Below are 483,635 nucleotides of genomic sequence, written 5' to 3'. Positions count from 1 at the left end.
CTCAGCTGAAACACGAGCTTTTCCTGGCATATAAGATATTTACGGGAATGCAGTTGACAACTGCCGATATTTTGACAGGTGCAGACCTTGTCTTCTAGGCACAAACACTGCACAGAAATGCTGTGCAAGGGATTTTGAAACCTCTGTTTGGAGAACATATCTGGACACACAATTCATATACACTGTAAACACTAGCACCACCACATAACCAAAGATAACTGATGTCAGAAATTATCAATGGTGAATATTAATTACCAACAGGTAAGGCATCATTAGCTCTGTCATGCCAGAAAGGATGATCACGGTTTGCAGAAGGCAGTTGTCATTTGTATTCCTTGCAGTTGTGACAAGTCCGTTAAGACCACAGAGGACCAGTGTTCGGTGCATAAGTGACTGACACACACACACTGAAGCTGAGCAAAGTTGCTACTGCAAAACATTGTCGTGGCACCAGTCACCGTACGGAATGCGACACCAGAGAGAGACTGGCATGCATTTCCAGCTGTTGGGATAGTGTTATTAAGGAAGCAGTTGGAAATTAAATTAGCAAGTGAACTTGCAGAGATGGAGGTTTTTGTATACATTCTGTGCTCCCGACTTTGCGAAAAACAGAGGTACAGACTTAATGCTACCTCACCTGTCTGTCGTTAATATTCGTTATCAGTCATTTCTGGCATCGATTATCTTTTGGTGTGTGGTGGTGCTAGTGTTTTGGATATGTGTTATCTTTCCAGATATGCTCTGCAAACTGAGGTTTCGAATTCCCTCGCACAGTGTTTCTTTGCTGCATTTGTGGCTCAAAAATGACGGGGTCAAAATATCTGAACTTGTCAGACACGCCACTCAGCTGCATTTCCATTTGTTATTTTAACAACTTCAGCTGTTCTTGTTTTAGTATGCTAAGAAGAAAGTAAAATCTATCAATCCAGTATTAAAATTTTTGCCAATAAAAGTTTTACGATGGCTAGAATTTGGAAAGATGGCAGTGCCTAAGATGCTTTATTTTTTGAATAGCACGGAAAATACAACAGACGGTGACTGTGTACATATTCACTGATACTTTGCAAGCTACCTTGTGTTACCAGAAGTATTATCACCCCCCTCTATTTGTGAATGGCATACAGTAACATATTATACTAAAAGGAAATGCACTTCACTTCAAGGTTATCCCCTCACTGAGTAGGAACGGATTGACTGGCGCTATAGCAAGATATAGAGCTTTGGTCACAAAGTTCCTCTGGCAGGGCGGTACGACATACGGAACAGGTTCCCAGCCATCCGGATGCTCAAAGGCTTCTTTAGTAACAGAACCCAGTACGCTGTCCTCGACGGCAAACATTCACCAGAGAGGAGGATATCAACAGGAGTGCCACGGGAAAGTGATAATACCGCTATTATTTTCTATAGACACAAATGATAGAATGATAGGGTGGGCACCCATCTGTGGTCCTTTGCTGATGATGCTATGGTGTACGGGAAGGTGTCAAAGTTGAGTGATTGTAGAAGCATCCAAAACAACTTAGAAAAAATTTCAAGTTGGTCTGATGAATGGCAATGCTCTAAATGTAGAAAAACCTATAATGTGAGAATACGGCATTAGTTGTGTGGTGCTCGACATAGTCACATTGGTTAAATATCTAGACGTAACATAGCAAAGCGATACAAAATGGAAAGAGCGTGTGAGAGGTTTGTGGTATGGAAGGTGAATGGTCAGCTTCGATTTATTGGGATCTTTAAAGGAGACCGCATATACGACACTAGTGCAACCCATTCTTCAGTACTCCTCAAGTGTTTGGAATCTGCACAAGGTCAGATAGGGGAAGATAACAAAGCAATTCAGAGGCAGGTTATTACGTTTGTTACCGGTACATTCACAGTGGAGATGCTTTGGGAAATGAAATGGGATTCCCTGGAGGGAAGGTGACATTCCTTTCAAGCAACACTACAGAGAAAATGTAGAGAACTGATGTTTGAAGTAAACTGCAGAACAATTCTACTGCCACCAACATACATTTTGTGTAAGGACCATGATGATGAAATGACATACTAGGGCTCGTACGGAGGCATAGAGACAGTCTTTTTTTTCTCTTGCTCTATTTGCGAGTGGAACAGGAATGGAAACTACTAGTAGAGGTCCAGGGCACCTTCTGCCATGCACCGTATGGTGGCTTTCAGAGTATGTATGTAGAGGGAGGTAAATATATAGAGAGATGTAAGGGATGGTAAATTGATATTCAAAATTTACTCAACCGAGAACTCAATAATTGTTTGATGGTCATGGGGAACGACTAATAATCTATGTCTGAATTTCCGAAGTTAATGATGAAAGGGCAACTTTGTGATAAAGTATTTTGCAGAAATCAAAGTGAGAATGTTACTGGTGTCTCGTGTAAGTGTTGGAGGTACTGCCAAAGAAATGGTGACAGTATATAGAAGTGGATTTTGAGTTCAGAACAAAAGCAGGAAAAAAACTGCTCTGCATAATTGGAAGATTTGGGTTAGGATAAGATAGAATAACAGGTATGAGGAGGTCAAAAATGTCGTTCAGATATGAAGAGAGGACTAATTTTAAGATTGGTATAAAAGTGGGTATAACATTAACTAATGAATGTTGCATAGTGTAGAAAGGGCCACGTTTTATTTAAAATAGATTATAAATTGGTTGTAGATACAGCAGAATATTTCTGCACACGATTAGTAAAACAAAATGGTGACTCCAAACAGAGACTAGTGTGTGCACAGACATTCCAAAATAGTTTACATTTTAATGTGTTTTTCTTAACAAAATGTGTAAAATTGACTGTAAGTTTTAATATTAATATATTTCACACTATCGTGATTTCACCTGCAGATAGTCATAATCAAGTGCAAAGGTGCAAGACGACAAAATGTAATGGTTATTACACCAAAACTGCTACAGCATGAAATGAATTAATATCAAAACATGCAAATGGTGGAAATTTTATTACAAAAAGTTTACATTTTGTATATAAGAGAGAGACTACAGTGTTAATAAAATTATGCCCAAGTTCATAGGATAGATAATGTAACTGACACGCAAATGAATGTCGTAGGTCAATGGCTGTTAGTAGAGCATGAAACATTTTAGAATAAATAAAAAACTAACCAAGAATTATATATACTTTCAAGGAACAACAGCTGGGGGAAATGACTCAATGAAGTGACTGCTTTTTTTATCAAAACTTATTTGGCAACATTGAAAGCACATAAATATAAAGCACTTTGTCTGTGAAAGACAAAGGTCCCACGTCTATGTCCCGGCCTGGCACACTGTTTTAAGCTGCCAGGAAGGTTCGTATCATAGCACACCATGATGCAGCAGTAACAGTAATAAAGATGTAATGAGCTTTTTGAAAATTGTTATGGATGTTGTGACGGGGTTTTTATGTAAATAGTAGTCGACTATTGTTACTCTAAAATAGACAAAATGGGTTTTGGTTAAAAACAGTAATTTATTATGATAATATCTATGAAGTGAATGGAGGCTGTTGGACGATTTGTCAAAAGTCGTTAAGAAAGAACTCACTGTTTTGTATAGAAAGAATATAGCACAGAAAAACATGAATTCAAATACAACTACCTTACGTATCTGGCTGAAGCTCCAGGATCACAGATACCGTGTATTGTAGCACTCCTCCTGCCGGAAGTCCTTTATTTGGAATTATCTGAGCAATAACTTCCATACCTGTGAAAACATGTGAGCAGCAAAGGGAGGAAAATGAAGTCTTTTTAACAGAGACCCTGCTTCCGTTCATTTCATAATAATATACTAATAAGAAAAGCTCCCTGGATGAACACCAGATACCTGTGGTGGCCATTATAAGGTTACCACAACTGAAGTCATGCTTAATGTAGGCATGAAAGGTACATTTTCAAAGGCTAGTTACAGACATTTCATTTTCATGGTATACATGTGGAGGGTCAGTCACGTCTGCTTATTTAATGGGGAGGAGGGTAGATGTAATGGTAGAGACCCTTGTCTTATGTCAGCTGGCTGAAGAAATAAAAAAAATAAATAAAAAGTTAATAGCTTTTTATTTGTTGGTGAGTTTTTAGGTGCTTCCTGTGTACATACATCTTTCTATTGCAGTATATTTATGTGGTCTGGAGAAATTCTCTTCATAAACTTCTATTCCTCTTTTATACTTTCCTGGGACTTCTCGCAATTTCCACTTGTCTGCTTTTCAGTATAATAATAAATACTATGTGTTGTTGAATATTTATTGATAAAATTCACATGCAGCTTGGCAGAACCAACCGTGTGATACAGAGCTCGGTTAGATGATATTGTTAAGGCAGAGCACTTTCACTTGGATGAAGATATAAGTCTTCGAAATTTAGAACCTGAGGAGACTTACAGTGGAAAATAATAGAATTCCAACAGAAGCAGTGATGAAAAGTACTTCAGGGATAACACAGGAGGGTAAAACAGCTACTAATATCCAAACTCAACTCAACAGAGAAAATTATTCCCACAGGATAACGCAGACTGGACCCGATGCGACATTTCGTGGCAGACCACAAGACACGAATGTTCGTAGCACTCTGCACCTCATACACGACATCGACACACTGTGTATGACGTGTAAGGAAAGAGCATGAAGTCTGAGGCAAAAAGAGGTACCAAATTATAATGCCATTGTCGGTGTGTGTGATAGATATATTAAAACACCTAATAACACAGTCTGATCAAATAGAAACAGGAATTACTTGTTCCCAGGCTAAAGAGGTTCTAAGAAAGTTCTCACAATTCACAGAAGGACAGATACTGACACTTCTGCAACATAACGTAAAAATGGTAACTTAGAACAAGCTAAAACAATGCTGGGACAGAAATGTGCACACTATGTACCCAAACCACCTCTACAACTTAGATACTGATAGTGACAGACACATCTGTGGCTTAAAGCAATGTTGATACAGAGACTGCCCAGGATCAAGCCTTAAGGATGAAGTAGTTACAACAAGAAAAACTCGAGACGATATCTGTCGACACTGTATAGGGTACACTCTCACACAGCAGACCACGTAATATCAGGACGATCTATCTCGGCGAAGAACTGATACTTTGAGAGATGTGATTTGTTGCAAATATGTGGAGTACGAGAAGTGCCGGATCCGTCTGACAAAGGGCACAACTGTCACGACAGATGGATGTACCGACATTATCCCATAGAAACTACAAATATGTGCCAACTGAGAGAGAGCGAGGCTAATGAGCCTGAAATCATTGTGTGTGTGTGTGTGTGTGTGTGTGTGTGTCACATTTTAGAAATATCTGTGAGATGGGAACGTTAATGACAAAGTGGCTCAGAAGAAATTGAAATACGAGAATCTGAGCATCGAGGTCACTGAAATGTGGAATGTAAAAATTGACAAAATACTCATCACCACTGATGGCCCAGAATCAATATCTCGTGACTCGAAGGTGTAAAGACTGTGAAATCCAGGATTTAGTACTGTTCAGAAGCACCCTTTTCTTGTGTAAAGTCACTGAAGTTACCGTGCTAGAAATAACCCGGAGTAGACTAGACTACACCCAACCGTGTAATCTCTATTGTGAAAAATAAAGAAATAATATCAATAATGACGATTCACTCGATTCTATATTTACTGATTCCGTGACTGTATAACCGAGAAACAAAGAGCGTGCAGCAATGACAAAGTGGAGAATTCCACGACAGTGAGGTTTTGTGAAACGAATAGAGTGGTGAGGATGAAATGATATCACTACAGACTAGTCATAAATGCTGAACCTTCAACGAAATGAATACATAGTGACGACTGAAAATGTGTGTCAGTCTGGGATTCAAAACTAGATTTTCTGCTTTATGACTTTAGTTTCCACCTATGATTTCCAAACAGTTCTTTCACGGGAGTATGTGGGAATAGAATAGCACCACTGGGAGGGAATGGTCAGTGGATGATATTGCTGATCCTACCACGACTGAGTGGTCAAAAGCCACTGGATGATGCCCCATTGCTGCAGGTACAGCATGAGTGTACAATGTCTGAGCAGTCTGTTACAGAGAAGTTTTTAGTGAACACAACACCACATCACGGCTAATTTTGAACGTGGAACGATAATGTGTACGAGATCCGAAGGTCATTGGAGATACAAAGGAATTTGGTTTTTTGTAGTCAACAGTGTCTAGTGTGGATATTCGAGGTCACAGAGAGAGAGTGATGCTACAGACATAAACCGCCGAACGGGACCACTGCAAGTTTGTCACGAATAGATGTCACAACACCCCAGGCAGAGCTGTACGAGGCAAATGACAGTCTACTGTGCCAGCAATTTAAATATAGGGCATCAGGCAACAGTTTAACACACTTCAACCACTACTGTAGGGTGACAAATGCACCGCACAGGCTCCAGCAGCCGACGACTGGCTCGTGTCCCTTTGCCGACACACAGCTCGATGTCTGCCACGGGCCGACAAAAACGTCGTCACTGGATCACAGAGTAATGCCTCGTGTACTGCGGTCCAATGGTGACTGATTCCAGATGTGCCAAGCTGACAGTCAAGTAAGAAAGTAGTGTCCTACCCACGGAGCTACAGGTCTCGCGTGTTGGCGAGACCGTCTCTGGGCAGATCACTCAGTTACGGTCTGACCCGTGTTGACAGAATCAAAATTAGACCCACTCGTTCGGATGCAGGGATCGATAACACGTGTGTGTCGTGTGGATACTCTTGCAGACCGTCTGCATTCGTTTCTGCCCTTAAGAGTATCCTAATGGAGGTGCCGTGATTCGACACGACAATGCGACATGTCGACACACTAGTCACGTGCTCGTGGCTCGATGAACACTCCAGATAATTCGTGAACGTGGCTTCAACCTCCGGATCGTATTTATTTAATCTACAGTTTATGTTTATAGAACGCTGCTGCTAACTGTTAACACTCTATAAACTTAGCACTGACTACACGAGCACTCTGAGTACTGTAGATTGATATCCGTCTACTACAGTTGCAACACCTCGTCAAATCCGTGCCTCGATGTGTTACTTCATTTTTCAGGGTTTGTGGAGGAGTGACACTGGTTTTACAGTGTTTACCGATGGAGTGTGATTGAATTAAATCACGAGATGCTGAGGGAAATAGATTAGGAAATGAGATACTTGAAGTAGTAGATAGGTTTTGCTATCTGGGAAGCAAAATAACTGATGATGGTCGAAGTAGGGAGGACATAAAATGAAGACTGGCAATGGCAAGAAAAGCATTTCTGAAGAAGAGAAATATATAAACATCAAGTAAGGATTTAAGTGTCAGGAAGCCCTTTCTGAAAGTATTTGTATGGAGTTTAGCCATGTATAGAAGTGAAACATGGACAATGAATAGTTTAGACAAGAAGAGAAGCTTTTGAAATGCGGTGCTACAGAAGAATGCTGAAGATTAGATGGGTAGTTCACGGAACTAATGAGGAGGTACTGAACAGAATTGCGAGAAGAGGAATTTGTAGCACAACTTGACTAGAAGAAGGGATCGGTTGGTAGGACATGTTCTGAGGCATCAATGGATCACCAAATTGGTGCTGGAGGGAAGTGTGGAGGATAAAAATAGTAGAGGGAAATCCAAGAGATGAATACAGTAAGCAGATTCAGAAGGATGTAGGTTGCAGTAGTTATTCGGAGATGAAGAAGGCTTGCACAGGATAGAGTAGCATGGAGAGCTGCATCAGACCAGTCTTTATACTGAAGACCATCACAAAAACAACAACAGTCAATCATTATCTAGAGATTAAATATAGCAGCCATGAGCTGGTGTGTATTGAAGGCATCAATCTTGAGACTGTGCACAAAACACAAACTGTAATTTGCTTTTTAAACAGATTAAAATCTGCCAGTTTGCAATGCATTAACTAACAACCAACAAGACAAGAAGCTTGTTTTGACAATGTAATTATTAACGTTGTTAAAAATGAAGTGTTAAGCACAGTCTACAGTAGCCCTGCTGTGTTAAGAGGTGCAGGATTCTAAGACAGACCACATTCTAACCTGAAGCACAAGATATCCAAAAGTTGATTTGGGAAATTTGAATAAGTGATACAACATTGACAAAACTTCGATATATTTACTGATACTTTCACAAATTTAAGAAATGTTGTCCTCAAATAATTAAAAGGATTAAAACTAATAATATGCGAGACAATCAGAATAACTTACACTGGTACACAACTTTCCTGGCTGAACTCTGTGACGAACTTACTGCCTTGTACACCGTAATGAAAACTGGCAGTGCTCTTATGAAACAGATTTACAGAGTAAACAGCACATCCATTTTAATATTTACAGAAATGTCCCATTAAAAAAGCAAAGCAGCATGGAAGATAGTAAACTCTGTATCAGGGAAATACAAAACCACTGAAGTGACTTCAATCTTGTCTGAGATCTGAGGAAAACCTGTTACCCCAGAAATAAATGAAAATAATTCTGGAATTACTGTACAAAATATACCTGGTTTGATACACACTACTTCCAAGATGATTCACGTTAGTCACCAGACTACATAATCGTGTTGTATATAAACTATATAATAGAAATAGTGAAGGTATCAATGTATTCCTAAACTTCATCCTGAAACATGTCACTGACTCCTCTGACTTACCTCGTAAACTGCGTGAAATCCACATTTGCTGTCCTAATTTATAGGAATGGAGACGAAAACGGTCCTGAAAATTATAGGGTAGTCTCCCTCACATGCGTAACATCTAAGATCACAAAACACTGCACAAAAGAGCAAATATGCAGCTGCTTTGAGAACAGTGAACTAATCTATTCTTCACTGAATAGCTTTACGGACAGTATATCAGTTTAAGGAGTACAAATAAAAACTCTCTGGTTTGACAATGACATCGTAATTCTGCTAGACGGCAAAGGACTTGCAAAAGCAGCTGAATGCAATAGATACACAGGCACCTACTCCGTGGGGTGCGAGGGGGCCCGAGCCCCCACAAAAAATTGTTTGGGGGAGGGGGGGGGTCGGAGCCCCCCAATAAAAAAATGGCTCTGAGCACTATGGGACTCAACTGCTGAGGTCATTAGTCCCCTAGAACTTAGAACTAGTTAAACCTAACTAACCTAAGGACATCACAAACATCCATGCCCGAAGCAGGATTCGAACCTGCGACCGTAGCGGTTTTGCGGTTCCAGGCTGCAGCGCCTTTAACCGCACGGCCACTTCGGCCGGCGAGCCCCCCAATAATTTAAGATAATTAGTAGTTATATTATGCTTTGTAAAGTCACTAAATTATGTTGGAATTTTTTATTTTCGTGTTTGACGTCAGTTTCCTTTTAAAATACATTCAATAATGAGTTAAAAAAAATAATTATTACGGTAGTAAGCAGGTTAACTGAAAACAAGTGCTGTGAATCATGATAGTGTTACGGTGCTGCAGACACACTTAGAATGCGTCCCGGTGCGCGAACCTTTGGGTAAAGTCTGCCGCCAGCGCTGCGGCCATGGCAACATCAAAAAGACTGGAGCAGAAGCGCCTGGGACCCTCCACCTCACGTCACCTCGATGCTTTGAGATATTACGACGCCACAGCTATATAAAGCCCACCCTGCCGTCGCAGTCATTCAGTGTGGATAGTTTTGTTCAGTGCATGCTGCAGACGTGTTTAGTGTTCCGACTTTAGTGTCTAGGGGACTATTTTAAATGACTATATTTTATTCGTTTACTTTAGTCTCTTAGTGTATTGTGAATTAAGTTTGCAATGGATAAACTTGTTACCAAAATGGCATGCATGGAAGTTGATGATACTGCAAGTCAACTTCCAACAATTTTTGTGTCATCAATTGCTTCGTCGTCTTCAGGCGAGAACGGTTCACAGCCGAAACCTGGACAATCCGGTAACGGAAGATAATTTCAGAAGTCTCGGTTGATCAAATGTACGTGGCTAGAATATGAAGCATCTACGGAAAAAGTTTTTTGCAAAACCTGCAAAGAGGCAGATGCTAAAAATCTATTAAAATTTTCTTCAAAAAAAATATGTATTTACTTCCTTACAGTTTTCTAACTGGAAAAAGGTTTTAGAAAAATTCCGTCTTCACGAAAATATGTTTCCGCATAAAGGTGTTCTGAAACTAAATTCTGTCACTAACCGAAGCGTTGCCTCCCAATTGAATGAACAGTTAGATAGTAATATGAAGAAAGGCCATTTAGCTCTTGAGACAATTTTTACTGCTGTGCAATTTCTATGCCAACAAGGACTAGCAATTAGAGAAGATGTAAACTCAATTTTTTTTCAATTGTTGGAACTCTGACAGAATGACATACCCGAGTTTAAAGATTGGTTAGGGCGTTTGGGGTACAAGTGGACATCCTACAATATTCGAAAAGAGATCATTGATCTACTAGGAAAGTCTATGTTGAGAAAGGTATTGGTTTCGATCAAGAAGACTGAACATTTTTCTGTTACGTTTGACAAAATGAGTGAGTGATTCACGAACAAGTGTAATTTTGTATTCGTACTGTCGATGGTTCCTTAATCATCAATGAAGCATTTGTTTATACGAGACCCCCAACACTGAATCACAAACTCTGTTTAGTATTTTAAAAGATGTTTTTACTCGTCTTGCTTTGTCAGTGGATGACAGTGCTATGATGGTGTCTCGAATATGAGAGGTAAGTTCAAAGGACTAAAAAAGTTAAGTTTTGTATATACAAGCATGTTACGTGCACTGCACAGCTCACAGTTTAGAATTGGTAGCTGTAGACAGTCTCCACCATCTTATGTCTATGAGGGATATTATGGCTTTAGCCAAGGACTTAATAAACGCCGTAAGGGAATCCAACAAAAGTATGGGACTTTTCATTAGCATACGCTGTAAGAGCGCCAACGACCAAGGTGGTCTACGTCCCCTTTGGCTGACCCAATGACGAAAAAATTCAATGCCCTCAAGTAAGTGCTGCTGATCTGGAAAAAATATATGAGGGATGCATTTGTATATTGAATGGAAGGCGTGATAGTTTTGAACATTTTTGGGAATCGTGTTTAAAAGAAAAACCTTCACAAGTTGATAATACTTCAGTTCCTCAGAATCAAAACATACCAAAGTAGTATGAAAACAACGAAGCCAGCTCACCACACACTTTCAAAACCCCAAAAGAATACTACAAAGCTATTTACACAGAAGTTTGTGAAACGGTGCAATCTTGCATTACCGAGCGGTTTGTTTCAACTGGACTCACACAGGTCATTGCAGCTGAACAAGAGTGCTTGCTTTTAGTAAACAGAGGTGAAACAAATTTGGAAAAATCAGCTGAGTTTTTCAGAAATGACCTAGACACAGAGAGACTGCACTTACACTTGAATATGTTAGCTGACAACACTAATAAAAAACAACTGGTCTTAAAAAACATGCGTGATGTAAGAAAGTACATTATACGAGAGCCTGCAGTTGGAGAAATGTTATGTGAAGTAGTGGAGTGCATTAAGCTCCTCCAAATAGTTCCAATCATGACAGCAACAGCAGAACAGTCATTTAGCACCTTTAGACGTCTGAAGTCATATCCCCAATCAACAATGGGACAGAAGCGATTGAACAACTTGGCTGTTCTTCACGCCCACCGAGATGTTTAGGACGAATTGGATATCCGACCAGTCATCAACGGCATCGTATTCAGTAATCCAGTCAGATGGTCGACATTTGCACCTGTCTATTCCACTTATTAATCAAAGTGCTATTACTGTGTGACAGCAATATTTTATGTTTTATTCTTTTAATGATGGTTTAGGATTTATATAAATATAATTTCAGTCTTTTCACAGCTGTATATTCACTGCCCTGTAGTAGTCTGTAAGCACGATTATTACTGTAAATTAAATTAGCTTTTAACGAAACTACCGTGCGTGTTTATGTTTTGTTTCTTTTTTCAAAGCCAAAAAATGTGTGGGCTTGTCGAGTTATCGAGAGTCCAGTTTTCGGGGTTCTAATGTTTATCATATGATTCTAAAATTCTTTTAAAAAACTTTAAAACTCACTATTTTTCATCTAAAATTTAGAAAATTTCTCGGGACAAGACTCCCAGCGTGGGGGCCCCAAATATTTTTTACAAGTCGGTGCCCCTAAATAGATGGTGTCTCGAAAAAGAGGTTAAAAGACGAATATCGACAAAAGTAAAACACAGGTAATTGGATATAGGTGAATTTAATTATATGATGCTGACAGAATTAGATTTGGAAATAAGACGCTAAAAACAGTCGACAAGTTTTAAACACAGGTAATTGGATATTGCTGAATTTAATTATATGATGCAGACAGATTAGATTTGGAAATAAGACGCTAAAAACAGTCGACAAGTTTTGCTACTCAGGCACTAAATAAGTCACAGTGACCAAACTAGGAGGATATAAACTGCAGACTGTCAATAGCGACAAAAGTGTTCCTGAACAAGAGAAATCTGTGAACATTAAATATAAATTTAAGTGTGAGGAAATCGTTCCCGAGGGTATCTGTATAGCAAGTAGCCTCGTACGAAAGTGAAACGTGTACGACAAGCAGTTCAGAAGAGAAGAAACTGTGAGCTTTCAAAAAGTTGTACTACAGAAGAATGCTGGAAATTAGGTAGGTAGGCTGAATAATTAATGAGACCGTACTGAATTAAATAGGAGAAAAAAGAAGTTTGTCGCATTAATCGACTAAAAGAAGGAACTGGTTTATAAGAGATATCACAAAGCATCGAGCAATCGTCAGTTCGATGAGGAAGGAAGTGTGAGAGGTAACAACTGAAGAGGTAGACAGGCTGAAACAGATTTAGGTTGCAGCAGCCATGCACAGAAGAAGAGGCTCGCACTAGACTGGTGTGGAGTGAAGCATATCCACCACTGAAGCTGTTACACCTACAGTTACAGGTGTTTCCAAAGGTCGTGAAAAGCCATAAGCCGTTCTCCTTCTGTTAGGGGTATCCGTATATCGTAAGTGGGAACATTGGTGACAATGAAGGTGAGAGTTACACGTGCTCACATATCCTAACGGTAAAGGAGGCTGCTCGTGAAAATCAGGAAAACGAGTCAGGCAGAACAAACCAATTGTCACGACAGATTTGTTATCGGGTACGTCCAGGAAGCCAGATTGAACAACATAATTGGTGGAGCACTAGAGAGAAACAGAGATCTAGGTTTGAATCCTAGTCAGACACACAGTGTTGTTGTAACCATTTAACACAGAAAAAGAGTACAAGGACCGATTCCCAGCATGTTTGTTTCTCTGCAGCACAAAGAGTGTACTTAAAAACTTCCTGGCAGGTCAAAGCAGTGAGCCACTCTAGGAACCACACCCGGGAACTCGCCGTTCACGACAGAGCCGTCGAGGGATACCCGTCCCGTTCTCAGAGCTCCAGTTTCGCAAGTGCTCCTCTCCTATTTCCCGAGCTGCGTAGAAGCTCTCCCACGTGACGTACCTCGCAGGACTGACACTCCCAGAACGGGGGATGCTGCAGGAAAATGGGTTGACTGTGGCCAGGAGTGTTGTCCCTAGCACAAATCTTTCACTCTCCAGAGAACTGAGTGCTATTTTGAAACTTCCCGGGACTTGAATCGGAAACCTCACGCAGCACAATTGATGCTACGAGGGAGAGATGTGTCCGGATGCCGTTTCTGAACTAATAGCACTGTCTGCAAGTTGAGGTTCTGGGCAGAGTTCGGCAAAATTGATTCAAAAGACAAATAATTGATACAGATAGAAATATTAACAACTACAAAAAGGATAGATTGCACTCACTGTAAAGATGACACCCTGAGCTGCAGATAGGCACAACAAAAAAACTGTTACACACTAAGCAGCTTCGGTCCAAGCCTTTTTCATAAAAGAAAGGAAAGCACACACACACACACACACACACACACACACACACACACACACACACACGTGCGACCACTATCTCCAGCTGCTCTAGCCGGACTGCAGTTTTCTCTTTCAAAATTGAAAAATTATTTTTCCTTTTCTACCACACATTCAAACTAGTTACACAATTTCTTTGATATTTCTCTTACTGCTGAAATTTGTGGTAAGCTTCCCTTGACCTTGGTCAGCAACACAAGTGAACCATTTGCTTTCAAACAGTAACACAGTGCTGCAGTAATTCCACGTTCTCCCTCTGGTGTAGAAAGGTGAGTGTCTCTCAACACTTTCTCAATAGTAAGAAGTCACTGTTCTGGAGTATTTAAGAGGTCTGTCTTCCAGTTCTACGCAGAGGCATCCAGCACGGTACTAAGAAGTTGGTAACACGTATTTGTACCTAACCTAGAAATGCTTCTAGAGCTTCTGCGATAAGGCCCGATTTAATAAATTCTTTTATGTACTCAAATTCGGTGTCTGTTATGAAATTTTTTAAACTTGTAATCCGTGTGACCGCACACATTTATCTTGAATATTTTTTTTCTTTTCTTTTCTTTTGTTTTTCATTCTAAAAACTATTTCATCTGTAACACCACAGTGAGTTTGCTCAAAACTCTTTCAGTTATTTTGGATGTCCATTAGCATTGCACAAAGCAAACCAGCTTCCTTTCTTCTCAGTGATCACGTCAGTTCAGTAGGTGATACACTTCAAACAAAATATTTGACCAGTCTTTTCCTGAGCTCATTATCTACATTTCTGCTCACGTTTTTCTTTCCATGAAAGTTTCATTAGCTACCACAATTCTAGCTTTGGTCTCCTGGTAGCACATTAGATCTGCTATTATTGTGTTTCTTGCCTACGTGAAAGCTGTCACTTCGCTAATTTTGTTTTATCTTAATATTAGCTATTTTTACCTGCTTTGTCAGTAAATATGCAGTGTTATTTTCTTACTGATTTTCGTACCATATTTTTCACAGGTTTCATTAAGATATTTTAACATTTTCTTTGTACTACTTTCACTTCCTACTGGGGGACCAGAGAAGTGCTTCCACATGTGGTGTTTTTATCACCTGGCATCCCCTGGTAACAGTGCCACTGGCCTGGCCAGACTCCTCGTCACGATGACAGCCGAGGATTTACAGAATAGGTCCTTTTCGAGACCAACCTTAAGAACAATATTGCCTGACTCAGAGGGATTTTCAACAACCAAATCAGTTTCATTATCTGATGTATGTCAAAAACACTACGATTGTGGTGCGAACGACTGCCGACCGAGAATCGGTGGAGTGAGACTAGTTATACGGAGACCTCACTTGATATATAGAAGTATACTCTGCAAACCGAGCCTAGTGATAAAATCCGCTCGTCCAATAGACGGTGACGACATCGAAATCCTAACTGTGGAACTCGACAAGTGCACTGTTACTTGCGTCTACAAACCCCCTGCTGCTAAGTTTGTTTTACAATCCTCAGGAAATCACCACAACCAGAAAAACAGAGCCATTGTCGCCGATTTCAACAGCTACCACATCAATTGGAGGTACAGTGCACGTAACGATGGCAGGCTCGAATTTGATCTGTGGGCAGAATGCCGGCAATCGAACTAGTCCCCGACTGAAGCAACTGAAGACATTCTACTGCTGTCAAGCTGTCAACAGATGAAGTCGTGACCCTGATCTCCTTTTTTTTTCAGCCGTGAAACCAGCCAAATAATAAAACATGTTCTCCGAGCAATACCGTCCACACGACACAGACCCGTTACGTGCACCACTCGAAAACTTTTACCATCACAAGTCACACATTTCGGATGCAAGTCCGACTTTGAAAAGGCCAAGTGGGCTGTCTTCACCAAAGTGGTTGGAGGCAAGGTGTTGGAAATAGATGTCAATCCAAAGAACTATGACACATTCATCAAGCTCCTGCTTAAAGGAGCATGTCAGTTTCCCAAGGGGGTGTGGAACCAGCTACATACCAGGGCTACAAGATGACGATGCACAGTTATATATCAATTATTGTCACAGCTTTGAGGAAGATCTTTTTCTGACTTAATGAGGGAGTCGGGTGAGATACTAATGCAGAGAGTAGGTCCCACTCACAGAAATGAGAGGTGCACGTTGATAACAGGCCTTGGCTTTACTCACAAAAGCAAGAAGGCCTGGTCCACAACAAAGTAGTTATCCAAAGCACTCACAAATCTGATTTAGCAGCTGACAGCAATTGAAATCACCTATCAATTTCACTCAATGGGCAGCGCAGCAGAAAGTGCCTGAAGACTATTGTTGAGGTAACACGCAATACACAACTGCAAACTGACAGCATCAGCTGCCCAGTTACAACAGAAAAAAAGCACTAACGGTCTTCGAGTCAAGAAATTTGACAAAGCTGTCGAGGTAGACAATCTACATGTAGAATTGCTGAAACACCTAGGTATAACTTACTGGCTACACCAAATGTTCAACCACCTGGAAACATTAACATTCCGAAGCTCTGGAGACGAGCTCACGTTGACGCTCTGATCGACCCCGGAAAAATCACCAAATGAGCCAAAAAATTTTCAATTTTCTTTTACTCTGCCGATTTCTTCTAGCCCAGCTCATTTCCCTCGTAGAAAATAAGTTCATTAGAGAACACGCTGGCTTCCAAGCTGTGCTGCCTCGTACAAGGCAGGTATCAGATATTACCCAGAGTATTGAAGACGGCTCTGAGACACATCTTGTCACCAGTATTGCCTTTGTTGACATGAGTGCAGCCTACAACATGACAGACATCAGGTGACTTCTCCCAAAGATGTACAACACAACCAAAGATCACAACTTCTCCACCTACACGGATACTCTACAAATCACATTTAAGAGGCTGGTAGAAGGTTCATTGAAGCACCTTCACAATTCTCTATTATTCCAATCTTGTATAGTGCACGGAAAGAATAAACACCTGTATCTTTCCACGGGAGCTCTGATTTCCCATATTTTATCACGGTTATCGTTTCTCCCTATGTAGGTTGGCATCAACAAAATATTTTCGCATTCGGAGGAGAAAGTCGGTGGTGGAAATTACGTGAGAAGATTTCTCCGCAATGAGAAATGCCTTTGTTTTAGTGATGTCCAGCCCAAATTCTGTATCATTTCAGTGACAAAGTCTCCCCATTTCACGATAATACAAAATGTGCTGCCCTTCTTTGAACTTTTTCGATGCACTCTATCAATCCTGTCTGGTAAGGATCCCATATGGCACAGCAGTATTCTAAAAAAGGACAGACAAGTGTAGTGTAGGCAGTCTAGCAGATCTGTCACATTTTCTAAGTGTCCCGCCAATAAAATGCAGTCTCTGGTTAGCTTTCCCCACAACATTTTCAATGTGCCCTTTCCAATTTAAGTTGGTCGTAAATGTTATTCCTAGGTATTTAGTTGAATTTACGACCTTTAGATCTGACTGATTCATTGTGTAACCAAAGTTTAACACATTCCTTTTAGCACTCATCTGGATGACCTCACATTTTTCATAATTTAGGATCAATTGCCAATTTTCGCATCATACAAATATCTTATCTAAATCGTTTTGCTATTCGTTTTGATCTTCTGATGACTTTACTAAACCATAAGCGACAGCATAAACTGCAAACAGCCTAAGAGAGCTGTTCAGATTGCCTCTGAAATCGTTTATATAGATAAGGAACAGCAGAGGGCCTATAACATTACCTTAGGGAACACCAGAAATCACTTCTGTTATACTCGATGACTTCCAGTCAGTTGCTACGAACCTCTCTGACAGGAAATCACAAATACAGTCACATAACTGAGACGATATTCCATAAGCATACAATTTCATTACAACCTGCTTGCGTGGCACAGTGTCAAAAGCCTTCTGGAAATCCAGATATATGTAATACATATGAAATCCCTTGTGTATAGCACTCAACACTTCGTGGGAGTAAAGAGCTAGTTGTGTTTCAGAAGAATGATGTTTTCTAAATCCGCGATGACTGTGTGTCAATAGACTGTTATTTTTTATGTAATTCATAATGTTTGAACACAATATGTGCTCCAAAATCCTGCTCCATATTGACGTTAATTATATGGGCCTGTAATTTAGTGGATTACTCCTACTGCCTTTCTTGAATATTGGTGTGACCTTTGCAACTTTCCAGCCTTTGGGTACAGATCTTTCGTTGAGTGAACGGTTGTATATGATTGTTAAGTTCGGAGCTATAGCATCAGCATACTCTGAAAGGAACCTAATTGGTATACATTCTGGACCAGAAGACTTGCTTTTATGAAGTGATTTAAGCTGCTTCACTACTCTTTAAGATATCTACTTCTATGTTACTCATGTTGGCAGCTGTTCTTGATCTGAATTCTGGAATACTTACTTCATCTTCTTTTGTGAACGCATTTTGGAAGGCTGTGTGTAATAATTCTACTGTGGCAGCACTATCTTCGGCAGTATCTCCATGGCTATCGTACAGGGAAGGTACTGATTGTGTCTTGCCCCTAGCATACTTCACATAGGACCAGAATCTCTTTGCAGTTTATGCCAGGTTTCGAGACAAAGTTTCATTGCGGAAACTATTATAAGCATCTCGCATTGAAGTCTGCGCTAAATTTTGAGCTTCGGTAAAAGACTGCCAATCTTGGAGATTTTGTGTCTGTTTAAATTTGGCAAGTTTTTTACGTTGTTTCTGCAACTGTGTTCTGACCTGTTTTGTGTACCATGGGGAATCAGCTCTGTTGATTGTTAATTTATTTGGTATAAATCTCTCAATTGCTGCTGATACTATTTCTTTGAATTCGAGCCACATCTGGTCTACACTTACACTGTTCATTTGGAAGGAGTGGGGATTATCTCTCAGGAAGGCTTCAAGTGAATTTTTATCTGCTTTTCTGAATATGATTACTTTTCATTTATTTTTGGAGGATTTGGGGGTTACAATATTCGATCTCGCTAAGACAACCCTGTGTTCACTAATCCCTGTATCCGTTTTGATGCTCGTTATTAACTCAGGATTATTTGTTGGTAAGAGGTCAAGTGTGTTTTCCCAACCATTTACTATTGCCAAGAGTAACCTCTGCCCATACTAACTCAGAGGTAACTATATCTACTGCAATGATTTGAGCATCAGTGCTTTCTATTAGTCCTTGGAGCTCTGTTACTTTACCAACACGGCTATGACAGTTTACAACTATTATACCAATGGTTTCTATATCTACAGTCTTCTTGTGTTCAGCCTGCACCCTTTGTGACTGAAGCCCTTCTGTGTTTTCCGGAGACCTTCTAACCTAAAAAACCGCCCAGTCCATGCCACACAGCCCCTGCTACCCCTGTAGCTGCCTCCTGCATTTAGTGGACACCTGACCTATTCAGTGGAACCCAAAACCCAACCACCCTTTGGCGCAAGTCGAGGAATCTGCAACATACACAGTCGCAAAACCACCCGAGCCTCCGATTCAGACCCTCGGCTCTGTACCAGAGGTCCACAATCGGTCCTGTAGAGTATGCTGCAAATGGTCAGCTCTGCTTTCATCTTGCAACCAAGACTGGCAGCCGTTACCACTTCTTTTAGCCACTCTAAACCAGAGAGAATCTCTTCCAATCCAAAGTGACACACGTCATTGGTACCGACGTAAGCCACCAACTGCAGTTGGCTGCACCCTGTGCTCTTCACGGCATCCGGAAGGACCCGTTCCACATCTGGAATGACTCTACCTGATATGCACACGGAGTGCAAATTGGCTTTCTTCGCCTTCTCGGCAGCCGAGTCCCTACGGGGCCCCATAATGCACCTAGCACTGGAGCTCCCAACGATCAACAATAGCCCCACCCCCTACGACTGCCCGGATGTTGCAGGCTTAAGTTTCCTCTGAAACAGTACAGGTGACTGCATCTGGCTGAACGACAGTGTCAGCCACAGACAGCACCTGGAACCTGTTTGTCAGACCACCCGGGTAGGCCTTACGTGCGGCCCCCTGGGAAGTCTTTCGCCGCCTGCCACATCCAGGGCGACCTCCCACTCTATCCAGCATAAGAGATTTTGAAGGTGTCAAAGGGAAAAAAAAAAAATTGGATTCTTTCGTCTGCTTTTGATGATGTGGGAAAGTATTAAGACGTCAAAAGCACGAAGGCAAATCAGAGCAAAAAAGCAGTCAGCACTTTAGAGCACATATAAAGAATATGCCATTTACGAGTTACGAGTCTTTTTAACGGCTGGGAACACTTCTCAGTCATAGCACTACTCCTAAATACCTCGGGGTTATTCTCGATAGTAGTCTGACATTCGATGAACATTGTGACAGGGTCAGAATGGAGGTTGCAACACAAAACAATACCTTTAAAAAAAAAAACACCACACACCTCAAATGCACAATTGGAGAGCAAGCCCACATGTACTTTGGACATCAGCTCTAGCCATGTGTTACTCGACAGCAGAATATTCCCCTGTACGGTAGCAATCCTGCCACTCTGAACAGGTTGATACTGCTCCCCTTCACCAAACCTGTCGCCACGTGGCAGGACCCCAGTTGAGAAATACAGGTTCTGACCGGAATAGCTAGACCTGATATAGGACGGATAGTAACAGCGAAATACAAACACTGATGGCAATAGTGGACACAAATCTGCTGCTCGACATCTTCCAGCAGGAAAAGCTTCATCCGATAACCTCCCTTTCAGTGAAGCCAAAGGCAGAAGAGAGGCTTCAAACCTGGCAGGAAAGACCTAAGTATAATTGGATACCACCAAAGAGGAGCTACCCCCAGGAAACAGCCTGTCATGACAAACATGGGGATCACTTCACCAACTTCCCACGGGCACTGGCCAGAGTAAAATTGCCACATAAAAATGGGAACTCTGCAATAACTGAGATGCATCCTCTGCGTGTTGTGTTGAACACCCGAGAGGATCTCGTATCAGGAAGCCCAAATGAGTGTGCCACGCTGAGGCACTACACTTTATTTAAATGGTTGTCATCGACAAGCCGAGAAAAACTTTGTACTCGAAACACCGTATCATCCCGCAAATCTTACACGCACCATTTTCTTCCTCCGACAAGAACTCCACTTTTTCCAACTGAGTATTTCTCAAAAAGTTTGCTTCAGGTATACGTTAAAGAACAACAGGGAAGAACGGAAGCTTTGCCTCACTTCCATTCTAATTGTACTTCCCTCAGACGCTTCATTGCAGCCCTAATTTTGTCTTATGCTGAAAATATAAATTTTGTTCCAATCTCTTCTTCTTCCAATCAACTCTTCCTTTTTCATAATGCTCATAAACTAGCTCCATGGTACTCTGTTGAAAGTCTTTTTCTAGGTCAAAAACTACAATATAAATTTCTCAACCTCTCTCGTATATATATTAACAGTCAATCACATCTCTTGCTCCTTTAAACTTTCCACATCCTAAACAGCTCCTCTCCACATTTTCTTCAACTTTACTATTTCCCCTAACACCAGATCGCGGTCACACTTTGTGGCAGCTCGTGAGTGTGGTTTAGGTGTTGGCACCAACTAACAAGTTTTCTTTGCAAAATTTAATATGTCCTCCTGTATACAGCACTAACAAATTATTTACCAAATAGAAAACACGTTAAGTCACAGCAAGTAACACTGGTCATACATGAGAGAATCCCAATTGAGAAATAATCAAAGAAAATACAGTGGCAGTCTACATTATTTTCTAGTTACAGTTACCAGTAATAATCAATAAATATTACTTATATTCACAAGGTCCGCTCCATTAGCTGAACTGTCAGCGCATCGGATTGCCACGCACAGGGGGCCGGGTTCGATTCCTAGCTGGGGAAGGAGATTTTCTCCCCTCAGGGACAGGGTGTCGTGCCGTCCTCGTCGTCAGTTCGTCCCCAACGTCGACGCGCAGGTCGCCCAACGTGGGGTCGTACTCGACAAGACCGGCACTCGGCGGCCGAACTTCCCGACTGAGAACTCCCGGCCACTGACACCGTATACTCATTTCCGTATGTATTCAAAAAAACAAAAATATCTTTATTCACCATTAAAGAATAGATAATCCGGGATGTAATAATGACAATCCCACCCCCCACTGTCCAGCCACAAAGAAGCATTTCCCTCGTGACTCGGTACCACCCGAGAAAAAAGCGATCAAATCACATTCCCCCCCCCCCCCCAGGATTTTGACTGCCTCTCATTGTGCCCCGAAATGAGCAATTTCCTACCCACAACCCTTCTCACAGTGGTGTTCTGCTTCCCACCGAACCTACACGATACCCACATCCGTTCCCTCTCCACCCCCGCTTCCTATCCCTCGCCTCACAGATTACATCCCTGTAACAGACTCATAGTGGACTTATGTAAAAAGGTCCCTAACAGTTGCAGTGGGCCGGGTGCAGCAGCTCTGTGTGCCTGCTGCAATCAGTCACGTTACGCAATTTTGTAACGTCTCTATCACACACCCGAGTGTCGCAGGAGCTCTCTAGTCGAATGCCGTTTTCACCGGCAACCGTCTGCACTTCACAGCCGAGAACAGCCGCCAGAGTCAGCAGCCGTCACGGATCGACTCGAGTCGACTCGACTACCGACGCACAACCAGTCCCGTACATCCTCCCACTGCCGTCTACTCCGGTCCTGTCGTAAGCATCACCTGTCCCGTAAGAGGCAGGGCTACCTGCGAAACCAGTCACGCGATCTGCAAGCTAAGCTGCAGCCACCGTGTCGCATTTTACGCGCGCGACGTCCGACGAGCTGCCTGTCCGCACAGACGAACTGCGGCTGAGAAACAGCCGAGCACGCTGCCCGACACGACGTGCTTCACTTCGACGACTGCTTCACAGTCCGTGCGACACCAGTGTCACTTTCTTCACCCGCCGCCCCCTTCCCTGTTCCCACTCCAGCACTGTATGCGGCCATCTGTTCCACTGACGCAGCCACAGACTTTTTACTTCACTCCTTTCCCAGTCCCGACAGCACCTAGCTGCCCTATCCTCTACCCACTGTGGCCCTGTACGCCCCCTCCTCTCCACACTAGCCTCTTTACCCCAACCGCGCAGACCGCTTCTCCCACCGTACACCGCCGCTCGCAGTCTGGCCTCGACAGCCGAAGTTGGTTGTCACGTGTGTGCGAGTTGTGTGAATGTGCGTGTGTGTGCGTGTTCTGTCCATTTCAGAAAGACACATCTTGATCAATATATTTTTTTTAAAACTAGTTATTAATTCAAATAAAGCTCTAGACAGAAATTTATTGATATAATGCCCATTTGTCGTTCCCCATCCGAGTCTCAAGCTGGCACACAATTTCAGTCGGCCAGGGAGTTTCAGGTTTCCTTGCTTACTGAATTTGTCAGTCTCTATCCAGCACTTTATTTTCTGATTGACAAAAATATTCCTCAGCTTCTTCAGATGCCCCTTACGCAAAAAAACTGTAAGTTCATCTGGTACGTTGCGTAAATTATATAATTATATTAAATGACAGCAGTCTTGTCCTAGATAACCTTGTAATGGGACAACACTCTCACCGATTAATACCCAGCTGGCACCTGCCTCCGTTAACAACCTCACAAGTTCACTCAAATGGTGACATATAGCAACTTGAGCAACCGCCCTTCACATTTAAACATCACCATTGTCAGTTTAATAGTGCTATAACACTAATGGACATTTGTGAGCAAATAGTTAAAAATGTTACCTGCCATTTCTTCACTATCTTGTGTAATAAAAACAACTGTCCGTGTATTCTACCTGTGCATTTCATCTCACGAAAATGTAGCTGATAGCAAGAAAATTATTTCAGGCAGTGTCGTTTCTCGTTCCCTAGCAGTCTCTGTACAGGTGAATGGCCACGTACTTACCGATCAGTAGTAGTTGTCCTGATATTCTTATTTGCATATTGTAATTATACTGGGCAATGACATACTTTAACTATTTAGCAAAGGACACAATACGTTTATTTTATATAACAAACGATCCAACAAAGCTTCACATACTTACTTTATTTTTTCGTTTAAACCAACTTGCAGGTGTCAATATATATGTAGATCCCATATATACTTGATTTGTGTTTGTTTGAGAATGTTATGCAAATTTATTATTTTTTTTATATAATTTTAAAAAAATTTCATTGTTAAAATTACATTTGTTGTTATTATTATTATTATTATTGTTACTAATACTACTGAGCACTGAAACATTTACAATATAACAAAACAAATGTGCAATATGAATGAACTACTTTTGTAAACCTGTTGTGGGCACATTGTTAAGTTAAACTTTTTGGTAGCATAATAGAATTGTGATCAACAGGCAACATTTAGTTTTTTGATAATTTTCGTTTTGTGATTTATGACCAAAATCTGTGGTCAGCACAACGAAAAACCAATCAAAGTTGCAAATTTTATTTTACCCGCTGACTAGTTTCGGGCTGGGACCCATTTTCAATCATCATAACAGACAGGCAAAAAATGGTATTTCCAAAAATGCAGAAACCACATAAAAAATATGTACTACTTATGAAGTGCAAATGAACTGTTATAGCGCGTACGGATATTCCAGCATGCTGGACGTTCCTAAAACCTGTAGTGGTGCGTATACTTCCCACGACAATTTTTAGCTGTAAATTACAGTGGTAAGAATGTTACCACTTCCCTGTCGTAAAAATGAAGCAAAGTGCTCCAGCTTAACTAGTGACAATAGCAGTGACCCCATGATGAACAGAAACAGACTGCAGCAGTTTTTATGTGCCTGGTACAACGTACTACCACAAGATGTCAGAAACATTGAGTGGTAGTAAGACACATTACCATGAACCCAGTAAAACCACAAAACTGGTGATAAGTATGCTTTCTGCTGTCCACAAAAAGAAATATTAATTCTGTGGTAATTATGCTTCCCACGTTTCATGGAAACATTACTTTAGTAGCAAGCATACTTCCCACGGGCCTTTAAAGCATTATTTGGTGGTACGTGTACTTCTCACAACCCCTGAAAGGCACAACACACATTTCACAATTAAAAGCTACATTCCACAATGAGCAGAGACTACAGCTTGTGCAGCAAACTACCACTAGATGCCAGGAGCTTACAGAGGGGGTACGAGTGTAGTAAAGAAAGTGAGTTTATGCTAACGGTACTTCGTGAGGCTTGCGAAAGTGTTGAAGTCGTGATTACTATCCTTGAGTGAGTCAGTTTCTTGCTAGCAAATAGTATTGTGTGGAGTATATTCATGTAGTATATTGTATTCTGGAGCTCTTGTTAAGTGTATGTCATTATCAGAGATGATTATCAATAAAATGTGGAAAGTGAAACAGGGTCTACTACATTTTATTTAATAATGTATATTGAGGAGGGGGGATGGGACATGAGTATTAACTCTGAAGTCATTTTGCAAGCAGTGCATCCCATTGAAAAAACTGTGCCAACAACGAAAAGAAGTAACAACTGAACAACGAACAGCAAGATCGAGGGTAAGTAAATTATTATCCATAATTCAGTTATATTTTTGTTTATTTTGGTAGTACTGTCATTATACGTTGATGAAGCATGCTTTGTTTATTTGTTGTTATACCTTTGCAGTTTTCAAGCTGCTAGGTTAGTTTCGTTATCACTGCCGTGCTGTTAATCATGGCTGCTCCAGTGTCTATTTGCACCAAAGAAGAGCAACGTTCAGTGATCCATTTTTTGTGGTCAGAAATTCATCGAAGACTTTCGGTACAGTACGGGAACAGTGTTTTGCCACAATGGAGTGTTTACAAATGGATTGAAAAATTCCGAAACGGTCGCACAAGTGTTATGCACGATGAAGGGGACCGGAAGACTGTTTACCGCAACAAATGAAGAAACCATTGAGCGTTCACATGAAATGATTCTCTTAGACAGACAAATAACTACTGACAAAGTGGCACATCGTCTGCAAATTAGTCACAGTTCTGCCTACAAAATCGTCCACAACAGACCTGGGTTTCATAAAGTTTGTGCAAGATGGGTCCCAAAACATCTCACACAGTTGCATAAACGAACGCGCTTGGACATCTGCAAAAAACATTTGGATCGCTATCTTAGACAGGATCATCACTGGTGACGAAAACACGGATCCGTCATTACGAGAAGGAGAGTAGAGTAAACGGCAGAGTACGGAATGGAAACATCCAAATTCACTGTGCAAGTAACAGTTCAAGACCCAACCGTCCACAAGAAAACTGATGCTTACGGTTTTTTGGGACGCAAAAGGCCCAGTACTGGAATATTATTGATTATTGAGAAAGGGGCACAACAATAAACAGTGTACTTTACAGTGAGATTCTTACTGCCAGGTTGTGAGTCCCATTTTGTGATTTTATACTTTCCGCCATGTTACTGTGTTCATTATTTCTATTTCTGATGTTGCTTGAATTTAGTTCTTTTGTAATCCCTTATTTTGTTTAAATCCTGATCTGCATTATTTTGTCCATAGCACAACTATAATTTATGTTTCCAATGTTTGTATGACGGTTGAATGTTTTTATGATGAGCAGCATCTGAAAAATGTACATCTTGTAACAAAAAATACATTTTCGACACCACTGCACGGTCAATATAAAGAGACTACTTTGTCTTTTGTTTTTAACTGATACATCAGCATTTTCAAACGTTTAACTATTATGACAGATAAATAAAAACATATAAAATCGCACACACAAAGATTCCAATACTCCTTTTTCCAGGACAAAATAAGAGTAAACGAAATAGTTAACACATGGATTAAAAGGATGTGACAAAGGAATAGAAATTTTTAAAAAATCGTATTTTTAACAAATTAATGAAACAATAATAATAATAATAATAATAATAATAATAATAATAATTATTATTATTATTATTATTATTTCAATAAAGATTTGAAAATAAAAAATTTAAGCACCTTATGAGAGTTGAATCCACAATCTTTTGTAAGTCAAGAATGTACTTTAACCACTACACCACAATGCCGCTCCATGCACTGTTATCATTTTTAAAGTTCTAAAGAATTACGCAAAATTAATAATTTTTGTTGCGTATATTACTCACAAACAAGCGCTCACCAGAGTAAATGGCTGCAGGGAATGATACCAGGGACCTTAAGATAATTATCGTATAGATGAGAACATCAACTTAAAATTATTGACAATGTACCAATTCTTCCTTATTTATTCAGAAGGTAAGGACGAAACATCAAGAAATGCAAAACTGTAATTTTCGTCAAGAGTTAAATAAGAGATATGTTAGAGTACATACAACAGTTTGACGAGTGCCAATTTCATGTGACAAAATGCCAGTACTTTACCGCAAAGCAATCTTCTCATCTGCAGATATGTCTGGCAGTATGAAACCCGGTGCATACAGCTCCATCTTGAGATGTGAACTGCAGTGTGTGCATTTGAGCTGCTCTTTTAATTTTTATGTTGTAAATTACAGAGTATTAATTAGTAAAAAGTTTATTGTCTGACCAAGTTTCTCTATTTTGAATTAAAATTAATATTGCTTCAGGCATGCAGTGGGTATATACTGTAGCCATCAATAACATGCCATTCAGTACAATAACCATACATCACTAATAACATGCCAAGTGCTATAGATATGTCAAAATGTTACAGTCCTAGAAGCTCAATTTTCAGTACTTTCTGTGGGAGTACTCCACTTCAGAGATCAATAATGTGACACCCAGCCCACTTATAGCACCAAATGAAATACTTTGGCAAAAGGAGTATAACAATACGAACACCAAATTACTCATTTCAATCATATATTCATCATTCCAACAATTTTCACACTAAACAAAAATGTGGACACTTCAATCAAATCACTTGCACATGTTTACATGGTGAAAATTATCATACAAAAGTTTCATATTTACAAAAAAAGACAAGACAAATATAAGAACTCACAATATAACTGTCAAAGAACTGGGTAACTATGGTGTCATCATTGCGTAAGTCTTCACAGTTTCTCCACAACTGACATTTCACGAAACATGTGTCGTACACCATTCTGTGGAAGGTGCGAGCATTTGAAAAACTGTTAACACAAATGATTTACTTCCAAGATTATTGAATCAGATACACATTTGACCAGTATTTAAAATTTCAACTGGTGCCATTCAGTAAAATGTTAAAAAACCAAATGGAAGTAAGGGTTTTTACTTCAATTTAAAAGAGCCCTACAATATTTCACTGTTAATTGCACTGAGAACCAAATTACACGGTCAGTAGGAATAAGTGAAATCTTCCGCAGCAATAATTATTCAGCTACTGGTCAAATATTAAATCACTCGGGCACCGGATCAAAAATTACAATCGTACAAAATAAAAAACTGCTGCCTATAGAAAAAACTATTCACAACTCTCAAATACACCGTGAACAATCTGTAACGATACCTCGTAGAGTGAGGCTATCACGCCCACTTAGCAGGCAGCTACCATTAGCTAGTAAAATCTGACTGTTCGCAGCACATCGTTCTCTGCCGGTTTTGCCAGTGACGAGAGATTTCTCAAACACTGCTCACACTACACGAACAGAATTACACACTGGCCGTTTTTGTACACATTTTTGTGCACACGCACAGTCGGTATTGAGTAACGGGCATCTATTTTTAGTAAAGAAACACATGTGTACAAAAATCATGATTGTTAAAAAAATAATCTTGAAATTAAATCATTTAGTACAGAATACAGACATTTCTTTCTTAAAAATTGTAAAAGAGCCGTGCACACAAAATTAAGACTACATGATGACAAACTGAAATCTGCGGTGGATAGCCCTTGACATTTCTAAAAGTAAAGAATAAGCATCTGTGATCTCAATAGCTATTACATACCATAATATTGCACCGTAACAAATCTCTCAAAGACTGTTTGCTAGGAAAAATTAACATCTTTCAAAAACTTTGGCTATTAGCTTCTATCAAGCAATTTATACTATACACTAAAAAAATTATACATATTCACAATTTGTTCTCTGGTAAAGTAGCCATATTTAAGGCATTTCTCAATATACACTTACTCTTGCTTTAATACATCACACACCAATGCTCAACCCTGAAATTTCCTAACTTCCATATTACATACGTGTACAACAGAAACGTATACACATAAAATTCTTTTGATAAAACGCCCATTTGAAATAGTTTTAAACACAACCAATGGAATCATTTAGATAATAATTAAAAAGACCACCTCATCTCTTCAGCAGGCACTGTTGTCACTAAATGACACTGTAAAAATACAGTCGAGCGGTTTGTAACAAAATGCGTGTGACCGGTTACACTATTCTAACAAACGAACACCTTTCGAGCTACAGAAGAGAATCTTAAACTGGCAGCACACAACTACGAGAAATGATGCACACACTATTGGAGATATGCCAGTTTCACAGTCACGAGTAACACGTGCGGTGCACAAACTGCCAAATGGCTCTCTGTAAACATCACATTAAAAAGAAAACTGTGGTACAAAACACTCTGCAGAACAAGTGATCATACTAGCCACACAATGAGCACTCTAAAGGAAAACAGTAACACCAGGTGCCAAAGTGAGGTCTCTCCAACACAAGAAAATGACTGTGCTACAGTCCGGCCCCAAAGTAGCTTTCCACCACAACTTCCCAGCTGAAAACACTGTGTCATTCAGATTGCATTCACAAGATGTCCGTCACCACAATCTAATGACACAAATATTGTTTGTCAAAGGTCACTTCTGAACGGCAGTTACCTAAATTTCTCAAAATAAATTTCATACAATTATTGTTGTATAAGGCGGGTCGGTGAAGTGAGTTAATCAGTTACCCGTGTACCGACCTACTACGAGTACGTGATCCCGATTTTACTCGGGAATCTGGCTGACGCAGGCACTCTTAAAAGTATTGTCAGTTTTACATTCCTCCTCTCACACGTGCATCGAGGTGTTCTCTCCTGGACCGCACATTTAACCGAAGAAATAACGGACCTTAGCGTGTACTTTGAGAGGGAGGATGTAACTTCGAGCTGTCAGTTCTCCCAGTGTGTAATATAAGGCAACAAAATTGTTAAGGCATCAGATTAAGTCCTTACGGCACCACACCGCAGGTAACCTCTCGAACTAGGGTACATTTTGTAAGCGACCCCTCGACACCCGGGTACGCACTACGACGCGACCGGTGTCCCACTCGGAGAGGCGATCGGGTACTCGGCGGTCGCTCCTTCCGGAAGTGGCGGCCGGCTCAGTTCATCCACTTACGGCAGTTGGGAGCCCCGCAATTGCACGGTATCTTGTGCTGGTCGTCTTCGATGTCGAACTTGTAGTCGTACGCCAGCTGCAAAAGCGAACTGCATTTAGAAAACTGGTGAATCGTCTGTTAAAACTGGTAATGAAAAATTGTAAAGACTAGACACAGAGACAGGTTAATGCTTTACAATATTATACAAAAAAGGGTGTTTTGAAACTTGTTGCAGTATCAAATGTGTTATATACTGCGAATCACTCTGCTGTATCTGCTACAGTATTAAAAAACTACTTATGTCGTTTCTTGCAAAAAAGAGAATAGCTTTACTAAATAAAAATTTTGCTGTACCATTACCCATCTTTCTGCTGGAAATAAAACCATTAGGTGATTTAATTACAGTTAGAAGATTACGTGCCAACTTTTCTTACTGCGCGGTCACCCCTATTACTTCTTCGTGAAAGCATTTGTACGAGTCGATGAAATGTTGGTAAGTTATATTTGGAATTCAAAATGATAACAGTGTCACTTCACACACACTATACAATATAAAATTTTCCTGTGTCACAGCACTACAGACAGACGAGACATTTCCTCAACTTTGGCCCCCCCAAGAGAAGAGAACCGAAGCTTTTCTGCCAGTTTATTTTGTAACCAGTTCAAAACCCAACATACCTCTTCACCACGTGATATGCGTCGCTTGGCAAAAATGATGATGCGGAGGTCCCTCTCCACCTCTACAGTCTCCGCCACGCAGTTGGGGTTACACGAGTGGTTAATGTACCGAGCGAGGCCGCCCGACAGGGTAGCGTCCACCACACGGTCTTCGTCCAGGCGGAACATGTATATACCTCGATTCTGCACAGAAGAGGCGGCAAAATTACTGTGTCTATTCTACTGCTCTGCAAATAAAAGTAAGCGGTGCAGTTTTATCCGACTTATACTCAGACAGTACTTACCTTCGCTTCGTACAGTTTTTCACGAACTTCAGACAATTCGGTGCGGATTACTTCCCCGATATACTCTATGACCATCGTGTGTCTCTCCAGGTCTCGTGCTGCGTAAAGACCTAACCCTTGTATTTTGGACCTGAAAATTGACAGGTGACACATTTAATGCTTGACAACTGCAAAAATGAAAATAGATTCACACTGAAATTTGCAATCTTTTCTCCATCTTTGCTGAGCAAACTACAGAATATTAAATCCACAAAACAGTCATAAAAGTTTAGAAGTTTGCATAATGACACTGGTCCTTACCACAGGAGATAAAATTTGCAGTTAATGAACAGAGAATGAGTCACAAAAAGATGAATGGCTGGTCAGTACTTGCTTCTAGGAGGTAAAATTCCAATACTGCTGATAGATCCATTTAAAAGTGAAAATACTAATTCTAGGTTTCAGAACTGTCAGTTCTTTCCTTATGATTTTACAGTGCATCATCTATCAGTTGCTCAATCCACTGCCTATGCCCAAATTAGTACAAGCTGGTATAAGTCGAAAGGCTTCAACTGGTGGTAATTTGTTTTCTGCTGCAGCTGATACTACGTAGCCGACAGTATGTGTCTATTGTGCGAGGCAGCACTGTCTTCTTCCGTGTTAGTTGTCACACTACACTGTATTTCATACCACTTCTTTTCCTTGCAATGACTGTATGTAATTGCTGCAGTTAAGATCTTTAGTAAACCGTCATTTTACAAAAAGTACTTAAGTTTTCTTTCTTTAACTCCTGCTTGAAGCGTGAAGTTTATGCCACAGTGGCCGGGTCTGGTTCATTCCCCTCACACAGCTTCTCGTCCTTTGGCAATCCAGGCTCACTTTCTTTGCTCCCCACTCACAAAACCGGCCGACTGCAATTAACACACTGTATGCCGTGATTACATCCGAATGGGTGTCAGGACTCGAGGATGTGCCCGAAGACAAAATCTCGTCTTCGCTTCAGGGAGAATCGAATGTCCCGCCTGCCGTTGCAGCATCGGGCACTCGACTACCGGTTGCTGCCTGCCCACGAGGTACATCCGTCGATATCCTCAGACTGTAATTCCTGTATAAAACACTGTGAAGTGAATACTTGCAACTTGGAAATCTAATTTCTCGAACAACTTTTGAAACCACACTGTCTTCATTCTTTTTTTAGTGTCTATGTCCTCTGCATCTGTTAAGTCATTGTTTTCCCTCGTCTTCTTTTCAGTTTTTAATTGCACTATTCATTTCGTGTCTCACTGCTCTTCCTTTATCTATCCTGGCTGCCTTCATCTTCCCTCTCATCCTGGCCTCAAGTGACATGCTCCTCATTTCCCAAATCCCCATTCTATTCCTAACTAATAGTTCTGAGAGACGTGCATAGTTTTTTCACTTTTAAATTTGCCATACGAAGTACTGAAATTGTGCCTCCTGAAAGTAATTACTGACTAGACAATCCACGTCTTCCTGATTTTATAGATTTCTTGAGCAAATTTTCACAGTTTTAAAGGAGAAAGAGTCACCAAATCTCGTTCCAAGAGAGAGAAACAAATTTTCCAAGATTGTGGCCAATCCTTGATAACTCACGTGACCGTTCCGTTTTAACTACCTCTTTGAAATGCTCACTCTAAGGTGATTAAAATTACAGTTAATTCCCAAATTCAAAATGCATATATAAAAATATATGTAATATGACTCCATCTTATTTTCACAGTATTTTTATCTCATCTCTAGGTTTGAAGTAACTCGTGTCTGTTCCTCCTGAAGCGAAGGGCAATCTGTTCAGCTGGAAGCAAACACTGAGGTGAGAAAGGAAGGCAGGGATTCTTCTGATTAGGAGGTAAGGAATGATGATAACATATCTATCATAAAATGGTTTGACAACAAACCCAAATTTTTTCGCTTCATCCACTTACGGTGTTGAACCAGAACTACAGGTTCAGCATTGGTTGAAGGAGGATGCAAAACATAAAATTTCCTGGACAATTAGAACTGCGGTAGGACCGAGACTCGAATTCGTGACCTTTGCCTTTCACGGGCAAGTGCTCTAACACCTGAGCTACCCGAGCACGACTCACAGCCCTAATTCTGCCAGTAGAGCACTTGCCCACAAAAGGCATAGGTCCCGAGTTCGAGTCTCGGTCCCGGCACACAGTTTTAATCTGCCAGTAAGCCTCGTATCGGCGTGCAGTCCGCTGGAGAGTGAAAATTCCGTTCTGGATGCAAAACGTGTGAGTATATATAGGCCAAACACTATTAACCAGTAAAATGCCTTTATGTGTGGAGTAGATATATTTGACAGGGTTGTAGTGAAGTATGCAATGAGAGGGAGAAAAAAAAAAAAAAAAAAAAAAAAAAAAAAAATGGACAGCAAGAATAATATATCATTTGTGGACTTTGCCATAGCTGCTGCATGGCTAGAATACAGACAGGATGCTACCCAAAGTAAATGGGCAAGAACGGATATAATTACTCATATAAACTCAATATTGCTCAAAATATGATCTACTACAAGAGGCCCACCGAACAAAATGAGAACAGCTCGGAAAAGGACGACGGATGGCGAGAGGCCGGATGTCCGAGAGAACTGCAGGCACTGCCACCAGTTCAATTTAGGTCATCAAACACTTTACACTTGCTAGAGATGAGAAGTTCTCACCAGGAGTCAGATCCAAATGTATGTTCACCTTCATTCACTGTACAGAATGCAAGGTATTTTTATGCAGCACAAGTGAATACAACTGTTTCTTGAAGTTTCACAATATGTAATCAAAAAACTACATTAGCTCAAGTTGAAGCTTAAATTTGCAAAGTAAGAACATAATGTGTTTTTACTTTCAAGTATAATATTTTAATAGCTGAGACCCCAGGTATCAAATATGATACCATCTGCAATTTTTTTTTTTTTAAGTGCTAATTTATGCATGCAGAAGAACAGAAACAGACTTTCATTAAAATAGGAAATAATATGTGCCTTCAGGCTGCAGGAGGTGTGTCTACAGTTCAGTAAGCGGCACATTTTGTTCCGTCAGCTCTGTCGATATTTCACCTGTTGCAAAATTCTGACAATACGAGAGCTTTCTTCTAAATTATACAATATTATAAAGTTAAGAATCCTGCAATGTGCATTGTAAAGACAGTGCAGTAATTACAGAGTACAAGAATTTTAAAGGACAAGGCAATAAGCGACGTGTGGCAGATGCTCCAGTTTTGGTCGTTATACCGAAAGAGCTGCAATAATTGTGTGTGACAATAGACAACTAACATTATTCTAGACATCTGAGCTGCATAATTTTTCAGTCAACTGGTACACATTTATACGCAGGACAGACCTGTTTCCATATTTTGTACACAGGCTGTGATAACATTTCAACTCTTAACTCATTTCAAGATAGCCGTCACAAGTACTACTCTCTCTTTTCCCCTGGTGCGCACAACAGTAGAGTGGCCGAGCCGACACCGTCGTGACGGTGAGCCGACTCGTGCAGCAGGTACTGAACTTCGTAAGTGTCGTCACAGGAATACCGGGTCTAAGCTCGTGTACACAAATGACTAAATAATTTTTGAATTGTCTTCCGAGGAGTTGAAATTGAAAGTCCTGTCTGTGGTGGGAGAGGAGAGGGGGTCGGGGTGGGGGATAGGAGCAGTTTTCGGAATGGTTAGGTTTCTTTCTGAGGAAGGAATGAGAGTCGGGTCGGAAAGGAGGTGCAGGTCACTCAGACCCACCTGTCGTGTGGACGCTGTCGTCATTTGAAGCGAGATAGAATTTTCGCACACACTGCTGCCTCTGCCAGCTGGGCGATGTAAGTATTTCTAATATGAAGTCGGGGCAGGACCGGCAACTTTGATAACAAATTCTTTATTAAAATTCCGTCACAGCTGCATTTTATTAAGTCGGTTTCAAACTAAAGAGTTCATTTTCGAGCCGGGCGTATTACGGCTGCACTAATAGTCCACAGTAACGTAGCGGTCTCGAATGAAAATATTAAAGTGCCGATTTGACAGTGTAGTATTGAGACCGGGAGCAAATTTACTAGCTACAATTTGTGGAGTGACTGACAGACAGCACAATAGTAGACGACTCTGGGACATAGGTGTTTTCTTAATTTTGTGTGGACAATGACCGATACGTGTCACGATCGACCAGTCTTTTCCGTTCCGCGTTACGAGGCTTTCTCAGATCTGACACTGATCCGGAGGTGGCTGCAATCTGCTGCTAAAACAGGTTATTGTACAAATGAACTGACAATTGTCATCCCAGAAAGATTAAAATGAAGCTTACACACTATGTAATAATTCTAACCGACAGTTCACTTTTTCCTCTTCACAGACTGCAGAAGATCACAATTCAGTCAAATTTTTGTAAAGACACAGTGAAACCCGTCGACCCACTTGCTACTGCAGCTCCCTAGTTACCTGGCCAGGTACACATTGTTCCTCCACTCCTGCTTCATCTTCTTGTACTGGGAACTCTTGGAGTGGACAAATTGCTTCGAGTAGGGGCACGCCGCCTCCCCCTGGATGCCACCGTACGTGAGGGCGGGGACGAAGGGCGCATTGCGGTTGAGCGTCGACGTCCGCTGCGTGTGCGGCCGCTTCCACGGCAGCTGGCCACGCGCCCTGGGCTCGGTTCGTGCGCAGCCCGACGGGTTGACGGCCAGCGGCAATTCCAGCAGCGGGTTGCGCCCGTACTTGAAGCGGTAGTCCGTCAGTGTCTCCACACCTGCCGCACGCATCCCGGGAGTAGGATAAAATTACAGTAGTTCGACGAAGATGAGGAAAGAGTTAAACTGTGGACAGCTTCACTAATGGGACACTACTGTTGCAAAAATCTGACAAGAGACAAACGAACTTTGTAGCGATTATTGAACTTTGTGTAACTTCAAACAGTAAAAGAATACTTATCTTTAATATTTTACACATAATGACAGAATGTCACAGCATCTCAAGAGAATTAAAGTAAACAATGACTGACAACAATACGGTATTCCTTTCAGTATGGGCAGTTTATCTTTACGTTTCTAATTACAATAAAAACTAAAATATAATGAAACTGTCTTTTAAAGAATGTATTGCAGTAGCTCAATCCCATCTAATCTGAGAGACACTAAGAGCATTTTCAGTGCAACTGAACCACACGATAACTCCAATTCCAAATATATATTGTCCAATGTGCCTACCACAGAATGAGGACCAGACACTGTAATAGAACACGTGTAACAATTATTCCGTAGAAAATGACTGAGCACACACGATGCTGACTTTCCAAAGGTGTTACTCCTCCAGATTTTCTCTACACAAGGTAACAACGCACGAGCCACTCTGGCGGTCGAATATATATGCCACGTGGAGTATCCCGGGAATTGGGCCACCAGCCTCAGCTGTGGCTAAAAACGTTCCCGCCTTTCACGGGTTAGCGTACGTTCCAGCTACGGGCAAGCAAGTATCCTGTATTGCCGGGTTGTCACGGAAGACACATTTCAGTTCCATTTGTGGACTGTGCTCTTATTTCTGAATTTTGTTCAATTTTGGCACGCTAGTGTACGTCAGATTTGAATTACACATTCAACAGATTTGTGTGTTTATGACTTTAAAATTATGTGTCTGTCAATAAACTTCCTGGCGATATCAGTAACATAAACATTTATAACAGAATACAAATATTTCTGTGTCAACTAGGTTCCTATGCATAATCTCGGGTAGAGACACAGAAATATTTACTATGTTCCCGAGAGCTATTTTCTGGGCTATCCAGTTACCATTCTGCACAAGTTTCATATTATCAGTGTACTGGTAAGTAATGCAGTTAAACAGTTTGGTGTGACTAATCTCTATTATCTGTAGAAGTTACAAAACTGTGTCATTGATAGAAGGTGGCACCTGTCTGATGTCATCTTTAAAAAGGAATGGAAAATAACAGTGGGCTCTTTTATTAATACTACAATTACTGTCTTCCTCAATTTTGTATACATGCTATACGAACATTTAGTAAACTATTTTGACCTAAAATAAAAATAAAATATAGTGTGGACTGAAGTCACGTCAAATTTTTACTACTGTAATTTAGTACGGTCATTCACATCACGTTCAGTCAGAGTGGATGCGACAAGACTGATAAAGTCATTTCACATGCTTTGTTTTTGCTGTTCATTTTGTAGTTGCTAGTGTTCTCAATATCTCTCTTCACTTATGGAATACCTATCCTTTTATAACTTCAGTTCAAGATATGATGTGTTGAGGTTTTTGGTTGCACCTACAAATACACTAAATCCTCCGTCTTCTTCTCCATTTCCGCTATTCGACTCCGAACATACTTCCTTTATCAGAAAAGTTGCAGGACAGGTTTCTTTTTTAAATAATAATAATAATAATAATAATAATAATAATAATAATAATAACAGAAAATTGCACTTACCATGTGATGATCCTATCTCCTACCAAAGTAGTCCCCTTCGCTACCTATACACAATTACCAATGTTTCTGAAGGTCTTGGAACTGAGGAAGGAAATTTTCAACTTCAATGATTGTTAGTTCATTTGGGACCTCAATGAAGCTTTTCTTTTTGTCACCTTTCCACAAGAGGAAACAAGAAAAAAATCGCAAGGTGAAAAGTCTGGCGAATATGGCGGGTGTGGGATGGCAATAATAGGATGTCTGGCGAGATACTCTGTAACAGATAATGCAGTATGGGGTCTAACATTGTCCTGCCGTAAGAATCAGTCCTCAGAATGCCACAAATCAGGGTAGCAACATCAAATTGCTTGTCACAAACATTTCAAGACTTTGATGTAGAGAGTTCGGTTCACTGTTCGATATGGAAGAGCAAACTCGTGGTGAACTAATCCTTTACTATCAGAGGCTCTACGTTCTCGAAGGTTGTCGTTTGACTTTCTTCGGAGCTGGCGATCCGGGACTCGACCGTGCACCACTTTGACACTTCGTGTGAGGGTCGTACTGGTAGCACCGACTTTGATCCCCAGAAATAATCTTTGACAGAACTGTGGGATCAGACAAATTACGGGATCGCGTCTGGCTCTATCCAGTAGTTCAGCAAAAATTATTCATCTTTGCTCTTTCTGTTCATCTGCTAGTGTGTGAGGGACGAGTTTTGCATTAAGTTTCCATTTCCATAAATTTTTGTGTACATCGCGATTCAAATTAAGCTCCGATATCACACGCACAGTTACACGACAGTCTTCTCGCAGTAGCTAACTGCCTTACGTACTCTACGTTCGTATCGGCAGAAGCTGCAGACCGGCGATCTGCTCCGGGATCGTCTCGCACCGAATTTCTGCCTTCAAAAAATCGTCTGTCCCACTCGAAAACACGACTTCTCAAAAGAGCCTCGCCTGCAATGCTCTGTTAATCACCGACCACATTTCTCTAGGGATTTTCCCGAGGGTAACACACAACTCGACATTCACTCTTTGCTCAAATCGTATCCTTCACGTCACTGCAACTAACGGGCCGAGAACCCAAACAGTGCGTCGCTAAGCGCACCCCTGCCACCTAGTGAGTTCGAGTGGAAGTGGGCCCCGTGTAATTTCGAGGACGCACACGTAAGAGGTAACGTAAAAACGACGCTCGTTCCTTTACAGTATTGCAAACTCAGAAATAAAAATCCTCTGCTTCAGAAACTTTCCCGGTAAAGTGAGTATTACACTGTCACTCACGTCTCTGTCAATACCACAGTGCATTCGAGAGGAGGTTAATAGAGTAGTTTCCTTCTCGGCATACTCCAGTCTCCTCCTGTCTGACAGGTAACCGGCACCTCGTGCACACTATCCACACTTTCCTCATCCCTACATATTTCTGTACTCTCGTCTCGATCTCATCTGTCGACCTTACCCTATTACTTTTAACTCTTCTCAGAGACAGTCCACACTTAATTCCTTCTGTATTGCTACCATACGTTTCTCTCAAAAGTCATTACTCGTACCCGATAAAAACCAAACGATGAAATTTCTCGACAAAATGTTAAATGTAACGATAATATTGTACATTTGTTACTACGTCTAATGTTATTACTTCGTAAAGAGATAATTAAACGTAGGAATGTGCAAGTACTCACCGGGCAGGCTCTCGAGCACGCGTACTACGGCCGGCTCGGTGAGGCCGAACAGGTCCTCGCCGGACAGGTACTTGGGGAAGAGCTGCACGCCGCCCTGCTGGCGCCGCAGCGCCGCCAGCGGCTCCAGGATGCGCGCCCAGACGGCGCGCGGCGACGTGTCGCGCAGCTCCAGGTCGTCCTGCGCCGGCTCCTGCACCAGCACGCGGAACTCGGGCCGGCCCGCCACGTCGTGGATGCTGCACACGTAGCGGCACCGCTTGTTCGGCACCCGCATGCTCCAGTAGAAGCGCACCTGCCACCGAGGGAAGTGCACACTGCGTGCAATTTACTGCGGCCGTGTAATTTGAAATACGTTTACACTATTTGGCAGACTGTACGATAAATATAACGTAAAAAGGATGCTCATTTTGCGAGTACTGGAAAACTTTTAAGCCTCACGAGCTTACTGCATTTCACATTCCTCTCACTTTCTTTCTCCCGTTTTATGTCCAATTTCTACATTTGCATTGCCAGTTTCTTATTTTAAATATATTATTTTAGGCACTGTTTCTTTTAATTTTCTTCATCACTTTGACTTATTTTCTGTTAGCAGTCTCTGCATCAAATTTTCTGCACTTTTCAGTAATTCACTTCACATCTTGCCGTAGCACTATTGTGCCGAGTGAGGAATCTGTACACCCACAGTTCGATCGTCAGTAAATCTGTGTTTTCTCTGTCACTCGCCACTCTTTTCACCTGCAGAAAGTGTTCGACCGTGTGAAAAATGTCGAGTCTGACCGGAGTTCGACTTCACATTAACGGGTAGGTCCGATACGACCCGTCAGTTAAATCAGTTCGAAGCTCCGAAGGAGGCGAGGGTGTACCACGTCCGATACGACTGTGCCGAGTAAAGCACTGTGGCGTTTGAACTGGCTTTCGAATCGAGGACACTTTTAATTACTCTGGCATTCGAAGATTCTATTCTCCCAGTGTCGTATTATATTCTCCGTTTTACTCTATCGAATGGACGGTTATAAATTTTGAACCACCGACACGATAGAATGTCCTTACTGTCACGAATCTCAATCGTGTAGTCAGTCTTTCTGCTCAAACTGTGACATTCTTCACAGGTACAAACGAGATGACCGATACCCGACACGAGAACACCGCACACTGCCTACCGGACGACTGCTCCGACCCTGCCTCACCCCCGCAATGCCTCACTCACTGTCGGCCCTCCGAGTAAACACGGGGAAAGAACTCGCGGAGTGAAAAGTCGTCTGAATATAAAGAATGGCAAAAATGTCTTATCCCAAAGCAGCCCGAAGTATCGGCATCTGCTGTGGAAACTGTGTCGGCATTTCGTCTCGCAGCTCACTCGGTCGGGTCTCGTAGAATTATTGGTTGTCAGTTGCAGTGTAACAGATCTTTCACGCGTTAAAAAAGTTAATATGTTAAATCCGTATTTTCGTAAGACCGTATCACACTGTCGCCGTTCCCGGTGTCTAGGAGCTACATAGTGGAGCGAGTGCCAGAGCCGAACAAAGTTTGTCCGGTACAGATAGTGAACTGGCTTTTATTACGTCTGCCCGAGATTCTGAGGAGATGAACTTCGAGTCGTCTTACAGTCGCCGTTCTGCAATTCTCGGCGGCAGCTCAGCTTTTGTTACGCTTCGTGGTGTAAAATGCTCGAATAAAGTTTGATTCTTACAGGGACAATCTGCCATCCACATAAGCACAATATGGCGAAAAAGAAGAAATACGGCACCTCTTTCCTCGACAATATCAGTGTCTTCACTTTTTTCCTGGTGGCAATGCCGAGTGATTACCTCGTTCTGCACTTTCTACAGACAAGGCGTTTAGAGTGGATTGTGGTCCCTCTGTAGGGGAACACCACCTCACAGAAGCACTGTTCATACGGGCAGAGGTGTCTGCGAGAAGCTGAGGGCTATGCCGGTGGTAGCACAGCTGCTAGCAGCATCTCCCACATCGGACGGGCCTCAGTGAACGAACCGGGCGAAGAGTGTCCTACACGACACTCCACCTTTCCCCCGTCCACTCCGACAGTTCTTTCCCAATTCCCCGGCACACAGACTGAGGTGCGATACGATACACACCGTCAGGTGCGTGGCAAGTGGGAAGGTGTGTCACGGACGCACTGACGGAACCTCAGGGATACCGGGCAACGGCGCCTAGTAATTAGCCTCACAAAGTGTGGGGTTTCGTGGTGTCGACCGAACGGTTGTGGGACCAAAATGGAGAGCACAAAAAATAAAACAAAAACTGAGGGACTCTAGGAGACCCGAGTGGCCACGCATCAGGGTCGGAACTGGTGGAAGCTGTTACAACACGTGGATTGGGCAGCACACCAGTCTGAGAAGTGGGATCGAGATCAAACCCTAGTCTGTAGTGCAGAGGAGGAAACTCCTCAAAGAACAAAAGAAAAGGAAGGTAAAGAATGGCTGTAACAAGAGGCTGTCTCACAGTGAAGGGCGTAGTAAGATGCCTTCTATCTCTAAGACACGGAAGAAGAGAACGAGGGTGGAGTCTCGTATTACCACGTCTCACAATCCACACCGACATTACTGCAGGATGGGGGCTACCACTGGTCAGCATCACCTCACAGCAGATAGAGCTCGTTCAGATGGAGGGTCTAACTGGACAAAGGTGCTCTCATCTTTGTCTAGGAGAGGACGGGAACAGTGTAGTAGCTCCAAACGACAGTGCCCACGATATCTCTGTGGGAGGAGGCGAAGCTGCTGCTCGAGACCGTCAAGGTATCAATTTGGGTACCTAAACATTCTGAGGATAATCTATTTGAGAGAATAAGGGCACAGAACTGGAAGACCTCGAGAGGGGACTGGATGGTAACGAACCGAAAGATTGTAATGGACTGCTGAGGCGGAAGTTGGCAATGCGAGAATGGGACCTCAAACTGAAGTTGGGGTCGTCAAAGGTTGCCATCGGGATCATCAGAGACATCAGAACTGACCACGGAGGCTGCAAGTGTTGCAGATAAACCTACAACGTACCTTCCCACTTTCCACGCACGCGTCAGCACGTATCTTATCACGCCTCAGTCTGTGTACCTGGGGAATTGGGAAAGAACTGTCGGAGTGGAAAAGGAAAAGATGGGGTGTCGTGCGGGACACTCTTCATCCGGTTCACTCGCTGAGGCCCGTTTGATGTGGGAGACACTGCTAGCAGCTTCTTGCAAACACCTCTGCCCGTACGAACAGCTTACGTACCTCGTGGCATCTGGTTGGGCGTGGTGCCAGTGCCCACATCATACTGTGACAAAGCAGCAACACCAACAGGAGAGGTGAGGATCTCCTCGAATTTCTACTGGAAAATAATCTGGAAATCTCGAATAGGGCAGCGAACGTACTTTCAGAAATAGAAGCGAGGAAGAAGTTATTAACATATAACTTTCAGGTTCACTCTAACGAGCAGTCGTGTCAAACAATGGCACGTGGCGACAGAACCGTCCTTATACGACTACGTGTTAAATGAAAATAATCGATTATTGACAATATAATGTATACGAATAATGTAGATCTACTCACTGAGCTGCGGCAGTAGAACACGCACGCACAAAAAGGTTTAACTTCTGCGAACCTTTGGAGCCGGTGGCTCCTTCTTCTGGCAGAACAGTTGGAAGGGAAGGAAGAAGGGTGAAGGAGGAGGACTGGACAGGTTTAGGAAAAAGAGTGCAGTTCAGAAAAGTCACCCGGAACCCCAGGTCAGGCGAGACTTACGGGATGGGACGAGAAGGGAAGGCTGACTGCTGGGGACTGCACTGGGTGAGATTTGAAAACCTGAGAGCTTAAAGGCAGAAGACAGAAAGGAACCTCAGAGTACACCTCTCGTTACTCAGTATTATCCCGGTCTCGAACGTATTAATCAGCTACTCTGAGAAGGCCACGACTTCCTAAAATCGTGCCCTGAAATGAGATCCATTCTGTCTGAGATATTGCCCACTACACAGCTTTTCGTCGCCCTCCCGATCTCTGCGACATCCCCGTCAGACCCGACGCTCCTTCTGCCGCCATCTCCCTACCCTACGGCTCCTACCCCCGTGACCGACCCTGCTGCGAGACTTACCTGTGCGTTCCCTTACCACCACCTACTCCGGCCCTGTAACTGGCAAAACATATACAAAGAGAGAGCCACCTGTGAAATGACACGTCGTATGCCGGTCGTGGGTAACCACCGTTTGGCCTTTTACATCTGCACGACTACCCGGCAGTTATCGATCAGGACGAATGGGTACAGGCCGATGGTGTATACTGGCAACACGCAATATCCCGTTGCAGACCACACTCTACAACGCGACAATCGTGACCTCCGCACCTGTTTCACCACACGCACCATCTGGATTCTTCCCCCCAGACGACAGTTTCGCGTAACTTCGCAAGTGGGAACTGGCACTACGACACGTCCTCGGATCTCGCCACCCTCCTGGCCTTAATTTACATCAATTCCTTCCGTCTCAACATTTCTTCACAGTAACTACACTTTTCTTCACTCCATTTTAGTTTTCTACATCTTTCATTTTCTGACCATCACCATCCCCCCTCCCACCTCTGTTACATACAATACACTTAGTTTTTCATTGTTAATAACCCATGCACGATGTTTTAGCAGTAATCTCTGTCCTGCATATTACCCTGTCTTCCACCTTTAAGCTCTCACATTTTCAAATCTTATCCTCTGCAGTCTCCAACAATCAGTCTTTCCTTCTCACCCATCCGGTAAGTCTCCCCTGACCTGGAGTTCTGGGTGACTTCTCTGAACTGCACCCCTAGCTCTCAACCTCTCCAGTCCTTTTCTTTTGCCCCTCTTCCTTCTACTTCAACTCTTCTGAAAGAAGAAGGAGCAACTGGTTCCAAAAGCTTGCAAAAGTTAAACCTTTGTGTGTGTGTGTGTGTGTGTGTGTGTGTGTGTGTGTGTGTGTGTGTGTCCTGCCACGGCTTGGTGAGTAGATATTTTATCTACCCATCTACATTACATGTATATTAAGTCTGAGGTTGAAATGGGTATTAAACAGGCCATGACCTATAGGAATCATAGGACAACACACTGGACTCTCATAAGGAATACATATACTCACACGCAATTGAAGTTAGAACTTCAATAAGAAACCCAGTAGATTTTGATGAAAAGGCAAATGTCACTATTTCAATATTATATTTAGAATAAAACCGAATCACCAAAGTGTACACACATAGGAATCTAACCTGGTGGAACAACAATCTGAAAGTGCAAAGGAAGCAGATAAGAAGACTGTGCAACCTTGCAAGGAAGAAAGAACAACAGGCAAAATATCGGAAAGCCCACATCAAAACGACTCTGTGATCAAACAAGCAAAGCTATCTTCCTAGAAGACTTCATAAAGTCCTCACCAGAATAACAACTAGTCCACAATGTACTTTAAGGAAGGGGATAGCAAGTATACAAAGACAGCAAGTGAGATGCCGGGTTTTCTCCTCGAGACTCACTTCCCTCGTTGCACTCCGGCAGGTAACACATCGGGAGTCAGTCCCTGGGAGGCACTGGTTTACGGGTAATCAGAAGGAAAACTGGGAGTCTGAAAGATAATAAGTCAATTTCAAAAAAGTCTAGTCATTGGCGGAAACATTTCGACTGTTTTAGTCACTGGGCCCAGATGGTACCTTTCCAGCTACGTGCAAGAAGCAGCACAGGATTTAATTAGTTTTCTGTGAAGAGAGCAGCCTACTGGCAAGAGTCATTTCTAATGCTCAGAGGACAGTGAAGGTCGTTTCCATTCTGAAGCCAGGGCGAACTGATCGTGCCAAAGCCGAGGATACGAGACTGCTCAGCCTGTCCTCATTCCTTCTGAGGACAATAAAAGAACTGGTTAATGCGCACATTAGGGACAGGAGGTTAAATGATGTTCCTCCCACTGTAATCTGCACACACTCTGATAGGGGGTATTTGCCCCTGGAATACTGTGGCCAGCTTCCCTAGAGTGACTGCTCCCTCTAGTTTAGGCTGTGCCTCATATACACACTGTTGTAACTTGGACATACAACACAAACAAGAATCAAAATTTTAAACATGGCTGCAACAGCAACTGTTGAAATTCTTCACAATAAAGGATGACAGCCAAAAACAGTTCCAGGATAAAAATTTATTAAAATTTCTTTACGTATTTTTGATGTTTGTTGGTTGTGATTTTCGATGTGTATGTGTGGTTAATTGACTAGTATGTTTCTATTCACAAAGACAGATGGTTTCATTTCATTATAACATTTTGGTTGTTTTCGCTAGTATGTATTTCACCGCCTACGTTACGCGAGATTCTCACGCATTACACTAGTGCCCTCTCTCGTTAGATGTTCCATAGCGCAAGTTTTATCTGTTTGACACTAGGACACAGGTAAATTGGTTCTATATTTTCTATTTTACATAAATGTTTTTAAATGGCCTGATACGTTTTATTTATTATGACAGAAAGTTTGAATTAACACAACTTTTAATAATTTTTGATGCGCTTATATATGTATTCATGGATTTTAATATGCGCGAGTGTCTGGCATATACAAGTGCCCTCTCTCGGCGAAACCATCTGCCCTAGTGCTTTCACACTCTTGTCTCGATAGTTCATAAGCGAGGTAATGGTGCTAAACTGTTCGCTTTGGCGCTGTGCCCATAGTCATGTTGTACTAATGGAGATGTCTCAATTATTGACGACGCCTTTGACACAATTGTTTTATTGATCTCCATTACATGATGTAATTTCAGTAAGTAACTAAAGATTTTGTGCCTGTATTACTTTGGTAATTTCACTGTTACTTAAGCTTTTGTTTCTCACTTCCGATGCTATGGCTTTTCTAATGAAAGTGTCTTCCTGTTCAGGATTTTTTACTTCTGATGAAGGTATATTTATATGTACCGAAACCTTGGTCAAGAAATTTTAATAAATTTTTATCCTGCAACTGTTTTTGGCTGTCATCCTTTATCGTGACAAACAAGAATGTCAGTACAGCTTTATTAGGCCGTTTCACGTGTGTCAATTGCCGTAACGTACACCGAACACAATAAGACGAGGCAAATATATGCAAGCAGTAATAACACGATAACCGATCGTAAGCACGGCGTGGCACGGTTTAAATAGGCACGAGCACACGGCGAGCTCTATCGGAAGTCGACAGTATTGCTTTTCACGGCTCTCTCTTGCAGATGACAGCACACTGCTAATGCGCACTTCTTTCAAGTGTGTGCACATTACTTCACTCTCATTTTCGACATTCCAGTAAACCGGACTACGACTCCCTTCTTCGAGTCATTACTCGGAAAGGGTTATCGAAGCATTTGGAAGTTATTGTATGGTCAGACAGGATTTTCCTGATACTTCCTGTATTACTGCACTCACTATTGTGGAGTGATTCTGGATATCCTTAAGGAATCGAGTTATTTCCAGTTTTTAACATACGTATGTCCCTGCTGCTACCTCCACTGTAAAATAATGCCGTAATGGGAATGTGTCCGGCACGGTTTCCCTCCCGACAGTGAGTGTGCCGAGCAGGCCAGCCTCCGCACCTTGTCGAGCTGCTTAGCACCCACCTTCTGTTCCACTTTGTTTCACCATCTCGTAACCACATAAATTATCATACGACTTAACTACAGCAGTGCATATCCGGTACACATTCCTGGGGTTTAGACCCCACTTTTTACCGTAGGCCCTTCTACTGTTCATAAGAGTACTTTTTGCCTCGGAACATCTATTCTTTATACGAGGAGTTAGTGATACTTTTGCATCCTGAGTTATCCCTAGGCACTTCACTATCCCCTCTCCTGTTAGAGTTTCACAGAGGAGCTGGAGATTCCAGAATGTGAGGTGGATTTGCTTCCTTGTAAATGGTACTACAACAGTCTTCCACATCATCTAGTGCACTTTGTGCCACTGTTCTAAAAGTACTAGGAAATTTGTCAGGTATTACTACAACCTAATCGTTTCCGTTCAATTGGCGAAAACAGCGTCTAGTACTTAGCTCTTTGAGAAGTTCATTAAAATGTAGCGGGTCGGGTTATGACGTGTTCCACTTCACGATCTGTCACCCGATTGACGTACGTTCTCACTTTACCTTACAAATATTCTGCAGTTGTCGATCTCGAAGTTAATTTCTGTAGTGGACCTACTACGCAGTGTTACTAGTCCGTGCAGTGTGACTTCTTCACCTTATGCTCTCGGGGCAGGTGCTGAAAGAGAAATTGTAGTATCTTCATATCTCAGGCAGCCGAGCAACTCTGAAATCTCTATCAGACTCTGCAACGAGATCAAAGATAGTTGCAGCACACCACTAAGTCCTCGGCAGACTAGGGAAATGCAGCAAAACCTGCTGTGGATCCCCGATTAGAGGCACTGACGAGCTGACTGACTGGCCAGGACAGGCACGACGACTCCATTTATTGAAACAGAAACTCTCCCGACTGTCCCCCAGGTGACAGTAAAATCAAAACTGTGTAGCTGCACCGGGAGGTAGCATGTGGAATACTGGACTACGGTCCGAGAAACAAAAATGTGGCAAGGTAATAGTGCCGAAGACACGTTTCGAGGAAAGTTCTGTAATCCTGAACTTCAAATGGAAACAGAAACACACGGTAGGACTCGTGACTGTCCGTGCGAACCTTTAAGAAACACCTACACGTAATGGGTATAGAGTAAGGAGCCCCTTAGTGTGGACTACGTGATGAGAAGTACGAAACCAAACTACAGCCAATCTTCCAACACAAAGTACTGGACCGCAATAAGACACAGAATATTCAGGCAGGTACAGCCTGAAGAAATCGTATCTAATAACGAACTAATAAAGAGTCTCTTACTACTTCTCGAGGTTACCGATTGGCTTTACTAGAATGACAGGGAGCAAAACTGCATGATAAACCCAGTTTTGGCGTGGGCAATGGCGGGCTAAGACCACTAGTCCTCCCCGTATAAATAAAATCAAATAAGTGCATTGCACCCACCTTGATCTCCTGCTTTACCCCCACTTTTCTTTTTCTGTTGGTGACATTACGTAGGAGGGCTACTCATTAGTTAATCTCTAATGTCTATGAGAAAAACAAGAAATGGGTGTGTATGTGTGTACTTACTTGTCGACATTAGCTATCGACACAATGGACACGCAGGCTTTCATCTTGAGGACGAGATTAAAGTCACCCAGTACCCAGTCCAGATTACACAGTGTATCAAAAATACTTTTACAAACATGGGGACAGGTTTCTTACACCAAAACAAGAAAAGATGTCTCATAAACTTGGGCTCTAAAATGCATACCTCAAGAGCTATGAGCATTTGTTTATCATCACTATTGCAAAACACCTCTTCTACTTTCACACACTACCTCATACAAATTGTCATCAAAGTTCCTTTGCAGTCCCAAAAAATTGTAACCACCATTTTGCAGTTTGACAGCACCTGAATTTTTGGGACTTACTGGGAGAATGAGTTTGCATCCACTGCTTGGACTATTCTTTAGTTTTGAAGCTCACATACTGCAACCGTGTCCTATTTCCAATCACGAGTCCGTTTAGAATTTCCTTCCCTTCTTCACAGGGATGTCGAGGCAGAACCCGTATTTTCCGTTTTGTGTACGTCGATTAGACAGTCTAGAAACCACTGTGCACAAAATTTACTGTAACATAACTCTCTGTGACACTGTCACACAGGGTCATCTCAAAATTCAAAGTGCGTCTTCAGAAACTTCGGAGATAGAGAATCGAAGTCTCGCACGCACCATTTTGTCAGCTCGTCGCAGAAGTTTATCAGTCACACCAAAGTGTCTTCCTCGACCACTCACATCGTGCACATCAGTGCAACCAGCTTCAAATTTTCTGCACCTCTCTCTCAAAACAACACCACTTATAACCGCGCTCCCACAAGCACAACACAAAAAAGTGACAAATCTCAACAGCAACACCAACTTCTCCCAATCGTGGGAAGCAAACGACAGAACGTACCTAACGACTGGCAAGAAGTATCACCGCCCATTTCAAGTGATCGGCACTCGCACACCACAGAGATGGCTAACACTAGGTAGGCTTCGGAGCCTCCTTTTCCGACAGAGCGAGTGCTACAAAGCCGCGAGCATTTGTTTACATTTAATAGCCAATTTGAGGTCAATTTAGGAAGAGTCTTCGTATTCTGCTTACCAAACTCACACTAATATTATTCTCAAATTTCACGTTTTGCTGCTGTACAAAATGGAAAACACGGGTACTCACAATCTTGTAGCCAATGGGGTAGATGCAGGAGGGCGAGTGGAAGGCGTGCAGCTGGTGTGGCAGCAGTTGCCCCACACTCAGGAAGATGAGGCCGCCCACACGCAGCAGGTTGCTCTGGTCCGCCGACTGGTGCATAACTGCCGCCACCTGCCGGTTCTCGTCACGGTTCACGTACACGCGCCGGAACACAGCCAGTGTCGTCAGCTCGTTGTCCTTCTCGTTCTTCGGTATGTGGGTGGCACAGTACATCGACTGCGAAATGGAGCGGAGGCTGTAGTGGGTCCCTCACTTCTTGCACGAGTAAAAACTAATTTCGTCATTTTTTTCTGTTTTCTGTCTTTCATTAGTCACTATAATTTGTGGAGGTATGTTCCATCCGTGTAACTACTCGAAAGCAGTTTGCACTCGTTTATTGCCAATTATTGGCAATATTGTCTTTAATTAGCTGCGTAGACGGAACATACCTCCGTGAAAAACTATTTCTTTTTCTAGTCTAATCGATATGAGGCAGTTACCCAAAATTTTGAAGTTCTCTAACGACCCATATTTTTTCTATTATTACTGTTTAAATTACAATTTACTGACCGGCAAGTACCGGGATGCATTATTTGAGGAAATATTCGCTATTCGAGATTAGTAAGACTGCGTGTACTCGAACTTTTGATACCGCCGACAAATTTTTGTTGCCAAATTGTAAGCCACATTTTAGAGTTACAATTTTCATCCATACAAGTGTATTTTACGTTTTTCAACATTTCACTGTCTATGAAATAGTACTATTCAAAATTCCATTTCCAAGGAAAATGAAATTGCACAGTTTGTAACTTAACTCTTTGGAAATCCAGTGTTACCAAACCTTAGAAGAGTTTTTCTGTGAAGAAAAATTTATGGGGTTCCTGCTGGCAAAATGTGTTACTAAACTACTTACACTTTATTTCTCAAATAATTATCGATGCACTTCAATAGAAAACTTCTGCCTACACATACACACGTATAAATAGAATCCGATACAAAGCTCATCAAATGTTAAATCCGTAGTTTAACGGAAAACACGATTTTTGAAAGCATCTGTATATTATCAGCAATTCCGGTTTTATACACTATTATTAAAAAAATACTAATTGAGCCTTATTTCATCACTTTGTAAATAATGCCACACATATGTACAGAGTGAATTTATAAATACGCACAGTGGACAATGCCATAGCTAGTAAATGTAACGATTAGGAACGCATTCGAGAAAACTTGCCACTTGTTCATGTAGGTTACATACGAGCTCATCACAACACAATCGGTACATTTATTGAAACACACATTTTAATTATTTGCAGTGTCTCTTACATCTTTCATAGTACTATTTACAATGTCTACCATAAATTGAGGGCAAGAAAAGAATTCAAACTGAACACATGTCAGAAACATATCAGCTCACAGATGCAATATCTCAACAGAAGTTTTGTACCCATAAAGACGGACAGTTCACATGAATGAAGCCCAATTCTTCTAGCTAGAGAAGTATAAAAACTAACAAAGAATCTGCCAAGTAATGAAAATATTCAACACATTTTAGCCATTCAAACGATGTTGTCAACAGGGACAGTACACTAAATTGAGACTTTCAAGGCACTATTGAGAATCCAATAACTACATCAACTGTGAGAACATTGGGAAACACTCGAACCACAGATCTCACCACAGTGGGCCCACACATGTCAATAATACAAACAGTCATACAGTAGTTGGACCGTACCGGACGGTGTCTGTGGAATGAGGAGATTAAGTCACTTCTCGAAGAGGGCTAAGCAACCTTTCCGGTAGCTGTAACAGCAACCGTTCCGACTGACAGACCGACGCGGTCTTGTGGCAGTCCAGACAGTCAAACGATCTGGACTCGTGACAGATCAAACAATCCGGTCCCGTAATGTTAGCCGACACACACTCGCTGTCTCAGTATTGTAGATGGCCAAAAGTGAGGGGAAGGAACTTATAAACTTTTTAAGACTGTGCAGCTATTTCCACATTGTACCACGTGCAAAATGAGAATTCAGTTAACTGCTAATGGCTTACAATAGCACAAAAAACACAGAAAATAGAAAAGGCTCAAATCGAATTCCTGAAGGCGCGAGCTACCTTGTTCTTGTAGAAGACGCAGCCGTCCTTGACAGCGCAGCCCAGGTGGTAGACGGAGGAGCAGCGGAGCTTGAAGCAGCGCACCGTGGCACCCGCCTGGGTGCAAAGTGCGCACGTCGCCTGCATCCCCTGCTGCAGCGCACTCTCCAGGTTCATCAGTGCACCGTTCACCGTCTCGTACACGTCGTCCGACCACAGTGCACAGTTCAGGTGCACCCAGCGATCCACGTCGAAGTTGAGAAGCCTGCGAATGTAGCGGGAAAGAAGTGACAGCTAGTAGTAAGAACAGTCCGCACAACCCTACTTTTTCCTCATCTGACAGTATCGACCTCGACTACATTCCGACGTCTCGCCCTCCGTCCGTATACGTAATCTCGCCAATGGGACACGGAAGTTTCAGAAGTGGTAAGATTAGCCCGTTTGTAATGGGGCATTTCCACAGTGAGGTCGAGAAAATACATGACGAGAACTGAAAAGCGGGCTTACTGTAAAATTGCTGCAAAACTTCTACAGGTTGTCGTCGCTCGCTCTCATTTGAACTGGAAAACGACGAAACGGGTTCACTTTTAGAATAGGGCTATGGGGGAGGAGGGGAGCAGGGCAGATGAGGTGGTGAGAGAGAGGGGAAGGAGTGCTCGGGCAGAAACAGGGCTGAGGAGGAGGTAGACAGGAGGAGAGGGGGAGATAAACGTAGGGGAGAGGAGGCAGCGCACAGACAGGGTGAGAAGGAGATCGGGACGTACATCCAATTCCCACGTATATTTGGCAACCGCAAAGCACTGCCGGGTTCACTCGTATTCTACACGAACTACTTCCCGTGTGCCAGCTCATTGCGACAACGTGTAATATTCGCTAGGCACGAGCACTATTAGCCTCGAGACAAAATGTGAGAGTTAATCTCGGCATACCGTTCGGAGTTACTTCAAACTGAGTGACACGAGAATACGGACTACCGAGAACAACATCGGCGCAAATGCTAGCTTTGTGGGTGACAGAGTTTCACAGAATCACCCTGTTTACGAGATACGTAAGAAACTAACGTCTAATTTTCACAGATTAAGGAAACAGACATACATCACAATAATGAAACACTATGCCTCAGTGCATCTACGTCGGTCTTCTGGTATGTAATTGTGGATTGGTGCCCAAAAAACTAATAGAAGAAAGCAATTAGGATAATGACAAATCTGTGATAATTGTACCTGGCACAGACCAGATGTTCGCATGATTAGCTGATGACAGAGACTGATAGCGAATTCTCTGTATGTAGAAGGATGAATGTCTTGTAATTTACAGGAAAAGAAATTGAAATCAGTGCCTGAGAAAATTTTAAAGCAGCTTGAGAATACTTAGCCTCTGTCATAAATATAGTGAGGAATAGCTTACAGTGTACTGCAGAATGTATAAATGTTATCTGGTTTCAAACCATATGTCTACACACACACACACACACACACACACACACACACGTTACCACAGTAAGTTTTACGTGTACACTCCTATAAATGTATGGCACTCGGTGAGTAAGTAATTGTTGTTATTAAGAGAGGCCACAAAAAAATTCCACCTTCCAGACTGGGAACGGCACAGTCACTCACCTGGCGGGCCCGTCGGCCACTCCGTCTCCTATCTGATGACAGAACAGGCATTTGCGAGTGTCCTCGGGCATTTTTGATGGTGTCATTGTGATCCCCATGCGAAACAGCATCTGCAAAACAATACAATTGTGAGAGTACTAGGCAACACACGCACAACTGCAGAAGTCATTTAACAAAATCACTGGATCAGTTGTTTTAAATTTTCTGCAAAGTGTCGTGCACCATGACAGAACAGACACTAATTTCTGTTCGTTATTCTTTTGCAAGAGCATTTGTGCCAGGGTTCAACTTTTAAATAACGTGTCGACACTCGACACACAAACTGTCACAGAGCCTTCGAGGCCCTGCACTAATATGTCAGAAGTAAGGCATTATACAGCGAGAGGCAGTCTTTGCCAGTTATGGGTAAAGTTGCAGACGGGATGTGTCAGACACTCAGTTAAGCTAGATTTCAGCAGTAATAAAAGAATTTGTACAAGATTAAAATGTATCCAAGTGTAGTCTACATTTTACATTTAAAATTTTTAAAGGCATGTTCTAAGTTATCTTTGTGTCTTAACTTTCTATCATTAATTTCAGCAACAAGAGCACACAACTGAATTTATGAAAGCTGTAGCAAAGTACCAAGTTCAAGAAATAGGTTTCCCTTTCCTCATGTTGTTCAGATTTATTGTGATGGTGCAACTTTGCTCTTGCAGAATCAAATTCTGTACTCTTTCTTCCCACTGTTAATATTTCATATTTCTTTCCTACACCACAGCTAAACACAGTTTGAGCTCAGTACCAGAAACATCTCTAATACGTTCACATTTTCTAAAATGCCATTTTTAATACCGCCAAGTTTATAGAATTTGCTAGTTGAAAGTCCAACTGTTACAGTGCCTCGCCCTACGTTACGGGGACTCGACACGATGTGACATTACGGAAAGGACAGAAACGTTTTGGTGCAGCCGAAGACTTTGCATTTGACAAAGTCTGCTCTCCAGTAGCCCTTTGTATAGAGTCTGAAGTAACCAGTTTTGAGTTACTGCACTGATGGTAGTAAAGTACTCACCAACACATATGAAAGTGTATAGGTAAGACTGAGAGCAGAATAATTTGAGGCTCTTCACATAGGGGAGCAATGTGCTAGTCCCAAAGCTATTATATTCTTTGTATAAGGGAACAGAACTTTCAACACGCAGCAAACAAATACGTTTATTTTCATTCCGGTATCAGAGCATTATAGCTTCATTTTCAATGTCAACGATTCAATTAGGACGATGCAAGTCTCGTACTACTGCCACGTCACAGCACTGTCCTGTCGCCAATAGGAACGTGTGCCCTTAAAAAATCGTACGTCTAAGTACACGAATAAAAAGACGAAGGAATGATAGTCAATTCCAAAAGTTTTTCGGGGCAGAGCACATTTGAATAACAATGCTGTTGACCATCACAGAGGCAAGTGGTTCCATACAGCTTAACTGATTCTGGACTACCTCTGTTACAATCAACATTTGTCAATCGTATGCGATATATCTCATCAATGTTTCCTCTCTTTATTTCTGTTCTTGTATGTACTTTGTAAGATACACAGGTATTTTTTTCTACCAACATGCACAGTTAATCGCTCGTACAAGTGGAGCAACACTGTACGACTCTCAAGATTTGGTGGATGGTCAGAGACCAATAGATGTTGATGTCACTGAAGAGGTTGTGCACTTTTGGGGCAATAAGTGAGCCATGCAGATGTGTTGTCGGAATAACATTATGGAATTATGTTCACATGAAATGCTTAATGATGGTAAGTGACATGAGTTTTATCAAAAAGTGTATCTATCTTAGATAGGAAACTAATTTAACTATACATGTGCAAACTGTAAAGATACAAAGTATTGTACCCCAGCTCCTTAATTATTGTCAAACAATTAAGTTCATTTACTCAAATATTTGAGACACGTACATTCAACTAAATCATACTGGCATATTCCGTATCACTTCAGGCGGGGAGGGGGGTTTACCTTTGTAGTCTCGGATGTTATTGAATTTAACATATGTTAAAATTCAAGAGTAAGTAAGAAACACGTATTTTTTGTTTTCTCAAAAAAATAAATAAATAAATAAATAAAAATAAAAATTCCTGCCCGGAGATGCAGGCCTCCAAAGATGACACTGCAAACACCATTTTGAAGATGTGAATTTAGGAATTTTTTTTTTAAATTATTATTTAGGCGTTAGTCCTGTTAAGAACCGTGGTCAGCGAAGTCGAGTCATCAGCTCTGAGCATCAAGAGAGCGCAGAAAAATTACTAAAGCTATTGATGAATACACTACAGGAAAACTGACCACACTCTTCAAAGTAGAAATTCCATCTTCAGAAGAAATGAACCAAAGTACTCTTGCACCTCTGACCAGGAATTTTTCACAAATATCAATTCAATTGTTGAAAATTGCGCATCCTACAGTGAAAAGGAACAAGTGTTAACTATTATTTCAGGTACATTTTCAAAGAAAACAATTTTGAACCACGTTCCATCAGTTTCAAAGAACATGTTTGGCAAATCAAGAAATGTGAGGTCTGTAAAAGGAGCCTTTGGAAGACCAGATCCCTATTAAGGTCATTCTGTAGAAGCAGCTCACGTTCAAATAGTGTAGTCATTTTATGTGGATGTTAAATGGGGCTATTCTCGCCGGAGAGACACGTTAACATGGGGCTGGGGAGGGTGCTGATGACAAGAGGGTGTGGGTCACATCTCAGTGGTGCCAGTTGGGTCTATCAGCAGATTGGGTTTCACTAGGCATGGCCTACACCTCAATAGGTATGGGGAGGGGTGGCTGGCTAAGCTTATAGGTGACAGCATAGTGGGCGGTAGTGGGAAAAATTCCTGTAGTAGTTGGTGTTAAGAGTTGCACCATTTTTAGATTGAAGTCAGCTGATAGGTATACCTGCTTAAAGTAAGTCCCTCTAACTAAGGGCTCACCTTCCGAGGATGTAATGCTTCCAAGTAGAGAAGGAATTGGCATATTTCATCAAAATATAAGAGGTATTAGAGATAAAGTTAGTGAACTGCTTATTGATGTTATTGGTATACCAGAGCACCACTTAAACAATTTGGAGGCTTCCTTTACCAGGATACAGATTAGCTGGCTGTTTCTCAAGGAGTTCCTTGCAGGGTGGGGGAGTGGCTATGTACGTAAAAAAAATATTCCTTTTGAGTCCATAGACGTATCATGACGCACGACACTTTACTGAACAGATATTTGAATGTTGTGCAGGGGCTGTTGAATTTATTGAGACTTAACTTCTAACTGTAGTTGTTTATAGCTCCCCTAACTCCGACTTCAGAGCATTTCTGATCAATCTAGAGAGGGTTCTTTATTCACCTTGTAGGAAATACCATGAATTAGTTACATGTGGTGACTTCAATATCAATTTTGTATATGATGGTGCAAGAAAAGTGATGTTGGTATATCTCCTAAATTCATATGATCTGATGCAGACTGTGTTTTTTCCAACTAGGGTGCAGGGGAACAGCAGCACAGCCATAGACAATATTTTTATTCATTCTTCATTACTAGATGGGCATTCTGTTAGTAAAAGTGTGAATGGCCTTTCAGACCATGATGCACCAAGTTTAACACTAAAAGGCTTTTGTACTCAAATCAATGTCATATTTAATTACACATTATGTAGGGAAGCTAATCCAACAGCAATAGAGAGTTTTTTAAACCTTGTCAAGGAACAAGAGTGGCAGGATGTTTATAGTGCCGATAACATAGATGTTAAATACAATGCTTTCCTTAACACATTTCTCATAATCTTTGAGAGTTGCTTTCCATTAGAACGTTCTAAACGGGGTACTAGCAGTAATAGGCAGCCCGGGCGGCTGACTAGTGGGATAAGGATATCATGTAGAACAAAGCGGGAATTATATCAAAATGTTAGAAGCAGTCACAATCAAGCTACAGAAGCCCATTACAAACAGTATTGCGAGGTGCTTAAGAATGTTATTAGGAAGGCAAAGAGTATGTGGTATGCAAATAGAATAGCTAATTCACAGCATAAGATTAAAGCCATATGGTCACTTGTGAAGGAAGTGTCTGGTCAGCAGCACAAGGTCGACAATATAAAGTCGGCTCGCAGTAACAATATTTCTGTTACTGATAAATCAGATATATGTACAGTATTTTACAATCATTTTCTGAGCATTGCTGGTGAATTAAATAAACATTTAGTTTCTATAGGAAATCATATAATTTTCTTGGCAAATGCCTTTCTGAGATTGCTGTCTGAAATACTCCTCTGTGATACAGACAAGAGGGAGATTGAGTCAATAATTAAATCACTGAAGACAAAGGACTCTCATGGTTATGATGGAGTGCCTGACAGAATATTAAAGTACTGTGCTGCACATGTTAGCCCTGTATTTAGCCATATTTGTAATTTCTCCTTTAGGAATGGTCTGTTTCCTGAGTGATTGAAGTACTCAGTAGTAAAGCTGCTTTATAAAAAGGGAGAGAGGGATAACATAGATAATTTTAGACCTACTTCTATGCCATCAGTGTTTGCAAAAGTTATTGAAAAGGCTGTGTATGTAAGGATAGTTGATAATTTTATATCACATGATTTGCTATCAAATGTACAGTTCGTCTTTAGAAGTCATTTAACAACTGAAAATGCTATATTCTCTTTTCTCTGTGAGGTACTGGATTGGCTAAACGAAAGGTTTTGAACGCTTGGCATATTTTTTGATTTAACTAAGGCATTTGATTGTGTCGGCCACAAAATATTGCTCCAGAAGTTGGACCAATACGGAATACGGGGAGTTGCTCACAATTGGTTCACCTCTTACTTTAGCAACAGACAGAAAAAGGTCATTATTCACAATGTTGAGAATGGCTGTGATGTGGGGTCTGAGTGGGGTACAGTCAAGTGGAGAGGTGCCCCAGGGATCAGTGTTGGGGCCACTCCTGTTCTTTATTTATATAAATGATACGCCATCTAGTATTATGGGTAACTCTAAAATATTTCTGTCTGCTGATGACACTAGCTTGCTAATAAAGGATGTTGTGTGCAACATTGGCTAGGCTTCAAATAGTGCAGTACACGACCTAAGTTCATGGCTTGTAGAAAATAAACCAACGCTAAATCACAATACGACTCAGTTTTTACATTTTCTAACACACAATTCAACAAAACCTGACGTTTTGATTTCACAGAATGGGCATATGATTAGTAAAACTGAAAAGTTCAAATTTCTAGGTGTTCAGATAGATAGTAAGTTGTCATGGAAAGCCCACATTCAGGACCTTGTACAAAGACTTAATACTGCCGTTTTTACTATTCAAACGGTATCAGAAGTGAGTGATCGTTCGACATGAAAATTAGTATACTTTGTTTATTTCATTGCTTATGTCATATGGTATTATATTTTGGGGTTAACTCTTCCCATTCTAAAAGGATATTTTTGGCTCAGAAATGGGTGGTTCGGGCAATATGTGGTGTAAGTTCACGAACCTCTTACAGACACCTGTTCACGAGTCTGGATATTTTGACACTGGCATCTCAATATATGTATTCCTTACTGTCATTTCTTGATAACAATATTAGCTTACACCCAAGAATAAGCAGCTTTCACTTGGTTAGTACTCGGCAGAAATCAAACCTGCATTTGGATCGGACTTCCTTAACTCTTGTGCAAAAAGATGTGCAGTATATAGCTGCACTCATTTTCAATAAGCTACCACTCAAATTAAAACATCTTGGCAGTAATCCACGGGCTTTCAAATCGAAACTGAAGAGTTTCCTCATGGGTCAATCCTTCTATTCTGTCGAGGAGTTCCTTGAAAAAATTAAGCTGATTCTTATTGTATTGCTGATTGCGTTTATTATTATTATTTTTATGCTGTAATTTTGCATACTGACACGTGACCTTGGAGATTTGCTCCTCAGTTTGGTCCTACGGAACTTGACTTGTAAATAAATAATTAAAAAAAAAAAAAAAAAAAAAAAAGACACTATAACTATAACAGTTGAAGGTCAAAAAGTTGTGAAAGTGAAGAGGTACACGACTTGCAGTATTAAAGAAACTTTTGCAATTTATAAGAGCAACTACACAACTTCACATATCGGAAGATCAAAATTTTATGCATTACGACCTAAGTGGGTGGTTCCATACCACCTAGAGATGTCTGTTTATATGTGTACTGCACCAATTTTGAACTTTGGATGGTAACTTTGAAGAACTTACTGGAGCATGCGACATATGACACCTCAGTTGGGCGTGTGAAGTCATTAGTAGTCTGTGACTTAAAGCGAGAGACTTGTTTGTTTCAAGAATGTGTGACTGTCCTGGAGAGGGAGGACCATCTTTACAGACACTTGGCTTGGCAGGCGTAGCAGATAACTCTGCAGAAATTACATATGCGAGATGGTAGGGAAATAAATTAATTAAGAAAACTGTTGCCTCTGACAGTTTCATTGATGAACTTGGTACATGGCCCCTGAAAGCAGAACACACCAGCATCTGAAGAAATTGCAACAACAACACATTGCAGAAGTTAAAGAGTGTGTGCAGGCAGAAGAACTATGTTTAGTGCTTCACCACGATTTTGCTGAGAACTGGCTTGTAATTCTCCCACAAGAAGTACAGGTATCATTGGAGTAATAACGTTTCATTTTTACAGCAGTGACATATTTTCAAAACAAGACCCCAAGGTAGATGTCGTGTTTGACTTCCGCAAGGCGTTCGATACAGTTCCCCACAGTCGTTTAATGAACAAAGTAAGAGCATATGGACTATCAGACCAATTGTGTGATTGGATTGAAGAGTTCCTAGATAACAGAACACAGCATATCATTCTCAATGTAGAGAAGTCTTCCGAAGTAAAAGTGATTTCAGGTGTGCCGCAGGGGAGTGTCGTAGGACCGTTGCTATTCACAATGTACATAAATGGCCTTGAGGATGACATCAGAAGTTCACTGAGGCTTTTTGCGGATGACGCTGTGGTGTATCGAGAGGTTGTAACAATGGAAAATTGTACTGAAATGCAGGAGGATCTGCAGTGAATTGACGCACGGTGCAGGGAATGGCGATTGAATCTCAATGTAGAAAGTGTAATGTGCTGCGAATACATAGAAAAAAAGATCCCATATCATTTAGCTAAAATATAGCAGGTCAGCAACTGGAAGCAGTTAATTCCATAAATTATCAGGGAGTACTCATTAGGAGTGATTTCAAATGGAATGATCATATAAAGTTGATGCCAGACTGAGATTCATTGGAAGAATCCTAAGGAAATGCAATCTGAAAACAAAGGAAGTAGGTTACAGTACACTTGTTCGCCCACTGCTTGAATATTGCTCACCCGTGTGGGATCCGTACCAGATACGGTTGAGAGAGAGAGAGAGAGAGAGAGAGAGAGAGAGAGAGAGAGAGAGAGAGCGAGCAGCGCACTTCGTTACAGGATCATTTAGTAATCGCAAAAGCGTTATGGAGATGATAGATAAACTCCAGTGGAAGACTCTGCAGGAGAGACGCTCAGTAGCTCGGTACGGGCTTTTGTTGAAGTTTTGAGAACATACCTTCACCGAGGAGTGAAGCAGTATATTGCTCCCTCCTACGTATATCTCGTGCAGAGACCGTGAGGATAAAATCAGAGAGCTTAGAGCCCACACAGAGGCATACCGACAATCCTTCCTTCCACGAACAATACGAGACTGGAATAGAAGTGAGAACCGATAGAGGTACTCAAGGTACCCTCTGCCACACACCGTCAGGTGGCTTGTGGAGTATGGATGTAGATGTAGAAGTATTGCAGTTATAAGTGATGACACAGGACATGACTCAGCACAAGCTTTGCTAGCAATGTGCAAAATTCTTCAACTGCAAACGGGGGCAGAGAAGATCATCATTATTTCTAATTGTGCTCCTAGTCATTTTAAAAATCGTTACCAGCTGTTTGAATTGAGTAAGTTGCTTGTGCCAACTGACTGGATATACAGTGGAACCAGTCACCATGCTACAAAACACAATCTTTCCAGACCAAATACAACTGTGATTCAGAATGCTGAGGATTTTACGAGAGTCGTGAAATCTTACACATCCGCAGCCCTCATTCTTTTGTCCAAAGAGGAAATCGGAGAATTCCGTGAGCAGGGAAAAAAAAACGGTCCAAGCAAACCTCCTGTGAAAGGAATTCAGAAGACACATTTTTGGACTCAAAGTGATGGGCGAACTCATATTGCACGAACTTTAGAGAGCAAGAAAGAAGAAATTTCCATCGCTCGGCCAACACCTCAGAAACAGCACGATAATATTCAGATTCACAACCTGAGTACGGGGATGGTTGTGGTGTGTGTGTGTGTGTGTGTGTGTGTGTGTGTGTGTGTGTGTGTGTGTGTGTGTGTGTGTCAGTGACTAGTGGATTGCAGAGATTATAGACACCGGTTATGAGTTAAACTAATTATAGTGAACTTTATGCTATCACATGGACCAGTTGCTGGGTATAGGTTTCCAGCTGAAGGACAGCAACAACGCCACAAGTGCTCACTTCCTGTTCACAATGTTTTGAAGATTGTAAGTGCTCCAGTTCTTATTGGTTCAACAGGAAGGCATCACTCTATATCAAAGGGAGATACTCAAGCAGTGGAACATATTTTTAGTTCACTGATTGGCTAATGGCTCAAATGGTTCAAATGGCTCTAAGCACTATGGGACTTAACATCTGAGGTCATCAGTACTGTAGACTACTTAAACCTAACTGACCTAAGGACATCACACACCGCAGCAACAGACTGGCTAATTTCAGTACAAAACAGAGTGCACAGAAGTTGTATAAATTGAAACCTTTAAGTCTTTGGACCTTTCATATACTTTCTGAAGTGGAAGGAAGACAAGGATTTCTGGTCAGATGAGTATCGGGTAATATCAACAGCAGCAGAAAATGGTATAACAGGTGTAGGATTCGTTATGAATAGGAAGGTAGGGCAGAGGGTGTGTTACTGTGAACAGTTCAGTGACCGGGTTGTTCTAATCAGAATCGACAGCAGACCAACACCGACAACGATAGTTCAGGTATACGTGCCGACGTCGCAAGCTGAAGATGAACAGATAGAGGAAGTGTATCAGGATATTGAAAGGGTAATGCAGTATGTAAAGGGGGACGAAAATCTAATAATCATGGGCGACTGGAATGCAGTTGTAGGGGAAGGAGTAGAAGAAAAGGTTACAGGAGAATATGGGCTTGGGACAAGGAATGAAAGAGGAGAAAGACTAATTGAGTTCTGTAACAAGTTTCAGCTAGTAATAGCGAATACCCTGTTCAAGAATCACAAGAGGAGAAGGTATACTTGGAAAAGGCCAGGAGATACGGGAAGATTTCAATTAGATTACATCATGGTCAGACAGAGATTCCGAAATCAGATACTGGATTGTAAGGTGTACCCAGGAGCAGATATAGACTCAGATCACAATATAGTAGTGATGAAGAGTAGGCTGAAGTTCAAGACATTAGTCAGGAAGAATCAATACGCAAAGAAGTGGGACACGGAAGTACTAAGGAATGACGAGATATGTTTGAAGTTCTCTAACGCTATAGATACAGCAATAAGGAATAGCGCAGTAGGCAGTACAGTTGAAGAGCAATGGACATATCTAAAAAGGGCCATCACAGAAGTTGGGAAGGAAAACATAGGTACAAAGAAGGTAGCTGCGAAGAAACCATGGGTAACAGAAGAAATACTTCAGTTGATTGATGAAAGGAGGAAGTACAAACATGTTCCGGGAAAATCAGGAATACAGAAGTACAAGTCGGTGAGGAATGAAATAAATAGGAAGTGCAGGGAAGCTAAGACGAAATGGCTGCAGGAAAATTGTGAAGACATCGAAAAAGATATGATTGTCGGAAGGACAGACTCAGCATACAGGAAAGTCAAAACAACCTTTGGTGACATTAAAAGCAACGGTGGTAACATTAAGAGTGCAACGGGAATTCCACTGTTAAATGCAGAGGAGAGAGCAGATAGGTGGAAAGAATACATTGAAAGCCTCTATGAGGGTGAAGATTTGTCTGATGTGATAGAAGAAGAAACAGGAGTCGATTTAGAAGAGCTAGGGGATCCAGTATTAGAATCGGAATTTAAAAGAGCTTTGGAGGACTTACGGTCAAATAAGGCAGAAGGGATAGATAACATTTCATCAGAATTTCTAAAATCATTGGGGGAAGTGGCAACAAAACGACTATTCACGTTGGTGTGTAGAATATATGAGTCTGGCGATATACCATCTGACTTTCGGAAAAGCATCATCCACACAATTCCGAAGACGGCAAGAGCTGACAAGTGTGAGAATTATCGCACAATCAGCTTAACAGCTCATGCATCGAAGCTGATTACAAGAATAATATACAGAAGAATGGAAAAGAAAATTGAGAATGCGCTAGGTGACGATCAGTTTGGCTTTGGGAAAAGTAAAGGGACGAGAGAGGCAATTCTGACATTACGGCTAATAATGGAAGCAAGGCTAAAGAAAAATCAAGACACCTTCATAGGATTTGTCGACCTGGAAAAAGCGTTCGACAATATAAAATGGTGCAAGCTGTTCGAGATTCTGAAAAAAGTAGGGGTAAGCTATAGGGAGAGACGGGTCATATACAATATGTACAACAACCAAGAGGGAATAATACGAGTGGACGATTAAGAACGAAGTGCTCGTATTAAAAAGGGTGTAAGACAAGGCTGTAGCCTTTCGCCCCTACTCTTCAATCTGTACATCGAGGAAGCAATGATGGAAATAAAAGAAAGGTTCAGGAGTGGAATTAAAATACAAGGTGAAAGGATATCAATGATACGATTTGCTGATGACATTGCTATCCTGAGTGAAAGTGAAGAAGAATTAAATGATCTGCTGAACGGAATGAACAGTCTAATGAGTACACAGTATGGTTTGAGAGTAAATCGGAGAAAGACGAAGGTAATGAGAAGTAGTAGAAATGAGAACAGCGAGAAACTTAACATCAGGATTGATGGTCACGAAGTCAATGAAGTTAAGGAATTCTGCTACCTAGGCAGTAAAATAACCAATGACGGACGGAGCAAGGAGGACACCAAAAGCAGACTCGCTATGGCAAAAAAGGCATTTCTGGCCAAGAGAAGTCTACTAATATCAAATACCGGCCGGTCTTAATTTGAGGAAGAAATTTCTGAGGATGTACATCTGGAGTACAGCAATGTATGGTAGTGAAACATGGACTGTGGGAAAACCGGAACAGAAGAGAATCGAAGCATTTGAGATGTGGTGCTATAGACAGATGTTGAAAATTAGGTGGACTGATAAGGTAAGGAATGAGGAGGTTCTACGCAGAATCGAAGAGGAAAGGAATATGTGGAAAACACTGATAAGGAGAAGGGACAGGACGATAGGACACCTGCTAAGACATGAGGGAATGACTTCCATGGTACTAGAGGGAGCTGTAGAAGGCAAAAACTGTAGAGGAAGACAGAGATTGGAATACGTCAAGCAAATAATTGAGGACGTGGGTTGCAAGTGCTACTCTGAGATGAAGACGTAACTTTCTGGAACTATTTAAAAGGCTTGGAAAATGAGTCTCTTACTCATCTTTCAAAACTAAAATTATGTTAAATAAGGTTAAGTTCTGATTTTTATGAGCCTGTTATGCGATAATAAAACAGGTTTTACGCATGGCAAAAATTTCAATTGTTTACAAAACCTATTCAACCTAAAAGTAGAAGCTCTCCTTTTCAGTAAATGTAGAACTATATGGTATTAAGCAACAGAAAAAAATCAAAATTTTATGGATTGGCATTTTTGGAGACTAAAAAAAAATCCATAAATTATTAAAAAAAGTTCAGAATGCTATAGTAAAAGGACTTGGACAGATAAGTCCAAATGGAGGTTTCTTTGTAATCATAAAGCAATTATATTTTTAAAAAATTTACAACTGTTCCAGAGATACAGCATTTTGAAATTTTTTACGAAATCGCATCTTCAAAATGGTATGCGCAGTGTAATCTTTGGAGTGCTGTATCTTAGAGCAGAAAATTATTTTATTTTATTTTTATTTTTTTGGGAGAAATCAAATAAATACATGTTCCTTACGTAGTCCTTCATTTTGGCATTTGCTAAATTCAGTAACATTCAAAATTATGAAGTTAAGATTTTTTCCTAGCTTGTCTGAATTGATGGGGCAACGGCCTTGCTGCAGTGGATACACCGTTTCCCGTGAGATCACCGAAGTTAAGCGCAGTCGGGTGTGGCCGGCACTTGGATGGGTGACTATCAGAGGTGTACAAATTCCCCTTGCAGCCTGCTTGCCCCTAGCACCTCTGCAACCATTCATGCAGGTCAGCCTGCCGCGATGTAAACAGAAGAGTGCGCGTGTACTGAGGCATAGTGGGCAATGCGGGCGATACGGGCTCCCGCAAGCCCGGGCTACCTGGGTTCCCGCAAGCCTGCCAAGCTTCACGGGACCCGCTCAGCTTGCTGCGCCTGACAACAGGTTGCGCTGTAAAGCTACCGTGACTAGAGTAGCCAGGTAGTTAGCCTGCAGTTCATTTATCGCAACGGTGGAGGCAGCACAATGAATAGGTCGAACTTTAGTGAGATTGAAAAAAAATTGACAACTGGCGAATACATGCTGGTAACGAAACAGAGCACAAGTGCCGCATGGGAAACATTTTCGTGTGTTTATGAGGCCGCTTCAAATAAATCGGTAGTTGTGTCTCAATGCAAACTATGTAAAAAGCTCTTAAGTACTTATTCGGGAACCTCGAGTATGTTACGACATGTGTGCAAATTTGACAAGCAGTTCCCTCACTCCATAAATATCTTGAAAGAGGGCAAAGATTTAGTGGCCGAAAAGTGCGTCGAAATGTGTGCTAAGGACCTGTGACCATTTAGCAGTATAGAGGGAGAAGGATTTCTTAATTTAGGGCAGACACTGATCGACATAGGTAAAAAATATGGCTCAGTTGATATTAAAAATGTTATGCCTTCCCGAGTGACAGTAGCTAGGAAAGTTCAAACCTTAGCTGATAAAGTGCGCAGCAAAATGCTCCCAGATATAGTGCATGCGATTCGTTCTGGTATATGTGCCAGTACAATTGATCTATGGACAGACAATTACAAAGGGGTGCATTACATGTCCGTGACAATGCATTACATAAATTCAGACTGGCGTTTGAATAAATATGTACTAATGTGCTCTGCGTTTCCTGACTGCCCAAAAACTGGCTCGAATATTCGAAACGAGTTGGAAGATGGCTTAGAAACTATGGGTGTTTCTCGTGAAGACATTGCCAAAATTACGTTTGTCACAGACCAGGGCAGTAACATTGTCAAAGCTCTCGAAGTATATCAGCGTCTTCCATGCATGGCTCATAGTATAAACACAGTCTTGAAGCATGTTCTGAGCGAACAGTTTTTGAATGAAAATGTTCCAAATATATTAGCCATTCTTAATACAGTGCGGGCTACGGTTTCGTACTTCAAGAGAAGAGGTCTCTATGTGAGACTGAACTCATCTTTAAAGCAGTGGGTTTCAACTCGTTGGAATAGTTATTTTGACATGCTTGTATCAGTCCATTCTCAGATTGATTCAGTGAAGGCTGTTTTACATAAAGAAGGTGCCTCTGATAAGATGCTGGGTTATGACCACCATATAACTGGCCAGCTTATAGAATTTCTTAAGCCGTTTAAAGAAGCCACAGTTGATCTAGAGAGTGACAAGGATCCAACCCTACATTTAGTTCTACCGTGGTTTTATGCCTTAAAAACTCACTGTACCGTACGGGATAACGATGAAGAGATTTGTAATTTTATTCCATCTGAATGTTATAGAACCACTTGTGAAATATGTATGTTGAGAAAATGTATTTTCAGGACATGAAACCTTTGAAACAAGCCGCTGATGCCTTCCTAGAACAGAAAATGTGCGTTAGTATGTTGCATAAAATTGCAACGTTTATGGTGGCTAACTACCGCACATTAAGAAAGTTAACCGAGGATGAAAAAATTGAAGTTTACCAAGCAGCACGACAGATGTGTGCTGAAGGTAAGCTCCTAAGATAATGCATATATTCTTCATCTACATGTACATGGTTACTCTGCAAGACACACGCAAGTGCTTAGTTGAGGGTTCATCGAACCACTTTCAACTTATTTGTCTCCTTTTCTCGAATTTCGCGCGGGATAGAACACCTACAGCTCTCCATTTGAGCGCTGCTTTTTTGTATTTTATTCTGATGATCATTTCTTCCAATGTATATGGGACTCAACAATATCTCTTCGAATTCGGAGGTGTAAGTTGGTGATCAAAATTTCGTATATAGATCGCGCCACGTCAAAAAACGCCATTGTTGAAATGATTACCACCCCAACTCTTGTGTAATTTCCGCGACACTCTTTCCCCTGTTTTACGATAATACCAAACCAGCTGCCCTTATTTAGACTCTTTCGACCTCTTCCGTCAATAGTAAGGCTCTCCAACTTCGTAGCAATGCTCCAAAAGAGTGTTTTGTCATTAAAACGCCTACAGCATTTTCTGTGTGTCCATTCCTATTTAAGTAGGTCGTAATTGTAATCAGAGGTATTAAGTAGAATCTACAGCCTTTAGATTTGACTGGTTGATCTTGTAAACAAAGTTTAACGGACTTAGTTTAGTACACACAGGGATAACCACGCTCTTGTCATTATTTATTGCCAACTGCTAATTTTTACACCAAAAATATATACCTTATTTAAATCGTCCGGCAGTTAGTTTTGATCTTCTGGTGACTTTACAGGACGATAAATGATAGCATCATCTAAAACCTATTATAATTTCAACTATGTGTAGTACGATCTTCACATTATTCTGCAAATATTAATTGGAACCTGTACAGTTTCAGTACAAGTGCCCAATCACAGCAACCAAGAAACAAATCCAGGGCCGTACAAAATGGCGAAATTTGAGGACTGGGCAGAAGAGCCTCCTCTCCTACATGATGAAGTCAGCAGATACTTGCAAGAACACTGTGTGAACGAGGGAGATATTCTACAGTGGTGGAAAAATAACTCCCAACGACTTCCTCGACTTGCGTGTGTGGCAAGAAAAATATTAAATATACCAGCCACTAGTGCGTCTAGTGAGAGAATTTTTAGTTGCGCTGGAAACCTAATTAGCGAAAAACGATCACGTCTTAATGCAGACAGACTTAACGATCTCGTCATAATTAATTCAAACACTAATCAGCAGACACATTGAAAATACAGTAGAACATTAAACGGGAAACTATGAGTTTGAGCGCAAATTTACTAATTAAGAGTGCAGATTTCTTTCTTGTGCTTTCTGGGCGTCAATTTCTGAGATAGAAATTTTGTAATGCATACAGTTCATTTTTATTTTAGACTAAAATTTTTGATTTCAATCCTTCCAAGTGACATTAATTATTGTTTGTAAACCATTTCCTGTTACTTGGGTTTGCAAAAGTAGCCAAATATTTTTAGGAGTATCTGGTTTGGCCTAAATAATACTTTCAGGGGAACTGAAGGAAAATTTGTAAAGATTTTATGTTGAAAAGTGTTCTGCAAAATAAAATATTCATTTGTGGAGTAAGGCAATACACATTATGAGTTTAAATAACAATTTATTTTGTTGAGTTCCACACACATTGCAAAATGTAATTTTATTCTTGTATTTCTATATTAAGGGGAACATGCAAAGTCAAGATGCTGAAAACCTAGACACTACAAATACTCCTAAAATGAAGAGCGTCTTTTTCCATGAATGTATTGTAGTAGGAATATAATGGAAACTCTGAGCCACTCTCCACAGCGTCTATATCTGCGTCATGAGGATTCAGACTCGTCGTTTAGGTCTGTGTTATCAGGGTCTAGAGTCGTCGTTTAGATTTGCATCATGCAAGTAAACACTCGTCGTCTTAGTCTGCATCATGATGGTCCGAAATATGGTCCCTCATGATGCAGACCTAGACTACAAGTGTGGACTCTCATGACGCAAACGTAGGAGCCGCGAAAAATGGCTCAGGGTCGCCATTGTATTCCCAGTACTATAGTTTTTAGACGAACTGGATACGAAACAAGTCCTTCGATTTTGTTAAAATGCATTTTGGCAATTTAAAATGATTTATCCAACTTCGAATGAATTCACAGAACCAGTAAAATACATCCTGGAAACATAGTTAAATATTTATATTATTGGTGTCATACTTGGCTGAAACATACTAAAGTTAAAGAATCTAGACTTCCAAAATCTTAATTTGGTTCTCATTGCAGTACAGTGGTTAATAGGGGCGTAGATAATTTATTCTTCTGGGGAGGTGACCAATCTTCTTTTTGGGGGGTGGAGGTTCACTTCTTTAGTACAAATATCCATCCGTTTCGGTGTTGAAAAGTGCAGCACAGACTGCATTGCGTTGCCTGGGCATTTATTTATTCCATACTCTCGTAGTCCATCTTCCCTCCCGTATTTTCTCTCTATCCATTTAGTCCTCTCCCACTATCTCTTTGATCACCTCCACCCCCCCCCCCCCCCCCACTCCCCATTCCTTGGCCGGCCGAAGTCGCCAAGCAGTTCTAGGCGCTACAGTCTGGAACCGCGCGACCGCTACGGTTGCAGGTTCGAATCCTGCCTCGGGCATGGATGTGTGGGATGTCCTTAGGTTAGTTAGGTTTAAGTAGTTCTAAGTTCTAGGGGACTGATGACCTCAGAAGTTAAGTCCCATATTGCTCAGGGCCATTTGAACCATTTTTGAACCCATCCCTTGGCCCATCTGCCCCCACCCTCTATCCTTCTCCTCGTCCTCTCCCTGTTGGATTCCGCCACCTCAGTTCATCTCCTCTTCACCTATCTATGAAAACTCATATATATATCTGTCAACTTTCGTGGTGATCAGTGAATCAGTGTCAAAGTTTATTGCTAGGTAGCATTTATTGTAATACTTTTTGATACGCAGCATTGATAGTTTTGTTTTCTGGTGCGTAAACAAATGAAGTTGAAGGTGTCCCGACAGGGCAATATGCGACATGCAAATAGCCATGTGAAAAACATGATTTTCAAGATTGATGCCACAAACATATAACAACTGCCCCTGCGATTTATCTATCGACATGGCAAATGTAAGCTGCACTGGAAATTATAACCGTTTAAAGTCGAATGGCATGTCGGTCGGAATCTTAGTGATATTGGAATCAAACTGTCCTCACCTTTGTACTTTCCTTTTAAAATTGTGGCTTCGATTACGTTGTTCTTTAACTTCTTCCCCGCAAGCCGGGTGCCATTACAAAGACGTGGCTGGTTTACCTTTCGCAACATGATTGCCCATCCGACTTAATTACAGATTGGGAGGCGGTAATCCGGGGAAATCCAGCGAATTTAAAAATTCCGTAGGATAGTTGACTACATCATCTTGGTTAGTAACGGAATAAACCGGCCTTGTATGTCAGCAATTCGCCAGGTGTCATATTTTGAATCTGAAAATTCATTTCGTTAACATCAAGGTTTTTTGCAGCCAATATAACACGTTCACTCAACCAAAAATGGTTTGCAACTGTTAAACGACATTTGCTGTGCGCGAATTGTCCAACACGATGACTGTGAATGTGTCAGACAGCTCTCAAATTTCAAAAAGATCATAGACATTTCGTTTAAAAGAAATATATATATATATATATATATATATATATATATATATATATATATATATATATATATATACACATGCACATGTAAATATTCAAAAACCTTCTCCATGGAAACATGCGTACATAGTGAACTTTCGTGGTAACCCGCAAACGATGTCAAAATCTTTTGTAAGGTACTCTCTTCAATGTACTGTCCGAAATATTATGTAGACAGTGATGTTCCTCTTGATGGTCAAGTGTGCAAAATTTCTTCAAGATCGGAATAAAATTGTAGGTTGGTGTAGAAGTGTGTACGTAAAGTACCCTCCGCCATGCACCATTCAGAATTTTAAGCAGGCAGCGCCCTTCATCCTGCTTTGAATATCAAGTGTGCCAAATTTCATCAAGATCGGAATAAATACGTACAATTTGTCGAGTTCCGTTATGTAAAGGAACCTCTGCCATGCACCATATGAAATTTTATGTAGACTGTGACCTTCCTCTTGGTTTCAAGGTATAGTGTGCAAAATTTCATCAAGATTGTATGCAATACAAACACACGGACACAATGAAAACGCACTTTCAGTTTTTGTCAAATTTTCCAATTTTTCGGTCGATTTTTGAAAAATTTTATTTCATAAAAACCTTGTTCTGAGAATTACAAACACAGCAAAAAAAATTTAGCCGAACTGGTCCAGGCGTTCTCGAGTTTTACGCTTATCAACACATTTGGCAATTAATTTTTATTTATATAGATAAGAAGCCCGAAATATACGCGTAAAGGAAGAATATACAAATAAAACCAATATTTTTTTTACCTGAAATTAATACATATATATATAATGTTGGGGTTTGTCTTTTGGTGCTCAGGTAAAATAAAAACATTTGATTAACGTTCATAATATGACAATGACGCGCGGAGACTAAACGGCTGCGTAGCGCAGCTCAGCAGTAATATGGGCAGGCAAGCAAGTTTCCCGCAGCCTGCCCGGGTTGGGTTCTGCTTGGCTTGGCTGGGAGTGAAGCAGCCTGCCCGTTCTGTTGACAACGAGCGGCGGCCTGCCCGCCTGGCCACCGGGCAAGCATGGGCGGGTTAAAAGCGGGACATGTACACCTCTAGTGACTATCCAGGCCGTCATGCGCTGTTGCCATTTTTCGGGGTGCACTCAGCCTCGTGATGCCAACTGAGGAGCTACTCGACCGAATAGTAGTGGCTCCGGTCAAAGAAAACCATCGTAACAACCGGGAGAGTGGTGTGCTGACCACACGCCCCTCCTATCCGCATACTCAACTGAGGATGACACAGCGGTCGGATGGTCCCGATGGGACACTTATGGTCTGAAGACAGAGTGCTTTTTTTGTCTGAATTGATAGGGACTATGCCTACTGTGAATTGTAACCTTTACGAGTTTTTGTTGGCAGCCCTGATAAAAGTAAATGTGTTTTCCCACAATGAATAGTGTTATCCAATATCCAACAATTTCACTCATCCGCAAATCATTTCACACTCCACTTTCTACTGATATTGTCCTTCCAGGAATGAGAAGCTGTTCTGGTGGATTTCGTGGGATGGAGATAAAGTTCTAAAAAATCGTTAATGCGAGCCCATTTCTCTGTTCCAAGATAGACTGCTTGAGTGCCCTTTTCATTAGAAGTGTTGGAGAATGAACTACCCTTTCCAAATACCGTATTTACTCGAATCTAAGCCGCACTTTTTTTCCAGTTTTTGTAATCCAAAAAACTGCCTGCGGCTTAGAATCGAGTGCAAAGTAAGCGGAAGTTCTGAAAAATGTTGATAGGTGCTGCCACAACTAACTTATGCCATCGAATATATGTAGCGCTACACAGGCACGTTTTGCAGGCACAAAGATAAATACTGGCGCCAAAACCTCTGCGTCAGTAAATAAATTTTTTTAAAAAAAGGTGGAAGATGAGCTTTTTTCTCCGCCCCGAGTTTCGACCACTCCATTTTCATACATTATCCAACGAAGTAAATACAAATTCCATATTGTTCATCTTCGAATGTAGCAGCATTTCAATGTACTACGAAAATCCGATTGGCAAGACTGTTTGGTATGTTCGTCAATATGGCCAACTCTACGTTCTGAATTTTTTCCCACCTGTGAGAAGAGATGGTTACTAATAGGAACTTTTATGAACTGTGAATCACTTGCAGTATTCTCTTCACCATAAGAATAATACGAATATAAAGATTTTTCCATGTATTCTTTCGTGTTTGCTGCTATCTCATTTAAATCGTGTCTGCCTAATAAACTAGGAAACTTAGAGTGAGACAACAGCAAACGCGGAAGAGTATACATATCACGCCATATTTATAGTCGTATTATTCTTATGCCTAATAATGATACAGTCAGAAATGAAGCACGTGAATTGACTAGATTTTTAAATCTAAGATGACTAATTTCTGTGCAGAATGTAATGTACTAAAGAGGCGTCTGCAAAGATTTTCAAACGGAGGAAAATTTTCGCTAAACTCTCGTTCAGAACATCTATCATACGCAGTCTATTATGTGGTTCTTGTTGATCATTATCAAAGAACGCAGCAGTGTAAGTAACAACAAACAGCAGTCTCTTGCCATTGTTTCGCTAATTAGACGATTCCCCCCCCTCTCTTTTAATTGTAAGCGGCGGTAGCGTGCACAAAAGCAAGTCATGCCGCGAGCGCTGACAGGCCGTGAACACTGATTATCAGAATGCGACAAAAAATGCTTGACACAGTACAGTAATGCATTTTCAGCTTAGAGTGACGTAAACACCTATAACAAAGAGAACGGCACTTATTAGATCAAAGAAAAATAAGCAATCAATTCAAACCAGACGAAGCACGTGAAAAAGGAAGGGTACCCCTAAAAAATTCGGACGGAGCACCTGACGCATAGCAAAGCTGGTAAAGCTTAACTGCTAAGCTTATGACTCGAACCAAACTACTGTAGCTGTATTGTCATTCTTTCTACCTAAATTGTGTCTCATATTACAATGGACCAACTCTGTTTCGATTTGGAGGTGCGGACTAAAACTTTTCTCCCCCCTTGAATTTCGAGTCACAACTTTCAGGTGCGGCTTAGATTCGAGAAATTTTTTTTCCCTTGATTTCGAGTCTCATTTTTCAGGTGCGGCTTAGATTCGAGTGCGGCTTAGATTCGAGTAAATACGGTCGTGACAACCACATCAATTTAATCCATTTTCTTCAATGCAATTCACTGAAAATCATTTGATTAAACATATTCCTGGAGTTTGTAGTGAAAATAACAATAACAAATTCTGCTTATTTTAATTAGTGTGAGCCACTGCATTGCTCAATGGATTACAATTTGTGAGAAACTTTACTTACATCCCATATCAGATAGTGATATTAACCTGACTGTTGACAATGTTCCTACTGCGATAGGATTAATTGAGGAAACATGTCGAGGGCAGGTGTCCTCTTTTCAACTGTCGATGGGACAGTTCTGTCAAGTGGTGTCAATAGATAACTTTTATGGCTTCAGACGAATGGAGTGAATTACTTGCATTGAAAATGGGACTATAAGCTCTGAAACCATATTTCATAGCTGCATTGAGATCATTTTTCCCTAATTTTTAATTATAAGTATTGTGAACTTCATTAAAATAGTGTAAGTTAAATAGCAATACACAAACTGGTGATTTGGATGATCAGTTTGGCGTATAGCACTCCCCTCGTTCTCAATAAACATCAGCGTAATAGTTTGCTCAATTAATACCCGAGGCAAACTTTTTTAAACATACATTTCTCGACACCGTGATGACAAAATGCCTTCTCGTAGCTTGTACTCCTCACTTACCTCTGTAATCTCCCGCTCGGTCGGCTTCTTGTACTTGGTTGCCGGCTGTATGGAGCCCGGGCTCCAGTAGCGGTAGCGGACGCCCTTCCACACCTTGCGGGCGGGCTCTTCGCCAGCTGCCGCCCGGTGGCTGCGCTTCTCGGGGCGCTGAAATTCCTCTGCCGAGGGCTCCGCACTCGTGGGCTCTTCCACTTTTGCCTTGCCGGTCGGCGTGACGGGCTGCAAAGCGTAAAGGTGAGTAGATACTACTAGTTAATGGCCAGGAACTGGTGCTCGACAAGACGATACCGCTTCACGGCTGCGGAGTGCTAGTGATGCCTGCATGGAAAGGGTGAAGGGTGAAAGCACTCGTGAGAATGTGTAGCAAAAATGATAACAAACGTATAAGTTCGAACAGTGTTGTTCAGGAGTTTGCAGACTGGCTCTACAGACGTGTACATTTGAGACGCTAGTGGTGCTAGAATGCGTTCCTCGCTACGTACCTAGTTCGACCAGGTACAGCTTTTCTAGTGTATGCAAAAATTATCTTTGTATGAAACTTGAAAATACTGTTGTGACAGGTAAGTACTGTATTTTAGCTGGCATGCTACAAAAGTATGTTTTGGTGTATAAATGATCTCACAATTCCCATCCTTTTGATATTTTTCATCAAAATAAAATGTCAGGAAATGAGATGTCAGTGTGTCACTGGTAGCACATATGGAAGTATTACTTTTTTATTTTTATTTATTTACTTTTTTTTAATAGTGAAAATAAAACAAATTTTGTTTAGTTCCACTAAAATTTATTTACTAATAATCAGTTTTTATCTTGTTAGACCATTGTCATTAATTTTGTAGTGTCAAACACCAAAAAGGTTAAGAAAATTTGAGGAACAAATTTAAGCTTGCATACGTGTAATAGTTACAGACTGTGTCCATTAATTTTTCTTCTTTCATCTATTAGAGAACCTTTATCAAATTATGACAGCAGTGCACAAAAATTTCAAACCATCTTCTCAAAAGATATCATTCAAAATAAATTAAGGAAGGATGTTATTGTGTGCAGTACTACCATTACATGACCACGAAATATTCAGATCTCAAACAGTCTTTCTTTTTTTCTTTGTGGTGGTGTACCAAGAAGGAACCACCTGAGAGAAAAGTGAATACATCTGATTAGATGGCAGGTTGCTTTGTGGACAAATCTGCCCTCGTAACAAGATGCAGATGCACTGAGGTGAGAAACCCAAAGTGGTTCCTTGAGAATACATTATGTCACTGATGTTAGTGAAGCACTTTCTGGAAATGTATTGTGAAGTATTTAAAACTGATTGGTTACTGTATTTTGTAGACTTTAGAAAGGTTGTTGTAAACACCTTTAAATTTGTTAATGAGCTGTTGAAAATATAATGTGAATTAATGATAATGTTTAATCTGACAAATAATAAATACCAACACAAAAATAAATAGCAAAATCATTTCATAAGGATGACAAAAATTTATTGTGAAACCATTTAGAATTAAACATAAAACGACCATTTCTGTCGCCACCTGGAATACTGACCTTTCCTCCTGAGACATCCTATAAAAACCAATAAATTTCCCACACAGTTGTCATTTTGGTTCAGCACTGAAGTAAATGCCTCTTTCACTAACAGAATTGAAATTGTGGTGATACAAACGTCAGAATTACAATGGCCAGCAAGAATAAAACACTGAGCACAAAATAGCACTGTCGAGTCTTGTAAGACAATCAGTTTTTTAATATTAAAGAACTATAGTTCAAATAAAATTATTTGACAGCTGACACTTCACCCCTCAGATCTCAGTTCTTCCAGTAACAGTTCTCAACGTCAGGCCCGAACCTACCATCTTCGCCAGTGGATCTCAGTGCAGCATTAGCAGTGTCTGACTAGTGCCATGTAAACACGTAATGCATTACCGGACAACCTCGGCAGCCCGCTCATCTATCTCAGCCGCAGTGGCTGACCGGTGCTCTGCATGTGCCTGTAGTCCACGAACCTACTCACCGTAACAGTCTCATTTGAGGTGCAGCCGATACCTCAGCTGGCAAAGCTATATTGCAACAGGACTAATATCAAATGAAGTAGTTTAAATTGGAGTATAGTTTGCATTCTAAAATAATGCACTTACTATGTTCACAGTGTGGCAGTTGCATACTACCAGAGCACTACCACTCATTCGGACCTTCCAAGACATAAGAAGATGTCCCCAAAGGGATCGACCTTTTATTATTATTAGAATAAATGCGCACTTTCAGTGATGTAAGTTAAGATCCGAGGTATCACACCATGTAGCCATTCACATACGCCTTCGTTTATGAGTAACTGATTTAAAAAAAAAAAAAAAAATTAAAAAAAAAAAATTAAATCACATGGTCTGGTTACCTTATGCAATGAATAGGACAGCAGGTTAAGGATTTTTTTTATTATTTTTAATCTCTATCAAAATGACTCTGATCATTCTTTCCATTCAATTAATTGGTTTAAACAATTTTTTATTTCTACTTCTTTGTCACATTCCTTTAATCGCCATATGAACTTTTTTCCATCTGTTGCATTTTTTTTCTTTATATCATTCTTTTTCCAATCAGAATTTTTGTGAATATGAGTTTGATTATATTTATCTACTATAATATTCAATTATTTGAAAATTATGATATAACAGTTAAAAAGCAGGATACCAAATAATCTATTTGTATTGAATCTGCAGTGGTGTGAAAAACGTATTTTTCGTTACCATGTGTGCAATCTATGAGCTATTACACTGTTGTTGTGGTCTTCAGTCCTGAGACTGGTTTGATGCAGCTCTCCATGCTACTCTATCCTGTGCAAGCTTTTTCATCTCCCAGTACCTACTGCAACCTACATCCTTCTGAATCTGCTTAGTGTATTCATCTCTTGGTCTCCCTCTACGATTTTTACCCTCCACGCTGCCCTCCAATACTAAATTGGTGATCCCTTGATGCCTCAGAACATGTCCTACCAACCGATCCCTTCATCTGGTCAAGTTGTGCCACAAACTTCTCTTCTCCCCAATCCTATTCAATACTTCCTCATTAGTTATGTGATCTACCCATCTAATCTTCAGCATTCTTCTGTAGCACCACATTTCGAAAGCTTCTATTCTCTTCTTGTCCAAACTATTTATCGTCCATGTTTCACTTCCATACATGGCTACACTCCATACGAATACTTTCAGAAATGACTTCTTGACACTTAAATCAATACTGGATGTTAACAAATTTCTCTTCTTCATAAACGCTTTCTTTGCCATTGCCAGCCTACATTTTATATCCTCTCTACTTCGACCATCATCAGTTATTTTGCTCCCCAAATAGCAAAACTCCTTTACTACTTTAAGTGCCTCATTTCCTAATCTAATTCCCTCAGCATCACCCGACTTAATTCGACTACATTCCATTATCCTTGTTTTGCTTTTGTTAATGTTCATCTTATATCCTCCTTTCAAGACACTGTCCATTCCATTCAACTGCTCTTCCAAGTCCTTTGCCGTCTCTGACAGAATTACAATGTCATCGGCGAACCTCAAAGTTTTTATTTCTTCTCCATGAATTTTAATACCTACTTCGAATTTTTCTTTTGTTTCCTTTACTGCTTGCTCAATATACAGATTGAACAACATCGGGGAGAGGCTACAACCCTGTCTTACTCCCTTCCCAACCACTGCTTCCCTTTCATGTCCCTCGAATCTTATAACTGCCATCTGGTTTCTGTACAAATTGTAAATAGCCTTTCGCTCCCTGTATTTTACCCCTGCCACCTTTAGAATTTGAAAGAGAGGATTCCAGTCAACATTGTCAAAAGCTTTCTTTAAGTCTACAAACGCTAGAAACGTAGGTTTGCCTTTCCTTAATCTTTCTTCTAAGATAAGTCGTAAGGTCAGTATTGCCTCACGTGTTCCAACATTTCTACGGAATCCAAACTGATCTTCCCCGAGGTTGGCTTCTACTAGTTTTTCCATTCGTCTGTAAAGAATTCGTGTTAGTATTTTGCAGCTGTGACTTATTAAACTGATAGTTCGGTAATTTTCACATCTGTCAACACCTGCTTTCTTTGGGATTGGAATTATTATATTCTTCTTGAAGTCTGAGGGTATTTCGCCTGTTTCATACATCTTGCTCACCAGATGGTAGAGTTTTGTCAGGACTGGCTCTCCCAAGGCCGTCAGTAGTTCCAATGGAATGTTGTCTACTCCGGGGGCCTTGTTTCGACTCAGGTCTTTCAGTGCTCTGTCAAACTCTTCACGCAGTATCATATCTCCCATTTCATCTTCATCTACATCCTCTTCCATTTCCATAATATTGTCCTCAAGTACATCACCCTTGTATAGATCCTCTATATACTCCTTCCACCTTTCTGCTTTCCCTTCTTTGCTTAGAACTGGGTTTCCATCTGAGCTCTTGATATTCATACAAGTCGTTCTCTTATCTCCAAAGGTCTCTTTAATTTTCCTGTAGGCAGTATCTATCTTACCCCTAGTGAGATAGGCCTCTACATCCTTACATTTGTCCTCTAGCCATCCCTGCTTAGCCATTTTGCACTTCCTGTCGATCTCATTTTTGAGACGTTTGTATTCCTTTTTGCCTGCTTCATTTACTGCATTTTTATATTTTCTCCTTTCATCAATTAAATTCAATATTTCTTCTGTTACCCAAGGATTTCTACTAGCCCTCGTCTTTTTACCTACTTGATCCTCTGCTGCCTTCGCTACTTCGTCCCTCAAAGCTACCCATTCTGCTTCTACTGTATTTCTTTCCCCCATTCCTGTCAATTGTTCCCTTATGCTCTCCCTGAAACTCTGTACAACCTCTGGTTCTTTCAGTTTATCCAGGTCCCATCTCCTTAAATTCCCACCTTTTTGCAGTTTCTTCAGTTTTAATCTACAGGTCATAACCAATAGATTGTGGTCAGAGTCCACATCTGCCCCTGGAAATGTCTTACAATTTAAAACCTGGTTCCTAAATCTCTGTCTTACCATTATATAATCTATCTGATACCTTTTAGTATCTCCAGGGTTCTTCCATGTATACAACCTTCTTTCATGATTCTTAAACCAAGTGTTAGTTATGATTATGTTGTGCTCTGTGCAAAATTCTACCAGGCGGCTTCCTCTTTCATTTCTTCCCCCCAATTCATATTCACCTACTATGTTTCCTTCTCTCCCTTTTCCTACACTCGAATTCCAGTCCCCCATGACTATTAAATTTTCGTCTCCCTTCACAATCTGAATAATTTCTTTTATTTCATCATACATTTCTTCAATTTCTTCGTCATCTGCAGAGCTAGTTGGCATATAAACTTGTACTACTGTAGTAGGCGTGGGCTTCGTATCTATCTTGGCCACAATAATGCGTTCACTATGCTGTTTGTAGTAGCTTACCCACATTCCTATTTTCCTATTCATTATTAAACCTACTCCTGCATTACCCCTATTTGATTTTGTGTTTATAACCCTGTAGTCACCTGACCAGAAGTCTTGTTCCTCCTGCCACCGAACTTCACTAATTCCCACTATATCTAACTGTAACCTATCCATTTTCCTTTTTGAATTTTCTAACCTACCTGCCCGATTAAGGGATCTGACATTCCACGCTCCGATCCGTAGAACGCCAGTTTTCTTTCTCCTGATAACGACATCCTCTTGAGTAGCCCCGCCCGGAGATCTGAATGGGGGACTATTTTACCTCCGGAATATTTTACCCAAGAGGACGTCATCATCATTTAATCATACAGTAAAGCTGCATGCTCTCGAGAAAAATTACAGCTGTAGTTTCCCCTTGCTTTCAGCCGTTCGCAGTACCAGCACAGCAAGGCCGTTTTGGTTATTGTTACAAGGCCAGATCAGTCAATCATCCAGACTGTTGCCCTTGCAACTACTGAAAAGGCTGCTGCCCCTCTTCAGGAACCACACGTTTGTCTGGCCTCTCAACAGATACCCCTCCGTTGTGGTTGCACCTACGGTACGGCTATCTGTATCGCTGAGGCACGCAAGCCTCCCCACCAACGGCAAGGTCCATGGTTCATGGGGGGGGGGGGGGGGGGGGGGGGGGCTATTACACTATGGACAAAATAACGCAGATGAAGATTTAAATGAAAAAAGAATTTATAAGTATAACTAAATTCAAACAAAATGAGAAATAGACATAATGAATACAATAATGTGGGCGAAAAAACAGGGTGATTAATTAAAAAACATGAACAAAGATTTAAAGTTAAAAAAGAATGATAAGAACAAAAAAGAGAGAGCAAATGAAGAAGTTGATATCATGATTAAAATGATGTGAGAAAGGAATGAAAAGAAAAAATTACATTAAATCAATTAATTGAACAAAAATGGTTATCAAAGTCATTTCAACAAAGATTTAAAATAAAAAAATAATATACCTGACAAGATTCAAACCCACAAACTCCTGCATGTGAAGCTATTATCCTATCCATTACGCAGCACAACCAGACTATTTGATGCAACTTTTTTAAGACTATTGCGCATCACCAGGGTGAATAGCTGCAGTGTGTGATATATGGGATCTTAACCTACGTAACCGTATACATGGTTTCAGAAATTCTATTCCACCGCTGGGGGGTCTCTCTTTGTAAGGTCAGACGACACTAGTCATTTCGAGTGGCCACGAACTGCATTAATCTCTATGAAATTAACTGTGTGCAAATATGGTAAACTTTTATGGTGGAGGAATAAATACTTTCATTACTGAAAGTGTGAAAGGAAGAAATAAATAAACAATTTGGTGTTACTGTCAGCACATTTTACGTATCGACAGAACGTCACGAACGTCTCACGTATATCGATACATTCTTATCTACTGAGCTATACAATAAACCTGAGTGTACCACACGGTGAAAAAGAGTAGAGTAAAATCCCGTACAACAGAGAGGTCGCTCAAGGTTTCGTTGTAAATTACTGTACTGATGAAAAGAAAAACAGTCTTGCAGATGGAGACGTGAAATGTCAAAGCTAAAATCCTGAGATTAGAAACTGACGTGAGAGAAAGGACAGCAGAGGCACGAAGGTTAAAATGACAAGAAGAACCACACAATGTTCACATTTCGCGACAGATTAAATCTGAGACATAACGGAACCACACGCCTTCCGGCAAAGGTAGGTTTCGAAATCCAGTCGACAGTGGAATCGCCGAACGAAATTGTCACTGGAGTGGAGCACGTAATGACCGAGAGTCTCGGACCGGTACACAACTTTAATCTGCTGGTGTGTGGAAGATTCATTCTGGAGGAAGATTCACAGTATTTAAAGTAAGATTATGGTATCCAAAAAATTATTCAGTAGTTTTCATTTCAAAATTAGTTTTCTTCCACCAGCAATATAAAATTATTAGCTTCATTTAACAACATCATTAAAGACAAAGCACATACATTAAGCAAAATTACAATGAAGTTACTCGAGACAGAAGTGGGTACAGAGACTTGCACAGTAACACACTTCATTTGACACATCACAGTGAGGCACGGAGGCCTCGGTATTACCAGACGACGAGTGGCAGACTGTTTGACGAGTATCTGTTGCTATGAAGTGTTACGTATAGTGTGTACCTAGTAGTCACACGAGAATCTGACAATTCCGAGTGCCTTTAGTGCTTCTCTTTAGTACGAGTTAAGTTGTCTCATACTACTCTTAATGCATTCAAATTTTGGAAAGCAATCTGAAGCATGAGAAACCTATTACATGTTTCACATTAACACAGATAATTTAGTTAGTCAGAGGAAGCATTGGTGCCAGCAGATGGGTAATATGCCATGCCCTTGGGGCAAATCACACAATTCTAACAGTCCGAGATCAAATCTAAAATTGCAGATTATACATCTTTCAATACCACTGTATTCACTAACTTTTCCAATTCAAAGTTTTTGGCATTCTAACTGTGGTGGGGAGTACGTCTCAACAAAATATCACCAGATAATGTATTTCTTATGTAAAAAAACTTTCTATCCACACAAATGTCTATAATTTCACTAAGTAAGATATTATCCACACAGTGTTCACATGTACAAATAAACACAACAGGCAAAGAACATACAATACAAGTAATAGAAGAAATGACTACACTGAGGAAACAGCTAGCTACGAGAGCGATAACCTTACCTCGATGGAGGTCTGAGACGTTTCGTCTGGATCCGGCAGTTCTTCCTTGATCTTTATTACGAGCTTGTCCGCTTCGTGCTCTCCGTCGGCGGACTCTGCCTGTGCCGGCTCCACCACTTCCTCCTTTATTTTCACCTCTCGCTTCATTTCCTGACTCACGTGGTCCACGACAGCTGCAGCCTTTAACAGAAATGCCGAGATTAACTCTCGTATTTCTAACCCGGTGATACTCGAGAGCGCCAGTCTACTACGAGGGCTAAGCCAGAATTGGAGGGATCAGCAGAAGGATGTGCTAACCCACGAGAGCACAGTTTTGAATTATTGCAAGTTACAGGTTCGGTTAAAGTGGTAGATCGTAAATTGCAACAGATCTATTCGTAAATTTTTCTATGAATTATTACACTATTTGTTTAGGAATGTAATCTGTTAAATGAGCAAAAAATTGCTAGTTAGTCCTAGAAAATTGTTTACTTATAACAACGTCACTACTACTGTGGGTTAGCACTGTCTTTAGCAAAAAGTATATGGAAAGCTTTTGAGAAAAAATATGTGACCTTTACTATCTCTCACCAGACAGCAGTATACCAGTTGTTGAACACGAGAGAAAGAGAGGAAAAAACTAATCACAACAGCATTACAATATTCACAATAATCTAACAATGTCAATTTTTCTGTAGTGACAAAGTTAATGCACAAAGCATTTCCAAACACTTGTGTTTTCTTTTGCAGGGGAAAACAGAATATTGGAGAATAAAAATTTCTCCCACAAATAAACTACGTATATACTCTAAGAAGAAACTGTGTGTTTTTTGCTAAGTGTAGTTACAATGCAAATAGAGCAATTGTGGATTTTTGTTTTCTTCATTATTCACTTGAATGTTTTCAAACCACTAACAATGTACAGGTGGTAACTGTTTTATATTGTGTTTTCTCCAGATAGGATGTGATCCAGAATATTTTCTAGTTAACTCTAAGGTAGTAGGAACTGTTTCTTGAAATGATCCTCTTTCCAAAATTACATAGAAAATAACTCTTCCAGTTCTGTATCCAAATTATGTACTCTTCTAGGATCACAAATGGCTAAGTTAGCACATTTTGAAAGTTCAAAGAAAGAGAAATCATTTATTAAAAAATTCATCGAATGATATTGTAAAGAAAGATGCTTGTTCTGAATACAGTGCAAGAGGTTTTGCAAGCAAGCCTCTGGTTTTTTACGGGCAAAGTGAAGACACTTTTTCGTGATATTGCAGCATGTTTCACTTGACATTTTAAGCTGACTCAACACCAAAAATATGCCATTTAGCTTTTTATCACAAAAGAGAGCTTCTCACAAAAGGCATGCTGCACATACTGACTGCCAACTAATGCCTGAAAATCTGTTGTGTATTCAATTCTATGTTTTAAAATATGAACTTATGTAGTACGTTCTAGATGTCATGTCGATTAATCAGGTTTCTGCCAGTTATTCGCACCTTTCCTGCACGATATTTCAACTGTGTGACTCGCAGTCTTCTCCAGGTGCTGTTTGATAGTGATTCCAATGGGGAACAAGTCCGGTATTTACACCTACATTGTGCTAGGCATTTCCTCTGCAGTCCGTGCCGCGTCTGGCACTCTGTCCGCAAGGTGCACCGACCGATAGCGACGGCTGTAGCATTTTCTTATAGCCGCGGCTGTTCTGAACACTCTGCACGTACTATTTGGTTATAATCTGTTGTCAATATAGCTGCGTTAAGTTTCGAATGGCGTGCAAGTTGTGCTATACGTTTTATCTTCCGATTGTCACCATTTGCGTCCTGCTGTGAATTAGGACGTTCTGTTAACGTGGTGTGCCGTGTTAGGCGTTCCGTCCGAAGTTCTTGACCCTCAGGAGCAGCTGCAGTGTTATTCTGAGGCCGATCCTGTTCAAACTGACAATCGAGAATCGGAAGAGCGTCCTCGAGTATTGTGTCTGTTGTACCATTTCGTGTATGTCCTTTGTTACGTGTACTGGGCTGTTATCTCCAAGTCCATTTTTATCCTCATGTTCCTCGAGGTCTGGACGTTGCCTATGTTGCGTCTTCAGATGATCGAGTGCTGGGTTCAAAGCAGAGCTCAGCTGGAAACCGGTGTCCCGGTTAATGAGATTCTCCGCGATCTCGATAGATTCTTCGATGACGCTGTCCCAGTATCTCGACATTTGTGTTAAAATCTTGGCATCATAATACTTCATAGAATGACTCGAGTTCTAAACAGTTCTCAGCAATCGCTGACTCGCTTGCCTGTCTCAGTCTGGTGTGCCTCTGTACCCGATGGCAATGGTCCCGGTCATCTGGCCGACGTATGCCGTACCACATTCACACGGTAAACGCCCAGTTTCTGTAGGCGCAGGCCATCCTTCGCGCTCCCTCGTAGGGCCTTAACCTCGGTGGGTGGATGGAATGCGCTTTTAATGTTATGTCTGAGGAGAATTCCACCGATTTTGGCAGATATCGGCCCGACATACGGCAAATATGCAACCTTTTGCGTTTCTTCTTTTATCTCTTCCAAAACCGCAGGTGGGGAAACGGGGCACAGTGCCTTTTGAACATCTTGTGAAGAGTATCAATTTTTGTAGAACACGGACTGTAGATGTTTTAACTCTGTTGCCAAATTATCCAGACCTGACAAGAGTTCGTGTTCAGTGAACCAGTGTTCCGAGTACAATGTTTTTCTGTGCTGGATGATGGCGAGTAATGAGTGGATGGGCAAGTTTCTATTAGGAACAATACGTATGTAGATTGTGGACAGTTGGGAATGTGGGTCTCACGGGAGGCGTGCAAGAGGTAAGTCCCTGCAGTCGCAATATTCGTCTGTGTCCTCAGTGACGCAGACAGATAAAGCGTCTGCCACGTAAGCAGGAGATCCCGGGTTCGAGTCCTGGTCGGGGCACACATTTTCGGCTGTCCCCGTCGAGGTATATCGACAACGCCTGTTGGCAGCTGAGGGTTTCAATTAATTATCATTTATTCTAGAGAAGCTGCACGGTTGTCGACGGTATCTGTTCTTTCGAGAACAGTTACTATCTTCATACAATGACCTAAACGTTTGCTAATAATCCTCAATCTGTCAGCTACAGCTCAAATAAAAATGTAAGCTGCTTCACTATTAAAAACTAGGACAGTCTGCATATACGGACAAGAAAAAAATTTCCCCGATTTACAAGTTAAAAATGAACTTTTTCTCGACTGAAAATACACTTTTTCCCCAGTGAAAGTACATTTTTTCCGTGTTAAATGACAACATAATTTCCCTCAGAGTTGTGAAACTCGTTAATCCTTTGAACAGAGTAACGGCTTTATATACTGACACAGAAATGCCTACAGCTTTAGGAAAAGAAACCCAGCAAAAAACAACGCATTTTGGAAGGATCTTCGATGTGTGGAAACACGTACATTGTGTATTTATGTATTACAAAGTATAAATACAAATTCCACTAAATACAGCACTGCAGCTTCCAAAGCCCTGAAATCGAGACTGTGCCCCTGGATGTGCTTTCAGGATAATCGTACTTTCTGCCATCGTTATTGCATAATTTGTAATACATGAAAGAACTATAGCAGACATGAAAAACTAACCTTTAAACTTGATCTTTTTTAACACATGTTGCCCTTTAAGGTACATCAAACACAAATGTACCCGTAAAATTTTAAATAATGGCAGAAATGACTGGCCTTCTCGGCCTGGAAATTGTGTCAAATACTTCGTTCTCATATGTAACACAATTCATTTTACATAAAATGAAATTTACTTTGAAAGTAACACTTCTCTAATTACCATCCAGAACATTTTCCCACGATCTGTTAGAAATTTAAACAGCTGTCACATTATACTCACCAAAGGCAGTTTGTCGTTACGAAGTATTGCACAATCTTCATCCCAAAGCCTCTGACGCATTTTGCTGTCGGCAAATGTCGGTGTGTGATCTGTGTTCTGTTGTCATAAACGGCAAATTTTCTAAGTTTTATTTTGGTGTCAAACTCTCGTTTATGTTTTACTGCTGCAGTACCACGCTGCAGCAACGAGCTACAGTAAATTCTTTGTTAGAGTATCAGTTCTTACTAGTCAAAATTACAAAAATTTAACTGAAAACTGAAGTAATGAAAAATTCCTAGAATTCTATAACATTCCCTGGTTTTTCAGGGTGAAAAAATTCTTGTGTTTTTCCCAGATTACCAAGATGTCCTGGGGCATACGGGGTGCATTTGGAGAACATTGCAAAAGTAGTCAATCTGTATAAGCTCCGAGCAAGTGCACATATCTGTGTCGTATCCAAAACGGTCCGAGAAAAACTTATTCCACAGCTCGCTCGACCGTTGCTCCGAGTCACCGATAAAAGTCTACCGTTCGATGTCTTTCCCGAAATTGGTATAGACAGTATGCCTACAAAAATAGGTGATCCGTGTGAAGTGTCCGATCTTAGACAAAATTCGACGATCGCCAATTTAACGACAGTTACAGAGCCTATAATAAAACGGCACCTGTTTTATATGTCGCCGTCGTAAATAATTTACGACATTCTCTATATTCGGTGTGAAAAATAGTGTAATTTTGACGCAGCCTGTTCAGTTGTGACAGTCAAATGACGCAGATCTAGTAGTAAAGAAAGTGGCTTACCTTCTCCTGCTGGTTGAGAGTCGGGGAGCGGTGCATGAGGGCGAACTGCATGTAGCAGGCGGCACTGCAGAAGTAGACGTCCCCGTCGGGCCCCGTGTCCGCCACCAGCTCCTCCCGCGCCGACAGACCCGGGATCTCGCTCACCTTCTTGCGTATCAGGTTCGTCAGGATCACGACGTCGCAGTGACGGCAAAATTTTGCGGCGCCGTTCAGGATGCTCTGGATATCTACGGGAGCTGAACGAAAGAAAATGACAGGGTGTCTCACAAACAGCCGGAGAAGTTTGTGTTCGTGCAGGTCGATTCTTTTCTATACTCAAGAAATGTGCAAAAAAGTGAGGGAGGAATGGAGAACTTACAATGACTTCCCTTAATTTGTTATCTACTCTCTTTGAACTGTGTGAACTTCTGGGATAATTTTCACACAAATATCATTGCGTATAAATTTCACTGCGAACAAATATAATGAAAACTAGCAAACATTCGTATTAACGACTACGAGAAATGACATTTTTATCAGGAGGATACCGACGAAAAATTAAAATTCCTCGACAGTTGACACTTCGTGCGTCGTTGCCGGTTTCCTCGAATCGAAGCGTTTGGTGTAGTGCCCCCGAACTGCCACGACAATTGGTCAGGTCACTTCTAATTCCTCGTCTGCCACTCTTTTATGTTGTGTTTGGATACCAAATCGTGGGTCCGGTATTTCTATTTCACGTTACATCACACAGGTTAACACGTACACGCAACGGTGCTAATGAAATACACATTTCGTACACGGCACTAACCAAACACTACCGGATATTTCCGAATGAGAGACGATTCGGCATCACGTATACAGTTACTGTAATCGTGGAGATCAGCTTATATTAGATGAGCTTGCACAACGATGCGTGAAGCCGAATTTTTGAAGGCTGCAATTCATCGTCAAGGCTGGGTCACCACAGTCACAAATATAACTTCGTAATCGAGTAATGAAGTCTAGTGCAATAGTTAGCATACGAACCTGACGCGTAGAAGGTCACAGGTTCAAATCTCTTCAAATGTAGCGAAATATTTTTTCTACATCTAATCAAAAGAGTACGGTTATTATTTTTATTCAATTAATTAGTTTAAATATAATTCTTTTTATTTCTGTTTGTTTACCACGTCATTTTCATCACTGTTGGTTGCTTTATTTGCTCTAATTTTTCTTCTTAACATTCTTTGTTCATCTTAAATCTGCCTGTGTCACCTACAATCTGCAACAACCAAGTTCAAACAGTTCAAATGGCTCTCAGCACTTTGGGACTTAACGTCTGAGGTCATCAGTCCCTTAGAACGTTTTTTATCAGTCTACTGACTGGTTTGATGCGGCCCACCACGAATTCCTTTCCTGTGCTAACCTCTTCATCTCAGAGTAGCACTTGCAACCTCCGTCCTCAATTATTTGCTTGACGTATTCCAATCTCTGTCTTCTTCTACAGTTTTTGCCCTCTACAGCTCCCTCTAGTACCATGGAAGTCATTCCCTCATGTCTTAGCAGATGTCCTATCATCCTGTCCCTTCTCCTTATCAGTGTTTTCCACATATTCCTTTCCTCTTCGATTCTGCGTAGAACCTCCTCATTCCTTACCTTATCAGTCCACCTAATTTTCAACATCTGTCTATAGCACCACATCTCAAATGCTTCGATTCTCTTCTGTTCCGGTTTTCCCACAGTCCATGTTTCACTACCATACATTGCTGTACTCCAGATGTACATCCTCAGAAATTTCTTCCTCAAATTAAGACCGGCCGGTATTTGATATTAGTAGACTTCTCTTGGCCAGAAATGCCTTTTTTGCCATAGCGAGTCTGCTTTTGGTGTCCTCCTTGCTCCGTCCGTCATTGGTTATTTTACTGCCTAGGTAGCAGAATTCCTTAACTTCATTGACTTCGTGACCATCAATCCTGACGTTAAGTTTCTCGCTGTTCTCATTTCTACTACTTCTCATTACCTTCGTCTTTCTCCGATTTACTCTCAAATCATACTGTATACTCATTAGACTGTTCATTCCGTTCAGCAGATCATTTAATTCTTCTTCACTTTCACTCAGGATAGCAATGTCATCAGCGAATCATATCATTGATATCCTTTCACCTTGTATTTTAATTCCACTCCTGAACCTTTCTTTTATTTCCATCATTGCTTCCTCAATGTACAGATTGAAGAGTAGGGGCGAAAGGCTACAGCCTTGTCTTACACCCTTTTTAATACGAGCACTTCGTTCTTGATCGTCCACTCGCATTATTCCCTCTTGGTTGTTGTACATATTGTATATGAACTGTCTCTCCCTATAGCTTACCCCTACTTTTTTCAGAATCTCGAACAGCTTGCACCATTTTATATTGTCGAACGCTTTTTCCAGGTCGACAAATCCTATGAAGGTGTCTTGATTTTTCTTTAGCCTTGCTTCCATTATTAGCCATAATGTCAGAATTGCCTCTCTCGTCCCTTTACTTTTCCCAAAGCCAAACTGATCGTCACCTAGTGCATTCTCAATTTTCTTTTCCATTCTTCTGTATATTATCCTTGTAATCAGCTTCGATGCATGAGGTGTTAAGCTGATTGTGCGATAATTCTCGCACTTGTCAGCTCTTGCCGTCTTCGGAATTGTGTGGATGATGGTTTTCCGAAAGTCAGATGGTATGTCGCCAGACTCATATATTCTACACACCAACGTGAATAGTCGTTTTGTTGCCACTTCCCCCAATGATTTTAGAAATTCTGATGAAATGTTATCTATCCCTTCTGATTATTTGACCGTAAGTCCTCCAAAGCTGTTTTAAATTCCGATTCTAATACTGGATCCCCTATCTCTTCTAAATCGATTCCTATTTCTTCTTCTATCACATCAGACAAATCTTCACCCTCATAGAGGCTTTCAATGTATTCTTTCCACCTATCTGCTCTCTCCTCTGCATTTAACAGTGGAATTCCCGTTGCACTCTTAATGTTACCACCGTTGCTTTTAACTTTAACTTAGAACTACTTAAACCTAAGGACATCACACACATCCACGCCCGGGGCAGGATTCGAACCTGCGACCGTAGTAGTCGCGCGGTTCCAGACTGAAGCGCCTAGAACCGCTCAGCCACTCCGGCCGGCAACAACCGAGTTACGGCAAGGACTCCTCATCAGTTGGTAAAGCAGCTGCTCATATAGCCCGTGTGAGGATACCTACACACAACCAATGATAGCAAGAAATTGACAGCTTTTCAGTTTAAAGTTTGCTCACAGAGATTAGCTATAACCGCTGTGAACAAAGCGATCGTGAATTTAGTTCTGCCACAGAATACTGATCTCCATTTTCTCAAGTACATTGCACACCACAGGGTTGCGGTTAGCTCAGAACACGAATTTAAATTCAGGGCTACAAAACGCACTGTCCACCTGTAATGGATCTGGGAGATGTGTTATTTTCTACCGGATTTGTCAATACCAAATTGTAAATGTTTTCTTATATTTTTGTCAGAATTTTTTTAAATTGTAATTTGCCTTATTATATGCTAATTTACTTATATTTTTGAGAGTGAAAGCATATTGATTACTATTAGTAAATGTGACGAAGAATATCAAAGAGACTGATTACAAGTGGAAGCTTGTGTGTTGTGTAAAATGTCTTTGACGCTGGAGTTGTCTTTGACTGTAGTCACTCGGCAGTGAACTCTTGGTGTGTGTTGATGGTAGAACAATGTGCAAGTTGCCGTCATAAATATTTGTTAGTGAACAGGAAAAAATGAATTATATTACTATTTTTTTATATAAAGAAGAAACCACATTCGAAGAAATGGTATTTGAAGCACCAAAAATGAGGCACACACATTGAACCAGGTCACTTCTGCAGCCGACGAAACTGCATTGTGGAATCATACTTCCACTAGCCAACTGAAGCCAAGACACATATCGCCTTGTAAACATTTCACGGAAAAGGTACTGTCACGAAATATGCCAAATTTAAGTAAACAAAAATAGTGAGCATATTTCAACTGGGGACTGTAGCCGGGATATTGTGTTCACGAGATCTTCAACAGTGCTACGAGAAAGAAAATTTTTGTGTTAATACCAGTTTTTTCAGAATGTGTGTTACAGTATTTGTGTTCATCGGGAAGTAAAAGTTTTGGAGAAGAAATGTTTCGGCAAAAAATATAATTCTCGACAGAAGAAGTAATTTCAAGAATTTTGGTCAACAATCACATGGATGGAAAACGTGGATTTGCAACAGTACAAGAGTGTTCCAGATAAGTCACGAAACCCTCGTATTTTGTTAAAACAATCTTTTTATCTTGTTTTGTATTGTTGTGTATAATTTTTTTTCCCTCACAATGACTTATGAGATTTTCGAGAGTATTGTGCCTAAAGTAGAAAGTAGTAATTTAATAGACTTCGAAAATCAGGAAAGGTCAAATGAAACAGAAAGAACTGATCAATTTGATTTTAAAAGTTTTCTTGTAAACTTCACGAAAGAAATTAAACAATCAGTTGACGACAATAAGACTTACTGGGATGAAAAAATTGATAACATTTTGTTGCAAGCCCAATCAATCAATACACAAGTGGGTGATCTTTCGAACAGAGTTGACAGTGTTGAGGAAAAAATTGAATCTGTGGAAGCAAAAGTAAATGAAATTGATGCTAAATTGAGTGATGAAATTAATACTGTAAAAAATGAGTTACTGGCAGATAGGGAAAGAAATGTAATTGATTTTAATGAGATAAAAGGGGAAATTAAAAATTTGGATGAGAACACAAAAGTTTTAGTAAAAAATGTAGAACAAGAAACTGACAATCGTTTGGTTACTCTAGGGAAAAAAAAGTAGAATGCAATGATTTTTGAAAACAAGAAATCTGTCAAAGAACTTAGCAAAAAAATTGAAAGTTTTGACATTGAATTTCAAAGCAAAAATCACAATGTCAACACATGCAATCTCGTATCTAATATTCCAGTGAAGCACTTTTCAGTAGATGGACCCTTACATCTCGTTGATTTTATACAGTATTGTAAGGATTGTTTTTTACCTCACTCACAAGATGATATGAAAATTAAATTTGTGAAAAAATTCTTGGAAGGGGAAGCTTTGACTTGGGCAAACCAGACTGTAACTGTGGAGATGACCTTTTCAGAATTTGAATCAAAATTTCCGGAAAATTTTTGGGATGATCTTAAACAAACAAGAATCAAAAGTGAATTTTTGAATGGGAGAGACTATAGAGAATCAGATGGGAGCATGAAACAATTTTGCAAAAGTGAACTTCAAAAACTTATTCATTTAACAAAACCTTTGGATGACTTGATCAAAACTGATACCTTAAAGAGAAGATTGTCATCAGCAATGCAGTTGAGTTTAGTTCATTTCCTGATAGTAATGTTGAGCAGTTTCTCAATTATATTGAAAAGTTGGATAGGGTAACAACAAGAACACACAGTGGGGTTTACTCAGAAAGGTAATGGTCAAAATTGGGGAAATGATAACTTTCAAAAAAGGGAACAAAACCATTATCATGGTGTCGGTCAAAATTCAGGGGGATATAACAATTTTCAAAAGAAGGACCATAATTTTCATCCAAAACAAGAACAAGATTTTCGCGGAAATAATCAACAAAATAGAGAACATTATAGGGATCAAAATCACAGAAATTTTGATAGAGATCAGTACAATAGAAACTACCAACAATCAGGTAATGTTTGGCATAGGAATGGGAACAGAAATGTTGATCAGAGACATTGGCAGAACCACAATCAGCAGTTCAAACAGGAACCAGTTGTAATTCAGGAAATAAAAAACGAGTAGACGCCCCCTTGAAGGTCTGCAAGGTTGAGGCAGAAGGTGAGCATGATGAAAGCACCAATGGATGTGACTATCATAAACCCAAACATGACAGTTCCAAACCTAAGCTATCACATGAGGTTATTAGTTGTTACTTATTGAAAAAATTTCAAGAAGAAAATAATGATTATATTGATAAAGATAAAATTTTCAGTAAACAAGAACATACAGTAGATAAAAGTAATTGTGATTCATTTAATTTAACAGAGTTTTACACTTGGGCAGAAAAGAACAACACTTTGTCAGATGATGTAATTTGTAGTAGTTCAGAGATGTGTGTGAATGAAAGAGAGAATGCATGCTGTAAGAATGAAAATATTGGTGAAAGGGATCTGGTAACCTTAGAAAGGGGAAATAATATTTTAGGGGATAATTTGAATGTGTATGACCTGAATATGTATAATGATAATGATGTTGATGATAAAGTTGATAATGATGGTAATGGTATTGATGATGATGTTGAGGAAAGGTGTTTCATTAGTTTAAATAGGGAGTTGGGTATACACATGGTTGAAAATGGATTAAATAGTGAGAATATTATAGAAATTCCCAGGGATGTTACCAGGATGAATAAGGCTCACAAGCAGGGTGTATGTGAAAGTGTGAATTTTGATGTTGTTGGTAAAGAATCTGACTACACAAATAATGATGACACATGTATAACTTCTAGCCTAAGTGAAACATTTACAGATACTAATGACACACACACATTTCTTATGAATCTATGGCTGAACAGTGAAACTATTTCTTTTGACAAGAACTTTAGAAAGACGCTTATTAATGTATGTGAAACTATATGTCCTGAGTGATGGAAAAAGATGAGATATTTTATTTCTGAAAAGCTGAAGGGTAAGTACTTCAATAGTATACAATGTGATTTGGATGAAAATTCTTGGCTATTTGAGATAATAGAGAGTACTAATGACAATTTTGTATCTTGTGCAAATTTTATAACTGTGACAAATAATACATGTAATGATATAACATATGATTCTGATAAGTATAGGTTTGGGGAAATTGAAAGTGATTTATTACAGGAGGATACAGGTTCTGAGAAAAGTGACCAGTTTTGCAGTCCTTATATAAAAGTTCAAATTGGGTCATGGATTGGTAAATGTTTAATTGATACAGGAAGTGAGATCTCGGTAATATCTGAAAGGTTAAGCAAGAAATTAAAAGTGGGGAAAGATTATGTTGAAATGCCAGTTGTTGGGGTAAAGATAAAAGGTGCTACTGGGAAGAGCAGTAAATTGGTAAAACCAGGCTTTAGTGACATTTTTAAATGAAGGCAAGTTGTTCACACATGGATGTTTTGTAATTCAGGAATTTAATGAAGATTTTCTTTTGGGTATGAATTGGATAGTAAAAGTAAATACAGCATTTGATTGGGTTGGAAGAAAACTTTTGATAGAAACTAGTGAAAGGGAATACATTCAGACAAATTTTGTGAACACACTTGGTGATCAGAGTAATGGAAATTTTGACAGTATCAATTTACTAAAAGAAAATAGATTGGAGAATATTGAAATTCATAGATTTGATACTGATGAAGTTGAATTTGGGGATTTAGCAAATTTGAAAATTTGAGAAACACAAAATTTATCTGGGGAGCAAAAACAACAGTTAGAAAATCTGCTGTGGGAATACAGTGATGTTTTCAGTGACATATCTGGTAGGGTAAAGGGTAATCAGTGTGAGCTTCAGGTAAAACATCATAAACCATTTTTCATGAAACCATACAGTATTGCAATATCAAAAAGACCTGCTGTTGAGAAAGAGCTGAAAAAGATGGAAGGATGTAATATAATAGAAAGGAGTATCAGTTCATATAATAATCCTTTAGTAGTTGTTTCGAAAAAAGATGGTGGAGTAAGATTGGTTTTGGACTCTAAGACACTTAAACAAAATTTTTTTCAGACAGACAGACCATCCCGAAAATATTGATGAGTTACTCTATAAATTTACAGATATAAAATATATGTCAAGTTCGGATCTAACTTCGGGTTTTCATAAGGCACCACTTTCGGTTAATTCTAGAAAATATACTGCTTTATTGTACAATTGTAAGAGTTACCAATATTGTGTTGTGCCATTTGGGTTAAATTCTTCTGTTTCCGAATTTTTAAGAGCTTTGGATCATGTACTGGGGCAAGAACTTGCATCTAAACTGATAATTTATGTAGATGACATTTTGGTTACAGGGCAAAATTGGGAGGAACATTTTTCGATTTTGAAGTCAGTTTGTAAAAAACTTAAAAAAGGGGGGATTGACATTGAAATTAGAGAAATGTAAGTTTGCAGTTTCTGAATTAAAATTTTTGGGTCATGTTGTCACAGACAAGGGAATTTTGGCAGATCCAGAAAAAAAAGCAATTTCAGAAATTCCTATTCCTATGACTAAAAAACAATTAAAGTCGTCCTTTGGGTTATGCTGTTATTACCGAAAACATATAAGTGATCAGAGTCTGAATGCACCATGTTTAAGTCAGTTACTTAAGAAAAACACTGTTTGGGTTTGGGATAAAAGTTGTCAGGAAGAGTTTGATTAAATTAAGCAAGAGTTGAGGAAGCAACACTTATTACACAGACCTGATTTTAATTTACCATTTTGTTTGAATACTGATAGCAGTAATTATGGGCTTGGAGCAGAGTTATTTCAAGAAAGAGTAGAGAATGGAGTTAAGATAAATTGTACCATAGCATTTGCAAGCAGAATGTTGCTCAAGCATGAGAAAAATTATACAGACACACAAACACAAACATACACACAAAATTCAAGCTTTCGCAACAAACTGTTGCCTCATCAGGAAAGAGGGAAGGAGAGGGAAAGACGAAAGGATGTGGGTTTTAAGGGAGAGGGTAAGGAGTCATTCCAATCCAGGGAGCAGAAAGACTTACCTTGGGGGGAAAAAAGGATAGGTATACACTCGCACACACACACATATCCATCCGCACATACACAGCGTATGTGCGGATGGATATATATATATGTGTGTGTGTGTGTGCGCGACTGTATACCTATCCTTTTTTCCCCCAAGGTAAGTCTTTCCGCTCCCGGGATTGGAATGACTCCTTACCCTCTCCCTTAAAACCCACATCCTTTCGTCTTTCCCTCTCCTTCCCTCTTTCCTGATGAGGCAACAGTTTGTTGCGAAAGCTTGAATTTTGTGTGTATGTTTGTGTTTGTTTGTGTGTCTGTCGACCTGCCAGCACTTTCATTTGGTAAGTTTCCCTCTATTACAATCATATCAGAAAAATTATACAGTCACAGAGAAGGAACTTTTGGCAATTCATTGGGCTTTTACAAAATTTAGAATTTACCTTATTGGACATAAAACCATAGTATTTTTGGATCACAAAGTTTTGAGTTACTTACAAGAGTGCAAATTATACCACAGTAGATTGACCAGATGGGCAATATTTCTGCAACAGTTTGACTTTGAAATCAAGCACATAAAAGGTTCTGAGAATGTAGTAGCTGATTCACTTTCAAGGTTACCAATTGGGGGAGAAAAGGAGATTTTTGAACAAGAGGAGGAAAAGCAATTTAAAATTAGATACCGAAAAGGGGTGGAAAATGAGAAAACAATTAGAGCTATGTGTAACAAAATTAGGAAAAATCAAAATTTAGATCAAAGTTGGAAATTAATCAAAGAATGTTTAGGCAAGAAGGGGTATGAGAAACTTGATAAATTTTACAAATTACATAAGGGGATTTTATTTCAGAGAACAGATGTAGATTCTGATAATTGGAAACTGTGTTGGCCAGAGGCAGATGCTGAAAAGCTGATCATTTACATACATGAAAGTTTTGGTCATTGTGGGATACAGAAGTGCATTCAAAAGATACAAGAAGACGTTTATTTTTACAATATTGGAAAGAAGGTAAGAAAAGAATTGACAACCTGTGACAAGTGTCAGAGAGTTAAAGCGAGCAATCAAAGATGTGGTGGAGAGATGCAAAACATTATTCCGGAAAAACCTTTAGATCTTATCGCAGTTGACTTATATGGAATGTTACCAAAGAGTAAAGGTGGTCACTGTTACATATTTGTTATGGTAGATGTATTTTTAAAATTAATTAAACTATATCCAGTGAAAAAAGCTACTAGCCATGAAATTATAATAAAAATTGAAAGAGATTATTTCGCACAGGTGGGTAAACCAAAAGCTATATTATCAGATAATGGTTCACAGTGCACCTCTAAAATTTGGAAAAAGTTTATTGAAAGATCAAAATTGAAGCATATACTTATATCCGTTTATTCTCCATCCACCAATCCTGCAGAAAGATATATGAGGTAAATTGGGAGACTCTGTAGAACCTATTGTAGCCATAAACATCCAACCTGGTTTGAGCACATTCGAAATTTTGAAGATATTATGAATAGCCTACAACATAGTTCCACAGGATTTTCACCGTATGAGATTATGTTTAATATTAGACCTCCAAATCTTATATCAGAACTTATTGAATTTCCTAAATGTACACCTTTAACCATGCAAGAGAGAGAAGATATTGTCAGGGAAACTATGAGGAAACAAGGGGAAAAGAGGAATAAAAGACATAACAATAGGGTAAAATTAACCACTTTCAAAATTGGGGATCTTGTTCTGGTCAAATCTCACGAAAAATCAAAAATGTTAACTTCAGAAATTAAAAAATTCTTTGATATCTATATTGGGCCTTTTGAAGTCATAGAAAATCGACACCCTAATGCTTATCGTTTGGTGTACCCTAAGTCAAAGAAATTATTTGGTCTCAGGAATATTGTCTCTTTGAAACTATATAAACAGAAATCATAATTTCAAAATTTAAATAACCTATTTTCATCTCAAACAAAAGTCCTCCACTGGAATATGCTTGTTAGAACAAAACTACGTGTACAACCAAGTATGTATATTTGCATGTATAAATTAATAATTTGAAGTCACATGTTAATTGAAACTGATGAAAAAACACTGTTGTAACAAAGAATGAGAGAAAGATTTATTTTTACTTTTTTACAAAAAAAAGTCTCCAAAGTGAGCATTTATGAATTTTTCTAATTTTTGGAAGCTAAGTCTTCTCTGTGGGTGATGGCATGCATGTGAGGACATGCATGCAAAAGTATAAGTTTCAAAACCAATTTTAGATAAAGCCTCATGATATATGAGCAATTTATTGTGTTCTGTGTAAAATGTCTTTGACGCTGGAGTTGTCTTTGACTGTAGTCACTCGGCAGTGAACTCTTGGTGTGTGTTGACGGTAGAACAATGTGCAAGTTGCCGTCATAAATATTTGTTAGTGAACAGGAAAAAATGAATTATGTTACTATTTTTTTATATAAACTTTAAGAAGAAACCACATTCGAAGAAATGGTATTTGAAGCACCAAAAATGAGGCAAACGCATTGAACTAGGTCATTTCTGCAGCCGACAAAACTGCATTGTGGAATCATACTTCCACTAGACAACTGAAGCCGAGACAAATATCGCCTTGTAAACATTTCACGGAAAAGGTACTGTCACGAAATATGCCAAATTTAAGTAAACAAAAATAGTGAGCATATTTCACACCACAGTTCAGTCGTCCGTCACTTAAAATCAGAGCATATCTGATTTCCGTCATACCTCACGGAGGCCACTTTCGACACTCGTCCGTGTTACACATTAACAGGTTTTGTGAAGTGGGCCACCGTGTTTGTGTGTCACCTATAACTGAGTGGTAGCCGGTAGCCGATGTGGCAACACTGTAGGGGCAAGTGATAGACACGAAGTATCGAGTAATTTTAATCGGACTATTAGACTTCTCTTCAGTTTCTGGAAAATTGGCATTTAATTCCCGACCCCTCGTACCGACGTCACTCGACTAGTCATTTAAACACGACACAATTGGCGCTCACTCACCTCCTTCCTTGCCGTCCTTCCCGCGAGTCCGGTACAGCCCCAACTTCTGGGAGGGCGGCGTACTCGTCCTCTCGATTACGTCAAATGCCGCGGGCGCCGGCACTCGCAGGATGCCGGCCAGCCGGTGCAGGACGCCCGCAATGTCCTCGGCGGCAGCGGCCGTTAGCGTCAGTGTCACCGTCACGTTGCCAGAGTCGCGCAACGGAGCCGGTGGGGACGGGCCGAACCGCTGGCGCACCAGCAGTTGAGGCCCTCCGGCATTCTCCTTGTCCTGTGGGAGCCGGGAAAATGTACGAGTTCTATCTACAGAGGAGTACAGGACTACTACGGTTGTCTGGAAGTAACCTCTGTCACACTACATATAAAATTGGAAATACTGCAGGTAAGTGCAAAAGTTGTCCAGAAAGTAAATACATACTGGAACCGAGTGTGTGTGCATTCATTTTTACATAATCAGTAGTCACATTTAATTACTTGTTAATCTCTTAACAAACAGGCAAATTCTCTCTGCCTTAAATTTTGCCACCTGCTATTGCAACTGGCACACGACTGCACCTCGAAGTTTTTTGTGGGAGCTCAAGTGTTAGGGGCCCAGACATTTCTTGTTTGAAGACGTGGAAATCACTCGGAGCCAAGTCTGACCTTTTCAAAAATGTCCCATTTGAAGTGACATACAATTCTCGTATTTTCCAGATGGAGTATAGCTAACTACTCTTGTGAACGAACACAATACCCCGATAGTTAAGAAACCACATCCCTTACTTTCAATCTCTCTTCTTGCCATCTACAGCCCCTCGACTCTCCTGTACATCGGCAAGCGGCAGCAGTTTGCTGCTCACCCCATCTGTTAAATCATTTATGTACACAGAGAACTAGAGTGGTCCTATCACACTTCCCTGGGGCACTCCTGACAATACCTCACCTCTGGTGAACATTTTCTACCGAGAACAACATACTGGGTTGTATTACTTAAAATCTCTTCGAGTCACTCACATATATGAGAACCTAATCCGTATGCTCGGGCCTTCGTTAACAGTCTGTAAGGCACTGGCGGGACCTACAAATGTCATTTGCCAGGACTTCTGGATTAAGTTTTTACTACGCCATTGCCACTATTTGCAAACTGGATCACTTAAATGCCATGTCGACCATGTAAGACATATTTCAAATATGCTACAACAGTGGCATATTCAGAAGTAGAGACTGAAAACAAGTTAGTGAAAACCGCAACTGAAATATTGTGAGTATGTATTTGATAAAAACCGTCCACTAAAACATCATACGACTTTACTTTTCGAGCTGGGGTGAAAAATAATTTATGAGAAGCACGTGGAAAGTGATTAAGCTACATGTCAACATCTCAAACGAAGGTACTGTAGGATAACCCACAGCATTCACTGCAGGAATCGCCTTACCACATCGGCAGCATCCTTGGCGTAGTGTGGTGGTGGGCGCAGCCGGATGGGTATCGGAGTGACGAGTGGAATGACAGGAGAGGTGCGGCGTGCTGCCCACGCCTTGCTGTCTTCCTCGCTTTCGTCTTCGTCTTCATCTTTAATTAATTGTAAACCTTTACAGAGAGAAAATTTTGTACCGATAAGACGACAGCTCGGTAAAAAACTAAAAAACTCTATACTGGTAAGAAAACAGAAAATGATCATTTGGCACATAGAGCACACTTTGAAGACTGGCACATAAATAAGATACGTAATTAAATTAAGCTTCACATCTCACCTGGAAAACGAAGTGGCAGATCTCTGAAAACACACTCAGGAGAAGACGAACTTATAATGGTGTCCGGCGTGTCGTTATCTCTCTCTCGATGATCTTTTTTATCGTCACCTGAATACAAATAAATAATTTTTAGTACAAGCTTAAAAGGACCTCACCGCATCACGTGATTTGGTTAATGAAAGATAAAATATTATGAGATGTGGAACTGAAACAGAAAGAAAAAAGCATGAAAAAATGACAGGAATATGAAACACATTTTATCTTCCCTGTCAAGCTCATTCTGCCTGCAATGACACCAGGTGTTCCTGATCTATTTGAAGCACACTATGGCAACTGCTTTAACCTCTACTGATCAAATTTGCAAGTGCCCAAGAAAATGAAATGGCTACCCAGCGGACAGTGTTTCAGAATCAGCATTCGAACACTTATCTTTTAAGAACAAAAATTTATTAACTGTAATTTCCTACTGACAATGTTAAAATATATATGAAAAACTAAATGGAATAAACTACAGGCAGAAATTATACTCACTGTCATTATCAAAACGAACAGAAGCAAACTCCTGGTCGTAAAACCCTCGCTGTGTCGACGGAGGTGGGAGAGGAGGCAGCGGCGGCAGAGGACCGAATGGCCTCGTGTTGTAATGGTCCGAAACCTACATAAACATAAAACTTCTAGCATGTTAATAAAACAATGAATTGGATTCAGTTTTAACAAACTATAGTGAAATCACTAACTCAGTCTCAGCAGCACTCCTTCTGAAAGAAAATGTACATAAAATTCAAAGAAACATTTCAAAATTTACATAGTTAGTAGGTATGCCTTAACTATCCTGCAAAGCAAATGATGCTGTGTTGTTGAGACAAACAGCTGAAAAATTATTTATCATAGGCTTCAATATTTTAATAAAATGTTCTGAAATAAGGTCACCTATAGGGGGGCCCACTGTGTGGTTATTTATTCCTTCACAAATACATATTCTAAAAGAGCCTGCCAACAGAACATCACACAGCAATATTTTGCAAGCATTAGGAAAAATGTTAAAGTTACATGTTGAAGCTTCCTCAGCTACGTAATTTGGGACTCAAAACGCGTATGTATAAAAAGAAAAGTGTTTGTGATAGATAGAGAGAGAGAGAGAGAGAGAGAGAGAGAGAGAGAGAGAGAGAGAGAGAGAGAGCGCATATGAATTGCCATACTGCAATGAATGATCATAAAGAACACAGCAGTGTAAAGTAGAAAACCTCCAATATTTAAGAAAAACAATACCGTAATCACACACACTCACCGCTGTTTCCCGCAGCAGAAGCCAGACTCGACTGTATAGATGTGATTATGAACTAACTCAATAAAGTGAGAGAATATTTGCAGAAAACTGTGTTTCAACTCTCTTAAAACCACTACGGACTTTTTATTCTGTAAATGAAAGGCTATGCTATTACCGGAAGGTCACTCACCCGTGTAAAAAAACAAGCCATGGCCAAAGATTTGTCCCAGTCAAAAGTCTCACCTGCCAGTCAATTAATTTAGGACAAATTTTGGTGACCCCACCCATTATTTAAATTTTTTACAGGGTATTGTCGTGTGTGTGTGTGTGTGTGTGTGTGTGTGTGTGTGTGTGTGTGTGTTGTATCATTAATGCCACAAAAATTTAGTTTTTCTTGAATAAATCCTGTATTTGCACAATAAAACACTTCACACAGTTCATAAATAAATAAAGAAACTGCCCGATAAAAAGTGAAACACCAAGAAGGGGAGGAGGAATCACAATGAAACTTCACGGGCTCCACAGGGTATGTGATGACAAATTCAATTCAAATTTATAATGAAATTGGTAGTACAAACTGACTTATCAGTACGATGTCGCACCCCCTCGGGCCCAGACGCACACACCGATTCGGTACGGATGGCCATCATATAGTTGTCATACCCTCTCCCAATATGTGCCGGCCCACAACCGGTTTAACTGGTCCTCCATATCCCAGCTACTTGTACAGGAACGGAGTCGATGTCAGAGTCGGTCGCGCACCCGTCTTATCGGGTACAGGCCCGGGTATCTCGCCGTCCGGGAGAGAATCTTAATTCGTGCGGACGGTTCACAGACGCACGTGCCATATGTGGACATGCATTGTCCCATTGGAAAACAGAACCACAAAACTGTCACTCGAGAGATAATATGCGAGGATGCAGTACGTCCATAACTGCTGTGCGTCGGAGTTCCCTCAGTCACTACCCGACGTCTTACCCTATAGCTCCCCACACTGTGACACCGGCAGTAACATTGCAGAACTCTTTGAAACACCAGAAGTCACTGACGGTGGGCATTTGGGATTCTGCAGAACTGCAATTCACCGCCGAGCGCAATGCAGCACTATTCGTCAACAGTCCACACTTCCCAGTTACGATACCACTCCAAATGCAGCCATTCGAGTTGTGGTGTTAATGACAGCTCGAGCACGAGACGATAATTCCCTCCTAAATCTGCCTGTCTGCAAGTATCTCACCGACGGAGCAGGACAACAAAGCAGTCGAGCGAAGTTCGTTACTCGTTCTCTGACCCCAGGTGTAGACGTGAAGGGGTGACGATGTGCTCAGCAGACAAAATTTGACGTGGGAGACTAGAACCTCGATGACAAGTACACCTGCTCTCACATTCCCATTTATTGTGACATCTAGCCACCGCCACACACGAAAGCCTCACAATTCGACAGACCGGCCAGTTGGAGACCCACGTTACGGCCCCTTTTAATCACCGTCAGACGTCAGTACGCCATCACACGCGAGTGCACGTCACTTCCGTGTCCTCCACTGCGATCACTCGATACCCGACATCACTCGTGCCCTTAGACACCCCACCGAGCCCGGTAACGACATAAAACACGAACTACACTAATGGACTCTGGTGACCGTTCTACTTGTCAGAGAGAAGTGTACTCTAATAATTTAGATATCCACTGATATCTGACCATGTCTTCTGAGTGCTTCACTTATTTTGCCAGGTAGTGTAAATAAATAGAGCTATTCTGTAAGAATATGCAATTGTATTCTGGGTTCTGGAATATGAATTTTAATTTACTAGGTACATTATTATCAACATGTCACACTGTTTGCTGCCCCCCCCCCCCCCCTCTCTCCAAATAAGTCAGTAATGAAACAAGTCACTAAGTACCGAGGTTCTCCCTGGCACTTTTTCTGTCGCTGTCAAATACCGACAGGTCCCAGTAGACAATTCTCCTTCTTATACGAGATGTAACAAGGTCTCCTCACAATTAGCCAACATTAGAGTGCAATTTTTGAATGAGAATCCCGCTGTGTAACATTTCCTTGGATACAAAATGGATTTGGATTACCTATTTTGTGTGGTTGTGCTGAAATGCTATTTATTTGCATGTCCAAGTACAAAGTGTACTTTGTAACAATTTGTCATTTGTGGGATGCTACCTTCACAGTGTGGCAATTTTAACAGGCAGTAGTTTTGATACTACGAGCGGAAAATATAGTTTGATCGTGTAAATTCTGCCGACGGTGTGTTTTAGCTATGTTGGCACGAAATTATAAATTAAGTGCTCTGTTCCCAGTCATCTACATATTTTGTGCAAAACATCAAAAATTAAGACTACATGTAGAGTCATCCAGACAATATTTTAGTCATTTAGAGTCATTGCAACATTTCTGAAATTGCTCATTTAGGCAAAAATTATCACCTAGGCCTATATGCTCTCAATCTGAAAATGACAGTTTTAAAAACATAAATATATATTCTTATAATGGAAGGAAACATTCCACGTGGGAAAAATTATATATAAAAAATTATATATATCCTTCCCTCTTTCCTGATGAGGCAACAGTTTGTTGCGAAAGCTTGAATTTTGTGTGTATGTTTGTGTTTGTTTGTGTATCTATCGACCTGCCAGCGTTTAAATATATATTCTGGAACACTATACATTATTTTTTCTCCTCACAGCCTCAAATTTAATTCACTGTGTTCTTCGAGCAAGTCCGAATAGGTCTATCCTCGAGCAACACCGGGTTGCAGATTTTTAGACTCACGTTGGGTAACGATGCGCTCCCATATCTGCCGCGCAGTTCTCCGGTCAGGGGTCCCACCTTCGTAGCGTCGCCTGCACCGAACACGGGGCACGCCGAGTGGTTCCTGGCCAGAGTCGGCTCGAGAATCGACAGAGGTGGCAACTGCCGCAACTGCGTCATCACGTTCTCCACGAACGTGTCGTAGTCTTCTTCCGCCTAAAAAAAGCCAAATAGCTATATGTACATCACTCGATACAACAAACCTGCACGTACATTAAAATTTTAATAATTATAATGTACTTAAATAAGTATTTATCAAAACTCACAACAGTCAACAAACGGTGATAAAATGCTACATGTTGAGACATCTGTCACAGAAGAAATGGAAATACAAGTTTGGGAATGCGTATTTATAGGTGATCAAATACAGCAGTCACTGCTCGCAGTATCTCAGAATAAACTAGCAAACTGTAAGGAAAAATATGCCGAAATATCGTCAAGTCACGAGTCCCAGACAATGTGCTTCCACGTTTTGCACCTCCTAAGGCTCCCCAGCTCCATTCTTAAAGCTCGAGGTTCTCCTAAGGAGATTTACAGAAGGAGGACAGGCGGCAGTAGTTTCAAGTCTCGTCGAGTGTAAGCTCGGGCCGGACGACGAAGTAGTAGTCCCCTTTTATCCTTCCGACTGCAGATGCCGCCCAAACGTATTTTCATTTCTACAGATGCAGTTCGTGGGAAAAATGCTAGGCAACAAAACTGCCTCAATTCCACACTGATGAATGCCAAAGGCTTCATTTGTTAATGGCACGACTAGAGTCTTATTTCTGAAAGAAGTTTTGACACTTTTGTGTTTACAATAAAAATGGGAAGAGGAGGTGTCTATGTAACTGTTGAATAATGGAAAATCCAGGATTAACAATATTATGAAAAGGACAGTTGCTACTCACCACATAGTGGAGATGCCGAGTCACAGATATGTTGAACAAAAAGACTTTCAGAAAGTGAGATTTTGGCCAATAGGTATTCATCAGAAATACACGCACACACACACACACACACACACACACACACACACACACACACACACACACACACACACGCACGCACACACACCACAGACTCTAGCTGCTGAGGTCAGACTGCCAGTAGCAGTGCATGATGGGAAAAGCAAGCGGGGGCTGGTGGTAAGGAGGAGGCTGGGGTGGGGAGGAGGAGGGGGAGCGATAGCAGGGTAGGAGTAGGGGTTAGTAAAGTGCTGCTCGTGGGAGTGTATAGGGAAGAAGTGCAGAGAGGGTAGGGCAGCTGGCTGCAGTCGGGAGAGGGGGCAGGGGGAGTGGAAAAGACTAGAAGTAAAGAGACTGATGATGCGTTGGTGGAATGGAATGGGAACAGGGAAGGAGCTAGATGGGTAAGGACAATGACTAACGAAACTTGGGCCAAGAGGGTTACAGAAACGTAGGATATATTGCAGGGAGGTTCCCACCTGCACAATTCAGAAATTCTGGTGTTGGCGAGAGGATACAGATGGCACACACAGGCTGTGAAGCAGTCACTGAAAAGAAGAATGTCATGTTGAGCAGCACGCTCAGCAACAGAGTTGTCCAGCTGTTTCTTTGCCACAGCTCGTCAGTGGCCATTCGTGCGCACAGACAGTTTTCTCGGTTGTCGGGCCTACGTAGAATGTTGCAGCTTAGCTCGTAGATCACACGACCGGTTTCGCAGGTAGCTCTGCCTTCGGTGGGATAGGTGGTAGTGGGAAGATGTACGACAAACGTCTCGCGTCTAGGTCTATTACAGGGATACGAGTCACGAGACAAAGAGTCGGGAGCAGGTGTCGTGTAGGGACGGACGAGGATATCGGTTAGTATCGGTGGGTGGCGGAATACCACCGTGGAAGGGGTGGGAAGGATAGTGGACAGGACATTCCTCATTCCTGGGCACAACGAGAGCTAGTCAAAGCCTGGTGGAGATTGTGATCCAGTCGGTCCAGTACCGGGTGGTACCGTGTCACGAGCGGAACGGTCCTCAGTATACGGATGGCGGGACTTTGAGGGGTGGTGGGTGATTGGAGAGATAAGGAATGAAATGTACAAGTCTGGGAGGGTAATTACAGTCTGCAAAGGCCCCAGAGAGAGGGACTGCTCTTCACAACAGATGCGACGGCCACAGGCAGCTGAGCTGTACGGAAGGAACTTCTAAGTACGGAACTGGTGGCAGCTGTCAAAATGGAGGTATTGCTGCCGGTTTGTAGGACTGACGTGGATGGAGGTACTGATGTAGCCATCTCTGAAGTGAAGGTCAACATCGAAGAAGTCGGGTTGTCGGGTCAGGCAAAGTGAATGGGGGAGAAGGTGTCGAGGTTCTGGAGGAATACGGATAGGACGTCCTCAACCTCGATCCAGATAGCAAAGATTTCGTCGACGAATCTGAACCGGGTGAGGGAATTCGGATTCCACTAGATGGCCCACGAATAGGGTGGCACAGGACGGTGCCGTGCAGGTGCCGACAGCTGCACCCCGGATTTGTTTGTAGGTAGTGTCTTCGAGGGAGAAGTATTTACGGGTGAGAATAAAGTCGGTCACGGTGACTACAAAGGAGGTCGTAGATCTGGAATCGATCGCGCATCGGGAAGGGTAGTGGTCAATAGTGGTAAGGCCATGAGCATTACGGATGTTAGTGTAAACGGAGGTGGCATCAAAAGTGCCGAGCAGGGCACCGTGTGGTAAATCGACAGTAACTGTGGCGAGTCGGTCGAGGAAGGGGTAATAGGATGAAGCATAGATTTTCTCAGTGGAGGCACAGCAACTGACTACACAATGGGGCATCCAGGGTGGTTGAGCTTATGGATTTTAGGAAGCACACAGAAGGTAGGAGTGTGGGGAGTGGTAGGGATGAGTAGAGAGATGGACTCCAGGGAAGGTTTTGGGATGGGCCTGAGGATTTGAGGTGAGGCTGGAGATCCTGCTGAATTTCTGGAATGGGGTCACTGTGGCAGGGTTTACAGGTGAATCAATCTGACAGCTGGCACAGTCCTTCTGCCAGATAATCCTTGCAGTTCAAAACAACTGTGGTGAAACCTTTCTCAGCAGATACAATTATAAGGTCGGGATGAGCTTTAAGGTGGTGGATCGGTTTTTTCTGCGGCTGTAAGATTAGGTTACCTGCACCACCTAGTCGCTTCTTCCATAATGCGCCGCTGATCGCAGTCTGGCCTCGCGCGCGCGCTCGCGCATTACAAAGGTCCAGATGGCTGAAAGCTTACTTTCTGACAGGCTTTTTGTTGTGCCTATTTGCAACTCAGCATTTCTGTTACATGGTTAATAGCAGCTATCCTTTTCATACTGTAATTGTTGAATGTATGTATTGGAGGAAAGTGACATTATTTTCCATACAAAAACATTCATCTTGAGCCTTAATGAAAGTACATGTGTATCAAAAAGAATCATCTGATTTGGCACATCTATGTTTCTGAAACTAAGAAACATATACAGCCACTTTTGTTTTTTTATGAATAGGAAACTCAAAATCCCCCCTCCCCAAAAATCATTTTCATAGGTGTTGAATATGACCCCCTTGAGATGCACAGCATATGGCAATGCAGTATTCAAATTGTTCCCACACTGCAACAAGCATGTCTTGAGTTACAGCTTCCACAGCTGCTGTTATGCAATGTCTCAGTTCATTCAAGGCACATAAACAGAGTCTTTTATAAACCTCCACAAGAGATAACCACTTCCAGATGGCAGTGTGGCATGTAAACCCTAACCGTGTAAAACTCGAGAGTTTGCTCTATCCGACAGTACATTGTTCACGCACTTATCTCAAATAACATCATAATTACGATTTTTTTTTTAAATCGGATGACACTTTTTGATACAACCTGTTTAATAAAAAAGCAAATTTGTGCTAGTACGTAATTTTTAAATTATTTGAATTTTTACATCGATAAGAAAATAATAGACATTATCGTCAAGCAGCAAATTCTATACGCTTAATGTTTCTCACACGAGGAATGTGGGAAGGTGTATTTCACAGATAGAAAGGTAAACAAATCACGATTTGAAAAATGACTTCCAACTGACAATAAGGCTCGAGAATGTCAGTATGTAAACCCAACTTGTTGTACTGTGCTCATTCTAAAATTTACCATACACAGAAAAATTGCAATTTTTTTATAAAAATTATCTAATGCTATTTGCACATACAGTACCTTTGCATTGTGTTATTTATTTTCCAGACCATTTTACCGAGAAGTATACCACATTTTCAGTACAGAAGTCTCGTCTATATGTTTAAGGGTGAGTTTTACCTTGCACATGAAGCTGTGCAAGCGCACAATAAAAAACATAACCGAGATGTCTGTTTGGGTATTCTGAACAAATACATTTCTGAAGATTACATCAACTGCAGATCTGAATGCTGGAGATGATTATAAACAACTGGTGACTGTACCTGGCGCATACATCAACTGAGTGTACACTGACAGATCAGAATGCTTAGTCCTGCAACTGATTATAAAGCTTACCTTCCAGTATTTTCATTGAAACCTGGTCTTCTTGTCTGCATAATTCTGACAAGTGGAAAACCTTGAGGAATTGAGGTCGTCGGCACACAGTGATACAGAAATGTTTAACAATGATATTTAAATTCACCAGACATGGAAATTATAAGACAGGAGATAAAAATTCTGACAACTTAAATTTCCATTGATCTTGATCTGAAATTGTTGTATCGGTTGCAGCATGCGTGCTTGGGCAGGTGTGAATGTGTGTGTGTGTGTGTGTGTGTGTGTGTGTGTGTGTGTGTGTGTGTGTGTGTGTGTGTGTGGGAGCAGGGGGGGGCGGGGAGGGGGGGGGGGCTGGAGGAAGACGCAGCAACGGAGAAAGAGAAGTTGTCCACCATCAGAGAAGTGGCAAAGACTAGTGGTGAAGGACTAGTGTCTGAGCTCTTAAGGGTCATTTATCTCTAAGAAGGAATTGAGAACTCCGACTTAAATGTAAGCCTGCATCTCAGGGAAATTCAAGAACAGATAAACAAAATGGGGATTGTTTATGGATGTGGGCCAAAATTATAACAACACGCTAAATGAAACTACAATATAATATAAATAATACAAATTATGTATGCAACAGGAAGTTGCACCTAAGGCACACAAAAGCAAAACGACTGCTCATTTTGAATAAACACTCAACAGTTCATCAAAATGTCAAATTGTGTGTTATTTTGCAAACCAAACTGATAACTTAGCCACCGTGGCAGCAGCATTGGGTTTACATCCAACAACCAGAGAGGGGAGATAGCAATAGCATACAATCTAATACTCGGGTAATCAGCTGAGTGACGGTGGCGTCGTCTTGTTGCAATGTTTCAATGAGTTTCGTACTGGTCATCTTCATCAGTACTTGTAGTACACTCATAAAAGTAATCGGCGTTCTGTCGAGTCCAATTCTGACTATCAGAACTGAGGGTGTCGCATCCCGAGTTGACCGTTCTCGCTGATGGAACATCTGTCCTTTCCCTCACATGTTGTCGAACACCTTCAGCTGGTCTGTCACCTCCTGCCTTCTTGAGATAGTCCAAAACCACATTTCCAGTAACGTTCACAGTGCCGATATTGGTTCCGTTATTTTTGGTCAGCAATCTCTTCCGTATCTGGATATATTCCGATTTCCCAGAATCCTGCAGAAATATCGGCATCAAACTTTCCCCTTGTACTTGTTTCATCAGTTCAGGTATTAGAGCAAGCAAACCCATCCTTATTCAATGATACCATATGAGGATAGTGTAATAGAATGTGTGCCAGGATACTTCTCCATTTCCTTTTTAATGGTGCAAAAAGGGCACCATCAAGCGGCTGTGTGAGATGTGCGGAATGTGCTGGCAAAAATGTGGATCTTATGTTTTCATTGGTACATTTCATTACAAAATCAACACTAAGATCAGAAGACAAATTGTCCTCAATCACAATCTTCCGTCCCTGCAGATATGGAAACAGCACCGAGTCTAACAAGTCTTGGGATGTTGTGCTATCAAACCACCCTTCTTTAGTGTGATTTCATCTCGAACCAATAGGACCGTCCTGAGTCTGTGTGTCCCAAAGTTGTTCAGCTTTGTCCACGACATAAATGAGCAACAGTTTACTGCTGGAGTAGCTGAAAAAGTCAATGAAATTGCACCTTTTGAAAAGTTTCGCACATATCTGACCTTATCTCACTACTGTCAGTTTTTTACTAGGGTCGTCACTGAGTTTAGTCTCATCACAGTCAACATTATTTTGTGGTGAAACACCTGCCAGTGTTGTATTGAAATTATCAAAATAGGTAATAATATCATTCTGGCCCACTTCAGAAAGGCACCTTTTAACGTTCGAGCAGCTAGCTTTTTTAAAAAATTTTTTTTAAATATATTTCTATTTTTCAACAGTCTCCTTTTAAACTTACACACTTCGTCCAACGTTGTTCTAATTTGTTGATCCATTCTGAATAATAGAAATTGTCCAAGTCCGGATAATAGCTATTAGTTGCTGCAATCACCTCCTCATTTGAATAAAATTTTTGTCCGCCAGCCATTTCTTCAAATTGGGGAACAAATAGTAGTCCGAGGAAGCCAAGTCTGGAGAATAGGGGGGATGTGAAAGGGGTTGGAATTCTATTTCCATTAATTTGTGACCACAACTCCTGAGGTGTGTGCTGGTGCATTGTCGTGACGGAAAGGACTTTTTTGCGGTCCAATCGCCGGAGTTTTTCTTGCAGCTGGGTTTTCAAACGGTCCAATAATGATGAATAATATGCACCTGTAATAGTTTTACCCTTTTCCAGATAGTCGATGAGGATTATCCCTTGCGAATCCCAAAAGACAGTCACCATAACCTTTCCGGCCAAAGGAATGGTCTTCGCTTTTTTTGGTGCAGAATCTCCACTGGTAACCGATTGTTTAGACAATTGTTTGGTCTCAGGAGTATAGTAATGTATCCATGTTTCATCCACAGTGACGAAACGAAGTCCTGTGGATTCTTCCTGAACAGCTGCAAACCATCCTTGCAACACTTCACACGATTCTGTTTTTGGTCAAGCGTGAGAAATCGCGAAACCCATCTTGCGGATAACTTTCTCATGTCCAAATGTTTATGCAAAATATTATGTACCCATTCATTTGATATGCCCACAGCACTAGCAATCTCATGCACATTAACTCTTCTGTCATCCATCACCATATCATGGATTTTATCAATAATTTCTGGAGTCGTAATCTCCACAGGGCATCCAGAACGTTCAGCATCACTTGTGCCCACATGGCCACTCTGGAAATTTTGAAACCACGAAGTGTTCTAATTGAGGGTGCAGAGTCATTGAAATGTTTATCAAGCTTCTCTTTAGTCTCCCGAGGCATTTTGCCTTTCATAAAGTAATGTTTAATTATCACATGAAATTCTTTTTTAGTCCATTTTTTGACAATCACTCGACTTCCTTGATTCACACAAATGCCAAACACAAAGAAATACACCAATATGGTTGAAACTTGGTGTGCGTTCTTTCTAAAGCTGCTTCTAACTAAACATGACCTCGATGCGCGCCGGTGGTGCCATCTCTCGGACTTTGCACAAACTTTTCAAATGCCCCTCGTATGATTTTCCAACCAATCTTATATCATTTAAGTCCAGAGGAGTCACTACAGGCCTTTACTGACTTTACCATTCGTTTATCTTCAGTCTCATTGAAAACATATTGAATCGCAACACTCTGAACATGTTTCCCTTTAAATTTAATCGAAACTGTTTTTATGGGGGGACAAAACTTTTTCTCCACATTCTGGAGTGACATTCCCTTCTGAATGGCCTTAAGTGCTCTCCCTAACCTCTCCATAGAATAACCGCACTACTTTCTAGCCCCTGGATTCCTTTCATAAACTCTTCCCATATTGGTAATAAAAAATCACACGAAATAAAATACTGTCTAAAGTAGCTGCACTAGTTGCCGACTTTTTGAACAGTTCATTATTATAAACACTGGACACTGACTGGGTAGGTACCAATATTACACTAAGTTTTATGAAATGAGAATCTTGAACTTGACAACATACTGTGGGTAAAGTCACCTTTCTAGGGCGTTGAAAGGCTCATGTCAGGGAGGGCGAAACATGGTGTTCATTTATTAGTTTCACAAGTCAGAATGAGATTTTCACTCTGCAGTGGAGTGTGCGGTGATATGAAACTTCCTGGCAGATCAAAACTGTGTGCCGGACCGAGACTCGAACTCGGGACCTTTGCCTTTCGCCGGCAAGTGCTCTACCAACTGAGTTACCCAAGCACGGCTCACGCCACGGCCTCACAGCTTTACTTCTGCCAGTACCTCATCTCTTACCTTCCAAACTTAACAGAAGCTCTCCTCATTCTGGAAACATCCCCCAGGCTGTGGCTAAGCCATGTCTCCGCAGCATCCTTTCTTTCAGGAGTGCTAGTCCTGCAAGGTAGGCAGGACAGCTTCTGTAAAGTTTGGAAGGTAGGAGACGAGGTACTGGCAGAAGTAAAGCTGTGAAGACGGGCGTGAGTCGTGCTTGGGTAGCTCAGTTGGTAGAGCACTTGCCTGCGAAATGCAAAGGTCCCGAGTTCGAGTCTCGGTCCGGCACACAGTTTCACAAGCGTCAGCTGTTATTGCCTTGTGTTAGAGAGTGAAATGTTTGATGCATTACTACTACGGACTTTATCGTTTGCAAAATCCCAGACCAGTAGTATAAGTTTTAGGTCTAGATGGTACTGCGGTGGTAAGGAACCATTTTCTCACAAATTTTTTTCAGTTGTGTGCATGGTGGTTCTACCCCATTCTATTACGTTTTCGATCCCTGTTAATAACAAATATCGTTTTCCTTTTCTCTAATTCTTAGGTATATTTTCAGTACCATCAAGCTTGACCCCCCCCCCCCCTCCCCCCCAAATTTAGATTCATTGATGAGTTTATTCTTCTAACTGTCCTGATTCTAGGAGTAACATCAGTTTGGATATAGAGCATGCTAATTAAAAGTTGCAGTAGTTAAAGGTAGCACCATAGCTTGATATGTGTAAAACATCATGAGCTTATCAGCATAATTCCATATCTGCATCTGTACTCTGCAAACCACTGCAAAGTGCACGATAAAGAGCATGGGAAGAATGACTGTTTAAATACCTTTGTGTGTGCTGTAAGTAATCTAATTTTGTCATCATGAATCCTATGCAAGTGATACATAGGGGACGGGTGCAATCTACTTTGTAGAATAATTGTTTTTCCCCAGTATTCTGCTGATAAACGTAAGTCTAGTACTTGTTTTACTTATGACTATGTCACCATTCCATTTCATATCCCTACAAAGTGTTACACCGAGGTAACTGTATGAGTTGGTCAATTCTAACTGTGACTCATTTATATTACAATATAGGATACTACATTCTTTCATTTTGTGAAGTACACAATTTCACATTTCTGAACATTTAAAGGTAGTCACCAATTTCTGCACCGCTTAGAAATCTTATCACGATCTGACTGAATATTTATGCAGCTTCTTTCAGATATTACTTCACTATAGATAACTGCTCCATCTGCAAAAAAGTGTGAGCTTACTGTAACTATTATCTGCAAGGTCATTAATATACAACGTGAACACCAAGGGTCCCAACACAATTCCCTGGGGCGCACCCAAAGTTACTTCTATATCTGACGATGACTCTCCATCCGAGATACCATGTTGCGTCCTCCCTACCAAAAAGCCCTCAATCCAATCAGAAATTTCACTCAATACCCCACACGATCGTACTTTTGACAATACGCATACGTGTGGTACTGAGTTAAATGCTTTTTAGAAATAAAGAAACACTACATCTTCATTACTGCCTTGGTCCTTAGCTTTCAGTGTGTCATGTGAGAAAAGTGTGGGTTGGGTTTTACACAAGCGATGTTTTCGGAATCCGTGCTGACCAGCGCGGAGATGGTCATTCTGTTCGAGATACCTTATTATGTCTGAGCTCAGACTGTTTTCTAAGATTCTACAACAAACAGATGTCAAGGATTTTGTACGGTAGTTCTGTGCATCATTTCTACTATCCTTCTTGTAGATGCGTATGACCGGTGTATTCCCCAAGAAACAGAGCGCGGTTTCTTGTTTGAGGGAGCTATGACAGATTATAATTAGAAGAAGGGCTAACTGAACCACAAATTCACTACAGAAGCTAACAGCGATCCCATTGGACCCTGGAGCTTTTTTCCAATTTTAATGATTTCAGCTGTTTCTCAACGCATCTCACACTGTTATCTATTTCACTCATTTTTTCAGTGGTACAAGATAACACTGGAGCAATACTCCTGAGTTTTCCTTCGTAAAGGAACATTTAAAAACTAGTTAAGCATTTTTGCTTCTGTTTTAGTACCCTTAATTTCAATTCATGCCTGATCCACAAGTGACTTGACGCTAACTTTGGTGTCAATAATAGCCTTTACATATAACTGCACTTTCTTTGGTCTTTCAGAGTTCCTTCAACAACATTTTGCAACAGCAGTCACTGAAAGCTTCACACGCTGTCCTCGGGACAGATAAACACGTCACATTTGGTGCCTCTTTGTCTATAGCCTTATACTTTGTGTTAAATCTATTATGCAGTATATTTTACAGTGACTTTATACCTTTCGTGGAGGGTTCCTCTCATCATGAACGGTTCTGCTGAGTACCTACCTATCCACAGCAAGGTAAACTACTTTTTAAAACTTGAGCCATACCTCCACTACATGCTCCAGTCCTGAGCTAAAAGTTTCTTCATTGAGATATAACTGTACAGCCTTTTTTTATCTAGTTTACTGAACATATACATCTTTCAACTTGCTTTAGTTGCCCTTATCAAAGTATGATTATCTCAAATTGTTGTCACAACCAACTCACGGTCATTGATACGAGTTTTGATGTGCACGTCCTTAAAGAGATGAGATCTAATATATTACCATAATGAGAGAGGTTCCTAAGTACGTGTTCTAGGTAGTTTTCAGAGAAGTCACTTAGTAATGTTTCACAGGATGTCTTGTCACAATCACCATTGACAAAACTGTTCCCCGCCCCCCCCCCCTCCCCCCCCAATTTATCATTGGATGATTAAAGTCTCCACCAACAATTACATTATCACTGAAGGACTTGTATACGGGTGAACTGCCTTTTCTCCGATATTTTCGGTTACGTCAGAAGGAGAGTTTGATGGTCGACAGAAGAATCCTGTTATAATTTAAGCCCACCCCTTATACTGAGTTCTGCCCAAACAATCTCATATGCAGCTTCAATTTCTATCTCAGTGGATTTGAGTTTCTTGTCTACTGCAACAAATACACCACCTCCATTTTCCATTAGCCCAGCTTTCGATACAAGCATCATTGTGTGAGCTTCACTACTTTTCAAGAGTCTCTCAAACTCAGGGATGTAGTCACCAAGTATAATGATATATACCTTCCTAAAACTAAGCATTCCAGCTTTTCAGTAACATATTTCAAATTACCTAAAAATAATAATCTTAAGCACTAATGAAACTTAAAGTTCAGAGCAATTGCAAATTTCATCATAATCATTGTTAGATTCCAAGCTTTGACTACATATTCAATTACTTTAATTTTTCTGTACAATATGACATCCATTACTGGATAATTAACCCACTAATTAATAATTTCATCTAATTAATGCTAACTGGTAATATGGTGCTCCTACAAGTAAACAAGGGCATTCACACTGTGCAGGAATCATAGTGCCCATATATATTTTTTTAAATTTCTGACCACCAGTATTTCTTCGAGCCAGAATCACATTAGTTCTTGTGGTCGATCTAAAAAAGTAAAATCCAGCCTTGCCAGTTTTAAAAGCACGATGCAGTTTATTCTTATGCCTGTCTGTAAGCAGCTGGACCACACCAACAATTAGCAGTTTGCAGTTAGACAGCTCACGTGTGAGACCTGGGTCAGGTGCACTCTCAGTGTTGGCTGACATCACAGTTGTGCACTTTTTGTATGCAAAAATATGCACACTGACAAGCACTAAACTTACTAATCTCAACATCTAAACACTGCTGAGTGATTACAGTAATTCAAATTAGGGAATACTTCATTAAAATTGTGATTAGCAAGAGAGTGCAATTTCACTGCCATCAAAACAAGTTATTTTTAGATACTGTGAAGCTCTTTATGGACTAGATTAACTGAACTACCAAAGTGTAATCCACTCTAATAAATTACTATGGGACAGTGCTGAGTCCAAACTGTAATTTTTTGCCCCCCCCCCCCCCCCCTTGCCACAATAGAACAATCAGCGTCGCCACTAGGAATGTACGTGCTGATCTATTTCAATGCGCTATCAAAACTGTTCACGGTTACTATTAATATATCTTAGTGGAGAATTGAGGTGTCATGTACATATTTAAACAAGCACCATTCCATACTTGTTTAAACTTTCAGCTTTGCGGTGACTGAGACTGACTACTGAGACACTATGAGAATCAGGTTAGTACTGCTGCAACGCTAATATAGAGATTTGTGCTCCTTAATTAAAGCTGAAAGTTTGGCTTTTCTCTAAGGTTTTAAAAATTTTTTCTGTCCATTTCTACACAATAGTCCCAAGTTTTTCTGCTGTAGTCATAGAGGAGAAGTGATCGCCAAACAAAACACTGAATTCAGAAAAATGAAACGTTGTCTGTGATTGTTGGTTGACAATACTTGTCACTTTGCAACACATATTCACAGTGTAGTGTGTATGAATGATAAATAAATCACTGGCAGCTTTAAATTCAATGTTTTATTTTTTCGATTTGTTCATTCGGGCACCTTCCAAAAGCAGCACCACAGATCGAATAGTTTTTTCTTGGAGTTTCCTTGCTAGCCTGAAAGTCCAGTTTTGTGGAAGAAATGTTGTGAAGTTTCTGTAGAGTCAGTTTTCTTTATACTAACCTTAATAACTCAGAAATTGCTGTCTACTAATACATTTATCTGTATTGTCAATGAAATATTTATCGAGTGCATTTTACTTGTTCTGCTTTGAGGCAGGTGCTTAAGTCCTGTTGGACTCAACACTGTGTCTATCAATTTTCTGTGACCACATATCAAGGTTAAACTGCAAGGTAATGATGCGTGTTACTTCACCTTGCCAGACGTGTGTGTGTGTGTGTGTGTGTGTGTGTGTGTGTGTGTGTGGTGGGGGGGGGGGGGGGGGGGGGGGGGCATGCTTCTACCTTTTCAGTGTATTATCTTACACATGAGATTTAATAGCAATTCCTCCAAAACGTTTTGGAATCATTACAGATGTTATAGCAATTGAGATGGTTGAGGATTGTTGCTTATTATGACAGCCTCTTTCATCATGTAAGTGTGATTCTCTTGTGATGGAACAAGCAAAATAAGTTATGGCGCAGATGCATGATGATGATGATGATGATGTTGTTGTTGTTGTTGTTGATGATGATGATGATGATAGAACTTTACATAGCTCTCCAGGACTGATGCTGTTAGATGCTATTTTTCACCAGTTTTATCAGTTCTTACAGCATCAACCAGCTGTTAGTACACTATATTGGAAGAAAGAACCAAAGCACTCTGATGGATTTCTTAATTTTTCATACAACAAAAGATTCAATTTAAGGAGGTTTTTTTATTGTATTCATACTCTATCATTAATCAATAAATACAATATTGAATAAAAAGAATGGACTCTTCATTTTTGACACTTTCTTTCAATAATGTTGTTATTTGGGGGACCATAAGTGTAATTTACAAGTGCAGGACTGTAAAGCTCACATTTAGCTGGTTTCCAGCACATGACAGCTTGTGATCAAAGAATAGTTTTTATCATCTAAAGATGCAGCTTTACGTTGTGGACATTCATTCAGTGTAAATAAGGTGAACGCCATATTAAAAATGTCCTCAATAAAGGACTAATTATTCGAGTCCCCAGAGATTTGTTAAAAAGGGGTTTTACTGCAGTACACTTTGGGCAAAGTGTTCAACTGTGAGAGCAGTTCCTCCATTTGAGATGAGAATTAGCAGTGCACTTACCTTGCGCGGCCTCTTCTTCGGGGTTGTCGAAGCTTCCTTGCCCTGGCTCTGACGGCGCTTCTGCTGGTATTGGCGCCTTTTTAACTTCTTCAACTCTGCGAGATAGGAGAAACACTGTGAGCTCAGAAAATGTGACAGTCTGGAGACAGTAATTACACAAATCGAGTTATGTCACAGGTTTGAAACACGACAGCAGAAGATATTTGGTAAATTAATATTACTGGCGTAAACTGGTCACACCATTTGTCTGTCTGCGAAAGGGGTTCAGTTAGCTAATGACTTCTTGTGATAGGCAGATAACTGGAAATTGGTGACATAAAACTAATGTCCTTGCAGAATTACCAAACAGCTCATCCAAAAATGCTGCTAGTTAATACTTTCTCCCCAGTAGCATGCTGCTAACTAATACTTTCTTCTCAGTAGCACAAAAATAATGAGTCGTCAATGGACTTGTCGTGAATGACACTGACAACTGTTTCAATCTATTTTAAGGTTTCTCTGTGACCAATGAATGACAGCTGCAAAATCTACATGCAGAACATATGCGTTACCCAGTGTACAGAAAACCCTCGCAAAAACTCTGGACAGAAAACTCCGAAGTCTCAGGTGCTAGCCCGTCAGGCAAGAATCGTCACGGTAAGTAAGAGTGAACTGTCTAGCCCGATTTGACATCCGAAGTCTGTGCAAAGTAGCCCCACATTTTTGAACCTCGCGTCCACACTGTCTCTGTTAAAACCAAACAAAAGGAGATAATGGATATTACGAGCAATGAATTGAGTAGAAACTTCAACACATTACATTACCGTGACAGTCTGAGGGACTAGCCTCACGATGACAAAAATACAGGAGCGTCAGTTTCCTGGCTGACCAGTGCAAACTAATTCTAGTCTGCCACAACAAGCTGTACTGCCGTCCTTCCAAAATGGCAGGCGAACAGATTTTGGTCACCTGACACATTTGTGCATCAAAGAAATAACTCTGCCACACGTACTCTGTAAAGGACGGCAGACGAGGTATTTAGATTTCCAAAATATGAAGAGAGGAATGGCACCAGGAGGTAGCAGTGCTTCAACTGAAATTGAGGCTAAGTAATACAAAAGGACCTCGCTAATTGTTCGCTGAGGCAACTCCCTAAACGTGGTGGTTACTCTGATTTAAAAGGAAGGTAACAGCAAGACAAAAACGACAGGCTTATTTACCTCCTGTCTGTACTGTACAAGATATGCAATAGAATTATTACAGACTGCATGCAAAAACACTGGATTTTAATCGAGCAAAGTTACTAACTAGATACGGCACAAAGGACCGTTTTCAAACTGTGAACAAAATTGTACAATGTACGGTTATAAAAGATCAGAGAGTGTCAGTCAGACTGCAGAGCTCTGTGTGCTCGACTAAAGTTCTACAACCTCGTGTAACCCGTTATGAGTGGTTACTTCCCACTCACCCAGAGACGCCTGGTCCTGGCCCAGAAGGTCCATCGCCTCATCCTTCGGCTCCAGCTTGCCGGTGGGGCTCAGCACGTCCGGCTGCTCCCGTTTAATCTCACTCGCTGGCATGGGGCTGATCTGTTGTAAACACATGTTACAGAGGAAAAGTCAGTTAGCTATTGTACAAGTAGTTCCACTCAAAAAAAGTTGTTACTTTTGCATATCTGTCAAGTTCTGAAAAGGAATTAAGTCCTTTTTGCAGATGAAACGAGCACTGTTGAGAAGCAGAGCAAAAAATAACCTTCCCCCTTTTTTTAAAAAAAAAAAAAAAAACAACCCACACACACACACACACACACACACACACACACACACACACACACACACACATTTATTCTGTTCTCAACAGTCGAAACTATCCCAACTGCTATTAATTTAGTGTACCAATAAAAAATAATAAAGTGTCACAATGAAGCGTAAATCTGAAAAACATTATAAGAGACAGGCGAAGTTTTTAGCTTCAGCTACTTCCTAAGTTTGGGGACACAGAAATCAGTAAGCTAACATATTTTCATTCACTGATGTCCTCCCAAGATGAATATTTTAGGTAACTCCTCACTTAGGCAAAAAGCATTCACTGGACCTACATCTTACAAGCAGCTGTTTAAGCTGTCAAGAATATTATCTGCGGCACGGCACTACATTTGCTCTCTGATGAAATTTGTTGAAAATAAAGCATGTAAAAATACAACAAAATATGTCAGGAAAATATAATGGGAAGACAAGAACAGTGTGAATGACAAACTCTCAATACGTTAATGTGCACGTACTTACAAAATAATCGGAGGCATGTCACAGCAAAGAGACAAATTGTGAGTAATGGAGGCCTCGTACCACTGTGTCCCAATACATGGCAACAGAGGCAACAGCTGTGATCACTAGTGAAAGTAACAGAATGGCTACACTTTTGCTATTCACATATAGGCCCTTTAAAGTTTGCCGTGACATTGTTTCAATTATTCTTAAGTACTATGGCGGTTTGAAAAGTAACCTACGTTTGGCTGTAAATAAAAAAACTTTCATAGAAAGAAAAAAATACTGTTTTTGCTATTTTTGAACACAGTCGCAATTTAAATGTAAGCATTTGTATAACGCTTCACTAATTTACAAAAATTCCTCCTTCATAAAATTCTGCCACTGGGCATGTCAAAGCCTGAGACGTATGGGGGACAGTAAAAAATGTCCCATTTGAACAAACTCCATTACAAGAACCAGCAAAATTCCCTCGTCATACCAAAAAACTGTATCATTCTGTATTTCACAGGATCTTTTTTATTTTTATTTTATTTTATTTATTGTTTCTTTAATTGCAGCTCTCACATTATGAGGTTACAACTTTTCCTAATTTCCCAACCATTACCTGAATTAATTCAACTACATTTCATTATCTTTGTTTTAATTTTTTGTTACTATTCATCTTATAACCTCTTTTGCAAGATGCTATACATTCTATTCAAGTGATCTTCCTTAGTTAGTTACATGTCCCACAGATCATTTGAAAGAATTTCTTTTATTAAAATTATGTGGAATGAGACAGTTTACAGGATATGTGTACTTGTGTTGCAAACATCGCTACTCTTCTCAAATTGTGGTGGATTGTTTTATAACAAACTTAATTAGTGAATATATACGTATATTGTGAATTTGCAGTTAAAATGTCTAACTCCTTGAAGAGCTATCTACAAGACGACTGTAGAAGAATGCCACTTGCACCAATAAGGATTACCATTGTCCCTGTATGCACTCGTTAACCTTCCACATCCTTCCCTCCAACCAAACCTTTCTCTTTTCCCAGTATTCGTAACTGGTACATTCTTCCTAAATTTCCTTTCCTCAACACTTGCTGTTATCAGAAAACATCTATCTCATTCACTTATAAGTTCTTTCTATATCCGCCGCTATCATTACTGTTGTTATTGTCGTCATCGCCTACCACAGAAAAATACTTTTGGAAATATTATTTGAAATTTGAGAGAATTATCAGGTTTAATTAGGCATGATATTTATTTCACTGCGAATAATAAATTCATTTTCTGAAAGTTGATGATATACAGAAAGGAGAAGTATAAATTATATTAATTTCATTTTGTTGACTTTATTGTTCTAGTTTTGGATAGATAATATTTTTTTGTTTTTCAGTCTTCAGCAAAAAGAAACGAATTTCTTGGCTGTCTGTCTTGCGAACATGTAACTGGCCTCGTGAAAAACATGGATTTTCTAGACTCAATCTGCACACTTGAAGTGACTCACCTCGTGCCTTGTTAATGGTCGTCGACAATTCACAAGTCGAATGGGGAGATGCAGTTGTTTGAAATCAAATGGCATGTCAGTGGGAATGATGGGAAGATGTGGAATGTGCAAATCTTTTCCTTTCAACTTTTCACTAAGAATAGTTGCCTCGATGACATTCAGCATCGGTTTCTTCACAGCGAGTATTGTTCCATTACATAATTGGGGTGGATTAATGTTTCACAAGAGAGTAATTGGCTCGCCGACTTTGAGAGGTAATCAGTGCGATTGCACACCACAAAGATCCAATGATTTTAAAACTTCAACTGGATAATTAACAACTTCGTCCGCATTCATGAAGCTGTCAATAGATTTGCACATAACAGAACCGCCAGCAATTTGCTCTTGGATTGTGTGGCTGATCTGATTGCTCTTATGTCACTGTTTCCAGCAGCCAAAATAGTATGGTGACAAATTATTATTATTATTTTTTTTTAAAGCATCAAATATCAAATGGTAATTTTTATTCACCAGTGTTCAATAGTTGTTTTGAATATGTGGCAGCTGACGTATTGCACTGCAAATGTACATGCATATTGGTCTTTAATATAAGTTTTTGCTCATGGCTCCAAAGATGTGATACTTGAGGTCAGCACTGAGGTCAATCAGCTGGTGTTTGATGCAGAAATCACTGGAAGAGTTTGTCTAAGGTCACAAAATAATAAAATGAAAGCGCCACCGAATGGCTGTACATCTGATTGTAAATCTTTACACATCTGATTGTAAATCTTTACAAGTTCAATCAAGTGATTCGTTCTGTTTCTTATGAACTGTGGTGCACTCATATCATACAATGACCCTGCATAAGTTTAATAACTTTAGCCATGCCAGATCCTTTTGAAACATTACATACTAGACCCACCAAGAATCCATATCCAATGTCAATCTGAGTGTTGAATGCACTGTTCATCCACCATCTAATATAATAACATAGTTGCAATATCTGATGAAGCAAGAGCCAAAGCAATTCCACGTTGAAATCGAAAGTGAGCTAACAGAAAACTGGTGAGGAACATTCTTCAAGTGCTGCCAGGCACATCAAGGAAGAACAGACTACCTCTGCCATTTGACATGGCATTTTTAATTGTGTTGCAGACCAATTTTTGTTCTGCAAGCAAAAGTTGTTCATTTGCATGAAAGTCATTAGTGTGTACTGCTATTCTCTCACTAAACTGATGGAATTGTCTTTGCTAATGGTAAGAACATAGTGCAAAATATCATTTATCAAATACTCTCTGAATTTTTCCCACGAACCTTTCGGGTTGGATGGCAAACATGTGGTCAATACAATGTTCGAATTTGTCACAGATGACAGCTGACACACGCAGCTGCCAACGTCGTTTCCCAGTGTTGGTCTTTTTTGAGCAAATGAAGATTTAGAAAAGCTTCTCTGTATGTCTGGCATTCTATGCCATCAACTAATTTCAGATTTGCAAATGAAGTAGGACATTTGACATTAACCAACAGTATTCTTATCTAGTAACACTTTGGATGTACTGTGTAAACATGGCTCATTATGTCAGATGAATATTGATTTTGGTAGACTTCTTCACACAAGCCTCACTTACGTTGTTGGAATTTCTTGATGTAGCATTCCATGTACAGTACTTTGGAACTTATGCATGCAATAATGTCTTGGCAAATACATCTTCTTCACACCCTGCAGAAAATGCTGCAAGTGTTGTGTGCACTGGTTCACCAACATCATTTCACGCAGTGCCTGCCACGAAATACACCCTTTGTTCATTTTCGAGATGAACATTGAGATGAACAACACTGGGACGGCAACTGTGTATTGTGGGAAAAAAAATGGTCAAGACAGCCTCATTGCTGCTGATACATCAACCTCTTTGAAATTGACTCACTTCATCATTGCAGGTCTGTCAATATTGACTACTGCCATATCGCTACCTATGTTGATGTATTTGCTTACATACTTGATCGATTTGATGGAATGACAATGATGATATGAGCTTTAAATGTTTTCAATAACAAAGGAGGCCATGGCACAATCCAACTGCTGTTGATTTTCATTCTGATTTTTGTTGTTGTTTGACTTCCACCTTCTGGCTTTTGGCGTCCGTATTGTGGATGTCTCTCACCACCAGTGTGTGTTTCACAAACTAACTTTCTGGGATACTTTTTCATGCATTCATTATCAACCATGCAGCTTGAGCAGGTTCAGTGCTGTGCACGGTCCGCGCACCATGTTTTTCATCACAATACTGTATCGAACAGCGGTACATCTTCTTCAGGATTAGGAATTTCTGCACAAATGAAATCATCAATTTGAGCTGCATATATTTTCATTTTGTGTGCTACGAGTCCTCTCTTCTGCCATTCAGTTGCATATGTCCGGCAGTGAGTTTCACTATAAATGTGATGTTTCATAATTAAGTCCATCAATTTAGCGAGTTTTTGCTCATATATTCGTGCAGTCAAATCGTGTCGATCGAGCGGATGCTGACTGGACAATAGAAGCTCTTTTATTTCGTGCCGTGTCGGATTGCGTGTAAATGTGATGAAAAAGTCAGAGCGGCCATACGAATGGACGTGTGTCGTGGCATCTAGTGTATATTCGTGCATTTGCCATGAGCTGCCACTCGACACTGCTGGGAGTATGATCATTTTGCCAACGTCAGAAACATTTCCACAGTTTGTAACTGCATCTTGCAAATGAATGTATTCTTCTGAATGCAATGATGTTTGTATTTACCTGTAACTGGACTAGTTTGCATAATATTGAAGTGAACAATAATATGGAAATCGTAGACCTGCCTTAATGCAAAAACTTTTGTTGTTTATTTATTTATTTAACAATGGAAACTACTCCAGGTAGAAATTTCAACAATGTAGGAAACGACAGACTGATATTTACAGTAAAGAAGGCACATCAAGGAATATGCATTCTGGCCCGAGAAGTGTCTTTTAATTGTGCATGTCTGCAACCTGAGATATATATTTATTCTCAAACTAGTTTCAGTGACAAATATCACCACCATCCACGGGTTCCTCAATTCTTATTTACACCACAGTATGGTTTTACGATCATTGCCACCACTATTTCTGGCATACTTTCTGAGTTTTTCTCGGCATACATCACGTCACTTGCAATTTTGTTGGGTGGCACACAGAAAAAAAAATAACTTTCACACCTCATTCATAATGCAAAACATGTGACATATGCGAACAAGTGGCTCGTGAACATTCTCTTTCATTTCTCGCAGCATATTGGTCTACTGATTCCGACGTGCGCAACTGAGCAGCACCTACACATTCTCTTTCGATTGTTACAGCCTGTCACTCTTCTGATTTTGATGCACTTGAATCAGCAATTTGTAAACAATCTGCTCCATTCCTTGATGCACGTTGCTCTTGTGATTGTGATGCACACGATCGAGTAGCACGTCAACATTCTCTTTCGATCCTTGCCCCGTGTTGATCTCTAGATTCTCATGCACGTGAATGTGCAATTCGTAGACGATCTGTGTCATTCCTCATTTGTTTGAGAAATTCCAATTCAATGTTTCTATGTGCTGTGCTGGTGGATCTACTAAGTGACGAATGTTTGGGAGGCATATTTTTTGACAAAGCTATTAACACGATATACGCTTGTATAACCAAAATATTGTTCACTGGTTCAATGAAAAACTTCAAAAATTACTGTTTGCACTGGAAAATTTCAATTTGGCACTATAAAACACTGATCTGCTTCTTTCTGTCAAACTCAAATATCTCACAACTGCCACGCTCTTTCAAATACACTTGCCGGTATGACACACATGCCGCTTACTGTTTTATCACAATCACACGAGCGTTATGGCTGCGCATAAAATATGAAGAAACAAACAAACATTGACTTTTATACATGGTGTCCCATTTACCTTGACCAACCTAAATTACTGTTTGTCCAGACGCAAATTACAAAATGTTTCAAGCAAATGGTCATTGTAGCTTTGTTTATCACAAAGATATGAACAGTGGTATAACTTTTTTAAATGGCACCCTGTATTTTTTATTCGGTAATTCATTTTCTCTCCTTAAGACCTATTTAAAAATGTATCACAATGTACCATTCACTGAAAAACTACATTATTAATTACATAACACAAAATTGATGCTCCCAGCACTTAGCGCAGGTACTCGGAGTAATGGAACACATCTACGTGCTGATGTTGACAGCGGACAAATGTAAACACAAATAGAACAACCACCCGTCATTCCGTCAGCCATCATCAATTGAAGAGTTGTGTGAGTAGAATCTACACCAACAAAGAGGAGGTAGAAATGCTACTCATTTATGGGGAATGTAAGTTAGCAGAACAGTAATTGCAATAGTTTTCTTATTTGTGAGTACATTTAGTACAGTTGTTTAGTCCTATTAAATACTGTTGTGTGAAGTTGGCATGCAGTAAAGGCTACTGTCCTTCCTACAAACTGCATTGATATAATATTTCTTTTATTGTTGTTGATTTTGAAGGTAGGCGAAATGCTACGCAGGCAGCAGAACTGTACAGAGCGATATCCTGACAAGAACCCACCTTCCCGACCGAAGTTTCCTCATCTTGTTGCCAAGCTTCAGGAAACGAGGAATTTCAACCCATGACAATGCAATCATCGTAGCACTCACGGAGATGAAGCTGCCACAGTTACTGTTCTCGCTTCCGTTGCCACGAATCCACATGTGAGCACACGACAGCTTGGACACGAGTTTGGCATTCCTAAAACCAGTGTACATTGGATTCTTACACATCACCAGTTTCACCCTTACCATGTACACCTACATCGAGAATTGCACGGGAATGATTTCCAGAATCACGCACAGTTCTGTCAGTGGGCACAGCAGCAAATCCTCACCAACCCGAACTTCTTCTCCAGTGTTCTATTTACCGATGAATGTTCTTTCTCAAAGAAAGGACAGGTAAATACAAGGAACATGCATTATTGGTCCAGCGACAACCCACGATGGCTTAGACAGGTGAAACATCAGCGTCAATGGAGAGTTAATGTCTGGTGAGGGATGCTTGGAACTACAATTATTGGCCCTTATTTCATCAACGGTATGGCATATGCCAACTTCCTCAGATGAATTCCTCCTCCTCTTCTGGATGAAGTGCCACTAAGAACCAGAATGCTTATGTGGTATCAACCCGATGGATGTCCAGCACGTAATGCCTTGCATGCACATTGTGTTCTGAACCGAAGGTATCCTGCCAGATGGATTGGTCGAGGAGGAACAGTTACTTGGCCTACTAGGTCTCCTGATTTAAATCCTCTGGACTTTTTTCTTTGAGGATGCATTACAGACGCTGTCTATCGCGATATTCCAACTTCAGAGGACATGCAGGAACGTATCGTGCTTGCTTGTGATTCTCTTCAGCAGGCAACACTGGAAGCAGTAAATAATTCTTTCATTCAACGATTGCTCCAGTGTATCGGTGTCCAGGGTCACCACTTTGAGCACCTTCGAATGTTCTACTCCTGGGCAATGGTACAGGAGAGTCAAAGTCAATTTTGTGTTATGTTTTTACTTGGTTTTCATTTGTTTTCTGACAACTCCAGCTAGTGGACGAGTTTGTGATCCCAGGCTCAGAGTCAATGTCGTGTTATGTAATTAATAATGTTGTGTTTCAGTGAATAGCACACTGTGATACATTTTTGAATGGGTCTTTAGGAGAGGAAATGAATTACCGAATAAAAATACAAGGTGCTATTTAAAAAAGTCACACTGCTGTTCAAATCTTTGTAAAGAGAAAGCTGCAATGACTGACTGATGTCTCCGATGGCTAAAGAACATTTGCTTGAAACATTTTGTAATTTGCGTCTGGACAAACAGTTATTTAGGGTGGCCATGATAAATGGGACACCCTGTATATCAGATGATTATTACAAAATAATAATTATTACTACTTTTATATTACTATCCTCATTATTAGTGGCAACAACTGATAATGCCAAATCTACAGTGTTGGGAAAAGCAAAAAAACAGTGTCTCTCTGTTTGTACATAATTTATATATATACAAAACATTGAGAAGGTATTCTGATGCCACAGAATTACACTGCTCCCCTCCCCCCCCCCCTCCCCCTCATCACTGTTGAGAAAGAGCCAGGTTACAAAATAAATAACATAATAAGAATGTTCTACAAGCCGTACCAGAAAAGTGACTGGTTGTAAGTGTCAATATGAAAGCTTTTAATTAAATGCCATCAATATGGAGACATGATGTTTTATTTCTAAAATATCCATATAGAAATACAGCAGAGATATGTTAAACAGTTGAACCGCAGTCAACAAAATACATTCCTCATTTCTTTTTAATTTATTATAAGAGAATAACAAAATTAAACTAAAGAGAAAATCTCTCAATATTGATCTCTGTTTCATATGCATTGCCACTCTCAGGATCAAATGTTACAAAGCCCACTGTAAAAACTCCCTGGGCTGTTGAGGAAGAAATGGCAACATTGTTAAAGGGGTCATTCTCATTATCAACAGATAAACAATGCTGGTCTTTCATAAGAAGAACATCACCTTTGACATTTTCTCTTTTCCACTCAATGAGTTTTTCCAGTCTTCTGTTTCAGAATAATAATTTTTAATAGCTATTACAAATGTACAAGACACTTTGACCATATCGGATTTTGAGATTTTATATGCCCGCATCAACAACGTTGCAGCAGCGTCTTTAGAAGCGAAGTAGTCAGTTATACAGGTTGAAATTACACAGAATGGTTTCACGGCTTTAGCCGAGTCGACAATTTTATGGAACAGGGCATCAGTTACCATTCTCCATTTCTCTATAACCTCTGTCACAGTTAAAAAAGGTGTGCCCACTCATTAAAAACTTGTGCATTATCTCTTCAAACTATCTCACACTACACAGAGGAGACGTAGATGCACACCACGTCTAACTCCAAAGGGAAGCACTGCTCAGCACATAGATCATGTGCCACCTATTAATGCACGTCTGAAATATTTTCACCACAATACGGCACCCAAATCGAGTCACAGGCACACAAGAGAGTACTGAGAACACGACAGTGAAAACGCATTGCTGAAAACACGGAACTTCGAACATTTCCGGTTTCCACGCTCCAAATGCTCACAGGCTTTGAGAATACGATATCCACCCGTACCGTAACGAGAGAGGTAGACCGTTTCTCACTCTCGCTGCAGACCGAGAATCAGAGTAGTAAGTTTGACAGTTGTCCTAGATAACAGAACGCAGCATATCATTTTCTATGGAGAGAAGTCTTCCGAAGTAAGAGTGATTTCAGGTGTGCCGCAGGGGAGTGTCGTAGGGACCGTTGCTATTCACAATATACATAAATGACCTTGTGGATAACATCGTAAGTTCACTGAGGCTCTTTGCGGATGATGCTGTGGTATACTGAGAGGTTGTAACAATGGAAAATTGTACTGAAATGCAGGAGGATCTGCAACAAATTGACACACGGTGCAGGGAATGGCAATTAAATCTCAATGTAGACAAGCGTAATGTGCTGTGAATACATAGAAAGGAAGATCCTATATCATTTAGCTACAATATAGCAGGTCAGCAACTGGAAGCAGTTAATTCCATAAATTATCTGGGAGTACGCATTAGGAGTGATTTAAAATGGAATGATCATATAAAGTTGATTGTCGGTAAAGCAGATGCCGGACTTAAGATTCATTGGAAGAATCCTAAGGAAATGCAATCCGAAAACAAAGTAAGTAGGTTACAGTACACTTGTTCGCCCACTGCTTGATTATTGCTCACCGGTGTGGGACCCGTACCAGATAGGGTTGAGAGAGAGAGAGAGAGAGAGAGAGAGAGAGAGAGAGAGAGAGAGAGAGCAGCGCACTTCGTTACAGGATCATTTAGTAATCGCGAAAGCGTTACGGAGATGATAGATAAACTCCAGTGGAAGACTCTGCAGGAGAGACGCTCAGTAGCTCGGTATGGGCTTTTGTTGAAGCTTCGAGAACATACCTTCACTGAGGAGTCAAGCAATATATTGCTACCTCCTACGTATATCTCGTGCAGAGGCATACCGACAATCCTCTTTCCACGAACAATACGAGACTGGAACAGAAGGGAGAACAGATAGAAGTACTCAAAGTGCCCTCCGCCACACACCATCGGGTAGCCTGAGGAGTACGGATGTAGATGTAGATGTAGATGTGCCATTATATATTCTGTGCCATCACAGAAGTAGAAAATTGTAGCTTCATAATAATAATTGCAAATTACATTAAATTTCAATCAAATGCGCACGCCACGCACCTGCTGGGGCCCACCCTTGCCTGCCACCTGCGGAGAGGTGAGCGGCGATGCGGACGGTGAGGTGAACGATCGCGGCGTGGGTGGCGACAGCAGCTCGGCGCCAGACCCGGGGCCGCGCACTCGCTGCTCGCCCGGTGTCAGCTGCAGGCTCAGCTGCTGCTGCTGCTGCTGCTGCTGCTGCTGCTGCTGCTGTTGGAAAGTTGATCGTTACCTCCAACACTTCTCGTCACTCGTGTAAAGTCAGGTTTATAGGCGGTACTGAGAGACACTTATGGTAAACGTGAAAAAAGATAAAGTTCACATGCTTATCAGCACACAGTATAAACCACCAATCTTCGGAATGTGAAAGATGGAAGAAACATTCTTTCTCAAATGACATTTCCAAAATTCTGCTCCTAAGGGAGTGAAATTATGGGTTGAAGCCTCTTGTCATATTGTCACCTTGTTTATGCTCCTTTAGCTGCAAATGTGGAGTGTGACGAGAATATTATTTATCGAGGGCTCTCTGTGAAAAATGGTTTTGTGAAATTCGACCCTCAGGAACTGAAATTAATAGCAAAGTGATTTTACATTTGGACACTGTCTTAACAGACAGTTACGATCGAAGAACTTCTTAAAACTCAGTTTCTAAGGAGGTGTGGGTGGTAGAAAATTTTGTTGTTGTACTGATGCCTTGTTTAAATTACACCCCAGAAACTTGAAATTTTGAGACAACATCCATTATGTAACATAAGTGGGCACTAAGAAATGATTTTAGAAAATTCACTGAGTGCTCACATCAGTATTCAGTTTTTTGTGTGGGGATGTGACAGTCTACAATTTCACTACCAGACATCTGGGCTAAGTCAACAGTCCTACAAACGTGACCTGTGAACATTACATTTGTTATACACTGTAGGCATCCTCTCAACAATTACTTTTCTTTATTCTGTCCCTAAACACACACACACACACACACACACACACACACACACACACACACACACACACAAAAAAAAACAAAGGATGCAAAACAAATATTCGTAACTTCACACTACAGCTCATGACACACACAAATAATTGACCATGCGGGTTGCATTGGAGCTCCTCAGATAGAAATAAGTTACACAGCCATGAAGAAAAATCATGGAATACAAACAATGGGCAATAACAACAAAAAAAGTGACACTCTCTGAAATAGTGAAAAGCATTGATCATTTGAAGTACAGCAAAACACCACTCTCACATTTTTCAAGGATCTTTAAAAAATGGTGTAAAAAAATAAGAAAGTGAAAAAAGTGGAACCACCTAACCCTTAGCATTATCATAGTTTATGTATGATATATGTTCGTGATATGTATCAAAATACTTGTGAGAGGCTTGTTTATTATGTTATAAACTTTTTCTGAATTTGTTACTACGTTCAGCCACCGACGTGACATTTCCTGACACTTTGGCACAATTTTATCGCACTAAAAATGCCACATTTTGGACAAAAAACAGTGGCATACTGAGCAGCTCCCATGTTTATTCAAGTGTTTGTGAAGCCAAGTAGCCATATTTGGTGGTTTCGTGTCTACATTTGCGTACTAGCAAAAAATGCAGTTTTTAAATGTTGCATTGTGTTAAAGATGCCTCCAAAAAACATTATTTTCAATGCCATTTGTCCTGTTTAATTGTTGAGAAAAATTGAGATTACTAGCTGAACATAGTATCCTGAATTTATTTGGTTGTTTTAGATTTTATAATGAAAAGTAGGCGAAATAGTGTGAAGTGTGTTAAATATAGTGCACGAACATAGAGACAGGGCTATCATACAGATTAATCTGTTACCACCAGCTTTTATTTCACATTCAAACTCATTGGCTTTGGCAACTCACAACCATACTATCATCTCCAAACTTCATTTAGACCTTGGGCTATATACAGATCAATCTGTCAATGCAATCAAGATTTCAGGGTGTGTGTGTGTGTGTGTGTGTGTGTGTGTGTGTGTGTGTGTGTGTGTGTGAGAGAGAGACACATAAAATAATATTAAGCCATTTTACATACTAAACTGATCTTTCATTTGGATGGTCTTACATACTGACATAACGAACAAATAGGTAGTAGTTCTTTTGCAATATTTTCTCCTGTTTATAAAGACAATGAAAAGTTTTGATGCCTACACTTGTGCCAGAAATGCAGCATTTTACTGCCCACACGGCTGCATTTACAACTGCAATAGGAGTCTTACTAACACTATCATTGTTGTCCCATAAATGAAAGTCACTCATACATTCAACAGATACACTTTCAACACCAACACCAGTAGGTACAAAAATGTTGGACTGGATGCTCCAATTGAAGGCATTCTTACAATGCAGAAAGCAGAGTTTCATTGTCATCATTATCACACAGATGTGCTATGTCAATCCATTTCCTTGACCTGCTTGAATGAATTCCACTTTCTGACTGGAGCTGGAGATAGAGGGCTGCTTAACTCTGTCCATGCACTGACAATTCAGTGCAATGTGCCTAAAATTGCCATTTTAATGGAGGCTTTAATGGAGCTTCTGTCAAACTTCTGCACAATGGTTTTCCCAAGAGAGTAATGCCCAATTCCAAGGGCCACACTTTGCCCGTGTAGTTCAATGGAATGAATTGTAACTACACACTGTGCAAATTTATATTTTTTGGATAGGTAGCAATTCACAAGCAGGAGAATTTTCCTATTGTAGATTCCAATTCTTGCATCAAGACTATGCAACTGCTTCTCAAATAGTTTTGATCCCATCCTCGCTTTATTATTGCCACTGTAGTTTGTGAGCAATGTTTTTACATTTTTATAATAATGTAGTTTTTTTTTTTTTTAATTTGCCAATTACAAACAGTTTAATTTTATCAGATACATCAGCATTTGCACCTAGCTAAAAGCGTAGCTGGAAATGAGGTCAGTTTCATCTATGTTGAAGATGTCCTTTGGTTTATACTAATTTTTTTAAGTTCTTGTGATCTATCCTCTGCCATTCAGTAACACTTTTTGCATTTACAATGTTTCCTTCACCAAATAAAATTTTGTATACAACCTTATAGTGCTTCTTGAGCCTATCAATACACCCTTTAGATGCTTAGAAGTACTGGATTACCATCAGTACTATTTTGCACAACAGTACGCCATTCACGGGGATGTTGAGAATACATCCTGTCTGAAACAAGTTATTCGTGATTTCTTCCGGCTCTGCATATTTCATGGGTTTTTGAATCCGGTCCAATGTAGAGTCTTTGTTTTTGACAACAGAGTTCAGCACAAACACAGGCGTCACTAAACTTTGAACTAATACAATGTGTGTTCCATGAATAACTTAAAACTATTTCAAGAATTTTTACTTTATTTTCTATCAAAAGGATCTTCCTATCCCTTTTCATAATTTATTTATTTATTTACACGTCAAGTTCCGTAGGACCAAATTGAGGAGGAAATCTCCAAGGTCATGGAACATGTCAGCAACTTCTACTTGAAAGAACGAGCTAACAACACAACATACAATCACTTACCTACAACTACGAACGTTAACAGGTAGATACAATTAACTCCCGGAACGGTGGCTGGCAGGAGTAGCTGTGTCAATCAAAATTGACTTGCCACAGTCTATAGTGGCACCTCTGCTGGTGCAGCCACTGTATTCACCCTACTTAGAAGACAACACTATGTTTAGTGCTTATATAAACTATAAACAAAACTATATTATTAGTTGCAAGTATTGGGAAGCAGACGGCCTGTGTGTACAATTGTTGCCTCATGTTCGAGTTAATACTGAAACTATATGGCTATAATAATATCGTGATATTACTTTTAGTGTAGCACATAGTATTGGAAACCAAGCACGGTAGTCACCAAGAACAAGTGAATGTTCACCTGAAGTCACAGCTTTTTCTGACTTCGATCGGAACAGTTACTCCCATTGGCCACCGGGCCGAGCAGACCTCGGCAGCGACAGCTAACAAATCACTAGTGCTACGTATCGTTCAGACATTTACCGACTCAGATCTGCTGAGTAGACTGCTCAGGGGTCAAGAATGTCAATTGTGTAATGTTTGTAAACACTACTTCAAGAAGGATAACTCCATGCCAGACTCATTTAATGGCAACGGCGTCAGTTTTATCTCCACAAATATTGTTTCATAAGGCATAGATCATGGGAAAATTGTAAATACGTTAAGAAAATGCTAATTCCAGAAAAGTAAAAAAATGGGTTATACAGTACTCAAGGACACAATCCCGTGTAAGTATTTCGTCAGATTTGCAATCGGCACCTTCTACAAAACGTCAGATGAATTCGACCACAACATACAGAACCAGATAGAAGAGATGTGCAGTGCATAACAGACATCTGAAGTTGCCTAATTCATACTCCTTTGACCTATTTCTGCAGTAATAATACAGCTGCCACTTCCCATAAAAAAGCGATGGTATGTATAGTCGTCCTTGTAATTCACATTGTGAAGCAATACATGTAGTTCACGTTTTTAAAAACTCTATGTATATGTATATGTTCCAGCAAAACTGTATAATGTAAAAACAGATATCTACACAGATGGCTTACTACCTACAAGAATGAGAACCTCATGCGCTCCTAGGAATGAGTTTAGAGTTAGTGAAGGAAAGGGATGGGAATGACATGCGAGCATAGCTCTGAAATCCCAACTAAACTCGGTAGACATTTGGCTCACTACCTAGGAAAAGATACTGTGTGAGTGACGCACTTGTAACACTGGTGTCTACGAGGAAGCTCTGTACAGCTGGGAGCAATGACTAGAAAAATATACTGTCAGGTGACGTAGTTGGGAAGCGCTAGGTAATCAGCTAGTCTATTTATAAAACGAGTAGAAAAATGAAGGTTAGCCAGACAAGTACTCCGACACTGCCTCGATACCTTACTTTGACATTCGTTGACAGTATCTTTCACAAAACAAACAGTAAGAGAGAATTTTACAGGCAGTCACCTAGTGAGAGACAATTGTCATTCGGGTGACCGGACGTGTAAGAACGAGCTAGAACACGAGTTGCTCGGCTGTTGTCTCTCGAAACGGACCGGATGTATCGTGTGCCAAAAACCGTCTGCAATAAGTAGGTGCTCAGCTTCAAAGGTACCGGGGCACAATTAACTGTGAACAGATACGACTAAGTTAGAATGAAAACTGCACGCAGTCGGGCACAACTAATAATGGCACAGGTTAAACAGATACGCCCGAGTTCCTACGGTCGTACGTTTGTGGTCGACCTGCAGACTCGTAAAATTCAGTATCTGGTAATCCCGGAGACAAGTAATACGATACCTACGACAAGTGAAAGATCTCTAATAAAGTGGTATTCTGAAATATAGCCAGTGGCACTGACGAGATCACAAAGACTGTGCTACGTTCACACACTTTCCTAGTGGGACCGGAACCTAGCAGCTGGATCACGCTTTTCTCACAGGGGCAAACGGAGGCACTGGCAGCAGAACTACAGGTGATCTGACAAAGTAAAATATTGCATAACTAACGTAAATGTTGGATTTCTACTGTTGTGATTGTTAACAGGCATTTTGTGGATATTCTACACAAATACTGTAAAAGGAAAGCTTCTTGAAGACTCAAAGTTTCTGCAAATGGAATTATAATTACCTCACTTTCAATCTTTGGCAACAGAGAGATCAGAGTAGTGAGGGAGGAAAAAAAGGCACTGAAGAATGTCTTACATCCAGGGAGGTGGAAAAAAACAATACTGTTATACGATTCACCTCTCGTAATCCAAATTCCGTTAACAGCTGCAATCAGTCACAGCCTCTCAGAAAACGGCTTTACAGACACGACAACGCTGAAGATCTGAGGAAAGCAAATTCCGGCACACTCTCCCAGACGAGGGAGAAAAAACAGCATTACTTTATAAAAGGAACTGACCAGGCATTCACCGGGCTACTTTACGAGAAACTCACATCAGCTTTACCTCTGCCCATCAGTGTTTGACATCCGGGAGGTTACTTTCAGAGCAGGTGCTGTCGGGAGGAACAGAGGATCCACTCCTCATTTCGTGACACGAGATCGAACTATTCTGAGAAAGCGTAATAAAACCCCGAGAAAATTACGCACATTCAAAAAAGTTGCCCTGTCTGTCATACGTAACGGGCTGTGCGATATAAGATCTCCGATACCACTTTGTTGCAGTCCGCTCACTGCCAGCTCCTGTTTCACAAACCGTTCGTTCACAGCATGTGTTTTTCGTTTTAAGCCCTCCTGTCATTTTTGTTTTCATCTATAACCCAATATTTGTGTTTACAACACACTTTTGCCTTACATGATGTATCCGTATTTTGACTTTGATCTTTTGTCCTTAATTTTAATGTTTTTACCATTCTTGCAGCTCTGGTGGCTAATCAGGAAGCAGTCACAATTATTCTTCGATTACATGAGCCACATTACAAGACTGTCAAAGACCAACTGTTCAAAGAACAGCATATGCTTGCATATAGGCAGTATTTTAAAGTAACTAACAATTTAATTTTCTAAAGAAAATGTGTAAATTTTAAGAAGTCTAGTCACATCAATGATAATAAAAAAGGACTAATTGAGAATGACTTTTCTGCAAAGAAAAATTATTAATTATTATCTTACAGCTAGATGCTGTTGCTGCTGGTGGTAAAGTTGTTGCTGAGGTTGTTCAAGTTGCAACTGCTGCTGCTGCTGCTGCTGCTGCTGCTGTTGCTGCTGCAGTTGCTGTTGCTGCTGTTGTTGTTGCAGTTGTTGTTGAAGTAACAGCTGTTGTTGTTGTTGTTGTTGTTGTTGTTGTTGTTGCTGCTGCTGCTGCTGCAGGTGCTGCAGCTGTTGTTGTTGCAGCTGTTGTTGCTGCAGAATGCGATGCTGCATTTGCAACTGCAAAAACGACAGTAGCAGGGATACATACGAGTGTAATTTTTCAAATCAAACAATCACTGTCAAAGGTATCCACTGCTCGTGAATGAGACAGACCTGCTCAGTAAAACAAAGCAAACCATCATTCTTACATCTAGGTAGTGTATAATACCCATTTACCAGTCCTAATGACCAAGAAATCATCTGCACAATGAGAGTTTATCCATGATTATTTCATGACTCATATTTGCTTTACAATCCAATGAGTCTCATCTTAATGTAATGTCCTGGATTGTTTCATTCTTCAAGAGTAGTAATAGTTATTTGTAAATTTCATTTTTTGTTCAACTGAAGTGCATCAGGATGACTACTCAAACTGAAGAGATTGAGAATTCCAGGTACGGGGAGGAAAATCACGTCATACAAAGCTCCTGAGAAATTAACTGCAAGTGGGGTGGTGGGGAAGGAAGGTGTCGATCATCTCACAATAAAGACTTTTCTTTCTTCTCAGTTGCAGTTTAATTGTAGTTCTTGAATGTTGATAATTTATATGAACCAATATCCAAATAATCAACCCCCTCTGAAATACTAAGTGTTTTGAAATGTATGGTTTATAAATCTCGATAAAATTAAATTCCAGTGTCAGTTTAAAAACACAGAATTCCCCAGATTTTTTTTATTTTTCTAGGTAAAATGTAATTGCATGACAATTCCAGGTTTTCCAGAAGAAACACCACCCTGTGGATTGAACGCACACATTGAGAGAGAGGGGGGGTGAGAGGGGGGGCAGGGGGGGGGGGGGCGAAGGAGAGGGGGAGAATAATTCCTTAATTTTTTGTGGAAGATGATGGATTTTATTTAAACATGCTCATAGTGCCTACATAAGGAAGTTAAGTACTTAAAAAAGATCTAACAATCTTGTTGCTACAAAATATGGATAATCAAAACAAAACGTCTGGTTTTCAAACACAGTATGGCAACTACTTTCCATAATTTATGTGGATACAAACCAGTGTTCACTAATGCTGTTAAAAGCTAAGCACCTCTCACATATGACAAATTTCTTTTCAGAGAGGGGGGGGGGGGGGGGGGGGGATATTGTTCCTGATTTTGACTTTCTCTAAAGATCCTAAGCTGTTTGCAGGCTCAAGTCATAACACGCAGTTACAGTTTCATACTAAAAATAAATAACTGTTTTTGTACAGACTTAGTCCTCACTGTTACTGATTATTAGTATCCTCATCCTAATGACACTCGGTTATTTGTTGTATGTCACAATTCTGCTGACACATGCACTGCTCTTCGAACTGATAGAAAAGCTTAGACACTGTAAGGCAGAGTTTCTTCCCACTACTGATCAACTCACGAAATAATGACAACAAAAATTAGAATACTCTAAAACTGTATTGCAGCGAAAAATATTTCTTAATTCGTATATAGCCAACAGTGCCCCAGATGCCAAAAACAACTGTGCAGTGTAAATATTTATAGCAGCATTCCAAAATCAAATTAACAGTGACGAATCTTAATACAGTGCAAGACACACAACATTGCACAACATGTAACATTACTTAATGACGAAATTTAACTGCCTTTAGAAAAATAATTGGGAACGACTAAAGAGGGAGGGAGTATAATTGATGTCCGAACAAAAAGTATCGTTATTTTCTCGGGTGTCGCACATTCGTCTCACAACACCACCTGATGAAATATATTAGTGTAGGAATAGCAAAGTGTGTCCTCCATAGAATTAATGGTACAGTCTTATATGTCCAAATATCTCCCATTAATGTGAAGCTCTGTAGTATCCACAGAATATGTGGAGTTGACATAACATTTGAAAACTGTTTGTGCCGGTGCCACAGAAAGTGTATATGTCGCGTATCCACTGTACGAGCCAGCTCGAGAAGCGGGTAAGTCGAGAAGGAAGGAGGGAACAATGGAAGATCACACTGACACTGAGGTAATTAGAGATGGAGTGCAAACTTGGATTACACAAAGATGTCAAACGACTCATCCCAGAATTTGCCTGGAGTGATTTAGTGAAATTTCAGAAAACTTTAACGTGGACGGCCGGGTGGGGATTTGAAAGTCCAAAATGTGAGTCCAGTGTGCCGACCGGTGTGCCTTCTCATTCAGTAAGTTAAGAAGGAACGAGCGGCAAGTAACTGACACTGAGATGTGTATGCCTGACTGACAAAAATGGGAAAGTTTTACAAAACTGGGTGTGCAAGGAAATATCAAATTATGTCTGCAATTCCCTAACAGCTTATTAACATATGTAGACTGACTGCACGAAATGTCACCTAGACGGGAATCCTTATAAACACGCTTTCCGTATTATGTCGACTTCCACGAGACGGGAGTACACGTATCGACTTCGGTCGAGAAGTCGTTCACGAGATAAGTGCGTACTGTCGAAATGTAATCGGACGGCCTCTGTTCTTTCCCCTCTCTGATCATTTCTCGACTCCCACAGTTTTTAGTAGCGCCTGCCTACACTGAAATAATGTAACATTCATTTTGCCAGCCACCTTTTGCCTCAACTGATCGGTGTATCGTCAGTGGCTCCATGTGTCGGTGTCTTTTACACGTGCGCTCGCTCTCCTCCCAGTAGAGCTATACTTTAACGTATACCGCAAATAAATCTCGCTTGCAAAGCACATAAACTGTGTACACACTACATTATTGAGGAAACAGGTAGAACAATGAGAACAGGGCAACGAAATGTGTGAGAATTGGGAAATGTGGCAATGCAGGAAGTTGCTCTGTGGTAGGCCACCGAAAGAAATATGTGGTACGCCTAAACAGTTTGTTAACACTGTCACAAAAAAGACAGTAGAAAACACAAATAAAATATTTTAATTCTGTTTTTAAACCATTTCCTTTGGCCAAAATACACTTTCGGTAGTATTGACGAAGATGCTCGAAAATGTCAGCAAAGGCTCCTTTCTCGAGCCATTTGAAGTTCACAACAGAGTACGTGACACTAATGTTCCAAAAAAGTTATTAGGTCAAAAAGGAATTTTACAGTGTTGAAGAGTATTTATCACATGAAATTGATACGTAATGTTATTTAGAATCATTGACATTAAAATGCAGGCAAAACGGTTACGAAGTGATAATAAATGTCTGCTGTTTTTTACGTGTCCTATACATCTACATTTACTGTACGTCGTGTAATCCTACAGGATCAAATACAATTCAATTAAAAATTCAGACATAACAAGCACCACTACACTTCTTACCGCGAGGCAGCAGTTTGTGGAAGACAGATCTCTGACACACGTGCCAATTAAGTCTCCACCTAAGTAGCATTTGGGGACACGATCGATTTGAGTACCATAAATTGGGAAAAGGTATCCACTCCACCGAGCCTCCGCAAATGACAGTGTCAGTACTGTCCGAGTTAGTCACCGATCACTCAGATACTAATTTCGTTTAAGTGGTTCTCGATTTCGTAACAGCAGCCATCACACTCGTTCACAACTCGAGTTTACACAATTCGGATAAGCCGGTGTCACGAGGGAGGATCCGGAGGACACGCATTCCGAAGTAGCCGTCCGAGCCACGCACGTCGGGTCGGGCGGCACGTTTGGCCAGTGAACAGACGACACTGCTCTCGTCTGTAGTCAGGAAGTGGTTTCTCATTTGGGAGTGAGTGTGATCGGTGGCTGTATCCAGGTAACAGGCTGTGCAGAAGTTACAGCAAAGCTCGTATACAGTACAGGTGCACCCTCAGGTGGCCGTATCTCCGAAAGGGTAGGATAAGCCCGGGCCGGAGTGGGACACGCCGAGTGGATGCGTCTGAGGAGCCTCGCACCCGGATACGACTCCTGTCGCGAGGCGTCGGGTACGTAAGTAATTGTATGTGGGTGTCGTAGTAATCCCAGTTAGTTAACGACACAGCAAATGAGCATTCGCAGATAACTTGCTGCCCTGCACTCGCATTCGTTTGCAGACGGGCATGTATATTAGCAGGAGTGGAATGGAATGTGAAATAATGAGCACGGCCTATGAACACTGCACGACTGTTTTTTGGTGCTGACAATCCACACAAAGAGTACAGCAACTAACAGTTATCCCCAAAATGCAAAACTTTTGTATTCACAAAGGACAGTGAACCACTGTCTTGACGAAGTGAGTGAAACAGTGTAAGAGAAGAAGAATTTATGTGCCTGAATTTCTAATTACTTGTGAAATGAGTGCAGGTAGTGCACTTATCAATGAATTGCTGTGCCAGTTTTCCTTGGCATTATTCCAAAACTTTGTGAACATTTGTCGTTTGACTCTTTTCACAGCCTTGTAATAAGGAAGAAATTTAAAAGCAGAACGCCAATTACTGACAACCGACACAACCTGAAGACAGGCTAATATTTACACACTCAGTTACAGAAACTGGAGATATTTAAGTTAGAAACTGTTTTGCATTTCAATAGCTACTATAGCTCAGATAGTTCCTGACGTGTGCAGTAACGTATGCAAAGCACTTCAGAGGATTTTATTAACACACTGACTGACGTTACTGGCAATCTAGTGGCACCGAACGGGTTAAGGATCGCATAAGGAAGGTAACGTCATTAACACACGATTAATGTAATGTGAAACAAACGTAGGTAACTTCGTGATATCTGCTATATAGTTTGTTAGAGGGCAGACACTGTGATCCTGTGTGTGTAAATCATTGCTATTTCATATCAAAAATCTTTAACTCATACTTCGGGCACACAATTAGAGAGACCACGAACTTGAGCAACAAAAATGATTACGTCTTTCGTATATTTTCGATTTTAATCAGCACAATAGATACATTTTTGCACTTGTTCACTTTCACTTATTGTGTTCTTCTTTTTAATAAGGAGAAATACACAGCTCGCGTTCTTTCATTCCGCTCCTGCCGGATGCGAGCACTCGACGAATTTGTCGCTTTCCTCGTGTCCCCAGTCGGACCTTTCGGTACTTCGGCAATATTCTACTGATCGTATTTCTTTCCCTCTGGCATTTACACTGTGGATCTCTCGAATTCCAGAGGCACCTACTCTATCCGTATCCTGCTATGAGCACCATTACATTCTGTTCAGATTACTCCACACCGACATACACGTGTCGTATCAAGACCGGAAGTATTCGACACTGAAGCTTACTTTACTGCTATTGCCGAGGCGGAGAGGACACGAACTTCCTTTGACTGTGAGCTCAAACACTGACAACCAGCATAACACAAACGAACACTAGTGAGTGTGAACCCAACAAGACAGAATGATGTCGGTTCTCAACCGTCTGCTGAGTACACTAAAGAAAATTATTGTACAGTTGTGTCTGTTCCAGCTTCTGATACAAGGACATTGACTGAAAGTTTTGCAACTTCTTCAACCTGGTTTTTGAACCTATTGACTGCTCAACTCTTGAACTATATGGTGCGTGGTTATCTTTAATGAATCTGATGAGAAACTGCTTTTCTCTCTCTTTTCGAAATTTTTTTCCACTGCATGTTCCATCAGTTAACATAATAGAGGGAAGTGGTGCCCATCAGCTGCCTGTGAATTGTGTAAATAACATTCTGTGTATTACAGTACGGTAACTGTCTACGTATCATTTTTTGGGACAGAGACTGACGACTGGCTCAGCATTTGTCTATGTGAGTTATGAAAACTGCCTAAAAATTTCACGCCTGTCGGGCAGTGCAGCAGACTGACTGTAGTTAATCTGCTGTACGGATTCGATATACATCCAGATCGCCTCCCTTATTTTGTGCGCCGATCGAATAATGCACTTCTTTTGACACAAAAAATATAAATATCTCCTTTAATGACCTGTAATAATTTCCTATCGACAGTTGGGCACTGTTTTCACCTTTCTCCAGTTTATCGGTGGTGTCTAATATTAACTCGTACAGGAGTTGTTTTATCCACCATCCCAAACGTTTTGTGCTTAACAATAATTTACTTTTAACCATTATTTTTAAAAGTCTGAGAGACTTTACAGAAACATTATCAGAATTGGGCTCAAATACTTCTTCACAGCCTGCACAAAGAAAGTGTTACGATGGTGTAATGAGAATACATATACCTCTCTGCTTGTACACCTTGCTGTAAACAAGTACATTTCATACAGTTTCAACAATAAAGTAAATATACCATATAAAACAAAGTAATAAAAATCTTTTATTGTAAGCATTTAGGTGTACATGTGGTACTTATGGAATAACACAGTGCACACTTACTTAAAAAAAATTGGAACACTTAAAAAATAAAATTCAATAATCAAAAATAAAATTTACTGAAGTAAATGGTCAGCTCCTTTAGAAAGATTACCAAAAATGTCTACAATATAAAGCAGATTTTTCAATAAGACATCCAATTCAATAGAGTGTGTAGAGAACAAAGTCTGAGTGTTACTTCGTGAGCATCTCACCTCGTTTCACTGACAAAAGAAATTGTTAAAATGATGCGAATGGTGTTATGAAGAAAAAGCACGCCCCAACTGCTCCCATCACCTCCACAAGCTCACTACGGACCCACCGTTTAACCCACGAGGTCTGATCAAAGAGTAGCAACTGTTAATATTGGCAGACTGTTAGCTGAATCAGTAAGTACTACAGCAACAAAGGACATCTACGAAACGACTCATTAGTAACCACGTACTGACAATACTATATATGACGAGGCTGGACAGCATTTACAAAAAATTCCTCAGATACATATACAGCTGTTTTAATGACAACTGTACTGCAGAAATATTCTCAAGTGACAGGGTGTAGACTGCGCAAAATTCTACACACTGTATTCAGCTCACTTCTACGATTGTGTGTTAACGCAATAAACAAATGACAACCTACATTCAGCTCCTTAAAAATAGAAATAAAAAAAACTTGAATAAAATGAGAGAGGCGGCAGAGGAACATGCTCGTCGAAACACTTATACGAGGAGGAAGAGGGGGCAGCATGGAGGGGTGGGGGTGGCGGCAACAGTTCAAACACTCCACTGTCTCCACATAAACATGATAAAAGTCACCTATGAGGTACTTTCAAATTATAAAGGTGGCAAGGGTAAAATACAGGGAGCGAAAGGCTATTAACAGTTTGTACAGAAACCAAATGGCAGTTATAAGAGTCGAGGGGCATGAAAGGGAAGCAGTGGTTGGGAAGGGAGTGAGACAGGGTTGTAGCCTCTCCCTGATGTTATTCAATCTTTATACTGAGCAGGCAGTAAAGGAAACAAAAGAAAAATTCGGAGTAGGTATTAAAATCCATGGAGAATAAATAAAAAATTGAGGTTCGCCGATGACATTGTAATTCGTCAGACATAGCAAAGGACTTGCAAGAGCAGTTGAACGGAATGGACAGTGTCTTGAAAGGAGGGTATAAGATGAACATCAACAAAAGCAAAATGAGGATAATGGAATGTAGTCGAATTAAGTGGGGTGATGCTGAGGGAATTAGATTAGGAAATGAGACACTTAAAGTAGTAAAGGAGTTTTGCTATTTGGGGAGCAAATTAACTGATGATGGTCGAAGTAGAGAGGATATAAAATGTAGACTGACAATGGCAAGGAATGTGTTTCTGAAGAAAGAAATTTGTTAACATCGAGTATAGATTTAAGTGTCAGGAAGTCGTTTCTGAAAGTATTTGTATGGAGTGTAGCCATGTATGGAAGTGAATAGTGGACGATAAATAGTTTGGACAAGAAGAGAATAGAAGCTTTTGAAATGTGGTGCTACAGAAGAATGCTGAAGATTAGATGGGTAGATCACATAACTAATGAGGAGGTATTGAACAGAATTGGGGAGGAGTTTATGGCACACCTTGACAAGAAGAAGGGACCAGTTGATAGGACATGTTCTGAGGCATCAAGGGATCACAAATTTAGCATTGGAGGGCAGCGTAGAGGGTAAAAATCGTAGAGGGAGACCAAGAGATGAATACACTAAGCAGACTCAGAAGGATGTAGGTTGCAGTAAGTACTGGGAGATGAAGAAGCTTGCACAGGATAGAGTAGCATGGAGAGCTGCATCAAACCAGTCTCAGGACTGAAGACCACAACAACAACAACAACAACAACAACAACATGAGGTACGTGTGGACTGCAGACACAAATTGTCATAAACACAGAATTCTCGATATAATATCAATTTATAATGTGGCTTAAAATTCAGGACACTTAACTTACGAACAATAACCGATACTTTACACTCAGTATTTCCTTCCAAATAAATAATAGGGGCTGCAGTGTCTATCTGAAGCACACTCACATTAACTCCACGGCACCAGTAAAATGTTTTCCTCTACAATGACTTCTTCTAGTAATCTGACATGCAACTATACAAATTTGTCCTGTATAGATTTAGTAACAAAAAATATAACAATAATGAAATGAAGTGGATGTCACGGTACTTCCGAGAATACACGAATGTGACATTCAGGAAAACGATTTTAAAAGACTGACTGCATCACCTAACACTGACAGAGAGAATTGGCCCGTCATCTCACCGGTTAATTTCTGGGGAGGATTGCCTCGTATCTGTACGGAACTTCTGTATCTACCGCAGTATCAGATATCGTGCGGATTGCTAAGTGTGGAAATCCGTAGGTGAGCTTTTCCTAATCACGTTACAGGAGAGCAAACTGCACTATTGCCGCCATCTAGTCTGTAGTCTGCATCCTGCCGAACACGGGAGTGACATCTGTGCCAATTATCCCACTTCCGAGTGTCGGAGAAAAAGTTGCGCCTATTTGAGATTTCTTTTACGGATCTAGGCATTTTAGAGTTTTTCACTTTCTTTATGTACACACACTAGGATTCAGTTCATAAATTCCTTGTGTAATCAATCAGAATTTCTATTTTTTCCAGTCTTTAGACACTTGAAGGTGTAACTACCATTCTATGAATTGTTCTCCATTTTATGAGTTTGGGTCTTACAGGAAAATCAGAACTACTTCAATTTTACGTCTCCTTATTTTCCACGCAAAGCACTGGTCATACTAGTCTGGGTAGATAATCCTGAAAAATCCTCCTTTCGTTTTCAGCATGCAAACTGTCAGTATGTGGATCACCTCTGTCACAGTACTCTTAATTTGCGATTTGTGTACGTAGTCTATCTGGTACGAGAGTCTGCAAGTTTTATAAAACACAATGTGTGTGTGTTCCCACCCTCCAGTGTTGTAAAAAAAGGGTGCAGTCATGGTCTTACTGCCACACTGAGTCCAATCTGATTTATTCATATGACTTCTTGATTTAAGGTGACAGGACAGTCAGTCATACGTCCTTCCAATCTTGTCATTTTTTATCTCTCTCTCTCTCTCTCTCTCTCTCTCTCTCTCTCTCACACACACACACACACACACACACACACACACACACACACATTCTGTGACAATGACACTACAATGATGTTTCATGCTATATGAGAAGAGAGCATTGTGAAGTTCTGTTCATTTGTATAGAACGAGACAGGTGAGTAAGGTTATCAATTACAGAACACAGTAATAAACTGGCAAATGGCAAAGATTGTATAACGGCCCAGAAGAGCAGAATGACAAGTGAGTGAATATGCACTACGTCCTGTATTAGATAGTCACCTACAATACGATTCACGATAGCACACCGAGTGAGGAAGAATACTTTGCTACACTCCTGACTGCTCCTTTTGGAACTCTCATTTATACGGTCACCTACTGATTGACATCTTATCTGTAAGATGACTAGTCAGTTCAGGATTCCCACTCTTCCTATTTTACTCGTAACTTCTGGACATTCTCATTACTCGACTGATGGAAAGAAGGAGAGAGTCAAAAACCTTTTTCGTACGAGCTGAACTGTTTGTGGAATATTAAGAGGCTAGTGTCAGAATGCGCATTTCGAACGAGCTGAGAACAATCTAACGCGAGAAAGTGAATACACCTACCAGACACTACATTAATTTAGATATTCTATTTCACTTGTTCTCCGTTCGCTCGAAGAATTTTAAATCGACTGCAAACGTCTGACACAAAAAATAAAAATAATGTTTACGAGGACAATCACACCCAAAAATAAAAGTGAAAGTACGTAAAAGAAGGTGGCTTCACTACACTGTCTACACATCGAGAACCGTAAAAAGAAATGAGAAAAATAACAGGTGGATAAGCAGACCTGGAAGTGGTAGCTACAGTGTTAGTACCGAGTGGAGTGCAGAGCAAAGAAAGCACACTTTGACCAGACCGAGTACACCGTGCGTGCGACAGGAGAGCAGAGCGATGCCTACGTCGGGACGCCGGGGCGCCTGTGCCGCGGCCCGCTGCTGCGCCTGCGGGGGCGGGGGCGGCCGCGCCCGCTCGTCCAGCAGCGGAGGCAGCAGGGCCGAGGGCGTCGGAGGCACCGGCCGCGCCAGCTGCTGCTCCAGGGACGGCACGGTCACCGCGGAGGCGGAGGTCGGGGGGAGGGGAGCCGCGGGGGGCGCCCGGCCGCAGCCGCCTCCGGCCGCGCCCGCGCCGCCCGACGCGCAGCCCGCGTTCTGCAGCAGCTGCTTCAGCAGCACGTTCTGCGAGTCGTCCGCGGGGCGCACCTGTGGCAACCCCGCTGTAGCTGTCGCCGTCCGAACGAGACGAGAGGGACGGGTGGCCCGTTCCGCAGCTACCTCTGAAAATACTCTGCCTCTCCTCGGGAGCGGACCCCGTTCCCGTCCCTCTGCGAGGCAGAGTACATCGAAAACTGGCTCCTCTCGCCGGCTGAACGTGCGGCTACTTCGAAACCGTGCGCTCGACCTGACCTCCCGACGTGACACTGTATGTACTTTTTCAGATACGAATGTAGAAGTGAGAATACAAATTGCGCACCTAGTCTGGAAATATATTTGTACGTCGGTCGAATAGCTTTACGAGGTGAGAGTTCGACACTACAGAATTAAAAAAACTTCCGCTACTGGTGAGTAATAATTAAAAAGCCGTACTAAATTAAAGAGTAACCCGTATTAGGCCCGTATTGTAAATGAGGGCAGACACTACACATTAAAATCACTAGAACACGTGCCCTCCCATAAAAACCAAATAGTAAAGCAACACAAAGAGGTGGTGACAGAAACAAAACGTTAATTGAAATCTGGGACTGAGAGATAGGTAAAAAAACGAGTGTCCGTTATAAAGTATTCGAATAAAGTCGACAGAGGTAATTCCGACTAGTGTATCGGGGAAACACGGAACCTAAGGAAAATAACATGCGGTACAAACAATGTATAGAAAAAGGTAGTGGACACAATAATTAAGAATCACACAGAAAATGCAGACAAACTGAGACAGTAAAGATGAGGAAAGAAAAGCGGCAGACTCAAGTGTGATGTCGGTGAGGCACTCCTCCAGTTTCCTTCTTCTCTGCTGTAATCAGTCAATGGAAACAGCAGTGCTTAGCTCAATATTCACAGCTGTTCTCGTTATGCACCTCTCACTATAGTAACTGACTGTAAAACCTAGAGTTTTTATACGGTGGCTCAGCTTGTAAGTAAACTGTATGACTGTCAAGCAAGAGAAATTGCTGGATGGAATAAATACAATATGGACAGAGCAAATCGTTAGTCACCACACAGAAGTGGTCTCGAATTGCAGAAATGTATAGTGAAAACTTTCAAACGAGGTCTTTCCCCTGAAATAGAAACCACACAAATGCACATTCACACAAATGCAACTCTCAAATGTGAGTATTGTCTCCCAGCTCCAGCACCCTGAGGCAGTGCCCACATATGTGTGAGTTGTGTGTAGTTTCTATTTCGGAAAAAGGCCCTTGTCCGGAAGATTAATATTTTAACTGTCCCCTCCCCCCCCCCCCCCCCCCACACTGTTTCTGTATGTGACTCTGTGTCCCCTTTATGCAGTTAGTACCAATTTATCATTTCCACAATGTTATTGTGTGCCTATGAAGTAATTTAAATACGCAAAAAATATGCAGCACTACTACTACTATTGACATTTTTTCCTATATCTGTTTAAGGATTCAGCTTTCATGTTATTACAGTAATTACAAGTATTTTAGAGTGCAGTATTTGCAGAATTTTTGCTGTGGAAACTCTATAGTTTCCTTCATTTCTGCACTTCAGACTAAATTATGAGAAGACACTGATAAAAAAATGAAGATTACAGGCAATGTGCACGTAACACGATTTTTAAGTACACATTTGGAAAATATACATAATTAACACAGTACGACTGCTCACATTCCTTATTATCAGGGCAGATGGGGAACTGGAAATGTGAAGAAAGACTTACCAATAACTGCATCTAACTGCCATTGCCACTGACATGGGGAAAGCCCCAGACCCAGCAAACCAACTCGGCTCACATTTGGTAGGTCACTTATGAACCACGTCAAAAATAATTTGTGAAAAAGACTTAGGTAGATAAATGGTGGTACAGGTGCTTAAGCAATAGTTGTAAGAGTTTTTTTTCCAGGCAAGGGTGGGACACATATTTTAAGAGTTCTCCATTTTTGTAGTACACAAACAACCTGCCAAACATCAGCCGAATCAGCTGACCGTGGTCCGAAGCCGCTCCCTTGTGAAAAATTTTAGAAAAGTGTGAAATTTACATGTACATATATTACACAACTACTTACCAATGACTGTGATTGGAACACTAACAGACTACGTCTCAAGAAATATAAAAGACAAACATTCTGTTTTCAAAACTATGACCCATGCCTCAAAAGTGAGGTGAAGCACAAGAATCTGAACTGCTACAGGCGGAAGTTGTTTGCAGCCACAGATGCCTGAATCTCGGTGCAATCGGAAGCTCGAGTAAACCACTGGTACTCCTCTGACACCCAATCTTGCTAACATACTCAAAAGCTATTGACCTTTCAAGAAATTCAGTGGAGTTGAACATACGTGGGCATAAAATGAACTCTACTGTGAAAAATACACTGTTGTCCATTAGACTGTAACACCAAGAAGTGTAGCGAATAACAAAATTCTACTATAAAAAACAGTCACAGCGTGCAAAATGCTTTTTATTAACTCGAGAATGACACACTTCACCTGGACAGAGTGTCATCAGATTACCTCAAAATATGAGGACAATAACATTACATTCTGTGTGGTCCTATTCCAGACTGCCATAAAAGCAAAATAAGCTCGAATAACCGATCGAGTAAAATTATATAGAGGAACATTAAGTAGCTAGTGTTGAAAAAAATCAGAAATTTTCTGTCAAAAGCAAAGTCAAGAATGCATGATATCGAATAAAATGTACTAAAAGGCAACCTATACAGAAAAAAATATTAAAAATTAATGAAATAAAATCGCCGGGATCAGGCAGGAGCAGAGAACGAAGGAGAAACCGAAAAATGGATATTAGGGAATGTGTCCTATGCCACAGCTAAACTCTTCTGTGGTCAAAATATAAGAACAGTGTACACCACCTCTAACAACACCCAATATCAATACAATCATAATGAGTGTCCCCATAATGATAAATATGCTGCTCTGGTATATATATGCCCACCTGCTATGAATGTCAAGCAGCTTATATTGGCCCAAAGGGAAGGGCTTTTAAAACTAGGTTTCAGAAGGACATGGAACTTAGGGGTTTTGCTCCATGCTCCCAAAGGATAGAGGCTCAATCCGCTCGAAGAGAGAGAAATACTTTAACGTTCACACGATATGAAAGATATATTACTCAATAACCAGTTATCAGGCAAAAACCAGGTTCTCTCACGATTTTATGTTTCCCATTTTTAAACAATTTGTTGGCTTTAGCTTTTTATTACCAGCATCTTGGTCACTTGTCATGTGTATGCAGTTGTATTTTATCTTTTTAGCATTGTTACGTTTTAGCTATTACATATTTTATTTCATTATTCTTTCACACTGCTTTTGAGCAAAAGGGTTTTCTGTGCCTCTGCACAAAGCTTTTGATCTAGCACAATCTGCATTGTGTATATTCCCATATACTCTATTACATTTTTATTTATTTCTTAATTTATCCATTACTATTTGAATTTTATGCCCACTGTTATTACACTGCACACTCGAAGGCAGTGCCACGTGGCAACTGTCATTACTACTAGCCCAATATTTTGCACGACCTCCTGTCATTCGTACGTACACACTATACGTGTACAGACAGGCCTCCGGGGTCGTTTTAGCATACAGTTACGTGTAGAGTTTGCATGCGAGGTCCCGTTCTGCCCTGCTGTGTCTGTCGTGCCTCCGCGAGGTACTACGCATTTTTCAGTTTCTCCTTTGTCCTCTACTTGTGCCTTATCCCCATGATTGTATTTCACTGATGTTTAATATTTGTTTCCATTCAGATTGCCTTTTACTACATTTTATTCGGTGTCTGTCTTCTTGACAAATGCTTTTTGGCAGAAAATTTCTGATATTACAATGTTACATTATGTTTGTGTATATAATTTTATTCGATTGGATTTTGAAGTTTATTTTGATTTTACAACACTCCAGAAAGGACCACGCCACATTTACTGTAATGTTTTTGTCCCCTTATATTTTCAGATAACCTGAGGATGGCTTATCCGTGCAAAATGAGTCATTCTCGAGTTAATTCAGAACACTGTGCAACCTACAACTGTTTTTTAAATAGTAACAATAGAAGGTTGCTCTGCAACCACACCAACATGGAATGATATAATTTTTAACAAAATTTTCCTCTTTGTGGGTAAAGAGTACAGTGGGATAGCGTGTACGTCACTCAGTGTCACTCTACATTAGAGTTCACCGACTGAATGGCCGCGAAGTGCCGAAGCACCAGTCTCTCGGCAACTCGTGACTGGACATTTATTTGACGAGTGAGGCACGTTTAAAACATTCTGGTCGAGGCGACAGTCGAACACTTCCAGCAGCGAGGCAGATCGGGACGGCACGAGCAACGTGTCGTCGCAGGTTATCTTCTCGAAAGGTACCGTCACAGAGACCTTGACGGTACAGCACAGTACTTGTTAAAAATTTAACGGCCAGCACAAAAATTACTGGCTACGCGAAATGAAGGTGAACATGTCATCTAGCCAGCAGCACCCAGTGCCGTCACACTGGGTACTTCTATTGCCACGTACCGACCCATTTCCCTACTCGAGGTACGTGACGTAACTGTATGATCCTCGACGCCCGAGTGTTCGAAATGCACATCGCGTCGAGCACTTGTACCTCTCGCGCGGTATAAAATACGGCTCTCCTGAACTCGTCAATTCGATACTCGCACGCTGTGCCTTTTTTATGTCTGTCACACACCGTCTTCACTAGGTTGCAATTTTGTACGCAGTCTTCACTGTGTTACAAGTTTAATTGCCAGCTGTGTACTAGTACAATATACATCACTCACACATTTCCTACAGAGAATTTGAGTTAAGCAATTGTTAATTTGCTAATGAGATCAAAATTATATAACACACAATATCCCCACTATCACTTCAACCGTAAAAGATGCAAAGTTACAGAACAGTTCAACTTTGCTTCCCACCTCCCCCTTTCATAACACAGATATATGTTTGAGGTGAATTTTTTGACTGGAACTGTGTCCCGAGTTCTGTAGTATCACACTGGGTTTAAGGAGAACATTCCCGTGTGTTTCTGTCATCGTTCGTAATGGAACACTTTTTATGGGAATGTTCAGCTGCGTACATTTTCCATTAAAAAGAATGTAAATATTTCTCTCATTTTTAACATGTTTACACTGAACCAATCCTACTAACTGAGACAATACTTACGCTAATAAGAAACTCAGATTGTTGAATATTTACAAGTGAGAATTAATGACATTTTTCCTTCAGCACTCCGGCACCTCAATTTGAATTGCTCGAACATGTGAAGACGTCAGTCCCCAAGTACTTTATGAACAAACAGTATTAACGGTGTTGTCGTTGTGGTTTGCAAGCTGTCTCGTGCAATTTATCTCGACATAACTACTGCCCTCTAAACCTACTGTAATTCCTTAATGCCTCCGGGTGTGCCATTATCAACTGATATCTTTATTTTAGTTGAATTGTAACAAAAAGCTCTTCCCTTCCCAATTCAACTTAATACCTCTAAATCAGTAACTCAATCTACCCACCCAATCTTCAGCACTCTTTGGTAAAACAGTATTTCTAAAGCTTCTATTCTCCTCTTCTCAGTACTTTTTATTGTCCACCTTTTACTTCTATATGAGGCTACACACCAGATAAAAACTTTCAAAAAATTGTGCCAAAACATTTAAACTTATATACCAATCTGCATTTGCTGCCCAAATAGCAAAACTGATCTGCTACTTTTAGTGTTCCACTTCCTGATCTAATTCCCACAGCATCACAATATTTAACTCCCTCAGCATCACCTTATTTAACTACAATCCATCAGGCTTGTTTTACTTTTGTTGTGATCATCTTATATCTTCTTTTCAAGAAATCATCCATTCTCTATACAGATTGAACAATATGGGGAACAGCCTATAACTCTTTCTCAGTCCCTTCTCAACCATTGCTACCTCTTCACATCCTCTGAGTCTTACAACTGTACTCCGGTTCCTGTAAAAGTTGTAGATAATCTTTCGCTCTCCGTACTTTATTCAGAATTTCAACTGATACAGATGTAGGTCTGCATTTGTTTAACTTGCCCTGCACGTTCCTATATTTCTTCAGAAACCAACCTCATAATTGACGAGGTCGGCAGCTCTTTATCTCCAAGATTGGTCTCTTCAAACAAAGTTTTCCATTCTTCTGTAAATGATGTATGTCGGTATTTTACAACTGTGACTTATTTAGCTGACGGTTCAGTGATAACCACATATGTATTAGCTACTAGAGAATACCTCTTTCAGTATCGTGTCAAATTGTTCTTGCATATCCTATCTCCGATTTCACCTTCATCTACCTCCTCTTCCCTTTGCTGAATGTCTTTAAATAGTATTAACTAGTAACAAAAGCTGTGGTTTTGAGAACTGTTCATTATTTTCTCGTCGACACGAGAAACCGAAACTCTACCTAAGGAATACGACTACACACATTCTCAAACTGCCACGCCCTTACGTGCAGTGCGACACACTCGCCTTACCCCCGGGTGGTACTTGCAGCTGGGTGGCGGTTGTCCAGAGTGAGGCTCCGCCTTCGGCTGGTAGAGGAGCTGCTGCTGCGGCTGCGGGGGCGGCTGGTGGTGGGGGTGTTGGTGGGGAAGGTGCGGCACCTGCGACACCAGCCGGTCCACATCCGCGGGCTCCGTCTTCACCGTCACTGCGGGCGGGTACTGCCGAACATAGAGAGGGCGGTCCTGGCATACGAACGCTCGGGCTACTGTTACTCTCTGATGAGCGACTGTGTTCTACGACAGACACCGTCGCTAGTGTGAGTCGGACTTACCGTCGTGTTTCACTACCTATTAGACAGTCGACTATATAACTAAAAATGTACATGTTTGTACAAAATCTTAAATCTCTGACAGTTCTTCGCCGATTGCTTGGAATTTTTGACACAATGCTGCATTCAAATACGCACATATTTTTATATACCTACCAGAGCGCCACCTTAGAACATCTAAATATATGGGATACATAAACAGGAAACATTGTTACCAAAGTTCTTGACCAATTTACATCAAATTTCTACAGGACACTCTAATAAACATCCATATGGACTTAGGCTATATATTTTTAAACAATAATGTACAGGTTTTCTGTTAACCAAATGCCAGAAAGAAAATGTTGTGTTGTGCTCCGCGGTGAAAATGTGCGGTTTTGTTTTCTTCCTCACAGTAGGTTTTAACTATGGCAGCAGGGTGCTTAAATCATGAGAAAAATTGTTTCACCCGTACATATTCTTTTGCATTATGTTCACACAAAAACTGACTACATTACAATGTGCTGTTTTGTTTCTTCATTGTAGTCTATTTCCATAGAAAACAGAAATGTATTTATGGCTTATGAGCTTAGATTAAAAAACTGTGAAGGATTCTGAATTTGCGATAACAATAAACAAAGTTCAAGATCGGAGAGAAAGTTGGAGTAGATGGACAGAGGCAGAAAATGGGGCGGGACAATATGGAGAAAGGGGGAGGGGGCATACAGTGGGGGAGGGGGGGGGGGAAAATCAGAAAGTATATCGAATTCCCACGCATATTTAGCAACTGCGAAGGAATGCTGGGTTCACCGGTTCTGGAATAAAAATGATACTCTTTCCTTCATGGGGGACCACAGTCATACAGAACTTTCTGAAAGAAATTTCTGTCATTTGGTCGTTAACTGTTCGTTTATTTTACATTATCATGATTTCAGCTTGTGAGCTATTCTCCAGTACAAGTTGAAACATTAAAATATATGTTACCTGTCTGTCACATGTCGTCGTCGCAAAAACATATTTCTGGTCTTATAAACCAGTCATCGTATCACATATAGAAGATACATAGTACGGCTGACACTGTGCACAGTGAAAAAGCATTAACACAGTATGACATAATTAACAGTCAGTATATTTCTGCGACCTGTATTTGTCACATTTGTTCATAAAGTGACATTAACATATAAGATACATCGATATGTTAACGTCAGTTCACAAATAGACATGACAAATGGAGACTGTAGGAATATTCTGAGAGTTAAATATATAATACTGTGAATTAATGGTTTTTCACTGCGTACAATGTCAGCCATAATATGTATCTTCAATACACATGGTGTCCCATTTATTTTGACCACACTACATAACTGTTTGTCCAGATGCGAATTACAAAATGTTTCAAGCATATGTTCTTTAGCCGTCAGGGGGGACATCAATCAGCACGATTACCTTCGTTGTAGCTTTGCTTTTTACAAAGATATGAACAGCGGTATGACTTTTTAAAATAGCACCCTGTATCTTTTATTCACTAATTCCTTTCCTCTCCTAAGGATATATTCAGAAATTTATCACAGTGTACCATTCACTGAAACACAACATTATTAATTACATAACACAACATTGACATTGTTGCTCCAAGCACTTCGTGCACGTACTCGGGGTAATAGAAGACATCCATGTGCTGACATTGACATAGGACAAATGTAAACATAAGTAGAATGCACACCCGTTATTCCGTAAACCATCGTCAGTTGTAGAGTTGTGTGAGTAGAATATACACAAACAAAGAGAAGGTATGGGTACATTTAGCACAGTAGTTTAGTCCTTTTAAATAATGTTGTGTTGAGTCGGAATACAGTAAAGGCTGTCCTTACTACAAACTGCATCAACATAAAGCTTCTTTTATTGTTATTGCTGAAGGTAGGCGAAATGCTACGCAGGTGGCAGAACTGTACAGAGAGCAATATCCTGACAAGAAACCACCTTCCCGACTGATGTTTTCTCATCTTGTGATGTTTCGGGAAACGGGAAGTTTCGGCTCACGACAACGCGATCATCGTAGCAGTCCCACAGGTGAAGCTGCCGAAGTTACTGTTCCCACTTCTGTTGCTATGAATCCACATGTGAGCACACGACAGCTCGAACACGAGTTTGGCATTCCTAAAACCAGTGTACATTGGATTGTTACACATCACCGGTTCGATCCTTACCGTGTACACCTACATTGAGAATTGCACGGGAATGATTTCCAGACTCGTGTACAGTTCTGTCAGTGGGCACAGCAGCAAATCCTCACCAACCCGAACTTCTTCTCCAATCTTCTATTTACCAACGAATGTTCCTCTTCAATCAAATGACAGGTAAATACAAGGAACACGCATTACTGGTCCAGCGACAACCCACGATGGCTTAGACAGGTGAAACATTAGCATCAATGGAGAGTTAATGTCTCGTGAAGGATGCTTGGAACTACAATTATTGGCCCTTATTTCATCAACGGTAGTCTAAATGGTACAGCGTATGCAAACTTCCTAAGATGAATTCTTCCTCTTCTTCTGGTGAAGTGTCGCTAAGAAGCAGAATGCTTATCTGGTATCAACACGATGCATGTCCAGCATATAATGCCATGCATGCGCGTCATGTTCTGAATCGAAGGTATCCTGCCAGATGGATTGGTCGAGGAGGAACAGTTACTTGGGCTGCTAGGTCTCCTGATTTAAGCCCTCTGGACTTTTTTCTTTGGGGATGCATTAAAGATGTTGTCTATCGCGATATTCCAACAACTTCAGAGGACGTGCAGGAACGCATCGTGCTTGCTTATAATTCTCTTCAGCAAGCATCACTGGAAGCAGTAAATAATTCTTTCCTTCAACAAGTGCAACAGTATATCTTTCCTTCAACAAGTGCAACAGTATATCGGTGTCCAGGGTCACCACTTTGAGAACCTTTGAATGATCTACTCCTTGGCAATGGTACAGGAGAGTCAAAGTTAATTTTGTGTTATGTTATTACTTGGTTTTCATTTGTTTTCTGAGAACTCCAGCAAGTGGACAAGTATGTGATCCTAGGCTCAAAGTCAATGTTGTTTTATGTAATTAATAATGTTGTGTTTCAGTGAAAGGTACACTGCGGCACATTTTTGAATAGGTCTTTTGGAGAGGACATGAATTACCGAATAAAAAATACAGGGTACTATTTAAAAAAAAGCAAAGCTACAACGAAGGCAATCGTGCTGATTGATGTCCCCCCTGATGGCTAAAGAACATTTGCTTGAAACAATTTGCATCTTGAGAAACTATTATTTAGTTTCCCCCTATATTGCACTTCAACCTCCCCTGAATAATTTGTCACACTGTCTTGTCGAGTGGAGGGGCGGGTAGTAAACCTAAATATCCCCCCACCCCCCCGCTAAACATTTATCCCTCTAATTTCCCCCAGGCAGCTTAATTCCCCCTAAATTTACGAGGAAATCCCCCAACTTGGCAACACTTCCTTGTAGAAAGAACAACGCTAATCACTTTGCTAGCAACGACTGTCGACTACTCCTTGTCCACAATAATTTTACGATTGCACTGATGCTACCAGAAGTGGAGGAAATTGGCACCGATTGAAAGATATTCATTTGTCTCCAAAAGCTGCCAACGATAAGTTCCTTACTTCCTCGTAGATACGAAGTGCGAGCTACGCCTACTGCCGCTCCCGACAGCCACCGCACGAATCTTCCAAGTTAACATAGACGAGTAGCAGCCGTACATTGTCATCCACCGATATATCGAAGGGGCAGGATTTTCAAATAGTAAGGAAAGTATTGAAACTGCTCTGAAAATCGTGAGATCGGTCTTCACGGTTGGGAGATCGGGAGGAAGAAGGAAAAATCGGGAGTCTCCCGCTTAAATCGGGAGAGTTGGCCTGTCTGTCTACTCATTAAGAGACGTAATCTTATGTTTAAAATTTAACGCACTACAACAAGTATTACATTTAGAAACAGTGTGTTTGTCCTTAGCCAGCATAACTTGACAGTATACAGATACACAGAGTATATTCTTACAGCATACGGGAACGAGAGCGCTTAGCGATTTCCGCCAAACTTTACACACAATTTCAAAATTTACAAAATTCTTTTCTCGCTTGCAACAGCCACGAAACGATGAAAAGAAAGAAGTTTATCACTTATTACATTCTCGCCGTTCACACAGTTGAACTTCGGCATCAGATACGGTGACATTTATTATTTTTTACTACCGACAATATTTGCCTAAAGTATCTACACACGGCGTGTCCCATGAGAAACGGTCAATATTCAGAGATATTACAAGAACGATGGTTCAGAGCAAAAAGGTCCGGAAAATATGGGCTCTAAACTGTATACATTAAGAGCTATGAGCACTTGGTCAGTAGAAGAGATGTGTTTCACATCAGCAAAGGTGAGCAAGTCCTCATAGCACTTAAGGTAAGCTTTTTAGAGCCCTTTTTCACTAGATTATTTATTTATTTATTTATATTATTATTATCACTTACATCACAGAAGTTTAATATTAAATGTTAACTCATTTGTAAAGTAATAAGATGTCTGAAGATGTTCTACACAAGGCAGTTCAACTTTTTAAAGAATCGGTGGTTTACTGGTCCTATACACGACGTATCTCAGATTTTCGTAGGTGGCTGAAAGAAAATTTTAATCCCGTGTCTGCTTAAGATGTGTACAATTTACTCAATATTCCTTTATATAAGAGGAGGCGTGCCGTTTGTTGATATTGTGTTGTATTGTGCCAACAACTTTGACTAAAGGATTCACTCTGCAATGGGTGGAAGTAGGCACCTGATATTTAGAGACTGTACAGAAGTATGTCCTGTACAGTACACAACACTACATGATTTACATCTGTACAAGTCAGTTACCTTTATGGCAGTTGGTCGTTTTACTAACGAGGATAACAGTGGATCCTGTCATAAGATTGGATTTGCACAGAGAATTAATGTGACACGTGCACCGAGAACATTTAATACGACTAATCTCTTGTGAGAGACATGGTGGTCGTATAACTTTCCACGTCTCAGTGACAGCAAAACTGCTTTATTTGGCAAGTGTAGTAAGCTAAGGGCACCACACACATTACTTTATGGATAAGACAATGGTCTCTGTGATCACTTAGAATATTTTAATTTAATTAATTAATTAATTTTGATCCATAAGGTATGTAAGGAGTTATTCAAATGAAGTATCACAACATACAGCGAACAGCACAGAACCGGACAAACACTGACATAACAGTAAAATACACAAACACAGAGTTAGGTTTACACACAACTTATCGTGTCCCGCAGGGTGGCTCAGCAGCGTGATCAGTACTACTTTTAGCAATTAACATTTCAGTAGCAGTGGCTTTCCTTTACAAGAGTGTAGATGCTAGCTATCATAGTATTTCCTTGAAAACTGCTGGGGAACTGAATTTTCTGCCTCCTGAATAAATAATCTCCTTTCAATCCCTAGAGATATTAATAACTGTTCCTACACCCCCTCCTCCCATTATATTCCTATCGACTAGCAACCAACTGTTTACAAGCAAATAAAGGAAATACTTTTCTTTTTCAAAGGATCACACAGCAAATTTAAGAAACAAAATACATCTGAAGGCCACACAGTATACCTGTTTTGGTGAATCCTCTTGCTTGATCGAAGGTTTTGCATAGCTGTGCACGAAAGTGGTCGCCGACTGTTGGTACGACAGTGGGGGTGGCGACGAGTCTTGCAGGTGGTATCGAGGTGACGGTGTCGTCGGCGTCCTTGCGACCGGTGGTGATCTGCTTTGAGTATCAGATAATAAACAGTACATAAATCTCACTAAAGCGGAAATTTTTATGAGGAACTCTGTCCCTGAGAGTTTTTTAGGATGAGAATGAAAAACTAGCACAAATCGTGAGAACATTCATAAGAATATTTATCATCACTCAAAATTTCAGAAATGTAAGAGTTACTAGTTGAAGGAGAAGTATAATTCTGGGTCACAGTAGGGCATCTATACTGTAATAGGGGCAGGGGGCAGAACTCAGTTATCGTCAATCTTCACTTGATAATGCTGCTTTAGTTATCTAATTAACTAAATCAAATTTCTGATTCTTTCATCTTCTACATTTTTCTGACCTTTATCAAATTCATGGGCAGTACTTAAAAGCTCTGTTTGATTAGTATATTGTCACCCACTATCTACATATATTCGAAATACAGATAATATTTTCTAACAGTTTCTGCTGCTTGTTTTCCTCTACATTTTGATATACTTCACCACTGCCTCCTACAAGCCTACACTTCGGGGTTCTCAGTGGAACTAGAAGTTTCTTCACAATCCTCTCCAATATTTCAAATTTATCGAGATACACAAAAGCCTACGAGACACAGTGAAAGTGTGACACAGTGTTAAAAATGTGAGGTGACCCAGAAATCTAGCCACAAACTTGCCCTTCCACTGGCGACATACAAAATGTCAGCACCGTAACGTGTCACAACGTGCCGAAGAAATGGGAGACTCATCTGCCGTTTGTGGGTCTGCTCGAGTCCATTAAGATGCCACGTTTGCCATACTGTGCACTGCCCACCACACACGGCGACGTCTCAAAGCTGACAACACGTGGCGTGAAGGCAGGTGCGTGACTGAGGATCACCACGAGTGGGAGCCGGTGCCCCACCCGGGGTAGACGAAGAGAGGCAACACTCCTAGTGCTGTGTCATAACACACACTTTTCAGTGGTCTGTACTCCCTACTGAATCCTGAAAATTCACCCAAATCCATTTGCCGTACCATCCCACTTTCCTACGCCTCGTGGTCTCACTCACTTCTGGGACCGTGTAATGATACGAAATATTAGCACTAGCAATTTGACTCCTGCCACTAGTGCAATCACCGGTAATGACAAAATTCTTTAATTGACTATTATGCCATACATTTCATGTTTTCCACAGGGTTTTGATTCTTGTCGTTATCATTTTATTTCGTACGAGGTGAGCTAGTGCTGCGGCTGGAGGGTTTGTCTTCCGCATTGGTACGGCCTGGCCACTGTGGCATCTGCTGCACAGACCAAAGACGCTGAGAGGAAGAGCTTTGTGACACCTCATAAAAACTGTTATTTCTTTTTATCAAAAAATTATTGTTAATTGTTTTTTTAGATTGTAAATCTTATCACAAAAGTAATAAATCTTATTAATTAGTTCCATCAAGCAAAATTTAATATAGATAGGTAAATATATTATACGAGGGTCACTCCAAAAGAAATGCAGACTATTTTTTAAAAATCCATCTTTCATTTTACATGTTTGAAAGTTTTACAGTGTGTAGATCATCCTTTAGGAACAATATTTTCATTTTTCCACATGATTTCCATCCCTCTCAACTGCCATATGTCATCTTGGAACCAGCGCCTGTATACCCTAACGGTAAAATTCTGGACCAACCTGTTGGAGCCACTGTTTGGCAGCGTTTGCAAGGGAGTCATCATCTTCAAACCTTGTTCCACGAAGAGTGTCTTTCAGTTTCCCAAAGAGATGATAGTCACATGGAGCCAGGTCACGACTGTAAGGCGGGTGTTTCAGTGTTGTCCATCCAAGTTTTGGGATTGTTTCCATGGTCTTTTGACTGACATGTGGCCGTGCATTGTCGTGCGACAGAAAAACATCCTACTTTTGCCGATGTGGTCGAACACGACTCAGTCGAGCTTGAAGTTTCTTCAGTGCTGTCACATATGCATCAGAATTTATGGTGGTTCCACTTGGCACGATGTCCACAAGCAAAAGTCCTTCGGAATCGAAAAACACCATAGCAAAACTTTTCCAGCAGAAGGTGTGGTTTTGAATTTTTTTTTCCTTGGGTGAATTTGCATGATGCCACTCCATTGATTACTTCTTCGACTCTGGTGAAAGGTGATGGAGCCATGTTTCATCACCTGTCACAATTCTTCCAAGAAATTCATCTCCACCATTCTCGTACTGTTCCAAAAGTTCGCCGCATACTGTTTTTCTTGTTTCTTTGTGAGCCATTGTCAACATTGTGGGAACCCGCCTGGCACAAACCTTTTTTAATGCTAACACTTTCAGTATTCTGCAAACACTTCCTTCCCCTATCCCAACGTAGCATGACAATTCGTTCACTGTGATGTGTCTCTCAGCAGTCACCAATTCGTTAACTCTCTGCACGTTGTCTGGCGTGTGTGCAGTACGAAGCCTGCCGCTGCGAGGACAGTCTTCAATATTGCCGTGCCTACTTTCATCACATAACCTGCTTGTCCACCAACTAACTGTACTTTGATCGACAGCAGTATCTCCATACACCTTTATCAACCTCTTGTGTATGTTTCCCACTGTCTCGTTTTCACAGCACAGGAATTCTATGACAGCACATTGCTTCTAATGAACATCAAGTGTAGCAGCCATCTTGAAGACATGCTGTGACAGCGCCACTCAGGGAACAGGTTGAACAAAGTTTGAAAACAAGCTGGAAGCATGTATCTACACACTGTAAAACTTTCACACATGCAGAATGAAAACTGTATTTTTACAAAAATAGTGTGCCTTTCCTTTGGAGTGAGCCTCGTAATATTTGTCTACATTATAATGACATAACAACAAAAACAAAACTGTGACTAAATTCTTTACAAGTTAACTGCCTTTTCTCCAATTGAGCCTACTATTTTAACAAAAATCTTACAAGAGAGAACCAATATAACAGATTGTTATGGGCACATGAGCTCTGTTCCACTTTGCCATGTATGTCTTCCATTTCCATGCTGTCATACAGCAATTCTATCTAGGCCATGTGGCCTCGCCTGGGAGCTATGAGTTCCTCCGATTTCCAGCTTGAGTGGATGTGGACACATAATTTGGTACTGTCATAAATCTTCTTGCATATTATACGTACCTTTCATACACAAGAAAACTATTTGACATTTTATATTTGAAAAAAAAAAAAAAAAGAAGAAGAAGAAGAAGAAGAAGAAGAAGTAGTTTTAATGTGCTCTTCTGTCTTCATGAGGCTGAACTGCATTTCTACATTTTCTGGATTATAAAAATTACACAAATAACACCCACAAATTCTGTTTGTATTAATAAACAGTTTTCCCCCTACATTTACAATTTTAGTAGTTTTTTTTATTTTTTCCTCCTTTGCGCGTTCACTTTCCTTCAATGACTTCATCACAGTTTCTGCTCTTTTTCTCATTAAATTATTTATTAGACTGTATCCTGTCAGAACTTACTTTTTCCAGTCACTTCCTCCCTTCTTCAGCTGAAGTTTTTCAAATCAACATAAGGACCAACAAAGCATAACCTTTGAAGGAACATAAATTTGAAAAGACTGTTGTCACTATAAAAAGCATTCAATTTCGTTAGAGGAAATATAACCCCCTCCTCCCCGCGCGGGCGCCCACACACACACACACACACACACACACACACACACACACACACACACGCTACCAGCAGTTATGATGCATGAGAAACCTGGCACAGTTTAACTCACACAGCATTTATTTGTACATCCAGGGTAAAAATACTCGTCAGCATGGCAGATTAACAGCCGAACTACTGGCAGAAAGCAGCAGTCGGCCACTGCCAACTCTGCAGCAGAAGCTTGGGTGATCGCGGAATTTCCTCTGATTACTCCTTGGGCCACTATTCTGTGCAAAAATTAATACTGTTGTATGAAAGTTTTTTTTTAATATACTGATGTCACATACAGTTCAGAGTTGAGGTTTTGTACAAGCACCAAGTAGTTCCGATACATTAAAAGCACCAAATAGTTCAGATACTTGAGAAATGTCAAGGAAGATTTTGTCTTTTGTCTCTTTACACAAAGAGAAAAACACGAATACTGCATTTCCCTAAATGAGAAATAATGGTGTGTATGTCCAGTTCTGTTTGAGAGTGGATTGGTAACATCTAGACACTGCTCCATTAGTGGAGAAAGGGCTGCTACAGTGAAATGTTAAACAGCCACGACTTCAACTGACCACTGGTTCAACGAGGACTGCAGTCTTTTCTCCACAAACGAAGCAGTGTCAGGAAGTTACCAATACAGTCTTAACCCTAGAAGTTTACCACAGGCTCATGCTAACGCTAGAGATTTTTTCCCCCCTCCCAATGCGCCACTGCCCACACATAGTACGCTGCTATCAATGTGAAACCTAGTGGAGCACAGATGTTTGAAGTTGTGAGATATCGTTTTTTAATTAATTTGACAGAAATATTTTTGAAGCGTTACTGTGACCCTGGAGTACACACTGTGTAATTGTTCTGTTGCAGGTATGAAGATCATTTATGCGAAAAGGAAAGTAAAAATGAATTTTTACTAACTGAATATTGCTATATAGGAAACACTGTCAGACGAACTCAGTTATGTAAAGCAACGTAAGTGACTTTCATGACGAAAGTGATTCTGAAGCTGCTACTCCTGCAGAAGTTACGGACTACGGCAAAACTGATCAGTCTGCCGAATCTTCAGACATCGATGAAGAAAATACAGTCAAAGAGGTACGAATGGTCCTTACTGGAACACAGCTGTCCCTAACAGAACGTATTTGTCAGTTGCCAGTAATACTCTAATCCATATATCAAGAGTGTGGAATTAATGAATGAATGGATTTATGAATAATTGAGGACAACTTAAACTATCCATTTAATATGTGTATTTCATTAAATGAATAACATGTTCGTCTAATTTAACTGCAAATAGAGTCTTCAGATTCAGATCACTTTCAAGTTTTTTCATTGGGAATTTTATTTAATCCTGAGTTTTGGATGCATTAAAACTAATATAGACTGAAAAAGTACATGACAGAAATGAAATAAAATGAGTTTAATACATGAGGGTCCAATTTCATTATCAAATATTCTATTTTCAGGCAATTTCTCCAGAAAATAATTCAGGGCCACTGTGACACTGGGGTACACTTCTCGTGACTATTTCACAGCATTAAGCAAAATTGGACCTACGTCTCTTCATCTCTCGTGTACGGTTTCGTACTTATTTTATTTTGTATATCAGAATGACATAACATTCTTACCCAAATCAGAGAGTAGAAGCAACCAATTAACACAATTCTTAATGAGAAGAGCCTCAAATAGTGGGAGACCTGACACGAAGTGTAACATTTGACCATCGGTACCGGTGCATTCGCGGAAAATGGCAACGGTCACACATTTCTGCGGCTACCTACCTGACGACACCTCCATACGTGTTGACGGAGACGTACTGGTGCACTGCAGAGGCGGGAGACTGCTCGGCAGAGCGTGGCTGTTGATGGACCGGCGACGACACGGCCGGCATCTGCTGCAGAGGCGATGGCGTCGACACGCTGCGCGAAGTCACAGGGGCAGCACCGGCCCGCTGCAGCAGCAGCTGTTGTTGTTGTTGTTGTTGCTGTTGCTGTTGTTGCTGCTGCTGCTGCTGTTGTTGTTGTTGTTGTTGTTGTTGTTGTTGTTGTTGCAGTGGTCTGTACGTGGGCGGTGGGACGACGTGGTGGTGCATCTGAGGGCTTGAAGTCGGGACCTGCAGATACGTATGATGAAGTTTGTACTGTCTTTGTGTCAAACTGTTTCGAGATAAGTGACTACATCATACACAAAATCTGCAAGGTGCTTACTCGGCACTGAGAGAATTACTTTAGAAATAAAATTTTCTGCAATAACATAGAACTCATCTTTTGTTTCCCAAATACAAAACTCTATCACCTGTTTATATATCCCTGGACCGTTGTGGAGTTTCCAGCTCATACATCAGTACTAGTAAATCCAGGTACTTTCCCCCACCCTTTAAAAATTTGCTAGTGAGACTGGGTTAGATTTCACCATCCAGTGCCAGCAACTATCATCTACCGGCAAGCTAATTACATACAATTTGCTAAACATTTTGTCGAACACAATGTCTGTGAGGATCACAATTTGTAAAATTGGATAGGCCTACATGCCATAAGCAACAAATATAGGTGCCAGATGCAGAGTTCACCCCAGTCAGTGGTGCAGACCTCACTGTTGCGAGCCCGTGCAGTATATAGTAGCCGGTGTGCAGTGAGCAATTTACATTCGATGCGCTCGACGAGTTTGGTCATTTGTTCGCAAGGGGATGCTGACAAGTGTTTTCACCTTGCGGTCTTTCTCAAACGATTTTACAGAGACTATTAGGAAAAAAAATTCATTTTTGCTTTACTTATAGCTTTATTATCATGTGTTATGTTCGTGATGACATGTACACCATTTCGTTAACTGTCACAGTTACACAGAAGTAAGACACTGTGCAAAATTCAGAAAAGTTTGAAATGAAAAATAGAGGTCACTACGATTTTGCGTTTGCTGTGTATTACATAATATGTTGTTGCTTATGAAACTTAACTAACAAATTAAAGTATTTTTAGAGTTGGGTAGAGATATCTATCTGTCATCAATCGGGAGAAAATTGATCTGACACAGCACACTCATTTGCGATCGTGTCACGCCAGCAATAAAGCCACAACAATTCACAACATTCCCAATATTTCATAAAGTTTCAGATATCAAAATGAGATTTTGGCAAATGATAGCACACACAGAGGAGAGTATTTTGCCATATCGTCATTACGTAAAACTTCAGTATCTACCATGTTATTCCACTAACTACAGACTTTTTTTGACGAAAGAGAGTAATTTTTACGGGCCATCATTGGCTGGTGAAATGACAAATGCCCAGGGTTTGGAACAACATAAGTGAAGACATTACCCCCCCCCCCCCCCTTTCTTAGTGAATATGTACTTTTTCATAAGCTGTTGACCTTACTTTTCCTCACTTAATAAGCCACTACTTCAGAATTCTCTGGCAACTGTGTCAGCACGACACGTTAGTGAGATGAGACTGTATAAACTCTACTGTGTTTTGGCAAAAGAAACAAATTTTCACATGGCAACAAGAGAAATGTGTAGGTTTTACTCAAAATTCACCACTCATGACACTTCTGTGTATGTTACAAATGGTTAACATGTCAGGCAAATATAAGACGTCGCATTTTCAGTGGATTTTTGAGAAATTTCTGGCTCACAGCTGGTCATTTTTAAACGTACGACACTTCAACTGGGAACCTGTCAGTCATCATCAGGTGAGCTGTCGAAGACTGTGAGAGATGTCACCGTTCCAAAACAAATTTGTGCACTCCGAGTATTCCACACACGCTCCGAGACCGTGACGACCGACAGACCGCACTACCCGCCAGGCAGCGTCACCGACGGTGGAACTGCGGAACTCACCTGTTGTCGGGTTTGCTGCTCACAGCTGCAATCGGTGTACTCCGAAGTCTTCGATTAGAGCAAATTGTGGAGATAATAGGATTCCACACATTATCCACCTAGAAAAGACTGTTACCGTATTTACTCGAATCTAAGCCACACTCGAATCTAAGCCGCATCTGAAAAATGAGACTCGAAATAAAGGAAAAAAAAATTCCCGAATCTAAGCCGCACCTGAAATTTGAGGCTCGAAATACAAGGGGAGAAAAAAGTTTTAGACTGCACCGCCAAATCGAAACAAAGTTGGACTATTGTAATATGAGACACAATTTAGGTCGAATGACTGACGATGCAGCTACAGTAGTTTGGTTCGAGTCGTAAGCTTAGCAGTTAAGCTTTACCGGGTAGCCATTGCTATGCGTCAGGCGCTCCGTCCGTATTTATACGGGTACCCTTCCTTTTTCACGTGCTTCGTCTGGTTTGAATCGATTGCTTATTTTGCTTTGATCTGATAAGTGTAGTTTTCTCTGTTATAGGTGTTTACATCACTGTAAGCTGAAAATGCATTACTGTACTGTGTCGTGCATTGTTTGTCGCATTCTGACAGTGCGTATTTACGGCCCGTCGCCGCTCGCGGCTTTTGTGCGCTGCGCGCTACCGCCGCTTACAATTAAAAAAGAGGAATCGTCTCATTAGCGAAACAATGGCAAGAGACTCCTATTTGTTGTTACTTACACTGCTGCTTTCTTTGATAATGATCAAAAAGAACCAAATAATAGACTGCGTATGATAGAACATGTTCTGAACGAGACTTAGGCGAAAATTTTTCTCTGTTTGAAAATCTTTGCGGCCGCTTCTTTAACACATCAAATTCTCCACAGAAATTAGAGTCATCTTAGATTTAAAAATCTAGTCAGTTGCCGTGCTTCATTTCTGACTGTATCACTATTAGGCATAAGAATAATACGAATATAAATATGAAACGATACGTATATTCTTCCGTGTTTGCTGTTGTCTCACTCTAGTTTCGTAGTTTATTAGGCAGACAGGATTTAAATGAGATAGCAGCAAACACGAAAGAATACATGGCAAAATGTTTATATTTGTATTATTCTTGTGGTGAAGGGAATACTGCCTGTGATTCACATTTCATCAGGTTACTATTAGCAACCATCTCATCTCACAGGTAGGAAAAAATTCAGAACGTAGAGTTGGCCATATTGGCAAACATCCCAGTCTTGCCAGTGGGATTTTCGTATTACATTGAAATTCTGCCACATTCGAAGATGAACAATACAGAATTTGTATTTACTTCGTTGGATAATGTATGAAAATGCAGTGGTCGAAACTCGGGGCGGAGAAAAAAAGCTCTTCTTCCACCTTTTTTTTTTTAAATTTATTTACTGACGCAGAGGTTTTGGCGCCAGTATTTATCTTTGTGCCTACAAAGTATGCCTGTGTAGCGCTACATACATTCGAAGGCAGAAGTTAGTTGTGGCGGCACCTACCAACATTTTTCAGAACTTCCGCTTGCTTTGCACTCGATTCTAAGCCGCAGGCGGTTTTTTGGATTACAAAAATTGGAAAAAAAGTGCGGCTTAGATTCGAGTAAATACGATAATCAGATTTTGCACCACATGTACTTATATCGTCTCACATCCGGTAATAGCAGAGTCACCGGACGGCAAAAGGCGAGTGCAGCATTGACGTTCTACGCCTACATTATACTCCGCAAGCCACCTAACTGTGTGTGGTGGACGGTACTTCTGGTACCGATAACTCGTCCCCCTTCCCTGTTCCACTTGCAAATGGCACGTGGAAAGAACGATTGCCGGTAAGCATCTTTGTTACTTCTCAAATTTTCTCATCGTGGTCATTTCGAGAGACACGTGTAGGAGGAAGTAATACGTCGTCTGACTCTTCCCGGAAAAGCTCTCTCAAAATTTCATTATCAAAATTCCACGTGATACACAATGCCTCTCTCACTATGCCTGCCACTGGAGTTTGTTAAGTATCTCTGTAACGGTCTTGCAACAACTAAAATGATCCCGTGACAGAATGTGTCAGCTCTTCACTGGATCTCTTTATCTCTTCTATCAGTCCTCGTAACGATCCCAGATAGATGAACGATACAAAAGAATCGGTTGAAAAAGTTCCTTCTACGGCACTTCCTTTGTGGACGAGTTACATTTCCTTGAGGACATTATATGCACACGTATAGTACGTCACAACACTGCTATGTTTAAAGACTATTTATAAAGACGTTATTTTCAATTGCTATACGCTTAATTCAGGCCACGGCCATTATCGAGCTATCCGCAAACGTACGGAGGTGTTACTGCATACATTTATGTCTATCTGTAGCAAATGGCAAAATTAATGGAAAGTGTTAACTTCAAGAAACTGTATACCAAATACGGCCTATGTATCAATCGAGATCAGAATATGTACATAGGTGTATTAGTTCCAAATAGACAGACTGAGTGCCTGCTAAGGTCTATAAAGTCACAACATTGAGTGCCTAAACACGGGGTCACAGTCACAGGATCTCTAGTATTATTTAATTTCACTATTTATTTTTGCTTTGTTGCTCACGTATTTTCATTCTGCGTTAGCCTATCTCCTTTCAAAATTACTCGATTTTCATTATCAGGATAAACTGTTTGGTGTTTCTGTTTGCTCTCTTTCCAGTTGTCCTAGAAATGTAGTGGCAGATCTTTGTTGTGCACTGTACATCACCGATTATGTAGAATCGTGTTTCTTTCTCAAAATAACTCTAGAAGTACAAAAATTCACTACAGTCAGACCAGCTTACAGAACATTCGTGCAAATGTGGTTACAAAATAAATCACGCAATGCTACTGCAAAAGGCAATGGCAGCCTAATTATGTGACTGAGGTACGGAGCACAAGTTTCTAGGCATGTCAGAAATAAGAGAATGAAAAAATGCGGAGGTAGACTCTTTAGCAGTAACTATACTGTTTCTTCCTTTACAAAAACACCTGCCCTCGATTCATTATTGCAAAAACAAAAGGATAAATTAAATGATAATGAAATACGAATTACCTGCTGCTGCCCAATGAGACGGCTCTCCAGCACGGAACGGACGACACCAGGCTCGGAGTCGAGGGAGCGCGACCGCTCTGCAGCTGCGGCGGCGGCGGCGGCTCGCAGTCGGTCTCCCAGGACTGACGCTCTAATCGCCTGCTCCGAGTCTCGCCGTTCGACGTTTGCCGGTCCCGTCACGAGCGTATCCACCCGTGTGGTCTCGTAGGGCGGCCCGGGCCCGGGCGCGAGTCGTCTGTCGAGAGAAACGACGCCGACCGCGTGGCTACTCGTGGGAACTGCCGACCGGAAACGGTCGTCGACGGGCTGACTTCTGTGCGAAACCGGTCCCAGAGAGACGGGAACCGAAATGTTTTCTTCAGACCGCGGGATCGGTGCCGACAGATTCTCGTCCTGAAGGTGAGCACGCGATTTCTCGGCTACGGCGAATACGGTCGGTCTCGTTTCAGAATGCTGTTGGGTCGAACTCTGTGATTTTGCTTCTGTAACTATGGAATGTATGACCTGAAACAAATGAAAACTATATTAATACTGCACAGCTACCACCACTGTCACTCGGGACAAGATTTCGCAGCGGGACTGACCTTGAACGAGTTCTCTACGTCCGCCAACTGCCTCGCCGCCGGGCCTTCGAGGACACTCGGTCTCGGCTCCGCCCTGTTCCTCTCGTCGGCATTCGGAACACCTGTCTGCTCAGATGCTGACATCCGAGGTGTGCTGGCTATGACGCTTACACCGGTGGCCCGCGATGTCGGAGTTAACCCGTACGGGGGTAGCCTGTAAGTTGAGAGCAGAAAAAATGGCCGTTACACGTGTGTCGTCTAAGTGTTCCCCTACCTGTGTAACGGTCTCCCATTCGTGGCAGAACTTTCTACAGTCCAGTTAAAATTACTTGTCAGTTGACGTTCTCATTCACTGCTACAGGTTTGCCACATCAGTTGCAGGCTACCGCTCAGTTATAGGTGACAGACGACCACAGCGGCTCGCAACACAAATGCCATTAATGTTTAATGCAGTTCAATGTCAGAAGTGGCACTTACGAGGTATGACGGAAATGCTAGATGCTCTGTCGACAGCCGATTTTAAGTGACCAACGACGGAACTGCAAACTTGTAGCTCTGAATTTGAACTTGTGTCCTAACATAACCATTATCCTGTGATGTGCAATGTATCGAGGGAAAATAGCAGTCAAAATTTAGCAGCAGAACCAAAATCACAATCATTTTGTTCACAGCTATTAATTCAAACCTCTACAGACCAAATAAAGACAGAAAATTTCCAGTTTCAGCACTAAAAAACAAACTGCAATTCATCTCCTTCATTCATTGGTTACCTGAAACTATCTTCACACTGGCTACACAAACTGACACTTATCAAACTGATGAACAGTCCCAGTTGGCACTTGGTTGTAGATAATAGATGATACAGGCAGTTTCCAAATGAAAAAAGAATGATAGGAAGGAAAATAAAGGCAAATAAAAAAGTTAATTTGACAGCAAAAATGACGTAATGAAGTATTACAAATTTTAAAAAAATGATATCAATATAATAGAAGGAAACATTCCACGTGGGAAAAATTATATATAAAAACAAAGATGAGGTGACTTACCGAACGAAAGCGCTGGCAGGTCGATAGACACACAAACATACACACAAAATTCAAGCTTTCGCAACAAACTGTTGCCTCATCAGGAAAGAGGGAAGGAGAGGGAAAGACGAAAGGAAGTGGGTTTTAAGGGAGAGGGTAAGGAGTCATTCCAATCCCGGGAGCGGAAAGACTTACCTTTGGGGGAAAAAAGGACAGGTATACACTCGCACACACGCACATATCCATCCACACATACAGCCACAAGCAGACATATGTCTGCCGAATAATCGACTATATTTTCATTACGTAGGTGACCGTGGCAAAGTGACATAAGGTGGCACCAGGTTTTAGTTAAACTGTTTCAGTTAAATGACATATGTCTGCTTGTGGCTGTATGTGTGGATGGATATGTGCGTGTGTGCGAGTGTATACCTGCCCTTTTTTCCCCCAAAGGTAAGTCTTTCCGCTCCCGGGATTGGAATGACTCCTTACCCTCTCCCTTAAAACCCACTTCCTTTCGTCATTCCCTCTCCTTCCCTCTTTCCTGATGAGGCAACAGTTTGTTGCGAAAGCTTGAATTTTGTGTGTATGTTTGTGTTTGTTTGTGTGTCTATCGACCTGCCAGTGCTTTCGTTCGGTAAGTCACCTCATCTTTGTTTTTATATATAAATTTTAAAAAAATACGTTCAAATCAATTAATTGGATAAAAATTATAATGAGAATCTTTTGATTAGATATAGCAACAAAAAAATTTCACTGTGTATTGTGAATTTCAAAACTACAACCTTCTACTTGACAAATTACTGCGCTAACCACTACACTACAGTGGGTAAAGTCGTTACATTTGACTCTCATATTCCAGTAGCAATGATGAATTGCAGCATTCAAAAATTTTGCTTCACGTAATGTCGTGTGAAACTTTTCTACACTAAGTCAATTTCTGTGATTATAATAATTATATAATGCTTAATTGCATTTAGCATGGAAGGATCTTGTATTGTTTGGTTAGTGTGTGTATGAAACAGGTGTTATATCATTAACACGCTGAGAGAGAGAGAGAGAGAGAGAGAGAGAGAGAGAGAGAGAGAGAGATTTGTTCTTATCATGTGAGATTAAATACGAAATTAAAGTTCAGATCGAGGATTTGGGGTCAAAACACAACAAGGAAGAAAGCCGGACAAGGTGAGCTGACCAATTATTGTGATAGTTTGGCTACGGAGAATAGATGGAGTGGGATGCTGAGCACTCTGATTGGAGGAAGCCACCTCCAGCCTGTGAAGTGTCAACTATCAAGTAACTGGAATAGAGCTATAGAGCCGAAATTACCTTTTATTACTGCCAGATACACACAGCTCTGTTACAAACTACTACTTCTAAGAAAAAGGAACAACAAATTACTTATACTGATAAAACATTTATAACTATTTCTCTAGTTCACTACAGATGACAGAATGATAATTTGCCATATCTAAAATTAAGTGACAGATCTGGAGTCAAACTCTAAACACCTGAGAACAGAAAGAGCTGCATCAGCTACATAACTCTGATAACATCATTGCATATTACTAACATACGTCAATCTGGACTACGAGTGTCGACCGGAGACAAAGATAACATCGAGAGTGGAGAGTGCGATAGGACCGCTTACTTTCTCCTCACGTGAACACAGACCGGCTGTCAGCTAGGGTGTGCAGGAGCCTGACATTGTGTGACAGTGACACAGATGTGTGAGGAAGAGAGGCCGACTGTGGAGGGAATCCGGACAACTCGCGGGAAGAATATCTGTCCGAATGAAGGCAAGCTCGAAATACAACTAGATTGTGAGCATACAAATTAGCACGGGTAAATTACATTGCAAACGTCGCCACATACAGTGTCGGAGTAATATACAATCGAGTGTAGCTCAAAACAGTTACGTTTAGAGTTATTTACAGTCCATAATGGTATAATGATTTTATGTCGGAACTGCCAGTAATGGGTTTGCACAACATTCCAGATGTTCCCGCGTGTCCGAGATGGGGCGTGTGCGATGCAGGGTGACGTATGGGCGTACGCATCTCCCGGGTGGCCGGCCTCTGGCCTCTGAGGGATCACGACTCGGAGATCTGCGACAGGGGATACTGTATCCCTCTCTCCTCCCTGATGAAGGAACAAAGTTCCGAAAGCGAGGAATGTAAATTTTCAGTTCTGTTTTATGTGTATCTATCCGCTGTACTGAGCTGAGGTAAGTACTGGCCAGCCCCTCTATCTCTTTGTTAGTATTTGTATCCAGTGAACGTAATTTAATGGTATACAGTCCACATAAGTTAGTACCGAATAATCGACTATATTTTCATTACGTAGGTGACCGTGGCAAAGTGACATAAGGTGGCACCAGGTTTTAGTTAAACTGTTTCAGTTAAATGAGAACCTGGGTTTCATATTGCAGCTGGAAATAAACTTAAGCCTCGAGGCTATACTTTTTGATGCCGTAAAGCCACATTAGATGTAAGACCTATATCTGACGTCGAATTATTTGAAGTTACAAGTCTGCTGGCCTCAGTAGAGCACACAGATCGAGGTTAGTCAAATAGAGACTTCATCTAAACATCGTCTCACACACCGGAGATCCTTACTCGACACTCGGCCATTCTGTCAAAAGATTTATGTAAAAGATGTGGGGAGCAGAAAAATTTGAGCCATTTTCAAATACAACATTAACATTATGTTATGGACTCACTTATGTTAATCAAATATCTAAGTTAATTATTACAAAACAAAACAAAGTGTAACGAGCACATAAATTCACTGGTAGGAAAGTTGAGAAGTTGTTATGATTTACAGGTGCAGTTCTGGGGAGAAAATCTAGCTTTAAGTGTAAAGCAGACCGTGTACAGAATACTTGTGCAACCCGTTCTCAGGTACTGCTAGACGGGGGCTCCTACTGTGTCACACCGAAGGAAGATACTGAAGCAATTCAGAGCGGTGCCGCTCGATTTGTTACCGGTCGGATCGATCGTACGAGAGTGTTACGGAAATGTTTCGTAAGATCGGGTGGGGATCATCGACGTGGGGGGGCCACGAATAAAACCCAAACTACTGACGATCAAACATAAGGTCCGATTCAAACGACACGCCTGTAGACGACTCGCACACGGCCTTACGGCATATCCGCGACGGCTGCTGGCCATTCTTCGGCAAGGTATCAGTTAAATGGGTGGTGAGCTGCTCACGTGGGCAGAACACTTCCCGGTCGGTGACAGCACCAGTATCGCACTCCTCAGACGACATTCGTCCCGTATGTGTCGACTGCGAGTCAACCGGTGTTCCACCGAACAGTGTCAGACAGTTTGCCGCGTCACAGTAAGCTCCGGTCAGAGAAACTCAGTTCCGAGGTGGGGACGCTTCCAGAGACGAGTAATTTTAATTGGGCTACAGTTAAACGATTTTGGATTACCTAGACGACAAGTGCGCCGTCTCGTGCACCGAAGAGGACGGAGACGTCTTCTGCATCTGCTTCTGGAGCGATTCTTCTTCCTGTTGTTGTTGCTGGTGCTGTTGTAGCTGCTGCTGGTAATGGTGGTGACTCTGCTGGTGCTGAGGAGGAGAGGGCGTCGGGCGGCGAGCTATGACCGACGCCGTGACGGGCTGCTGGTGCTGGTAAGGCGACTGTGCAGCCACCCTCGGGCTCTGCGGGGTGGCGGGCGGCGTGTGGGAGGGCGTGCCGGGAGGCGGGAGAGGAGGCGGAGTCGGCGTCGCAAAGGGCGACATTTCCGGTGCCGACGGCAGCTTCCCTTCCGCGTGGCACTCGTCCTGCGTACAGATAATTAAGTGTAAATATGTCAACAAGTGGAAGATAAACGAAGCGATTACTTTACTGTCGAGCTACCCTGTCAAAATGATCCAGTACCATTTCGAAACGTACGATCGAATTATCGAGCTACGACTAGAAAATTACAAATACGAAATATACAGTCCTACGTACATTTTTTCCTCGTAATGATCGACATAATGTCACTGTTAGTGTGACGATTGGAAGGAGAAGAACGCAAAACGAGGTGAGGGTAGGGGAGAATGAGGTGCAACACGATTATGCAGATACAAATTCATCGTTAAAATGTGAAACATCCGTATGAAATGTTGTATTAACTGTATAAAACACCAGCATGTCTTAGTTACTGGTGATTTACAGTATGGCAAAAATACCATACTGAGAGATAAATGAATGTTACACTTTACCCAATCTCCCCCATCTTCGTAATGGGTAGGAGGACGGAGCAACGAGGACATTATTCCAGTTCCGTATTTCGAGACTACGCGACAATATTTTAAGATTATACAAATATACTTCTCTTTCAGATTATCAAATTTTGCTGTGAAAAATGCTAATATTTTGCTAGAAGCTATCATCCAAATTTTTTGAAAAATATTCATACCATAACAGTGTACCGTAATCGGTAATGTAAACATTTTATAGTAATTAGCGATCCTGACTTGATACCAAATTTCGCTTAAGATAAAGTGGATTGGAAAATCTGGGATGGAATAATGTCTGCCTGTGACTCAATGTCTCCACTATATTGTTATAAAGTGGCCTGGGTGACTTACAAGTGCCTCTGTGTCAATCATTGAGAGAGATAATGTATGTAGGTCACATTTTCATCACAGAGAAGCTGTGCAGAAACACAGGACTGGAAACTATGTATCGGTGTAAGAGCCTCATTTCAGGGCACGATGCTAGGTAATCGAAGGCCTTACAAAGAATGTGGTCGTCTGTCCAACCTCCACAACTTTCGAGTCCTTCCCTATGCCACTCTCAATCCCAACCCCTTGCCCTAAGGATCGTATTCCTGTGGAAGACCTACCCAACCCTCCCACCCACAACTTCCTATTCCAGTCCTGTCACAGTTTATCCTACACTATCAGTGGGGAGACCATCTGTGAAAGTAACAGTGTCATTATCCAGCTCCGTCACAGTCATTTCACAGCTTTTTACATTGTTACGACCACCAATTAGCTGCCTACCCGAATGAACAGACACCACTAAACTGTAGCCGAGAACAAAGTAGCCAACCCCGTGCACAACGTGCAGCCGAGCGTAACACGCTTGATGTCGACGGTCGCTTCACCACCCGAGCCGTCTGGACCCTACCCTCCACTACCGGCTTTTCAGAACTGCGCAGACGGGAATTAACCCGGCCTCGACCTACAGTAGTGTAATGTCCCCACGTCCTCCTCCCAACAGTTTCCACCCCCTCTTTGTTTTCTAGTCTCTGCCAATGTACACCCCCCCCCAAAAAAAAAACAACAACAACTTTCCGTGCGCCTCTCCGTTTTCCGCACCTCCCTGCCCCACAGCCACCTGACACCGCACCCGTCAGCATTCTCGATCCTGCACAATCACCAGACAGCATTCCTCTGTGCTTCCATCCTACGTGATAGTCGCACTGTGGACCGAACTGCCAGAATCTGATGAACGGTTTTCACTTCTCTTCCTTTTTTGACGAAGGCTGTGGCAGAAAGCTTATGTGGAAGTGACTTTTAAATGTGCCTATTTGCAACTTAAAGTATCACTTTTATGGTAAGCAGAAACTATCTTTTCCTAAATTGTCAATCTAAGCTTTATGGTGTCTGGGGCGCTACATTCTTTATCTCTGACCATACTGAAAAACTGCATTAAGTGCCTTATAGATTACGTGCAGTTCTGACCTGCGATACCATAATTGTTAAAAAGTACTCAAACTGGTGTTTATCTGGTAATAAATATGCAACCGGTCACGTTTTTACAATTAATTCGACCGTGAACATGTTTTCGAGCCACTGCGGACTTATCATCAGATGGAGGCGTTACAGAGACATCTTGTGGACCGAGTGCAGCTAGATGCAGTGCTGGTGTCGAGTGCACTGCCTTGTGGTATTCACATCAGATTGCTTCTTGTAACGCACATTATTACGTTACGTACACAAATAAACATACGATGTTTACATCGTGTGAGCCAGCGTAAAACTGAGTGTAGCTACGTACTGTGTGGCTCGAAAATATGTTCGTGGTCGAATAAATTGTAAAAAAGCGATTTGTTGCATATTTATTACCAGATAAACGCCAGTTTAAATCACAGTCGCAGTTCGTCGAATCCGCAGTGGATATACTGAAAAAAAAAAAAAAGTACTCAATACGACGTGGTCACTGTCGATTTAAAGCAATACACGCAGTGAACGAATCAAGTGAATTCGACTGTAGCAAACTCTGAAAGGAAATCGATTCGGCAAGTGGACGACATCAAAGAAAACACACTAACAGCTTCGAGCAGTATCCTATCTCGAGAGTTCCAGACTGTTTTTAGCTGTGGCAAAAGCATTTGGATAGTTGCATTATTGTACACGGATCGCAGAAGCCAATATGCAATAACAGCTAACCTAAAAGACACGTGTAAAAAGGATTGAAAAACTCTGTTAGTAGTCACCGTCCTGTAATCGACGCCTCGAGACAGACTTCAAGAAAAAAACTGGAATACACTCGATGGTACCTGAAGCGGCCACACGAGATGTGAGGTGACAATTTATAAGTGGGGTCTTGTGGACAGTCTGTGCTGTGAATGTGAGGCACCTGAGTAGACACTGGATCTTATCCTGAAAGTGTGCATTATAAGAAAACATGGTGGAGCAGCTGAGGACTTTGTAGGAGCCACACCTCTTGCTGTGAAGCGGATACGAGATCTGGACATCAATCTATAGTCAACAACTTGTCTTGCATGCTACATAACTTAATTCTGTCTGTCTGTTATGTGATATTTGCTATGTCTGTTACAAGGGATGCACACCTACATTCCTATTTATTACTACTGTACTTATATTAGGATACATGCTGCCACCATGTGCCATATGATAAATAAGTTTGTTATTTCTTCTCCCACAACTTTTAATTCCCTTTCATATCCTCACCCTCTTTCCCTCCGTTACTGATTGTTCAATGCACAGGTAACAACTCTGTCTCTACCTGCTTTCCAAGCCACATAACTTTCTGCTCCACATATTCTAACCAGCTACCTTCTGAACTATAAGGCTGTGTTCACACTGCCGGCCGGGCCGAGCCGAGCCTGGCCGGGCCGCCGCCCGCTTCGATATCAAACACATGGTTTTGAATTGCGGTGTTCACACTGGCGGCCGGGCCGCGCCGACACGGCGTGAGCCTCCCGGAGCCGAGCCGGCGACATTCCGAGTGTTTAATACTGCCGGCGCGAGCCGACCGCAGGCGCGAGCCTGTGGAGCAGCACTACAGCTTCTGCAGTACACGCACCACACGTCTCCCTTCTGCTTTCATCACAAGTGTGACTGCACACGTCTTTTATTTTAAGATGTTACCTCACATTTCACAATCAGTCAGGAAAAATTACGTTTATTATAATGATACATGCGAAATTACTTTTATTTCATTTATTTAATCTACCGTATTTACATGCATTTACAACAATAGCTTGCCAGCGATTGCGGCATTGCCGCCACTGGATAGTTCGCATTTACTTGTAAACGGAGACAGATATGAGTGTCACTGAGGGACGGAAATGTGTCCCTACCAGATGATAATGCATTGTAAAGTCATGCTGTGGCAGTTCCTTATCAGTGGAGATAAAACCACTGAGTCAAAGGGCATTATCTCAAAACTCTTCGCCTATCAATCTGTCTATCTTACACGGTAATGAAAAGAATTCTGTGAGGTCATCAGTGGCTCCACATGATGAACCATCACCACTGCCAAGCGCTGCATCACGAAGAAAAAAGAAGAAAAAAGTTACAAAATTCTGAAGGAGTATTTCTGCGATTCTTCGTTGAAGGCACAGCAAGACATTACCCAAAATGACGAAGCTAATTACTTCCTAATGATTCTCAGGAGTCCCATAAACTCTCTTCCCCTCAGAGGTAAGGGTAAGCGTTTGTGAAATTTAAAATACAAAAGCATGACTACAATTAACTGGAGGTAGTGAATGCTGTACAAAGTTCTACTGCGAGCCAAAAAGTGTGTACTAACGAATCTTACCTTATCGTTATACACAATTTTTCTTCTGCTGTTATACTTCTGCGAAAATTTGTGTTCTGTTTAGAAATTTTGTCTTGAATGTTCTGCAGCACATACTGAAATGAATTATGATTCGTTCTGTAATTTGAATAAAAATTTTTAAGGATAGTTTTTAAGTTTTTCATATAAAGAAAAAAACTCTCCTAAATGTCTGTCGCTATTCATGGGATGAACCCATAACCTCCTAGTTCTTCTGTACTTCAAAACTCGACGAGTTACTGCAGAGTCAAAACAATACCAATAAAAGAGTGAAGACATTGTTCTACACAACAGCACAGACCAGCTAAAGGCGAACAACTGTTGACTGCAGCTGCGTTTTCTACTGACTTGCTTGTCGGCTGTCGAAGGGTGGAAATCTTTTTAAATTTATTTATTTGGCCTCCCGCCAGCCATTTAGCCAAAGAGTGGGGATTACTTTGACAGTGCAGCGCAGCCCGCCAAGGAAGGGGGGGGGGGGGGGGGGGGGGAAAAAAAAAAAAAAAAAAAAAAAAAAAAAAAAAAAAAAAAAAAAACAACAACAACAACAACAACAACAATGAAGAACAATGAAACGCACATCTGTGCCGATCTACAGTAGTTTCATTAACTCTCCATTATTTTTTCTGTCAAAGTAGACAACGAGACTACAGAATTGCGCTTCAGTTATCTTTTAGTTCGAAATACGAAATGTACATCATACTAATTGTAGGATGTTGATGACAAATAATTGTTTGTCTTTTGTGATGCAACGTGTGGCTAATTATAAAAGCTTAGCAGATGATTGTCCAGTAGCCGAGGGAAAAATTCTTATACATTTGGATTTATCTAGAGAATGAGACCATTAAAATAATAAGAGGGGCCAGCACTAGGTCTGCGCTGATCACTAGTAATTAGTTTTTTTTCTGTGCTGCATTATATGACTATACTAAACCAAGCTGTAACCGCGCGAACTCCGTGGCTTGCGGACGCGGCACTGACGCCACTAAATAGCTCGCATTACTTGTGACCAGAGACAGATATCAGTGTCATTACCATTTCAAAAACTTTTTGGTACTTTTAGCTACATTTCATTCCCAACAATGTATGGTCTAAAACTGATCTAACAGTAAGCTACCCGCTACATAGCTTTTTCACTACAAGATTTGTAAATCAAGTGCACAAAGTTGACAAATAGCATCATTTCACAATGACTGTTAAGAAATATGGAAAGATAAATGATTCAATACGAAGCTAAGATGTTGCACTACCACGTGTACAAAAATCAGATTCTTTAGCCGCATACTTTCTTCAAAATCAGTTGGGAAGCGTTACGAAACTAAGAAATCACGCGAAACGAAAAGTAGACTTTTTCTTTTTTCACGACGTAAGTAACGCTTTTAAGGAAAAAATAAGTTCATAAAACGATGTGGCAAAGTCTTATATACCGCTAAGAATTTTTAAAACATGAAAATCGGAGAAGTGGATTTTCCCCCATTTCGCCGTCCCGGCTCGGCGCGGCGCGCAATGTGAATGCACTACTCGTCGGCCTGAGCTGGCTAGGCACGGGCCGAGCCAGTACGCGACAGCCCGGCCCGGCCCGGCCGGCAGTGTGAACGCAGCCTAAGAGTCAACTTTGTCAAAAGATTTCTCTTAAATCTACAAAATCTATAAATGTAGGTTCGCTTTCTTCAGTCCGAGTCAGAGGTTCGGCGTACCCTCGTGTGTCGCTACATTTCTCTGCAACTCGAAGTGACCTTTCTGAGGCCAGCTTTGTCAGTTTTCCAATTCTTCTGTTAATTATTAGAGCTAGTATTTTGCATCCACAATTATGAAACAGATGGTTCGGTAATATTCACACCAGTCTGCAATTGCCTTCTTTGGAGCTGGAACTATCACATTCTTCTTGGCGTCTGAGTGTATTTTGCCTGTCTGATATATCTTGTATATCAGGTGGAATATTTATGTCACAGGACGTTCTCTCAAAGATCTCAATAATTCTATGGGAATATCACCAACTCCAGGTGCCTCATTTCAACTTAGGGCATTCGGTGTTCCGTCAAATTCTTCTTACAGCATCGTATCTCCCACCTCATCTTCATCTACCCTTTCCCTAATATTGTCTGTAGGTTTCTTTCCTCTGTTTAGTCCTTTTACACGTTCTTCCACCTTTCAGTTTTTCTTTCTTTGCTGATTCATTTTGTCAATTAAATTCAATATCTCATGTGTAACCCCACGATTTCTATTGAACCTTGTCTTTATGCCTATTTCATCCTCTGCTGACTTTCATCTCTCAAAGCTACCCATTCATCTTTTACTGTAGCATTTTTGACTGTTTCAGTTAATCATTGCCTAATGCTACCTTTGAAGCTCTTAGACAACCTCTGGTTCTTTTAATCTATCCAGATCCCGTCTTCTTAATACATAAGCTTTCTGTAATTTTTTTTAGTTTCATTCTGCAGCTCGTGCACAACAAATTATTCTCAAATAAAAGAGTCCTGGTTGGGAAAATACTGCTTTAATTATGCATAACATCTTTGAAGGTATGGTTGCTGTACAGGTCAGCCAGATGGAGTGGACATGTTTTACAACAAATTATGACCAGAATCTGCAGCTGTCCCTGTTTTCACAATCTCTCTCTTACCGTCACATAATATATCTGAAACAATATGGTATCTCAAAGTGTCTTACACTGAAGAAACTTCTCGATTCTTAAAAAATGATTATATTACCCTCTGAAAAAAGCTTCACATATATTCGAGCAGATCTTTTTATACGAGTTCAAAGTGATGCAAACATTAGCAACTTGTTTAAATGTAAAGAAATATAAAATTGTGCACATAACTAAAAGAAAATTACTGTATCGACGAGTCTGAGTTGGAATCACGCAAATAGCTGGGTGTAACAATTTGTAGGGACACGAAATGGAATGTTCGAGTACGCTCAGTCACAGCTTACAGACTCTGGTTCATTGGTATGGCACTGGGAAAACGCAATCAGTTTACAAAGGAGATTGCTTTCTTGTATCTCCCATTAGAGAATACAGTTGAAATATGTGAGATCAATAGGTCTAAAAGGAAATATGAAATGTACAAAGAAATGTAGCGCAACAAATGGTCGCTGGATTGTTTGTCCCGCGGCCGAGTATTCTGCGAAATCTTACTAGTCATTATTAAGCAAGGAATCTAATGCAGCCATCTATGTCTCACTCTGGTATAAATCACAAAGGAAAGATTAAACCAATTTCAGGATGCACACTGTATTTAAACAGAAATTTTTGCCTTGCTTTGTATGCTAATTGAATAGGAATAAACTTTAACATTTGCTACAACGGGACGTATCCTCTACAACACATTTCAAAGTGGTTGGCAGAATGGATGCAGCTATAGTTACCTTTAGTGATTCTGTCGCAAGATAGATTTAAAGTATTTCCTAACCCATGATGTAAACAAACTCACTCTACATAAATCAATTATGAATAAACTGTCATTGCCAACAGATAGGGATCTGGTTAATATCTGTAGCTGCCTTTGTGAACTTCGGAAAGGCACGCTCACTGATAAATCCCAACAAAATGACTGAGTGAGATCGAAATGTGTGGGATACTCTTTATTGTGTGTTGTGTCTGCCTACATAATACAAATGGCAGCATGAAATTTGGGAACAAAATTACAGAGATCTATGCCGTAGGTACAGGATTGAGACAAAGAAACCATTTATTACCAGTGTCATTCAGTCTCACACAGAGGAAATAATAAAGAAACATTTGAAAAGGGCTGAAACAGAATTATAGTCAGATAGAAATGTACTGTCTAAATCTGAGAAAGAACAAATCTTGTAAAAATAATGCGACTGCAGTCTCTCTCTAACGACTCAAATACGGGACAGCTCACCTTCAGTAGGAATTGGCTGCCAGTAATAAGGCAACCCGCGACTTCAGGTACATTCAGAATGACTGCTGAAGAGAATGCACCCTGCCTGATGAGACAATCTGAGCTGGGAATTGTCTTACGTTAGCCTCTGTTGTATACCTGCATCATACTTCTGCCAAGAAAATTCCAACTAAAAATGCGTGGGACACAGATTTGACTGGTGAAGTTGCACAGACCGGATATGTCGAGTACTCAGAAATGAGACTTTTACAACCTCATTTTTGGGAAAAATGTCTGGAGCGACATCTCGAGCTCAGTACTTCGTACAGAAACAGTAGAATTGTGTACCCAGTACCATTGTGAGGTGGATAAAATGTAAAAAGAGCCTAAACATTATGGGCCTGAAGAGGAAGCAAATTTCTAAAACGGGTCGGCCACAAACTCCGTAAGCCATAATCTGCTGAACTACTCAATTCAGAGAGAAGGGCGGACAGTAACGGGTTCGAGGGTAGACGGGGTGAGGGGAGGTGGGGGTGTAGTGCTGCAGATTGACATAAAAGGCAATCGGCTGTGAAAATCAACTGAAGATGACGAGTACAAGGCATCCAGTTGCTCTGTTACTAGTGTATGTACTCTAATACTTCCTAGGAAACGGCAAATACGAAACACAGAAAATTAAAGACAGTAAACGCACATAATAATAAGTACGTATTTCTGCCAATATATCACACAGTTCTAGGCATTTGGGAAGAGTCTGACATGAGGCAAAAATTGTTGTGTTAAATGTTGCATTTATCTCTCAACAAATAACAACAAATTAGCAATAAAGAGAATTAAAAAAATGGCTCAACTTATTATCCTGGTCTGTTAGAAACAGCCAAAAGTGGAAACAAGGTGCTTTTTACTGCCATTTCGAATACGACACAAGCACTTTAAAAATTCCCGAGACACTCGACACCTTTTCAATGTCGTCGCCCATAGCGTGAGGCAAGTCCCTACCCAAATCTGGAGCTGCCATTTAATTAGGCAATTTGTTGCGCTCTCCTCCAATGACACAAATACCTCACATTGGGGCAAATTAACAGTGTTACACCTCGACCCGACAGCACAAAATAGTTCCCCCGACCTCGCCTCGCAGTCTCTCACCTCCCCCTCACTATGGATGTAGTGAGGACACTGCAAGTGGTGAATGACCCTCCTCCTCTCCCAGCGTCTGTACAGGGGATCATCCGGTACCAATAGGACTAGTAGTTTTTCTGTCACGTAAATGCAACGGGGCAGTCACATCACGAATTCCGAAGCTCGACCTCCTTAGTTCCCTCAACACTACTTGTAACTTCTGATAACTGACACTGAAATTGCACAGTAAGTGGATCTTGAGGAAATGGGCAGGTCAAAACACACACACACACACACACACACACACACACACACACACACTTCTTCACCAACTACACTCACAGCTCCTGCTCGTGCAGAATCCTGCTTTCCTGAAGACTTGTCCACTTGAATGACAACTTCTTCTTGGTGGATTGCCATTTCTTCTTCCTCTTTGCTACCCACAGTCTCTGGGGTGGGCAGGAATGGTTCTGGTGATGGATCTACATTCATTTCAACCTGAAACAGTATTTGTCATAAGAAAAAAATTAGTCGCTATTACTATTAATAGGTGTCAGTAAGACATAAAAGAAACTCGTTCCTGTTGTTCCACTAGGGCCGTAAGTAACCGTCAAAAATTAATATTTACCAGTTTATCACAACTTGCCACTTTCGAGCAATACTGCTACAATAAGTGTGTGTGTGTGTCGAGAGTGCAGCAGCTGGTGCATACGGAAGCTGCTCTGTATTGTCATATACTTCACAGTCATAAATTTGCTGAATTAAGGTGACATTTTTCCATTTAAGATGTATATTTATCCAGAACTCCAAGTGGAAAAAAGTGACCCTCATTCTACTGCACACGAGTGGTCCCTGTGACATACACTGACCACTCTTAATGTACCAGTAAATCTACACACTGTAAAACTTTCACACATGCAGAATGAAAACTGTATTTTTACAAAAAAATAAAAGCATTTACGAAGGAACAAATAACAAAACTGTCACACAGTACGCACCTGTATGCTGATGCCCTGTGCAGTACAACAGTTAAATGCAGACCGGCACTATCGTTCGACGATTCTCCTCGCGCACTAACACTCTCCCAGTATTTCCTCACATTGTAATACATAAGAGCCCTCATTTTGTCAATACAAACCACTGCCAATAATTCTTATGTTCATTCTGGCACCTTTTAAAAACACATCGAATTGAAAGAACAATTATTCTCAGAGTTCAGTCGTCAGTCACGAAATCCAATTACGTGCGACATAAGCTGTAAAGTTTCTGTGAAGATGGAATTTCCTTGCAATATTCACAATATTTCAGAAATTGATACCCAGTAACACATTCATCCATACCAATGTGAATTTATTGTGTGCACTTTGCTGCTCTCTCACACATTTCCGATCCACATCTCTCTCGTAGTAATTTGCACACTGTCGACTTACTTATTTTTAACACACTGCTCGCATATATCGTCAGCACTATTACTATCACTCCTTTCTCCTCCTCATCGGCAACAGCTTTAAACATCACAGGGCACATTACTTTAATTTAGGACACGGCCTGTACACAGTCACGCGACTTATTTAGTTCGCCCTACTGCCAGTTTACTTTGACAAGTAATACATTTGATTCGTACATTGCCGACAGCACGTAATGAATTTTTGTTTGCATTCATCTACTGATTCAATATTATCTCAACTGCTGTCCCTTTTTCTATCAGTATATTACACCTGTGATTATAGATCCTCTCCTTATGCAACAAAGAGGCCAAACTGTTACTTTCTCATCGAGTGTACAGAAGATCAAGTTCGTAGCTCATATTTTTTAACATGAAATTTGGAAACAGATAATGGGAATTGTTTGGGCTTTCCAGTACAAGACCGTTAAATGAAGATATTTAGGAATAAGGTCGCCAGTCTAATATACCTTCTCATACATTCAGCTTATCCTGTAAGATCTCCGACATTTTTGTTTTCATTCGTACCTACATAAATACTTCTATTGTGTTTAATCCATTATACTATTCTTATTTTTCCACAAATATGACAACTGTTGAAAAGAGGCTTTGGCCTAGGTGATGGTAATATCTATTCCCTGTAGTTTCTTCTTTTTTCTTGTCTCCGTGTTGGAACCTCCCTCTCTCTTTCTCTGTTCCTGTTTTTCAAAGACTCATTTATATTCTTCCTGTCATTGTAACCCTTCATAGCATTTCTGATAGTACACATAACAAAGGCAGAAAAAGTAGCCGGCACCGCTTGGCAGCCAGTTCCCTATACACATGCACACAAATATTCCCCACTCAGTTTGCAATATACAGCAAACGTAAGTTTATGTTTACAAAGATACTTCTCTCAGCAGTTGAAGTTGATGCATACCGTGCATATAATGAGAATTGCTGGGGCTGGCAACTGACAGTGTCAGTTTAATTACGGCACTCTCGTGTACTGAGTAGTGTGCAACTGTGTAACGAAAGCTTTAACAGAGTCAAAGACAGAATCTTCATACAGCCAGCAGGCTGGTATTTCGATCATTTCTCATCTTTGTTCACAATAGCATTTATTTTACTTAGAATACCAAATGCACAAATTTTGTGACAGCTTTCGCCGTAAGAGTGAAGAGTAAAAAACTGTCACAAGAAGAACTGTTCGAATGCACGGACACTTAAGCCGACTGCGATCCAAATGCCGGACAGTAACCGATTGGCCACAGTCCTGTCGCCAAGTACACTGGCAGCAAATCTGTCTCACTAATTTTTCAATTTCCTGGAAACCGACCATTACACTGGAAGCCTGATACGAACAAACAAAATTTTTGTTATTTTTTAATGTTCGAAAATTTCAACGATCTAAAACAAAATCTACACGTCGACAGCCGACCTGGGTGTTCGAGAATTGAGGCGTAGTTATCTGATCCCTTTAACGGGAGTTACTCTCGAGTGAATTCCGGCTACTGTGTCAAAGTTCGAGCTGGTCGCAGGGTTTGGCACCTCCTTAGAAGCAAAAATAGTATATTGGGAATCTGCATTGACAAATTACGGATATTCTCACAACAAACAGCCGCATTACAAATACGAACCTCCAAACGTATTAGAAATGAACAGAGGCTAACCGAACAGTACTAACAGATCGGCAGACCGTCCTCGTAGGTGAACTAGACAGTTTCCAAAGACAACTTACGTGTAAAGCACACGGAGAAAATAAATGTGTACAAGTGTGCAAACTGACAGAACTGCTTTATAGAGGCATATCTGTACAGCACTGCCAATCGTTTCGAACACAGGAATCTATCCTGCACATTCTACACGAAAGCCTATGGCAACTGGATATGGCTCGATGCATAAAGCCGATATTTGTAATGACTAGAAGGATAATTGGGAAATTTGTGGGAAGTAGAGACAAAACGAAAATATTGTGTATTAATTTTCTGTAACTCCTGCATAATTCCCACTGCAACACATACCATTCTACGTGAAATTGTAGGAAAGAACATAACAATAATAATAAAATAATCCATAGCTGGAATGTAATTTCAAATACATACATTTACGAGTAAAAGTGAATGGAGACTCTGAACTAACCGATACAAATTTTAGATGAGATAATGTGAAATGTTGTGACACTAGTGTTCGATGAGGAAAGAGGCCGCACTATTCTAAAGCTGTGTTTCAGGTTGAGGGAACAGTGAATACAAAACGAGGACAAAGGAAATGGGAGGCAGTCCAATTTGAAATGGCACTGCAGAACATTTCACAAAAAACTAAAAGAAAAGTTATCTGCAATCACAAATTAAAAGTTACTTTACGTTCACCTGTGTAAGTTTATCAGAATGCAAGGAAACACGTAATTAAAAACATCTCAATCTACGCTCCTGAAAGTGAAATGGGGCAAACACAAGACACAGTGCACTCTCTGTACTTTCCAGCACTTCTGGGTCATGTGAGAACAGAAATGAAGCCACAGGTTGACAGAGGTAGTAGAAATGACAGGACAACATGAGGTAGTAAGCCTTCATTCCAGACTCGTGAAGCACGAGACCAAAATTCTGGCAGTACAGAGTACACGGACAGCGTCCACAAACCTGATCCGGCGATTCGGGGGTGTCGGTCGTTGCCACTATCTTCTCTGGACCCGAGCGAGGTCCTATAATGGCAATTCTTCCCGGAGGTTCCAGCTCCGACCTGTCCCTCGGGAGGTCACCGTTCGAACCGAGTACCGACGGGATCGCGGACCCCCGGGGAGGCGGCTGCGTCTGCGTCTGCGGTTGCGGCGGCGGCGTCCCGGCACCGGCATCGCACGCGACTTCCTGCTCCCAAACAGGCCCGCCGTGAGTCTCGCCGGCTAGCGGTGTGACAGCATCGGCGTCGGGTGGGTGTGACTGTCGAGTGCCCCTCTAGAGTGCGGCACTAGTTTACTGAAATGTCGTGCTGAGACCTCTACACCTAAATCTGACAGCTATAGTTAAGTTCAATGCCCTACTGGAAATGCGTCAACTGTCGCGAAAATGTAGTTACAATTTTGTCACGAACTCGAATGTCTTCTGTGCTGTGACGGAGAAACATAAATTTCACTATCGCCATCGATTTAAAAATCAACAGTGAATTACTCGAATTGGAAAAGAGTGTACTACGTTGCAGGTGACGACAGAATTAGTTTGACATTATCGTCTTTATTTTTACTTATTTCATGTTTAAGTGTTTCAGAAGGAATTTAAAGTGGCCTCAAGTTTGCGGAAATGACTCATTGTAGCTGCTAATCAGACGTACTTCAAATGTTCACTTATTATTACAAGTGCACAGTATTTTTAATTGTCAGCTATTTAAAAATGGAAACTGTTCGAGGAAAATCGATGTAAATTATCGATTTGTGGAAGGTAAGTGTAGAAACAACAAATTAAAAGGAAAGGGGTAAAGCTCAATTCTTCAGTTATGTGGTTAGTGCTTATGGTCAGCTGGTGAAGTCAGGAATTTGATGGGCCATAAGAATTTTGCTGCTTTAATGCTACACATTCATTACACATAACAAAAGAGAAATTAGTTTCAGCTGAAAAATTTATAAACAAAATAAGGAGTGTGAGATCTGTGGTCGGATACAAATATACCAGTTACGAACCAGCCTCTCTGTGAGGACCGTGGCCTATATTCGGCAGCTTACAACTATGAGATGCTGGATTTATCTTTAACAATTACAGTGTGGACCGAATATCACCATACAGAGGTTCAGAACAGAACTACTATTAGAAGCACATAATCGTAGACGGAATTTAAGTAAAATGATTGTGTGTTCCTACAGGATGGTTAAAATGGCACGAAAAAGAGCATTAAATAAAATATCGGGTGACACAATCCATTGTTTTTTGTTACAAAATCAGAAACAGTTTTAGCTCCTGTACTAACACTGCCAACAAAGTGCAGGTAACAATTTGGTAGTGATATCCGAAACTACTGAGGCACTGGTATTACACCGTTAATCACACTTCGGCACATGTCGAGCGTGTGCCACACTAAATCACTCCGAGAAGGAACAGATACGTACAATGCAGTGAGAGTCTGCAAGCCAATTTACAAGAGGACAAGGCTAGTGTCGTCACAGATGAGGTCGTAGCAGACAGACCCGTCAAATTCCGGCACCGAAGTGTCACCGACGTAGAGGGTACAGGTGGTGGCACTGCCACTCCGAGGATCGTAGTGTTCCCACCGGTACAGTGCAGAGTGAAGAGTCTCTGTAATGCCGACAGTGAGTGCACTGACAACACAAATGTGACACCACACTCGAGTCGCAGTCGTCACGTTGCCCCGTACGACAAAAGGTTATTTTTGAGACCGGCCGGGAGCTGTCACAGTGTGCCGAGTAAGAAACTGTTGCGACTCAAAATCCCCCAGCTAATAGTAAAGCAGAACTTAACTACTGGAAGTACTGATTTCACTTTCAGAGATAGAGGCACAAGTAACAACTGTCTATTTATTATAATTGTACGTTTACGTCATTTATCACAGTTTACAGTTTTTGTCAACTTCCTCGCTTACTTTGACAGAAAATGTTATCAGTTTTTATCGACGGGAACAACTTTTTGACCTTCTTTTTCTTATCCTCTTCTTTCTTCGACAACTTATATCCATTTCCTCATCGCTATATATTGGAACTTTTCACTCAAAATACGTCTGAAATTTCTACTCGTCTGCCCTCAGGTATCTGAACACAAGTTTAATTAACTACGGCTCTTTATCCCGTTCGAATTTTTCATACACTTTTCTATGTTTTTCTGATTTGTTTTACTAATAGTTCATAATTTTCACAGATTTATGATTACTGCTAATACTACTGCTACTACTACAGCAAGTCCTGCTGTAAACAAATAAAAATTACATAGATACGGCTGTCAGAACCATTACATGCATTAAACATATTAATCTCTGAGTATCTGCATAGTTTCACAGTATTACTACAATTTAGGTCTGAATGGCTTATGATCAAATGTTTCATTTTTTAAAATTACGATCAGCCTCTAAACATTATCGATTTCCCCCAATATTATACGACTAGCCTACACTAAATCACCTCACTGAAAATGCATACCCAAAGCTTAATTCTCTTAAATCGAAAGAGAAACAGAGATACAGAGAGAGAGAGAGAGAGAGAGAGAGAGAGAGAGAGAGAGAGAGAGAGAGAGAGAGAGAGAGAGAGAGATGCAATCTTTACGTGCAGATCAACTCAGAGGTGACTCACTAAGGGAACTTCAATGAGGACTGCTCACTAACCTCCTCTGCCGTGACCGAGGCGTGCGGCCGGGTGGCGTCCTTCTCGCCAGGTGCAGACGGAGGAGTGTGCGAGCTCTCGTCGTCAAAATCGTTGTAGTCGGCGCAGACGAGTGACGTGTCCGGCTGCTGGCGTGTAGGGGGGGCCGAACTGCCTCCTCCGTTGCCGCCGCCGCCCCCGCTCCCACTGTCGCGCCCACCGGCGGCGCCGGTAGACGGTGGCTGTCCGTACCTGCCGTGTTACACAATTTTGTACATCACGTCTGTTTTGGGCACTTATCTTCAAATTTGTGAAGTTGCACAAGAATGTGTAACACAGTTTCTTCAACTATCCACTCGAGTTCTGAAGAAGATAACACGGATTTTGTCAAATATGTCCCACAGTGGCCAGGAAGGGGAGTCACGTACCCACAGAACTTTTATCCAAATACTGACAGGGCTGCAACAGTGAAATTAGTTCGAAGACTGAGGCCCAGTACAGAGCAGCATAACTTCACCTGTACAAAACAATTCAGCTACTCTCCCAAATATTGGCAGTGTCACTTCTCATCTCTTTCCTCATTTCTACAACACAACAGAAATTATTTTCATTTATTCAATAATTTCACAAAAGCAGAAAGTACGAATACACAGCAACAGTAAACAAATGTTCCCGATCGTTCTGTCTTCTCCTACCAGTTCCCAGAATCTCTCGCCATCTGCCGAGCCTACGGCATCCCGTTATTAGTATTTCTGCCCAGAATATCAGTTTTCCTGAAGATCTTGTCGGGAGACGATCTGTCAGTCTAAAACAAAGTTCCTTCACCCGAGACACATCCCTTTACTTGGCAACAGGAGCATCCTCCACTGCAAAACGGTCTGTATGAGCTTCGGACTGATGCAGGAGAATGTGCACAACAGTTCCAAAATTCTCAGCTAAACATCCTCCAAACTGCAAGAACGCAAATTCCCCACTGTATTCGAGGATATATCGACTGTGACGAGCTGGTTACACCACACTGTTCTCAGACATTAACGCCGACACATTTCCTGCTGTACGACAGGATAAATCTAGAGTATACGGAATTTGTAGTGAAAACACAGAATTGGCCACTCACCCCCACATCGGCGATCCTCCGCGTAGGCCGAGCTTGAAAGTGCCGTAGCGGCCAAACAACCTCAGAATGGGGATGGGGTTCTGAGGGTTGTGCGGGTTGCCACCCCCTCCACCCCCACCTTCACCTCCACCTCCACCGTCGCCGTCGTGCTGCCGATCCTGCTGCTGCTGAGGCGTGGGCGGGTGCTCCGCACCCTGCGGACTGCCGGAGACCCTGGGCTGGGGGGTCAGCTGCTGCCGTGGGGACGGAGTCGTCGGGCTCTGCGGTGGCGGGGCCGGGCTGCCACCTGTGACACTTCTGTGGTGAGTTCTGCCCTTCCAGGAACTGTCACTACTCCTTACCAGTCGACTGCTCACAACCTCGACTGCACGGTGAACAGTTGGCTTTACTACTTCTGTTATCAATTTATGAGCTGCTCAGTACAGTTCCCTTTTTTTCGTATAATTGTGTACTTATCATTTACAGGTGACCGTTATAAACACCCGACTATACATTTCGTGCTTAATGTTTGTAGTACAGCTGTAGATATTTGTACTGAACGTGTCACATAAATGTGGACAGCGGGAAGAACAGAGCTATTGTCTCAAAATGCACAGCTGTGTATTAATGTCATTTCGTCGTACATTGTACGCTAAATAAATATAATGACCACTACCTCGGGTTCTTAAGATGACTAACATTAATATTTGAGTTTATATAAAAAGTGACAACTAACCGCACTGAGTCACCCACTAAATACTTTGGCACTATATACACCACAAGTTTCTAAATCAAAATTTGTCTACACAATAGAAGTTCTGCATATGAAACATTTTTAGGCTGACCTATAAATTTAGATTAGCTATATGTCAGGCATGTTATATCGTTAGAGAAGTGATCAAAGAATTTGGTAGCATCAATATTCACTTGTTTTGAAGGGAAGTAAATTACAATCGTAAGTAAGAAAGGTTTATTTTCATTTAATGTATTAGATGCAGAGTTATTTATTATATACTGTTGCCAGTAACTCACAGCAAATTGCACAAATTAATGAATATACTGTGGTGCTGTAGTCAAAATACGTAAATCTTTACAGAGTCTTTTACGAGATGGTCATGGGTCAGTTTTGCATATTATTCTTATGGCACACTTACCTGTCGCAGAAACCTGGTTTCTTTAGTTCCTCTCTGTTTAGATGACTTAATACTAGTTTAGGTTTGTACCTCTACAACATCTAGGTAAAGTACAAGACGTTTTCTCATCAAGAACAAATACACAATACAAATTTAGATAAAGATGTGCAAACAATACTGCAATACGTCATATTGACCGAACTACGAGGTGCATTCCAGTTCTAAGGCCTCCGATTTTTTTTCTAATTAACTACTCACCCGAAATCGATGAAACTGGCGTTACTTCTCGACGTAATCGCCCTGCAGACATACACACTTTTCACAACGCTGACGCCATGATTCCATGGCTGCGGCGAAAGCTTCTTTAGGAGTCTGTTTTGACCATTGGAAAATTGCTGAGGCAATAGCAGCACGGCTGGTGAATGTGTGGCCACGGAGAGTGTCTTTCATTGTTGGAAAAAGCCAAAAGTCATTAGGAGCCAGGTCAGGAGAGTAGGGAGCATGAGGAATCACTTCAAAGTTGTTATCACGAAGAAACTGTTGCGCAACGTTAGCTCGATGTGTGGGTGCATTGTCTTGATGAAACAGCACATGCGCAGCCCTTCCCGGACGTTTTTGTTGCAGTGCAGGGAGGAATTTGTCCTTCAAAACATTTTTGTAGGATGCACTTGTTACCGTAGTGCCCTTTGGAACGTGATGGGTAAGGATTACGCCCTCGCTGTCCCAGAACATGGACACCATCATTTTTTCAGCACTGGCGGTTACCCGAAATTTTTTTGGTGGCGGTGAATCTGTGTGCTTCCATTGAGCTGACGGGCGCTTTGTTTCTGGATTGAAAAATGGCATCCACATCTCATCCATTGTCACAACCGACGAAAAGAAAGTCCCATTCATGCTGTCGTTGCACGTCAACATTGCTTGGCAACATGCCACACGGGCAGCCATGTGGTCATCCGTCAGCATTCGTGGCACCCACCTGGATGACACTTTTCGCATTTTCAGGTCGTGATGCAGGATTGTATGCACAGAACCCACAGAAATGCCAACTCTGGAGGCGATCTGTTCAACAGTCATTCGGCGATCCCCCAAAACGATTCTCTCCACTTTCTCGATCTTGTCGTCAGACCGGCTTGTGCGAGCCCGAGGTTGTTTCGGTTTGTTGTCACACGATGTTCTGCCTTCATTAAACTGTCGCACCCACAAACACACTTTCGACACATCCATAACTCCATCACCACATGTCTCCTTCAACTGTCGATGAATTACAATTGGTTTCACACCACGCAAATTCAGAAAACGAATGATTGCACGCTGTTCAAGTAAGGAAAAAGTCGCCATTTTAAGTATTTAAAACAGTTCTCGTTCTTGCCGGTGGCGGTAAAATTCCATCTGCCGTACGGTGCTGCCATCTCTGGGACGTATTGACAATGAATGCGGCCTAATTTTAAAACAATGCGCATGTTTCTATCTCTTTCCAGTCCGGAGAAAAAAAATTGGAGGCCTTAGAACTTGAACGCACCTCGTATGAGACAAAGTTTTTTCACAAATTTGGCACCCAAAAAATACAGGACCACCTTAATTCACAGATAAAGCTTTGCCTCCTGAGGTCAACATTTTTAGATTGCGTAATAGCGTAATGCAGGGTTAGTTTTACATTCACAGATGAAGCTTCGGTACTCGAGGTCATAAGCAGATTTAACTTGACGATTTCAGAAGTGTGGCACATCAGGCAGTGATACCAGTTTGGCCAAATGATGGGACCAGACAACAGTAGCGACTGATAGTGGATGCAACTCACAGCTGAGGCAGTTTGGAAATGTGGATCTACGAGTTTGCAATTCACGATTTGTTTACACAGACAATGAAACATTAATTTCAAGTTGACAGTTACTTGTGAGTCGGAGGCGATGAAAACTGCGCAGCACGAATAAAATTTATGACACACAAGAAGATTTTCAGAGGTGGCAGCAGCTGAAGGACAATGAATCAGAGATTGCAAGACCAATCGGAGAGTGTTGCAGGAATCGGAGTACTGAACTGTCGAGCAAATGTGAGAGAAATCCGCCAAAGGCTCCCAGATTACTAGTGAAATTATCCAAATGAAGGCATTGGACATAATAAGTTATTTTTTCTCTTAATTTACAGTAAGTACGAGACGGTGTGTGGCGACTACGAAGTCAGTGGGTCTTATACTACGATACAGAAAGACACTAGCTCAGCAACTTCTTGTAGTGTCTGATGAAAAGCTATTTGCGTGTCAGTGCCTTCCAGTTCAATCTACCTAAGAATTTGCTACAACTGTCTACAATAGATAGTGTGACCTGTTTTAGGCAGCTCTTAATATGCTTTGTATAAGTATAAAACATTGGAGACACACTCCGCCTTTTGCAAGACATTGTTTCTTTAGTTTTTCTCTACCCTAAAATGTTTCAGCACTTTTAGTGCTATCTTCAGTGGAAAGTTTTTAATTGTCCAGCCTGATAATGATTATGGTGCAGGAACATTTGAATTAATTATGTCTGGAATACTAATTTGAAAAACAAATATTTATATAATTTTATAGATACCTTACATGACAATACGAAGTTATTTTATGCTGGTAGCTTTGTAACTACCACAAATTTTACATTCAGTCATCTGCAAACCACAAAACAGTTTCTATTCTTCCACTTTTCGCCATTTTCAATATAAAAATTGTGTTATTTAGCATGTTACAGACAATTTTTTATTCTGTAGCTGTGTTACTCATCATTTCCAATGTGTTAAGACACTTATTATATTTATTAAAAGAGTTTTGAGGCTTGCATGTGCAATTTCATTTATTTTATAACAAAATCAGTAGATTGTCATCTAGCATGTTGTTACTGCGACTGTATGATGTTAATTGTTATGTTGAGCATTTATTTGAAAGATGACATGCAAATTTCCAAGTGTTATTAACGTTCAGGACATTGTGTGTGTGTGTGTGTGTGTGTGTGTGTGTGTGTGTGTGAGAGAGAGAGAGAGAGAGAGAGAGAGAGAGAGAAAGGGGGAGGGGGTATTTGCACAGTTGGTCTATTGTGGCAAATATTGTTTTAGTACAGAGTGGTACATGTTAATTTAGTATGTATTTTCCTTATGCTATAGATTTTTCTGCATGATGCTTCTCCATTTTTGTTAATTTTGGATGCAGTTGTTAATTTTGGGTGCAGGCTATTGCTAGTTATAAGAATTTTCAAACTTGTTTCCATGTTTGCTGAGTGAAGATTCTATGCCATTACATGGAGTACAAATGTTGAGAGGAGCTATTACTTTTTAATACTCTTTGGTGTTCTGCATATTTGGTTCAGAAGTTCCTACATGTTGTGTACACACATACATACTGACAGCAAATGAAGGGTTGATTGCAGATACCACACTGGCTATATTTATCAGTGTTAGTCATCTGTCTTCCAAGTTCATTCTGTATTGTACTTGTTACTTCAGTATGCCATGTTGAGACCCTGCCTTTTAGCAAAATTCCTAACACGCATACGAATTTCTTGTTGTACGTCATCATTTGTTCCTTACTGTCTGCTAACTTATTCAGTTTGCTGCTGAGGAATAAACGTACAATATTTCGAGTTTCAGTTATGTAATGTGTCATTAACTACAAACATAAATAAACTTCAAAAATGTAACGTAATTGGTAGATAGAAAATCTACTCATCGTGTAGCAGCAGGAGAAAATACATACAAAAGTTGAGGAAATGTGCAAGCTCTCTCAGAGCCAGTGGCTTCTCTTGTGGCAGAAGGGTTAAAGGGAAAGGAACGAATGAAAAGGACTGGCGAGGTTTAAGAAATGGGAAGAGTTAAGGTGATGTCACTCCAAATCCTGGTTCAGGGGACACTTACCGAATGAGTTGAGAAGAAGACTGTTTGATGGATATGGCATCAGATGAGATTTGAAAACTGAGTGCTTAAAGGTGGAAGATATAGTAATAAGCGAGACAGACATCACTAACAAAACATCGTGCAAGAGTCAATAAGAGCAGAGAACTATGTGCATTACATGGGGTAGGCAGATGGAGGTAGGGGGTTGGAAAAAACAGACAGGTCAGAAAATAAATGATATAGAAATTTAAATGGAAGAGACAAGAGGAATAGTTACTGAGAAAAAATTCTGAAGGTGAAGAAATTAGCATAAATTAAGGCCAGGTGGATGGCAAAAACCAAGGACATGTTGTAATGCCACTCCCACCTGTGGAGTTGTGAGAAACTTGTGTCTGGGTGAAGAATCCAGATGGCATGTCTGGTGAAAAAGGCACTAAGGTCATGACTGTCATGCTGTAGAATATGCTACGAAATAGGATATTGTGTGTTGCCAACATACACCTCTGTCTATGCCCATCCATCCTAACTCTGTTGTAGTCATTACGGCATTTTCCATTTGGAGTACTCGTCATACAATGGACGTACCTAATTTTGTGCTATCACTCGTACAACACCTCGTTCGACATCTCGAATCGTTTACAAGATAGGACAATTGTTACAATTACGCGATTTGTGACGCACGAGACTGTGGGTGGTTTGTCGTGCAGGACAGTGCCTCGGATATAAATCTGAGTAGCTCGAGAAGATATAAGGTATCATTCTGCTCTCAACTTTAAATAAAAGTTTGATATGTGCTCTACATTTCATTTCTTGCAATGTACGAGAGAAAATTAACCGTATGTAAAGTTTAAAGTTTATGTGATGCATTTTTACCTCTGCAAAATATTTCATACGAAGTTTTTCTTAATTTGATGCAGCACAGCAACTGTGGCATAAAGAAGTGCAGTTCTTTATCAAGCGAAGATATCAGACTGTAAGACGTATAAATTTTTTTTCCCCCCCATCTAATGGTTTTCTTAAACACAGACGGAATTGGGCACATTGCGCCCGACCTTCCGTCGAATACGAAACCTAATAACTCGAGAAAGAAGAGAGACATTGTTCAGTCTCAATTATAAATACACTTTTGGTATCTTATCTACATTTCATTCATTGAAATGGATGAGTGAAAATCGACAACAGAAAATGTGTTTTTTATACCTGTAAACTCTTTAAAATTTCACGCAATTTTTAACTTAATTTGATGCAGTGCAGTAAGTACGACGACAAACAAAAACAAATTCCGTTCCTTACTGGGTGAAGATAACAGACTGCACGATGTGAAAAAAGTAAAATTTTTTAACCTAACAGTTTCTGAAAAAAATGTCAGCAAGTACTACATATCGGCCGGACCGCCATCTCTCAGCCCGGCCACCAGTATAGCCATAAAAAAGCGGCCTCAGTACAGAACGCAAAGAGCTCATCCGTAGCAGCAAAAGGGTCAACGTATCCCACATTAATTCTCTTAACTCTAAGAAAAGTCTTGTCTTCTTGGAGTCAGATAAATAAATAGTATGTTGGCCATTTCAATATTGTCTGGGTAACAGTGGAAATACATTCTGACCCCTAAAAGGTACTGCTAAATGATGACACTCACCTCCCTGTTGCAGCAGAAGGAGCTGCTGCTGGCGTTGCAGCATCTGCTGTTGCTGTTGCTGCAGCAACTGGTGGCGCTGCTGCAGGGAGAGCTGCTGCTGGCGCGGCTGCAGCGTGGCCAGCGCGTTCTGCTGCTCGTGCTGCAGCTGCTGCGAACACACACGTTCCCACTGTGACTCGGAACGACATCTCCTCTGTACGGGCAGAAGAGTTAATTCCAAATTGTGAAGACGAGTGGCACATCTGGGTACGGAGCGTGGAGGATTACATTTGAGCTTCTCACCTGTCGGCTACAGACGGTCCGAGATCTGAGAAATCCTCTACTCGTATTCGCTCTCGACACTCTCGGAGGCCGGTACGGATTTTAGAATACGAGAGGACGAGACATACCGTACGACACTGCCTCTACTCGTATTCACTGTCGACGTTCCGGTGTGGAGTGTTAGAATACGAGAGGACGAGATTTTCCGTACGACACTGCAGTTTGGCTAGTGCCGGTGTGACTCGAGACTGGCACGAGAACGCCTGTCTGGATGCGTTTTCATTTTGTTCGATTTCCTGCTGCCTCCCGTAACGGGAATCTGGATGACAGCTTTCACTCGATCACTTTTCAGAGAACTTGGTACTGACAATTCTATTTTATTTTTAAATATGTGCAACGGCTAACGTAATTTCTGATCACTGTAATAGCAACAGCTAATGCAGAAAAGACAGACAAATCATTATCAAATGATGATTCAAGAATATAATAATTGAAAGAATAAATAGTTTTACAGACCAGTTTCCGTAAAATCGTAACCGAAAGACTGCATATCACAAAAAAAAAAAAAAAATCTGCTAATCCAAAAAGATTATTCCCCCCACCCCTGAAATGTTATCAGAAAACCTCACTTCTGAAATGGACTTAGCTTTGCCCCATTTTCATAAATCTGTTTCCCTCAGAGGTGTAAAAGATACAGAAACTCACATTATTCGCACAGCCTCACTGAGCACCCGTCAAGAAATCGAGAACATTGGGAGCACACCTGCTTGAACTTGTAGGAGTTCTCATTTTTTGGACGAAAAGTCAATTTCTTTCAGTTTCCAATAACAGAGTTCCGGATCCTCGATGTTTTGAATCTGCCATCTGCTATTCACTGATGGCGAGGTCACTATAGACATTACGTGAGCTCAGGCAGTGTGTTGGCGGAGAAAAGAAACTGGCAGTGTGATTTTAAAGGAACCGTCACGGCATTTGCCGTAACGACTCGGGGAAACTCAGAAGAATCCGAGTCGTCACGGCCTGACGGGGCTCGATTCCTTCCGAATGCCAGTCCGGCACTTTAATGGCTCACCTCGGTCGTTACCTTCACACTAGCATGAATACAGGTGTAAGCTGGATGATATTTTCTTCAGCCTTTCAGGGTTTGACAACACGGTGCAAAACAAGTTTTTCACATTATTCACTGATGGTGAGCACATTTTAAATGAAGTGCAAAACTATTAAGGAGACCACACTGTGGTTCAGGTCGGAAAAAAAAAAAATCGATTTTTGGTTTTATCACATTTCGATAGATTAAGGTTTTATTTAAGTACTCTGAAAAGGAACTTGGTGAAAAAAATTTTTGAGCATTTAAAGAGCATTTTCCTACCACGTGTGTTTATGTGCCACACTCACTTTTCTGTCACCCACTGTCAACTCCAAGGCATATGGAGATGCCATTATTAGCAAAATAGAATGTGTAGGCCATGTTCAAAAACATTTGGGAACAAGACTGAAAAAACTAACTGTTGATATGACGGCAAAAAAATTAGAAGATGGAAAATTGTTGACCGGACAGGGTCAGTTAACTAAAACTGAAATAGAAAACTTGCAGGTATACTATGGGCAGGCAGTTAGGAGAAATAAAGAAAATCTGGAGGCAATGAAGAGATATGTTTGGGCCATATTCTTCCATTAAGTACTCTACTGATGATACGCTATGTCACGGATTGTGTCCATCAGGAGAAAATTCGTGGTGCAAATACAATAGCACTCAGGCAACTGGAGAATCTTATTCTCACCAGCATCCTCTTCCTGCTGCTGTTATTATAGCAATTAAACCTGTTTTCAGAGACTTGGCTCATCCTGATCTTCTAACAAAATGTCTGCATGGGCAGACACAGAACCCAAATGAATGTTTCAACAGCATAATTTGGAACCTCCTTCCTAAAACTGTATTTGTAGGCACGCATACAATGAAACTAGGAGTTCGTGATGCTGTTATTACATTCAATTGTGGTAATATTGTAAAGTGTTGGGTACTGAAAAAGCTGGGAATTAATCCTGGTGAAAATACGATCACACGGCTGCAACAGTGCGATAAAATGAGGATAGCCGATGCAGACAGGTCTGCATCTAATACGGCCAAGAAGACGAGACAAATATCCAGGAAGGTGAAAAAGAAGCTGGAAGACCTGTGAGAAGCCAAAGACGGGCCAACGAATGCAGCAGGACACTTTTAATTAACTGTAAGTAACAAATTTCAAAAGTTTTTTCTTTAAAGTCAATTTCCTGCAAACTAAAATTTTCAGTACATATGCCCTATTATATCAAAACTATCACAGATAAATGAATGAAATTTTCAGAGACTCTGTGTAACATAAAAGGCCACCTCTGGTATTACATTCATTAATATTCCCCCATTAGGAAGTTCTCAAAAAAATATTTTCTGCAGAAATAACTTTATATTTTTTGTTAATAAATTTAAAAAAGTATTTCTTAAAAACTATAAAATGGATAAAGTAGATTTTAGTACAGTTGACTCTATTAGCATCATGTAACATACTGTAAGAATATTAAGGTCCTGCATCAAATAGTCCCCCCCCCCCCCCCCCCCCCAGAAATGGGTAAAATACTAGCCTAAATTAACATGGGTTAGATAGGCAGGGTGTGGTTCCCTTCAGTAACCCTAAATGTATCACTGGGGACAAAGCAGAGTCAGTTAAATCAATCATCATACTTGAGAGTGGCGTACCGAAGGCTGAGGCGTTCTCACCTCCTGCTGCAGGATCTGCTGTTGCTGCTGCTGTATGTGGCGCTGCACGATCAGCTGCTGCTGCTGCTGCCGCTGCTGCTGGGACGGGCCCGCCGCAGGAGTCGCCGGCGACGAGCCCGCGCCCCCCGAGGGCCGCCCGCCCACGGGCGACGCCCGCTCACTGGCGCCCGACCCGTAGCCGGCCGGCAAGCTGCGCGGGCGGTGCAACTCCGCGGGGGAGGAGGCGGCGGCCGGCTGCGGCTGCGGCGTCCCCAGCCCGAGGGGGGAGCGCGCAAAGCGGGGGACCGCGTGCTGGATCCTGGTGGGTGCACCGGCCCGAGTTTTTTACTGAGACGCAGTAAAACTGTAGCACATTTAAAATAACCGTGTATTTGGCTTCCTCACATTCTCCTTTCATAATGGGGTCTGTATATGGACAGAGGAAAGTAATTCCCAGACTTCACAATTAAAAATACACTTTTTCCTGGTCAAGTGACAGCATACTTTCCCTCAGAACTGTAAAACTTATCAATCCTTCGAAAGGTTAAAGTTTTATACATCACGACGTAGAACTTTGCAGCACTTAAAAAAACTATACAAAGCAGAAAAAAAAGTAGGTTAGTGCATATCTCTGAAGTGCAGCAATGTGGACATTGCATATTTTTGTATTACGAAAGTATAAATTCGAATTCCACCAGACACGGTATGTCGGTTTCCGAAGCACCGAAATCGGGATTGCGATGTGCTTTTGTTAGCCAATCGTAGCTCGTGTCACGTGATCTTGCCAGCCGTACTCAGAGCGTAGGACACGTTATTTAGTCACACGGAAGTAAGAAGAAGAAGGGAGTTGCCATTACGTCACAAACTTGAAGCTGACGTCCACCATTTTATGTAGCCCAAATATTAGGTTCACCGCATTTATACTTCCGTGGTTCACCACGGTGATACTTTCTCGTGATGTCGCTCTGATAGATCTGTGCCCGGTTTCGGTCACTGGGGATATCTGTCGAGTTTTGCAGTCGTATCCCAAAGCCCATCTGGTGCTTCGATTGTGTAAAGCCGTAGTTGTTTCATCGAAAATGCCAGCTTGTGTCATTTATGGGTGTAGTAATCGATCCAATTATAATGTTAAGTTTGAAGGTATTCACATTCCATTTGTAAGTGGAACCATTGAAACAATATTTGCTTTTATATGTTTGTTACCGGTGAAAAATAATACACAGAGAGCATCCTCTTAATCACATTTATAGTACTGCACTGCTGCACTGCACTGCTGTTATTGACCACACATTGAATGATGACGATGTTTGGTTTGTGGGGTGTTCGATTGCACGGTCATCAGCACCCGCACAAAGTGCCAATTTTTTCACCAGTCCAATTTTGTACACAGTCCAATATATTCACTGTCACAAATGATGGTGATGAAATGATGAGGACAAGACAAACACCCAGTCCCCTGGCAGAGAAAATGACCAACCTGGCCGGGAATCAAACCCGGGACCCTGTAATCCAGAGGCAGCAGTGCTAGCCACTAGACCACGAGCTGCAGACACACCGAATGTAGCATCACAGGTAAGTTTTCAAAGAGAGAAGATGTTTAAACTACAGTGAGATATGTAGTGATAATCTAATAAAACAATAACTCTATTGTAATGGAGGTATACCTCTATGCAGTTCCGTTTCTTTTGACATTTCAAGAATTGCTCACTTTGTTAACATGCACAAGATAAGATAACATGCCTTGCTTCTTTCCTTATTGCCACATTTATTGGCTAGCAAAGAAGACATAGGCAAGATTTCTGCCAACATGAACATTAAAAATGCTGTACATATGAGTTGAAAGCTGAAAATGTAATTAACAAGGAGCAGTACCTGCACAGAAACAAGGACTGGCTTTGGCGTTCCAGCTTCATTTTCTACTGGTACAAATACAAGTAGAATTAAATGGAATATGAAAGCATCGTTTCAACATCACATCCTTCTCTTCTCAGTTATTCGAAATTATCAACAAAAAACAAGTTACATTAACAAGGCTTAATGTGTCATATTACTAGGGCAAATATGGATTCCAGAACAGAAAAATGTTCCAAATTGCCTTCCTCACACTGTTATTCATGCAAGCAAAGTAATTTTTAATATTTAAAGCATCTGTTGTACACACACAACAAAAATTAAAAACCAGATGGAGTCGTAAACGATAGTCTGCTGATATTTTGGGCTATTTGAGATGAAGGCAGACCTCAGCCCTTCTGGGATCAAGCAACAAACGACGTAAGTAAGTCTATAGCCCCATCTCTCTCCTTTTTTACATCCAGATCATATGACGTGATGCATCGAGCCAATAGCGACATCACAGTTAAGTAGCGCAAACAAACAAATACGAAAAGTTAATGCTTTAAATTAATGTACATAGTGTAGCTAAAAGAAAAGTTAAGTTTTTACATATAATTTTGGTCTTCAAGATTAATAACTAAAAAACAGCTAAACTTTCACATATAATATTGGTCTTTTTTGTGTATTATGCTTTAAGACCCCCCCCCCCCCCCCCCCCCTCTTCATGAACCATATGGACCTTGTCGTTGGTGGGGAGGCTTGCGTGCCTCAGCGATACAGATGGCCGTACCGTAGGTGCAACCACAACGGAGGGGTATCTGTTGAGAGGCCAAACAGACGTGCGGTTCCTGAAGAGGGGCATCTGCCTTTTCAGTAGTTGTAGGGGCAACAGTCTGGATGATTGACTGATCTGGCCTTGTAACACTAACCAAAATAGCCTTGCTATGCTGGTACTGCGAACGGCTGAAAGCAAGGGGAAACTACAGACGTAATTTTTACCAAGGGCATGCAGCATTACTGTATGGTTAAAATGATGATGGTGTACTCTTCGGTAAAATATTCCAGAGGTAAAATAGTCTCCCATTCGGATCTCTGGGCGGGGACTACTGAAGAGGACGTCGTTATCGGGAGAAAGAAAACTGGCATTCTACGGATCGGAGTGTGGAATGTCAGATCCCTTAATTGGGCAGGTAGGTTACAAAATTTAAAAAGGGAAATGGATAGGCTAAAGTTTGATATAGTGGGAATTAGTGAAGTTTGGTGGCAAGAGAACAAGACTTTTGGTCAGGTGAATACAGGGTTATAAATACAAAATCAAATAGGGGTAATGCAGGAGTAGGTTTAATAATGAATAAAAAGTAGGAGTGCGGGTAAGCTACTACAAAAAGTATAGTGAACGCATTATTGTGGCCAAGATAGACACGAAGCCCATGCCTACTACAGTAGTATAAGTTTATATGCCAACTAGCTCTGCAGATGATGAGATTGAAGAAATGCATGATGAGATGAAAGAAATTATTCAGGTAGTGAAGGGAGATGAAAATTTAATAGTCATGGGTGACTGGAATTCGAGAGTAGGAAAAGGGAGAGAAGGAAACGTAGTAGGTGAATATGGATTGGGGGTAAGAAATGAAAGAGGAAGCCGTCTGGTAGAATTTTGCATAGAGCATAACTTAATCATAGCTAACACTTGGTTCAAGAATCATGAAAGAAGGTTGTATACATGGAAGAATCCTGGAGATACTAGAAGGTATCAGATAGATTATATAATGGTAAGACAGAGATTTAGGAACCAGGTTTTAAATTGTAAGACATTTCCAGGGGCAGATGTGGACTCTGACCACAATCTATTGGTTCTGAACTGTAGATTAAAACTGAAGAAACTGCAAAATGGTGGGAATTTACGGAGATGGGACCTGGATAAACTGAAAGAACCAGAGGTTGTACAGAGTTTCAGGGAGAGTATAAGGGAACAATTGACAGGAATGGGGGAAAGAAATACAGTAGAAGAAGAATGGGTAGCTCTGAGGGATGAAGTAGTGATGGCAGCAGAGGATCAAGTAGGTAAAAAGACGGGGGCTAGTAGAAACCCTTGGGTAACAGAAGAAATATTGAATTTAATTGATGAAAGGAGAAAATATAAAAATGCAGTAAATGAAACAGGCAAAAAGGAATACAAACGTCTCATAAATGAGATCGACAGGAAGTGCAAAATGGCTAAGCAGGGATGGCTTGAGGACAAATGTCAGGATGTGGAGGCTTATCTCACTAGGGGTAAGATAGATACTGCCTACAGGAAAATTAAAGAGACCTTTGGAGATAAGAGAACCACTTGTATGAATATCAAGAACTTTGATGGAAACCCAGTTCTAAGCAAAGAAGGGAAAGGAGAAAGGTGGAAGGAGTATATAGAGAGTCTATACAAGGGTGATGTACTTGAGGACAATATTATGGAAATGGAAGACGATGTAGATGAAGATGAAATGGGAGATACGATACTGCGTGGAGAGTTTGACAGAGCACTGGGAGACCTAAGACCAAACAAGGCCCTGGGAATAGACAACATCCCATTAGAACTACTGACGGCCTTGGGAGAGCCAGTCCTGACAAAACTGTACCATCTGGTGAGCAAGATGTATGAGACAGGCGAAATACCCTCATATTTCAAGAAGAATATAATAATTCAAATCCCCAAGAAAGCAGGAGTTAACAGATGTGAAAATTACCGAACTATCAGTTTAACAAGTCACAGCTGCAAAATACTAATGCGAATTCTCGATCCAATATATTTCCGTAACGAGCACCCCACTCCGAATTATCTGTTCTTGGTGTAATGTTCTGAGAAGGCATTTAGTAAAGGTTCACAGGATGTCTTATCTTTGCAGCAGCTTCCATTCGTTTGACAGTAGTCATGGCGATTTCGGATTTCCAGCTGCTTACAAATATCGACCATCTCATCCCTTCTTTGAGAACAGAATTCACAGTGGGACTGCATTTTGGCTGGTGCAATATGTTACAAGGCAGTAACTGCTAGTTTCCTAAAAACATTTTGGTATTAATTATAGTTTTTCGCAAACTCGAAAACATTGCTTGTAAATGTGTAAATGACAATAGTAGCTTTAAAAATTTCTCTAAACGCACATTTATTTCCATTGATATACAGTGAAGTTCAAGGATGACGTATTCTTTGGCAAAGCTGTGAAGCAAAAACGCCAATTTGCCACAAATGTACTTACCAAGCGGCGGCAGAAGAACACACATGTAGAAATGTATTACAGTTCGCAAGCTTTCGGAGCCAGTGGCTTCTTCTTCTGGCAGAAGGATTGAAGAAGAAGGGAGAGGGGTGAATGAAAAGGATTGTCGAGGTTTAGGAGAAGGAGTTGAGTTCGGAAAAGTCACCGAGATCCCCAGGTAAGGGGAGACTTACGGGATGGGATGAGAAGGGAAGACTGGATGAGTGTTTCCTTCTTTCTGCCTGCTAAGTCTCCTCTGTATCAGTCTTTACTTCTCATCCCGTCCAATAAGTCTCCCCTGATCTGGGGTTCTGGGCAACTCTCCTTTTCCTTTTCCTTTTCCTTCACTCCTCTTCCTCCCCTTGCAACCATTCTGCCATAAAAAGGAGACACTTGTTCTGAAACCATGCAAACTGTAATACCTTTTTATATGTGTGTCCTCTTGCCACAGCATAGTGAGTAAATCGAGACATAAGATTCATATTATGTATAAATTAAAAAGAAACTGTTTAATTAACGGCTGACCTCCATTAATAGTGATTTGACAAAGGAGGAATACAATTATTATTATTATTATTATTATTATTATTATTTAGATCATACATATCAACATACCACAAGAGGCTAGAGTAAAACTGATTTTTCCCCCCATCCAACAGGGCACGAAGATTGCAACAACTGTACCTGGGCATAATACAAAATTTTAAAGCTCTCTACTGCAGACAAATTGTTACACTTATGCTAGATGACATTGAAAAGGGTGAGACGATGAAAGTAACAGTTTGATAAGGCCTGAAAAGAGGTCCATCCTACCACTCTTCACAACTGCTCCAGAAAGTGTGGGTTTGTAATGCAAACAGAGAATGCGAAAAGGCCATCACAGTTGGCAAATTATTAAATTTGATCCAACCGTGCTCAGGGTGGGAAGTTCTACCCACCTATTGTGATTAGTATTGGAGGATGATGACATGGTGTTCTAATGGTTGTTGATGTAGATGTGGATGATAAACTGTTTGGCCTGTCAGAATTTGGACAAGGAAGATAACAAAAAAACAACCAAAAAGTCCAGCCACAATGAGTGAGGCATCTGTTCATACCCTAGGCTCCTACACCTTCAGAATGGAAATGAGTAATGATTTCATCTCAGCTCTCATCACCCTTGAAAATTTACTGGTCAATGCTAGATGGAAGTCACTCTCTCAAAAGAAAAATCACTGGCTATTTTTCAAAATCGTGTCTGATGGAAACATAACTGAAACATTGGTAGCCAAGCCCATATTTATTCTGATGTACCTAGAGAATTTAAGAATGAGCTACAAGTGTACCTGAAAAGAAGCAATATACAGATAATCAATAGTTGGAATATTTGTGGTTTTACCGTACTTCAATAATTTAATTATGCGAGTGGCAATTCAGAGGTAGGCTGCTAAAATTGTTACCAAAAAGTTCAATCAACATGCAAATGTCATGGAGACCCTCTGTGAACTGATAAGGGAATCCCTTGAGGAAAGGAAATGTTCTTTTTGCAAAATATTATTGAGAAAATTTAGAGAACAGGCACACAAAGTTGACTGCAGAACGATTCTACTGCCGCCAACGTACATTCTGCATAAGGACCACAAAGACAAGATAAGTGACACTAAGGCTCGTATTGACGCATATAGACAAGTGTTTTTCCATCGCTCTATTTGCTAGTGGAACAAGAAATGAAATGGCTAGCAGTGGAACAGTGTACCTTCCGTAAGGCACCATTCAGTGGCACGTGGATTATATGGGGGACATCATTTGTTGAAGGGAGGTAGGCGTCAGGAAAAACATCACTTTACAAAAGTGGTATGTTACAACACACGAAAGGACAATATCTGGACTCCAGAATGACCAGTTAGTTGCAATAACAAACTCTGCAGAAATCTCCTACTACCTCATCTGGTCAGAGGGAAACGGGCCAGGTGTCGTCCGGTGCTGTGGCGAAGACATCCTCTGCTGGGGTGACGGCGAAGTCAGGCGTCCCGGTGACGGCATCTGCGCTCCCGGGCTGAAAGCGCTCTCCTCGCCGTGCTGCAACATCGGTGATATGGCCGATTAGAAGTGGTATACTCTGCAAATCTTGTCACGTATCAATCTGCAGTACCTGGGTGTATACGTAGACAAAGAAAAAAAAATCTCAGATTTTTCCCGGATTTCCCGGTTAAAAATACATTTTCTCCCGGGTGAAAATACACTTTTCCGTGTTAAGTGACAGAATACTGTTCATTGGCACTGTAAAACTCGTCAATTCTTTGAATGTTTATGTTTTTATATACCGACATTTTGAAAGACCTTTGACGTGCAGCAACATGTATTCTGCATATTTCCGTATAACGAAGGTATAAATATGAATTCCACCAAACACCGCATGTCACTTTCCGAAGCATTGAAATCGAGATTGCGAGGTGCTTTTGAAAGCCAGTCATAGCTCACTGTCACGTGATCTTGCCAGCTGATGACAGCACGGACACGTGATGTAGTAAGCGAACAGCAAGATTAGGTTAGATTAATACTTGTTCCATAGATCATGAATACGACACTTCATAATAATGTGGAACGTGTCAGGTTAATAAAAGATGTCTGTACAAGATATTTTTTTTTTTTTTTTTTCTTTTAATTTATATTTAAAAATTCAGCCAATGAGTAGAAGGAGTTGTCATCTAGAAATTCTTTTAATTTATTTTTAAATGTTAGTTGGCAATCTGTCAGGCTTTTGATGCTGTTTGGTAGGTGTGGCAGCATAATTTACCCCTTTCTGTGCCAAAGTCAGATTTAACCCTGCATAGTGAAGATCAGCCTTTCTCCTGGTGTTATAGCTATGCACACTGCTATTACTTTTGAACTGGGTTGGATTATTAACAACAAATTTCATAAGAGAATGTATATACTGTGAGGTTACTGTGAGGATCCCTAGATCCTTAAATAAATGTCTGCAGGATGACCGTGGGTGGGCGCCAGCAATTATTCTGATTACACGTTTTAGAGCAATGAATACTTTTCTACTCAACGATGAATTTGTGGTGTCACCGCCAGACACCACACTTGCTAGGTGGTAGCTTAAATCGGCCGCGGTCCATTTAGTACATGTCGGACCCGCGTGTCGCCACTGTGTGATCGCAGACCGAGCGCCACCACAAGGCAGGTCTCGAGATACGGGATAGCACTCACCCCAGTTGTACGACGACTTTGCTAGCGACTACACTGACGAAGCCTTTCTCTCATTTGCCGAGAGACAGTTAGAATAGCCTTCAGCTTAAGTCCATGACTACGACCTAGCAAGGCGTCATTAACCGTATCTGAAGATAGTCTTATTTGTATTATCAAGAGCGATGTACCACAAGGATGGAATAAAGATAAGTATTCGAGGAGCTGCATACTTTTCTTGTTAGAATTCACTACTTATCCTGTTCCAGAATTCACGCCCGTCTGCGTTAGATTTCGGCCTCCTCTATCTACAAGGTGTTGGCACATTTGCCAACACATCAGAATTACCCCAGAATATGATGCCATACGAAAGCAGTGAATGAAAGTAGGCATAGTAAGCTAATTTACTGAGATTCTTATCACCAAAATTTGCAATAACCCTAATAGCATACGTAGCTGAACTCGGATGTTTCAGCAGACCATCAATGTGTTGCTTCCAGTTTAACCTCTCATCAATGGACACACCTAAAAATTTTGAAAATTTTACTTTAGCTACAGACTTCTGTTCAAAGTCTATATTTATTAATGGAGTTGTGCCATTTACTGTACGGAATTGTATATACTGTGTTTTATCCAAATTTAAAGAGAGTCTGTTTGCTGAGAACCATTTAATAATTTTGCGAAAAACATCATTTACAATTACATCACTTAGTTCTTGGTTTTTTTGATGTTATTACCATACTTGTATCATCAGCAAAAAGAACTAACTTTGCATCTTCATCAATGTGGAATGGTAAGTCATTAATGTATATCAAGAACAGTAAAGGACCTAAGACTGAGCCCTGTGGGACCCCGTACTTGATAGCCCCCCAGTTTGAGGAATCAGCTGTTGTTTTAACATTACATGAACCACTTATTTCAACTTTCTGCATTCTTCCTGTTAAGTATGAATTAAACCATTTGTGCACTGCCCCACTCAAACCATAATGATTTAGCTTATCTAAAAGAATACCATGATTTACACAATCAAAGGCCTTTGAGAGATCACAAAAAATACCAATGGGTGATGTCCGGTTATTCAGAGCATTTAATATTTGATCACTGATCAAATATTAAGTAGCGCGAACACACAAATAAGAAAAGTTAATAGTTGAAATTAATATACATAGCATTCACATATGATATTGGTCTCTAAGATTAGTAAGCTGGAAGAGAAGCTAAGCTTCCACATATATGTTGATATTTTTTGCACATGTTACACTTTAAGATACATCACATAAATGTGCCAGTAAAATTTTTAATAACGACGTAAATGTTTGATCTTCTGGGCTCGAAATTCTTCTAAATGGTCGACCTCAAAGAGCTGATTTTTAAATGAGTGTCAAACGTTTTGTGATTTAAGTAATTCATCGTACATTCTTGCACGTAGTTCATCTTGCGTAAAAGGAAATTTGGTTTGAATGTAACACTTTTCAAACCACCATTCGCGATATTTTCCTGCGACCTGTTAGAAATAGGTTATTTTCAGCAGTTGGAAGAGAGTGCCAGATAATAGGCGTCACCGCGTTTACGCAGCTATGACGACGCAGGAAGGCCATATGTTCATACATGTAAAACATTAAAAGATCTTACATTATGTCATAAAAGAAATGAGACATCAGACGATACTTCAAGAGCATCGGAATTTCGTGAACAATGCTAAAATTCATAATTCGGCTTAAAATGCACATTCATATGTCCAGATTCGTATGTAAATTTTCTTGGAGTACCAGTACTGTATTATCTCGTGTTTCGCTCTTTATTATGGCATAATGCCATATGTGCACTTGAAATGCAGCGAACAGTTGAAACTAGCCAACAGTGTGAAATTAAACTCTTTGTTTCAAATAAAACAGAAAAGATTAATGAAAGCCAAATCTCTTTAGCAAACGGACAAATATTTTTAGCCTTCCGTAATTATGTGAACGTATTTTAATTCATTTGATAACTCCCGGCTGCAAAAATCCATTTGTTATCACTTAACGCGAGAGCAATAAACTAAGAGGAAACAACAAAATCACTGAACGTAAACACATGTCACGTGGAGACGATCCATCTCCCCACCACAACTCAGACTGTTCTGGGCATCAGCACCAGATTTACTATATTTCCGAACCGGGGCAATATTAAGTAGCCAAGATGGCCGCCGATAAGTGACGCCAGAAACCATTTCCAGAAAGTTAAGTGATTTAGACAAGAATATAATTTAGTTTAACGCCGACAACAAATTAAATAGGTGCATTAGTGTATCGTTTAGTCTTGCCATTAAAGGTTTGACTTTTCTTTGCATATTTTTTCAGAAAACACGAAAAGATCGTAACTTCGCGAAGTCGCGCTTAGGCTTAAATTTTGTAAACGTGTTTGTTTCTTGTTTCACGGTAATTTAACTAGTTTCTCGGTAACAAATAAGTAAACTACCGTAAATAGCGTATAACTTCATTGTTGTAATACAGATTTCAGAAAAACAGCGTAACTTTATATCAGAAACTTGCCTATATACATTTGTTTATAGGCCTAATTCTCGTAACGTTTTTGGAGAATCAAAGTTAAAGTATCTCGTTTAATTGTCCTTTTTTTCATTCCATCGAGTGAAATATATAATTAATAGCGTATACCTTCATTGTTTTAATACAGATCTCAGAAAAACAGCAGAATTTTAAATCAGAAACTTGCTTATATATATTTGTGAATAGGGTAAATTCTTGTAACGTCTTTTTTGATTTTCGGTAATTTAACTGATTTATTCTAGCTAAAGTATTATTTTTGCCATGAGTGAGAAGTGCCTGACTTGCCGTAGAATTGTTAGTTTCGGGGTTTGGTGTGGTGGATGTAGTAGTTTTTTTTCACTGGGGGGGGGGGGGGGGGGGGGGGGACTGCAGTGGCGTGGGTGTTGGGAAAGTGGATCAGGCTCATCAGTGGTTATGTAGGATTTGCAGCAGAGATAGGAAGATAGTGGAACAGGAGGGGAAAATTGCTGCCCTTCAGGCTGAGCTAGATCAGGCTAGGGAAGATCTGGACAGGTTAAGGAGGGAGAAGGGCAAAGAGAGGTGGGAAGTGGCAACAGGTAGCAGAAGGAACAGGCCTAGAACTAAGTCTGACAGTTTTGTGGTGAATGTCAAAAATAAGTTTGACCTGTTGCTTCAGTTAGAAACTGATGAGCCTCAAGCAGAGGTAGGTGTAGACAGGACACAACAAACTTTCAATAGGAAATTGAAAAAGAATGTAGGAAAGTCATCGAAAAGGAAGAAAGTTTTGTTGTTAGGCAGTTCTCATGCCAGAGGTGTAGGCCAACTTCTGCAGGAGGAATTAGGACCAGAATACCAGGCCACAATTTTTTTCAAACCAAGTGCTAGTCTGGATCAGGTGACAGAGGATTTAGGTACACTCTGTAAAGGATTTACCAGGGAAGACACCGTGGTTATTGTGGGAGGGCCAGGGAACAGCATCGACAGAGATCCTGGGTACAGTATAGAGTGTGACCTGGTAAAGATTGCGTCGGCATCGAGACACACCAATGTTGAATTTGTATCTTTCCTGAGACGCCATGACCGGCCTCATTTGAACTCTTCTGTTGGGAGAGTTAATTTGGAATTGGAACAGCTGCTTGGGTCGGGTGCGGGGGCTCATATTGGTGTGGTTCCTGTTGATTATCTCAGTAGGTGGGACTATACCAGGCACGGCCTAAATCTCAACAGGAAAGGGAAGGGGAAACTGGCTGGGGTAATAGCAGGAAATTTAAGGGGGGGAGGCACTGCCATGAATGGTAAAATACCAGTGGTTACAGGTGTTGGAGCAGCACCTTTTTTAGGATAGGTAAGACAGAAAGATGTCAAGTTCTACGAGAGCTCAGGATTGAAACAAATCTTCAGTTTAGGAAAGAAATTAAACAGCACAATTCTAGCACAATTGATCACCAATCACAGCTATCAATTATAAATTTTCACCAATCACCAGAAATTTTATCTCCACCAAGTTGTATCTCAGTCCTAGGTACTTGCATTGATGAATTAAAGTCACCCAACCCAGTTGACATAATCTGCCTCTCTGAACACCATGTGACCACTGGTATAGGAACTAGGCCTAAGCACAATGAGAAACTCAGACAGGAGAGTACTGCAAATGTTAGAATAAGGAAAGGTTCTCATAAAAGTATAATTAAAAATAATGTAAGTGTATTTCATCAAAATATTGGGAGTTTAAAGAATAAAGTAGATGAGCTTCTGGTTTGTTTAGAAGATTTAGAAGCTGAGAATGAAATAGATATACTATGCCTGTCTGAGCATCACATTGTTACTGATATGGATAAGGTAAATGTAAGTGGATATAAGCTCTCTGCACATGTAATGAGAGAAAATATGGACAAAGGAGGAGTTGCCATATATGTCAAAAGTTATCATTGTGCAAAAAGTATAGAAACAAAAAAGTTTTGTGTAGAGAAACATATAGAAGCATGTGCCTGTGAGCTTAAATTAAATAAAGGCACATTTATAATTGTAACTGTATATAGGTCCCCATCAGGAAATTTTCATCTATTTCTGAAAAATTTGGACTCCTTGTTGTGCTATCTGTCAGACAGGGGGAAGCAAATTATTATTTGTGGGGACTTCAATGTAGATTCTCTGAAAGAGGGTAATAGGAAAAATGACCTTGAAGTATTACTCGGTTCTTTCAATTTGACACCCGTTATTGATTTTCCTACTCGGGTGGTAAAGGATAGCAGCTCACTGATAGATAACTTCTTTATAGACCAAGATGAGTTTAACCAGATAAATGCTCAGCCTGTTGAGAATGGTCTTTCTGATCATGGTGCACAGCTAGTTACAATATATGACATAGCTCCATTCAGCAATACTAAACAGTCCTCCAAAGTAGTACTTTCAGTCAACGATTTAACAATTGCAAATTTCAGGGAAAGCCTACAGCAGTTAGACTGGGATGAGGTGTACCGTGAACCTGATGCCAATTTAAAATATAATTTATTTCATGACATTTTTGTAAATGCATTTGAAAACTGCTTCCCCAAGAAAATAGTTAAATATACTCGTAAGAAACCTTGTAACAAACCATGGCTTACTAAGGGTATAAAAATATCTTGTAACCGGAAAAGGGAAATGTATCTGATAGCAAGAAAGAGTAGTGACCCAGAAACTATCAAAAATTATAAAAACTACTGTGTTATATTAAGAAAAGTTATTAAAAAATCCAGGAGTATGTGTATCATGTCTGAAATCAGCAACTCTGATAATAAAATTAAAACAATTTGGAATATTATTAAAAGAGAAACAAGTCAACCAAGAGCAGAGGAAGACAGTATTACCATCAAATTGAATGAAAACTTTACGAACAAAAAGTAAGAAGTTGAAAATATTTTTAATAATCATTTTCTAAATGTTGTGGATATAGTAGGATCCAGGTGTTCATTAGAAGATGCTAGGCTGTTAATGGAAGAGGCCATACCTATGCAATTTGATAGAATTGAAATCTCACCCACTTCTCCCTCTGAAATTAGGAAAATAATAAACTTGCTTAAAAGCAAAAACTCACATGGAATTGATGGAATTTCCAGCAAAATACTAAAAGCTTGTTCTCAACAGATAAGTAAGATTCTCAGCCACCTGTGTAATAGCTCTCTGGAACAGGGCATTTTCCCTGATAGACTGAAATATGCTATTGTTATATCTTTGCATAAAAAGGGGGATAGATCTGATGTCAACAATTACCGTCCAATCTCCCTTCTAACAGCTTCATCCAAAATTTTTGAGAAAGTAATGTATTCAAGAGTAGCTTCACATATCTGTAAAAATGAAGTACTAACAAAATGTCAGTTTGGTTTCCAGAAAGGTTTTTCAACAGAAAATGCCATTTATGCTTTCACCAGTCAAATTTTGAATGATCTGAATAACCGAACACCACCCATTGGGATTTTTTGTGATCTCTCAAAGGCTTTTGACTGTGTAAATCATGAAATTCTGCTAGACAAGCTCAAGTATTGTGGCATGAGTGGGACAGTGCACAAATGGTTTAATTCGTACCTAACTGGAAGAGTGCAGAAAGTTGAAATAAGTAGTTCTCGTAACATGCAAAGATCAGCACATTCTTCAAACTGGGAAACTATCAAGAATGGGGTTCCACAAGGGTCAGTCTTGGGTCCTTTGTTGTTCTTATTATATATTAATGACTTGCCATTCTATATTCATGAAGAGGCAAAGTTAGTTCTCTTTGCTGATGATACAAGTATAGTAATCACACCTGACAAACAAGAATTAACTGATGAAATTGTCAATACTGTCTTTCAGAAAATTACTAAGTGGTTCCTTGTAAACGGACTCTCACTGAATTTTGATAAGACACAGTACATACAGTTCCGTACAGGGAATGGTATGACACCATTAATAAATATAGACCTTAATCAGAAGCATATACCTAAGGTAGAATATTCCAAATTTTTAGGTGTGTCCATTGATGAGAGATTAAATTGGAAGAAACACATTGATGATCTGCTGAAACGTTTGAGTTCAGCTACTTATGCAATAAGGGCCATTGCAAATGTTGGTGATAAACATCTTAGTAAATTAGCTTACTACGCCTATTTTCACTCATTGCTTTCATATGGCATCATATTTTGGAGGAATTCATCACTGAGGAATAATATGGCATCATATTTTGGGGGAATTCATCACTGAGGAATAAAGTATTTATTGCACAAAAGCGTGTAATCAGAATAATAGCTGGAGTCCACCCAAGATCATCCTGCAGATATTTATTTAAGGATGTAGGGATATTCACAGTAGCTTCTCAGTATATATACTCTCTTATGAAATTTGTTATTAACAACCAAACCCAATTCAAAAGTAATAGCAGTGTGCATAACTACAATACTAGGAGAAAGGATGATCTTCACTATTCAAGATTAAATCTAACTTTGGCACAGAAAGGGGTGAATTATACTGGCACTTAAGTCTTTGGTCACTTACCAAATAGTATCAAAAGTCTGACAGATAACCAACAAGTATTTAAGAAGAAATTAAAAGAATTTCTGAATGACAACTCCTTCTACTCCATAGAGGAATTTTTAGACATAAATTAAGAAAAAAAAAGAAAAAAAAATTTTAAAAAAAATTTAAAAAAAAAATAAAAACAAAAAACACAAAAAAATAAAGTTGTTATATTAACTTAAGTATGTTGTTAAATTAACCTAATTATGTCATGTGTTAGAAAATTCGACTCGTTCCACATCATTACGAAATATCGTATTCATGATCCATGGAACTAGTATTAATCTAATCTAATCTACAATCGTTACTAAAGTTAGTAAGTCTGTCAATAGGGCTAGGAGAGTATTTATGCTGGAAAGAACAGGTTGGTTGGTTGGTTGTTTGGTTGGTTGGGGGAAGAGACCAAACAGCGAGGTTATCGGTCTCACAGGATTAGGGAAGGATGGGGAAGGAAGTTGGCTGTGCCCTTTCAAAGGAACCATCCCGGCATTTGCCTGGAGTGATTTAGGGAAATCACGGAAAACTTAAATCGGGATGGTCGGACGTGGGATTGAACCGTCGTCCTTCCGAATGTGAGTCCAGTGTGCTAACCACTGCGCCACCTCGCTCGGTAAAGAACAGGTGAGCAGGTGTTTGCAACCAGTTTAGACAAAGAATGATCATCGTCTAGTTCCAATACGATGGAGGTAGAGGAATTACGGGCAAAGTTTAACATACTGTAAATTATGCTCCGGAGAAGTATGTGCTGAGTGAGTGGCTTAAGTATGGGAACCACTCACCACATTATAATAATAAAATTCGGAAAATACTGAGCAAGCAGATACAGTTACATTCTCGGTTCAACAAAGAACACAGAATTGTCAACAAGCAAAAGTTATTATAAACTCAAGCATCTCTAAAAAGATCGATGTGCAAACCATGTAACAACTTCCACCATCATACCTTAGTGGAAGATCTTGCTGAGAACTTGAGAAAATTCTGGCATTACTTAAAATCATTAAGTGGGTATTTTTGTGATACCGCCATCTTCGTGTACATTTTCCCTGCGGCAAAAACTTTTTGGTGTGTGTGTGTGTGTGTGTGTGTGTGTGTGTGTGTGTGTGTGGTTTACGCAATGTGGTTATATACAAAAGTGTTGCACACACTCTACAGTATTTTGTGAATATGAGCCAACAACATTCCGCCAAACTGAAGAGCTGTTTTGGATGACACCACCATCCAGAGAACCTTTCAACATGAGGGGGAAGAAAGAGGCAAAAACTTTGGTAAATACACATCTCAATGTGAACAGTCTTTTGAAGAAGAACCTGTCAGTCTGAAACAGATTGTGGCAATATTTGTGTAAATAAACAGCGTTGCTGTCTTCTTGTCTGAAAGAATCAACCTATATTTTGCACACAGCCACAGGCTCAAAATGGCAGTTTTTGACAAAAGAGCAATAACATCTGTATGTAAACATTTTAGCCGGTCTACTGGAGAGGTTTTTGAATTGCAGTTTATGTCAATAGGCGCAAGAACTTGAACCTTTTTACTTTAAGTTAAACTGCACGCAGGACTGGTGTGTTTTTGGAAAATCAAAGATATTCGATCCGTACCTGCGACTGAGGTGTGCCCGTGCGGGGAGAAGGCGACTGGCCGCGGTTGGCAGCAGAGCTCGGGCTCGGTGCCATCAGCTGCTGCTGCTGCAGTGCCGCGGACCCCCCGGGGCTGGGGAGCGGCGACGCCCCCCCTCCGGCAGGCGAAGGCACCGTCGGCGAGCGCGCCACGTACGTCGGAGACGGGGGCTCCGCGCCTCCGCCAGCCGGTAGCTGCGAACGCTGCTTCTGCTGCTGCTTGTTGCGGTACTCCTGGAACGGGCGCAATTTGTCGTCAGTGCGAAAACGAGTACTCGGGAGATGCGAAATAGACGGAAGTTTCGCACGGTAGTACTACGTGAGAATGTTTCTGCGAAATAAGCACGTGACTCCCGCTATCACCTGAGTGACTGAGCTGTAATGTACCACTTCAGTAAAGTGAGATGTTGCGCAACGCTTATAGTGCCGACAAATAACGACACTCGAACGTTATCGGCCCCTTTAGTAAGTCTCGACAATTACGTCGTGTACCAATTTCGCGTTATCCGTGCGAGCGACCGAGCTGTGACGGATGCGGAATTTCCGGGACGAGCGGTGATACCGGCAGTACTTTGCAGCACCTACCGGTTTGGCGATTACTCCGCACAGCTGCACCCGAGCCTCGGAGACGAGCTCTGCTCTGCGAAACGGCACACACCGCGGTAGTGGACTACATTGTAAAAAGGATTGAAGATAGCCAGTCTGCTCTGAAATCCGATAGGGACGTGGGTTTGAACTGTCTATCAATGTGTAATACTTCGAGCAGTTATCAAATTAGAATGGCAGGGGATTTTCTGAGACAGTACGAGAGAAGAATAGATGTACAACTTCGAAGTGTTACTTCTGTTATTTAGTAGTTTACTGGGCACAGGAAAGAACGATTCCATTTCCAGGACAGGCCAAAATACACAAGTGACGAAGTTCACAAAGGGAAGCACAAAGATACTGAGAGGGTAGATATACTCCGTACAAATGAGTCACTAATTTCAGATCCGAACATGCCAGCATCGATATTAGTACAGGAAGTTCCCCTCCGACCGTGCGTCGAATGGAGCAGGGAACATCCCACAATGTATGGCTTTATTATTTCTTGGAAAATATAGTTAAAGAGTTTTTTCACATTACGATTTAATGAAATAACAATAAAATGTTTATTTCTTATGTTTAACATTGAAGATTCGTGCAACAGAGTGACGAGGCTGTGTATACTTCACTGGGGGTGGACCGCAGTAGCACCAGTTACAGTGGCACCTCGAGCCGACGGTTAGCGGTCACGAGATACTGCCATTTTGTTCTAATGCCCTGTAACACTTATAATTGTAACTGCAAAAAGGAAAGAAAATGAAAAACTTTTATAAATCTAACCTTTCAAATGTCCAGTTTTCGTGTTGTAACCAGTAACAAATGTTGTCTGATAACTTACTGAAGACTGCTTAATGGTGATTACGAAAGCAACACTTTTCTTAATTGTGATGTGTTTATGCTATGAAGGGCGGAAATAAATATTTTATTGGTGGAAAGTGGAAAATAAACTACACTGGATGAAAGGACTATTTGAAAAATAACTATCCTGTCTTACTGGGAGCTCTGAAGAATGCCGAATGAAATGAAATATTTTGTACAATTACGAAAAGCGAAGCCCTCGGAGATTAATATATTGCTGTACCAATAATATGGGAAGATCAAAAATACATGTGAACAACTAGTCTTCAAAAATATTAAAAATTTGGCAAACGGAAAGCCCAAACAGCTATTCAAGTTATGAATGTATAAAAATTTCAGAATCAGCTCAACAAATGTGTACTAAAAGGTATTTCATCTCTGCTCAAAAGTGTAACAGCGAAAAATAAACAACATTCTGAGGCTGTTATCTTACACTGTCATCCAAATTGTAAAAACTATCCCGATGCTAAAAATAAATATTCCCAACAAGAACTTGCTCATGAAGTGAAACAGTACTTATATAAAATCATGTAATTTAAAAAATATATTGAACAAATAGGATGTTCACGGTGTGCCAGTCAACAGTTACACAAAATGAGGCAAATCACATATCTGTGAAATGAGGCAACAATATATTTTTAAATGTTTTGCCTGTACGATGGAAGTAAGAATGACAAAAAGGTAAAGAAGTGAACAGACAGAATGTGCACGAACCAGTAGGGAGGTAGATCGGGGAGATGAACAGGGGGTGAGCCGAGTGTGTGAGCAAGTGGGGCGACAGGAGTAAATCAATGCGGCTCTGTATTTGTGAACACCTGTATTACTGTTGACAACCAATTTCATCATACTAAAGGCTGCGGCTAATACGTCCAATACAAGTTTTCCGAGATGCCAAACAAAACAGTATTCTTATCACCACAAAACAATTTCAATGAAGTCGTACCACCGCCAAGCATTTGGTTCGTTACAGTAATTGTGAATGTGTTTACTAGAGTAGAAAAATGTCTCTCACTCATATAACCGACAGGATAGTACATCCATTAAGTGAGCACTTGAAAACATCGTCAAAAGTAGGTGCTGCAATCACTATACACTGACAGCCGTAACCAGTCACTTTTATCGACTTTTGTATGATGCACTTTGGACCACTGTACTTCTGCAATTACCTGACATTGTCAGAAGGAGAGCGATCTATATATTAATGCAAAAAAAGCTTCCAATATAAAAATTTGCTTGCTCAGATTGAAGCTGATATATATCCTAATTAGTAGTTTCAGGAAAGTGTATTGTCATCTTCGGATTACTGGACACGTGAATTACGAGAGTGGTTTTTAAAAAGTTCTCGGAACGGAATAGAGAAAAAATACTTATGTCACTGAAACTTTTTTTTATTTTTCATTATAGTCTCCTTGTAGATTAATGCGCGAGGTCCAAAGATGTTCCAGTGCCTTGACCCCATCTCGAAAATGAGTTTCCTTCATGCCTACAAAATAGCTGTCAACTCCGACTATCAATTCTTTGTTTGAACTGAATCTCTGTCCATACAGAAAAATTTTCAGTACCTTAGTTCACGTAATTTTGCCATGGCGACAGCACATGTTTGCGGGTGCACACTTTCTTGATGGAAGGTGGTTTTCTGCCTTGCTAAACCTGGCCTTTTTTGGAATTTGTCCAGGAGGTTAGCAATAGTATTCTCCAGTAACTGTTTGCCCAGTGGGGAGATTATCTACAAACAAAATCCCCTTCGCATCCTAGAACACTGATCCCACGACCTTTCCCGCCGAAGGAATTGTCTTTGCTTTCTTAGGTGGTGGAGAATCAGCATGTTTCCACTGCTTTGACTGTTGTTTTGTCTCTGGGGTATAATAGTGCACCCAAGTTGCATCTGTAGTCACAAACCAGCACAAAAAATCTTGTTCATTTCCCCTAAAAGGGGCCAAACGTTGTTCCGATATGTCCATTCTCGTGCATTTTTGATCCGAGAGTCGCGGCACCCATCTTGCAGGGAATTTTTTCATTTCTAATTTGTCAGTTGAAATGTGGTCTATCCTTTCAGATGACATCTGGTAAGTGTGAGCAGTTTCGTGCACTTTCAATCGGCGATCCCCTGTGACCATTTTGGACACTTTCGGAATGATTTCTGGAGTTGTGACGCATATCGGCCGACCAATGAGCGCATCATCATTTAAATTCATTTGTCTACTTGGTAACAGTTGAATATAAAGGAGCAGAGTCCCCCAGTGTATTTTGGAATTGGCACGAATGTCCTTTGCTTTCACACCTTTCTGTACGAAGTAATTAATCACTGCTCGAATCTCGATTTTTTCTATCTTCACAAATCACCACACGGGAACAACAACAGAGCCACGTCACCACCACAGCTCCCTTCCGAAAGCACTGATGTGGCACGTGTTTACAGGCAACAGTCCAATGAATACCGTGTAAAGAACTCGTTGTACTAGTGCTGACCCCTCGTGGTGATTCCGAGTACTTTTCAAACCACCCTCTATGTGTGGCACATCAGCATCTGTCCACTGAAAACACAGAGGTAAACTGACAGAGAAGATACTCCCATGCAACACTAAGTAGACTAAAATAGAAACCATAACTGCACCAGCAAGGCACTGAGGTGCCAAATTTATCAGACAGAGCACTTACACTGCTGTCAGATTCGCGTATGTCGATACCAGCTCCGTACCCAATCTGACGTATTTGACATGTCTGTGCCTTGATGATGGAGTTAAGTCTTTTATTTTAGTATATTTAGTGTTGCATGGGAGTGTCTTTTCTGTGAGCTACCTCTATGGTTGGCAATGTGCCACATATAGTGACTTAGTAATCCACATATCCGACGATCGGACGGTGGCAATATAAATTTGCTGAAACTAGTGATCAGAGTATGCATCAGCTGTGATCTAGGCAATAAATCCATTTTGGTAGCTTTTTTTTACATCATACCTCTGTCATCAGTTCAGTTTATTTATATTGACAAAATACAACAGACGATTTGTACGTACGACTCCTCCACATCTCCACATATGACTCGAGCACGGGGGGAAGGGGAGGGGGGGGGGGGGGGGGGGGGGGCACACCAGTACCCGCTAAACTTCAAAATGGTCGCAGACCCGTTTGGGAGTCGCACGCCCCTCTCACGAACATTACGTACAACACGTGCTCTCCTTACCTGCACGAGCATGCTGTGCTGGCGGCTCTGCCGGCGTGCCGCCTCCAGGTGCTTCTGCAGAGCCGCCGTCTCCGCCGTCACCTGCGCCAGCTGTCCGGCTTCCGCCTCCCCCAGCTCCGACCCCGCCTTGCGCAGTGAGCGCTGCTTGCTGTTCAGGGACTGCAAGAGGGAGCAGACGCCGTCTCACCTCGCAAGCTCTGCACCTCCCTCCCGCATGGGTGCGTGCCAGAGCTCCGACTTTCCACTACGCGGGTTGCACACGGTGACCTACAGCTCGTATGCGGGTTTCAAATTGAAAACTACCCCCCAAAAAAAAAAAAAAATTTGTATCAATATTTGCTGGAATATAATCTTATACAGATGCATACCGGGTGGCTCCTGGGATATGATAAGCACATTATCTTTCATGTTCGTAATGCTCATAACAAGTTCCAAGTGTCGCACCTGTGTAAGACACCCATAAATCTCTCAATCTAAATTGTAAGTCTAGAATAAGCAAGTACTCGGACATCGCCGGATGGTCAGTTACTCTGAACAAAATGAAGTGCACACGAAGTTACTTGGTACTTTCTGTTAACCCAAACTGCCCACATTGCTACTCCAGTCAACTTTACCGAGTGTGGTGGCACAGCGGTAAGTCCACTAGACTCGCATTTGGCAGGACGACAGATAAAACCCGTGTCCGGCCATCCTGATTTAGGTTTTCTGTGACTTCCCTAAATCACTTCAGGCAAATGCTGGCAGGACAGTTCCTTTGAAAGGGCACAACCGATTTCCTTACCCATCCTTCCCTCAACCGATGGGACCGACGACCTCGCGATTTGGTCCCCTCTCCCAAATTGACCAACCAGTCACAGGAATGGGTCGTGCATGTCTGGTTAGGTAGGAGAGGTGCCCTCCCTATCACTGTCACCCTCCCCCTCCCCTTTTCTGTACACCAATATTCATTGAATGTGAGTTTCTTCTTCATCTTTAGCTTTTTGATGTTTCAATATAGTTAGTAACATGTCCAGTACAGGTTGTTCACAATATTGTCATAGGAGGTTTTAAAGCTCATCTCTACAACAGCAAGACAATTTCAGTAATATTTATATACGGCTCCTTAGTATTATTCACTGGTATGTATTTGATTTTTTTTTTCTATGTCAAGAGTCATGTGTATTTGTGCGCACGGGCTTGTGTGTGTGTGTGTGTGTGTGTGTGTGCGCGCGCGCGAAAATGATGGTAAAATGAGAAGAAAGAATATGAATCAAGTTTTGTGTGTAATATTTTTCCACGTTTTTTCACAATCCTCAGCTACTGGCAACAAAAAACTAAATTTGGTGCCATTAAACCACTTTTTAAAAATCTCTAATGAAAACAGGCTGTAGGGACACACGGACGTTTTCACTTAACGGACAAGCGTTTCAGTATTTTTTTCACATTTTCACTCAATAAAATGATGCGAGAGAGTATAACAAAGATACGACAATTTGAAAGTCAGAGCTCTGCTGGACATCTCACATTTTTATCTCACAAAGCAACTATTCTACTATGTACATTTTTATAATCTATGAACAAGTAAACAAGCAAGTTACATAGTACACAAAATAGTGAATATATGCTAGAATTAATTTTTTCCCATGCTACAAGCAAAATTAAGGCAGGAAATAAATCCTGCTGCTACAGCAGCCCTGCCAAGCCGCACAAAATATTTACAAACAGAGATAACAAATAAAAATTACAGCAAAATGTTGAAGAATTTGCTCTCAGAAAATGCATATCCCAGTTAAAAAATACAGTGCATCCCAAAATGTTTGCGCCACAGCTGACACGGGATTGTGAGCACAAAATGCAAGAAACTGACAGGAAATTACCCACTGGCTGTGTTTAGCACAGGTATATGTTATTGGCCTCTGACAGATAACTCTTTGAATAAAGAAGTTTGGTTCCAGTAATTGTGGCACCCACATAACTAAATCCTCATGTAACATCTATCTTAACACAAAACTGCCTGTCCACTAAATGACAGAAACTTACGTCTGCTCTCTCAGTCTTACGAAGCTGAAGCCCCAGCAGCAGTAAACTAATACTTTCCACGTTAGTATTAACTGGTAGCTGTGGTCGGCATTTTGTGCCCATAATGCCGTACATCCTTTGGGAACACTCCACGTATCGACACGTGAACCATTCTCCTGTCAAGTCTCAACAGTGAGAGTTAAATGAAGTGGGTAGAAAGAGGTGTTTCTCAAAAATCAGTGATATTCCTCATTAACATTGTCAAAGTTACATTGCCATCAACTTTCTAAATGCAGTCACTCATATTTTTTGGCTGCAAACAAGTCAATAGTTGTAACTCAGAATAATTAAACAGTGTCAGGTCTGCATTAAACCAGTCATATAATGAATGAGTTTAATTTTGGGCACATCTTGTAAAAGAAATTATGCAATTTGTGAACTGCTGTCCCATAAGTTGCAGGGTATCTTACATTAAATGACAGACTTCTTGTATAATAAAAGGAAAGTAGCAACAGCAAGTGCAAGTGTCTGCTAATGTTTATCTTTTATTACCACAATCTGACAAGCAACAACATACTTATTGGCAACTTATTACATCAGCCAATACAACAGAGTTACATTTTAAAGTGGCAAAGAAACACAAAAGTAACTTTTTGACTGCATACTCTCAAAAATTGCCATAATGAACTAATTAAGACCCATAAGTATTCTGAGATATCTACATACTTTGTCACTTCGGAATATATTTCATTACAGATGTCGGAGAGTGTTAAAATACACTCCTGGAAATTGAAATAATAACACCGTGAATTCATTGTCCCAGGAAGGGGAAACTTTACTGACACATTCCTGGGGTCAGATACATCACATGATCACACTGACAGAACCACAGGTACATAGACACAGGCAACAGAGCATGCACAATGTCGGCACTAGTACAGTGTATATCCACCTTTCGCAGCAATGCAGGCTGCTATTCTCACATGGAGACGATCGTAGAGATGCTGGATGTAGTCTTGTGGAACGGCTTGCCATGCCATTTCCACCTGCCACCTCAGTTGGACCAGCGTTCGTGCTGGACGTGCAGACCGCGTGAGACGACGCTTCATCCAGTCCCAAACATGCTCAATGGGGGACAGATCCGGAGATCTTGCTGGCCAGGGTAGTTGACTTACACCTTCTAGAGCACGTTGGGTGGCACGGGATACATGCGGACGTGCATTGTCCTGTTGGAACAGCAAGTTCCCTTGCCGGTCTAGGAATGGTAGAACGATGGGTTCAATGACGGTTTGGACGTACCGTGCACTATTCAGTGCCCCCTCGACGATCACCAGTGGTGTACGGCCAGCGTAGGAGATCGCTCCCCACACCATGATGCCGGGTGTTGGCCCTGTGTGCCTCGGTCGTATGCAGTCCTGATTGTGGCGCTCACCTGCACGGCGCCAAACACGCATACGACCATCACTGGCACCAAGGCAGAAGCGACTCTCATCGCTGAAGACGACACGTCTCCATTCGTCCCTCCATTCACGCCTGTCGCGACACCACTGGAGGCGGGCTGCACGATGTTGGGGCGTGAGCGGAAGACGGCCTAACGGTGTGCGGGACCGTAGCCCTGCTTCATGGAGACTGTTGCGAATGGTCCTCGCCGATACCCCAGGAGCAACAGTGTCCCTAATTTGCTGGGAAGTGCCGGTGCGGTCCCCTACGGCACTGCGTAGGATCCTACGGTCTTGGCGTGCATCCGTGCGTCGCTGCGGTCTGGTCCCAGGGCGACGGGCACGTGCACCTTCCGCCGACCACTGGCGACAACATCGATGTACTGTGGAGACCTCACGCCCCACGTGTTGAGAAATTCGGCGGTACGTCCACCCGGCCTCCCGCATGCCCACTATACGCCCTCGCTCAAAGTCCGTCAACTGCACATACGGTTCACGTCCACGCTGTCGCGGCATGCTACCAGTGTTAAAGACTGCGATGGAGCTCCGTATGCCACGGCAAACTGGCTGACACTGACGGCGGCGGTGCACAAATGCTGCGCAGCTAGCGCCATTCGACGGCCAACACCGCGGTTCCTAGTGTGTCCTCTGTGCCGTGCGTGTGATCATTGCTTGTACAGCCCTCTCGCAGTGTCCGGAGCAAGTATGGTGGGTCTGACACACCAGTGTCAATGTGTTCTTTTTTCCATTTCCAGGAGTGTAGTTCACGTGTCGTTATGTGTAGCTGCACTATTTAAAATTAGATTTTTATAGGAAATGTTTCAAAACAGGTCCCAGTAGCCATAACACATATGTGTCTGAGAAAATATCCTTAACAATGACACAATGAATATTGTACAATGATAGGGAAACTCCATGCTTCAAGCAGTTACTGTGGAAAGTATCAATGACTGATCTACACAAAATATGTAGCAAATACAGCATATTTCATTAGTTTAATACAATTTCATCAAACTTATTTGTTCCACACAAAATAAGTGCTTAAAGGAAAAGTAGAAAAACACAAATGTGAAAAGAATACATAGTACAGAAACAAAAAACATGCAGATGAAGACTAAAGGACTTTTAAAGCGTGACCATACAGTTTTCGGAACCAAAATTTACTGTAGAGCAACTGACAGCTACGTGCAAAAACAAATGGGATCAAAGTAAGCTCCGACAGCAAAAAAGCAAACACACACAAATAGAAAGGTCCACACTACAACCCGCGGCCTCAGTGGTCGGAGTCGACGTGTGCAACAGAACGACAGAAGCCTACGCCGGCAGGGGAACACAAAATGCGGCATGCAAGTTCTGTTAGATACCGTCAGCGAAGCGACCGTCTAAGGAGAATTTGAACAAACTACGTCACACGGGAAAAGTACTGAGATACGAGGAGGCAGTCGGTGCAGTGTGTTAGGAATACGACGTCGGTGCGCGACAAGAGACGCGACATGCTCGCACACGTACACACAGACTAGCACGGCATGCACAGACACTACTACCGACACACAGACAGTATCAATACAATGTGGCCACCACACGTGTCCACCACTGCTACACCTACCCTCCGACCGACAGGACGCCACCGACACTCACGATCGGACAGTCACAAACGTGTCCCGGGGACGTGCAACCACCCGGCAGAAGCGTCCCCGAAATTCCGCAACCGCCGAGGAGAGGGGCCCGACGGCTACGTCTTCCACAGGGGGTCAGAGCTACAGCTGCCGTGCGTCTCGACCGTGCCGAGAGAGTAAATTGCGCTTTTCACTGTCTGTCGTGCAGAGTGGCTTTTTTTGACCTGGGACAGCTTCGTGCGTTTAGAGGAGAGAAATTTATTGCCTATCGCAGTGGTCAGGGAAAGAGAGGGAGGGGGACACAGAGAATCAGATCTGTGACAGACACGAGCGGAGAGACACGGTGGGTGTGCAAATAATTCAATCGGCAGTAACGAAAACACAAGTGTCAGAAAATTATATGCAAGTATCAGTTGCCTATGCTGCTAAAAGGTTTCTCCTGTCTGTAAATGGTTTATAAAAAAGAAGCGGAAATGAGATGCACAAAACGAGTGCACTCTCATTTGAAATAAGGGTGCACAATGACATCACATAGTGTCAGTGCTTTCTCCGAATGCTGACGAGCCATTGTAATGTGGCACAGTACAAGACGAGAAAGTACGGGGTCAAATGGCAAAGAAAGGTCGTCGACCTCTTTGGCATTTACTTTTAGGAAAAACAACTCCATTACCAAAATTAATTAAGAGCAGTCATAGCACGAAAATTGACTACCGAACTATTATTATCGACATTCTACACGTGATTAGGTTAATGCTCAGACTACGTATCTAATCTACTACTTGTTTAATTTGCTGAGAATCGTGAAACACCTTTAGTATCAATGACAAGCTGTTTTCTGTATTACTGCTGCAAATTGAGGACACCACATTTTACAATATCAAATTCCAGCCTTTGCAAAAAAACTACAGGGTGTGAGAAAAACAATAAGCCATATTTTTCCTAGAGTACAGTCACATTGTGCTTAAACTGAACAACTGTGCACTGTGATTGGAGGTGCACACAACTGGCAGAGCTTACGTCACTCGTACGTGATCGACATTACACGCCACAGCTGGTGCACGGGAGGAGTGAGTCGTGCAGTTTGCTAAATATTCACACAATGATTCACTCATTTGTAAATTTGCTAACAAGGACAAACACATTCATTTCTTCATTTTTCACCTAGGTTTTTAAAACAATTTTACGCACTGTGTAGATGGTGTGGTAGCATACTTATAATTGCATCCAAATAATGTTTTGACAAATTCATTTATTACAATGGCCTCTGATTGAAACAATAATTAATGTATTTAGCTCAGAATGCGTACTATTTTCTTACACGGTATATGATCCAAAATGTATAAAAGTGAAAGTAATGTAAATTCAAGTTGTGTCCAAATTAGAGAAAAAAAAGGTGTCATTTTCAATACTCATCCAAACTTCATCATCAATTACTTAATTGGCTCCAACGAAGAGTTGTCTTCAGTAATAGGTAAAAAACACAAAATCTCTACCACTCGTGGCCTACATACACTTCTGTAATACTAATTGTCATTCTGGCAGGAAATGGAAGACACTTGTTGAAGACACACATTTCAAATACATACAACCACAAAATGAAACTTCAAATTTTCGGAAATAAAAAGATTACGGACATTCAGTATTGACAGTACAGGCTCTAGTGCAGGATCCTTTGACATGCACCAATCTGTTTTTTAATGTAGATTGAGTCAAATAATAGGAGCAGTGAAGAACCTCCTCATCAGTCACTGTCGTGACCGGGAATGCTGACTCGACTTTCACCTTTCGGAGAATTTCTCTTATCCTAATCTACCAAATCGATAACCAAACTGTATAGTCACAGGAGGAGGTACACTCGGGGCACCGTCGTGTACAGAAACCTACTTCGAGGAAGAAATACACCGTCAATTGTGAACCACACGCTTTTTACACTGTGAGCCGAGAGTACCTCTACACTGTGGGAGATGAGACAGAGGAGGCCCTTTCAGCATTTGACGATCGCCGCAATAATTTGGAGAACGTATGCCGACAGCTCGTTAAGTGGTCGACTGGGTGCGAACCGAGATACTCTGAAAGCTTCCAGTTAATCTATATTTGCCGCATAGGATGGAGTCGATAGTTGTAGGAAGCAAAAGTCCAACGAGACAGGCTGACAACCAGATTTCGTTGCAGCAGAGAAGAAGCAAATGTTACTCAACTTGCTTGTGATGAAGGTGTAAGCAGCAATGAGGGTCTAAAAAAATCAGCTGAATGATAATCGAAGTTACGGCAATTGTTATGAAAAAACACGCATCTATCAAACTGGAATTAATTTTAAGGAGTTCAGTTATAACAGTTCAGGATTTATGAGAGGAAAGGGGGGAAGGGTGGAGAAGGGAGAGGGAGAGGGAGAGGGAGAGGGAGAGAGGGAGAGAGAGATTGAGATTATTGGGAGGAGGGTTTCTGGAACAACTGTATAGCCTATACATATTTTATTAAAAAACAATGCACAGGCTCTGCATACTACAGAAAAAACAGGATTTACATATCTAAAAGATGCTCTGTAAAATGTAACTGACGATGTACACACCACACAGAGGGTTCTTGATGTCATAGGCAGGCAGAATGAAGAAGAACGCTACTAATATTTCAGCTTTCGGACATGGTCCTTCTTGTTCAGAAGTTGAAAATCCACACACATTCACACAAAGACGACTCTCACACGCACAGCCACTGTCGTTTCTGGGTACCGAGCTTGACTGTCACTGTGTCTGTGTAGTGGGAGTAAGCAAGACATGTGGGGCAGGAAGAATGAGCGATAGCCGGTAGGGGTGGGGAAATGGCTAGTGCTGTGTGTGTGTATGTGTGTGTGTAGTGGGAGTGTGAAAGGGGGAGTTGGGGGGGGGGGGGGGGGGGGGCAGGACAGGTCTGCTAAGTGCAGTATCGGGTGGCTGTGCTGAGAGGGGGAAGAGAGAAGTAGACAAGGGGGAAGAGAGAAGTAGAGAAGGAGGAAGAGAGAAGTAGGGAAGGGGGAAGAGTGAAGTAGAGAAGGGGGAAGGGCTACATAGGTGTATTGGGGAGACAGAAGGTGTGCACTGCAGTGAAGGTAGGCATGGCGATAGCCAGGTGGAAGGCAGTGACAAGCCGAGGATGAGGCCTGGGGGATTACGGGAACAGAGGTTACAATGAAGGGAGAGTTCCCACCCACAAAATTCAGAAAAGCCAGTGTCGGTGGGAAGAATCGAGACGGCACAGGTGTGAAGCTGTGACTCGAGTGAGGCACATCGTGTCAGGTAGCAGATTTAGCAACTGAGTGGTCCGACTGTTTATCAGTGGCCATTCGTGTGGACAGTCAGCTCGTTAGTTGTCATGTCCAAGCAGAGTGCTTCACAGGTGATCCACGATCCAACCTTCGACAGATTAACAGCCGCCCGTTCGAGGTCAGATTACAAAGTAGTGGGCAGGTCTCGCAGGTCTACTGCAGATATACGAGCCACGAGGCGAGGGGTGAGACTGGGGAGGGACGAGGAGATTCCGCAGAATTGACCGAGGGAGAATACTGACACGGCAGGGGTGGTAAGGATATTTCCCTTTTCGGGACACGGCGAGAGGGAATTGAAACCCGGGTGGAGAATTTGATTCACTCGCTCCAGTCCCGGGTGGTAGCAGGTCAGGAGGGGGATGCTCCTTTGTGGCCTAAGTGTGTTACGGAGCGATAGGATACTGGTGAGACAAGGCACGGGAGATCTGTTAGAGGACAGAGTTGGAAGGCTAATTTCAGTCCCGGGAAGGCCTGGTGAGACCCTGAGAATATTTGCAGAGGAACTGTTCCTCCCTACAGATGCGACGAACACAGGTGGGCAGGCTGTCCGGTAGGGACTTCTCAGTGCGAAAAAGGTGGCACCTGTCCGAGTAAAGGTACAGTCGGTATATTCCGTGTGCACAGAGGTACCGGCGTAGCCATTTCCGAGGCGAAAACTGACGTCGAGGAAGGCGGCTCGTCGAGCTGAGAAGACGTGAACGGGGGAGAAAGTGTTGACGTTCTGCAATTATGCGGTTGACGTTCTGCAGATATGTGGATAGGTTGTTCTCACCCACAGTCCAGATCACAAAGATTTCACAGACGAATCTCAATCCTGGGGGTTTAGGATTCTGGGTGGTTAGGAAGGATTCCTCTAGATGGCCCACAAATAGGTTGGCACAAAATGGCACCGAGTACTCGCCCACTGCTGTATCACGTATTTATTTGTAGGTGATGCCTTCAAAGGGAAAGTAATTGTGGGTGAGAGTACCGTTCGTAACGGAGACCGGGAAGGAGGTCGCAGGTTTCGAGTAGGTCTAGCTTCGGGAAAGGTAGCGTCTGACAACGGCGAGGCCACGGGCATTGGGGACACCGGTGTAGAGCAGTGCAGACACAGTCGGGCAGAGCAGGGGCAAATTGCTGGCGTGCAGGTAGTCTCCCAGGTGGACCGTATCGCACGCAACCGTACCACGTCACCTACCGTCGACCGGGGTTCGTGCGGGTCGCACACGTTCGTGTGACGCGTTATAGGGGCGTCCGGTAGGTCGCCTGCACACCTGTGCCTGTCTGCGGGCTAGCTAGAGGGCACTGGTGGGAGGCACTTGCCGAAAAGGGCAGCATCGGAACAGCCCGGTGTAGCGGGAGGTAGCACCGACTGCGGCAAACGGGGCACGGGTGGTAAAGGGACGAGAAATGTGAAGAGACGGTGGAGGACTCGGTCGGTGTCCATTACATGGGAAGTACGTTACAGGTAACACACTGAAGGTGGTGTTCCACGAGGGCAGAGATTCTCTCTGTGAGGGCACAGTGAACAGCCACGATGTGGTGTCACGGACGGTCAGTTTTGTGTACTTTAGGAAGCACGTAGGAGGTAGGCGTGCAGGAAGTGGTGGAGGTGAGCAGAGATATGTGACTCAGAGATGAAGTTCTACGACGGAAGGCTGGACGTCCTGCTGGATTTCTGGAAACGTACCACTGTGGCATACTTGCATTGTCTGGCAGATGATGGGGTCCCTTCACAGTTCAAAACCACGGTACTGAAACCTTTGCCAGCATATAGGATAATAAAGTTGGGATCAGAGTGGACCGGGGTTCTTTCTGTGGATATAAGGTCGGTTTCCGCACTGAGGCGTTTGGGGAATGACGGAAAAGCAAGTTTCGAGATTAGAAAATTCTAGAATATTACGAGAGTGTGATTTGGGGCAGTGGGGCGGACCACGGTCGGATCTGTATTACTGTTATTCCATCCTGGACTTTCCGTTCTTTGAAGATAGACAAATATGGTACCTGAAAGCAGTCTTAGAGATTTGAATTTTATGAGATACGAACCTGAAATCAAGTATCTGCATGTCTTTCTAAAGGAAAGGGAAAGGGAAAGGGTGATGGGGTGAAATTGAAAATAAACACAATGCTGATAGCCAAGTTATAGTAGTGGGGTAATTTGGGAGGAAAAATCAAAGAGATGCGTCATTGAGGTTTAAAAAGTAAGATGATTTCTTGAGCTAAAAAATAAAAAATAAAAGTTACTGACCAATGTAACTGTAAGAATGAGATGCATCTGATCTACACTTTGGATTCAGAATGTACAATGAGACTGATTTCGAGAGAAACCTTATCTGAGCAAAGAACTTACCTCAAACTGTACACAGGGTGAGTCAGTAGTAAACGTACACGCTTTGAAGGGTGACAGTTAATGGTGATTCTGAGCACTAAATTTTATACGAACATTTTTCCTGTTCTTTAACGTTTTTGGAGCAAACTAATGAAAATAATGGGGAACAGGGCAATCACAGGTGACAGTAAATGAAACATTGTGATGTAATGTTTCATTTAATTGTGTACATTTCCTCACAAAACGTCCACTGTCAATATCACTGTACAACTAACAACACTGTAGTACACTTGTGCAAGTACTGCAGTAGTGAGACACGAGGGTAAACAACGTGGACACTTGCACGACTCGTCAGCCCACAACGTGCAAGTGAGGTGCGTATTCAAACATCCGCCACAGACAACACTAAATAGCCTAATGTCAATTCGGTCGCATACGCGTGCGAGTGTTGGTGAAGGCCGAGTGAACTGACACCTGTGATTTTCGCTCTGTGTCGGATACGGTTAAGAAAAGGCTGTACGTTCATTCGTGTTTTTTTTTCTCAGAATCGTCAATACTACCACCCACAAAAGCGTGCACTTTTCCTCCCGACTTATCCCGTATATCGCTTATCACGTATCCGTTCCTCTGCCATTTCCGTCACATAAAATGAAACCCTTTTTCCTCTGTTATTTAAATTTCACACTAACTATTGTTTCTGGTTTATAAAAGGTTATCCGTTATGCCATAAGAGCTTAAGACTAATTGACTGGTCTAATAATTGTTTCATTTTCTTTCGGCATCCGTCTTTATTCGTTTAAACCTAATCGCACAACGTAAGAGGTCAAACGTGTAGGCTAACACTTCCCCACTGGTCATAACACACATATTTGAAACCAGTAAGTAAATTCACAACAGACCACTTAACCCACACGATAGTTTGCTTCCCTATTCCAGGCAACCAACTACAAGGTTAGAGGGCAGGCCAAAGATGTGCCCGAGGATTCCAGTGCAGAAGGAAAAGCTAGACTCCGGTGCAGAGTCGTACCAGCTGTTGCAGTGTGTCCCACAAATAGCAGAGAGTTTTAAACAGCAGCATCTCTCCCTCTCTCGTTCAATTCCTCATTTCGACTAGACTTATCAAAATTCGTAGCCGAAGCGGAAACTGGTGCAAATTTTATATCGACAGTTCGCGCTTTATTAATTTTATTGTAGCGTACCTGGTAAACGTGCTCCCTTTCGTACGAGTAAAAATCCGGACTTCAACCTCAAAATTCATTCAGCAAATAAGACATATTAAATTCGATACCAGTTAACAATAGTACTCCGAGTGTTTACATTAATAAACTGAGAAAACCGCTTACTTCTACAGGCATACATTATAATACACTCTTAATACTTTCCGTCTTCAAAACGTGTGCACAAGCAGAAGAACTGCGCTAACTTTGCCGAGAGTGGGGTTATTTCTTTTTGGTCTCGTACGTCTGGGTGTTACTGCATCAGTACAAAACTGGAACAGTAGATTAACAGTACAGAAAAGTCTACCGAGTTGGTGGCAATTTAGTATGCCCGATGCTGAAAACGATGAACATATTCGGCAGTTTAAATCATTATGTGACATTCACAATATACGAGCAATATTACACAATGAGTACTAGTCATACAAATAACATAAGGCAAGTTCTTATAAAAAGTCTGTATAATATACTGACAGTTAAGTTCACAATTCACTCGCAGTTAAATTACAGTGGCACTTATCTTCGCACGATCGACGTGTCTGCTACTTTCACGTCCAGTTTAGTTTAATACCGCAAGATGTAGGCAGAGCACATTTCCTTCAGATGGCCAGGCCATTACACTCGCGGCACTTTCACTGACATACGAGAGTGGCGGTAGTGGAGTACGTGGTGGCGTTGTGGCAGTGGGAGTGGAGGAAAAGGGAGGAGATATAAGGAAAATTATCTTTCAAAAATTTAATAAAAGTCCCATTGCACGACACTTTCTGACTTCAAAGGTCAGATCTTATCAGTCGAGCATTACAAATCAAAATAAAAATTGGATGCCAATAAAATTCCTGAATAAGCACAATAAGTATTTAGCCAATCCTTAAAAATCTGAGAACTAGTCAATATAGTCTGTTGTCAGAGTACGACCATTCAGTGTTACTGGAGGACGGGCAGGGAGGTGGAGGGGAGGGTGTCGTACTGCTCACCTCTTTACCTGAAGTGAGACACACAACTGGTTACATGCGACTATCGGGGTCTGTAAGAAGTCGATATTCGGACACGGAGTGTCACGCACGCACGACAGGGTAGCAGGGAGATGTGAGGCAGTGACCAGTTCCTCGTGGTGTGTCATTCTGGAGATCAGAATCAACATTAGGAGTCACTAGTGAGATATCATGTATGGAAGTGAAACATGGACGATAAATAGTTTGGACAAGAAGAGAATAGAAGCTTTCGAAATGTGGTGCTACAGAAGAATGCTGAAGATTAGATGGGTAGATCACATAACTAATGAGGAAGTATTGAATAGGATTGGGGAGAAGAGAAGTTTGTGGCACAACTTGACCAGAAGAAGGGATCGGTTGGTAGGACACGTTCTGAGGCATCAAGGGATCACCAATTTAGTATTGGAAGGCAGCGTGGAGGGTAAAAATCGTAGAGGGAGACCAAGAGATGAATACACTAAGCAGATTCAGAAGGATGTAGGTTGCAGTAGGTACTGGGAGATGAAAAAGCTTGCACAGGATAGAGTAGCATGGAGAGCTGCATCAAACCATTCAGAAGGATGTAGGTTGCAGTAGGTACTGGGAGATGAAAAAGCTTGCACAGGATAGAGTAGCATGGAGAGCTGCATCAAACCAATCTCAGGACTGAAGACCACAACAACAACAACAACAGTGAGATATATGGTGTGTATCCTTTCACCTCAGGTTTTATTACAGGTAATGGGGAGAAGACCAAGTAGAATAATGTACGTGCAAAGAGAGGCTTTCTTCTGCGTGTATCATTTTTTCCAGAGAGCACAAGAAGCAGAAATGTTTTCCACACAGAGCAGACCGGTGCTGTCGGCAGCCGATTGCCGGATGTCGTACTGTCGACCGGGGCAGAGCCAGGAGGTGAGTCTGCAGTGTCACACGTCCTCTACCGACCTATCTGCAAAATACGCAGCTCGGACTACACCCTCGTTACCTACACACTCTGGCGAGAACCCGCGAGACGACGAGCCGCCGCGTCTACGGTGTCCGGTCGGTGATGTGATTGCTACAGAGCACAATTTCACCTTTACTGTAGCTCTAATGGGCAATGGTGAATGTGGGAACTTCTGTGTCACGTGAAATTATTCTTTTCCAGTTATAGTACGAAGAAAATGGTATTTTCTGTTTTCTTTTATGCACTACACCTTTGCAGGAACAGTCATTTACCCATTACAAATGGCAACTTCGATATGCCGGCCGACAGTACGGGGAAAGTTGACACTTTCATTCGAATCCGACAGATTTGAATTACGTGGGACGTTTCCGGAATTCACTCAGAAGGCAACAGAAGTGAGGACGGCACCTCCTCAGGTCATTTCGGAGTCGAGGTCGATCCGGGAGACCGATCGATACTCTCGCCACATTCGGGCGAGTAATATGTTCCCAGTGAACAAATACAGATTGGGAGGGGGTGGGGGATAGGGGGGCAAGTAACTACTGATTTCCTCTCCTACCCATCAGAAATTTTTGTTGTATAAATTTGGTCCTACCACAAATCATTATAGTTTGACTGAAAATGTATCCTCCAGTGTGCGAAACTATCTCGTCTGGACACCTAACTTTTGTTACCGTAATGCTAATCAGCTTCCTGAATGCAATCGGGCAGATGGACGTGTGCAAAACTGTATAAGCTGCACCTCAACTGTTAGTCAACCAAAACTGCCAAACAATTGTGAGGGGAAAATGTCTATCCACGTGCTTCTGTATGAGCCGTGATTTCTCTTATCTCATCTTCGTAGTCCTTATGTAGGATATACACTGGTGGTAGTTGGATAGTCCTGCAGAGTTTCAAACGTGCCTGATCTGTAAACTTTCTGCAATACTTGCATGTTTGATTGAATCTGCCGGTGACAAATCTAGAGTACATATCTGAATTACTTTGATGTCTTCCTTTAATCTGATCTGGTAAGGAGCCCAAACATTTGAGCATTACTCAAGCATGGGCTGTCCAAGTGATCGGTACGAGGTCTTATTTACAGATGACTTACACTTGCCTACAGTTTTCCCAATAAACCCAAATCCTCTACAACTGACCTTATATACTCATTAAACACCTCATTGTATAGTTCTTTATTTTTCTACAAAGATTTTAATTTGAGAGAGAGAGAGAGAGAGAGAGAGAGAGAGAGAGAGAGAGAGAGATTTTGATTTTTTTATAAAAAAGAGAGAGCTTTAGCTTTAAGTCCTGCAGATATTTCTTTCTGAAATTAACATGTTTTTACCCTGCACTGAAAAATTCAAAACACTTAAAGGATGCACAACATCACACAGGGAGAGCAAATCCGCTATTCATTTTTTTACTCTGCAACTGGATTACCACTCGTGTCCACAAATATATATATTTCACAAAGAAGTTCAAAAGGACTTTACCTTGACTCGGCCAAAGTGTTTCAGTGTGATACGGGACGTCACCATAAATGCTTTCCACATCTTCCAAAAAGACTCTGAACTGGTGATATTCGAGAACACGACCGGGGATGTACAGTCTCTCGCAGACGTGCGAGAACAACTACCCTCTTTTAGTGTCTTTCATCAGAACTGAGTTCAGCAGTTATTCTGTGACAATGAGATTACTACTTATTCTGCAAACATAATTGACAACTGAGTAGTATCGGAATTTTTTTTGCGCCCATTCGGCACCGACGAGAAAGTAATAAAATATTTCACACGAACCGTTACCTTATCTCTAACATTATTAGCTATTTCTCGAATTGTGCTTCAAACGGTCGAATGAGAGAAAGAGATAAATAACCTTAAACTCTTCGAGTCTCTCGTGTGCTGTACGCTCAGCTGCAGATACTAAATGTGTGTCTATAAACTCTCCATCAATGAAACTGCACATTGCTCTGGCAATGTGAACAGCAGTACGGTGACTTGCCAACGTGGAGATTCATTTGTTCAGTGTTCCTCCTGAAAACAATAATAAATTTTCATAGTGTAAATGGTGGCAAAAATTATTCAGCCATTTATTTCCCTAATACCACATGATGAAAACGTGAAGGCACCCGCACTGCCGAGTCGACGATGATGTCGGTGTGCCTGACCTTCACTTTGTGTCTGACCTCCACTCTGAAGTTACCAACCTGGCCACTGGACAACTTTTCAGCGATTTAAAAAGAGCCACTCTCTCTTTTAAGCACTGCACCGTAAGTTCACGAGTTCACATCTACAGCTGTGCTGAACCCAATCTGTGGTCACTTCTCTCCCTTCTCCTACGACACGTAGCAACATTAATAGCCGTCGCTACTCCACAAACTCACAGTCGGGAGGGGCACGGGGTGTGGACCGACACGAGCTCCACCAGTCCGTGCGGCGCACTCAGCCTCGGGGACCGCAATCGAGACTCGGTCTAGCACACACACTTGTAAGGTGTCGACGACACGTTTTCCATAAAGCGTACAACAAATAAGTTTTGTGCTTAGCACGTTTTTATTTGCATTCGTGTCTTAGCAAATGTGAGAACGTAAAATACTGCCTTACAGCAGTTTTGTTTGCCCATGTTAGTGAGACACTTTTTTCCCCCGCAGAGCAGTGAAAAATTACACTGTATAAATGTATCCGTAAGTTTAGGCCATTCTCAGAAGAAATTTGCAATACCAGACTGATACGCAAGTTCCTACTCGACCCTTACAGAGGTACGAACATATTGCGCACCGAAGGAAGCGTTATACTGGGAAAACTCGTTCTGCCTAACAAATTACCTCCGTCGAGACAGTACAGGTTTTTGCCGACAGTGGGGTATATGCCGTGTGGCACTTGCCTCAGCAGGCTAATTTCTGCAGAGAATTCGCAAACTTCTGAGTGAGGTGCCGTCGAAATGGCAACGACGACATCGGTACCCCTACTTGATGTACTTCTTGCCAGACTCACAAAATAATTATATCACTGAAGTAGCTTCGCCACCTTTACTATTCTGATTGGGGAGAAGGCACTGTACTTCCTTTAAAAAGAAAGGATGGGAGGAAGTCAATGCCTGTAGTTGTTGGCACTTACAAAATTTGCGAAAATGTGTTGCTTTTGTTTCCAAAGTCTGTGTCAACATTCAATTAAGAAAAAAAGATACTCCAAATATCTGTAACAAGTCAAAATTAGGCATCTCCGAGGTCAACAAAGATCGACAACAGACAGCTATAAGCAGTGACAGATTAAAAATAACACTGTGCTTTGCATATACAGAACATCTGAAAAGAAAGAAGATCCTATGTATCTACAGCATTATTAAGGGGTGCGAGGCCAAAAGAAATAATATAACTGCAGTGTATAAAGTTACCTGTCTCACGTTTAATCCAGATTTTATTTGTTTCAATTGTACTTTTTAATCAATAAGGAATAAAAGTGCCAATTTATATACTAATGTACTGTATCGAGTGCACACTGTAAAACTAAAGTGTATCAATATCCTGGACAAAAAGCAGAACTGATTACTAGTATGATACCACCAGTAATTTTTAATTCAAAGATGTGATATCAGAGTGTTTTGTCACAAGGCAAATACTAGTCCGACATTCGAGAGGACTCGACCGAGTTATACAAAAGAAGCATTCGAAAAGGGCACCGAACAAATTACACAGACATAACACTACACACAACAAACTGCTCAGCAATGACAAACACGACAGAACGTGTACGGGACACGCAAACCGAGACTCGACAATTTGCGCAGTCCTCTCAACTGATAGAGAACACTTTATTTCTCAGAGTGCTGTGACAGTCTGCACCGAGACAGAGAACACCTACAGGAGGAACTCGGCTAAAGGGTACCTATTACATACTCGGAGATACGGACGAGGTGAAGTCTGTGGGACACACTGCGACACAGAGGGGACAGACAGTGTTACGGGAGTGACGTGCCAATCTGCCGCGAGTGCAAACGCCCACCACAGTGACACCAGAGCAGCCGGCAGGGGCGGGGCGGGGCGGGGGCGGAGTGCGGGGCAGCAGACTGTGTGGCGGCCACCGACCTTTCGAGTCTTGCGCAGCTTGCTGACCTCACACTCGTAATACTTGAGCTGGGCGGACACGAGCTGCATCTGGTGTGAGAGCCACTGTTCGTACGCCGCCTGCTGCTGCCTGTCCGCCTCCGTCACGACGTCGTCCGGCGGCGGCGCAGGCGGAGGCGGCAGGCTCGGCGCGCTGAACGGGAGGACTCTGCTGCCTCCTGCAACACAACAGAGGGAAAAAAAAGTTTGTTCCAATTTTGTACAAATGCACTATGCCGCCAGTGCAGCGGTGCCCAAAGTACGCCTTCGACTCACAGCTGCCGCAGGTACAGTTAAGACTTATCGTTTTTCCCACTTTGTCGTTTGTCCGAGGCAGGTCACGAATGTATGGTGAAATATTGTAACAATACAAGTCAAGATAGATGTAACGGAACTTGAATAGCGTATTTGCCTCTACTGGTTACGGTAGAGAGATATAATATTGCACGAATAAAGGCTGGGCGAGTGTACAGCTATCGTTAAAAATGCACGCCACACGATGTGTTAGGATTTGGTCGGTCATAATAATAATAACATGCTTTTGAACACAATTAAAATATAATGGCGATACCTGTTTAGTGTTATTGGAAATAATATGTAGTAAATTAATGAGTAAGGCAGCCGATCCTATAAGAAGAGGTAAAATTGGGCATACTGCGGTGTTTTACTTTGTATCTGTAATGGTACTTTGACCTCCGCGCCTCCGCCAATACAAAGATATAATTTACGATCGCGCACGCAGAAGAGCGCTGCGCCAGCGACTGATTTTATAAATAATTTTGTTCGTCTTTTTACTTTTGCGTAGGTTTTTGTTTTTGTTTTTTGAAGAACTAATTGAGGACGCTCTCTCTCTTGTCTTGATACGAAAGATGTGTATTTTTCTGCGCTATGTTGAATGTGCCTTTGGGTGAAAATTAAAATTACATTACAAAGCGAGGTTGTTCCAATAGCAAATGAGGAGAAGATAATAAAGGTAACACTACAATTGGTGTCCTGGTGACAGGACTTGCAATCTTCGGATTTGATACAAGTGCAGTTTGGATTTGATTCAAGTGTAGTTATTATATTTTTGGACATTTTATCTAATTTTAACCACTTAATAGCATCAGAAAATGAATTTGGACTAAGTCTCATTCATTTCAATTGTAATGTTACGTGCATGAAATTTACAACAATATTGTTTTCCCTGTTATTAATTCATGTTAATTTTCATTTTGAGGAAATTAATTTGGTAAAAAAAAAAAAAAAAAAAAAAGGATAACGTTCCATAAAATAATTTGCACGGACGCGAAAGAAAAATTTTGGATTGAAAACTGTATATTTGACGCTACATTTGCAACATAAGACTGAGGAAAAAAAAAAAGAAAGAAAGAAAGAAAGAAAAAAGAAAAAAAAATTGTGAGTACAGAAATTTACATTTTTTCCAGTTTCAAGCAGCCATCTGTACTTCCTTTATTCCGATCCATTTATTTCGAAATTATTTTTTCAAATTGTAATTAAAATTGATTTACTACTATTATTGCAAATGATAAGTGAAGAGCATATTCACAGTCATTTATTTGTGAGAGGGAAATTTCAGTACCAGTTTAATAATTCAATTTCTAATTAGAAATCATATAGAAATATCCATTTCCATAAGAGAAATTTCAGATTTCAAAATATCATATTTAATTTTTTTTTTTTTTTTTTTTTTTTTTTTTTTTTTTACCATTGGAAAATTTTATTTGCAATTAATTACGAAAATCGCAAGATGGACGCTAGATGCGTAGAAATTGTTTCCGCGGACGAGCTTAGTGAAAGTGACACATTGCAAAACATGTCCGACAGTCAAATGAATATTGAACTTAATTGTGAGGATGTTCAAGACATACTTTTACCGGAACGATTAAGACAAAAACCCCTATATTTAAACAGATACACAGGCGAATGGAGAGTGAGTACTACGCGACAAAACGTGACATTGACAATGTCAACTTCAGAACCAGACATCAATCAGACACGAAAAAATGACGAAATTAAGACACAGGACTCTGACATGCTCAACCAGATTCTAAAGTTACTTGGTGACCAAAACAGAAAATTTGACACTTTAGACAAAAGATTTGACGCTTTACACGACAATTTAAAATGTGACATTGGGAAATTTGACACTAAATTCGATAAACTGACATGGGACATAAAACAAAATTTTGAAAAACAATCGAGACAAATTGCCGACTTGACAGAAACCACCAGTAGGCTTGAAAGGAAATTTACTGACTTATCAGACAAGGTTACGAGACAAGAAAAGGTATTTGTGGAATTCAGTGACGAGACAAAAACTGACTTACAACAATGTAATGAGAAATTGTTAACAGTAGTTTCTGAACAACAGGAAACCAGTACCCAAGTTGACGAATTACGACAGTCACACAATTCCGTAAAAACAAACCAAGAACACTTAGACCTGACGATTACAGACCTTTCAGACAGATTAAATGATGTAACATTGGAGCAGAAATCCTTACAGGAAAAGTTAGAATAGCTTGAAGACAGATCAGATGTAGCATCTTTAAAGAATGACACAACTCTAGCAGAAAAACTTGTACATGAATGCAAATTATGTGATGATTATTTAGATGAGAAGTTTGAGACAATGACACAGATCATTTTAGATAAGACAAAGGAACAAGTGAAGGGAGAAACAGATAATATTCAGAAAGAGGTACGTAAACTTAAAGAAAATGTAATACCAAGTTCGTCAGTGATACCAAAACCCATAACAGGCAACCAAAACATAAATGAGAATCATAATAATGCTAGACCCAGCACACAGCCGAAAATAGAATTACCAATGAGTGATACAAATCCCAATGAACCATTTTCAATGCTACCACAAGATCAAAATTACTATCAGACATCACCACATACTATGCACAGTTTGACACAAAATGCAGGACCCATAATACCATCGGGAGTAGCTGATGAAACATTAGTACGACATGGATACTTTCAGACATTTTCATGTGATGAGAAAGAAAAAGTGCATCCGATTGTTTTCATCCGCCCTTTGATGGTATTTTCCCGAGACATTGGCTAGAAGCCGATAAAATTCGATAAGTTACAAATTTGTTACGTGGAAGAGCAGCTACGTGGGGAGCAGCAATGAAAAGACGATGTTTAACATTTGAACAGTTTGCACAAGCATTTCTTGAGGAATTCTGGTCGATCACAGAACAGCAAAGTTTAAAACGAGAAGTATACAATCCAGAAATTTACAACCCGAAGCAAGAGACTTTACGTCAATACTTCGAACGCTACCTAGACAAAACATTATATTGGACAAAACCAGCAGATTTACCAGATGTAATTAGAACACTTAAAAGCCACTTACCATTTCCTTACCATGATAAATTAATAGGAGTGTCCGAGGACAACATAAAGAATTTTTTTACTTATGTTGATGAGATAGATGTTGTTTACAGAGATGAGATCAGGAATTTCAATCAATTGTATCCGATCCATCCAAGCAATTCACGTACGCACAACAGAAATGACAGAGGCTATTGGAATCCGCCTCCGACACCACAACAAAACACTCAAAGAAACAATTCGCACTACACTGGGACAAATCCATTCAATATTAGGAGAAACAACTCGCAGCATTGGCAAGGAAACAGTAATTATTACTATAATGGTTATCCGAACAGTAATTACAATCAGAACAATAACAGTTATATTCGAAATAACAACAACAGAAGAAGAAACCGAAATCATAGAGATCAAAGAAGTGAGGATAACAGGTACCATCCAAGATATTTTCAGAGAAACAACATCCAAACATGTATTGCAGGAATAACAGTAATGACAATACCAGTTACAATCATGGGCGAAATAATGTATGGGGAAATCACAATGGACCACTGCCAAGACACATGCAATACAGCAACCCTCAATTCGTACCTAACGGAACTCCCAATGCGACGCGAGGTAATGTCAACAACCAAACAGCTGATACTTGGGTGACGCGCAACAGAAATGTAAATATTATTGAGTTGAGCAATGAACCCAACCCGCAGCAACAACCGAATTTACCGGAAAACGAACGATGACCGAGCTAAGCGCTCGAGTTATGGTCAATAGGGAGCAGAGCGCAACGGAACCGACGATTTGTTTTCTCCGATATGATGACAGTAAGAAAATAGAAAAAGAATTGTATCAGGATGTAGATTTTAATAGTACCAGTAAAACAAGGAAGATTATTCAGGCTATAACACGAATTATGATTGGTAGTTATGAAGTGGAAGTAATGTTAGATACAGGAGCAGCAGCAAGTGTCATTTCAATGTCCTTATATAATGAACTCAAACAAATAATGAACATACAAACATTGCCAGTACAGAATTGTCACATTATAAGTGCCACCGGTAACATATTAAAGAATGTGAAATTTCAAGTGCTAATTAACTTCACATTTTCAAATATACCACTCAATTACAGTTTTCTGGTAGTAGACAAATTAGTTATGCATGGCATATTAGGAATTGACTTTTTGAATGAATATCAAGCAATCATAGATTTAGGAAAAGGGAAATGTCATTTAACCGTAAACCAACAAAACTGACAATAGAGTTAACACAGGGTAAAAACTTAAAACAGTAAACAAGGTAAATCTGAACAGTTACATTTTGTGTATCCACCAGCAATAAAACATATGTGATTTAACTTTTAATGAAGCTGTATCTCAGGGAATTAAACCTAATGATTTATATGAGAAATGCACAGAATCTGAATATCTGACGAAGGAACAACAACTTGAATTACTTGAAGTTTTGCAGCAATTTGCTGAGGTATTTGTGGAGAAACCTGGAATTATTAGAGGCTATACTTATGAGATGGATGTTAAACCACACAAAACATACTGTAGAACATATTATAATATTCCTTGGTCAAAGAAACCCGCAGCTTTGAAAGAGATTGAAAAAATGCAAGCTTGGGGTATCATTGAAAGGTCACATTCACCATATTGCAGTCCGATACTAGCAGTTAATAAAGAGGATGGTAGTGTAAGGTTAGTGCTGGACGCACGAGAAATTAACAATGTTATAATCCCAATCAACACACGACCTATTAATTTGGAAGAACAACTTTTAAAATTTCATAATGTACAGTATTTAACCAATATCGACCTCCGCTCATCATTTTGGCAGGTGAACCTCCATAAAAACAGTCGTAAATACACTGCATTTCTATGTGATGGACGTAGTTATCAATTTTGTGTTCTACCCTTTGGTCTACGGGTGAGTGCTGGAGTATTTATTGAAGCCTTAGATGCTGTTCTTGGACCACAATTGTTATCGCAAATCACAGTTTATGTTGACGACATTGTCATTGCCACCACTACTTGGGAAGAACATGTAAATCTTTTCAAGCAACTTCTGACTAAGTTTTCTGATGCAGGTGTAACTATCAAATTATCAAAGACGAAATTAGGGAGGAGAGAAATCAAATTCCTTGGTCACATCATATCAACTGAAGGCATTTATCCAGACTCAAGAAAAATTGATGCAATAAAGAATTTTCCATCCCCACAGAATCATAAACAACTCAAAGCCTTTCTTGGTCTATCTTCATTCTTCAGGAAATTTGTACCCTACCACCTTCTTAACAGTCCACATCTTCTATCTTTACTCAAAAGAAATAATATTTGGAAATGGACAGAGTTCTGTCAGACAGATTTTGAAGCGATTAAGAATGCTTTAGTTAATGCACCATTGTTATGTCATCCTGACATGACGTCAGACTTTTGCCTAGTAACAGATGCAAGTTCCTATGGGCTCGGAGCATTTTCATTCCAAATTCATGTAGAAGATGAACAAACAGTCATCAAACCTATAAGTTTTGCTAGCCGCACGCTCACTGAATGCGAAAAGTCATATTCAGTGACCGAGCGCGAAACACTTGCCATAGTATGGGCATTTCGCAAGTTTCGCTACTTTCTATGGGGAAAACATACTAAGCTTTATACTGACCATCAAGCTCTTTCTTTCCTGCTATCATGCAAGTTATTACATTCACGTCTTGCATGCTGGTGTGCATCACTACAAGGATATGATTTTGATATTATATATATAAAAGGAGAATCCAACATTATAGCCGATGCTCTATCTCGTTTGCCACAAGGCCTACAAGAATTTTCAGATGTGACAAAACAAACATCAGATTTCAAAATTTTAGTCATGTATGACGGTACATTTGCACCTTACTACAAAAACATGTGCAGGAAGTTAGCCATATTGCAGGACAATGATCCCAGGTGGATCCAGATAAAGAATAAATTACGTGCAGGAACAGACCCACATCTTGAAAAATATTACACGTTACACAAAGAAGTATTATTTCACCGACGAAACCCTGAATCACAGCATTGGTGTGTTTGCTTACCTGAAGCTCATGTTGATGATTTTATTTTATTTACACAAAGAACTTGGGGACACTATGGTGTAACCAAATGTACAGATAAGATTATACAATATTGCTATTTTCCAAATTTAAGGCGAAGAGTATTGAGTAATATTAGGAAATGCATTATATGTCAGAAAGCCAAATATTCTAATCGCACAAGCATGAATGAATTGCACCCAATCGTACCTAAGAGGCCATTACAGCTAATTTCTTTAGATATTGCAGGACCCTATCCACAATCACGTGGAGGAATGAAATACATCCTTGCTGTGTTAGATGTTTTCACAAAGTATTTAAAATTATATGCTTTACGTTTAGTTTCTACCACTGCTATTACCAGACGTCTATTAACAGATTATTTTGTAAGAATAGGAAAACTTGAAGTTATGATCACGGATAATGCAGCATATTTTACCAGTTTAAAATGGAAGACATTTATTGAAGAACAGAATGTTAAACATATTTTAATCTCACGCAGCAGGAAACCCAGTAGAAAGAATATTTCGAGAATTTGGACAGCTTATGAGAACACACACACCAGAGAAGCACACAAAATGGGTAGAATACATAGCACCATTTGAACAAATAGTGAACAATTTAACTCATACTTCTACTGGATACACACCAACTGAAATAATTATGGATAAAACAGAAAGAAATGAATGGACAGACCCTCTACTTAAATTTAAAGCAACAACAAATCATGTTAGTTTAAAGACAAGCTTACACAACATTATGTGACAAAGCTAAGGAAAGAAAGCAGAAATATGACAGAGGTGTCAGGAAAGCATAAACATTTCAAGTTGATGAGTTAGTTTTACTAAGAACACATCCTAAACCCACAAAACTGAAACATTTAAACAGGAAATGGCAGATCTTATACTCTGGACGATACCGAATTGCAAATATTCCACACCCTGGCTGTTATTCATTAGAATATCCATTAACACATAAACCCAGAGGTCTACATCCACACAGACATTTGAAAAAATACATACAGTAAAATGTTAGCTACTGAGGAGAAGATAATTAATATGATATACAGTTATGATGAGCCTACATTTAAGTTATACAGGTACTTACAATCTAATGAATGCAGGTAAGTCTAGAAAGCAATGTGAACCATCCAATAGCTAATAAGATATTTGGTTATAAGAGGAGTTATTGAGGCATATACACATTGGAGGAGGCATATACACATTAGAGGAGGCAGAGAACTGAACAGAATTATTTTCTTTAGGAGGCATATGATAATAGTAATGTTGATTATGAGTGATGTGAGTGACTGAATGAGATGAGTGAATGTAATTTTAGTTTAATAAGAGGACAAATAGTAATACAGAGAGAGGTAAATGGAATATAAGATGAGAAAAGGGTATTATTATTGTTGTTGTTGTTGTTGTTGAAGTAAAAAGTAAGTGGTGATGAATAAAGAGGAAAACAAATATATATAATGCTGAGGAATAAGTATATGTTATTTTGTGAAGAATGAATAATGGATGGGTGAATAGGTGAGAGTGTTATGAGTAATTGAAAAAGGTTGAGAGGCGAGAAACTAGATTTGAATGCTATATCACATGTACTCATGGAATACAGAATGAAAGTAGTGGAAAGAATATTATTTATTGAAAGATTGGTATGCCTGAGATAATAACTTATGTGGTGTCTTATATATTCTTATAACTAAAGGTGAAAGTATAGATTTATGTGGAAAGAATTATTTACAGCAGCCACTGTCGGAAATATACCAGGAGATTTAAATCTATAACACTTTAACACTAATCTAATGGGAACTTGTAATGAAATTTTTGGAGTTATGTAGGCTTGACACTTCAGATTGGAAGAATTATTTAAGAGAACATATTTAGCAGTCATCTAATGACATAATTAAAGCTCATCTACTGAACTGAAATAATGCACCATTAAATAGAAAGGAGAATAAGGAGAAAACAAAACGTCAGTCCTCTGTTGCGGCTCATACTCTCATCCCTCCCTTAGAAAAATTTATGTTGATGAAATATTTGACATTATTTAATTCGTGATTATCTAACAGTATGGAGAGACATACACACATATTTATTTATGAATAGAATTTTACAGGTACCACAAGGTAAATAAAGAATGGATATACAGCATGGAACGCAGCACCAATTATCTAAGAAGCTTTATTTATTTATACAGTAAAACATTTATTTATATTGCTTGATACTCATGAAAGGAAGGAGATGAACTACACAAACTTTATTTTTATATATATATATATATATATATATATATAAAAAACAAAGATGATGTGACTTACCATACGAAAGCGCTGGCAGGTCGATAGAAACACAAACAGACACATACATACACACAAAATTCAAGCTTTCGCAACAAACGGTTGCCTCATCAGGAAAGGGGGAAGGAGAGGGAAAGACGAAAGGAAGTGGGTTTTAAGGGAGAGGTAAGGAGTCATTCCAATCCCGGGAGCGGAAAGACTTACCTTAGGGGGAAAAAAGGACGGGTATACACTCGCACACACACACATATCCATCCACACTTGTGTCTGTTGAATATTCTAGCGAGTTGCCACAATTATATTCAAATGTTGCAAGTGTAACGAAAAAAATTTTTAAAAATAATGAATGAGCTAACAAATAAAATGGACATTTCAATCTGAATGTAATGTAATTCACATGTCAGCACAATGATATTGAATGTAACGTAAAAATTTACTATTTTTTCATTTAGTTCTGTATATGTGCTATATGACAACAATGTAACTATCTCATGTAATGATTAATTGTAAATATTTGTATATTTATGTACTTACTATATCAAGAAATGTATTTTATGTAGATGTTAACGAGCTGCAAAGGACTTGTGCATGTAGCACATGATTCATATAAATGGAACTGAAAATGCAAAGAAGAAACCAACGTGATGGAACACTGGTCAAGCAATATTTACGTAGTGTCAATATGCTTTGAAGTGTATGGTGCTGTGGAAGCCGGCAGGTCTTCAGGTTGGTGTAAAAGACAAGCTCATCACCTGTCGTAGGCAGTGAGGTGTTTCCTGTGCCCTCATTGACCATTTATACCCCGGTAGACGCCACCAAAATTCGACTGCTGGAGATCACAATTTCGTGTTGACACATTGAACAAACTTTGGATTTTCTTCAAGTCACACGCAAGAGATCCAGGCAGTACACACACACTCAGAATCCGATACTACGTTTAAAGACATTGGAGCAATATAATAGAAACATTTATTGCTCGAATTAATTCCTTTGTAAACACGAATCATGTGAACTGAATTCAAACGCTGTGCTAAGCAACGATAATACGCTGCAATTCAAAGACATTAATGTTACGACTCCTAAAGAAGATACACACCAAAAAGACTGTATACAAAGACTTATATGCAAAGAGCATTGTGCTCAGAAATATTTTTTGTAATATGTAAATTTCTTATTTTCGCATATATATATATAAATTTTCTATACTGCCACGCTCGCTTGCGGAGCGTGTCAGTAGAGGAGGCATTGTAATGGTACTTTGACTTCCGCGCCTCCGCCAATACAAAGATATAATTTACGATCGCGCACGCAGAAGAGCGCTGCGCCAGCGACCAATTTTATAAATAATTTTGTTCGTCTTTTTACTTTTGCGAAGGTTTTTGTTTTTGTTTTTTGAAGAACTAATTGAGAACTCACTCTCTCTTGTCTTGATACAAAAGACGTGTATTCTTCCGCGCTGTGTTGAATGTGCCTTTGGGTGAAAATTAAAATTACATTACAAAGCGAGGTTGTTCCAATAGCTAATGAGGAGAAGATAATTAAGGGCACACTACATATCGACGAAGCTGATGATACGGCGTCATATTCCCCCCCCCCCCCCCTCCCCCCTCCGTTTACTCTTAGAAATGAACAAGTAAAGAAGTGCTAATTGTGTGTAGTGAAAAAATATAGGGGCGAGTTTTAAATAACTACAGTATACAATCAGAGTTACAAAAGGACATTTAGTTACACCAAATCGCTGATAGCGAAGTGTGGTCATTAAATTGAGTACACCTACAGGGCGGTCAATTCCGGGATAAATCTATACGCATCTCACGAGGGACGCGGTATCGCGGTATTGACACAGTCCGTCCCCCCCATGCACGCATGGGAGGAATGTAGGAAGAAATAAACTTTTTTCTTTCGTCATTTTACGGAGGTTGTCAGTGACAAAAAGTTTTGCCAGATTTCAAATTACGTGTAAAGTTTATCGGAGTTTGCTAAGTGCTCTCATTCTCAATTACTAGAGGAATTAAGTCCGCGTTTTTGGGAGCCGTCAGTTTCGTCACATCGAGGCGAACACGAAGTTTCTAATTGTAATACTTGTCACGACGTATTAAACGTTCGACATACAATTATCCGTACCTCTTAATGATTTGCTTGTGACTGCACATTTTATTAAAGGTGGTCAGTAATTATGCAGAATACTCTGTTTCACAGAGGAAGACTGCACTGTTCTTCCTTCTCTAGATTGACGCACAGATGACAAAATGGTAGATATCGAAATAGATGACAGAGGGATAGAAAAACAATCGAAATCGCTCAAAAGAGGAAAGGCCACTGGACCTGCTGGGATACCAGTTCGATTTTACACAGAGTACGCGAAGGAACTTGCCCCCCTTCTTGCAGCGGTTTACCGTAGGTCTCTAGAAGAGCGTAGCGTTCCAAAGGATTGCAAAAGGGCACAGGTCATCCCAATTTTCAAGAAGGGACGTCGAACAGATGTGCAGAACTATAGACCTATATCTCTAACGTCGATCAGTTGTAGAATTTAGGGGCACGTATTATGTTCGAGTATAATGAGTTATCTGCAGACTAGAAATCTACTCTGTAAGAATTAGCATGGGTTTCGGAAAAGACGATCGTGTGAAACCCAGCTCGCGCTATTCGTCCACGAGACTCAGAGGGCCATAGACACGGGTTCCCAGGTAGATGCCGTGTTTCTCGACTTCTGCAAGGCGTCCGATACAGTTCCCCAAAGTCGTTTAATGAACAAAGTAAGAGCATGTGGACTATCAGACCAACTGTGCGATTGGATTGAGGAGTTCCTAGATAACAGAACGCAGCATGTCATTCTCAATGGAGAGAAGTCTTCCGACGTAAGAGTGATTTCAGGTGTGCCGCAGGGGAGTGTCGTAGGACCGTTGCTATTCACAATATATATAAATCACCTTGTGGATAACATCGTAAGTTCACTGAGGCCTTTTGCAAATGATGCTGTAGTATATTGAGAGGTTGTAATAATGGAAAGTTGTACTGAAGTGCAACGAATTGACGCATGCTGCAGGGAATGGCAATTCAATCTCAATGTAGACAAGTGTAATGTGTTGCGAAAGCAAGTAATTCCATAAATTATCTGGGCTTAGGCATTAGGAGTGATTTAAAATGGAATGACCATATAAAATTAATCGTCATTAAAGCACATGCTAGACTGAGATTCATTGGAAGAATCCTAAGGAAATGAAGTCCTAAAACAGAGGAAGTAGTTTACAGTTGACTTGTTCGCCCACTACTCGAATACTGCTCAGCAGTGTGGGATCCGTACCAGATAGGGTTGATAGAAGAGGTAGAGAAGATCCCATGGAGAGCAGCGCACTCCATTACAGGATCATTTAGTAAGCGCGAATGAGTTACGGAGATGATAGATAAACTCCAGTGGAAGACTCTGCAAGAGGGACGCTCAGTAGCTCAGCACGGGCTTTTGTCGAAGTTTCGAGGACATACCTTCACCGAGGAGTCGAGCAGTATGTTGCTCCCTCCTACATATATCTCGCGAAGAGACCGTGAGGATAAAATCAGAGAGAGTAGAGCCCACACAGAGGCATACTGACAATCTTTCTTTCCACGAACAATACGAGATTGGAATAGAAGGGAGAACCGATAGAGGTACTCAAAGTACCCTCCGCCACACACCGTCAGGTGGCTTGCAGAGTACGGATGTAGATGTAGAAGTAATACTGAAAATCAAATATCTGATGCCCCATATGCTGCAACAGACACCCAGTTCTGGGATACAGTTTTAGTAATATAGATACAATGCACATCTGACACAATACACAAATTCAAACACTCTGACCACTGTATTTGGTTAAGCAAACATTTCATTTTATGTAATTCGTGTGCTGTACTTGCACTCCTTTTTTTGACACCTCATACATCAGATAATTACTATGAGGTTATATACTTCCCAATAATCTCACAAGAACTGACAGCAAACATATTTAACAATGTTATTATTTTTTTATTGCACTAATGGACACAAGGTGACAGTGAAACCTATAATTTCATTGTGCATGTTATGCACAGCACATAAACAATTTTTTCTGTTCTCTAAAAAATAAATAAATAAATAAATAAGTAGGTAAAAGTAAGGGGATCGGAGGGTGCAAATCCATCCTCAAAGTGTACCACTGCCTGAGCTTCCTTCCCAGTTTCTCACTTCAAGATCCTACAACCAATTCCATGTGTATGTCCTGGTCGAACAGTTAATTTTCAATGTCTCACTCCTTTTCAGGCGTCTTTAGTCCTCTTTAATATTTCTTCTGTCGGTTTCATCCATAACACTGTCAGAGGCTTATTTTATGATGAACTGACTATGACACAGAAGCTCAGATACTAGCAGCACATGTCATCAACCCCCAAATGCATCTTTTGTATTTACACGATCCAGTCACATTAACATGACCACCTGACGAAAGCCCGAGTAACCGTCGTTTGCAGAGCAGACCACTGCAGGACGTGCAGGAAAACAATGCAGTTCTGGAAGGTTCAGACGGGAACGTGCAGTGCCCCGGGCAGCTGCGCTAGGTTTCTCAGTTGATAATCCGTGGCACGAACAGCCCAATTGAGGTGGTCCCCCAGATTCTCAACTGGGTTTAATTCCGGGAAGGTCGGTTGCCAGGGAATGCGGTAAACTCACTCCGGTGTTCTTCAAACCGACTCGTTCCGATGCCCTTCGAACCGCACGCGTAGGACGTGAGCCGGGTGAAACGTTGCACTGTCTTGTCGACAGGTGCCGTCGCACCGAGGAAAATCAGACCGGGTGCAAGTGTCACGGCCTTCAAGGATAGCTGCGTACTAGTGTCGACCTACTGTGCCTTCCAGAACGACGAGATCGCCCGGGGAATTCCCCAGATCGTAATACTCCTCCTTCGGCCCAGAATTTTCCGACAATTATTGCGGGGGGTTCGCTCCAATGGCCGAAACCGTAGACACCAAGCCTGTACGTCTGGAGGAGTATAAAAGGCCACTCGTCACCACTCGGCAGATGTCGAGTTGTGGTACCGGCACGCAAATTCCACCCTCTGTCGCAAATGGACGGGAGCCGACATAGGTGTGCGGACGAGGCACCCGCTGCGGAGGCCGACATCGTCCGACAGCGTCTGCTCGAGTGTCACCGAGGAGCCACTGCCGGTTGACCCTAAGTTCGGCTGACCGGTCAGTCGCACGTCTACTCGCCCGTACACATTCCCGTAGCCGTCGTTCCCACCCGTCTGCGACCCGTCGTGCACTGCGGACGCTTCGGCGTCAGTTTCGGATAGTGCCACTTTTGCCACACACAGTGTACTTTAACCGTGGTGGAACACGAACAGTCAACAACTTAGCCATTTCACCCGTGGGTGAAAGCTGACGACTGTGCCCTTTCGGATGTCCACTTCTGCATTATGACAACTACTGCACTCTTTTCGCACCTGCCCTGTCACACTTTATATATTGTCTTCTGCTAGTGCTGCTGCCTGCCACGTGCGAGTGGTTATTGCAAACGTAGGTGGCAGTAACATTAATGTGACTGGGTGCGTGCACCCCACGGCTCTCGACGCGCGCACAGTACCTAGACTGCCGACGAGACACTGTCTGAAGGCTTCGCACGGCTGTCAGATGGTGAGCCGCAGACGAACTGGAAAGTTTAGCGACTACAAAAACATTTTGCAGGACATAGTGCCACTTCCCACACTTTGCGTATTATCTGTGCCACATCACGAGTGCTCCTCGTGAACTTTCAGATACGCCATCATCCTTACTAACAGTCGCGTACTGTAACCCGGATACGTCGACTCCTTTACGGGCGACAGCTGCCACTGTACCGCACACAGACGGCCCGTTTGCCCCCTCTGTCAGGATTTGTTACGTGGTATAAGGCAAGATATACACTGTCGCTATTACGTCAGGGAGGCGGAGCATACGTACCGGCAGCTTCTCCGGATGGCGGACCCTGGGGTGGCGGAGGAGGCCGCGCCGTGGTGGCCCCGGTACCCAGTGACTGCTGAGAGGTGGGGACTACCGGCCGCACGCCGCCGGCCAGGAACTGCTGACGCAGGCCTCCTGGGCTCGGGAGTGCACCTTGTCCTGGAACGGGAGAGAACATCCCAGCGTGGAGTAAGTCACAGTCGGTCTGCACAGTACGACGTCGTCTGACACTGTAGCCGTCTTATGCTTGGAGACTGGTTTGCTGCAACTCTCTACTTCAGTCTCTCTTGTGTGAGTCTCCTCCTCTCTGTGCAACTTCTGCAGTTCACTTTCATTTAAGAACCTGCTTACTGTAGTCAAAGCTTTATCTCCCTCTGCGAGTTTTACTCCCCACCCCCACAGTTTGTAGTGCCTCGAGAATTTGGGGGGAAATTCTAGAGACACTCGTATTTCCGACATCTCGAACACGCGTTATTTTACAGACGAGTGTGCGAAATTGGAGCTGTGTCTACTGTGCCACGATTATGTGTGTGCAGGACTGGTGTGTACCGGGTGGTCAATCGGCGCGGGCAGGAATCCGCAGCGCTCACCTCAGAAGTTACACGCCCAGCACTAGGAACGAGCGCACCTTACTCCGTGACGGTGCTTCGTCAGTCATTATTAGGAACAGTTGAACGTTGTTGAAAGGAAAAGAAAAGACACTTATCTTAATTATCCACTTACTTTTGTGAGGTCAGGATGGTGGACTTACTAGAACTTTGAAAGATTTATAATACTGTATTTGTGGTAAAAAATATGTAATAGTATCCGATGGACCGGAAATTGGTGAACTTATGAAAAATGATTCCTGTATGTGAAAACTGTTGTCTGTTGAGAAAATATAGTGGGACTGAGTTCAAAGTATCTCGAGTGTACGGGGTTATTTTAAGAGAAGAGAAAATTCCTCCACAACAGCATCCTATCTACGGAGAAGAAGTGGGGTAGACCATTGCAGCTGGCTATCCTGAAAAGAAGACCGGCAAAGCAACTTTGCATAAGTTCAAGAATCGAGGGGGAGTGCGAGTCTTGCACAACAACACCACACTGTTCCCTCTAACCACCGGAAACCACCAGAAGTTCTCTGCACTGCAGTACGGAACTGACAATTCCTCGATGCCTCGGGACACGTTCCGACAACGGATCCCTTATTGTAGTCCAGTTGTGGCATAAATTTCATTTCTTTGGAATCTGATTTAGTATAAAAGCTACAGAAGCAAACACAAAGGGAAGGAAGGATAGAGTTTCACACCCAACTACCTTTAACATCCTCACAAGCTGGTGGAAAATAATGACCCAGAAAGTGCCTTATTTGAGAACTCTCTCAGCATTTTCCTAACTTCGTTTGTATATATTTCTATCTATACGCACAAGAAAATCCAAATTAAATTTTTTGTGTGTTTGCAGGATGTCTTACCTTAGATGCTGAAAACAGCTGTTTCGTAATAGTCTCAAAACTGAATCCAATGCATTTACTGCTCAACTGCTGCCTCTCAACCACAGTGTAAAAGAATGAGGTCATTCCAGAAAGTGTATTGCTAATGCGACAGCCACCGTACGAGGACAAATGAAACTTAAGGCCAATCTGCCACTTGTTTCCCACAGGAACTGTTTTCTCTCACCCCCACCAAGAAGAATGAGGTGGCAGAGGAGGTAGAAATAATAAGGACGACGAATAAGAAAGTGACAAAGCAGAAAATAATGATGAAGAACAGAAACTGCTTTTTCTCACTAATAACCCAGCTATACGAAAATTGTTTATGTAATGGGAAATCATCTTTCCGTAGACGGTGTTGCAAAGTTTCAATGCATTTAAAAAACAGCATCACTGTACCACAAAAAGACCGTATAGTGAATATTCATTCACAGACAACTAGTTTCAGCTGTGTGAACATCATCAAGTCCCAGATTCACACTACATGGAGACTGTTGAAGTTTCCTCAGTGTCAAATACATAACTGTCTTTAAACGCAGCATCTAAGCATTGACAAATGTCATATTGTCAGATCAAGAAAATGTGCCAACTTGTGAAGAACCGCAAGTGTTTTGTGGATACAGTACAGCGGCACTGCACAGAACACTACTTCTCGACATAGGGGAAACAAAAATATTCACTGACAAGGGCTGTAGACGGTAACCAACATTGGCAACGCTACACCAAGGGATCTCGCTCAACCTAATGGAAGGAAGAATAACGTGTCACATGCAAAAAAAACACTTTGCAAAATGTAGATACAAATGAAGAGGAAGATAATACATTATAGTTAAACGAGTTAGTTGCACAGAAAGTATCTTTCAAAGAGACACACGGCTACATCGAAAATGTGTAAGAGGAAAAATAAGTGTTGTAGCAGGAGGAAAGGCTGTCATTAGATTCGAAGGGAAGACATTAGCAAATTAAATTTGTACGGAAAGAAGTGTTATTTCGAACAAAAAACAGTCTCACTCAGTAAAATTTCTCCCTCGACTCTACTGCAGTGAGTGGTCACTTTTATTTGCAGTCACCGTGCTATATTAAGTTTCTAGGACAGAGTGTGTGGGGTAGCCTTACCTTGTTGGGGAGACTGCGGTGTGACGCCGGCGGCCCCCGCGGAGAAGTCGGCCTCGGGCCCCTCCTGCTGTTGTTGCTGTTGCTGCTGCTGCTGCTGCTGCTCACGTTTCTCCTGCTCGAGGAGTTCCTCCAGCAGCAGGGGCTGCTCCTGCAGTTGGACAGACTACTGTTTGTCAATACGAGCTCACACCTTATAGGCCTTCCGATAAGATAAAGAACTGAACACTCCTAGCATTAGTGCCATTCTGTCTGTCGAGCTTCACTCCTGTTCCGCACAGCCTCCAGCTACAAAACATCCGTGCCACTCGGCAAATTTAGCTGTAAGTTACTTTTTTTGCTTAATTTCTGTAACTTCATTTACTATGCTAATTCAGAAGCTAGCCACTTTTGACTTTAAATGTGCACTCTGTCATTTGCTTCTTACTAAGCATTCTGTCAAGACAGGTTTTTCTGGCAGACAGTATACACTACGCAGGGTGTATCATAATTAATGGCCTAAACGCACATAGTTGAAAGTACACGATACTAGAAGTAAAAAATTCTCGGTAAACATAGGGTCAAAAATGCATACTTACAAGCTACGAGCAATTTTTCATTTTCAATACTGTGAAACAAATCTCTTCTAGGGCAAGTTCTTTTCTTTCCGTATTATGGTAACTGGTAGTACGGACCAAAATAAGAAAAAAAAGTCCAGTAAACAAGTAGTCTAAAATGCATTCCTTAGGGGCTACGAGCACTTGTTCATCTCTGCTACTTTGAAATACAACTCCTCTAACAATCAAGCGCTCAACTTTTAAGGTACGTGTTTTACAGCATACGTTTGCTGGACATTTTTTTCTTATTTTGGTTCATACTAACACTTCCCAAAATATGGAAAGCAAAGAACTTGTAGCAGAAGAGATTTATTTCACAGTATCTAAGATGAAAAATTGCTCTCAGCTCTCAAGGTACGTATTTTCGACCCTACGATTACCGAGACTTTTTGCTTCTAGTATCGTGTACTTTTCAACCGTATGCGTTCGAGCCACTAATTACGATAAACCCTGTGTGACCGCACCTGAAAGAAGAGGTGAAGTTTCGACTGTTATCAAATTGTGTTCGCCCAAGTCTTTGTCGTAAGGTAGACACACGGCCACTCGGTATTCAGTGGTCGAGATGTCAAAGAGATGCAGCATAAGTGAGGGTAAAACAGTAACTCGAGTAGCCACAACTGGTAGCACAGCTATATACAGATATGCATACAGACAGGACTATTCACTCTAGAAAGTGTACACTGAAGAGGTCGAACTTAACTTCCGTATGTGAAATTCAGAATTGAGGGAATTCAATAATTTTCTATTTCGTCTGTCTTAGTTGCACTGGTATAAAATTCAGCTCTAGTTGTTACCAGTTTCAGGCTGACACACCCATTTATAAACGACACATCTCGTCATTAATCAAACAATATGGGGTCAAATGGCTCAATGAAGTATACACTGGGCAGCAAGTACCCTCACTGATCTCGGAAGTATGTCTGCTGCTCCTGACACTCAGCAGTCAGCCAGTAGCAACACACGCACAGTCTAGGATCACTTGTTGCCCACTGTACTCTTTGCTTTGCGTTTTGGCACCGTACGTATGAATAATTACAGTTAATAGCGAGGTGTGCGGTTTGAGAATGAGTGTGTCAGCCCGAAACTGGTAACCGATAGAGCTGAAATTTGTATCGGTGGATGGACGGAATAAAAAATTACCCAATTTCCTCAGTACTGAACAGCTGCGGACCTACCGTCCCACAGTAGCACGCCTAGAATAAGGAAGAACTTCAGTATACTGTTGTAGACACTTAAAAAGTAGAAAAGACAAAACACATCTACTGGAACTGTTAGGAAAGAGGCATCAGCTCGGGCTCCGCACTGAGAGGCGTGAGGGCGAAAGGAGACCGAGATTACTGGTGTCAGTTTTTCTACTTTTTTGTGTTTCTATCAGCGAGAACAGAGTTTCAGCTCCTGAAAGTAGGTATAAGTGAGCCTAGCAACATCACTGTTACATACAGAGATTGTCGACAATTACACAGCACTCGAGTACCGCAGGTCACGAAATGCTCAGCCGTAACCTCACGGAGTTCGACATTTTGACGCAGCTGGAAGACCTAAAAGGTTTTATTAAAGCTGTGTTCTACTTCACTCGAAACATCTTAAGTTCACAGTATGACAGTTTGTCTTTCGTAGTCAAAAACGAGTACAGTCAGATAACAGAGAACTAGGCGTATCCTTCAGCTCCCCGCTTATCACTACTGCGGGGACCGCGAGTAGACATTTTAGGGTCGTGGCAGGCAAAGGGGCAATCGAAGGGACATTCCTCACAAACTCCGTACACGATTGGAAGAGATCCTAATGTGGGGTTCCGTGCTAAGTATCCTCTGCCGTGCACTTTGCAGTGGTTTGCAGAGGATGTCTGTATATGTATATACTTCTCACTCTCACGATTTTTGTACACGCAACAAATAATATAACATTCCCAGATGAATAAGTGCACAAAACTGGGAGGCTAGAAATATTCCTCAAATCTTCCTTTACTTCAGCACTGTTTTTACTGTGTTACTCAACTGCTCAAATCCATTTATGTGGCCAACTAAACGTAAAATGTAGCTATAGGAGCTGTAATAGATGTCTAGACCAAACCAATTTCGATATATTTGACTGTGGGTCAATATGTGCAGGCTAATACTGTCTTATCAGCAGAACTGGCTGAGGGCTACGGGGAAAACCTAATAGAGAACACTCCGCAGAAAGTAAATACGAGAAATTTGCAGAGTCCAATTTGGGTGATTATTTCTACGGTGGCAGATAGCGAACTGGTCAACAGATATGGTGGGTACCAGGAAAATATAATACTCGCAGCTGCTGCCTCATAGCTGGACACAGTCTCATCAAAGGCTAAAAGCATACTTTTTCTTTTTGGGGGGGGGGGGGGGGGGGGGGGTGTCAATGCTATAGGGCAAACTACTCTTTCATTAGATGGGAGAAATATTAAAACACCTAAGACATTACAGCTGGGAATAGTAAATAGAAAATGCGGGGGGAAAAGGACTATGACAATTGGAGTATGGAATATATGAGGTCTAAGAAATAAAGAAGGGAAATTATTAGAGCATTGGAAACAAGAAAAGACGAGGTCATTGTGTTACGGGAAACAAAAAGGAAGAGAACTGGTGCAGAAATTAAAGTATTATATTCACATCTATACAGTACGACATAAAAACATCAAAGAGCCAAGTGAGCACTGTCAATAATGACAAGGAAAAAATTGCAGAAGTATGTTACAAACTGTGATGAAAATGTAATGATGAACATTTGATTAAATCAAATTTAATCTTATATGGACACAAAGCTACTATAAATGAAGGCTAAGCAACAAGCGAAGATCAACCAGATCATGAAGTTCAACCAGATCATATCATATCAAAGATACCTTCTTCAAGACATTGAAAGACATAGTAGAAGAGATAGGAAATAAGAGAGAAATTATCATTATTTCTGGTGATTTCAACAGTAGAGCCAGGAGACGAGTGGGAAATAAAACAGCAGGACCACACAGAGAAAATATAGTAAATGACAATGGCACAAGATTAATTACTATATGTGAACAAAATTCACTACAAATTCTAAATCAACAAATCATAAATATATATGCCACACTTTAGTTAAAATCAGTGAAAGCCAAAAGAAACTCACAATACATCAGAGCATATAGCACAGTTGCCCAATGTGATCACCAGGTTAACTCTAACATTGTATTTACATAATTTATGTAGAAATGACAAATAAAGAAGGAATTGTAAAAAAGAAAAAAGACAAAAATTTCACAACGGAAATAAGAATTAATAAGTATAAATGAAATAGTGTAGAATATAAAAAGTACAGTATATTTATACAGACAAATGTATGATGAAAAATTTACTGAACCACCATATAATACATAAATACAGGAGAAATATGTCATTAATAATTTACACGACGAAGCTAAAGAAGGTACAGGCAAAGTAATTTAATTGCGACGGATCAAAAATCCTTGCATTTCTTGAGTCAGATGTGGAGAAATAGGCATCAACAGTGAAATAAGAATATTTAAAATAGCTAAATACACAAAATTTCAGGACAAATTAGAATTAAAGAGCGCAACAAGCAAACATTACAAAAATTGTGACAGAAACAAGAAATAAGACTGGGAACAGACTTGTAATAAAATTGATAATCTTAATGGTGGAATAAGGAGCTCTGAAACTTCAAGGATAGTGAAAATACTGAGGAAAATTTTTGAAGAAATACAAGTAAAATTCAGGGTGATTCAAAAAGAATACCACAACTTTAAAAATGTGTATTTAATGAAAGAAACATAATATAACCTTCTGTTATACATCATTACAAAGAGTATTTAAAAAGGTTTTTTTTTTTTTTTTTTCACTCAAAAACAAATTCAGAGATGTTCAATATGGCCCCCTCCAGACACACGAGCAATATCAACCTGATACTCCAACTCGTTCCACACTCTCTGTAGCATATCAGGCGTAACAGTTTGGATAGCTGCTGTTATTTCTCATTTCAAATCATCAATGGTGGCTGGGAGAGGTGGCCGAAACACCATATCCTTAACATACCCCCATAAAAAAAAATCGCAGGGGGTAAGATCAGGGCTTCTTGGAGGCCAGTGATGACGTGCTCTGTCACGGGCTGCCTGGCGGCCGATCCATCGCCTCGGGTAGTTGACGTTCAGGTAGTTACGGACAGATAAGTGCCAATGTGGTGGCGCTCCATCCTGCTGAAATATGAATTGTTGTGCTTCTTGTTCGAGCTGAGGGAACAGCCAATTCTCTAACATCTCCAGATACTGTAGTCCAGTTACAGTAGCACCTTCGAAGAAAAAGGGACCAAAAACTTTATTGGCTGAAATGGCGAACAAATGTACAACTAAATGAAACTTTATACCTCCCTTAATTCGCCGACAGATAGTGCTTAGCTCTGCCTTTTGTTGTTGCAGAGTTTTAAATTCCTAAAGTTGTGGTATTCTTTTTGAATCACCCTGTATATTAGTATTCAGTCTAGGGAAAAATATTATAACAAATTGTTCACGGAATATACAAAAGAAATTTTGGACACAATTAATAATAAAACAGAGTTAACAGAAAATAATGAAGACATTTCTTTGGACATTGAAATGGCAAAAGACTCAATCAAAGTTTTAAAGATTGGGAGAACCATAGCTTTTGGAGGAGTCCCAACTGAACTGTTGAAATATGATACACATAAATTATGTGAACTTTTGATAATCTTTTTTGCAAAGTGTTTAAATGCTGAGGCCATCCCAGAAGACTGAAAAGTAGGATTTATATTGACAATTCATTTAAAAAAGGTGACTGTAGTATTACAGAGAAATAACTGTGGCTCAAACATTTAGCAGACTTTATGGAAGGATTACTAAACATTTATTTTAATAAGGAGTTTAAGGAAATGGAGGATAAAGAACAAGCTGCCTTCATAGCAAGAAGATCACAATGCGTGGCCTTCCACTGCACAACTGAAAAGTAGTGAATTGTTTAACCAGACATCCCCCCTACTGCTGCGACATTCAGCCCGAAGACTGATTTGATGCGAATCTCCACGCCAGTTATCTCCGTCACTGCACAGCTATTGCAACTTACATCCACTCCAGACTGCATACTACCCCCAAGCCCGGGTCTGCCTCCACAGTATTTAAAGCCAATATCCTCGCCGTCGAGCGCCCGTAAGCGAGAAACCGAACCACGATATTTAAGTCCTTCTCCACACACACATTCTCTTCCCTCCTGACTATTCCTAAGGATGTTTCCTATCAATCAGTTCCTTCTTTCGGTCAGACTGTACCACAAATTTGTTTTGCTCCCAATCCTTTCATCAGTTATTGAGTCTACACATTTAATTCTCAACGTTCTTCCTCGGTAGCCCATTTTAAAGCTAATACAAACTGTTTATACTCAACATTTCACTTCCGGCAAAAGCTATACTATTCACCAATTCCCACCAGGAAACATTCCTTACACTTGAGTTACATTCAAGTTAGCAAATTTCCCCTTTTCAGCAATGCTTTTCTCACTATTTCAACCAGTATTTCATATCCTCTCTACTACAGCTGTCATCAGTTACTTTGCTCCTCGAATAGTGAAAGTGGTCTACTACTTTTAGCATTTCATTTCCTAATCTAATTCCCTCAGCACTGCTCGAATTAAACGGCTACACTGTGTTACCGTCATTTACCATTTGTCGATGTTCAGCTTACAATCTTTTTTTGAGATACTACTGATTCCGTGCAACTAATCTTTTGAGTCCTCTGCCATCTCTGCCAGAATTAGAAGGTCATTGGCAAACCCAAAGGGGTGTCCCCCCCCCCCCCCCCTGAACTTTACTGCACCTGCACACCTCATTCAGTGTACAGATAGAATAACACGGAGCATACAATACGCACCCGTCTCCCTCCCAACCTTGGCAGCTGCTGTCTCCCCTACAAGGTCTTTGGTTGTAACTTTTAAATACTGGCCACTTCACTCACATGCCAAGAAAAGAGCAAAAACAGATGGCACTGTATGCCAGACAAGTAATTTTCAGGCAACCACACAGAGGTCGCTAGAAATTGTTTTCACTCTCAACCCCTTTGCACCCCTACCCCGCCCCTAGCAGTGCCGAGACCACCTTACACTAACAAGTGGGAAGCCACACACGTACCGAGCAGGTCGGGATTCGCAGTGGGCACACTGGGAGCCTCCTCACCTGTAGCAGCAGTGGCCTGCGCGGCTGGACGACGGCTGCACCTTGCGGCTGAGGTTGGGGCGCCGGCGTCTGCGCCCTCGGAGGCATCAGGTTGCGCAGGCTCACCTGCACCTGCGGGCGAGCGCGGCGGTCACCTCCGGTGGGAGAACGCGGCGCACGTGCGGACTGCGGTTCACGGCGTTCACTCACCTGCTGACCCGGGTACGGGGGCGGCGGCCCTGGGTAGGGCGGAGGTGGCGGGGCGAGGCCCAGGCGCTGGCCGGTCGCCGGAGCCACCGACACGACGCGCTGCGGGCCGGCGGGCCGCAGCTGCAGGCGCTGCTGCTGTTGCTGGTGGTGGATCACAGCTGCGGGGAGAGCAGAGTGTAAAGGGGCGGGAGATCGCAGCAATGGGGAAAGTGCCGCATACGGGTGTGGGGGTCGAGTAGCGGTGCCGGAACGTACAGACTATTACGGAGGTGAGTGCACGTTTCTCTACATTAACTGCCCAAAAATACTTTCTCGCAACCGACACGACTAGACGTTCCCATCTTTCGATCGGAAAACTCTACACACTACCGATCTCAGGAAATTCCGACCTGTGAATGCTGTGCAATGACGGTGAATGTAGATCTGCATTCTCGGTGCAGTTCGGCAGTGCGAGTTGTCTCCGATTTTGAACGGGAAGGTGCAGCTCGTGTACACCTTTTGGGCCGTTAAGTGTACCTCACACTGTCATTTAGAGCTCAGAATACGACTCCGTTGTAACTTTACGGTCAGAAAGGTTGCCGGCACGGGAAGTCATGTGCCGAATCGACGTCATCTGTACGTCGGACCGCTACCGTGACACGTGGTTCCTACCGGTCACTCGCAGTCTGTCGTCGACTGCCACCTAGAATGACAACTCGTGGGTACCCTCGGTAGAATGCGACAGGATTGTGCACTGTCTTTTTGGGGCAACTGGGAAGGCCGTCAGAACTCGGCTAGGACTCGATCGTATCCACACGGTCAGTTCGGCCTCTAACTGTCTGCTACAAACACGAGTAAAAACTCCTAGTACTGTGGTGCACAAAGAAACTAGGCAAAGAAACACCGAGTGCAGAATGCGAATCACCAGCACCGCATTCTCTCCTCCGCCGAATGCGAGATTTGTCTGAAGCCCGCCAAATGTCGTCAGGAGAGTGTGCGGGCAGACGGGTACCGACGCACGTCTCGGGAGTGCAGTCACGAGAGATTGACGAGGTCGGCCACATTTTCGGCTGTAACTGCGTACAGATGTCTGACACCTCTTGTGACTACAGTATAATTCAGGAGCCCTGTAGTATCACCCTACAGTCTTCCCTTCCACTCAAATTTCAGCTACAGGTTCGTCTTTCGAGATAATTGCAGACAATCGAACAGTATCGACTTCACGAACACCTTCCTCCGGCACGCGAGAATCACTCAAACGCAGATCGGCAGACAAGGAGCTCTCCGAGTACACTCTACAGCGTGACATCACCGGAACCCTGCCCACTCTCCGGACTATTTCGGCAGGTCTGTCGTCAGAGATCGGGACAGGCTCGAGCGATGTATCGAGTATTTGCGGATACCTCGCCGAGGAGGACCCCGACGAGTTAAAAACGCAGGGAGGGGAGCGACGAGGCACAGAATATTACTCGACAGCATACATCGATTTAACAAATGTGCTTTTCCAGACAGACAGACTTTATTTGTGTTACCCATCCCTTTTTTTAAAAATATTTCACAGTAAAGTCTGTAGTTTGAATTTTGTCAACTGACTGCATACAGCAACAGCTTAGTGTGTGTGAACAATGCAAGAGACGTGACAGCATTACCAGCCACCTGTAGATAGCTAGTTAGTTAATTACATGTTCCATAGATCATTTAAATGATTATTTTATTAGAACGGTATGGACTGAGTCCACTTACAGGATATATATGCACATTAATGACATTAATGAACACTTTATCACTATTCCTATTTACGCAACTACACTTTACATTTTTTTGTAACTGGCAACCAGTTTTTAAGTAGAAATTAGTTAAGGGAATAAAAGGAGTTTTCCAGGAGAAATGATTTTAAATTAGATTTGAATCTCGTTTCGCAACCTGTCGGACATTTTATGTTATTGGGCAAATGATCAAATTTTATTGCTGCATACTGCACACCTCTCTGAGCGATTTACAGCTTTAACAAGTGGCAATAAATGTCACTTTGCATCACTGTTCTTCTCAAATGTGACGGATTATTTATGACGAATTTAATTAGTGAGAATACGTACAGCAGAGTCCCGGTAATCCGAACGTTCAGTTAATCTGAACATGAAGTATGGAAAACTGTGCTGTTAACTGCTGTACACACACACTATTTTAATATACACAGTACAGTAAACACATATTAGAAAAATTGGCAAGGAAACATTAGGTTCAAACAATGCGCAACAATGAAATAAAAGCTGTCAAACTTACTAAAATACGACGGACATTTTATCTCTACTTTTTAGATGACAAAAACTCATTGTTTTTTGGCGTAATGAAGACAGTCTGTTATATGACGCACAGTTGCGCCATCATCTCACAAACATCAAATCGGCAGGTGTACCAGTGGGCTGCTGCTCCGAAGAACGTAGCGCGAGGTCGAGGGCTCCTGCTGCGTCCCTGTGTGGCACCCGCTCTCCTCCGTCGCTTTCCAGCTCACTGTCACTTCCGTCACAGCAGCCCACTTCTTCCTGGTCTCGATCACAGCAGCGACTCAATCAGCATCAGTAAGGTTCTCCACACGTGCCCCATTTGCTGCTATCCACTCATCTATGTCCCCCTAGCTTCTTTACATCCAGGTATTGTCTGTATCATTTTTAGTAGATTTTCCTCTTTGTTTTCAACTAGGTTGTCCTGAAATTCGAGAGATGTCCACAGTTTTCTCCACGATTTTCTCAGAGTATTTTGTGAAATATTCAGCCATATCTCAGTGACACAATAAACAACATCCTTCACATTGGTCTTTTTTATTTTGTTCACTAAAAGAATGCTGTCATTTTGCATCAGCTTTCTTAAAAACGGTTTTCTGTAAATCAGTTTTAATGTTTGCAGTACGCCCCGGTCCATCGGCTGTAGAAGTGGTGTAACATTCGGCAGCAAAAACTTCGCCACAATTTCTCCGTCACGTAATTCCTCGGCACTGGGGTGGGATGGCACGTTATCGATCACAAGGATTCCGCGGGGAGACAAATGATTTACCTTAGAAAACTGTCGAACAGAGGAGACAAACTGGCCGTGAAACCGTTCTTTTAACAGCTTACCGTCCATCCGTGCTTTTTTCTGGTTGCGATAATATACGGGCAGAGACTTGTGTTGCGGTTTTTAAAAGCTCTGGGTCTAGCAGATTTTCTGATCGACATTAAAGGCAGCTCGTGATTACTGGCAGTGTTGCTGCACGCTAATAAAGTCACACAATCTTTACACATTTTAAAACCAGAAGCACGGTCATCTACTTTTGATGCCAGGCTTTTTGTGGCAATGCCCTAAAATTAAGGCCAGTCCCGTCAGCATTATAAATTTGTTGGGGAGAATATTTTCACACTCTTATCATTTTTCTGAACTCACAGTCAGAAGAAAGCTTCTCTCCAGTAACTGCTAGCTGATGAATTCCGTGACTTTTTTGAATCTGTCCAACTGACCCGTACTCACACTAAAAGACTCGTCACCATTCATTAACTTGTTCACGTAAACAGCCTTCTCCTGAACCAGTGCTCCACTCAAAAATATTTCCCCTTTCTCTTCCCTGCGTAAACAAAAGGAAAAGAGCTTCATCCACTTTATTGTACTGGAACTGCTTCAAAGTCTGCCAAAATTCGAGTGTTTCTCCCGAAGACGTCTCACAGGACTGTTCGAGCTTCACTCGGTTCTTATTCCGATCACAAATGGTTGCTTTACCGACACCCAGTTTAGATAAATTCTGACCATTGTCTATCGCTTCAAGTATTCAGTTTTTCTTTGAGAGTTAACGTTGTACGTTTCCATTTACTCGTGACGAAAATACGTACACCACTACATCTGAACGAAAACAATACAACTGTTACACATGCCAGCGATCGATAACTAATGTAACCGAGCGCTTTGCGAGCCAACTGGCAGTGCACTGACCGCAGACACTACAAAGGTCTCAACAACGCACAACAACAAGGGCAGGGAGTGAGAGTGAGCCATTGTTCCCACACTTGTTCCCATTTGTTACCATGGAGTATGCACTTACCTGCTCAGTATACTTCACATTCTAGAAACTCGTCACCGTAATTCTGGCTAATCTGAACAAATCAGTAATCCGAACAATGTCCGGTCCCAATTAGTTCCGATTAACGGGACTCTACTGTAATGCGCATTTAAAATGCCTAGCTCCTTGAAGCGGTAACTACATGGCATCTGCGGGTGAACATCATATATCATTTTTACTGTTCACTTTTGTGCAATCAGTACGTTCTTTCTATGTACTGAGTTGCCCCAGAAAATTATTCCGTACGACATTACCGAGTGGAAATATATAAAAATGTCTGGAGGTCAATACATTTGTTTCCAAGATTAGCAATTACACAAAGAGCAAAAATAGCTGAACTTAACTTTTTGAGAAACTCAGTATTATGATTCTTCCAGTTCAAGTTTTAATCAACAAGTACACCCAATAATTTGGAGCATTCTATCCTATTTATTTTTCATCAACAAGTACACCCAATAATTTGGAGCATTCTATCCTATTTACTCATTCCCCCTCACAAGCTACATCAATTGTTGGTGTGAAACCTTTCCACTCACATATAAAAGAAATAGAAGTACATAACCAATGGCCTACGGACAGCACAAACATACTCGGTCTTGGGTTTGAACCCTGCCACTGCTTAAATTTTGGATAAAAATCATTAATAATGTATGCCAAAGATTTCAGTGTAATAAGTCATTCTAGTTCTGCCAACACCCTTATTAAAGAGAGCGGACAGAGGTTCAGGGCACTCTCTTGCCCTTGGGGTAGGAAACTGCCACTAAACGTGGAAGAATCACCAATGATCAATGGCACATGACGGTGCAGAAGGCAAAGAAAACAAAGGTACAGGCATATGGAATAAGTCCAAAGATATGTTAGTGGCTCGAAGACTTCATAAGTAATGGGATCAAGTATATTGTCCTCAATTGTTTTTGTTTTGTTTTGCTTTAGGGCGCAAAAAACAGCTGGGTCATACAGACCCAAGTCAAAATCAGAGAACATGAACACAGAGTGGAGTTAAACGACTATGCATCAGTCCCAATGTACAGAATAGAAGACAACTAAAAACAGGCACGCGAAAAAAAAAACCATACAGTAATGGAGGTCCAAAACTAAAAATTAAATGGCCTTCAGCATATTGCTGTCGTGGATAAAAAGTAAAACGCACGAGGGCCGAGAGAGATTGTCCGAGCTTAATAAGCCAAAGCTTATTCCCACGAAGGGAGGGGCATTGGCAATGCCAAAGGAACACCACCACCTGACTGACAGCAATGCAGAGACCATTGGAGGGAATATAGGTACTCGAGGGCTGCGGTATCAGGACTGCAGCCTCGTTTCCTGGCAGACCGACATGACGAGGGACCCACAGAAACGTGACACTGACTCCACCAAGAGTGAGTAAGTGACAGGTTTCCTGGACCCGCTGCACTAAGGGATGGCCGGTGTACAGTGGACATAGACTTTGAAGGGCACCGAGTGAGTCTGAGCAGAGGACACAATTGGAAAGGTTGTGTCGCCAGATGTACTCCGTGGCCTGATACGAGTAGAAGAGCTCAATGTTGAGTGTTCATCAGAAACAAGGGTATCATCAGGAGCCCACCACGGACATGTGATAGGACCGTTGTTGTTTTCTATATACATAAATGATTTCGCAGAAGGGGGTAGGCGCCAATCTGCAGTTTCCATTTGTTTCCGGGTGATGCTGTGGTGTTCAGGAAGATATCACAATTGACTGACTGTAGGAAAATACAAGACAACTTAGACAAAATTCCTAGTTGGTGTGATGAATGGTGGCTAACTCTAAATGTGAGAAAATTTAAGTTATTGTGGATGAGTAGGAAAAAAAAACCTATGATGTTCAGATACAGCATTTGTAGTGTGCTCTTGACAAAGTCACATCAATTAAATATCTGGGCTTAATGCTGCAAAGCAATAAGAAATAGAACGAGTATATGAGGACCGTGGTAGAGAAGGCAAATGGTTCACTTCGGTTTATTGCAAGAATTTTAGAAAGTGTTGTTCATCTGTACAGGCCAGATATAGGATGTTGTTGCAACCTATTCTTGAATACTGCTCGAGTGTTTGGTATCCGTATCAGGTCAGATTGAAGGAGGACATCGAAGCAATTCAGAGGCGGGCTGCTAGATTTGTTGCCGGCAGGTTCAAACAACACGGATGTGTTATGGAGATGGTTGGGGAACTCAAATGGGAATCCCTGGAGGGAAGGCAAAGTTCTTTTTGAGGAACACTACTGACGCCTTAATGATTCTACTGCTGCTTAACATACACTGCATATAAGGACCACAATGATGAGATATGAGAAATTAGGGTTCATACAGAGGCATGTAGACAGCCATTTCTGCATGTAGACAGCCATTTCTCCCTTGCTCTATCTGCGAGTGGAACAGGAAGGAAATGACTAGTAGTGGCACAGGGTACCCCCACCACACACTGTACAGAGGCTTGCAAAGCATCTATGTAGATATAGATGAACCACTGTATGAAAGACACACAACGTGTATCCACAGGACATGTGGCCTATAACTGAAAAATGTCACGATGATATCTCCACTGACAAAAGATCCCAGAATAGTCCCTCATACTGATCTCCGAGAGGGGACTGCCGAGGGGGAGGTGACCATGGGAAGAAGATTGAAACACAGACGAAAGGATGATATTCTGTGGGTCGGGACGTGGAATGTCAGAAATTCGAACGTGATATGGAAGCTAAAAAATCTGTAAACGAATATGTAGAGGTTTAATCTAGATATAGTGGGGGTGAGTGAAGTGAAAGGGAAGGAAGACAAGGATTTCTGGTCAGATGAATATAGGGTAATATAGACACCAAGAGAAAATGCTGTAACAAGAGTAGGATTCGTTATGAATAGGAAGGTAGGGCAGTTGGTGAGTTACTGTGAACAGATCAGTGGTAGGGTTGTTCTCATCAGAATTGACAGCAGACCAACACCAACAATGATAGTTCACATATGCATGCTGACAATGCAAGTGGAAGATGAAGAGATAGAGAAAGTATACGAGGTCATCGAGTGGGTACTTTAATTCTCTTTTAGAATACTGCTGTGCAGTGTGGGATCCCTACCAGATAGGACTGACAGAGTATATCGAAAAAGTTCAAAGAAAGGCAGCAAGTTTTGTATTATCGCCAAATATGGGAGAGAGTGTCACAGAAATGATACAGGGTTTGGCTAAAGAAAAATGGAGGCACATTCATAGAATTTATCAATACGAAAAAAGCGTTTGATATGTCAAATGGTGCAAGAGTTTCAAAAATCTGAGAAAAATAGTAGAAAAATAGTGCTAAGCTTTGTGAAGCATGGGACATATACAATAATTACAATAGCCAAAAGTGAAGAATACAAGTGGAAGATGAAGAACAAAGTTCTCAGATTAAAAAGGATGTAATAAAGGGATTTAGCCTTTCGCCACTTCTGCTCAATCTACACTTCTATGATGCAGTGACAGAAATAAAAGGAAGATTCAACAGTGGGATTAAAATTCGAGGTGAAAAGATATCAACGATAAGATTTGCCGACATTGCTATCCTCAGCAAGAGTGAAGAAGAATTACAGGATCTGTTGAATGGAATGAACAGTCTAATCAGGATAGAATATGAAGGATTGAGAGTAAATCGAATGGGGGGAGATTGAGAACAGCGAGAAACTTAACATCAGGATTGGTGATCGTGAAGTAAATAAAGTTAAGGAATTCTGTTACCTAGGCAGCAAAATAACCTATGACGGACAGAGAAAGGAGGACATCAAAAGCAGACTAGCACTGGCAAAAAAGGCATTCCTGGTCAAGAGAATTCTAATAGTATCACATATAAGCCTTAATTAAAGGAAGAAATTTCTGAGAAGGTTGTTTGGAACACAGCATTGTCTGGCAGTGCAACACGGACTGTGGGAAAACCAGAACAAAAGACAATCGAAGCGTTTGAGATGTCACACTACAGAAGAACACTGAAAATTAGGTGGACCGATAAGATAAGGAACGAGAAAGTTCTACGCACAATTGGCGAGGAAAGGAATACACGGAAAATGTCGACGAGCAGTAGGGACGGGACGGTAGGACATCTGTTACGATGTCAGGGAATAACTTCCATGGTATCAGAGGGAACTGTAGAGGAATACAGAGACTGGAATACATCCGGCAAATAACTCAGGACGTAGTTTGCAAGAACTACTCTGAGATGAAGAGGTCGGCACAGCAGAAGTTCGTGGTGTGCAGCATCAAATCAGTCAGCAGACTGACGACTGGAGAAAACAAAATTAAGGAGTGAATCCAAAATTGAAACCTGAGGGACTACTTTTCTGATTTTACCCCAGTCACTAACATTTTCTACCTTTCCGACATTATCTGAATTATTCAGCACAACTAGTATGCTCAAACACATACGAAGAGACACTACTGACGAGGTTCGAGATTTGGATATTCTGTTTGTAATGTAATTTGAAAGTAGTAACAACAATTTGTACAGTTCGACTGCCGGTCAGTCCTAGAATTTAACCTGCCACTGAGCATTCATCTCACCTAAGGTAACGATTTGTGTACGTTACAAATTGATCCGCACTGTGTTTTGGACCTCACAATAAACTCCGGTCCCTCTGCAACTGGCTGGTATTTCAGTTCAGAGGTCAGAGGAAGGTAAGGGCATATCACCTCCAGTAGGACCACACCTAGTAAAGTACAAATCTAATCGATAAGGACAGCTCTATCTTTCGCTGACAATTCCACGACAAATATACTTCTGTCATTAAGGAGTCTCTCAGAATCCAGAGTGAGTGACAACGGAGGCCAAACCTCGTCAGGAAGTTACCCCCAGGTCCCAGATAAACCGCTGCAGTGGAGCAGTTGTGAAGTAGGTGGGTCGACAGACTGTACCCGAACTGCAGAATCGTCACTTCTGTAAAAACTGCCTCAGATAGACCGACTGTGACAACAGCTGTGGCCTATTTCAAAAGCAGCACGTGTACAAGTTTAAGACTAGTTAAGACTGAGAAAGACGTGATCTCCGAATGAACTTTTTCGCTACCGAAGTTCAATATTTTGCAGTAGCCTCTGTTCCAGCTTTTACTGAATTAACCCCTCAAAAATACTGCAAAATTAGTGAGAGTTTCTGTCAAGTTCTAAGTCTGACACAAATGTAAAGCCGTTGAGTTTTCGCAAAACGAAATTCGCACCGTACACTTACCTTGCACATGTATAGGGAGTCGCTGCAGGTGCAGTCCCGTCGCCGCTGCCGACGGAGACGTCCCGCCGGGTGCACCGCCGGCGTAGTGGGTGGGGCTGGTGCCCGGGAAGGCCTGCCTCGCCAATACCTGCACAGACGCGTCTCGACTCGTACCGACAACAGTGTAGAATTTTTCTTTTAGTTATGTATTTTGAAATGGAACGTTTTGTGATACCAAGGAAATTGTAAATCAGTAAACTCATCATCATCATCAGTTATCTGCTATGTTAGCAGGTCCTTTGCCTCTCCATTTTCTGCGATCCATTGCTTCCTTCTTAAGGCTGCTGTATGTTGTACCGTCCATCATGTCATCCAGTATCTGGAATCTCTTCCTTCCTCGCTTCTTTTCCCTTCTACATAACCTTCTAAAACTGTTTTTATCAGTCCGTCATTCTTTCTTAATATATGCCCAATCCAATTTCTTTTTCTTCTCTTTATTACATCTAGTAACTGTCTTTTCTCTCCCACTCTTCTCAGTACCTCTTCATTTTTTACTCTGTCCATCCAACTTACTCTTTCCATCTTCCGCCATGTCCAGATCTCAAAAGCCTCCAGCCTTTCTCTGTCTTTTTTCCTCATAGTCCATGTTTCAGTGCCATACAGAAGAACACTCCATACAAGACATTTTATGAGTCTCTTTCTGAGTTCTCTGTCCAGACCGCTGCAGAAGATTCTCCTTTTCTTATAAAACCCCTCTTTTGCCATTGCTATCCTTGTTTTAATTTCTGTGGTGCACTTCCAGTCGGTGTCTATCCAGCTTCCAAGATACTTAAAATTTTGCACCTGTTCTAGTGTTTCTCCATTCAGCACAATTTTTATTTCCTTATTTCCTCCTATTGCCAATACTTTTGTTTTATCTGTGTTAATTTTCATTCCATATTTTTTTCCGTTAGTTGCAATGGCGTCCACCAAATCCTGTAATTCTTTTTCCCGTGTGGCTAGCAGGACCATGTCATCAGCAAATCTCAAGCACCCTACTCTTCTTCCTCTAATTTCTACTCCTTTGTCATCTAATGAGCATTGGTCAATCATATTTTCCAAGTACAGGTTGAAAAAGAGTAGGTGATAAACAGCATCCTTGTCTTACTCCTTTCCCTAGTCTGATCCAGTTTGTACTTTCTCCTCTCACTTTAACTGAAACTTTTTGATTAAGGTACAGTGAGTTTATAAGTCTTCTGGTTTTCCAGTCCACTCTCTTTTCCCTCATAATAGTCGCCAGCTTGTCAAAATCAGTAAACTAGCTGTCAGAAAATACGATGAGCTGAATTGCTACACTGTTTGCCAAACAAATTTTTCTTGTTGTAACTGTTGTGTTGGAGCACTGGTACTGTATAAATTTTTTCATCATTTTTCTGTCGCATAAGCTTGTGCTAAAAACATTTGGTGTCCTAATAATCACATGTCATCTCATTATAGAAATTGAAATTAGGTGGACAAGCAATTACTTCTCGAGGAACTGCAACAAATTCCCTAGCCTCTGTGACGTGCGTTGTTGAAAGTACTGGCTTCCATAACTGTGATAGTTAAGTGCAAAGGATATTTGTTGTCTTTGAACACAGATATTTTCATAGCCATATACGACATTCTGGGTTTTCCTGTTTTTAACAATATAATATGTGTCGCTGTGACAGTGTATTAAAATCTTACTTGAATGCAAAATAAACACTGCAGCACATGTTGAGGAAGTAGATATTTAGGAAATTCTTTTGAAATTTGTTGTAGTTGTTCTTAATGAATTTTTTTTATTATTATTATTATTAATTGGTGAAAGCTTACAAGCAAATTTTTCTTAACTGGTTTGACTGATCCTTTAAGCAACAAGTGTTAAATATTTTGATCACAAATAATGTTCAACCCTTACTTGGGTCTAGCCCTCCCCCTCCTAGACAATCTCATGCAGTAGCTGTGTAGCAAACACGTTAACATACTACTACTACTACTACTAATAATAATAATAATAATTATCATAATTATTATTATTATTGTCATATTTTGAGATAGCCACAGCCTGGGAGGAACTCAAAGATGAGGTCATCTGTAAAGTGAAAGAAAATTCCTCTAATCAAAAAGGAGAAACATCCATGACAGAATGACACATTCAATAAAGTAGTTAAGAACAGGAAAATGGTGCACAACAATTTCAACTGTGACAGAACTCAAGTTAATCTGGTACCATATTGGAGGTGAGGAAGCAAACAACAAGAACCATCAGGAGAGTCAAAAGTGAATATGAAAAGGATCGATTGCAATGAAGAGTAGATATTTCCGAAGCTACAACATGAGAGACCTCAAGAAGACATTTAAAACCAGAATCATAGCATAGCAACCACAAAATCTGTGTTTCAGAAAAACGGATGGAGTACTGGCACTGAACAGAAAAGATAACAGAAAGACAATGGCAAGGTACCAACTACAGAAAACCAGCAGAGAGATTCCCAAAGTCAAAATCACCAGATAAATTGGAATCACGAGACAAATAATGAAACAAACACAGCAGAGCACCAGGAGAAGATAGCATCATAGCTGAACTGCTAAAGGAAGAAATAATAGACTGATATCTTTATTGGTCATCACATATGAAATTATATCGCAGTGCCCGCTAGATTGCACACAGTCTCTACTGGAAAACTAGATAGGAGAATACCAAGCATGCTTCGGACTGGGAAAAATTGACCTGTTAAAAGCAATGCCGGTATTTAGATCTGAACAACCAGAATTTTTCAGTATTTGTTTGGTCTTGGTTACAACATTCTTAAATAATTTTTGTTTAAAAAAAAATGTTTATTTGTAAGGCATTGTTGGCCGGGAGGCCCCATGCGGGGGGAGTTTATTTGTAAAATTTCCATTGCTCTGAAATGTCAGACTATTATAAGAAATGGCAAAAGCAGTCAGAGCTATTTTAATATCAATGCCCACAGAACAACGAACAAATACATGACATAAGAATTGGTACAGCATTGCTGACACAGTGATGTACCTGTTGTCTTTTACTATCCAGAAGCAATGTATCCTTGAAGATGGATACCAGGCTTGTCATATGTAGCCCAAAAATAATTATCCTTTATGAAGTTCTGTGGCTTCTGAAGGATTGGTGCTTTCTTTGAATGATACTTTTTGTGACGAAAGGAGTTCACTTACAGATTAGCACGTTATATAATAAGTTTTATGAACATAATCAACAGTAACTAATGGCCAATGGATTAATTCATTATCGAAATTTTAACTGTTGCCAGGTAATTGTTAATGATAAACGTTCTATTTTGCCCGCTATCTAAACTGTTCATTTGAATGAGCATTGTAGCTCAATTGTATTCATATTCTTGTTAAAAAGTAAGTAAATAAATTTGAGTACAACGCCCCCCCCCCCCCCCCACACACACACACACACACGCACACACACACACACACACACACACACACACACACACAAAACCCTACAACTTTTGTTCAAAAACTTCTGATTTATCTATCATCTGTAATGAATAACAAACGAAAAAGTAACTTATGGCAACAGTAACAAATAAAAAGAAGAATAATTCATTCATTGTTTTCACAAACAGGAAATAGCTGATCTACTGCCTGCGTTTACATAGCATGCCGTTATCTGGTTGTAGTCCATTGGAACAGGCAACTCAACACGAAAAATAGCAATCTCCAATCGATTTTCATCCTTTAACACCAAGTATTCATAATGCCTTGAAAGTAGTAAGTTCCCTAATCATACTATAATCATTGGTGGAGACTTTAATCATCCAACAATTAATTGTGTAAATTACAGTTTTGTTGGTTGTGGGCACGATTAAGACATCCTGTGAAACTTTACTAAATGTCTTCTCTGAAAACTATTAAGGACAGATAGTTACGAACCCCACTCGTTATGGAAATATATCGGATCTAATGGCAACAAATAGACCTGACCTCTTTGAGAATGTAGACATCAAAACCGGTATCAGTTATCAAGACGTGGCTGAGGCAACAATGATTACTAAAGTACAAACATGCAGAAACATGTATATTTTCAGTAAACTAGATAAAAAAAATCTGTCATATCTCAGCGAGGAACTTTTAAATTTTCAGCAAAGGGCAGGAGCATGTACACGGACTCTGGCTCAAGTTTAAAAGAATACAATCACTGAAAAGAGACTTCTAAAGAAACAGACATTACTGCATAATAGGTGTAAAACAAAGCGCAGGGCTGTGGATGGAGAGATGCTGAACGAAAAGCATTTGGCTGTCGAGAGAGCAATGCGTGATGTCTTCAGTGGCTACCATAGCAGAATATTGTCAAATGACATTTCACAAAATCCTAAGAAATTCTGTCCATATGTAATGGCTGGTAGTGTCCAGGCCCTAGTAAATGAGACAGGAACTGAAATTAAGAGTGGCAAAGCAAAAGCTGGAATGCTTAACTTCATTTTCAAATGTTCCTTTACAAAGGAAATCCGATTAGAACTGGTCCATTTAATCCTCGTATCACTGGAAAGATGGCTGAAACAGGTATCACTATCAGTGTCAGTGGTGTCGAGCAACAGCTGAAACCGTTAAAATCGAACAAAGCTCCAGGTCCCCAAGAAATACATGTCAGATTTTATACTGAATTTGTGTCGGAGTTAGCCCCTCTTCTCACTATAATCTACCACAGATCCCATAAACAAAAAACTGTGCCCAGTTCTTGGAAAACGGCACAGGTCACACCTTTCAAGTTGCAGACAATATTAATATTAAAAACAGGCTCTTTGCAGATGATGGATTTATCTATAATTAAGTATTATCTGAAAGAAGCTGCATAAATATTCAGTCACATCTTGATAAGATTTCAACTTGGCGCACAGATTGGCAACTTGCTCAAAATGTTCAGAAATGTTAGATTTTGCACATGAAAAAACAAAAAACTGTAGTTTTGACTGTAATATCAATCAATTGCTGTTGGAAACAGCCAAACCATACAAATACCTGGGTGTAACACTTTGTAGAGATACGAAATGGAATGACCACATAGATTCAGCCGTAGCTAAAGCAGGTTGTAGACTTTGGTTTATTGGTAGAATACTGGAAAAGTGCAATCAGTCAACTAAACAGATTGCTTACAAATCGCTCTTACGACCCAGCCTAGAATATTGCTCAACTGTATGTGACCCGTACCAGATACGATTAACAGGGGCTATTGAATGTATACAGAGAAGAGCAGCACGAATGGTAACAGGTTTGTTTAATCTGTGGAAGAGTGTCACGTCGATACTGAAGGAACTGAACTGGCAAACTCTCGAAAATTGATGTAAACTATTCCGAGAAAGTCTATAATGAAGTTTCAAGAACTGACTTCAAATGATTACTCTACGGATATACTACAAGCCCCTACCTATCGCTCACATAGGGGTCGTGAGGAATAATCACTGCACGTACAGAGACATTCAAACTGTCATTCTTCCTGCACTCCATACTCGAGTAGAACAGGAAGAAGCCCTAATATCTGGTACAAAGCGACTTACCCTCTACCGTGCACCTCATGGTGGTTTACAGAGTATAGATGTAGATGTACAACATGATTTTTGTGCAGTTTCAAAAAAGCTGAAATCAACAGGAAAATACTGCTGATTTTTTACAGTATTCAACCCTTAGTTAATTTTTGAGAAAAGTAACAAACAGTATATGGACTAAAGTTTCTTTTATTTGCCTTTTTTAATTCAAGATATCTGGAAACTTATAATGCAAAAGTCTGAGGGGAACTAAAATTTTTCAGTCGTTCTTTAATGTCTACATCTACAACTGGAAACAACGGCAATAAAAGGCCAAAAATTGATTATTTCAGAAACTGTAATACGCATCAAAATATTCATCGGAGCCTTACGTATTACCTGTTTTCGAAATTACCAGGAAGTTTTAGGAGCAGTTCAAGCAGTGAGGTTAAACTGGAAATAAAAAAACGGGTATATCAGAAAACTGGCTGTTTTACTGATAACTGCCATCCCTACTACAGCATTTTGGAAGACTGGAGGCACGTACAATACATAATACCTATCATGTAAACAAAAAGTGAGGTATTAAAACACTGCCATCAAGCCAGAAACCTGATACAAGTCAGAAACTTCAGTTGCAGACCAGAAATGTGCACTAGAAAACATCAAGAAACTAGAGAAGAATCGTCAGAAAAATCCTGGGGCCTAATGACACAGAAGAAGACTACAGTCTGCAGAGTAGACAAGAGCCCCAATGGGCATCTAATGTGGGTATCTTTAACACTTCACAACGAAACGTCAACTGAAATTTTACGGGCATACCAAAAATGCCGGACACCCGAAAAAGTGGAAAGATCTCGGAATTCACAAAAATCACTGAAAATGTGAAGTGAATCGCCCAACTCGAAAAGACCTGGAGGATGTTGCCGTCACAGACTCAGATACACGAGACAGACAAACGTCCGACTACATGTCAAAGTGGAATGTGAGCTGGGCGGCCACAATATTCGAGGCAGGAAGAACTTAATCAGAAGAAAATACACACCAAAAAGAACGAAGTGTGGCCCTGAGAAAATCTCACATCAAGCAGATGCTTGGCATGATCCTCTGGCAACCTATACATGTATAATAATAATACCACCACAGGAAAATCCAGGCTGCAATGTAATATTGTTATGAAAAGGATAGTTGCTACTCTCCATACAGAGGAGATGCTGAATTGCAGATAGAAACAACAAAAAGATTGTCACAAAATAAGCTTTTGGCCAACAAGACCTTTGTCAAAAATCCCCCCCCCCCCCCCCTCCCCACACACACACACACACACAAATGCAACTCACAAACACATGACCGCAGCCTCTGGCAGCTGAAACCACACTACAAGCAGCAGCAGCTGCAAAGCACGATGGGAGAGGCAACTGGGTGGGGGTAAAGACGAGGGGACGGTGGAGTGCTGCCGGGGAGCACGCAGGAATGAGGTGGCGAGAGCACAGAGCAGGTAGGTGCAGTCGGGAGGTTAGACGGATGGTGGGAGGCTAGTCAAAAGGGAGAGAAGTAAAAAGACAAGCTGTGCTGGTGGGGCAGAGGGCTCTGTAGTGCCGGAATGGGGACAGGGAAGGGGCAGACGGGTGAGGTAAGTGACTAAGGAAGGAAGAAGCCAGGAGGGTTACGGGGACGTAGGATATATTGGAAACGAAGTTCCCACCTGTGCGATTCAGAAAAGCTGGTGTCGGTAGGAAGGACGGCACGAGCTGTGAACCGGTCACTGAAATGAAGAATGTCTCGTTTGGAGCCACATTTGGCAACGAGCAGGACAGTCGTTTCTCTGCCACAGTTTGTCGGTAGCCGTTCGTACGGACAGACAGCTCGTCGGTTGTCGTGCCCACGTAGAATGCGGCACACTGGTTGCAGTTTAACTCGTAGATCACGCGGCTGGTTTCACAGATGGCCCTGCCTCTGATGGGGTAGGTGTTGTTTGTGATTGGACTGGAATAGGAGATGGTGGTGGGCGGATGTACGGGACAGGTCTCGCATCTAAGTTTATTACAGGAGTACGAGTCACGAGGAAAGGGGTTGGGAGCAGGGGTCTTGTAGGGACGGACGTGTACATTGTACAGGTTCGGTGGATGACGGAAAACCACTGTGGGAGGGGTGAGAAGGGTAGTGGGCAGAACATTTCCTATCTCAGGGCACGACAAGATGTAGACAAAGAAGCAGGACGTGAGCAGAGGGGACAGTTTTTTGAGGTGGTGACTGCTGCCATCTATTCCATAATAAGAAGTCCCTTCCGTACAGCCCAACCACAGGTGGTCATCACATCACATAGTGTGGCTTCAGCCCCCAGAGGGTGCGCGGGCGCGTGCGTGCGTGTGTGTGTGTGTGTGTGTGTGTGTGTGTGTGTGTGTGTGTGTGTCAGTATCTCCGCTAAATGGTAAGTAGCAACTATCCTTTTCATAGTATTGTTAATAATAATACCAGTGATATCATTGGCCAACTACAAACTTTCCTTGTTAATTTTCAGTGTCCACTGCTCTCTTTGTCAGTTGACATTTGGTTATGGAAGCTGGTGATTTTGTGACCAATGCACTTCTCTGCTGCTAGCAGGTAGGAACCTACATCCAAGTGCAGCTCTACTTTGGTGGCTATTTTACTTAAAACATAAACTGTCAGTTTTTCTTCTCTTAAAAACCTGCCAGGTTAAACAGCGCAGCACGTTTTCTTCTTACCCTCTAAACAAAACGTGACATTTCAAATGAGAAGAGTTCTGTAAATGAGTACCTGTTGTTCCGGAGTAGAGGAACTTGTGCTTGGAGCCACCGGTTGATCAGAGCTCTCTTCTTTTACCTGCTGTCTCGGGGATGGAGTCTCGGCTAACTTTGGCGTTGACGAGTGACTGAAAATACAAAAGCAGCTTTCACTTTTGGTCTATGTAAACAACAACAAAGATCTAAGTCTGCAGGCTTGCATTGCCATCGGTTGTTAGACTGTGTCATATTTCCTCTGTCCAATCTACATTTTGACATCTCTGCTGGTATCTTCTTCGGGATCTAGTAGTGTCCACAGTTGAATGAACACTTTACTGTAGAAAAAATATTATGTGGCCTGACAACCCAGAAGATTTTACCTTCAACAACAATGTTGTAAGACTAAATGGCATACAACCCAATGAAATTCTCTGCATATTGCATAACTAAGTGAGTGTGTGTGTGTGTGTGTGTGTGTGTGTGTGTGTGTGTGTAAACAGAAGAAATTGTAAATATATTAACTAGTTTCTAGGCGCATACCTCACATCCTTTCCTCTGCGAACACAATATTTACAGTACCATGTTATATCCTGCTCCAAGAAACTGGCCTTTTTACTTTTTGTGGGAAATTATCTACTCATGTAGGCTACACAATTCCTCTTTCCTAGTTCACTTTTACATCTTTATTTACACCTTCTCTTCTAGTTCCTTAATGCCCTTCTGCAGAACAACATTTGATTTCCATTGTCTGCAACACTCTTCCATCTATTTTTTTCCTTTATAACAGTTTGAAGGGCAGTGCCAGTATTAAAAATTCATGGAACTATCCACAGTCCCAACCACCACATAACATATTTCTTTTATCAGTGGATGCTGTACCTCCTTGTTTTTGTTCACTAATAATATTTTCTCCAGATTATTTACCTTTCTTGTTTCATTAACCTAAAGGGCAAACCCATTGGTGTACAGACTTATAACTCTCTTCTCCCACAAATTTTTGGTCGTTTACAATAAGTGTATGAGGAAAACAGAGGTGGCCTAAGGAGAGAACAGACTTGTGGAAATTTCTGCTCTGCAGCGGAGTGTTTGTCGATACGAAACTTCCTGGCAGATGAAAATTGTGTGCTGGAACTAGATTCGAACTCGGGGCCTTTGCCTTTCGTGGGCAAGTGCTCTACCGGCTGAGCTACCCGAGCACAACTGACGACTTGCATCCTCTTGAACAGGGTGTATACATGGACAAGGAAAAAAAATTCCCGGATTTTTCCCGTATTTTCCAGTTGAAAATACACTTTCTCCCGGGTGAAAATACACTTTTTCCGTGTTAAGTGACAGTATACTTTTCCTCGGCAATGTAAAATTTATCAATCCTTAGAATGTTTATGGTTTTCTACACAGACCTAGAATTTGCCGGCACTTTAGAAAACGAAACCCAGGGGGGAAAAAACACGTTTTGGAAAGATCTTTTATGTGCAGCAACATGTACGCTGCATTTTTTCGTGTTACGGAGGTATAAATTCAAATTGCACTAAACACAGCATGTTACTTTCAGAAGCAATGAAATTGAGATTACGACGCGCTTTTGTAAGCCAGTCATAGCCCATGTCACGTGATCCCGCCAGCTGATGACAGCATAGGACATGTGACGTAGTCAACCTATAGCAAAGATCAATCTTCAGTAGCGCGAACACACAAAAAAGAAAAGTTAATGGTTTAAATTAATATACATAGTGTTGCTATAAGAAAAACAAAGTTTTTACAAATAATATTGGTCTCGCAGATTAATAAGCTGCAAGAGAAGCTAAGCTTCCACATATAATGCTGATCTTTTTGCGCGTGTTACACTTTACGATACATCACACAAATGTGCCAGTAAAATTTTTAATAAAGCCGTAAATGTCTGATCTTCTGGGCTCGAAATTCTTCTAGATGGTCATCCTCAAAGAGTTGATTTTTAATTGAAAGTCAAACGCTCTGTCACTTAAGAAATTCATTGCACATTCTCTCACATAGTTCATCTTGCATAAAGGGAAATTTACTTTGAAAGTAACACTTTACGAACCACCATTTGCAATATTTTCCCGTGGCCTGTTAGAAATTGGTTCGTTTCAGCAGTTGCGAGAGAGCGCCAGGTAGCAGGCGTCACTGCGCCTGCGCAGATACGATGACGCAGGAAGCCCGTGTGTTCGTACGTGTAAAACATTAAAAGATATTGCATTATGTCATAAAAGAAAAGAGACATCAAAGGATACTTAAAGAGCATCTCAATTTCGTGAACCATACTAAAATGCATAATTCAGCTTAAAGTGCACAATCATATGTCCAGATTTGGATGTAAATTTTCTGGAGTACCAGTACTGTATTATCTCATGTTTGGTTCTTTATTATGGCATAATGCCATACGAGCTAGAGGATGGAAAACGTGCACGTGAAATGCAGCGAACAGTTGAAACTAGCCAACAGTGTGAAATTAAACACTTCGTGTCAAATAAACTGACTGCCTCAGCGCAAAAGATTAACAAAAGCTAAATCTATTTAGCAAACTGACAAAAATAAAATTGTTCTGCAAGGCGATTGATGCTTGATTGTCAGAAAGGTGGAAATAAAACGTGAAATTAACATCATATTTTAGCCTTCTGTAATTATGCGAACGTATTTTAATTCATTTGGTAGCTCTCGGCCACAGAAATTGGTTTTGTTTTCATTTAATGTGAGTGCAATAAACGAAGGGGAAATAGCAAAATCACTAAACGTAAACACAGGTCACATGGAAATTACCCCCCCCCCCCCCCCCACCCCACTACAAATCAGACTGCACTGTGCATCAGGCCCGTATCTACGATATTTCCGAACCGGAGCAATTTAGATAGTGGCGCCCAGCCACATATCTGTAGCCAGAAGCGGGAGAAGGTACTGCTCATACGCGACTCAACTGCGCATGCACAAGAGCCCGCCCGCAACTGCTCAAATCAATCTAATGTAAACAACTATCACGTCCCGCTCATCGGAGGCAATTTGTCGTTAGGAAGCACTGCATCTTCTTCCTAACGCCTTTGACACACTTTGGTTCGCAGACGGTTGTATGAGAACTGTGTTTTGTTGTTGTATATGGCGCATTTCCTTTGCGACTTAAGTTTTATTTTCGTTCCCCCCCCCCCCCCCCCCCCCCCCTCTCTTTCATGTTTTGTTGCTGCAGTATTATTCTGCAGTAGCGGGATACAGTAATATCTTTTGTTAGAATATTGGTTCTTAACAGTCAAAATCACAAAAATTTAACTGGTAACTAAAACAATGAAAAATTCCCGGAATTCTAAAAAATTCCCGGATTTTTCCCGGTTTTCTCCCGTACGAAAAAGTTCCCGGGTTTTTCCCGGATCTCCCGGGTCTTATACACCCTGTTGAAGGTTCTGCCTCCAACCAGATGTAGAAAATGATGCTTCTTCCCCCATCCCCCCTTTTTTTCTCCTCCTGATCATGGATCATGGTGCACAGATTGTTTAAACATACATGTCAAGCATAGGAAACTCACTGGGTGATAGTTTTGAAATCGGGTGCATGTCAAAGTAAATCTTAGTGACAGTTGGATAATCTTCCTTCATTATATCATAAAACCATTTTGCACATATTTTACGTGATCTGCCCCTAGTTCGTAGTTCATTCTTCTCCTGCAGAAATGTGTCTGCTTTTATTTCCATTAAACCAACCTTACAACGGAGCAAGTCTAGGTGTGATGAGTCCTGAACTATACATTGAAATATTTGTAACATATATGCTTGTATTCTGATAAGGAGTGTTATTTCAGCCCTAAACGTTTTTCTTTCTTCACGAGAATCTTTAACATTTTACTAACTGTGAGATGTAACGGCAAATAACCTGACGTAGACTTCCTCCTGCCATGGTGGCTCTCTCTGTATCCTTATGCTAATGATATACTTCAATTCTGGGTATTTACTACTCTCTGTTGAGGAGAAGGAATATTTAGAAATTTTAACAGAAACTTATATCGTGAAACTGGGTAATATCCTCATGGTAAAGTTCAGCAGCCTTACATTCTTTCATTCCTTTAGCTTTGAAGGCAAAACCTCAGATCCCTGAGTGCATTTAATAATAGGTTCCTTTTTACACTGTGCACTTTGCATTTCAAATCAATGTAAGGTCTTCTCAAATTGATATTTTTCACCCACCACAACATTCTTTGAGCTGTATGCCATTTTCATAATCACAAGAATCACCATATATTCTGATTCAGCTTTCAGTACCTCTTTGTGGACTAACACAAGAGCATCAAGTGAATTCTTGTCTGAAAGTAAGCTCGACTGTTTGGACGACAACGAAGTGTGGTTGCAGCACAATTCCTGCCAGTAAATACTGTTACAATAATGAGTAACATGGCATCCAGCAACCTGGCATGCCACTCTACTCTACTATCACCACCTGCTTGCTATGAAAGATGGACAAGATAATTGAGAATGATTTTGTTTCATTTGTCAACATTTGCATTAACTCTAAGAATGCATGTATCATGTTTTGCTAGAAACCTTGGGATTTTAAATGCTTATAAATGTGACAATATTCTGCTTTTGTTAAAACTCAGGTGAGAGGTTGGCGTAAAGGGTCAATGCAATTACTACACCTAATTTAACTTTGAATTTTTTTTTGCATTTATCAAGTTTTGAGAAAATGCTCTTCATATGGGAAGCTAGTGGCACAAGAACAAAATTAATAAAACTGCTTGTGGAAGATACAGATCGGAACATAATACGGCAATGGCAACATACAGAACTGAAGTATATCATTAGCAAAAGGATGCAGAGAGAGCCACTGTGGTGTGAGAAAGTCTACATCAGGTTATTTGCCATTAGATCTCACAGTCAATAAAATATTCAAGATATTCTGTAAAGAAAGAGTTTAGCACTGAACTAATGCTCAGAATACAAAAATATATTTTAATCTATCATTCAGGACTGCTTGTACCTGAATCTGCTCCATTGTAGGACTCCTTGTACCTGAACCTGCTTCACTGTTAAGTTGGTTTAATGGAAATAAAAGCAGACACATGTCTGCAGAAGAAGAATGAATTATGAACTAGAGACATATCACATAAAATACACGCAAAGTGGTTTTACAGTATAATGAAGGAAGATAATCCAACCATCATGTAAGATTTACTTTGACATGCAGCCTATTTCAAAACTATCGATCAGTGAGATTTCCTATGCTAGACAAGTATGGTTAAACAATCTGTACATCACGATCCACACACACTCGGGAGAGGGAGAGAGGGGGGGAGGGGGGGGGGGGGGGGGAGAGAACCTTCAAGAGGATACAACTGAGTTGCTTCAACTTTGCTGGAATTTCTTTCTGACTTGGACAAGGAAGAACCAAATGATGGCAACAATCCTATACATCTGCTCTCAGAATCTTGCGGCAGCCAAAATAAAAACAGTTGTATGATGTCAATGCTTACAGCTTTCCTGTAAAAACACAAAATTTAATAATATTCATCACTTATTTCCTGTTCGTAGCCATAGCTACATGTCTCCAGACTGAGTGTTTGATAGAATTGAGAAGTCTTTCAGAAAAAAACCAAACATCTGGTCTTTTCTAGAATAATATGTTCTTTCAGAAGAGCACAATACTCTCAAAGTTCTAAAAATAGACTGGATCATTAAAAATCTAAAAGACAGTGCACAGAAAGTACTAAAATCCAAGCTACCATTCAGAAAACTTTACAATAACAATGTAATTACAATATGCAATTCTCCTTTTAGCACAGTTATTCATTTATTACATTGTATAGTATTGATGATGATGATGATGATGATCATGATGATCATATAAGCTAAATAATTGTGTTAGAACAGTCATAATCGTTATTACTGTGTTATGACACTGTTTTTCTATTATTATTGTTTGCATTCCCAATGGAGTTAAAATCTAAATTTTAAAAAATGCAATATCTAATAATGGAACCACCACAAATATGCACTGTAAAACAATGCAGGCATGTTCCAGAAAAAATTCCTAGTCTCAAGTGTGTTTTATTATGTTTTAACACCTTTGACAATGTGGAAAGCTATATCTTTCTGACATCTTCATTCCAAAGCAAACACACGAAAGTTTGTCAGTGATGTTTCTTGTGCAACGGATACTGGGAAATGCAACAGCGTATTGCACCTGCGCAATTTTTAGTACCCAGTGATACACAAACTGAAACCTGCTAATTGTCATAGACAGTTTTCTTCCTGTTCACTGGTAGAGGACAAAACAAATAATAAGCAACATATCAGCCACAGATGTACAATGTAACAATGGGGCTTATGACATTAAACTTTGCAGAAACAGGAAATTTTCATTAAATACGAAGAAGAATTAAAATTATAAGTGTTCAGTAGTGTTCCGGTGTAACGACAAGCGCCGGCACGACGATGACGAGTGCTACAGCAGATACGACTGTGAGATGACGTCAGCCGAGAGTGACACCACGACTGGAACAGCAACTACACAAAGAGATAAGCACCACACAGCCTAGCCGCGCCCACGAGCCTTCATAAAAACGCTATAGCACTGACTTACGAACTGAATTGTTTCGCTTGCACGGAAATTGTACATACTGAAGGACATCGATTGTTTGCACATCGCCTTTGTCAATGTGCAAAGTTAAGTATTGTCAATTTAACTTACTGTAATAAACTCCATTATTAATATTTGCTAGAGTCGCTGTCTAGCGATCCGAGACAACAGCTTCCTAGGCCCCCTACATTAGACGAGTGGGCAAGATACTACAAGTAGTTACGACTGACTACTTACTTCTACACAGTTTTTTTAATTTTCCATTTTACAATACTATCTAAACATTTAAACAAATAATGGAAAATCCAGGAAGGAATGTAACAATACCAGAGAAGGAAAGTTGCTACTCACCATATAGCGGAGATACTGAATCGCGATAGACACAACAAAAAGATTCACACAATTAAAGCTTTCGGCCATTAAGGCCTTTGTCAGCAGTAGACACACATACACACATGCACACACACACACACACACACACACACAGGTAAATGCAACCTGCACACACGTCTGCAGTCTCAGAGAGCTGAAACCACACTGCGAGCAGCAGCACCAGTGCACGAGGGGAGTGGCGACTGGGTGGGGGTAAGGAGGAGGCTGGGGCGGGGAGGGGGAGGGATAGTACGGGGGGAGTGGCGGACAGTGAAGTGTTGCAATTTAGACAGAGGGCAGGAGAGAAAGTGTGCAGGCAGGAGGGGGTAAGTAGCGGAAAGGAGAGAAATAAAAAGAAATTAAAAGACTGGGTGTGGCAGTGAAATGACGGCTATGTAGTGCTGGAATGGGAACAGGGAGAGAGCCGGACCGGTGAGGACAGTGACTGACGAAGGTCGAGGCCAGGAGGGTTATGGGAACGTAGGAAGTATTGCAGGGAAAGTTCCCACCTGCGTAATTCAGAAAAGCTGGTGTCGGTGGGAAGGATCCGTACGGAACAGGTTGTGAAGCAGTCATCGAGACGAGGGATATCACGTTTGGCAGAGTGTTCAACAACAGGGTGGTCCGCTCGTTTTTCGGCCACAGTTTTTCGGTGGCCGTTCGTGCGCACAGACAGCTCGTCGGTTATCGTGCCCGCGTAGAATGCGGCACAGAGGTTGCAGCTTAGCTTGCAAATCACGTGACCGGTTTTACAAGTAGCCCTGCCTTTGATGGGATAGGTGATGTTAGTGACCGGACTGGAGTAGTTGGTGGTAGGAGGATGTACGGGACAGGTCTCGCATCTAGGTCTATTACAGGGGTACGAGCCACGAGGTAAGGGACCGGTAGCAGGGGTCGTGTAAGGACGGACGAGTACATTGTGTAGGTTCGGTGAACGGCAGAATACCACGGTAGGAGGGGTGGGAAGAACAGTGGGCAGGACATTTCTCATTTCGGGGCACGACGAGAGGTAATCGAAACCAATTATACAAACTCGACAATAACTAAGTGCATTTTAACAACCGCACAAAAATCACTGACGTGACTGTCGACCGATCCGGGAAACTCTGTCAGAAAGTTGCGGTACGGCAGAGAAGTGCGCCAGCGGTACCTCGTCGGGGTGGACGGTGTCGGGGCAGGTGGCCGGACGGCGGGTGTCGCGCTCACGGCAGTCGCCGGCGGCTCCTTCTTGACCCCTTTGTGATCGTCGTTTGTCCTTCCTGCCGCTACTTCCTCCAGGTCCAGGTTGTCGTCCAGTATGTTCGTCTTTTCTCCTCCCACTACACTGCTCAGTTCCGGATCCGCATACTCCAAGATGTTGAAATCGTTGCCCATCTCTGCCAGGTAATAATACAGAGACGGTTACAAATGTTTTTACACATTCGTAGCTAAGTGTGAACACATTACGTATACAGTGTACGAAATATCGTATATTAAATTTCAGGCACGCAGTCGCGCAAATAAAATTTCTTCCACAGATATTCCGCTCACGTCTCCTCCGGCCGTCCTCAGAGTGAGTCACGAGACTGACGACGAGGTGCCGAACGTGGCCTTTTACGCTCCACTGCGGCAGTACTGAACAGGTGGGTCACAGACGCCGGTCGGCGGCAGAGACATACACTTACACACGCGCCGCCTGTGGCGGAGGTGTACAGACATTCGATTCACGCATCGGTACGTGTTCGGCAGCGGTGACACCGTGACAACTTCTCTGCAGTTTAATTACACCGAGAGCCAGATTCCGTGCTTTGCCCAAATTAAAACCATTGCCTCTATTTATTAAATTATTAGCTAATATGATCTCTATATCTTCTTTGAAGACAGAATCCCAAAAGGAAGAGGTGGATGTTATAAATCTTCACATCACTGTAGTTTACGGAATGCCCTGTACGAATACAACATTCGGCCACAGCTGACTCGTCTGGACTTGATAAGTAAGTGTATCAAGGAAGTTCCACACATCTTTCACGAACAGCGCACGTCGTTTGACCTATGTACGACTTTTCACAATGTCCGCGAAGAATCTAATACACACCTGCCTTACGAAGCAATAACTGTTCTTCACAGAGCCGAGTAAAACTGCAATCTTTGTGGGGGGCCAGAAGATCACCTCAACACGATGTTTCGCGAGAATACAGCCTATCTTCGAGGAAAGAGCTCCCACATAGGGCAACAATGCACTCGATCGGAAGGAATTACTCTCTTCTTCCTCATCACGTACTTGCATTCTAGGTTTTACATTGAATGTTCTACGAAATTGTTGCCGAGAAAATCCATTCACTATAAAAATGCTTTGAGGTAAGTGAGCTCTTCTCACAAATGATCTTTATTGGACATACAGTGCGCCCCACGCACTAAAGTCTTCGCTGTAAAGTTGACGGTACATTAGGACGTGTCATATATCGTAAACCGACACACACAAATCTATATCTACGTGCCAGTAGCTGCCATCACCCTTCAAAGACCGTAGGTGTCCTTAAGACCTTAGTGCAGAGGGCGCACTGTATATCCAATAAAGGTAATTTGAAAGAAGTGCTCACCTCAAGATCATTTTTAAAGCAAATGGATTTTCCCCACAGCAAATTCGTAGAGCTTTCAATGTGAAACTTAGAATGCAGGAGTGTGATGGGATGAAGGTAGTAATTCCTTCTGATCAAGTGCATTTTTGCACTATGTGGATGCTCTTTCCTCGAAGATAGACCGTATTCTCAAGAAACACTGTGTTAAGGTGATCTTCCGGCAGGTTTGTATCAGATTCCTTGCAGAAATTGTGAGATGTCATACATAGGTCAAACAACATGCATCGGCATCGTTCGTAACAGATTCGTGGAACGTCAAAGATACATGCGCTTATGCCAGCCAGACAAGTCAGCTGTGGCCAAACATTATACTGGTACAGGGCATTCCATGAACTACAGTGAAGTGCAGATTTTAACATCCACCTCTTCCTTTGGGATTCTGCCTTCAAGGACTCTATAGAGATTACATTAGCTGATAATTCAATAAATAGAGATAGTGGTTTTAATTTGGACAAAGCATGGAATCCGACTCTTGGGGTAATTAAACTGCAGAGAAGTCATCACGATGTCACCATTGCCGAATTGAATGTCTGTATGCCTTCACCAGAGGTGGCGCATATGTAAGTGTACCTCTTGACCGCCGACCAGCGTCTGTGACCCATATGCGCAGCATGAAGCATATAAGGCCACACTTGGCACCTTTTTGTCAATCTTGCAACTCACTCTGAGGATGACTGGGCGATATGTGGCCGAAATATCAGTGGAAGAATTTTCATTTGCGTGGCTGCATGCCCGACACTTAATGGACCATTCATTACGCCGCGAGAAGTTGAAAAAGTATGTTGATGTTATTGTGGTCTTCAGTCTAGAGACTGGTTTGATGCAGCTCTCCATGCTACTCTATCCTGTGCAATCTTCTTTATCTCCGAACAACTATTGCAATCTACATCCTTCTGAATCTGTTTAGTGTATTCACGCTTTGGTCTCCATCTACGATTTTTACAATCCCCGCTTTGCTCCAATACTGAATTGATGATCCCTTGATGTCTCAGAACGTGCCCTACCAATTGGTCCCTTCTTCTAGTCAAGCTGTGCCACAAATTCCTCCTCTCCCCAATTCTATTAAGTACCTTCTCATTAGTTACATGATCTACCCATCTAATTTTCAGTATTCTTCTGCAGCACCATATTTTGAAAGCTTCTATTCTCTTTTTGTCTAAACTATTTATCGTCTATGTTTAACTTCCACACAGTGCTACACTCCATACAAATACTTTCAGAAAAGACTTCCTGACACTTAACTCTATACTCGATGTTAACAAATTTCTCTTCTTCAGAAATGCTTTCCTCGCTATTGTCAGTCTACAATTTATGTCCTCTCTACTTCAATCGTCACCAGTTATTTTGCTCCCCACCCATCTCCTTAATTCCCACCTTTTTGCAGTTTCTTCAGTTTTAATCTACGGTTCATAACGAACAGATTGTGGTCAGAGTCCACACCTGCCCCTGGAAATGTCTTACAATTTAAAACCTAAATCTCTGTCTTACTATTATATAATCTATCTGAAACCTTCCATTGTCTCCAGGCCTCTTCACGTATACAACCTTCTTTCATGATTCTTAAACCAAGTGTTAGCTATGATTAAGTTATGCTCTGTGCAAAATTCTACCAGGTGGTTTCCTCTTTCATTCCTTACCCCCATTCGATATTCACCTACTACTTTTTCCTCTCTTCTTTTTCCTACTATCGAATTCCAGTCCCCCCCCAAATGACTATTAAATTATCATCTCCCTTCACTATCCGAATAATTTCTTTTATCTCATCATACATTTCTTCAATCTCGTCATCTGTGGAGCTAGTTGGCATATAAATTTGTACTACTGTGGTAGGCATGGGCTTCGTGTCTATCTTTGCTACAATAATGCATTCACTATGCTGTTCATAGTAGCTTATGCAAACTCATATTTTTTTATTTATGATTAAACCTACTCCTGCGTTACCCCTATTTGATTTTGTATTTATAACCCTGTATTCTCCTGACTAGAAGTCTTGCTCCTCCTGCCACTGAACTTCACTACTTCCCACTATATTTAGCTACATAGACATATGGAATAGATTCGTTCATAGTTATTCTGAACTGTCCTCACCATTTTTCCAGTTGTCGGACGATCTGTCACTAATCGTTGCGCAAACCAAAAATTACTTCTTGTTTTCACAGCCTTGTCTGCTGTGTGGTATAGTAGGGCAGCCGTTATTTTTCAACTTTATAAAAAGTTGTCACAATTGACAAATGCAACAATCAGCACAATGTTTTATGTTTTACATCGCTCAAACGACTGTAAGATGACCCCCGATGACAATTGACTTTATGAATTTTTCACGCAAGTCACATTTAAAAAAATAAAAATACTAAAATAAAAAAAATAAATAAAATTAAAAAAATAGGCATTTCACTTCCAATTACCTTTAGAAGCTAATAATGAAAATTAAAACAAATTTAACAGTTCCATTGCTGTGGGTCCGTATACTTGTCCTGTTCCGCCATTTCCCAGCTGCCATGCAAGTATATACGCGCATTACTCAGATTTCCCTACAGTGCTATGAATGCCAGTACACATCCTGACTTGCCTACCTCTCACTGCTGCGGAAGAGTTACTTACAAATCTCACTGACTAAAAAAGATTCAAGTATTTCTCATACAACATACGTGCCTCATTGGGTGCTGTCAATTGCAAAAAACATTTCGACATCTCGAATCACTTACGAGATATGACAACTGTTATGACTACACGATTCACGATGTGCAAGGAAGGATGTGAATGGGCATGACATATATGATCATCCTCCGTATATGAAACCCTGAACTAGAGAACAAAATCAGATATCAGTCTACTCTCAACTTCAAATAAAATTCTGGTATCTTATCTACATTTCATTCACTGCAATGTACGAGTTAAAATCAACAATACGCGAAGTTTACACAATGCGTTTTTTGATGCAATATATTACTCAATTGGATACAGCGCAGTATCACGGATAATGACAAGAAATTCTGCTCTTTATCAAGTGACATCAGACCGTAGGATGTGCAAAAATCAAACTTTTCCACCTAATGGTTTTCAAAAAATTGGACGATAAGTACTTCGTATCACCAGAACACCATCATTCACTCTTTTTGTCTCTCAATGATAAATTTTGGCTGTATGTTCCAATCAAATCATCTGCTGTTTCTTAAAATCAATCTTTACATCAAATATCACCATAATTTTTCATAAATTATCCAACAATAGCTTATCCAAAAGGAAAGACAAAACAGTAAGAATTAATACTGATTAAAGCTCTTAAACTGTAAAGTTTTGCTTGAACTGTTGTACTCAATCTTACATCAAACCAAAACATTCAATTACGTATTACGGTACACGTACCATCACAAGACAACAATATATGGACACGCAAGTACAAAGTGAGAGGAAAACTCATTACTTTCTAAATGGAAATAAGAAACGACAGAAAAAACGAAAAGAGGAAAATCTTTTTAACATTTGTCACAGATTGCAGCAGAAGCTGCAGCTATCCAATGCCACTCTGACAATTTGTTCTTGCAGACAATACCTAAATATAAATTACACCCCATAGCCAACTTGTGGGTCAGCTTACCTCTCTATTTCTTATAAAATATTTTTGTTTCCAGTCTTACACGTAAATACGTGGCAGTAGTTAAAATAGTGTGTTTAAGTCCCACCGTGCCACGGCTTCGGAAGCATTTTAATTTCGGTACTCACCAAGCAGTTCGTCATCGTCGCCCAGTTCTCCAAGTATCGCTCCGACGCCTTCTTCTTCCAACTTCTCTAGCTCTTCGGTCACACTTTCAGGTATTTCTTGAGCATCTGATGACACAATGGCACCTACAACGATGAAAAGTAAAGCAACTGAGAATTCTGTCGAAAGTAAAACACGATCGCAGCACAGCTGTGACATTTTAGTTAGCGGTACGGGATCTCTCAACAATCAGGCGCATGTAAATCTCAAACATTATGTACAAACTCGAGTGCCCCAGTGACAAGTGCACGAGCCATCATCAGAACAAGACTGTACGAACTCACGGGTCCCCTCACAGGTCTCCCTGTACAAACTGCTGGCAGCACTAAGCACTCTAATTAATTAACTTTATGCTCTAATTGCAGTCTTTCATTAATTGTTGGTTCTCTATTCCACATTTCATTTCCAAAGTAGAATGGCTATTTTACAGCAATGTGGACAGTGCAACATACAGAAATTTGGAGCAGTCCAGGAGGGTGTACAGATGGCTGAAGTGGTCAAGGCAACCACTCTAATAGGATGACAAATCTGGGTTCGGATCCCAGTCCGGCACAAATGTTATGAATAGATAATAAATCTGCACTTAACACAGCTGACACCAAGATATTTTCATACAGAGAATTTATTTCGAATTAAAGTGACATTCCTAATTCAATGTGCTATCAACTGCAATACTGGAACAGCTCCCTTTCTCTTTCAATGTTCTGCAGAAAATTTGTTACCTCATCTTCAAAATGCCACAAGTAGTTTCTGTTTCAGCTCGTTTACTGTGAACGGAAATTCGTCGCACATTAGTGAAGGCTATCGACTCCTTTATTTCGACGGTTGCCACGCAGTTCACTCGAAGGTGGCCAGGATGAAGGACGGCCCACATACATTCGCTGTACAGTAAATACAGCGAGAGAGCCTAATTTGCTTTTAAACGTAGTTATTTTTGATAAATTATCACTGTACCTGATGATATATTAAATGCTTGGAAAGAATATTTTGACAACTTATTTTTGAACAGCCCAGAACTAGAAAAGAAGCTGGAGGTAATTCGCCCTACAATAGCTGTACATCTTGTAAATGGCCCGACATACGAAGAAGTAATCAACAATTTGAGATAAACTGAAAATACCACAACGTAGTGGGAGCTGATGGAGTACCAGGGGAATTTCTGAAACATGAAAAATTGTTTCATTTTATTCTTAAAATTTGGAAAGACGAAAAAATACCAAATGAATGGAGGGAATCAATCAATATCCCTACACACAAGAAAGGAGATAAACAAAACTGCAAGAATCAGGGGAATATTCCAACAGGTCACAGCATAAAAGTACTGTCACATATAATATTTTAGAGACACCCCATATACCGAGGACATAACAGCGGACTACTAGATTGGTTTTTGGAAAAGTAGATTGACAACAAGCAGCATCTACTGCATCGAGACCATAGCTGAAAAAATATGGGAATACAACAAGAGCATCCATTACCTGTTCATAAACTTCCAGAAAGCCTACAATTCGGTGCAAGGAGAAACAGTTCCAAAAATCCTACAGTTTGGTGCACAGAGAAATGGTGCAGGGAATCGTGGCAGACTAAGGAATCCGCAAGAAACTCATCAGTTAGGTCAAAGTGCGTATGGAGAAGGCAGTAGGCAGGCTGACATACTGTGGCTCAGTATCCGACTGTTTTGAGAAATGGCTTCAATCTTGCCACGGAAAGCGTGGTACGAGAAACCAAACGAGTGACAAATGGAAACATTACAGATAAGCAACCAAATATACTGGCCTATGCAAATGACAGTTTTAACTGGAAATAGGAAATAACAGTGGTGAAAATGAAACACTGTTCGAGAAGCTAAATGAAACTGCCACGAAAATAGGCTTAAAAATTATCGTATAAAAAACAGAATATATGATAGTACGAAGGAAAAATATGATTGCAAAATAACATTATAATCTTCACACGGAAAACTGTACTTTTCAGGAACACTCCCAACTTGAAATATCTTGGTGTAATTAGAAATGTTTGCAATAGAAGATACGGAACACAAACAGAGTTTACTTTTCCCTCCAAAAACTTCTATCCTCCGAACTAGGAAAACTGAGCTGAAATTCTACAACACAATCATCAGGCCACTACTGCTACATGGAACCAAAGCACAGAGTGTGACCAAAAATGAAGAGTACCATCTCTCACTCTTTGAAAATAAAGTGTACAGAAAAATCTTAGGGCGTATATCTGACAGAGCAACACAAAGGTGGATTTGAAGATCCAACAAAGAAATAGTTAAGCTAGGGGACTAATCCTTGGTAGCGAATGTCGCTGAAGTGAGACGTTTGCAATGGGCGAGCCACAATGTCGGAGTGGACAGTGGCAGAATAGTCCGTCAGATATATGACGAAAAGATGGAAAGCTCGAGACCCCCTGGAAGACTGAGAGGCAGATGGTAAGAGGAGGTGACCTGAGACAGCAGAGATCTGGGTATCACTGCTTGGGAAGAAGTGGCACAAGACGGGAAGAACAAGAGGTGTATAGGGAGAGCAATGCGAGATTGTTACGTCCCAAAGAAGCCAACAGAGGGACTGACTTTAGTAACTATGTATAGAGCATTGACAATACCTACATTTTCATGCCACTGTGAATAATCTGTCTTAAGGAACTTGTCACTTAAATTAAATCTGTTTACAGGTACCCTTATTAAGGAAAAAACTGTTCAATTTCATTAGTCATAATTTTTGTAATTTTACCAATTCCTACAATCTTTCAGCTGTCAGTTCTGATTAATAACTCAAAACATACATGGCACTAACAGTTGTTATATTTTATGCTGTTGTGACACAGACGAATGATTTAATTGCAGTGTATCCCCTACTTTACGTTTTCATGGGGTCCAGACTTAAAAACCGCAAAACTGAGGAAAATGCAGAGCCAATGAAAATGTTAAAACCTCCAAAATATGAACAAAACCATATGTACGAGTATAAATCGTAATACTCACTAACACAATGTATAAAATCTGTGTATAAGCGAAGGAAACTAAATGTAAAATACAATGTTTATACAATAATTTGTTGTAATGAATTTCTTCAGTTCTTAAAAAATCACAGATGTGTAACAAGTAAAAACTTGCCAAAAAATTGAAATTAGTACGTGTGTACAAGGAAACAGATATTTTCCTACATGCTACAACCACCAATTATACATCAACAAATGCGAGACATCTTCCCTTCGTGTTCACCCAGCAAAAAGCAAAAATTGAAGCATACATTGAATTAAACCAAAAACTGAAGTACGATGAAAGATGTCAGAACCTAATGTGTGCATGCAACTTGGGTCGAGTCCATATTTCAAGCTGTGTACATACTAAGCTTAAAACATGTTTGCAAAACATGTTTCCGGCTATTTGATGTGGACGCCATTTGGAAATATCTTTCAAAACACAGAAATATCTGTCCATAGCAACGCCCTTACAGATCAAAGGAAAAAATGTTTCACGCCAGCTACAGCATGTCACTGCTGCACGGTGCAAGTGTGTGTATGTATGTTGCATTGTACTGTTTGTCGTATAGAGCTGTTAAGCGTTTTGTTTTCTCTTGCTGTATTAACTTTTTCTTGGGGGGCGGATTATGCAGTGCATGAAGCAGTTCACTGTCGAGTTGTTATTGTTGTGCCAGACTGATGGCTGCTTGTGCAAGAAGCAGTAAAAGAATAAAAATAAAACAAGATGCTCTGCAGAAAACTGCTGCTCCATTTGGTAGAATACTGAGAAAGACTGCACAGGAAGTCACAAATCACAATAAATAAATAAAAAAAGAATGAATGATCCAATTATTTTATAACGCAACCGCACTGAGAGATGCTTATGGCCTTCAGGTTGCAACTCACAATAAACAAATAAAAAAAGAATGAACGACTGACATCTTTCATTCTGTCTGTATGAACCATTAATAGTTCAGCAGCAGTATTACAGTTTCCTCGCCTCTAGACATGGCAAAGTCAGAAACAGATGAAAAACAATGTAGGAAATAGTAAGAAATACATGTGAAACACTATAGGAAATATTTCCAATAAAGCATATTTTCAGTGGCAGTATGGACGCCACTTCACACGACATTTTGACGTCACTAGTGGGCTTTCGACTATGACTTTCATGAGCGCTTTTGAACAACTCCTGTGTGAACTTCTATTATTCATTTCCTTCGTAGTGTGTGATGTACGAGCGCAGTAAGCTGTTTCGAAGCAACGGTGCATTCAAATTACCGTACTGCAAATATGTCACACATATCATTAAATGTCAATTAATAAAGCTTCAACGATGTACGGCTTCAAGAGCTTTTATAATAACTAATTCACAATACAAAATTCAGACGAGTAAGCTGTATCATAATGGTTAATGTCACGGTTAGCTGAGTCAGAGGTTATAGGTTTGCAATTCACTACATGCCAATATTTTTTTCAACTTAGCATTGCTATCAGGCTTGTTATTATCATAATACCATATGTTTTGCAGTAATCGATGTTGTTCAACATTTCTGTCTAGTTAGAGAATGAAGGACGAAATAAATATTTAGCCATTTATTTCCAAATGTGAGGTGATTTCCAAGTGTTTGGTTACGCAAAAACCTAAGAGGACAGCTCACATTTGTGCAAGTGAAATAAGCAGCAATAAAATTCATACCATTCCTTATCACAAATATTTCACAGCTTTTTTCCAAATATAAAGCAATTTCTGAGTGTGTGGTTAGGCAGGAACCTAAAAGGACATCTGAAATTGCTGTAAATGACAAGACGAGCAATAACATTCATATTGTTTCTTGTCACAAATATTTTGCATGTTGTGCAACCACAAATATATTTCCCAGAGGGATCTTGCTGCAACTGAGATTCTTCTGTCACTAACATGTCCACGACACTATAACAATCGACAAATCGACATCCTCATTCCTGGTCGCCTTCACAGCGCCACCGAGTCACGATTATGTCAGAAACTGCAACAAGTAGTGTGAAACGTACTCAAGCCACCATAATTGCATGGTGAAGCTAAATATTGCAAGTTGTGTTGGCAACACCGATCGTGGATTACGTCAGCATTTCCTCTCTAACGTCCCCCCCCCCCCCCCCCCCCCTCTCTGCAACAGCCTGAAATATTCCTTTAACTCCACCATCAACCACTTTGCGAACCGCCTGTCTTTTGTGCCACTTATTACTCATTCAGTCACATCAAATGCCAATAGGAAGAAAACAGGATGAAATCAAGCGAGACATGAGTAATAATTTAGAATCGAGTAAACTCTACAAGAAAGAAACGTAAAAACAGGGAATTTTTAGCACTGACCTTATGGGTTCTTTACAGAGGCTATACATTTATAGTGTAAAATTGTGAAAAACGTAAAATCGGAGAACGTAAAATCGAAGTTCCACTGTAAAAAGCAATTTACTACTAGTTTGATGGTCCACTTTTTCCCACTCTTTTCCATAATAAGATAAAATGACTGAAATGTGTGTAAAATTACCAGTGTTGAACTGGTAGTAATATTTTCTTTTACTTTATTTTTAAATACATTTATAAATAAAATTTACGTTTTAAGTACATTAATAGGTAATTTAAGAATTGTTGAATTTCATAGTCATTTCAATATCATATGTTAATAGCTGCCTGTGCTCGCTCATTCAGAAGTTCTCTTTCTCAAGTAACTGATGACTGTCTCCATGTATGAACCTTGGGGCTGCTTTCAAGTGTTGATTGTTCAAAAAATTGTTATCTTTTTCAATTGTAAAAAATCTTCAAATTGTGCTGGGTTGTCCAGGTTCTGAAAAAAGGAATTGTTTCCTTTTACTTATGAAGTTCACAAAAATTCTGCATTTACAGAGTTGCCACAGCTGCCAATAAGAGGTCTCTTGTTTTAGTAAGCCATTTCTCGGCTCCTGTGCCAAAAATCACGATTTTCTCCAACAAATCTTCATTTCCCACACAGATGGCACGACACTGTGGTGCACGGTTAACCTACGCAGCTGCAAATTGTAAAAGAAAACTAATAAACAACCAGTCTACATTTTGTTATTGATGAATTATTGTGCACAAGTAACATTTAATTGATATTTTTCCTGGACATTTATCTAAAACACATATAGCGTGCATAATTAGATAAAAAAAAAAATAAATAAACGAGTAAAAATGAACAGATCGCAAAAAAGGAATGACTACCAGTGAACTAGTTCCCCGGGAGGAACGAGTTTGCCCATCTCTAGTCAGAGGTAGTGTTTTCCACTGTGTTTTGTGAACACAGATGACAGAATTACAATAATGGCAATTGACGACAAGAAAACTGCAGGTGACAAACCCTGTAAAACCACTAATTGTGCTGCAAGAAACAGCAGCACTAATAACCAAATGTGCTGTTTAACGGAATAAAATAAAACCGAGTGGAATAAAGGAAAACACTCTGACGAAAGTACAACACTATTGAAACATTCTCGGAAAAAATAGAGAACCTCACGAAATTGGACTTTGCTCAAAGTGGAATCCAGAAAGTATTCATTCTTAAAATAAAGCCCCAACTAATAGAATGAGATTTTCACTCTGCAGCGGAGTGTGCGCTGATATGAAACTTCCTGGCAGATTAAAACTGTGTGCCCGACCGAGACTCGAACTCGGGACCTTTGCCTTTCGCGGGCAAGTGCTCTACCAACTGAGCTACCGAAGCACGACTCACGACCGGTACTCACAGCTTTACTTCTGCCAGTACCTCATCTCCTACCTTCCAAACTTTACAGAAGCTCTCCTGCATAGCTTGCAGAACTAGCACTCCTGAAAGAAAGGATATTGCGGAGACATGGCTTAGCCACAGCCTGGGGGATGTTTCCAGAATGAGAAGCTTCGCAGGAGAGCTTCTGTAAAGTTTGGAAGGTAGGAGACGAGGTACTGGCAGAAGTAAAGCTGTGAGTACCGGTCGTGAGTCGTGCTTCGGTAGCTCAGTTGGTAGAGCACTTGCCCGCGAAATGCAAAGGTCCCGAGTTCGAGTCTCGGTCGGGCACACAGTTTTAATCTGCCAGGAAGCCCCAACTAATAATTACTCAGTAGTCACCAAATTCTCATCTGTACTACAATAACCATCATCCACACAACAGCAGCAAGTGTTACCTCCGAGCAGAGACGAAGCACAAATGTAGTAACTGCCCGACAGGGTAAGTGAGAACACCGTCACATTCGAATACGGGAGGAGTGGAAGCACGGCGAGGAGGACGTCGGTACTCACCGGCAGTAGTGAACGGCGACGGCTGTGGGGGCGGTTCCTGGTGGTGTGGCTGTGGGGGCGCCTGCGGCTGGGTATGCTGCACCAGATGGTCGTATGGATCCAGAGGGTTGCGCTGCGCACGCAGCAGCGCTCCCGGGTACCGCTGCTGCAGAACGTGTCGGATTCTCGGGTCCAGGCCCTGTCGCAACAGAGGAGTGTCTCGTGTCAACGGCAGACGGGAGTACGTGACGAGAGGTGCTCACTTCTGTGAGCCCTTTCTGACACGTTAGGTAGCATTGCTAAGTCACAATTTGTTCCCGTCAAAATACGCGAGCTCTCGTTTGAAAAAAGATCTGTCCAAACACCAGCTAGTTATCAGTCTCACTTACACGGTTGTGGGCAGCTTGACACCTGCACTACACAGTGAGTTGCTCTTCAATTAATTACTTTTCTATGAATGGGTTTTAAGGTGTAGCAAATTTGTTAAAATATGTTAAGTCTCTGAAGACTGTTGGAAAAGAAGGGCTCTCAGGCTCCAGTGTCCTGCCAGGAGGCTGAGGGGCAACAGCCAAAGGCAGTACACTGGTAAGCACCATGCTACATTCAGTTTAGAGATGACTGGTAAAACCTCGACTCTTCACAGAATCAAATTTCTCGTTACTGCACAAACAAATTAATGAGTTAAATTTAGCACCTACGGTCCTAGTGCCCTTCGTACAGCCACACTGCACGAGGTCACTTTTGTCACCCATTCGGTATACGGAACCTAGCGATCGCAGGAATACACCCCGAGTTCGACACTGTTATAATAATTATCTGTGTAGAGGTGATGCCACTTCCCTAAGAAGGTGTCAATAGTTCAATCACTGTTTTTGCTAAAGGCTGTCCAGCACCGGAATATATCTCGAACGAGGAAATGTATTCCGCACTCAAATCACACGGCATCCGAGTGAGTATGCCTTACTTCGTAATTTTTGACGATTTGTAAACTTTAAAATTTAACCATCCACGCCACGGTATCAATCACTTAAGATTAAAAGTTTCTTTAAGCTTTTTGGAAAAATAATCAATTACAAATTGCACTTTGAAAAGCTAGTCGGCATTATCCGGTTTATTGTTGTTGTCGGAAAAAGGTAAAAATTATAATATTTGTCCGAATTGGTTGCGGGACATTGTTTTGTGAAATATCAGTGTGTCTATCGACAGATTCGGTGACCGATAATCATCGATCCTTGCTTTTTTCACAATTTCCGTAAGGATAGCAAGCCCAAACAATTTTCTAAGTTCAGGTCCCATAACGTTGACAAATAAGACCTTTTTTTTTAGCCAGCTCCCTACTATTGAAATTTTGACTGTAGTTCTTGTCGGTTTCATTGCTAATATATTCAAATAGATCGATCCCAATATATAATTGTACGATATCCTCGAGACACTGTGTATCTTTGGGAAATATGTTTGGACCTGGAGATCCTTCAAATTTATTATCGGTCCTCGGTAAATCAAAGTCTAACCACTGTACACAGTCTTCATCATCCGATTCAGTCGGCAACTGTAGCATTCGTCGAATTCTTCTCGGACGTCTTTCACTATATTCCAACAATTCAGCATCACTTTCCTTCTTTTTTATATCCGACGTCTTCTTCCCAATCGGCCAAGTTGTCCCGAACGTCTTTTTCAGCTGTCACGATGAAAGAGCACAAGTACTTATAAAAACAAAAAACTTGTTGACGTGTATAACTTAGTGTTACCTAAACGTAACACCAACAGAATGCAGAAGATACTGAAGTGCTGTCGCCGGCCACTGCGCAATACTATGTTCACGACACTACTGTGGTGTCGCCGGCTACTGAACGGTACTATGCACGACACCACTGTGGTGTCACCGGGCCATTGACCACTTTTTCACGCACGACACCATTGTGGTGTCAGTGGACAGCATAGTGTTAATGCTGTTTAACAATATACCTCGTTACGAATAGAGTGACATTATTTTAAATTTTTAAATTCGGTCCGTAATTACTTGAACTTGTTTTTTTCTTTTTCTTTTCTTTCTTTCCTGGAAGAATAATATAGATAAGAAAACAGAGTGAGAAGTAAAGATGGATAAAGAGAAAGTTATGAGAAGAGAAATGAATAGCGCAATTAAAAAACTGGAAAAGAGCAGAAAAGGAGATGGTGGAAAAATTAGAGAGAAAACGTTAAGATACAGACGTGGTCAAATTCTGGAGGGTGTAGGACTGCACTGCAAGAGCAACACGTCAGGTGGAGAGACCGGGAGTACCGGGACAGAGTGGCGGCAGCAGCAAGCTACTCGCTCCCCTGCAGGGCATTTCCGTCAATTAGCTGCCGCTGTTCTCGAGATGGCAGTTCTTCTGTGTCTCTGCCAGTTTATCATTTTATCCTCGACCTTCCCTCCCTCTTTCAATTTCGCTCCCTCTTTCCTGCTAGCTCTCGACTGCAGGGTTCATACCAACTCGTAGGGCTCATTCTGACTCTCATTTTTCTTTTTCCTTTTTTCACCCAGCCATCTCCGAAACTGCTTCGACCTCCTAATCTCACCGACGCCACCTCGCTCGACTCGGTCTCACCTCGTCCTCACGAAATGTGACTCCCGGTAAGTCAGAAGCTGATTGTGGGTGCCAGATTAAAAACAATCAGAGATTAAAACTTGTCTGTGGAGTACAATATAACAAAACTTCTGAAGAATGAAGGCACAGAGAAAGTGATGGGGGTGGTACAAAAGATCACAAATGGTACACTGAAGAGAAGAAAAGCTAGTATACGAGAAGAGAATACAGTACACTATTCCCCCAGGCGATTTTAGGTCGCAAAGGTCTATACCGAGTAGTACGTAAAAGGAGTTATTCGACGTCAGACGGGCACCTTTACAGCGCATACAATTGTAAAACGACTTTGCTGATAACATTTTGTCTAATGTATTAAGTAATTTCCAGATGACAATGACACTCCACATTATCAGTTTACAATGTCTATTAGCGTTTCTACAGGCAAGGGAAAACTGTTGATTTAATGAATTTCTGATTTTTGCAAAAACTGACTGAAATTGTTTAACATACAAACGTTTACATAAAACATTGACAGGAAGGAATTTCACAGTTGCACTGAATTTTCTACCAGTATATTACAGCTGTTAATCACCACAAAAATAAACAGAAAAAGCTGACTCTCGATTACGTCGGAGAGTAAACTGTAAAAATCGACATTATGACAGGATTAACTTTTCCGTGACAACTAATACGTTTACAAATAACTTATTTATTACGAAAAGTGACCGTTCTTCCCATTGGAATGCCTATTTCTTCACAAAAAACGCACAAATCTTCTATAATACTTGAGTAAAACAATGAAAACACACCCAAAAGATACCGAGTGGTAACATTATGTGTGCCCTTACTGTGTTACACCAGTAATTTAGATATCTCTGCCTTACCTGGAGGGGCGCCCTGAGTGCAGCCTGTGCCTGCAGTGGCAGCTGGGCAGCCCTGATGACAGCGGGGGCAGCGAGGCGTGGAGGGCGCGACGGCGCAGGTGGCAGCGGCTGCCGGAACTCCGCGCCGGGGTCCGCCGCCACCTCCGCGCCACCGTGCTGCTGCGGCGCCAACTGATCTGTAGGCAGCCGTAAGACACGGAGTCAGGAGGCGATTCTGTATTAAGGTGCTCTTAACGGTGCATGTAACTGTTTAGGCCTTAGGGTGAAGTGTGTGTGTGTGTGTGTGTGTGTGTGTGTGTGTGTGTGTGGGTGAGAGAGAGAGAGAGAGAGAGAGAGAGAGAGAGAGAGAGAGAACACTCACGCAACTTCACTGTCAGACAGACATACCCGAGATTTCACAAATATAAATAATGGGAGGGGGAAGGGGAATGAGGCAGGGAGGGTGAAGGAGAGAGAGAAAGGGGAGGGGGGAGCAGCACTCACACAACTTCACTGTCAGGCAGACATACCTGAGACTTCACAAAAATAAATAAGTAAACCATTTCTATTACATAAATAGCTCAAAAATAGTTTTCCCAATTCTCATGACTCACATCTTTCTGTTTTCTGATCAGAATTCCCTTTCTCTACACTACTGACTGCAGGAAATGGTTATACACAGCAACTTTCATAACAAAAGTAAAAGCAAACTGGCATTTTCATTGCAGCTCAGTACAGAAGTCTGTGTCTACAACTGTGAACACAACAGCACAGATTGTTTACAAATTTAAGTCTGCACTCGTCGTCACTTTTCGGCGAGAAGGGTTGTCCGTACAGAAAGCTGGATACCAGCCAATGTACACCGTTGTCACACCACAAAAACCTCGTCTGCTATTGTAAGACACGAAATATTGGCGAACCGGCTCCCGACGTCTGTCCTCGATAGACAGTACCTGACAGTGTGACCTGCAAATTGTTTTGTATTTACCATGAGGAAAATGTGAGTGAACTACGTGATGCTTTTTCGGAGGCAACTACGAGGGCCGTGTCGACTCGGGCAGTATTCCACGCGATCGATTTGCCCTCCGGGCATCCACTGTGAATGACAGTACAGGCCTCCAGTACTGTGACGTGTGAAGAAGGTCGACAGAGGAACTCAGATCGACGACACTGAGTACCTGCATTGACGAGAGCAGCATTTTTCAAACACCTGACGATTGTCGTACGTGTGTGGAGGCAGCCAGGTACTACAGCGTGTTTCGGGCGTACACACCGACAGGCTCGGCTGAGAAGTGGGTCAGTCACACTTTGGGCCAGTATCCACTGTGAATGACAGTACAGGCCTCCAGTACTGTGACGTGTGAAGAAGGTCGACAGAGGAACTCAGATCGACGACACTGAGTACCTGCATTGACGAGAGCAGCATTTTTCAAACACCTGACGATTGTCGTACGTGTGTGGAGGCAGCCAGGTACTACAGCGTGTTTCGGGCGTACACACCGACAGGCTCGGCTGAGAAGTGGGTCAGTCACACTTTGGGCCAGTATCACTTACTGGTGTTTTAACACTCTCAACTCTGTCGACGGCAATTTCGGAGCTGTCCCAAATCGGGACAAACAAATGTCCGGTTCTACAATCGACATTTTCGCGGTAAGTTCACCTTTTGAGACAATAATGAGTGATAACACCACTTTCGCACACCAAACATCTTCCAGCGCGAGATAGGAATTGTAGAAATGGAACGGTCCGAGGCGTATGCCGAAACTGACCCGATCGAGCACACTCGGGACCAGTAGAAACTCACAGTGCACTGTCACGGCTGTTACAAGAACCCTCCTCACACACTGGGTGACCTCAGCAGGACCGGCACCGAAGAGTGGGAAAATCTCGAGCAGCATATCGACCACTTCAGCATACCGATAAGGATCCGAGCAGAACAGTGTGGCAAATACTAGAGATGTGCTCTTTCGAATACACTGCTTATATTTGTGTTGTTATTGTTGCTTTGTATTTATTTGACAACTAAGTAATAAATAATAATAATAATAGTAATAGTAATAAATAATAATAATAATAATAATCTCTGTCACTGCATGCTCCCCTGAAATGTAAATGTACATATATTTCATATATTTGCAGATAAGTGGGTGGTGCAAAGTTCTTTTTGGGAAATTCACACGACACGACCTCACCTGCCGCCCACAGCCTGGGCCCCGGCTGCTCGTCTGCCGCCTTCTTGGTCTGCAGGAGGTCCCGCAGCTGTTCCTGTGCAGGTCTAGGCGTCAGAGCCGGCACGGCATACGGATCTGCGGCCGCCACACCGCCCACACCTACGCCGGCAGACTGAGGCGGCGCGCCCACGTGGGCCTGTACGACGGGCGGGCCGGGGCGGACAAAGCCCAGGCCGGCAGCCGTCACGTACCCGCCCGCGTCCGGACCGCGCGGGGTAAACCCGTGTCGCGGGGGGGCCGGTCCTCCGGCAGCGGCAGCAAACTGGACGGCGCGCATACCGGGCGGAGGCGGTGGTGGGGCTCCTTGAGGGTACGGTGTCGGGGTGTACCTGCAGATCGTGGAAAGTTTAGTTTTCCTCTGACAGCTGAAAGATGTAATCAATCTTAATTACTCCCTCAGATAGTGACTAATCGGGCAGATAAATGGAAAACTGTTTAATCCCCACTGCTGTACAATCTTACGAAATTATTACAAATTCTTTTCGTGGCATAAAACGTGATTACTTCTTTTTAAATGTGAAAACAGATGAACACCACTCTCTTCCTTCTTCCTCTACGCAGTTATACTGTCAGCGTATCCCTCTCACTGTGCTTACAATATCCCTACAGGTTGTACAGTGGGGCGAGAGCAGCTCTGGAACAGCCCATACATTTGACACGTATCGCTCATTCGTAGATAAGGTATAAAACACAAAAAAACATTTGGGATGAGGCAAATCTGAGTGATACCCGAAGGTTGTTTTGTCAAATACGGGGATTTACAAGCATAATCTGCAACATCAACGTACATTATTGGCTTCCACTGTTAACTGGTATAATGCCTCCTGCTCTATGCAGATGTACTGCCCTTACGAGAGAATTCCACAAGATCTCCAGAAATTCTTACCTACCCGTGCATAGCAACCTGCCACTTTTAAATCTTAAGAGACTGAAAATCACGCCATCCGACTCTGTCCGATGCTGCTGACACGATTACTAAGGATTTCGAACCCCTCGAAGAATGCAGAGGTCGGTGGGAAGCCGTGTGCCTGCATAACATCTTCTCAGCTGCTAAACTTCCGAGTCGATTCAACCTACCACACGAGACTAGAACTACTCTCGACAGAATCCACACCCACCGTGGCTGATGCGGGGATGCTCGTTTTAAGTGTAAGAAGCTGGCTAATCCAGCCAGTGACTGTGGGACTCCGTACCAGACTGTTCACCAATTTGTCAGTGAATACAGGATTCGAGCCTATCACAGTGCTGAAGAGGACTTCCTGCTAGCAACTCCAGATGCAGAGCGCTGGATTGAAGGACTGGATATTCAGTTGTAAAGACAAACTTAAGTTTCTTGTGTGTCAATATGTGCACAAGTATATGTAATTTAATTTTATGATATGTCTGTATTAGCCATACGCTATACAATAATTAATAAATAAATAAATAAATAAAATCTGATATACTTTTTGCAACAAAGTGTAAATCAAGTCGTTAGCTACAGTAAAAGCAGAAACGAATCAAACAATGTGGAGAATTTAAAAACATACAGTATCCAAATGACAGTCGAAACATTGCCGTGCTTTAGTACAAGTGCTTCTATCGGAGATTGCGCATCGTTCCCTTCGAACTGCTTCACCCGGGAAGTTACAAGGGGACCTACAGCTTAATGGCACTCCAAACCACAGCACAATGAGGCACTTTTCACGTACGTCGATCATTTCTGTCGGTAAGGAAACGACAAGTAGCAGAAAAAATCCTACGTTTAACTGGGTATCGATATCCGGGACATTCAAATTTTCAATCTGCGGCTTCTCACTAAACCGATGACATACACCTCGGTAAACTCAAACACGCGTGCCTCTCTTTCTTATCGATAACCTACTGCTAGACTTTCGAGGTTACCTCTGCACTGCAGCCATCATTGGTGGGAATTGCTGCTGAGCTGGGGGCCTCGGGGTGTGCGGCGGCTGGGCGTACGGGTCCACGACGTCGGAAGCGGCCGACCGGAACACAGCCACCTGCTGCGGCTGCTCGGGTAGAGGGGGGATCCCCACCAGGGTCGGCTGGAAGGTGCGCTGAGACTGTGGGGGTGGCACCGGCGGCCGTGGGACGCCCACCCCCGTGACGGCGGCTGCTGCGGGGTGCGGGAAAATCGTGCCGCCCGGAACCGCACCCGCACCTGGACTCGGCAGTCGCTGCCCCTTCTGGGCACCTGAAGGAATCCCCGCAGGTGGCGGGAACGGGGGTGGACGGATGCCCACCGGTGACGTCAAACAACCGTCCTGTATGAACAATAATAGAGAGGTGTGAAACAGAAAGGATAATCCGGTAATGTGGAAAGTTTTTAACTTAGCAACAGATACAAATGGGAACAAGAGTTGCTAAGAGCACTAACTGCCAGAACTGATGAGGCATGAGGGAAGACTAAAATTTGTTTGGATTTTCTAACATAATTTGAGGAAGTGGCAACCAAATAATTATTCCGGTTATTATGTAGACTTGCTGAGACCAGAGACGTATCGTCGGACTCTCAGAGGAACTTTATCTGAACTATCCCGAAGGTGGTGACGACAAAAATATACACTAAAGAGAGGAAAAATAAAAGGGAGAATTTGTTAGACAACATTCAGTTTGGCTTTGAGAACAGCAAAACCTCCAGAGAGAAGTTATAACACCACACTCAATAGCAGAAGCGAGATTTAAGAAAAATGGCACTCGCGTAAGAGTTGTCGACCTAGGAAATGCGTTTGACAGCTTAAAATAGTGCAATGTGTATGAAACTCTCAGAAAAATGGGTATAATCTACTGATAAAGACAAGTAACATACAGCATGTACAGGAACCTAGAAGGAGCATTATAAATTAGAGATAGGGAGAGAAGTATTCCAATTAAAAATGTCGTAAAAGGGTGCAGTATAACTCCTCTAGTGTTCAACCTGTATACCAAAAAAGCAATACCAAGTGATAAAAACAGTATCAAAAACCTATTAAAACATAGGGTGAAAGCATACTAATGATAAGATTCACTGACAATGTCGGTACCCTCTGCAAAAGTGAGGAAGGATTACAGGACCTGCTGAACGGAATGAAAAGTCCTAATGTTCACAAAATACAGACAGAGTGTAAACAACAAAGACAAAAGTGTTGAGGAGAGTCAGCAATGAAATTAGGGATAAACTTCACATTAAAACTCGCGAACGCATAGTAGACTGTAGGAATTCTGCTACCTCGGAAGCAGAATAACGCACAGTGGACAAAATGAGAGTGACATTTAAAAAAATAAAAACAAAAAAAAAATTTAAAAAAAATTTCACATAAGAATTTTTTTGGAAATGTACACCATTGTACGGAAGTAAATCACAGAGCATCGGTAAACTAGGGACGAGACAACTTTAGTGATTAACATGTGGGGCCACAGGAGGACTCTGAAACTTGAGTAAACAGGTTCTCCACAGAATCAGTGAGGAACAGAATGTGTGGCAGACAGTAAGTAGAAGAAGGGACAGGACGGGAGAGTGCTAGAGGAAGCTCTAGAGGGAAGACATCCAACAGATAATAGAGCTGGTCAATATGAGACAAAAGCTTTGTTCTAATCTTTATCCGCAAAGAGGTCAGATTCACCTGTGATGAATTAATTTTTCATGAGGGAAAGGGTAGTTATTCTCCAGTACAACACAAGAATCTTGCATTTTTGAGAACTCCTAGCAAACTAGATGTCAGTTCATCTCTCTCCGACAGTTTCTGTCAGACAGCGATCACTGCACTTGGGCCCTCACAGTATACTCTGTAGCAAAATAACCTACCAACTGGCTATGTGAAGTCTGCAGTAAATATTGACTCAATTTCACATCTCTCTGTGGCCCAAAATAATAATCCTCACATTTCTACAAAAATTTGTCAGTCAAACATGTTACGAGTCTAACTGTTTCATACACTCTACCTATTGCGTCATCAACTTCGTGAAAGCAGTTACAACAAGATGGACAAAGCAGGTGTTAGCGACACATCACTACATTGTGGCAATCGGACGTGTTTGGGGGGGGAGGGGGGGGGGGGGAAATATATATACAAAAACAAAGATGATGTGACTTACCAAACGAAAGCGCTGGCACGTCGATAGACACACAAACAAACACAAACATACACACAACATTCTAGCTTTCGCAACCAATGGTTGCCTCGTCAAGAAAGAGGGAAGGAGAGGAAAAGACGAAAGGATTTGGGTTTTAAGGGAGAGGGTAAGGAGTCATTCCAATCCCGGGAGCGGAAAGACTTACCTTAGGGGGAAAAAAGGACGGGTATACACTCGCACACACACACATATCCATCCACACATATACAGACACAAGCAGACATATTTAAATATGTCTTCCCGTTACCCACCAGGCCTCAAGCTCCGCTAATTTCAAGTTGCCGCGCTGCGCGCGCGTGTGTATACCTGTCCCTTTTTCCCCCTAAGGTAAGTCTTTCCGCTCCCGGGATTGGAATGACTCCTTACCCTCTCCCATAAAACCCACATCCTTTCCTCTTTCCCTCTCCTTCCCTCTTTCCTGATGAAGCAACTGTGGGTTGCAAAAGCTTGAAATCTGTGTAGTGTTTGTGTGTTTTTTATTGTGTCTATTTACCAGTGCTTTCTCGTTCGGTAAGTCACAGCATCTTGGTTTTTTAATGTATTTTTCCCCATGTGGAACATTTCTTTCTATAAAATAGAGGAAAACATTCCACGTGGGAAAAATATATCTAAAAACAAAGATGATTGGAATGACTCTTTACCCTCTCCCTTAAAACCCACATCCTTTCCTCTTTCCCTCTCCTTCCCTCTTTCCTGATGAAGCAACCGTGGGTTGCGAAAGCTTGAATTTTGTGTGTGTGCGTGTGTTTGTTTGTGTGCCTACCATCACATATATATTATTTTCAGTAAGGAAAACAAAATTACATTCTGAAGACACAAAAAGAATTGGGAGGTGCAGGTAGTACTATATTAGCTATGTCATTTTGTCAATTAGCTATTGGGCTGTTCCACAGGTCGTGTGACGAATTAGGAAAATCACATTTTCTCAATGAAGGTGGACAGAGATTATGACTATTTATGACTGACTGACTAAAACACACACACACACACACACACACACACACACACACACACACACACACACATTTTGGTTTTATCTTGACAACAAAACTTTTCTCCACACTGCATTTTGCACCTCGATTGTAAATCATTTTTTAACAATTAAATATCAGTCTACAGTTTTGAAACAAGCGGTTACCTGAGGCGATAGTCCGGCAGCGACTTGCTGCGACTCTGCAGGGAATGGGATGCCGTCAACACTCATCTGTCGGTGCACTCTCGCCATTGCTGCAACGGTGTTCGACGATTCAACGTTATGACAGGTACGTCTTTATGTCAACGTACAAAAATGTGACATTTCTGTAATACCACTACAAGATTACAAAAAAATGAAATAGATTAATTTTGAACAACAGAAATTGTGAACGATGATTAGAAATATACACAGCTGGTGAACTCTCACGATCACTACAAAAAGTTGCAAAAAGTGAAACTTGACAATCCCTCCAAAGACCTCGAGCGGAGGCCAGCAAATGGAAAGTGTAAATCGCGCACACAATAATGATGCTCTTTAATCTGATGAGCAAGCTGAAAGAAACACGAATCTCTGACAAATTATAGGAAAGTGGAATAAGAAACATCTGAGATCAGTTTCTGAAAATTTATCTCGTTAGGCAAAATAAATAATGCAGGAACCCTCGGAACTTTACAAGATATTCTGGTTGCACAATACAGGGCCTAACTTGTGTTGAAGTTTGAGGAAAGAGTTTTGAGAGAAATGGCAATCATATGCTGTTCAGTTGTGTCAACATGTCACTACTTAGTCCCTCTGGTGCAGTACTGAAAGGAGAGGTGTAAAAGAAAAGCAAAGTGAACTACTGTTATGTCAATGGTTTTAATTTTGCTGGATGGATTTAAAGGGTTATTGTGTCATTCTACAGCAGGACAGTGTGATAAAACTGATTTGTATAAATGTTGGCAGATAATATATGGATGATTACTATAAAAGGGCCATGATTTATTCATTCACGTTTTTTTTTTTTTTTTTAATGCCAAAGAAGATATACTTTCTTTTCATGAACTGATCCAATGGTTTACACCAGGATTTTTAGATATGGAAAAAATTGAGAGACGCTATCAATGCACATACAAAGAAACTTCACTAATTTTAATTTCATTTTCAATTACAACAGACAAGAAAAATCTTACTGCTTACAAGCAACTTGCAAAGCTTTCTATGATGAGGCAGGGTAACTTAGATTGACATAGTTGTAACTACAAAAATATCCAATATCCTTGAACACACTAAACTGCACAACTCCAAAGATAAAGATGAAACCACTAAACTGAGGATAGATCTGAAAAGTGTCATATCCCAAGTGTACAGGTCGCTGACCTGACAGTGAAATATGACACTTTTGTCACAACTAATTGGTTATAATGTTATACTCCTCTATAAGACCTTACTGCTTAATAAAAGGTAACCCAGTTTTTGCAGCAATATGACTTATCGTAAGCATTGTGCACTGCAAAATACCTTCACACAATACCTGCAGGTCTTTCGTGTTCAGGCGAAAACAGTACAAAATTGTTATACACAACACTTCAAATTCAGCACCCTTACTTTGTTCTTTGCTAATCTGTAAATTACTCCCAAAAATTCTAAGCATTCACAGAGTTGCCCCTCCACAGCCAGCCGTCCTACATTATTTGACATTCTTAAGTATGTTCTGATAAATGGGAGTTGAAAAAAATACTTTTGTCTGATGCAAAGCTCACTGTTAGTGACAGAGAGCTTCTCAAAGTGATAATTAGAATAGGGAACAATGACATCGAGTTACTGTTTGGTATATAGGGTACGTTTTTGAACAAATATAATCTGTCTGCTATTCTGTCCTTCTGTATCACATCAACATTTCGACACTAGCCAGAGCAATGCTTTCAGTTCTGCACTGTTGCCACCCTGTGTTTCAGTATTCAGCTCAAACTGTAAAAGTAAGGTGACAAAATGGTGGTACGGAAAGTCAAGAGCAGAGTGCTACACGCAGTGAACTGCAGCATGCCGAAGATATAAAATGCCAACTGCTTTATACGGTCGACAAAAGTGTTAGGAGCCAATAGCACGCACTACCTGCATCTGCTACTACACTTTAAGTGTCAAGCATGTCATATCCCACAATAACAATGGTCAATATCTGTGATAGATTAAATAACTCGAGTGCTACTTCTGCTGCTGCTCTTGGCCTTTGTCACTTCCAACATTTTTCAAGTAAGGATCGAAGTTAACCCGGCAATATTCCCGATCAATGTTGAGAGAAGAAAATACCAAATAATATTCAATTTTTCTCTGAGAGAGCAGAAAAGTAGCTTGCTCAGGTAGTTCCACTGGACAAATTGGTAGGTACCTACAGAAAAGTGGCACTCTACAAATTTTGATACGAGTAACACAGATAAAACCACAGCAACGATACCTCAAAGGTAGCACAACGCACAACACGTTCTGTGCTACTCTGTCACCCCATATGTGGGCCGGACTAGCAGAACTACAGAAGGGACACGTGACAAATATCGGGGATACGCCGCACTGGAGGAATGTGATAAGGAAATGAGACACCGCGAGACTGGTACAGTGTTGCAGACGCCACGTTTATAGGGCAGCTAATTGAGAAGACTACAGCAGTACGGACATCAGGAAACCCAGTAAACAGGGACGACATTATCGACCGGTAAGTGTCTCGTGTTCTCGCACTCCGAATGTGAAGATCTCAATAGCCGTCTCGCGTGTCAGAAGTCTATCCCCGAGAGGTGAGATTTGTTACAGAATGCCAGCTCTTCAATAGCAGTGTGTGAGAAGAGGAGAGGTGAGGTGGCCACAACACGAGGGGCGCCGACGTACTCGGGCAGACGATATTCCGCACCTTTCTACGTCGGCGTAGTTACAGTGAGGCCGTTCGACAGCCCGAGTGTTTGACGAGAATAACGTAAAGCGAACGTGTAAAGTATTACGTAAATAAGAGATAGCAACAGTTTTCCGAGTACACGCACATTTTTAGCGGGAGAGTCGGAGGCCGAGAGAGCCCCGGGCAGAGTACGGCAGTGAAGGGAGGGGACACCTGCAGAGAGAGAGAGAGAGAGAGAGAGAGAGAGAGAGAGAGGCGGTGCTACTCACCCTGCACGCGCTGCTCCTGGATCACTTGCTGGTGCTGGTGCGCCTGCAGAGAGAGAGAGAGAGAGAGACAGAGAACGAGGTGGTGCTACTCACCCTGCACGCGCTGCTCCTGGATCACTTGCTGGTGCTGGTGCGCCTGCTGCTGGCGCAGCGCCTGCAGCTGCTTCCACTGCCGCTCCTGTTCCGCCTCACGTGACGTCTTCTGCTGCTGCAGTAGCCGCTCCTGGTCCTGGCCAACACCCACAAGCCCACGGCGTTACTCTCCCACGTGACGCTCGCGCCGGACACCTCCACTCTGCGACCGATTAACTAGAGAAACGTTTCCGAGAGGGGTGCGTTCGAGGGGGAGGGCACACACTTCCCTCGGGGTCGCTCCGGTTAATGTGGACGCCGGACCGGTATCCGGTTCGGCTCGCTAGGTGCGAGTATACGAACCGTCTGTCCGTCCGCGAGGTAATGTCTGTACGTAGGCTGTCCGGAATGAAAATAACAGACGAGCAAAGGTAACGACTAAACAAACAGTTTGGGTGCTGCGTGGTTGACAGTGACGTAAATGAGACTGAAAATGTAGGAAAGCATTTGGGCAGCGTCCTGGCTGATTGCACGCCTCAGAACAGCAGAAACATAACTGTGTGCGTGTGTGTGTGTGTGTGTGTGTGTGTGTGTGTGTGTGTGTGTGTGTGTGTGTGTGCGTGTGTGTGAATGAATGTGAGCACGCATGCGTGCGTAATAGAGAGGGAGAGGAGGGGGGGGGAACAACAACAACAGATCAGCTCAGCAGAAGAGACCCATCTGTCCAATTCATTGACTGTAACATGAATAGTTACCTTTACATGTTCCATTATTTGCATTCCATCCGGAACTTCCCAGTACTGTTCCGATGTCCGTCTGGGAGGTCAGTTAGGGGCAGAAAGTGCAATTCTGAGTACACTGACGGGAGGACGAGTCAGACATACTATCTGGCAAATCTTGATGACGTGAACTCTGTTCAAAGTTATCGTAAAGTGTTCCCCTATCTTTCTTTCTTTAGGGACAGAAAGTATCTACTATTAAAACTCCCCTTTAATGTTATTCTGTAAAAGTATACTCAATCTAGTGAACAATTTATGTACTTTTTCAGAGGGGGTTCACGAAACTACTAGAGATACTCTCTCAACATTCCTTCGGTATAACTAATTAGAACTCATTGCCAAATAATTTAACAGGAAACACACACGAAAGATCTCCAGGTAAAAATCCACCACACACCATCAGATGTATACCGTGGACCGACCCGCAAATTGTTAAAAATGTCTCGACACTACGAATGATTCCCAATGAACTGTTTATTGAACACATTCCTCCCCATCCATTCATTCACTACCCACTACTGCTTTTTGAAATCTTACGACAGACTGACTGCAAGCCCGAAAGTGAACAGTTCATTAATACTGCTGCAGACAATCCTAATACCTCGACATTTTGTTCGTGTCAACACGTGTGGGGAAAATGTGGCCAGCAAAGACACAGCCCTTTATTGAAAGTCTTTGACTCTCTTGCACATTAAACTGTTACATACAACTATTTTTCAGCCCAACTCTCCACAACTTCACTGCTGTGCCAGGTGAACCACCTGCACATCACGACGTGTTCCCCACTTACGCTCTGAGTGTGAGGTCCATTCTGAAAATTCCTATACTTTCTCATTAGAATCTCGTTATCAAACTAATACGTAAGAAAAGTGTTCGTATGGTGATTGTGTGTGGAAATTAAGAACTTGTTTTACTGTGTGGCAGTGTTTTCTGGAATTGCTCTTGATAATAAGGCTAACAGAGACATTATACAATCAGAAGCGATAAGAAATTGATTTATTATTCAATACCCTTCATTACAAACTGTGTATTCTAGGGACAAACTCTTTCTCAAGACTTTTCTAGAGACTTTTTCTATACTCCCAGTATTGTAACGAAACCTTACAGAAGATCACGGATGTCACCGACCACAGTGATCGTACAGCACTGTCAGCAAATTGCGTGTGTATACCAAACTGCAGGTCTAAAAGACACAGGATTCAATCTGTAAACTGACCAAGAAGCGAAGGAAAACAAGGAGAAACAGAAACGCTTCACAGTCTAATACCGACACTGTAATTCTATTGGAGATGGCAAATGACTCAGAAGATCAGTCGAATGGCGCGGATAAAACCATTTCAAGTCAAGATGGTGTACTCGGTAATGAAACAAAGCAGTAGGCTCTGCCAGAAATATCGACTCTTAGACAATGTATCTAATAGTGTACTTTAATGCGGCAGTATGCCAATAGTGTACTTTAATACGGCAGTATGCCATCTTAGGCAATTTATAAAACTTAAAACACTTGATAATGGCATTTTGAAGCCTAAATCATGATTGTGTAAGTGCAAATGTAACACTTTAAATAAACAACAGTCTAATGACGGCACTGACTTTAAAGAAATATTGCAAATCAGTCACTTCAAGGACAGCTCCGAGCCAAATGCCCTGTAGCGTGCATTCCACTGACCCCAAACCGTAGCCACTTGTCACTTCACTAGTGTCAAGTGAGAGCTCTTTGGAGGGCAGGGTAGAGGTCGGTTGTCCGGTTTGGCCTCAGTGCCAGTGATGGCCGTGTGTTGGTTGGGAGGAGGCCAGTTAAGGACCTGCAACCAACCTGCCTGCATTGCTGGACACACTGGACCTTCACATCCAGCACTTCTGTGTTTTAATGTACAAGCATTTCACATTTGCAATAGCTTACCTCATGCTTACATTAACCTGTTATCTTGCAATGTTAATCACTTAAATATGTTACCTAGACAAATGTATTTCAGGAATTTCATTACTCTACATTAACTATTTTCTGGCGTTGTGATTTCTGTTTCCATCAGTGTATATTAGGTACTAAAAATATTTCTCTTCTTCAGAAACACTTTTCTCGCTATTGCTAGTTTCATTTCTACTCCTGTCATCGCCAGATAATTTACTGCCCTACCGACAATAGTCGTATACTACTTTCGCTGTCTGATTTCCTAATCTAATTTCCTCATCGCAGCCTCATTTAATGTGACCACATTTCATTTCTCTCACTTCACTTTTGTCGAGGTCTTACAATTTCTTTTTGTGACACTTCCCATTCTGTCTAACTCACCTTTGAAGTCCTCTGCCACCCCTGACAGAATTACAATATCATCAGCAAATCTCAACATTTCTATTCCTTCTTCCCATTCTGTCTAACTCACCTTTGAAGTCCTCTGCCACCCTGACAGAATTACAATATCATCAGCAAATCTCAACATTTCTATTCCTTCTTCCCGAATGTTTAATTTCTTTCCCAAATTTCTCCTTCATTTTCTTTACTGTTCGTTCAATGTACAGATTAAATAAAACTGGGGATAGGCTACAGCCCAGTCTCACTCCACTCTCAACTGCTGCTTCCCTTTTCTGCCTTTCCACTTTTATAACTGCAGTCTTGTTTCTGTTCAAGTTGTAGATACCTATTCACTCCCTGTATTTTATCTGTATTTCAAAGAGATGATAAGTTATAGGGTCAGGACCGCCTCGCTTATTCCTACATTTTTACAGAATCCAAAGTCGTATCACCCTCTCGGCCCGGATCAGCTACAACCAGTTGTTCCATTCTTCTATATATAATTCACGTTAGTATATTGCAATGGTGACTTGGCAATACACCTCTCTGCATCGACCTTCTTTAATAAAGGGCCTATTACAATTTATTTGAAGTCTCGAGTGCAGTTCATTTGTCTCTTATCTCGATCCTGTGCTTCTCCGTACTGAATTTGAACATCATCGCCGGCAGAGGATGACGTGGCAGTCGATCGGTACTAAATGACCCGTCAGGGGCAGGGTGTAGAGCTGGTATATGTACTACATACAGGGAGCAACAGTTCTGTCATGGCTAGCTCTCCGTAAGATCTTAATAATTCTTAGGTAATATCGTACATCCCAGATGCCTCATCTGATTTAGGTCTCTTCAATGCTCTCTCAAATGTTTCTCACAGTACTGCACCCCAATCTCATCTTCATCTACTTCCACTTTATCATTCCATAACACTGTCTTCAAGTTTTGTTTTCCCTTTATATAGCCTTTTACACACAGACCAACTCAAAGTGAATAATGATGTTTAATGTGTGACAATACAGAGATGAGAATTACAGAGAATGTGAAGGTGAATTCTAAATTTCAATTACTGAGCAAGCAGAGTAATTCCGAAGTTGGCACACGTGTGGTGTGGTGATGCTCGAGTGGACAGTACCATTTCGTAAGTGAAAATGGCAGATCCACTATAAACGGCATTCTGAAAGTTAGAATTTCACAACTGTTATTCTTGCATCAGAGTGTAAGGAAGATTTTGTCACCGATGCAGTCGAGCACTTCCTAATGCCGAAAATATTCACAGACGGCATCGATCATTTGTCGAAATGAGGATATTTGTACAGAGGAAAAGTATCGACTGCCCATCTGTAACAGCACAAAACGTTGAAAGAATTTGCCTTTTATTTGAATGTAGTCCAAGGAAATCTATTTATGAAGGCAGTGGTAAGCTACAAATGACACTAACAACTGCTGGGCACATTCTCAAAATAAAGCTCAAAATTAACCACACATCATTAAAACAGGGAGACTATGTCATACGTACAAAACTGTATTACAGCAGTGCTGGAAGCCATGGAGGGATAAAAATTTGCTGCACATCACATTTCTGGTGATGAGGCGACCATCCTGATAATAAGGTGAAAAGTTCACTAGCACATCTTTTGAATATGGGGTACAGAAAATAATTTCAGAACTCAAACCACACACTTCTAATGCACTTGCATCAATGACTCTGCATATGCTTTAGAACATATGGCACGAAGTTGACTATCACTCACTCTTGTTTGTGTGAGAGAGGTGAGTCGTTCACAACACCTACAAAGTATGTAACAAAAAGCTGAAGTTTCTTTTACATTCTCTGAAATTCTTACCAATGTATCACTATGCATTAAGTAGTTATAACTATTTGTATTTGCTGATTTCATTTTGAATACCTGTGTACTTCTTCCACCTTTCACTCTCCCTTTTTTTTCTCAGGGCTAGCTCGCTATCTGAGCTCTCGGTATTTGTGCAGCTGCATGTTTTTTCTCCAAAGGTTTCTTTTTTTCTCTCCTACATGTGGAATCTATCTTTTCCATAGTCCCACATGCTTCTCCTGCTTCTCATTTCTACAGCTTTGCCATTATGTACTTCCTGTCAATCTCATTTTTGGACATTTATCTTTTTCTTGCTTTCTTCACTTGTTACTTTTTATATTTTCTCCTTTTGTCAGTTTTATTTAATAGCTGGCATTTTATTCAAGAATTAACCTGGAGTCGCCATCTTTTGCACAACATTTCTCATCTCTCAAAGCCACCCGTTCATCTTCTATTGTATTTATGTTACCTTGTTCAGTCTCTCACTGCCTCCTTTGAAACTCGCAAAAGTGTTTGTTTGTTACAAATTATGCAGGTTCTACCTTCTTAATTTCTAACCTTTTTGCAATCTTCTCATTTCATAGCCACAGATTTCATGATCGAAGTCCACATCTGCCCCTGGAAAAGCCCTACGGTTTAAAGTCTTACCATTATACAATCAATGTGAACCTTTCCAGTGTCTCCAGGTCTCTTTCTTGTGTACAACCTCCTTTCATAATACTCAAACTAAGTGTCTGTAATTACTGAATTGCACTCTTCCCAAAATTATACTTGGCAGATTCCTCTTTCATTTATTTCACTCAGTCCATGCTATCTTAATATTTTTCCTTGTGCCCCTATTCCTACTATTGAATTCCAGTCTGCTATCACAGTTAAATTTTCTTGTGGCTTAAAAGGCTGAATCATTTATTTCATCTCATTGCACATTTTTTTCAACTGTCCATCATATGCATGTCTTAAAAGCACACATTCTTGTACTACTGTGGAGGGTCACAGTTTCATGTCCACCACAGCTACGATTATGCATTTGCTGTGTTGTTTATAGTTGTTTACTAATTTCCCTGTTTGTTTTTAGACCTACTCCTGTATTACCCCTACTTGATTTTCTGTTGCTAGCCCTGTACTTACCGACCAGAAGGCCTGTCCTTCCTTCCACTTCACAGAGTGCTACAACTAACAAACTAACTACAAGATATCTGTCTCCCTTTTCAACCTACAACCCGATTAACACTTAAGGGACCTAACATTCAAAACAGTGACCTGTTGAAAAGTATAGAAGGAATACTTCAGATGATAAGAATACCGCTTAGACAAGAATGAAGTGTGGCACTCGTTGCTCGATTTGTCACTGAGATAATATTTGGAAGTTGTACCATAATGTTAGCTGGATATTACTATGGATACAGAGAAAATTCTCACCAACATGTAGTAGTTACATAAATACTAACTTTCAGCAGACTTCAGAATTGTCATTTTCAAGTCATTGTACATTAAGACTTCATTGAGAATGACACTCTTCCTCACACTGACACCTGAATCTGACCAGGTACTATATTATCAATAGCCACTCCCTTAAATTCTCAGTTTGACAGTTTAAGTGATCGTAAAATAAAAAAATTAATCCACCATCTACAAGCTTACATGCTGTGAATCCTTACGAGTGTCTGGAGCAGTATTAATAAACAAAATTTGCTGTACAGGCAATGAGAAATCTTCTACCAGGCAATATCAGAATGGCGTGGGGAATCAGTTGACAATATAAATAACACATTATCGTACCGTCCGACAGTTGTACAACAGTTTGACAAAATATAAAAAATATGGTAATAAACATTCACTGCTTCACACAAGAGGCTTGTAAATTCAGCAAAATTGACAAATGCATAGTTAAAGTATGCTGTGACTTGCAAATTAAATCTTATCAGTAAACTTTACAGTATTTAAAGAAAAAAGTAGCAGGCTAGAATGAAGCAAGAGAATGCACTATTACCACAAATGTCAAATTGAATGGCAAATATTTGAATTTTCAGGGTTAAATATTTTCATTATTGCAATGTGTTGCACATATATAGAAATTAATGTATTATCACCATGCTCAAATCACCCTCACAACCACAATGCTCCTTAGCCAATGACAATCATGTTTCTCTTTCTAAACCGAATATATATATATCAAAACACTTAGCCATCACACAAATTCCCAGATACATATTAGTTACCGTACATACGCAATACGTCCCATAGTTGGCAACCACTGACAGACACTACAGATTAAACATATATTAACAGCACAAAAAGCTCATTAAAGGAACATAACAGATATTAACTACAGAAGCATTTAACATTCATAATAATTACAACATTCTCAACAGCAGCCAGAAAGAGAGCAATATTAGCCCTGAGAACAAAAGAGCAGTACAATCAAAACAATCATTAGTATAAGTAAAGTGATTATATACTGAGCATTCACAAAAAAGATGTCAAACCAGAGAACCTACAAATAAATACAAACACGAAGACAGAAAAAAAGGGATAATGCATTTTCCACAACCAGCACCACATCCAGGCCAGCAATATCTACCATACAAAACAAAACAAGCGGTACAATTGTCGAGGAAGAGGAGAGTGACGTAGGTGGGACGAGAGGAGGCGCAGGATGGGAAAACAAACTGAAAAACTGTTCTTGCACCTATGTCTGCCACGATGCTCGACAGCTCGTACGCATTCATTCAATAGAAAGTAGGTAAACTTTCCAGTAAGCTCTGTAGCACCACACAGGTCAGAAAGAACACGGAAAAACTCCCAGCCGCGGCTTCCAAAATAATTTTTCTTCTCCGGCTTCAATCAGGCACCACTTAAGTATGATTTCTCGACAGTAAGAGTAAAACGTGAAAATAAAAAAAATTACAGGCCTTGTTTCGAACTAATAATCATGCAAATCTAGGCTATGTTTTTCACATAAAAATCTTTGTTCTGTGGTTCAAACAGAAAAAAGTAAAATTTACTTTTCATTTCAAACATCTACTCTCACAGAACAGCATTCTTAAGAAACACTGACAAGCTAACGTAAACATCTACAGAAATTCTGCCAATGCAAGAAATCACATTCCTGAGGACTGTGTACTGTTCTGGAGTCTGTATGTGAACAAAGAGAGATGACTTTCCACAACACTTTAGCCAGGAAGGTTAGGGTGAAAGGTTAAAAACTGTCTCGACAACAAAGCTTTACGCATTCTGGCTACGACATTTACAGTTTCGTAAAACGTGGGATCGGCAGCTGCCTCATCTGACAAATTTGAGAACCGATCTCTCCAAACTGCTGGCAGTACGTTACTTCGATTTCTGTTAAAACTGCAGTTAAGATGATTGACCACACTTTTCCTACGGAAATGAACATTTTGTGCATAGTTCTGGTGTCAACCGAAACTTCCGCCTTTTAAATATCTATCCCTTGAGACACTGCAGGTTCATAAATGTGTTTGTGTAACAGGAAGGCAGAATAACTTGTGTGACTGACTCTCATGCTCAATTTACATACTAAAGCTCAGTACACCGAATCCATTTCTGTACACTATACAACATAATATTACGGGCTTAAGACCTTTTGGTGTCGCATTTGACAGTTCTCGGTGAGGACCTGTAGTATACTTTCACTCTATGTAGTACTCTTCGACTACCAAAATTTTTTATTATTTTTCGGTGTGTCTTGTAAATAGGCCAGTTGATTTCATATCTAAATGGTTGCAAACAGGACCCGACACTTTAAATAATTCAACAGCTTGCAGCATTTTCAAGATAAAATTTGTACAAGTATCCATTAACATGATACAAATAAAATACGGGATTAGGCTAGCCACTCGCTCCTTAAGTGAAATGTGAATTTTTCAATATAGGAATCATACAGCCAAGCAGATTACAAATTACAGTTTGGTACACCGACCTACGTTTTGACACCTCCAAGGATGTCTTCATCAGAATGAAATTTTGAGAAACCCTATAAAATAACACATAGAAAATTAAGTATGACAAAAAATTAACCAAGATGACAACTGTCATGACGTGCAATGGTTACACTTACATAAAATTACATTGCAAGAAAACAATGGTCAGAGTTTAGAGCTCATATCTCAAGTAAAAAAAAAAAAAATAAATAAAACACATTCCAGCCTTTGGCATCTATGTCTACCTAGGAATAACAGACAGCGCATCTTGTATTATTTTCGTGGCAGCAATGTAAGCCTCTGGGCCGGTCAGTCTGATGTTATTCCTAGGTAGGCATATGTGCCAAAGGCCGGAACGTGTTTTATTTAATTTTTTGACTCTAGCATATGAGCTCTAAACTCTGACCATTGCATTCTCGCGATGTACTTTTACATACGTAACTACTATACGTTGTGACAGTTGTCATCTTGGTTAACTTTTTTTTGTCATACTTAATTTTCTATGCATTACTTTATTGGGTTTCTCAAAATTTCATTCTGATGAAGACAACATTAGAAGTGTTGAAACTAGGTAAGTGTATCAAAAAGTTATTTGCAACCAGTCGGCTGTGTGATTCCTGTATTGTAACTTGGGTATGATTCCTGAGAAACAGCCATGTTTAAAACTGTGAAATAATCCTCAGAACTAAAACACATACTTCAGTTATGAAGCAGGACATTGTCTAAAAGCATAGCAGTGACTCCACATCTCAACTTTTTAGGTGAGTGGCTACATTTGTTCCTTCCATTTCTCTATTATTTTTATTGCACCAAGGACTTTCCAGAACTACAATAATCAATAATCATCATCTGAAATGTTATGTTGATTATCGTTTTCAAAAATACAGCTCAAAACTGTAGTAGAATCCTAGTTCTACATAGCAAAATATTTGCTATAAATCATTTGAGTTACGTAAGCATAGGCAACTCTCCAAAGTCAAGAAAAAATTGTGAAAAGGGCCGTAGTGTGTGAAGCTCAAATAAATTTAACTTCCAGCACCATTAAAATAATAATAACATAACTGATCCTACAAGGCAGACTTTCACAGCTGTCATTGGTTTTATGAACATTAGGTCACCAAGTGAGGCACATTCCCTACATGGGCAAACACCCCCACAGGCTATAAATGTGTAGTCAGTTAATTTTCAAACATAATCTCATTAAGAACTGTTGGGCTTCATGGCACAATTATATTTGAAAACTGCCTGACTACTCCTTCAAAGCATCTGACGATTCTTCCACAGTTTGGGATGAAATGTCAGGCAACAGTCTAACGCTCCTAAAGCCGACGTACCTAATAAGTGCCAAAACTTCCGCAATAACAGCTTCACAATAACGAGGCCACAATTGCCAGAATAAAGAAAGTAGCTGCAGCATACGAGAGCTATAGCTGCATTTTAAAGTCTATTTGCTACTTTTAAACCTAAGACTCAATCAGATTCATCCTCAAAAAATTAATCCTAAACACCCCTGAAGAAACTACCACCACAGTACACTGAAAAAATTGCACAATAGTGCTCCGCAAGGACGAACGTAGTCAGCATCCGATTACATTAAGAAATTTTTTGTGACTTGTCTTCGCACACATTTTCCCCCCAAAATATATCTCTAATGAACTGCTGTTGATGGGACACTAAATGTTTCTCTCCCGCCACAATGAGACAATGACATTTGTCGTACACACTGTCGCCAATTTTGAAAGGTGAGTGGAGTTTACGGTCTTGTCGACATCAGACTCGTTAGGTGTGGTACTAGGTCACACGCACAATGTGGCAGGATATCGTACCTGCAGTTTTCAAAGGAACTATCTCGGCATTCGCACAGGAGGAATATAAGAAATCGCGGGAAAAACAACTTCAGACTGCCGAACGGGGATTTCAATTTTGCTCCTCCCAAACGAGGAGAGAAAGAAAAAGACTGAGCACGAGTTCAGATTGGAGAAAGCGCATCCCCTTCCGACAAATCGTCCCGCAATTCACATCCGCCGACTCGGCACTGTCACAGAAACCTAAATCTAGACAGCCGCATGGGAAGGGAGAGGGAAGCCCAGACCGGTAGGACAGGGTGCGAGGAAAATCATCTCTCGTCGGCGAGCGTCGTCACTGCGGCGACCGTGTTTGGTTCGTGTGTGGGAGCAGAGCCAGAGCCGCAGTCTCACCGTGGCGACGGGAAGGTCGTACGTCTCCCGCGCTAGGGAAGGGAGCGTGCGCATGATTTCGGACGGGGTGAGCACGCGGATCTGCTGGTCCGCGGCCGCTCCGCCCGAGTCGCGGTCGTGCCCTACGTGGACCGGCGGGAACGCCGCAGCTGGAGGAGGGGAGGACGGGTCGGGGCCGGTGGGGGGCTCGCCGCCTCCGCCTCCGCCAGGCGCCGTTAGTCGCTGCTGTCGCTGCTGCGGCTGCTGCTGCGGCTGCCGGTGCTGCACCTCGGACTGCGGCGGGGACGGGGCGGCCGGGGCCGGCACGGGCGACGCCGCGGCACCCGGCCCGACCTGCGGCTGTCCCCGGGCGGGCGGCGGCTGCGAGGCGACGGCAGCCGGCTCCTGTGGCACCCGCTGCAGCGGAGATGGGGCCGCATCGCGCGACGGTGCCGTCCCGGCAGACGGCGGCGACTTCCCGCCGACGTCGCGGCCGGCCACTGCACCCGGCGGGCCCGGGGTCCCGGCCTGCTTCGCCACACACACACCCAGACGTACACACTCGCTCACACACGACTGCACCTCCCGCGGCAATCGGCGGGCAGATCGCGACGACTCGAGAGCCGACAACGAGCTGTGTACCGCAGTTACGGGACGGTACAGAAGTCGCTCGTAAATGTAAACGTACCGGCCATGCTCGAGTTGTCAGTGTGTGACAGCAGGAATGCTCTCGAGTGTAGAGACTGACAAATACTGAACCACAGTAAATAGTAGTGGATGCAGTTGATAACATACTGGACAAATTAGTGTGTCGTGTGTACAAATGTGAGTGAAAAAAAAAGTCAGTGAAGTAATTTGTGCCATTTTGATAACAGGTTGTGTATCTCCCAGTTGCCTGTAAAATATACAAGTAACTCCCACACATTGTATGTTTAATTATTATTAAGAACCAAACAGCCCCAATTCTGATTTTTATTCTGAAGAGAGAACTCTTGTCTCCTTACCAAATCCACGAAAGGCAATTAATTTTGCAACATAGAGATTTCACTACAGTTCTGAGAATGTTCTTTCAGGATTAATTCTCACAGTGTACCGACTGACTTCTTGTTGAGACCCAAATAATTCGTGTGAATTGAGGTTGAAAATATTTTGCAAGTAGTAGTTTTTTTAACATCCAGTTCGGACAATCTAGTAACCTTTCAACACTACTTATTTGTTCACTACAGAGACTTACTTCACAAACGGAGCTAAAATTTTAACCCATTGCTCCACCAGACTGACTTCTCTCAGAACGCTCAGACATGACAGTGGAAGCCAGCCTCCTCAGTGTTTCAGGTTGTGCAAATGGTATTATATCATGGGATATCTAATGTCCAATAATAGAAAGTTTTCGTGCCAGATCAAATACTCATCACCTTTCAGATGTTCATCCGAAATATTATTAGTATTTCAGTGGACACCTTGCAGCCACTCTCAAAGTGTCTCTCCTGAGGCATTTTTAAAGCACGTCTTATTGTGGAGTAAACACATGTGCCTCAAAGATAACACACTATTGGTAACAAAGCGAGCAGTAACAGACAAAATTTGAACAAGTGGTCATTTCATTAAGACTGCCACTGCTAATAAGATTACACATAAATCGAGCTTGCCACTGGTTAGAGACATAATAATGTAGACTCTCTGGCATTTTGATTTGGTCTCAGAAGAATTTTATCACTTACATCTCAAGACAGCTGCTAGTCTCCCTCCTATTACCTGGGAATAGGCAAATGACATAACTTCGGTAAAATTGGACTGGACTCGTCAAAACTCCTTTGAGAGCCAAACTGCAAAGTTTGATTGTCTACCTATTTTGTCTCACAAGGAGATCACCCAGCAATAGGATTTTTGTATTTTTTTTTAAAATATATTTATGGTATGTGAAAGTCAGACCTCAAATATCAATCCCAATCCCAACAAACGGTTCGATACCACTCACAAAAATTCTCAAGAAAATCAATTTCGAAGTTCTCCAAACATCTTTAATACCCTAAAGGAGGTGATATCTTTCCACCGGCCATGTGGCTCTGCAATGGTGTGTTCACCCATCACATGTGTGACCTGGGTTTGATTCCCAGCTGTGTCGAATTTTCATCACATGTGTGACCTGGGTTTGATTCCCAGCTGTGTCGAATTTTCAAACAAAGGTGCACGTTCAGTGAGCATTTGTGTGGATGAAAAAAAAATTGCAATTACCTTCATTTAAACCATCCTTATAAACAATCTTTAATTAATGATCAGCAATTAAGGCTTTATATTTTAAACAAAAACTGGATTTTAGATTGCAATTAACTAGAAATACAACGACATGGATTTTTCATAAAAATGACAGTTAGGTATGTGTTAATATATTTGACAAATTTTATATCTGCCATACCTGAACAAAATGGAGGAAGAAATGAAAACAATAATGACTGAAATGAGATCTGGACCAGCAATCCAGCACTACTGATTTTTTTTTTTTCTTTTTTGCCACCTTTATGTATTTTATGCTTCTTAGAAATGCTCAGAAAATATGCACCTTTACTTAAAAATTTGCATCGGCTGTGAATCGAACCCCATAACCCCAAGTGGCAGGTGACAACTCTAACAGAGAACGGTGTGCCTGTACAAAAAATAAGAAACGACCTTAAATCGAGATCTTAAAGATTCTTCGTAAACGTCAAAGTTGATTTTCTTGAGAATTTTGTCAAAGAGCTTTGACTGACCGATATTAGTGTTCTGAACTACACGTACCACAAATATAAAGAATTACAAAAATCCAATGCCGCACAATCTCCTCGTCAGAAAGAAACGTCTTTTAAATGTTCTGTTTTTAACCTAATGAATAAGGAGATGGACAACTCAAAGATGGCCATTTCAGGAAAGGGATCGACTTTTGCTCCTACACTGATGCCCTTGCCAGTAACATCTTTTGTCGGTGGAATTGAGCAAACTGTTAGAAAATTGCCAGACGACACTAATGAAGAAATAATTAGACAGGAAGTGTGTTGAGCATTAACAAGACCCTGTCCAAAAAAAAAAAAAAAAAAAAAAAAACAACAACAACGATCCTCATCCGACAAGCTGCATTTTGTAAACCAAAACGATTCCCAGATGGTAGTTCTTCCTGCACACAAAGGTAATGCCACTGTTTTGCTGCCGAGAGATGCCTATGTACAGGAAATGTAGAAGTTATTTGCAAACACAATATACCGTAAGACTGACAAGTGTCCCAAAGAAAAACTGCTTCACTTCTGTACACCATCTCTCTACCCCAGGAAGTTATCAACTGACTGAAGAGGCACAACTCTGAGCCTTCGAGATCGTACGGCCTTACCAAGAAGTGTTTCAGAAGAAAGTGGGAGTCTTTAAACCGTGCTCGGGGCAGATTCTAAAAGCACTGACATTTAGACCGATAGTGAGTTAACATAGATGAACCTACTAATAGGTTTGTCAAATATTTAGCTTCATCGTTCATATCTATATGACCGTCATATCCACAATTCAGAAATTTTATTGGTATGTTAAAAACTTTGAAATTTAACAGCTCAGCTCTATTGGTTAGCTTTAACACTATTTCCTAGTTCACTACAGTACCTGCTGTTGAGACTCACATCATCAATTAGCAGCAAGCTGAAGAAGACGACAACATCATTTAAGCATGCGCTAACCTCCAGTTACTGTTTATTTAGCAGATAACATTTTGAAAAGACTGATGGTGTTAGCATGGGCACCACACACTCACAAATGGTAGCTATTTTATCTTCAGAGGAGTCTGAAGAAAAATCACTAAACTCTGCAGTTTTAAAATGGAAATAGTTCTGGAAATGTGTCGACGATGCTCGGAGAGGACAAATTGACCGAGTTACCCGAACATCTCGACACCGTGCACCAAAATATCAAATTTACAATGGAACCGGGAAACAAATGGCTTTCTACTGTTTCTGGGTGCATTAGTTCAGTGTACTGTAAGCCCACCAGCAGCAGTTTATACTTGCAGGCATCTAGCTGCCACCGTCCTTCACATACTGCTATTATAGTTAAAGCTTTAGTACACAGGTCAAGAGATATTTGATAAGAGTGGATATACAAAACATCGACTCAAGAGAGCTCTGCTAACAAAGACACGAGACTGACAAAAGATGAGCAAGAAAGATATAAATTCTATGCCCTTTCTACTGTATGTGGGAAATATTTCTTCAAAATTTGCAATAATAATGAAGAATGAAGTCGATGTGATCTCGCTTCCACTGGCCGAGACGAAAAGCGGAGGTATATATGAAATTCCTTGTGAGTGTGGTAAAAAATACATACGACAAACAATACACAATGTACAAGAACATTGTATTAAACATCAGTAATGCACAGCCTTCTACAGCGCAGTAAATCTGTACGTGGTATTTCCACTGGCCATCCCACAGGATACAGGAAAATTAGGATACTGACCACAGCCTGGGTTTCAATGCTCACGGAAGTTGTCAAAATACAATTAGCAGACGACCTGCCCCACTGAGACAAGGGCTCGACGCTCGAAAAATCACGGAAACCTCTCATTTCACATCTGTGCTGTCAAAGCAAATACCGCTCAAGTCTTCACTGCGTGACATTCCGACAAATGTCACCTGTAATAATCGACCGCATACTTTGTAAGCTCTACGGATTTGCTGACTGTGTCAGTTTTGTTTTACTCTTAGACACATAAGTTTTCTCTCTGACTGACAATCTTGTTACCAACACGTGTGTGTTTATTCCACAGTATCGTGTTAAAGTGACTTAAAAATCATTCAAAAAATCACCTTCTGAATGACTGTAAGCTTGTCAGCAAAATATTAGAAAAATAATTAATACTATTGAAGACCCCGGTACCACTTGTAGCAATATAAATCCGATTTTCAATATTGCGTGTAATTATTGGTCAAATTTAAAATTTTTTAAATGTAATAACAATCTACTAATTAACAATTTGCATTCTTTAATGTAGAGTTTGTGTACAGTTGAAAAAAGACCGGAAAACTATTGCTTACTTTTTTTTATTACTAGCATTGTTGAAATCAGTAACCCTCCCCCACCCCCAATTCTTTGGAGAATCGAATTCTGGCATGTAAAACAGTTCCAAATGTCTGATTCCTTTACAAATGAGTTAACTGATAATTGCCCTCATTATCAAACAATGGATGAGTGCAGTCAGAGTAATTTGCACTCTGTTTTAGAAAAAATTCATTTTTCACATATATCGATGTCCATAAATCGTATCTCCTGAACTACGTGTTGTACAATAACATAATTTTGCAGGTACATTTGATGGTGTACATGGATACCATCTGCAAAATAGGTGCACAAATAGAGTTAATGGCAAAGAAGTAATGAACGGAAACATCATGTTTGACTGATATTCTGGTGCATGTACAGCAAAATGCTGTAAGTGATACAATATTTTGTTTTCCCTTTCATTATTTGTGTGTGTGTGTGTGTGTGTGTGTGTGTGTGTGTGTATCTGGCATTCAACAAGGAAAAATTTCATACAGATTTGAAATTAAGTGCCATCAGTTGGAAATCACTAAGTGCTCTCACAGCCAAATACTGGATGAATACAGTCAGGGAAATTTGTTTGCCTCGAGTCATGCTGCTTCAAACAACATACGATTATACCTCGAAATAATTAGCTTACGACAGCAGTTCAGATTTTTGTTGCCTCTGGACGCTGTTTCAACTGGGACAAGGTGTCCATTTAGTAATTTAGGTAACAGAGATGATCCACACCTCATTCACAATTTTAAGGAACTGAATTTTACTATCAGTTGTTTCTGTTTGGAGCACCACATTTCCTTCCTTTCTTCTGTTCAGCACAAATACTCCCTAGAATACCCTCTACAGGCAAGAAACATTCCACTTCATCAGGGGAAAGGTCAAACTTGGCAGGCAGAAACCACACAAGAAGAACAGGCAGCTCAACTTCTTCTGTGCATTTGACAAATCAGAGCCACAAAGACACCATTTTAAGAGACAATAAACATTTAGCAGCAACATACACACAAGCCAACCCACACACATAATGTCCCATCCGGGTAGTTCCAAATGGGTATTTCAGAGATCTTAAAATTTAATACTTATAAAATAACAGTACACACAGCACACAAGTATTGCAACAATGCATCACAAGCGTACACCCTCCTCATACCACGTGGGAAGCACAAAACTGACTCACTGAGGAGTCGACACGTAACTGACAGGACAGGAAGATTATTACTGTACAAAAACATAAAGAAAACTAAAAGCTATCAAAGTGGTACACTCGTTATCGGATAAAATACTTATACACCTTCGAGAAATATACGTGCCTGCTCTGGCAGCAAAGTAAAGTTGCAAAACATTAATACTAAACACAACAAATTGATGTGATACTTGGCAGATATTGTGCTGTAAGATAAGTGTGCAGCCTACTACAGGTCTTCCACTAAAGGGTTAGTCCAACAATCCTTCCACTAACAGGAAAGAAGCAATGTCTAAAAATTTAACCTACTAAGTAGGACAGTCACTTTAGACTAAGCTGTGCACTACAGTTCGAATAAAGTAATTTTGTGATCAACAAAATGTAGTGGCCGGGAGCAGTGTCGCCCGTGTGCAACCAGCCACATTCGACGAGACTACGCAGGTGCCGAGAAAACGAAACAGCTGACACGCAACTGCAACTGGTCCTACCGCCCCACCCGAAATGTCACTTGTCAGTTAATTTTAATCCGAGCACAAAATTTTTGAAGTATTTTCTGCAGTAACATATACTGTAAAAAAATTGAGCAAGTGGTGACGGCTACGTACTTCCTGGGTAACGCGACCTCTTTCCTCCCGAATGAACAACTTTCGAGGGATCTATAAACTCCAAAATGTCACCGACTCGCCGGCTGCCGCTTATCGCACATAGGCAAGCGGGACTAGGAGAGGTAGCAGAGAAAAGTCACACGAGAGAAATTTCGGCAAAAAATAAGAAATTACAGATGTCGAATAATGTTACGTTGGTGACATATGGTGAAAATTTGTGGCAGCAGTACAGAATTCAATAGTTAGAGCAACCGTACTACAGCAGAGAAAAGGTCGGCACGAGGTAGAGCTTCCGAGGGCCGCCACCAAAGACAATGTACCGATGGGGTGGCCCCCTAGATTCGTCAGTAACTATCTAATGCCGTGGATGGGAATTACCCGGCAAAGTCTTATTCCCCTTCCCAATCTCCGTACACAGTTACAATTGTATTATTTCAGCAAGTTACAGACTGACAGTTTGAATACTGCAGTTAATTTCTCGTGGAGCTTCACTGTGTTCTTAGAAGTACAGGAAGCTGGACAGTGGCTACGCACTAGACATCGGCATCTCTTTCCGTGTAAAATTTCAGTCTATCACTATTCCTCCCGAGGCCCGAAACTGCACCACACACATCCGACCTGCGTACCTGCCACAGAGGAGGCCCACGTTACAGTTCCATCACCACCATAGTAGTCTTGCTCTCCCATTCCTCCTATCAGTTACTCTCACCCCCCCCCCCCCCTCCCCGCACCTGACAGGTCCATTTTTCTGGTCAAATGTTCGAAGATTGTGAAAATGAGATTCCTATCAATTGCACAACGTATTTTTGGCTGAATATTCGTAGCCAAACAAAGAGTGGAAAATGGACAAATAGGGTATCCAATATATCAGGGTGAGATCTGGTTTTGCCAAAAAATAATTAACTGCTTGAAAGTAATCAGTGTAATTATGATGAAATTTATTAGTTATTTGTGAGAAAATTAAGAGCCATTGATAGCTATGCAAACAAAGTGCCAAAAAATATCACCTCACAGCAAAAACTGAAACTTCTTTGCTGTCTCTCTATCTACATAGTCTTAACAGTGATAGAATACAGACTGATATTGAATATTACATTTTGTGCTTTCTGAACAAAACTTGAAAGTAAAAATATTTCCAGGAAAAAAATATGGTCAAATGTTTTGCGAGATGATTTGTACAAAATTAAAAACGAGAATACATTAGAAAAACATTTAATGCAGCTTCGAATAATGCTCAAAATCCCATTAAGAAAATGAGGTGACGACTGAGAATGCAAAGTTCAATGTTTAAGTTAGAAACTTAGAATTTTAAAGAGTACTAGGGGCCGTATGCCTGACGAATTTTCACTCAATTGTCACGTTATGTCACTAAAATCTGAAGTCACAAATGTGTTACAGAGAACTGAAATAATAGAGTGAAGAGATTATCTGCCTTCCTCAAATAAACTTGCCCAGACACTGCAAAACAATATCACTGCATTGCAGTAAATATACATATTGTGTCAAACTGAACCTGGAAACATTAGACTGGTAAGGACTATAAAGAACCAGGAAAAAATTCAATCATACATTCTAAATTTGCACAATGGTAGACATATTACCATCTGCAAAGCTTAGAGACAGTCCCTAAAAGTTGCTCACCTGCTGCGTCTTCTTCATCCGCTGTGCAGTTCGGTTCTCCCGGGCCATTTGCAGGTATGGCGCCTTACGCTCCGACGGTAATGACCTCCACTTCTTCAGGATCTGTTTCGCTCGATCGTTCCAAGCTGTCAAATTGTAGCAATCGATGCAGACGATTAGTTTCGGGCAGTTTAGGAGCTCGATTTTAAGCTAACACCGAATTTTTCGGTGGTGCGAGGAGGATATCACGAATCAAATTTCAATTTCTTATTTAGCAAATATCAAAACAAAATAACCTGAGAAGTGGCGACAGAATACAAAATAAATTATACCCAGTATCAAACTTTGGTAGTTGAAGATTACTTTCCCGAGAAGTGAAGATAGAATACAGTATAAACTGTACCCAATATCAAACTTTGGTAGTTTGAGATTACTTTCCACTGACAAAGAGTTACGAGATCAGGAACGTGAAGCAAACTGGAAGCAGTTGTCCAGTGAAGTCAGGTCCAGGCATTTCTCCACCCCACCAGAGAAGCATGGCAATACAGCTAACGACAAACTCTTAAGGTTTCCATCCAGTTCACAGTGTCGAAAAACTGTAACACTTCGATACGTGTTAAGTTTTGTATTAGAATCGATAGTAAGAAGGATTCGTGACAATTTTCTCAGTGTTCACGGTGGCTGCCAACTCAGTTCAGTGTGGCAGTGGCAGACACTCTGGCCAGGTCTGCAGAAGGAAACGATTGCGACTATCGTATCGACAGTACCCGGTCACCTGGGCATACCGGATCCCGTGAGCGGGCGGCCATCCTCGCGTCCACAATTTTTCGCTACTCACCATTGATGAGTTACGCACTTGTCGAGTAATCAGTTTTTAGACAGTGCTACCCTACTGCAAACCTGAGAATGTAGCTGTGATATGAGTTCTGGTGGAAATTGTATTAGTTATGTGAAAGGGGGGAGTGTTGGCAGAAGCTAGGCACAATTTCTTACCAAAAATGTCCTTAGCTGAGTGTGTTTAGTTTGTAAGAGATTTGTAAGTGTTATGCATTGTTAAGTTACCAGCAAATACTTACTATATTTACATTTTAGCAGTTTCTGACTCTGGACAGTAAGTGATTCAAGTGGCTGCACTCACGTTCTACACTCTTCTTGGAAGTCTCAACGGTCATCCACTTCAGTGCCACAAACCCCTCCCCTCTACTTTCCCCTTCCACTCCTTTGCTGTCATTTTTAATCGTATAATTTCTGTGTAGTTTACTGTGTCATATTAGTCCACTCAGGTGCGAACAATTTATGCAAGCACAAAGAAACAACTGTACTAAGTAACATTTCCTTACCTTTTGAGAACGCAAAAATGCTACTCGTATCAATAAATGTTACATGTAGTAATTTCAAATACAGTGGAACTTGGCTATAACATCGTTCAAACGACCTTCAAAAATTGTGCTGTTATCAACAAGTGTCGTAACAGATTCGTGGCACATAGAAGAGAACAAATTTATTTAGTCTCGTTTTATTTTACATACAGAAAGAAACCTGGTGTTCTATGGATCGGAGCGTGGAATGTCAGATCCCTTAATCGGGCAGGTAGGTTAGAAAATTTAAAAAGGGAAATGGATAGGTTAAAGTTAGATATAGTGGCAATTAGTGAAGTTTGGTGGCAGGAGGAAACCAGAATTTTGGTCAGGTGAATACAGGGTTATAAATACAAAGTCAAATAGGGGCAATGCAGGAGTAGGTTTAATAAATAATAAAAAAAAATAGGAGTACGGGTAAGCTACTACAAACAGCATAGTGAACGCATTATTGTGGCCAAGATAGACACGAAGCCCATGCCTACTACAGTAGTACAAGTTTATATGCCAACTAGCTCTGCAGATGACGAGATTGAAGAAATGCATGATGAGATAAAAGAAATTATTCAGGTAGTGAAGGGAGACGAAAATTTAATAGCCATGGGTGACTGGAATTCAAGAGTAGGAAAAGGGAGAGAAGGAAACATAAAAGGTGAATATGGATTGGGGCTAAGAAATGAAAGAGGAAGCCACCTGGTAGAATTTTGCACAGAGCATAACTTAATCATAGCTAACACAGGGTTTAAGAATCATGTAAGAAGATTGTATACATGGAAGAACCCTGGAGATACTAAAAGGTATCATATAGATTATATAATGGTAAGACAGAGATTTAGGAACCAGGTTTTAAACTGTAAGACATTTCCAGGGGCAGATGTGGACTCTGACCACAATCTATTGGTTATGAACTGTAGATTAAAACTGAAGAAACTGCAAAAAGGTGGGAATTTAAGGAGATGGGACCTGGATAAACTGAAAGAACCAGAGGTTGTACAGAGTTTCAGGGAGAGCATAGAGAAACAATTGACAGGAATGGGGGAAAGAAATACAGTAGAAGAAGAATGGGTAGCTCTGAGGGATGAAGTAGTGAAGGCAGCAGAGGATCAAGTAGGTAAAACGACAACGGCTAGTAGAAATCCGTGGGTAACAGAAGAAATATTGAATTTAATTGATGAAAGGAGAAAATATAAAAATGCAGTAAATGAAACAGGCAAAAAGGAATACAAACGTCTCAAAAATGATATCGACAGGCAGTGCAAAATGGCTAAGCAGGGATGGCTAGAGGACAAATGTAATGATGTAGAGGCTTATCTCACTAGGGGTAAGATAGATACTGCCTACAGGAAAATTAAAGAGACCTTTGGAGATAAGAGAACCACTTGTATGAACATCAAGAGCTCAGATGGAAACCCAGTTCTAAGCAAAGAAGGGAAAGCAGAAAGGTGGAAGGAGTATATAGAGGGTCTATACAAGGGCGATGTACTTGAGGACAATATTATGGAAATGGAAGAGGATGTAGATGAAGATGAAATGGGAGGTACGATACTGCATGAAGAGTTTGACAGAGCACTGAAAGACCTGAGTCGAAACAAGGTCCCCGGAGTAGACAACATTCCATTAGAACTACTGACGGCCTTGGGAGAGCCAGTCCTGACAAAACCTTACCATCTGGTGAGCAAGATGTATGAGACAGGTGAAATACCCTCAGACTTCAAGAAGAATATAATAATTCCAATCCCAAAGAAAGCAGGTGTTGACAGATGCAAAAATTACCGAACTATCAGTTTAATAAGCCACAGCTGCAAAATACTAACGAGGATTCTTTACAGACGAATGGAAAAACTGATAGAAGCCGACCTCGGGGAAGATCAGTTTGGATTCCGTAGAAATATTGGAACACGTGAGGCAATACTGACCCTACGACTTATCTTAGATGAAAGATGAAGGAAAGGCAAACCTACGTTTCTAGCATTTGTAAACTTAGAGAAAGCTTTTGACAATGTTGATTGGAATACTCTCTTTCAAATTCTGAAGGTGGCAGGGGTAAAATACAGCTATTTACAATTTGTACAGAAACCAGATGGCAGTTATAAGAGTCGAGGGGCATGAAAGGGAAGCAGTGACTGGGAAGGGAGTGAGACAGGGTTGTAGCCTCTACCCAATGCTATTCAATCTGTATATTGAACAAGCAGTAAAGGAAACAAAAGAAAAGTTCGGAGTAGGTATTAAAATCCTTGGAGAAGAAATAAAAACTTTGAGGTTCGCCGATGACATTGTAATTCTGTCAGAGACAGCAAACGACCTGGAAGAGCAGCTGAACGGAATGAACAGTGTCTTGAAAGGATGAACATCAACAAAAGCAAATCGAGGATAATGGAATGTAGTCGAATTAAGTCGGGTGATGCTGAGGGAATTAGATTGGGAAATGAGACATTTAAAGTAGTAAAGGAGTTTTGCTATTTGGGGAGCAAAATAACTGATGATGGTTGAAGTAGAGAGGATATAAAATGTAGACTGGCAATGGCAAGGAAAGCGTTTCTGAAGAAGAGAAATTTGTTAACATCGAGTATAGATTTAAGTGTCAGGAAGTCATGTCTGAAAGTATTTGTATGGAGTGTAGCCATGTATGGAAGTGAAACGTGGACGATAAATAGTTTCGACAAGAAGAGAATAGAAGCTTTCGAAATGTGGTGCTACAGAAGAATGCTGAAGATTAGATGGGTAGATCACATAACTAATGAGGAGGTATTGAATAGAATTGGGGAGAAGAGGAGCTTGTGGCACAATTTGACTAGAAGAAGGGATCGGTTGGTAGGACATGTTCTGAGACATCGAGGGATCACCAATTTAGTATTGGACGGCAGCATGGAGGGTAAAAATCGTAGAGGGAGACCAAGAGATGAATACACTAAGCAGATTCAGAAGGATGTAGGCTACAGTAGGTACTGGGAGATGAAGAAGCTTGCACAGAATAGAGTAGCATGGAGAGCTGCATCAAACCAGTCTCAGGACTGAAGACCACAACAACAACATTCACTCTTAAGTGTACATGAATACAATCTTAGGCATACATGAATACAATATACCAGGTGTAGAAGTACGTAACCAGATAAACAATATTTCATTCAAAATAATCTCCGTTGCTGTTTATACATTTCTCCTATCTCTCCGGCAGGCTATGAATGCCAAGTTCTTTTGAAGTGAACCAGTCAGCGAACCATTTTCGTACATTTTCATACACACTGAAGCACTGTTCAGTGAGAGCATGTCCGAGTGATGCAAACAGATGATAATCAGATAGAGCTAAGTCTGGAAAATAAGCCGAATGCCCCAGTATTTCCCAACTGAACGCCTCAATCGTTTCCCTCACTTTTTTGCCGTGTGTGATGGAGCGTTATCATGGAGCAACATCACTTTGTGTTGCCTTTTTCCACATAATGCTTGATTTAAATCAAGTTTTACCAGCTCATAGAAGACACCCTGCTGATTCCACCAAACACAGAGCACTATCTCCTTTCCAAATTGATTTGATCTTGCAGTGGATGTCGATGGTTTGCCTGGATTCACCCACGATTTACAGCACTTAGGATTCTCAAAATATATCCATCTTTCATCACCCGTCACTATTCAATGGAGAAAATACTTTCTTCTGTATCTGGTGAATAGCATTTCACAAGTGGTTTTTCTATTTGCTTGCTGTCTTTCCATCAGTTCATGCGGAACCCATTTTATCACTTTCTGCGCCTTTCCCATAGCTTTCAACCAAAGAGAAACGGCTTTCTACATCACATTCAATCGCTCCTGTTGAATTTGGGTATTATCTCCATCCAATAAGCCTGCAATTCATGGTTTTCCAACTTTTTCAGTGGTTTCCCGTGCTCGTCATTTCTCACGTCAAAATGACCACTTCTGAATTTTTTGAACCACTCGAAATGCTGTTTTCCCAAGAGCACATTCACCGAGAGTTTCGACAAGCATTTGATGCAATTTTGCAGCAGTTTTCTTCGAATTATAACAGAAAACCGACCCTGTCAACAAATTGTAGTTCATAGGCACAAAACTCGACATGTTTACGGGTTTGAAACAGATATCAATGTACGGAACTTCGGTTACTGCATGTCGATATTCATCGTCAGCTGCTACAGGAAGCAGATGGCGCTGCAGACGCGGTCTCACGGGCCCTACACTGACGGCTAGCACCATCTATAGGGAAATTCCAGTTTCATATTTCTACACCTGGTATACAACAGTATGCAGTGTACTCTCTAAAACTCTTTACTTAGGAGTGAAGTAATCAGTCATTTTCCTCTGCTGTCTATTTCCCTAATACACTATTTCTAAATTAAATTTATCTTCAATTATTTCATTTGCAATTTCACTGCTCCCTCCTCTAACTTTAGAGAACATGTCCACAATTATAATGGTTTCGAAAGCATCACTCACAGCAGAAATAAGCACTTCATTTCTTTCTTCTTCTCCTTCTTCTTCTTCTCCTTCTTCTTCTTCAACTCCCTCGCTCACTTCATGGTTGCCTTGACCCTTCACTTCATTGGCAATTTTATCTTCAGTTTGTGCTTCAATTGTAACAAGGTCATCATCTACCGTTGCACACAGTTAAGCTGATTGAGACTATGACAGCTGATTACTGGCAGCAATGCAGATAGCAGCAGATCATCAGTGTCATCAAATGCGTCTTCACTTTCGGCAGCATTTATTTCTTCAGTTGTGATTCCCGCATGACGCAAACATTTCGTGATAGTTTGGGCAGTGAGCTACCTCCAAGCTTTGGTAATGCATCCGTCAGTATAACAGAATAATCCTGCCTCGCTTTTCCTCAATGCACTGTATCTCTTTCAGTAATACGAGCTTACGATAGTGGTATATCAGACTCCTAATTAGTCCTTGGTGTGTGGGCTGAAATATGCTTGTCGTATTTGCAGGGGAAAAAAGCAAGCTTAATACTGTCCAGACCAGAAAATGCAAGACGTGCTGGAGAGTTGTCCACAAGAAGCAGTATCCTCCTTTTCTGACTTCTAAGCTTCCGATCCCAACACCTTATTTCCGCGTCAAAGAGTTTGGAGGTCATCCGGGACTTTTTATTAGCATCGTAATGCACTGGCAGACTTTTTACGTGCTTAAAACAAATAGGATTTTTTGATTTATGTATCACAAGGAATTTTTCCTACTCACTTCCATTTGAGGTAGCACAAAACAGAACTGTTATTTGTTCTTTAGGTAACTTGCCACTAACACATTTTTGGCTCTTGAATTTCACGGCTTTGTCAAGTGTCAATTTAAAGAAAATGACAAGTCTTGTCTGCATTGTAGGTGTCACAATCTGCATGTCTTTCACAAATTGTAGGCCATACAGTAGTGAGCCTTTGTTGGATTGTTCCAGTGTTCACACTGTTGGCTTCACCACTCACTCTGCCAAAAGTAATGCCACGACATGGCTCCAATCTGTCAATCCAGCCATTGCTGCACACTAATTGCTCATCTTTTAATTCCTCTGCAAATTCTTCTGCTTTCACCATAAGGAGATGTCCACTAATGGGTACACGATGCATCTCTGTTGCTTAAACTACTAAAACAGCACTTCATCCGTGTCGCTCCATTCAGCTTTTCAGAACCACATACTTTTAGATCCATTTTGTTCAAATGCAGTAACAATTTTATCTTTATTCTTCTGAATCATTTGGACCGGGGAATTTATAAGGCCAAACTGACGACACATCAACCTTTTTAGCTCCCTTCTCGATTTCACGAATCACTTTCATCACTTTTTTATCCGCTGTTAAAACTTTTCTTTTACTGGCCACGTTGTTCAAAAATGTACGTACTTTGCAGCCTGTTATGGAAACTGATATCACATGAACTGTTACAAGTTCTGTGATTGTCACCACTACTGTAGTACGAACACGCTAAGCTAACACTGAGGTGACGAGTCAATACTAAACCTATCGCTGACAAGAGGGCAGAGGGGGGACATGTCAGGTTGCCATATTACAACAACAGGTTTCCTTCTACAGTACATCGATTCTTCAAAAATCTTGTTGCTAAGTGAAGCTGAAATGATGTTATATACGAGGTACACACATATACATTTGTCATTTTACGCACAAATGACGAGTATGTTCTTCCGAGGAATCGTGACGTTATAGCCGAGCTGTCGTCGTAACAGATATTGTTATAAGAAAGTTCAACTGCACCTGTGCTTATTGGATCTCTACCAAATTCCCAGCAGTCTACTATAAATTTATGTTTGCTTTACAATCTGCAAAAGACACAATAAAAAAGTAACTGAATTTCCTATGAATTAGACAGATAATCAACATTAATAATTCTGTAACTTTTAGTACCAACATCCAACAACTATCCAAAACAGACAAGTGGGAAATTTTCATGGACCCTTGTCACTGACTTTCATAAATCAATACACCAACTAAGCAATTCCAAAACAGAGAACTATTTTTGACTCAGTTAATTTCATCATAAAGGATACAACAATTGAAATCAAAATGCCACTTCTTTCACTATCGAACAGAATATTAGGTGAAGTAATTTTCCCAGGATGTCTTAAGCTCACAGTTACATTACCTATGTGTAAAAAAAGGTGATAAAAAGCTCCCAAATAATCACAGACGCATTTCAATAATAGCAATCACATCCAAAATAACTGAAAATTTTATGCATAAACAGATATACAGGTATTTTGAAAGCAACAAAATTTTAAATGCACAACAGTTCGGATTCAGGTCTCTTCTATCAACTGTAAAAGCGATTGAAGCTTTGGTGAATGATGTTTACGAAGGATATGAAAAAAGGCTATCAATGTCTGGAACACTTACTGATGTAAGCAAAGCATTTGATTCAGCGTCACATGACATAATCATCAAAAAGTTGGAATGTTATGGCATAGAAGGTAATTCACTCTGTTTATTCAAATCTTGCTTAAGCAAAAGGTTCCAGCTTGTGCGCGCAAGTAAGCTGAGATCAGCAATACTCCCCAATAAAAAGAGGAATACCCCAAAGAACTTTCCTGTTTACTGGCTACTTAATTACTTTTCAAAGTATTATGCTTATGACATGACATTAATAACCACAGGTGAGAATTTACAAAGTGTGCTAGCCAACAACAGAGTAATGATACAAATGCCTAGTCACTGGTGTCATGCCAATCAGCTGTGCATAAACCAAACAAAACAGAAGACATACTTTTTATTCTAAAGGTAACCAAAAATGAAAGTAAAACAGTAAAACTACTGGACTGTTCATAGACCAAATTCTCTCCTGGGAAGAACACGCATTATCCATGCAGCAAACTCCCTCCCTCCTGCCTCCACCATATAAATTAAGGAACAATGTTAACAAACAGTTGTTAGTCCAGTCATGTTTCATTTTCTTCCATTCTCATTTGCAGGATGGGATATTGTTCTGGGGCAATTCCCCAGGACCTAAATGTATTTTCAGGTAGTGGAACAGTCACTTACTGACTGCCTTTCTCAAGAATTACTATAGTCCATAATAATCATACACAATTGAGTATAAAATTTTTCAATAAGCAACCACATACAGCTCATAAAGTATCACTAACTAAATATAAGAGTGTATTACAAACTTGGCTAAAATACTGGACTCCTATTCAACTGCACAATCCCTGGAAATAATCATTATATGTTATTCCTAACTGATAACAAAAATCTTTTAGTTCTTAAACAAGCTATTTATTTTCTGCATATGTAAGTCAATCATCATATAAAACTTGACACCACTGCGATCTCCGATGAAGCCAATTGGGTGAAAAACACTGATGGGGGAATTTCTAACTAATAAACATACACAAGGCACTATCTACTGGCCTAAGATGCCACAAAAACCTTATCGTACAAAGGAAGATCTACCTCCGTCTCACCTGGGAATTCCTTCTTCAGCTCCGGATGGTGGAGGTTTGCGTACAGTACGGCAGATATTGTAGCCTGGTCGCCCAGCGGCTCATCTGCCTCCATTTTTAATGCCGTGCGAGCATTGTACGAGGAAACGCCATCACCGTCACCGACTTCAGCAGGAGACATCCACGGGCTGGCCGGCTCCGAGAAAGCAGGGCTGAACTGCGGACTACTACACGTGTCGGGCAGACGAGAGACTACTTTGAGATTCTCGTACTGTTTACATCGTAATAGTTTGAAATCTTTTACGTAAGTAGTCAGTTTGAAAGAAAGATTATCCAGTACAGAAAGACACTCCAAGTTTTACAAAGCAGAACACAGATAAAGTCTGTAGCTTTCACATGTGGATCACAAAAGAAATATTTTGCGGGAAATAATACAGTCTTAAAAATATCTGCAGCAACAATGTTTATTATTTTGTGTTTCCAATAAGTACAAAAATTGTGAAATAATTCAATTATTTAGACTGCGCACAGAAACAACTTGCGGTATTGCGAAATGAAGGAATTTTCTTTGTGGCAGGATCTTCTTGTGAAATTTCGGTCACCAACTTTCCGCTCAGTGTGAAAAATATTTTGTTGCCACCCACCAACACAGGTAGAAATGATCACCGTAATAAAATACGATAAATCGGAGCACATTGTTCGAGAGTGGAACGGTACAGCAATAGCTCAAAAGGTGGTTTGATGAACCCTCTGCCAAGCAGACCGTGCAGTGTGACCGTGTAGATGTATATGTAGACATAAATGGATACAAATACAGCATTATTTTTGCAGTTTCTCTACTGACATATTATGGGATTTCATAACATGAATTAATAGTGTATCTCAAAGAATAACGGAATCCATTACCACTGTGAAAAGGAATACAGAATAGCAGTGAGAGTAGACGAGAAACAGTATATTCTTTTAGATTAGATTCAGTTTTTGTTCCATAGACCCAAAAAATGAGATGACTCTTGTGGGTGTTAAGTAAACATAAAAACACAGAACATTTGAATATTATACTTACTACACTGATCATCTGCCAGGAGATAGTCGAAATAGGTTAATATAATGCAGTAAACAGGAACAGCTAATATTTACAGAATTAACGCGCTGTCAGAATGAAACACTGTCATGCACTATTAATAAATTTATCATACACAAAATACCTAATCTTGACTGTTGTGACCAAGTGCTATGAAAACTGAAATCTAACATAATTTTACTTAAGCTGGCTTAACGGTCTCTGTTAAGATATTCATCTACGGAGTAGAAGGAGTTGCCTATCAAAAAATCTTTCAAACTCTGTTTAGACCATGCTTTATCTGAAACCAAGTTTTTAATGGTTACTGGTAATTTCTTGAAAATGTGTGTTCCTGAATATTGGACCCCTTTTTGGATCAAGGTAAGTGATTTTAGGTCTACCTCTGTAGACTGGTAGATTGTTCTTACTCCTAGTATTGAGCTATTGGTTGGAAAAAGGGATGTATTACTTGCAACAAATTACATTAAGGAATAAATATACTGAGAGGCAGTGGGTAGAATACAAAGTTCCTTGAACAGGTTTCTACGAGATGTTCTTGAATTTATACCAGAAATGATTCTTATCACACGCTTTTGCACCCTAAAAACTTTTGCTCGGTTTGACGAGTTGCCCCAGAATACAATCCCATATGACATAATAGAATGACAGTAAGCAAAGTATGCAAGTTTTTTTATATTTATATCTCCTACATCTGGCATCATTCTCACAGCAAATACAGGCTTGATTAGGCGCTTAAGCGATTCTGTGGTATGCTGTTCCCAACGGAATTTATTATCGAGTTGTAACCCCAGAAATTTAACATTGTCAACCCCTTCAATCTGCAGATCTTCATATATTGTACACATGCTGGAAGGAAATCTCTTACAAGTTCTGAACTGCATATAGTGGGTCTTCTCAAAGTTTAATGACAGTGAAAATTTGATTAGCAGCTATTTCTAAACCTGTACTTGACTTGCCACTTATTGCAGTGTTTGTATCACCTGCAAACAAAACAAACTTAGCATCTGGCAATGTAACAAATGAGAGGTCATTAATGTACACAAGAAAAAGCAATGACCCAAAATGGAACCTTGAGGAACACCGCATGTAATTAATTCCCTGTAAGATGAGGACTGACAGCTTACTGCACAGGTATTTCGCAACGACAACCCTTTGTTTCCTGTTAGTTAGATAAGATTCAAACCATTTTGCAGTACTGCCGGTGACACCATAATGTTCTAATTTAGTTAAGAAAATGCTGTGGTTCACACAGTCAAAGGCTTTGGCAGGTGACACAAAATACCAGTAGCGTCTAATTTATTATCTAATGAGTATAATAGAGGGAAACATTCCACGTGGGAAAAATATATCTAAAAACAAAGATGATGTGACTTACCAAACGAAAGTGCTGGCAGGTCGATAGACACAAAAACAAACACAAACATACACACAAAATTCAAGCTTTCGCAACAAACGGTTGCTTCATCAGGAAAGAGGGAAGGAGAGGGAAAGACGAAAGGATGTGGGCTTTAAGGGAGAGGGTAAGGAGTCATTCCAATCCTGGGAGCGGAAAGACTTACCTTAGGGGGAAAAAAGGACAGGTATACACTCGCACACACACACATATCCATCTGTGGATACACAGACACAAGCAGACATTTGTAAACGCGAAGAGTTTGGCCAGAGATGTCAGTCGAGGCAGAAGTACAGAGGCAAAGATGTTGTTGAAAGACAGGTGAGGTATGAGCGGCAGCAAATTTAAATTAGAAATTAGTGGAGGTTGAGGCCTGGTGGGTAACGGGAAGAGAGGATATATTGAAGGGCAAGTTCCCCCTCTCCGGAGTTCTTACAGGTTGGTGTTAGTGGGAAGTATCCAGATAGCCCGGACGGTGTAACACTGTGCCAAGATGTGCTGGCCATGCACCGAGGCATGTTTAGCCACAGGGTAATCCTCATTACCAACAAACACTGTCTGCCTGTGTCCATTCATGCGAATGGACAGTTTGTTGCTGGGCATTCCCACATAGAAAGCTTCACAGTGTAGGCAGGTCAGTTGGTAAATCACGTGGGTGCTTTCACACGTGGCTCTGCCTTTGATGGTGTACACCTTCCGGGTTACAGGACTAAAATTCACAAACCCAATCATCCCGGCCGTCCCAATGTAGCTGGTTACCAAGCCCCCACATAATGTATCTCTGCCTACGTAGATCAACACCTTCAACCCATTACATGCAGTCTCCCATCCTTCATCAAAGACACCAACCACTTTCTCGAACGCCTGGAATCCTTACCCAATGTGTTACCCCCAGAAACCATCCTTGTAACCATTGATGCCACTTCCTTATACACAAATATTCCGCACGTCCAGGGCCTCGCTGCGATGGAGCATTTCCTTTCACGCTGATCACCTGCCACCCTACCTAAAACCTCTTTCCTCATTACCTTAGCCAGCTTCATCCTGACCCACAACTTCTTCACTTTCGAAGGCCAGACATACCAACAATTAAAGGGAACAGCCATGGGTACCAGGATGGCCCCCTCGTACGCCAACCTATTCATGGGTCGCTTAGAGGAAGCCTTCTTGGTTACCCAGGCCTGCCAACCCAAAGTTTGGTACAGATTTATTGATGACATCTTCATGATCTGGACTCACAGTGAAGAAGACCTCCAGAATTTCCTCTCCAACCTCAACTTCTTTGGTTCCATCAGATTCACCTGGTCCTACTCCAAATCCCATGCCACTTTCCTTGACGCTGACCTCCACCTGTCCAATGGCAAGCTTCACACGTCCGTCCACATCAAACCCACCAACAAGCAACAGTACCTCCATTATGACAGCTGCCACCCATTCCACATCAAACGGTCCCTTCCCTACAGCCTAGGTCTTCGTGGCAAACGAATCTGCTCCAGTCCGGAATCCCTGAACCATTACACCGACAACCTGAAAACAGCTTTCTCATCCCGCAACTACCCTCCCGACCTGGTACAGAAGCAAATAACCACAGCCACTTCCTCATCCCCTCAAACCCAGAATCCCCCACAGAAGAACCACAAAAATGCCCCACTTGTGACAGGATACTTTCCGGGACTGGATCAGACTCTGAATGTGGCTCTCCAGCAGGGATACGACTTCCTCAAATCCTGCCCTGAAATGAGATCCAACCTTCATGAAATCCTCCCCACTCCACCAAGAGCGTCTTTCCGCCGTTCACCTACCCTTCATAACCTCTTAGTTCATCCCTATGAAATCCCCAAACCACCTTCCCTACCCTCTGGCTCCTACCCTTGTAACCGTCCCCAGTGTAAAACCTGTCCCGTGCACCCTCCCACCACCACCTACTCCAGTCCTGTAACCCAGAAGGTGTACACAATCAAAGGCAGAGCCACGTGTGAAAGCACCCACGTGATTTACCAACTGACCTGCCTACACTGTGAAGCTTTCTATGTGGGAATGACCCGCAACAAACTGTCCATTTGCATGAATGGACACAGGCAGACAGTGTTTGTTGGTAATGAGGATCACCCTGTGGCTAAACATGCCTCGGTGCACGGCCAGCACATCTTGGCACAGTGTTACACCGTCCGGGCTATCTGGATACTTCCCACTAACACCAACCTGTCAGAACTCCGGAGATGGGAACTTGCCCTTCAGTATATCCTCTCTTCTCGTTACCCACCAGGCCTCAACCTCCACTAATTTCTAATTTCAATTTGCCGCCGCTCATACCTCACCTGTCTTTCAACAACATCTTTGCCTCTGTACTTCCGCCTCGACTGTCATCTCTGGCCAAACTCTTTGCGTTTACAAATGTCTGCTTGTGTCTGTGGATGTGTGTGTGTGTGTGTGTGTGTGTGTGTGTGTGTGTGTGTGTGTGTGTGTGTGTGTGTGCGCGCGCGCGCTCGAGTGTATACCTGTCCTTTTTTCCCCCTAAGGTAAGTCTTTCCGCTCCCGGGACTGGAATGACTTCTTACCCTCTCCCTTAAAACCCACATCCTTTCATCTTTCCCTCTCTTTCCCTCTTTCCTGATGAAGCAACCATTTGTTGCGAAAGCTTGAATTTTGTGTGTTTGTTTGTGTGTCTATCGACCTGCCAGCACTTTCGTTTGGTAAGTCACATCATCTTTGTTTTTAGATATATTATTATCTAATGAGTTAAGTACATTCTCACTGTAATTGTAAATAGCTTTCTCTCTGTCAGAACCCTTAAGAAATCCAGACTGCGATTAGACAATATACGAGGGCCGTTCAGAAAGTAACCTCCGGTTGATTTAAAAAAATACACAAAGTTAAATAAAAATATTTTAATATATACATCTAACAACTACATCTTTGCACTATTTTTCTACATAGTCTCCATAGCGATTGAGGCACTTATCGTATCTCTTCACAAGCTTTGAAATTCCTTCTGCATAAAAATCACCCGCTTGTGCCTGGAGCCAGCCTGTGACCGCATCTTTGAGCTCTTCGTCGTCATCAAACCGCTGTGACCCGAGCCATTTCTTCAAATGCATGAAGAGGTGATAATCACTTGGCGCCAGGTCTGGGCTGTAAGGTGGATGGTTGATAACGTCCCACTTAAAGGACTCAAGAAGGGCCGTTGTTCTGCGAGCAGAGTGAGGATGGGCGTTATCGTGCAAAAAAACGATACCGGAAGTCAGCATACCACGGCGTTTGTTCTGTATAGCCCGTCGTAACTTTTTTATTGTTTCACAGTACACGTCTTGATTAATGGTCGTACCACGTTCCATGAATTCAACCAACAACACCCCTTTGGCATCCCAAAACACCGTTGCCATCAGTTTTCTGGCAGAAAAATCTTGCGAGGCTTTTCTTGGTTTGGTAGGCGAATTTGAATGTGCCCACATCTTTGATTGTTCTTTTGTTTCAGGGTTCACGTACTTAATCCAGGTTTCGTCACCGGTCACGATTCTGTTTAACAATGGTTCTCCTTCATCCTCATAACGTGACAAAGTCTAATGCAGAGGCCATTATTTGAGTTTTGTGGTGGTCGGTAAGAATTTTGGGCACCCATCGTGCACAGAACTTACGGTAACCCAATCTTGCAGTCACTATCTCGTACAAGAGAGTCTTAGAAATCTGTGGAAAACCAGTAGACAACTCCGACATTGAGAAACGTCGATTTTCACGAACTTTTGCATCAACTGTCTCAACGAGTTCGTCAGTCACCAATGATGGTCTACCACTCCTCTCTTCATCATGAACGTTTTCTCGTCCACTTTTAAATAAACGAACCCATTCACGGACAACTCCTTCACTCATAACTCTTGGTCCGTACACGGCACAAAGCTCACGATGAATAGCTGCTGCAGAATATCCTTTGGCTGTAAAAAACCTTATGACAGCACGCACTTCACATTTGGCGGGGTTTTCTATTGCAGCACACATTTCAAACTGCCACAAAAACTAAACTAGCGCAGGTACGACGTTCACTCGACCACGGCTTGATGCCGACTGACCTGTTGAGTGCGTGAACGCACAGATGGCGTCGCTACTCCCCCCACAACCCGCACTGTGACCAATCGGAGGTTACTTTCTGAACCGCCCTCGTATTATTTGCACTCAGATACTGAAGGAAACGCTTGAACACAACCTTTTCAAATATTTTTGAGAAAGCCAGCAAAAGTGAAATTGGTCGATAGTTTGATGGAATCTCTTTATCCCTCTTCTTGTAAAGAGGCTTAACTTCAGCATATTTTAGCCAGTCTAGAAATGTTCCGCTGATAAGAGATTGATCACACAAATAACTTAAGATAGAACTCAACTTGGATGAGCACTCTTTGATTAACTTTGTAGATATGTTATCATACCCACTGAAATACTTAGATTTTAAGGATTTTATGATAGATGCTACTTCTTTGGGAGACCTGAGTGCCATTTCCATTTTACTGAAGTTAATTTTAAAGACTGGTCTCCGATACTCCATTGCACTGTTCACCGAACCTGATAACCCCAAGCTCTCAGTAACAGAAATGAAGTACTTGTTTAAGAGGTTTGCAAAACTACCTGTTGAGGTTTGCAACACTACCTGTGCTTGTTACCAAAGTCTCATTTTTTTAGTGCTATCTGTTCCTCTTCCTTTTTGGCCCCACCTGTCTCTGTTTTAATTATATCAAAGACAGTTTTTATTTTGTTTCCAGATGTAATTATGTTTTTCTCATAATAAAGCTGCTTTGATTTTTGGATTACTTGCTTCAATATCTTGCAGTATTCTTTGTAATACATTACAATTCTAACACCAGAGCTGTTCCTAGATAGTAAATACAGTCTCCTTTTTGTCCTACATGATCTACATGATATCTTCATTCCTTGTGTAAACCAGAGATTATTTTTTGACTTCTGTGTGATGTCATTATCAATGGAGAGAAGTCTTCCGAAGTAAGAGTGATTTCAGGTGTGTCACAGGGGAGTGTCGTAGGACCGTTGCTATTCACAATATACGTAAACGACCTTGTGGATGACATCGGAAGTTCACTGAGGCTTTTTGTGGATGATGCTGTGGTATATCGATAGGTTTTAACAATGGAAAATTGTACTGAAATGCAGGTGGATCTGCAGCGAATTGACGCATGGTGCAGGGAATGGCAATTAAATCTCAATGTAGACAAGTGTAATGTGCTGCAAATACATAGAAAGAAAGATCCCACATCATTTAGCTACAATATGGTCAGCAACTGGAAGCAGTTAATTCCATAAATATCTGGGAGTACACATTAGGAGTGATTTAAAATGGAATGATCATATAAAGTTGATCGTCGGTAAAGCAGATGCCAGACTGAGATTGGAAGAATCCTAAGGAAAGGCAATCCAAAAACAAAGGAAGTAGGTTACAGTACTGCTTGAATATTGCTCACCCGTGTGGGATCCGTACCAGATAGGGTTGAGAGAGAGAGAGAGAGAGAGAGAGAGAGAGAGAGAGAGAGAGAGAGAGAGCAGCGCACTTCGTTACAGGATCATTTAGTAATCGCGAAAGCGTTACGGAGATGATAGATAAACTCCATTGGAAGACTCTGCAGGAGAGACGCTCAGTAGCTCGGTACGGGCTTTTGTTGAAGTTTCGAGAACATACCTTCACCGAGGAATCAAGCAGTATATTGCACCCTTCTACGTATATCTCGCGAAGAGACCATGAGGATAAAATCAGAGAGATTAGAGCCCACATAGAGGCACATCGACAATCCTCCTTTCCACGAACAATAAGAGACTGGAATAGAAGCGAGAACCGATAGAGGTACTCGAGGTACCCTCCGCCACACACCGTCAGGTGGCTTGCGGAGTATGGATGTAGATGTAGATGTAGATCTTAGTTACCTTACGGGAAAACAAATTTCAAAAGTGGAGGCAACTTTATTGATGAATGCTTTGTATTTTCCATTTGATTTAGGCGTATTGTATACATCAATCCAGTTCAAGTCTTTGAGCAATTTCCTGAATTTCTCAATTTTTTACTTATTTATTACCTTCCTGTACTCAGATTTAATAGATCTTCTATCCTGACAAGTTTCAACATTTAACACAAGATGCTGCATGTCATGATCAGATAGCCCATTAACTATTGGTTTTGTGATATGACTTTTTTCCCTAGATTTGTCTACAAAGATATTATCAATAGCAGTCTCAGAGCATTTACATATCCTAGTAGCAAAGTTCACAGTAGAAACTAAATCAAATGATAGTATTACTGACTGCAATAATTGTTCACTGACAGAGCTTTTCAATAAATCCACATTAAAATCCCCAGCAACTGCTATTTCCCTGTTTTTTACTATGAGATTGGACAGCAAAGCTCCCAGATTTTTTATGAAGAGGTTAAAATTTCCTGAATGTGATTTGTATATACCTATTATTATAAAGGAATTATTATAAATGATTAATGGAAAATCTCATATAAAGATGTGAAACAAACACTAACAAAGAGAGAGAGAGAGAGGCTGGCCAGTACTTACCTCAGGTCAGTACAGCCAATAGATACACAAAAAACAGAACCAAAAATTTACATTCCTAGCTTTCGGAACAAATGTTCCTTCATCAGGGAGGAGAGAGGGGAAAGAAAGGGAAGAAGGGACAGTAGATTCAGTTACTCACAACCCAGGTTATGAAGCAACAGGGAAAGGAAAACAGGGAGGGTAGCAAGGATGGAGGCATGGTTGTCAGAGGGAAGCCAAAGATATTCTACTGTAAGTACTGTACTTCTGTATGCATCCTCTTTGGTATGAAGCTGGCACAGTACTTACAGTAGAATATCTTTGGCTTCCCTCTGACAACCATGCCTCCATCCTTGCTACCCTCCCTGTTTTCCTTTCCCTGTTGCTTCATAACCTGGGTTGTGAGTAACTGAATCTACTTTCCCTTCTTCCCTTTCTTTCCCCTCTCTCCTCCCTGATGAAGGAGCATTTGTTCCGAAAGCTAGGAATGTAAATTTTCGGTTCTGTTTTTTGTGTATCTATCGACTGTACTGAGCTGAGGTAACTACTGACCAGCCCCTATATCTCATTGTTAGTAAAGGAATTATTATGAAATACTGCTTCTGTTGCATAAGCTTGTAAGTGCTGCTCTGAGAAAACTTAATATCAATATTCTTGAAATCAAAACAGTTTCTGACAAATACGGCAACTCGTCCTTTCCCCATATCTTCTCTACAAACATAAGAAGCTAACTTGAATCCTGTAACATTTAACATATCTATACCAGTGGTCACATGATGTTCAGCGAGGCAGATTGTATCAACTGGTTTGCTCAGCTCTAATTCTTCAACACAAATAAGTAACTCGTAAAGCTTACCTCTTAGTCCTCAAATTTTCTGATTCAATAGTGATAACTGATTTTGTGCACTGGCTGGATTACAACTGGATGAACCTAATTTTCCTGCCTATTTTTGAGTATCTCTAGTTTCAATCCCTCCCCCCATGAACCATGGACCTTGCCGTTGGTGCGGAGGCTTGCATGCCTCAGTGATACAGATGGCCGTACTGTAGGTGCAACCACAACGGAGGGGTATCTGTTGAGAGGCCAGACAAATGTGTGGTTCCTGAAGTAGGGCAGCAGCCTTTTCAGTAGTTGTAGGGGCAACAGTCTGGATGATTGACTGATCTGGCCTTGTAACAACAACCAAAACGGCCTTGCTATGCTGGTACTGCGAACGCCTGAAAGCAAGGGGAAACTACAGTCGTAATTTTTCCCGAGGGCATGCAGCTTTACTGTATGGTTAAATGATGATGGCGTCCTCTTGGGTAAAATATTCCGGAGGTAAAATAGTCCCCCATTCGGATCTCCGGGCGGGGACTACTCAAGAGGACGTCGTTATCAGGAGAAAGAAAACTGGCATTCTACGGATCGGAGCGTGAAATGTCAGATCCCTTAATTGGGCAGGTAGGTTAGAAAATTTAAAAAAGGGAAATGGATATGTTAAAGTTAGATACAGTGGGAATTAGTGAAGTTCTGTGGCAGGAGGAACAAGACTCCTGGTCAGGTGGCTACAGGGTTATAAATACAAAATCAAATAGAGGTAATGCACAAGTAGGTTTAGTAATAAATAGGAAAATAGGAATGCGGGTAAGCTACTACAAACAGCATAGTGAACGCATTATTGTGGCCAAGATAGACACGAAGGCCATGCCTACAACAGTAGTACAAGTTTATATGCCAACTAGCTCTGCAGATGATGAAGAAATTGATGAAATGTATGATGAGGTAACATATTATTCAGATAGTGAAGGGAGATGAAAATTTAATAGTCATGGGTGACTGGAATTCGAGAGAGGGAGAAGGGAGAGAAGGAAACATAGTAGGTGAATATGGATTGGGGGTATGAAATGAAAGAGGAAGCCGCTTGGTAGAATTTTGCACAGAGCACAACTTAATCATAGCTAACACTTGGTTCAAGACCCATAAAAGAAGGTTGTAAACATGGAAGAAGCTTGGAGATACTAGAAGTTATCAGACAGATTACGTAATGGTAAGACAGAGATTTAGGCACCAGGTTTTAAATTGTAAGACATTTCCAGGGGCAGATGTGGACTGTGGCCACAATCTATTGATTACAAACTGTAGATTAAAACTGAAGAAACTGCAAAAAGGTGGGAATTTAAGGAGATGGGACCTGGGTAAACTGAAAGAACCAGAGGTTGTACAGAGTTTCAGGGAGAGCATAACGGAACAATGGACAGGAATGGGGGAAAGAAATACAATAGAAGAAGAATGGGTAGCTCTCAAGGATGAAGTAGTGAAGGCAGCAGAGGATCAAGTATGTAAAAAGACGAGGGCTAGTAGAAATCCTTGGTTTAATGTTGTTGTGGTCTTCAGCCCTGAGGCTGGTTTGATGCAGCTCTCCATGCTACTCTATCCTGTGCAAGCTTCTTCATCTCCCAGTACCTACTGCAACCTACATTATTCTGAATCTGCTTAGTGTATTCATCTCTTGGTCTCCCTCTACAATTTTTACCCTCCAAGCTGCCCTCAAATACTAAATTGGTGATCCCTTGATGCCTCAGAAGATGTCCTACCAACCGGTCCCTTCTCTTGTGAAGTTGTGCCACAAACTCCTCTTCTCCCCAATCTATTCAATACCTCCTCATTAGTTATGTGATATACCCATCTAATCTTCAGCATTCTTCTGTAGCACCACAATTCGAAAGCTTCTATTCTCTTCTTGTCCAAACTATTTATCGTCCATGTTTCACTTCCATACATAGCTACACTCCATACAAATACTTTCAGAAATGACTTCCTGACACTTAAATCTATACTAGATGTTAACAAATTTCTCTTCTTCAGAAACACTTTCCTTGCCATTGCTAGTCTACATTTTATATCCTCTCTACTTCGACCATCATCAGTTATTTTGCTCCCCAAATAGCAGAACTCCTTTACTACTTTAAATGTCTTATTTCCTAATCTAATTCCCTCAGCATCACCCGACTTAATTCGACTACATTCCATTATCCTTGTTTTGCTTTTGTTCGGTCGCAGGTTCAAATCCTGCCTCGGGCATGGATGTGTGTGATGTCCTTAGGTTAGTTAGCTTTAAGTAGTTCTAAGTTCTAGGGGACTGATGACCACAGCAGTTGAGTCCCATAGTGCTCAGAGCTTTCAAAATGCGATCCATTCCGTTCAACTGCTCTTCCAAGTCCTTTGCTGTCTCTGACAGAATTACAATGTCATCGGTGAACCTCAAAGTCTTTATTTCTTCTCCATGGATTTTAATACCTACTCCGAATTTTACTTTTGTTTCCTTTACTGCTTGCTCAATAAACAGATTGTATAACATCGGGGAGAGGCTACAACCTTGTCTTACTCCCTTCCCAACAACTGCTTCCCTTTCATGTCCCGCGACTCTTATAACTGCCATTTGGTTTCTGTACAAATTATAAATAGCCTTTCGCTCCCTGTATTTTACCCCTGCCACCTTTAGAATTTGAAAGAGAGAATTCCAGTCAACATTGTCAAAAGCTTTCTCTAAGTCTACAAATGCTAGAAACGAAGGTTTGCCTTTCCTTAATTTTTCTTCTAAGGTAAGTCGTAAGGTCAGTATTGCCTCACGTATTCCAGTATTTCTACGGAATCCAAGCTGATCTTCCCCGAGGTCGGCTTCTATCAGTTTTTCCATTTGTCTGTAAAGAATTCGTGTTAGTATTTTGCAGCTGTGGCTTATTAAACTGATTATCCAGTAATTTTCACATCTGTCAACACCTGCTTTCTTTGGGATTGGAATTATTATATTCTTCTTGAAGTCTGAGGGTATTTCGCCTGTTTCATACATCTTGCTCACAAGATGGTAGAGTTTTGTCAGGACTGGCTCTCCCAAGGCTGTCAGTAGTTCCAATGGAATGTTGTCTACTCCAGGGCCTTGTTTCGACTCAGGTCTTTCAGTGCTCTGTCAAACTCTTCATGCAGTATCGTACCTCCCATTTCATCTTCATCTACATCCTCTTCCATTTCCATAATATTGTCCTCAAGTACATCGCCCTTGTATAGACCCTCTATATACTCCTTCCACCTTTCTGCTTTCCCTTCTTTGCTTAGAACTGGGTTTCCATCTGAGCTCTTGATGTTCATACAAGTGGTTCTCTTATCTCCAAAGGTCTCTTTAATTTTCCTGTAGGCAGTATCTATCTTACCCCTAGTGAGATAAGCCTCTACATCCTTATATTTGTCCTCTAGCCATCCCTGTTTAGCCATTTTGCACTTCCTGTCGATCTCATTTTTGAGATATTTGTATTCCTTTTTGCCTGCTTCATTTACTGCATTTTTATATTTTCTCCTTTCATCAATTAAATTCAATATTTCTTCTCTTACCCAAGGATTTCTTCTAGCCTTCGTCTTTTTACCCACTTGATCCTCTGCTGTCTTCACTACTTCATCCCTCAAAGCTACCCATTCTTCTTCTACTGTATTTCTTTCCCCCATTCCTGTCAATTGTTCCCTTATGCTCTCCCTGAAACTCTGTACAACCTCTGGTTCTTTCAGTTTACCCAGGTCCCATCTCCTTAAATTCCCACCTTTTGCAAGTTTCTTCAGTTTTAATCCACAGGTCATAACCAATAGATTGTGGTCAGAGTCCACACCTGCCCCTGGAAATGTCTTACAATTTAAAACCTGGTTCCTAAATCTCTGTCTTACCATTATATAATCTATCTGATACCTTTTAGTATCTCCAGGGTTCTTCCATGAATACAACCTTCTTTCATGATTCTTAAACCAAGTGTTAGCTATGATTAAGTTGTGCTCTGTGCAAAATTCTACCAGGCGGCTTCCTCTTTCATTTCTTAGCCCCAATCCATATTCACCTACTACGTTTCCTTCTCTCCCTTATCCTACTACCGAATTCCAGTCACCCATGACTATTAAATTTTCATCACCCTTCACTATCTGAATAATTTATTTTATTTTATTATACATTTCTTGAATTTCTTCGTCATCTGCAGAGCTAGTTGGCATATAAACTTGTAGTACTGTAGTAGGTGTAGGCTTCAGATCTATCTTGGCCACAATAATGCGTTCACTATGCTGTTTGTAGTAGCTTACCCGCTTTCCTATTTTCCTATTCATTAGTAAACCTACTCCTGCATTACCCCTATTTGATTTTGTGTTTATAACCCTGTAGGCACCTGACCAGAAGTCTCGTTCCTCCTGCCACCGAACTTCACTAATTCCCACTGTATCTAACTTTAACCTATCCATTTCCCTTTTTAAATTTTCTAACCTACCTGCCCGATTAAGGGACCTGACATTTCACGCTCCGATCCGTAGAACGCCAGTTTTCTTTCTCCTGATAACGACATCCTCTTGAGTAGTCCCCACCCGGAGATCCAATGGGGGACTATTTTACCTCCGGAATATTTTACCCAAGAGGACGCCATCATCATTTAATCATACAGTAAAGCTGCATGCCCTTGGGAAAAATTACGGCCGTAGTTTCCCCTTGCTTTCAGCCATTCGCAGTACCAGCACAGCAAGGCCGTTTTGGTTATTGTTACAAGGCCAGATCAGTCAATCATCAAGACTGTTGCACCTTGCAACTACTGAAAAGGCTGCTGCCCCTCTTCAGGAACCACATGTTTGTCTGGCCTCTCAACAGATACCCCTCCGTTGTGGTTGCACCTACAGTACAGCTACCTGTATCGCTGAGGCACACAAGCCTCCCCACCAACGGCAAGGTCCATGGTTCCTTGATAACAGAAGAAATATTGAATTTAACTGATGAAAGGAGAAAATATAAAAATGCAGTAAATGAAGCAGGCAAAAAGGAATACAAATGTTTGTGACACAACCTGACAAGAAGAAGAGACCAGTTGGTAGGACCTGTTCTGAGGCATCAAGGGATCACAAATTTAGCATTGGAGGGCAGCGTGGAGGGTAAAAATCATAGAGGGAGACCAAGAGATGAATACAACACTAAGCAGATTCAGAAGGATGTAGGTTGCCGTTAGTACTGGGAGATGAAGAAGCTTGCACAGGATAGAGTAGCATGGAGAGCTGCATCAAACCAGTCTCAGGACTGAAGACAACAACAATAACAACAACAACAACAACAGTTTCAATCAGAGGGTGTCTGCATGAATTGTGTACATCAAAGTTTGCTTTCTGGCTGCCTGTTTTATCAATGTGAATGTCATTTTCAGCCTGTCTCTGAACATCTTTTGTTTCTGCCCTCCCTACCCTAAAAAACCTGCTCATCTGTCACTTGTAAGCACTGGTATTTTACCACTTGTGACAGTTAACACCCCCCCCCCCCCCCCTACCCCTTTCAATAATTTTTATTAGCCCAGACAGTTTTCCCCTCCCTTTCCTGTTGAGGTGAAGGCCATGCCTAGTATAGTCCCACCTGCTCATAGAGTCAACAGGAACCACACCAATATGAGAATCCATATCTGATCCAAGCAGCCGTTCCACCTCTAAATTAACTCTCCTAACAGAAGAGTTTAAATGAGGTCGGTAATGGCACCTCAGAACAGACACAAGCTCAACATCAGTATGTCTTGTTGCTGAAGCTATGTTTACCAGATCACTCTCAATTGAATAATTAGGGTTCCTACCTATGCTGTTGCCCGCCCCACCTGCTATTACCATAGTGTCTTCCTTTGTGAAGTCTTTACAAAGTGAGCCTACAGCCTCTATCACCTAACCCAGGCTTGCACTAGGTTTAAAAAAGCTTGTGACCTAGTAACCTGACCCTTGTTCATCCTGCAACAGTCGGCCAACACCTCTACCACGTGAACTACCTAACAACAAAACTTTCTTCTTCTTCATAGCTTTTCCTGACTTCTTTCAAACACTTTTTGAAAGTTTGTTGTGACCTGTCTACTCCTACATCTATTTGTGGCTCATCAGTTTCCAACTGTGACAACAGATCAAACCTGTTTTCCACATTCACAGTCACAATGTCTGAGAACGTCCTATTCCTATTTCTCCCATAAACTGTTGTCACTTCCCACCTCTTCTCCCCCCTTAACCTTTCTAGATCTTGTTTCGCTTTATCTAGTTCCGCCTGAAGCAATCTTCTCCTTCTGTTCCACTATCTTCCTATCTCTAAAGGAGATCCTACACAAGCAATGAGCCTTGTTTATTTCCCCAATTCCCACGCTGCTACAGTCACCCACATGAAAGAACTGCAACAACCCTCACACCACACCCCGGAACTAACAATCCTATGGAAAGTCATGGCAAACAAATTTTAGCTTTAGTCTGAGTTAAAAAAAGAATAGCTTCGTATAACCTGTATTGTTTACGTGACAAAACAAAAAAGTAAACAAAGAACTGAGCCTACACTGTATAAAGTTTCCACTTATTTCGGTACTTTTCACTTCGACTACTTACTAGAGAATCAAATGGATAGCGTATAAGAATACACGAACTTACAGTATATCACAACGTAAACAAATCCTAGTCCAAAAATCGCACCTATGAAATGTTTTCTTTTTTCAGAAAATACACAAAAAATGTGAACCCTTCACTTTATAACTTACAATAGGTATTAATTTACTTAATTTTGATGTAATATTGCCTAAATTAATTGTTATTACTCAATTAAACACTTATCTTTACGAGAGCTGTGAATGTGCACGACCCGCCAACCAAAAATCTTCACCCAATGCTGAACGTCACACAAATGAACACACGGGTATATAACTATCTAAGCAACATTGGATAGACACCACAAGGAGGTGATCTGTTCCTAGATGTCTAGCTTAGAGTTAATTCTTCTGGAAACACTATACTCCATCTACACTATACTCTGTTTACGAAGAAATGTGATTGGCATTTATGAATGTATTATTATTATTTTTTTTTAGACATAATTGCATAACACTATCATAATAGTGGTTTTCGCCACCCATCAGCTACCTTCTAAATCCAACGTTACAGGCAGCAAGTGGCAAATAATCCTTCCAGAACTTAACACACTCATTTACCTCACAACAACGTGTATCGCGAACACAACGTTCGCTGTAAGCCAGCTGTGACGTACAAATTCTGAAGACAGACAACATACGGCCAAAATTAGTAACGACTGTAATCACATTATGCGAGGTCCATTCTCCCGCGCATTATTTTGGTGGCCCATCTGTCCGAGCTGCGGAGAGACACGACTGACTACGACGCGTAGGGCACCGGCTTTGTAGTGAAACAAAACGAACACAGACAGTAAAGCACAATGGACTCACACAAGGGGAGCACTGCCCAAAAGTTGAAGTCACGCACGTGGTACGTCAAATAAACTCAGTGCCTGTGCGATACGTACAAAGTTGTTATGTCGTATGCTCGATCTCTATTACAAGATAGCACTGTTTGTAGAATTGTTTTACACAAATAGAAGCACGTGATAAATATCTGCGTATTTCAAAAAATGTTTCTTAAATAGTTCGATACATTGAAATGAGGTGAGGCATAATAGGCAGAGGAATGATAGTGTGGTTTTACTTTTTATCTACAAAGACACTATAGGTATTACAGTTTGGTACTGAAATGGCAAATTTTAGTGTCATCTAAGGCTTTCTGAAACAGATGACAGCAGTGGTTCACACATTTCCAGTAATGCAGAATGCACTCAGTAAAACAAAAAGACGCGATACGGATCAAAATGAAGGACAGCACAAGTTTTCCTACTTGCTGTACTCGGAATGGTAGGGCGATGGTGACGACAGGCTCGAAGGTACGACAGGTGGCAGCGGTCCCCCCACCTGCGTCCTCTGCAGAGCTGCGTTGGGCTGCACTCCTGGAAGAGAAAACACAAAAAAGTACAATTCCGAGTCTTTAAAATATTTTCAGTACGTTGTCCTGGGGAAAAGGGGGGGGAGGGGGGGCGGGGGGGACAGAAAGAGAGAGAGATGTATAAAAGTTTGATATTCTTATAAAATCAAATAAGATACTTTCGGAAAGTTTCTCGATCGTATCATCTGTGAGGATACATTTGTGGCATCGAGTCCCTGCTAGCCAATTCTAACAGTTTTCCTAAATCATTTTGATTAGTTTTGGGACAAATCTCTTATACCTACTCAATAAAATCAAAGCCAGAATAGTTATTATCCCTCCTCACCCAATGTAAAAACCACTTCTCAAACAACATTTTTCTCACCTTTTCCTAACAAGCCTCCTGCCATTTAGCAATTACTCTCGGAAAGAAGACCTGTCGACCTCCAATTTTATGTACCACGTAAAAAGCTGTGATAAATCCATTTCTGGGGCAAGAACCAGCTCAAGTCATCCTACCGATAACATTTTAACAGACCTGAAGACTGCTGGGCGGCAGCAGCTCCCGTGGGAAACACCGACTCCTGGGACTCTTCGTCTGTCAGCACTCCTTTGATGATTTCCTCCACGTCACGGCTGTCCATGTTGGGGAGACCTGCGACCGGAAAATGAAAAAACTGAAACTGTACAGTTTGATGAATCATTTAACGAATTTGGTGCACGAATTCTATCTAAAAAGCTCGATGAAAATGTTGTGTGCACTTCTTGTAACACAGCACCACACAGAATTATTTCATCTAAAAAATTAGCGTGTCAGTAGTGAAGTTTTCTTTTTCTGTGCTGCAGCTGGAATTAGCACACACTGCAAAACAGTTTCATAGTGGAAATGGAAATAGAAGCAGTAACAGTGAGTGGCATTTCTCCTTCAGTATTATTCCAACTTGTACGTGTTCTGTCCACCGTACTGCCTCGAGTACTTCATTTAACGTCACACGGTTTTAACTTTCAGTTCTAATTATTTTCCATTTTATGTAGACAGTTTATATTTGAACCCTTACAAACCTCTCACAATTAAGAGACACATATTTCACTTCGCAATTATAGCTCCCGTATGCGAATATTACGGCTATGTCCGTGTCGGCGGATTTGACGAATATTTGGTCTAGGACAATTGTAAAATATATGTTAACTAACAAACCTGAGGTTAACCTATATCCAAAATTATTAAATACAAATTACATTTAAAAACATCCCTCAAACTGCTCCGAGAACAAGTTGCTCGAGTAGAAACACAGTTACACTTTCGGTAATAATTAAAGAGCACTGTCAGAAACAGCTGAGGTGTACTTGTCACAAACTGCTTATATTTATTACTGAAATACTGAACGTGCAATAATTGTATATCACAACTGAAATTGAGGGCATATTTTAAAGAAACACACAAACAAAATACCTAGGCAACGTACCAGTGTCTCGCACCATAGACTCGAGGTTAAAGTGCGGACTCAAGATGTCCGTGAGCTCGTCCTTCTGACTGGTCCCCGAAACGTCTGCCCCACCGTCTGTTATAGGAAGTGAGTCATTCAACTCCGAGTCTTCTGCAAAAGAAATATTAAGTGACACTGCTGCTCTCTCTAGAGTTACACGACACAGTAAACACGTTTTTCACTTCACATTACGTAAACAGAAAAAAAGATTCGAACAAAGTTATCCGCTTCCAAACATGACAAACACACAATTAATACAAGCACACTGTGTTGGAAAATCACTTAAGGGCCACAGATTAAACATAAAATTGGTAACAGAAAAGACCCGGTTTTTCTGGCACAAAATGTTAGCACTATGCCAACAGTCTGAGTACACAAGAAAAATTTAATTTATGCAACTGGCCTTAGCTCCACACCAGTTACAGACACAGACTGGCTGGGGCACACAAAGTGAAAAGTCACGGCGTCCAAACTGCTCGAGTTAAGCACACTTACAGTTTTTACTAAGACGTTTTAAATACTTCCCCGATTTTATACACGAATCTCGAAACCAGTTACACAGACGTAAGTAAAGAGAGAGGATCTGACACCGATACCCCTGAAATGTTACATTCTCCGGCTGCACAGGACAGCGTCACACTGTCTGCCACACTCAAACTCGAGCTGCACCTCAGTCTTTTAGAGGAAACCAGCTGAGTACCCAGCATTGCCCGGGTATGTATTTACTCCAATCTTCTCCTTCATCTCTCTGTCCATCTCTTCCTTCCCCCTCCAATTTTACACCTCCTCCATTCCCTCCTATAATTCCACCTCGTCCTCCTCCTCCCCCCGTCCAAATCCCACGCCCCCTCCCACTGTTCATCTCCTCCCTTTTGCTTCCTAGTTTCACTTCCTCCTCCCCCTCTCTTACTCCCCATCTCTGTCCATCTCTTCCCCTTCACTTTCTCTGCCCACCTCCTACTCTCACTCTTTCTGTCCCCCTCTCTCCACCTATCTGTGGCTGTCTCCTCCTCCCCCTCTTCAATCTCCACATTATCACACTCACGACAACACATATCTAGTGGTTCTTACCCCTACAGTATTTCTTTCCAAATAGTAACTAATCTGTGTACCTATCTGATTGAAATTGTTCCGGGGGTTAAGTACGAGCTCTTCGTCCGTGGTTTTGCTCGCATATGCTCGTGTCAAATATATTTCACATATATTTATCATACTTCACACGTAATTGTGAGCAAGTTTCACCTGTATGTCAAGCGAATTTCGGACTGCAGTTTCGTTTTAGAGCAGCTCAGTGCTTACGACGTCGCATTTCCTGAACTGTGTGCCGTGTAATGACATAATTTTGCTGGTACATCTAATGTTATATGTGGCTACTGTCTCTGAAATGTGTTGTGAATAAAGTTAGTAGCAATGAAGCAATAAATTTAAATGTCTTCTATGACACAGCAGTTTTTCACAGTTCTCAGTTGTTTATGACACCGTATCTCTCAAACTAAGTGTAATACAATGATGTAACTTTTCTAGTACATTCATAAAATTAGTAGTAAAGAAGGAATAAATTAAAACAAGCCGCTTCACGTGGGAGTTTTACTGCACAAGTAGCGAAAATTTAGTAAGCGATAAACTTTTTCCTTTCATCATTTTGTGGGAGTCATCGGCGAGAAAAAGTTTCTTAAAGGTTTGAAATTACATATAAAGTTTGTTGTAAACCTCTAAGGGCTCCCATTTTCGAATTCTGAAAGACTGAGTACGGATTTTTGCGTGTCGTGGGTTACACGGCATTCTTACACCCGTAGTGATTCCTGCCAGACAGCAGGTGATACGTGTACCAAATTTGGTTGAAATCGGTTAAGTGGTTTAGGAGGAGATGTTGAACATACAAATGTACGTGCATACACACAACCGTACGTATATACATTTTTATAACTTGTACAGATTCTTTTACTAGCCAATCTACCCACGAATAACTCGTGACCCATTCGAAATTTCCTCAGCCGATACCTCTTTCCCCACTACACACCTCTCGGGACCAGCATTCCCTAGAGAGAGGACGGGAGAGATGACAGCTCAGCTCACGAGTTGTGGCACTGTCCTGTAGTGGCAGCTCCCGGCCCGACTCCCGAGGCTGCAATTCCTAATTCAGTTCAACCGAGGTCTCAGCATGTTCTCAAATAATGTAAGCTTTTCCTTCTTAGGGCCAACAATCTACAGGTGTGTGACGGGCAGACGTGGATGAGCTGAATCATTCAGTATGCTGAAACACCAGTGGAAGGAGTGCCCAAGTTTATTACAAAGAATGTTATTTCGTACTGCGACCTAGAGCCACCGTACTATAAATGCGCACTCCCTGTGGTGCACAGTGGTACAGTGTGTAAATATTTTAAAAACAATCATCTTTTTACATCGTAGTGTCTGTAACATAATTTTTATACAATCTGAAGAATAATGTGAAGTAAGATTGAACTGTTGTATAAATTAGGATACAACTGAGGCATTTTATAATTACAAATGACAAGAATAAACTGATCGTCTTCCCATCGTCCTAGCCCCGCCACCTGAGGGCTTTCAATCTGATGGCTCACTTACACTGGCAAGAGTACAACTTGAAGATCGAGTTCTAGTCTCACTGCAAAAACTGGCCCAACATTCTGATGGCCAGACGTAAGAGATCAGAAATCAGAGTACATGTTACAGAGACCACCAGAATGTAATCGGAGAACACGAACCTACTTTTTGAGTACAATCTGAAAATCTTCTAGTCAATCGCAAAATGAAAGAACAAAATTTAATTGCAGCAACCCATCTAAGTAAAGTGACAATAGTCACTAGTCCACTTTCACAGGTGCCACGAGCCCAAACTGCAACACAAAAATAATTTCTCCGAAGTACCGCCACGTGAGCTTACCGCCAATTTCGTCGAGGTTATCCCCAGTTTTTGCAATGTCGTCATCGTCCTCGTTCATGATCGTGTCGACGAGGTCGGTGTCCAGTAGGTCACCCGGTAACGGCAGCATGTTCAGCACCTCGGAGTCGCTCCCGTCGGCATCGTCACCGGCCACCTGCTCCTGAAACGGGGCAGAATTCGTGAGCGGCAGTCGTTAGGAACACTACGATAACTGTACCTAAACTCAAAAAGAAGACAAATACTCTGCACTGTCGTACAGACTTCTAGAAATGTGACACTAAAAATGCCAGGACGCCAGCACGGGAGACGAGAGGCGCTCGCTCGTGGTCTCCGATCTCGAGACTCGTTCGATGCATCTCTCCGTGCTAGTCTATCCTGTGCAAGCCTCTTCATCTCCGTGTTATTACTGCAGCCTATACCCATTTGGACGTGCCTACTGTAGTCGAGCATTTGTCTCCTCCTAGATTTTTTACCTCCTGTGCTTCCGTGCCATAAATGTCTCCTCTTCCCATTTGGATTCAGAACCTCTTCACTGATTAATTTGTTTAATCATCGAATCTTCAGCATTTTTCACTGACATCTGTAGTTTCTGCAATTGGCATAGTTTCCTATCAGCCTAATGTCTTCTGAGATGAGGCATCAAACTCCCACAATTTACGCACATGGTGTGCCAATCCCAGACTAGTCCATTAATGGCATAAAATTGTTGCAAGAAATAGTAGACTTGTGTGGTTTCTGTACACAACAATTCAATCTTTTCCAAACAGAACAACTGATCACCATTCAAATTACTCCATCTTTGTACAGCATCCGAACCACAGCACCTCGTCTCATTCTATCCTATTAGTATCATATTTGTTCTTTCTTTCAGAGTTGTATTTGGCACACATACCAACTGCGATAATCCGTAACTTCTTCACAATATGTCCATCTCCAACCTTTGTAATGTCCTTCCTCAGTTTCAGCTAACATTCTTCTTAATTGTAGACAATTATTTTCCCAGTAATTGTGTAATATATTCATTTCTTATACATTTGCTCCACGTTACACCATTTAGTTGTCATACAGTCATCTAGACTCCAGTTCATTTGGTGCTCTACATCCTTTTCACAAGATAGATGCTTCTGCTTATCAAACTGAGACCTAAGATATTTGGATTCTTTGCAAGTCTCGACTATGTTCACACCAATACTCGAGTCGTATTCATCAGATAACATTATCAAATACCCTACCTTTGCGATTAATTTTGAGGCCGCTCATCTTCCAGTTTCCAAATCATGCAAATAATGTCTTTAGCGTAAGCAGTTATCTCAGTTGCTTGCATGCAAACAACAATTTTATGGAAGTATGTGCCACCAATCTGTAACCCCACTTCAAAGCATTACCTTGCTCAGTTACTGAGACCTATCTTACATACACTATTGAGAGAGAGAGAGAGAGAGAGAGAGAGAGAGAGAGAGAGAGAGAGAGAGAGAGAGAAATCCCTCCGGCAAATCTTTCACTGTTTCAAACTCCTCAAAGACAAAATTTCCCTGTTTTACCAAGAAGACAGTACTAATGTGAGTGCCCTTTAAAGAATTTACATAAAATTTAATGGTTGCAGACTGGTCCAGAACTTCTGTTATTTTGTCCTCGGCACATTCTTACTTGCAATAAAGCGAGTTGTACCTCTATTCTGTTATTTGTGGTGCCTCTCACTAACTGTGAAAACAGAGTATAAAAAAAAATTTAAAAAAAAAACATCCCAGATTTCCCACTTAAAAACACACTTTTTCCGGAGGAAAATACACTATACCCTAAGTAAAAATACATTTTTTCCCTGTTAAGCAATGATATATTTTCCTCTGTAGCTGTGAAACTTATCACTCCTTCCAATGGTAAAGGTTTATACACTCATGTAGAAGTTCTCGGCAATTTAGGAAACACAACCAAGCAAAAAACAATTAATTTTGTAAAGTTGTTTGCTGCAAGGTAAGAAGTACACTGTAATTTTTGTATTACAAAATATAGCACGGTAGTTTCCAAAGCACTGATTTCGAGATTGCGTGGCGTGATGCACTTTTGTCAGCCAGTGATAGCTCAGGTCACGTGATCTCTCCAGCCAATGACAGCATACATTCACAGCATAGGAAACGTGATGTAGTCAGCCAACAGCAACATCACTGTTAAATGGTGCAAATAGATAAACTGGAAAAGTTAATGGTTTAAATTGATATACATACAGTATAGCTACAAGAAAAGCTTAACTTTCACACATAATATTGGCTGCTTTTATTTTCCCAAAAGTGTGGTCAGGTACGATTCTAAGGGTACAGCTCAAATTGTAGCAGCTGAACATTTCTGACAATCACGATTATAAATTTCACTGCTGCGCACCAAACATTTTGCAAGTTATCTGGTCGACTACATGTTCCACGAGCACTTTGACTTTTCCACAAAACGCCACTTATATGTGAAATTGCCCAAGAACTCACCTGCCCCCCTTTAAGGATAATTATACTTCTTGCCATTGTTACTGCATAATTTGTGAGAAATGAAAGAACTAAAATAAATATGATAAACTAACCTTGAAGCTTGGTCTTTTTTAGCATGTATTACCCTGTAAGATATATTAAACACAAGTGTGCCAGTAAAATTTTATTGTTACCAATAGCTGGTCATCTGGGCACAAAATTTTTCTAAGTTGGTGATCCTCAAAGCGTTAAGTTTCGAATGAGGGTCAAACACTCCGTGATTTAAGAAATTCATTGCACATTCTCGCACTTTCACAGTTCATCTGGCAGAAAAGGAAATTTACTTTGAAAGTGTGGTATCCACTACAGTTAAATCTCCACACGGAACAACGGCACGCTCCATTGCACACGGCAAAGAAACTCACTGCCAGCTGTATTTCTCCACGCTTGGCCCGCTGTTAGCACCACAGGCCAGCTTCGCCCACACACTTCAAAACACAGTGACTGGCCACCCACGACACACAGTGATCGGTAGCCCAGAGCACACAGCAACCCCAGCCGCCGACTCCATTACTTTTGGAGCCTTATTTTTCACTGCCACCAATGTCTACAAGCTAGTTCTTATCATACTATGTTCTACTCCACAACTCAGAAGTATGCCACGGAGGACTGTTTTGTCTCTCGGACTGGTGTACCTGCTGCTCGATGTTGACTTCGCTGCGATTTGGAATTAGAATTGGGCTGTCGTACAGGAACTTTGACTTCGACATTCACTAGGCCTAGTATGTCAACAGACTAGTGATTTCCGCAGGAATTCCACATTCTACTCGCACTTCCTGGACATTGGTATAACTACAATCAATTTTTATTATTTTCATAAAATGTTCACCTAGGACTTGGTGACAGAACTATTTGTATCAGTGCTGTGTTAATAAACTATAGAACTGTGATATATTTATTGTGTTATTCTCGGTTATAACAAAAAGTAATGCTTCTTTAACCACCACTCGCAATATTTACCCGTGACCTGTTCGAAATTAAACAGTTGTGGCTCTACACTCGTCGAAAGCAGTTTGTTGTTACAAAGTATTGCACAGTATTTGTCCTCGAGCCTTTGACACATTTTACCATCACTTGTATATGAACTGTATGTTGTTGTAAATGGGGCATTTTCTTTGCAACTAAAGTTCTATTTTGGTATTATTCTCTCATTTATGTTTTATTGCTGCAGTATTATTCTGCAGTAGTAGGCTAACATAAAATTCTTTGTTAGGTAAAGTATCTGTTCTTAGCAACCAAAATTACAAACATTTAACTGCTAACTAAAGCAATAAAAATTCTAAATTCCCAGACTTTCCCCTGATGAAAAAATTCCCACGTTTTATCTGGATTTTCCAGTTGTCCCGAGGCACGTACACCCTGAAAAAGCAATACGTATGACAAACACTACTTCATAGCATTTCTTATCACAGATTTTTTATCAAATGTCTCTCCGACGACTGGTCAAGTTAAAAATGAGCTTAACTTCTTTTGTATTCATGTAGCATGTCAACAATTTCATTTATTACACACAGGTACCTACATACAAAACAGTTAAGTGATTATAAAAATCCTAGCCTACTTGCAGACCGATGCTTCAGACTAAACAGGCCGTACTCTGCCTTTACCTTGTCTGGCGACTTGCTGCCCGAATTATCTCCTTCATTGTCCCCCTTCTTGTCTTGCTTCTCTGTTTCACTTTCTTCTTTTGGTTTCAGTTCCTCTATAGCTTTTATTTCATCCTGAAAAAGACACATTGTAATTAAGGCAAGAATTACACAGAGAACAAAACATTTTGCAATAATTACATGAAACGTATTTGTAAACTAACAATAAATGATTTCATCTGTGCCCACAACAAGGGTAAGCCACTATTCGACGGACGACAAAACTTTGAGTTATGACTGGATTAAAATACATACTTATCATTAATTTTCTGGTTGTAGTATATCTTCCAAAGTAACTGATAATTGCCATTGCGGTCAGAATTGAACAGATTTCATTTTGTTGTTGTATAATAATAGTTTAGGAATATGAGAGGCCACATTACTGGCCAAAATTGGCTAACTCACTTAATTTAAATATCACTGAAAGCGTAACATCAAACAGAAACACTTCGTGGAAGTACAAGTTCCAACGAAAGGTCAGAAAATGTGTGTATTACATTCTGCAAACAGAATGCAGTCTTAGCACAAAAGGAAAAACAACTGCAGCAAATATTCATCAAGATGAGGATGAAATTGTCACGGCATAACAACAAATTAGGTAAGACAGATACAGAGAACCTTTGAAACAAATAAAAGGATATCACCAACAGCTCAGACAGTCGCCTTCTCAAAATGTGCAGAAATTTACCAGTCAGAAGAAAGCTGACAAACAGCATACAAAGTGAGAAAGAGGGTGACTGACAGTACACATTTCGCTCTCACTGAAGACAGGAAACTTCTCATTTCAAAGTATAATCGAACAGATGAAAGAATGAATGAGTCGAGAGTTTTGTCTGTGGAGCATAAAGTTGTATAGAAGCGAAATATGGAAATAGTGTCAGCACAAAATTAATAGCTGTACTGTAACCGGAGAAAGTTGGGAACATCGTGGGACGACAGTATCACCTGACTCTACAGACTGTGGAACACCGAGGAACATTTTGACTACTAGGCAAAAAGATCAATCAGAGCTCAAGACAGGGCATTACGGACAGAGCACAAACTTGAGGAGGAAGGAAATTGACAGCATCCTTTTTGCAAGAAACACTCCAGCATTCATCTTGAACATGTAAGAGAAAGCACCGAGAACATAAAACCTTACAGCCTAATGTGAATTTGATCTTTGATCCTCCCAAACATGAACCCAGTGTTCGAACAACTGTTTTTGTGTGTGTGTGTGTGTGTGTGTGTGTTGTGTGTGTGTGTGTGTGTGTGTTTAGCATAAAATGTCACATGTCACTTCACCAACTGCCAGTCATTGCAAGGTGAACACAGTTCAAGTTCTCCACTGTCATCTGCAACTAACTTCACTACTGACATTTTCCAAAGCTCTGGCTTTTTGAAGTGGTAAAAGCTTAGGGAGCATTGCAAATGGGGATCACTGATCAGCATGCTGATGACAGCATGAAGGGCAAGTTTAAAGAAGAAAGGCTTGCTCAGTTTTACAAGTTTTTTTTCTATGTCTAGGTCAAAGACTTTGCACGAAACTTCATTCTCTGCATTTTGCAATATCTGCTGGTGTGAAGAAACATTTTCTTTGCAGAAATTTACATAATCTAAATACAGAAGCAACAGGAGTGACACACATTTATAAGATATTTTGCTCATACAACATACCGACAGTGTGAGAAAATTATGGATTCTAAAGAGAAATATCACACATACCTCTCACAAAGTGTACTAAACAATAATGAAGTGTATCTTACATTTTATCTGAATATTGTATTTGTGTAGAACAACAATAAATATCACTACAACTTTCTTCTTTAATCTCTGAGAAAATGTGTTTTCTGGCCCCCACTAAGATTCAAAACTCGATACGTGGCCCTCGTGTTCTGGTAATTTGGAGATTCCCGGTTTAGAGGACGCGGTACTCGCACACTTCCCCACTGCGTGCAAATGTTGCGTGATGGTGGGATCATCACAGTTCATCACATTTGCCATTTCTCGAGTACAATGACGTTGATTATTGCTATTAAACGCTCTTCATCAAATCCCAAAGGTATTCCTGAATGTGGAGTGTCACTGATGTCAAAACTATCCTCCTCAAAACGAGACAACCATTTTCTTGCCTCGCTCCATCCCGTACTGCTGTCACCCCACTATTGAGCTCAAACAGAAGTTGTTGTGGTGGTCTTCAGTCCTGAGACTGGTTTGATGCAGCTCTCCATGCTACTCTATCCTGTGCAAGCTTCTTCATCTCCCAGTACTTACTGCAACCTACATCCTTCTGAATCTGCTTGGTATATTCATCTCTTTGTCTCCCTCTACTATTTTTACCCTGCACGCTGCCCTCCAATACTAAATTGGTGATCCCTTGATGCCTCAGAACATGTCCTACCAACCGATCCCTTCTTCTAGTCAAGTTGTGCCACAAACTCCTCTTCTCCCCAATTCTATTCAATACCTCCTCATTAGTTATGTGATCTACCCATCCAATCTTCAGCATTGTTCTGTAGCACCACATTTCGAAAGCTTCTATTCTCTTCTTGTCCAAACAATTTATCGTCCATGTTTCACTTCCATACAAATACTTTCAGAAACGACTTCCTGACACTTAAATCTATACTCGATGTTAACAAATTTCTCTTCTTCAGAAACGTTTTCCTTCCCATTGCCAGTCTACATTTTATATCCTCTCTACTTCGACCATCATCAGTTATTTTGCTCCCCAAATAGCAAAACTCCTTTACTACTCTCATTTCCTAATCTAATACCCTTAACATCACCCGACTTAATTCGACTACATTCCATTATCCTCGTTTTGCTTTTGTTGATGTTCATCTTATATCCTCCTTTCAAGACACTATCCATTCCGTTCAACTGCTCTTCCAAGTCCTTTGCTGTCTCTGACAGAATTAAAATGTCATTGGTGAACCTCACAAAGTTTTTATTTCTTCTCCATGGACTTTAATACCTACTCCGAATTTTTCTTTTGTTTCCTTTACTGCTTGCTCAATATACAGATTGAATAACATCGGAGAGAGGTTACAACCCTGTCTCACTCCCTTCCCAACCACTGCTTCCCTTTCATGCCCCTCAACTCTTGTAACTGCCATTTGGTTTCTACACAAATTGTAAATAGCCTTTCGCTCCCTATATTTTATCCCTGCCACCTTCAGAATCTGAAAGAGAGTATTCCAATCAACATTGTCAAAAGCTTTCTCCAAGTCTACAAATGCTAGAAATGTAGGTTTGCCTTTCCTTAATCTAGCTTCTAAGATAAGTCATAGGGTCAGTATTGCCTCATGCGTTCCAATATTTCTACAGAATCCAAACTGATCTTCCCCAAGGTCTGCTTCTACTAGTTTTTCTATTCGTCTGTAAAGAATTCGTGTTAGTACTTTGCAGCCGTGACTTATTAAACTGATAGTTTGGTAATTTTCACATCTGTCAACACCTTCTTTCTTTGGGATTGGAATTATTATATTCTTCTTGAAGTCTGAGGGAATTTCACCTGTCTCATACATCTTGCTCACCAGATGGTAGAGTTTTGTCAGGACTGGCTCTCCCAAGGCCGTCAGTAGTTCCAATGGAATGTTGTCTACTCCCGGGGCCTTGTTTCGACACAGGTCTTTCAGTGCTCTGTCAAACTCTTCACGCAGTTTCAGATCTCCCATTTCATCTTCATCTACATCCTCTTCCATTTCCATAGTATTGTCCTCAAGTACATCGCCCTTATATAGACCCTCTATATACCCCTTCCACCTATCTGCTTTCCCTTCTTTGCTTAGAACTGGGTTTCCATCTGAGCTCTTGATATTCATACAAGTGGTTCTCTTATCTACAAAGGTAGGCAGTATCTATCTTACCCCTAGTGAGATAAGCCTCTACATCGTTACATTTATCCTCTAGCCATCCCTGCTTAACCATTTTGCACTTCCTGTTGATCTCATTTTTGAGACGTTTGTATTCCTTTTTGCCTGCTTCATTTACTACATTTTTATATTTTCTCCTTTCATCAATTAAATTCAATATTTCCTCTGTTACCCAAGGATTTCTACTAGCCCTCGTCTTTTTACCTACTTGATCCTCGGCTGCCTTCACTACTTCATCCCTCAAAGCTACCCATTCTTCTTCTACTGTATTTCTTTCCCCCATTCCTGCCATTTGTTCCCTTATGCTCTCCCTGAAACTCTCTACAACAAACAGAAGAGTATGTCAGAAAAGGTTTGATTTATCCACTTGGCCCTCCATTTTCTAGCATCTACAGCTCCCTCACTATCTCCAAATGACAATATGTAAATTAAAATAGCAACAGTGCACTACAAATTAAAAATGACAATCGATAAATAAATACCTACCAACTGGACTACCAACACGCAAAACAAAAATTCTACAAAATTACACACCATCCCAAATAATTTTTGAAAAAGTTTGCATACAAAGGGATGATACTCAAATCAAAAATGACTCGAGGTTTGTATCTCACAACACGCAACTTAAAAAATGTGGTGGCAACAGAAACTTATTTTTTTATACTGCATCTCATGCAAGAAACTTACGTGAGACTCTGCAGATTTTATTCAACTGTGTGGCAGTGGGTGGAGGACAGAGGGGTATACTATTTCATACTTTTAAGTGTAAGTCAGTGTCTATCTCAAAGTTATTATCATCTGTTTTTCAAGATGTAACATTCAAAATATAACTGACAGAGTGATGATAAAAATGTACCATATTAAGCCAACTGCAGATTGGCAAAGGCCAAAAATGCATCTTGGCAAAACTAAATGTAAATAAAAAGTGGTCTGCTGCTATATTTCTTTATATAATGTAACTAACACTTATTTTCTACAGTTACGAAAAAGGCAGTGGCCATTCGAAGGAGGAGGAGGAGGAGGAGGAGGAGGAGGAGGGCATATTAGTTTTTAATATGTAAGTTCATTAGAGAAAACAAAAGGGGAGGCAAAAGGAAGTATCCAGTGATTCACGTCGAGCAAGGTTCTGAAACCGACCCCCTCCTCTCGAACGTGAATCCTGAGGCTCAGCAACAGCAGATAATGTTCAGCTTCGGTGAGTTACCTGCGATAGCTGTATAATCTTGTCCTCGCCAACATTAGGTGTCGCTGACTCTCCTTCAGAGTCACTGCTACCGATTTCTTTCTCCTTTGTTGTGTCCAAGAGCTCCCGTCCAAAAAATGCCTCCTGTGCAGAGAAGAAACAAGACGGTGAGTTTTATAGCCACTGCTGCTGCTCCTTCTCTCTCTCTCTCTCTCTCTCTCTCTCTCTCTCTCTCACACACACACACACACACACACACACACACACACACACACACACACACACACACACAGAGAGAGAGAGACAGAAAATTGAGTGAAATTGGGAAAAAATGGAAAATAAACACAAGTACACAGGCAGAAGTGGAATTTAAATGGTAAAAAAGAGAGGAATGAAAGATGTGTAAGACAAACCACAAGGGAAGAGACCAGCACAACTGCAGGTGCCTCTCTACTACAGACCGAGACCCGTCTTTGGCACCTCACCTGCAGGTACGAAGGGTAGCACTCCATGAGGCGGTTACGGGGCCTCCTCCGATTCGGTTTGCGGCGGGGCTTCGTGCCGTCCTCGGTGCCGTGGCCGTGGACGGCGGCTCCTCCCCCGATCGTCTCTCCGGTAGAGCAGGCGGCACTCCCCACACCGTCTGCCCCGACCCCGCCCTCTTCGTCCTTGTACCGGGTGCCGCGGAGTCGGACGACGAAGCCTCCGATACCTGCAAAAGCGACCCGTCTGTGGAACTCTCCTCTTCGAAAAGAGTAGTCGTGACAACCGCCCCAGGCCGACCGTTTTCGTACGGACGGTGTGAGCTATCGGATCGCGCTCGAACATTTGTTGTTTAAAAGTACCGTTATTTTCACTGCCATTTATTAAAAATAGTCCAAATCGCTAATTTTTACCAGAACAGAACTAGTTTTAACTACTATTCTTCTAGCATTACACCACTCAAAAAATGTTTAGGTCATAAAGTGTAAAGGAACAATAGATTCTTCATAAAGGAAAAACTTTTTACGAGCACAAATCCACATACCGAGCTTCTGCAGGTTGCGCTGCCTCTTCCTGCGCAAAATCATGACACCGCTGTCCGTCGTGTAGACCGTGAAGCCCTCCGGCGGCTCGGCAGGGCCGCCGTCCTCCCCGGCGTGCCACACCATGCCCTCCCTATACTCGATGGCCGGCTCCACTTTCACAATCGGCTGCTCGTCTGGAAAACAGTTTCACCGACTGTAAGACAACTGAAACCACAACTCGGCTCTGACGGTTTTCACAATGCCGTTCTCGCAGAAATAATCGACTCTGTCACAATCGAAACACAGACTATTACGAAATGCTCTACTGTTGAAGCAAATGAATTTGCACTCCCCAATTGCCGTCTCCTAAATCTCGCACACCCCGACCGGATCTACGTAATGCGATGCATCGAAAACAATCACTTTCCACTCTGTATACTACTCCCACTCTCTCGACATATTACCAGATGTAGTATTTCTTTTACTAGTCAACAGTGTGTCAATTTGGTTTCTTACAATTTTTTGATAACCTGTAGTAACTGCTTCCGTCTATACTTTCTGCGTTATTAAGTGTAAGATATCATATACAGCACCCTATACCGTAAGAAGAATTAATTTCAATGGTTAAAATTGTTTACACCGCGGAAAATCAACTAATGACACAATGGAATGTTTAGAATTTATTTAAAGCAATCAAATACTTTTTTTTGCCTGTTTTACACCTGTCAGCAACTGTACTGTATGGAACAAATCTAGATATATGTAACAATATATTTTTTTTACATCATAAAATTCAAAATACGTTCCTCACAGTTGGTAGTACACAAAGCTGACACACAGACCGAGCAGCTTACCTCGACTGCCTCCCGCGACGACGGACTCTATTGTAGCCATTATGCCGGCCTCCTTGTCGGCCTTCGTCGACAGCTTTCGTGAATACCTCTTCTTCCGTGGGACGATCTGCTGCTCCATGGTCAGTGACTTGATCTGGTGCAACCCCACTTCCGAAAGGCAGACACCGTCCACATAGAACTGTGCCTGCGATCCGACCTTCGGTGGTAGTTCTGCAATGGACATTACCACTTCGGGATGAATAAAAATTCAAAACCTCTTTCTCATTGTCTGCCTCAATTAATTTCCTAAACAGAATTGTATATTAAAAACAGTAGCAGATCAACAATTACACAGAGGCAATTATCACCAAAATCACTGTCTCTGCTGCTTCTCTGTTGTTTCTTCTGGTTATCCTGGCAGATGCCTACTTTTTCACAAATTTTGGACATGCCCACTTTTCACTCACAGTCAACTGGGTATGTTTACATAACCAAATGCCCTATCTGACAATGAATTATGACCTTCATTTGTGGAGGCACAATATTATGTAAGCAATTCTTTATATTTTTAGCAATAGCTCACTTCTTCTCCTACCTGTAAATAGTCAAACCCCTCAAAAATGAAAGTTGGCTGGTACCGGGGACAAATAAACATTCAGCCCGTATAGGTATCTGAGATGAGTCTGTTCACATCTCGTTGAAAAAATAGCAGTCTGGATGCTGCTATAGAGCTGCAAGAATAAGACAGTCATAAACATTGTTCAAAACAATGAAACCATCTGAGTATAACAAATAACTGATCACAGAATGGGAACAAATCTCGAGAGTAAAGTTCTCATCTCGCACACCGCAATTGAGCTTTGTGACAGTTGACCGAGTGCCGTGAGGTGTGACTGTGCTGTACAGAACAAATCTGAATACGTGTAAAGATTTTTGTATTTTGTTACATCATAAAATTAAAAATTTATGAGCAATGCCTGTGAGTGGTTGAAACAATACAACTAACCCTCCTGTGCACTGTTTTTATTTGTCAGAAAATTCCACTCATATTTAATCTGAAACAATTAATTCTTGCAGTTTCGGCCATTCTTAATTTTGGAACACAAACAGGTTATTTATTTCTGTGAGGTACTGAGATGTCTGCTACTTCTACAGGCAAGAACGTAGGTATAAGGCGGTGTCAACGGTCATCAGAGATGTAGTATAAGTGTATCAAACACAGTACATTAGAATTTAACCACCACAGAATGACACGTTCGTTCGAGGTTAGGGATAATGTTCCGCTCTTAACAAGGTCAACTCGGCAGAAGGACGAGGTCGAGAAAGGAATCGGGAGAGGTCTCGTCTACAGAACTGCCGAGCATTTGTCTGTAAAGAACCACAAAAATTGATTCTCCCAAAACAGTCTTGGGGCAGGTGGCCCACTGTCCAGAACGACAGACATGACGACTACCTGCTCACGAACAGCCAAGAAAGGTGGCAGGGAAGAAAGCTTAGGGTTTAGCGTGCCATCAACTATGAGGTTGTTAGAGGCAGAACATGAGCTCAAGGTCAGTAAGGGGAAGAAATTGGCCGTGTCCTTTCCGACAGACTGCCGCAGGATTTACCTCGAGTGGTCTCGGAAAACCGCAAGAAACCTAAACTTCGACAGCCGGACGTGGGTTTTGACTGCTGCCCAGTGTTCTACCGCTGAGGTACCTCACTCCGTCGTTGCCGAGAAGACGTTACGATGTATTAAGTAGTTTAGGTCCTCAGCCTCTGTGTAGATGTCAAACACAGTAATTGCCACTTACAACTGCTACCAGTATTAATTAGATTATTCAACTAAAATGTATCCTGCAACAGAAAAGGAACGTCAGAAATTTTACAAGCTGGTCGAACTCCATTAAATTTTGAGTATGTTAAAAAGGATGTTGCAGGCTGCCAACTCAGTATACCAATCATCCAATAATTCTGACATACACGATTTACTTTTCAGAATATTGACACAGAAAGAAAAGATTTATTACCCACTTGCCAATTTGAACATTTGACGCGCACAACGTACAAAAATGAGTGTACGGATGAATCAGTAATGTTTTGAATTGAGTATATCTACATATATACTCTGTGAACCACTGTGAAGTGCATGACGGAGGGTACATCCCACTCGACCAGCTATTAGGGCTTTTTCCCATTCCATTCACATATGGAGTATAGGAAGAGTGATTATTTACAAGCCTCTGTGCATGCTGACATTAATCTAATCTTGTCCTAACAATTCTCTCAGGAACAGGTTGTAGTACTCGTATACTCCTGGTTGTTGAAACTTTGTAGACTTTCACGACACAGTTTCCGTCCATCCTCGAGAGTCTGCAAGTTCAGTTCTTTTAACATCTCCGTGACAGTCTCCTGTGGGTCAAACCAACCTGTGACCACTTGTGCTGCCCTTCTCTGGATATATTCAATATCCTATTCTAGTCATATTTGGAGTGTGTCCCACACACCGAGCAATATTTTAGGATGGCCCACGATTTCTAAGCAATCTGCTCTACAGACTGCCTGCATTTCCCAGGTATCATACCAATAAACCAAAGTCTACCCACCTTACCCATGACTGAGCTCGTGAGAGTATTCCATTTCGTGTCCCTGCTAAGTTTTACACAGAGGTAATTTGTATGAGTTTAGTCACAAATTTCGCCTGATACCTTGTACAATGGGACATACCCTCTGCCATGCACTTCACGGTGGTTCGTAGAGTACACACGTATATGTAGACCACCGTACTTTTGATAAGATTAGGAGTAACATCTGTTTCTAACTTACTTACTTCCTTACTTCCTTCCTTCCTTCCAACAAACAAACATTAATTTCAGAAATCTTCTAAACCAACAAGGTTCCAATACAAATTTTCACCCTATAGCAGAGTGTGTGCCGATTTGAAACTTCTCAGTAGATCAAAACAGTTTTAATCTACTGGAAACTTTCAAAACAAAGTGGTTTAAAGTTAATAATATGATAGTCTTACAAGACTTTTAAATTATGCTGAAAACCAGCCAAAGTATACAGTTCCATTGATGACTGGATTCTTCCACCATCTATTGGAGGAAAAACTTCATATTTATGTGTGAAAAGCCGTTTATTAGTAATCAGTTATAGGATTATCAGGTCATTGTTAGGTAATGACTGATCACGACACTTGGAAAGTCGTGAACAACAATTCTGTATAGGTGTTAATATTTTTCTTTAGTTTACAAGGTTTAGTTTCTTGCACTTACATGTCACTGCGCACACTACTCAGTTGTTCACTAATGATGGCCAGATGATTTGAAAACTGGTCACTGATAACCAAATATGGGTGGACCAAGTGCCGTATCTGCAAAGTAGGAAAAGATATATTGCTACTTACCGTAAAGAAAACATGTTACGTCTCACAGACAGGCACAATTAAAAGACGCTTACAACTCGGGCCCGAGTTGTCGTAGTTGGTGGTCATTTGTGTTACTTCTCTATGGTAAGTAACAATCTGTCTTTTCCTACATTTTTGATATTTCTACGTGGAGTTTCCACTGTTTGAAACTCTGTCGCCTTCACTTTTCACCCTTAAATATGAATAATTCCTGGCTTATGCCTATTCATTAACACAATTCCTAGGTAAAATGTTTTGCCCCACCCATATTTTTACAGCTCGCCCTACAATCGTCCTCCACTGCCGCACCAGCTCGAATTACAAACACACCCGGACTCTTGCAGACTGGTGGCGGAGGCCTGGGGGCGAGGTTGGACGAGGGCAGTAGGTGCGGGGGCGGCTCGTCGCGCGGCCGGCACATCAGGCACGTGTAGCCCTCCTCCGAACACCGCTCCGCTTCCGACTCTGTCTTGATCTGGTCGCAGGCACAGTGCAGCCACCTGTTCGTAAAAATGGAAGACTTATTAAAGACAGTACCTTGCAAAAGAGTCAAACTACCTACACAAGATAAATTGGGGTTACAAGAGAAATACAGTAAACCACACAAGGCAGTACGGACCCTACGACTAATCTTAAGAGTTAAGGTGAATTAGAGGCAAACCTACATTTATAGCTTTTTCAAATTTAGAAATCTACTGCAGACACTGTCAACTGAAATACAGCCTCCATAATTTTGAAGTTACTGAGGATAAAACACAGGGAGCGGTAAGTTATCTACAGCTTGTACAGAAACCAGACTGCAGGACACGAAGGAGAGGCGGTGGCTGAGAAAGGAATAACACAGGATTGTAGGCTACCACCCATAGTATCTGGTATGTATAGTGAGCTACCAGTAAAAGAAATGAGATATTTGGCAACTGAATTAATGTTAAGGGAGACGAAATACAAACTTTCAATTTACAGATGACACTGGAAATTCTGTCAGGAAGTGCAAAGACTTAGAAGATCCGTTGAACGCAAAGGACAGTGTCTCAAAGACAGACCGCAAAATAGCTAACGACAGCAGCATTACGAAGAATTAAAAATGTAGATCGGCAATAGCGAGAACAGCATTTCCGAAAAAGAGAATCGTGTTATCGTCAAATATAAATTTAGGTGTTAGTAAGCCTTTTCTGAAAGTACACGAACGGATTGTAATGTTATACGAATGTGAAATGTGGACATAAAGCAGTAGAGAGGAGAACTGAAAAGAAGTGTTTGAAATGTGGTGTTACAGAAAAATGCTACAGATTAGATGGGTAGATAAAATAACTGATGAGGAGGTACTGAATCAAACCAGGGAGAAAAGAAATTTACGACTAAAGGAAGGGACCAGTTGACACGGCACTTTCTGAGGCATAAAGGGATAGTCAGTTTGGTAATGGAGGTAAGTGTAAGTGGGGAGAGAACAAGACTCAATTACAGCAAGTAGGTTCCAGCAGATGTAGGTTGCAACAGTTGTGCAGAGATGAAAAGGATTGCTCAGAATACATCGGTTTGTGGAGATGAATCGAACCAATCTTCAGATTGAAGATCACGACAACATTAAAAACAGCAGCAACAAGAAAAATTATAATGGTTACTTTGGAAGTAATGTGCTGCAACAGAAAAGTATCTGCTTGTAACGTCATTTCTGAGGTTGTTACACCGTCACCGATAATATATTTCTAGGCGCACCGCAACACCGACACTTACACTTTTTGCACAATACATCAAAAGCAGCGAGAGGAACAGGTGATCCCACTGTTCAGTATCAGAAGTCTGTAAACAGCAATTACATCGTATCATTAACTATATCCGGGCATTATTTATAGTGAAAGTGACAGCTATTCTCCTAGACAACCTATTCCCCAAACATTGCTACTCTTTAGAAAGGCTATTCCCTACACATTTTCAAATTAACTGGTCCTACGGTTGACACGATATTAAATTTAGTGGTGGCTTCCCAACTTTGCTTCACTTGAAACCTACACCCACAATTATTACATTTTTCATTTGATAACTGCCTACTGAAATACAAATGTCCAGAAATTTCATACACAACAAAACAGATATGGAGGTTAACGAGTCTGAGGGCCCAACATTCAAATTTCTTAAAATCTCCCTAAGCATCTGTTCCATCACAATTTAAGAAAATGCTAAGGCATCTAGCATTTCAGAGAATGCCAGCACTGGAAAATAAATGTACCACAAGCGGAGCGGTAGATGGACTTCAATCTCACTCGAATGTGAAGTGTTAGACCAATCAGACAATTTTTTTTTATCAGTTAGGAAGGTACAACAGTGTACATTTTGCTGAGGAGTGAAGCTTCACCTTACCTCTCACACTGCACACACTGTATAATGAGGTCTCCTTCGCAATAGGCGTCGCTGCACGCCGGGCAAGTATTCATCGAGGCGCAGGGACCGCACTCCGTGAAGCTCTTTTGCCAGGTGCAGTTGAATCCGGGGTCGTTGCTGCCACACACGGTGCACACGGCACACCTGATGACAGCGAGGAGTAACGTATACACCGACGGCCGATACTAAAGCAAAATACTCTAAAGAAGAAATGGTAGAAATTATTAGCACAGTCCAAACACAATTCGTGACTATTTACATTGGTGAGTTTATTGGGCATTGTATTGGGAAATTGTGCAGCACTTTTATCTCAAAACAAATATGTACATTTGTACTTTTCTCCCCTCAATTTAAAAAAAAAAAAAGAATTTGAACAGCTGAACGTTATCACGATGTGTCACAATTCCTTTTGCTGTCTCGAGTCACCCACGCAACGGTTGTTTTGCTGCAACAGACACTAGCCTATCTGGTGCCAGTCTTTCTGTACCCATATAACTACTGAAACCTTGCTTTGCAACGGAAGTTAAAGAAGGGCCACTCGAATACTGTCGATTTTGAGGGTCCTGTAACTCTTATTGTTAAAAACAGAACCCTTAAAAGACCAAATTGTCAAATAGATAAAATTTATCGAAAGAAGCAAACTAATTTTGTGAAGTTTTTAATACACGAAGCAAAACCTGTAAATCCGTATAACCTAGCCGAGTAAATTGTCTGTATTCGTATTATGCCACTTAATTCTGTCACTAACATTAACTTCCAGAAATACTTCTGTCATCGATGTAAAGAAACTAACAGCACTGTTCCTCAGTGTACTACAAAACTAACAGCACTAAATATTGGTTCTTCGGTGTACTAAGCCGTGACAATCACGTCACTAAGGTAAACATCAGATCTACTATGTTCAACCTGCTCCTTTAACTTTAAATTACAACTTTTTCTTGATAAAAGTTTATGCATTGCAACAATTTACCCTCGAGTTACCTGTGATAACCTCAGGAAAATTCGTCTAGCAGTTTTGAAGACTAGCACATTCAGACAGACAGACAGACAGACACGACAGCTTTACAGTTTTGTTACTGGTGTAGATATGTAATCCTTGTTTTCTCACCTTCTATTATATACAATTTTAATATATCTATCACATTTACTGCAGTTTTCAGAACCACTTGAAAATGGCCTAATGTTAGGTATACTGTTGTACTTGTCTTTGTAACAATTATTGGTTTCAACCAATTTAACAAGTCTTATTCATTTTAACAGCTGTACAAACATTCAACATTTGAATGAAACTAATAATTATTATAAAGATAAAAGTGACAACAGGCTGCAATAGAAGGCTATTACAACATGTGGAACTACTACTGGCTTTTTATTATGGGGACTCTAGTTTAAGCTTTAATTACAAGACAACCAATAGCCCTATCACAAAATGAGTTACACCAATATTTTACCTCTTTTATTCTGCCTGAGGCTATACGGAGCAATTTGGTTGTAGTAATGGTCGTCTGATTTTTGGAGTCTTTGCTAAGAACTGCTCACTTCAAAACTACATAGCTTGAAATGTATTTGTGCAATGTTAATGAAATTTTAATAGCTTATAGGCGCATATATTGGCAGTAGAAATTTCAAGTTACAGAATTTTTCAATCGCCCACAAAAAAGTTCTTACAATTCTTCTTAAATCGGATTTTCTCAGCCCGGGATAGACACATAACATAAAGCGAGGGTTTGTTTTGAAAGTCTTTTGTAGTTGGAAGAAGCTACCGACACTGTGACCGTACAGAGTGATGATGATTTTATAATGATATACTGTAACTGGATAGACAAAAAAAATCTACTCACCAAGTGGCAGAAGAACAACAAACACATAAAAGAAGGTATACTTAAGCAAGTTTTCAGAGACAGTGGCTCCTCCTTACAGCAGAAAGAGTGAAGGGGAATGAAAAAAGGTGGCCGAAAGGACTGGAGAGGTTTAGGTAAAGGGGTGGATTTTGGAAAATTCACCTGGGATGGGGGGTGGGGCAGGGGGGTGGGGGGTGGGGGGGGGGGTGTTACCGGACAATATGAGAAGGAAAGACCAATTGTTGGAGACTGCACCGGACGAGATATGACAACATGACAGCCCCAAGGTGGAAGACACAGTATGTGGAAGACTGAGATTGCTGCAAAAACTTCGCACATGAGTTAATACGAGTGGAAAGCTAAGTGCATTGTAAATGACAGAGGTGGGAGGGGGACAACAAAAAACAGACTGGTCAGAAAATAAAAGATGTAGAAAACTAAAGTGGAGTGAAGAAAGGAATAGTTACTGTGAAGATACACTGAGACTGAAGAAATTAAAGTAAATTAAGGCAGGTCAGTGGCGAGAACCGAGGACGTGTTGTAGCACTAGTTCCCACTTGTGGAGTTATGAGAAATTGGTGTCTGGGGGAAGAATGCAGACGGCACTGACGTCACGATCGTCATGTCATAGAACGTGCTCTGCAACAGGATATTGTGTGTTGCCGGTATACATCCTCTGTCTGTGCCCATTCTTCCTAACCGATAACTCGGTGGTAGTCATGCTGATGCAAAAGGCCAGTGTTTACATAACAACTGGTATATGAGATGGGTCATTTGACAGGTGCGTCTCCCTCGAATAGTATATGTTTCGCCAGTAATAGGACTGCTGTAGGTGGTCACAGGAGGGAATGTACGGCAAGTCTTGCAGCGGAGACAGTTACAGGGGTAGCAAACCATAGGGTAGGGAGATTGGTTTAGAAGGATTGTAGGGTCTGACAAGGATATTGCAGAGATCGGGAGGGCGACAGAAAGCTATTCTAAGTGTGGTGTGCATGATCTCAGATAGAATGGGTCTCAGATCTCATTTCAGGGCACAATTTTAGGAAGTCGTGGCCTCGTCAAAGTAGCTGATTAATACAGCTGAGACCAGGATAATACTGAGTCACCAGTGTTGTGCTCTGAAGTTGTTTCTGGAGGGATCAGCACTACCAGGACTGGATGCGATGCCTCGGGAAATCTGCTTTTCGAACTAGGCCGGTGGGGTAATTATGTCCATTGAAGGCCGAGGTGAGAACGGTGCCGCATTGCTGTAAAGAGCCTGCTCGAATCCCGAGGCTGTACGGGAGGGAACATTTGACGTGGAAAGTACGACGACTGTCAAAATGTAAGTACTGTTGTTTGTTTGTAGGTTTTATATGGGCACGAGTGTGTGCCTGACCTCCAGTGAGGATGAGATCGAGGAAAGTGGTGCGGGATTCAGTACAGGACCACGTTAAATTTAACTGGAAGAAGGAATTTAATGACTCTAGGGATTTTAACAGGTCCATACGGCCACGATTTCATCTATATATCTAAACCAAACTAGGGGCTGAGGGTTAGGGAAAGCCCCCTCAAAGCGACCCATAAATAAAGTTGGCATAGGAAGGAGGCTTCCCAGTTCCCATGGATGTATCCCTGATCTGTTTGCATGTCTGCCCCTCAAAGGTGAAGTAGTAGTTGGAGTCGATTAAGGTGATCGTGAAGGATGTTGCAGGTTCGGAATCTAACAATGGAAAATCTGGGATGGAATGTAACAATATTATGAAAAGGAAAGTTTCCAGAATGAGATTTTCACTCTGCAGTGGAGTGTGCACTGATATGAAACTTCCTGGCAGATTAAAACTGTGTGCCCGACCGAGACTCGAACTCGGGACCTTTGCCTTTCGCGGGCAAGTTTGGACGGTAGGAGACGAGATACTGGCAGAAGTAAAGCTGTGAGGACCGGGCACGAGTCGTGCTTCGGTAGCTCAGATGGTAGAGCACTTGCCCGCGAAAGGCGTCCCGAGTTCGAGTCTCGGTCGGGCACACAGTTTTAATCTGCCAGGAAGTTTCAAAAGGAAAGTTGCTACTCGCCATATAGCACAGATGCCGAGTCGTAAATAGGCACAACAAAAAGACTGTCACAATATAAGCTTTTGCCCATCGAAGCCTTTGTCAAAAATAGACAGCAGACACACACACACACACACACACACACACACACACACACACACAGGCAAACGCAACTCTCACCACACACAACTGCAGCCACACTGTGTGGCTTCAGCTGACGGGTTTGAAATCAGTCAATTAAGGTGAGCAGGAAGAATGTCACAGGCAGGACACCACAGGAAGCGTGCCGTTTATAAGAAGTGATACTTAAGGCAGGTTCTGTGTACGCTGGACAATAGGAATAACAGTGTCAGAATCAGGTGCTACATTGTCAATCACAAGAAAACTGTCTTCCAACAGTCTGGGAGTTCACAGCAACAGTGCATTCATTTCCCCGACAGTAGACACTATTAATTGTGAGGTCCAGCACACACACAACGAGTCATTTACGAAATGCTGCTGTTTATAAAATCTGTACCACACTGTAGGTCAAGGTGGTCGTAGCTTCTTACGGCCACACGACAGACCTTCAAAACGAACCCACAACGTTATGTGTTCATCGTGGGCTGAGAAAAAAGTTGCTTTAGAAAAATCGTTAGAACTTTTTTTTGGGTAATTTAAATATTCTGTAAGTTAAGATTTCCACTACCAATATATGTGCCTATAAACTATTAAAATTTTATTAACATCGGACATACACACTTCAAGCTATACAATTTTGAAGTGAACAGATTGCAGTGAAAGTGCCAAAAACCATACAATACTTACTGCAACCTAAAATAAAAAATATATAATGAACTTAATATCAAATACAGCTCAACACAGAATAAAACAGGAAAAGTATCGGTATAACTCATTTTGCAATAGGCCTATCGGTTTGCACGTAATCAAACTTCAGTCTCCGTAGTAAAAAATTTGATAATAACATCTGTTTCTGCAACTAGGACGTTTCGTGCTCTGCGAGGAGGTCACTCACCACTTGCACTTCCAGTTGCCATGGGGCACGTACTCGAGGCGCGGCTGCATGCAGTAGATGTGGTACGAGATGTCGCAGTCGTCGCACAGGATGAGGCGCGCCTCGTCGTCACGCAGGCCGCAGCCCTCGCACACCGTGCAGTCCAGGCAACGCCAGCCTTTCTGCAGGATCACCTTCGTCACCTGCGGTGGGGCAGAAGGGACAATTATCGGTTACCGAGGCTATCCGAAAGTAAATAGTTATGGCAAGTTTATATAAAAATTATTAAAACTAGACGTGGGCATCCGTCTATAATCGGCAATAAATTTTTTAGGTGGCGGAAGAGGGGGCAGCACAAACCATGAAATCTGTCATTTTGGGTACCTCAACTGTTGGGAACTTTACACAGTTTTCACCGTTTGTCGAACAATTTTTCCTGGAAATAACAGTTTGCATCTACATCTTTGATTATTTCAGAAAATGTAAAATCCGGGATGGAATGTAACAATACTACAAAAAGGATATTCCTACTCACCATATAGAGGAGATGCTGAGCCACAGATAGGCACAACAAAAAGACTATCACAAAATTAGTTTTGGCTAGCAAGGCCTTCGTCGAAAAACGCGCGCGCGCACACACACACACACACACACACACACACACACACACACACACACACACACTTGACGCGCATTCGAACACAACTTACACACACGACCACAGTCTCCAGATTTGGCCTCAGCAGCCAGAGACCGTGGTCACGTGTGTGGGAGTTGCTTTTGCGTGAGTGTATCTCCGTACGGAGTCTCTTCTCGAAGAAGGCCTTGCTGGTCGAAAGCTCACTTTCGGGCAGTGTTTTTGTTGTGTCTATCTGCGACTCGGCATCTCCTTTTGATTGTTTCTTCCCTAGATGCTAGTTTCAGGGCACACCTCCTTTCTAAAACGCCCTAGTATAAAAATAATACATTGGGACCTGAAAAATTCGTATTTGCAATAAATACAAATTCTGACTCGTAATGTCAAAGCACAAATTTGCTTAATGACAGCTATTCCACAGCAAATTGTATCCATATGAACTGTACCATCAGAGATAGTTCAAAATAACTTTACTTTCTGTATACACATATAAAAGATGTACCTAATTTTTGGTTATCGGCATTGCACACCGTCTTGCAAAGGTGAGTGTAAGAACATGTTTTGATCGATGCTCAATTGTGGGTAGTCGAATGGTCTGTACAAGATACGTACCGTCTAATGCAACACAGAACTCAGATGTGGGCTTTAGCATCACAGAACAAAGAAATGCATATACATGTCTGCCACCTACTCTTCAAAATTTGGCATTAAAATTTTGTACTTTAATATAGCAGTTTTCGGTGGTAGATGATTTGAACAGAAGTTGCTTCATAATGCCACCAGAGGTCAGGTCTGCACTACCTCATTTACAACACTGCCAACCTCAGTGCTTTGTATTTTCCGTTGCTCATTTCCTTTTCTTATTTTGAAATGAGTGAAAAGACTATCCCCAGCCCATCACAGAGTTAGACTGCGATCTCCATCAAATTGGAAGGTGTCGGCAATCCCTGTTACCGTGAGTCAGTGTGTAGGCTAGATGCCCTGTGAGAGGGAGGTGGTACTCGCTTCCCCAGACCAGTCTTCTCCCCTCCGGCGATCAGAACTGCGGTCTGTTTACGCTCACAGTCAGCTGCCAGTTTAGTGCGTCTCCGATCTGCACAACAGTGACCGAGAACAAAAAATCCAGTCAGCATCTTCAAACCGTGGTGGAAATGTTCTCCTAATAAGCAAATATTGTTACTTTCGGTTTTACTTTGACAGTATTAAATACCTTATCGGTTATGTCTGTAGTGTTGTCAAGTACGTGTCACACGGCTACAAATGCCCACAAAAAGTCAAAATTGACGCTCCAGACATTATTAAGTATAATATTCGGTGGGACAAGAAAAATAATATTGAGAAGGACCTTAAATCAGAGAAGCACTCTGCTCAGCAACAAGATAATGCAACGGTCGATTTCAAAGCCCGGGTTCGATTCCCGGCGGGGTTAGGGATTTTCTCTGCCTCGTGATGACTGGGTGTTGTGTGCTGTCCTTAGGTTAGTTAGGTTTAAGTAGTTCTAAGTTCTAGGGGACTGGTGACCTTAGATGTTAAGTCCCATAGTGCTCAGAGCCATTTTTTTGATTTCAAAGCACTAAGCCTTCATCTTCAAGCAATTAGTGTGAAAACCTTTTAAATATGTACGTTTAATAATTCACAAACAAAAAAATTTAGATGTGTATTCCACCAAAGATACGTGTGAATTTCATCAAAAATAGTTGCAAGTTTTCTCTAAAACAGATTCTAAATTTTCTACAAGAGACTGAGTCTCTACATAAAGATTGCAATTTCAATAAATAGCATTAAAATAATATTATACTACAATTAATTTATGCAATGTGTAACATTACATTAAACTTTACAAGCCGTACAACGTAGTTTAGGTTACAGGTATCTTTATCACGGGGGTAAAACGAGGCATCGGGACGGGTTCGAGTGCTACGGCAAATCTGTCTCGCTGTCGCCTGTGGGCACTCACCTTGACGTTGACACAATAGGGGTGATAGCACTGGCCACACTGCGAGCAGGCGATGAGGCAGCCCTCCTGGTCAATGCCGATGGCGCCACACATGACGCACAGGTCCTGCGTCAGTACGAACTTGTCCTTGGCCGAACACAACACCAGCCTGTTCTCTATGCCGTGCTCCTCGTCTGCCGGCTGCCGCCCACCGCTCTGCTGGGACGTGTCCACCTGGGGCCTCTGCAACGGGGCGAACGAGTGCGCGGTGAGGTCGGGCGAAGGTGGAAAGCGAATTTGAAGGGAAGGTATTTTTCAGCGCGGTGCGGGTGCGAGCGTACACTGTACAAAACTCTACCTCCGGATGACATAAAGAGGGGCCTTTTTTTTAAAATTGAGTATCATTTTTGTATTAAACAAATACGAACCAACTTTTAAAACCATTTATTATCACTTAAAAACTGTGTACCTTAAACTATAAAAGTGTGTGTCTTAAACTACATTACAACACAATTTCCACCAATTTTAAAGCACTTACCATAATGAACAGCCGATTTCTAAATTCTATTATAAAAATCTGTCATCCAATTTGCCAACCACTCCGAGTGCCATTTTCACATCACGTCGTTGCTGTGGCACTGATTGTCTACATGTTTCATAAAGAATACTCTCTGAAACTCGTTACACAAGGGTGAAATTGTGAAGTGTTTCTTTTCCCAAATTTTTCAGTAACTTTCCGCAGCGACTCTTTTGGTGATGACACACAGTCACATATTGCAAACCGTAACACAGGCAAACATTTCCGTTACGGAGTCTGTGATTAGTGGACAGACGCGAGGTACTCGGCACGAACGTGCAGATAGCTGACAGTGGTACTGTGGTGGCCGTATTAAAAACTACTTATTTAAAAAGACACGCCTCATACGTTACGTGTAACCTGCGTTCTCCCAGAAATATAAAGTCTACTGATCAAAACTTCTTGCACCATTTCAGTCTACACAAATAATTAGGAAACACTCGTCTTGTCTGCAGGAGGTCAGTTCAGTGCAAGATGCAGTATACAGAAGATACACGACGGGAACACACACAAACCTAAAATTAATGCACTTATACACAGATGTGGCAACAATAAAGAAAAATGCGACATTCGTTAAGAATGTGAACTCTGAGAAACAGTTCCAACTAAATAAATAAAGGATGCGAAGGATGTCAAGACTGTGTTGTCTCATTCACATTTGGATAAAATGTAGATAGAGTGGTAGCTCAGCTGCAGAGAAAGTAGCTAGTCACCATTTAAGAAAGTGACATTCGCCAGACATTATTTCGCAGCAGCACCGAAAGTCTCAATCGTTCTGTTCGCACAGAAATTTGAATCCTGTTCCTCAAATATATCAGTCTAGTTTCGTACGTATGGCACCACTTTTACAGTAAGCAAATTAAATACTAGGCATACGAGATACGATCACTCGTACACCGAAACAGGGAGCGGGAGGCGAACAATGCTTCCTGCACCTGCCACCTAGACTTTCCTATTTTTATAACATTATCTCTAGCTGAAAACAAGCAACTAATTTAGCACAAGCTTCTTAATAAATGTTAAAAATGCTAAACATTAAAAACTGTTCCTCACACGAGCAGTTGCACGCAACTGAGTACACCTATCTCGACACACGAAGCACACTACGGTGTCAATGAGACAATTCTTAACGTACCACTGTCATTCCGCCCTTCCAAAGTTCCACTCATAAACCGTGCTCTGACACCAGTAGGCGTTCATTAAAGTTCAAGTATCTCAGATTTTATCACAATGGTCAATTCGTGAAATGTAAGAGGACGTAATACTCTGCACTGTTCCCGGAATGGACAATCTCTACGAAACTCGTATCACCTCTCCTGTTGTGTCTGCCACTGGAGGTCAATCACCATCTCCGTGACACTCTTGCACTCGATAAATTCTCCATTGAACCCCACCTGTGGCGTCCCTGACTACAGCATCATCTTATAATGGTCTCAATTAGCTTCTGACATTTTTCAGTTAGCCATTTATATATAGCCTACTGTGAACAGTGAGAGTCCTGAAATCCATACCAAAGCTACTTTCACATCTGTAGACTTCTTTGCTTTAAAAATTACGTGCCGAGTTCTATCTGTTTGGAACTCTTAAATACAATAAAAGAGCCCATCCGATATTCTGTAAGCGCGTATTTAGTTTATTAGTGTAGAGTGCCTGGAACTTCTCCGTGCAGTTATGTTGTCAGTACCGGTAACACCTGTCTCTTCCTCACAGATTACAGAAGCACACGAGGCAGTACACACTCTGCCAACTGAATTATAGCACGACAACCGAATTCTGGCACAACACTTTGAGCCGTGTGTGGGAAGCCATTCGAGAAATGCAGCAACTGTCGAGTGTAGTGAGCAGCTGCTTAAAGACGTGTGCCAGTCTCCTAAGTTAGAAATTAATCACTTCCATATGTATGTTGCTATCTTTCCTTCTTATTTTTATCTGATGAATCTGATGACTCAGTACTGTCCACTATTTTCAAAATGCCTAATACAGATCACTGACTGAGCGTAGAAAAAGCGACAGATCTGTCGATATATTACCTATCTGAAGTTATTCCTTAAAGTCTCTTTTCCTGCCGAGATAAAAGTAACGAAGCCTTTCAATTTAGAAGGCACCCTTCATCATGAACTCTACATCTCTGCATCAAAGCAGTGCAGACTGGCTTCTGTCTGGCATCCACTTAGTGACTGTATAATTACTTACAAATGGTGCTGCATCATGACAGACTGCAGGTACCGAGACAAAAGAATCCCCCCCCCCACACACACACACACGATAACAGCATCCTGCGAAAAGTCCACAACCTGACGTGCCAGATTCCACAACCTGACATCCCATGTCATTCTGCTCACCTTTTTCTGGGATACAAATTACCTTTGAGAATGCGAAGGGGTTTTTGGATGTCCACATTCCTCCAGAACATAATGTCACAGGATCACAACACAGTAGAAACAAACAAATTAGACAAACTTCAAAAGGTCAGTGACTGTGGAGAGTATAAGGATTGTGAAAACAGCAGCAGAATATTCCAAATGTAAAACATGTAAGAAAACTTAACATCTCTCTCAATGAGTATTATATAGAACATTTGACACCACAGATTACTTGCATTACTTGCGTTTCTTGCAGTAAAATGTTACACTCGCAAAGATCTGCCTCGAAGACAGTGTGTGCCGTTCTCCGTCGCAATCGAGTGATAACCAGTTTCCCGTACACCGTGTGTGTACGTATCTACTTCCCCATTTGAAAAATCATTTACATTACACTCCCCATTCGTCACTCTCTCCTCCACTCACTTCTCATTTTTAGTGGCTGTTTATTTGCATACAATTAAGGGTAGCAGTGGACACAGAATACGATCTGAGAAACCCACCAATTTTACTCGAACCTAACCAAATTCAAATAAGTTCAGCTTTTACTGACAACGAAGAGCAGTATCCCGTTCCTCGCCATCTAGGTACGAAAGGATTCGAGTACCCGTTTTCCCCAACCTACAAGGCTCGAGTCGAGCCGCTCGCACTACGTACCTGGAGGCCGACTCCCGGTGCCCCGAACACGCCCCTCATCTTCGCCTTGGGCCCGCGTTTGCGCCCAAAGTCGGTGAGGCGCTGCCGCTTGTGGTAGCCGTGGCCGCCCTTGCCGCGCACGCTGCCCGACAGGCCCAGCTTCTTCTTGGCGATCTTGCTGGCACAGAAAGGCTTCCCCTTGCCGAGGCCGATCGCCCCGCGTAGCTCCGCTCGGTCCGAGAATGTGTACTCCTGGGCAGAAACGGTCCTACATTTGTACAGTGCGAGAAGGAAGTTTCGCAGATGCCGGCAAGAACCGCAGACTTCTCCTCCCTCGATAAAAATGGCACTGACTGTGCAACTCGCACACTTCGAGAAACATTATACAAAATAAAATTTCGGGATACGTCTGCAGTCCACGAAAGGATACACGAGAGAAAGATGTATGCATAAACAGTAGTAAATTACTAGTACTACACTAAACTAAATTACGTTTAATGATTACGTTGCACGATCACTCTAAATGAGAGACAGTACATAGTGTGGCAGTGTAGGCTCACGTTCGACAGCTTTCTCAATATTGGCAAAAGAAAGTCTCTCACACACGTGTATCGTAGTCGTTACAATTGTTGCCGAAGTCTTCAGTCCGAAGATTGATTTGCTGCAGCTCTCCAGAGTAGTCTCTTCATTCCTACCTGACTACTGAAACCTACTACCATTTGAAAGTGCTTGCTGTATTTGAGCCTTTAGTCTCCTCCTGCAATTTTTACCCCACTTCTAGCCAATGGACTATTTACCCGATCCATCCTTGTCACTAAATTATGTTGTAACTTTCTTTCTTCCTAACTAGACTGAGTACCTCCTCATTATTTATTCCATCTATGCATCTAATCTACAGCATTCTTCAGTGACATAACATTTCAAAAGCTTGTATTTTGCTCTTCTCTGAGCTGTCCATGTTTCACTTCCGTACAAGGCTGCACTCCACATGAAAATCTTCAGTAAAGCCTTCCTAACACTTAAATTTCTGTTCAATATTAGCAAATTACTCTTTTTTGAGATGTTTTCCTTGCTGTACCAAATCAGCAATTCACATCCTCTCTACTTCAACCATCATCAGTTATTCTGCTAGCCTAATAGCAAAAATAATCTAGTACTTCTAGCATCTGATTGATGTGCATCATATTACCTCTTATGTAAACATTGTCTATATCATTTGATGGATGTTCAGAGATGTCTGCAGTCTGACAGAATTACAATGTCATTAGCCAAATATGTCATCATTATAACCATACACCACAGTACCTATAAAAGGAAAATAACAAAACCAGTTTTTTTTTATTTTTTTTATTTCTCCCAATAATTTTCACAGTGTAACCAGAAATAGTTATCTACTCCATCAGCTTCATGTCACTTTTCTACATACTAAGTCTCTCATGACAGCATCCTCAGTTAAAATCTACTCAGTTCTTGGCACGTTTAATTTATATAAAACATTTCAACACTTTCCATGTAAGAATAATCACCAAAATCTTGAGATTTCATCCAAATCTGACACGAGAAAATCTAGACCATATTATCGGAAAAAGAGAATAGGAGCAAAAAATCCAGACTATTCGCTGATAACAACAGAGCTGGCCTGTCAAGCCACTTGTAAAACGAAGAAGATATTCATCCATTAAATAATTTAGCTGTCAGTGTAATACCCATTAATTACAATCACTTTCACCAAAAACAGTAGTTTGGGAATCTACTACTACTAGTACTACTACCACCACCACAACAACAATTAGCACACTACATCCATACCATAGGTGGCATGCTATATACAAACTGACCCAATCACATAGAAGAATAAATGGTTCTAAAATCATGCATCATTGTAAGTGTGATATTACCTAAAGGGATTATTAATCAAATCTTTACACAGAATATATAAGCATATCTCAAACGTATATAATTGTTAGCAGCCATATTCTACAGCAATAGTTTACAGAATTTTTCATTTCATACAATTACGAAGAATTTATTAGACAAATGTTCTGTAAGCACTTTGTTTCATTCTGCCATCAGCACCCCACAACTAGAGTTACCAAGGTTGTTACACCTACAATCACTCCAGATAGATACACCAACATGACAGCTGTGAATGATTCCTGCAAACGTTCAGCAATAATGCTCTTGCAGAATATTGGGCCTTCTCGACTATTACAAGCAGTAAATTTCTTTACCTCTTGACGACATTCACGTGAGAGTCTGTGCTCCGAGAACGGAACGGAAGGAACGAAGACTTAGGTTCGGTGTCCTGTCAGTGGGGGAAGGAAATCTACTTCTGTGCAGATGGTGAACACGAGAAGGCCAGTGCTTTACAGCCGTTCTATGCGAGAGGAGTGCATACCGCCGAGTTCAGTGAGGGTCGCCTGGCTGTAGCGAGGTGTCACTGAAACGTGAAAATTGACATAGACCACAGCTAGCAAGATCCAGGTTAACAGTTATGTCGGCCACAAAGAGCCTCCGAGAGCTACTGACATACCTATATAGCGTGACAACACAGTGCTTCTTTGTAATTAGTTTCTCGTTTTACCTCCTGTTGTCTAATTCTATCTCCACCCTCATTCTTATCGCACACTGCTACTGTACTCTTGCACAATTCCTCCACCCATACGAGAAGCTCGCGGATCCCCACAGTATTGACGGCTGGCATCACGGACGAGAATGTTAGCTTTCTGCCTGGGCACAGAGATCTGGCCCCTCACACAATCATCTGTATGGTGACGCCACTGGTGGTGAATTAAGATGGTATAAGCTTAATCATTTTAGTGGCAAATATAATCTAATCATAATGCATAATGTTTTACCTTTACATCAATTGAAAGCTATGTCTTCATTACATTTATGGTGTAAGTTCGAAGACATTGTCGTGAACTCTTTTTATAACACTGATGTAAATAAATGATTCTTATACTTCCAGCATCAGTGTTTTTCCCTCGTTAGGTTTGGAAAGCATTATAGTATTGTCATGCGCACAGTTTCATTTGAATTATGAAATACTAAAGCCAGTTTTATGAGAAAAGGCTTTTTTTCATTTTTTTACTTTGGGTGAAGACAATTTTTAAGTAACATTAATAGTTTACAATGATTTAGTATTTTCTTCTCTAGGTGGCAAACGGGCTGAAGAAATAGTGAAATACCAACTTCACCAACAGACACATTTGCCTCACCGGACATTTCATCATATTGTTAGTGATGCTTGCATTATTAGCTGCAACAGGCAGAAGACTCGCTTTTGTTGGTGGAGCACATTTTAGCGATTTTGAGCGAGATAAACTCACGCTGCAGTGTCGTTCTTCGGCATGCCAGCGTAGAAGTGTGTACAGAAACAGCCAAGTGAACAACCTGTGCAATATGCATGTTTATTTACACATAAAAGCCAACTTCAGAATTTTTGTACTAGCTTTATCTACCGATTTGAAGTTCTAGACTCACATATTTTACTGTTAGTGTCACTTCTGGATAATTTCTCACTGATAGTATCGACACCCATTTGTATTGTGATATACTGTGAAATTACTAACATTCGTAAGTGCCAGGATAAACTCTTGCTGTTATAGGTTTTTGAGTGATCAATGGACTATTTTTGACAATTTTCACACACTTGCAAAACTATATTTTCGTAAGTTACCAGTACAAGTGTTTCGGATGCTAACTTATTTTGAAAAAATGAGAGTTTGTGGTTTGCAGCTATTGCCAAAGAATACCTCACCCCTCAATTTTATTCTATATTAATGCAAATAAGTGTGCACTTCTGAGAATTTTCAGCAGCTACCATTGTCCTTTTCATAACTTACGAGTAATCTGTTGTAAATTGGCATTTGGTATTTAGTTATTGTAGCAGATATTCTAACAAACATATTGTGTTACATCCAATTTTCCTTTAAAGAGTAGCAGCTCTAATTTATTGTGAATTAACTCTGTTTTCTAGATTGCCAACAACCATAATTAATCTCAAAAGGTCAATTCGTTTCAACTTAGCCAATATAAACAAAATTTGTTGCTCAAATTTTTTAGTTTCTTGATTTTTTTTTTATCATCATTTTCCTGCAGGTAGACAGTCACAAAACACTGTTTGAAAAACTTTTATAAACCAGTTTTTTTCTGGCAGCCATTTTTAAAATGGCATTTGGGCAAATTTTAATGGAAAATGAGGTTTGCAGAAAGTTTAATTGCCAAGTTATTTTAAAAGATATCAGAATAATTACAAAACCAGTGTGTTCTGCATTAAATGGACTTTGGGCATACATTTTCTGGAAAGACTGCGCATAATAATTGGCAAATATTTCTACTTTTAAATAACAACAGGAAGTGATAAGAAGAGGTAAGAGTTCTCATTCTGAAACTGAACTTACTGATACTTTGTTGTACTACACTTGGGTACAGTATGCACACAATAGTGTTTTCCTACGTATTTAGACTTAAACTTTAGTTGTAACTACTTGCTAGCTGCAATTTTCATTGCAGAGTTAAACAAACATGATATTTCATTGCATAGTTTATCGGTTATGTTGTGTGTACTACCAGACACTGTTGTAAGTTCCAATGGAGTCACTTTTTGTACTGGGTTCTTTGCAGGCACCCAAGTCAGAGAGTAAGTCAATGAGAGTTTTGCAATTGTAGACTTTAACTGCCCCATCTGCAACTGTTTTCAAGAGCAACAGATTGTTCAAGTATTAAGTATGAGCTGTTTTGTGGGTGAACTAATAAGTGAACAGTGCCATAAACAACACTATTAGAAAGATCTGCCATCTGAAGAACAATATCTGCTAAAATTAAGCATTTTGAAAGAAATTACTAGCATCTGCTATTACCACAAAGATAAAGATTCACACACAACCACATTTTTGGGGGAAAATGTCACCCATTTGGCACTCACAAAAAACTGGTTAAAAATTGTTAGTATAAAATACTAGTTGAATATCTTTCCAAGAGTAAAAATGTGGATATTAACCTAATTCCTGGACAAGCTCTATGTCCAATTTGTGCAACAAGAATATTTGCAGAAAAACTAGTCGAAGAAGCAGCAAACAGTGTTGAAAATGACCCTGAATTTCTCCCTGGGCCTTTTGAATTAGCTGAGGATAATCCATTGCATCAAGTGGAGTCCACTTGTGAAACTATAGAATTATCTGCTTCGCATCAAATAACATAGCTTAATACAGAAGAGCGACTGTCAGCTTTACAAAGAAAAACTAATAAAATCACAAGCACAGTCAGCAAAAATTGCAAGAAACTTTCCGTAATGACATAGAAGCTCAGAATCAAAATGGTACAGAAAATGTACAACGTGACTACAATATACATTTTACCTAAATGAAAGAAAGATGCTAAGTTTCTAGTAAAGATGGCAATATAATATAATTAGCCTCTTGTCAAGCTCATGGTCAAAGAAAAAAATATTGAGGAATGTGGGGCATCTGAATACACGGTGAAGTTAACTAGGCAGCTAGTAAAGGCTCACGGTATCTTATGACATCTTTCAAAACAACAGGGACCGATGACCTCTGCAGTTTGGTCCCTTTAATCCTCAAACCAACCAACCTTTCAAAACAACAAGGTGACAACAAAATAAGTTAAGTTGTAATTAAATGTGTTAAAGACTTTTGTGAAGATAATGAAAATAGTCGCTTATGTCCGGGTAAAAAGGTGTGTGTGTTTCAACTGTGATTAACAATGCTGAGGTCCATAAGCCGAAAAGGTTAATTTTTCTCTCACTAAATGAGCTCTACAGCCTCTACAAACAGTGATACCCAAATCACAAAACTGGCCACTCTACATTTTGCGTTCTACGACCAATGTGGTGTTTTCTTCCAGGTTCATCACAAACTCATAGTGCATGTGTCTGCAAGCATCATCAAAACACAAAGCTTACAATAGAAGGAGTAAAGCCTAAGACCTGATAGTTTTCATTGTATGTGCCATTAATAATGAATATGCTTGACACCTATGCAGAATGTCCTAGACCAGATAACCCTACTCAACATCTCAAAAACCGGATGAAGTAAATATTTATTTATTTATTTTATTTATTATTATTATTTTCAAACACTGGATACAAACCAACAGATCTGAGCTAATTACACAGGTAACGCCCAGTGACGAATTTTTACATTCTCTTGTTGATAAGCTGGTGTTTTTAAAATCCCATAACTTTATGTCAAAATCTCAAGCCCAATATCTCAAGAAAATGAAAGAAAACCTGCAGCATCACCATTTACAGTACAGAATAAAATTTGAAGTTTTCACTGGACTAATACACAAGCAACATTGTGTCCATACGTCATCTATTTCAAAAATGTTGCCTTAACAGAAATCTAATTTTGTGCACTTGCTTCAATTCTTAGAGGGAATTAGCAACTTTTTAGCTCAACAGATTAAAAGATAATCAGTGGGCTTAATTTAAAGTTATTTGTTCAATGGCCTGTAATACATTGCACCACCCAAAATGCAACCCCACTGTGAAAACTGTTCTCAAACAGGGGCCGAGTTGGCTGACATTCGTAAGCAGCTGGATAGTGTCCCGACTACCATCAAATGATCGGAAGCTGCTGCAAATCAGCATGTCGGAAGAGCTCCCGAGTTGTGTACCTGTAATACTGGTACCAGAGGTACTATCCTCTCCTGTGGATCCTGTCTCCTCTGCAGAAAGTACACGATCTGTCATTACCTGTCTACTTGACTGCGAGTGGTGTGTCACTGGTAGATCTAGGCGTTCTGTACAGGGTGGGAGGACTCAGGGTATTGTCCCTATCTCCTTATACAACCAGTTTGAGGAGCTGTCTTTCACTGAAACTGGAATTGAGCCAGTGGGACTCACTTCACACGTTTTGGGGAAACCCAAATTGGTGGTGTTAAGTGGAGGGAAACACAAAAGGTTAGGGGTCCACTAATCGTCGGCGAGTGACGGTACCCTTACGGATATGCCAGCGAGGGACAGGAAAGGACACCGTGTGTATTCAGTCTGTGTGCCTAGGGACCTCATTCGACATGTTGAAGAGGCTATTCCAGCAGCCATTAGGGAACAGGGTGCAAACAACAACGGAGTGTGGTGCTCATTTGAACAAATGATGCCTGTTGTCTGGGCTCTGGGATCATACTCGTGTCACTCCGTCAACTGGCAGAGAAGGTCGAGAAGACTAGCTGTGTGCACGGAGTTTCAACGAAGTACAATTTGCGGCACTGGCCCCGGACCTGATCGTGGCCCCTCAGTTATGAGTTGAGTGGGAGGACGGAACTGTAAACTTTGAAGGTTCTGTGACAAGTTGTGTGGCAACTTCCAGGACTTGTGCCATCAAGGTTGAGAATTGTAGGGTTCCCCTAAATGGGTAAGCCGTGCACTACACGGTTGCGGCTGCTATTCAGGGTTTTTTTTTAGATTAGGGAATTCTCCACCCGATCCAGATAACGAAAGCTGTAGAAAACCCAGAAGTATCAGTGCAAGATCGAAAGAAATGCCTCTCAAAGGAGAGAGCATTAACGGTGAACCACCGAAGCATTTGCAACAAAAACCGAGTGTTTGAAGCCCTCGTGAAAAACAGTGAAGCTCACATAATTCTAGGCATAGAAAACTGGTCGAAAGCTGAAATTGATAGCAGTGAGATTTCTGAGGAAAATCTGAAGGTATATCAAAAGGATAGGCAAATGGGAAACAGGCAATAAACAAGAAACTCAAATCCATCAAGATAAAAACTGAAGTTGCAAGTGAAATTCTTTAGACAAGACTCAGTATCAGGGGTGGGCATATCGTCCACCAGACACATCTCCTGATGTAATCGAAAACTTTAGAGAAAATCTCAGTCACTTGTATGTAAGTCCGCCAATCGTACTGTAATAGGTGATGGAGTCTTTAATCATCCAACAATTAATTGCGAAAATTACAGTTTTGTCAGTGGTGGGAGTGATAAGACATCCTGTGAAAATTTGCTAAATGCCTTCTCTGAAAACTACCTGGAACAGATTAGATTTAATGGCAACAAATAGACCTGACCTCTCTGAGGGTATCCACGTCGAAACTGGTATCAGTGACCATGATGAGGTTGTGGCAACAATGATTACAAAATTATTAAGGACAACTAAAACAAGTAGAAAGATATGTATGTTCAATAAACTAGATAAAAAAATTAGTAGTGTTACAGCTTCGTGAGAAACTAGAAACTTCCAGCACAGGGCAAGAGCATGTTGAGAAACTCTTGCTCAAGTTTAAAAGAATAGTCGACATGCAATGGATTTGTATGATCAATCTGTAACAGAGCTTACTTACAAATCATTCATGTGATCGGTCCTAGAATATTGCTCGAGTGTGTGAGACCCGAACCAAACAGGACGAACAAGAATACTGAATGGATGCTGAGAGGGGCAGCACGATTGGTCACGGGTTTGTTTAGTCACTAGGAGAGAGTGACATACTGAAGAAACTGAACTGGCAGACTCTAAGACAGAGGTAAACTATCCCGAGAAGCTCTATTAACAAAGTTTCGAGAAGCTGTTTTAAATGATAATGCTAGGAATATACTACAACCTCCTACGTCTCACTCACATAGGGATTGTGAGGATAAGATTAGAATAATTACCACACAGACAGAAGCATTCAAACAATCGTTCTTCCCAGTCTCCGTGTGTGAATGGAATGGGAAGAAACCGTAATAACTGGTACAGCAGAATGTACCCTCTGCCATGCACCTCATCGTGGTTTGTGGACTACAGATGTAGATGTCCTTTCATCGACTATAGCACACAGTGTAGAAATTAAATACGATTTTCAAGTATACAGCTAATTTTTGAAAAAATATCTAATTGAAGTCAATTCTTAATTTATTTTTCTCTAAAATCATATGTGACTTACTCATGTGGTACCTTAATATTTTCAGTCACACGTGTGAATTGAATTTTAAAGCAAAACTGACATTCAGTTTACGTGTAGTCATCACAGGATCGATGTCCGTAGCTCTCACCCCTCACACAATTTTAGTCCTGCATCACAACCACATTTGATACGAGTAATCCACCCTCCCCAGCAGTGATCTCTCAGCCCGACACCATAAGAAAAGTGTGCTCAAGCAATGACAGCGGTGTTTCAGCGATGCTAAAGTTTTAAGTGCTGCTGCTACTACTACTACTACTACTACTACTACGACTATTATTAATACTGAGCAGAGCAGTGCAGGAAGTGAGCAGCGTGCAGGAGATACACACATCGGAAGCGGAAGCAGAAGCAGGGCTACACACCCTCTCTGAAGGAGAGGTCTCCACATCCATCTCCTCCTCCAGGTACAGTGACTCTCGGGACGCCGACAGGCTCGAGTCTGGGCCTGCATCGTCCACACCTGAAAATATAAATTGTAAACTTTCTCTTACTGTTTTACAGTTCGATTTAAAACTAAATACAGTACGCACAACTAAAATAAGAAGGAAACTGACAATTTTTGTATCACGTGCCAGTTTACAGTTTTCTCAACTAAAAAAATCTCAATACTCCTCAGCACTTCTCTCTCAATCACCGCCTTTTCTGTCGTTTTTTAGGCAAACTATTACTTAAAGGAAAATGAGGGTTTAATCTTTAACAGACAGTGAGGTCACTTACAGAGAGCACGTATTCGGATAAGGCAGAATATCTGCTCTAGTCTTTTTGAAGTAATCGAGCATAACACGAGTCTAGCCGCTTAGGGGACCTGCTACCAGAGGGCGGGCATTCGCACCCCGCTCCACCGGGACGCGAGTCCGGTTCCGAGTCGGCCGAACTTCCTTACTCGGTGCTACGGTCGATCGACGTTACCCGACGGCTGACACGTCAAAAATGTTCCGTGTACGGAGTAACACGTAAACACGAAGCGTGCGCAGGGACCAGAGCACAGCACAGTGCCACAGAACTGCCAAAGCACAGACATCTGCTATCGTCGGTCTGCACAATCGTGCCGTACTTTAACGTAACGACAGATAAACACGGGACACTGCGAAAAACGGCGAGAACACGAAACGAGAGGCCAGAGCACGGAAGTGCATTTGCAACTAGTTTGAGACAGAAAGAAAACTATCCAAACTGTGTCACATTTGGGTCAACTGTCAACAGTGTGGCCACAGAACTCGAGTGAATGTGACAGGTGCCGGCACAAAATCCGTGACTGTACCACAGTCCGAAATCGGAGGAACTGGCGAGCGACGAGGACGGCTATGACGACGTCATTCGCAATGGTACAGGTAATTGGGGGATTTGTACTCGTTTGTCCCTAATGGGTGGATTAAGTGAACTTAATATTACACAGACAGAAACTGGTTCAGGTTTTTCACTGACTTGTGTAGTTGTGATCCATCCTTTCTGCAGACCACAATCACAGTGAACAATATACCGTGCTCTGGAGTACAGCAGGTCACTACGACGGTTACCACTGTGACTTTATAAATGTCAATAATGTACTGCATCTGACAGACCATTGTGAAGGTAGCTAAAGATATTTCATTTGTGGGGGATTTGTACTCGTTTGTCCCTAATGGGTGGATTAAGTGAACTTAATATTACACAGACAGAAATTGGTTCAGGTTTTTCACTGACTTGTGTAGTTGTGATCCATCCTTTCTGCAGACCACAATCACAGTGAACAATATACCGTGCTCTGGAGTACAGCAGGTAACTACGACGGTTACCACTGTGACTTTATAAATGTCAATAATGTACTGCATCTGACAGACCATTGTGAAGGTAGCTGAAGATATTTCATTTTTATATTCCATTTCTTAGTTCTCGGTGTTATCAATTAACAGTGACACATTGTAAATAAATGTACTACGCGGTCCCCAATTTATTACACGCTATTCATCTTATTTCTATCACTTCAAAATGAAGTGAGTGACATTATTCTGAATACAAACAATGCCGGTGTACAACAGGCTCGGCACTCAGAATATCTTCACGCCGTGACAATGGAAATACAAGAATACTGAGAACTTTACCAAAAACTCGACCTCCCTATTAGCGAGAAACCTCCTATATCTTTCCTTCCTCTCGAACAGGACTGCTTCTGAACACGTGACTTTTTCTTTGCTTCCTCCTGCAGAGCACACTTCTGAATATGCCTCAGTTCCTGCCCGTACATATTTCTTTCACCTTGCACGATTAAAGCCTTCCGGCCATCTCTTACGTTAATGAAACTTTGTTAATCTATCTCTATAACCTAGCCACACATGTCAAATTTTCTCTCAGTGGATTTATTCATGACAGCCTCAAAGAATGTAACTGTTTATTGTAGACATTTAACAGCAACCTACTTGCTGGCCAACAACTACATTTTTCAAACAGCAAGAACTTGTGTAACCATAAACTGCAAATCAACAGAGGTATAAGACATGTTATAGGAACTACCAGTAACATTTAAATTTCATGTGTTAAAATTATACAACCAAACAAAACATTATTCTTGTGATTGCTCTCCCATCACAGTCACACATTTAGTCAATTTTGTCTACCTTCATGTCAATTTTGTTCAACCTATAAATTATAAACATGGTTTGCACATATGCACAACCTGCACTATATGAGACAGTCCCATTTCTGTGAAGATGTGGTGAAATGTGGAGAAACCGGCCTTCAGGCTAAATTAACCATATGAAAAACACAAACTGAATTCAGAAACATTATGCACAGATTGACTGGATGCATCATCATATCAAAAGCAACTCGAGGGAGTCAGTGAGTGTGTGTGAGTGTGTGTGTGTGTGTGTGTGTGGGCATAGTGGACAGACTGTGAGTGGTACTTGTATGTATCACCATATTGATTTGAAAAAGTTTCTGGTGCTGACACTGATGTCATCCAACTTGATGATTTAACCAATGTGTGCATCACTCGTACAAGGGAAGACAAGAAAGTAATGCACAATAACTTTATTAGGAAACCATTTAATAGGTAACAAAACAAAAAACAAAAAAAATCACAAATGGACTTTCATCTTTTATCTACTTTTCTACATAGTCACCAACATTCTCAACACATTTCTCCCACCGTGGTACCAGTTTCAGTACATCCTGTTTGTAGAAGTCTGGTCACAGTACAGCCATCTGCAGACTGTCAATTTCACTTCCTCAACTGTCATAAAGCGTTGTCCGGGCAGGAATATCTTCACGGGACCAAACAGATGACAGTCAGACAGTGTAAGGTCAAGATTGTACGGTGGATGCTGGGGCACCTCCCGCCCAAATCTGCCTATTTTCTCACGAACAGGAGCAGCGAAGTGGGGGCGAGCATTGTCACGAAGGAAGAAGTCTGACACTGTCAGCATTAATGTTGTGGCACTTGTCACGAGGAACGGGACACATTTCATCTTAACTGAAGTTTTAATGTAAGCTGCAGCATTCAAAGTGATCCCATGTTCAGGAAAGTCCACCAATAACACACCGTGCATATCCCAGAACACTGTCATGAGCACTTTCCTAGCACACTGGATCACTTTGAATTTTTTTTTGTACTGGGAAACCAGCACATTTAGACTCCACAAAGGACTACCCAGTTTCGGACGTGTAGCAGTACGCCCACGACTCGTCACAAGTGACGATTCCTTTCAGAAAGTTGTGCTCTCCTGTGGCGTAATGTGCCGAGTGATCGGATCTCGCCATCATTTGCCGGCCTCTGTTGCTGTCGGGGGAGCACTAACTTTACGAAATTTCAACTTCTCACGAACAGTACCGTTCACCGCACTGTAGGTAATGTCGAACTGTTGCGGTAAGGTTCACAGCTGCACGTGCCGGTCATTGGAAATTGCTGCCTCAGTGACTCCGACATTCTGCAGTGTTACATCTGTTACCAGCTGCCAGGACCTTGACAAATCACTAAGATTAACACAGACCTTACAGAAGAGTGCACATCACCTGGAGACGTTACTACAGTCCACACAGTCACCCTCATACACGTCCCTGTGAGTTTCACTCAGTTTATACACTACAGCCCACAAATATCGAACTACAGATCACTGCTCTTCACAAGCTGCAGATGGTACCACGGCACCACGTTTGTTTCTCAGTTCAGGCTTCTCTCACTAGAGCTGCACACGAAAGCAAAACACCTTCCGAAGTGCAAACTTTGAACTGTATCGTCGTCAAATTTCAACATTCCCGCTGCAATTCCGGAGGAGAAAAAAATTATTGTACACTACTTTCTGATGCTCCTCCATATTTTTATTGATCTGTTAACATAATATAAACAAATGAAATGCAACATTCTTGTTGGTAATGTAGCAGCAAAATAACCTGACACAAACAGAAGCCTCAGACTTGCACCTCTGAATCAAATAATGAAATAACCATAACATTATGCAGGAACTCGAGATGTGCATTACGTTTGAGACTGGGGTTTACTTACTGTCTTTGCGAGCTTTGGGCAGCAGGGTGCGACCAGGCTGAGTAAGGCTCTTGCAGATGGGGCAGACGTACTCGTAGTCCGGCTGGCTCTCTTTCCTCTGCTGGTACGTTACGAGGTCAGCCTCGGCGTCACACGTTCCGTGTACAAACCTGCGAGCATAAATGTACTGTTTTGAGCCTAGAGGGCAATGTGACGTGTCACTTATTTTGTAGCTAACTACTCAGTTTATTACTTCTATTAAGGATATAGCAGAACACACCTAAAATGGCCTGAAAATTATATTTCTCTATTTTTAATTTTCTCATTACTTAGTATAAGGCTGAACTAAAGCCATTCTGAGTCTGAAATTCATAGAGCCTTCCTGGGCACAGTGATACATCCTCACCTTCCTCCAACCTGAGTCTATCAATTACTGTAAACTGTAATGTAAAGCCCAAACTACAGTGCAAGTTGGCATTTTTCACATATACACTGACGGCCCAAATCACTACGACCACCTGTTTAATAGCTGTTTTTCCTGTCTTTGAAACAAAATACATCACGGATTCTGTGTATAATGGATACAACAGTTTGTTGGTAGGTTTGTGGCATTAGATGTCTACACACAGGTCATCTGAGTCCCACAAGTAACGGGCCGCCGATTTGAATACGCAATAGGAACCCCGACGGGTACTGCAGGATTTACATCGGGTGAATTTAGTCGCTGAGGCATCGACGTGAGTCCACTACAATGCTCCTCAAAAAACCGTAACACGGTTCTGGCTCCGAGACGAGTACAATTATACTGCTGAAAGATGACACCACCGTAGTTTGCAGGTGTTAGTGTGTCTTCAATTACTACCACAGGTCCCGTGCAAACGAATCAGAATGTTTCGCGTAGCATAATACTGATTTCACCAGCGCACTGCACATTTCGAGCTGCCGTTTCCTCAATGGTGGCATTTGTGGAGACGACAAATGACCTAGTATAGCAAAAATGTGATTCACCCAAACAGCCGACAGGTTTCCATCGATCGACAGTCGAATCACAATGTACAATGTACAATGAACGGTGTGCTCCAAAACACTTGTGTGCATCAGCATTGCGCTCTTTCAACAGAGATGCCACACACCACCACCTAGCATACTTTACAGAGCAGATAAGCCTCCAAACCCAATGTTCTGTGAAGAGTCGTGGACATCCGACCCCTTACCACCTAGTCATACTTTCTCTGTCCTCCTACCTCTTTATGTGAACATTCGACCAGCTTCACCGTGTTCGATACACTCATTCGTAGGCTTTGCATAACAATAATCTGTCCTTTGACAAAGTTGCTCAGTGGATTTCTCCATTGTAGCCCATATATTCACTAGAGTGACCCCTCATCTGTCTCTGCTGCACTTAGGACCTTTTTGTAGCACGTCATGAGCCCGCAATACCACCAGGCAGCATACGACCTCACAGTGGGCAGTGGTCATAATGTTTCGGCTGTCCAGTGTACAAATCACTGCCAGATTTGAAGCAAATGGTAAGTGTTTGAAAGAATCGTCAGACCCATCAAGGACCGAATCATAAACGTTTGGGTTCGTAGCCTTCCTACTTTCTCACTTAGCCCTGTGCTGTACATAGTTAATTATACTGCATAATGAGCACTGAAAAGTAACTGGCTAAGGTATCGATTATTGAAAGGTATGAAACTGGACTATACTAGAGAGCAGGAAAATTGATGGCTGGATGGGCAAGCACAGAAGGCACCCCCTCCAGCTTTTCTTCACACATGCCCCATTAGTGTTCTCATTTCGCAGCTCAGTTGTCACGAGCCCCGAAGCCTTTGGCCCGTGTTTGTTAAGCCGAGCCCGGCAAAGCGAGAGCCATTACAGTTTAAAAATCCTCAATCATAATTTTACAGACTGTGTTAACTGACTACTGACTATATTCCCCTGGAGTTTCTGAAGTCTCTCTCTCTCTCATGCCATGACTATTAGTCATTCTTTCCATTCTGTTAGTATAGTCTCAGTTTTTCAGATTACCTGTATCAGGTGAAACAAACATCTATGCAGTGTTTATCCTCCATACTTTAGTATCTCAGCCTTGTCCTTTTTTAGGTGTCTATCTTCCCACTACCTCACCACACCAGGATTCTGGAATTTGGTCATTATTGGAGTTTGTAATTGGTGATTCTGGATCAGAACAATTCAGTAGATGGTTTAAATATTCCTCATTTGTTGGTAAAATTTTGCTTGGCTGAATAATCATACTGCCATTCTTATCCCTTATGACCTTAAATTTGTAATTAAAACATCTTTTCTTTCTGTTGGCTGTGCGATACACTTATCTGTGCGATACATTGTTATTATTTAGTCGACATTTGTAAACAGAATCAATTCTTTTTCTAAATTTCAAAAGACTTCGATGAGTACAGCACTTGATGAGAATGAAAAAGAATCAAATGGTTTTAAGAATATTTGGGGAGAAGTCATTTGGTAAAAGATCAAAGGGGGAGGCCCACAGTACATGGTTAAATGAAATTAAAACAGAAGTACTTAGGGCAACATGTCAGATTGGCAGAGGATCTTTTCAGTTCCTTAGAAATCAAGAAGAAGAAGAAGAACAGGAAGAAGAAGCAATAATATGTGGGTACTAAGGACTTGATTATTTTGGCAAAATAAATTTTCAATTTCTGTGTTCAATTTATTACTTTAAAGAAACTCCCAACTATGCATGTGGTTCAACTACAAGGTATACAACCTTGCTTCCACCATTTTTTCCCCCAACATTTGAGGCTTTAATGAAACAAATTGGTTACACATGTATCACTCAAAGTATTTTCCATTGCTGGCCCCTAATTTCTCCCATCTTTTGGGCAGTGTACGAATCCCGCGTCAAAAAAATTGTTCACATTTTGAAGCGATCCATGAATCGATCCAATTTGTGACTTCTTCATAAGATTGGAAGTGCTAGTCAGCCAGGCCAAGTGCCATTAATCTAAAAAGGTGATACTCAGAGGGAGCAATGTCTGGAGAATACAGTGGGTTGGGAAGGGCTTCTCATTTTAACGGTTCGAAGTACATTTTCACCTCTTTTGCAATGTGGAGTTGAGCGTTGTCATGCTGCAAAATCACTTTATCGTGCCTCTAGCTGTACTGCGGCCGTTTGTCTTTTAATGCTCTGCTCAAACGCATTAACTGCGCTCGATAACGAGCTCCTGTGATTGTTTCACTCGGTTTTAACACCTCATAGTACACGACGCCAAGCTGGTCCCACCAAATGCAGAGCACGATCTTGGAGGTGTGAATATTCTGTCTGGCTGTTGACATGGAAGCATGGCCGGGATATCCCCATAATTTTTTGCGTTTACGGTTATCGTAACGAACCCATTTTTCGTCCCCGGTCACGATGTGATGCAGAAATCCCTTCCGTTTTTGCCTCTGAAGCAACTGTTCACAAACACCGTTCAACGTCTCTCGCTTACAGCTCACACGTGACCCATGCCCATAGCCTTGAGACGTTTTCAATAATCTTCTCGAGTTTGATGCGAGTCTTCACTCAGCAATGTCTCCACTTCCGCATCTTCGAAAACATTCTCTCTTCCACCATCACTACGCTAGTCTACGACATTAAAATCACCATTCTTGAAGCGTTGAAACCACTCACGACACGTTCTTTCACTAATAGTGTCCTTACCCTACGTACTTAAAAGCATTCGATGAGACTCAGCTACTGTTTTCTTCAAGGTGAAACAGAACAGTAACAACTCCCACAAATGACGTTAATTAGGCTCGTAAACTGAGATTTTCAATCGAGAACAACTTTATGATGCAAACAAAAATCGACTAATGTTTCAATGAGGTTATGTTGACTGAGGTCCAAGCTAACTGCCTGACGTCTGCGATCTGTTTCTTTCAACCGCTACTTAGCGCTGTCGCCAAATGGCGGACGCAAAGTTGTACACCCTGTAACATTTTGTAGTTGCAATGAAATACAAAGCACCTATCAAGATTTGGTAGTTTTCTGCAAATTGATAATGCTCAGTACGTAGCAGGTACTCCTGCTACACAGGACAGTTGCAAGAGAATACAAAAAAAATAATTAATTAGTGAAGGCTGAGCTTAAATACTATGATGTAATACCCTATACATAGAAGTTTCATTTAAGATTACAGACATCAGACTATTAAGTAATATATTTTTATAAACATGTTTTTATGTCACAATTCTTGAAAACTAAAAATTCAGCAATATCAGAACAATGAAAATAACTTACAACAGGCACGTATCATTATTATCTAAATCTACAGAAAAGTTTATTGTTTTCGCAATTTTTTAATTTTTTTACCATACTTAAAAGTACATTTGCTCTTTAAGTGTTTTAAAAGTTTTAGCTGTTTACAACAGAAAAGATAAAAGATGAATAAGTACAAACTTGCTAGGTACAAAGTACGACAGAAAATAAATGAGACCGCTTCCAATAGGAATTAGTTGTCACAGCATATCAGTACATCTCTAACCGTGTACTCACACTCTGGCAAGTTTCGTCAGAATAAATCAGCTCAGTCCAGTTCACTACAGAAGGGTTCTTGCACTCCACCGTAAAATATTTTGTACGAGATCTGACAAAACGAGTAAGACAGATTCTGAAAATCTGTGTAGCTACTAAATTTGTACTGCCCAAATGTCTGCATTTATTTCTGCTCTGAGCAAAATATTTCTGCTCTGAACAAAATACTTCTAAGTGTAGTTTTCTGTCGGTCTTCGCAACAGACCTGCCGTATTTGCCTTTCGGCACGGTGCGGGAACACACGTCTACTGTCTGCGGCTGAGAAGAACGCACGCAACACGTATGTGACTGTGACTCCAGCAATGTGGTCTACACGGGATAGTGCGCGCTGATTTAGAAACATTTTCATGACGCGACAACCTGAAAATTGTAGCTATGATTATCACGAAGAGGTCTGGCCGATGTAAATATATTACATTGTCTCGCTTCTTCAGAGTATTGGTTAATCTTTTTTTTTTCCTTTACAATGCACATTTCATTTTATTCGCTTAAAACATATCCAATAGAAGGGTTTTCTTACCCATTTCTTGCTTTTAATGTGGTTCTGATACGTACATTCACATTTCACTACAGTTTTCCTCTTTAGCACCGCAGTTGTAAATAAATAACAGAAGAAACTGAGGCCATAATCAGTTAACAATGACACAACAAGACTGACAATCGAGAACACTGGTAACGCAGTATTTTTTAGATGACCCGTGATCCCATCCCTGGGCTGTTGCAGGGCAGAAGAGAGATAGCGGGGGAGGACTGTTTCCCAGTCCCTACCTCCTCCACACATATATTCTTCTGAGCTGCTTGCCCACTGTTGCACAGGCAATCAATTTTTATAAAATTTCGTACTGGCATCGAGTATAATTCGAAGCCAAAAAACTTCACGCACCAATGTGACACAAAAAATAGTTGTTCAATAACACAGGCTAAGCTGCCTCTTTCCACTTTTGTCACACCTAATATACCTGTAAGGAAAATGTTGAGTTTCAGACAGGTACAATAAAAAGATTACTAAAACATGAACTTAGATCTTCTTCTGAAATAGACAACATATATGTACACATTCATGCAAATGCAGCTTAAGAGAGTGGCCCCAGCAGCCAGAGACAGTGGTCTCATGTATGTGTGTGTGTGTGTGTGTGTGTGTGTGTGTGTCCAGAAGAAGGCCTAAGCTTTAGTATTTAGTAGTCTTTTTGTTGTGCCTGTCTGCGACTCAGCACTATATGGTGATTAGCACTCTATCCTTTACATAATACTGTCATTATTAAACCCTAGATTTTCCTTTATTTGATATCCATAACAAAGCTAGTTATATTATTTTAATGTCTGTAAATGTAGCAAGAGGGCTTTTTTTTCTTTTTTTGCAGTGTGTAGTTTTGAATATGCTTCCCCTAGAAGGCTGTGTCCACATTGTTGCAGAAGAAGCTGAGCAGCACAGTCATGGTCCACGGGTTGCACGGCATGACACGTGCCAGTTACCTTTCTAGTGCAGACTGCGGGAATGATCACTTCATCCAGCACACACAGCCTCCACACACTCGGATGCGCATCTTCCTGTCCACAGTATCTCATCTCGTGTAGCATAATCTTCAAGCGACCACAATCTATAATTGCTGAGAAGCTTTCAAAAAGTCCCATCCGAGAATGACGTCATGACTACACTCTTGTAAGACGACGAATTCTAAGGGCTGTGTATGGCCACTTATACCCACACGAATGACACATCTTCCTGTAGGTTTTACATATTTCCCATTAGCCACATTCAGCAGAGATGTTCTGTTGTCGACGAATACAGTTTTCTGCACCGGGCGACGGTACTTCTCCGAAATGACTGAATATGATGCTCCAGAGTCCACGAGAGCTCGGGCCAGTCGGCCATCCGTGAAGATATCGACATAGTTTCCTATCATTTTTATAGTGTTCGACGGCATAGGGTTTTTCTTTTTGGCCGGTCTCAGCTCCGAGAAAGGTCGCATCCTTTAGTTTTCCAGGTTGTGACGGCTAGGTGATCGGCTCGAGCTCCAAAACGGTGACGGAGACCTCGATCGGCACGTTGGGGAGCGTCCTCTCCAGCAGCTAGCTTGCGGCGATGGTGACCTACTTCGTCCTGCACCGATATCTTCTTGTTCATCTTCGTCATCCCAGAGTTGGCGTCGGCTAAGATCGGTCTGCTGTCTTCTGGCGCAGGCACCGTCAAATATCCACCGCCTTTCTCGACAATAGTGCACCACGTGTCCCGGTCGTCCTCAATGGAAACATACTGGTCGGTTATCCTGGGTCCTCCAGACGTCAAGTCTTCCTCAGTGCCCAAACAGGTTCCTCATGCACCACTGTATGAACGTAACTTCGCCTGGGTCTGCACTCGAGATACTGGCAAATTGAAGTAGACGAGAGCTGATTGTGAGAAAACTGCATTCATCAGCCCAGAGAGCCTGTATGAGTTTAAGGTAATGCCGTTTGGTTTGTGTAATGCACCAGCAACTTTTGAACAGATGATGGGTAATCTTGTAAGTCACCTGAAGTGGACCGTGTGTCTTTGATATTTAGATGACATTATAGCATTCTCAGAGACATTTGATGAACAAGTAAAAAGACTGAGGGCCGTTCTTAAACGTCTCCAACAAGGCGGACTGAAACTTAATCCAAGAAAGTGTGAAATTTAATCCAAGAAAGTGTCTCTTTGGAGCAAAAGAAATCAAAATACTTGGACACTTGTGTCAAACGAAGGTGTGTGGCCAGACCCACAAAAGGTGAGATCTATAATGGAATTTCCTATTCCTAAAAGTATTAGAGATCTGAGAAGCTTCCTCGGATTATGTTCTTATTACTGTCATTTTATTAAAGACTTGTGCATCAAAGCCTGGCCGCTCCAAGAGTTGTTAAAAGTCAATGCTAAATTTATCTGGGGTGGTGCTCTTTCGATGTGCTGCGAAAAGCTCTGACGACTGACCCTGTACTTGGTCTGTATGATGAGAGAGCGCCTACAGAACTACACACAGATGCCAGTGGGTATGGGATCGGGGCTGTTCTGGTGCAAATTTTGGATGGAAAAGAGAAGGTTACAGCCTATGCTTCTACGACACTTACAAAAGCCGAGAGAAACTACTCGACTACAGAAAGAGAATGTCAAGCTAAGAGAATGTCAAGCTGTGATCTGGGCCGTGTGCAAATTTCGACAGTACCTCTATGGAAGGCCATTCACAGTTGTTACAGACCATCATTCACTTGTTTGGTTGACAGGTCTTAAGGACCCAGCAGGGCGACTCGCCAGGTGGGCACTACGTCTTCAAGAATATGATATTACCGTAGTGTACAAAAGTGGAAGAAAACACCACGATACCAACTGTCTCTCAAGAAACCCTGTGCAACACCATCAAGTCAGTGATGAAGATAGTGACGGTCTCGCTGCACTCCAGGATATCTCTGCTGAGCAGAAGAAGGACGCCAAGATATCTCAAACTATGCTTGTCTTAAATCAGTCAAGAGGAAGTGAAAGGACAATTTAAGGTAGTTAGTAGATTACTTTGCAAGAAAAACTTTGATCCGTTTGGAAAGAGGTGGCTACCAGTGATTCCTAAACACATGCACTTAGATGTTCTACATAAATTCCATGACACACCTGAGGCCAGACATTTAGGATTTATTAAGAAATACATGATAGGATCCGCGAGAGATTTTTCTGGCCAGGTTTATTTAGGAGTGTCCGTCACTATGTGTCGCACTGTAGAGAGTGCCAGTGGAGAAAGGCAGTTCCTCAGAAAACACTTGGTCGACTCATACCAATTCCACCAGCAGAAACGCCTTTCCAGCGTGTTGGGAATAACCTCTTCGCACAATTTCCAACGTCTGCTAGTGGCAATAGATGGACTGTTGTTTGCACTGATTATCTGACACACTATGCCATTACAAAAGCCGTGAAAACAGCCGAAGCATCCGAGGTAGCCAAATTCATTGTGGAAGACATTGTATTAAAACTCGGTGCCCCAAGGTCATTAATTACGAATCGAGGGAAAGTTTTTCAATCGAATCTTGTCACAGAGATAAGCCGTCAGTGCAACAGTGCTCATCACATGACGAATGCCTACCATCAGCAAACTAACGGGCTTACTGAATGCCTTAATAAGACCTTGGCCGGCATGCTATCAATGTTCGTCAATGTTGAGCAGAACAACTGGGATAAGGTGCTATCTTTCATGACATTTGCCTACAACACTGCCAAACAAGACACCACAGGATGTACGCCATTTTTCCCGGTGCACGGGCGTGAGGCGACTACGACGACGGACACTGTGTTTCCGTTACATCCCGATGACGTGGACGACGACTACATTGGCCAGGCTCTTCAGTTAGCTCGACTCTGCACGCTGCAGGCTCAAGAAAACGATTGCCGAAGGTATGACGCGAGCCACTGCCCTGTTGTCTACCGGCCTGGTGACCTCGTCTGAATCTTCACTCATCTTCAGAAGGTTGTCTCTCAGAGAAGCTCCTCAGGTGCTACTTTGGACCTTATAAGGTGTAACACAGTTGTCTGATGTTACTTACGATGTCGAAGATTTCGACCCCGACGCGAGACGACGAAAGATCAGAGGTAAGGTCTACGTCCTTTGAATGAAGCCCTACAAGGATCCTGCCACTCAGGGTAAATCCGAAGCCCCAGCGACAGGCAACAGGCGGAAAGGTGACAAAGAGCGTAGAGGCAAAAGAAGTTCTAAGATCACTGCCAGGGCAAGCATCAGTCATCGGGAGTCGGAGTACGCAGGACCGATGACTCGTTCCCGGACCAGGACGTAACACCGAGACGCTGTTCTCTTAAAGAGGGAGAAGAAGCTGAGTAGCACATTCACCGTGGTGTAGTGGTTATGATACTAAACTGTTGCACGGAGGGTCGTGAGTTCAAAACTCACCTGAACTGTAAGATTTTAATTTCTACATTCGGTTCGAGTACATACTGGAAGTATCCACAAATGTCAAGAATCATTGTACTGGAATGTTCTGTAACTGTATATATACCGAATGTGTTCTGGCCGGAGGCAGTTCGCTCTGCGCTCTTGTATGTGCAAGTGCTGAATACACTTTTGTTAAGTGAAGTTAGTGTTCGTCATTCATCTACTTACACCTTCTTCTACGTGACAATATTTTGTGTGTGTCACAGTCCCATCTGCACCCCCATCTGTGCTGGGCGAATGAAAAAATGTGTCAGTTCTTTACGTAAAATGGCACGAATAAACTGGGTGGATACTTTTATATGTAGGCAAAATTAAAAATTCAGAACAAAATTGGATTATCAAGTAACTCTTATGACAAACTGATGAGCATTAGCCAATAACAGGTAATAACAGGTGATAACAGGTTTCAGCCATTACCGCTGCAGTTCTATCGAATAAAGATTGTTGTATGACTTTAACTAGTGAGGAGCAGTTACCTGCGAAGAGAGAGCGATCTCTTGCCGACACTCCCTTTAAAAATAACAATCGCAAACACACAAAAGATGTAGAGAGTAGAAACCTCGTATTAATTTTACCTCCGATTGTGAAGACTACCCTCTGCACATTTCCCCACAGTTCCGCTTTCTAGAAGATGTCGTGCTCTTTTCGGCACAACTATACTGGCAGAAAATGACGGAGTTCGGCAAAGTATAACCCCAGTGGCACTCGAGGATACTTCACAACAAAAGTAAAATTATCTGACAAGATGGGAATCTGACTTACAAACAAGAAGAATAGGTTCTATTTAAAAAATTTTAACGAAAAAGTTGTCACACTGAGGTGTAATGTGTCATTCGTGGAATGAGACGTTCCACGTCCTCGATATTGGCACAGCTCAGAGACGGCTATTTCGCTACAGTTAAACTAGATCCACTGCCGACTTAGAGGAACGAGCCACTTTACGAATATAGAGACACGTGAAATCTGAGGAACACCACCAGATCCCAATCAGAAGTGCTCACGACTGGTCCACAATAGAGATCGTGACAATAAGAGTAGTATAATTATTGGACGACTCGACTCAGAGCCATAATTGTAAAGTGTTTAAACTTTTGGAGAGTTATTTCTTTTTAATTAATAACAATATAATCAAATCACGAGGGATGAGGTAGGCATTGCGTTTATTCCATATACAGGCGCACTCTCGAGGAAAATCGCCCGCATTTTGACGAAACACCGGGTCGGAACTGTGTTTTGTCCTCCGAATAAAACTCGTGCACTGGTGTGGAGCATCAAAGATGACCTCGGTTTGATGAAGGCCGGCGTGTACCAGATTCTGTGTCAATGTGGCAAGTCGTATATTGGTCAGACGATGCCGTGAACACCAGAGGCACACTCGACTGATGTATCCAAGCAAGTCGGCAGTCGCTGAACATTGTTTGTCGGAAAATCACGCTATGGAGTATGAACGCACGGGGATTCTGGTACAGACGTCGAGATACTGGGACAGTGTTGTCAGAGAGGCCATCGAAATTCGCACCAATGACAACCTCATAAGCCGTGACTGCGACTATAATCTTAGCAAGGCTTGGGAACCAGCAATTGGGTTAATTAAGAGTAAATCGAGCAAACGTATAGTTGTGACGACCACGGCGGACAGAGCCATCACACCGACGTCACCTCAGACGCCGTCGCAATCTATTCCACGGCGCGACCATGGCCCAGGGCGCGGACGGCGGAGTGAGCACGCCGCAGGCGGAGGGTATTTAAATCAGCTGCCGCCGCGACCAAACCCAGATCCCTCTGAGCAACCATAGCGTACGGATCTCCGTGCCGACACGTTCACAGGAGCTCAGTCCGTCAGTTCACCTAATGATGGCGACATGTATGATCGCCGAAATATTGTGCCCATTGGACACTGTAGACCGGCAGCATACCCGTGGATATTTTGATTATCAAATACAACGGGAGAAACTCGAGAATCACAATTACAATATAAGTAGTGCAAAGCATGTGACTACTCTTCTTCTTCTTCTTCTTCTTCTTCTTCTGAGGACAATGATGATGACGAAGGTGGTGGTGATAATCATGATGATGATGATGATGATGATGATGATAATAATAATAATAATAATAATGTGGCTCACTTTCTGCAGAGACTGCACGGCACCATCCCACGGTAGGCTGCCGCGCGGTATGCGCGTCGGCACAGTGGGCAACAGAAGCCTTTGTTGCGCTGCTGGTAGCAGGAGTCGCACACCGTGTAGTGGGCGTGCCAGCGCGACGAGTGGCCGGCACCCGGCGTGCGTGACCCGCAGTCCGAGCACACGCGGCAGCACTGCCGGGGGAGCAAAACGTTACACGTTAAACACGAGTGAGAGTAGCAATTGACTCGGTACCTACTTGAGGTAACAGGCAGAAAAAATTGCAAATCCCACAGGACAAATTTTTGCAAGTGCCAAATAAACAATAAAACTTAGCACAGAAAATTTACTCTTCCACAATTATTTCTAAAAACGTAGCTCTCCTCCTTTCAGTAAGTACTCAAATTCTACTAACGACAGTACCGTGTGTCTGACCTCTCTTCATTCGCGAGGGCAATTCTGCAGGCATCTGACGAAGCTTCCCCGCTGACAGTTTTGCTATTTTCTCGTTCACTCGATCGAGAAGTGTCGAGAGACCTTGACGGCCGAGCTGCCCACTGATCGGGGAATACACTTTCGGTGAGCTAATGGCACACACTGCCACTGTACCTAGGCGCACGTGCCACTGAGGCCAGGTCCACAGTTCTCTTTATCGAGTAATATTTTTGAGTGTTTCGGGTCACCCACCCCTAATTATGGACGATACTCTGAGCAGGGTGGCTACTCAATCTTGGGGGCGGGGGTCGGGGTTGGGGGGGGGGGGGGGGGGGGGCGGCAAAAGGAATAGTTTAACTGCAGTTTTTAAACATCAACAATTTATATGGAATAATATTCGTGTAATTAACATACTTTGAAATATTTAGTATTTTAAAACTTGTAATTTATAAAACTCAATAAAAATGAATTTTAATGCTATGGTAAAAATGCAGAATTCCCTGATTTTTCCTGGGAAAACATAAATTGCCACACCATTTGAGTGACTTTAATGTTAAAAGTAAAGCAATCAACAATCCAAAGATTGTTTTCGACACCACAGTGCTTTACTAGGCAGAGACCTGTCGGAAACAGTACGCTGTTGCCTTCCACCGACCTCTGAACAAACTTATCGAGTCATTTATACGGGGGCTGACAGTTTAACGGGGAAACGGGGATTCCGAAACGTGCTGCAAATTGGAATTTTACACATCCACAAAACTACCAGAGGTGAAAGAAGTGATATCTGACAGATAATTATCCTAAGATTATGCTATTTGTATTTGTAATCTGGCACTTTGTCACACTTTAACCTTCACTTAATACTCTGTATCGGAGATCGAGCGATCTGGTGACTAGATTCACACTGTTTCTCTAGCACAGGCTCACAACTGCCTAGTATTGCACAAAAACCTGTGGCTGTCCAAACCTTTCTTTCATCTATTACTGTCCAACTGTCGAGAAACACAAATCGTGAAATTTTCCCCAGACACTTTTCTTTTAGAATACTGTTTGAGCACCCTAAGCAATGTCGTGTAACTATATTTGTAGGTAAGTACAGGAGAAAATGCATCTTCCACGGAGGATCAAGGTTCAGTTCTTCCAAATGTCACCTTCCAACGCACGTAGACACGAGGCCGTGCTGGAAATCAGTCTCCCACCGTATCTTCCATTTTTAAAATTATGTGATCAGTAAAAAAAGAACAACAACTTTGTCATGATTCTCAACAGAACTTCCAATTTACAACAGATCAACAAAGATCTAGTACGTCCCCACCCGTACTCCTTCATTAACGGGTCAACATCGCTACTCGATCAAAACCAGTATAGTAAACAAGACGGTCCGAGCCACTGTTGACAAGAACTGGGCGATACACTGTAACGATAACGTACGATCAATATCTTTAACTGGAGAGTACAAAACAAAAACCCTGGCGACCCCACCCACGTAACGAGTGACGCCACACGTGAGGACGTAGTGACAGGTCACCGTCATTTACGGGGCACTTACGCACCTTGCACTTCCAACCGTACTTGGGGACGGTAGTAACGACGGGCCGCAGACAGGTCTGGTGGTAGCCCTTGTCGCAGGACTCGCAGACGATCATCTTGGACTCCTCCTCGCCCGGCTGCCGGCACACCTGACAGACACGGCACCCCAGGCACTGCCAGCCAGCGCGCACTCCGGGCAGCAGCGCCATCGACAGGCACAAGCCGTGCCAGTGCTGTCCGCACGCCGTGCACATCACCAGGTTCGCGACGTCGCCCAGCCCGAAGCAGCTCACGCACGCCCCCTCTCCGGACACTGCGGGCAGTCGGAAGGGCGATTTCGACACACGTAATAGCACACACTGCCCTTCGACTACTTAAATTGTCAGTACCGATAAGTTTGTACCGGAGAAGAGTACTGCAGCAGACTTACAGAGTAAGGGGACCTGATCCAAGTGGAGGCTGCAGACCACTGTGACGGACTTGCACTCCTGGAACGCACCGGATGCGGCACTGCAAGGGAAGTGGAGTGCCCGCCCGCAGTTGGCGACCCTGCACACGACACTCGCCCCGAAGTGGCCGCAGTGCGAACAGCGGCGGTTGGCCGCCTGCACCACGGCCGACGCCACGTTGCGGAACACCAGGTCCTCGGAGCGTGTCACACCTTGCGACCACAGTGCGCACGCTTGGTGGACGTAAAAATGGCCTGTGGGAATGCGTCGAAAAAATTTTATCAATAGACCCTCACAGGACATCCGTATTTAAGAAGAAAGGAGTCAACAGCGGTGATACGACGGCTGTTAAGACATTGGAGACTAAAAGAGATTACCGACGAATGAGAACATTTGTCAATAAAACTGTGTCTGTACATTTTTCAGAATTACTGTAAACTCAAAAAGGACATATTCACGTTAACTACTGTGGCAAGGGAAATCAGAACAATAAAACGTAACGTCTGAGCAACACATGATGGCAAAGTAAATGGTAGTACAGGTTCTGTATGCATCGAAGTGAATGTGGACAGAAAAATACCAGCTATCACGGCTACTTCATTGAGAAGTGTAATCAATTTTCAAGTAGCTGCATAGGGAAGAGATCAAATGTTTGATACACAGCACACAATTATAATGTACACCTTTATTTCAGAGTGACAAACGAAGTAGCTTAACAATGCACGACAGCAATTGTTCACCTGTGAGAATACTGTACAAGAGAATTGCAGGTGCAATATTAAATGTAATTGAAAAGAATGAGAGAGAGAGAGAAATAAAAAGATAATTTTGAATGCTAAATACTCAACACTAACACAAAAAAGTCAGACAGCACTCACCCGAGGCTTCAAAGATGGACGCCACATCCGGTTCGTCAAGGTACCCGACTACACTGAGTTCGTCCACTGGTTCGACAGAATTGGTGGGGCAAGGATTTCTGTGAACATAAACCGAGCAAATTCTTAAGGATCCAAAAGCTTTTGTCCAATTCTGAGAACTATTACAATGTGTTTAACAATTAATACATCTGCACACTACATATTCACACAGCAGGAAGGAACTTCACATAAATACAAAAACAGGCTTTGTGAAGTAGTTCCTAACTTGGAATCACGACACACTTTTTATGGTCTAGTTGTTTCTTAGCAATGTAGTTCATTAACAGCAGTTCAAATAATGTAGAGGTTTACTCCTCTCAACTATCTGTCAAAGAGTGGAGTATACCCCAAATATAAATCATCTTGGCAATCTCAGTTTCTGCAGAGAGTAGCATAAACATCCATACGTGTGTAACATTCAAACAGCCGCAACAACGGCATAAAATTCAGAGTTTCGATGTATCTGATGCATTTGTAATTTCTTGTACGAGCCATAAAGGAGTTATACCACTGAATCTGCCCCAATAGAAATCAGCTGTTCTGATGGGAAAAAAATCACTGTAATTCCATTTACAATACTGATTCCTGTACCTTAGTGATTAACGAAGTTGTAAAAATATGGTGGTTTTTGTTTCATGAGCCCCAGTACATATCGGCCTAGTTGAAAAACAAATTGCAAGTATATTTAATGAATCAAAAGTATTTTTATTATTTGAAATGAAAAACAAGCATGTTCCACAATGTGTGAGTTCTTGTGCGTGTGGTGGGAGGGGTGGGGGAGAGGGGGAGAGGGAGAGGGGCACACGCACCTATCAGGGTGGACTACACTCACCATTATATGCCATACTGCAGGGCATTAGACGTAGATCCACAAGTGAATCAGTGCAAAATGAGCTTTATCATACAACTCAACTAAAATGAGGGATGTTTGTGGAGCAGGGGATTAATTACAGAGGGAGAGTGAGCCTAAAGTACAGTATATCTGTCTAAATGGTCATATGTCAAATATGTATGTTTAAATGGCAACATGTCACAGTGGTTATGAAGAGAGGAAGAGATTTGCACAGGACAGACTAGCATAGAGAGCTGTATCAAACCACCCTTCAGACTGAACACCTACTACTCCAACTACTACTACTGCTACTACAAGGGTTATTTCCTACTTTTGTAAAGACTGAGTGCCAGAGCCAAATTATGCCTGTGTAGAACTAATTTTTTAATCTTCCTGTTAATTTCCTGTTGGTTTTGTTGCCCAGCTATAGACAGCATCAGCAAGGAAATCTTCCATAATAGTTTTTGACATCCAGGCGCATAAAAATCAGAGGTTTGTCATTGAATTCATCACTGCTTAACAAACGCTCCCGAGTAACACGGGACAGAGGGTACAGTGTTCTAGTAGTGACAAAAAGGAAATGCACGATAAACTAGACTGCAGTCGATCCCACTCCCTAAGAATGGCTGCCATTTCGGCCAACTCGTCCACGATGACCGAAAAATTGTATACACAGCTTAATGTCACCTGTAATGTCTCAAACGAGATGTTATGCAACCTTAGTTACTGCAAACTGTGTGCGAGATGAATCCTGCATATGCTTACGAGAGGCCAACGAACTCGTCAAATGAAAATTTGTCACGACCTGCCAGCCCGATATAATGTTGAAGGAGCTATATTCTGAACATCGTCACCAGAGATGAGACGTGCTGTCATCACTACGAGCTACAATCTGAAAGTGTGTCCGTGGTTTGGTTAGCTGCTATTTATCCGACAAGGAAAAAGTTCTAAAGATAGTCGTCTGCTGGCAAAGTAATGTTCACAATCTTCTGGGACACGCAGGGGCATTTCTTTCAGATGTCTTTGTGCCTACGGGAAGTGTCAACACAGAACACTGCAGGACTACAATGACTAGTTCAAATTTTCAGCACCACACCAGATAATAAGACAAACTTCCAATTGTAATGTGATATCGCTGGGGCCAGTGCCACTTTTGCAAGCACGGAACTTGTCAGATTTGGCTGGGCTAACCTACTACATCCACTGATCAGTACCAATTTAGCAGCTTCCGACTTCAGTCACACTGAGCTGACAAATGACAAACTGTGTAGTGAACAGTTCTGTTAGACCGAGATGCTGTTGTCGAAGCTGTAAAACGGTGGCTAGCTGCTGTCAGTTCAAATTTTTGCACGTGTGGCACACGGGCTGTTGTCGTCGTCAGATAAAGTGTATAAGGAACGGTGGTGCCTCAGCTGGGAAACTGATGACACGTAGCTGAAATCTCATTCTGCTGAACCGCATTATTCTGCTTTCCGTATCTCTCGAAGCATCTACGTAAATAAATGGGAAATACCTGTTTCGGAATAACACCCAACTCCCATACAAATACTACCCTACAAACTGGCAGTAACATTTCTATACACTCCAGACTCTGGGAATACAAGACTCGGCAGACTCACTTGCACTTGGCCATGCTCTTCTGGCGCCGCACAGTCACCGCGAGGCCTCCAAATGCCGGAGCGTGGCCGTTCCCGCGGCTAGGGCTGCTGCCGATGACGGAGTCGGCGTCGCCCGCCAGCGACAGGCCGCCCTCGGCGCCGGCATCGCTCCGCTCCTTCAACAGCGCGGCCAGCTCCTCGGGGGAGTACGTCAGCTGCAGCAGGTCCCCCTGTCCCAGCTGGCTGCGCTCGCCCAGGTTGCACAGCGCGCACACCTTGCCCGGCCTGCAACGGTAGTCAGTGAGAGAGACTGTCTTTCCTAATACCACCGATCGTGACGACGTGCAGGCACGAGTCCGAACAGGACGTCAGCACGGCCTGTAATGGCGGGAGGTACACGGCATTCCAAACAGGTGACATTAATGCGAATATCAGATATCATCATTTTTTGTCTAGAGTAGAGAGGATCACTTTCCAAATGCAAATTCTTGACTACCCCTTAGGAAAAAAAGACTATTTCACTGTATAAAACTTTTTCTCACTTCGACACATGGAAAACCTAGAAGTAGTCCAGGAAAAAAAATAATTGGTTGCTCAACAATCTCAGAAAAATTTGATATTTGCTGGGTGAATTCTCTAATGTTTAATGAGCTCAAAACATTTTTTTTTTTACAAATTTTATATTGTTTATCATTTAGAAACAGCAGAACTTTTGTTTCAGGCCACAAGCAGTTTTTTGCATTTACAAGCATCTACAGTTCTTTTAAAATCATTCAGTAACAAGTTGCCCCAGACCTTTCAAATAAGAACAATTTAGTCCAGCATGCACTGCACTATAAACTGAAACCGTGATCACCTAGATGAATGCACTCCTTAATATATTTTTAATGGCTCAAATTTATTGGTTACAAATTAAATAAAAAGATGAACAGTATTATTCCAAAGGAGTAATTTCTCAGCCTTACTATTTTTGGTGCTATTACACCGCACAGTATAGTTACTTTTTATATAGTATCAATGACGGGAAGCTTGCATTTAAAAAAATAGACCATGTTAAAAAACTTTTTTTGAATGTTTCCTTTCTTTGGCCTGTGATATCTTTGTTATAGGACCAAACAAAAATCTGAAAAATACACAATTAATAGACCTTTATAGTATCAAACATCAGTATAAATTTCAACTTAGAGAATCAATAGGAAATACAAACAAATTACAAATATGAGTAAAAAATATGTTTCTTGGTATCTACATCTATACTCTACAAACCATCATGAGATTGATGGCAGAGGGTATATCTCATTCTACCAGTTATTTGGGTCTCTTCCTATTCCATTCAATACCTAGACTAAAGAAATAAACTATTTCAATTAATTAATTTAAACACACAAGAAAACAGTAATGAATGATTGATTGTCGAAACAATCCCCTGCAGAATGTTCCAATGGGCTAGCAGATAGTATCTGCAAGTCTGTACAGGCTCACAGACAAGCCCATACAAGTCTGTGTGTTGTGTTCCCCCTTCCAACAACATCTGTTCACTCATACTGAGTTAACAACGGGCTTTCGAAGTGTGCAGTTTAACAATGGAATCTCTGTCTTCTATTGGGGTTCTTATTAATGAATCTTGTCATAAAAGTGTGTATGGATTGTTTCCTAAAAACATTACTTTAATTGAAGATTACAGCAAAGAAGAAAAAGTGTTGTTTTACTAATGGGTTGGCTCAGAGGTTAACTCAACTTGCAAGTACTGTGAAATTAAATGCTTAAAAATATTTTATCACCTTTTTGGCCATCTTGCTTGGATTCTTTTAAAAAACATAGGACACCCATAACAAAAGGTCTGAGAAAAATAACGTTTAACCATTATTTTAAAAATTTACCAGGAAGGTCATTGTGTCCAGCATGTTATTCTAAGACATTCATCATTAACAAAGAAAGAGAGCGTGATAGCTCAGATAAGGAATTTCGTGACTCATCAGAAACTATTTAAAAAAATGTGGATTTAGCTTGTGAAATCCTATGTTTATCGCCTGCTACTAAAATTAGAAAACTACGTGAAGGAAACAGACCTTTTGCACTGAATGCATAATTGAGAAAATGGTACACTACTGTCGAAAAGAATTTTGAAGTTTCACTTCGAAAGAAAAGTTGCACTGAACCAGATGACACTTCTAGAACTTCTCCGACCGAATATGATGATTTGACTGAAAAGCTAAAAACTAAATGTTGTATTTCAAACAAAGAGGATAAAGTTAAGATTATCAGTTTACTACCAAATTCTTAAGAGTCGAGAAAAGTTATTGATGAATTTAATGTGTCAGAACATTTGGTTAAATTCACAAGACAGTTAGCAAAAGAGAAAACGCATCTAATTTCATAGATAAAAACACGATTGAAAGATTATTAGTTTTTATGAAGATGACAATAACAGCTATTTGATGCCTGGTAAAAAGATTGTGTTTCTGTGAAAGAAAATGGTACAAAGATTCAGAAACAAAATAGGTTAATACTGTGTAATTTAAATTAACTATTCACTGAATCCTAAAAAGAAAATATTGACAGTAAAATGAAAAAGTTGGAATTCTGCAAGCTGAGACTGATATGGTGTATTATTGGAGGGGCACCTGGCATCCATAATGTTTGCATTTGTTTGTATCACCAGAATGTAAAGTTGAAGACAGATGGGACCAATCTTAGAGCTGACTGCAAAGACCTTTTGGACGTTCTGGTTTGCAATATTGACAGATACAATAGTATGATCATGGGAAAATGTCAAGATTGTCCAAGCAAACAAGCTTTACTTGACACGTTTGAAGAATCAGGAAGAGGTGATTTGATACCTGCCAATACAGAACACAAACAATGGCTGACACTAGACAGAATAAGAAAGGTGACATTTACAAAACCATGAGAAGAGTTTTTCGAGTGTTGGTGGCTAGCTTTGAAAACCTGAAAATGTATCATTTCGGGTAAATTTCTGAAAGAAAAAAAAAGAGAAAACCTGGGCAATTGACAAATGCTTAGTTCATGCCAACTTTTCTTTGTGTCAGAAGTTACTACCTTGAACACAGTGCTACAGCAGTGCACACTTTTCAACTACAATTAACTAACCAAATGAAACAGCACCACCCTTCCATAAACAAACTGATCTACTCTCATGGTGCTGCAAGCTAATACTAAAAAAAAAGATTAACATCAACTTTCACAAAGATGACCAAGGACTTGATGCAGAATGGTACTTTTTTGCATCACGCCACAGGAAGAATGCGTACAATGGTGACGGGGATACAACAAAGCAAACTGTCACAACAGCTAGTCTGCAGCGACCCTATGAGAATCGAATCTTGCACCTCAAGACAATTCTGAGAAGAACAGGTGAATGGGATTACCGATGTTTCTGTAAAATGTGAGGAAATACAAGAACTCTATGTGAATGTCTCAGAGGAAAGGTTAGACACTTGTCAGTAGATAAGAGGTGCCAAAAGTTTTCATTGTTTTGAACGTTAGTCACACAACTTGCGCAAGTGGAAGTTCGTATCAACATCACCTGACAGTGAACTACATCAATGTGGAAAACCTGCACCACTGATACTTCACACAGCAGCTTGTGTTTATGGCGAACAGTGACGGATTGCCGAAGTTGATAATATTGATCATCAAAAAAGAGATGTTACATTTACCACCCCCCCAGGACCGAGGACCTCGGTTAAAAAACTTGAAATCTTGAAGTCTGAATGCCTGTTAAAAATGTGCTGAAGAAGCTGTCTCCCCTGGAATTTACAGCTGTGACTGGGCAAACTTTTTAACCTAATGGCCAAACTGAGTGAAGATATTTCTCTACTGTTTAACAAACAAAGCAGTAAAACACTTCAGCCATTAGTACAGATATTTTCGCTCATATTGGTAATTTATTTTTTTCCGTGAATTTCCTTTGAATCTCAAAGTTGAAATTTATAATGAACTCTGAAATCATAAAGGTCTATTAAGTGTAATTTTCAGATTTTTATCTAATCCCCTAACAAAGACATTGCAGGTCAAAGAATGAAAACATCCAAAAATGCATTTTTTTTAAAAAGTGTATTTTTTTGAAGTGTAAGCTTCTCACCATTCATACTCTAAATAACTATACTTTGTAGTGTAACAGCACAAAAAATATTAACATTAAGAAATTACTCCTTCTTTGGAAAAATAATGCTCAATATTTCAGTTTTTTTATTAGCAATCATTAACTTTGAGCCATTACAAATATATTAAGAAATACATACAGCTATTCCAGTGTGTGATGAACTAAATGCTTCTTATTTGAAAGGTCTGGGGCAAGCCATTACCGAATAATTTAAAAAACTGCAGATGCTTGTAAATGTGAAAGAATGCTTGCAGCCTGAAACAAAAATAACTACTGTTTCTAAACGATAAAAAAAAAAAAAAAATTTTTTTTTCTTCCGAGTCCACCAAACATGATGGAATTCACCCAGCATATATCAATTTATTCTGAGATGGTTAAGCAACCAGTGCTGGACCACTTGGTATGGATTGACCCAAAAGTGCACTCACACATGTAATATAGAAAAATAAGTAGTCACTCACGAATTTCTTTGCTGTTGGAACCAGTAGAAACTTCCAGTGAGAATGTTGTGACAAAAATAATGAAACTAATCTCAGAAAATGACAGATTGCTACTTACTGTAAAGAAGACATGTTAAGTTGGAGATAGGTACAACTAAAATACACTTACATAAAGCTTTCAGCCACAGTCTTCATCAGTAAAAGAGAGAGGACACCATTCATACACACAAGCAAGTACACCTCACGCACATGTGACTCCAGTATCGCGGGCCGGAAGGCAGAAGGCAGTTATCACGCGGGATGCAAGCAGCAGTCTGGAGGGGAGGAGGGGGGGGGGGGGGGGGGCACAGGCGCTGTCTAGTGAAGTGAGCAGGGACTAGAATGCCAACAGGCGCAGCATTAGGAGGTTGGGGGGGGGGGGGGGGGGGGGTATGGAAAAAAAGGAGCAAAAAAGGAGAGGGGTGGGGAAATACGGGCAGATGCATTGGCAGAGGGCGGCAAATAAACAGGGTTTTTCTATTCCTTTTAGCCTCACCTCCCCACTGCACCTGTCGGCAATCTGGTCCCTGCACACTCCACCAGACAGCATTCATCTCTCCTCCCACCAGCACACTACTATCCCTTCCCCTTGCCCGTGTCCTCCAGATTGCTGCTCACACCCCGCGTGAGAGTTGCCTTCCGGCCCGAGACGCTAGAGTCGGCGATCACGTGTGCACGAGATACGCTCGCTCGTTTATACGAATGCCGTGTCTCTCTCTTTCACCGATAAAGGCCGAAGCCGAAAGCTTCGTGTAAGTGTCTTTTAATTCTGCTCGTTTGCAACGTGATGTGTCTTCTTTACGGTGAGTACTAATCCGTCTTTTCCTACACTGATATTCCTACCTGGAGTTTCCACTGTTTGAAATTAATTTTGGTAACGTACAAGACAACTAGCAAAGTGCACACCACGAATCTTCTGACAGTGTCACAGGCCGGCAGTAAGACCTGCAGAGCTACGTACCACTGCTCAGGGAAGTAGGGTGGCTCCTCGGGCAGTAGTGCCTTCTCCGTCTCGGCTCCGGCCCCGTCTCCGTCTCCTGCCGGGCTCGGCTGCTCGGGGTCGCCTTCTCTGCTGGGAGATTCTTTCGTCAGACTGAAAAAAAAAAAAGTAAATGCAAGAGCTTCGGCCGCTTTGAAACACCTAGACTTATTGTCAACAATTAGTCTACTGGCACTCCACTCTGCTACGTACGTTTACGGCTGTTTCACCTGGCATCGGTATTTTACTGTTCTGCGACATTCTCGTACTTTGCGATACGAACTAGTACGAAAAGCAACTATCGGTCTACAACGAATACAAGTATGTCGCAATATTAATTATCTGTATTGTAGGTAATAATCACGAATCAAACTTTCTTCATCAGTATTCAGACTCACTCACGGCTGCCGATGTAAAAGCAGTAGGTAAGATACCTCACAGCTGTGTGTCCTTTATTGCACCACAACCACAGTCCAATTACAATTACTCGATAGCTGACGTCTGTCACTCGCCACATCGGCTGCCGGCTATCATTTAGTAATATGTTACACACAAACGTGGCGGGCCACTTGACAGATGCTGTTAATGTGTAGCAGAAAGTAATGTCGGAAGCAGTTGCCACAAAGTACGACAGAAATGCGACACGCTATCTCGACAGCTGATTTAAATGACCAGTGAGTGAACTGCAGCAGACGACGCATATTCTGGCCCCGAATTTAAACTCGTGTCCTAACCTTACCACGACCTCGTGATGTGCAATGTATCCGAAAAAATAGCTGTTAACAATCAGTGGTACAACTGAAATTACAATCAGTTTGCTCGTGGTGATTAAAGCTAACCACTACGAACAAACTCGAGATATAAAAATTTCAGTTTCAGCATAAAACCAAACTTTAATTTCTCATTGTCATTCGTCGGTAACTCGAAACTGTCCTCACACTGGCTACACGAACTGCCACTCGACCAACCGACGAGCAGTCCTGCTCGACACTCGGCTGTAGATTATAGTTGAAGCAGGCGGGTTCCAAACAAAAAAGAAACGAGAGGAAGAAAAATAAGTGCAAATAAAAAGGTCAATATGACAAAAAAGATGCGGTATAAAAATTACATTTAAATCATTTAACTGAATAAAAATAATAATGAAAGTCTTCTGACCAAATTTAGAAAGAAGAAAAATTTAACAGTATTTCACGAGATCTGACACTACAACCTTCTAAAATGACAAGTTATTGTGCCGATCACTGTGCTACAGTACTACGCTACGTGAAGCTGTTCCATTTAAAACTCTGGTACCCCAGTAACAATGGTGAACTGCAGCCATCAAAACTCTGGCTTCACACAATGTCGTGCGAAATTTAAATAATGTAAGCCGATCTCTGCGATTATAAGAACTGTATACTTGATGCTGAGTCACGTCTAGTGTGGAAGTATCCTGTGGCGTTCGGTTAGTGCTGTGTATGAAACACGTGTCTATTGTTAGCACTGATGTTTGTTTGTGCGAGGGCACTTGTGCGCACACCTCTGTGTGTGTGTGTGTGTGTGTGTGTGTGTGTGTGTGTGTGTGTCTCAGCCTTCTTCAGATGCACCAATCAAATATTGTGGTTTTTGACAATGCAATTTATGGTTTATTTTCATTTTGTTTTCTCGTTCACATTTTATTGTTGCAGTATTATTCTGCAGTAGCAGGGTACAGTAATATCCTTTGTTAGAGTATCCATTCTTATCAGTCAATAATTACAAAAACTTAATTGAAAACTAAAACAACGAAAAATTCCCAGAATTCTAAAAAATTCCCAGGATTTTCCCGGTTTTTTCACGGATGAAAACATTCCCAGGTTTTTCCAAGATCTCCCAGTTGTCCCGGGTTGTATACATCCTGTTCTTAGCAGCAATTTATTTCAAAACAGTAACTTCCAGGCTTTTGGCTTCTGGCACTAACTTACTGTTTCTGGAATTCAGGAGACCTTTACCTGGCTCAATTCTGTAGGTTGTAAGTTTCCTTGGAAAATTTCCAATGAGCTGTAATACATTCTCACACTCTGTAATGTTAGAAATGCTTATGCTAACATCAATGTCTTTCCCGTCCGAGCAACATCAGGTGAACATTTATATATTTTTATTTCATTATATTTAGATTAACTTAATTTCAACATAGTCACACAATGTTTGTCTTCTATTCCACGAGGAGTTTAAGACACGATGACAATGTGGCACTGAACCTCTCTGTCGAAGCAGAGTTTCACAGTGCCAGTTGCTGACATACAAATAGCGACCCCAAGAAAATAGACTTCACACTATCCAGAGCCTCACTGTGCTTTATTACAATAATTAAAAGTAACTGAAATAAAAAAGCTTTGTGTTTGAGCTTACAACTGATGTAATGGAAATGTTTAATCTCCATTAACAGCTGGCAATCATAGACACAGTCCATTCAAATTAAATATATTTGTATTGTATACTGTCAGAGAGGAATCAAGTGACATACAGTACAACCCAGCTTTTACGTTCCCGGAATTAACATGTTCGCGCCGTTAACGACATTTTTTTTATCGGTCCTGTCAAATTTCCTACGCCCACAATATTAATTTGCACTTGATTTTCCGTCAACATATTTATGGAGAAAATATGATGCTGGCATAATTTTGGCGATCCAGTAGTGCTAACAAATATTAGGTGGTTAAGTTACTTGACACCATGGCACACTATTCAGCAGATCTGAACGGGTAAACAAGTAAAAGTGGCGTGCCGTATCTCCCGCAGCTGCCCAGCTCTACGTGGCGTGTTGGCTGATGGGAGTATATAACTAGGTTCGTTCGAATGAAGATATCCTGACCGATCACAACCGTTTACAAACTGTCTCTACTGCGCAAATGCAGTTTCGAGATCGTTGTGATCGTCGTGACACCTTTGTCAAACCGTATTTAGTGAGTGGCCATGTAGAGCACTAGTTGACACTGTCATTCACTTTGTGTTGCTCAAATGATTTTAGTGCAAACGCAGCGCCGGTTATGTATTGTACTCGTGCTGAGCAAAACTGTTTCGAGAATTTATTCTCGTTGTCAAGTCCAGTATTTACGTATGTATTTTTTGCAATGTTACACAAACAACCAATGTGAGTGATAGTTTGCAAGTGTGTGTGGTTTTCTACATAACTGATAACCTGATAACCTCAAAAAGGTGCAGAATAACACGTGTTCAAACACCGTACAGAAGACTTATTTACATATTTGCACTTGACAACGAGAAAAAATTCTCGAAACGCATCACGCTAAGCATAAAAAAATACGTAACTAGTGCAGTATTTCATTATTTAAATAATGAATGACGGCTGCAGGCTTTCCAAAAACATCGATCGTGATGTTTGAAACTACGTCAAATGTTTCTACTTCCCAGACGGTTATCAGCTCCAGTTACATCACTAGTTTTTATTAGCTAGCAGACCTTTATTAGATAATAAAAACGTCACTGACAAGTCTTTTGATGCCTATTATGTACATACATCTAAAGTGATATCCTATACGTAACTTTCACAACTTAAAACATTATTTGCCACATTTTACATTTTCCCGCATTTTACACTATTTTTTTTAAGTCGCCTGAAACGTGTAAAAGCGGGGTTTCACTGTATTAAACATTCAATTAGCTACGAAGTGAGAAGAATTGTCGGAAACAAATATGGAGGAATTCAGTGTTTTTATTTCACGTACATTAAATAGTTTATACCGCTCAACCAAAAGTTATTGGAACTTAATCAAAGTGAGAATATTAAATATACTGACTAAATGTAATACCCATCAACATAAACTACTTTTAAGTACGCTATTGGCTCATTATAGTCATTGTTGATATTAAACCACAAAATCTTGTTTTACAAGCGCAAATAATAACCTGTAAAATGGTGTCATGTTCTGAGCTTAAGAATTGCGAGAAAAAGCTGCAATTTTTTTTTAGAAAAGAATAAGTTAATAAAAAATAAAAATTTAGATTTGTGTTTTTCATAAAGTTTCCTAAAAAGTCAGATGCCGATAAACTGACAAATACACACCAGCAAAAAGAGGAACACCTCGAGTCTCAGTATACGCTACCTCAAAATCGTACAGCATCTGACTTCGAGGCAGCCTGCACCATTCCCATAAGCACATATGTTGTGGTGACAGCCAATGTCGTGTTTCGAGGTGTCCTTCGGTTGTCGTAATGCAAAGTGTTGTGGACAACAGGTTCAGTGTCCACAGAGACTTAAACTCCAGCCTCCCCCAATGCTTATCGACCCACCACATGCAGCTGGACACAGTCCTATGTCACAATCTCCTTTGACATATTTATATAATCAACTCTTTGTGATGCCAGTTGTTAGCAGTTCCAGAAGAGTATACGCGCAGAAAATGCGTATGCTATTAAACATGCAAGTCATCAACTCATAACCAAAGAGTCATTAAATGCATTAAAATTTCTTCATTTGTAAAACTAAATAACAAGTTCTTAAGAAATGCAATACTTAATGGGGTATTGTTGCAATAATCTAATATATTAGCTTCCCTTCTCAATAATCCATAGTAATTCTTCTATCCAGATGTATTTCTTTACACAAATTAAATTTCACACTATAACCATTACACGAGAATTACGTGTGACAGCACGACGAGCTCGCTTTAGAGCGCAACTGTTCTGTGTGAGCGATGATACACATAAAAAAGAAAAATAAAGCAGACTAAAAATTATGGTCTTGTACTTTAATTTAATCCATGACTGGATGGGGAAAATGCCACACTGTAATTTAACAATATAAGAGGATATTTTGGCTCAAGCACTCTTATAACGGTGATCACCTTAAAATCTCATCACATAAAAGCAAGTCAGATTCAGAAGAACGAGCTTCTTTCTTCAGACAGACACGATCACAAGAATACGAGTAAAAGCAACAAATCACTTCGTAAACAGAATGAAAGTTTCTCCGTACTCAGTTGTCTTCCCCAGAAGTCACCGCACCGGCACCAGTACAATTTGCTGCACAGTTCAGCCAGCAGCCGGCCTGCTGTGGGTTACCAGACCCGCTGCCACCATTTCCGGCAGCTCGTCTTTCAGTATACCACGAGGAACGAGAACATCATTCGACTCGACTCAACTACCCCAGGTTTAGATTAAACTGCGAGCCATAAGCCCACCGTCGATACACAAAACCGGGCAAACATTATCTGTAGCCCACCGTACCACTGTACGTAACTGCTGTGCAAAATTAGTATATTATCTGACGGACTGTCTTATATAATGACTGTGCCTATTTAGGAGCTACAATGAGTGACACTGTAGCCAGGGTTGCCGTTTATAGCACACTCGCGAAGCTACTGAAGAAATGGCTTTCCTTATTTGTAAATTGCTTGTTCAAATCAATTTCGTATTTGGTACTGTGCAGCAACGTATCAAGTTCTTCCCATAGATCACGACAGAGAATTACCGACGGAAGAAACCGAGTGTGCCAGTTACCACCCCTGAAACATTTCGTAGCTTTTATGATGAGATATTTTTATTTTTGTGACTGTGTGTACCTGAAGATGGAAACTTGTTATTCTGGAAGGCGCAAGCTGTAATGTGACGAGATCGTAAGGCGATTAACGTTACAAGTTTTACGTAATCCCGACAGCTGCAGGCCAGTTCACATACCTCTTCCACCTCTTGAGTTTGATGCCCAGGGAGTTGCGCCGGCCCTGCCTCTGCGTCGTCCTCTCCTTGTAGGGCGGCCGGCCCCTGCCGCGCCTGATGTTCAGCGGCTTCCCGGTGAAGAACATCAGCCGAGACTCCTGCACCGGTGTCGCGGGGACGGAGCCCGAGGAAGCCGGAGACGCTCCTGGAAAAATTACGGAATGACACTACTCCGATTCCTACACTTTACTGCTAGCACCTGTACACGACACACTACATCTTCCCACTTTTGTACGTACGAATACAAGTGTGTATTTCAGGAACTGGTGAGGAATTACAGTGATTTCTTGGTAAAAGAGAACACAGGTGTTACTACACATCAGCAAGGTAATTTTTCATGCAAAAAGCACTGGTGTTCTCCTTTCTTGTGGTCCTAAGTGATCTTTATTATATGGAGGGCATGCTAACACCATCTGTACCGCTCCAAGAAGAAAACTAGATTATAATATTAATTACCTATAGTTTATGTTGCAGTGTGCAACTGAATAAATGAATTTTAATATGTTGTGCTATGTCAGGGTGTACACATGGACAAGGAAAAACAATTCCCGGATTTTTCCCGGTTAAAAGAACATTTTCTCCCGAATGAAAACACATTTTTTCCATGTTAAGAGGCAGTACATTTTTCCTTGGAACTGTAAACCTCATCAATTCTTTGAGTGGTTAAGGTTTTATATAGGCGTATAGAATTTTCCGGCACTTAAGAAAAGAAAACTCAGGAGAGGGGGAGGGGGGGGGGGGGGACACGTTTTGGAAAGATTTTTGATGTGCAGCAACATGTACACTGCATATTTTTGTATTACCAAAGTATAAATTCAAATTCCACCAAACACCGCACGTTACTTTCTGAAAAATTGAAATCGAGATTGCGATGCACTTTCGTAGCCCAGTCGTAGGTAATGTCACGTGATCTTGCCAGCCGATGACAGCGGATATTCAGAGCGTAGGACAGCTGATGAAGTCAGCCAATAGCAAGATCACACAAACAGAAAAAGTTAATGGTTTAAATTAACACACATAGTGTTGCTACAAGAAAAGCAAAGCTTTAACATATAATATTTGTCTCTAATGTTAATAAGCTGCAAGAGAAGCTAGGATTTCACATATAATGTTGATCTTTTCTGCGCATGTTACATTTTAAGATACATCACACAAATGTGGCAGTAAAATTTTTAGTAACGACACAAATTTGTGATCTTCTGGACTCGAAATTCTTCTAAATGGCTCATCATCAAAAAGTATATTTTTAAATGAGAGTCAAACGCTTTGTAAATTAAGAAATTCATCGTACATTCACACACATAGTTCAACTTGTGCAAAAGGAAATTTACTTTGAAAGTGAGAGTAATGCTTTTCAAACCACCATTCGCAATATTTTCCCGCGACCTGTAGAAATAGGTCCGTTTCAGCAGTTGCCGGAGCGCGCCAGATAACAGGTGTCACCGCGCTTGCACAGCTACGATGATGCAAGAAGCCCGTATGTTCATACGTGTAAAACATTAAAAGATCTTATATTGCGTCATAAAAGAAACAAGACACCAGAGGGTTCTCCAAGAGCATCAGAGTTTCGTGAACCATACTAAAATGCATAATTCGGCTTAAAGGGCACATTCGTATGTCCTGATTCCCAATGAAGTAAGCCTCGACCTGATATTAAGCTTTACAGTGTGGTTTTCGAGATGTTAATTTTCTTGGAGTACCAGTCTCATGTTTGGTTCTTTATTATGGCATAATGCCATGCGTGCTAGCAGATGGAAACGTGCACTTGAAATGCAGCGAACAATTAGTCAATAGTGTGGAATAAAACACTTTGTTTCAAATACATTGACTGCCTCAGTGGAAAAGATTAATAAAAGCCAAATTTCTTTAGAAAACTTACAAAAATAAGTTCATTGTTCTGCAAGGCAATTAATGCTCGACTGTCAGAAACGTGGAAACAAAATAAAATATGAAACTAATAACATATTTTAGTCTTCCGTAATTATGTGACTCTACTTTAATTCACTTGATAGGTCCTGGCCACAGAGATCCATTTTGTTTTCATTTGACATGAGAGCAGTAAATGAAGAGGAAACAGCAAAATCACTAAATGTAAACATGACTAACGTGGAGACTACGCACTTTCTCACTATAACTCGGACTGCTCCGGGCATCAGCCCCGGATCTACAATAGTTCCGAATTGGTGCAATTCTACATAGTGACCCCCCCCCCCCCCCCCCTGCTACAGACCCCCTCTTTCCCTTGAGCATATGAGATGGATATCAAAAATTTAAAAAAAAATCGAATTTTGAAAAATATGTTCATTTTGTAGTGCACATGTTTTTGAAGAGTCTAATACATAAAACATATGTGTTCAAGGAAATGTAAGACATTTGGTTTTATGTGTGCCAAATTGCAGTGCCATGCCTCTTCACACAGCATTCTTCTATCACACGTCACTGTATTTCGCTCTGTGGAATTGAAACGTGTATATTTTGTAATGGATGCCATCAAATTATATTCAGAACAGTGGAAGCTAAATTGTCCTGTGGTGCCTCTACTGCTCCCAGTCGGACAGTTTGAACCCCCCCCCCCCCCCCCACCAACTCCCATCTCTCTTCTTTTTCCTTTCCTTTGATTAAAAAAAAACACCACCACACGCAATTAATACTGGATGAGATTATTTGTTATCTGGAGAACAAGAACTCTTAAGAAAATTTACACTCTTTATTGTCTATTAGCTAAGAGCTTGCTGTTTTGAGTGACATACAATTTAAATTCCTTCAATCCTTAGTTCCTAGCTTTTTTCTCTCTCTAATCTTGCTACAGCTTTACATGGCATGCTTTCCTTTCTGCAAAAGACTCTATGCCTCACCATAGTTCGTCAAATGTTTCGCTACATGAAAAACTGAAATGTCGTCGTCTAATACTGAAAAAGCTGTTAATACAAATGTACCCAAGACTGATGTGGTTTCTCGATCTGATTACGTCTATTTTGTCACTGTCTGCTAGATAAAACAAGAACAGCCTTTATAATATTTGGCACAAATGGTCATTTTCATAACATCACAGAATATAATTCATGAAGTACCAACATGAAATGCCTATTAGGCATACCACACGCAAAAAGCTTTAAAGTTAGGAAATAGTCTCACATTTCATTCATACACTCCCGTTTCTCAAGCATGAGATTAAAATGTAGTAGTACAAAATTTTTATGTAAATGTGGATTTGTCATATTCTTCCATAATTGTGTGATGTCCCCATTTCTTCTCCTTCCTCGTTCTAACAAGCAATCTTGTCATCAGTAATTCTGTAACTATCCCAGCCTCTGTCAAAACTTATTCGCCGGTTAACTGCACTAACCCTTGCTGAATCACCAGTTTAGTTATGCCGCGATTATTGTCAGTTAGGCATTGTTACGTGTTCATACAACATGTTTTCCAAGCTACTTCCAGAACAGAACATAAGCAGCTCCTAGCCGAAGACTGTACAACTGGCCCTTACTAGTGTAGTGATCTGACCAAAAATTTTCTGTCAAAATTTCATTCTCTTGGAGACACCGCGAAGATAATATGTAATATTTCTTACCTGTTATTGCTGTTAGACGTTTATACGCACTCTGGTAGTCTGAATGTATGGATTTTGTTAGCAATTACAACAACACTGATCATTCGCAAACCCAATCAACTACATAATCAGACAGTGACTGGCATTCACCCGTTCGGCTTTATCCTGCTCAGCTCGTGTTGCTCCGTCCCCTTTTGCTTGTGGGGAAGTTTATTTCTAGATGCAATGAGACATCACGTACACTATGCATGCATTCAGAAATCAAGTTAGAATGTGTTAAAAATGTTCAAAAACCAACAAGGATGTGTTTCAAAATCATATGAATTAATCGATAGACCAATGTGCGCTGGATGCAACCTGAGTCGGATACCTCGGTTTGCCACCCCCCCCCCCCCCTCCCTCCACTCCTAGGCCTGGGCCTGTTACATGTGCGTATATCTGGCAGCTTGGGCACGCCAGTATAGTCTTTCCCGGTAGCATCTAGCTGCTTGCTGTGATTGCTCACACAGCCAACAGCCACATTTCTGTAGCCAGTAGCAGGAGAAGGTACTACTCATACGCAACTCAACTATGTACGCGCATGAGTCGGCTCATAAATGCTAGAATGAAGCTAATGTAAACAGTTGTGACATATGCTCATTGGAGGCAATTTGTTGTTATGAGCATTGCACTATCTTCCTCAGGCCTTTGACACATTTTACTGTTGGCAGACACTTGCATGAGCACTGTCTTTTATTGTGGTATATGGTGAATTTCTTTTGTAACTTGAGTTTTATTTTCATTTTTTTTTCTCTCTTTCGTGTTTTATTGCTGCAGTATTATTCTGCAGTAGCAGGGTACAGTAATATCCTTTATTAGAGTATCAGTTCTTACCTGCCAGATTACAAAAATTTAACTGAAAACCGAAACAATGAAAAATTCCCGGATTTTCCCGGATCTCAAGAGTCGTATACACTCTGTATGTGGATTACACAATTCATTGAAGTTTTCAGTGGCCTGAAATATGTAAGGGATGTTCAAAAGGAAAGGTACAAAACAACACTCTGGATATAACTGAAGTCTTTATTCAAAAGTGATCACCAGAGACCTCAGCACAACTATCCCGAAAGATTCCCCGTTCTCAGAATTCCTGTGGCTGTGACACGAGCCAGTCCTCTGCTGTGTCATACAGTTGTGTCGTCTGGTTTGAATCACATCCCCCCAGAGAAGTATTGTAACAGACCAAAACTGTCTGGTCTGTAGGGTAGTTGCTCAACCTGCTCCCACTTGAACTCGGCCATTACACTTTGTGCGACCACAGAGATAAGTGGATATGTATTACGGTACAGTAGAATCACTCCCTCCGTAAGCAGTCCAGGTTGTTTGCTCTCAATGGATTTGCACTGTTTTCCGTGCACAAGGAATTTGATGAGTTTCGGACCTCTGATGTCGAAAGAAGACAGCGTCGACTCGCTTGCTGATGGTACGGCTTTGTATACTTCAGGGGGAGGGGATGATGCACATTTCTTGTCCCTCAATGTTTCACTAAGCTATCCCAAAGTGGCCTAAGCAAATTTCAACCAGTCTGGTTGTTACAATGTTTCGTACCTTTTCATTTCAACACTACTTATATGCATATTTTGCATACATGCTGCACTTCTAACTTACACTTTCTTGCCTGACATACGTTTCACCACTGGCGAACGTGACCTGCCTCTACAACTAAAAGCATTTCTGAACACAGCATATGCACCTTTCCACCATGTTGTTACACTTTATTTTCTGTAGTGTTATCAATCGTATAATGTTTTTGTGCAGTACAATGTTTATGGGCAGTATACGGCCAAGGTTTATATAAAGAATGTTCGAATGAAAAGGTACGAAACACTTAGAACAGCCAGACCAGCTGAAATTTGCAAATGCCGGGTTGGTTGATTTAAAAGAGGGGACAAGGGACCAAACTACGAGCTCATTGGTCCCTTGTTCCTAATAAAACAATTTCCACAAGTGTGAGAATAAAACAGATGAGACATACAACACAAAATGGAGAGAAAGGAAAAACCATGAGAACAAAGGAAAGGCAATGAACACTAAAAGGAACAAAAGAGGACATGAAAACAACAAAGTGATGCTAGAAACAGAAGAGAGTAAAACAAGAAAGCAGATCGCAGTGGCTGGCCAACCACGAGAATAAAAAGGAGAAGCCTGTCGCTCTGCAACATATTAAAACCTCCACCCTAAAAGCACTAGGGTGGATGACACAGAGGGACAAAGGACATGTGCTAAAACTTAGATCAAATGATAAAACCCACCCTCACGAATAAAACGTAAAACTAAATCAGCCGATGAGGCGTTGTCAGATAAAACTAGTGGCAACGAGTCTGGTAACCCAAGATTTCGTCGCTGGGCAGTGAAAGTGGGACCGAGCACTAGAATATGTGCCACTGTCAACCGGGCGCCGCACCGACACTGAGGCTGGTCTTCAGGGCGCGGGAGGTAGCTGTGGGTCGCCCAAGTGCGGCCAATGCGGAGCCGGCAGAGGACAACTGATTCCCTGTGAGAGTCCTGCAGGAAGATTTGCACACGTTCGTAGTCTCCTTAATGACACGCAGTTTGTTGTGAGTACTGTTATGCCATTCCGTCTCCCAAGGCCGAAAAACCTTGTGGCGTAAGTCAGAATGCAGCTCAGGTTCAGAGATGACCATCTCCAGAAGCGGTTTCCGCATAGCCTGTTCGGCCAGTTCGTTGCCTGGGATGCCGTCGTGTCCTGGAGTCCACACAAACACCACTGAACGACGGGACTGGTCCAGGGCAGAGATGGACTCCTGGATGGACGCTACCAAAGGACGGTGAGGGTAGCACTGGTCGATAGCTCGTAGGCTGCTCAAGGAGTCAAGACACAGACGAAACGATTCCTCGGGGCACGAACGGATATACTGAAGTACACGAGATATGACCACCAGCTCTGCAGTGAGTACACTGCAGTCATTGGACAAGGAATGCTGTTCAATATGGCCTCTGTGGACAAACGCAAAGCCAACATTACCATCAGCTATCGGGCCGTCGGTGTAAACTACTTCAGAGCCCCTGAACACTTCAAGAATTGAGAGGAAGTGACGGTGAAGAGCCGCAGGGTTAAGGGAGTCCTTAGGGCCACGTGAAAGGTCCAGGCAAAGCTACAACATGGAAATGTATATGAATGGACCTCTAGGAGAGGTGGTACAGGCAAGGATTCCAGTTCAGACAGAAGCAATTGCACGTGAACCGCAATCGTTAGCCCTGACCTGGGCCGCCTATGCAGGAGGTGAACCACCATAGTTGAGAAAAGAAGACGGTAACTAGGATGTTCAGGAGACCTATGAATGTGTGCAACATAAATGGCATGCAGTCGTGCACGTCTGATCTTCAATGGAGGGACTCCAACCTCCACCAGTACACTTGTCACCGGATTCGTCCTAAAAGCTCCTGTCGCTAGTCCAACTCCGCAATGGTGCAATGGGTCGGGCAAACAGAATGCTGAGGGTGCCGCTGAACCATAGATCACACTTCCATAATCGAGGCAGGATTGAACGAGGGCTCTGTAGAGCTGCAGCAGCATGGAGCGATCTGCACCCCAGTTGGTGTTGCTCAGGCAGCAGAGGGCATTGAGGTGCTGCCAACACATGTGTTTAAGCTGATGAAGACGAGGAAGGCAAGTCAAACTAGCATCGAAAACCAGACCTAAGAATCGATATGTCTCCACTACAGTGTGGATTGTCATTAAGGTAAAGTGCTGGTTCCAAGTGAGTGGTATGACGATGACAGAAATGCATAACAGACATCTTCATGGCGGAAAACAGGAAGTCATGGGCTAGAGCCCATGACTGCGCCTTGTGGATGGCTCCCGTTGGGCGATGCTCAGCAACACCAGTACCGGAGCAGCCGTACGAAATGCAGAAGTCGTCTGCATACAGAGAAGGTGAGACGCAGGGCCCGACAGCTGCTGCTACACTGTTAAACTGTTAATGACCACTAAAAATTGAGACACTCAATACAGAGCCCTGCGGGACTCCAATCTCCTGGATACGGATGGAACTACGGGAGGCACCCACTTGGACACGGAAAGTACTGAGCGACAGGAAGTTTTGGATAAAAATCAGGATTGGGCCCCGGAGGCCCCACTCGTACAATGTGGCAAGGATATGATGCCGCCAGGTCATGTCAAATGCTTTACATAAGTCAAAAAGGATGGCAACCAGGTGTTGGCACCTGGAAAAGGCTGTTTGGATGGCAGACTTGAGGGACACAAAATTATCAGTGGTAGAGCGACCCTGGCGGAAGCTGCCCTGACATGGAGCCAGCAGGCCAAGTGACTCCAGGAACCAACCCAACTGCCGACAGACCGTATGTTCCAGCAGCTTACAAAGGACGTTGGTGAGGCTGTTGGGCCGATAGCTATCCACACCAAGTGGGTTTTTACCGGGTTTGAGCACCGGGATGATGGTGTTCTCCCGCCACTGCAATGGAAAGATGCCACTGCACCAGATCTGGTTGAAGATGATGAGGAGATGTTGCTTGTTGTCAGATGAGAGATGTTTAATCATCTGGCTGTGGATTCGATCAAGCCCAGGAGCTGTGTCAGGGCAATGTGCAAGGGCACTGAGGAGCTCCCACTCTGTAAATTGCGTGTTATAGGATTCACTGTGGCGTGTAGTCAATGAGAGAACTTTCCCTTCCAGCTGCCATTTGAGAGCACGAAAGGATGGGAGGTAATTCTCTGACGCAGAGACTCGAGCAAAGTGCTCGGCAACTGCATTTGTGTCGGTAGATAACACACCATTTATGTTAACACCGGGGACACCTGTTGGGGTCTGGTACCCGAAAAGACGTTTGATCTTTGCCCAGACTTGGGAAGGTGACGTATGGTACCCAATGGTCAAGACATATGTCTCCCAACACTCCTGCTTCTGTTGTTTGATAAGTCGGCGAATGTGGGCACGGAGCCGTTTAAATGCTACAAGGTGCTCCAGGGAAGGGTGACGCTCATGTTGCTGTAGAGCTCACCGACGCTCCTTAATTGCTTCAGTGACTTCCGGCGACCACCAACGGACTGCCTTATGCAGGGGGCACCCTAAAGAGCGAGGGATCGGGTTTTCTGCCACAGAAACAATTGTTGTAGTCACCAGCTGAACCATCACATTGATGTTAAAATGTGAAGGAGATTCAACGGTGACAGCAGAGGTGCAAGTTACCCGGTCTGCCTTGTTTAAAGCCCATCTGGTGAGGCATCCGTAGCAGGTGTACAGCTTAACAGCTGCCGTAGCTCAGCCAGGCAGTGGAAAAAAACTGCCGCAATTCCACTGGAAGATGATGTCATCGTGAGACTGGGAAGGCACGGAACGTTCAATGAGGCAGTTTACACCTCAGGGTCAACTGCTGCCACCGACTTTTTGCCCGAGTAGTCTGTATTCATTGTGTCTGGCGAGATCTAGGTCCTCAGTGGACGCCAGAGTCTCCACCCCATCCTCAGATGCAGAGCTTGTAGGTAGCAGTGATGTGGGTGCCACCACAATTTCCTTGGTCTTGGGGGTCTTCTTTTTGGATTTCTCTCGCCGCTCCTCGGGTTTCGCTGGCAGGGAGGATTTCACTGACTCAGTCTCCAGGACTGAGGATGAGCGTGAAGCCCTATGACCAGCTGCTTTTAAACTTTTCAGCCACTAGTGGGTGTCATCTTTCCCACTAGTAGAAACCTGGGAAGCGAGTGACTTAAGAGACCCGTTCCTAGCAAAAGAAGCCAAAGAAGACTTACGCTTCTCCGGCCTAGAAGTGGGGACGGACATCCCCGATAGTCGGGGGCGGGGGAGGGGGGGTTTGTTGCTAGCGAAGTTGGTGGTGCGGGAGCAACAAGGAGGAAAGTGGCCCCCACCAAGGGGCAGGAGTAGTCTTCCGGCTCTGAGAGGTGACGGATTGGCGGAGCTGTTGGTGCCAGAATTGTTATAGCGGCAGCATAAGACAATGTCATACATACAGGGTGCAGGCATTCAAATTTTCTCTTAGCCTCTGTAGGTCAGTCAGTCCAGGGTCTTTTACTCCACGATTTTCCTTTCTTTCTGGAGAATCTTGCAGTATAGCGAGTAAGGCAACAGGTGCTCTCCACAGTTGACACAGATAGAAGGCGGGGCACACGGAGTATTGGTATGTGACGGGTGTCCACAATGTCGACATGTGATGCGGGAAGTACAGCAGGAAGACATATGGCCGAACTTCCGGCACCGCATTGGGGGAGGGATATAGGGCTTTAAATTACAGCAGTAGACCATCACCTTGACCTTCTCGGGCAATGTATCGCCCTCAAAGGCCAAGATGAAGGCACCGGTGGCAACCTTATTATCCCTCAGACCCCGGTGGACACGCCGCTCTAAATTGGCACGCAGCTCATCATCAGACTGCAAAAGAAAGTCCCTGTGAAATATGGTACCCTGGACCATATTTAAGCTCTTATGGGGCGTGATGGTTACAGAAACACCGCCCCCCCCCCCCCCAACTTCTCACAAAAGAGTAACGTCCGTGATTGGGCAGAGGATACTGTTTTGATCAAGACTGATGCAGATCTCAATTTGGACAATCCCTCCACCGCCCCAAACTTGTCCTCTAAATGCTCAACAAAAAGCTGAGGCTTGATCAGCACGAAAGATTCCCAATCAGCTCTCGAACATACAAGGTACCGAGGCAAATAAGATCAGCTGCCATCCTTAGCTTGACGTTCCTCCCACGGTGTGGCCAGGGAGGGGAATGATTTGGGGTCGTACTTCTGTATGCTGAATTGAGCTCGTGAATGCTTAGTGACTGCTGGTGTTTCACCACCAGCAAGAGATGGTGGACTACGCTTAATTGCATGTCATCCGCCCTGATGCCACCCACTAAGACCAGGGGCCATCCCCACAGGTGCCACCCAGCCACAGCAAAGGCCACCTGCCAGGATGGCCATTGCCAGGAGTCACGATGCCCCAGGGGGATGGATCCCTACCCCTCGGCTTACGTGGGGAGCTAACGGCGCAAGCATCAGCAGAGCAATCCCTGTGTGGTCAGGGGGCTACAACCGACAGGGTACATGGCGGCCCCACCAGAACGGACTAGCTACTGTGCTGGATATCAGGTGCAAAGAAGTCCAAGGTCATTGTCGACGCAGAAAGTGACACTGCACAGTGCACGGTGGAAAACGCACACAGGAAGGTGTCCTCGCTCAAGAGATGGAGAATGAGCGGGGTAAAGATCTCAATGCACAATGGACACGACGCACAGTGTAAGGCGCCCTTCCCCAATTGGCTCGCTCTTCGGGAAAATTTTGAAAATGGAGGTCAAACCCCACAGGAAACCATCACATAAAAGCCAAAACATGTGAAACTCCTTTTAGTTGCCTCTTACGACAGGCAGGAATACCTCAGGCCTATTCTTACCCCAGGCAGCAGGAAGGGGGGGGGGAGCACTTTGGGGTAAGTACAGAGACATCTATGAGTGTGAATGTAGTACCTGGCACACTTCTGGGCCTGCACGACACATCACAGGAGAGAAGCAGGCAGTTGTGTGTTCCATCCATCTGATGAGGGAACGCATTGAGAATGTAGAATTCACGTAGCAAGATTCGATGACTCGGGAGCAGAAAGGTGTTACTAGATTTCTGGCTCCAGAAAGGGTTAAAATGGCTGACATTCATCAAAGGATGGTGGCCGTACAAGAGGAAGACTGTGTGTCTGGCAAGTCAGTAAGAAAAATGTGTGCCTGTTTTAAAGAAGACCGAGTGTGTCGGAATTATGATCTGAGAACAGGTCAGGCGCATACAGTTATCACAGCTGAACTCATCAACAAGGAGAACAACCCGGTAAGAAGTGATCGGCTTGTCACACTGTGAATGTTTGGCAGTGATAGTGGGAGTAGTGGCGAAACAGTGGAGACAGCTGCGCACACAGTGGGTTCCGAACAACCTCGGCAAACTGAAAAACAAACTGGGTATGTGGCTAGAACTGCAAAGCCTGTTCCGGTATAACGAAGGCCCTGCTTTTCTGGAGTGGATAGTTGCTGGTGATGTGAGCTAGTGCCACTACTTTGAGCCAGAGACAAAGCAGGACAACACACAACGGAAGCACGCATCATCACCTCCCCCTAAAAAAGCTGTGCCCACAGCACGCACTTTTTTTTTTTTTTTTTGAGATGTCCGATTCTGGTTAAATTCTGTGAGGGCAGCAAAACTGTTAACAGTGACATTAGCTGAAACACAATCCACAGCCTACGCGAGCCATTCGAGAGCAAACAACCCGGGCTGCTTGCGGAAGTAGTGAGTCTGCTGCGAGATAACACACGCCTACACATCTCTTCACATTACACAAAGTGTAACAGCCAAGTTCAAGTGGGAGCTGCTCGTGTTTCCACTCTACGGCCCGGACGTGTCACTCTGCGACTTCCACGTGTTCGATCCGCTAAAAAAACATACCAAATGGTAGCACTTCAAGTCAGACGACAAACTGATGGACGCTGTGGCGGGCTGGCTACTGTCACAGCCACAGAAATTCTGAGAACGAGGTCTGAGAACAAGGAATCCTTCAGCTCACGAATCGGTGGAGTAGTTATGCTTATGCCTCTGCAGATTAGCCTCGAATAATGACTACAACTATACTCACAGTGTTGTTTTGTACCTTTTCTTTTGAACACATTACACCACTCTGGATGTGGTCAGTCCTCTCGCATTGGTACACGATAGCAAGAAGTGGCAGTGATCTCTAAAGTGCAAGTCGACACACTCAAACGGATCTACAAGAACTGAAGAACACAAGAAAAGGTCGACAACCCCACTCTCGAAAGAAAGTAAGTTACTCGTCTTCGTGCAAAAACAAGTAGCCTCGGTTAAATAAGGTCCCCTACTGCTTAACTGAAGTACATTACACACTTTCAAACACAAGAACAGACGCCAATGGCGTTAATTTAGTCACACAGATCACATTATGCCTAAAACCTCGTCTTCAAAGACTGACGAGTAATACGTGACACCAGGAGTGAGTGCACGTGTTGGCAGACTTATTACCTGGGCTGGTGGCAGGCTGGGAGGGCGTCTGGCTGCCCGGCGGGGACAGCGTCTCCTCTTCCTCCTCTTCCGCGGACGCTTCCTCCAATTCCAGCTCCTCGTCACCGCCCCCGCAGGAAGGCGGGGACCCGGGCTTGGATTGTTCTTGTTCCTCTTCCATGGTGCCACCTAGGAATGTGTCCAAATGTGAGTGAACTGTAGCCGAACGCAACTTTGACAGCTCCGAATAGTCGCTTATCGAAATGACACAATAATTGAAATCCGTATTTGCTGTTTTCCCCTTTAGCATATTATTATCTCCATATTAGATAGCAACATCTCCCTTACAATATTTAAACCAAATTTACATAAAAGTAATTGTAACTGTAATGTAGATGTTTTCCTAAGACATACTAAAATCACATTTTTTGTCCAATAGAAGGCAAACACGGTCAAGCAGGGTAAATGTACCTCAAATACACAGATCACAAATGAAATAACTGATAAACTGGTGGGTGCACAATTTCTTTATAGCAGATAATAGAATATAAAAAACGTATGGTGCACAGCGAAAGCCGTCCGAAGTAAAACAGAAATGGGATATCTGCGAGAAATAATTAAATGCTTGCCACAACTGCTAACAGACTGAAAGATCTGAACCAGAGATGTATCTGGACGGTAGTTGAGTAGAAATTTGTAGGTCTTCTTACATTAACCTCACAGTGAGAATGACGTATTAAGACAAAAGCAAATGACACACAAACCTGACATATATTGGACTGTGCGAGCACAGCAAAAAGAAAAATTTCATCTACAATAGTGTGTTCATCCAGTATCACACAAGTAAGAAACACAAAACTGCAACACTGATCGAATGACAGAACAACATGGCAGTTGACAGCAACAGGAGAGAGCAATTCCATAGAATTACGCCTGCAGTGCAGACACCATTGAACACATCACCTAATTTTTTTTTGCCGTGGCCTATCGGGAGACAGATTCCCAGTAGTCAACTGGCATGGGTTGTGAAAGCTTGATAAAATCCAAATTGGGATAGCTTCATGAGATAAACAAGTCTGTAACCTGCCAACAGAAACAATTTAGTCCTTCTCAATACATATTAGGGACTTACAAACATATGGATCTGGGGACAGTACTGTCTATTATTCTTCCGACTTGAACGAGTTATATCCTCACAAAAACATTCCGTGGACCTGAAGTAACTCTGCAAGGAAAAGGAGATTGTCACAAGAAAATCCTGTAGCTAGAGTTTCAGATGCATTGTTTATCATTAACAGCCATCACATTTTGAACATTTACAATGCAGAGTATCAAACACTAGAAAGCAATGTTATCGCAACACAGAGCCTTCTCCTCCGTCTCGTGTTCACCGAATGGGTGCTGCTGCTCCTTTTAGGAGCCTGCTGTGGCATACTCAGCTTATCAACCGGACATCTACCTGAGCTGCGTGAGTTAACTATCACGTATAGTTGCTATGACTCACTTTTCATCTAAAAAAACTCATAATCCATTATGACATCAATGGATGAAAGAATGCCAAGGGACAAAGTAACAATGTATAGTTGATACTTACTGCTCATACTATTAGAAATGTACCTATATTTCTTCTGGAGTAGGCTACAAATATGTGCCATCCGTAACAGCTGCCGTTTGTTTACTTAGGGCATTTCACATCTATGTTACAGACTCCCTTCAAATACTTTTTACACCGATGTAGTAAAAACTGAAATGCAGAGATGCCAAAAGCTACGTAAAATCACATTTGCTATTCTTCACATTAGCATACGCGGTCACCCTCACACAGATGATAGCAAAAACTGCTAATATTGTGTTTTAAGACATAGGCTACGATTAAAACGCGAACACAAGACCAGAAAAGACAGCAAAGTGTAACTGTGACTAGCTGATCACATGATAATTGGATGTGTCACTCTAACACCCTAATTAACGATTGTGTAGGAGGACAAACACCACACCGTCTTTGTAAGTGGAGAAGGAAAACTGGATGTGCTAGATGGTCTGTGAAGCACCGAGGGAATCAGAGTGTGTGGCGAATTTCAATCTGTGATCATACATCAACTGATCTACAGTTTTCATAATTGCACAGAGTTCGGCACTAATATGTTTAGCTTGTGGTCCTTCCACTACAACTTTACTCTCTTCAATCCCATAAATCCAGTCCCTTGTATTTCACTAATGACTGTGTTTTGCTGCAATTAATAGGCTATTACCTGTCCAATAAGAGTTGCTTCTCTCCAAGAAAATATATGCAATATAATTCAGTTTCTGAAACAAAACAGGCTACATTTGCAATCACACAATTATTCTTTATGAAGAAAAGAAATGGTCTTCATGTATAATGAAGAGGAGCACCCCACACAACAATATCTTAGGTGTTTACAGTAACTTACTAATATATTTTCCATTATGTGATAACTATACAGGAATATTATTCTGACTAATGCTCAGTTAAAGACTCAAACAAAATGAATGGCTTCAACTTAATTCCATAATTTTCTAATTTATTCACTTAATGAAGTGAATATATTAATTCTCACACAGATTTAAATATTTAGTGGTGGAAACTGTATAGAAGAAAGGAAGAAAAAACTATTATTACTATTATTATTTCTCCAGTGTAATACATATTTATGAGACACTGTAAACCACTATAATAACTGTTTGAATGTTTGTGTCTGAGAACTGTTTTCTTTGAAACTCAAAAGATAAAATAGTTCTGAAATAAGACATATTTATGTGTGGAAACAAATTTTGCTTGTTCTGTGTGATTCCAGTTACAACTTTGCAAACAATAGCACTATTATATCACACATTTAACGTGCATTCTGGTTCCTTTATTTCAAAATTTCAATAAGCTCTTAATTCATGTGGAGAAGCCCTCATATTTTAAGTTAAATCAACATGATGAAGTGTATTAAACTCATTTGAACTTATAATGCAATTCTGAAGTATAGCTTGCCCATGATCCATCTGGAATGACTGGTAAAATTTTTAGAAAATCACTGCGTAAAACAATAGATTTACGTCCAAAAGAACTATTGTTTTTACATTCATCCCTACACAGATCTCTAAATAACCTGTCTGTAAGTTTCAGTAGTTGAAACGGATGCATGGAAACTTAAGTCAATTGAAGCTAAAGGCTGTTGCAATGCAATGAAGATTCAGTTCTTTCAATTGGAGGTAAAAGTTTTCACAATGCATTTAAATTGCCCATTCCAATACTGGAAAATTCAGTGCTGAATGTTACAGCAAACAATAACTGTGGTCAATACATTAATTCATCTTTGTCGATTCTTATTGAAACAAACTGGTAATGATGATGAAAGGAAATGACTGCTGTTTGGTGACAATCTTACAGAAACATCACAGCAATTAGTCTGTGATAAAAATAACATGCCTAATTAATGATATTTATGACAACTTTGCAGAAAGTTGATCCTAACAGGTGCAATGGGAAAGCCCGGCAGCCTTGCGGGTATACCTCAACCAATAACATAATGTGATTTTGTAAATATCTCTATGGTAATGCCTCATTGTCACAGCTCTGCAGGCAACTACTTTTTGCACCTGCAGCTGTTTGCACTTCACAACCGACAGCTGGTAACTGTGCTGCCATCTCTCCTATAGTCTAAATAAAATCATATTAGTCCCCATACTTCAGTCACAAAATTATTTCATCAATTCCTTTTTTTTCTTCTTTTTTTCTGTTATTCCCTCAGGATGGTTTTCAGTTGTAAATATTTGAAATTTGTAGTGCACAAAAACGGTTCAATTTGCCTACAATAGACAAGAAAGGATGACAGAAGATTTTACATAATATCTCAGTAATGTCAGTAACATCTTTATTCTTCAAAGTCAGTGAACTAATAATTGAATCTTTCCGTTGCTTCCCTGACTGTGTCATCACTATATCTCAAACTGATCTGATTTTATTCAGAGACTGTGTATACATGGTTTTTCTATGATTACTCAAATTGTTAGTTCGTTATTAGTTCATTTTACTTTTTTCTCAAACTTTAAAACAGATGTACATTTTTTAAAATACAATTACAGTGACCATGCCACGATAGCTGCACGCATAAAGGCATCGTTTCTGGGATTCGGACAGGTGTGCCAGCCGAGTATCAAATCAGCCTGACAGATTGATGACGAAGGCCTGTGTGAACTTTTTAGACAGTTTCCTACACCTGACTATGTGAATACCTTGTCCATGCTCTTGCTCACACACAGGATTCACAAACATTTTGGATACTTTTTGCTCTTCACTTGAACACCACTAGACAGACAGACAGACAGACGGGGTACACAAATTCTGTCCTGGGAGTGGGAGGGATGGAACATACATACATATTTATAATATGAGAGGCTGTTACACCCACAGTATTGTTTCAAATGGTGACAAGTGATGATAATGTGTAAATGAAGCAAAGGAACTGAACAAATGTGCCATTTATTTGCTGTAATTTGTGCACTAAACTGCCAACAGATGCATCAGCACTGTGGTTTTAATTTAGAATAGATATTTGGAAGATTTTGTAAGTGGATATGGTGAAGAATTTTTTTATAACAGAGCACTATCAGAAACTGATGATTTCAGATTGGTCAGAATTTGACATGTCAATTGCATAGATTATCTGCTCCAGCATTAATGCCAGAATTTACTGAAACAGAAATTTTAGATCTAATCCAGAAAGAGTTATAATTTAATGGACTCTATGAAAAAGATTTGTAAACAGTGTACAGTAAGTGACAGTGTTCTACATCAAGTTTAATATTATGACTCGCCCAAATATGTTTCGTCTAATTGCTCTGCAGGCTGTGATAAAATATTCACGCAAACTGTGATTATTCATAGCTTTCTGCATCATTGCAGAAAATTTTTTATCAGAATGTATGTCAAACTGAGCATCAAAAATTAAAGATTGTACCGTAATAAATAATGATTTATTCACAGGTTTGCCATGTGAAACAAAAATTTATTGCAACTTGGCTATGATAAAACAATTTGTGGTACTGATTAAAAAATTAATAATTACTATCCAGTACAATTTTAATTGCTTTACCTCGACATAAGTCACAATTAGAAAGTAATAACATTGTTCCTCTTATTAGAAATAAAATTACAAAAGAAGCATTAGTTAATGGAATTAACAAGTGAGCATCGAAAACTGAACTACTTATTGTTAATGTTAATAATTATACAAGCAGGCCAATGAAACTTCGCTTCATGAACTTTGGATTTTATTTTGGCAACCAGTTTTTACGTACATTCTGTTATATTTTGCATCAAGAGGAGTTCGACCTTTCAATTGTTTAAAATTTTATATTTCTGATCATAGCGAAGAAGATCATTTAGCAAATAAGGAAAAAAATATTTATGAAAAATATAGTTATACTGAAGTTACGTATAGTTAAATTGTAAAATAATTATTTTCATAGTATGTGTCTTTAATTCTCTCAACCTTCACCCTTTCTTACTCTTTTCTTCATTGTGTTCAACTAAAAATTAAAAATCTGCATAGCGTTGAGGTAATAACTAAGAATCTGCACACTTATAAATTCTCATTAATTATATACAAAAGTTTATTTCTGTTACTTTGTAAATACGACTGGTCGAGTTTTGTTCACAGATGAAACTATAGTTGAATTTGTGTTAAGCTGATCCCTGACAGTTGCAAAGGGCCACACCTTCAGCCTTGCGGGCCTATCTCAACCAATAACATAATGTGATTTTCTAAATATCTCTATGGCAACACCTTAGTATTGTTACAACTCTGTAGGCGACTACTTTTTGCGCCTGCAGCTGTTTGCACTTCACAACCAACAGCTGGTAACAGCAGTGCCATCTCTACTATAGTCTAAATAAAACAATATTAATCCTCATACTTCAGTCACAGAATTATTTTATCAATTCATTTTTTTCAGTTATTCCCTCAGAATGGTTTTCAGTTACAAATATGTGAAATTTGTACTGCACAATAACTGTTCAACTTGCATACAATAGACAAGAAATGATTTTACATAATATCTCAGTAACATCTTTATCCTCCAAACTCAATGAACTGATAATTGAAACTTTCCGTTGTTTCTCAGACACTGTCATCACTATATCTCAAACCAATCTGATTTTATTCAGAGATTTATGTACCTTCCTCTCTGAGTTTATATGCTTTGCCTCTCTAGTAACAGTTCCAAAGACTTTCAGTACTATCCCTTAAATGAGACAGACGGGGTACACAAATTCTGTCCTGGGAGTGCGAGGGGTGGAAAGGCTGGTAATAGGAAGAGCAGCTTAACACCTCTTACCATTAACATTCCCAAATCTAACATGCTGCCCCATGACGATACAGGATAAAGCCATGAAAAACAAGAAAGATGACAGCTGCAGCATATGATATAAAAGCTCATTTTATACCAATTCTGATCACATCTTAACATTAGTTGCAAAATATAACACTACAGCTGAAATAATGAAACAATTCCGCAGCTAACATTCACTATCAAAAACTATTTATAGAAAACAAAAATGAAATATTCACAGCTTTATTTTTATTTTAAAAGAGCAATTTATATTCGAAGAGTCTCAAGGAGTATTAGTTGTGTGTACACTGCCTCAATCCTCAATTCCATTTCATTGTGGAATTTCTCATTCGTCTCTTCTGCTGTGATTTCGAAGCACCTTCTGAACACCCGCATATGCTCCTTCAAAGCAATACTAAAAAATGTTAACACTTCACTACTGTTGCCGTGTATCTGTTTTGGCTGACAGCCAAGAAAACTAAACAGCTTTACAAACAAAAAACAAAATCAATTTTTGCTATTTAAATACCAGATAATTTATATTTTCAAAGAGATATTTCTCTTCAGCTCCCTCCCCCTCCAGCTGCAACACTACCTACTTCATAAAGCATGCAAATAACTTATCTGAAAAAGGGTGGGGCAAGGGGGAGAGGGAGTCACCATAACCGAGGTTTCATAATCACATTCATTGATTTCAACAACTTACAAGCAAAATGATATCTTAAAACTTAACCTATACCTCGTGCTACACTACAGGAATGTTTGTCACCAGAACAAAATTTAAAAAAGGAAAGAAGTAAGTGCATAAGTAAGTAAGTAAATCAACAAATAAATAAATCTAAAAATGTGTTAGCAATATTCTTTACCTTTTCTATTTTGGTAAGTTGTATAGTCCACCTAAACCCATTGTTATGCTAAAAATACATCTGAGGAAGCTCTACTTCCTTGATTTAGCAATGGCACAAAAGACCAGGGAGGGAGTGCACAAATTTGCTAGAAAGCAGTTTCTACAAATCGAAGACGGTGAATGGTTTACATTAAGTTTGTTAATTCTGAGCACATGAATTAAAACACAGAATGGTCATTATAGTATTTTACAAACATTAAACAACTGTATTAATCTCACAATTATATAATTTACAGGATCTGAGATACAACTGTCACTTCTGAGGCACATTTGTTTCTCTCCTATTAGCACACCATACCCCAACATTGCAGAATTGTTGCTGGCACTTTGGTGAAGCATTTGCTGCTCTTCAGAGCTGAAAGAATATGTTTTAAGTTGTAGATATTGCGAGATGAAGTTGCCACCATGAATGTAAAAATCTAGTTTTGTGCATATAATCAGAATATGCTATACCTTTTGTTATCTAGTGAATAGTCAGGTAATATTCAAGGGCATAATGTATTTCATAAAGAAATCAAACACGCAATTTCATATTTTGTCTACTACATACACATTTTACATATGGCCTGCTATTTGCTGCATAGGCCTAGATCAGTTTGGAGTGTGATTCTTTTCAAGTTTATACACTGATCACTCAGTACGAGTTTAAATTTTATCTGTTATGGCAGTGTTCTTGTTAACAGACACTAAATTTTTTAGTGAAATCCGGGAAATCGGATAGCAGGTCCGAAAATAGTGCTCAGAAATGCTGACAAGTAGGAAAAACATATGTGATATTCTCATCCACTGAGAACTTTCAACATAAATAAATTAATAAGTATCCATGGCAATAATAGGACAAATACACATAAATATTCTAGTCATATGGTGAATGGCAAACTTTTCTTTCTTACATTAACAACTACCGGTTGCATTTCCTCCCCACACTTAAAACACAACACTCCGAGCATCAATGTAGTTTCACTGATCACAAATGTTAATGACCACATACGGCTCTTCAATTCGATTTGCGCATACGGTTATCAGTTAGTATGTCTATCATATAAGCAACAGTTAACTTGATACATGATGACTTCTCACACGTCCTGTTTGTTGTTAATCGAGATCATGTATGATTCTTAACAAAATCTGCATTGCACACTAGGTACAAATCGATTGCGTTAGTACATGTATTACGATACTGAACTTACATTTGGGAGGGGAGGTTACTGACTTGTCATTTAAGGAACTGCTGGAATGGTTCCTCTAGTAGGGGCACACAACCACGACCCGTCGTCATCCCTTAGCACAAATTTACGTTTGTTTTCTTTGTACGAATAGACTGCTTGGCTACGCAACATGTGCGAATCCAAACAATTAGGAACCACAATAGACCAACAAATACTACTGGCAGTACATAAAATATGTAAAAAACGAGACGAAAAAGTTAACAGACCACAGGCAGCGACTTCCTAATTTTATGTGATGGAAAAATACAACTGTGCTGTTATTTCTCGATAGCAAAAAATGAATAAACGATACGGTTTATATTTTAGTACTCCTGCCTATGAGGAGCGATTTAGTGAGAAACAGAACACTATACAATGGCAGACGCGTATCAGCTTTCAACATAAATTCCTAAACGTCTACCTGCTGTATATTTTCCATTTCTTTTACGGTTTATATGGTACAACTATCGCAAGTTTCTGTTTAACTGTAGTAAATCGTCCACGGCAATTCCGAAATAATCACTTGCGATTTCTGCAAGTGCTTTTACATTCAATTTACCATCACATTTACGCGAGACTGCTTTTATTATGTATTATGTAAGAAAATAATCAGAAAATTGAAATTTTATTACGCTAGGTAAAATTAACGGCGAGACAATACCAAAGAACCAGCCTCATTACAATTACTTTGTCTCAAATACGTACCTGTATTATGATGGGTATCAGACTTAACTTAAAAATGATAACGGTGTTCATTAAATACATTAATTTTTTGTAAAGAGTATGATGTAAGTTTGTACGGCTTTCCAGTCTTACACTCGCAGACATTTAAAGTTACTGTAGCGTTTAATGCAAGGTAACAGTCCACACTGGCAATAAAACAATACTGCAAATAAACAAGCAAGTAAACTGATAATTTATGTATTACCTCTTGTTACTTATTCATATGTCGAGTATCCGATAGCCGTTCAGTAAGGGAATGTAATTGCAGCCTCGTTCTGCGGTTGGGGCGGTCATAGTTTGCACTCCGTATGCACATCGAAACTTACACACCACTTCAAACAATTCACTAAGCAATTGTCAATGAATGGTTGGTATTGTAATATTATTTACACACACATAACTAACTCGCAACTACTAAAAAATTACTATAAACACCGGTAAAGTTTAACAACATAGCAAATGTACATTACAAAGTGTATACTACTTTCATTGATTGCTACCCGTGTAGACCAGAAAACAACATGTCTACCGGCAGAAACTTCGATAGTGGAAACTTAACCATGTACGAGATAAGGAAATATTTAATTTCTTATTGCGTTTAGTTAAGTGTTACTGAAATTTTATATGCATATAGCATAACTTTTCGGCTTACAAAACGGTAATCAAATTTTAACAGAATTTCATTGAACAATAACAATACTCAACTAATTTTTGACGTACACCTTTTATTTTTTTTGCATTATTCGGCACTATTTTTGGAATGCAGTGCAATTCGCTTATAACATGTATTGGAAACTCGAATTACTCAATAGCAGATGTGCTGTCGTTGGTTTGGAGTTCTACGGACGTAAACAATACACGACATTTACAGCAAGGAAAAAAATTGTGCTTACGGGGCTGGAAGGCTAATGTCCATTATTTTTGGTAGAAGATATATATTCAGTAAATACCACATTGCTTGTCATTAAAGATACTTAGCTTTGCAAACTATTCTAACGTGCTCGCAATATTATTTCTTTTATCATGAGACAGGGAAAATTAAATAGGCTATGGGATTAACGATTTTTGCGAAATATTTGAACAAATGACTCAAAGCGTCTCTGCAGAATTCTACAGGAACATTACAACACAATGTCAGTGTCCTCTCAGCAGCTGGTTCAATTACCTGATGTTTTACTATAGGTACGCAACTGTTAATTTGTTCATATTTTCCGCGCTAAGATTTTTATACAACGAACTTTACAATTCGTTCAGGAAACGTACGGCAAGATTCGTTTTGCGATATTCGATCCAACAAAGTGAAATCTATGTTTCTGATTGAATTAGCTGCTATGATTTAATGGCAATGTAACTAGCGCGTGTCTGGCATCAGCTACTATTTAGAAACTTGCGAAGCTGTTTGTGCTGACAAATGCAGTTCGACAGCTTGTACCGCCCAGAAAAGCGAACACGATGTTAAGACACTGTGTTCTTAATTGATAGGATGCCCCGTCCGGCCACATTGATTATACTTACAGTGGTTTCCCTATATCGCTTAAGACGATATTGGAATGATTTCTTTTAAAAAGAACGCAGATAATGTCCTTTTCCGTTATTGTCCTTTCCATCTTCTTCACGCTGAGAATGAATCAAGTCTATTCACACCATCAAGGAATCTTTCAATACGTATTGCATACGGAAAGAATCTGAGGTTTCATATTTGAAATACTGAAATTCCATCACGGTCGTTTATGTAAATGTAATCTATCTGTTCGTGAAGAGAAACACAAAGATAATACCAGTAGTTTATTAATGCAAGTGTCAAAGCTCTATCATGCCGCTATGAACATATCAGAAAAGATCTGCCAGGTACATTTTCATGACGCAAATATTTATTTCCTCATAGCCAGTTTCAATAACTATTTAAAATTCGTTGTATGCATCTGGTTATGTTAATACAATGTTCGCAGACTGTATCATGTAGAAAAATTGTCTATTTCTTCTCCTCACTGTCTGTAGCCTATAAGTGAACTCAGTAGAGCAAACAATGGGCAGTAAAATACTTGATACTAGATTTGTGCTGCTGAAATGTGAGTCTGGATATAGTAAAACTGGGGTGAAATATTAAAGATTGTAATGAAATAACGTAGATGAATCCGAAGGATTTATTTAACTCGCCTTTTTATTTATTTGTTCTTAGTTATTCATTTACATGTTATACAGATTCTTACCAAGGTGCCAGACTTTTCATTAGTCTCACATCAACCACAGATGGGGCGATTCGATTTTTTTTTATGCTTTAACATGTTGTCTTCTTCTTCTTCTGATGACAAATGAAACTGAGCGGGCAGCAGAGATTCAAACCCTGAAGCGTGTTTTTCAGCTAAATAGGTCTAAAGCAAAAAATACAAAGATCACTGTAAACCATGAAACTAATTGGATCAGTTGGGAGGTGTAATATGATATCTGCAGATTATGGGGGCTATACGTAGCCGAAAGTTTCGTTTCCTGTATCTAGTGATACCGTCGTCGATGGGACGTGAAACACTAATCCACATTCCTTATTGCAAGTGAATTACAAGTATCCAGATTCAAATCTCGTCGCAGTCACAGGAACGAGCATTTTATTTAGAGTCTGTCAATAAAAAGCTGTTGTTAGGTTACATCTTCTTTTCTGAGAGATAGTTATCATTCAGAGATTATATGCGACGGAAGTTGAAAGTGTTACAACAGGAAGCACCAGCACGATATTGATCAAACTTTGATGACAATTCATCTCTTAATGGGTATTAAATGATTAAACTTCCATTCGATTCAGAAATGATATACAATTTCAAAATCAGCACGACAGTGAAATCCACAGGCACGAATACAGTTTTGTTTTCGCTGTGACATGGAAGAAAACAGCCTCCTAATTTTCTCTTGACGAATTTCTTACCATGCCTGAAACATATGCTGCACCAGTCTATCAAGATCGCTGGTTGGATGTTGGCATGTAGGTATACATCTTTCCATTGCATCCCTGATATGATATATGTGTCACAAACCTACCAATCAAGCATGCTAGTCAAAGATCCATTCACCTCTCAAGTTGGTTACTTAGTTTCATGGAAAGTAACTTTTGCATGATATGTTACTTGGATGATACGCAGGAAGAATGTTATAGTACAATGCACAAGATAACTGAAAGAAATACATGTGACATGAACATTCAAAGACAACAATTGCAACTAAGTCACTGTGATCCACGATGGTTCCCTGGAGATTACCTGGTTCCTTACATAGTGTGTGAGCACCAAAAATGCAAGACATCTTACGCAACATGCTCTCACTCTCGCTACAACGTTGTATAGAAGTTCTTGTGGCTGGGTGTTGCGGTCCTCCATCTGCTAAATGGTTGTAGGATGTGCTGCAGTACGTCTGCCCAATACATTTCACATGCTCTCGGTGGGATTTAAGTTGGGGAAACAAGAAGGAGAGTCCTTTCGCTGAATATCCTCATGTGCCAAGAGATTCTCCATGCAACTGCGCATTATCATCGATAAAGATGAAGTCAGAGCAGAATGCAGCCCTTAAAAGACACACTTGGGACAGGAGTACATTGACACAATAGGGATGAGAAGTTAGTGTACAGTATTAAAGAATCTGGAGGTCAGCACACCAATGCAAAATTATGCCTGCCCACACCATAACGCCTAGATCACTAAAATGATCATGTTCGAAAATGTTGCACATGCCCTCATGTGACAAGAGGAGAAAAAGTGTAATGAACCCAGGAACATTGTCAGGCAAGATCATTTTAGTGGTTCAGGTGTTATAGTGTTGTAAGGCATAATGTTGTATGAGCGTACTCACCTCCACTGTGTGAAAAAATACAGCATGCAGAAATATAATCAAATATGAAAGCTTATCAGGAGAAAGAGACAAAGACCAAATCAAAATTCTATGAGCATCTGTGTATAAATGTCATCCAATTGTAATAAAATGTTTCTTATAATCATATGGAAGACTTTTTAGAAAATCGCAGCGTCCTTGAGGGAAATATATGTGGAGACTTCAATACCGACTTCTCTACACCTAATAAATTTAAAGATGAAATCAGGGATTTATGAACCCTTTGACTTAAAACTTGCTGCAAGCAATCCAACTGATGTAATTGGGGCTTCTGGAAGAACCACTGATCAGGTTTTTATAAATACAGACACACCTACAACACACAAGTCGTGAACACTTGGTTTTAATGATTATCATCTCCAAATTATAATAATAGCGATTCTAGGAGACATGAAACCCCAAAACACGAATCTTGTGTCAGGAAGTTAAGTGATGAAAATGTAGATTACTTTTATTCTCTCTTGAGAAGTGCAAACTGCCCTGATGTTTACAGTTCAAATGATACAAATGACAAGTTTAAGATCATGGCCACAAAGAAACTTTTATTAATTATTTTTGTGGAACAATCATCAATAATAAATTCCTTATCGAATTCAGACAAGCTGGTCCCAGCAGGAATAAAAATATCATCATAAGAGGAGATTATATGAACAGTCACATCAAACCAGAAGTCATATTTTTATTAAAATTTTTGAACAATATAAATGAATTCCTAACCAAGTCATAACAGAAGCAAAGAAGATAGAAAATGATAAAGAGAAAATTCCACGAATAAAAACTAAGTCAGCCTGCAAAATTCACCAAAAAAGAAACACGTGCAATTGCGTTAGACCACATCAACATAGAAAAAAATGGTTCAAATGGCTCTGAGCACTATGGGACTTAACTTCTGAGGTTATCAGTCCCCTAGAACTACTTAAACCTAACTGACCTAAGGACATCACACACATCCATGCCCGAGGCAGGATTCGAACCTGCGAGTGCAGCAGTCGCGCGGTTCCAGACAGTAGCACCTAGAGCCGCTCTGCCATCAACATAGAACTTTATTAAAATGTCAATAAGTAACCGACCTGCAATAGTAGCAAGTAAATTTAACAGTTACTTCTTCAAATAAAGTACAATACATGATCATCAAACACCATAACACACAACTAGAAGCAACAAATTACAACCATATTCAAAAATTCATACAAGAACTCTATTCATATCTCCTACAACAACTAAAAATTGTCTATGATTATAAAAAGATTCCACAAGAAATATCGAGCAGAAGCTGATGAAAGACCACATATTATCTTCAAAGCGAGGGTAGTATTTATTGTCAAATCATGAATGGATATGTACAAGTCTTCCTCCATGTGTGGCATGGTCCCAAAACAATCTGGAAAGTGCTATAGTAACACCATTGTACAAGAAAGGAGATAAATGTGAAGCTATGAACTATAAGTCTGTATCACTTTTGTCAGGCTTTGGCAAAATTCCAGAGAAATTATTTCTTAGGAGACTAATAGTCTTCTTAACAATGGAAACTCCTCATCGCACCCCCTCGGATTTAGTAGTAAAAGGCCTGGTAGATAGCCCATCAAAAAACTAAACACACATAAAGCATTAAAAAGGAAGAAGGTGTACTGAACTGTGAAAAAAAAGGCAAAACCGAAAAAGTGAACTGTCGAAGCTCAAGGTATGTAAGAGAGAATGGCAAGAACAATGGTGCTGTGGTTGCGTGATCATGGTGTTCGAATGTAAATTGGGGGATCCATATTCAAATCTCCCTCATGCCACATTTCTTTTCCACAAAATTATGAATTTCCATCTGGTCATTGACATGTCTGTTCTCTTTCCATAGTCTCAGCAGTTGTCATACTATACAGTGGTTATAGAATATGAGACAAGTAAGTGTGATGAATAGTAAGTGCAGGCGAGATGCCACATAGACCTCTCACAGAAATGAAAGCAACAAATAAATGGGTGTGAACTATGTCACAACAATGGAATTCAAGATACAAAACTTCCAAAATGGCATGGAAGAGTCATAACATGTGATACTTGTTTTTAACAAATAGGAGATACGTATACCTAGAGGTCCCTTCTTTACACCTCACTGTTGCAAATGGATACAGACACCAAATTGAATACTGTGAACAGATACATCAATGACCAGATGAACAGTTAATAATTTTGTGAAAAAGCAGATAAGCAAATAGGGGACATGAAGGAAATTTGAACACAGATCTCCCCCATTAAAGCCCAACAGCATGACCACACAATCATAACAGCCTCACTATTCAAATTCACTCGATGCCAAATTTCTTGAGCTTGGCCCATTCACTATTTCTACTTTGCTTCTTTTTTCATAATTCAGTACACCTTTTTCCTGCTTTCATACTTGACAAGCTATCCACTGGGCCATCTTAATACTAAATTTCAGGTTGTTGCAATGGGGAGTTTCTCTTGTAAGGAATCAAAGGATAATATGTGCTTCACAAGTTCGATTCAGAACTGGCTGGCCAGGGTGGCAGAGCAGTTCTAGACGCTTCAGTCTGGAACTGCGCGACCGCTATGGTCGCAGATTCGAATCCTGCCTCAGGCATGGATGTGTGTGATGTCCTTAAGTTAGTTAAGTTTAAGTAGTTCTAAGTTCTAGGGCTCTGATGACCTCAGCTGTTAAGTGCCATAGTGCTCAGAGCCATTTGAATCATTTTTTGCTTCAGATCTGACAGGCCCACACGGTAAGCTAGTTTCGCCTACCTAAATGAAATACTAACTGCAGTAGATAGTAATCAAGATTTTTCTGGTATATTCCTTGAAGTGAATGATCATGACATTCTGTTGTAGCTATTAATTATGGAATTAAAGCTTACTGGACAGGTGGATTCACTGTTACCTCAATTATCATTGTCGCATCAATCAAATAAAATACTAAGATGAAAAAAAAAACATTTCAAATTTTTAAACTAATGCACAAAAGAATCAGATATGGAGTTCCTCGAGGGTCAGTTCTTTTGTCCATTTTCTTCCTTCCTTATGTTAACGACCTAGCAAAAAAAAATGGCTAATCGGACCACAGTTCTTTTTGCAGATGATACACACATCCTAACTAGATCAGGCCTACAAGAAACAGTTGGAGTCGTAATGCAAAATTTTACACAGTGGTTCAGAACTAACAGTCTTATAATAAATTATGAAAAAAATGACAATTAACTTCCGCAACAGACAGAAACTTCACACTGCAACTCTGATTTCTACCATCGATGGAAAAACATGATAAATGAGACCAAATTTTCAGGTACACGTGTTGAGGAAAACCTGAAAAGGGAGACACATCTGAATAATCTAAATACCTTAACATAGGTAGTAATGATCATATACACAATGTACTATCCAGGTGCATCAGATGTGACAATGTACTATGTCAGTATCCAGTCACTTCTGATGTATCCAGTTATCTTCTGGGGAAGTCCATAATTAGCAGAAAAACATTTGCACTACAGAAAAAGATTGTGATAATAATAAAAAAAGGTAAATACAGAGACTCCTGCAGACTAATAGTTAAAAGTCTTTGTATACTGCCCCTGTGTACGTATTCACATAGCACTAATCTCCGCAAAAAAGCACCTTAAAAGAAGATAATATCTTCAGACATAACTGTTATATTCACTCTTATCAAACTCGGCAGAAGCATTGAAGCATAATCTATACATCAACACAGTAACTAATAACATTTGCAAAGGTGAAATATATCACACCTGCATTATGCTGTATAACCACATGCCATCCTATTTGAAACAGATACCTAATTTACATAGTATTAAAATGGATCTGTACTTGCTTGACCACAGTTCCGATTCTGTTTCTGAATTTCTGGAATACAAAAAATTAGTATAACTGATCAAATAGTCTTAACTATGCTTAATGGTTGCAGTCATCTTATTTGCTTTATAATTATGTTAGAAATATGCAACATGTATTGAATTATTAAGTCAGAATCATAATATGTATAAAATGTGTTTACTATACCAAACCTGACTTTTCTTGTGTTGTATGTGCAAACTATGTGCTAAACCACGATTCACAGGACCGAAAAAGAAATGAAAATACAAACACTTCTAGTTTTTACTTCCAGAACTGTTGCAACACACTGGGAGGCTACTTGTGACATACAGTCCACACATTCTATACTGCTAGGTCTTTCAACCATTATCCTTATGCAAATTATTCCTACAGAAAATTAAACAATAATATCAGGTCGGTCTTTGTATTCCAGAAACTGCTGTTAACTTCTTGACTTTTTTCAACTTGAAAATAAAACATACTGTAATAAGACCACAATAGTAATAAATGAAACTGGGACAGAATGCTAGTACACAATAATACAACCACTAGGGAACTGTAGAAGGTTAGTGGTATCACTAAATGAAACATTTCGAACTTTTAGTGATAAGACAGAAAGTGGTATCAGTGCAGTGATGCCACCATAAATTTGTTATTTAGACATACCAGTGGAATATGTCACAAAGGTGATATCATTTTGGTTCCCTTTGTAAATGTGGCTTGAGGCAAAAAGCTGATTAAAACTTTTTCTCTCTGGAAATAATGATATCAAAGATGTATGATATAATTCTACTGAACTTACTGGACTTTCCAGAAATCTGAGATTGACTGTGATGACTTAAATCATTCCAAATCTACTAAGACGAGAACTCGTTCATAAAGTATGGCCTAAAATTTTACGTAGTAAAAAGTTGTTTCTAATTTAACAAAACGACACTTTTGACTACAACGTAAGACAGCTCGAGTTTAAATATGTCTATTCATACTAGTAGCTTTACTTGTAATTATTATATCTACTCTCACCATGCATTTGATTTCCTTTTTAGAAATTATGCCTAATGCTTGGAACATTTATTGCAATTCAAAACTAACTGTTATTTGCAATAGTATAACAGGTCTTGTAGGGTAAAACTTGCATGAAATAGTCCCACCAAACCTGTCCTGCCGTTGTTTTATATAATACTGGGTTATTTATAAGTAGTTCGCCATTGAGTCGGCAATTCCAGAGATGAATATTAAATGCAGGGTAGGTACATTAGTATCAGTAGGAGTGTGTTACAAATTGAAATGTGGGAACACTATTGTAGAGACATGTATTAAGTTGGCAGGCATCAACCAACTGGGAACTAATTACATGTGGTGTCCCACAGGGTTTCATTTTAGGGCTTTTACTTTTTTTTTGTATATCAATGATATTTCATCTATAACATTACCAGATGCCACGTTTATTTTGTTTTCATATGATAGAAACATTTTAATTGACAGCAAATCAAGCATAGTCTTCGAAAGATGTGTTAATGAAGTTTTCATGGACAATAATAAATGGTTACTAGCCACACTCTGTCACTAAACATTGAAAAAATACATTACATGTAGTTTAGAAGTTGTAAGTTTCTTGTCAATTTATGCCTAAAGCATGACACACAAACAAAGAAAAGAAGTCTTGGAATTACAGCTTGATAATAAGTTCAACTGGGAACCGCCTACCACAGAACAACTGAAGCACTTACACAAATTTCTGTTTGCAATTGAATGTTGTCAACTTAGGTAATACAAAAATATGCTATGATTGCTTTCATTCCGCAATGTTATATGGGATTATTTTTTGTGTAACTCCTCAAGCCAAGCTAAAGTTTTGCAAGTACAACTCGTGTAACAAGAATTATTTGTGTTGTGAAATCAAGAACATCCTGCAGAGACCTGTTTAGGAAACTAAGGATGCTAACTACTGCTTTCATATGTATTTATTCCTTTACAAACTAAGTTGTTAAAATATATTTCTTTTTCAACCAAACAGCTTAGTTCATGAAATTGATACTAGCAATCAGAATAATCTTTACTAAGACTGAAAGTCACTAATCTTGCTCCAGCAAGGCTTCTCTTCTTCAGAAACACACATTTTCAATAACTTACTAGCAGCTATAAAAAATCTAACTATTAAAAACTTTCAGTTTAAGAGGAGCCTGAATGATTTATTCATGGCCAACTCCTTCTACTCCATTGCCAAGTCTCTAAATAGAACAAGCTGATATGTACATGTTACTGATAATATCAGATAATGTGATTACTAGTACAAGCTGACTTCTATACGAATTCACTGCAATAATCTAATCATTGTAAATAAGTGGTGCAAAATGACTTCCCTATTTGAGGCTGCTGATAGACAGCAGGTCCTCTTGATCCACCTTGCTTCCCCTTATGTATTCGACACACAATCACTTACAAGCTTTTTAGTCAATGAGATAACGTTGACAGTGGTTGTGATGCTGAATTTAGTGGTAGCTAAATGCAAGAAGCTACTGGAGGTGGAGGAGCTGAGTGCTTCTTTTGTCAGATATCAGATGAGGCTTAATAGTGTCATTTCTGTGAATACGGCAAGTCGCAGTACAGAGTGAGCAAAGGGAAACTTGGGGCGATACCGTCACACAGAGGACACCGCTGCTGAGAACTCGACGTAAGCCACAGGAGGTCAGTCGCCACACAAAGCGGAAGGTTTGGAATGGGACCACAGCCTATTGTCCCTGAGGCCACAGGCAAAACTTTCTACGACTGATTTTGCTGAACTGGCCAACAACCTTGCCACAGTGGTCCCTGTCAGATCACCAAAGTTAAGTGTTGTGGGGTTTTGCTGGCACTCGGACGAGTGACCATCCGGCCCCTGAGCGCTGTTGGCAAGTGGGGTGCACTCAGCCCTCGTGAGGTCAATCGAGGAGATACTCGATAGAGAAGTAGTGGCTCTAGTCTCGTATACTGACATACGGCAGGGAGAGCGGTATGCTGACCACATACCCCTCCTCATCCGCATCCAGTGACACCTGTGGGCTAAGGATGACACGGCGGTCGGTCGGTACCGCTGGGTGTTCATGGCCTGTCCGGGCGGACTTTCTAGTTTTTTTTTCGCGGTGCTGCAATGGACAGCAGGAGTGGCAGTTGTTCCCAGCCGAGGTAAAGTATATTCCACTATTTCAGCAAGGGTACTCGTGTCGTTTTCTGAGAAGCTTCCTGTAAGGTTGGTATCAGCTGGGCCGGCAAAAACATTCCGCTGAAATGGGCAAAGTGGGGCGACACTGAGAGTTGCCGTAAGCTGGGTGACCGAGAGAGCTGTGGTGTTTCATAAATGTCACAGGGACACCCATTCTGATTGGGGTACTGACTGTGATGTCAGAAAACATAACAGCCAAAGTCAGTCTGTTGTTTCGAGATCCGTCAGGATTGGAGGGACAGCTTTTTACTGTTTTATGGAGGGAGAGTCCATGGTACACGAATGATACGCTGTTGGTGCAGGAGTGCTTTGCCAATTCTTAATTGGTGGCTTTAGCTCCATTTGTAGTTTGTGACAAACTCGAATGTAATGTGTGGAAGCAAGATAATTGGACTGTGAACTGCAAAGGAGGGTAGTCGATTCGGTCTTGGACAAGAGGTTCGATTTTGGACTTGGAGCCCGGGTGAGAAGGTGGATCAGGACGAGAGGAGGAGACGGAGGTGTGACGTTCGACCTGATGCAGAGGCGCACTGGGCTCTGCATCCTGAGACTTGCGCACGGGCACGGTGAGCATTTCACAGCACAGCAGCGCCGCCAGCAGCCTTTAGGGTGAGTTTCTCTTACTTCATTCCACGCGCATGGCAGCAGCACTCGCTGTCCCATCTAAGGGGAGTTAGAACGGAAATTTTTTTTTCACATTTTCGGATTTTTATCTCGTTATAAAATTTGCAAATTTCCGAATAAAATGATATATATATATATATATATAACTTATAAACTCTTATGGGAAGTATTTTATTTTATTTTTTTAAATATAACCTACACCAGTTGAAAATGTTAAAATATTTACGTGTATTACTTCAAGATCTAATAAAATCGGTAATTTTTTTTTATGGAAGGCAGTAGATTGCTGTATTATATAGGTTAAATTACGCGTTTGTATTGGCAGCACTGTCAAAAACAGTATACTATCGTTTCATGGTATAAACGTTTTTCTGAGGAAAAGTGACGAATAGATTGGCAAATCTCTCAAAAAGTAAAGTATGACGCCAAAACCAAGTGTTTTTAAGAAACGTGGCTTTCATAGTAATAGACTTTCGAATTAAGGGAAACATTGTGTTCAACATGTGGCGTGTGAAGTAACAGACAATGAAATACAGGCAAAGTCGTCAGTATCTAGAGAAACACCCATTAGTGCTTCGAAGATTAAAATAAAACGTTGCGATACATAGTTTTCTCAACAAGGGTGTTAGGTGAATGTGTGTGTTGTTAAATAAGTGGAGGGCCAGTTAGTTTACATGAAGACAGTGAGGTACCAAATTGACTAGCCAGGAAACTTATCGTTAATTGTGCCAGTTGTAAATATACTCATTCATTTTGGAATCCTGATAAGTGTAAATATAATTATTTTGAAGTAAATGCTAGGTGGTTTTATGAATTGAGAGCTACTGGCCAAGGACACAATGCAGTAGAAACAATGTGTGCCATGACGAATATGCCATGCCCTCTTTGTAAAATCGACAAGTATGCAGCATTTATTGGAGCTGCTGTGGAATCTGTTGTATTTGAGTCAACGAAGGGTACTGCAAACGAAGCTGTTGAAATAAATGATGGTATGTCTGATATACCAGTAGCTTTTGATGGCACTTAGCAGAAGTTCAGCTACAGTTCTAAGAATTCTGTTGCTACAGTGACCAGTGTAGATACTGGAAAGGTAATAGATTTCCAGATTTTAACCAAACATTTTATAAGTGTAAATCAGGGAATGAAGAAGGGCATATCTGTGACATAAATTATGAAGGAACAAGTGGTGCTATGGAGGCCTCTGCAGCTATTGAAATTTTTAGTCTATCTGTGCACAAAAGAGTTCTTAGGTGACGGAGACTCAAAAGCAATTAACAGTGTAGCAGCTGCTCAGCCTTATGATGAGAAGATTATCACAAAACTGGAATGTGTTGGTCATGTCCAAAACAGGATGGGCATCAGGTTGAGGAACCTGAAACAAAGTTCGAGAGACAAGAATCTTTCTGATGGCAAAACCATAAGAGGCAGGTTGACAGACAAAATGATTGATGAACTACACCAGTATTATGGGATGGTCATTAGAAATAATACTGAGGATTTGTTGAAAATTAGGCAGACAGTATGGGCTACCTTCTTCCACAGACTGTCAACTGATGAAAAACCAGTACACCACCTTTGCCCTCCTGGACCTGATTCATGTTGCAATTACCTCAATGCCCAGAACTCAAACAGTTCTTACAGCCATAAACATTCCATCCCAGCAGCAGTCATAGATATCATAAAATCCATTTACAGAGACCTGGCAAATCCTGAATTACTGAAGAAGTTGCTGCAAGGTCAGACTCAAAATCCCAATGAGTCGTTCAATTATCTTATATGGACTAGCTTACGAAAAAATGGTTTTGTTGGAATGAAGACACTAAAGTGGGAGTCAGTGATGCTGTTATTGTTTTAATGATGGCAATATTGGTACGTCAAAAGTGCTACAGCATATGGGAATTAATCCTGGAGCAAACTGCATCAGAGAACTTGAACGGATGGACAAGATTCACACTGATAAAGCAGAGTATGCAGCACAGTTGGCCACTAAGGAGTCCAGAAAGAAGAAAAAACTTAGAAAAAGATCATTTGGATTATATACAGTATGGTTCAGGGTGCTTCTGAGTGACTGAAAACAAAAAATTAAGCATATATTAAGTGAGCTGGTCTTTTGAAACTTTAGAAACCGTTCCTGAAAATTTACAGTTTCTGTTGCATTTTTCCCTAAATCTCAGAAGCCACTTCGAGTAAAGCATTCAAATTTTCAGGCAGTAATAGCATACATATCCCGATTCCACTGAACTAAAAGAAAAACATAATGTTATGTATAATTAAAATTAATTAGGATAACGTAAAAAAGTACACAAAATTTTATCTGTGTAATTAAAAAATTGTATTTCCGAAAGCAGTTGCTGAAATGCAATTATTATAGTTCAGTACACTCAGGACATACAGTTCAGTGTCCTGTAAAAGTTTCATGTCAGTGGCTACAGTGGTTCCTGAAATACAGGGAAGCAAACTCACTAAATTTAACATTGTAGGGATAGAGCATTCCAACTCCCCTTAAGCACATTGTGGTTATTTGTTTCACGGTCCATTTCACAACCACTGTCATTCGTATTAATCACAGTCAGATCGCGCTATCCATTGTACAGCTTTTTCTACTGCCCATGAGAACACTTCACTCTGTGCACATGAGGAAGAGTATAATCATTGTGTTACATTGACCCACGTCCCATTTTATTCTTGTCTTTTAGACATAGATCTGTCGTTATATTGAATTCTATCTGTTACTCAAGTGTAGACAAGAACTCTTGGTCACCTTTATTAATTTTAGTTATCTATGTGGAAAAAAATAGTAGTAGTCCTAGAATAAAAAATGCCATATGTCATCTTCAGTTTCGCTACAGAGAGTAACTTTCCTTCTCATACCGATTTAAAGTTGTATAATTTGCACCATAGACAAGATATCTATACGGTGCAAAAATTGGTAATTGACAGTAAATAATGAAAAGCGCGATGTCATCCACGTGAGTGCTAAGAGGAATCCGTTAAACTTCGGTTACACGATAAACCAGTCAAATCTAACAGCTTAAATTGGGAAAAAACGCACAGAAAACGTTGTGGATAGTTTTTCCTTCACTGATATTTTGGAAGTCTCAACTAAACTAATAAAAAAATACAGTGGCTCCTTAATGGATTTCAGAATGTTTTGCTGTACATCGCTGGATTATAACGAGACAATTTCATTCAATATATCGTGAGAAACCCAATTATATTAAGTTCGCTACAGTCAAGGGTTTCAAGTCACGAGCATCCCATACTGATGAATACTCGATGCTTCATCGGTGTGACCTCGAATTGCTATTCCTTGCTGATTTAAAAACTCTAGGGACGTAATTATCTTTAATATCGCCTTGCGTGCTTTTTTTTAAATATCTCCTTTCATATGTAGAGGTAAGGGGTGACACATTGGCACCATGTTTAATTGTTGCCAGAGCAATGTAGATTTTTCATGAACTCTGAAACGTTCAATTACCTTTTTCCCTCCCATTTTGAACAAATACATTGCACGAATCCCTGTCTGCAGCAGTAGTAGTTGCCGACGGAAGCACTATACCGGAATCAAAAGCGTTTTTACACACTCTATAGAACTTTCTTCGTCGTAATAAATCCAAGGAAATGTGTTTTTCCATCCGTGGTATGACCTCGCTGACGGTTTCTTGGCACTTGTTGGTGATGTGCTACAGGAACTGGCAGAAGAGACATTCTCGGGTTCCTTGTTTTGGCTGAACATGCTTTTCACTGCTGTCGGTGCCAGTAATATCCACCTGTGATGATGACGACAAACGTATGACGAATTTATCAATTGCGACTAGGAAATTGTTCGAGCTCGAGAAGTATGTATAGAAGCAATACTCAAAATTGTGTTCCAGCTTTCCACAAGCGTCCAGTAATGGCGTAACGTTTGAAAACTGCGAAAATTTTTGCCCGTTGAAGAACTTTTGCTCCACGCATCCCGTCTGTAGACCCAATTCTCTGTACTGGTCATTAAGGCGGTAAAAGTCTACAACACAAGCTCCTGCGTCCTCCAAAGGCATTCTCTAAACAATCAAACGATAACAATTCAGACTACGTGGAAATAATTTCACTGAAACCTTAAACCACACCGCTGTTACGCTTCTTTTAAAAAAAAAAAAACCATATACGATAGTCTGTAACAATCGGCTTCCTTGTGTCTCGGATTATTCTTTATTATTGCTCAATACTGGCAAGGAGATATTTTAAAACAATTGTTGACGAATGGAGTGGACGTATTGTAGCGTGTCACTTGTAAGGAAACGTGAAAGCAAGCCGAAAAGATGGGATTACATTCACAGTACAGTGGTACTGTTATTGTGGGGAGGAGTGCCTTCGACTTGGGCAGAGTAAGGCAAGGACCGGGGAAGTGTACTGATTGTTTGCCTTGGCACAAAGACAGCTGAAACAGATATGTTTTAGACGTCAGAAATTTTAATTTCCATTTCAGCGTTTTAATAGTTCATAACTTTTTGATAAAGTCAATGAGAAATGTTTAATTTATTTTGTTCTTACGAAACTAAAATTTTTGTGTGGGTGTTCGAGCGCGGCGCAGCCACGTAGTCTTTAGCGAATCCGCTTTAAGTCTTAAAGCCGGGATGACAGACGCAGACATGGAAGCGAAGGGAGTCAGGTAAGCAGTAATTTTTCTCCGTCGAGGCAGCATTATACTGTATGTCTATTGAGGTACCAGTGATGCACTCGAGTTGACTACTGTATTTGACGCTTTTCAGGAAGACAGAGAACCATCCGCCTCTAAACTTACATGCATCTGCGTTAAAGGATGACAGAGAGTGGACGGGGTAATCGATTGAGATGGAGGTGTAACGATGTTCGATTTAATGGTAGACTGATGATGCTTTCTAGAGAGGGATAAGTTGCTGTAGGTCAATTTTTCCACTGTTCTGTCAGGATGCATCAGTCGCGTGACATAGCCTGCGTTCGACTCGTACAGAGCCACGTGTTCTGTATGTGATTTAAAGCATTGTCTACTTGCGATCGTTAACGGTCATCAGAGGACTTCCATCTCATCTGTGACGAAACGTGTCACAGTCCTCTAAACGAACTATGATTTATGCGATGTACTCCATTCCCCTGTCGCATCTTGGGTGTAAAATCAAGACTTCAGCTTCATAACTAAGTTAGCGGTAGGTGTTTGCCAGGCACTGCAATCCGCGTGGATACATTTGCATGATAGATGTGCTTTTTACAGAGTTACTGGCGGAATGACTTGTAACTTTCACATGTCGCACGCTGCTGCTATGTGTTTATCTGTTTCCTTATAAGAGGTATTCCCCGTTACTAACCATAATTTTATAAAGGGCTGATGCAGGCATAGTATAATTTCTGGAGCGTGATCGGACGTGAACAGTGGACGCTATACATCTCTAGAAAGCTATATTGTGCTCGTATAACATAGAGCGAATGTTTTAAGGAAGTATTTCTCTCGTTTTACGGTTCGATAACATAGTTTATTGTAGAGAAATCTGGAAGAAGGATGTATGTCACGCGCTTGAAATGTATTTCTTACATTGGAATATTAACAGCACTACATTCCATACGACTGATAGGTTGGAAACGCAAGCAGTCTAACATTATAGCCCGTTTTAAGTTCAGAACGTTGTAGCCTTAGGAGTGCGTGTGTTTATGTTCTCTTACCAATACCTTCCAGGCACTGATCCTAGACTCTGGAATAATACTTTAAAATGGATAGCCTGCTTGAGTTATGTAAAAATGCTTCAAAGTCCGTACCTCTGGAGCTCCATCGCGTATAAAAAAAATCACCCGTTTTTTGTTCTTCTACACTGTCTGCTACTACATCACAACACTTTCAAATCTGTTACTATACGACGATAAGGTGTGCTAACCTCCTCGACATGGGCGCATCTTGAGAAATCTTGTACACTTGGATGGGCGAGGAGGGCTCAGCAAGCTCCATTCATTCACGAGACGTGGAATGTAGCAGTATACTTCTGATCGATTGCAGATTAAATCAGTAACAATGCTGCCAGGCACGTTGGTAAATGACAGTGTGAGGGCGGACTTTCACTCTCTAATTTTACCCTAAGAGTTCGAGAATGCTCTGTGAGTCCCATCAGTAAAGAGATAGATCGTAAATTAAGCACTATGCTCAAAGTGTTAGAAATATGTAGTGCGCTGTCTGACATACTTTGATGATGGATGTGTTCGAGAATTAACAATGCATGGACGTACTGCACAGTCATCTATCCACATTCGCAATGATCCTTGCAAAGTGGGGATGGGGTGGCTTACCTATAATACTGAAACTGGGAAACATGCTGTCATATCATTGGTCGGTGTTGAAATCAACAGTAAAATTGGTGAAATTTTTCACACAATCAACTGTAATGTTTATTATTTCAGTACATCCGGAGTGTCTTTTCCATCCCATCCGTCCACTGGTTAGCTGTTGGCTACCACATAATGATTGACTGACATCGCTTGTTTTAATTGGAGAAAGAGTTTTCGTGGAGGGGCAACCCCTTCTGGGGATGGCTAGCATCGTAATGCTGATCGCGTACATGACTGCTATATGAGGAATCAGTCGGAACAGAACGCGGAGCCATCAGCTATTCCATCACTGTGATAGATTAGCTTCAATGTAGAGGTCATCGATCACTTTCTGACAGCAGTCGGAAACTCTCCAAAACGCTGAACAATTCTTTCAATTTTCATATGTTGTAACTGTCTTTTATTTAAAATTATTCAGAGTGTGTGGCGTGTTATGGTAGCTGGAGTATCAAGATGATTTACACCGTGCGATGTCTAGTTTTCTGCGAGAGGCAATGGATCAGAATGTGTTAATGTCAGTTTAGAACCTGACACAGATCTCGAAGTCGTGGCGGAAAAACTAAATGTATGGCAGTGTAGAAAGCGTGTTACAGCAGAAAAAAACAATGTTTCAAACAACGATGCAGAGTCACAGGGAGCATCTCTCGTGACTTACAGTATGGTCTGTGGGATACGGTCATCCTCCTACAGTACAGGTGATGCAGCTTTACACTGGTCTGTGCAGCGGATCAATACCTGTATATTTAATAGGATCGTCACATGTGCTCGATGCCGGCATGCATACGGTATTTGTTTTCGATATATGGGAGGAGAGAGATGCAGTAAAAATCTTATGGAGTTCTCTATCGGGTGAAGTTAGTGGAGCTTTTAGAGTTCGTAATTTTTCCCTGGTGGATGGAATAGAATAACGATGGTAGAATGTTGGGGTGATAGACGTGGATGGGCCCTGAGGGACGTGGATCTATAGTACCTGCTTGTAGTTTGGAGAAGCACCACAGTGCAGTAGCAAAATCCATGTCCTTCCCCCTGTTCCCATACTGTCTTTTATACTACCTCGTGTTGTAGGAGCATGCTTCGTTTCCATCGAATAGTCAAAACACAGTTGTGTCGCAGTAACTCAGCTTCGCCTGTTTCTACACAGACTGCAGAAGGTGCTAGATATAGTTTCCTCCGACCCCTACTCAGTTCCGAACGATGAAGTGCGCAAAGCTGCAGGGATGGTAGCACACAGTGTGAGGGGGCAGTTGCAGGATGCATAGGGGCTACCTGAAACGAGGTGGGAATTTTACTGTAGCTAATAGGTTCGAGAAAGGTGACTTGTTTCGAGGTACGAGAGTGCCAGAAATACGATTCAGTAGTGGATGTAATCATTAAAAGACTTCTCCATAGGATCCAACGCAGGTATGTGGTTGAATGGAAAGACTTGGTTCCAAATCATAATAATTTGTAGTGGATAGCGTAGCACTAGAGATCTGAAAAGCTAGTAGTGTACATTTCTCACGACCTCAATCAGAACACAGTCTACTACTGTTTGTGATCCTTCTCAATCAGTCACCGCCTATAACTCAGTGGATATATCGCAGAACCTCTGACACGGTATCGAGACAGAATACGTTACAAATACTGGAGTTGCAAATACTGAGGTTGCAAATAGCGGTTTCATTCCACATTCCTTAGCCGAATCACTTTCAAAATTCAGCTATTTTATGACGAGGTTGCATCGTGGGCTACGTGTAACCGAACTGCTGGTATGATATATACACTCCGGCGATCACCGTCTCGGTATTTGTCTCGAAAAACCGTGTGATTCGTAGGTAATGCCGTACGTGGATTTATAAAGCTGATATAGCTTTTAATATGGCTATTTTTGTGCACATGTAGAACCAAGACCACTTGTGACAGTAGTATACAGTAGTTGTTGGAATCGGATGTTTTAATATCTGGCGGTTTGTAGATGATTAAACCTCTATTTCCAAGACACAGTGGTAGCACTCGCAAGAAAAATTTATGAGGCATGTCCACCCATCGTTGATTTTCGGTAAGTATTATTTCCTATCGCCAGCGACCAATTATTGACGAAGTATTATACTTAGTAGTAGGGGGTTCGCCTTGAGCATCGGGCTTATAAATTATGTGTTTGTGTACCGACATGTACGAAGGACATGACTACATCCATTCGTAAGGAAGGTATGGATTTGATGTCGAGTACTGTGAGAGCAAAGTCAAGTCATAAGAATGGAACTGATATTTCTATTTCGAGAGCCACAGCCGTCAACAGGGTGTATTTCCGATGCTTCGCTCATTGTCGAATATCGTTCAACTGAGACCGCGATCGTAACATTTAGTTGTAAGTACAGGGATAAGATATATATGTGGCCGATTTGTTAGGATGATGATTCTGCCTGTGCGTGTTTGGCATGCAGCGCCGGCGACCTGTGCGGAGATGATCCACGTTTCCTGTTAATGGTATGAGCTCTCCGAATGCAAAGCGCCTGTTGGAGTGTAGCAATGTAGATGACAACCGTGTTGTCCTCTAGACGACCGAATAGCGAACTAATACTTACTATGTTTTGGGTAGCTTTCGTGATCGCGTGGAAATTTGAGAAGACTGAATATGGAGGTGGGTTTGAGCCGGACCGTTATTCCCTCCCATGTGGGTTGTTTGGTTGACTGCTTCTGCACGTTTCGCGCCTTCGTTTAGCTCGAACAGTCCCCTGCGGACTTGCAGGGTCCACGGATTCGTGAGGTCGTCTCCATAGCCGTACACGTCCATCCGCTCGATACAAGTTGAAACGAGACTCGTCCGACCAGGCGACATGTTTCCAGGCCAATGTCGGCGTTTGGCGGGCCCAGGACAGGCGTAAAGCTTTGAGTGGTGCAGTCAACGAGGGTGCACGAGTGATGTTTCGTTGAATGCTTCGCAGGCTGACACTTGCTGACGGCCTAGCACTGAAATCTGCGGCAATTTGCGGAAGGGTTGCACTTCTGTCACGTTGAAAGTTTCTGTTCAGTTGTCGTTGGTCCCGTTCTTGCAGGATCTTTTTCCGGCCGCAGCGATGTAGGAAATTTGATGTTTTCTTGAATTCTGATATTCAGGGTACACTCGTGAAATGGCCGTACGGGAAAATCCTCCTTCCACCTCGGAGATGCTGTGTCCCATCGCTTGTGCGCCGACAAGCTTAAGGTCAAATATTTAACACATCAACTCATTTGTAAAATAACCACACGTTTGAATCTGTCTGATGCGTGGGGTTCGATTCTTTAACCAATGGTGTACAGCTAACATAACTGGATAAACAGACCCTGGACAGAACAGAGCAGTGCTGAATGAAAACTGGAGGGCAGCGAGCAAGTCTGTTTGCAAACAGGGCACCCAGCGCATACCACGGTTGTGTACAGATTCGTTTTAGCGCAACACGGGCGCAAAGGTAGGAGGGGATAACGTAATAAAGTGCAGTTACTCTGTAACGAGCCACCACACAGACTGTGGGTCCCTTATACGGAAATAGCGAGTTTCCGCCTACACCTGTGTTCCGGAAGTCGAGTGGCCCCGTAAGGGGGAGGCTTCCTCCTGTATCAGTGACTTGAGCCCCCCCCCTCTGCCGTGCTGCATTCGTGAGTGGCTCCAGGCAAGAATGACTGTCGGTAAGCCTCTGTACCAGCTCTAATTTTCTCGAACTTTCGCGTTGCGGTTATTTCGCGAGACGTATTTTGGAGAAAGTAATATGTTGTGCGACTCTTCCGGGAATGTAATGACTCGGAATGTCAACAGTAAACGTCGCCGCGATGCACAACGCCTCTGTTGTAGCGGCTTCACTCGAGTTTGTCACGTGTGTCTGCAACGCTCTCGCACCGACCAAACGATTTCCGTGACCAAACGCGGCGCTCTTTGTCGGATCTCCTCCACCCCTCGTATCAGTCCTGCCCGCTAAGGTAGTCGGGCGAACAAGTGTCTTGTAAACCACTTCTCACGGGGATGAGTTACAATTCCTTACAATTCTTACTATGAATCTCTGTCTGCCATCTGCTTTTCCTACTTTTTGTTTTGTATGGGCACTCCACTTAAAGTCGCTCCAGACAGTTACTCCAGGATATCTTACGGTAAACACTGTTTCCAGCAATTTGTCACCAGTAGTGCAGTTGTACAGTAGTAGATTTGTTTTCCTATGTGTGGGCAATATGTCACATTCATTTACATTCAGAGGCAACTGCCAAATCGTGCACCATTCACTGTCCTTTGCAGGTCATTCTTCTAATCGTTTGTGTCTTATAGACAACCGCATCATCTGCGAACAGTCTTAAAGAGGTATCACTTACATACACTGTAAACACCAATGGCCCTATCACACATCCTTGCGGTAATCCGAAAATTACCT

At 41.1% G+C, this 483,635-nt stretch overlaps 1 protein-coding gene and 1 non-coding gene across 2 annotated transcripts; one reads left to right on the top strand and one right to left on the bottom strand.

Annotated features, from left to right (window-relative positions):
* Positions 1-27,571: 27,571 nt before the first annotated feature.
* LOC124552384 (histone-lysine N-methyltransferase 2C-like) lies at positions 27,572-461,859 on the bottom strand. Its single transcript, XM_047126647.1, has 79 exons — positions 461,605-461,859; positions 452,241-452,408; positions 439,618-439,801; positions 433,942-434,073; positions 428,397-428,660; positions 425,907-426,004; positions 425,010-425,282; positions 424,603-424,892; positions 422,618-422,808; positions 411,015-411,163; positions 406,897-406,994; positions 397,639-397,869; positions 394,066-394,287; positions 391,493-391,674; positions 386,585-386,749; positions 384,557-384,726; positions 380,860-381,069; positions 380,026-380,199; positions 379,484-379,710; positions 379,020-379,142; positions 373,920-374,033; positions 369,800-369,959; positions 366,874-367,005; positions 365,946-366,062; positions 365,324-365,432; positions 347,658-347,863; positions 338,409-338,533; positions 318,939-319,074; positions 315,876-315,964; positions 312,509-312,888; positions 310,586-310,953; positions 308,415-308,590; positions 304,985-305,162; positions 297,701-297,823; positions 292,510-292,735; positions 284,449-284,563; positions 276,176-276,302; positions 266,919-267,076; positions 266,730-266,840; positions 259,948-260,095; positions 257,361-257,519; positions 242,672-242,868; positions 224,807-224,965; positions 220,162-220,413; positions 210,283-210,419; positions 203,410-203,614; positions 200,301-200,424; positions 193,701-193,986; positions 192,607-192,835; positions 189,930-190,154; positions 186,207-186,362; positions 176,302-176,657; positions 171,862-172,054; positions 171,278-171,781; positions 166,410-166,508; positions 166,177-166,379; positions 160,623-160,776; positions 148,163-148,237; positions 147,884-148,066; positions 137,457-137,516; positions 130,842-131,021; positions 120,238-120,358; positions 118,791-118,885; positions 104,773-104,967; positions 101,254-101,377; positions 100,723-100,830; positions 100,404-100,558; positions 98,989-99,259; positions 87,251-87,486; positions 82,616-82,795; positions 74,475-74,693; positions 53,031-53,140; positions 51,433-51,676; positions 49,303-49,554; positions 39,073-39,364; positions 35,417-35,723; positions 30,998-31,127; positions 30,714-30,896; positions 27,572-30,131 (listed from the first exon to the last, which is right to left on the bottom strand). The coding sequence occupies exons 2-79, from the start codon at positions 452,398-452,400 to the stop codon at positions 30,039-30,041; spliced, it is 14,292 nt and encodes a 4,763-aa protein (XP_046982603.1). The 5' UTR covers positions 452,401-452,408; positions 461,605-461,859; the 3' UTR covers positions 27,572-30,038.
* On the top strand, positions 113,302-113,376 carry Trnar-gcg. Its single transcript has one exon. It is a non-coding gene; the product is annotated as a tRNA-Arg (tRNA).
* Positions 461,860-483,635: the final 21,776 nt, after the last annotated feature.

Source organism: Schistocerca americana, chromosome 10 (assembly GCF_021461395.2).
Source record: "Schistocerca americana isolate TAMUIC-IGC-003095 chromosome 10, iqSchAmer2.1, whole genome shotgun sequence".
Taxonomy (NCBI): domain Eukaryota; kingdom Metazoa; phylum Arthropoda; class Insecta; order Orthoptera; family Acrididae; genus Schistocerca; species Schistocerca americana.
This window is presented reverse-complemented; position numbering and strand designations above follow the sequence as displayed.

Coding starts and splice junctions, on each gene's coding strand:
- LOC124552384 (XM_047126647.1), bottom strand. CDS start 452,400: ATGGAAGAGGAACAAGAACAATCCAAGCCCGGGTCCCCGCCTTCCTGC. Junction 267,077..276,175: donor ACTCCCTATACATGTGCAAG/GTAAGTGTACGG, acceptor CTCTCCCCGCAG/CTGTGATCCACCACCAGCAA. Junction 53,141..74,474: donor CCGAGCGGGAGATTACAGAG/GTAAGTGAGGAG, acceptor ATTGTTTTGCAG/ATGCTGTTTCGCATGGGGAT.